Source organism: Onychostoma macrolepis, chromosome 05 (assembly GCF_012432095.1).
Source record: "Onychostoma macrolepis isolate SWU-2019 chromosome 05, ASM1243209v1, whole genome shotgun sequence".
Lineage (NCBI taxonomy): Eukaryota > Metazoa > Chordata > Actinopteri > Cypriniformes > Cyprinidae > Onychostoma > Onychostoma macrolepis.
The window spans coordinates 42,433,790-42,997,321 of NC_081159.1; the positions used below are offsets into that span (position 1 = coordinate 42,433,790).

Sequence of the window (563,532 nt, forward strand, 5' to 3'; positions counted from 1 at the left end):
AACTCGATGGTGAGGAATCATGACTGAATTTTCATTTTTGGGTGAACTATGCCTTTAAAGAAAATCAGCTTCACCCGAGTGAACTTTAAACTAAAGCAGAGCTGTTGGCACTAACTGTGTGGCAGATGCTAGCATTAAGCAAAGCATTAGCAGAGACAGCCTTCAGCCATCTAGGAGATGGCACGGGATGGCACCGAATGGGAGGGGGAAACAGGAGCTCAAACAGTGTTGTTCAGTATTATCTGACTACTAGACTAACCACTGTGCCATTGGATGTGCACTTATTAATAATAGCACATCAAGTTTTTCTGATCATGTCAACAGGAAACGACACTGAAATGGTGGTTAGAAGAGCACAGTCATGTTTTATTTTTTTAATTATCATTATTATTATCATTATGTTTCTTTTGTGCAACCGCTACATGACTCACATTTAAGATACCAGTAGACGAGGAAAAAGAAAGAAAACATAAATCATAAGAATAGGTAATGTTCCATGACTGAATCCCATACAGAAACAGATTCTGAGGAGGAAAAAAACAAACACTGATATTACAGCAAATCTTAAATATTTCACAGTAGAATTTGACAGAAGAAAGCACAGAAAAGGAAAAGTCATTTTAAGAACAACATTAATCGTTTCACAATGTAATCTTAATTTACCGTGATCAAACACCAGACGTGGTTTCTTTTTTTTTTTTTTGTCTTTTCGCTTCCTTTTTTGTTTATTAAAAACCAAATACAAGAATCGCATGTCACTAGAGCAACATCCATAACAGATTATTTCATGGTAAACACGCACTGTTTTGGTATAGCGTACTTCAGCAAGGGAAAAATATATAAGAAAAAAATCATAACAGATTGAAACAATCCAATAGAAAGTAATAAATAGAAAATAATCAGATTAAATTCTTGTCATTTCTTGTTCATATGAATACATAACATCTACAGATTTTAAAGTTAATAAAGTCGAGCTATGGTATATAAATACATCACCAGCATGCACAATATTGTATTATCAAGAATATTGGAGCTGTAATCGTCCTACACTGAGAAACAGTATAATAGGCAAGTGCATTTCATGAGAATTAATAAAAAGAAAATAGGAACAAAAGCAATTTTATGCCAGTGCACTGTCAAAAACTCAAAATAAATTAACTAAATAACAAAAAATAGTCTATGGTACCAGTATTATTAATTGAGCGTATCAAACCAAGTGATTAGGCATTGCTTTAGAGTGGTCTTTTTTTCTGCTAAGCTTTGGGCATTTTAGTTTTTTCGTAAATGTTATTTTTCGCCTGTACCGTCATTTAATTATTTTATCTATAATATCTGGAACTATTCTTCAGTGCATTAAAATCAAATCTAATTTTTCTCATACAGAGTGGGTCAGGCTTGACGATTTTTGAAACTGCATCCATAATAATAATGATAATAATAACGATTGGAAAACGGTTTTAGCTTTGGACTGAAAAGGCAATACATGTACCAGGGAAGTCATAACTGTGTTATTTTTGCACACCTAATCAACATTACTGTAATACAGTAGTTTCGTGTGGTTCCGAGGTGAGATGCATACTAACGATGTGTATCATAAATGGCACAGATAACCAGTTCGACGTAAACGACTTTCAAACATTAGTGGGTGCGATTCAGGATCCCTATGAACGTATATATCAGACAAAAACACGACCATTTACGCCCAGTGCAGCCTGTTTGCAAATACCTACTTTTGCGAGGCGATAACATTCAAGTTTTCACTTAAAGATTTTTTTTTTTTGTCATTTAAGCCCACCTTTGACGCTTTAGAGTACTCTTTACTCACAATGTAAATTAATATAAGCAGCGCCGCTTCGTATTTCACTACAAGAACAGTCCCTATGCCAGCGGGTTTAGCGCAACCCTTCAGTCTGACGTAGAAACGACTGACGCACTGACAAGCTTTTTCCTCAGTGTTGAGTAAACGTCACCGAAAGAGAGGTTTAATTTATTCTTTTTAAGCTACTTCTTAATTTTTTGGAGACATACCATTCTTTGTAACTAGCATATTTCTCTCAATTGTAATTTTGTGGAAAATAAAGAAAACTGCGCTGCTTTGCTATCAGCAAACGTGGCTGACACAGTTCCGTCATGCCCCCCGTTGTGAATTTTTCATGTAACTTATACTTTTTTTGTTTTTCTTTGTTGTGTGAGCACGCGTGTTTTATGTTACGGCTGAGAGGAAAAGGGTCTCAAAGATCTTCTCTTTTCGTCTTCAACGCTTAATTGTTGCCTTCCCCTGCCTCGTCGTCTTGTTGATCGCTCGTCCAGAGCGTCAAGTTGTCTCGCAGGAGCTGCATGATGAGCGTGGAGTCTTTGTAGGAGTCCTCGTTCAGGGTGTCCAGTTCGGCGATCGCGTCGTCGAAAGCCGTCTTGGCCAGATGGCAGGCCTGCTCGGGTGCGTTCTGGATCTCGTAGTAGAAGACGGAGTAATTGAGCGCCAGGCCCAGGCGGATGGGGTGCGTAGGCTGCATGTGCTCTTTGCTGATCTCGTGGGCCTCGCTGTAGGCCTTCTCAGAAGACTCCACCACCGTGGCTCTCTTTTCGCCCGTGGCCACCTCGGCCAGGTAACGGTAGTAGTCGCCCTTCATCTTCAGGTAGAAGACTTTGCTCTCGTGCTGGGTGTCGCTGCAGTTCTTGATCAGGAAGTTGTCGAGGAGGTTGAGTACATCTTGGCACACGGCCTCCAGCTCCTTCTCGATTTTCTCGCGGTAAGCACGGACCATCTCGATTTTCTTCTCGTTGCCGTCGGCGGAGGTCTTCTGCTCGATGCTGGAGATGACGCGCCAGGAGGAACGGCGCGCGCCCACCACGTTCTTGTAGGCCACAGAGAGCAGGTTCCTCTCCTCGTTGGAAAGGGCCTCGTTCAGCTCTGTTACCTGAGAGACAGGGAGGAGGCGGAGAGGTTACGTAATCCTTCTTTCAAATTTGAACAGGTTTACAAAGTGACAAACAGGCCCAATGATACATGTTCCCCATCCTTGATGAATAAAATGATGTATTTTATTTAGCCTCACCAAGGCTGCATTTATTTGATCAAAAAATGTGAAATATTTTAACAATTTAAAATGCAAATTTTCTACATGAATATATTGTAAAATGTAATTTAATTTAATGTAATTTAATTTAATAATGTAATGTTATTTAATGATCAAAGTTCAGCATCATTACTCCAGTCTTCAGTGTCACATGATCCTTCTGAAATCATTCGAATATACCCACACTGTAAAAAAAAAAAAAAAAAAAAGTTGAGCGAACTTAAAACATTTTTTTTTTACCAGCTTCAGCAGATTTTTGAGTTTGCTCAACTTATTTTTGTGGGAGATTCTCAAATTTTTGTTGTATAAACTTAAAATGACCAGCTGAGAAAACTCCAAAATCTGCTGAAGCTTGTTGCCTTAAAATATTAAGTTGGCTCAACTTTTTTTTTTTTTACAGTGCATTTACTGCTCAAGAAACATTTCTTATTATTAGAGTTTGGGATAAAACAGATTATTATATATTTATCCAGCAATGATGCATTAAATTGCTCAAAAGTGACAGTGAAGACATTTGTAATGTTACAAAACATTTCTATTTTAGATTGTTCTGTTCAACTTTGTGTTCATCAAAGAATTTATCACTGACTTTACAAAAATATTACAAAACAAAAACTGTTTTCACCATTGAAAATAAGAAACATGTGATTAAGCACAAATAATAATTGAAAATTTTGCACCAAATTACAATATTAGACTGATTTCTGAAGAATGCTTTGCCATCACAAGAATAAATGACATTTTTACTGTATTTTTAATCAAATAAATGCAGGCTTGGTGAGCGCTTACTTCAGAAAAATAAAAAATCATAATTATTCCAAACTTTTTGAGCAGTAGTGTACATGTATGCATTAGGCAGGCACTTTTATCCAAAGCGATTAACATTGCATTCAATGTATACATTTCATCAATTTATACATTCTTTCAATTTTCGCAGCCATTCTCTAATTTGTCCAATACACTCCAGGTTAAAATGACAGTTGGCATTGAACTATGGTGCAGTGCAGTCTTATTTTATGAAATTATCTTGTTTTCTCCATCGTCTTCTACTTCAGGAAAAGGAAGGAAGGAAAACCTGCTGTACTGCAGTATGCATTTTGATGACGTCTGCTTAAAGCATCGCTTGCAAACCAAAAAAGCACACTAACTCGACGTTTAGTGAGAGAGCTGTTTATGCAGCATTAGGGTCACTCATAATCCTTCTTCATTTGCATGGGTCACTAATGAAAACCGAATGGGAGAAGATTGTCTTTATACACTAATCTGTGTCAACTTCAGCCTTTCTCATGTCCATTCCATTTGAATAGATGAACAGTTTGAGGACGTGTCATTTAAGCACAGAATAACTGCAGAGAAGTGTTGTGTTGTGAATGGTAGTTCACAGTTTCCTTTTGTGAGTTATTCGGGTGAACGGTTCAAGTAAGCTTCAATGTGGTGATTTGCCAAATGCCTATTTATGGACATGGCATCTTCATTGTTCGTTTTCACCAGCACATATACCACATGTCCTAGTGTAGGCTGAAAGCGGTGTAGTAAACCTATTCATAGAAGACTGGCAGTGCTTCAAAATGAAAGATCCGTTTGGACTAACATGCCACTTGTTTTGTTTAAAAACACATCGCAACCTGAATTACTGTATGTTGTTTACAGTGCGACATAGTGAAAAGTGAGCCTACACATTCCTGTCCAAATGAAAGCATCGCAGCACATCGTCGCAGAGATGCTTTGATTTAACAGCCTGGCAGTGGGCGGATGAGCTGGTGCCTACACATCTCTCTCTCTCTCTCTCTCTCTCTCTCTCTTCTACTACTTTCAGATGCAATTTCCCGCATCCTTTGGAAAAGCTCCATGATTTACTGCATTTTTTGCTGTATCATTCACTGTCTGCGTCATCGTCAACCAAAACGCACGCACAACCACATACTGTAGCATGCCGATGCATCATGCTCAAATTTAATACAGAGAATGGCTGTTGATAACACAAGCGCTCGTCAACAAAGCAGGATCAATGTTGCTATTATTCAGATCCTGTTTAATTTGACCTAAAATATTGACTTGAAATACCCAGAGATTAAGCTATTATTTAAATAATTTAACAACACATGCTCACAGTTCTCTGGCAGTGGTTAACCCTCTGGTGCTGTTCTGTCATTTTTGACCGAAACATTTTACGTCTTGGTTTTTTAGATTTTTTTTACTTCATAGGAACGGTATAAAAGTTGGTACAGGTTTTGGCAATTGCTATGAGAACACAAACACACACAAAATCATGGACATGATTCGAAAAGGTTCAATTATCTTTGCAGTCAAAAACGTTTTGTAATTGTAATAAAAGCTCATTTTTTATTTATCTAAAAAAAAAAAAAAAATATATATATTTTTGTGTGTTTTTCATAATAATAATTCTATAACTTTTTTTTATAATGATAAGTAATAATTGTCTTCTTTAAAAGTAGACCAAACTTAAGTCTGTGCTACAAAGCATTCAAGATTTATGAAAATTGGGCCTGGTTTCACAGACAGGGCTTAGACTAAGCCAGGATAAGGCCATAGCTCAATTAGGACCTTTAAGTCATTTTTATTAACATGCCTTAGAAAAAAACAAACAAACAAAACATTACTGGTGTGCATTTCGACACAAAACAAAGGCACTGATATATTTTAAGATCAGTCAGTGCAAGTTTCTTTGAGTTGAAATGTTAAAATTACAGTTTAGTCTGGGACCAGTCTTAAGCCATGTCTGTGAAACCAGGGGTTTAAGTTGGAAATTTAATTTTCAGGTCTACACTCAAAAAGTGGTACAGATAATAAATGGATCATATCTATTCCATAAATATAATTTAGTAACAAAAAATACTAAATATTAAATAAAAAACATGTTTAACTAGAATATAGTACCTTCATTTAATTTTTGACCTCCATGCGAACAACACCAGAGGGTTCAGGGACACATGATATGCAGGTAAACTAATAAAAAAATTCATATTTTTTAGTGCAATTTTGATAATTAACTTAAAATTAAATTAGATTCTCATCAACCCCTTGTTCCCTCACAAACCTCAGTTTGGGAACCCTGTGTGATTGGTTCAGTGCAGACAAAACTGCATTTTAACATGGATATCTTTCTAAAAAGTTTTGTAGTAAATGGCACAACTGATTCATTTCAATTAACAACTGGTGCTTCCTCAAAAGAACTAAAAGAATCTGAATCATTAAATGAATTCAGAATCAGAACTATAATTAGGGTTGGATATCATTTAAATATTTTGTGATTCTGATTGTTAATGATTCCCAGTTTCGATTCCAATAAGGTATAACAAAATTAAATCAAACATTTCAATTATCAAACATATTTACTCCAAAACTTTCTGTTGCAGCTGAATACCATGAACAAAAATCAGCACACAGGAATCGATAAGCGGAATCAAAATGCAAATATCTTATCGAATCCACGGTTCTTGTAAATGTGGAACCGATTCTCAATACCCAACCCAATCCATAATCGATTTCTCTCATTCCTATGTACATCATTTAAGCGACACAAATGTTCAAAGCCGCGTTTAGTGTTTGGTTTTATTAAATATGCACTCGTTTATGAACAGACACACAATCTGTTTCCTGCATCAGACTGGGAACAATTTATAGTTTTACTGATCAATTATTCCACAACTTCCTTCCTTCATCTCAAGCACAACAGCCATAAAACACCCTGAGATTGAAAGAGACAGTCGCTGAATCACTGTGTAACACATTTACTGGTATTGCAGACATAGTTTTGGTTGTGTACAGTAGTTCTTTTGTTATGTTACCATTTACAAGCTGCCTTTAACCTCTTCCGCACATAACCTCCCATCCAGACAGCGGGGGGGAAGTAAAGAGCGATCTCCCGTCTCCATAGAAACAAGGCAGTCGTCTTTGTTTGGACGCAATCAACTATCTCTGCTGCTGCCGTGGCAACAGCAACGATGTCCACGCTTCTTGTGTGTGTGTGTGTGTGTGTGTGTGTGTGTGTGTGTGTGTTTGGGGAGTGAGGTGTAGATGTGTGTATGCAGTGTTGGGGAGTAACTAGTTACATGTAACGGAATTACGTAATTTAATTACAAAATAAAAGTAATTGTAATTAGTTACAGTTACTAAGAAACAATGTGTAATTTGAATTTCACTGCTCAAACTTTTCTATGTACATTTTGAGCTCAACTTTAAAATTATAATACCGTGTTATTGTATAGAATGTAATGGAAGCTTATAGCTTATCTCTTACATTTTTTTGTTTTGTTCCTGCTACAGAAAGGTACTTGAGAGGTTATCTCACAATTGCAAGTTGATGTCTCACAATTCTGACTTTTCTCCTCAGACGTTTTCAGAATTGGGAGAAAAAAGTTAGAATTGAGAGATATAAAGTCAGAATTGTGCAATTAAAAAGTTTATTTTTTACTTTGTTGCAGAAATATGACTCCATAGAATGTTTTTCCACATCTATAAAATAAATTGTCACCACTATGATTGGATCACCTGAGACGGTTCAAAATACTGGATAGAAATACTAGATATAAAGGGGCTTAAATGTTTGATTTGTAATATTCCCAACACGTTCTTTGTTTTTTGTTTTTTGCAGCGTTGTTCACAGTGTTGATGAACTTGCAACATATCTACACTGGAAGTGATCGAGGTGAGGACCAATCAGCTGTAAGCTTGATGCTTGACTTCAGGCGTAGTAAAATGGATGCATTTCTTCATATGTTAAGTTACCTACTTTTTCAATATATTAAATACTGACTTTGAATTGTCTATTTTAACATAGTGATTAAAACCAAAAGATAGTTTAGTAACAAGAGAAAAGGAACATCACAATTTCACTTTGAACTAATGATTAAGTAACATTTATAGTAATAAATTCATGATATTTGTAAATAAACAAATATATTGGGAATATATTGGGTGCAGCTAGTGTGCAGCAATATATAAGACACACTAACGCAAAACAATGCAAATGGCACTTCCAGTGTAGTGTTTATTATAATGGGAGCGATTTTGTTTTGTTTCATCAGTTATGTCTGGTAGCCTAATGATTTATCACGATAATTTGGGTCTAGAAAAACAAAACATTGTAAACATATCTGATTGAAATACAAATAAATAGTCAATAGTATGTGCAATACAACAGCATAAAGTTCATGTGATGATGCAAAGAAATACGCATATTTCTGTACAGTTTGCACATCAGTGGATGTATGTGCAGAGTCGGGGTTTGGTGAATGAAGATGGGCTGCGCTTATGTCTTTTCTTCCTGGTGGAGCCTATTAGCCTTTTCATTTCTCTCTCCTGAGTCCTGGCCTGCCCTTTCCTCACTGAAGTAAGCTCATAACCTTGAGGTCAGCTTGTAATCAAACTTGTCATCAACCAATAGGTGAACCTGATTTAGTTTCTTGTTAAATATCCTATTTCACTCAGTAATGTGTCACATTATGGTCATCATTTACCCACTATAATGTTGTTTGAAACCAATAGGAACGATACAAGTCAAATCTGGCAGCTTCACAAATGTATCTACAGCTGGAAAACATGGTACTTTTTGTCCTTTTTTGGGATAGACAATCACAATTACTAGTCACTGTGGTTGTATGGAAAAAAGCAACTTGGACATTATGCTAAATAACATCTTTTGTGTTCTGCAGAAAAAAGAACAAAAACAATCACAGGTTTGAAACATGAGTCAGTATCTTCGAGAACTAAAAACCTAACACAATTCTGTATGATTCATCATAAATGAAATGGTTTTAATGGAAGGCAAATCTCAAACTACTTTGTTTTTATGATGACTTGTCAATTTCTTAGTACTTTGTTGGTGTGCAGCCTCGAGTATATAAATCATACACAACCTGGGGCCTCATGTATAAACAAAAAGAAAGAGATCCATTCTATTCTAAAAAGATTCTCTGAGAAGTATTTTATACAATTTTATTTTTATATATTTATTCGAAAACAAGGATAGTGAATGATTTTTAGCAATGTAATGTACTGTAGAAATAGCATTTTTAGTCCGCATGTCATATTTCACTAACGTCTTGTACCTTTGACGGTGTTAAACACGGTGTCACGTGGATGGGAATATGCATGGACATGATATGCAGATGAGGTTATGCATCGTAAAACTAGGTGTTGTAAGCTCCATATATGGTGATTTTGGGGAGGAGACACATGTACGCACAATCTTCCACTGACAGGGATTTATAAAACGATTTTTGCGTAGGTTCTGGCGCACGCATGGTTTTATAAATCTGAAAACTTTTATGCGTATGCCAAATCTAGCTTTTGTCCATACGTACACTTTTAGGATGAAATCTACGGAAAGTTTTATACATGAGGGTCCTGTTCTAGCACAAGCATGGTAAAGCACTTGATTATTTGGCCTAATTAGATACAGATGCATTGAGCAGTATTGCACAACAGTGCAATGATACAGCTCTTGTAGTGTGCTAATTCTGTCTGTGAGCCCTTTGTAGTCTCGGTAATCTCAGGGCACTTGCAGTTGGGGTTGCATCATAAGACTCCAATAAACCCGCCAGCTATTGCAGCAGCGAATGTTCGTCGACTTTTAGCCCCGGTTGTAGATTATGACAAACACAAAAGGGTGAAGAAAAGAGAGATGGACATGAGATGGCAGGAAGTAAGAAAAGAGAAGTTTATGGCCATCAAAATCTAGTTAATGTGACTTCAGTTCAGTGTTGTTCTAACACTCTTTTCCACTTCATTGCTTAATAACCGAGAAAGCTCCTTTACTGAGCCATGCAGCCTCTCTCAGCAATGAATATTATTGAAATTATGGATGATATCACGTGGACTTGATGGAGACGACTAGTGCCATTTCCTGGTAATCTACTGATTTCAGAATGCATTTATACTGTGACAATAGAAATGTGTCAACTGTAGAGATTTTGCTATTCTGTTTATGACTCGTTAGCCTTATTTGTGCAGCTATCAGTGATTTACATTATTTATGCATAAGACTGGCAAAGAAACACAAAGAAATATGAAAATGAAAAGTGAAACCCTTCCCAAACAATTTTCCATATTAACATTCAATTTGCACAATGAAGTCGAACTGATATTTTGGTTTGCAACTATCAAGTTCCATATAAAAAGAGAGCTTGATCAATTAGAATTAACTAATTAATTAGAATAAATTAGCTAAAATGATCAAATGACTGTATACCTGAAAAGTGGGAGGTATGAACAATATTTTTCATTGATTTATTCTGCAGGTTACATCAGTGCACTAGTAGGTTGCGAGAAGCGACCGTCTTTATGAGTAAGTTAAAGATTCATTCATTCAACTGATTCGTTAAAAAAAAAAAAGTGTGACCATCTTTATGAGTGAGTCATTGAATCATTAATTCAACCAGTTCATTCAAAACAGTAATTCATTCCACTGCTGTGTTGCTCAGCCTTTATTATTATGAACTAGGGCTGGGCGATACGACCTAAAATCAAAACCTCAATTAATTGAACACTTTACCTCGATTACGATTATTGAATGATTTATTTATTTATTCATTCATTCTTGCCCTCATAGTTCATTAAAGGTGTGTACTGTAAATATACTCAACTATTAAAGGTGATACATTTTTTTTTTCTAATGAAAGAGTGCATTTCTTATCTTAATGATTTTAAATAACTGAAGGAAACAAACTATTTGTGGTTATTTGTTGAATAGTTCAATTAAAATCAGAGCTTGCTTGAAATGAAGACATCTTATGAAAAAAAGTCACATTTCAGTTTTATTGTAAAAAGCAAGTTTCCTTTCTTGCAAACAAATTAAAAGAATATTGCTATGTCAAACGTAGAAAATAACCAGCATTTCTTGCAAACACTTTTTAAATATTGTCATGCGAAAAGTAGAAAATAACTTATATCTCTTGTAAATGAATATTATTTTAAACAATGCATTGTGAAAAGTATAAAATAATATCTTGCATCTCCTGTAAACAATTTTTTTAAATAATGAATGTAAATAGAACACTGCTGATTAAGAGAAAGAGCAGGGCACCATCTCAGTGATCTTATCTTTTCATGCTATATGCGCAAGTATTTACTCTATAGGTTATACTGGCCAGTCACACAGAACGCGTCTTTGTGTCTAAAACCGGGAAAAAGTGCAGTGCAGAATGCCTACTCTGCCATGTTGCTGTCAAATACAAAACTTGCCATGCCAACCTGCTACTGTAAACACACTTGCCCCGCCTCTGCGGTCTTCTGATTGGTCCACTGTTTTGGAACTAACATTGATAAGCGGCACTGCGTGTATAAGTTTAAATTCTTTTAATGTGCCTCTCACTTGCGAGACGCTGCAAAAGATGCAAGCATGACAGTCATACACACGGTAATATCTTTTGAAGGGGAAAGTATTAATAGGATTAAAAAAACGAAATAACTACATTGAGTTAGAGGTTTTGAATTTCTGTTTCGATTTCTTTTCGATTAATCGTCCAGCCCTATTATGAACAATATAGCAATATGACAATTCATTGTATAGTATATTATATAATATTAAGTCAATATATTAATATTATATATAAAAACTACGTTTGAATATTAACTTCTAAATCCTTCCAGCAAACAATAACTCATATATACAGTATATACTGTTATCATGATTTACAATTACTTGTACAGTGAAGTAAGATATTGCCCTCTCCTTTTATCGTATTTGTCAAAAGAAGAAAGGAGATTGATATTTATCATAATAAAAGAAGGATCACGTGGAGTATTAGACAGATTTGACTGACAAGGCGCTATTGTAAGCCTGACTAGTGCTATGGTGTTATCATGAGCACAAAGAGGCTCTTTATTCTCTTCTACAACCCGGCAGTCTTATAATTCATAATAATACAAAGCAGCTCATAATTCATCTGCACATTTTAAACTTCATGTTAACATTTAGTAGATTATCTGAAAACAACATTAGGTCTGAGGTAATAAGTCATTTAGCCTAAGTTAAAGTCAAATATGCTAATGCATCTCAAATCAGTTTCTATTAAGTGAACAGGGAATCAAATCAAAGCTTTGATTTTGAGTTTTGATCAAGTTGTGGTGTTAGGAATTGAATTTAAGGAAAATTCAAATAGGTAAGCGGAAATGCCCAGTCGACACTTTGCCAAGCCTGTCGAAGTCTCCTTCAGGTAAGTTAATGTGCTATTTTCTGTGTAGCTAAAAGGCATACAGGTATTTTGGTCCGTGGAAAGTCCCAATGTGTGTCAAAAATGCATTTCAATAACATATTTCATGTCAGCAATTAAATTCAAGAATATTAAAGCACAGTGCACTGCATACTGAAATGTAATCATCTACAATTATGGCTATTGCTTCAAATCAAAAGTTTCTTGTAAAAATGCACAGAAATGAAGTACCTATAGACTGAAGTATTTCCATGGTGATAGCGGAGCAGGAAGATGCGTTAAGGAGTGGAGGATGGAAGAAGGGGATTCTTACTTAAAGTAGCTCATTGTTGTTATATAACCATCGAGTGATTGCAGATGTTTTTTCAAGAAATGTTTTTGCAGCTGCTGCAGGCTTCTAAAAATAAAATGCATAAAAGCTTTATGACCATACTGTTTTGAAAAAAACATGAGTTACTGTCTTAAAGCCACGTCTATGGTAATGCCAGATGAAAGACAGCGGATGGAGGTGGATGTGGATGTGGGTTGAACGCCACGCATGTATGATGGATAATTCAGAGCATAAGCACAGAAATTTCACAATCGTTTAAAAAATGCAACGCCTCTAAAATGACTTTCCTTTTTTATGCAAATGCCTGTTTTTCAAATGAACTACATTCTGTTACATAATGCCAGAGACTGTATAACTGAAACAGTCCACTTTTAAATATTTAAATGGGAGAAATGGGACCCCTCAATATGACGTCTGTAGTCCCACATTACAGTTACAAGAGTCAATTGCATTTTTCATAGCATCGCAACACAGCTGTATACGAATGAAAGTCCTGCTTACAGTTAAAAGAGCCAATGTGTTGGATACTGTAGACAGTGGCGGTTTTAGGCATGGGCGGCATTTTTTCATGACACGTGGGGGGCGGCACAAGCACTTGAAAAAAAAAAAAAAAAATCATCTGCGCCGCTAAGCGGTTTTCTATTATCTATCATATAACTGTGTGGGGAATTGGCAAATTGGCGCCCCTGCTTGCTGAGAAGGTACCACGCACAGAAGCCGTGTGATAAGTGGAAAGGGGAAAGGGTGGGGGGGCAGTTCACCTCTCCCAAATGGAGCGGACAAGGAGGGCTTGTCTGCTCCATTAGTGGGACAAGTGGGCTAAAGTCGGTCACACCTTGACTTTCTTCCAAATATCGCACATTTTATTCATAATATTAAAACACAGGCCTATAATTTGCACGTTTTTGTTTTTTCTGAATTGTGTGAAATGGCTAATAAAAATAGGTAATACAAAACGATTATGTGGAGGTGAATTGGTTTAGTCTTGACTTCTGGTCGTGAGTGACAGTGTTGGGGGATGGGAGAGTGTTTATTATGTATATAGAGTATATTTATTTAAGTTCTGATAACTTATACTGTTTTGTGCATAATTGTGTTTTTCAAATGTTCTGTTGAAGGATTTGTGCAATTGAGAAATACAAGCTTGTCTTACACTTATATTGTTATAGTAAAACATGGCTGTTTGTGCAAAATCTTTTGCAAAAAAACCTAAATTGTTCTTAGATGGGGCGCTCAGAGGGGTCTCACCCAGAGAGTAATTCAATGTAGAACCGCCACTGACTGTAGAACAGGGATTCCCAAACAGGGGTTTGTGTAACTACGAAAAGCTAATAATTATGTTTTATGTAAAATTAAAATAAGACGGGCTGCACAATAATCGCAAGAAAGCTTTTGTGCGATTATCAAATCAAAGGATGCAATTTAAATAAATAACTAGTTAAATAAATAACCACTCTTGAAACATTATTATAATTAATAATCTTCATTATAATATTTACTTTTTTATTTTGCAGTACAACTGTAATATATATATATTATATATACATACATATACACACACACACACATCTAAGGGGTTTGTCTGACAAAAAAGTTTGTAGATGTGCATTAGTATGAGCATAATAAATAAATAAATATTTTGCATGATTTGAGCTTAAGAAATAAAATGTATAATACCTTAGTTGTATGATTTTAAATATATATTATGAAACAATTTCAACAAACAGTTACAGATTTTGGTCTTTCCTTGATCAAGTAGGAGTAGGTGCTTTACTTAAACGACTAAAGATTTTGTAAAGGAATGCAAGCTGAATTAGCATTTTTCTTATCAATTTTAATTATGATTAAAATCACTTTTTAACCCGCACCTTCTCTCTCTTCTGCTTATGAAAGCAGAAACCAGTGTGTTTCTGCTGAATAAATGTATGTAGTCTAAAGGCTCAAAGCCGTAACTGTGACAGATTGGGCACAACATGTCAGAATAAATGTACTATAATTAAACAACTGAGTGTAAAACAGCAACAAATTAATAAAACTCAATGCATGCTTTGAAGTCTAAATTAAAACACACCTGACATATCACATACAAGTCAGAACATTATAGTCTGGAAGCTAGTAGCCATCAGCAGTGGAAGTAATTAAGTAATAATTTGCATTACAAATTTTTGTGTATTTTGCATTGAGAATTATTAACTGCGCTACATCTCAGTCTCATCATTAGCAAGGTATCTGATTTCTTATTCCAGGCCTTTAAGGGCGTAGGCTGCCAACAGGCAGTGAGCATCGCTGCAGTGATGAGAGTTTCCTCCCATAGTGAGAAGAAGACATGACTGAACACACACACACCCCTGAGCTGCTGAGGGACCTTCCAGCTAGCTGAGCTTTCCGGTCAGCTGAGGAGTAAATCAATACATGGACAAATCAATCCATCCTCCAGTGTGTCTCAAAAAGAGACGATGCCGAGTAAGTTGCATCAATCCCTTTGCATGCGTAAGCACACTGAATGAAGTTTAAGTCAGTCACTTCTGCTCGTGTGTACTGCACGGAAGCCCGTTTCTGCCACTGAATAAAAAATGTAAAAGGTAATTGCACAGTTATGCCTTTTTCTTGTAATTGCAAGTTTACATCTACATCAGCAAAGTTGCAACTGCGTGTTATAAAGTCAGAATTGCGAGATATAAATCCGAGTTTACATCTGGCAATTCCCAGCAGGCACAGGACATCAATATAACGTCAGGTTGACGTTGGACATGACGTCGGACAGACATTGCATTTTGGTTGAGAATGAAAATCGGGGTTGACGTCAGCATTTGACGCCAGTTTGACGTTGATTTAATGTTGGATTTTGGTTACACAACCTAAAACCAACAAATATCAATGTCAGCTGATGTCGGTAATTTGACATAAAATCAACATTGACATCAGATGTTGAATTGACATTGAATTTTGGTCACCCGAAATTTAACCAAATACCAACGTCTTATGACGTTGTGTGCCTGCTGGGTTCTGACTTTTTTCTCAGAATATGAACTCTCAATTCTCTGAAAAAAAGTGTCTTTTTATTTCCACAGATTTGGACTTTTCAACTGAGAAAAGACAGATTTGTGACATAAATTCACAATTGCGAGAGAAAAAAGTCAGAATTGCAAGATACGGAAGCCTGTTTCTGCGACTTTTTAATCTCACAATTCTGACTTTTTTCTCGCAATTGAGAGTTGCAGTTGCAACGTTATATCTCACAATTCTGACTTTATAACATGCAGTTGCAACTTTCTTGTTTATATCTTGCAATTGCAGTGAGATCAAGTATGGACCTTATAAATATTTAAGAATCACATTTGGGCAGAAGAAAGTGACTCTTGAGAGCCAACATGAACCCAGACGGGGTTGGTACATGCCATTAATGGCCGGTCGGAATTATTTATTAGTATAGACCATGTAAAAGCAAACGCTTTAGAAAGATGATGGAGATCTGGGGGAGCTAATCATTGTATAATATTTGAAATACACAGGAGTAGAACCAGTTTGTCAAGCTCATCGTCTCCGAATGAAAATTAAGTAGAAATCATTATATGAACCGCACTAATGGCAGACCGGTGTATCAGAGGCACTGTGCAATACACCTTATCAGATGTCAAGAGATAGTGCAATTAGACTATGACTGAGCATTTTTCAGTAATGGACAGCATCCATACTTAGTGAGTAACTAAATGGAAATGCACTTTCCTTTTTTTTTTTTAAATGGTTGCAAGGAGTTCATTAGCCCAAATCAAAACTTGACATGCAATGATTTGCAAACCAATAGCCATTTTTTTTAATTGCTGTAGGCAACCTACACCTTAATGTTATGACATTACTCTCATATGCTGTTTCATAACTTTTTAGAAGTATGAAAATGGCATATTTAGTCCCTCTGTCTAGCTTTTAATGTTTTTATCACATTCTAATGCACACGTTGTCTTTGCAACATTTATTTAGGTTTAGTTTGGTCTGTTTTTTCACACATTACATTTATGGGGACCAGGAGTGTCGCTAAAAAATTAAATGTATTTTATTTTCTATGATAGAACTTCTAGAAAGAAAGTCTAGACAGAAAGTCTATTGTCCATTTAAAAACTTATTTATTTCCATTTTAATGATTGAATTGATAACTGATTTCATTTTATTTGTAAGTGTCACTCCTAGTTCTCCACATATATTGATATTTCAAGTCGACTTAAAGAAAACCTACCCGGTTGATGTTTTCACATTTCTTAAATGTTCCATTTTGATTATTATTTCACTTTAAGGGTGGTTCTAGAACATATTACAAACGTAGTAGAGACTCCAACACATGAAATGGGTGTGTCAGATAAAGGAGACGCGCAAAACTTTCATGAGAGGAGTCAGAAGGTAACAATGAAATATGATTTTTAAAACACTGTATTTAAAAATCTGATGCAAACTACTGCCTCCTTGCATTATGGCCCTATCAACTTTCAATGCAAACCTACGCCCTTGATAGAGAGAGAGAGAGAGAGAGAGAGAGAGGGGTTGGTGATTGGACCCTATTGGATGGAGGCTGATGGATCGGATGAAATGGTGCATTACGGACACTGCACCTTGGCACACGTTGCGACACGCCTAGTGCGAGCGAAACTGCAAAGCCACATGCGTAAAACCACATGCGATCGCTTTGATTTTCACGACATCTTCAAACGCGAATACATGGAAGCAACTGTCAGCGCTGCGCGTTCAGTAACTGCTTCGGATTGCCTCGTTATATGAGACAAAGAGAACAGCGTCGATTTAAGGGTTTTGCACCATTAACCAGCATTATTATCCCTAATAATGCTTATAAATCACAAAGCGCTTTATTATGGCACGGTTTCAGATTCCCGCACTGGAGAATACGGCTTTGAATCGGCATAGACGGGTAGGCTACATCATTAACGCCAGGTGGTTTTAAGAAAAACTGTCACAATTACGTGCATGTGCAATAATGAAGTGTCATCCTGTGGTCATGTTGTCCAGCTCGTTCGGATCTCGCAAAGGCACCGCCCAAAGTTCCGCTGCCAGTTTCCAGTTCAAATCTGGATTCACATTCAGTGCTGCATTTTACTCTATATTCCGAAATACGCCTCCTCATCATTTCAGCAGGACTGTGACCTGTCAATCGATCCAGATCAACTTATACGGGCCTTTAAACTGAAGAACGCGCACTCTAATTCGAATCGATATAAGAACTGGCAGATCTTTAAAAAAAAACAAAAAAACAAAAAAGACTCGATCGCGAAAATGAACGGAATTTCCAGTGGCAATGCGACATGACCAATGCATTATTTTATACAGCTAGAACGTAATTATGAAACAAATAACGTGAAGATAACTATCTGAATAGCTGAATTCATGAATTATGATTGTGCATAATAATAAAGCAAAAGTTGCACTTACCGATTTCATGGCAGCAGCCATATCGTCATATCTCTCAGCCTGCTCAGCCAGTCTGGCTTTCTGAACCAGCTGCTCGCGGTCGACCATGTTTAAGTTGGTTCAGGAGCTGTGTATGTGTGATCGAGGTGTAGGCTATTTGGTGAATATGCAGTCTTGCCGCTGCAGCTGCTCTCTGCTGTCTGCGCGACGCGCGCGTGCCGATGCAAGACAACCCCCCCGCACCCCCCCGTGCACTTTCACTGGATTGCGTCATCAGTTGTGAGGGGGGTGCGGTGCGCCCTCTGCGCCGTGACGTCATTATCATGGGAAACTTGCGCGACAGTGACTTGCCGAATCATCCCGTAAAATTTAAATGTGACCCTGGAGCACAAAACCAGTCATAAGTAGCACAGGTGTATTTGTAGCAATAGCCAACAATACATTGTATGGGTCAAAAGATCATGTTCCATGAAGATATTTTGTAAGTTTCCTACCTTAAATATATCAAAACTTAATTTTGGATTAGTAATAGCCTATGCATTGCTACTTCATTTAGACAGCTTTAAAGGTGATTTTCTCAATATTCAGATTTTTTTTTTTTTTTTGCACCCTCAGATTCCAGATTTTCAAATAGTTGTATCTCAGCCAAATATCCTAACAAACCATACATCAATGGAAAGCTTATTTATTCAGCTTTCAGATTCATGACTTTGTTTGTGGTCCAGGGTCGCAAAAAACTACTTACAAATTTTAAGTCATCCCATCTGAGGATTGTTCCCCCTAAAAATATCATTACAAGCAACTCTGTGTAATGAAAATAATATAATGGACATATACTTAAAATAACTGTGTGAGTAGTAAAAACAAAATAAACGTTTTAAGTTCAGAAATGTTTTGATTCCCCCCTCCCTTGCCTCACAGTGGTTTGGTCCACGGCCTGCTTTCCTCTTTTACCGATACACACACTCGAGTCCGGTCACTCGGTGGGAGAGAGCAAGTTCCTCAGTAACAGTTAGTTATGTGTAAGTAACTTAGGCTGTCAAGGCTATTTTATTCTCTAAACATCGGGTGAAATGATTCTTTCTCTTTAATACAGATGATGCTGGATCATTAATAAATTAGTCATGACAAAAAAATTATGATATCCGATGTTTTTTCTATGAGCGATTATAAGGTTAACAAGCTTAATACCGTAGCTTGTCACCCACTACAACTAACACTGCGATAAGCCTGTGTGTGAACTGATATTTGGCTAATATTGTAGACCTACCGATGTGTTGGGTTTTGCTGAATATGATGTTAAGTGGCAGATCAGTGGGCTTAATGCGGTTGAATATCTAAAGAGACGTACTTGGTTTCAGACTAAACCTAAAATACTATGGACGACGCAAAATAATAATTATAATTATACCCATATATGAACCATATGAACCGAACTCATATTTAAACACAGTCCATGCTATGTGCATGCTGTGTACACATATCTATCCTTACAAGTACAATTTTGTCTGTATTATTTGTGTCCCCTTCAAAAATTTTATGTTTATTGTCCCCCCCTACTGTTCGATGAAATTTACGCCCCTGCCTGAGACTGTTGTTTATATTGTAGAAGTACAGCAATGCTTAATCCTCGTGCATGCTTTTTATTTTCATTTTTTTTAAATCATTTTGGCTGTCTTAATGCAAACAGCATACATTTTGTCAAATGTGTATTTCAATTGGAAATGTAATAATATCTGACTTATTTCTTTTCACTTTTTTTTTTACTCTTTTCCATTTGATTGCACACTTTTCTCAGGTTTGGCCTGTGAGCTTTTCCTGTTTTCTGATTCTGCTGAAAAAAGGCCAACTAAAATAATGATGCACAAAAATAATAATGCATAAATTTATGTTGTTGGCATATCAAAGACTGTAATAAAGCAAAAAAATAATAATAATTCTGGTTAGAAAATCATTCATTTATGTACCAAAATTTTATGTCCCAGAAAAATATAAATTCATTGATTTTTTTCTGCCTTCAGTTTTTGCTTTTCCATGAAATCTTCCCTGACGTTTTTGTTTTTGTGTGAATCTATTGTGATATATTATGTTTGCTCTTTTAAAATATCGTTTTTAAGAGAGCAATTTAAAAAAGAATAGTCAAATCATAGGCAGGCTCAATAATTAGAGGATGGGTGGGTGGGGGGTCTTCTTTTCAGTAGTCTAATTAAACACTGCGTCGTCAGAGTTGGTATTGTGGTTTTATCAGACACTTGCACTTAACATTATATGAAAATCAAGCTCAAATGGAGTTGACAAGGTTTCTGACCAGCGAATGACGGAGATCTGTGTTTTGTCTGTCATTAGTACGGCTGTATGAGTGCATCGCATCACGCTTTCATCAACTTAACATTACAGGTTATAACGTTTATTGTAGCTATATGGGCGCTTAGTTTTTCTTGTTGTTAAATACACTCTTTGATATGAATCTTTGATATGCACAAGATATTTAAAACGTACAAATGTATATTGGCTACAACTAGACGGCAAATGTAGCTCTTCTCCACTCTTCCAACACACACATAAAAAAAAAAAATAGCCTTCAATTAGCCAGACGTTGTGTTTAAGTAAAGAAAACGCTGTTTTTATTCAAACATAAGTTATTTATTTACCCTTGCATTGCGAACAAGCGGAGATCTGTCCTCCAGGCTGCGCTTCGTTCTGACTGGAGGCGGGGTGAAGTTACGAGGCTTCGCCGATAGTTTGAGGATCCAATGGCGTTACGAAGTTTTACTGACAAGCTCTTTTCATTGGTTAAATATTTCATCTCCCGATTTGAGGTCGGCGACGCTCGGTCTCGATCGGGAACAGATAAATAATCATAATGACACCACACAATAGAGGATTTTTGGACAAAAAAATCGCTTGCGACAAGCCGCAAATCGGGCCACACCCTCCGATCGTTCGGGGTGCAAATCGACCTTAAAATCCTCTAGTGTGCGACCAGCCTTATTTATTTTTATTAGAATTTTTATATAGGTTATTAGAATATTGAGAATTATAGCTTTACTAGTTTGCTAGCCTTTGTATGATAACCGGGGCTAATTGTCACACAGTAAATTTTACTCCAGTATTTTATGGTTGATTTATTTTTCAAAGTCATTTTCTGTAGAGATACGTAGTCTACCGTACCTGCTACTTCGATACAGAAAAGCAATAAAATATATATATATATTTTAAAATCCAGATTCCCTTTATAACTAGTAATACGTTAATTATAACTAGTAAATTAGTAATATGGTATCTATTGCATATTCATTATTTTATCAAATTTGTTTTACAGTAAACGCAGGTAATTAAACCTATACCTGCAGTAAGAATAAATAATGTGTTATTTTGACTTAAAAGAAGAGAATTGTATAGATGTTTCAATTAAAAAAACAGCTTTAGTCCACCTCTGTTAATAATAAGAGATTCATAGCTTTATTTCCATATATATTGACAAACACATTGACGTTTCACCCCGATATTTTAGGAAAGTATGTACAGTAAAAAAAAGTTACATCAAAAACATTTGATCAGTGGTCTTCTTTTTCTTTACTTTTTTGCTTCTTCTACTTTTTTTTTTTTTTTTTTTTTAATTTAGGATATCAAATGTTTAATTATATATTATATATAAAATATCTTAACATCATTTTTGCCCCAAATTTATTTCCTAGCTCATAACATAACTACTTAATACACTAAGAGGTTATGCAGTTAGGCCAATGACATGGTTTAGTTTCCTCAATGGAAATGCAATATTCCTTTTATCCCATTATTTTTTATTCTGTTCATCTACTCAAAAAATAAGAAAAAAGAAAATGAAAAGCATTTTTTGCATTAAAGCCATTATTTTTCCCAATTAAAATGGACCTGAGAAATTTTTTTTCTAAACAAGCCAAATTATAATTTTTTTTCGGACTGAATAATGAAGGCTATTTTTCATTCAACAAAATGCTCTAAGATCTACACTCTTAACTTTTAAGATATGCAACACAACAATTTTCAAATATTTAAAATAGAAATATTTTATGTTTTACTTTTAGCATTCGGGAAACAGATCCAATAGAATCAAACCTTTTTATAATAGGAAAAGTACTAGACATACAGTACATAATTAAATTATTATTATTTTTTTATGGCATAATAAATTTGGTGCTTGCAATCAAAATGACAGGCTAAAAAGAGTCTAAAACTTTGGTTTCCACTGTATATCAATAGTTTAAAATATGTTCAGCATATTTATTCACCTATGTGTACACATTCTTATAGTTTATAAAGTGCATAATTAGAATTTTCATCCATAATATTTATTACAGTTATTTATATAACAGTATTAGCATAATTTATTTTTTCTTGTTTCACACCCAATAACTATTTCATCTTTAAAATCTCCTCGTCAGGGTTGGCGTGAGGTGTTATGTACAAAATGTATACAAGTCCTGGAAACTCTTTCGCCCCCACTGCATTCGCTGGACCGGGGTGGTGGGTGTGGCTTGCGGTGGGCGGGGCCTGTGCTGGGTGGAGTCATTAGAGTCCACATGTGACACTGGCGTCCTCTGAATGGTCACAGTTGTGGACGTTCCATGCTATGTGAGAGCACTGAGTGAGAGCAGCTTCTGTGCCTGTGCACTTCAGATTGTCCATCTGGATTGTGCCACGGCCGGGACCGAAGTGGGCCATCACCTGGGCTTCTTTAGGCAGCCCGCAGCCCATCTGCCTGCACACCACCTTCGCATCCGCAAGATCCCAAGCGTCATCGCAAACGGTTCCCCATTCTCCTCTCAGGAATATCTCCAAACGGCCCTCGCAGCGGTTCAGGCCCCCAATGAGCCTGATGGTACCTTGAGAAGAGAAAGAAAGGCATAAGCTGTGTGCCAATTCAAACACTAGTCATCCTAAACAGTACACTCTTAAAAATAAAGGTGCTTCACGATGCCATAGAAGAAAATAAGGAAAACCAGGAAACAAAACGAGAACATACCTGTGACTATATATATATATATATATATATATATATATATATCTTAAGAATAGGGCTTAATTAATCGTGATTAATCGCATTCAAAATAAAAGTTTATGTTTACATACTATATGTGTGTGTACATATATACATATGTAAATACACATATGTATATATTTAAAAAAATATTTTTATGTATATATATATATATTTATACTTGTATATAATTTGTGACGCTGGACTACAAAACCAGTCTTAAGTGTCAATTTTTCGAAATTGAGCTGAATAAATGAGCTTTCCATTGATGTATGGGTTGTTAGGATCGGACAATATTTGGCTGAGATACAACTATTTGAAAATCTGGAATCTGAGGGTGCAAAAACATCAAAATATTGAGAAAAGTGTCTTTAAAGTTGTCCAAATGAAGTTCTTAGCAATGCATATTACTAATCAAAAATTAAGTTTTGATAAATTTACGATAAGAAATTTACAAAATATCTTCATGGTACATGATCTTTACTTAATATCCTAATGATTTTTGGCATAAAAGAAAAATGGATAATTTTGACCCATACAGTGTATTTTTGGCTATTGCTACAAATATACCCCAGCGACTTAAGACTGGTTTTGTGGTCCAGGGTCATATTTATATTATATATAAATATAAATATTTTATATATAAATCTAATATATTTTTCCTTAATATATACATGTATGTTTGTGTACTTGTATATACATAATAAATATACACAGTTTACATACCTATAGCATGAAACATAAACCTTTATTTTGAATGCGATTAATCACGATTAATCTTTTTTTTTTGCAGCGCTAGAACATATAATAGATACACTGGCAAAATTGTTGCTGTTTCTGTCCAATACTTTAAGAAAGTCTGTACATTAAAAAAAGTGGCAACAAAAATATTTAAAAAATATATATAAATATAAAACCTTTTTTTTAACTTTAGGTTTAATTATATACAGGGTTTGTGTTAAATTTGAGCATGAAGTCTTAAAAACATGAAATCATGGCATAAAATGTGGCATGCATTGGGAGGGAAAACATCATCAGTATTTTTGTTTTGTTTTCCAGTACAAATATCTGCATATCCTTAAATCAAGACACATTTACTTCAGATGCCATTTGAACATATGAAGTCTTGTTTTCTAAGAAACTGAAAACATCTGTCAGTGAAGTATGAAAACTTGTTTTCCCTTTAAATTAAGCTTTCAACTTGGCAGATCGTTTTAAAGGGATGGTTCACTCAAAAATGAACACAACGAATGTTTGTGTAATTTAGGACGTTAAGACTGGAGTGTGGCGTTCTTACCGTCCGCTGGTGTTGTGGTTGTAGTTGCTCTTGTAGTTGTCAGAGGTTTCTCTGTGATCCCTATTCCAAAGTCTCTTCCAACTACCTCAAACTCCATAGGTGCTGAAGGAACGAAACACAGATTTAGTCAGAAACTTCTTTTGATTAACTTTCATTTACTGTGACTGACTGTACTCTTTTGTACACATTAAGGTGTGCTTCTCATTCATGAGGCAGTCTAAGGGTTGATACTTTCATTCCTTTATCTGGGGTTTATTTTAGTCTTTCCCTCTTCTCTCAAATGCTCATCTATTAGACGCATGCATGCATATATTTATGCGTTAGTGGATGCACGTGGCCTGTGCGGAGGACGGCTTCCCCTGCGGGTCTGTGCTGATGATGATTTGCTCCGACGGGCCTCTTTATTTTTCATGTAGACACGGCGACTGACGTACAGAGGATGCTTCTAAAGTTGCTGCAAATTACAAATGCTGATCTTGAATCAGTTTAGCGATTTCTCTAACGATGGTCGAGGGGATTTCGAAAAGAGACAGCGGCCAAGTAAATGTAATGGATGTGAGTTTGTATGTGTTTGAGAGTATTGTTAATTGAAGGAACAGTGAAAGACGGACGTGTGTGTGTGTGTGTGTGTGTGCCAGAGGAAAAACTACCCTGGAGACTTGACTTAGTCCAACAGAACATTGTGTTGCAGTGAGGATTGAGTGTGTGTATGAGTGAGTGTGTGTGTTCTTTCATTGTGAATAAATGCTGGTGTTGTGAATGACTGCGTGAATTTCATGAATGAAGTACTGACAGCACATGCAAGTCTTGCATGTGTGAATCTCATCAAACCTGTCATGAACATATATTTATTTATATATTTTTTATTTATTTATGCAGTATTTATGCAGTATATATATATGCGCAAATTGCAACATGATGTGAATTTTTCACACACATTTAGATTCAGATTTAGATTTAAATACACTGCCATTCAAAAGTTTGGGATCAGTAAGATTTTTCACGTTTTATGCTTCTTCTGCTCATCAAGGTTGCATTTATTTGATCAAAAATACAGAATAAAAACTGTGATATTTTGAAATATTATTGCAATTTAAAATAATGTTTTTCTATTTTAATACTTAAAATATAATTTATTCCTTTGACGGAAAGCTGAACTTTCAGCATCATTACTCCAAACTTTTCACTTGATCCATCAGAAATGATTTTAATATGTTGATTTATTATCAATGTTGGAAACAGTGTTTGCTGCTTTTTTTGTAACGTGTGATACTTTTTTTTAGGATACTTTGATGAATAAAAAGTGAAAAAGAACAGCATTTATTCATAAATACTAGAAATATAAAACTTTTGTAAAAAATATACACTACACACTACCATTCAAAAGGTTTGGTCAATGCATTTTTTGAAATAAATTAATGCTTTTGTTCAGCAAGGATGTGTTAAATTGTTAAAAAGTGATAGAAAAGATTTATATTGTTAGAAATTATGCTGTATTTAAACTGATAAACAAATAGTTGTATGTGTATTTTTGCCTAAAATAAAGGTTTTTGGGCTGAAATGTGACCTGAACATTTTAGATGAACTAATTTAATATGAATTATTGGAATAATGTTTTGTCTAAATATCTTTGAGTACATTTAAATAAGTATGCACATTGTATATACAGTAAATGTAAAATGCATGGCTTTTCAAAACCATTCTTTTCTATGTGATCATTCTATGTGTCATATTAATCTTACGTGCACAGATGACTCCAGCGTCTTCGTAATGGCCGCAGTTATGCTGTCCCCAGCCCAGATTGAAGCAGTCGGACAGCTTTTGCTCACTGCCCCTGCAGTCCACGTTATCCAGCAGTATGGGTCCGGAACCGTAGCCGAAGTAAGCCAGAGGTTTGGCTGCGATAGGCGGCCCGCATCCCATCTGTCTGCAGACCACCTGAGCGTTGTCCATATCCCAGTCATCATCACACACGGTTCCCCAGATGGTGAAGTAGAGGATTTCCACTCGGCCCTGACAGCTGTTGAGGCCATTCACCAAACGGATGCTCGGCTTCTCTGAAAGAGTCATGCACGATGAGGGTTAGAGAGAGACAACTGTTCAAACGCTTGGGGTCGGTAAGATTTTTGTAATAATTCTGCTCTTCAAGGCTGAATTTATTTGAAATTAAACAGTAGTATTGTGAAATAGTATTTGCTGATTTGCTGCTCAAGAAGCATTTCTGATTATTGTCAATGCTGAAAACAGTTGTGCTGCTTCATGTTTTTGTGGAAAATTTGATAAATGTTATTGTTCAGGATTCTTTAATGAATAGAAAGTTCAAAAGAACAGTGTTTATATGAAATAGAAATCCTTTGCAACATTATAAATGTCTTTACTGATCAATTTAATCTATCTAAATACATAAGTAAATAAAATAATTATGATAAAATAATAAAACAAATAATATCTATGATCTAAATAAATAAATAAATATTTAATGTAATTTATGAAATGTAATTTAATGTAATTATGTATTTAATGTAATTATGTATAGGAAGATAAGTAGATTTTTGCTATCTATCCATTTAAATGCATAAATATGTAATTTATTTAGGATAGATAGATGGATAGATATATATATTAATGTATTTATTTTTTGCTACCTACCTAAATAAATACATAATTTATTTATGGATGGATGGATGGATGGATGGATAGAGATAGATAGATAGATAGATAGATAGATAGATAGATATGTGTCTTTACTACCTTTAGTTGTTGAGGCTGTAGTGATCACCGTGGTTACCGTTTCATGTTGTACTGGCACTGGCATTTCTGTCACTAAAAAAACAGAAAAATGTCAGGAAAGAAGGAAGGAACACAGACAAAATAATGTTTTGAAAAGACGCCATCTGCTGGTGCTTGAGGAGGTTTATTATGCAGGACGGTCCTGTTAGCAGGCAGTGTGTGACAGATGGCCCAAAAACGGATGGTCAGGCACAGCAGTTAATAACAATGAATTGGCTATTAATTCAGCCGTGCGTTATTGAAAATAGCAGGTGAAGTTAGAGGCCCTATGTACAGTATAGACAGTGTTTATACCTGCTGTGCTTTCAGGAACGATGAAATCTCTGCTTCTAGTCTCTGTGTTGATAACTGGGGCCATGGTGGAACTGGCACCTGAAATATACGAGAGAGACAGAGAGAGTTAGAGCTGCAGTCAAACCAAATACAGCATTACAGAATATGCAGATACAGTCAGGTATGAAAGATCACATTGAAAATCAGTTGTTTTTATGTAAAGATAAAGTTTCACATAAAAGCATCTGCTAAATTAATAAATGTAAATGTAAACAACAACAAATATATATATATATATATATATATATATATATATATATATATGCATATATATTTAACTAACTTTTATTTACTTAATATATATATATATATTGTAATAATTCAAGTGATTATGATGATCGTATAATTGATAATGAAAAAGGGGAAGTAAAGTTGCAAAATAAAACTGCAAATATAATGAAAAAATGATGAAAATGGCTAAATTGTAAAAATTATGAAAACAATTGCTAAATATAAGCATTTCTGTTGGACCCCACTTAGTACATTAGTTTATCTGAATATGGCTTATTTCAACAGAAAATGTGGATTTTATGTGCAAGTTTTGTGAGTTCCAGTCATTTTAGTACAAAAACAGCCTGTAATGCTGTTTGATATTGCAAACTGGTATTCGTATTATTTTATATTATTATCGTATTCATAAACACACTGGTTTGTAGCACAAGTAGTTTTAATATTCTTTAGTTGTTCTTGTAGTTATTTACCTATAGTGACTAATGAATCAGAAGTCTTGCACGTTCACAGAAAATAGCTGACTTCTGCTTTGTGAAAGAAGAGAAAGAAACGCACCTGAGCAGATGACACCGGCGTCCTCGTGATGGCCGCAGTTATGAACTCCCCAGCCGAGGCTGTAACAGCTGGCCAGGCTGCCCTCCTGTCCGTTACAGTTCACGTTATCCAGCAAAATCCGTCCCGTGCCGTAGCCGAAGTAAGCGTTTGAAGGTGCGCTGACAGCCAGTCCGCAGCCGATCTGTTGACACACGACCGTGGCGTCCGCCATGCTCCAGTCATCATCGCACACCGTTCCCCAGCTGCCCTGATAGTAGATCTCCACCCGGCCCTGACAGCGGTCCCCTGTCCCCGCCAAATGCACCGCTCCGTCTCCTACAGCACAGGACGGTCAGATGTGGTTTTAGGAATGATGACAGGCAGATATGAGAGTAGACAGATCATCAAAATCAAATTGATATAATATTTACTTATATATATATACATATAATTTAATATAGTTTAATATATAATTTAATATAGTTTATATTATTTTATTAATTTTTTTATTTTGATTTTTTCTCAACTGTGGCAATGCACTATTGCTTTTCTATTAATATTGCTTTCTAATGCAGGATAGATGTGTTACTCTCAAAATACAACATTTTGGGAAACAAAAATATTGAGAATGGTTATATTCTTGTTTTGAAGTAAGAATTCATGCCTCAAATGGTTAACCCTGTAAAGCCCAACATATGAAACAATAATCAGTTTATTATAATATAATAGAAAACATATTTAAAACTTCAAAAAGTGTTGTTGTTTTTTTTTTTTGTTGAGTATCATATTTGGTACAACAGCTTTTTATGGCTCATATAGTCTGATATATAATGAGAATATTGAGGGGAAAAAAACTGCTAAATTTTATTCAGAGACTCAAACTGAAAGAAAATATGAATTGGCTTCAGATGCTGATATTGATCCAAACATATAACGCAATGCAATGCTGATCGAGAGATGAAGAAATAAACGCTCCTCAGAAGATGTGAGATGTTTTGGAGGCTCACTGAGAAACAGTGAAAGTAAAGCTTCTGGAAACAAACGCTCCTCAAAAGATCCTGATGATCAGATTTGAGACGCACTGATTTTTCTAAGAAATGATTGATGGAGAATCAAGTAAAGCTGAGCTGCTTCAGTCTAGTAAGTGTTCATCTGGAAATATTACTACAGTTATTCTTAAATTTACTTGATAAAAATCAGTCAAGATTTGACAGCAGAAAGACATGTGAAGCACAAGCTGAAGGTGGACATTTGTACAATTGCACTAAAAGAGCTTTGACTTGATAAAGAAGAAGAAGAAATCTGACAACAGAAGGCTGTTTGATCATTTTTGACAGAAGGCATTCTTGATCATTTAGAGATCTTATAAATTCATGTATTCACTTTGCTGTTACCTGTTATGTAATGGTTTTTCCAGAAACATTATGAAATCATCACGAAACGCCTGTTATTTGTCCAGCAGAAACCCTAGTCTACAATTATCTACACTTTGCTCCTAGAAATCATATAGTTTGCGCCATAGAGGGTGTGGGCCAGATTATCAGTAATATTATTCTGCTGAGTTTAGCTTGCCATTGAATATGAAGCAAACGGAGGGCTACGGTTTCAAGCAAACACATGCTGATGTGCCTCGTATTGTTTTATTGAGCGACTCCACCACATGGACTCAAAAGCCATTCTCGTATTGCCAGAGGAACAAAGCCTCAACGGTGATTCCATACTATGAAAATGCCATTCAATTCCCATAAGGCTTTGTTACTTTCTTTAGATGTCATAACCTCTGAACGAGATATGGGCAGCCGCTTCTCATGACTGAAACAGGACATGCGAAACAAAGACAGGATGAACATGATCCCTCAAAAAGAGTTCTGCTATGATCTTCACTGCACTTTTAATCTGGGATAAACTATAACCATAATCAGGGTTATTACAGTTAACCAAAACTAAAGCAAAAATTAAACCATAACTAAAAAAAACAACACATTTTTGTTACTCAATATATGTTATAAAATAGAAGTTGAACTGAAATAAAATAATATACTAAAATAACTAGTGCAAAAAAAAAAAAGTGAAATAAAAATAATAAATTGAATATAGATATATTTAGAAAAACAATAACTAAAGCAATAACTAAATCTATATAAGCATATTTTTTTAAAAAATAATAATAAAAATGACAAAAACACAACGAAAAGTAAAATGAAAACAAAATACAAATAAAAACTAATTTAAATATTGTTAAAATGAATTTAAAATAACAAATAATGAGATTTTATGAGATCTTTTGTGTCACATAAATTAAAATATGTACAAAAGGCCCTAAAATTGGATGAATGTCTTAATATATTAAATTAAATATTAAAATGCATTTAATTTATTTATGAAGTTATTAACATTACTAAATTATATAAAATATATTATTTACATAGTAAATACAATCTTAAAAAAATATTCATATTCAAAGATGGAAATCTGATTATTTTAGTTTGAATCAAAATATCACAATGAAGTGGATATAAGAGTGAAGTTTAAATGGTTTTAGACACAAATTTTTGGTTACACTTATTATAATCGAAATGTGTCAATTAAACATTGTTTTAATTCATCATTAAATGTCTTTTAATATAACTTTCCATTCTTTCAGTCTGTTGTAAAATCCCAAAACACAAAATCATGACATCATTTTGGAGGGAAAGCAACAGGACAAACAACATAAGTATCAGATGAATTCTGTATTGTTTTTTGTCTCTCTAAAATGTTGCATCTTTTTTAATCAAATTAGTTTGCTGATATTGACATTTCATGATGTAAAAAAAAAAAAGAACTTCAAGTTGATATCCTCATGTAAGAGTTAAAAAAAGGCCCGAATAAACTGTGCAACTTACTTAAAGCAGAGATGAGACGGGACGGTGTGGTGGGCTCCAGGCCTCGAGGTTCCACCACATTATTGCCTGTGAGAAATGAAAAATGAATGATCTCACATAAATGGATCTTTAAATGAATAATTAGTTGAGCTCATGCAAGGAAATCAGCTTTAAAGGGATAGTTCACCCAAAAATGAAAGTGCCGTCATCATTTACTCACCCTCAAGTAGTTCCAAACCTGTATGAATGTCTTTGTTCTGCCGAACTCAAAGGAAGATATTCTGAAGAATGTGGGGAAACAGAGCAGTTCTGGGGCACCATTGACTTCAATAGTATTTATTTTTTCCTACTATGGAAGTCAGTGGTGCCCCAAAACAGCCTGGTTACAAACTTTCTTCAAAATATCTTCCTTTGTGTTCAGCAGAACAAAGACATTCATACAGGTTTGGAACTACTTGAGGGTGAGTAAATGATGACGGCATTTTCATTTTTGGGTTAACTATCCCTTTAATACACGATTACAAAAGAAGAGTCTGATGACAGCGTATTGACTCTCAGCTGTTTTCCTCGGCTCACTCCACGTACCTTTACAGGTGATGGCCACGTCTTCATAGTGGTAGCAGTTGTGGACGCCCCATCCCTGATTCCCGCACTGACTCAGGTCCATCTCTCCTCCTTTACAGTCCACGTTGTCCAGCAGGATGGGCCCGGAGCCCTGGCCGAACTTGGAGCTGCTCCCCACAGCCACGGCCACGCCACAGTCCAGCTGCCGGCAAACCACGTTAGAGTCCACCATGTCCCAGTCGTCGTCACACACTGTCCCCCACGTCCCGTTATGAAGCACCTCCACGCGCCCCTCGCAGCGGTTCCTGCCGTTCACCAGCCGCACTGGAGGACCAGATCATTACTTGTTTAGTATTACCCAGACACTATTATAGTTTTCATTAATACTTTTAATTAGCTTTTATTTTTTATATATATTTTCCATTTTAGTTAGTTTTAGTCATTTTTTTTAAGCATGTCTGTATAGTTTTTATTCATTTTATATTTTAGTTTGAGTTATTTTAGTGCGTTAAGTCAAACGAAATGAAAATGAGAAATTTTGCCTTGAAATAAAATACCTTTAAGGTTTTATTTATAGTTTTAGTCTGTATTTTTTATGGTTTGTTTTAATTAAATACATGTATGTTTCAGTGTTATTTTAGTATAATTGAGATACTATTATAGTTTTTATTAATAGTTCTAATTAGCTCTTATTTTTATATTTTCTGTTTTCATCTTAGTTAAAGTATTTTTTGTGTGTTTTTCACATTTCAAACAAAAAAACATGTCTATATAGTTTTTTTTTTTTTTTGTACATCAAGTTCAGTTAAATGAAAATGAGAAATGTTGACTTGGCAACTATCTGAAATAAAATAAATGTACTTATGTAATATTTTATTTGAGCTTTATTCAGTATATGTTTATGGTATTAGTTAACTATAATAGCCCTGATAATTAGGAGAACATACGATATTATTTTAGCGTCACTGAAATACTATTGTAGTTTTTATTAATATTTTGAATTAGCTTTTATTTTCATTTTCATATTTTCCATTTTCCTTTTAATTTTTCATCATTTTCTTGGGTTTTTGTCTTTTTTTTTTCAAAATTCAATTACATTTTTATTTCATCCACAAGTTAAACTAGATGTTTCCTTGGAAACTAGCTGAAACAAAATAAGTTTATTTTTATATCTTATATCTCAAGTAATAGAAGTAATGGTTTTAATTGTAGTTACACATTTTTGTTGTGCTCTTAGACTTTAGGAACTCATTTTGCACCTTAACCGAGTTTACGATCAATAGAAAATGTTTATGGTTTACATGGACCATGGTAAACATACGGTGCACCAATGTACTTCCAAAAAAGAATCCAAAAAAGTCCAAAAATTGCATAGTGCAATATATTTATATTTACATTAATATTTGCATATTTATATTTACATTAATTTACAAGAATGCCATGATATTGCCATTATATATTACCACGGTATCTAAAACAAACATGGTGCATGTAGCAAAAAAAAAGTGAATTATTCCAAAAAAAAGGGACTTTTTGGTCCTTTTTTTGCTAGTGTTCATCATGTAGTGCACGTGAAAACTGCAGGTTTCTGAATAATACAAGCTAAAACGCAGAGCTGCACGGCTCAGATATAATGATATAATGAAGCCTGTAAGAATGTCTCTAATCCCCTTCAACTTAACGCACAATAATAAGTCTAAATATGACATATGACTCCAAAAAGAGAGCGAGAGCATAGCAGTGGAGAAGGGATTGTGTAAATTGAGCGAGAGGAAGTGACCTGTCTTTTTTCCCGGCAATTATGATCCGGTCCTGCCGTGATCCTGCCAGTGGGCGATGGCAAGCCTATCTTTTCTTAAAAGGGTGTGTTCTTGTATAAAGGCGCAAGAAAGGGTGAGAAAGTGAATTGCAAAGACGCTCACCTTGAGACTGTGCTGTCGCTGAAGCATTTGTGTTGTTGGCTGTGAGGGAAAAAAAAAAAAAAAACAGGAGAGAAAGTCAGAGAGAGAGAGCAAACAACGATTGTGGTAAATTATTTGTTGAAAGGAGGTTCTTGGCCCTCCAGAGCTGCAGCCCTCTATATCTACTACATCTATTTTCCTGTAATTTTAGACTGGTGAAACAGGAAGACTGTGAATTCAGCTCGGGCTGTGATACAGACTCGCTGCAGAACAGACATATAGAAGAAAATCACACGCCTCTCATAATGCAAGATCAGATATTGAGACATGTGCTGTGAATCTGATCAGATTCAGCTGATAAGATGGTGGATATTGAATCTCAAATCAGTAATTCTACTGAGACACATTAATGAGTCACTTATTTAAGATATATGAAGAAAAAAAAGGATTTATACAAAGAAAATACAAAGATTTATATATATATACACTACCATTCAAAAGTTTGGAATCAGTAAGATTGTTTATTTTTCTAATTGGAAAGAAATTAATACTTTTACTCAGCAAGGACACATTAAATTGATCAAAGGTGAAAGTGAGGACTTTTTACATTGTTAGGATTTTTTTAAATCATTATTAAAATGCTGTTATTTTTTTTTTTTACTGTTTTTTGATCAAATAAATGAATGCAGCCTTGGTGAGTATTCTTTCAAAAACATTCAGAACTCTTACTGAATCCAAAGCTTTGAGAAATGAAATGAAAAATAAATCTAGTGACTAATCAAATATGGTCAACTCCGGTGCCGCTGTCAGTAAAGTGCATGCACTGTATGTATGTAATGTGTAACATATAGTTCCAATCCAAATATATTTATAAATGAACATTTTATGACACTTTGCCAGACATTTCACCTAGACCTTGTTTGTGTTTGTTCAGAACATTCTGGTGTTTTTCACAAAGCGCTGACCTCCCCGTCCGTCCTCAGACGCACTTTCACTGGGGTCTGTTTGTCCTGTGTTTTGTAGCAGTATTGAGATGGCTAATGCTAGTGCCTATACAAGCTTTTGTATCAAACTGTGAATCGATGGTGTTTGATTTCAGCGCCTGACAAAGACAGCAGGAAAGAGACTTTTTTCCATCACATCCCATTTAGGTCAATTCACAGGCTTCTCCTCCTTCTTATTAATGTGTATGTCTCTGAAATTTTAGTCGCTCTACATATAGCGCTTCAGACATGTGGGTTAATTCACACGTACGCTTTAGTATTCATATAAAGCATGCAAACTTGGTGTAGAAATCATTTTCAGTTAGAAATGAGTCAATTTCAGGATTAATTACAAGAAGAGCATGTAACATGTAGAAAAACTGAAATATATTTATGTTCACTTCTGTTTACATGTATAATATAAATATGTATGTCAGTTCTGTTTCATTTACCACTTTTAAAAATTTTTATGTTGTGCTATTTGTGACTATGGAAACCCGTTTCTGTGGAATAAAAATTAAAAGGAAATTGTGACGTTTTATCTCACAATTCTGAGTGTATATCTCATAATTCAGACTTGCGAGGGAAAAATCTGAATTGCAAGATATAAACTCAGAACTGTGAGAAGCAAAAAGCTGCAATTATTTATTTTTTTAAATGTTTTTATTCCGTGGCAGAAACGGCTTCCAGTTTTTACATTCTACATTTTCAAATTGCCACTACAATGTTGCAAGTTATTTAGAATGTTGTTATGGTGTTCTGAGTTTTATTTAGAATGTTGTTATGCGGTCGCTATGGCGTTTTGTGTGGTTCTACACTCTCAGAAATAAAGGTACAAAAGCTGTCACTGGGGCGGTACCTTTTCAAAAGGTACACTTTTGTACCTATGAGGTTCAAATATGTACACTTTAAGTACTAATATGTACCTTTAAGGTACCAAAATGGACCCTTTAGGTACAAACATGTACCTTTTGAAAAGGTACCGCCCCAGTGACAGCGTTTGTACCTTTATTTCTGAGAGTGAAGGACGTTGCTTATGAAAAGTCACAAGAAATGCAAAGGTTTAGTTTCAAATGATACTTACTGGAAACCGATCTTCGTTGGAGTTTGATATCTTCTGCACAGAGAAAATATCAACACAATTATAAACATCATCATGAAATAACTTAAATATGACACATACTGTACACACATTATCTCCCATCTTTGTTGGCGTTTGCGTCACTGACGATCATTTGTAAGCTCCATTGAAGGTCATTGATCTGCTGGGAGTTGGGTTGTGTTGCGTACAGTAGAGGAAACCACCCATAATGCTCTGACACACATCTTCTCAGATAACCATGTTCTCGTTAAGTCTTTAGTTCAGCTGTGTTTTCACAGGGTATTTCCCGCTCTAGGCTTCTCATCCTGATGAATTACTCTGATCGTTTTGTTCCACCAGGATCCATTAAGCCTGGAGGCTGTTGCCTTTGATTTTGATTATCGTTCTTTTAAAGCAGATGTTTAAAGACAGTGATTTAATACTTTCTGGTGTGGTGTGGTGGTTAGAACTTAATCTTGGTAACTGAAAGGTTGCTGGTTCAATTCCCACAAGGAGTCTTAAAGGGTCTGCATTTGTAATTAGATTTTTATATTTTGGTTTCTAGATTGTTCTGTGTGGTTGAGTTCACTCTTTCTAAGGGATTTATGTTTTTTTTTTTTTTTTTGCACACTTTAAAGTTACAAGACACTTGACGTGAGGTTCATTAATGATCTTGGCTGAATTATGCATCAAAGTTTAGTAATGCAAATATTCAATGCAATTTCTCAGTATGAGAACATTATATTATTAGCAGATTGCAGATTTATTTAGCTTTAGATGGAGTGTTTCATACAAACTGCTAATATATATCATACGATACCAGTCAAAACTTTGTAATAAATATGATTTTTAAAATATTTTTGAATCTTAAATATTTGATTCTGCTCACCGAGGCTGCATTTATTTGACCAAAAATACAGTAATACTTTGAAATATTATTACAATTTCAAATAATGTTTTTCCAATGTAATACATTTAAGAATTTAATTTATTTCTGTGATGCGCAGCTGAATTTTCAGTCTTCAGAGTCACATGATCCTTCAGAAATCATTCTGATGTACTGATTTGCTGCTCAGTAAACATTTCTGATTATTATCAATGTTGAAAACAGTTGTTAAATCTTTTGTAACATTATGTAACATTGGAAACAAAATGTTTTTGTCACTTTTGATTAATCCTTGATGAATAAAAGTATTAATTTCTTTTTCACAATGTTACTGTTTTTACTGTATTTTTGGTCAAATAAATGCAGCCTTGGTGAGCAGAAGAGACTTGATTACTCCAAATGTTTGACCGGTAGTGTACAATCTTTCTTAAATCAGTAAAGCTCTGACTCACCGGTTGGAAGGAAGCTGGTGACGGCGATCAGTAAGAACGATGCCAGCAGGCAGGTGAGGATCCAGGCAGCAGACTTCCAGCATCTGCGCAGACCGTCTGACACACGCTGACCGTTCATGGCAGAATAGATCCAGCTGGATGCTTAAAGCACATACAGACACCTTCAGTGAGTGCTTTAACTTCTCAAGATCAGTTTATCTGCATGCAGTTTGACTTTTACTGCCGCTTTTTCTCACTGTAGTTGTCTGACACCACACAACGAGGTTATTACAGTAACTAGGCTACTACTGAGTCTGCTGGTCAGTGATTGGACAGCTTCTCCTCATAGTATGTTATGTAAAAACACACATGCACTCACAACATCAACAACAATAAATGTTCAGCCTGCAGGCCACAGGCCGTTCTGGACAGACACGTATTGATATACGAGAGCAGACTGATCGTTTGTGTGACCTGCTGCTAATAAGCTGTCCAGAGAGGTTTTTACGCTCCAGAGATGGTGTAAAATGTGACTATATGTAAATGAGTGATGCATTTTATGTATTTGTGCATGTGAAAGTCATTTTTAGATGTTTATAGTTTGATTGCACGTCCAACTTTGGCCCATTTTCCCAGACCCAGATAAACACATTCAAAGCACTGGCTACTATGAATACACAGACCAGACTTTAAAGTCAACAAGAAATCTTTCCTAATTCATATTCATAGTCTTATTGTGAACGATCAGTTTCTGCACAGAATTTCAATGCAAAACATTTTTTGGCTAATGGAATGAATTCCTGTAGCTCAAACAGTAAAGCATGATGCTCGCAATGCCAAGGTCATGTGATTCGTTCGATTACTAGAATATGCATGAACATATCCATGTAAACCTTGAATGCAATTGCTTTGGATAAAAGCATCTGCCAAATACATACAGTCATGGCCAAAAATATCAGCACCCTTGGTAAATATGACCAAAGAAGGCTGTGAAAATCAATCTGCATTGTGAATCCTTTTGATCTTTTATTAAAAAAATTCACAAAAGTCTAACCTTTCATTGGATAATAAGAATTTAAAATGGGGGGAAATATCATTATGAAATAAATGTTTTTTCTCAAATACATGTTGGACACAATTATTGGCACCCCTAGAAATTCTTATGAGTAAAATATCTTTGAAGTATATTCCCATTCATATTCACAATATTGAGCACTCCAGGGTGATTATGAACATGAAATTATCCAGCCATGGCTTCCTGTTTCACAGAAATATAAATAGGAGGGAAAACAAAGCCCAAATTCCCTTAATCATCCATCACAATGAGAAAAACCAAAGAATATATTTCTGATGTGCAGCAAAAGATAATTGAGCTTCACAAATTAGTGAAGTGCCTTTAAGAAAAGAGCTAGAGCAGTGAAAATTCCCATTTCCACCATCAGAGCAATAATTAAGAATTTCCAATGAGTACTTAAACTTCAACTTGTTTTTTTCATCTCTCTCTCTCTCTCTCTCTCTCTATATATATATATATACAGTACACACACACACACACACACTATTAAGATTTTATTTATTTAATTAAATTTTTTTTGTACCAGTACCTGGTCCATCTAAAGATTGTAAACCTTTGCACTAATTAACAGATTGCTTCGTGAGGCTGCATATTGCAGTGATTTTTGTAGATCTATAAACTGAATTCAGCTGTTGTGAGGTTACATGTGGATTTCGCCTTGTTTACGACACTGAAATCTAATCTCAGATAGCAGAGTAAACTTATTATTATCAGTTTTATAAACGCAACATTCTATATCTCTTATATTCTGTTTATATCCTTATATTCAAGTTCATAACATTTCTTTCTCTTTTAGTTTTTTCCTAAATCCCTCCTGACCTTACGCTGGAATGCGTGTAAATGGTGGGATTGGGCTCAGGATCTCGGCTCTGGTGGAGAATATGATATTCCGCGGCGCAGATAGTGAACATTCCGGGCCTCAGGCGCACAAAAAGACATTTCTGCTGTCTGTGGTCGCCATCGTCAGCGGCTAAACGCTGCTTCCTGCGAATCTGTCACTGGGACCGTCCTGAACGCTCAGGCACCGATGACACTGCTGGGGCGCCTCTCGGGTGCAGAAGGGGGGCAGATCGTGGAGACGGGACGGAAAGCGTTTAGCCCTGGTTACCTGATTATACCTGTGAGAACCTGGGTTATCGTAGTTAACTAAAACCATAATATATATATATATATATATAGATTTTATTTTATTTTATTTAGTTAAATAATAGAATAAATATCAACTGAAATAAAATATTTGAAAATAAATTTTATTTAAGCTATTTTCCAAGGCAGCATTTTAGTTTAACTTGATATATTAAAATAAGTAAAACTAAAATAAAATTAATAAAATATACATCGACATTTTTTGAAAACCACAAAAACTAATAAAAATGACAAAAACACAGCAAAATTACTGAAACTTTGACTAAAATTAACATGAAAGCAGAAAATATAAAAATAAAATCTAATTCAAAATAATAATAAAAACTGTATCAGTATCTTAATGATACTAAAATAAAACTGCTTAGAACTAACCATCAGATCAGCATGTGCTTCAGCCCAGGGTTATTATAAGTAACTAAAACTACAACTAAACCCATTAAAAGAAAAAGAAAAAACTTTAACGTGAAATATTTATTAAAAAAATTATTTGATTTCAGCTAGTTGCAAAGTCAAATAATTAAAACAATAATAATATAATAAAAATAATTTATCAAAAAAAAAAAAAAAGACAAAAGCACAACATAATGACTAAAACTTTAACAAATATTAAAATGAAAACAGACTAATTCAAAATAATAATAAAAACTATAAAAATATCTACCAAAATAACATTGCTTCAGCCAACAGTTGGCATAAATGGATGCTCAAAGGGAAAATTGTATTGTAAGAGATCTCATTTGATGCAGGTGCCTCAAAAGTCAGAAAACTTGCAACAAGCATATAAAGCAACCAAAATATTATCTAAATCTAAACCACTGTCTGACAGCCACAGAAAGCACCTCCTCACCGGCCAAGAATAAAATCCCATTCGCATGCACTTTCTGATCTGCTTGCATTTGAAGAGCTAAAACCCTGACGCTCAGATTGTGCAGCCAATTAGCTGCTGAGAACTTTCTAACGCGAGCCTGCAGACAAAATGGTGCGCTTGTGAAGGCCTGAAAATGAATCTAGTCACCAATATTATGTTTTTCAATACTCCATTCATGGCTGGATGCGGCATGGATTCACGAGGGAATAATGTTGGCTTTTGTGTCGCTTGTGTTTGCCCTCCCTCTCTCTCCTTCTCACGCTGACAGATCCCAGGCGCTCGCGAAAATACCCCAAGATAAACCGGGAGAGAACTGTCATCTCACTTTTGACTTCAAACTGGATTTTGATTCAAATTCACAGTCAAAAGATTAACTTTGATTGTTTTCTTGTTTCTGATGTCATTTCTTTTCAATTAAGACTTAAAGAAACAGGTGCAACAGGTGAACCTTAAGTCTAAATAATTGATATTTAAAATAACCTACTTTTGAGAAATAACTTAAATATATGTATGATTTAATATTTATAATTTAATTATATAGTTAAAATTATAATATACACACACACACACACACACACACACATTAAATTATATATTAATTTTATGTTTAATTTTGCATAAAGCAACTTGTATTTTAAGAAGCAATAATTTCAATAACTTTTTCCTGCAATAACAGAATTCTAAAATATTATTTTTAATTTAAATATATCTTATTTTTGCATAAAGCATATTTTGAAAAGTAGTTTAAGCAATCATTTCAAAATAGCAATACAAGATATTAATTGTAAAATGATCTTAAATTCTGCCCCATAATGAGAATGATAAACATACCTTAGTTGAAAAGCAGTTTTCTTCACAGACACGAGAAAAGTATATTTTTCCCAACAAAAAAATATTTTTAATGACTATTTTTCTCACAAAAGTCCACTGTGCTTTATATTCAGATGGTTTGCAGCTCACAGGACGGTTCTCCAGCTCTCAGAGTTAAACCTTGGCTGGGAAAAGAGAAAAACCGTAGTGCGTCCAGCTGAAGAGCCACGAGGTCTTACATCTCACTAACCTTGTGAGTCTATAAGTACCTGGCTGCTTGAGTACGTATTACGTAAAAAAAAAAAAAAAAGACAACAGCATTGTATGTTAATGCGCTGACACCTAGTCCTGCCTGGTTTATGTGAATGAAGAGGAAAAGGGAGGAGGAAAGAAGACAACACTGAAAGCCGGCCCTTCACAGCTATCCCAGCATCTCTGGTTTCAGCTTGCACTCACGAAAGGTGCGGTTCATCCACAGTGCTCTGCAGGTGTGTGCTTTTGTGTTATAACTGCCTAGCTTTCACATTTTGCATATAAAACCAATTTTTGAATCTTTATTATCAGGCTTTAATGTTCTGGCCATCAGAACTGTCCTTCTCCTCTGCTGCATCAATAGCATTCGGCCGCAGCCACAATATCAGTTCAATGGCTTTCATCGCGCTAGAGTTTGGACAGCTTCCATAATCATTACCGCCCATGTGTGTTTGTGAAGTGTTTTACCCCAACCAGCCTTTGACCCATTGCAATTTCAATCCATACAACACAAAGCCTTAATGCACCAAATGCTACAGGTTGTGAGAGACTGAGAATTTATTAGTTGTATTTAACCATGTTTTTTAATGTAATTTTCTGTCTCTGTTCCAAAACATTATGAGCTACCTATTTTTTTATTATTTTTTTAATCCAAGATGTTATTTAAAATAAGAGAAATAGTGAATGTAAGATTAATTTGTTTAATACCAGATAAAGCATTTTAATCTATTTAAAAATGGTATGTTTTGTGAATTTGTATGCCTAAAAAAAAGGATCACAATTGCTCCCAGCTGATGTAGGTGTAAAAACAGATTAGAGGTCTGCAATCTAAATAAATGATATTTAATTCATAGGAGTGAAGGCTTTCAGCCAAAATGTTAGTGTAAAAAAAACAAAACAAAAAAACACACCATTCCATTAATTTATAATACAAAGTTTTAACAAACTAATGAACTTAATGTCATGCATAATTGTCAGTCATGTATATGAATGAAACAAGAATGAGATTGTTATGGTGCATAAATTATAGTTTTAAATACACTATAAACATATTTATCATCAGAAAATTCAATTTATTATACTTTATGTAAGCCAATCTCAATTATTTTAATTAATTAAATCTGGTTGTTATACATCTAGGCCTATATAAATATGTTCAGACTTTTTAACGGATTAAATTTCATGGTTTTCACAGTTGAAACATTTATGCTGATTCTATGGAATTTGAATAAACATGGTTTTGAAATACGATTTAAATAAATTGAAATGGAGACAAATACTTAAAGGAATAGTTCACCGAAAAAAAAAACAAAAACAAAAAAAAAACACACCCCCCACACATTTGCTCACCCTCAGGCCATTCATGATATAGAAGAGTTTGTTTCTTCAGATTTGGCGAAATTTAGTATTCCATTACTTGCTCAGCAATTAATTGATGCTCTGCAGTGAATGGGTGCCGTCAGAATGGGTCTCCAAACAGCTGATAAAAACATCACAATAATCCACAAGTAATCGACACCACTCCATCAGTTAATGTCGAGAGGACAAAAGCTGTGTTTGTGTAAAAAAAAAAAATACCTCCAGTGAAAAAGGCCACCTGCTGTTGTCTCTCACATCAAAATCCAGCCACATATTTGTTTAGAGCAGTTTTGGCTTGTTACCTCCCCTTTCTCTGCTTTGCCCGCCCATGAGAAAATGAGCTACTACCGTGCGAGGAGTGCGCAATATTTTTTCATCATGGCTTGCAAACGAGCGAAGCATGGCAGTTGCTCGGTGTTTGGATGTACAAATGAACACCAAAGTATTTTTTTAGTTCCTTCATCCGAGCCTATGGCTATCATTAGCTACATGATAATAACTGTAACAGCATACATAAACCAACTAAAGTACCGTATCCAGACAATATTTTAAACTAACCATTCAGAGACGTCCTGCTGTAGTTGCAACTTCATCTGGTGCTTCTCCATCCGGATCAGATTCTGGGTCAAACTGAAAAGCTTGAAAGACTGTGTGTCTACCAGCCATTGCGATACATCCACTGTCAACATTAGCGCATGGTAGCACAAGCTGATTAAGGCCACAGACCCACCCTCCACCTTGCCCCGCCTCTCTCCTCCTCATTAGCATTTAAAGCTACAGACACAGAAATGGCATGTCCTAAGGAAAGCTCATTGTGGGACTGGCTCGTAGTGGCTGAAATTCTGCACCAAGGCTGAATTTCGGGAAAGAGACAGATACAGTACTAGGGACCACTTAGGCCTATATAAAAGCATCCAAAAAAACAGCATGTCATGGGACCTTTAAGAATGGTGACTTGATTGCAGACGACAGGTGCAGGGAATCAGAACTCAGGTGAGCGTGATCTGGTGCAAGTTGTGGCTGGTGATTCGCTGATATTACCCCCTGCTCCAGGGGTGGCTCCTGACACCCTCAAGTGGCGACCACGACCTCTGGGTGCAGGACGATTAGGATGGGTCCGATGGAACTCTTCCAGCAGCATGGGGTCAAGAACATTGTCCCGTTTCCTCTGGTCCATATCCTTCCCAATCTACTAGGTATTCCAGCCGGCCTCCCCGCCGCCACAAAGCCAGGATCTCCTTGACCTGATAGATGGATGGCTGTTCTAGGATTTCTTGAGGAGGAGATTTGTCCAGTTCTGTGGGTTCTGGTGCAGAAGGAGAGAAGGATTTAAGGAGGGACACGTGAAAAGCAGGGTGAATTCTGTACCTGGGTGGAAGTTGAAGCTGGTAGGTGACTTCATTAATCTGCCTCTGTATCGGGAACGGACCAATGTAGCAGGGACTCAGCTTCTTGCAAGGCAGGAGGAGGCACAGATCCCAGGTGATAACAATACCTTCTCTCCAAGATGGTAGGTGGGAGTCGAGCAATGCCGGGCAGCAGCAAAGGTTTTATGCCGCAGCACTGCAAGTTGAAGGTGGACGTGTTCGGAACCAGTAGTCCACAGCTGGAACCTCCAATGGCTCGGTCCACGGAAAGGGTGAGGGTTGGTAGCAGAGTATGCACTGCAAAGGTGTGAGACCGGTGGAGTTATTTCAGAGGGAGTTTTGTGCATACTCGGCCCATGGGAATATATTGACAGTATGCCCGGAGGTAACGTCAGAGTTCCTGGATCTTGCGCTCAGTCTGGCCGTTAGTCTGGGGATGGTAACCGGAGGACAAGCTCACTGTGAGTCCTAGAAGTAAAAAAAACACTTTCCAAATGTCGTAAATGAATTGTGGCCCCCGGTCCGAGACGATATCCTCTGGGACTCCATAATTCCTGAAGACATGTGCGAATAGAGATTCGTCAGTTTCCAGCGCAATGGGTAATCCCTTGAGGGTAATCAGTCTACAGGCTTTCAAAAAGCGATCCACTGCCACTAGGATGCAGGTGTTGCCTTCATAGTTGGGTAAGTCGGTTACAAAGTCAATTCCAAAGTGTGACCACTGCCACTGAGGTATAAGTAATGGCACGAGCTTGCCTACAGGGAGATGACGAGGAGAGTTAGACATGGCACAGACTGAGCACCCTCGGACGTACCTGATGACATCACAGGACATACTGGGCCACCAGTACCGAGCTTGGAGGAGCAAGAGGGTCCAATGGCTGTCTGGATGTCCAGAGCTCGACAATGCATCCGCCTTACAGTTTCGATTGCCAGGTCGGTAGGTTATGGTGAACCTGGTGAAGAACAGCACCCAGTGGGCTTGGCGGGGATTGAGTCTTTTTGCATCTCGGAGACAATGGAGGTTCTTGTGGTCAGTAACAACTGTAAAGGGGTGATTTGCTTCCTCCAGCCAATGTCGCCACTCTTCCAGGGCCAGCTTGATGGCGAGTAGCTCTGTTACCTATATCATAGTTCTGCTCCGCTGGTGTCAGTTTCTTAGTAGTATGCTGGAGGTATGACTTTGAAATATTGACTTTCCTTTTGTGCAGTTATCAGATATTTAGTATATTTTTGTTTCCTGATTTGGCATAATCTGATGTTTCATAAACACTGAAATATAATCAGTCCACATGTACAGTAGTTTTCGCTGTGAAATGACCCATAGATGGAACATCATTTCTATCTAATAATGCAACCAAAAAATATTTTACGTGTTAATTTGATGTTTTATTGTATATTTTATCGTTCTCGTGATGCCAGTGATGGAAACATACTTGTAGCCCAATTCTGGCATTTCATAAACATCTAAATTAGCATTTTCTGGCAAACTTTATCATTTTACTTTATAAGCAATAGACAAAATGTGCACAAAACTAAATTGAGTTCATATTGTTTGCTAATCGACTTCCATAGACACTGAAATTCTGACCCTAAAGTATTTGCATGTTTCCATTCATTTTGTTTGCAAGCATTTTTTTCTGCACCGGTCTTCTGAAAACAATTGGTGAAGGATTTACTTTGAAATAATTTTCACTGAGTAATTGCTAGTAAATTTTGCAAATATTTACAAAGAAATGGCAAGTAACACATTGAATAAGACGTGAAATTTTGAAGTAGAAAGACATAAATATTTCTTGTAAACCATACTCCAGGAATCGTGTGCTTAACATTTTATTTACAACTTCAAAAAAATTATTTTTATGTAGTGTATTAGTACCACCTATTTCAGATATCCGAGTCTAAACCTGTTTCCATAATGGGGGGAAAAACCAATAAAGACTTTTTGCGACTTTTTATTTCACAATTCAGATTTTTTTTTTCTTTCTTGCAATTCTGAGAAAAAAAGTCATGATTTTTTTCTTGCAGTTCTGAGAAAACAAAGTCAATTGTGATATATAAACTCAGAATTCTGTCTTTCTTGCAATTCTGAGTTTAAATTTCACAGTTATGATTTTTCAGAGTTCTTAGTTTACATCTTTCATTTTTCTTTGTTTTGTTTCCGCCACAAAATAAAATAAAGGTAACTGATTTTTTTTAATCGCCAAATTCAGACTTTTTTCTCGCAATTCTGTTTTTATTTTTTGTTTCCACCACAAATTTAAAAAAATAAAAAAGGTAATTAAAAAAAGGTTTATAGGTTTATAAGGTTTATAAGTTGATATTTATATTTTTATCTAACAATTTAGACATTTTTTTGTAACTTTTTATAGAAAAAAAGTTAGAATTGCAAGGAAACATTGTCTGAATTGAGAATAAAAAGTCACATTTAGCTTTTTTTATTATGATGTCCTGTGGCATATGAATCCAGCTTCCATAGATGTCTGCCCATATTATAAAAACAAAACAAACTATGATTGGCCGCTTTACATGTCAGTCAGACAGTCTCTTCCTGTCTAAGTAGGCGGTTTGGTCTGAATATAAGCTGCAGTGTTATCCAGAGTTTATGTAGATAAACATCTGGCTCTGTGAGAGATGCACTAAACTCTACAGACATCTAGATACCTACAGATCTCACACACGAAACATGTAGTTGATATTAAGCGGTTCCTCTGCAGGCTGATCTGTAATAACCTCCCAGCAGCAGGCTAAACCCTCCTGAGTGTGTTGGAGACTCTCTCCGACCCGCGGCCTGTAGTGTCTGTCAAATGACAGGCTGAGTCAAAATATGGCTGAGTCTCTTTCACCAGGATAATCTGCGGTCTTTGGGCTCCTGCCTGCTTTTGTAGAAGAAAAATAGAGAGTAAGAAAAGAGAGTAACATTTGTTTAACAAACAATGCTAGATTATCATCTGTTCACAGCTGCAGAAAGATGATATTTGTATGCTTCTGGCTACTGGGAAGAAGAAATAAGCATTAAATGCTTAGTGCATGCGTATACAGCCAAACGCACAATCCATTTAATAGCGCGTGTGAATTTTGATTTTGTTGCTAATTTGAAATATTTAAATGTGAGTGTGGCAAGTAGACAGGTGGAATAATCCTGTTTGTTATATGTAAATATTTATATGTTTATATATATTTACTTTCCAGTGTATCACCTATTGAAGAATTTAGCAATGCATAAGGTACAGTTTGTGTTTGATTCTTGTCCAAGTTGCCAGTTGGTGCACTTCCTTCCCCATAATCCCACTGGGCAGGGTTGGCGGTAGTTGGGAGGGGACGGCGGTGTTGCATTGTTTCTTACAGGAACCTGAAGTGTCTCTGGCCGCTCTGCAGGACCTCATTGGCTCTCACTGTCTGCCAACCTGTTTTTCACCAGATGCTCCGGCTGCCAGAAAGTAGGTTACATAAAAAAAGAACACAAAAGGAAGTAGGAAACAGACACACAGCTGATTCACGAATCACAAAGGTGATACAGATAATGGCACTGTAAAAAAAAAAAAAAAACTTCCCCTAACTTAGAAAATCAGGGAACCTATTGTGCTGCATGTAATTTAACTAAACTAATTCTCTCCCATTCAAATTTTAACAACTTAAATACTTTTGTTCAACTAATGAGTAATTAAAATGAAGCCAGTAAATAACAGGGGCCACATAGTTGTTTTACGCTGCAGTGCATCCTGGGAACGTGTACAACATTGTTCAGCATAAAATTGTTTGTTCAGATGATTTCATTTGGAAAGTTTCAGACAAATACTTGAGAATCTAGGTAAAGTCAACAAAATAACTTTTGTTAGTGACATATTTAGAGTTTTCTTGTTCAGTTCACATAAAATAATAAACTGAAAAATCTTTGTTTTAAACTTGATATAAGAAACTTGATATATTATAAACGATTTTGCAAGTAGCTTTTTTTTGGATTTGTATCTGAGAAATAAAAGTTTTAAAATGAATTAGCTGAAAACAAAGTTTGAATTGCAATTTCAAATCTGTTTTTAACATATTGAAAAATGTAAATACAGAAAAATATTGAGAGCTGACCCAAGTAGCTGGAGTTTGAAGTTAAAATAAAATCTTGACTTTCACATAAACACTGTTGAAAATACTGTATACACTCTCAGAAATAAAGGTACAAAAGCTGTCACTTTTCAAAAGGTACATGTTTGTACCTAAAGGGTCTTATGTACCTTATAGGTACATATTAGTACTTAAAGTGTACATATTTGAACCTAATAGGTACAAAAGTGTACCTTTTGAAAAGGTACCGCCCCAGTGACAGCTTTTGTACCTTTATTTCTGAGAGTGTATATATTTCTATTGGAATTGAATAAATAAAACAAAGATCATTAAAGAGTATATTTTACTATTGCTTACACAATTTCTTGTTTAATTCACTTACTTGCTGTGAAATTTACTAGCAATTTTGGAGTGAAAATGTTCCAGTGCAGTGCCAATTATAGTATATTTTCCCGCAGTAGTAAAGAAAATTTTAGTCAAATAGCTTGTTATTTTGTACTGTTCAGGATTAAATCTGTATTATTCTGCAATGTGAAAATGACCTGACTGCATAAACTGCGACAGATTCATTGTGCGCTTATTGTTTAGATGTGTTTTCTCTGACACTAAATACTTTTATACGCAAAAGCTTTTATAATACTTAAGGACTCATATGTTTGTTCGGGGTTTTACTGCATGGTTTAGTGTGTCTGTTGTATTTAGGTTGTGGGAACATTGCTTCAGGGTGACAGTATAGCTTTCCATCATTATGTTCTCATACAGATCTCTCTCAAACCGCATCTCATTCATATTAACTGCTGTACATAGACTGGAGATCACACATTCAACTAGTCTTTGCTGACAGCACGAACATGGAAAGGTCAGAAAGATTTTGCTTTTCTGTATGCTTTGATTTTATGAAGTCTTACTGAAATCTCACGGCCTCCTCGTGTGTTTGGAGGTCACGGTGAACTTGTGTAAGTTTCTCAGTGTCTTCACATGAGTTGTATAACAGTGTAACATGTACAGATATGCATGTCATGAATCCACACGTTCCTCTCCCGAATCCTGTGGCTGGCCACGTTGACTTTTATCAGACACTTTTCTGTCCCTCAAAAAATTGTCAATAAATATTGACAGTAGGGTCATTCCATGTCAAATCAACCAAATTTCAGAAACGTCCCTGGTTTAAATTTTTGATTTTGTTAATATTTTTTTTCTGTAGAAAGGTAAACACGTATAGTGATGAAAGCCAAAATATTAAATGTCACAGATGTATATTTACTGAATAATCCACTATTTTGTAGAGAGTGTGACAATTTTCACCTGAGATTTTGAGCCAAATTACAGGAGGGTAAAAATGACTTCTGAAAGATGACAGCATCATTATATTATTTTACACAGAGATTGGTAGGTCTATTAGTAAAATCTGTTGACTTTAGCAATCTTTGTAGCATTACGGTGACCATTCAAATATGGGGAAAAAGTGGAGTTTTTTCTCCACAGTTTGCATGCCTGTAACTCATTAAGTATTAAGATATCTTAATATCCTTTTAGATTTGGGGTCTTAACAAACTTTCCTTTTGGCATCTTCATTTTTAAGGCCCTGTATGGTTCAGTTCCAGAGATACTGGGATCTAAAAAAGGCTTCGAGACTAAATTGATAAATTGTACAAATTTTCAGCGGTCAAAAACCAAATGCGGGTCACTTTGCATACAGATGATACTTAATTTTTAAGGCCCTATTTGATTCAGTCCCAGAGACACGGAGATGTCAATCCAGCCCCATATTCAGATTGTTGGATAATACCCATTTTCAGTGGTTGAAAACCAAATGTCTGATACAAACTGTATTTAAAGAGGAAAATCAGAGGAATAAATAATGTTGAAATTAAAATTGCAGCTTTTTCCTTCTATCAAGACAATTGCATTGAAGAAACATGTCTGAGTAAAATTGATTAATAATATATAATACTTTAACCAGAGAATAGTAATATTTATTCTTAATTTGACTTTCTTTCAAGGACTTTTTATTTATTTATTTTATTTTTACTAAATTCATAGCAGTTTCTACTAAACTGTAGCTATGATTATGTTCAGGATAGCATACTACTCCTATAGTAGTATGTACTATATACTGTGCCAGTATTAACTACAAGCATTTATTTAGATAATAATGTGAATAAATATTATTAATAAATTGTCTAATTAGAAGTATTTAATTCTGATAATTATGGGTAATAATGAAAATATATTATGAGTTAGATATTTTCTGTTTAGAATATTCTGAATAAATTCTGATGACTATAACTATGAATCATTATAATTTTTTATTAATCATTCTTTAAGATCATTGTCTCACAAGTTACTGTCCAATAACAATAATGATACAAATATTTGAATACAAAATAGACACAATTCATGGTTCTCAGCCATTCCTGATCTGTTCCAAGGCCTAATTCTGTCAGAAACCCCTGCAGAATAAAAAAGGTTATAATGTGGGTGAATCCTAATGTTTCTCCATAGAGGAACAGAACAGTATTGACAGTCATTCTATGTACATGTTCTTTGTTGTTGACTGACACGTGTGTTCCTGTAGGTCCTGTAATACAGATTCATTTTCCTGGGAATGCTCGTCTTTCCCAGAACCTCCTCCTTTCTAATAAAGCTTCCTCTTTCCTTTTCTTACTTTTTTTTTGTGTGGCTTTTTTCGTATTATTCTCCTACTCCTTGTTATTGTCCATCAGGTTTCTATGCTGTGTTAGTTATTTTGCTCTTCTTCTGTTGTTTTTGGGAACACCTTTATCTTATGACTTATTTACTTAATTAGGTGATTTTTATTTTTTTATTTATTTATATTTTTTTTAGTGCCAAATGAATTTGTAAAAAAAAAAAAGAATTATTGTGCAGAATATTCACTTGATCTCTACTTTACTATGAAAACTGAAATCTAATGCTCTGGCAATTAAACAATAAGACTTCTAAAACATTTTTAATATATTTTATTGGTAACCCTTTACAATAAGGTCTCTTTTTTTTTTTTAACTGTGTATTAACTAACATTAACAAACAATGAACAATATATTTTTACAGAATTTATTAACCTTTGTTGATTACAAATGTTCTTGCAATGCATTAACTAATGAAACCTTATTGTAAAGTGTTACCCTTTTATTGTGCATAAGGTCACTGTTTAGAATAAACAAACAAACCAAAAAAATAAATAAATAAATAAAAGAAAAAATAGAGGTACAGTATTCTGGTGACCAAAACTAAAAAACTTTAAAAAACTAAAACTTTTTTAAAGATTTTATTAAATATATATTAATTAGAGATTAAAAGGTCAGTGTGGAGAGCGAACCCCCCAAAGTAGATGCATTCTGGTGATCAAATTAATTAAAAATATTAAGGAAAAGTGTCAAGCAGAATATTCCTGATTTGTTTTCTTTTTTAAATATATATTTATCATTAAAAGGTCAGTGTGGAGAACAATACCAAAAAAATAAAGACATTTTGGTTACCAAATTATTTTAAAATATAAGAAAAATGTGCAAAGCAGAAAATTCCTGATTTCATTATTTTTTAAATATATATTTATTATAGATTAAAATGTCAGCGTTGAGAATATGCCACAAAAATAAAGATTTCTGGTGACCAATTTCATTTAAAATATTAGGGAAAAACTGCAAGACAGAAAATCCCTTTTGTACTACAATTTTTTGTACTTTTATAATGTATATTTATTATGGATTAAAAAGTCAAATATTAGGAAAAAGTACAAAGCAGAACATTTATTAGAATATATTTTAAAACGTTTTAACACTTTTTAACATATATTTACTATAGATTAAAAGGTCAGTGTATAGAACAAGCCCACTGTAAATATCACATTTTAACACTTTTAAATAAAGTTACACTAAATTATAAAATATTGAATTATTATCAGCCCCTTAAAATAGAAAAAATAAAATAAAATAAAAAAAATTCTTTAAACAAATTCCCTAAAATGATTAAATAGTCAAGCATGTAAATACGAGTGTTGTACTGTCGCCGGGTGTCCAGCAGCGGTCGCTGTGTCCTCAGTGAATCTCTGATGTCCAGAGCCGCAGCCGGACATTGGTGATGTGGTGCACTGAAGCAACTGGTGCTTAAGACGCGTTTACATCGACAACAGCAAACAACGAGTAATATCGCGCTGACGCGGTTTCTAGAGGATTAATGCGAGTTTAAACGCGTCTTTCGGAGGTTTCCAGTGGAACCGAGCAGTATATGAAGCGCATCTTGAAGTTTTCTCGAGGAGGAAGGTCAGTGTTTATATCCCGCTTGTTTATTCTCTCATTAAAGCATCTGCGGAGATATTGACACGCGTCTGAGAAGAGACTTTTACTGTAGCATGACACTTAAATGTTTTGTTTTAGGGACACACGATACATTGTATCAGAGAGTAGTGCTTTTGTATCTTTGTATCATCGCGTTTTTGTCATTGTATCATTGTGACTGCGTGCTACTGTATCATTGTGTTGTGCGTCGTAAACAATCAAACCAATAACATTTACCGCGTTTTCTCTGCAGATTTCTGAGGGACAGTGGTTTTGGTGTTTTCTGTGATATATAGGTGAGATTCAGCATGCATGTTACATTCTCATGTTTAACATCTTTTTGTGTGTGTGTGTGTGTGTGTAAAAGGAAACGAGTTGTCAGTTGTGTTGGAATATGCCTTCATGACGCCAAATAAATATATTTACAGAAAAGTTCTCCTGTCTCTTACACAACCAGTCAAAAGTTTTGACACACTCAAAACCCTTTAATATACAGGTTTATGCTTAAATATTTGAAATAGGTTTATAAACAAATACATTTTGCTGCAAATAAAAACTGTTTAAGTTGTCATTTGCATCACGTTTTGATCACTACATCATTACCATATTTACATTTGTGTTATTTTATAGACTTTATTATTATTATAAAACTTTGAAATTAATTATTACAGGGTGTGTTCAAACTTTTGACTGTCAGAGTTTTTATTATTTATTTAGCATGTTTAGTTTTGCTTGTTCAAACAAGTGCAGTATTGGTGCATTCTTCTTGAAAGTTCGTATTTAGCAGTTGGGAAGCTGTAATTGCAACATCGGGAGCTGTCACTTTGGTCAGAGCAATGTCAGATGTTTTTCTACACACACACACAAAAAAAAAGTCCTATGCAATATATGAAAAAATACATGTTTTTATATATTTTTATATCAATATATTATTTTTTTACATTTATACAATTTTTCAGTTTTTTTTTTTTACTTTTTTTTTTTTTTTTAATTAAATTTGAACTAAACTGGATTGTTATATTCTATCGTAATTGTACACTACTGTCATATTTTGTACATGCAACTTATGTAGGGTGATCATAAGTCCTTTTTTCCTGGATATGTCCTTGCTGGGATTTCTAAATTGCCTATAATGTCCAGGTTTTGGCTTGGTTTTCCTATTGTTTTCACATTTGCTGAAGGTAATGACGACATGCGAGAAGGCGGAATCTAGAGAGAACGATCAAAGCAATGCAAATTCACATGCATATAATGAGGACTGTGGAGAGACCGTCTATAGCAAAACAAAGCCACAACCCTAAAAATGTTGATATCTTGGCTGGGAAAAAGACAACGTATGGTCATTCTAGTTCATATGCATAAATACGATCTTTCTGACTTCTTGACTTGAATGCACCATATTTCCTGAGCTCTTCAGTGACTGATTGCATTGTGTATCAGTTTGTTTGCAAAGATGGTGCATGTGATCATAACAGCAGTGTTGGGGGGAAACACATTACACGTAACGCGAGTTACGTAATCAGATTACTGTTTCAAGTAACTAGTAAAGTAATGCATTACTTTTAAATGTACAAGAAAATATCTGAGTCACTTCAAATACTCAGATGCTTCAAATAAGTAACACCAATTAGGCTACTTTGCCTACTTTCAACATGCATTTACTCATCTCACTTGCAGCAACACAGATTCAGTATTCCTCAAAATGAATAAATACTGTGAAAAGCAAACGCAGAATATGATACAAACCTGCAATAATTAAGTAACTAAGTAACATTATTAGTTACTTTTTTTAGGGAGTAGCGCAATATTGTAATGCATTACTTTTAAAAGTAACTTTCCCCAACACTGCGTAACAGCTGTCTGAATCTTTCTGTCGCCATGCTGATAATCTTTCATCTCTGCTCTTTTCAGTTGGCATGTTGGATTGTGTGTGCATGCTGTCTGCTGTATGACATCGTCATTTTCATCCCACCTGCATGCTACTTCTGTGTGTCCACCATTAACACCATCATGGGCGAAAACTGTGATAACCCCCCGATTCTCTCCTTCAAGAAGCGCTGCAGCTGCAAGCGTGATTCCGGCTCCGAGCCGTGGCGGGACGTGGAGCGTCTCCGCGCGGTGTTAGAGGTGGAGCGCAGCCGCAACCATCAGGCCCACCGGCGCTTCTCTCTGGAGCTGCGGAGGCAACGGGAGGAGGCACGCGAGGAGCGGGAGCGAGCGCTGAGGGAGCTGACCTACCGACACGAGCAGCAGAAGACGCTGGAGCTGCTGAGGCAGCAGGAAGCTCTGGGCCGGGAGCGTGCGGCGGAGGTCCGGCGTCTGTTACGCTGGCGGAGTCAGGAGTTGAAACGTACAGAGAATTTGACGCTCAGGCAAACCCAAGAAGTGCATCGTCAGCTAGCGGATGAGATCGCGGGTGGATCTGCATTTCAAGGTCTCAAACTTGGATGTAAAGGCAACGGGGCGGCGTATCGCAAACTTGAAGAACTCTTAAAGACGCTGCTTGCTCAGTCAGATGGACGGCAGGTCGCTGTCCTTCAGCGTCTCCAACAGGAAGTGGAATTAGAGAAGAGCTACTTCCTGTGCCATCTACTGGAAGCCCATAGCGGGACGTCCCGCGTGGTGACACGATCCAGACCAAGGTCGAAGAGTTGTGTGCATCTGCTCCCTCGAGGCCAAAACCACCCGGAATCCTTTAAGGAAGGAAAACTCGCTCTATTCCGGTCTCGTTCGCTATCCCAGACGTCCCGAAGCGATTCTTCTCAACCCATGAAGAAGAAAAAGAAGCAGGATTGCGAAACGTCTCCTCTCAGCTCATCTCCAACCGAGGATGGAGATCTTCTAGAGGATTTACCTGAGCCGTGTTCATCTGATGAGGGATTGGAGAAGTGCTCACCATCCAGATGTTCAGAGGACAATATGGATGATTTGGTAAGAACTGGATTTTTGTTGTTTTCTTCTTCAGGGCTGCCCTGAATGTTCTTCTTAGTACTCAAGCTGGATTTCATCCATTGTTGTGTTCAGAAATGTGCCATATTTTTTACACAATGCAAAGATGGTTTGCACTTTCTGCATTGCTCTCAGTTTTCTTTTTCCCCTGCTATCATAACACAAATCAGTTCATTTAGGTCAGGGGTTGAAAATGCAGTATTTGCATGTTTGCATACTTGGGTAGATTTTTCTGGGTTCACTTGCTTAGTTCCATGATAAACATGGGTTTTGTTCAATTAACCAAGCTTGAAATTTATCCAGCTAAGTTGGATAATCCAATTATTGCAATTCCTGAAAACTAAATATGCTCAGTATTGTTTTGGTTTGGTTTTACACACACACGCACACGCACACACACACGCACACGCACACACACACACACACTTTATATTTTTATTTGGATTCAATAGACAAGCAAAGAAAATGGAATCCAAATACCCTGGGAAGTCGTCTTGCAAGGAGAAAGGTATACATTCCCCACATACATTCACAACATATCTATCTATCTATCTATACATATGCATATACATATACATACATACACACATACATTCACTCACTCACTGTCACTCGCTCTCTCGCTCCCTCTCTCTCTCTCTACATTTAAAAGTTTGACGTTATTTTTTTAAAATTCTTTGAATTGAAAGTTAAAAAACAGCATTTTTTGGGGGAAAAATAAATCTTTATATTATAATTAAAAATGTCTTTACTGTCACTTTTGATCAATTTAATGCATCTTTTCTGAATTAAAAAACAAACATTAATTAATTTATTTATTTATTTTTAAATATTACTGACTCCAAATGTTTGCTAGTGTATTTTGTGTTTTTGAACCACAAATTGTTTGTGTGCAAGTGAGTTAGTTTATCAAAGCTTGTAAGGTTGTGTCCTTAATTGATGCAGTTTGGCTCTTGCTTGCAGAATCTGGAATTAGATTCAGCGTATAAAGGCACCTCTTAAAAAGAATCACTTGGCACATTTCAGCAGAGCTGCTGAGTCTTTAACCTTCTTTAGATGTGATCGATTGTGACAGTGAACGCAATCAGTCAGGAAGTGTTCCCTAAACAGTCACGTCACCTTTACTGCATTTCAGCCAACATGCTACTTTTTAGTTACCAGATTCTTTAACGTTCCCCTTGGTTTTTAAAGAAATAGTTCACCCAAAAATGAAAATTAGCTGAAATTGTCCTCACCCTCAGGCCATCCAAGATGTAGATGAGTTTGCTTCTTCATCAGATTTGGAGAAATGTAGCACTGCATCAGTGCTCACAAATGGATGCTCTGCAGTGAATGGGTGCCGTCAGAATGAGTCCAAACAGCTGATAAAAACATCACAATAATCTACACCACTCCAGTCCATCAGTTAACATCTTGAGAAAACAAAACTGTGTTTGTAAAAAAACAAATCCATCTTTAGGATATTTTTAATGTCAAACCATTGCGTCTATTATCTTTAATATTGCTTTCTCCATTGATGTTTTAATAGAGGAAGAAAACATTTTTTTGTGACCGATAGTTTTCATCAGTAGTTTCTTTGCTAAGGCATGCATCACTATTGCTTTTGCTCATGCACATTGTTTTAAAGTTCACCGAAGTTTAGAGTCTTCAGAATATGTAAAAAAAAAAAAAAAAGGTTTTATTGTCTAATGCAAACCATGAGGAGTGAGTGAGTGTGGTCTGCTGGTGCTATGAATAATTCAGAAGTACAGAGAATAACAGTCTACTGCCACTGTGAAACCGCAGACTAAACTGTGTTGTTCAGTCCTCAGAATTGATGTTTTTTGTGCCCTGTGCTTGGAGAGAAACGGATAGTGGCTAAAAGTTGAACCTTTGGACATTGGCGTTGTGTTTATGCACTGAACAGTTTTGCAAGGGCTCTTATGATGTTTAAGCTCTGGATTATGGGATCTTGGTTCAATGAAAGCACCAATTCTTTCTGCATCTAATTCTCACTTGGCTTGATTACCTCACTCACAGGCTATATAACAATGATTTAGCTCAATTTATTTGTTTTCATCTTATATAATCCTGATTGTGTGCACATTTCAGGTCTAGAGATTTGATATCTGATTGCAAATGCACAGTCATACGAATCAGAAAGACATCTGTTAGCCTCTAATAGCTCTAATAAACAAAAGTATAATTATTGTGTAAAAATTTGAGAGCAAAGAGTTGCCATTTCTGTATTTTAGTATCATTTAGTATTGATTAATATTTTTGATTAATTTTAGTTTCTATTTTCAATTAAAGTTTTAGTAATTTAGTTGCTTTTGTCAATTTTATTAGTTTTATGTAATATTTCTAATTAGCTTTGATTTATTTTTATTTAACTTATTTAATTTCACTTAGTTGACAAGGCAGCATTTTTAATATTCAGTTTTAATGTTTTTGCTTTAAATAGGCTATTTGTTAAAAAATGAAGTTGTGGTAATTTAGAGAAATATTGAGGTGGGATCATAAATAAAGTTGAGAACCCTTACTTATGGAGGTTTGTTTCCATAGGATAAAAGATAATAAAAAACGAAATTGTGACTTTCTCACAATTTACACATTTTACAGAGTTTATATCTCACATTTCTGTTTTTTTTTTCAAAACTAAGATTTGCAAGATATAAACTCAGAAATGTGAGATATTGTAACTATGCAATACTGAGGAAAAAGTAAAAGAGTTGCAATTACATTTTTGATTTTTTTATCACGTTTTATTACTTCCATACCTACTGTACTAGTGCATCAGTTTATGAATTATTGTCTGTAAGAGTTTGGCCAGTAGAGCTTTCAGTGTTGAATAAATCTCTGATGTCCTCTGAAGGGTGCTGGTTCCTGAGCTTTGTAAGAAGTGCAAATCCATGTTAACCATGTTGTCCACTGACCTTTCTGACCTGGAAGCAAACTGCAGTGGCTCCAGTGAGGTGAAACAGTAATGACTCGGATATCTGCATGAAAACTGAGGTCAGAAATGCTTTGTGTTATCGCTCTGAAGTCTTGCTTGATAGCTTTTGTGTTTAAGTTTTATGACGAGGCTTTGCACAGATCAGACCACTAATTTCTGTTTTTAATATGTAGGTGACTTCATTTGAGTCCTTCAGTGTTTCTTGCAGTTCCAGTTCTTGCAGTAAACATAATCAGCTACTAATGAATTCATTAGGATAATGTGTATATTTGTGTCTGTGTTTGTGGGAGTGAGCGATCGACTGAACGACTGTTTAAATGAGTTGGAAGTTTATAGTGATTTAATTTGAAACTGTTAATGGCACGTCTGCCAGAGAAACTGAAGGACGCAGCCACACAAGTGAATTACATTACAGGAGACAGTTGATGGTTAATTAGATCATTTTTGATCACTAATGTCTCTGATTGTATACTGCCTACTGTTTAGAGAAATAGCATGTGAAGTAGCATGCAATAAGCAATGATAAACATTCGAAACAGTAGTATGCTTCATGTTGTCACTTGACCTCACAATGTTTAATTCAGCATTTAATTAAGAATTTTATCCATTTTTGTGGGAAAACAACAATCAAATTTTTGTCATAAGATCTAATATCTCATCTGGATCATGAAAATGAAAGGTCAGGTTTAGTGCATTGATTGCACTTTTAACGAATGTAGTAGCTCATTTGAATATTTCATATTTTCATAAAGTAAGCATGCATATATTTAATTGTGCATGCTTTAATATTTTGTATGCATGCTGTATTCCGCTTCTATTAAAAGTAGTGGTATGATATTACACATAAGATATGTGCGATATGCTGCGAATCTCAGTGTGAATGACCAGATCAAAACAAATAACAATTCATTTGTGATTTGTGTCAGTTTAGCATTGTGTTCTTGCATTTAGCATCTTGTGTACACGTATTTGCATTGCAACAGCAGCGTGATTAATATCGTATGACATAGACAGCATTATGTTATAATCTGATCTGTATAAGAAAGACTCTAAATAGCTTTGAATATACTATGGTATTATAGGTATGCAGTGCAGCTGGTGGGATATAAGAAGCCACAGACATGTGGTGTGTGGGTATGTGTTTATTTTAAGAAATATACACTACTGTTCAAGATACTGGTAAGATTTTTTTAAAAATATTTTGGAAAGAATCTTCTCTGCTCACTAAGATTGCATTACTTTGATTAAAATACAGTGAAAACAGGAAAATTGTGAAAAATTATTACAGTTTGAAATAACTGTTTTTCATTTGAATATATTGCAAAATGTAATTTATTCCTGTGATTCAAAGCAAAATTTTCAGCATTGTTACTCCAGTCTTCAGTGTCACATGATCCTTCAGAAATCATTCTAATATGCTGATTTGCTGCTCGAGAAACATTTCTGATTATGATCAATGTTGAAAACGGTTGTTACTTCATATTTTTGTGGAAACGATGATTCATTTGATTTTTCAAGATTCTTTGAATAGAAAGTTCAAAAGAGCAGCATTCATTTGAAATCGAAATCTTTTGTAACATTATAAATGTCATTACTGTCACTTTTGATCAATTTCATGCATCACTGCTGAATAAAAGTGTTAATTTCTGTAGTTTGTATTAGATTCAGATATGTTTTTCCTTTTCCTTTGTCCCTCACAGATCTCTTTCACACAATGATACATTTGATTAAATATTCATGAGTAGGTTACTGTTAGGTTATGTAGGTTTGGAGCCAATTCACCAGCACAAGTCTACTTTGTGTTATCAATATTTTTGGTCAGTATCGCCCACCCCTACTTCCAACCACATACATTTTGGTTGTCACTGAAATGTAGTGACAGAGATTGTTGTTTTGAGGTAGTGTGTTGCTTATGTTTTATTTTGAGCTAATAGAGTCGCTGGGGTCTGTTTTTGGCATAACTGGGTCACTCACCCCCTCCATTTCCTTCCAAAAACTGGTGCGAGGTTACACAGAGCAGCTCTGAATTATTGATATTAGCTTGAGATCAACCCAAACAACAGTGTGACAGAGGCAGACGCACGTTCACTACATAACAAAGACCTGACGGAGCATTCATGTGTCTCAAGCTTTTTCATGCTGGAGAAAATAAAGCCGCTGTGTGTCTGGAAGACCTGCTTCTGAACTTCATGTCTCTTTTGTGAGTTTGTCATCTAGTTTTTGGTTTCATGAATTGGTTCATGGGATCTTATCATCTTACTCTGTTTTTGCCTCATTCATTCTCATCTTTTTTTCCACAGTGTAACATTGGGTCTTTGAAGTAAAGTTTTAAGGATCAAGAAAACACACACACACACACACACACACACACACACACACACACACACACACACACACACACACACACACACACATATAGCTAAACATTAATAAAAACCTTATAGTCATTAAAAATACCCCAATAAAAATGTCAAAAACACAAAAAAAAACAACACATTTAGTCATTTAGCAGATGCTTTTATCCAAAGTGACTTAGAAATGACAATGGAAGCAATCAAAATGAACACAAGAGCAATGATATGCTCAGAACTTCGGTTAATTTTTGTGCTGCGCAAAAGGAAACGGCAGACATTTTTATTTTAGTGCCACTCAGTGGACATTTCTCTTTGAAACTGCGGCGAAGCGTGCGGTAAGATACGTAAAAACGGTCTCAAAAAGGAATCTCAAAAAAGGTTTTGTTTTGGAGTGAGGGGAACTAAAATAGCCTAGCTATGTTTACAGTGTTTATTATAATGAATGAATGCATCGGGATTAGGCCTATTTCTGAATTAAATGGTAAAATGCGACTTATACGCGACTTATGTTTTTTTTTTTTTTTGTCTAAAACGCAATTTTTATACGCGTAGCGTATTTTAACCATGCCAAACCTTTTAAAATATTTTTTATAAATTAGGTCTACTGAAAAAAATAAATAAATGACTTTTTAAACTGTTTAACTGATTGTAATAATCGGTCAGTTTTTTTCGGTTAACGGTTAACCGGTTAAAATGAGCATCCCTAGTGTCAGTGTTTATAAAATCCCAATATCTTCATGCCTTATAGTCATATTTATCAGATTACTGCTGTGCGATAATATACATTATGTGACCAAACATGCAATCAAGCAGTTGAGATTTGCTAAATAGTATATTGCCTCATCAGAGCTCCTCCATCATTGGATGCTTTTAAATCTAGCTTAAAGACTTATTTTTACTCTTTAGCATTTGAGTGATGTTGTGTAGGTACTTTGAATAGTTTAATTGGAGTTTTATGAAATTACACTTTAATTGTTTTTGATACTTGTTTTATTTCCTGTTGTCTCCCCTTCCTTTTTCTTTTAAATTGTTATTTTTATTGTAAAGCACTTTGGATCAACTACAGTTGTGTTAAACTTGTGCTCTATAAATAAAATTTCCCTTGCCTTGCCTTATGTGAGTGCACTGTAATTATGTGGAAAAAGTTATATGTATTATATATTTTTATATGTATTATATTTTTTCATATGTTTATCTCTGTATGGTACATGAGTCAGCTTGTTTAGACTATTTGGCAAACATTCACTACTGATCTCATTTTCCTCCCTGCTTAAGCCAAGATGCTGATGATAAATCTCATTTATATATTGTAAAAGAAAAGCAAAACCTCTGCTGCCTGTGCTTTTGCTCTTGGTTTTGCATTGAAGATCTAAATTAGGACGAGTCCATCTTTCATGTTGTTCTGCGCCTGAACTTCAATTAGGAAAACGGTTTCAAAAACTTAAAAGAAATTGCGATCAGTTGGGACGTCTAATTAATTCCCTCAATATTTTTTCATTGCATGAGATGTACATCCCGAGCAGTAAAATCCATCTGAAAATAAACCTGTAGTAATTGATGAGGCAGCCATGAGAACCGCAACTACCCCATGAAATTGTGTCTCTTTGTGTGAAGACCTAGCGTCTAATGAGATGTTAATGGAGCGCGTGTTTTACCTCAGACACACACGCGCGGGGGGTTTTCATCGGCCCGAGTCGGGTTCTCCTCCCCGCGAGGGTTACACTCTATCTCTGTGTGTGTTTGCTCAGTGGAGAGGCAATTAGCGCAGCGTTTTTCCATATGAGAGCGAGCCAGTTGAACTCCACAGAGGTGGATAGCATTGCAGGATAATTAGATTTAAAACCGCTGGGGTTTTCACTGCGCTTTATCTGCTATGTATTTGTCTGTCTGTCATCAAATTACTTGACTTCCTTAATTATAATTATAGTTTTTATTAATATTTTGAATCGGTTCTTATTTTTAGATTTTCTGTTTTCATTTTAATTTTAGTTAAATATAATTTAATTAAATATAATAAGTTTTAATATTTTGTTTTGTGTTTGTCACTTATAGTTGTTTTTTTGTTTTGTTTTTTATGTACGTGGCTATATAGCTTTTATGTCCGTTTTAGTTATTTTAGTACTTAGTACAAGTTAAACTAAATTAAAAATAAATGTTGTCTTGGCAACTAGTTGAAATGAGAGAATTTTTTTTTTATATATATATGCACAACACAATTAGATAATACCAACCAGTTACCAAACAATGCTTAATTTTGTTTAGTCTGTGGTGTAAAAAGGTTGCATTAGCAATTAAAGAAAAGCACTTAAGCAAAACATGGTCCGTCAAAGTGTATGAATAATTTTTGGTCCGAAATTTTAATCAGTTTCACTGGTAGTCTACTGAATGAAGAATTTTTGGGTATGATATGTCACAGTTTACTTTATTTTGCTATCCTCACTTATATGAATGAACTATAGTGTCCTGCACCCACTAGTAAAAAATAAATAAATATATATTTATTCAGACACCAGATACATTTATATATATATATATATATATATATATATATATATATATATATATATATATATATTACAAATTTTATCTGGTGTCTGAATAATTTTAGCTTATATAATATTTATTTTATTTGAAGGAACAAACATTTTTTAATTTTTTTAATGGTTTTAAGTTTAATTTCAGTTTTAGTTAACTAATAACCCTGAATGGTGCACCTATATTGGTGCATGTATAATTTGCTATTACTATTATTACTGTTATTATTATTTGCTATTGCAGTTTTTAATCAAAAAATTTGATTCACTTTTTTATTTTGTAAAGTTTTAAATTCAGTGTAGTAATTATTTTTATTATTATTTTTTGTAAACATTACTATTTAGGTTTAATTTATTTTATTTCAGTTTAATTTTTATTTCAGTTAGTAGCCATTTTTCATAATGTTTTTCATCTAGTATTTATATTATTTTATTGTATTTCAGCTTAATTTCAATTAACAACACTTTTTTTTTATATTTAAACAATATTTTTTATATTGTTTTAATATTTTTAGTTCTAGTTAACGATAATAACCCTGGTCTGTATTTTCCCCACATTTTTCATCTATTATTAGCTATTATGGCTGTAACCTTTACTAGATAGTAACACTTTACAATAATGTCCCATTAGTTATCATTGGTTAATGTATTACCTAACATTAACTAACCATAAGCAGTACATTTCTTACAGTATTTATTCATCTTTGATAACGTTAGTTATCTCAACAAATTAGAACACTTCATAAGACCAATAAAAAAAACATTTTTAGTGAATTGTTGGCCTTCTGGAAAGTATGTTCATTTACTGTGTATGTACTCAATACTTAGTAGTGGCTCCTTTTGCTTTAATTACTGCCTCAATTCGGCGTGGCATGGAGGTGATCAGTTTTATGGAAGCCCAGGTTTCTTTGACAGTGGCCTTCAGCTCATCTGCATTTTTTGGTCTCTTGTTTCTCATTTTCCTCTTGACAATACATCATAGATTCTCTCTGGGGTTCAGGTCTGGTGAGTTTGCTGGCCAATCAAGCACACCAACGCCATGGTCATTTAACCAACTTTTGGTGCTTTTGGCAGTGTGGGCAGGTGCCAAATCCTGCTGGAAAATGAAATCAGCATCTTTAAAAAGCTGGTCAGCAGAAGGATGCATGAAGTGCTCCAAAATTTCTTGGTAAACGGGTGCAGTGACTTTGGTTTTCAAAAAACACAATGGACCAACACCAGCAGATGACATTGCACCCCAAATCATCACAGACTGTGGAAACTTAACACTGGACTTCAAGCAACTTGGGCTATGAGCTTCTCCACCCTTCCTCCAGACTCTAGGACCTTGGTTTCCAAATGAAATACAAAACTTGCTCTCATCTGAAAAGAGGACTTTGGACCACTGGACTTTGGACCTCTTCTAAGATGCCTCTGACGTTGTCTGTGGTTCAGGAGTGGCTTAACAAGAGGAATACGACAACTGTAGCCAAATTCCTCGACACGTCTGTATGTGGTGGCTCTTAATGCCTTGACCCCAGCCTCAGTCCATTCCTTGTGAAGTTCATCCAAATTCTTGAATCGATTTTGCTTGACAATCCTCATAAGGCTGGGTTCTCTCGGTTGGTTGTGCATCTTTTTCTTCCACACTTTTTCCTTCCACTCAACTTTCTGTTAACATGCTTGGATACAGCACTCTGTGAACAGCCAGCTTCTTTGGCAATGAATGACTACATTTACATGGACATCAATACTCCGATTTTAATACGATTAAGACAGTACTCTGATTAAGAGTCTACCATGTAAACAGAGATTTTTGATGACCTTAATCCGGCTAAAGTCATAATCGAAGTAAACACAAATCGAATTAAGACGTGGAGTATTCCTATTTTAGTCGCATTATTGAAGTGCAGTACAGACATGTAAACACCTTAATCACATTATTACCATCGTGCAGGACTTTTCGCCGCATTTTGCGACAGGATACACACGGCAGTGCTCAACCTTTTGACGGCAAATAAAAGAGCTTCAACACCACCATTGTCTGTATGCATGAACAAATAATTAACTGGACTTGAAGCTTTCATAAAATTAAAAATGAAACACCCAAAACTGTATATGGCATCATCACGAAGACGAACTATATGTTTATATGTGAAATTCTGGAGGAGACGTCGGATAGCGTCGCGTGGTGACATAATGACGCATGCCATTAATCGATCTATGTACTCTAACATGTAAAACGGGAACATGAAAGGCTTATTCTAAAAGCAACTCATGTAAACACCTTAATCATAATATTGTCTTATTCAGAATAAGGTAAATAATTAGATTACTGATGTCCATGTAAACGTAGTCAATGTTTGTGACTTACCCTCCTTGTGAAGGGTGTCAGTGATTGTCTTCTGGACAACTGTCAGATCAGCAGTCTTCCCCATGATTGTGTAGCCTAGTGAACCAAACAGAGACCATTTTGAAGGCTCAGGAATCCTTTGCAGGTGTTTTGAGTTGATTAGCTGATTGGCATGTCACCATATTCTAATTTGTTGAGATAGTGAATTGGTGGGTTTTTGCTAAATGTGAGCCAAAATCATCACAATTAAAAGAACCAAAGACTTAAACTACTTCAGTCTGTGTGCATTGAATTTATTTAATACACGAGTTTCACAATTTGAGTTGAATTACTGAAATGAATGAACTTTTTCCAAGACATTCTAATTTATTGAGATGCACCTGTAATTGTTGAAATTACCATTAACTAAGATTACTAAATGCCTTAGATTTTCATTAGTATTTCATGTTAACTAATGTAGTTAACTAATTTAACCTTATTGTAAAGTGTTACCATTTCTATTGGCAAGATCTTAAAGGTGTCATTACTTAAACAGCAGAATATCAACTACCAATGACTGAACAGCTGATTGATCAATGGTTAACATTAACTAATACTGACATCAGTCTTTTCTGAGGCAGAACCAATTGTTTAATTTAAGATTTTGAAGACTTGCACTTGGTAAATAGTTCACTGTAAGACCAGCAGCATGCATTAATAGAGTAAACAGGGTCAGTGTTGATTTCAGTGACAGAATCCCTAGTAATAATGCTTTGCGGTTGTGTATTTCTATATTTCCACACTCTCCTGTTTGATTCCACATTCCAGACACTGTACGTCATCACTACCTTTGTCTCTCAATGCTAATATTGGAGAAAGCGCGTGTGGCCGTCCTTTGGTCCTTTCCGTCGAGCAGCGCTGCCTCTTTGACGATCAATAGAGCGACATCATTCCAGCGTCATCTCCATGGAAACCATCCTGCTCCGCCACCGGGATTGGCTCCCTCCCAGAGCCTGCTTGAGTGTGATTGGAGGACCCCCCCCCCCATCTCTCCCTCCCTCTCCCTCGCTTGCTCGCTCAGCCACACGCTCTCCTCCTCTTCATCTTAATGTTGTTATCTTACCAAACACACATTTAGGCAGAGCACCGAGATCCAGCGTGACTGCTGAAGCATCACTGAAAACCAGGATCGCTCCTTCATGAACTGGCACATCTGAGCTGAGGAGATGATAAGGATGAGAGGAAGGCGCAATGAGCCGAGTGCAAATCCAGTCCGTGGAGAGAGAGGAAATTAAGAGACCTGTTAGAAAATAAGACGTCACCTTCTGCGTTGGCTTCAAACTGGTTTTTATACAAAACGGTTGTCTCTTTTTCTCAGTCGTTGAGTCTTTTGTATCAACAGCAGGAGGAGGTCGAGCAATATATGGATGACGGCAACACACTGGGGCTAAACATCATCAGAGCTTCGTCTCTCCATCTAGGATTTCATTTTGTACTGGAAATGCATTTTTTTTTTTTACAAAACATTGACATTTCTGTGTTTTATGTAATGGGGGAGTTATTTTGAGAGCGATGCACTTGATTTGAGGTACTTGAGCTTGGTAATGTCTCTTTAAGAATTTGCAACAGCTGTGCTGCTTTTTTGCATTTTCACTTGCATTAATGAATTGTTTTGGGTCGTTGATAAGCGTCTTATTGCTGTGCATTTACAAGCTGGACCAGAAGAGCTTTTGATGAAGCGTTTCTTCAAGGCTTGGAAGATTAAAAAAAGTGTTGTTTTTCCTCCATGTCTTTAGTTGCGAACATACCCTTCTCGAGACATCCTTGAAAACCCGTCTTTGCGCTCATAAACGGAGTAATGTATGACTTATGTACTAGGCCAGACCCCCCCGAACCACCTCAGCACGGTTCACCCACGCCGGAGATGAGTAGTGGTGAACCTGAGTCTCCAGCTGGACCCGGGCATCCCGACAGAGCGAAGCCAGAGGAGCGAGCGTTAGCATCAGATGCATTGAGCGGGATGAACCTGGGATCCTCCACCACGACTAATGGAAACAGCAGCGTGACGGTGCCGTCCGCCGTTCTGTGCAAACGGCATCATTCTCTCTACGAAGGGCTTAACGGATGTGAGGCGGGAGGCTTCGGAAAGGTGTGTTTTGCTGTTCAAAAATATGGTTTCTGTGTGCAGATTTTGAGGGCCTCTTATAGTCTTTCTATTATACAACCAGCTGGATGCATTTGATATCATCTATTCTTTTTTAGGCCATTTAGTCTTTTTTTAAACCTTGATTGATTAATATAATATTGCATTACCTTGCTCCATATTTCACACTGTTCTTTTTTTAGGCCATTCAATCATTTTAACCCTTGATTAATGTAGTATTACCTTGTTCCATATTTCACTCTGTTAATACTGATATCCTTTATTAGCAATTAATCTTGAGTATTTAGGTTTGAGATTTCACATTGTGCATCTGTAAACCCTGTTAATAAGTAATTGTGCAAGTATAATGTGCATTGATTATGCAATATATGTGTTTATGTGGAAACCCACATAAACCCACTGTGTGAAAGTTTCTGTACTAAGCTCATGAATATTTAATGAGGAAAGCATCTATGCAGTTAATGATTGGTTGACTGTTCTGGAACTCTCTGTAGTGCGGCATTTTCACACTTTTTCCAAGGGTTAAAAGCAGTACTAACCCACTTTTAACATGTAAAACGTGGCTTGACCCAGGGTTAAATCTTTCCATTATTCAGGGTTAAACCAGGTGTGAAAATCCCTGTAGTATTTCACCTGGTTGTTACTCTATTCATTTGCTGTTCAGTGTCAGAGTTCAAGGTCTAGTCGAATCAGAACACATTCAGAAATCAATCGTGTGAATCCCAAACACATGCAAAATAGTAAGTGTTTACTGAACTGTCAGTTTGATGCATGCATCTTGTCTGCAATGTGTTTGACAGCAGCTAAATTCAGACGCAGCGAGTGACCTCAACCCATATTCACCACCGCTGCTGCTGCTGCAGACTCAATGTGGGACAGCGCAGGATTCACTTAATGCGGCCTCATTGAAAATCAATAGCAGCACTGCAGATTGTCTTGTTCCTGTTACTGACCTCAGTGATCATTCTGAAGGTGTGAAGGCGTGGTTTAAGTGACCTTGACCTGCACATGTGTGCTCTTTTCTTATGTAGGGCAGCAACTAGTTAATCTAGTAGTGCTTAACTGGACTCCAGTAATGAGCTGCAAGTAGCAGCATAGCATGACAAAACATGGCATCACTGACTTTTGTCACGTGGTATTTTGCACTGTATTCAGCGAGCTGAATAATTCAATGATTAATCTTATTGCATATGTTCATTAGGATGATTCATGCACCAATTCAGTTAAAAATGATTCACACTGGGTTTTTATTAGTAAAGTATTTAAATGCTAGTGTCTCAAATCTATATGGTAGCATTTAAAGCCTTTATAATGCATTAAATGGAAATGCATCATCATGAAGTATGATAATGCATTATATATTTTAATAAATAATTGTAACCAAAGTTAAAATGCATAGTAATATTATAATATTTGGTGTTTTAATACTTAATTTCGTTTCCAATGGTGTAACACTGAATAGATTAGTATTATAAATGGAATACAATTATTCATGAGATCAGAAAATGCATTATAAGGTGCATTACAAGGCATAATTAATGCATTGAAACTACTTCTATAATGCAATATATATGTATAAAGGCTTTATGTAAAGTGTTACCTATTTATATTTCCCCCATATTGCTACTTTCTAAAGATTAACTTGACTGTTGTTTAACTACTTTAAATTGAGTAGCTTGGGAGGCTACAGTTTTTTTTTTTTTTTTTTTTTTTTTTAAACAGTTTAAAGATAGATATGCACACACAGGGTTATTGCTATTCAGCTGAAGTCATACCGATTGTTGTGAACATGCTCACAGACTTCACATTGGTGTCTTTTGTGCTTGCATCACAGTTGGTCAAGTGTGCATTAAATATTTAAACATCTCTTTAGGTTCAGAGTGATGTCTCTAAGCTGTATGTGTGGATGCATGACTGTGCAGGTCAGTGCATAAGGTTTCTGTTCCAAAACTCTGAAGAGTCTGACTGTTTCATGTCCAGCAATACACCTCAAGATTCTTTGAGGTCAAGATTTATTTAATTTGAGCTCTTTGCATCTTTGCAGTTAAAGGAATAGTTCGTCCAGAAATGAAAATTAGCTGAAAATGTGCTCACCCTCAGGTCATCCAAGATGTAGGCTAGATGAGTTTGATTCTTGACCAGATTTGGAGAAATGTAGCATCACATCGCTTGCTCACCAATGGATCCTCTGCAGTGAATGGTGGATTTGATTTGTCTTTATGATGGATTTGTTTCTTACAAACATGCAGCTTTTGTCTTCTCAAGATGTTAACTGATGGACTGGAGTGGTGTGGATTACTTGTGGATTATTGTGATGTTTTTATCAGCTGTTTGAACTCTCATTCTGACGGCACCCATTCACCGCAGAGCATTCATTGCTGAGCAAGTGATGGAATACTAATAGTGGATGTAATCCATAATCCTCCACTGAAAAAGTGGTCTGGTCTGAATCAGGTGAGAAATCTGCACTGTTTACAAGCCAAAACAGTCCAAAATGGCTCTAAACACGTGTGGCTGGATTGTGATGTGAGCGACAACAGCAGGTGGCCTTTTTCACTGGAGGGATTTGTTTTCTTTACAAACACACAGCTTTTGTCCTCTTAAGACATTAACTGATGGACTGGAGTGGTGTGGATTACTTGTGGATTATTGTGATGTTTTTATCAGCTGTTTGGACTCTCATTCTGACGGCACCCATTCACTGCAGAACATTCATTGTGAGCAAGTGATAGAATGTTGCATTTCTCCAAATCTGATGAAGAAACAATGCCATCTATATCTCAGATGGCCTGAGGGTGAGGATTTCTTCAAAACGAGTCACTGGTTAAGTGAAAAATCAGTGCACTAACACAACCACTTTCTCTGTTCTTTGTTAGTGAATAGAGCTTAGTTGTGCTGTGTTTGTGGTCAAGTTCTCAAAAGTCTGAAAGATTAGTGTTTTCCTGTGCATTGAAAAATTAGTAAATGTTTCCAATTAAAGAAATAGTTCACCAATTTTTTTTTTCTCATTTACTCACCCTCATATCTTTTCAAATACAAACCATACAGTAAATAAAAATCATAAAAGTAGTCCAAGTCATATGCATTACTTTTATCATCCTTTTTTGTGGCATTTGAAGCTTGATAGATGTGATCGATTTGCAGTGTCATTCTTCAAAAATCCTCTATTTGTGTTTAGAGATGTTCCGATACTCTTTTTCCCTTCCCGATACCGATTCCGATACCAAGGCTCAGGGTATCGGCCGATACTGAGTACTGATCCGATACCTGGGTGTGTATCTGGTTATACAGCTGTATGTACTACTAGACCTGTATGAACTGATACAATGAGGTTGTAGTTTGTGCATTAGGTCTGCCTACTACTGGAGAACCCAGCAGTTCTTAAAAGCTGAAGAATTCCAAAGGAACTACATTATTTTGACAAGAAAATACAACAAAGAATATCGTTTACATACCATGCAGAATTGACAAGCTACATGTAAGACACTCTAGCGCTCTCTCTCTCTCTTTGCGTGTGAGAAAAAAGCAAAGCGACGGCGAGTCGTGCGTTTCACACTAGAGCTTACGGTACGTCAAATACAGCTGCGCTGCACATTCATTCAGATGATCTGAAAAATAGATCGCTTGACGGAGAGAGAAACTCTGAAGCGCTGAGAGTGTTCAGTGAGTGACAATATATCTGTGCTAAACTTATACATAGCCTCCAACTCACACACTGGCGAGTAAAATCTGAGCACTTATTAGCCAGTGGCTAATATTAGACATCATTTAGTCGCCCAGAGTGAAGATTTAGTCGCATATGCGAGTGATTTACTGGCATTGTGCTAGCACGTTTGTATTTCTTCTTCCCTGTGTTTGCATTCTGAGCGGCGAAAAAGAATTGATTTCCGATTTGCAGCATTAAGCAAAGCTAGCGGGCATAACTATAGGTCTTGTTTAAGAAAATGAACTATTGAACTATTCTTTTAAAGGGCTACAAATTCTAAAGGCTGGAGCTCCAGGGCTAGAAATAGAAATGAGGGTTGAGAGGAAGATTGGGACCCTGAGAGGGAGGAGCGTGAGCTCAGTTAGAGGTGATCCCATGGGAAGCTGGGATGGATGGATGGATGGATGAATAGGAAGATGGATTTTGGCTCATGCATGATTGAATTGGTGGCAGGGATGTGGTGTGGTGCCCTTATATCGTCCTGACCGATTCGTGACATGCTCTCCAGCCCTGCAGGGGGCAGACACGGTTCAGACACTGTCTGGTATTTAAAAGGCCTTTCAGAGGACGTCCATATTATCATCCTGTCTCAGTCCAGTGTGGATCTACACCTGCTATTTGATGCTGCGTTCTTTGTTATTCTCATGTGTACCTACTAATTTGGTGGTGTTTTCTGTGTAGGAGTTTCCTTCGAATGTTAGTTCACTTCTTACTGAAAACCACTAGTTTCTTGATGGTTATTGTTTGCTCCTCCGATACAATTTGTATTTTTTTGTTCATTAGCAGTGAATTGAATAGATAATAGATCATTCTGTCTTCATTTCCTCATCCCTGCTGATTTTTAGATGTTTAGCAGTATGTGATTAGCATGTACATGTAGCTTTGTTGCAGTGTCATTTCAAGCTCCAAAAAAGACCAACAGCCCGATTAAAATGTCTTCTAAAGCAACATAATGTTAGGTTTGTCTGTGAGCCACTGAAGTTTATGTGCATGTTCTTCTTCTTTGGTATTGTGAAGTTTCTGACTGTATGCAAATGAATAAGTTCAGACTTTTTTTAAAATCTTTTTTTAATCAAATACTCATTTCTCCTGGATAATTTGCATGTTCAGGATTTAAGTCTTCGTTGCGTTGTTCTGCACATTCATAACAGACATCAGAACCAATGTGTCTATTGTCCTTCTGTTGTGTTTTTGAATACATGTAAATAAATGTTTTTATGCATGTATTAAAGGCATCAGATTTCAACACACACAAAAAAAAAATTTTCAGCTAAAGCAATTTTCAGCAAAAGCATGCATTTGGCCCTGTTCTTTGCACAACACTGTTGGATGCTATTAGAAGACCATGAGTATAGTGAACAGTTGCATGAGCAACTTTTATGGTGGTTTTGCATCATTTGTTTTTGTCATTTTTGGAGCTTGACCACCTGGCTACTATCTGCCTTGTCATGCATTCTGCTTAACATATAAGCACAGAAGTGTTAAATGTATAAACATTGAAGAAAACATTGTGTTTTAGAACAGGCTGCATTTAATCTGCACTGAAATTCCGAGCAGATTCACTTGAAAATAAAATCTATCCTTATGATTCAATAAAAGGTTGATTCATTGTGGGCATTGACTCGTTGACCATTATATTATTCGTTTCAGTATTTAATCTCCATAGGAATGAAGATTCACTTCCACCTTTTGTTGAACAGGCAGATCAATACTGATATCGTAGGACTGAACTTAAAATACGCGCTGATTTGAATCCTTTTGAATTCACACAGTTTTTCCCAGGAACTGCAAGAACTGATAGAAATGCATGTATTTTGGATGCAATGCAAGTCACTTTGCTAAATGCATGAATGTAAACCTTCTGAATCTGTTGCTGTAAAGCGTTAATGGAAAATCACAGAAAAACAGCATCATTGATGCAGGCCATGTTAGCAGATTTAATTGTGGCTCTTGAATGTTTCTGACAGTATGAATAAGTTCATCTATTGTAGTGAAATGGAGTTTGCTGGTTATTTAAAAGCGTGTTTTAAGAGGGTTGATATGATGTTATGAGGCTGTAAGAATATCTAATATTACGCCCCAGGACTCGTGTGAACAAAACGCATATGTTTTCTCTCTCTCACCGTATTTTGTTTTGTCTTCAGACTATTAATCTTCTTCCTGCACAGACGGGCGGTCTCTGAAGAAATCCCCCTCTCCATGTTTGCTGTCTTCTCCTTTAAATCTCTCACTTTATTACATGCTGAGTCTGCTATTTCTCCTTTTGTCGCTCCATCCCTCACATCCCGTTTTATTCCTCTCACATTTCTTCACCGTATCCGTTTTGCTTAAAAGGCTGATGTTAACAATGTTATCTTTGGCTGTGTGTCCCATTTGTCATGGGCTGAATCAGTTTTTGGATGACAGACAAAGCACCTATCAAATTGATTAGGGTGTAGTTCATTTAGCAGATCTAAAGTGAGTGCACTTATTTCAGATACTATACCATTAGAGTAACCTGAAGTTCAGGGAGTTATTCAAGGACGCAATGTTGGTAGTTCATGACTCTCTTCACATATAAATAAAAGACCATCTGATTTTTGTGGGTTCCATTTCAGTTAAATTTTAGTAATCGAAAAGCATATCTACTTAATTAAAATGAAATGAATGAAACTTTTTTTCTTTTTTTATTAAAAGTTTATTAAAAATTAAATTAAGGCCCTATGAAATACATTACATTTTTTTCCTATTTTCTGTTTTTATTTTTTTTTTTTTTATCAAACTCTGTGCTTTGTTTTTTTTTTTTCTGGATTCCTTTTTAATGGTTTACAGTTCCTAAATCTTTAACAATTTAATAATTTATTATAGTTTTTTTACAATAATTATGCCATAAGTTTTTTTTTTCTGGATTAATGATTTAATACAAATTTACAAAAAAACAGTGGCAATCAAATAAAGGCATAAAAATGTAATTAAAAACACTAGCAATTTAATCTTTTAAAATGTAATCAAATTAAAATGTAACAATTTATTTAATATTTTTGGCAAAAAAGTGCTGCACAACAGATGCTTACTCTTTAAAACATTCAAGTAAAATTGTGATGTTCCTTAAAAATTGAGTTTTAATAATTGTATTTGTTTGAGAAGTGAATTTTACTATACAATAATAATTCATTTAGTTAAACCGACTTGTTAATTAGTAACTTTATATAGTTAAACCGAACTTTCATTTTGAAGGTTTGTAGTGAAGACCTGTCCGTTTCTGTGTTCAGTCTGATTGTTTTTATCAAATGAAATAGTGGAATGTTTGTGAAATGAATCCCAGTATTCATCTAAAATTTGACAAATTCCCTGACATTCCAAGTTATACAGCAAATTCCATTTTTTATGACTGGATTCTGTGATTCCGTCTGATTTTTCCGCATCATGGAACTCCCTTCCCATCAGATTGGAACTAGTGATTTTCAGCAGCGCATGTTATTTTTGTGTGAAACATGCATCACTGCCAGTTGTCTTCTGTTGAGTATTTGTCTGTAGAAGAGGGCTGTGCAGATTTGTAAGACATTTGCTTGTTAAACGTATGCTAGATCAGACCAGGCATGAAACACACATAGGGTTGTTCCGATTCTGATACTAGTATCGAAAATTCCACCGATACCACAAAAAATTCTGGCATTCTGGCGGAGCTAATGCGCAAACGACGATTAGCAGTCCTAAATTCAGTTAAAATTACTCGCCAGACTATCTATCTATCTATCTATCTATCTATCTATCTATATATGGTGAAGCACACCCTAAAATAATTGTATCAGTTCATACAGGTCTAGTAGTACATACAACTGTATAACCAGATACACACCCAGGTATCGGATCAGTACTCGGTATCGGCCGATACCCTGAGCCTAGGTATCGGAATCGGTATCGGGAATGGAAAAAGGGTATCGGAACATCTCTAAACACACACACACACACACACACACACACACACACACTCACTCACACGTCGACACACACAGCATCTGTCAGATTGCCAAACACCCGCTGTCTGCACGGGGTGGCCAAGGTGACACTTTCGCACAGTAAATCTCTGACTGAGAGCAGATCTGACATCTACAATCCCGTCTCACACTGCAGCCTCCACCACTGTGACCTCCAGTGTCACACTTAAAACACATTTATCCTGCAATTTTGAGCTTTTTTTGTTGTTGTTTATATGATTATTCAAAGCTTCTTTCCTTCAAACTCAGCCATACTTTAGTTCTTCATGATCCTTTTCCATGCAGGCTGTTTTTGCTGCTGTACCTTTAAAGTGTGTGTGTGTGTGTGCGCGCACTTGTATATTCTTTAACAATTGAATAATTTATTAGAATTTTTACAATAATTAGGTCCTAAGATTTTACCTATATAATTGTTTTTTAAATAATATATTTTCATTTTCTATGTTGTATAATGCTGATTTATATGCTATTACTTGCACATGCATATTCAAATAAGTTTGTCAAAGCCAATACAGAAGTCTTAAAGGTATATGTAAATGTTAATGAGCATGTGGTTGTGATCAGGGTTATTATTGTTACCTAAAACCAAAACCATAAAATAGAATTAATAAAATGTAATTAAATAAATTGATTTTCTTTTTTTTAAACCTTTTTTTCCTGCTAGTAGGCAGAATATATTTCTCAGTTTTGTTTAGTATGTTAAAGTAGTAAAATAACTAAAACTAAATAAACTAAATTAACAAATCCGTAATGAAATCTATAGACATATTAAAATAAAAAAAAAAAAAGACAGCACACACACACACAAAATCAAAATATTTACTAAAATTAAAACAAAATATAAAAATTAAAATTCAGAATATTAACATAAACTATAATAGTATATCACTGGTTGTGATGTTAATATGCTATTTTTCTTTTTTTTTTTTTTTTTTTTCTTTTCCATATTGCATTAATGTGATGTCCTAAAAATAGGCTTCATTTTTTAATATAAAATATTCTTTATTTCTTTGTTTAGTTTTAGAAGTAAAATATGACCTGCGCATGTTCTTCAGTCACATAGTGCACAAATATCTTTTATTTAAAAAACACATCCTGTTTGCAATGATAAAAGCCTGTTATAACTTGTAATTCTGGCAAATCTTCTTTAGTGTCTTTTGCTGTCGTAAAATATCAATAATATCAGAATGGATAGATCTCTTTGAGAACATGAGCAATCATGTTATCTGATTAATAGCACTGAGCTGTAAGACACCTCTGGGAGACTGTGTGTGTGTGTGCGTGTGTGAGAGAGGGGGTTTTGAAGGAGATTTGACCCCGTTATATATCGATCCGGATTCTCTGTTCTCCTCCATACTGTGCTTCTCTGCTGGAGCTCTCGGAGAAGATTGATTTCAGCTTTTCCAAAACTAGTAGATGCTCCTTCAGTCTGACACGACAAGAAAGAGGTTTTCTTTCAAAGAGCACTTGAGTGATCTTGACAGCTGGACGTTTTCAGCTCAGTTTAGAGCCAGAGAACAAATAACCACTGTAAAACCAGCAAATAGTCCTATCCTTCTCCATTATCTTCATTTTCACCCTAGATGAGCCGTTTTCTCATGGATCAGGCTGAGTTTAGTTCAGGACAATGTCATTTGACATCTGAACAGGACGATGGTTGGTAATGAGTCGTGCTTAAGGTCGTATTGAGTTTCTGCTCACATTATTATAGGCAGTTTCTTGCTATTTTGGTCTGTGCTGTGGGACATTACATGACAAGAGATCCTTTACACAGATATTTGAGGCGTTTGTCCTGGTTTTTAGCTAAAACTAAATGGCCTCAGTCTTTCAACCTGTGTCTCTTTTAATGTGGCATGTTTAAGTTATGTAAAAAAAACTATGAATTAACATTTAGCTGATTTCTTTTTCACAAGTGATGAATTACATTTGAAAAAAGTATAACTGTAAAAAAGTTCAATTTTTACAGAAGAAGACTGTAAAACATGCTACAGTAAAAAACTGTAAAATTCACTGTAAAATACTTTTTGGAAGTAAAACAAAAAAACTGAAACCTAATTAAAAATTATGTACTGTAGACATTTTAAAAAAGCTTATTTTCCGTGTTTTTTTGTTTTTATTTCACGGTGAAAAACTCATTTTCGTTTAGTTTAAACTTAAGAACCAAAATAACTCAAACTTAAATCTTAACAAAAACTGTGTAGACATGTTTAAAAAAAAAAAAAACTAATTTACTAAAAAATACTGTACGTTTTTGTATGTAGAAGCTATGAATTTCCATAATTTCCCTGTGAAAAACTGTATAAGGATAATCACGTATGATTATATTTTATTTAAATAGATTTATATATTCTTATTTTTATCCTCAGTATTTTATGGACACTAATGATGATTCACCACACGGGTTTCTGTTTTTCCACATGTATTATTGTGAAGGTACAAAGCAGGTTTTAATATCAGTTCAGGTAGATTGGTATATTACCATTCGGCCTATATAACTTTAATTTAGTATGCAGCTATAAGTTGTAAAATATACATGTATCAATATGCCGTCTAGTAATACCTAAGGCATTGGGTTTCTTGACTGTAATTTTCTCGAGACTACGAGTTTCTTGGCTGTAATTTTTAACTGTTTAACTGAAATTTTTTTGATGAGTTGAACTAATGGAAAATCTATTGATCGTGTCCTTTTTTACAGTGTAAATGAGCTAATAATTATTGATGTCAAACTGTCCAGTGTACTCTGGTTTTGGAGCTGGTGATCCTACCCTTATGTCAACATGTAGCACTGTTCTCATCCTATTTTACGTTCAAACTGATGTAATTTTTTGGATGGTGAAAGTGGGGTGTTTCATATCCGAATGTAGCCTGGTTTATTGTTACGTTTGTGTCTGTGTAGTGTTTTTTTTTTTTTTTCTGCTGCTTCTCTGCTGCAGTGAGGAACTGCACTGACCCAGTTCTCTAGCATGACAGTAGTGAGAAAAGTGGAGCGATGCTTCACAGCTCCCTGCTTTCATCCAGGTGTGTGTGTGTGTTATTTTCACTCTCTGGTTCTGCTGTGCTGTCAGTCAGAGCTGTGTGCTGCTGTGAGTGTGTTCAGTTTGGCAGCGAGTCGTGTCAATCAAAGCTTAGTGGCTTCCACAGCCGCACACACACACAAACCCGAAGGATCGCGGTTACCCCTGTTTCTGATCCCCCTCAAAGGGGCTTTTGGGACTTTGGGAGCTGAACTGTCAAAGCAGATGTGAGCGTGACCCGAGCGATCACACCCGGCGCTCTGATGTGCTTTGAAAGAACGCTTGTCAGCTGATTCTGACTGCAGACCAGTCCATCACTGTCCCGTTTGGGAACGCACTGGATGACAAATAAAGGAAACATTTCCATCGGATTGAAATGGAATCCAAATATCTCCTCCAAGAACGCTTTAAAAACACATCCAGAGCAAAACAAAGAGAATTCTGATGAACTAGACATGTCAAGAACCAGGGTTGATATAGTTAACTAAAACTAAAACCGTAAAAAATACCTCCAATCAAATTAAACTTTAACTAAAATAATATAAAATAGCAAAAATATATTTCTGCTATTTGAAAAAAGGCAATTCAACTAAAATAACTAAAACTTAAATAAAAATAATAATAATAAAATAAAAACTATATTGGCATTTAAAAAATAATAATAAAAATGACCAAATTGCTAAACCTTTAACTCGAATTAAAATGAAATTAACAAGAAAATAAAACAATTAAAAATATTACAAATATTCAGAAATAATTAGTGATATTAAAAATATCAATAGTGTATAAAAAAATACACAATTATATTTGGAATAAGGGCAATGACTACTTTTGGAACTATTATGACTGTGACATTTATTTTTATAAAAATTGAGCAAGTTTTCCTTCAAAAGTACAGTATCATTATTATATTCTCATTTTCAATACTCTGTGAAAAAGTTTATAAATTATAAAATATAATTGCATCCTGATAATGTCTCATCACTGGATGATTTTTATTTATTTTTGTAGTATTTATACTGAATTTATTTAAATTTATTTTGTTTAAAATTTTATTTAATGGCTTATTTTATTTAAAAATAATAATACATTTCTCATCACTGGGCGTTTTTATTAATTTAACTATTAATCATCTATTTAATTAATTTATTTCTTTGCATTATAGTAATTATAATTTAGGAGGAAAAGTCATGAACATAATTTCACAATGCAAAAAACTAATCATAACCATCCTAAAATAGCCCTCATTTGCTTTATGCTAAATATTGTGGTCGCTCTGAGGCTCGCTTACATTTTTGGTGCAGTTCCAGTCATAATCCAATTATGACATTATGATGCATTGATGCATAAGTGTTGCTATGTGTATTGTATCATAACACAGGATAGTTGCTGATACCCTAGTGCACTCACACACACTCATACACTATGAGCTCATCTCATTATTGTACAATTCACACAGCCTAATACTTTTCAGAAAAGATGAAAAGACTGGCAGCATTATTTATTTATTCATGTGTCGCATCAGAATGCAGCTGTATGAATATTAACGACGCCTCGCTGTGCTGTCTCTCTTTCTCTCTTTTCTATCATCCAGGCGGCTGAAATGTCTGACATGATATTTTTGTTTGGTTGGAAACATCACATTTGATGGGTGGAAATGCTTTGAACAGCATGAGGGAATGAAACGGCACTGAGCTTATTGAGTGAATATGAAAGCTAGTTTCCTCCATGGGATGAAAAAAAAGGTAATGGCGACTTTCTGACTTGTTCTTGTGGTTCTTGTGAGAGAATTCGGAATTGCAAGAAACAAAAAGTCAGAATTGTGAGATAAAAAGTCAGAATTGCAAGAAAAAAGTCAGAATTGCAAAATATAAAGTAAGAATTGTGAGATAAAAAGTTATAGTTACCATTTTTATTTTTTAATTCCGTGGTGAAAAAAACAAACAAACAAACAAACAGAAGTACAAGAGATAAAGAGTTGTACTCAGAATTCTGAGAAAAAAGTCAGAATTGCAAGATATAAAGTCAGAATTGCACGGGGAAAAAAGGTGCAATTACCTTATTTTTTTATTTTTTTATTTATTTTTTTTATCCCATAGCCGAACCAAGATTTTATACCAAACGGATCCAAATAGCTAGTTCTTTGTCACATTCTTTCTAACACTTTTGAGGAGTCTCATTCATCCTTCAGAGCATCTTCACGTATCCCAAAGATGCTGCTTCTTTTTCTTTTTCTTTTGCATCATAATTTGCTAGTATTGCTGTGTATTTACTTATTAACCGGCATTAAATTACTGTTAACTAGTGACAAGATTTCAAAAAGGCAGCATTACCTACGACAGCTGCTTAAAACAGTGACTGAATAGCTGTTTGGCTGTTGCTTAATATTAACTAATATGTTGTGCAGTCTAGATGTCAGCCTAAAGAACATGAAGCAACTATTGCATTTTGATAAAAATCATGATGACCGCATCCACCTTCAGAATGTTATGCAGTGATTAAATCATTCACAAAACACGTTCCTGGTTTTATTAAGAATGCAAATAGAGGCAGTTTTGATTTGATGTCGACTTCAGTGTGTAGGCATAGAATGTGAACACAGATAAAGCCTGTTATCGGATCCGTTCACCCTCTCGTGGGAGGTGTGCAGCTTCTGAATCTGTTGTCTTTTCAGAACTTGTCCTGCATTTCCAGTGTGTTTGCTTCATTATTTCATTTTAGGGAATTCATGGAACGACACCTGAGCTCTGACTGACGTTCAGCACAAAGTACTGAATTATTGAATTAAAGTGTGCTTATATTTTTATCTTATATTTTAAGTGCAGTGACTGAAAACTGTAAGCAATTGTCTTTGTAAGCTACAGTGAGAAGCTTGTGTTTAAATGAGCATTTGGGATTTCCAACAATTTTATGCTCCTGTTGTTCTTTAAGCACTCATTAAATCTATACAAAAATTGTGTTTTTAATCAGTAATGTTGCCTAGATCATACTGTTAGTGGTGGAACTTTTATTTTGGCAGATGAATTTTGTGTTATTTTAGTTTATTGAGATGCAATTGTAGTTTTTATTAATATCTTGAATTTTTGTACGTCGTTTGTACCTCATTTGTACGTCGCTTTGGATAAAAGCATCTGCTAAATGATTAAATGTAAATGTAAATTTTTGTTTGCATTTTGTTTTCATTTTAATTTTAGTTAACATTTTTTATTTTTTTTTCTGTTTTGTCATTTAGTATTTTTTAAATGTCTATATAGTGTGACGAGTCGGCTGCCTCACCCTTATTATCAGCATCACCCCGTCCCTTATTCGCCACCTTTCACCAGGCTCCCGACGGGAGAGGGTGTGTGAGAGAGGAGGGGCGCTGAAACAGCGAGGGCTGGCGGCGTGTGATGAGGCGCACCTGAACCGAATGGAGCTCATCACCGCCGCTGTTTAAATGCCGAGCGCGCCTCTCCTCGGGAGACCGATCTCTTCCCCGTGCATGCATGCTGGTGTCCTCGTGGGTCCAGGAAGGGAGCGTAGAGGAATCAAACGCCGCCAAAATGACGAGCTCCCGGACCCGTGGTTCGGACGAGTACCGCACCCGTGAGACGACTGTCGGGCCAGGATGCTGGGCCGTTTAATCTCCTGGAAGTGTCATGGGCCAAGGAGGACGCAGCTGTCGCTGCCCCTTCGCGCCCCGGACCCGGGAGGGGGAGTACGTGTGGCCACCGGACTCCGCCCCTTACCTGGACCCTTCCTTCTCGAACACTGCCCCTCCTTCACGGTACTCCCAGCACGACGAGGACACCAGATCCCCTGTTTATTCTGGACGTTTTTGGACATATTTCTGTTTAATAAAGGTCTCTCCTAGGCCTGACACCACACCCACTGTGTCTGTCGTTTGCTTCTCTTGCCACATTAGTTTTATTATTTTTTATTTAAGTTTTATTCTTAATTGTTTTAATGCATTCCATTTTTAACCATTTTATTATATGTATTTATTACACTTTATTTCTATTTCTAATGCATTTGTTGTAATTATTTTATGATTATTTTATATATAACCTTTTTATGTACAGCATTTTGAATTACCTTTGTGTATTAAATGTGCTATATAATTAAACTTGCCTTAAAACAAATTTTTGTTAAATTTATTATTTAGTACATTTATAAAATTTTAGTATATCAAGTAATGACAGCAAGAAACTTTGCCTTACCTACTATAGCTGAAGTAAAATATGTATTTATATATTTAAATATTCTCTTTTTCAGTAAACATTTACTTTATTTCAAGTTTATTTAAAAAAATATTTTTTATGTTTTTTTTTTTTGTTTTTAACCCATATGTTTGTCTTTGTAACAGTCTCTTTTTTTTTGCATATATCATGCAAAATCTACAAGGTTTGTACTGGCAGTGATTCTATCCCGTTAGTCTCATGTGAGCATATAATGTTAGGTTTTGTGGCTATATTTTTAAAATTTAGTATTTGTACTGTCTTTTGCCACCTTTTAATAAAATGAGAAATTGAAATGATTTTTTGTGCTGATTAACAGCATGTCACATGCTCTCTCTAGAGCTTGACTTGTGAACCTGGACTGTTCCTTTAATTATATTTGTGGAAGGGGCGTGTCTTATGGTGCGGCTGTGAAGGGGGCGTGTTGATGATGGATCAGCTGACCTTTTGTGTTTGTCACTCTCATTTACTTTATTTTTGAACTCTGACCTTTACAGAAGCCTTCAGTACCCTTTCTAGACAGAAGACCCTGACCAACACACACACACATTCATATCGAACAATGAATAACATTAGGAAAACAGGATCAACGACAGATCACGTCCTCTGAAAAATGTGCCCTGTCTCTGACCGTCCTTGGATATTAATTCTGGTCAGACGCAGACCATCTCGCTGACTTTAGTGTCAAGGTCTCCCAGCAGCTGCCGTGTCCTTGGGTGTGTTTGAAATCCTTCACAACCGTACTGCTATTTTTGTAATGTGTATTCCTGACATATTCAGATAACCTACATTGCAACATCCAATAAGGTTTGTGAGACTTATATCAGTTTAACTACCGATTGTTTGTTCATATAGCAATTTTAGGCCTTGTACACGGTCAACTTTTTTTAAAAGCATTTTATACTTGCAGTACAGACCGTTTCAAAGCACCTTTTTAGTAATAAACATGTTTTAAACAATGTTTTAAAATTATGAAACACATTAAACTTCAGCAATAAAGAATCTCTACAGAAGACAATCATTATTCAGCTTGATTTAAATCAATGTTGAATCCGTTCAGTTTAATAAGTGTGCCAGTGTTGCAAAGTTCATCAATTATGAAACAAACTCAACTTTAACTATAAAGTCATTCAACAGAAGACAATTATTCAGCTTGGTGTCATTATTCAGCTCAAGTTCAGTGTTGATTCAATTCAGTTTAGTAACAGCACAATATGCGACAATCATAAAATTCTTGACTCCCAATATTCTAGTTAAAAGTAAGGCATTTTACAACAACAACAACAAAAATGCAAAAAAACAAATGACAAGCACCACAGTGCAATGCAGCATATGAAATTAAATGCCTTTTTTTTTTTTTTTTTTTTAATCATAGGCTGTGTGTAGTATATACTACACAAGTATATAGACTGGTGTGCTGGAGTCTTGGGGTGTATTCACACCAGGAAAGTCCGCTAGTTCACTTGCTTTGGTCCGGACCAAATACAATGTTGATTTTCTTTGTTTGGTGCGGTTCGCTTTCACACTGCCCTTTTTACAAGTAAACCAGAAATTGTAAACAAAACCACACGTGTGCCAAGGTCATTCATTCATTGGACAGAAATTCTCAAGCACAGAAAACAGGAAGCGCAAAAACAGGCTAATCATGGAGATGATTTTTTTTAGATGCAATTTTTATTCTTTTACTGATTTGGTGTTATCAGATACTAAGGCAATATGAAGAAACTTATGAGCATCATATGAGACAATGTAATATGATGTTGTAATTACGACTTGCCGAAAATAAAATAGATATAAAATACTTAAAAGGGTATCACAATATTACTTTAAACATTTAACCTAGATAAATGTGCGCTATTAGGTGCATATCCAGTCGTTTGTGCGGAGAGTGGAAGCTGAAGCGCGTTTCAGGACATCGTTGGAAACAAATTAAATACGCCGTAATTGTTGCTCATAAAGGTAAGAATAATACATAGTTCTGAACTGTAAAGGGTCTCTTTTTATTTGTGTGCACTCACAATATCAAGAAAATGTTGTACATCTCTAAAATAAAGAAAACTAATAGTCTTGAACAGGAGCGCTTCAAAAAAAATGAAAGCTTTGAATTACTACAAAGCGTAATAATTCATATCTGAAACAAAAACTCAAAAACGTCCAATGAGCAGATGGGGAGTCAGGATTTTTAACTTCATCTTTGTGACACTGACTCATAAAACACTAGTTTATTAATAAATAATTCAAATATCTCACGAAAACTCATCATTTGCACGCGTTTTTAAGCATTGCGGTTTAAAAACAAGTGATTTAAGCGATTGAAATGCAAACAACAGCACTATATGCGCGAGCTATGTGTTTCTGAGTGTGCTTTCTGCAATTGGGTCGGATCGAGGCCGGTTCATATTCACACCTTAAATGAACCGTACCAGAGTTCGTTTGGAAGCGGACCGAGACCACCTCTTCAGCTGGGTCTCGGTATGGTAGTTTGGTGCACACCCGAGTGCGATTGCTGTATTCACACCTGCCAAAAAGGTCCGCACCAAAGGGGGAAACGAACTTGAGTTCGTTTCAATCGAACCAAACAAGACAGGTGTGAATACACCCTTAATTTAACATCATCAGATGTCACTGGTCAGCTCCATTGTGGCTAATTAAAGCTGATTGGTGGGTGATGGGGTGGAAGTTGATGAGGTCTCGCATTGATCTGATCTAATATGGCCGCAGTGAGATCATGTGATGGGACTAGAGATCTTACCAGAGCAGATCAGATCTGCTGACCTGGTTTAGTTTTAACCCTATAAATCCCTTTGTATCATATTTGTATATAACATTTATAGGGCGTCTAAATGATGAACATGATCAAAACTTGTTGCACACAATCTACTCCATGCCTTCTGTCGTCTGATTTATAGTTTAGATAGTTTATATACTTTTTTTTTTATCAAGTAAAAGTTTAATTGTACAAACGTCCACCATCAGCTGGTGCTTCACGTGTCTTTTTGCTGTCAAATCTTTACTGATTTTTATAACATAAATGTAGGAGTAACTTTGATTTTGATAGTAATATTTACAGATGAACACTTACTGAATTGAAGCAGCTTCGCTTTACTTGATTATCGTATATATTTTTTCGAAAAATCAGTGTGAATCAAATCTGATCATCAGGCTTTCGATGAACGTTTGTTCATCTCTCAATCATCATTGGATTGCATTGCATTCTATGTTTTGATCAACAAACTAAGCATTTAATCACCTTTCTAAGACATATTATTGAGATATAGAGTGATGACTGATATTTATATCATTTTATGTAAGTATTTGATACAGTTATAAAGATCTCATTGATTTACATTAAAGGCATAACCAGCTGTTACATTGTTCTTATGTTATGCTTCATAACTGACACATTACAGCATCTTAGCAAATTTCCAGAGCTGTTTTTAAGAGAAAAATACTGAATATGTGAAAACACCTCATGCCTTTGTCTCATTCTGTCCCCTCTCTCTCTCTCTCTTTCTCTCTCTCTCTCTCTCTCTCTCTCTCTCTCTCTCTCTCTCTCTCTGATGTGGCTCATTAGCGGCTCGTTTAACCCCTCATCAGTCCAGACTGTGCTGCTGGGGCTCCCACAATGCATTAGTATTCTGTAAACATTGCTCACAATGCGCTGAGACAGACACACATCTGTATTGACTGTGTTCACCCTCGTCCCGCTGGGATGTTTGGGTGACAGACACATGCAGGTAATCGCCAATAATCAACTTCTCAGTGGGAATTTCACCAGTCAAAGACGCGAGGAGGATGCAGATGGTCACTGATTGGGTTGGGATCCTTTCTGATGACTCAATTTAGTGCCTTTGGTCAAACGCTTGGTGACAAAAATATTGGAGTACACCTCTCGCAAAAATGACTGTAACCTCTAGCAGAAATGTGGCTAGTCTGTTTTGAGTAGTGTGTAAGTTGTGAATATTAGTAAATGTATTTGTACTGTATTTTGTTCTTTTGTGTTTTTTTTTTTTTTAATAAACATCACACATGCTGTTTGATGATAGAGTTTGCTCCATTTATAATATAATTTAGGTATTTTGAATTTCAGTTTGATTTATTTGTGTTTTTTTTTTTAAATTTCTAATTACTAATTACTTGGAAAAACATTCATTTTGTGTGTATGTGTGCGTGTTTCACTGGTGTTAGTATTGCCCTGCTGTAATGTTACTCTTGTTACAACAGTAGTACTGAGTTGGAGGTTGGAGACACTGGTTAGAAACACAGTAATTCACTCCTGACATGATGAAAGAGCCATTGTGAGTTGCACCATGAAATGCATTTGAATAGAACAGATGAATTAATATGCTGTTCTCTGATGTACTGCAGCTGAAGAACACATGCCTGTCTGCTGGGAAATGGAAATCACTTTCCCTTGTGTGTGTAATTAAAACTGGCAGTGGAATTTGAAGGCCTCTAGGCTTTTCTGTCTCTGTCTCTCTGCTCTGGAGATGATGAGGGACAGTCCTTTATATTGAGTCTGTATTGTTCTTTTACTACTTGGAAAGCATCTACAAAAATGCATCCTTATCCAGTTGTGCACATACAGCATCGATTTACTCTTAGTGGAAAATGATCAAATTCTCCAACTGTTTGCTAAATGGGAGAGAAAGTTCAGACATTATACCTTTTCCGGAATCTGTCAGTTTGTATTGCATCATTGATACGTTTTGTTAAATAATCAAATCACGGTTGTATCCATCAATCCCTCAAACAGTGTTGGAGGACAGATTGAGCATTATGAATGTAAATGCATCAGCGGTTGAAGAGCAGCGCTGTTATCGCTTGACTGTGATGGAGCGGACGGCATGTTTTGACAGCTCTGTGGGTGTTTCAGACACAAGGTCAGCTGATCCGTTGAGAGAAGATGACACCCCGCTGTGTTAATGGAGCCATTTATGCAGTTTTATTTTATTATGGTTCATTTGGGGTCTGCTGCATAAGCGTAATGCACTGAATGTGTGTCTGCACATATTGAGGATCCATCTGTCTGTGGGAATCCCTGACTGTAAGGACTAGATCTTCTAGTGGAAGGTTGACACTTTATGAATTTGTTTATAATAATGTTTTAATGGGGTATAAAAGTGTCCGCCCACTTTTCTGTGAAGTTTGTTTTAGAAGTGTTTCTTCCATTAATTTGTTTCCCCATAGGTATTTTAATATCTTTGTTAATGAGTTATAAGCCACACACTTTGATTAGAAAAAAAAAAAAGTATTTGAAAATCAGACAAAATGACAAAGATACAAGACTTAATAACTTTGCTGAGGGAAAGAACTACAATCTCATGAAGTAATATAGAAATATAGAATGCAAAAGAAATATAGAACTATTAATTTAAAGATTTTGAGATGCATATATTGATGCATATATTTACAAATATTTAGGTATTTAAATTATAAATGGTTATTTCATATTTATAGCCCTCGGATTTGTTAGTTCTCTTGGCAGAATTATGGGTAAGTTTTACACCACAAATTCTGCTGTTAAACATGATTATTTAGAAAATAAGTTGAAATAAAGCAAACTTATGACTTCAATAAAAGCATATACCATTGATTTTATAACCTAGGAGGTTAAACATCAATTTTCTATGGAGAAAATTAAGGGATTTTTACCTCTGGAACATGTGTGATGTTTGTTTAGTCTACTGATCGTTATATTTATACTGATCATTGTCTTTGCTCACACACAGACACCGTGTCTATACTGGATGTCACAAAGCGACTGTTACACATCATTTGAACTTTGTGTCAGTATGTCATAAATGAGGCATTAACATTTACTGTCTGGTATTTGTTGTGCCGCGCCGCACTCAGTGTAGTCAGACAGCATCATATAATGCTGTCTGAAAGCTAGCGCTTTCCTGTAGCTCAAATAGTAGAGCATGGCGCTAGCAACGCCAAGATCATGGGTTTGATTCCCAGGGAAAGCAAGAGCTAATAATATGTAAAAACTGTAACTTGAATGCAATGTAAGTCGCTTTGGATAAAAGCGTCTGCTAAATGTAATGTAATGTAATGTAATATAATGGGTTCTATAATATTTTGTCGCACCGCTTGCGTCCGGTGTAGACATGGTGAGAGCCACGCAGATCCACGTGAACACTGAATTCTGTTCACAACTATATCAAAATGCATGACTCTGCAAGTATCCTTGTGAACACAGTTGCTTATGTCTAAGGTGAAGGTAAACAACTGAGAAAGATAATGGATGTGTAACAGTATATTGGTTCACAGCAGTTTAATGTTCCTGCTTTCTGTGTCATGAATGTTAATGTTAACACTGCCGACTACGGGTAGCGTTTGCCCTTTTTTTACGGGGAAGTTGTGGCCTAATGGTTAGGGAGTCGGGCTTGTAACCTGAAGGTTGCTGGTTCGATTCTCGCACCGGCAGGAATTGAAGGAATTGAACTTCCAGTGTTAAGTTTTCACAGTTTGTGATGATTTGGGGTGCAATGTCATCTGCTGGTGTTGGTCCACTGTGTTTTTTGAAAACCAAAGTCACTGCACCCGTTTACCAATAAATTTTGGAGCACTTCATGCATCCTTCTGCTGACCAGCTTTTTAAAGATGCTGATTTCATTTTCCAGCAGGATCTGGCACCTGCCCACACTGCCAAAATCACCAAAAGTTGGTTAAATGACCATGGCGTTGGTGTGCTTGATTGGCTAGCAAACTCACCAGACCTGAACCCCAGAGAGAATCTATGATGTATTGTCAAGAGGAAAATGAGAAACAAGAGACCAAAAAATGCAGATGAGCTGAAGGCCACTGTCAAAGAAACCTGGGCTTCCATACCACCTCAGCAGCGCCACAAACTGATCACCTCCATGCCACGCCAAATTGAGGCAGTAATTAAAGCAAAAGGAGCCCCTACCAAGTATTGAGTACATATACAGTAAATGAACATACTTTCCAGAAGGCCGACAATTCCAACAATGTTTTTTTTATTTAGTGTATTGTTGAGATAGTGAATTGGTGGGTTTTTGTTAAATGTGAGCCAAAATCATCACAATTAAAAGAACCAAAGACTTAAACTACTTCAGTCTGTGTGCATTGAATTTATTTAATACACGAGTTTCACAATTTGAGTTGAATTACTGAAATAAATGAACTTTTCCACGACATTCTAATTTATTGAGATGCACCTCTATATCGCTGAAAAACAAAATATCGCAATGTGAGTTTTTTCCAATATTGTGCAGCCCTATTATAAAGCACATATTCTATGTCTCTAATCCTACCCAATACCTAAACTTAACAACTACCTTACTAACTATTAATAAGCAAATTAAGAGTTTATTGAGACAAAAGTCATAGTTAACAGATTGTTAATAGCGAGAATTGGACCTTAAAATAAAGTGTGACCAACTGTTTTATGAAAATAAGGCATTTAAGCTTGTGTTCTGCTGCATGACATGCTTTAACCATGATTGTATTGAGAATATAACTTCCCATACTTTGTTTAAATGAGTCATATCATTACATCATTTTGAGATTTGTTGTAGTGTAGTATAGTTGTTGAAGTTTAAGTTCATAAACTGTCATTACCTTTGTCTCAACATGAAATCACGACTGATCTTGTTAACATGTTTCTGATTTGGAGTTTATATCACAATTTTGAGAGAAATTCCGAATTTTGAGATATAAACTCAGAATTACATGATATAGACTTGCAAGTCTGAGAAAAAAATATCAAAAAGTCACAATTGTCTTTTATTTTTTTATATTTATTTGGCGGAAACAAGAAAACGGAATTGCAAGATGTAAACTAACTGAGAATTTCTTTCTCGCAATTTTTCTTTCTTATTACAATCTTACAATTCCGACTGTTTTAAATGAGTTTCCGTCTCACAATTCTTTTTTTTTTTTCTGCCACAGAATAAAAAATAAAAACGGTAATTGCAACTTTGACATTTTTCCTCAGAATTGCAAGTCTGCATCATGCAATTTTGGATTTATATCTTACAATTCTGACTTTTTTCTCAAAATTGTGATGAAAAAAGTATGTATTGTGAGATATAAACTCACATTTGCGAGAAAAAATCAGAAGATAAAAAGTTGCAATTACCTTTTGACTTCATCTCATGGCAGAAACAAGCTTCCATAGTTTAATGATTGATTATAATGTGCAGTTTATTTTAATGCACAGTGTATTTCTCAACATGATTGATTTCATTTCTCTTTATAGTGAATTACAGTATGTGTGTGTCTTGATGCTTTTGGCCACTTCCATAAATATCTTCCGTATCCTGCTGTGAAAGTGATATTAGCCTCTCAATGTGAGGCGATGTCAGGCGTGGAGTTTGTAGTGCTGTATGAAACACATGACGAGATTAAGGGCTTATGTGCGTTTGAAGCGGTCGGGGTCTGGGCCCGTTTGGGGGTGATGGGATTAGACGGCAAATGCAACCCCCGTTCTTAAACAAGAAACTAGACCCAATTATTGACCCGCTGTGAAATACATGCAATAATCTGATGACTGTGTCTTTTGCATGCTTGATATCTAACACAGGAGTCACAGCTGCGCTCTGTAATTGTGTTGAAGCAGCAATTATTTGGAGTTAGTTGTTGGAGATTTCTATGCAGTTTATGATTATGATGAAGTCTTGTGATTATGATTTTTGTATGTGTGTTGTACATCTGTGATAGTGTGAGTTTGTTGTAAAACCAAGAGGATAAATGACAGGGGTTTTGATCAAAAATACTGTAAACATGGTGTGAAATATTATTACAATTTAAAATATAAAAATATTTTAAAATGTAATTTATTTCTGTGATGAAAAGCTGAATTTTCAGCATAATTCCTCCAGTCTTCAGTGTCACATGATCCTTCAGAAATCATTCTAATATGCTGATTTGCTGCTCAAGAAACATTTCTGATTATTATCAATGTTGAAACAATTGTGCTGCTTCATATTTTTGTGGAAACTGTGATACATTTTATTTTTCAGTGTTCTTTGATTAATATAAAATTCAGAATAACAGCAATTATTTGAATTGGAAATCTTTTGTAACATTAAAAACGTCTTTACTGTCACTTTTGATCAATTTATTGCATCGCTGCTGAATAACTACTCATTTCTTTAAAAAAAAAGTTACTGACCCCAAACTTTTGAACAGTAGTATGTTTTCATCAGGATAAAAAACAAATTGTGAATAAATTAGCAAGGTTTTTGTCAATATTTTAGACAAATTTGCATGGTTTTTGTTTGTGCGTCTAGTGATCAATTCAGTAAATGTTTCCATCATAGCTCATGCACATGTCCTCTTACTGAATAAAAACATCTACCTCAGTGAAGTTTTTTTTTTAAATTCACATTTTATCATTAGTATGTGATTTGCGTAAAATATTGTAGTTTTGAACTGGTAAAAGGTGTATCTTGTATACCTTAATTCTTCAAAGGTTCTGCCGTTGATGGCCCCATGAAGAACCTTTTAACATCAATGGAATGTTTCCATTGCACAAAAGGTTCTTTATAGTGGAAAAGGGTTCTTTAGATTGTTGCAATTTTCTTCACATTTAGAAAAATGATTTTTTTTTTTTTAAGAACTGTTCACTGGGAAGCTAAATGGTTCTTCTATGGCTTCACTGTGAAAAACCACTTTTGGAATCTTTATTTTTAAAAGTGTTGAATGCAATGCAAGTCGGTTTGGATAAAAGTGTAATGTTGAATATATAAACTGTTGAGATGTCAGAGTTTGATTGATCTGAAATCTCTCCAAACTCTAGTACACATTAAGCAACCATACTGAGAAAAGAAAACAACTGTTTGTTGAACTGTGTGTGTGTGTGTGTGTGTGTGAGAAGTTGTGTGCTGAAGTCAGCCTATATGTTGGTCATTATTTAAGCAGTGACCCTGGTATTTGCTTTATATTAGCATGTGATTACGAGCAGTATGAGGCAAGGACAGGGCTAATAATTGCATTGAAGATCTGCTGTGTTCGCTGCTTTTGAATTATTCCTCACTGATGGTGTCATGCTTCATTATCATAACATGGACTACAACAAGGTTTTAAGGGCTCAGAGGGGAAACCTCATGAAAATGAACCCCGTTTACAGTCAGGCGCTGGTTTGGAGCATTTCAATAGCCACACCAGTAGTTCCTTTTGTTTGTGTGTGTGTTTTTTTTTTATAAAGGTTAATGCTGTTAATCAGCAAGGATGCATTAAATTGCCCAAAAGTGGCAGCAAAAATATTTATAATGTTATAAAAGATTTCTATTTCAAAATAAATGCTGTTCTTTTAAACTTTCCATTCATCCAAATGTTTCCTAAGCAGCAAATCAGCATATTAGAATGATTTCTGAAGACTGGATTAATGATGCTGAAAATTCAACTTTGCATCATAGGAATAAATTACATTTTATAATATATAGGCTACACATGAAAAACACTTATTTAGAATTGTAATAGTATTTCACAATTTTATCGTTTTTACGGTGTTTTTGATCAAATAAATGCAGCCTTTGTGAGCAGAAAAGGCTTCTTAACATGAAATCTTTCCAACCCCAAATGCTGTATGAATAAAATAAAGAATATTTATTCTTATTTTAAATTTTTTTTATTATTCTGCTCTTTTGAAATGTCAGGCCTGAATTGATTTGCCGTTTGGTTAATTTCTGCACTGAGTGCTTGGCTTGCTGAGGATTTACTACAGAGGCTGCAGATGGATAAATTCTCAGTTTGATGCTGCTAGTCAATAACCAAAACACTTTGTTAGCACCAAAGAGACCTTTAGTCCCAAACTGCAGCTTATCATTGATGTGCCGTAAATGCCGAGATACAGAAACTCATTTCCCTTGCAGAACAGAAGTGGCTGTTGACTAATTCAATCAATAAATGTGAGCAAAGGAATGGTATTTGTGACCCTGGACCACAAAAACAGTCTTAAGTCGCTGGGGTATATTTGTAGCGATAACCAAAAATACACTGTATGGGTCAAAATTATCGATTTTCCTTTTATGCCAAAAATCATTAGTATATTAAGTAAAGATCATATTCCATTAAGATATTTTGTAAATGTACTACTGTAAATATATCAAAACGGCATTTTTGATTAGTAATATGCATTGCTAAGAACTTCATTTGGACAACTTTAAAGGTGATTTTCTCAATATTTTGATTTTTTTGCACCCTCAGATTCCAGATTTTCAAATAGTTGTACCAATAGTTGTGCCAAATATTGTCCGATCCTAACAACCCATACATCAATGGAAAGCTTATTCAGCTTTCAAATGATGTATAAATCTCAATTTCGAAAAATTGACACTTAAGGTTTTGTGGTCCAGGGTCACATTTGTCTTTTGTTTGCCGTTTTCTTCATTCTAGCCACATGCAAACTACATATATTTAAAATTGCACGAATGACTAGTCAACTAATCGCTCTTGTATATAAATCTACCATTGCATGTGTACGTGGACAGAATGCCTGCAAATTCTCGTTGTCTTCTAGATTCAAGGGCAAAGATGAGTTTGACCTGCAGCGGAGGATTTCTGTGACGACTTATCAACATCTTCAGCTATACAGTGGCAGTCGAGACCTTTTTTTAAGTGTGTGTGTGTCAACGCAGATAATGTGCACCTGGGGCCTTGTCCAGTTTACCCTCTTCAATGCAAACCGCCTGGAGCAGACAACAGTTAGAAGGCATGTGGGTAAATGCCAGTGACGGATAGAAACGTTAGCGTGTGTGCTGTAAAAAATGGATGAAACTGGATGGAGAAACCTGAGGTGATTTTAGTGTTGCTGATGTCTGCATACTTTCTCATGAAACCCCCAACACACACCAATCCATCACCGTCAGGTATCCGCGACAAATCACGTGAGGGAAGCAAACGGCACTTAAGGGGCTCTCTTCATGACTTATATATGAGTTTGGGGGGTTGAGGCTCATATTATCACCCTCAGTGCCGCCGTAACCTCTGCCTCAATATTGCACAGGTTTCATTTTGTTTTTATCGCTCTTTTCCAAAACATAGTACAGCATTTTAAGGCAACATATTTCCAAATAAATAGTTGTATTTCATTCAGTATCAAAAAACATTGATGGTAATATACTATTTTGCCCAAAATTTGCGTGCACGTGTGTTTTTCATGTTCTTTATTATGCATTTTATATTGCACTGTTAAATATTTAGTAATTTTGGGGGTTTTTGTAATTTTTAGTTGTTGTTTTTTTGCCTGTATAATTTTTATTATTTTTAATTTCAGTTTTAGTTATTTTAGTGCATCAAAAAATAGCTCAAATAAGTTTTCTGTATTTTATTTTATTTTCAGTTATTTTTATTTTATTGTATTTAAAGTAACAATTTGTTTTTTTACATTGTCCTTTTTATTTTTTACTTTAGTTCACTTTAATAACCCTGCAGTTTAGCAACATTTCAACATCAAACTCTGTTGTCAAAGTTAGTTTTGGTAAATCTCAATGTGTGTTATTACTGTTATTAGTAGTAGTAGCAGCAGTAGTACTATTCTGATAAATTAATAAATGTAAATGTGGTATTTTACAGAAATAGTAAAAGTCTCAAATATAAATGCATTTCTACATTTTCATTCATAAATGGTTGCCCATTTCTAATGATTAAAGTTCTATCATTAAATATTTACGTACAAATGTATTTACGTACGAATGTTATCTTCTTGAACTATATATAATACACACACACATACATATTTATGGAATATAATATGTAATAAATTGTGTGTAAATTTAAAAACATTATGCAAATACTTGCTAGTATGTTCATAGAGGGTACGCTGACAGTATGCTAGGGAACAGAGCTATTGTGTTTCTCCTTGTAAAGGGATCAGAGAGGACCTCGTCCTCATCCTCAGGGGCTTTTTGGGTTGTTTTTTTTTTATTATCTTTCCCGTATGCTGCTCATTTAGGATTAGATTTTGAGTCTGTTTTCAATTAAATGCACAGGCGTTAATAACAGCTCAGAGGAGACATGAAAGCATGTGGTAAAGCGGTCAATATTATAATCTTATTCTTTGTAATATGTGCTGATGTGAAGATCATGCGAAGTGGGAGTGTTTAATCATACCGGCGGTGGGTGTGTGAGAGCGTGTCTGGCTTTGTTCAGCTCCGCAGACAGACGTGAGCTAAATAAAGGTGCAGTTTCCAAGCAGACTGTAGATTCACACTTGCAGTTTTTGTAAATTAATCTTGCAGATGTGGATCATATGCTAAAAGTATGACATTGTAGATGAAGACAAAGTAAGAGTTTGTTCCTGACTACTTCTTGTTGACTTCTGTAGGCCAAAATATCAGATGTTGCGCAGAATGTTCTGGCTGCTCTGTTCCATTGTGCAGATGCCATATGGACTATATTTATGATTCTGTTTCTGTTCCAGTCAGATTCAAACCTACGTCTCCCATATGAGCACCACATTTCGATGAGTCTGGAGAGATGAATTTACTTGTATTAGATATTAATAAAAAATCTAAGCAAATCTAATGAAATGTCTATATTTCTATAGTTTTTTTTATGCAAAAATCTAACAAAATTTGGTGAGATTAAATTAAAACAAAACAATTTGCTAGTGTGGTAAAAATTATTATTAAAAATTCAACAATGTCTTACTTTACAGCATTTACTCAAGCAAAATGATCTTGTTTTAGGGGATTGTCTTAATAGAAAACTAGACAAAAATACAGATTAAGAAAATAGCCTAAATGTTATTTTAGTATTAATTATATACTATTGTATTGTTTATTAATATTTTGAATTGGCTTTTTCTCTCTTTTACTTTGTTTATATAGTAATTTTAGTACTTCAACCTTGACTTATTTTATTTCAGTTAGTTGCTGAGGCAACATTTCTCAAAGTTTTTGATCTAATATTTACATTTTATTCTTAGTTCTTAACATTTTTTTAGTTTTTGTTGTTGTTGTTTTTCTTTTAGCTTTATTTCAACTAATGAAAACAATGACCCTTTTTCACAGAATGACACATTTCCACAGCTATTAACATTGCAAATCTAACAAAGTTTTTTATATTTTCCATTTCCTCTTTTGGAAGGTCATAGGAATTCTATTGCAGATTTCTTTTGCTGTTGGAACAAATGGGAACACATTTGTTGTAGTTTCCATTCATCGCTGTAGAAGTTTACCCAACTATGACGAATGAAACACTAGTGAAGTATGAATGAGGACATGCAGTAGTTTTCAGGTTGCTTTACCTCCTCTCGACCGGCTGCTATAGCCCTTCCTGAATCAGTCAACACACTCAGTGTTTTCCTCATGAGGTGAATGAGTAAGCATTATATAAAATACTAAAGCTCCTCACACACAGATTCACAAAGTAGATGAGCGAACAATAGCTTGATTTTGCATGTGTTTGTGGCATCAACATTAACATATGACAAGCTCTTTGTCAGAAAAATGGGGAAAAAATGGTTATTACAAACTAAATTCAGCTTGCTGTTGGTGCAAGAAGACCTTGATAGAAGTGGAGTAGAATAATAAAATGCTCCAAAAGTGTAGAATATGATCTGTTTTACAGACACACAGAACTTAATGACTTCTATTCACTGCACAAGTGTGGAAAATATGATGGCATGGCTTATTGTGTGGATGTAGGTCACAGGAAGCCGGTTCTTCTCCTGCTCCAAATACAGACTCGCAGCTCTGACTCTGAGAGAATGAGCTCTGAATCAAAGAGCACATGGTGCTCAGGCAGCAAGAAGAAAAAACACTTAAACCGCTAAAACTTCAGGAACTCGAAGGACTGCTTTGAGGGGAGCTGAGCACAGATACGCATCCATTTGAAGTCAGATGAAAGGCAGCAAAGAATATTAATGCAGTCCCTTTTGACTCTAGGTTGCATGCAGTGAATTTAGCCTGATAGTAAGGAGTACTTTTTAACTAAAAATTAGTTGTGTGTTTGTATTGGATTGCCAATAGTTGTTGATTTTATGTCACCTGTTCATTTCAGTTTTTCAATTTCAGTTTTCAATATTTAATTTTCAATTGAAACAGCAAGTCGTCAGGCGACTTATCAAAGATAAATATTATTTTATTTCATTTTATTTATTTAGAATTGATGATTTTAGCCCCGATTTTGGAGGCAAATCGTTCATGTAAGTGACATTCACGTAGTGTGAATTATCAAAGACACGATCTGAGATCATCGCTGACGCGTTGCCGATGCCCGTGAAATATTTGGCATGCTAAATATCTGAACCTGTCGGCGATTCACAATCCAGCTGTGTGAAATGAGTTCTGACTGAAAAATACATCGGTGATGACCTACAGCCAATGAGAGCGCAAGATACAGGGCAACGGGAAGTTCAGGGAGGAGTTATAGACCACAATATCAGCAACTCCCCATTTCCTTGCTCCCCATTTCCTCCTCTGTAATCTTTCGCTGCAAATCTGCGCACAGACCGTTTGTATCTTGAACTTCTTGCCGGCTGCCATTTTAATAACATTTCCAGCCAGATCAGGGTTCTTGCTTGTGATTTCTTGCATTATTTCCTTATCACTACAATTGTGGATGTTTCTGGAAGCTCTTTTTAAACCAGGTGAAGGTTTCTCCTAAATTAAATTCTTCTCAGTCCAGACAGTCGCCATTTTTAAGACGATTATTGCATAGTGCCGAAGGCTTTTCCCTCTGCTCAGGTCAGAAATCACATCTCACCCATCACATCCACTCCAAAGCCGGACGACGCACATCCAGATCCAATTTAGATGGTGAAATGAAATTTCCCTGCATTCCAAAGCATTCTGACAGTGGGGATATGGAATTCTTAGTATAACAGGAATTCCCTTGAGGGAGAATTTTTGGAATTTAAAAATAAATTCCATGATGATGATGGTGGATCAAAACATGAGCGGCGTCTCATTGTTATGCAGATGCGGTGATTGTTCACAGAAGCAGGTTTTTGCGCCACAGACACTAATATCCAATTCTAATTTATATTCTGACACTTTAGACAAATGCGACCCGTTTTCTTTTTAATGGAAACGAATCACAGGATGTATGATTGTGTTTGATTGAATGAGACGGGAGAAGGGATGAATATAATGAGCTTTATTGTCTGCTTACTGGAGTATATTTTAGGACGCAGACGCTCTTATCACAGCCGTACACAGCAGCGTCTCTGAGCTGTCAGTCATATATCAGCATTGAGTTTATTATTGAATGTTAGGTTAACTAAAGCTCCTTCTCGTGGAGTTAATGGACCCCCAGCGCGTATTTAATGAGCGACTTCTCGAACGCACATTGTGTTTAATGTCGCTCCAGCAGTCTTTAGCTAAAGCACCTGACGGTGTTACTCACAGACCTGCAGAGATGCTGATATTCAGTTTTTTGACTCATAATAGAGTATTTTAATAATACACACTGAACTCAATCCAGCGTGACCACATCTGATTGCGTTTTATACCGTTGACTCTTTGCATTGCTCCAAGAAAAAGGTCAGTAATTTTGTGTAGACGTTTCTGATTGTAAATGTCAAGCACTGTTTTGTCCGAAACACAAGTGCTAGTGAAGGCTGAGCCATGTGACCTTCAGTGTTTTGCTGTATAGAGCAGCCGCCGGCTGTGTTTGAAATATCAGTGTCACACTGCTTATACCAGCGCTGCACGATTTCATCAAAATAACATTTAAATCTGGATATGAAGCGCTTATAAACCAACTGCTGTTGACACGAGAAGCTTTAAGGGCTTCTTGAAGTTTTCCCTGAAAATAAAAGCTTGATTGTTGAACATTTGAAAAGGAATAATTCAAGACCACCAAAAATATTACTATTGTAATTTTACAATTGTACAGTAAAATACATTTATTTTATTTTTATTTTTATTTTCCTTGTATTTTCCTACTTTTTATTTTACTGGAAAATATTACAATAGTAGTTTCATTTTTAAAAAATATTTAATTTGCTACTAATAATAATAATTCATATTATTGTTATATATTTTATTAAAATATTATATTTTTCTTAAATATTTTTTTTTACAGTAAAATATTGCAGTAGTAATATTTCATATTTTTACTACCAGTAAATAGAAGAATTATTATTGTTGGTTTTGTTTTATATTTTTGTAATTATTATAAAATTATTGTATTACAATATTTTATTTTTATATCTTAAATACTCAATATTTATTTTACAGTAAAATATTATAGTTCTGTTTTATAAATTTAATTTAATAATAATAATAATAATAATAGTAGTAGTAGTAGTAGTAGTAGTAGTAGTATTTGTAGTAGTGTCAATAATTTTTAGAAGTCATATTGATATATATTCACCAAACCTGGAGTTTTTTTTTTTTTAATGCATTTAAAATCGCAATGGAAATTGCCCCCAAAAACCCTAACTCAATACTATGCATTAAATACCTGGATGAACTGCTGTATTTGCCAAAATGTGCAGTGTAGGACCAGAGCTCACTGTTAGGAAAACTGTAGACCACAATGCAATCTGCAAAACTTAAGCTACCATTTCCATTTCAGTCTCATTTTTGACTTTTTTTATCTGACTGCCAAAAGTTAGATTATTTTGACAACATTAGATTAAAAATACCCAAAAATTTATATTTAATATATTGAAAGCTAAAAACTGGATGCCACTAGCTGAGTTAATTCAGCATGCATAGTACTGTTTGAAACCTTCATCTCTGCATACTTTTTCACATACTACTTTTAAATAAAATCATAGGGGTAACGCTTTACTTAAAATCTTTGTGTAATGCATTATAAAAGTAGTTTTAATGCATTAATTATGCCTAGTAATGCACCTTATAATGCATTGTACAATCTCATGAATAATTGTAACCACTATTGTTAAACTATGCATTTTAAATTTGGTTATATTTAGAACAAGATATAATGTATAGCAATGCACATTATGAATAATTATGATGCATTGTACCCTTTAATAACCCTTTATAATGCATTAATACATAAAGGCTTTAAGTAAAGTATTACCATAATAGGCAGTATAGAGCATGCAGCGCAGTATGCAGTAAGCAGTGCACTAGTGCTCTCATCTGAACATGACCATTATCTAGAGAAGGCAATCATGTGCTGTCAGGACTCTCAGGAAACAGGATGAAACTCTAATCACAGTCTCTTTCCTAGCCCTTGTTATTGGTGTGGAGAGAGCGGTTATGTTTTGTTTTCATTAGAGATGAAGAGCAGGACAAGACCTGTCAATCAACACAGGAGATGCGGCTTTTCAGAAGACCAATTACCAGAGGAAGAGTCTAAACTCAATTTTTACATATACTGAAGAATACGTAAGGAGAAGTAGAGTCTTGTTAGATTTCTGTGTGGTTGCTAGGGTATTAAGGGTGGTTGCTAGGCACTTGTTTTTGTAAATATCCCTCAGGTCCCTCCTTCAGTGTGCATCTTTTGGCTTTTGTTCACCTGCTTTTCATCCAGCAGGAGAAAACTGTACATTTACAGAAATAACAGCACATACTCTGAAAAACAATTCAGTGGCTTTGTAAATATCACAATAATAAATATCTGTATAATCTCTGAATATCACTTTAGTGATCGTTTGAGTTGGACATGCCAAAATAAATGCCTAAATATCCAGTGTACTAGTGATGCTTGTCATAGCAAGCACAACTCGCTAATTCTCCAGGTCTCTTCTTTAGAAAGGAAAATTACATTAGTTGAAAGTACAGTTATTAATGTCCCTGCTGAATACTGAACTGATCTAATCAATCTGTTTTAAACATGCATTGTAATACACTCACAGCATTAGACATTTGTCTCTTGCAGACGTCTGGTGTGTGTGTGTATGTCTCTGTAGGGTACACACACACACACACACACACACACACGTTGTATTATTGTGTTGCTCGTAACAGCCGGTCTGCTCGTGGTTTCTCATCTCTGGGGGTTTATTGATGGTAAAATGCTGATGTCTTTGTTTTCGTTTGTCCTGCGAGAGGTAGATTTGGTCACGTTACTTTACAGTAATTTAAGAAGGGAAGTGCACTGTTATTTTACCAGAAGTATGGATACACTCATACAAATAAAGGTTCTTTATAGGCCTCGATGGTTCCGTGAAGACAAAATTCACTTTTACATGGTGTTTGAATATAAATGTGTGTTGGCAGTGTGTGTACACAACCACCAATGATAAAAATCTGCCCATTTCTTTTTTTTAAATCCCTCAAAATTATTACCCCTTTCTCAAATCAAGCCATTCACAGATTCTGGCCTGATGTATGTCACACAGACCCAGGTCCCTCCCACGATTGTTAACTGACACTGGTGTTTTAGCAAATACCCGTCCTAAATTAGCTGTAAACAGTCCGCCATTGTTTCGACGCCAGAGCAGGTGTAGACAAGAATGTCTCCTAAGCAATTGAGGTGTTAGCAGTCATCATTTACTCCCGACATCCGAGTCGTTGAAGACGCAGAGGATTACCTTTGTTTTTAATGCGTCTATGTTTTTGCGAATCATTCATGATCCAGAATCTTTGCAAATCGCCTTTCCTAATAATGTGCTAGTTAGCAAGTTCCACGGCTAAATGCGGCTAAAGTTAACAGTCTCATGAGAACAGCTCATCACCCCACGGAAGAGAGGGGCGGGGTGAGCAGACCTCATTATCATTTAAAGAGACATGCACTGAAACGGCTTGCTGTGAACAGAGCTGTTTTTGACGAGGTAAAAAGGGTGTTGTTTTACACTACCATTGAGAAATTTTAACCAAAGTATGGTATAGACTTTTCATGAAGACCCTAAAGAATCATACCATCTTGTGGGGCATCTGATGTCCCCTTTAACATCCATAGAACCTTTTTATTGCAGGGCTAAGTGACAAATGTTATTTTGGCAACTTGCTGAATTTAAAAAAGTCAGTTTATTATTTTTAAAATTTTATTCAAGTTAACATTTATTTTAATGAAAGTTTATTTTTCTGGTTTTAGTTTTAGTTAATTAATAACCCTAGTCACAGTCAGTCTCTGTTTCATTATGTGACATTGTGAATTTTTTCTCGTATTTTTGTTTTCTGGAGACAAAAATAGACTAGTATATACTTCTGATATTCTATGAATGTTCCACTTCGATGATGTGTAAAGATTCACAACAGATGTTTCTTGCATGGATTCTTTGTATCGCTTTGATTTACAGTTTTTAAGAAGTTACAAATTAGCAGGTGCACTTGCCATCCTCGTTTGTCTCTCTCTGTTTATCTCTGTCTTCCTGTTTTCACTCCATTCCTTCAACTTTCATGAGTGTGTGTGTCAGGATGTTTTTATGCTGCTTTGAAAATGATTAGACATGTCATCTGTCTGTCTGTCTGTTTATCCGTCTCTCACTCTCACCCAAACTGAATATGTTTAAAAATCCCACTCCAGTTCTAGACGGTGTATCTAGTCAAGTGTTTCTGACATGTCACAGTTTGACTGTCACATCAAAACTTATGTCCTGACATATTCTGGACTTATTATTCGCTTCTCTCTGCTGGAGTTTAACGACACTGTAGAGTCACTTATGAGATTTTTTTGAGTGATAATTCACCTGAAAATGAAAATCATGCCATTATTTACTCACCATTATCCGTCATGTCTTTCCAACTCTTTATTTCAGTACTTATACAGTACTATTTAAGACTGTATGTCTTTTGTAGAGTAGAGCCCTATAAGTTCCATTTTATTTTTTAACAACTTAATTATGATTTTATACAAATTTAATATCAAAAAATGGTATTAATAAAATAAATACACAAAACATGAACAATAAATCTTTTAATATGCAGTAAATTAAGAATAAACAATGCCTTTTATTTTCTGGCAAACAAATTACTGCACAACACAGGTTTTCAGTTAAAACGCAAACATGGAGGAAAGATTGTCAATATTCCTTAAATTTATAATTACTATTATTATTATTACTACTACTTTGAAAAGTACATTCCACTGTACAATAGTGTGTTTCTGTTACAATTTCTTCAAGTTAAACCAAACTTTTTTTTAATGAGTTATATTGAAGTTTCTGTGCGTAAGTGATACAATGATAGATTTTCTCAAATGAAATCATAGGGTAGTAGAATTTACATGCTGCAGTTTCGAAACAATAAATGTAGACAGTGATGAGGACTTTCATTTACGTTTACATTAATGCATTTAGCAGATGTTTTTATCTGAAGTGACTTGCAATAGAGGAGTGTAAGCAATTTGTCACAGAATTGACTCTTCAAGCGCCAAAAAGGATGCAAAAGCAACAGAAAAATATGCTTCTGCCGTAGATTTAATTTGCTGTATTTGTTTAATGGAAGAAATGACATTAAGATGAGTAAATGATGACAGAATTCAGGCAAACTATTCCTTTAACTCATTAAAAGTTTTAACAAACCAGTTTTACGGACTTAAAACATTTGTTCACTGCCTAATTTCGTAGTATTTATGTACTGTTCTCCAGTTCAAAATGTATTCCATGCATAAATTTAATGAACCGTGATGATAATGTTCAAATTCATTGCATTTCTCCATCTTTTTCCTTTCAAGGTCAGTTAGTCGCCCACAATATGGCACAATTACGAGCTCAGATTTACTCCGGCAGACCTTTGTTAGATGGGCTTTTTTCTCTTTGCTGAGTTCGCTCTGATTAATTGACTTCCCGTGGAGTTCTTGGCTGAAACGGCCCAATTTGTTAAAGGCGAGTCTTTGTGCTGGTAACCCAGGGGCCGACGCACTTCATAAAAGAGCCCTGAAACATTTGCGTGTAGATGATTGTGTCGTCACTGATCTGAGAACAGCTCCACCTGTGTCTCTCCTCGCATGCAGGGGTCGCCACCTGCGCTTCATTCGCTATGTGTTTGTTAACGTTATTTCCCCAGAGTAACAAACTCGGTGGCCTTTAGCAGAAAACGGCTGATTAAAAGCGGCATTGCCATGGAAACCGCCTCCAGACTCGTAGCCAGGTCAGCGTGTGTTTGAAAGCGGCACGCAGCCTTCAATTATCTCTGTTTGTATCTGCGTTGATTAGAGAGGAAGAGAGAGAGGGGCATGATGGGAACTCCAGCAGACAGTCTTTTCTCCGCCTGAATCTTCCCACACCTGCAGTGTGTTTGTCAATGCAGTAACAAATGCAGACAGCCAGCGGTCCTCAGTGATTAAAGGAATATTTCACCCAAACTTGGCAATATGTTTTTTAACAACAACTGTTTCATGTTTCAGAATCATTACATTTAAAATAAATAAAGTTGAAGTGAGTATTTCTGAAAAAAATTCTGAGAAAAACTTGCAATTGCGATTCATAAACTCGCAGCTGCAAGTTACTAATTGCAAGATGCAAAGTCAGAATTGCAAGAAATGCACTTGCAATTTCAGACTTTTTTCATAATTGCAAGCTACAGTCATGGCCAAAAATATCGGCATCCTTCGTAAATGTGATCAAAGAAGGACGGGAAAAAATTATTTGCATTGTTAATCCTTTTGATCTTTTATTTAAAAAAAAAAACACACAAAAATCTAAACTTTCATTGGATAATAAGAATTTAAAATGGGGGGAAATATCATTATGAAATAAATGTTTTTCTCTAATACACATTGGCCATAATTAACGGCACCCTTTTATTCAATGGTTTTTGAAACCTCCATTTGCCAGTTTAACAGCTCTAAATGTTCTCCTATAATGCCTGATGAGGTTAGAGACACCTGACAAGAGATCAGAGACCATTCCTTCATCCAGAATCACTCCAGACCCTTTAGATTCACAGCTTCTTCTCTTCAGTTCACTCATGTTCTACAGGGTTCAGGTCAGAGGACTGGAATGGCCAGCAGAAGCTTGGTTTTGTGCTCAGTGACCCATTTTTGTGTTGTTTTTGAGGTTTGTGTTTGGATTATTGTACGGTTGGAAGATCCAAACATGGCCCATTATAAGATTTCTAACAGAGTCAGTCACTTATTGATTTTTTTATCTGTTGGTATTTGATAGAATCCATGATGCCATGCGTCTAAACAAGATGTCCAGGACCTCCAGCAGAAATATAGGCCCACAACATCAAAAATACAGCAGTATATTTCATTGTACACATGGGGTACTTTTTATCCCTGTGTTCACCAAACCCATCTTGAGTGTTTGCTGCTAAAAAGCTCATATTTTAGTTTCATCTGACCATAGAAGCCAGTCCCATTTGAAGTTCCAGCCGTCTGATAACTGAATATGCTGGAGTTTGTTTTTGGATGAGCGAGGAGAATTTTTCTTGAAACCCTCCCAAACAACATGTGGTGATGTAGGTGCTGTTTGACCATTTTTTTTTTTTGGTTTTCTGACCCCGAGACTCAACTATTTTCTGCAATTCTCCAGCTGTGGTCCTTGGATAGTCTTTAGCCGCTCAAACTCTCCTTCTCACCGTGCATTAGGATGATATAGACACATGTCTTCTTCCAGGCAGTTTCCTAACATTTTCTGTTGATTGGAAATTCTTAATTATTGCTCTGATGGTGGAAATGGGAATTTTCACTGCTCTAGCTCTTTTCTTAAAGCCACTTCACTAATTTGTGAAGCTCAGTTATCTTTTGCTGCACATCAGAAATATATTCTTTGGTTTTTCTCATTGTGATGGATGATTAAGGGAATTTGGGCTTTGTTTTCCCTCATATTTATATTTCTGTGAAACAGGAAGCCATGGCTGGGTAGTTTCATGTTCATAATCACCCTGGTAGTGCTCAAAATTGTGAATATGAATGGAAATATACTTCAGAGATATTTTACTCATAAGAATTTCCAAGGGTGCCAATAATTGTGTCCAACGTGTATTTGAGAAAAACATTTATTTCATAATGATATTTCCCCCCATTTTAAATTCTTATTAACCAATGAAAGGTTAGATTTTTGTGAATTTTTTAAAATAAAAGATCAAAAAGATTAACAATGCAGATTCATTTTCACAGCCTTCTTTGATCATATTTACCAAGGGTGCCGATATTTTTGGCCATGACTGTATATCTCACAATTGCAAGTTATTCATTGAGAGATGTAAACTTGGAGTTGAGGAAAAAGGACAAAATTGCAAGATTTCTTACTTTTTGCAAGAACTCGTAATTTCTTACTTTTTTCTCTGAATTGCGAGCTTAGTTCCTAATCAAAATAAGTTATTAATTTGCAAGATGTAAACTCAGAATTCTGTTAAAAAAGTCAGAATTGTGAGATGTAAACATGCAATTATAAAAACTCTCAATTTGTTTTTTTCCTTACAATTGCAATTGTGATTTATTAACTGCAAGGTGTAAACTCAGAATTCTTAGAAAAAATCCTGACTTGCGAGACTTAAACTCACAATTTCTGACTTCTTTCTTTATAATTGCTAGTTATTAATTGCGAGATGTAAACTCAGAATTCTGATTTGAAGAAGTCCTAGATGTAAACTAGCAATTTCGATTTATAAATTGCAGTTTCTGACTTTTTTTCTCTGAATTGTGAATTTATACCTCACAATTGCAGGTTAATAATTGCGAGATGTAAGGTCAGAATCCTGAGAAAAAAAGTCAGAATTGCGAGAAGTGAAAACTGCAGAAGTGAGTTAAGTGCAAGTTATAAACTTGGAATTCTGAATTATGAACAGCAGACTGAAAAATGTCTGAATTGTGAGATAAAAAAGTCGCAATTACTTTTTAATATTTTTATTCTGTGTCGGAAATAAGCTTATAGGTTCATTAGATTGTGATAGAAATGCCAATGCAAAACTTGTACATTTTCAGTTATAATAAATCAATAATAATGTAATAAAAATGATAAATAAATAAAAATATGATCATGATCTGATATTAAAATTGTAATATAATAAATACAATAATGATATTAATTTCAACCATCCTATTTTAACTTAAACATTAAAGTTTTCATTCTTGATGGTTATTGAAAGGTTGGAACATTACTTAATTTCTCACAGGGGATGTAAAGTAAATAATTTAATTTAAGAGAATAGAATCCAGCAGCATATGGTGTGTGTCATAGTTAAATGCTAGTTAAGACATTAACAAATTATTGTCATAATCACTCCAACAGGTCGTCAAGAGATATTTACTGGAAAACATTAATGAGAGCGCAAACTCCTGTGTGTCAAGATTGCGTGTATGTGTGTGATATATGACATCTGTGTAAAATTAATGGAATGTAGCTAATGAGTGTTTTCCTTCTCATTTGTGTCTCGTATAACCTGAAAATCTGTCTAATGGAATGATACACATTATAAATCATAAATCATTGTGTTTTACGAGAATTGAGCATTAAATTAGCATTAAATTTACATTAAGAACTTTTTTCCTTACATTCATTCTGATACTAAAGATATGGTTATATTCAAAAATATTCTATTTTATATTGCATAAAGGAAATAAAGCCTATTATAAAATAATATATAACCATTATTTATTTTTTTGCATTTTACATTATTTTAGGACTATTTAAGTGCATTTGCCTGATGCGTAGACATTTTATTTTTTTTTTTTTGTAACTCATTTCTCATTCTTTCTGAATGTGATTCTCATTAGATTAACATTATTGTAATATTCTGTTTTAGAATGAGTTGTCATCAAAATAATGTCAAAATGCAGTTGACTGATACACATTATAAATCATAAATCACATTCAGTCTGATATTATACGAAAATGAAGCCTCTTTTATAACCTTTAAAAGTTTTAGCATTTTTGGGACTATTAAACAAATTTCCCTAAAGCATAGATGTTTTATTTATTTATTTTATAGCTTGTATTTTATTATTGTTATTATTTTATTTATTTAGTTTTTGTAATTCTCATTCTTAATGTTACTCACATTAGATTATCATTACTGTAATACCGTATTTTAGAATGAATTGTCATGGAAATAATGTCAAAATGCAAAACTTTTCATTGCACTAAAATAAGCCTTATATTTGATTAATTTCAGACATTAATCTCAAAATGTAATTTCCTCAGTTTTTTGAGTTTAGGATGAAATATCTAGTCATTTTGTTGGGAATTGACTCAGGGAGTGCTGCCGGATGTGGACTTGCACGAGTGTTTTCTCTTCCTTCGAGCAGAAAGCCCATCTGTGCGCGGGGAACCCCTGTCGACTCCATTATGCTGCTAATGGAGGTTTGTGTTTTAATGGAGATGAGCTTTGCTCCAAGACCCTTTCGCATCTGAGATGCAAATATTAATGGAGAGCGGCGCGACCCATCCATAATCAGAACAAAAGGATGGTCCTGCCGTCCAGCGCAGATGCCTCTGTAACGAGCAGGCATCAATCATATCCCAACAGCCCCGCCGAGAGACAAGAGCGCTCGGATAAGAGTCACGCGTAAGTGTGCCGGCAGGATCGGTTTCACACATGATTGACAGCGCTCTTAAACATTACTTAAAGTGTATTTAAGATAATGACAAACCTGTATGACTGCAGAATGACTCTCATGAATATTATAATTCAGCAGTGGAGGTTTTAGAGGGTGTGGCTCTTATTGGGGTCTTGTATTGTTTCTAATTCATATATTGTTATTTTTTGGTGAAAAACAAAAGAAGAAATAGTTAGAATGTTCATTCAGCTCCTTTACATACAAAAAGAAACAAGATTTTCGGTGATTTAATGATTTATTTTCGAGTCTGTTCCTCACAATTCCTCTGTCCTTCACCTTTCATATGCCTTAAGAAGAAATTCAGTGCAATTTATTGATACTTTTTTCGTTGCTTTTTTGTTGTTGTTGTTGTTGTTGCAGTAGCAATACAATAACTACAGCCATATACAGGTGCTGGTCATATAATTAGAATATCATCAAAAAGTTGATTTATTTCACTAATTCCATTCAAAAAGTGAAACTTGTATATTATATTCATTCATTACACACAGACTGATATATTTCAAATGTTTATTTCTTTTAATTTTGATGATTAGAGCTTACAGCTCATGAAAGTCAAAAATCAGCATCTCAAAATATTAGAATATTACTTAAGACCAATACAAAGAAAGGATTTTTAGAAATCTTGGCCAACTGAAAAGTATGAAAATGAAAAGTATGAGCATGTACAGCACTCAATACTTAGTTGGGGCTCCTTTTGCCTGAATTACTGCAGCAATGCGGCGTGGCATGGAGTCGATCAGTCTGTGGCACTGCTCAGGTGTTATGAGAGCCCAGGTTGCTCTGATAGTGGCCTTCAGCTCATCTGCATTGTTGGGTCTGGTGTCTCTCATCTTCCTCTTGACAATACCCCATAGATTCTCTATGGGGTTCAGGTCAAGCGAGTTTGCTGGCCAATCAAGCACAGTAACACTATGGTCATTGAACCAGCTTTTGGTACCTTTGGCAGTGTGGGCAGGTGCCAAGTCCTGCTGGAAAATGAAATCAGCATCTCCATAAAGCTTGTCAACAGAAGGAAGCATGAAGTGCTCTAAAATTTCCTGGTAGATGGCTGCGTTGACTGTGGACTTCAGAAAACACAGTGGACCAACACCAGCAGATGACATGGCAGCCCAAATCATCACTGACTGTGGAAACTTCACACTGGACTTCAAGCAACATGGATTCTGTGCCTCTCCACTCTTCCTTCAGACTCTGGGACCTTGATTTCCAAATGAAATGTAAAATTTACTTTCATCTGAAAAGAGGACTTTGGACCACTGAGCAACAGTCCAGTTCTTTTCTCCACAGCCCAGTTAAGATGCTTCTGGCGTTGTCTCTGGTTCAGAAGTGGCTTGGTAGCCCTTTTCCTGAAGGCGTCTGGCGTGGTGACTCTTGATGCACTGACTCCAGCTTCAGTTCTCTCCTTGTGAAGCTCTCCCAAGTGTTTGAATCGGCTTTGCTTGACTGTATTCTCAAGCTTGCGGTCATCCCTGTTGCTTGTGCACCTTTTCCTACCCAAATTCTTCCTTCCAGTCAACTTTGCATTTAATATGCTTTGATACAGCACTCTGTAAACAGCCACACCTTTCAGTAATGACCTTCTGTGATTTACCCTCTTTGTGGAGGGTGTCAATGTTCGTCTTCTGGATCATTGCCAAGTCAGCAGTCTTCCCCATTATTGTGGTTTCAAAGAACAAGAGATACCCAGAATTTATACTGTAGGGATGGTCATTTATTCAAACTCAAATGTAAATATTCTAATATTTTGAGATACTGATTTTTGACTTTCATGAGCTGTAAGCTCTAATCATCAAAATTAAAAGAAATAAACATTTGAAATATATCAGTCTGTGTGTAATGAATAAATATAATATACAAGTTTCACTTTTTGAATGGAATTAGTGAAATAAATCAACTTTTTGATGATATTCTAATTATATGACCAGCACCTGTACATTAAAGCACAGTAGAAACAGAAATAGTGTGCAACATTTCTATAGTTTAAAATAACTGTTTTGTATTTGGATATATTTTAAAATGTAATTTATTCATGTGATGCAGTTTATTCCTTTATGGAGCTGTAAAATAGTAATAGATAATAGGGCTGCACAATTATTCAAAATAAAACTGAAATTATAATTTGGCTTAGTGCGATTATCAAATCACAAATATTGCGATTTCATTAGAAAATGTAGTTAAAAAAGTTAATTAATTTATTAATTTATTTATTTATTCCACTTAATAATTATAAACAGAGACAAATACCAGAACTACCTTGGTCTACGTAAGGAAAAAAATACAAAGAAAAATAATTAAAATAGTAAAAGTAAAATATTATTATTATTATTATTATTATTATTAACAATAATAATAATAATTCTGATTTGTGCAGCCAAAAAGAAAATGTAATTTAAAAAATGTTTTTTTTTTTCACTTATTAACAAACAGAAACAAATACCAGAACTACCTCGAACTAGACTGAGGAGATAAAAATAAAATAAAAAAACAACAACAATAATAATAATAATTAGTCATATTGCTTTATAATCATATAATCACAACATTTTGGCCAAATTATGCAGCCATACAAACCTGGATTCTAATTTTTGAATTGCACTAAATTGCAGTTTTTAATCAGAAAAAAATCTCTTTTTCCACAAACATGCAGCCCTGATAGATAGTGACCAACAGTCCTGTTACTGTAACTAAAAGTAAGAAGATTTCGGATGTAAGAGTAACAGTTAAGCCCCAAACTGGTGTAGTAAAGCAGGTCATTTTTTCAAAGCAATTAAAATGATGATCCCAAATGCTGGACGCTGAACTACCTGCCCGTCTGGCATCTGGACGTCCTGGCAGCAGACGAGTCTCTTTAGACGCAGAGTCTCTCGCGTTTGGCAGGAGATTTGAGCAGGACCTGAGCTGTAGTCTGGTTTGGGTTCGGTCATTAGAGGAGAAAGAGAGAGCGGCAGATGCTGTTACTGACTTCTCTCTCAGATGAACAACGTTTATTCCTGGATGGAGAACTGCATTGCAGTCTTATGCATGTTAATATGTATGAATTCACAGAACTGCGAGTGAACTGTTGCTAAATGACTTGCATAGGCCTGCATTATGGATGAAGATGGCATCTTTTCTCAGGTTGTTTATGGAGTCTGTCTCTTTGGCTCGAAATATGATCATGCATATTGACTCTAGAGTGATTGCATCCCTGTTGCACTCAGCAGACGTCTGGATTGGCATCTGTACAGTCAGAATCAGCAGTAGGATGAGCAGCTGGTTTGTATTTCATCTGATGCAATAGTAAAACCCAGTCGACACCAACAAAGGCAGTGTGTTGTGATTGAACTAAATCAGATGAACTGTGAAGCTGTGCGTATATTGTAAAGGCATCAACATAGAGTGAAGTTGATTGTAAGTGGAGCACTGTAGTTTTGATGCTTTGTGATATGGTTTTTGCTTTCAGTGATGATAAAATAAGACAAACTCGATTTATCCATGAACTCAGAAGTGGTTCTGCCTAGTGTGATTTTGTGTGCATAATGTGTACATAATTGAAATTCAAAATGTTGTGTTTATATTGTATTACTTAGCGTACTATTATTACAATTTATTATACTCTACCGTTCAAAGGTTTGAGGTCGGTTTAATTTTTTCTTCTGCTCACAAAGCTTGCATTTATTTGATCAAGAATATAGTAAAAAATATAAAATATTATTAGAATTTAAAACAGCTGTTTTCAATGTGAATATATTGTAAAGTGTTATTTATATCTGTGATGCGCAGCTGTATTTTCAGCATCATTACTCCAGTCTTCAGTGTCACATAATCCTTCAGAAATCATTCTAATATACTGATTTGCTGCTCAGTTATTATCAGAGCTGAAAACAGTTGTGCTGCCCAATATTGTGGAAACTGTGATGGTTTTTTATTTTTTTTTATGAATAAAAAGTTCCAAAAGAACAGCATTTATTTGAGATAGAAATCTTTTGTGACATTAGAAATGTCTTTACTGTCATTTCAGATCAAATGAATGTGTCCTTGCAGAATAAAAGGATTAATTTCTTTTACAAAATGCATTGCATTGCTAAAATCATGTATGCTGTGTACAGTCCTCTGTGTTTACATTTCCCATTGAGGCTAAACATCTCTGTGTGGCTTTATATTCAGTGAAAACACCCTCCACCCTGAAATGACACCACTTCCAGCTGGCATGACATGAACAAAACACACGCTCTGCTGAAATCAAAGCTGTCACCCTTCAGATTCGCCAGCGGGCGGATAGTCAGTCCTGCAAGATGAGAAATAAAGAGCAAACGAGGAATAAAAGCACACGCTGATGGAGCATTTCTGACGTTTTGGTCAAATTTCTCATAGTTTAATGCTGAGTTCTTGAATTATTTATTGTTTATTGGTGATTTTTAATCATATTTAGTGGGTTTTTCAGTGGAGAGACTAAAGCTGTTAATTAGAGAGCTGATACAATATACAGAATTACCACAATTAAAGTTTTGTCCATTTGGTTTAATACAAAAAAAAACTTTGCTATGGTAAAATCACTGTATGCAGGCCTGTATGACTTTGTTTTTCTGTATTTTCTGCTCTTTGCATCACAGGAAGGATACTGTGTGCACATTTCTGACATTTTGGTCAAATTTATGATGATTTCTCATTAGTTCCTGAATTATTTATTGCACATTTGGTGTTTTTAAAACCATATTTGTTGGGTTTTTCAGTGGACAAGCTGAAACCATGAACTAAAGACCAGCATCATGGCTGTCGTATGCTGATAAAGTGTTTTCCACTTGATTTAGTACCTAAAAACACCCCTTTAATAACTTAAACTACCGCCTTGAGTGGTTTATGATGAATTAAGCTGGACGGATTGAGTGTGTGTCTGTCCACCAGACGCTTTAGAGATCTTCATGTTAGCGCTCAAACTGATCTTCTCGTGTGTTTGCTCTCCTCAGAATGGCAGGGACTACGGGTTCCTGGTGCGGCAGAACTCGGAGCTGCTGCGGGGGCTGGAGGAGATGGAGAAATCATGCAACGCTCTCAGAGAGGAGAACAGGATACTGGTGAGGCTTCATCATTGATTTGTTTGTTCAGTATATTCATTGAAAATGTAAAATTTTTATTGGAACATTTTTAGAATTTTTATACACATAATGACAAAGTTTTTTGAAACTTTTTTTTTTTTTACTTGAAACAAATGAAACATTTAAAATATTTCACATTTCATTTTTAGTTTCACATAAGTAATACAATAACTAAAACTAATAAATAGACATTAATTAAAAAAAACTATAGACAAAATATTCAAAATGACAAAAAGAACAAAATTAATTACTTTAAAATAAGTGAAAACAAAATATGAAAATTTAAAATAATTCAAAATAATAAAAGTTATAATAGTATATCAGTGATAAACTAACCTTATATGCCTTATAATTTAAACAATTTCTCTTATACAAGCATTAATTGGTCAAATCAATATTGCGAACAGAAAATATAAAAAATCTAAAATAATAGCTAAAACAATAGTAGCATATCAGTGATACTTAAAGGGATAGTTCACCCAAAAATGAAAATTAGCCAAAGATTTACTCACCCTCAGGTCATCCTAGGCGTGTCTGTCATTCCTCTTTCAGAAGAACACATTCGGAGTTATATTCAACATGGTCCTGTCTGTTCCAATCTGTATAATTGCAGTGAATGGTGCCCCTGTTTCTGAATCTGAAAAAAAAAGTACCCATCCATCGCAAAACTACTCCACACGTCTCCGGGGTGTTAATAAAGGACTTCTGAAGCGAAACGATGTGTTAGTTTAAGAAAAATTTAGATTCTTAAAACTTTATAAACCGTTTAGTCCAGCTTCCTGTCTCTCGAGCAGGCGCGGTCCCGACAAGGCGGTTGAGAGTATGACGTAGGTGCAGCGAAATGCGCAACTCACGTAGTCAGCGTAGTCTCGCGAGAGTAAGCTCCTGGGAGAGAGTGACGAACACGGAAGCACAGAGGAGAAAGGAAAACAAAACACCTGTCACTAACTATTAAAACGAAGATTCAAGTGAAAAATGTCGGTGGATTTCGATATAAGGCAAGAGGAGACTGAGATTTTTGCGCGCTTCTCCCGGAGCTTACATTGCGCATTTCGCTGCCTGCTCGAGAGACGGGAAGCTGGACTAAACGGTTTATAAAGTTTTAAGAATCTACATTTTTCTTAAACTAACACATCGTTTGCGATGGATGGGTATTTTTTTTTTAAGATTCAGAAACAGGGGCACCATTCACTACAATTATATAGATTGTAACAGACAGGACCATGTTGAATATAACTCTGAATGTGTTCTTCTGAAAGAGGAATGACAGACACGCCTAGGATGACCTGAGGGTGACTAAATCTTTGGCTAATTTTCATTTTTGGGTGAACTATCTCTTTAAATGGCACTTCCTTATAATGTTAATCATAATTTAGTTTTTATTAACATTTTCTGTTCATAAATGTGCGGTTTTGCGATCATTTTTGCCCAAATCAATATTGCATGCGCTAGTATTTATTTATAGTATTTGGAAAATAGCATTGCAGCACTTAATATTCATCGTTTGGGTTTATTTTGTGGAAATGATTGGTTTATCCCCTATGTAGCACATTGAAATATTTTATCTCAAAAGACCAAGGAAAATTCTCTTTACATTTTTCATAATGTTTCATATTTAATCACATTTTAGCTTGCTTGCGGTTCTCAAACTGTCCTGGTGTGACACGATTTGTTTTAAATATCCAATTTTTAAATACACACTCTGCATTATAAGGCCTGAATCTGTTGTTTATATTTCACCCCTTTGAACATATTTGATATTGCTTTCAGTCTCTCAGATTCTCTCTTTATTCTCTAATACTAATTCTTTAATATGCATGTTTCGTCAGAGGAAGAGCAGTTCTCCAGAGACGGAGGAGAAAGTGAAGAGGTTGAGGAAGAAGAACACCGAACTTGCCGTCATCGCCAAACGTTTGGAGGAGAGAGCACGGAAACTACAGGAAGCCAATCTGAAAGTGGTGCGTGCACAATTATACAGCTTCATGATTTAGTGTCTGGAGTTGATGCGCCACAGCATGAGTTTTAGCATTTTAAGTAAAACACTTCAGGCAAAACTGTTGTTTTTTTCATGCACAGGTACATTTTGTGGCTATTTTGCTTCCATAACACGTCTTCTTTTAGACTAGTGGGAAGAAAACATTCAAAATGTACATTTAAGTGTTTATGTCATTACACTTTATGTATTTGCATCAGTTGATATAAATTCCAATGCATATCTTTAAAGATTTTTTTTTTCTCCATTTCAGCAACATTTAGACTAAACTTTACAGTTCTATTCCAATCTATCAAGGGTTTTAGAGAGTTCATATGTCATTTCCACTGATGTATGTAATGTATTTTTACCCAAAAACATGGTTAAAATGTAGGCTTTTTTTTTCTGGTTGTTGACAGTATTTTCTGATTGATTGAGTGATGAAAAGAGAAATGCAAAATCATCCCTGTAAAAAACTTTAACTCTAATATGTCAACAAATTAAACATGAATTGTGAACCTGACTTTAATTACTGTTTAGATTTCTGTTCTGAACGTTTATGCAGACTAGTGCATATTTAATTCAATCATGCCTATTTCATTTGAGTATTTCCACATAACATTTCAGAAAACTTGTAATACAACACAACAGTACAACTAAATTTACTGTGATTAATCAACTTAAGATTATTAGCCTAAAATGCATTTCAGTTATCAGTGCAAAAGTGCTGTCAGAAGTCTGAATATGAAGACATTCCATTTGATTTTATACTTTTAATGCGATAGACGATGGGTAAATGATTGCAAAATATGTTTTTGATGGAACTATTCATTTATTTTTTTACTGGATTTTTGAATTTGGTATTATCTGCCCTTTTTCCTTTTGGTGGATATTGAATCCTGTCATTTAGCGTCTTTTGATCTGAACGATACAATATAGAGCAGTTGACCTGACCAACCCGTCCAGTGTTTACTAATCAAACACACTCATGGCTCATTCAGTGCTCTCTTTTGTCTCGAATATAAAAAGCCAAACCACAGATTGAGCTTTTATTGACTTTTCTTGCTGTTGAATTTGTTCTGAATGACTGTGACTAGTTAAATACATTACAGATCTGTTCTTAAACAAGCTTCTGTTTTACAGTGACTTTGAGCTTTTGATGTAGAGAAACAATACTGGTTACATAAGACAAGACGAAACTACACACAATACTGCAGTAGAGGAGTGAATGATGACGTGTGTGTGTGTGTGTGAGAAAGTTTGGTCAGCGAATCCTCGCCCTTCACCCCTCTGTATGTCTGGTACACTGTAACTCTAGTCCACCTGTATGGCCACCTGTCAGCTCCCAGGTGCTCATGGGTAATGACTGACGCTCACAGGACAACACCTGTTACGTGCTTGTATCAGTCCTGTCTCTCTCTCACATGCCCTTTGTTCCTTGTTCAGCTGATTCTGTCTTTTAGTTTGTTTTAAATAATTCAGATAATAATATGCTTAGATATGTTTTACAGTGTTTCCAGAGTATTGTACAAATTTTTCCCAAACAAGTCAACTTGACTTTATTATATTGTACTAAAGTTTCTCGTTTTATTTATTTTGCAGTTACAATATAATAATAATATTATTATTATTAATTAATTAATTATTTTAGCTTTAGATATTGTCTGTTTTTATAATCTTTATTTTTTTTTATGAAAAAGTTATAAAAATATAAAATAAAATAAAAAATGTGGAAACATTCACACCAAGAATTATAGCTAAAGAAAAATATAACTATAACTAAAAGGATTACTAAAATGATAACTAAAATCATTTTTAACTAAAATGGGTTTTTTTGTACCTGTTTCCAGTTGATTTTCCCCATTTTTACAATCAACACTATATTAAAGCTCTTTCGCTTTTTATTTTTTTAATTTGCTTTTCTGTTTGAACCTTGTAGAAATCAATAATAATAATAATAATAATTTCGACTTTAATAATTTTAGCTGTCAGTGTATTCATTATTATAATTTATTTATTTCAATAATATTATAATTATTAACTTTATATATATATTATTATAACATAATGCAAAGGATAATAATATGATTTTAGCTTTAATAGTTTTAGCTGTCATTTTTTGTTTTTTTAAAGTCCATCAATAACACAAAATTATAAATACGTAAAGACTATAACTATAGCAATAACTATATTTTCATCCACACAGAGGGATAATAAAACGTTTTTATTGTTATAGTTGTGGTGGATTTCACTATTGTTGCCGAAGTACAGCGTTTATTAAAACTTAGTTATTGTCCTTGGTGTGAAGGGCCCTTTAAATTATTCAATCAGTGATGACATCATTTGTGAACTGTGATTGGTCTTCATTCTTGCATTTATTGCAAGTACTGACATTTCCTTTTTGAAATGCAAATCCAAGAATAGCATGTGATTGGCTGGTTTATCAGAAGGCGTGTCTTCTGTGTCCTTTCTGATTGGTGGAATGCTGTGATTGACAGCTGGAGTAGTTCATAACACTGATTGTAGTTGTTGTTGGTGATTTCTATATATACTCCTGCTGTTTCTAGGTAAATACTCCGATGCCGGTGAAAGCGGGCGCTGTGGAGCAGTACAAGCGTGCGTTTGCCCGTCAGAGAGCCAGAGACCTGGCGCAGCACGCAGACACGCTGCTGTGTAAAGACAAACAGATCGCAGCGCTGCAGCAGGAGTGCAGACAGCTGGAGACACGGCTGGGACAGGGGAAGGTATCTCCCTCACTGAAACCATACGGCATCTTGCCGAGTCAAGCATCACTAGAACTGTTGCTTAAAGAATTACTGATTTGCATCAGAATCTCAATAGATCTGGGGCCGGTTGCATAAACTGCTTAGACTAGTCTTAAAAAGTTAGCCATCTAATGTAGACTGCTCATAACTTTTTAAAGTCACTTACAAAAATGTAGATTGGCCCAATTTTAATCAGAAAAGTGACACTGATTATCTCTTGGCCAACTGATAGACGCACAGTCATAGTATGTATGTTTATGCAACTGACCCCTGGTCTGTTGTTCCTATATATATATTTTTTTTATCATTATTCTAGTTCAGCATTTTAGTCTGCTACAGTCTTATTTTATTATATTTTTCATTTTGGCATTTATTTTTAGTTTTTATTTATTTATTTATTTTTGCATCAGAATAATTTTATTTGATTTATATCTTATTATTTAAAAAAAATTATTTATTTTTTTTTTTTTATCAAGAACTTAAAATATCTGACCAACTTGTTGATTGTAATAATTACTAAATTTCTAGCATGATTTCTGTGCAGTTGCTCATGTATTTCAGTTCTCAGTTCCCTCATGCACTTTCATTATTATGACTTCTGTTGCCACCTGCTGGGGATGTCATATACTGCACATAGGCAGCATTTACTGAACACATGCTTTAGTACATGGACATACATTTGAAGTGTAAACCTGGCACAGAAATTCATTTATCACACCGCAGGACTATTAATGTGAACTGCTCCTAAAGCTGTGAGTGTGTGAATGTCATTGATGATTGATGATTGATCACGTCTCTCTCTCAGGGTCCTGTGGGAGTCAGTGAGTTTGAGCGTCTCCTGAAGGAGTCTCAGAAGGAGGTGTTGCGTCTGCAGAGGCAGCTGTCTGTCACCTCCACCAGAGACCAAAGCAGCACCACGACAGACAACCCTTCAGAGAGACAGGACCGAGACGGCAGGGTGAGAGCAAAAACATGCCCATGTTTCCCAACACTGATCAAACACATTCCCTCTCTGATGCAACACAGGAATGCTTATATTATATAATATATTATTTATTCCTTATTTAGCAAAAAAATATTAATCATTTAAATGGGCCAATGGCAGTGTTATTTTAGTATTATTGAGATGTTGGGGGTTTTTTTTATTAATATTTTGGAGTAGTTTTTATTTGTGAATTTTGCATTTTTCTTTTAATTTTATCTGAAGTATTAGTAATTTTGTGTTTTTGAGATTTTGTTTTTTTAATGGCTATTTAGCCTATTTTTGTTCTAGTTTTAGTTAGTTTAGTACATCCAGTTAAACTACATGAAAATGACAAACAAAAACAAAAAATATTTAAATAAAAAATTATAGCTATTTTTATTTATTTAAATATTTTCTCGTTTATAGTTTTTTTTTTTTTTTTATTTCAATGTTTATTTTGTTTCAAGAAAAAAATATTTGTATAGTTTTATGGTCAAATTTTATTCTTTTAAATTTGCAAAAATGAGTTTAGTTTGCTGCGTTTTAGTTTTAGTCAAAATAGATATCATATTGTTTTCTTTTTTATTGAGGACTAAACATTTCTGATTATTCGTAATCATTTCAAAATATAAAATATTTTCTTTGTACTGTTGCTCATGTTTCAGCTATTTTACCTCTTAATAGTTTTTTATTTTATTTTTCCCAATAAAGGTTTAGTCAGCTTTATTTTATTTTATTTACATATTACATACTATTCTTTTAAACATAAAAGAATAATTTAATTTTCTACAGTAATTTGTCATTTTAGTGGTTGGTCAGCTCGTGTAAAATCTGAGTCGTGATTCTTGTGAAGCAAAACCAGTTGAAACCCGCTGGCCTGCATCATACTGACCAGTGTGGCGTAATCCTCTCAATCCACTGGTGAACTGTTGTAATGCTGTTATTTCTCAGCCGTTCCTCTGTGCTCTGAAGTGTCATTGATATAAACGGATATCTAGAGGATTCTTCCTGAACCTCTGTGAAAGCGGCCGGTCATGAGTCGGATTATATTGTGTGTGTGTGTGTGTGTGTGTAATGATTTGTCTGTTCCTGTGGGGTTTTTCAGGGCTTATTTTGTGTTTACACTCAAATGAATGTTGTTTCTGCTCTTATGTAATGGACTACACCATAATCTGTAATACTAGCTAATGAGCAACTCCATATACTGAAACCTGTGTGTGTGTGTGTGTGTGTGTGTGTGTGTGTGTGTGTGTGTTTTGTGAAAAGTCAGGACATAGATTTGTATAATGACAAAGGTATGACAGGTATTACAAGGTGAAGGTGACATCTCAGGACATTGACCCATGTCCCCACTTTTCAAAACGCTTATGAATCACTCAGAATGAGTTTTTTTGGGGGGAAAGTTGAAATGCACAGTCTCCTGTAAGGGGTAGGTTTAGGTGTAGGATTGGTGTAGGGCAATAGCACATACAGTAAGTACAGTATAAAAACCATTACGGCTATGGGATGTCCCCACTTTTCACAAAAACGAACATGTGTGTGTGTGTGTGTGTGTGTGTGTGAAAATGCTTTCCCTTATACCAATTTAATACTCAACTCTTACTCAACCAGTGGTGTGAGTTTGGGCTGGGACTATCTGTTTATGACAGTCGGGGGTGGAGCAGGTGCAGTAGACATGTTTAATTAGCTAAATTTATGACTGCTTTTCCAGTTTATTTTTTCCAGTGTTGCAAAAATGATCACCTTTAAACGAATAGTTAATCTAAAAATGGGTGAAAATGTGCTCACCTTCAGGCCATCCGAGATGTAGATGAGTCTGTTTCTTCATCAGATTTGTAGAAATGTAGCATCACATCAGTTGCTCACCAGTGGATCCTCTGCAGTGAATGGGTGCCGTCAGAATGAGAGTCCAAACAGCTGATAAAACAGTAATCCACACCACTCCAGTCCATCAGTTAACATCTTGAGAAGACAAAAGCAGCATTTTTGGAAAAAACAAATCCATCATTATGACATTTTTAACTTCAAACCACTGCCTTAGGCTAAAATATGAGTCCATAATCCATAATAATGCTTCCTGTAGTGAAAAAGTGGTCTGGTCTGAATCAGGAGAGAAATCTGCACAGATCAAGCACCAAAACAGTCCAGAACAGCTCGAAACAAATATGTAGCTGGATTTTGATGTGAGAGACAAGAGGAGATGGACTTTTTCACTGGATTATGGACTCATCAAAATTATGGATTTTGGCCAGAAGCAATGGTTTAAAGTTAATAAGTCTTACTGATGGATTTGTTTCCTACAAACATACTTGTGGATTATTGTGAGGTTTTATCATCTGTTTGGATCATTCTGACGGCACCCATTCACTGCAGAGGATCCGTTGCTGAGCAAGTCTTCACCAAATCTGATTAAGAAACAAATGCATCTACATCTTGGATGGCCTGAGGGTGAGTAAATCTTCAGCAAAGTTTCATTTTTGGGTGAACTATTCCTGTAAGTCTTAATCAGGTTGATTACATCAGTCTTTCTCATCAATATGTACGTTGTGTGCATACTGTATGAATGCAAAAGGCTTCTACCTAAATGCTTGAGGTTAGTGAAATGGCCAAACTTTTGACTGCTAGTCTGTTGCGCTCACTTTACTGACCATTTGAAGTTTCAATCTCAGCTGTCCTCACCGTCTCTGTAAAGCCTGGATGAGAATGGCGGTACAGGGTAATCTGGTCATTTGCGACACACAGAAAGAAAGGGGCCATGTTGTGTGCGCTCTAATCCCTTTTGACAGCAGAATGGTACGGTCCCATAATCCTCTGGCTGTTGCCGTGGTAGCGTTGAGAGGGTTTTGGATGGTAGGTACGACTTCAGCCTAAAGCGAACCAAAGATTCCTGCAGCCGTCCCAAACGCGGACACTTTGCTTTCCATCGGCTCACAGGACAGGGGTAGGTCACTTTTACCTGTAGTGACGTGTTCATACTTTGAGCTGTTGCAGAGAAGAGAGCGTCCTGTAGCCGTGATAATTGCATGAATGCTGTAATGATGTAACATGCATGTGTTATATGAGATTGAAGAGTGTGTGTGTGTGTGTGTGTGTGTGCGCGTGCCGTCAGCGCAGGAGCGATTATAACACTCACCTGTCCTCATCAGCAAACAAGCGCTGGCGTCTCATTACGGCCCTTCCAGCTTCTCAGAACTCACTTGCACAGTTGTGTCTTCGCATGCATGAAGTATGTGCATTATTGTGCATGAAAGAATAGCTACAGAAGAGGCACTTTTAGGCCTAGTTTGGATGATGCATAACAAAATTTGGTGTTTTACAACAATTCGGCTCAGCCAGACGTGACGGTTTGAATATGCAAACAGATTACAGTTGCAAAATGCATGAAGACAGTCAATGTGCATGTGCTATAAAAGCAAACCAACGGCAGGCAGGCCAATCCATTAAGGTGCTTTTTAAAGAAGTGATCTAGTTACCCGTTTCAGTAGTCCACGGGGATTACAGCAATGTGCTTATAGCGAATGGAGGCCGGCGTATGGGCTCGAACAGCCTTAACACAAATAAAATAAGGTTTAAACTGAAGGTTCGGTTTCGGATCAGTTTATTTGACTTTGAGTTTTCAGTCTTAAAGGTGCGGCTGAATAGGATGGTGAGCATGTGTTAGCTTTAGCCGCCAGCAGGCCTGTGCATGAGGACTCAATATAAATCAGTTTAATCCATAAAGTCTGTAATTTGAGGGTTAGTTTTGCATTTAATTTAGAATAAAGACAAATACTCTCATAACTGTTTGTCTGTGCAGATCTCTTATAATCAGAATGAGAGTTTTTTTCATGTTAGCTTTACTGCTAAAATGCTAGTGTTTTACTAAAAGTTGACAAACTTTTTTCAGATATGCACATTTAAACTTCTAGGACAATGGAAAGTATTGAACATCTTGTTCAGTACAAGTTTTTGTCTAATAAAGCACTCTCTAGACTGAGACCTCTCCATAATTCGACCTGTCAGTGACTAGCAATAGCAATTAGCATGTTGTGGTCAATGATGACTAGGACATAAACAAGGTGCTAGTTTAAAATTTTGCATAATCACAAAACAGAATACTGCCATTTATAAGGTTATTGATATTAGTTATAAGTTGCTCTGTGTACATGCATTATCACTGTTGTGTTTGGTGTCTTTTCGGGATCATATGAACACAGACATGCACATAAACACAGACCTGTTCATAACTTCAATGCAATGTTCATGAGAATCGTTCATACATCAGCTATTTAATGCAAGAGGCTACAAGCAAATCATTGGTTATTTTTCATGCACTAGTCAAATGTAAAGCTATTTTGCTTCTATAACTGTCTTCTTTTAGACTAGTGAAAACAAAACTACGCATTTAAGTGTTAATTTTATTACACTTTATCTTACTGCATCTGTAGATTTCAGTTCCTTTACATCTTTTTAAAGGCCATGAGTTTTTCTCCACGTCAGCAGCACTTACACACACCAGCTTTATTCAACATCTATATAGGCCTATTAGTCATATATTGTCATATGTCATTCGCCTGAAACATTTTAAACATTTTATTTCAAAAAACATGTTGAAAATGTATTAATTTCTGACTGTTGACAGTATTTCCCAATTTATGAAGTGATGATAAAATCCCCTATAGAAGCTTAGAAGCTTAATGGTTTTCATACAAAATGTATATTGATTAATCTTTGATTAGTGTATTTTAATATATGATCTTTAATTAATGTATTTTGACCGAACTATTACAAATAAAAAAAAAAATGCAATGGCAACCATCAGCTGTTTGGTTACACACATTCTTCAAAATATCTTCTTCTGTTTCAGCAGAATGTATCCATGTTTGGAACAACTTGAGGATGAGCAAATGATGACAGAATTTTCATTTTTGGCTGAACTGTCCCTTAAAGATGTGCTTTTGAACCTCCACCCAGCATTTCCCAAATGTTAAATATTGCTGTTGCATGTGTCTGACAGTTTAATTAAAAGTGCACGCACAAATCTGTCATTATACGGGTGTTTCGGGGACGCTGGAGTGTGAGCCTGGTCAACTGGCTAGATGCCACTCCTGCGCTTTTACTCCTTTCCTTTAAACGTCAGATCATTTCATGCATTATAAAGTTCAAATGACAAAAACAAAAAGGCAGATGCTCAGTCAAGAGGTTCAACTTTAGAAGAAAAGTGCAACACTCACTGTACAAACATAGACTTTGCTTTCTTTATATTTCTTCATTCAACTAAATTGAGCTGAATAATGATACTGTTGTCTTTTTAGATCTCCTTTACAGCAGAAATCATATTTGTTTCATAGTTGAAGAACATTAATAATGTTATTTTCTTGTTTATCACTGGGAAGCTGCTTTGAAACAATCTGTATTGTATAAAGCGCTATAGAAATAAATGTGACTTGACTATAAACATTTCAGACAACTTCATGACCTTCATCAGACATCAACATGATATGAATATCATTAGAGAATATTATGTCTTCTGGCAGATTTGCTAAATTGTCAACATTTGTGCAATTGTGAAACATTTGTTATTCTATTCACTACACAGAATTATTGAGTTTTATGCATTGCAAATAAGAAATTCATGCTTATTCGTTATTGTCTGTTCTTGACATTTAGAAAAGGAGTTGCTAATGAGATCTCTGCTGCACTGAACTAAATTTGATGTTGAAATAATTTTCGTAAATTTCACAATTGATTACAAAGAAGTGGCAATCAACACATTGAATTAAACATCAAGCAGAAAGACTGAAATAGTATTTTCTCGTAAAACACATTTCAGTCATCTTTATTTACAGAAGACAGAATTAGTCACTCAGTCCTGCTTGGTTAATTCATCATGTGAACCATTTTGGTTATTCAGATTTCAGCCGAATAGCATGTGAGAAGCCTTGAATTTGAGGTGATGAGGGTTTTTACGCTGCTGATTGTGAGCGGTTTAGGCAGACTTATCATTTTGCATTGCTATGTAACCTTTTTTGCATGTTACTGTTGCTTAGATTTTGTATTTCAGAGCAACAGCCACTTCTTCAGCAGCCTTGTTTTCCCAATTCATTTTCTCCATTAGAAATTAGAAAAATTATTTTATGAAATATCTTGTGTTTTATGATAGAATGATCAACTCATCCTATGAATCATTCATTGAGCACACCGTCCTGAATGAAATCCAATGCTCATTTCTTAAAAAAAACATGATGAAGACAAGATTCCTGTCTGAATCTGAGGCAGATTACAACTATTTGCTCAATTCTCAGCCCATTTTCAGTCCGAGAAAATGCAAACATGATCCAGATGCATCCACACAGTCACAGAAAATGACAGATTTTGTGAAAAAGTTCATTTTGCTTATTGTATAAAGTTCTTTGTAATTAAATGGAGTATTTGAACATTTTTTCCACTCCTTTGCAGATTCTAAGTAAAATAATACATTATGAATGCTTCTTTTTATCATTAAAACTGAAAAATTTGATAAGCGCATTAAAGCTAAAATAAATAACAAAAATAAAAATAATTCTTATTTTGTGAAAAAAAAATACTTTTTTATATTTCTGAGCTCAGCATCATCAAATTAGGTAATATTAGGCCTTTTTTGCAAATCAGCAGAATTAAAAAAAACGCAGGGCTATAAGTAGTAAAAGAACAATATTTTTAAGTTCATTGCGAAATAAACATGCATTTAAAACTTTAAGCAACTGGCTTGATTTCAATAGCTCATGCCATGGTAGGTTTTCTTTGAAAGGTTTATGCTTTATTATTCAATTTCTCTTTGGTGAGCATGAATGGGATTTTAACTTCCTGAAACCGACAGCAGCGCTGAATCATCATCACTATCAGACTTAATATTCCTCTCATTATTTATGTCTCTTGGTAGAATATGACTTGTATAACTGCTGAAGTTTGGTCTGTGGGGCAGTAAGTGAGAGTGTGAGATGTTAATGAGTCTGAATGCTGACGAAGCTGACGGACGGCTCCTCGTCCGCTTGTGCTGCATTGGCTGTTTGATCCTGTTACCGGGTCATGGCTTTGGCCACAGTGGAATAGTTCCACTTAGAGCATAAGTAGGTATGGTCACTAAAATTAGCCGCTAAGGCCTTTGACCCTTAACCCGCTGAGTAAAGACGAGCTGTGACCAAATGTCAACTTCTCCCATGACTGGTGCTTTCAACTAAACTAGCTAAATGGACTTTATGAATGCAATGACGGTAAAGTGTGAATCTCTCGATAACTGGTAATTAATAACAAGAAATCTACATGTTTTTATTATGTTTTCTTTAAATATGCAGTTTTACTCAGAAATAGGTCATATTATGGAAGTTGAAAGATTGCATTTCACATTTCATGTTGACTTTAAAGGGATAGTTCACCCAAAAATGAAAATGTGATGTTTATCTGCTTACCCCCAGGGCATCCAAGATGTAGGTGACTTTGTTTCTTCAGTAAAACACAAACGAATATTTTTAACTCAAACCGTTGCAGTCTGTCCGTCCTATAATGCAAGTCAATGGGCACACAATCATTGAGAGTAAAAAAAACATGCACAGACAAATCCAAATGAAACCCTGCGGCTCGTGACGATACATTGATGTCCTAAGACACGAAATGATCGGTTTGTGCGAGAAACTGAACAGTATTTTTATCATTTTTTACCTCTAATACACTACTATGTCCAACTTCCCTGAGCGCGTGCACGGCATCCGGTGCGTGACGTCTGTATGTGCTCTGGCGTAGTTTACGCAAGCGATCTGTTGCGCGTATACGTCACTCATTGTTTACACAGTGCACAGAGATTGTGGGTATGACGGGTATTTGATTATAATCAAAATGGTAATTACTTGCGCTTATCCTGATTGTTCAAACCGATTTAAATCTAAAAGATTACGTTTGCTCGCCAGAGATTACATAAACTACGCCAGAGCACATACAGATGTCACGCACCGGATGCCGTGCACGCGCTCAGGGCAGTTGGACATAGTAGTGTATTAGAGGTAAAAAATGATAAAAATACTGTTCAGTTTCCGCACAAACCGATCATTTCGTGTCTTAGGACGTCAATGTATCGTCACGAGCCGCAGGGTTTCATTTGGATTTGTCTGTGCATGTTTTTTTTACTCTCAAAGATTGTGTGCCCATTGACTTGCATTATAGGACGGACAGACCGCAACAGTTTGAGTTAAAAATCTCTGTTTGTGTTCTACTGAAGAAACAAAGTCACCTACATCTTGGATGCCCTGGGGGTAAGTAGATAAACATCACACTTTCATTTTTGGGTGAACTATCCCTTGAAGACCATTAAGATTTTTTGCTTTGTAATTATTTTCATGAAGAATTTGACAACACATCCCTTAATTATTAGTAATGTACTGTAATGTGGAAAAATATCTTTCTCACTATTGTGAAAAAAAATGGTAAAAACCATTTTTACTTAAATTTAACTGAAATACTAGCAAATTTCAGAAATTGCTGGTTAATTTCACACACAATAATAAAGAAATGGCAAGTAACAATGAATTAGACATGACATTTTGAAGCTGAAAAACTGAAATAGTGTTTTCTTGTGAAAATGTATGTTAATAATCTTTGTTTTATTTACAAAAATCTTTTTTTATAGTGTACAATTGTAAATATACATCATGGCAGTGTTTGTTTCATTGATTTATTCTTTCCTCGTTTTAATACAAAAATGTAATTGAATCTGAAAAGATGGACAAAACTCTATTATGATAATTAGATATTTTTGATTTAAAGAAATGTACTTAAATATTTTAATGCAAAATATGATTTTTGTCTTTTTGAGTGAAATATTTCTTTGAGTTTTACCCAGTAGCTTGTTGTCATTAAGGCAAGGCAAGTTTATTTATATAGCACAATTCATACACAGTGGTAATTCAAAGTGCTTTACATAAAAGGAAGTGAAATAGTCAATTAAAAAAATATATAATCACACCAATAAAAACAAGGAATAAAAAAAATTGTAAAAACAAGGAAATTATATAAAAATTTATTTAAAATGAATTTAAAACAGTTAAGAATAGAAAGTGATTATACATTAAAAAAAAACAGTGCAATCAGTTCGGACGTAGCACAGTGCTCATTCAACAAATGCACAGCTAAACAGATGAGTTTTGAGTCTGGATTTAAATGTGGCTAATGTTTTAGCACATCTGATCTTATTAGATCATTATCTGATTAGCATATACAGTATCATATGGTAAAGCATTCATGACCCTCTGCTGCTGCATGTTTGGTTGAAGTTTATACGTTTTTTTTTTTTTTTTCAGGTTGCGTTTGAAACCCCACCCGCAGTAGTAGATGAGGCCCCTGTTAAGGGGGAGGAGACTCCTGCAAAGGGGGAGGAGCCAGGGACGCAAGTGAAGCCCGAACAGGGCACAGGCTCCACCCACCAGGAAGAGCAGACCACAGAAGAGCGTCTTCAGTTGCTGGTAAGAGTCACATAATCATGTGTATATATATATGTATGTATGTGTGTGTGTGTGTTTGTACATTCACACTGACATCAAATGCTCTTTTATATGCACGTATTCTGCACTCCAAGTAACAAACCATTCCAAAATACCTGAATTCATGGGAGCCTGTGACAAATATATGAAAGAAATGGGTCTGGGACAAATAAATATGCACCGTCATGGAAAACCTGGAAATATCAGGAAAATTAAAAAGTCATGGGAGTCTTCAAAAATCCTTAAAAACTTATATGAATATAGAAATTTTCTAATTTTGTTAATCTGTGAAATATTCAGTTTTATATTTTAGAAATTACACTTTTCTAATTTTTTTTTTTTTTATTTGTCTTTCAAATTATTTGAAATAATAATTTGAATAATATTATTTATTATTATTATTTATTACATTATTATATTTATTATTTATTACAAATTTATTTATTAAATTTGTTCATTATTGTTTATTTTTGGCTCTGTGACAAATTGCTTATGTTGGATAAAAGCGTTTGCTAAATGAATGAAAGTAAATGCCAAAAAATAAATTCTCTGACACTGAGCCTATTAAACTAATTGATCATTTGATTATTAATAATAATTAATAATGTACATAGTTATTAATCATATTAGTCAATTTAAATTTTTAAGACATTTAATTTTTTTTTTAATTGTTTAAAATTGAAAATCCTTTAGTAGATATGGAATTTTTCTAGTGTTGTTCAGCTGTAAAATTTTGAATGTATATTGTTCTTGTCTGAATTATTATTATTTTTTAAATAATAATAATAATTATTATTATTATTATATTATGATTATTATTATAATTATTTTTTCCTTACTCAGTAATTATGAATGACTGCAAAAGTCATGAGGTTCTCTTTTCATTTGATGAAGATATCCATGTTTCTGAACATGTTCTTTGATGTTTCTGCAGGAAAGTGAGTTGGGCAAGAAGAGGAAAGAATGTGAAGTACTTGAGCATGAGGTGCGGAAGAGACAGAAACGATGTCTCGATTTGGTGAGTGTGTTTGCTTTATTTTAATGCTTACAGTTCATGTCACCTGTATGTCAGGCTGAAAAACACACTGTGTGTGTGTGTGTGTTCACAGGAGAACAAGCTAGTGGACGAGCGCAGCAGAAATGAGCACTTAGTGGAGGAGGCAGAACTCCTCAGGAGAAAGGCTCAGCTGCTCGACCAGGTGAAACGTTGTCAAATTAAAAAATTTAGACTAAAAATAATTTAAAAATGAAAATTTGCCGAAAATGTGCTCACCCTCAAGCCATCCAAGATGTAGATAAGTTTGTTTATTCATCAGATTTATAGAAATGTGTCATTCCATCACTTGCTCACCAGTGGATCCTCTGCAGTGAATGAGTGCCGTCAGAATGAGAGTCCAAACAGCTGATAAAAACATTGGAGTACTGTGGATTACTTGTGGATTTTTGTGATGTTTTCATCAGCTGTTTGGACTCTCATTCTGACGGCACCCATTCACTGCAGAGCATCCATTGATGAGCAAGTGATGGTGTGTTAATGCTCCCTCTGGGTGTTAAAGGTCAGTGTAAACTCTGTGTTTCTGTAGTCGCAGGCTGAAAATGAGGAGCTAAAGGAACAGCTCTGTGTTTTGAACGCTCAGCATAGTTCAGTTCTGGAGGAGAACCAGCGACTCCGTGCAAAGCTGGAGAACCTAGAGCAGGTCCTAAAGGTGATACACTCACATTCAGTCCGTTTCTCAACATGTTCACATTGCGTTTGGTGTGTAAACGGTTTGTTTATTTGTGTTGTGTGTGTGTGTGCGATGGCAGCACATGCGAGAGGTCGCCGAGCGCAGGCAGCAGCTGGAATTGGAGCATGAGCAGGCACTGGCTATCCTCAAGTTCAAACAGGATGAAATCAAGCGACTCCAGCGGGTCAGTTTCACATTGTTATTATCACAGTAATTCTGCTTTTAATGGGAATTTATATAGGAACAAGTCTAATGTTTGTGCTTCATATTCCTGAATGCAAACCCTGATGATCTGTTGACAGGTTGTAATCGAGGGTTATGTGATAAATCACATTTCTGCATATTCATATATAATGTCAACATATCATGCCTGGTTAGACCAGAGTGTCAAAGTTTTGTATGAAAGTGTTCCATTGACATTATGCCACAAATGCTATTGATAATTCTGGTATTGAACCAATAATATTCCTTTAAAATGTTAGGAGAAAAGCAGATGTATGTGGTAGTTATTAGAGCCTGACCGATATGGGTTTTTTGGGGCCGATACTGATTTTTTGGAGTAAAAAATATGGTACTGTACTATAATATTCTTTGTGTATATTATAGTACAGTACCAGTCAAAATTTTGGGTTTTTGGGCGGGTTTATGCAGGAAGCACAGCTTTTCCAAATGTAAACATCTAAAATGAATAAATAATAATAATGAATAATATTTTTTTTACAATTTCTGTAATCAAATGAACACGCAGAACATGAGGATTCGTATTTAAATAGTATTTTTGCAGTTTAATATTCACAGACACTATAGGCCTATTGCGATTTGATTTAAGTGTACTGACATGTTTTTTATTTATTGATCACAAATATGACAGATTCCATGAAATTCCATGTTATACAGTATCCGTTTTTGACTGGATTCCGTGCATCCGTCTACGTTTTCTGCATCGAGGAAATCATAGGACCCTACTAATGTAGCAAACGAGTATGATAAGCTCATTGTGAGAGTAAAAGACGGGGACATTGTTTATTTATTTATTAGCATTGCGTCTCACCAACTAGGAGGCAACGTAGCGTTAAATCACCATTCAACAGACTCAAGCCACCACCGCACTGTCGTCTATTGGACTACAGAAAGATATTAACCTTTCAATCTGCAACGTTACTGTCAAACTATGCTGTGTAAGGCGCGGCTGATATAAACACAAGCACTGACTGCCGCGATCAGCTCCTGTGCGCCGCAGGCGAGTGCAGTGATGCACAGAACAAATCTAACGTCTGCTGTTAAAAATGAACCATATCCATTCATCATATCGTCATGCAAAACTAAGAATTAGAATCATTGTAATGTGAGGATCAAATTTAGGTGTGGGTGGCGGGAGGATAATTTAAAGCAGCGGATTCGCGTGAAGTTTGAGCTCATCCGCGCATCTCTACACTACAGTGACCTGGGTCGCCATTAGCAAACAATGGAGCGCGCTCTGCTGGACAAACTAAGTAATTTAGAAGCATTTCATCTGCGTAATGGCGGTGCTCATCGTTTACTCAGGAATAAGGTCTATATGTTCTGTAAAAAAAATTATGTTCATATCGGCAGCATATACGCTGATACCGATACATCTGCGACATATCGGCCGATAAAATCGGCAAAACGATATATCGGTCGGGCTCTAGTAATTATTCAGTCTTTACATGCCTCTCGCTGTCACAGCATCATAAACTGTGACAATTTTGTGTTCAATTTGTACTATTTGCTAAAATTGTATTATCAAATTTTTATTATTATTTATAGTGTTGGCTCTGTGACAAATTGCTTATGTTAGGCATTGCATCTGGTATATTAATACATGTAAATGTATAATTTAAATAGTTATTTATTTTTTATTAAATTACTATTTATTATAAGATAAAATTGTATTTATTAAATCTTTAATTTATTATTTATTGTTGATTTTGTGACAAATTGCTTATGTTTCTCATTTGTCACTATGGATAAAAGCATCTGCTAAATAAATAAATGTAAATTCCAAAAGAATTGATTCTGTACCGCTGAACATGAGAATTGCTATTATAAGAATAGATTCATGTAAATATTTATTTATTATATTTGTCAGCAATTTCCTGATAGCATGCATGGGTTGCACAGCTGAACTCAGATAGACTGTTGTTCCATCAGATTCATCATATATATATATATATATATATGAGTATACCCCTCACATTTTTGTAAATATTTTATATCTTTTCATGTGATAACACTGAAGTAATGACACTTTGCTACAATGTAAAGTAGTGAGTGTACAGCTTGTATAACAGTGTAAATTTGCTGTCCCCTCAAAATAACTCAACACACAGCCATTAATGTCTAAACCGCTGGCCACAAAAGTGAGTACAACCCAAAGTGAAAATGTCCAGTTTATCTTGGTCTCATCAGACCACATGACATGGTTCCAGTAATCCATGTTCTTAGTCTGCTTGTCTTCAGCAAACTGTCTATTTCCAAAACACAACCTCTGGATATGACGCTGAGCACGTGCACTCAACTTCTTTGGTCGACCATGGCGAGGCCTGTTCTGAGTGGAACCTGTCCTGTTAAACCGCTGTATGGTCTTGGCCACCGTGCTGCAGCTCAGTTTCAGGGTCTTGGCAATCTTCTATTAGCCTACGCCATTTTTATGTAGAGCAACAATTCTTTTTTTCAGATCCTCAGAGAGTTATTTGCCATGAGGTGCCATGTTGAACTTCCAGTGACCAGTATGAGAGAGTGAGAGCGATAACACCAAATTTAACACACCTGCTCCCCATTCACACCTGAGACCTTGTAACACTAACGAGTCACATGACACCAGGGAGAGAAAATGGCTAATTGGGCCTGATTTGGACATTTTCACTTAAGGGTGTACTCACTTTTGTGGCCAGCGGTTTAGGCATTAATGGCTGTGTGTTGAGTTATTTTGAGGGGACAGCAAATTTACACTGTTATACAAGCTGTACACTCACTACTTTACATTGTAGCAAACTATAATTTCCTCAGTGTTGTCACATGAAAAGATATAATAAAATATTTACAAAAATGTGAGGGGTGTACTCACTTCTGTGAGATACTGTGTATATATACAGTCATGGCCAAAAATATTACATATTACTAATTAAATATTCACAAGTGTGAAGTGTAAGTGAATTAGTGAAGTGGCTTTAAGAAAAGAGCTAGAGCAGTGAAAATTCACATTTCCACCATCAGGGCAATAATTAAGAATTTCCAATCAACATAAAATGTCTGGAAGAGGACGTGTGTCTATATCGTCCTAATGCACGGTGAGAAGGAGAGTTTGAGTGGCTAAAGACTCTCCAAGGACCACAGCTGGAGACTTGCAGAAAATAGTTGAGTCTCGGGGTCAGAAAATCTTAAAAGAAAATAGTCAAACAGCACCTACATCAGCACATGTTGTTTGGGAGGGTTTCAAGAAAAATTCTCCTCGCTCATCCAAAAACAAACTCCAGCATATTCAGTTATCAGACACGACTGGAACTTCAAATGGGACTGTCTTCTATGGTCAGATGAAACAAAAAAAATTAGCTTTTTAGCAGCAAACACTCAAGATGGGTTTGGTGAACACAGGGATAAAAAGTACCCCATGTGTACAATGAAATATACTGCTGTATTTTTGATGTTGTGGGCCTATATTTCTGCTGGAGGTCCTGGACGTCTTGTTTAGACACATGGCATCATGGATTCTATCAAATACCAACAGATAAAAAATCAATAAGTGACTGACTCTGTTATAAATCTTATAATGGGCCATGTTTGGATCTTCCAACCGTACAATAATCCAAACACAAACCTCAAAAACAACACAAAAATGGGTCACTGGGCACAAAACCAAGCTTCTGCTGGCCATTCCAGTCCTCTGACCTGAACCCTGTAGAACATGAGTGACCTGAAGAGAAGCAGCAGCAACATGGAGCTGTGAATCTAAAGGGTCTGGAGTGATTCTGGATGAAGGAATGGTCTCTGATCTCTTGTCAGGTGTTCTCTGACCTCATCAGGCATTATAGGAGAACATTTAGAGCTGTTAAACTGGCAAATGGAGGTTTCAAAAAGTATTGAATAAAAGGGTGCCGTTAATTGTGGCCAATGTGTATTAGAGAAAAACATTTATTTCATAATGATATTTCCCCCCATTTTAAATTCTTATTATCCAATGAAAGGTTAGATTTTTGTGAATTTAAATAAAAGATCAAAAGGATTTACAATGCAGATTAATTTTCACAGCCTTCTTTGATCATATTTACCAAGGGTGCTGAAATTGTTGGCCATGACTGTGTGTATATATATATATATATGTGTGTGTGTGTGTGTGTGTGTGTATATATATATATATATATATATATATATATAATATGATGGATGAGACAATTATATATGTGATTTTGTGTTAAAGAGTGTGCTCTGCTTCCACAGGCTCAGTTATTTGCTAAAAGAGAACATGAAGGAGTCGTGCAGATGCTGGAGGTGAGTTTTACATCTCATTGCTTTGCTTTTGTTTTCATCATGATAGTTTCTTGTTAAATTAACCCTTTAAATTACATTAACTAAAGAGCTGTGATGAGTGGATTATAGAAAAATGTCTGTTTATGATGCTTGGGGTTTTAATGACTGTGTATTTGTGTGTTGCTTAACTGAGTTGTGTCTTTCTCAGGATCTGGTGCAGCTCGTATTGCACAGAGAGCTGGTAGAGTAAAGAGTGTGCACTTCCTGTTTGATGTGTTGCATTTCCTGTTTCTCTCTCTAAACTGCATCACTGATGATTGTATGTGCAACCTGCAGAGGGCTCTGTTTACCTACTAGTCCAATTTGTTTTTTAAAGTACTTTGAGTTGTTTTACATACAATATTGCCAAAACATCTATTTAAATTTTAATAAAATCAAATAATTGTAATAAATAAATAAACAATATGCAACAAATTAAAATGCAATAAAATTAAATATTACTTCAACAAGGTGTGAATGAACATTAAGATTGCTTAGAGAGCTCTTGAATATGATGTTCAAAGTTAGCTTTATTTTAGCCAAAGTAACTCATATTGCATTTGACCTTTACACTGTATCATTATCAGTGGGAATCAAACCCTTGATCTTGATGCTGCGAGCAGCTTCCTGATCGGTTTACTCTGAGTGTGTGCAGCCCAGATTTCTTGCTTGACTGTCCTTGCATTATATATATATCTAGAAAAATATAGTATGAAGCATTTTACTCTAGTACCTCAAAACTGAAAAACAACTTAATACTCTGTTTTTGTGCATTTTGAGTCTTGACGTTTTAGATGCATTCAACAGTGATGCGGTTCAACAGGTCCTGGACTGCAGCGTTAATCATCTAATCTAATATCTGCTCTGACTGCTTTTGAAATGCATGATGTTTCCTCTCTCTCTTTCTGTCCTATACTTTGTGTTTTGTGGCCGCTAACCAGAATACACTGGACTGCATGCAGGTATCAGACCCGCTCAAAACACATGCATTTGGCCCAAAACCCCCTTTTTTACTTTAGTTTCTAGAGCTTGTGTGTGTGGTTGTGCAAGCTGTTTTAGGTTTTCTCAACTAGACAAGGTTTTAGCACTCAAGTGCAACAGGAACAACAGAAACACTCCTAAAAGTGTAGTTTTATTAGTTGGTGCCGATCAGCTTTTTGTTGCAATATACAAATGCATTTTGCTAACTATTTTCTATGTAATGTCTTAACGTTAAATGCGACACTTGTATGTGACACACATACTTTTGAGGTGAGAATTTTACAGGAAACTCTTTATTTTTAGAGTTTGAGCATTGACTGAACAAGTGACAGTCAGCCAGTTAATATGTGTATGTGTGTGTGTGTGTGTGTGTGTGTGTGTGTGTGTGTGTGAGTGTGTGTTTTTGAGCCTTGTGCTCTCAGTGTGCCAGGAAACTGAACCACAAAGCCGGAAGTGAAACTAGCTCACCATACTCTCACAAACACTTGAGTTTTTAATGCTTTTACTACATGTTTGTGTTATACACTGAGCAAAATGCCTTTAACCCCTTTCCTTTGTCCTGTTTACCTCCATTTTACTCACTGCTTTATTTATGTAGCTTTATTGTGTTGCAAGATGCTTTTTTATAAAGATTGTGCATATATCATGTGGTGATTATAGCAGACTCAGTGTGTTGATGTAGTTATCTAGAAAAGCTACACAACAGCTTATGATTTTTTTTTGTTTGTTTGTTTGTTTTTTAGGGTTCAGTAACACAAATCTTAACATATGTAGGAACTAAAATAGCCTGTATACATAATTAGCACTTATAGTTTGTGATTTGAACAAACTCCAAACAATAAGGAATAAATGTCAGTGAGTAATTTTCTTTCATTGATATTATCCCTCAAACTTACAATTTTCACCTGTTGGTTGATAAATTATATACACACACATACATATATATACGTGTATGAATATGTAGAAATGTATATGTCTTGCAAAATGCTTTTTTCAAAGACTGTGCATGTTTCATATAATTACAGCTGACATAATGTATTAATATTGTTGTCTACACACCAGGTTTTTGTGATTTTATAGGTTGTAAGTTTCATTAACACAAATATTAACATATGTAAGAACCATTAAAATGAATGAAAATTATGCCAAATAGCCATATATTTTGAGGAGGGATATGCTGTTACTGATCAGACTTAAGATTTTAATTATGTCGGCGCTGATAGCCTTGTTGTCAGTCCGTCGACATATAGCGCAACTGCGCTCACAGCGACCAGAGTTCGAATCCCGCCTCGAGGTCCTTTGCTGATCCCTCTCTCCACCGTCCTCTCAAAATAAAATAAAAAAGGCACAAAAAAATATCAGTAAGATTTTAATTATACATTTGAAAAAAAAGTTTCTTTGTTTATGAACCTTTATCGTCTTAGAATGATGCTTTCATAAAAAGCAACTTGCAAGACTGCATATTAATATTATATATGTTGTGTTAATATTATTATCTAGATAGAAAACCTACACACCATATTGCTTTGGCTGACTAATAGCATCTGCATTTTCTCATCAGACAAGCTGATATGTTTAACGTATTAATGCACCTCATTAATATTAAGTAAGATCTGCATATTAATGTCGACCCTGTGTGCAGGCAAAAGTTCGGGAGCTGGAGGAGAAATGCCGCAGTCAGAGCGAGCAGTTCGGGATGCTGTCACAGGAACTGGACAAATTCAGGGTTCAGGCCTCAAAGATCGACCTGTCGGGCCCCGGCCTGCTGTCCAGCACCAGCCTGACCCAGCTGACCAATGGGGTCGGCCTGTCCGGTGAGACCGGTATGCTAAAATACTGATCATTACACGACACGCAACAGATGCTTTTGTGTTCTTTCAGATTTAAATAAGGGTTTTTGCATCAAATCAAAGTTTGCAGTGCTGTTTATTTATTTCACAGCTGACTGGTTTGGTTCGAGGCTGTTTATTGAAGAATTGTGGGCAGTCATTGTTATTCTCTAGTATTGTCGCCGTTTTGTTTCTTTCAGCACATGAAACTGCTGTGCAAGTATTAATTCTTGAATAACTGAGTTCTTGTCTTGTTGATTCCTGTTACAAAAGCAGCGGTTTTCCTTTTAGCTCTGTACCTAGAGATGAAATGCTGCAAAACCAGCTGCTGTTATACATCCTCAATCCACAGTTTTGTTGGTGTTTTGCAGAGTAGTTTGTTGTGATTGTTTACATAGTTTGGTCTTGTGCATTGGTCCATTGATGTGAGATAAAACAGTAGCCTAAAGCCTAGTGAGCTCACTGTCTACACAGGCATCAGTCTCAGCATCCTAAATGAAATGCAGCTAGTTATGTGAATGATTTGAAACTCTCAGCAACACTTTTATATGTGAAGTGCACAGAGACTTAGTAAATAAATATACACAGTACACACACATATATTATGTAAACAAAAACTTTTATTTTGGATGCGATTAATCGTGAATAATCGTTGCCCAGCACTAATTATTAGTTTCTAGGTTAATAATGCTCATACCCATTACAGTAATAAAAATATACAGCAAAACAATTACTTTTTTTATATATTTTATTTATTTATATTATATCCAGTACTCAATATAGGGTATAAGTTTGGGGTCAGTGTGATTTTTTTTTTTTTTTTTTTTGTTAAAGAAATACTTTTATTCAGCAAGGATGAATTAAATGAATCAAAACTGACAGTAAAAACTTGTATAATGTTACAAAAGATTTCTGTTTCAAATAAATACTGTTCTTTTATACTTTCTATTCATCAAAGAGTACTGAAAAAATATGAAAAATGTATCAGTGTTTCCACAAAAATATTCAGCAGCACAACTGTTTTCAACATTGATAATAATCAGAAATGTTTGTTGAGCAGCAAATCAGCATATTAGAATGATTTCTGAAGGATCATGTGACGCTGAAGACTGAAGAAATGATGCTGAAAATTCAGCTGCGCTTCACAGAAATAAATTACAGTTTACAATATATTACAATAGAAAACAGTTATTTTAAATTGTAATATTTCACAATACTATAGCCTTTACTGTATTTTATATCAAATAAGCAGAAGAGAGTTCTTTTTAAAAACATTTAAAAATCTTACCGACCCCAAAATTTTCAACGGTTGTGTATCTATCATGATTATAGATTTCTCTTGATTTTTTTTCTGTGATTGTGCATTCTGGGTTTCTGTACAAACTATAGTGTGTTGCCATAGAATTAAGCCAAAACAATCTTTCTTTTAAGGTAAAAGTATTGTTGCTTAACTTTTGGAGCAGCTTTAGTGTCGGGTCACACCTATTATGTTTTATCATGTCTAGGTTGGCAGCTCACTAGGTTTTGGAGCACAGTGTCTGAGATCCATAAGTGGATTGCATTGCATTATCCCCTCTTTTTCCAGGCACAAATGCCTCATGGGAAGACATCGCGTTCTGGAGTTTGGAGGGTAATGAAGCCCTCTGTGACGCCTCTGAGCCTGGTACTATTGAATTCAGTTTGGTTCTAGGCTGTGACGTCACGTGTCCGCCTGCATGAATAACACATGGACTGTGACCGTGTGGTGAGCAGTAGGCGACAGTGGTCACATCCATGAAGAGTTTAATATGTGCATTCCTGAGCTAGAGCTGGGCGATATGACAATATATAGCGTGAGAAACCAGTCGATCATAACGCCCACCCCTATCCTGAACCATAAAATAAAGCGCTTTGTTATTTAGTTGATGTTCTATGTGTTGATGGTTGTACTGTTTGCAGATCTCACCTTGTTAACACAGGTTTTGTTTTTGTCATATGAAAATGATTTGGTTTTTGTCATATGATCACTTATGCAATTGGTAGCACATTGCATGTCTCTCAGCTTTGTGAGGATATGATTGGCTGCTTTATTCTGATGGACCAATCAGAATTCATCATGGTGATCTGTGCTTAATGACAGCTGCTGCTTGACTATGTTCACAATGGTTTACAAGTATATTACTTATTACATTACTTATTCATTTTGCAGTAATGCTTATTTATACATACACTATTGGCCAGAAGTTTGTAATAATAATTTTTTTTTTTTAATGTTTTTGAAAGAAGTCTCTTAGGCTCACAAAGGCTGCATTTATTTGATCAAAATACAGTAAAAACAGTGAAATATTATTACAATTTAAAATAACTATTTTCTATGTGAATATATTGTAAAATGTAATTTATTCCTGTGATTGAATTATAAATAGCTGAATTATAAACATTATAAATGTCTTTAGATCACTTTAATGCATCCTTGCTGAATATATAAAATAATTACTGTCCGTTTGAACTTTATATTCATTATACAATTCTGAAAAAAAAAAGTTTCACTGTTTCCACACAAATATTAAGCAGCAAAAACTGTTTTTAACATTGATTATAATAAGAACCATTAATATTAATAACTGATTAAAACTGACTAAAAATTCAGCTTTCTTGTCATATGAATACATTTCACAATATTGCTTTTTTTCTGTATTTTTTATTTAAGAAAAAAAAACGTTAAAAATACGTAATTGTTCCAAATATATGGCTGGAAGTATAAATACACAATGAACATTTTCATACGCATGAAATTCCTGAAGGATCTATTTTTTTTTTTTTTTAATTAGCAGCATTTATCATACAATGCAAGTAATATCAGCTGTCATTTGTGACATTTTGACTCATTATTTAATCAGACTGCCAAAAGTGACGTTTTTGCATTAAATTGGATTAGAATGTAATGTAACTGAATATTTCTAAGATGATAATTGATAATTGATAATTACTTACTAAATTAAACATGCAACCTAGTACGGTCAAAGTGTGGCATAGTGCATCACTGTTTCATGTACTACTTTTACACAGTAGAACTGAATGCAGTATGTACTGTTTGCTGTAAGTACTCCATTCTGAACATAGTTCTGATCTTTAGGTCTGGATGCATTATTATGTTTAGCACACAAATAACAGCATGTTTAAATGTTAACATGCACTTTTTAGTTTCTGCTATGCATTTTTGTGTTTTTATTTGCTTTTTGTAATTAATTCTCTGCAATATAATGAATTCTGTTAAAGCTGCAGATGAAAATTCTCAATGAAAATGACATTTTATAGCAGGCAAACAATGCATGAATGTGAGCAGAGGGAGGAGATGAAGGTCAAAGAATGATTTCTACTGTTGTCGTATAGTGACGGGGTTGTGACCCTTATGCAAGCAGATGGTTTTCATTTAATCAGCCCTGATTCTAACCTGTAGATCACAGGGGTCGACTAGACACATGAACACATTCATGTAAACCGCAGCTCAAAGCATTATCCCACATCTGTGCACACACATGCATGTTTAGCTCACTGTCTTATTGAGGACATACTAGGGATGCATACGAAATTTTCCGATACGATAACCGATTATTCAGAATGATATCTGCCGATACCGATAGTTTAGTTTTCCTAAAGGAAAAAAATCTCTCCGAATTAATGCTGTAAAATATATAGAGAGCCTTCTGATTTGGTACATAATATTAGGGGTTAAAATTAACAACAAAACTATTATATTCAGTGCTATTTATTTTAATATGTAATAATCACATTCAAATAAAAACTTTTGTATACAATGCAATTGCACATAAGGTAGTTTTAATAAAAACTTGTCTTTATGACAGATTTCCCTCTAGTGCTTTTATAACTAACTAATGAACTGTGAACACTGGATAACTTTACTGAGGTAAATGCAACGTTAAGTGACATCGTTCACAAGCTGTTTTATTTGATGTCTTTCTTTCGATTGAAACACTGATTGAGCGATTATGAGACATGATACACGACATGATTACTTTATCTTTTAACACCTTCTGATGTTCATTCATGTATATTTGCTATAACTTGTATTAAAGTGTAAGAGACTCATGCTCTGCACTGCCTCTTTAACTAAAATGAAAATCTGTCACGCCTCATTTAAGAACGTTAAAACAACATTTATTGTTGAATTTTGTGATAAAATGGACATTATTTGAGAGATGAGACTTTGACTGATAGTGCTGATAATTGCTTTTTATTAGCCGATATATCGGTGCATCCTTAGGACATTTTACAATCAGCATTATTTTAAGTTGTATTTCTCTGCAATCGTTGCATGTTAGATGTGGCTGCGGTTTTGCGGGCAGGCTCCACTCCACATGCAGCTGAACTGTCTCGTCCCGAACGCTCACCGACCGTCAAACACAGAGAGCTGCCTGCCATCAGCGTGAAGTCCGGCTCCACGTCCAGCCCTACGCCACCCAGATCTGAGACCACTCACCTCTCACCCAAATCTGCTGGATCTCACCCAGCCAGCCCCCGAAAGGCCAGCCCTACACATGAGGTGAGAGGAGCTACCAGTGTTTACGCAAAAAGAGCCAATATTTGTAATATACAGTGCCAGGTTTGTTAGACAGCTGGATTAGTGTTGTTATCGTTAACCTTAAACTATAAAAAATGAATTCAAAATATAACCAAAAAAAACTGTAACACTAAATGTATACTATTGCAATAAAAGTGCATGTGTCTAGTGCAGGGGTCAGCAAGCGTTTTGATTTTTTTTAAAATTATTATTACAAAAAAATCACCAAAAAAAAAAATTTATATATAATATGAAATAAATAAATAGACATGATAAAAAAAGACAAAAATATAAATAAATAAGTAAATACACATATTTAAAGAAGATAAAAATGACAAAATGAGAACTCAGATTTTAAAATTAAAATATAATAAAAAATAAAAACTGGAGAATAAAATGCAATTCAAAATATAATAATTACTTCAATAGCAATGATATTTTTTTTAAAAACTGCTTATAAGACCATGTCTAGTACAGGGGTCTGCATGCCTTTTTTGACATGAACTAGGACTTCAAAATGTCATCACAAATAAAAAAAGAAGTTACAAATGTAGACACATGCAGAGCAGTTTTTTGCACTATTTTTATGTCGAATCATCTAGAATGCCGGTCATTTGTTGGTTCTGTCTGGGTTAGATTTCATGAATGAGTTTACCTTGAAGCATTTGTTTGAGCTTTATTTGTGAAGTTTAAAAACTGTTCCCGGGTCAGAGTGCAGGTGCTCTCAGCGCGTGTGCAGCTGTCTAAAGCTGATATTCAGTGAGATAATCCTGAGCAGTGCTGCTGGATTATGAAGGTTGTAGTAGTTGTAAGTGATTATCCATAAAAGGGTTTTACCCTTGAGCTATAAATACTGCCTGCATGCTCACAGCAGCACTATATTTAGATGATTTCAGCAGCTGACTCTGCAACTTTATTCAACCACAGACCTGTTATTATTATTGAAAAATGGACATTCTGCATGTGCTGCATAATGTGAGATAAATGAGCACAATGCATGCATAGTTGTTATTGGTTTTTTGTGATTTAGTCAAATGTTTTTGAGTTTTGCTCATGGTTTTTGAATATGAGGGCATCATGCAATCTGTCCATGCAGACGTCTTTGTAATTAGAATCATACCATAGTTTGATTGGAAATACAACAACAAAACATCTGGAAAGTGTTTCTGCTTTCCATTAAAAGTTTTTCAGCCCATTGATTTTACTATCCTATGTGTTCAATATTCTGAGTGTGTGTTGACGTGTGTGTTGACGTGTGTGTTTCAGGTGGACACTGCTAGTGAAGTTGAGGAGCTGGATATTGATGTTTCTCCGGCGCCGTACTCGGTCAGTAAAGGAGCAGCGAAACTCCAGGTCTTCATCGCACGGTACAGGTAAACAGCATTTAACTTCATTTATTGATTTCTGCTTACGAGCTTACAACATGTGCTAAACTGCCATGATCATCAACGGTGTCATGGAGAAAATCAACCTGTGAATGGTTTACTTGAATGATACAGTTGTCTCTGCATATTAAACTGGGAAAGTATTTTATTATCGATCAAATAACACACTTTAAATGGAGGCTGGTTTTATTTTCTAAATGCAGTTACAATCCCTATGATGGTCCTAATGATAACCCAGAGGTCGAATTGCCCCTCACAGCAGGAGAGTACATTTACGTCTATGGAGACATGGATGATGATGGCTTTTATGAGGGTGAGTTTATTTATTAAAATTTTTTTAATAGTTTTATACCATTTTAATACTTTATTATTCTTTCATTTAAAAATAAGAGAATTGTTGCACTCAAATGAGACCAGTATATAGAAAAAATGTAATGTTCAAATTCCCAGAAAGATGCTGTACACACAAAATAAAAACAAGACCGCAGAAGTTTATCAGAAATATGTATTTATTTTTAATTATCATAGTTAAAAACATTGAGCAGACATTTTAGCTTGTAGCTTTCTTTTGTAGCGCTCATTCAGTATGCGGACAGCATCTGCCTGAGATTTCGAACATTTTTTTTATTAATGTTTACAATTTTTACATTTTTTTAAGTAATTGATTTTTAATGAGTAATAGTGTTTTTTAATAAAAGCTGAAAATATGTATTTATAATATTTTTACTAATGTTTTTATTAAATTTTTTTAAATAATTGATTTTTAATGAATAATAAAATTGTTTTTCATAAATGCTGAAAATAAGTATTTATAACACAATTTTTATTCATGTTTTTACTTTTTCATCTTTAAATCATTGATTTTTGTAATGAATAATAAAATATATTCATTACAAATGTTATATTTATAATATATATTTTATTAATTTTTTTTAGTTTTTTTAATCATTGATTTATGTAAAGAATAGTAATTTTTTTTTCATAAATGCCAAATGTGTTTATATATGTTTATATAGATATAAACATATATACTCTATATACAGTGGCGTGAAAAGGTTTTTGCCCCCTTCCTGTTTTTATTTTTTTATTTTTTGCACTTTCAGATCATCAAACAAATTTTAATATTACACAAAGATAATGCAAGTAAATACAAAATGCAGTTTTTAAATGATGACTTTATGTATTAAGGGGAAAAAAAGCTTTCCAAACCTTCCTGGCCCTACGTGAAAAATTAATTGCCCTCTCCTGTTAAATCATGAAAGAACTGTGATTAACCACATTATTTTAGAAAGCGAAGTTAAATTTCACTAGCTAAACCCAGGCCTGATTACTGCCTGTTGACCTGTTGAATCAAGAAATCACTTAAATGGAATCTGTCTGACAAAGTGAAGCATGCTTAAAGAGCAACACATCATGCCACGATCTAAGGAAATTCAAGAACAGATGAGAAACAAAATCGTTGACATGTATCAGTCTGGAAAGGGTTATAAAGCCATTTCTAAGGCTTTGGCACTCCAGTGAACCATGGACAGAGCCATTATCCACAAATTGAGAAAACTTGTAACAGTGGTGAACCTTCCCAGAAGTGGCCGGCCTACCAAAATTACTCCAAGAGTGCAACGACGACTCGTCCAGGAGGTCATAAAAGAACCCAGAACAACATCTAAAGAACTGCAGGCCTCACTCGCCTCAATTAAGGTCAGTGTTCATGATTCAACAATAAGAAAGTGACCGGGCAAAAACGGCATCCATGGGAGAGTTCCAAGGCAAAAGCCATTGCTGACCAAAAATAACACAAAGGCTCGTCTCACATCTGCCAAAAAAAATATCTTGATTATCCCCAAGAATTTTGGGCAAATATTCTGTGGTCTGATGAGACAAAAGTTGAACTTTTTGGAAGGTGCGTGTCCCGTTACATCTGGCGTAAAACCAACACAGCATTTCATAAAAAGAACATCATACCAACAGTCAAACATGGTGGTGGTAGTGTGATGATCTGGGGCTGCTTTGCAGCTTCTGTACCTGGACAACTTGCCATAATTGTTGGAACCATGAATTCTGCACTCTATCAGAAAATCCTGAAGGAGAATGTCCGGCCGTCAGTTTGTGACCTCAAGCTCAAGTGCACTTGGGTTATGCAGCAGGACAATGATCCCAAACACACCAGCAGGTTCACCTCTGAATGACTCAAGAAAAACAAAAGTAAGGTTTTGGAGTGGACAAGTCAAAGTCCGGACTTAAATCCAATTGAGATGCTGTGGCATGACCTTAAACAGTCCATTCATGCTCGAAAACCCACCAATGTGGCTAAATTAAAACAATTCTGCAAAGAAGAGTGGGAAAAAATGTATCCACAGTGATGTGAATGACTCATTACTAGTTATCGCAAATACTTGATTGCAGTTGTTGCTGCTGCAAAGGGTAACACAACCGGTTATTAGATTTAGGGGGCAATTACTTTTTCACGTAGTGCCAGACAGGTTTGGACAGCTTTTTTCCCTTAATAAATGAAATCATTTCAAAAATGCATTTTGTATTTACTTGGGTTATCTTTGTAATATTAAAATTTGTTTGATGATCTGAATCTTTTAAGTGTGACAAATATGCAAAAAAATTTAAATACAGGAAGTGGGCAACAACCTTTTCACGGCACTGTACATTATATATGTATGCGTGTGTGTGTGTGTACTTCTGATCACACTTTTGCCCAGAAAATCTAAAAATCTAATTCAATTCTCACTTCTTAACTTCTAAAAATCTAGTTAAAATTTCCTTCAACAGCACTTCCTATAACTAACACTATTGTGTTACACCATCTTTCTGTCACCCTTTGTAGGCGAGCTGATGGATGGCAGAAGAGGCCTCGTTCCCTCCAACTTTGTGGAGCGCGTGTCGGACGATGACTTCATGAGCTCGCACCCTCACCAGGCTGGAGATATGTCCCACAATTCCTTCCAGGAGAGCAGCTTCCACAGCGGCAGTGAGCGTCTGCACCAACACCACTTACGCTTCGCCCACAGCGCCTCCGAGAGGTCGGAGACCTCCACGACAGCCTCGGCTCCCGGTGACAATGCCAAAGCTAACCCCGCTAACCCTGCCCTGGCCGTCCCACTCACTAACGGCTTAGACTTGGATCTAGAGGAGGTTGGGGTGGACACTGTGCCTTACCCCCGCAAGCTAGCGCTAATCAAGCAGTTAGCCAAGAGTGTCATCATTGGCTGGGAGTCTCCGCTGGTCCCGGCCGGCTGGAGTTCTGTGTTTAGCTATAACGTCTACGTGGACCACGAGTTGCGACTCAATGTGCCATTTGGTACCCAAACGAAGGCCGTTCTGGAGAGGCTGGATTTGGCGCAGAAGGCGTATCGGATTGCGGTGCAGTGCCTGACGGAGCGAGGCAACTCTGATCAGCTGCGTTGCAGTATCCTAGTCGGACGGGACGTGAGCGTGGCGCCGACACATCTGCGCGTTGAACGCATAACGGCTACCTCGGCCAGCCTAACCTGGCTGCCTAGCAACAGTAACTATGTGCACATTGTGTCTTTGAACGATGAGGAGTGTGAGCTGGTAAAGGCGGGATGCTATTCACTGTGCCTCAGCAACCTCACACCCAACATGCAATATAACGTTAAAGTGGAGGCCAGGCCGCACCGCACAGCCTGGGAGCTACCGCCGGAGTGCCGAGAACGCAAAACCGCAGTGACCTCTTTCACAACCCTGTCGGCAGGTGAGATGCAAAGATTCACTGATGATGTTCACAACAAGACTAGGAACATGTATTAAGAGCAGTGTTGGGGGTAACGCATTACGTAATGAGATTATTTTAAGTAACTAATAAAGTAACACATTACTTTTTAATTTAGAAGGAAATGTCTGTTACATTTTCGAATAAGTAACGGCAGTAACTGTCTTGACTGACAGCTCTCGTGTTGAGAGAATTCACAAGTAAGTGCAGAGGCATTGTGTACACTGTGTGAACATGATGCTTACTGTAGTTCTAGACTAAATATGAACATGTGTTTACTCATCTCACCTGTACAAAACCAGATTCAGTATTCCTCAAAATGAATAAAAACAATACTACCATACTACCATATAGGGCTACACGATATATTGCATGCGATTGTCATGTGCATCTCATCAGTAAAGCTGGTTCCGTGATTAGTTGTAAATCTTCATCATCTGCTTTCAGATGGAGCAGCATTTAATACACAGAGCCGTAGTTCACTGACAAGCTACGCAATGTCACGTTCATTATCACAAGGATTCATCTGCGATTATGAGTGCAAATTGCATAGCTTGTCAGTGAACTACGGCTCTGTGTAGTAAATGCCGCTCCATCTGAAAGCAGATGATGAAGATTTACGACTAATCACGGAACCAGCTTTACTGACGAGATGCGCATGACAATCGCATGCAATATATTGTGCAGCCCTACTACCATACAACCATACTAAGCAAACTGACACATTTGTGTTTTATTTTTGTTATTGCTAAATAGTGTTCAACTTTCTTCTCCTGCGTCATATTCTTCATGCAATTTGTTTGAGCTGTGCCCTCTACTGTACAGACGTGAATTTACATTTCCTTCAGCCTGAGGCGTATTCATTTAACTTTTGTTGTAAGAAGGGTTTACATTTGTAAAAGAAGTACTTTTTTTATATAAAAACTCAAAAGTAACGAAACGCATTACTTTCTATAAAATTTAACTTAGTAACGTAATTAGTTACTTTTTTTAGGGAGTAACGCAATGTTGTAATGCATTACTTTTAAAGATAGGGTAAGCGATTTCTGGTAGCCAATGTTGATATTTGAAATCACCAAAACAAACACACCCCTACCCCAAAAGGGTCTCGCCCCTATTTTGATAGCTCCGCCCCACACATACGTATGCAACCCAGGCAACGATTAGTTCTGTGAAACAAAGCAAAACCAATGTTACTCACCGATTGAGAAGAAACAAAGCAACCTCGGCATCCGATCGCAGGCCTTCACGCTACTTGAGTTCTCTCCAGCGCTGGAAAGCTGATCCGATATTTACACGGGTCCTACTTCTTGCCTTATAGTAACACGGTGGCTACACCGGACGCGAGCGGCACGTTGCGACAAAATACTATAGAACTCATTATAATCACTAATAATGCTGTCTACACTGGATCCGACAGTAAACTGCTGCTGCGTTCTATTTATGACGTATTGAGACAAACTTCAAATGATTTTGTCGCTTTGTCGCGTCCATTGTAGACAGACTTTAGCTGTTGTGGCGCAACACCAGAACTGTTGCGTCCGGTGTAGACACGGTATAAAACTTATTTTGTTCCGCAGACGTTTTGCTATTTTGTTTTTTATCTGCCATCTCTATCATTCTGTCGTCGCTCGGCTAATGTCCGTCTCCGCCGCATCATGAGTAGACACGCCCCTTACTGCTGATTGGCTACAAGTTTGTTTTGGTACTCGGCCCCCACTCGTTTTCTAAAGCGTTTTTGAAAAAATACATACCTCGCCTTTTAAAAGTAACTTTCCCCAACACTGAGTATAAGAGTCCTTTTTGATCAAATGTTAACTTCAACATCCTTTGGTTTGACCTTTACCCTTGTCCTCCAGGTCCTCCTGATGCTCCTCTGGATGTGCAGTTGGAGCAGGGCCCATCTCCGGGAATAGCTCAGATCAGCTGGCTTCCCGTTACTATAGATGCCGCTGGGACGTCCAATGGTGTACGAGTCACTGGCTACACCATCTATGCTGACAAGAAGAAGGTGAACCAGAGAATTCTCCTCAAAAGTCTACTTTATATTATAATTTCAACTAGAGCTGCACGATTAATCGAAATGAATCTGCAATCACGATTAGGCAAAAGCTGCGTTTTTTTTGTTTGTTTGTTTTTAATGTGCAGCTTGTCAGTGGAGCAGGGTGATCAATAGTAAATACTGCTCCATCCGAAGGCCAGAGGGTACTTCTTGCACTGAAACTCCTAATATGCCCCCCAGAAGAAAGGTGAAGCACCTTGTTCCAGGAAATCCCTATAGCTGTAGCTGAATAAATAAATGTGGTATTTTGTTGTACAAGAGGTTCATAAATGCTTCTCATGTCTGGAAAGATGTTTGACGTGTGTTGCAGCATTTATTACTGATCACAGAGCCGTACTTCACTGACAAGCTGTGCATAACAGCTTTCATAATCGCAAACAGATTTCATAATTGCACTAAACCAGACGATTTAATAGCAATTTCAGCCCCAATTTCGATTATTCATGCAGCCCTAATTTCTACAATAAATGTGCATGTAAAACTCTTTCACCTCTGTCTGCAGGTATTAGAGGTGTCGTCACCCACAGCAGGCAGCGCTCTGATTGGTCCATCTCAGATCCAAACGTTACAGGCGGCCCGTGAGCTCACCGTGCGGACCATGTCAGCTTTTGGTGAGTCGGTGGACTCATTGCCGGTGAATGTGCCCGCCAAATTGCCTGCCATCATGTCCGGTGCCTCATTGCCTCAATGCCAGTCTGTGCCAGCCACCGTCAGTGTCCTCACGGCCAGTGCCAACCCAGATCCTGCTGTCTGTGCCACATCTCTCTCTGCTGCCAAAACGCCCATTCTGCCACATGCTGCTACACTGGACGAACATACCACTGGTCCTGTTCGGGGAGTCTACATCAATACACCCAATGCAACCACTCGTGAGGCATCTCTGTCTCCTGCTTCCTATCTAGAAGCCTGGGCAAACCCAACATCAGCTGCACCCATACTAGCACAGGAGCCACTGTCGCTATGTGCCTCACGTACTAACTCAATGGTAAGTTTAAACTAAAAATCTACTTGTCTACAGTTTTGGTCTCTACTGTATGTGCAAATAATAAGTAATTAGCATATATGCTTCAAGAGCCAAAAATGAAATTGTTGTCATCGTTTACCCACGTATTGTTCCAGTTTCTTTATTCTGTATAATGCAAAAGGAGATGTTTAATAGAATGTCCATGCTGCTCTTTTCCATATAATGAAAATTAATGGGGATTTATGCTATCAAGATCCATAAGTGATGAAGAGTACCATAAAAGTATTATAACAGTTTTCTGTATAACTAGATCGCAAACAGTAGTGTTGCATAATGCACAGACAATTATTCACTGTAAATGGCCCTCTGCTTGTAACCCTGGGGCATCTCTTTGTGCCATATTTAAAAATTCTCAAACACGAAAGAGATTTTATAACTGCAGTGGATGTTAAATTTTGATCTGTTCCTCACACAAAGTTATTGTATGTCTTCATAAAACATGTAATATAGCCTTCCCATTTCATGTTATTGTTTAGAAAATACCCAGGACTTTTCACTAAAATTGAGATCTTTCAGTTTTGGCTTAGGACCAGTAACCTTCTGTTATAACCTTAATTTTCTGCTTTACCCTATCCTCATTCTTAATATAGAATTGTTTTTTTCTTGAGTTGGCTGAGATATATTGTCGGTGTGCAGAGATCTGGGATGTATAGGTTCTGTTTAATATTGGAAATTGGTTTGGAATAAGTATTGTGATTGATCTGATTGAGTAGTAATTTTTGTAAGCTAATAAAGCATCTCCATCAACAGGTGAGTGTATCTGCGCCCATGGTTACACCTGCACCTGTGGTCGTGCCTGTGCCTGTTGCTACACCAACATCCATGGCCGTACCTGCTCCCTTGACCACACCAGGACCCATGCCCACACCAGCATCCATGACAGTGACAGGTCCTGTAGTCGTGCCGGCACCAATAACCATGCCTGTGCCCATGTCTGCACCCATACCTGCACCTGTACCTGCACCTATTGTTGTACCTGCATCAGTGCTAGCGCAGTCCAGTGTGGCTCCTGCTGTGCAGAACCCAAGCAGAGAGACAGACAGCCCAGGAGGCCTGCGTCCTGTTGCCTCCCTCTCCGACTTCTTGGAGGACCCACGTGCCAAACTTCACACACCACCACCACCCAGTTCCACCTGCCCCAAAATCAATATCCCAGGAAAGGACCCTCTCGATATCCCAGATACGCACCCACTGAGGCCTCCCAATCCGTCACCTTTTGAGTCAGAGCCCGAGGAGGACAGGGAAAACACCAGGCTCGTATCCATAGAGGAGTTCCTGCAGCCTGTACCTCAACCTCGAATAAAGGCCAGTTTCCAAACCAAATCTGGAGACCTTGTTTGTCCCTGTGCAGTTGTCATCATTTTGGACTGCACTTATTTTATTATCTTACCATTGCCCTCAGAGCTAATCTTCCTTCCTTTATATATTAATTTAATCCAGCAGAGAAACACCTTCATTATTTGAAACATTGTGTTGTCCTAGTGCAGGGGTGCCCAGTCCTGCTCCTGGGGGGCCACTGTTTTACAAAGTTTAGCTCCAACCTCAGTTAAATACACTTGAACCAGCTAATCAAGGTGTTTGGAATTACTAGAAACTTCCAGACAGGTGTATTGGGGCAAGTTGCAACTTAATTCTTCAGGAGCAGGATTGGACACCCCTGTCCTGGTGTTTCGGAAAACTGTGTTGAAGTTGTTGTTTTTGTGGTACACTGTCAGGTCTATGCTGGTGGTCTTATGGACCCTCCCCCAGACTACCACGGGGAGAGCAGTCGGTCTGATCTGTCTGATATACTGGAAGAAGAGGAAGAAGATCTGTACTCTGAGCCTATTAATGATGTCTCCAGAGGTTACAGTACAGCTCCTACTGGCAGGGTATGTACATGCACATGAATGTTGTAGTGTTCCTCAGTGAACCTTTGGACAAAAAGTTGAGTCCTATTGCAATGTGTCAAGACTTTTTGTTGGTATTGCACCAGGTAATCATACTCTCAGTGAAATGTCACAGGTTCAATAGCCTGCTCAATATAATGATATATTAAACATCTAGCAGGTTCTAATTGGCTGTAATTGTCCTAACAATTGGAAACTTGTTGGGACTCAGTGTTAGCCATACTTGTCATTTACATTCTTCTGTTCTTATATTTCCTCTGTTGCATTTAAATTTTCTTGTTTCTTTTCCTTGTTTTGTTCTATTTTCCACTTTTGACACCAATCAAACCTTTGCCTCCTCTGTATGTTCTCTATCTTTCACCTTGCTCGTTTCCTACTCTGGTAAATCCCAATGCTCCTCTAAAACAACCCTAGTCTGAAATGTGGGAACTTGACAGCGATGAAGATATTTTGGAGAGGATTATAAAGCTGCCCCCTCAAGCCTACCACAACAAGCAGCTCTTTAGCATCCCAGAAGTCACGGAAGAAGAAGACAACAGCGAATCTGAACCCCACACTAGGCTTTCCCCAGGCCGGACTACTTCTGGCAAGGGCCGCCAGAGTGGACATGAGGGTCGTCGGCATTCCCCTCACCATCACAATCATGGACATAAAATGGAATCTGATTCACCTGTAGTGAGGTACAAAGGGACTGTGCCAGTCAGGACTAGACCCAGAGTGCACTACGCTGACACGGTGGACACCATCAACTATCTGGATGAGGAGGAGGTGGAGTTGGACTCTGACAGTAGCCTGTACGCTGGGCCTAGTTCTGTAAGTGTGGCTGCACGTCGTACACCGCACAAAGGCCATGGCGACCGACTCAGGAGAGAGGCCTTGCTCCGTAGCCAGATGACTTCTGGAACAGGGCAGGGACCGTATTTACTTAGCAAGACCATACACCGTGTGAAGTCGCCCACTGGAACCTCAACAGAGATTGACGTAGAGTATGGAACCGATAACGATGAGGAGCCTCAGTTGTTTGATCCTGGAGAAGTGGTATTAGAACAAATGAGCTCAGAGTGGTGGGTGGAAGGCGGTAACAATGAGTACCACCACTTGCCCCCAACATGCAGACCCCAGCCAGAGCTGCCCCAAAGCAGCCGCTCATGGGTGGGTTGTCCTCTGTCCATCTGTCTCCTGTTGTACCACAGCCATCTATCCCTTGAGAAGCTCTCTGTGAGAACCTGTCCATCCCTTTAGGAGATGGCTGAAACCTTTTGCGTCCTAAAAGCAAAAATAACCAAGTTTGCACCCAAATCAGTTGCTATACTTATCGGTTCACTATAGCTTAATTTGTCCGACTTGTTGTATCATAGTTGAAGGTTTAGAACTGGGGGTCTCAACTCTGGCCCTCAATATCCACTTTCCTGCAGAGTTTAGCTCCAACACTGATCAAACTCACTTGTCCGTAATCCTGAAGACCTTTATTAGGTGGTTCAAGTGTGTTTGATTAAGGTTGGAGCTGAAATCTACAGGAAAGAGGAACTCGAGGACCAGAGTTGAGAACCCCTGGCTTAATCGGTATTGTTGGAGTTAACGATGACAATCTTAAGGAATTTAGCAATTCAGGTTCCAGTTCTACTTTAACATTTTCATTTACAATCCTTTTGGAATAGACAATATTATGGCATTCCTGTATGTATATTTCATGTTAAGTTGTCCGGGAAGAATGCAAATGTTCCAAAACTGTTAATGGAACTGAAAGACAAAAACAAAACATCAGTTTTAAATAAGAAGTGGTTCTCTATTCCCAACTCTACATGGAGCTAACATTTAAAATGCATTCATTTACCACATACAGCGGTTACTGCGCCATATGGGATTCCACCAAGTGCACAATGACTCTCCAATACTAATTTTACTGTGGATGCAAAAGGTTTAAGCGTGTACATCTCGCTCCTTGTGTACCCTACACCCTTTCTCTTAGTCTGTAGTCAAGGCATCTTCATATTTGTAGTTGTGTAGCTGGCAGCACTGCTCTATGCATTTGTCCTATGTCTTATTCTTCCCAGTGTTCAGTTAGAATATTGCTGTTCTAAGACTGTGGCTGTGCATTATCGCTCAATAGGTTTTCTTGCTCTGGTGCATCTCCTTTCCTTGACACAAATGGGATGCTTCTTGACCCACATATTGTCAAGGTTGTCCAGAGACTGCTTGAGCAGTTAAAGTAGAGACTGGACAACACCGAAGTGCTGTATGAAACTGTATGTTGTGCTTGCACAGGGATCTCCTCTTTGTTCCCATAATTCCACTGTTGCAGTGAAGAATAACCCCAAGTGCTGCTTCTGTTGATCTGGAATCAAATGTCGCTTGAGCAATGGCTTTTTTTGACTTGTGTGTGTATTTCAGGGCTCCAGGCTAATTGCTAATTCAGTACAACAGAGCTTGCAACAGTGATTTCAAATCTATTTGCAATTAGCCTAAGATGCCAGAACTTCATATCGTGTTGATATGTGCCTTCTTCATATACCCTAGGAAGGTGCACAAACACAGATATTAATGTTTGGCCAATGCAATTGCAGTCCATTGTACATAGTTAGAAGCTCTTGAATATAGTTGACAGTGTTTCAGGCATTTTGGTTAACAGGTAGCAAGCTAAGCAAAGTAAGCTGCAGACAGGAACATTGTGTACAGCAAATGTTCCAAATGCTAGCTTGGCAATTCATTTAATATGGACTGTTCTGATTCTGTAATTTGTTAAAATTACAAAATGTTTTATTAGGCCCCGTTTACACTGTCAGTTAAATGTGACCCAATTCGATTTTTGCTCATATGTGACACAGATTGGATCTGATCTATAACAGTGTAAACAGGAAAATTTGGTACTTCTCTGTGGTTTAATGATGTTATATGGGACCCATGCTGGCAAAATGAGTGTAAATGCACACGGGCTATTTTGAGCTACAATCTTTAATTGTATATTTTCTAAGAGGATTACCTTTACTCTGCTCGTTTCTCGCGCTGACCGTCATATGAAGATCCCGATAAATACACAGAATTACAGTATTTCAGTATTCCCGCTAACATAATCTGTTCTGTCTTAAGTGAACGCTTGGGGAACTGATGGGGAAAAACATCTGATGTGTAACTTTATATGATTCGTGCATTACAGTAGGCCATCTGTCTCAATGTTATCTATCAATAGCCTAAAAGAAAAGAGGGAATCACTCGTAGCACTTCATTTAACTGCTTTTGTAGTTTTAATAATCAATTTATTTGTAATGAACACACTGAAGTGATTTTTACAATTGATAATTTGTTTTTCATAGGCTATATGAATGCTTTTGTTTAGATGTAAAATGGTAAAGGTAATGCATTATTTGTTTCTTTTTAGGCTATTTGTTCCTATACTGTTTTTTTTTTTGTTGTTGTTTTTTGCATCTGCTCTTATTTATAATAGGAAAGATAAAATAAAAAACAGCTATATTGTGATTATTAATATAGTAGCCTTATTATTATTAATCAGAAAAGAACTGGAGGAAAACTTTAATCTTTCTCATAATCAACCTTGCTGACTCTATATTGACTTTAAACGAGTGTAGCAGTCATTTTTTGATTCCAAAAAATCATACATCATTTTGAAGGTCTTTTAATGGAGAATTTGAAAATAAAAATAAGTAATTTTTCAAATTAGTTTGACTCGTTTTGTCAGCACAGGTCACATTATTCTCGGGAGGAAGTACGTGTGGAGGTGGTAAATGACAACAAAGCATGCGGGATGTTTCAGATTGTATGGCAAGTGTAAACACATGAATCGGATATGGGTCACAATTGAAAGAACGTGTAAACGGAGGCTTTAGAAGCAAGTGGCTCCTAAGCGGTTGTTCTAGTCTGGGGCCCCTAGTGTCCATTAGTGGTATTACATGCAGATTGTGTGATGTTACATTTGTTCCACTCTGATGTTATTAACATGTTAGGTTAGGGAACACTATTCACTATTAACTAGATGCTTATTAGCCTGCATTTTACTCACACATTAGCTGTTTATTACTATTTATAAAGGACATATTAATGCCTTATTTTTTTGACAATATTCTAGATCCCTTAATCCTAAACATAATTACTAGAAACAAAATTAGAAGTTTATTGAGGGAAAACTCTTAGTTAATAGTGAATACGTGTTCACTAATCTGAAGTGTTACTGTGATGTTCGTGGCTGTATCCCACGTGTCATTATCTAACTGTTTGGTTCTCTCAAACCAGGAGGCAGGTGGAAGAGAAGCTTCGTTGGCAGATCCAGGTGCAATGTGGTGCGATGTCACTCCAAAATCACCACGCTCTGAAATTAGACTACATAGAGGTGAGACTCTCTCACTTCCTTCTCTCTCTCTCTCAACGTGAACTGTGTTCAGCTCTTATTTAGATCACATCCTTTTCTCTCTCTCATTTGTCCATTTCAGAGTCCTGCCCACCGAACTTTAAACTGCCCTTAACTGTTCTTCTCCAAACTTAGTTTCAACCAAACCAACACATGTATCTAGCCTAGACTTTTGTCATGCTTAAATAAAACTAATTAGGGTTATTCTGCTTATTTTTAGGGTTAGTGATTTGATCAAACCTGTAACACAATGTATTAAAGTTTGGCATGTAATATATTCGGAACTGGCTTGTTGAGGAGTGCTGTTACTTTTCTGAGTGATCAGACATATACTTTGTAGCCTAGTACCATTGCACTTTTACAATTAAAAAAAATATATATTTAGTATATTTTGAATCGTTTTTTTTTTCTTTGAGGGCAAGGTGGTTTTCCCAAAGGTAGCCCCTTTTTCTTCAAATATGACCCACAGAGGTTGTGAAATGTCCTCTTTTCTTTGCTCTGCCCTTGATTGTTGCTACAGATGGTCTTGATCCTCACTAATGAGATGAGCACATCTCACTGCTGGAGCTTAACACAAACATGACAGACACCTATTAGCACCACTGATTGTACATCTCTGTCGTAGTCCTATACCCACCCTCTTCCAACCCATCTAGAAACAGGAAATTGATCTTGATGGCTTCAGAGTGCTGACCTTCGACCTGATGACCCTGACAGATGCTTGAGTGTTGCTGTCAGACTGCAGTGCACAGAACAGCAGTTTTATCTTGCATGCATGCCCAATAAAAATAGCACAGGAGAATTATGAGTGGTGTTTTGGGGCATTTGTTTGCTTTCCATTTATTTACACATGTAATTTTATCTATGCAGGCTTATTTAATATACATTTTCATCCATTTCTGACTTACAGTACTGCATTTTTATCAGATCATATAGTAATCGATTGTTCAGGGCAGTTGCTAAATTGTGAGACATGGTGCTAAATTGTGATTTTTATTTTTATGACAACACATTATGGGAAATATTAGCTTGACCAATCAACACTGAGAACCAGAACTGGGTTGGTTCATTAAATATAATATGGATCTTTGTTTAGTGTTGTTTATATTATTTAGTTTTAATCTTCCATGACAACATTATTTAAAATCACAAAAGTTTTTTTTATTTTTTTATTATCTGATTAGACATTTGTGTTTCTTTCTCTCTTCCTGTCGTTCTCGCTCTGTACAGATGACTCATGAGCGCACGTTTCTGTAGCGGCTCATGGCAGCTTAGGATCAGGAGGTTTTAGTATGATTACCTCACTTAAGGACACGCCTGGGCCGCACCATTATGGTTTTCAGGCGGGGGAGACCACAAACAATAGTTTACTAACTGTAGTGTTTCACATGCATCATGGGAAGTCACATAAAATGTAACAAAACTTTTCAGAATTCCAGCTTCAGCTTGTCAAAATGTGATACATGCATGACATGTCCAGATCAACCACATAAATAATGGAGGTGTTAGTTTCATGATATATCTTATTAAATAATTTCTTGACAAGTTTGTGTTTGCTCTTTGGTGTTGCAGAGCCCAGAGCATCTGGAGAAAATGAGGTGAGAGTCTTTGTTGCCCTCTTCCCATATGATCCTGCAGTCATGTCACCCAATCCTGATGCTGCTGAAGAAGAGCTTCCCTTTAAAGAAGGCCAGATTATCAAGGTATGACTTGAATTTGAGGTTGTGATTTTCACACATTCATTTGTCTTTAACCCTATAAAGTGTGACATGTGAAATAGTAGTCAATAATACACATGGAACAGTTTATATTAAGTTTGCATATGTTTTATATTATGTTTGATACATTCAGCTTTTATGGCTCATATAGTCTAATATAATAAGAAAATGAAGGAAAAACAGTTTTATTCAGAGGCAGATGCTGATATGGCCAAAAAGTATGATATTCTGATGCATGTATTGTAAATCAATGAGATCTTTATAACAGTATAGGAGATACTTACAAAAAATGATATAAATGTCATCACTCTGTATCTCCAATAATATGTTTTAGTAAGATGAGATTTAAATGATCTAAACGTATAATGCAGTGCAATACAATGATGATTAAGAGATGAAGAAATAAACATTCTTCAAAAGCCTGAGGATCAGATTTGATGCATTTGAACATGAAAAAAAATGTTCAAATAAATCTAAGTTTCACTTGCAGCAGTCCAGTAGGCCTTCATCCTGAAACATTACTAACAATATAAAAGTTATATAGTTATGATTACTGTCTGAAAATCAGTAAAGATTTGACAGCAAACAGACACGTGAAGCACCAGGCTGAAAGTGGACTTGTACCATTTAACAAAAAGGCCTTTTACTTGCAAAAATAGTCTAAACTATCAATCAGAAGACAGAAGGCATGGAGTAGATTGTGTGCAACAGGTTTTTCAACAAAGTTTTGATCATTTAAAGGTCTTAGAAATTTGATAAAGTGGGGAAAACTGTCAGTTCTCACCCACATTAGCCTACAAAATGTTCATCTCCAGTGCGGCCTGCAAAACATTATTGCTCTCATTATAATTAGCAAATAATACCAAAAGAAATATCACTTTGCTGTTCATAATGATTTCAGAGCTTAATGAAGTTCCTGTAGAAAGTTGCTCACAGTGTTTCTTCTCTGCAGGTTTATGGGGACAAAGATGCAGATGGTTTCTACCGGGGCGAGGTGGGTGGCCGTCGTGGCTATGTGCCGTGTAATATGGTTTCAGAGATCCAGGTTGATGATGAGGAGACCAGAGACCAGCTCCTGATGCAGGGCTTCCTCTCCACAGAGGCGTCAATGGAAAAGATAGGTGCGTTTATCAGCGCATGCGTCAGACTCGCACATCTGCATCTCACTGTCAGTTTTCACACCAACATATATCATGTTTCACCAAAATATTTGTGTGTGCAATGTCCTTTTAGTTCTTATTTGATTCCTGAGCATATGTTACATTACATACTCTATTGAGATCAGCTGTAATCATTAAAAAGCATTAGCATAATGTCACTGCTTGGCTTCACATCAGGATCTTGAAGTGCTGTCTAGATAGACAATTGACTAGGTTTTGGAGCAGAGCTGTAGTCTGACTGACATTTATTTAAGGTCATATTTTGAGCATGTTTCTAAAATAAAAATAAATCTCTTAACTCCCTGTAATCGTTCAAAGAAAAAGCACAAAAATCCAGCCGCAGCTGACAATTTAGCATAGCTGGAATCACGCTTGTAGACAGGAGCTTAAAAATAGGCTTCAAGCTAACAACTTTGAGGAACTTGGGTTTCCCTTGAATTCGAGTTCTTAAAGTGGTGGTGATATGTGGTGCTTTTTTTTGTAATCCATTGAGATACATGCAGTAGTCTTTCTCTCATTTAAGGCAAGACACTAAAGGTAAAACCATTGCTTTTTGAGATTTTGGTTCAATAACATGACTACGATCAGACTTGTGGAAAGAAAATGTCCTAAATACACATTTAAGTGTTTATTACACTTTATCTATTTAGGTATGTAAATTTCAGTTACAGTACATATCTTTATAGGCTGTATTTTTTTTCTCCACTTCAGCAGCACATATATACACCAAACTTTACAGTTTTATTCTTATCTATCGAAGTTATTTACAGGGGATTTGTTTATTTATTATTCACCTGATTTATATAACATAACATTTTATTCCTAAAAACATGGTGAAAATTTATGTTTTTCTTGCTTTTGACAGTATTTTTTTATTTATGGAGTGATAAAATAGATCTCCTCTGTAAAAACCTTAAAAATGTCAACAAAATGAAGCAAGAATTTTGAATTCAGATTTCTGCCCTGGAAATGTATACACATTTCTGCATATTTAATTAGATAATGTGCAATTTGCATATTTAAACATAACATTTCAAAAAACTTGTAACACAAAACATATATATATACAAAACTTATATCTCAATTCTGTTTATATCTCGCAATTCTGTTATCTCAAAATTCTGACATTTTTCTTGCAAATTATGAATTTATATCTCGCAATTTTGTTTACAGTGGTGGCCAAAATTGTTAGAACACTTGACATATTTAAGAGGTTTCAGTTGTTTTTGTTGAATTGACCATTGCAATACCCAATGAATCCTAAATGAACTATTGCTGGAACTACCTGCGACGGAAAGAATCTGCTGGAACATTGAAAATGATAGACTGGCCCCTCAAATTCCAGACCTCAAAAGTGGATAAAAACAGTACGACTCACTTCATCTGATATTTGTTGTGCTCAGAGCAACCATCTGCATGTTTCATAAACATTATTAAATGAAATCATGTTTTGGAGGCCAAAAAGGGTCAATATTTTCAGATCTGGGAGGTGATTTTGGCCACCACTGTATGTCTGACATATATCACTGTTTATAAGTTTTTTTTATCTCAAAATTCCTTGCTATTACAAGTTTATATCTCCAAATTCTGAGTTTATATCTCACAATTTTGAATTTTTATCTCAAAATTCTGACTTTTTTCTTGCATCTCATGAGTCTGCTTTTTTTCTCTCTGCATTATGAGAGAAAAGTCTAAAATTGTGAGATGAAAAGTCACAATTGCTTGATTTTACTTAACCCGTGGCAGAAACAAACTTCTCATTGGTTTATGTTCCACAGTCTGCAGTTTAATTTCAGATCAAAAAGCTTTGCTGTTTTTACAAAAGTGCCAAAGTGCTGTTGTTGTAATGTGTGTTTTTGTGGTCACTGTAAGCAGTTCAAAGAGCGACAGTGGACCTTGTTTCCCAGAATGCTTTGCTGCAGTGGTGGTTCAGCTCTTTCTTTCTCACTGTGGTGCCTCATTGCTAATGCTAATGCTTATTCTTATTCTTGTTTTCAGCTTGATCCTTGTTTTGTGAGGTTTTGCTTTTCTTTTGGCTTCTCATTCATTCTTGTCTGCTACTTGTCTTTTTTTTTCCCCTCGTATCCTGTTTAAATTTCATAAAGACGCCCGCTTACATGCACAGCTTCCACGCCGTCCCGCTGCACCGCCGAAACCTAGACGCTCCAAGAAAGGTGTGTGTCAGCGCTCGCTGTCTCCTCCTGCTCTCCGAGATTTCACCTGCGTTTGGTTTGCTGAATTCACTCCCATCAGCTTTCTGCTTCTGCATCAGGAAGTCTGACCAAAGGGGGACACGAGCGTTAGATGTTCTTAGTCTCGTTGGTTTAGTTTTGAACCACAGTCAGCATGAAATCAAAATTAACCTTTTAATTTCAATTTTTTTTACCAAACAAATGTTCCTGGTCTTATTGTGCATGATTCCGTGCATGCTATTGTAATGAAAACGATGCATAAAAACATAACATCTCTTCTGCTGATCTAGGAAAGGCTGTTTGGATGAAGAAAAACGGTATTAATTACACGAATGGCCACTAAAAAGCCGAACACTTTGGAAAAATGTTAAATGCAATAGCATGTGAAATCAACCTTCATGTTTACAGATCACGGCTGCATTTTCCAAAAGCAACATAAGCTTAGGTAGATTGTAGAAACCACTGGCTTACGATGCTTTTGGGAAATGCAACCGAAGTCAGTCACACTTAGTCTCTGGTGAACATGTACAGTGAGGAAAATAAGTATTTGAACACCCTGCTATTTTGCAAGTTCTCCCACTTAGAAATCATGGAGGGGTCTGAAATTGTCATCGTAGGTGCATGTCCACTGTGAGAGACATAATCAAAAAAAAAAAATCCAGAAATCACAATGTATGGTTTTTTTAACTATTTATTTGTATGATACAGCTGCAAATAAGTATTTGAACACCTGTCTATCAGCTAGAATTCTGACCCTCAAAGACCTGTTAGTCTGCCTTTAAAATGTCCACCTCCACTCCATTTATTATCCTAAATTAGATGCACCTGTTTGAGGTCGTTAGCTGCATAAAGACACCTGTCCACCCCATACAATCAGTAAGAATCCAACTACTAACATGGCCAAGACCAAAGAGCTGTCCAAAGACACTAGAGACAAAATTGTACACCTCCACAAGGCTGGAAAGGGCTACGGGAAATTGCCAAGCAGCTTGGTGAAAAAGGTCCACTGTTGGAGCAATCATTAGAAAATGGAAGAAGCTAAACATGACTGTCAATCTCCCTCGGACTGGGGCTCCATGCAAGATCTCACCTCGTGGGGTCTCAATGATCCTAAGAAAGGTGAGAAATCAGCCCAGAACTACACGGGAGGAGCTGGTCAATGACCTGAAAAGAGCTGGGACCACCGCTTCCAAGGTTACTGTTGGTAATACACTAAGACGTCATGGTTTGAAATCATGCATGGCACGGAAGGTTCCCCTGCTTAAACCAGCACATGTCCAGGCCCGACTTAAGTTTGCCAATGACCATTTGGATGATCCAGAGGAGTCATGGGAGAAAGTCATGTGGTCAGATGAGACCAAAATATAACTTTTGGTCATAATTCCACTAAACGTGTTTGGAGGAAGAAGAATGATGAGTACCATCCCAAGAACACCATCCCTACTGTGAAGCATGGGGGTGGTAGCATCATGCTTTGGGGGTGTTTTTCTGCACATGGGACAGGGCGACTGCACTGTATTAAGGAGAGGATGTTTTGCGAGATTTTGGGGAACAATCTCCTTCCCTCAGTTAGAGCATTGAAGATGGGTCGAGGCTGGGTCTTCCAACATGACAATGACCAAGCACACAGCCAGGATAACCAAGGAGTGGCTCTGTAAGAAGCATATCAAGGTTCTGGCGTGGCCTAGCCAGTCTCCAGACCTAAACCCAATAGAGAATCTTTGGAGGGAGCTCAAACTCCGTGTTTCTCAGCGACAGGCCAGAAACCTGACTGATCTAGAGAAGATCTGTGTGGAGGAGTGGGCCAAAATCCCTCCTGCAGTGTGTGCAAACCTGGTGAAAAACTACAGGAAACGTTTGACCTCTGTAATTGCAAACAAAGGCTACTGTACCAAATATTAACATTGATTTTCTCAGGTGTTCAAATACTTATTTGCAGCTGTATCATACAAATAAATAGTTAAAAAATCATACATTGTGATTTCTGGATTTTTTTTTTTTTTAGATTATGTCTCTCACAGTAGACATGCACCTACGATGACAATTTCAGACCCCTCCATGATTTCTAAGTGGGAGAACTTACAAAATAGCAGGGTGTTCAAATACTTATTTTCCTCACTGTATGTTAATTGCATTACATTGTAAATGCATTAACTCTAACTGCTGTTTTTCTTTTTTTAGACGAAAATAACCTGTTAAAAATAAAACAAATGATAATAGTAATAGAATATATAGTATTAATTTACATTATGCCACAAGTGCTGTTTTTCTTTTTTCTTTTTATTTAAATGATGATATAGTATTAATAATTAAAAATAATTAGCCTACAGTTATGGCCAAAAATGTGAAAATTAATTTGCATTGTTAATCCTTTTGATATTTTATTTAAATAATTCACAAAAATCTAACCTTTAATTGGATAATAAGAATTTAAAATAGGGGGAAATATCATTATGAAATAAATATTTTTCTCTAATACACATTGGCCACAATTAACGGCACCCTTTTATTCAATGGTTTTTGAAACCTCCATTTGCCAGTTTAACAGCTCTAAATGTTCTCCTATAATGCTTGATGAGGTCAGAGAACACCTGACAAGAGATCAGAGACCATTCCTTCATCCAGAATCACTCCAGACCCTTTAGATTCACAGCTCCATGTTGCTGCTTCTTCTCTTCAGTTCACTCATGTTCTACAGGGTTCAGGTCAGAGGACTGGAATGGCCAGCAGAAGCTTGGTTTTGTGCTCAGTGACCCATTTTTGTGTTGTTTTTGAGGTTTGTGTTTGGATTATTGTACGGTTGGAAAATCCAAACATGGCCCATTATAAGATTTCTAACAGAGTCAGTCACTTATTGATTTTTTATCTGTTGGTATTTGATAGAATCCATGATGCCATGTGTCTAAACAAGATGTCCAGGACCTCCAGCAGAAATATAGGCCCACAACATCAAAAATACAGCAGTATATTTCATTATACACATGGGGTACTTTTTATCCCTGTGTTCACCAAACCCATCTTGAGTGTTTGCTGCTAAAAAGCTAATTTTTTTTGTTTCATCTGACCATAGAAGCCAGTCCCATTTGAAGTTCCAGTCGTGTCTGATAACTGAATATGCTGGAGTTTGTTTTTGGATGAGCGAGGAGAATTTTTCTTGAAACCCTCCCAAACAACATGTGCTGATGTAGGTGCTGTTTGACTATTTTCTTTTAAGGTTTTCTGACCCCGAGACTCAACTATTTTCTGCAAGTCTCCAGCTGTGGTCCTTGGAGAGTCTTTAGCCGCTCAAACTCTCCTTCTCACCGTGCATTAGGACGATATAGACACACGTCCTCTTCCAGACATTTTATGTTGATTGGAAATTCTTAATTATTGCTCTGATGGTGGAAATGGGAATTTTCACTGCTCTAGCTCTTTTCTTAAAGCCACTTCACTAATTTGTGAAACTCAATTATCTTTTGCTGCACATCAGAAATATATTCTTTGGTTTTTCTCATTGTGATGGATGATTAAGGGAATTTGGGCTTTGTTTTCCCTCATATTTATATTTCTGTGAAACAGGAAGCCATGGCTGGATAATTTAATGTTCATAATCACCCTGGAGTGCTCAAAATTGTGAATATGAATGGGAATATACTTTAGAGATATTTTACTCATAATAATTCATAGGGGTGCCAATAATTGTGTCTAACGTGCATTTGATAAAAACATTTATTTCATAATGATATTTTCCCCCCATTTTAAATTCTTATTAATCAATGAAAGGTTAGATTTTTGTGAATTGTTCAATAAAAGATCAAAAGGATTAAGAATGCAGATTAATTTTCACAGCCTTCTTTGGTCATATTTACCAAGGGTGCCGATATTTTTGTGGTAATTGACATTATTGCACAAATTCTTTTTTTTTCTTCTTTTTTTTTGGATAAATAAGATGAAAAATACTAAATAAATAAATAACAACAACAGTGGTAAGTGGTAAGTAGTAATTGACTTTCACATATGATATTTTTTCAAACCATAATAATAATAATATATTAAAATAATTATATATAATATGTAAAAAAAAAATCTAAATAAATAATATATTAAAATTATAATATAAGTGGTAAGTGGTAATTGTCAATTTCACAAATGCTATTATTTCGAAATAAATGAATAATAATAATGTATTAAAATAATAATCATAATTTTATATATAATATAAAATAACTTATGGTGATTGACTTTATGCCACAAATGCTGTTTTTCTTTTTTGAAATTTTTTTATAATATATAAATAAATAATGATATATAAACATATTTTGTATTAAGTGACAGTGTCACAAATGCTGTCAAACCTAAATTTATATTGAATCTGGAATGATTTCTTTAAATCAGTGTTTTCTAATGTTTGGGCTCACAACCCCCTTTGGTCAACTCACCACCTCTCTGAAGCTGACTGCCTGAAGTGTGTGTGCTTGTGTGTGTGGCTCATAACCGCTTCACTCATATCCTCAAAGCGCTGTGGCTCATTTTGTTTGGTTTTATTTGGTTTTGTTTAGTTTGATTTGTCTTTTTCCCAAATGAGCCCGAGTGTCAATCAAGGTCACGCAGCCAATCAGATTGTGTCTAACCCTTCCCTCCCCGCCCACTTCTGTCCTTTTCCAGTGGAGTCGGCCGCGGTGTGGGACAACACCTCCGCTATGGACACCTCCAGTCAAGGTTTGAGCTCCTCCTGTCCCGTCCTGCGTTTCTCTCTCATGTTTCCAGCCGCATGTGACTGACAGTTTAACTGCATGCTGATGTACTCATGCAGCGCTGCATGCAGTTACCATGGAGATCTGCATCCACATGCCCTCGTCTCTGAACTAACCACTAATGATCTTTCAGTCTCTCATTGGACAGCTGTGCTCATGTCTTGTGTGATTTGCTTCACTTTGCATGTGATTTCTGTCATTTTCAGTGTTTCTCTTGAAGAGTGTCATTAAGTGCCTTTTTCTTCTGTTCAGTCTGTTTATCATGCAGTAGGTTTACCAGAAGTTTTTTTTTTTAACACAAATGGAGAATGAGTTGTAAATAATTTACATGCATTCTTGATAGAGGTAGACTGAGCCTGATAGATTGAGTTTCATTCTCTTACACTACTGCACACACGTCAACCATTTAATTAACTGTTTAATTAACTTCCTCCGCTAAATTGTTTTCAAACTATTCCTCTGCCATGACCCTTGTGGACCAGAAACTGATAACTGTTATGAATTGTGGTCAAACATTATACAATAATGCATAAATCAAGCTTACATAGCTTGAAGTTTAGTGTTCATAAACGTGCATAGCGTATGTATCTGGCTTACAGTAAAAGCAGTAATAATGTGAAATATTATTTCAATTTAAAACAGCTGTTTTCTATTTGAATATGTTTTATTGTGTAATTAATCACTGTGATGCAAAGCTGAATTTTCAGAAGCCATTAGAATCTTATGACACTGAAGACTGGAGTAATGATGCTTCAGCTTTGATCACAGCAATAAATTACATTTTACAATATATTCAAATAGAAAACAGTTATAAACTTGTATATATACAAGTTTATGACATTATCAAAAATAAACTTTTGTTTAATAATTAAGGCATTTTTTGCAGATTTTTCTTTTTTTCTAACAATAAAATTTCACAGCAAACATATTTCAATTAAATCAATTAATTGAAATACTCAAGTTCATAAAATCTGCAACATTGTTGTAAATATTACATAAAATGCTAGAACACATCTGAAGTAGTTGTTGGTTCACTGTGTTAGATCAAGCTGTTTTTACTGTCAACCATCACAGTAGATTTAGATATAATTGTCATTTCATGTTTTGAGGTCGTTGAGAGCATTTCCTTCATATTGAAGCTCTGTAATGTCTGCAGAGACACGAAACCATCACCTGATAAACCCATAATAGAGACTTCACAAATATATCAAATGTTCGATATCAAATAAATATGTATTTTCTGGCACTTTCTGTGTCATTTTCACCCTGAGCGCTGCATCTTTAAAGACGCTCGTTAAGAGATTGTGTTTGACTTGCAGACCTCAGTCGCTCCGCCGGCCCGATGGGAAGCTCCAGACCTCGCAGGATGGTGGCCATCTTTGACTACGACCCCAGAGAGAGCTCTCCTAATGCAGACATAGAGGTGACATTATTACTATGACAAAAAAGCTCCTTATACTAGTAAGCTGTCTAAAGCATGAGTTTAATGTACTGTTTGTCCAGGCTGAACTGACCTTCAGCGCGGGCGACATCATCTATGTGTTCGGTGACATGGACGATGACGGCTTCTACTATGTGAGTTTCTTTCATGTCTGTCTGTCTGTTAGAATACACTGTAAATGAAAAGTTGACTTAACTTAGAATTTCAAGGCAACTTGCTGCACAGCTTTTTTGAGTTTACTCAACTTTGGACCAAGTTGTTCACTCAACCCAAGTCACTGAGTAAAGTCACATGTCTCTTTTTTGTTAGTTAAAATGACTTGTAATGCTTTTCCAATGTGTCTCAAATTATCAAATATTTTACTTGTTTACAAATGACAAACATTAATGGATAAGTTAGTCTAATAAGTAAACAATATTGTCTTTGTTTGTAAGACAACTTACAAGACCGAGATATCCAGAAAACGGATAAAAGTGGTTGAACATACTCTAGGCCTCAAAACTAGACACTAACCAGAAGAACGGTGGCAATCAACAAATGTAAAAAAAAAAAAAATGAGCCCTTTACATCACAGTACAACAAATAACTAACAATAACGATAAAACAACAACAAAAAAGTTTAAATGAACAGTAACTGCATAATTTATTCAAGCTGCAATGCATGCTGGGAACTCACAAAGCCTTAACATTTCAACAATATGAAATTCTTTGTTCAGTCAACTGTGTTTGACTAGTCGGGACAACATTTGGGGTAATTTTGTTGGTCTGACAAGGGTTTTTTGAAGAAAATAGCATTTTTTAGTATATGAGACTCAAAAGGTTTTGTAAACTGGAAAATGTGCAGTCGCATTTTTTACAGTGTAGGAGTTTTGTGCAATGACACATTTGTGACCGTGCTGCCATTCAAGTTATTTCCGAGGTGAATAATACAAGTTGTGAAGTAATTGCTTAATAATAATTGTATTTCGGTGCTGCAGAGATCTGAGCTGATCTGTCAGAGCCAGTGTTGGGGGTAACGCATTACAAGTAATGCAAATAATGTAATCAGATTACAAATGTGACCCTGGAGCACAAAAGCAGTCATACGTAGCACAGGTATATTTGTAGCAATAGCCAACAATACATTGTATGGGTCAAAATGATCCATTTTTTTCTTTTATGCCAAAAATCATTAGGATATTAAGTAAAGATCATGTTCCATTTGATTAGTAATATGCATGGCTAAGGACTTCATTTGGACAACTTTAAAGGTGATTTTTTTTAAAAATATTTTCTGCACCCTCAGATTCCAGATTTTCAAATAGTTGTATCTCAGCCAAATATTGTCCGATCCTAACAAACCATACATCAATGGAAAGCTTATTTATTCAGATGATGTATAAATCTCAATTTCAAAAATTGACCCTTGTGACTGGTTTTGTGGTCCAGGGTCACATTTTCAGAAGTAACTCAAAAGTAACACATTACTTTTAAATGTACAATGAAATATTTACCTTTTCAAGTTACTTTTTTCCCATTTATTGACTGAGAAATTGGGAGTGAGGTGCAGGAGCAGGGGCAGTCCCTTCAGCCTGAGGCTTAATCATTTCACTTTTGGTGTAAAAGGGCCTTTACAGTTGCCAAAAATATTGGCAAACTTTTTTTTGTTATTAAAAAAAAGCCCAGCCTAGGTGACAAAAAGTAGCACGAAAATAACATGCATTACTTTCCATAAAAAATACAAATGCAATAACGTAATATTGTAATGCATTACTTTTAAAAGTAACTTTAGTTACTATTACCCAAGTATTATTATTACCATTTTTATTACTATTTAGGTTTCATTTAATATGTTAGTTGTATCTTAGTGTTTCATCTAATATTTACATTTTATTTTATTTCAGCTTTATTTCAATTAACAGTTCAATTAGATAATAACTAAATAATTATTGTATTTTATTCAGCTATTATGTGCTTTGTTGAAAGTTCCGTCTCAGCACTAGTTGCTTTAGTTTACTGTAAATCCTAGTTCTTTAATGTTTTTTCTTTATTCGTCTCCTTCATTATTCCTTTAATTTTACAAGATACCCCCACGTGTCTGCGTCCTTTTTATAGTGATGTCAATGGCTGCTCTATGCTCAAAATTTAAAGTGATAGTTCACCTAAAAATGAAAAATGTATTACTTACCTATTCAAATTATATTTTTCATAACATTTTTCTTGTTTACTTATGAAAAAGACTGAAGAAAGACTAGTTTAAAGCTATTGTTATTTAAGATTAAGATCGTTATCTAAGCTGTTGTTATTAAATGGAGGGCAAATGCACATATGTAGATCAGGGGAATGAAAATCTATCCCAGAACCGCTCAGTTTTTCCAAACCCCGTGTACAGCCATGAACACTGAATGACTGAGCAAAGCAGCAGTGCATGATGGTTCTGTGTGGTTTTCAGGGGGATCTCAATGGACACAAAGGCCTCGTGCCGTCCAACTTCCTGCAAGCTTTTCCAGAGACAGAAGAAGACGCGGCGCGGACGGAGCACACGGTGACGGAGAGCCGCAGGGATTCACAGGTATGTGTGTGTGTGTGTGTGTGTGTTTATTGCATGCATTAATGTTGATCATTGCATGTATTTTTCATTCTGTTCTGTCCATCACTGATTAACAGCATTAGTTTCTCCAGCTGTCTTTTGTTCTGCATGTCGTCTTATGTGTGTTTGTTTTTATTTTTGCATGGTTTTCAGAAGCACAGGAGAGGTGTTCACTTTAAACAGTGACCGTAAGTGTTTCATAGATCTGACCCGACCTGCAGCAAACCCTCTCTAGCGTCTCTAGATATAATGACACTGAACATTACACTGAGAGTCTGAAGATGAATTTTAGAATCAATGCACATGCTTTGCAGGGTTAGTGTACCCAAAAAATTGCTTCTTCATTTACTCGCCTTCCTTTTTTCAAAACGTGTATGACTGATTTTCTCCTGTGAGGTTTTAGTGTTCAGTTTAAGTAAAGCTCAGAATAACAAAGAAAAACTCTAAAGAAGTACTGTAAAGTTTTAGAGATTCAATCATTTTGAATCCAGAATGTGTACTATTATATACTATTATAGTTTTTATTAATATTTTGAATTACCTTTTATTTTCATATTTTCAGGTTTCATTTTAATTTCTAGTTTTAGTTCTAATAATTTTACATGCTTTTGTCATTTTTATTTTTTATTATTATTATTATTACTGTTTTTTTATATTATTTTTAGGTTTCATTTATTCACTTTTGTTTTAGTGTTTAGTGTTGTTTTATATTTTTATTTTTATGTGAACTGTCCCTTTAAACTCATGGTGAGAGCCATGCCTTATCAATTTTTGTAATTTAAGCCGAAGCATTTAAGATCATAAAGTCAGATGTTCAGACTTGTAACTGCTGCTGTTTTTTTTTTCTCCTGCTACTTTGGATTCCCACAATACCATTTCATACATACAGTATTTCATATATGCAGTATTAAATCTCCTTCATCTTACATAATTTTAGTCTTTTTTATTTTATTTATTTATTTTTTAAACTCTTATGTAATTGAAAGTTAACTCTCTGTTAGCTCTCTTAAGGACTGGAATTTTTTAAATAAGAATTTTTAGAATTAGAATTTTAGTCTTAGAATTTTTATCATATGTACATTTAAACAGCTTGTGTTTTTTTAATCATATTATATTATTTATTTTATTTTGTAAACAATTACTGACATGGCATTAAAATCTCAACTACCTGCCTACCTTCATCTTTCCTCTGTTTTTCTCCCAGGTGAGCCAGACAGAATCGTCTGAGCGTCTTGATCCCGTGAGCTCCTCTCAGCTCGACCCAAATCCGCCGGCTCGGCCAGAACCGAACCCTGAGCCGGACTCAGATCAGAAACCAACCCTGAGCTCGTCTCCACCCGCGACCCCTCCGTTTCCCGAAGCCTCCCTGCCCGAGAAGAAGAAGAAAGGTTTCTTCTCCAAGGGCAGGAAGCTCTTCAGAAAGCTGGGCTCCAGCAAGAAGGAATAGCTGTGAGCCTGAAGATCTGCAGATTGCACTTTTTCTCGTGTGTCGTGTCAGTTCGAGTGTGTGTCCGTCCGATAGGAGAATCTTTCTCATTCTCTGATTTTTGCCATAATGATGCAGATTTACCAGCGCTTTCGTCTGTCGGACTGTTTCTTCTTTTCAAAAAAGCAAATAATCGCAATACTTGTGCAAATAGGGAAATGGGTTTGAACCCATTAAAGCTGTGACTAGAGCTCATGCCTGTTGAAAAGCTATAAAAATACTCATTTGAAGAGTAAAAAGATAGCAAAATATTCTAAATAAACGCTTAACTTCAGTGTAACAGCATCTAGACATGAATAACCATCTGCTAGTGTTCACAAACATAATCCACTGAAAGGCAGAGCACTCTTAGAGGAGATGTGTTGACATGATATTTATTCCAGGAATTCTGGAAAATAAAGCGAAGGAGTGTGACGAAAAATTTTTGTCACTATAAAAGTATTTTGCACTACAAGTAGGGTCCAAGACTGCAGAACTGTGTCTCTTCGCCTATTTTATGTTGCTGGTGTTATCCAGTTAAAGCTAGAATAATACAAACCGGTTAGTTAAACCAGTACAGACTGAGCTGAACTCAAATTGTTACATATTAATTCATTTGTTTTTACTGGAGAAAATCTGAATGATCACCGACTGGCCGAAAGCTTTTTATATCTATATCACAATATTTTCTGCACTTTCAGATTATTTCATTAGTACCATTGTTGTATTCTACTGAAAACAGTGTTTTATTATATTCTACACTCTACTGTGTGGAAGCCCATTTGTGCCACTCGATAAAAAAAAGGTAATTGCGACTTTTTTTCTCACAAATGTGAGTTCACATCTCACAATTCTGACTCTTTTTCCTCAGAATTGCAAGATATAAACCTGCAATTTTTAGGTATTCAGACAGAATTGCAATATGTAAATTAGAAATTGTGAGAAATAAAGTCAGAATTGTGATGTAAACTCACAAATGTGACTTTTTTTTTTTTTTTTGCAATTCTGAATTTTCCTTGATCTTGCAGTTCTGACTTGTTTCTCCCAATTCTGACTTCTTTTCTCAGAATTGTAAGATATAAACTTGCAGTTGTGAGTTATAAAGTCCAGTTCTGAGGGGAAAAAATACTATTTTCTTCTGATTTTATTTGCGAAACTCACAATTATGACTTTACATCACACAATTATGACTGTATTTCTCAGAATTGTGAGATGTAAAGTCTGAATTACAAATTTATATCATGCAATTCTGAGAAAAAAGATCAGAATTGTGAGATAAAAATTTGCAATTATTTTTTTTAATTCAGTTGCGGAAACGGGCTTCCATACCTCTGTGCTCATTCTTATGCGCTTTTTTCCCCAATTTAACATTATGCTTGCATTTGCTCAAAAAAACCCAACAACAATACATATTTATGATCATTTTCAACTTTATGATTTATGTTGTTTGCATGCTAAAACGGCATATAGAACCGGAAAATGTTGATCGTTCTCTGTAAATGTAATATTGTGCATCTGATGATGCACTGAAGCTTTTATCGTTCGTAATGAACTTTGTATTTAGTTCTGCTTCGCCTTTTCTCAAACTCATCGACATGGAACTCACTCTACAATAGCGACATTAATAATTTGCGAAACAGAGAAACATTGGCTTCTTTCTGCATGAGCTCTGTCTTAACTCTTCTTGCTTAGTTCCTAATTTCTTTTCCTCCGTTTTAGGAGCGTCATAATACAGACACAGCATGTGAGCGTAACACCACACACCCTTCAACTTTACATTGCTGTATAATGTGTTTGTTTTTCTAGCGTCATCCGCTGGTTCTTGTGGTCTTACAGGGCTCACGTGAAATCATTTCTCAGGTCGAACCGCTCATCAGTTTCGCGTCTTAAGTCAGCTCTTGCTCTTCTCAGGCGAGACTGTCCAAACCACACAATCTTGCCAAACCTTGATGTGCTCTGCACATCACCACAGCGACCAATCACAGAATGCCAGGCATTTGCAGGGGCGGAGCTAGAGCCCAAATGTCCTCACAGACAGGAAGTAGGTGAAGATTCGACCGTTTCTCGAACTGGCAGAACAGAATATACAAAGAAAGTTGTGCTTTAGCATTTTTGTAGATTGCGTGTGTCATCAAACAAGTATCCTTGATCATTTCATGGGTAGTGATGCGCTGTACAGCCCCTTAATATCAACTAGTCAGATGATTTTCCCCTCGCTGCACTATATAATCCAGACGCATGCTGTGATTCCTGCCACGGTGAAGCTGAGGAACGCACAGGCCGCAGATCTTACCATCGTAACCGTCGCTACTGCAAGTAGGCGTATCCTAGGCCATAATAAAAACTAGCCTTATAAGACCTCGTTTAGTCTTAACTTCAAGTTTACTACAGCTGTGTTTGTAATGACTGCATGCATGATGGGTTTCCATCTATACTCGGCCTTATTTATTCTATTTATGTGTCGTAGTAGTTGCACGTAGCTTTGTTTGGCCGTATGCGAAGGAGGCGCTGAGCTCGGTGTATTTTTGTGATTTGAGGTATGATATTTTCATACAGCCAGAACGAGACTCTATTCTTGTGTCTGTCCTGAAGGATGTTTTTTTGTACATTTTTGTAATGCATTTTTTGGAAACTCACCTGTAAATACGGCTTCTTTTGGTACAGTATTTTTTGGGTTTCTTTTGTGCATGCCGAAACCATGTTTTTGGATAGTCACACAGGCTTCTTGCTTTGTGGGGAAAGTTGTAGTGATTTACTTGAAGTGAATGACAAGACTTGTTGCAATATGGACTTTTTACAGAAATAAAGTATATTTTCACATAAAATGAGTTTCTGTTGTGATGGAGTATCATTCAGATTCTAGCATATTATTATATATTTTAGTATATTATTATAGATATTATAGGTATGTTATAGATATTATAGATATAGTTTTTATTAATAATAAAAAATATAAATTATTTTTATTTCAGTTAAAATGTTTAGGAAAGTTTTTGTAATTTTTAGTAGTTTTGGGGGATTTTTATGCATGTCCGTATGGTTTTTAGTATTATTGATTTTTTTTAGCTGTAGTTTTAGTTATTTTAGTATGTCAAGTTAAACTAAATGAAAATTAGAAATATTTTTGAAAAAAAAAAATTAGTAAAGGAATTAAAATGTTTGTTTAATAAATAAAATTAATTTTTATTTTCAGCTAACATTTATTTTGTTTCAAGTAACAAAAATGCTTTTTTATGTTTAATAAATAAAATAAAAGTGTTTATTTGATTTCAGTTAACATTTATTTTATTTCAGGTAACAAAAAAAATGTTTTTTTAATTTTAGTTTCACTTTTCATTATCAATAATGACCCTGACTCAGACAAATGTGTTTTATTTGTTTCTGTTTTATTGAAGTTTACATACATCATACAAGACATTTTCAATGATTTTACAGCAATCAGAGAAACCTGGCTTTAGTTTCTTCAAGCATGCCGCCGTCTCACGTGGACTTGCATTGACACCATGAGACGTGCACGGCTTTACGAAACCAAGCCAGTTCCTCTTTTCTCTCTTTCCTGTCGTTCTGTGTCGAGCAGCGTGAAGTTTCCCAGCAGCCAACAGTACACTCATCCATAAAGTAGGAAACACTACACTGTGGCGAGGGGTTTAGTAGTGCTTTCTACTTTATGGATGACTGCACTGTACATCCCAATGTCCAGGTGTCCACGGCTCATCTGGAGAAACGCTGAAGATCTCAAACTCCTCCTTCACATAAACACACACACACACATTTCCACTTCTGCACAGCTCATGAACCGCACCCAAATTCTATACAGACTTGAAACTCTTAACGTTTGAGGAAACTGAGTTTGACTGATTGCAATTTGAACATACGACATGCAAAACAGAAATGTTTTACTAAATTATTAGGTGCATAATGTATGACAAATATACTGTAACATGCATTTTGTTGAATTATGTTAACGTTTATACAGCAATTTTTGAAAATAAGTTGATTAAAGTACAAATTTTCTTAAAGAATAATGCGTCATTCGCAAATGCTAGTGGTGGCGACACAAACATCTTCCTCACATCAGACGGCAGCCATTTTGATCAACATGAGTAAGCTTTTTCTTTTAAAAGAAGATGAGCATTTTATTATTATTTAAAAAATATTTAATATATTTTTTTTTTTTTTGGTTTTGCTGTTGTTTAGTGTGGGGAAGAAAGAAACTACAATAATAGAAAAAGATTGCAATTTTTAGCACTCTTGAACAGGAACTGGTGCATATACATTACTTTTAAAAATTGTTCTTCAAATTGTCGGTTAATAAATAATACTGAAATACAATTGACAATTTATTGCATTCCAGAAACTGATCAAATATGTTTTGAATTTTTAAATGTTATACATGCGTCAGTGGAGAGTCTGACATGATCATTTGCTCAAAAACGTTACAGTGAAAAACTTGAAAATATTTATGCAGAACATTAATACATAAAGTCGTACATCATTAAATGCATTGATGACGAAACAAGAAAAAGTCAAAATGTACAAAATAAATCGCTTCCTGTTTCCTGCGCATCCCAGTATAACCAATAACCATACGTTACCCATCAGAACTTTTTATGGCCCTATTACATCCATACCTATGTAGATCAAGCCCAGTAGTGCCATATTTGCCTCTTTCTTCTTCTCCAGTGGTCTTAGCAGAGTTCTTCAGGTGTCTTCCTCTCCAGCCCAAGTAGAAATGGGCCTAAAACAGGAGAAGTGCTCGTATTTAACCCTGCTGCCAACCACGTGGTGCTCAACCACACAGGAAGAGGCATAACAGTCAGTGCTTCACGCCTCTCTTTCATTCGCTGCTCTTTTTGACCCCCGACTCATTTAAGCGCATGCTAATGTCCGCATATACAGTATTCACATTTTCGCATTTCCTGTGCTGTGACGTGTTTTAAATTCTGCGTTTATTTTACAGGTGCCGTTTCAGTTGAGACAGACACCTCAATAAATAGATATTAAAAACTCACATAAATGGATAGTTCATCCAAAAAAAATATCATTTAATCACACTGAAGTTGTTCAAAACCTGTAGTTTCTGTGGATCATAAAAATATATGTTGAAGAATGTTGGTAACTAAAATGTTGTTGGTCCCTAGTGGGAAAAAAATACAATGGAAGTCAATGGGTACCGTCAACTGTTTGGTTTACCAGCATTCTTCAAAATATCTTATTTTATGTTCAGCAGAAGAAAGAAACTCATACAGGTTTGGAGCAACTTGATGGTGAGTAAATGACAAAATTTTAATTTTTGCGTGAACTATCCCTTTAAAAGTCTCAATTCTGGTTAATGCAAGTTAGTATGAATAAATAGTGGGAACAGTAAAAAGCATGGTTTTTATTGTCAGTCACTGATGCCGGTTTCACTAATATGCTATTTTGCTCTATTCAAGGATATATTTGTACATTTAGCAGACACTTTTATCCAAAGAAATGAGGAAAACAACAAACAATTCATTTTAAAATACAAGTGATACATCTTAAAACACAAGCAATTCATCTTGAAATACAAGTGATTCATCCTAAAATACTTGTGATTCATCCTGAAATACAAGTGATTCACCTTAAAATACTTGTGATTCATCCTGAAATACAAGTGATTCACCTTAAAATACTTGTGATTCATCCTGAAATACAAGTGATTCACCTTAAAATACTTGTGATTCATCCTGAAATACAAGTGATTCACCTTAAAATACAAGTGATTCACCTTAAAATACAAGTGATTCACCTTAAAATACAAGTGATTCATCTTAAAATACAAGCGATGCATCTTAAAATACAAGAGATTCATCATAAAATACAAGAGATGCATCTTAAAATACAAGAGATTCATCATAAAATACAAGAGATGCATCTTAAAATACAAGCGATTCATCTTAAAATACAAGCGATGCATCTTAAAATACAAGCGTTTCATCTTAAAATACAAGCGATGCATCTTAAAATACAAGAGATTCATCATAAAATACAAGAGATGCATCTTAAAATACAAGCGTTTCATCTTAAAATACAAGCGATGCATCTTAAAATACAAGAGATTCATCATAAAATACAAGAGATGCATCTTAAAATACAAGCGTTTCATCTTAAAATACAAGCGATGCATTTTAAAATACAAGCGATTCATCTTAAAATACAAGCAAGCGATTCATCTTAAAATACAAGCGATGCATTTTAAAATACAAGTTATTCATGTTTAAATATAAGTGAGTCATCTCTAAATACAAATGATTCATTTTGAATTTTGAATACAAGTGATTAATCTTTAAATACAAGTGATTCATCTTAAAATATAAGTGATTCATCTTAAAATATAAGTGATTCATCTTAAAATATAAGCGATTCATCTTAAAATATAAGCGATGCATTTTAAAATGCAAGCGATGCATCTTATAATACAAGCATTGCATTTTAAAATACAAGTTATTCATGTTTAAATATGTTTCATCTCTAAATACAAATGATTCATTTTGAATTTTGAATACAAGTGATTAATCTTTAAATACAAGTGATTCATCTTAAAATATAAGCGATTCATCTTAAAATATAAGCGATTCATCTTAAAATATAAGCGATGCATTTTAAAATACAAGCGATGCATCTTAAAATATAAGCAATTCATCGTAAAATGCAAGCGATGCATCTTATAATACAAGCGATGCATTTTAAAATACAAGTTATTCATGTTTAAATATAAGTGAGTCATCTCTAAATACAAATGATTCATTTTGAATTTTGAATACAAGTGATTAATCTTTCAATACAAGTGATTAATCTTAAAATATAAGCGATTCATCTTAAAATATAAGCGATTCATCTTAAAATATGTGATGCATTTTAAAATACAAGCAATGCATCTTAAAATATAAGCAATTCATCGTAAAATGCAAGCGATGCATTTTAAAATACAAGTTGTTTATGTTTAAATACAAATGAGTCATCTCTAAATACAAATGATTCATTTTGAATTTTGAATAAAAATGATTCACTTTAAATACAAGTGTTGGATCTCAAATACAAGTGATTCATCTCAAATACAAATGATTCATCTTAACATAAAAACGATTCATCTTAAAATACAAGTGATTCATCTCATCATACAAATGATTCATTTTAAAATACAAGCGATTCATCTTAAGGATGTAACCAAATATTTAAAATTGGGGCACCAAAAGTTCATGGAAAATGGTTGAAATGAACATTAAAATGAACAGAAATATGCTAGATGACTATTTCCCGGTCAGCGTTCAGCCTTATCATGCTTTCTGTTCTCCTGAGCTCTTTTGGTTTGTTCTCCCATTGCTTAACAGTTGCAACACGAGGGGAAACGCCAAAGCGTGTCTCTTCAATCCCCATCAGAGGGAAGTGAATTATCAGCTGGTGCAAGATTATGTGTGAGGAAAGTGTGCGGGAGAAACGATGCCAGGATAGCATTCAAAGCAGATTCCAGATCAGGACGCTCAGTTTATTAGTGGAACAGCTGGGTTACTAGTTCTGAAAGTGTGCTAAAATGAAGTAAAGTTGACTAAAAGAGGAGAAAGGCAGATCTGATGTGATCAGGCACAGGAAGGAGGCGTAAAGCGACTCAAGCGTGTTATTTCCTGTGTGCAACACCTGCAAAGAACTGTGCATGCATGCCTGAGTCTGATGAGCAGTTGCATGTAGTCTCCTATTTACTTTACAAAGCGTTTAATAACACGCACGTTGCTGTCGTATGTATTTTGATGATTGCATGCATGCATACGAGACGAAAAGAGGAGTCGGATTAATGAGAATATACTGAGAGATGAATAATGTCTGAATGTGATTTTTAACCCAGATCATTGGAACATTGTGGTTTTCAGAAGGTCTGCTCTGTCGCTTTAGCGGTTATTGACATGCACATGATGCTGCAGGTTTAAATCAGCATAAACCACATCGGTCTTCTCTTTCTCCTTTGTATCTGAACAAGGGCATCAAATATAGCTCGGGTTTGAAGGCCTGAGCATTTATTTTCATACAGGGAACACCGGCAGGGTTTCAATTCCCCAGATCACATTATCAGACCAGCCTTTCAAAGTCTGTTTGCAACCATGACAACCTGACACAGCAAGAGCCGAGCCGGGGATTTTTTAAAAGTGTGTGTGTGTGTGTGTTTGAGGTCAGAGCCGCATGGTTTTTCAACAATTATAAAAAGCAGAGTGGAAAAAGGTGTGGTGAGAGAGATGTGATCTGAAGTTGACTCTCGTCTCGTTTGGTTTCACTATGACACATTTACCCGCCAGTTTCAATGCCTTTGTCTTTTAAAAGAGGAAAAAGCGTTGAGAATGTGATGCTTAAAAAGAATACATATTTAATATTCAATATATATTAATACTGTTTTAAGAGTAGATATTTGGGTGTATATTAAATATACCTAAATATTAAGATATTTTTATGTTAAAAGGTAAATATTAAAAATATTAATTTGAAACCTCTGAAATGTACAAAACAATGCTGTTCATAGGCCTAAGTGTGTTTAATTATGTTCAGATGTAAATTTCTTTTTTTATGAATATTCAAGACATTTTTAGTAATTTTGTTGTTGTTGTTTTATGTCTGTATAGTTTTATGAATTTATTTTTAATAAAATATGTACTTTATTTTATTTCATTTATTTTAGCTGAGATATAAAGTAAAATATTTATTTCAGTTTATATCAAGTCATTTGTAATACATTATTTTAATTCATATACAGTAAAGTTATTTTAATGTTTTATTTATTAGTTATAGCTAAAATAGATTAAATAAAATATTTTTATATTTCATTTCAGTTTAATAGTGTTTATTTTATTTAAAATGACAAAAAAAAAAAAAAAGTTTTTTATGGTTTTAGTTTTAGGTAACTTTAATAACCCTCTAGCAAATATCACTAGTTAAGACTTTGAAAATGGAAGTTTACCTAGTAAACCAGAAATTGGCTAACGAGAAACACAAAAAGGGATGCAATTTGAAATCAGTCACGATTTAATCTAGCACTTTCATATTTAGACACCACACAGCATGCAGGTCAGTAAGACAATCATGATCCTGTAGATTGATGAAAGATGCTCTGAGAAGCAGCTATTTTGTCTTTTAGCTGAGGAAGAGGAAAACACAAGTCAACCGAGTGCGAGGAGAGTGAGAGTTTGTCTGCTGCCACTTTCTCATGGCTGCTGAAGTCTAATTGTGGCACAGACGGTGGCTTTTGTGCTTTCTTCTCTTCCTTGACTGAGTCCATATAGAAGCAGAATACCACCTTCAGCGATTAAAAATAGCTCAAACTTGATTCTGTTTTTAGGTGTTTCAGTGTCAATATAAAATGAAATCCCTATTTTTAGTGCATTAGTGCAAATTATTATGAAGAATAAATGTTTCTCTCCACTTGTAAAACAGTTTTGGTTAGTGTTAGCCAATACTCAGTTAATTATTCACTGTTTTATGCCGACTTTAAACAGTACTTTAATGCCAGTTAACTATTCGTGATCCATTTAATTCCAGATGGATAAAATAATATTTTTTTCTTGCTGAACATCCATTTTCCCTCTAAAATACATCCCATTATGGGAGTAAAATGAGTTGTATGTTGATTTTAATGCATACAGCTGCCTATTTAGATGCATTCGTTTAAGTTACACTTTCTTCTATATATATAAACAAATCAAGCATTGTAAAGCACAGGGGTTTGAAATCTATAGATTTATTGTGGTTATGTTGATAGATAACGTGATTCTCACACCTGTGGTTGCTCATGTAACAGGTTAACGTATAGACCAGTCTGAACAGGAAGTGACCTGTGCTCGTGCTGGAAGCTGATTGGCTGGCGGCGAGGCTGTTCTGTCCAAACTGATAGACCTTATCTGGTTTGGCACCAGCTTCCCCTCCCTTGCTCTCCTCCCGTGTGTCTTTGTTCCCTTCATTCGTCTTAACTGTCCTCAAGAAGACTGACCAGTGACCAGTGTTTTGCAAACCGATGGCGTCACCGTTTGTTACTTCCCCTGGTTTTAAAATATGACACTGAGCCGCTGTGTGCGTGAGAGAGAGAGCGAGAACGTCTATTAACGACTTCAAATGTTCATTAGTGGCGTTTACTAAAGCAAAGATCAGTCAAGTTGTTATAAATGCATGACACCCTTTTTCTGTTTCATAGCAGCTTTACAGAAAATGTACAGACAAATATAACATATCTAAGAATTATTCAAATGAATAGCCTGAATATTACAAAATCATTTAATAATGCAAAATAATTTGCAAGTTTTGTTTTTTTAGCCTGAATATTTAAAAAAAATAAATAAAAAATTATTACAAAATAAATTGCAAGGTTTTTTTTAGCCTGCATATTACAAAACCATTTAATATTACAAAATAATTTGCAAGTGTCTTTTTTTTAATTATTTATTTTTTATTTTTTTATTTTTTTGCCTGAATAATACAAAATCATTTAATATTACAAAATAATTTGTAATATTAAATAAAGTGTCTTTTTTTAAGCCTAAATATTACAAAATAATTTACAAGTGTCTTGCAAGTGAGCCGTTACTTTGCTAAGTGATCAGATGCACTATTTCCACCTGCTAGAACACAAAACAAGTAAGATGCACATTAAACATCACTTTTTTTTTTCATGCAAAAACCGCTCAAACAACCCACACTAAGAGATGAGTTTTGTTCACTCACATTCATTAAATCATTCATCTGCACTCACTAGTGCGCACGTCTCCAAATATGGCCATAGAAGGAACTGGCCAATAGCAGCCGCTCTGGCAGACGTGTCATGATGAGGTCACACACGACGGCCGTCATTCTGACTTTAAACTGAAGACTGCGTGACTGAAACACAGAGATCCTGCTGTTGACCAACTGTATGTGTGTGTGTTTCCTCTCACCGGAGGATATGATGTAGCATAATATGATTAATAATGTGGTCTGATTGTCTTGATAAGTGATGTTTTAGTCTGGAGTGATTCAGACTGTCATTTTATCTATTGATAGATTAAAGATTCTGTTCATTACAAAACACATTCATAATTGACAAGCAATCACTGCACTAAAAAAAAAATACTTTTTTGAAGTATAACAAAGATTATTATAATTCCACATTAAATTCAATGTTACTTGCCATTTCTTTGTATTTTTTTGTGAAATTTGCTAGCACATTCTGAGTGAAAATTGTTTCAAAGTGAATCCTACACCACATTTTTTTCAATATAGAGATCAAAAAAGAGGTCAAAAATATGTTTTTTTTTCAATGAAAATGAATCCACTGGATTTTTGTTTGATACCAAATTGTATTTATGAAATAGTTATGATCCATTTATCAGAGGTGTAAAACCATACTTGAGTAAAAGTACAGATACCTTACAGTGAAAATTACTCCACTACAAGTTACAAGTCACCAATTCCAAAACAACTTGAGTAAAAGTCTGATTTTAACAGTACTTAAGTATTTTACTTATACTAAATATAGGCTCAAAGATGCACTCGTCAAAGAGACATGCCGGTCAAAAACTGTAACGTTGTGGAGAAGCTGGAGAAAACAGGCAGAGGCAAGGATCTATGTGCAGGCATTTCATGGAAAAACTACAACAAACAATAAACCAAAAACCAAAGGGAACAAAGAACAGAATGACATGCAAACAGACAACCATTACATTCAACAACTCACAAAGAACTAAAGAAACACTAGCGATATATATATATACAGGAGGATAACAAGCTGAACAAGATAAGATTCAAACTGGAGACAGAAAGTGATATAAAAGTCTAAGACAAGGCACAGAGAACATGCAACACAAACAAGAAAGAGCTGATTTGTGAGGACAACAATCACGTTTATTTTCTAAAACCAAAATAAAACTGAACACCTCAAAATTGCAATAAATAAATAAAATTTCATTTAAAAAAAGTTTAAATATTCAACACGTTGAATATTTACGATAAAAAAACCCCCTGATGTGTGGGGGGAACCCCGAGGACACCACGCACTATAGGAGCAAAACGGCTAAATCTGGGATTTTTTTTGTCCTCATGTTTGTGGTTTCTCACATTTTGAAGATCTTGAGAGATTTTAAAAATCTTTTAGTGTATACCCAGCATAAAGTAGCCTTGTTGACCAGTTTGGGTGAGTATGGACAAACCGCACTAGATATAGTACTTTCAGTGCTCTGTAGTTGGTGATATCACATCTTTTGTAGCAGAAATAAACTGCTGCAGAAAAGCTAGATGCATTGCAAAATGTAATGTGTATCTCAAATGTAGTGAGTAAAGAGTACAGATACTCGTTGAAAAATGTAGTGAAGTAGGGAGTAAAAGATGCTAATATCTGTGATACTCAGTACAACTACAAAGTATCCCAAAAGATACTCAAGTACAGTAATTACTAGTTACATTTACTCCAATACTTTACACCTCTGTCATTTATAACCAGTTCCTCACTTCTTAAGCATCAACCTGAAAATGAAATTTCCAAATTAAACTGTTATACGTCTTAAATACTTTGGGTCACAGACTTAAAGGGTTAGTTCATCCAAAAATACACATTCTGTCATGAATTACTCTCTGACCCTCTATAGAAAGCAATGCAACTGAAGTGTTCCCAGGTCGAGAAACACAATAAAGTGGTTCAACCGTAATTTTACGAAGCTACGAGAATACTTTTTGTGCGCAAAGAAAACAAAAATAACTGATGTCACATAGGGCTGGGCAATATGGCCAAAAAAAATGGTGATTTTTCATATCAGTCGATATTGATACATTTCAAATCTTTATTTCTTTCAAGTTTAAAGGCAGATTTTTGCTCCTAAGTTAAAAGTTGTAGAACCCACACCGTTAATTGTGGTTTTAAACTACTTTTTTATTGTCAGAACATGACAAACACTTTTTTGAATTCTTTACACTTTTCCAGTCATTTTTCCTTAACAAAATAAATATCTTAATTTCTTATTTTCTGCATGTTCTAATGAGTGATATTGTTTCAAATCATGAAACAGGTTTGTGTTGCCTGACTGTCTCTGAATATCCTGACTATGATATGAATCTTCAGCACAGTTTGCAGTGCAGGCTTCAATAATAACAAAATTGAATTTTTTTGTCTCTTAGAAATGCACATTTGACAATAGCTTGAGTTGACAGTAGTAGCTTGCGTTAGGATGCAGATGTAAATGTATGTTCATTTTCAAAAACAGTACCATCTGTAAAAAAATTTTAACAGCTTTTTATGTGGTTGAATTGAATTATTCTGGCTGTTTGAGTTTTATTCAAATAGTTACACAGTTAAAGCCTTAAAACTGTGGTAAAAATGTATCTGTATGGTTTCTAGGAATTTGTTTGAAAAACAGTAGTGTAAATGCATTTAGTATTAATGCATAAACACTATAGCTTAATCAAAAAAATACTGTATATTCCATTACTAATGTATGCTTACAGTAATAATATAATAAAATTCTATATGAATATCCCAAATTTCTGCCTCAAAACCATGGTGCAGTTGCTACTACAGTAAATCCATGGTAAATGATGGCGATTTGTTGATTGAAAAGACTATCGTTTGTCAGCGCTGTTCCGTCTAGCTTTAAACTAGTCATTACTAATCACTGAGACATTTGTGTTCTTCGCTGAATTCGAGCGCTTCACACTGGATCTCACAGGGGACTTTCGAAAACGCTTAACGTGAAAAATGCTTAACATGGCGTAATGTATTAAAACAGTGTTTTTAAAGGACCAAACTTAATTAACGTGTTTAACAACACTTGCATTAAGCCATGTTAAGTGTTAATGGTTATAATGGTTTTCTATGAGAGGAAAATGCTTAATAGATAATTAAATGCATTGTGTTCTTATTCTGGACTCATCTGCTTGTCTGTACATAGTACACTTTATTATTAATTAGTGCTGTCAATCAATTTAAAAAATAACTAATTAATTGCATGTTTTTTTCTGAAATTAATCACGATTAGTCCCACTTAACATTAAAGTTTTAAAACATACTTTTATATTGCAATAATTTCACATTCAATCTTCAAATTAATGTACAAACACAGTATATTTTAATATTTGTTTAATGGCATTTTTTTTTATGACTGAAGGCCAGTATTACTGATACCAACACTACTGATGTCTCTAGAAAATAGTTTTTTCCCCCTAATATTTAACTATTGACTATAGCCATTTAGCATTACAGTATAGTTGAGAGCTATCAATTTTAACATTTATTATTAACTTAAAAATTATTGTAATTTAAGTGAACTTTAAACAATCTTCAACCCATTATAATGTCATATTTCATGCTACCTGCCCTTCAGCAAGTAGTAAATATGCAGAAATTGAATAAAGTTTATTATTTAGTGAAAACACTAAATTCTAAATTAAATATACAGTAGATGAATCCTTAAAGCTACAAAAGTTATTGAGTTCCTCTTTTTCTTTTGTTCTTTGATGAACAGGCATCACAGCAGCAGGTTATTAGGTTATTTGCCTGCTATTGCTTTAAGAGCTGCCGCTGCTGAACACGCATCACATTTTCTCTCAACTCTCTTCACCTTTTCAGACCCACTTCAGGTCTTAAAGTCTCTACTAATGAGCTGACGAGTTGAATCGAGTGTGTGTGTGTATTTTTTTTAATTTTTTTTTTTTGAGGGAGACAGTGCTGGGCTGCTCCAGGACAGTTTTGAAAACCATTTCAGAGACATGTTCTTAAATTGCCTTTTTGGTAACTTCATGACTTAACTGACGACATAACTACAACATTGCATGCTCGTAGTTTCTTTTGTGCTTTGATATGAAATGATACAAGCTACAAGGCGAAGTGAAGTGCGCGTCTGTAACGTCTCCCATTTGATGTGGACCTAAAGACATTCTACATCTAAATGAATGCAATTCTTGTCAAGAATAAAAAGAGACCGAAACAGTAGTTGTGAGTGGGGTGGCAAACCCTAGCTCCGCCCCTGCGTTAATTGCGTTAAATATTTTTAATTAGTTAAACTGAAAAAATAATGGCTTTTTAAAAAACACTGTTTTAATGCACTAAGCCACACTAAGCACTTTAGAATGTCCCTCTCACAGTGCTGTTTAGTGGTCATGTGACCGAGACTTATCAGCGGGAAACACTTCGCTGCGCTGCTGTTTGAACTTTGAGCCGTGAGGATAAATGGTGCGTGTGGCGCTTCAAATGAGTAGCACTGATTAATTCCACTTTTGGCGCATAAACATTATATCAAACTCTTCATATCGTTTTATCAAGGAAAATTATATTAGGATAATTATCGTTATCGTTTTATCTCCCAGCCCTAACCATGGACTATTTTATCGATGTCCTTATTACGTTTTGGGACATCAACTTGAGATAGTCACCACTGATAAGCTACTACTAAATATAATGTAGATACTTTAATTTTCTTTAAAGCTGCTTTGCAGCGATTTGCATCATGAAAAGCGCAATACAAATAAACTTGAACTGAACTGAATGTATTTTCCAAAACATTTTACTCTAAAACTGCATGAAAATCAAAAACATAAATCTACACAAGTTGATATCACAAAAAAAAAAGATTTTGTTTGGGCACAGTACCAAAAGGTTCCACTAGATGAAATTTGTTCCCATTCATTTTCAATGTGGTCATTTTAGACCACGAGGAGTACAAGAAGTGTGACTCCTTTTTTTATAAACTTAAAGTGACAACCAAAACCTTTACCAGGTTTCCTAACATTCCGATGAAGTAAAAAAAAAAAAAGATCAAAAATGACTGAACAGCACTGAGGGGTGTTTTTGTACAGTAGAAAGTGAGTCGTGCTTTTAATCAGGTCAATCTGAGTTTGACGAGACTCATGAGACTCAACAGTTGATCTTGAAAAGAGGAAGCTGATGTGGATCTGAGCTTCAAATCTCTTTCATTTGATTATCAATCAAGCTTAAAAACTTACAAAACAGCTTTGTTTTTTAAACTCATTTTAGTGTATCATGAGAATTTTCATGCTTGAGCTAGTTTCAGTTAGTTTTAAATGATAAAAACAAGTTCTAGTAGCTCGTGACTAGATTTTATGTGCACACAAATTAAGCATAAGAAATAAAGAGCATACGACCATGAAGACAAGTGCATTGTATAATTAAATTTAAGCCAGAATTCAGTCTGCATAATTAGGATTTTGTAACATACGTGAGCTGTATGTAAATGGTTTTCGGTCATATGCTGACTTGCTGGTTTTGAACTGGATCTGTTATGAGTGGGTGTGTTTTTGCACCATGTTTTAGGGTGTAAACTCGGGTGCAAACCTGAAACACTTTGAAGTGCACAAATACAGCCTACATAGTGAGCCGCTGTTATGTATCTGTGGTTAAACCCAACAGAACTCAAAACTGAGGAGGGGAGACGAGATCACCTGCTTTCGCGCCCAAATCTAAACGAGATCTTAAAATCCAAAAGTGTTTCTAATATAAGAACCTTCATAAATTCGATAAATAATTTTCAACTAGTTCTTTTGAAAAGCATTTGCTTTAGTGTTTTAAAGAATCCAAAACATTGATTTGAAGTATCTGTTATGGTTTTTGTTTTTAATTCATTCATTCATTTATTTATTTTTGCATTATTTCAGTCTGTCATTTCTCTTCAGAGCACTGAAGTTATTTCTGTCTGTGTTCTAATGAGTTGTACTTTCACTCTTAAGTTTCATTTACTACATTTTAAGTAACTTTCTCTTCTTCATTTGTATAGGTGATGAACCTCATCATAACTCACTGACGTGAGATCAGCTTGTTTGCTATATTGTTTATATGGGTGAATTAATATATTTTAACTTGATATTATTATTTATTATTATATTATAATATTAAATTATTTAGCAGTATTTGTGCTAAAAACAAGACATTTGCAAATTATTTTGTAATATTTGTAGCAATGGCCAAAAATGCATTGCATGGGTCAAAATTATCGATTTTTCTTTTATGCCAAAAATCATTAGGATATTAAGTAAAGATCATGTTCCATGAAGATATTTTTCCTACCGTAAATATATAAAAACTTAATGTTTGATTAGTAATATGCATTGCTAAAGACTTTATTCGGACAGTTTTAAAGGCGATTTTCTCAATATTTAGATTTGTTTGCTCCCTCAGATTCCAGATTTTCAAACAGTTGTATCTCAGCCAAATATTGTCCGATCCTAACAGACCATACATCAATGGAAAGATTAATTATTCAGTTTTCAGGTGATGTATAAATCTCAATTTTGAAAAATTGACCCTAATGACTGGTTTTGTGCTCCAAGGTCACACACACACACACACACACACACACACACACACATACATATATATATATATATATATATATACTACCTAAATAAAATTGGATATGTATATATAATATCTTGTATATAATTTAGAATTTAATTTAAGTTCTATATATTAAAATGTATTTAACATACGTCAAAATGTTGACATTCACACAGATTTTTTGCACTCAAACCTACATCTATGTAAATGAGCTCTGTAATAATAAGGCACATTAGTAAGATCACTCAAAACTAACGCAATTTCTGATTCAGCTTTGCATGTCAGTTCATAATGACCTTGATCATACACCATGATAAGCGCAGTGACGTACGGAACCCGATCACTTATAGAATTACTATGACTCATTCAGGCCCAGCTACAGTCACACTCGACGAGGTTCATGCCTCATGTGTAGTAGGTGACATTCAAAATGACATTTAGTCCTTTTTCAAACTTCTGTCTGTCTCAAACATGTAACATTTGAAGCTCCAATTAGAATTTTTATTCAGTTTTAACAAACCACTTCCTGTCTGCTGCTAGTGTCACATGTACAGTGATGTTTGTTTACTACAATCACACAAGATTAGATATCAAATATATCACTCAAACGCTGAAATTGTGTTTCCACCTCTCTTGTTAATGGTTTGTTTGAACCATGTGCTTGTGTTGTCTTGGTTTGATATTTTGTGATCTAATGCAGTAACATTCAGACATTTTGAAGTGACTTAAGTGTGTGTGTGTGTGTGTGTGTGTGTGTGTGTGTGTGTGTGTATTTAACATCATGTAACATCAAGAAATGTACCGTGAACAATACTTCTGGTAAGAAGTTTGTGAGTGCAGCATTTCTCAGACAGTGTGCTGCTGCTGTGAAACGACTGAAATGACTCTGAGGTCTGGTTTGTGAGTCAGTCAGTAACTGTTGTTTGCTCGTGTGAAGGAGGTGATGTTTCCCTCTGAAACGTGACAGAGATGGAGATCTGAAGTGTGTTTGTCAAACATGGAAAAATCAGGCCCACCTGGCACACTTCCCACATCGACATTAAAAAAAGAAACTTTCAAAAAGCTCATATTCGTCAAAGGTTAGTTGCAGTGTTTATGGTGCAAATGATCAACAGTGTGACACTTTGTTGCATTACATGACTATTTCCTGCAGACACAACAATACATTTACGTCTTAATAAACAAGCACTCGTGTCCCATCTGCTTGCACTAAAAAAAAAAAATATTCAGTGGCTTTGTAAATATCACAGTAATAAATAACTATACTACCTTAAAATCTCTTTTGAGTATCGCTTGTGATATTTTTCATTTGGACCTGCCAAAATAAATGCCTAAAAATACAAAAGTTAATTCTGTTTAAAATGATATATGATATATAGAATTATATATTTCATATATACACATAATATTTTTTGTTAAATTTCAATCTAAGCATTTGAAAATGAAGAAATGCTTTGAAACGGTCTGTACAATGAGAGTAAATGTTTAGTTATTCAGATCTACTTAATTTTGTTCACTTACATTTACTCATGAGGAGTATTTCAGTCATTTATCAGCTTTAACCCTTGATGTGCTGGGCTCAAATTCCTTTACCTAATTTGATTGTCTCATAATGCTCTACTATCATCAAATCTTGAATTCAATCTTTTGTCAACCAGTGATACCTGAAAGAAAACAAGTTGATAAAACCATTATTTGGTATAATAAAGCAGCATTTTTATTTTTTTTTGCAGGCTGGACATTTTTGACCAGGAATACCACAAGTGTAGGAATAAAATACCAAAAAAGTACAAACATTATCCAGTGTCTGGGGGAAAGTTATACTATATGTCAGTAGTATAATATTTCAGTCAAATGTATCATATTTAAATGTATAATAGGTATTGTATCATCCTCCAAGTCCAGAAAATGTTAACTTTTCCTAATAAACAGTGCATCATGTCTGTTGAATAAACGGCTTGGATGAGTTACAGGTATTAGTTTAGAGTCCTAGTAAACACCATTAATGAATCTGAGCTCTGAGCTCTGAGATCCACGTCTGATGATGAGAATCTTGTCTGTTTTATTTCTGTCAGCAGGACTCTGAGGAGCGACAGTTCCCTCTCGTGGTGTCGTCTCACAATTACACAGGGTTTCTGCTGGTTTTATAAAGATGCATTTAAGACTTTTTAAGACCAAGTAAAGAAAATTTAGGGAATAAAATATATCAACATGTTCTCTAAATATAAATGTCTTAGAAACACAACGAGTTGTATTAGCAACACTGAAAAACATTAAAATACAATCTCCAATACTTTTTAAAATATTTTACAATAACATCAGCTTAAGGTTTGAATAATTCTGCTTCCAAACACTAGAATATGGAAATAACATTTACTGTAACTTCTGATCACACTAAAAAGTGATGTTCTTCATCGGTTTTGGTCTTATTTTCCAGTGAAAACGTCTCAGAAATCAAGATACATTTACAAATTGACAAGTCTTGTTTACTGAGAAACTGATCAAAATGAAGTGTTTACGATTACAATAACACACATCTGCCAGTGGAGTCAGAAAAATCTTAGTTCAACTAACAGGTATTTGTTTTTATTTTAGACAAACTCACTTTTGTTCAGTTTCTCAGAAAACAAGAATTCATATCTTTGTTTTCTTTCAGAAGTTATATATTTTGATTTAGGGATGTTTAGATATTTGTATCGGAAAACAGTGGAAGATATTCCTTTTCGCAGTGCATGCAACATTTAATGTCATGACTTTCTGCTCTGATTTAATATATTTTTAAAAGCACTTTATTTGTGGAAGGGTGAAATAAGACTTTGTAAGACCCTTTTAACTGTAGAAATTCTACTGAACATATATTATATATATAAAAACAAGCTGAGCAGAAAACAAAATGCTGTTTATACAACTTTTATTCATGTTTAAATCATTTACACGGAATAATAAAATCAAACATTTATCCATAAACCATTATCAATCCAAATACCCAAAAAAAAGGAAACTCATAAGACATTACATGAAATAACAGACGCTAACAGAACAGCAGTCACTAAACAGCTGGTTGTGTGTGTAGCTTTACAAGCATGTGATCCATAAACTGATGTTTTCATGTTTTAACAGCTGTGTCTCTGGATCTGTAGATGACACCTCTGCTCTTCAGCTCTCGCACCACACCTGAGAGACAGAACACAAAATCAACCTCCGAAAATACACAACGTCCTTCACTTACAGTCATGAGAGAGCCATTCAAAATCTGCCGCTAACCTGGAGGTAACCGACCCGTTACCGTTACTGCATAGACGCCTGGCTTGAAGTTACCTGAGAAAGACATCCACGCTGTTACTGAGCTGAATAATGACACTATTGCCATCTGGAAATCTGCTTTATGTGTAACAATTGATGAAACATATTTTCCTATTTATTAACCTGAAGTGGCTATCTGTATTGTGTAAAGGTGTTATAGAAATAAATGTAAAGAGAGAAATGCGTGAGGTAGGCAAAGTAACTCCACCTGAACACCTCACAGGTAAAGTGCACTCAAATACTCACCGATTCTTTGCCATTTTGCCACCCAACTGTCCTCTGGGCTCATCATAGCAATAACTCTATAAAGAAGACACATCACACATTAGAGCTCAAATGAAATCCAACATACATGTGTGTGTTTTTTAAAGGAATAGTTGCCTGGAAATGGATATTCAACGAGTTTTGACATGCATTAACTTTAACTGTAATGGTGCTTTTTAAGTGTGAAGAAGTATCTCTGTTTTTAGTCTTTGGAAGAAAGCAAGCAAGCCGCACATGTTTAGACCAACACGAGGGAGAGTAAATTATGACCTGATTTACTCTGGAGTGAATTCTCTCTTTAACTGTAAGAAATATCATTACGTACCCATCAAAAGAAGAGCTTGTGCATTCATAAACCATCTCTCGATTGCCCTTCATCTGCAGGTATGATTCACAGTTGTCACATCCGTCGTACTCAAACTGATCAATGGTCTGAAACCAGAGAAGACATCAGTCAAATAGATTTCCAAGGATATTCCCTGTCAAATATTTACCACAGTAGACAAACTATGGTTGTTACTGTAATGCCTGCATTTAATAATATGATGTTCATTGTATAACTGTAAGAAGTAGAATGATGTTTTCACATGAATATGTGTAAACACAAACACACATATTGGTATTGAATCATTGTTATATTCATAACATGGTATTTCGACAGAGAAAGCCTGTCTATAGAGTTGTATGCCAACGTAATATTGTGCTCCGAGTATCTAAATATGTAAATATATCAATGATGAAAGCATCTGTTTTGATTAGTGTCTCGTTTACCTTGACAAGAGAGCACAGCAGACACGCTCTCAAATGACGCAGATCTTTCGGGACAGTCTCCAGAGACATTCCTGTTGCTTTGATAAAATATGCTTGAAATTAAACACCAAAAAATCCTTATAGATGCCTCGAAACAACCACTGTTTCAACGAGTTGTTGGCGTTCGCTAGCCAGAACCGCACATTCGGCGCCGTTTAATGACGTCACCGATACGCGCCGCTCGACCGTGATATGAATATTTATTTTTGATCGTATAATTGAGTGGAATATTAGTGTCATTCAAATTCTGTCGTTACGTTGCATTTGGGTAATTAATCTGTAGGTATGTTTGTGAGCCGCATTATCTACTGCATTCCAATAAGAACGCAAAATAAGAGTTTCATAATGGAATGGAAATGATCGAATTAATAGAAACACAAAGCCTATTCATTCCACAATGTTTTTTTCCCTAAATATTCCATGACAGTTCAAAAAACAAAATTTATTCTAAAACAATTTTAGAGGGTAAATGTAAAGTAACTGTGCAAAAAAATAGCTTCACAATGGAATGGAAATAATGAATAAAAACCCAAACTCTTTTTAATATACCGTGACGTTTCAAAATATTTTTTTAACCAAAAATTTGTTCTGAAACAATTTTAGAAGGTGACTGTAAACAAACTGTACTGATCACAACAGCCACCAGAGGTCGCTTTTAACTCACGCGAGCTTAGAGGTCACGTGAGCCTCATTCTGATGCGGTTTAAATGTGTTCTATATGTGAACGCGCATAACGGTTCCAGTAACGGCTGTTATGTGAAAGACACGTAAAGACATTAATTAATCGATTTTCATTAACAAAGATTCCTAGATTTTGACGATATACAGGTATTGCGCTCTATTATGATCACAAATGTTATATTTATTGAATATGTCTAATGATCTGTTCAATCTAAGATGTATCAGTTATGAACTAATGACTAATGTGTTGAAGTTGACTTTTAGTGATGTTTATGTTATTTCCATCATCTGCAGGTCATTAAATGCTTGATTGTTTGATTTGACCATGATGGATGTGGAGAATGATAAGTCTCTTCTCAGAGTACACATAAACTACAACAACTTCCCGGCTAAGTTGTGGCGTTTGATAAACAATCCCCAAAACGACTCGGTCTTCTGGAGCCCAAATGGAGAGAGTGTGATTGTCGACCAGCAGCGGTTTGAGGACGAACTGCTGTCACCGGTCAAACAAGACGCTAAACTGTTCAAGACCACCAACTTCACCAGCTTCATCCGCCAGCTCAACCTCTACGGCTTCCGGAAGGTCTATGACAGGTCCTTCAAGGACAGACGCCGCAACCTGCACCACTTCCACAATCCCTTCTTCAAACAGAGTCGGCCAGAGCTTCTGGTCCACATGAAGAGGCTCACAATCAGTAACAAGGCCAAGATGCAGGCCGGAGAGGAGGTGACCTGTCGCCCCCCGCGCCGAAACCATCAGCAGTCTCAACACAACACTACAGAGGCGAAGAGAGGCCAGTTTAACTTTCAAACGCTAGATTGAACGTAGTACATACAACAGCTGTCCTCAAAAAGACATGTGATTTATGAATAATAGTCAGAAAACCTTCTTTAGACAAAAGTTTTATGTTGAGTATCATATTTGACCAGTGTTGGGAAATAACAGAATTACGTCATTTAATTACAAAAGAAATGGGTTACACTTTATTTGAAGGTGTCCTTATTACAGTGTAATTATACGTTTAAATAATATTAATTAACTACATGTACTTACTATACGGTTAGGATTAGGGTTGCTTGCATGTAATTATGCATAATTTATTGTTATTATAATAGTAAGTGTTACCATGATTACAAAGGGGGGATACACACACACACACACCCACAGATTTAATAGATTTCTTTCTTTATTTGATCTCAAAAAGAGCATCATAGCTATTAAACAGTTTCTTGTTATGATTTTAAATCTTTATTTAACCTCGGAACGATCTCAAAGTAAAAAGAGGTGCTGAAGGCTGATTTTGTGGTGGCTTTCAAATCAATTATTATAATCTCAATTTAAGTGATGAAGGATTTTGAAGGTTAACCCTGCCCGCTTAAATAATACCAAATTATTAAGTTGAAAACATGAGAAATTTAGAAAAGTAATCAAAAGTAATCAGTTACATTGCTTTAATAAAGTAACTGAAATAGTTACACTACTTATTACATTTTAAATAGGGTAACGTGTAACCTGTAACCTATTACATTTCCAAAATAACCTTTCCAGCGCTGTATTTGACACATCAGGCTTTTGTGGCTAATCACCTTACTATTATTCAGAGACCCAAACTGAGCAAAAATATGCAATTAATGCTGATTTATGATATATGGCCAAAAGGTCAGATGAAATTCTGATGCTTATAATGTAAATCAATGAGATTTTTATAACAGTACAGAGGATATGATATAAATATCAGTCATCACTCTATATTTCCAATAATATGTCTCAGTAAGATGAGATTGAAATGATCCAAACATATAATGCAATGCAATCCAACGATGATTGAGAGATGAAGAAATAAACGCTCCTCAAAAGCACGATGATCATATATGATACTCACTGATTTGTTTTTCTAAAAAGAAATGATGTATGAATAATCAAGTACAGCTCAGCTGCGTCAGTCCAGTAAGTGTTCATCTGGAAATATTACCAACAATATCAAAATTTACTTTATAAAATCAGTAAATATTTCACAGCAAAAAGACGTGTGCATAAGGCTGTTTTGGGAAATCTGACCAAAACTTAATAAAAATATTAATTTGTCAATACAACCAATGAGTTATGTATTATATATATATATATATATATATATATATATATATATTTATTTAAATGTCAGTCTTTAGTGAAAATGGTTTAGTTCATAGTTAAAAAGTATTTAATTGGGTCTGAAGACAATTATTATAGCGAAAGCTTAAGTTTTACTATAAATAATAGTTCTTTTTATCTGGAGTTTTTTTTCAAGTCAATTCCACTTTTTTTCTATAAGCTCAGTTGCAGTTTTGCTTGGTTCATTATAAAAATGTATTTTATATCAGGATTTGACTCTGGGCCTCATGCACACTTAACATGAAATGACTCCTCTAGACTGTCTTAGGAAGAAGAGCCAGAACCGTCACCTCAAAAAACTGGCTTTTTTTGAAGCTTTTTAAATCTTTCAATGATCTATAAACTTCTCAAAAGCTCCTTTATACTTGCTTCTCAGGTTTTGCAGACCCAAATCAGCACTTTGGTTCTGTATCCCATCAGCAGATGGGGTCTGACCGAAGCCTGATCCCTCCGCGCTCCTGGATCTTTCCTTACAGTGATGTGCCTCCCTTCTACTCTAACAAAGGCATCCCGGTTTCTGTCATCCGCCTCAATCCGTACAACACTCCTCACAGGATCCAGTCCGGTCCTGGTGCTCTGTTTCCACAGGAGCCTAAATATATACCTCATCAGCTGTCCTATCCTCCTGGGCTTTACTCGCCAGGTACTGACTTACTTTATCCTACAGTGCATTAGATAAATTAATTAAAAAAAGAGCAATGTGCAATATTATGTGAATATGTCGCAAATAGTCTTTTCAGTGTATTCCACAGGAAAAGGACTCACTCTAGTGTTTGAGAAGAGATCTCCACAGTGTCTCAAACTGTGCTCAGATTTGCAGAGACACCAGCGTCCTCCTTTTATCAGAAGAATCTTCTGACAAAAACCTGTTACTGTTGCGTTTCTATTTGCTTATGAACGTTTTGTTCAACATTTGTTTCTTTGTCTTGCTCCCAGTAGTTTGTCAGTGTTGCACTGCTGGTTTTACTGAAGCAGATCGAGCAGGTGCAGATCAAACAGCTCTGCCATATTCACATTATGCTTATTACCCGGTGAGAAACATTACACAGTTCATATGTTGCATATATTTCTGATGCGTCCTAATCATAAATAACTACACTGTAAAAGAAAAAAAAAGTTGAGCGAACTTGAAAACATTTTTTTTATCAGCTTCAGCAGATTTTTGAGTTTGCTCAACTTATTTTTGTGGGAGATTCTCAAATTTTTGTTGTATAAACTTAAAATGACAAGTTGAGAAAACTCAAAAATCTGCTGAAGCTTGTTGCCTTCAAATTTTAAGTTGGCTCAACTTTTTTTTTTTACAGTGTATGAAGGAATCTCTCAAACCTGTATATTTTAATCCATATATATATATATATACATATATGTGTGTGTTTGTGAACATAGAATGTAAACATTGAAGTATTTTACTTAGTTTTGTTGCTCTATATACTGTGTGGATAGATAGATAGATAGATAGATAGATAGATAGATAGATAGATAGATAGACACTTTTATCCATAGCAATTTACAAAAGAGGAAAAAAAAATTTGTCAAAGAGCTTATTATACTGTATATATATTCAAAAGACCAAATAAAAACAAATTGATTTTTATTCTGTTTTGCAATACTTATATATTTTATAATATATCAACACTTTAAAGATTTTTATTCTCATTAATCTAGCAGAGCTATTCACTGAGCCACCATCACAACAGCATCCAAACCACGAACTGGCCCGCACACGTTACACCTGAGTCTCAGCGGGGCGACGTGAACCTCGACAGGGTGTTCCAGATGGTGGATGAGTTCCAGGGTTTGCCCAACGTCCACGTCGTGCGAGTGGGCACCCCTGTGAACGGCCAGCACACCTCCAGCCCATCTCTCTGCACTCTACCTGCTGCCTCTAAACCTGACCCCGACAGTCCTCAGAGCTCCAGGGCAGGCACTGCGGCATCCAGTCCTGTGAGAGCGGCCTGCAGTGCGGGAGCTCAGTACATCAAACTGGAGTCTGAGGGACATGATGTTGAGAAGCAAGGAGCCAGCCAACTCAAAGAAGATGCTGCAGATCAGAAAGTGACTCAGGAAAGCATCAGAAACTGACAGCAGAGCAAGAAGCTATTCTTGGTAGGACAGTTTCAGATTATATCACACCCTTGAATTATGTTTTTGCACAATCATTTTAAATTGTAATTTTTTATGACTTTATGGTTGTTATGATCCACAGATGACAGGCAGGATTCTTCAGCCTATGCAAATGACAAGCAGAACAAAGCTATTAATTATTTAATTATTAACTTAAGTATTATTATCAGTTATGTAAGTTATTTACAGAATTTTAAAAATTGTATGAACTATTTAAGAAAGTTTTGAAGAAGTGTTAAGTTAATATTGCTTGGTGTTTTTTTTTAAGTTGTTTTTTCACATTTTTGCCTTTAATTTTAATAGTATTTATGCTGAATACACACACTTTAAATATCTACAGTGAATGTGATATTATTTATCTTGTATATATTCTTATATTATTTATCTTATATCCTATATATTTCAGTATTTGTAATCAGTATATAATTTTTTTTTTTTTAAATGTAGCACAAGAGTGAAAGTCAGATTTTAATAGCATTGACTGAACTGATTTGTTTTCAGCTTTTCTGAATTTGAATAAATGCAAAGCAAGTGAAATCCCTGATAAAGACTGAACATGCTGTTTGTTTTATGTTGTTTTTGATTGCTCAGATAATTATATTTGTTATATTATTATATTATAAACCAGCTCAAGTCATGAGAAATGTCCAGTATTAATCCTCATTTTGGACTTTATTTTAAAATGACCTATTTATAATTTGAATAAAAGTTAATTACACCATTAAATTAGGAGGCAATATAACTGGGTAGTTGACGTATCAATGTGTCCTATGGTGTGATGGAAAAAAGTAAAACAAAAATCTAACTTTGAAGATAAACCTCTCTCATGCTATTTGTAACTCTAAGAATGAAGATACATTTTTCTACATTTTTTTTTCTACATGTTTGCTATGTCACACCATAGGACACAGTCCAAATTTTATTTGTCAACTACCCAATTATATTTTTCAGTTGAAGTATGTTACTCTGATATTTAGTTTAATTAACTTTTTTGTCCAACAAATTGTAGTCACTCAATTTGACTACAAATATTGTAAAAAAAACTTCCGTTTAATGCTTTCTGTTTGCCATCCTTAAAAAGACAAATCCAAAGTACAGTTTTTCAACATTTAATTTTGATTTTAAAGGAGTAGTTCATTCAAAAATCTAAATTTGCAGAAACGTTATTCACCTTCACTGGATGAAGCTTTATTATTATGAATTATGGACTCGATTTTATTTGGAAGCAATGGTCTGAAGTTAAAAATGTCTTAATGATGGATTTGATTTTTAAAGACATGCAGCTTTTGGTTTCTCAAGGTGTTAACTGATGGACTGGAGTGGTGTGGATTATTGTGATGTTTTTATCAGCTGTTTGGACTCTCATTCTGACGGCACCCATTCACTGCAGAGCATCCATTGCTGAGACACTGATGGAGTGCTACATTTCTCGAAATCTGTTCCAGTTATTATGAAGATATACTGATGATTATATTCACGTTTAGAAAATCAGTTTTGGCATCCAGCATCGTTCTGTAATTCTGTAATTTTTCTCCAGTGATGTCAGCTAGAGGGCGCAGTGTGAGTGTCTGTGTCTGTGTGTGTGTGTGTGTGTGTGTGTGTGAGTGTGTGTGTGTGTGAGTGTGGGAGTGTGTGTGCACGCGTTTAATGGGTCGGATCAGTTCTGCTCCACCCTCGCTGACAGTCAGCAGGTACACACACACGCTCGCGCTCGCGTTCGCGTTCACTCTCAACTTTAAACTTTTCCAGCGTTCCTGCTGTTCGGATCAACAACACTGAGGCTTCGGGACAGCGCGTGCGGATTCTACACTTGAAGTGTCTGGATTTCTCGACATGGATCTGTGGAATTTTAATCTGAGTCGAACAGGTTTGTGAAGTTTTAATTCATTTAGGAACATGGAAACGAGTGTTCAGAAACGGCTCTCTCCTGACAGTGTTTTCGATCGCTCCCGCAAAGCTCTTGTTTTATCTGGATAATAATTTTTAATTTTTTTTTCCCGTCGCAATTTTTATGTCGGACCTCATGGGAAACGTTTCCAGGCGTTCACAGTGGGATCGTGATGTGTGTTTGATCAGAGTGGAATAACTGAGAGACATTGTTGCATTGATGGATACGGTGATTCTGCTACAACCTGTTACATTCTGGAATGTTTGGAATCCTTTGAAGTGGACGCGGCGCACCGCACAATAATGGAGTCATTATGACGTCACGTTATCAATCACGACGCGCGAGAATCCACGGGGGAATCTGTAATATTATCGATCCGACCTCTAGGAGATCATATGAAACTCTTTTTGTCGTTTAAATCAATGCTCGCTCCAGGAGTCTGTCCGCTGTCAATCACCCTGTCCCTCTGTCAATCGCGTTCTGTCAGTGATACGGGCCAGTCCCCAACTGAAGTTCCATTGAATTGCTTGTAATACTCTTTTGCTTCAAATCTCAACCCTGCAGAGCTTATAAAACTATCCACTCTAAAAGCCACTGGGTTTTTGGACAGTTTCAGTGACCTCTAAGGATTTTCCTGTCTATTATCTGAGCTCTGATTGGACGGATAGCGCATAATGTATGGCCGGGGCCCGCCGCTGCAGCCAGGACAATGAGGGTTCCTGTGCAGCATTTGGCCGGGCTCTGGCCGTGGCTGCTCATGGCTGCCTCGCAGGTGGCGTTGGGCCACACGGGCCTGGAACTAGCCGCTGCCGTGGAGTCCGAACGCTCCGCACCCAGAGCCACGATCAAGGTGTCGCTGCTGAAGCAGGAGCCCACCAGCAAGCCCATCACCCTAGAAGGGGTGTTCGCCGGGGGCAGCGCAGGCTATGCTGAAGGGAAACTGATGCAGGTAAGAGCTGGAAGGTGTTTTCAGGTTTCTTTCAGTCATGCATTGGACTGATGTTCTTTGTTGGCATCTTTGTGGAATTTTCCATTCCACAAAAGGTTCTTTAGATTATTAAAATATTCTTTATGCTGGGAAAAAAATGGTTCAGGAAACTGTTCACTGAAAGATTCTTGAAATGGAGGTTCTATTGCATCGCTGCGAAAACCCCTTTTTAGAGTCTAGGTAACGACATGGGATCTGTAAGAGAATACAGCTGTGTATCTCATGCATCTTCGCTCTTGGAGGCTTTAATTGGCAGACATTGGCATCAAAATGTGTTTGGACTCTTAAGCAATGCTTAAAACTGTCTGAATGTCAGTGCATTGGATATTAGATCAAAGCAAGTGTCATTTATTTTGTCTAGAAACAGCACAAGTGCAATCACGTTCAGTTTATTTTGAGCTATTATTTTGAATTTTGGTGCCACTGTAGATGTTTTGTCATGTAATTCTTTGCATGATCATCTTTGCTTTTGGAGGTTTTAACTGGCAGACAAATGCTCTAAAAGTGTTTGGACAGTTTAGCAACTTAAAACCGTTTGAATGTCCATGCATTCGCAATTATCGTAAAGAAACTGCGTATGCCTGCTCTTCTAACAAAAACATTTAGCAAATTAAAAATGCATTAATGTTCTGTTTATTTTGGAATATTATTTGAAATTTTTGGGCCACAAACAATACATGTCATATAGTACCAGAAACACCAACAATCCTTTACAAGATCATTTTTGGTCTTGGAAGCTTCAACTTGCAGATAGTGAATGTAAAAATGTTTGAATGTCATTGCATTAGATGGAAGATGAAAAGCAAGTGTCCTTAATTGGAAATAAACGGCACAAACATGCTCTTTTGCTATTTGGCAAAACAAATGCAATTACATTCTGTTTATTTTGGTATATTATTTTAAATATTTGGGCCACGATCCATGTCATGTAGTACCAGAAGCACCAAGAACTCTTGGAAGCTTTTACTGGCAGACGGTCACTTAAAACTGTCTGAATGTGTTGCGTTAGATCAAAGCAAGTGGCATTTATTGTCACTCTTCTTCCAAAACATTTGGCAGAATAAATGTAATCCCATTCTGTTTATTTCAGGCTATTATTTTTAATAACCTTGTGGTCACTATAGATGTTTTGCATGTTCAATAGCACACCAGTCTTTGCTGATGGCGTAGAAGTCTACAGCACTAGTGTTGCATCTCATTCGAGATCTGTTGTCGTCTCACATGCAGAATCGCTCACCTGGGAAGCCATCAAATGCATCTGTGTGAGAGCCAAGAGCTGCCCGGGTCTTATTGGAGCTGATAGATTTGTGGTGTTGTAAAGCGTTAGGTCTGTTCTCTGAGGCCATACTGCCAGATGTTCGGGCTTTGAAGGCTGTGAGTTCTACGATTCTCTGCGAGAGCCGTCCCGATCAAGCCAGAGGGGATGCACTCACTCTAAATGGATCTTGAAAGCCTTTATGCCTGTGGGAAAGAGTTATTGCATTATAAAAATAAACTAAAACTGATTTCTTGTTAGTGCAACGTGTGTTTGTGATCAGCTCGATGAGGTTGCATTTGAATTTGACAGCAGATCACATTACAAGATGACTGCTTCATTAGACACGGACGGAGAAAGGTGTTTCTGGAGTTGTATTTTATTGGCAAAACACATTTTGCTTCCCTGTTCTGTTGCAAGTTGCAACTAGATTTTTGCTTTATCTGAAGAAAGTGTGCCTGCCTGTGCAAACCGTGCTGTGTTGTGGGAGGTTGCTAGGTGGTTTCTTACCATTTCAAGCGTCCACCCTCAAGTCTCAAGCGATTATTCTGGTCTCTCTTCAGAGTTTATCTAGGCTGTTTTATCAAAATCACTAACGTTTTGAGGTGTTATCCATGCCGCCGGTAACTAGTATCTACATGCAGAATGTAAATTGTAATTGCAAGCCCATGCAAAAGAACATTGTGGGTTTGTAACTCAAAGGTTGAAGGTTCAAGCCCCGTGTTTGTTTGTTTTGTGAACTTTAGAGTCGCTGAAGGCGGCAGTTGTTCTTGAGCGAGTGCTTTGCGTTGGTTAAGAAACATCCGCTTCTATGAGTATAGCTAATTATCAGAAAGGTAATGCATGCATGTGTGTCTGATTTACAGAAGGGCATCAGTCTCTTGCGTACGGAGAGCGTGTCGCACAGACAGATGCTTTTTGTTGCAGCGCCAACCTGTTGCAACAGGCCTGGCTTGCTTTGGCGCATTGTCCTCCTGCATAATGTTCCCTTCCTCTAGGGGACAAAGTGATAGAAGCAGGTGGGGGTAGGGGGAAGTTTCTATCTTTTCTTCCCTCACTTTTTCCTTTGGCCAGACCACATGAATTCAACATTACGGCTTTTATCTGCTGATGGGAAGAATGATATCGAGTGATCTGCTGTATAGCGTGTTTGTATGCTGTGCATCAAATTATGGAGTGCACTAGAGCCGGGTGAAAAAGCTTCAATTATGTCTCTATATTTGGCCTTTTGACAATATTTGATATATATATTTGCTTTTTGGTCCATGGTTGCCATTTAAATCCAAAATGTTTAATATAAGAAGTAAAATATAGTAAAAAATCTAGTTGAAATAATCAAGACATGTTTTCCATTGTGTTTTGCACCAAATGAACACAAGAACACTTTTTTTTCTCTCTCTAGATTTTTCTAGAAAATCTAAATGTTTTTTTTTTTTCTATGTTTTGCTTATAACTTTTTAAAAATGTTTGCTTTTTAAATTCAAAACGTTTAATATGACAAGTACAATACATTAAAAAACTAAAACGATATACTTTTTTCTTTCTCTTTTTTTATCTTTTAATAAATATCTTTCAGATCTGGATTTTTTTAGTTTTTCAATGTTTCTATTTAAACTCAAAATGTTTAAAATAAGTAAAAGACAATAAAATCAAGACACGTTTTCAACGACATTTTTCACACGTGGAAGAATATTTACAATATTGTATCTAGATATGTTTTTCCTAAAATTATATTTTTTCTATTTATCTTTCATCAAATAACTGGAAATTTATATGTATTTGCTTTTAATTTTTTTTTTTTTTAATTAAAAATGTTTTGATATATTAAGTAAAATACAGAAAGAAATCTATTTAAAAAAATGAAGGCATGTTTTCCACAGTGATTTTCAAAGTTTCACCAGGTTCTGAATTCATTTGAGTTTGAACTGATTCACGGAAATGAATCAAACTTAAATCGTTATGATATTCACAGTTATATTTCTAGTCAAATGCATGGTGAATATATATATATATATATATATATATATATATATATATATCTATATCGCCCTAGCCTACCGTCCATGGTTCATTTGCCTCCGTATTAGACTCCAAAGTAAGCGAGGTGAAGCAACAGCCTTCCTCTCTAGTTAAGTGTGCTGGATTAGTGCTTTTCCAGGCGTGTCTGCCTCGGCTGTCCTCGGGCGGCTCTGAATTCGCCGCGTTGAGGATGACAGCCAGTTTTCATAACCACCAGTAATTACACATCTCCCATCCCATTTGATCTTCCTAAGCATGTTGTTTCTCCAGGCCACAGGTTGGCGAGCGGCGCTACCCAAATTTGACTGGCTTTTCTGGGCCGGTCGGCGGATCACAGGCAGAGCAAAACAAGATCAGACATGATGATGGTGGAAATGTTTTATTTAAGGAGAAAAGGCCTCTCGGCGCAGCCACTGGTCTTTAATGGAGGCCGGTCATACGTGCTCTGTTTATTTTGCATTACAAATGTGCAATTTGATTTGACACAAGTGGTACCTTTTTCCATTTTAAACCAAAAATATATTATATTATATATATATTATCATTCTAATATTACAGTACACACAGTTACTATTTGTATGTCAGTAAGACGCAAGACATGAAGTGCATTTACCACACCGATTTTCTTTCATAACTATCCAGATGCATAGCGTAAAGCATAAAAACTTTTCAAAAAACCACCAAAGTGCTGTTACGACTTTATCTCACAAATCAAACTTTTTTTTTTTTTTTTTTCCCAACACTGTTTATATTTCACAATTATGACTTTTTTGAAAAAAGTGGTAATTACCTTTTTCTATTTTACTTTGAGGAAACGACAATTGTGAGGGGGAAAAAAGTCATAATTGTAAGATAAAAAGTCTCAATTTAAAAAGTTGTTTCGGAAACAACTGTATTGCAAAGAAAAAAGTCAAAGTTGTGAGATTAAAAGCTCACATACCTTTATTTTATTTATTTTTTAATTTTGTGGTGCAAACAAGGTTTCATATTTAAATGTCAGAATGTCATTGCGTCAAATTAAAAACCTCAAACCATTTGTTTTAAAGAAGACGCACAAGCACACTTTACAAGTGAAACAAACTAATACAAAGTGACCAAATATGTTTTGGACTGCCATTGCTGAGGGATGAATTTATTTCCAAATGTTTGACTCTTGCAGTGGCTGTGAGGGTCCAATTTGATCCTCTGGTGGGTCAATTAAACGATGCTAACCTGGTTTAAAGAGCGCACTTTCCTTCCAAGTCTATTAGATTAGTTTCTTCCTTCTTCCCTCCCGGTTTGTTTGGCGCTTTGTGGCGGAGAGGTCAGCTTAACCTTTGTAAATGCTCACAAAGAGCCGTATCAGGTTATACTGAGCCCTGACTGAAGCGACTGATCTAAGATCAGATCCTCTTACCTGCAGTGTAGTGCTGGGTGGCATGATGGGTGAAATGAGCTCGGCAGAGATTTTGCTCTTCTGCTTATATTGCAAAGGGGAAGAAATTGCTGTTTTTTTTTCAGAAATTTGATCAAGTTGATCAAAAGGGACAGTAAAGACATTTCTAATGTTACAAAAGATTTCTGTTTCAAATAAATGCTGTTCTTTTGAATTTTCTATTCATCAAAGTATCCTGAAAAATAAAATGCAAATCAGCATATTAGAATGACTTCTGAAGGATCATGTGACACAATTAATGACACATTAATTACAAAGAAATGGCAAGTAACACATTGAATTAAAAGTAAAATTTTGAAGTAGAAAAACTGAAATCGTATTTTCTTTTAAAACGGACCTCAGTGACCTTTGTTTTAACTTCAAGAAATAATTTACAGTAAAAGCAAAAAAAAAACAAAACAAAACAAAAAAAAACAGAATGGGTAGTGATGTCATTGCTAACTAAAACTACTAAAAAAAAATTTACTTTAACTGAAATAAAACTAAAATGAAAAACTTTAGATGGAAAAACTTTTAAAAAAATTAGATATGTTGAAAATTTTTTAGAAATGCTGCCTTGGCAACATAATTATAAATAATTACAAAAAACAATTAAATAGTAAATAAATGATGACTAAAACTTAAACAAAAATTTAAATGAAAATTGAAAATGCAACTTTGCATAACAGAAATAAATTACATTTTACAATTCACATAGAAAACAGATATTTTTAAATTGCAACAAAGTTTCACACTATTACTGTTTTCTCTGTATTTTCAAATAAAATGCAGCCTTGCTCAGCAGAAGAGACTTGTTTCAAAAACAAAAGTCTTACAGACCCCAAACGTTTGAACGATAATGTGTACATGTACATTTTTGTACAGTATATGCATATGTTTTCATTCCATCTTCAGCAAAAATAACTACTCATGATGTATGATCTGATGGAGAGAGCAGCCTGCTCTCACCTAACCTTTACTGTCATCAGCCGATCTGCAAACTGACCTCATTTTTCTGGTGTGACCTCCACAGAAATGGCTTATTGGATTACGACGAGCGTGACAGCAGATGTTGGAATTAGCCGAGCAAACGCCCTCGACGTCTTGGCAGCCTCGTATCTATCGTGTAACTCTCCACTTTTCTTCTAAATAATCTCCTGTCCTGTCTGATCTCTCAGGAGGACGGATGATAGGGAGGCTGGGATGGATGCGTTAATGGAGTGCGAGATCAAAGCGCTAGGTTGAAAACGCGAGTCTAGATGATTAAAAAGGAGCTTGTTTACTCTGCGCTTCCGATAGGCCTCCCCTCCCCTCATTCAGACGGGTTTCCTGTCTATATTTCCCTCTTGGAAACTGATAACAGGCCGTCCGTCCCGACCTGTTGATGTTTGTCTTCCAGCCTGCAAATTGAAAGCTTTTGCTTTAGTCTCTTTAGTTTCTTTTATATAAAAAGACCTCAGGAATCTCTCATGTGTCTCCTCTCGAGTTTCAGAAGATAGGCATAAACGCAAACATTTCTTGTCAGGTTCTCCCAAGATCAAATGATCTGTGCAGAAAAAAAAAAAAATGCTGAAGAAACAATTTTGACCCAGAAATTACAAAGATTTGTCAAGTAGCATATTGAATGTAAAATGTAGAAAAACATTTACAAGAAACGTTTACAAGAAAGACGTTTCTTGTAAAACATAATTAATTAAGTTTTATTAAATGTTTTAAAAAATGTTTATTTACAAATGTATTTTTTTTTTTTTTAAATGTGGGTAGTGATGTTTTTCTTAACCAAAACTATTAGAATCATTTTCTTTAATTGAAATAATATGGAAATAACGGATATGTAAACAATAGAAATACTGCCTTGGCAACTAACTGAAATAAAATTTATGCTGAAGTACTAACATTACTAACACTAAAACTGAAATAAAAATCAATTAAAAGGGTATGGAATATTTTTTTTTTTTCAATTTAATAAAATAAAATAAAAAATCACATCAAAATTACCAAAATTAAAATGAAAACTGAAAATATAAAAATATTTAAAAATGTTTTTAATATTAATGAATTCTATAATAGTATTTAAATAATATAACCTATTTTAAAATATTTATAAATTCTATAATAGTGTATAAATAATAACTAAAATGACACAGGATCTGAGTTTCTGTTGACATTAATTTGGTGTAGAAACAATTTTCACTCGGAAACAGCTACATTTCACAATTAAATAAAATCGAAACAAGAATATTAGATAAACTTGACAAAGAAATATTGAAACATTTAGAAATGTTGACAGTGAATTTTAGACATGCTGCCTTGCCAACTAACTGTCAAGTTAGACAAGTTTAAGTAAACAAATAAATTACTGAAAATAAAATAAAATAAAAAATAAAATATTAAAAATGAAAACATTACAACAAAATTTAAAAAAAAAACAATTTTATAATAGTATCAAAATATAGAAATCTGTAATATTTCAAAACTCTATAATAGTATATAAATAATACTAAAATTACACTGAATCTGGGTTGCTGTGTTTAATATGAGCTCTATATACTTACTGTATATCAACTATTGACTAATTTTTTCTCTTTTTTTTTCTCCTCAGGAATTGTTGAAGTATATGAGTAAATGTCTTGAGCTTTTAAAGAGCAACATCTGAGCAATTACATTTGCTCTGCATAATCTGAAATTGATCATTAGTTTGTTTCTGGTCCTGATTTGCATTCTGAACACAGAAGCACAATACGAGTTACTACCACACGTCTGGACTTTATAACAATGACATCAGCGATGCGAGTGAATGCAAACCACATTCCCTGTGCTTTCTGCAACATCATTCGCCCCCTAAAATTAGCCCCTGCGTGTGCCAGCGCATTTGCGAGCAGTGTTAGCGATTTGTAGGACGTTGTATTGAAGGCCAGCGGACGTTACAGGCTGCTGCGGGACATGATTGGGGTCACGGTACCGTCGCCGCTGCTCGAATCAAACAGGGCCAATCAGATTACACGCTTTTATGGCCCACTAATAGCTTGTTGTTTCCTTCGTGTCATTGTGGAATTCTCAATGATTTGAAAGAAGACGAAAGCAACAGGAAGCTTTTTCTGGAGCAACAGAAGGGACTCTGGATCTGTCATTATGAAGCCGATTAAAGTGTGTGTCGTAGCATGTCCCGAGTGGAGATTTCACAAAAGATTGGCCTGTGGTGGCTTTGAACTCTTAACTACCTGTAAAAGCCTGATTAATCCTCTGTTGACTCTTGCGTAAATCCATATTAAAACTCTATGAACATGATAATCCCTCATTTAGCACTCTAATGGGCTTTGCACTAGTGATATATGCACTTAACCGTGGGTTTATGTTTGTTTACCTCCAGGTTATAGAGAGTGTCCTCATGTCATTTCAAAACTGAGGAACACAAAAGAAGATATTTTGAAGAAGAATGCGGGTTGCCAAATGTTTCCATTGACTTTCATAGTATGTCCAAAAAAAGCATCCTTCAAAATATCATCTTTTGTGTTCCATAGAAGAAAGAAACTCGTATAGCTTTGGAATTACAAGAGGGTGCCTAAACGATGACAGCATTTTCATTTTTTTGGGTGGACTGTCCCTTTAAGGTCACTTTTAACTCTAAGTATTTCACACATTTTGGTTTGCTTTTATCTATTGATTTTTAATCTTAACATGCCAGTTTCAATAGTGGTCTTCTGATGTATTGTCAAGGCTGATATATCGGCTGATATTTGCTATTTTTTAATTATCAGCATTGAACAGTTTTTCTGTTTGGCTGATATGCATGGAGTGGGACTTTTATTTTGATGGCTTTGAGAATAGCTAATAGCTAAGTGATTGTTTTAGGGATTTATGAAGTTGAAATTTTTAATTTTATATTATTATGTAAATTATGTAAAATGTAGATTTAATTTCAGCAATTGTGTTTTTATTATTTTTAAATTAAATATTTAATATTATTTATATAGGCTTATATATCAGCCACCTTGCTCTTTAAGATATTGATATCAGCCTTCCAAAAATCAATAGCAGTTGACCGCTAGTTTTAATCCGTTTAACCACTGACCAATCACAGATAATTTTCTATTTATTTGCTGTCTAGAAGTGCGTTCATTTGAAATAGATGACACGTGTATGATTCTGTACATATGACATAATATATGAATAAATGGTTCTCTTGTGGCATGTTAACTAGTTTTTAAGCAAGATATCATCAAAGCCGATATTTAGCATTTTTAACGCCATCGGCTTTTAAGTTTGTCTGTTTGGCCGACAGTGTCAAGATATCTCTAAGTCTCTATGATATCAATATCAGTACAGGTTAATGACCCCAGGTTAACAGTTTCAACTGTGAAAGCCCATAATTAAGCATAAGATTAATCAAAATCTTTAGCGTCTCTTATATTTGTTTAAATGTATTAACCAGATTCTACAGTGAAATGTTTTTTTGTTTTTGTTTTTTGCTGCAGATAAATGAGCAATTAATGCCTGAAGTGTTTTTTTTTTTTTTTTTGCTGTAGACAGGAGCAGTGAGCTCAGTGTTTCCATCAGCAGGTGTGTCTGTCTGTTCCTTTACATATTTATCAGCGAGTCTTTGAATCGTTTATAGGGGGAATTTCCAATCACTAACCCTCGACTGTGATCTTTGTGATTTATCCTCATGCTTTTATAGTTTCCATGCATAGGCCTTGTTTATGTAGTCTTCATGCAGCAGCTCCATAGTAATGCAGCTTCTGTTTGAGGTTGTAATACGGTGGCTTTTTTAATTGGTGGTACTTTTGAAGAGGATGAATGCATGGAAAGGATGCATCTTCTCTGAGAGGGTTTTATCGTGTTGACGTCGTGCTTTAGCTCACTGTCTAACAGTAACTGTCAGCGCTCTGAATGCTCTCAGAGAAGATGCGTGGAAGTTCACGTCTTTCAAAGTGCCGCCGTCGTCAAAGCAGCGCTTCTGTAACGCATTCACCAGCTTCAACAGTAAATTTCTCTCAATTACCGTCAGTCGTTTTGCTCTGAGTGCTGTTGCGGTTGTTGGTGAGAACTCTGAAATAAAAGGTTATTGTTGTTCAGCCTATTTATTTCTTGGAAATATTGAAGGACTGCACTCAGCAACCATTTATTTAGCGCTAATAAATCTGATCATGTCTGGTGGACAAGGAGATGCTAAGCCAGCCTAATTACACAGGACTTCCTTAAGACAGACTAGTCAACTAGTGATGAGAGATTTTGAAATGCATTTGTGTATAATAATAAATAACGTATAAAATATATTATTTAAAGCTGCAGTACGTAAGTTTTGCCTCTTTGTCGCCATCTCTGTTTGAAAACCTGGAATTGCAGTTCCTTGTGGAATTAATTTTATTGCGTGGGTTGTACTCTGGCACGGCTCCAGCGCAGATGAATCTAATGTTTTGAGGTGAATGTGTGGCTGCCAGTCACCGCGCCGGTGTGAATACTGTACTTAGGAATCACAGATTCTAGCCTACTACTTGGAATATATGACCCAAATAAGAATTTTCACCACATATTGCCATCTGAACAAGTAACAAGTCTGCCACGTTTGTTCTGACCAACTGAGGAAAAAAGCATTACAATAAATCGCGCTACCAATGGTGATTTTAATCTAACGATTGATTAGCTCATATCACATCAAACCGTGCATATTATTATTATTATTATTATTATTATTATTATAATTATTACTTTATTCTCAAATTATTAATGTTAACAACATTAACAATGAGTATAGTGTGTATTAGCGTGTAGATTTCAATTTCTGTACAGTCTAATATCTAATTGTCGCACCATTTAGAATTTCATATTAAGAAATTCTTCCAACCCAAAAAGCAAGTTATGCTCCCTTCGAACTGGTTTTCTTTAAAATACAAATCTTGTGTAATCCCGGGCTATCTGTAATCAGAAGCACATTTAAAACTGGAATATAATTTAATGTCATTCACATGCGTTTCATATAATCCTTTCTGGATTACAATCCGCCATCAAAATGATTTTTTTGACTTTTAATTATTCTAGCTGCTGTGAGAAAAGGCTAAAAGATGCACCACCTGCAGGATTTTCACATGCGATAGCCTAGCAGCCGGAAACAACTTCTCTATGTTTACAGACATGATGTAATGATGCAGTGCCATGCCTCGAATTTCCCGTGAAAACCTACCCGTACCACTCAAATAAGAAAACATTATTATAAGCTAACCGTTGTGAATCGGGCTAAAGTAAGGCGACGCTGGCTATGTACTTGCTCAAATATTGATTTTGGATATTTTAAAAAAAAAGTTATGGTCTGCAGCTTTAAGAATAATAATTATTATATTTTTGTACATATATTTTTATATTAGGTACATTATTTATGTATTTTTGACTTAATTTTGTACAGTGCATCTCTAGTAAATGGCTAAATTCTCAACTCCTGCATCTTTCCCGTCTAGTTCTGCATGTGTTTTGTGTGTATCCACAATATTAGGATGCATGCATAATATACAGGTGCATCTCAACAAATTAGAATGTCGTGGAAAAGTTCATTTATTTCTGCGTGGCATTTAGGTGATCAGTTTGTGGCACTGCTGAGGTGGTATGGAAGCCCAGGTTGCTTTGATATCGGCCTTCAGCTCATCTGCATTGTTGGGTCTGGTGTCTCTCATCTTCCTCTTGACAATACCCCATAGATTCTCTATGGGGTTCAGGTCAGGCGAGTTTGCTGGCCAATCAAGCACAGTAACACTATGGTCATTGAACCAGCTTTTGGTACCTTTGGCAGTGTGGGCAGGTGCCAAGTCCTGCTGGAAAATGAAATCAGCATCTCCATAAAGCTTGTCAACAGAAGGAAGCATGAAGTGCTCTAAAATTTCCTGGTAGATGGCTGTGTTGACTGTGGACTTCAGAAAACACAGTGGACCAACACCAGCAGATGACATGGCAGCCCAAATCATCACTGACTGTGGAAACTTCACACTGGACTTCAAGTGACATGGATTCTGTGCCTCTCCACTCTTCCTTCAGACTCTGGGACCTTGCTTTCCAAATGAAATGCAAAATTTACTTTCATCTGAAAAGAGGACTTTGGACCACTGAGCAACAGTCCAGTTCTTTTTCTCCACAGCCCAGTTAAGATGCTTCTGATGTTGTCTCTGGTTCAGAAGTGGCTTGGTAGCCATTTTCCTGAAGACGTCTGAGCGTGGTGACTCTTGATGCACTGACTCCAGCTTCAGTTCTCTCCTTGTGAAGCTCTCCCAAGTGTTTGAATCGGCTTTGCTTGACTGTATTCTCAAGCTTGCGGTCATCCCTGTTGCTTGTGCACCTTTTCCTACCCAAATTCTTCCTTCCAGTCAACTTTGCATTTAATATGCTTTGATACAGCACTCTGTAAACAGCCACACCTTTCAGTAATGACCTTCTGTGACTTACCCTCTTTGTGGAGGGTGTCAATGTTCGTCTTCTGGATCATTGCCAAGTCAGCAGTCTTCCCCATTATTGTGGTTTCAAAGAACAAGAGATACCCGGAATTTATACTGTAGGGATGGTCATTTATTCAAACTCAAATGTAAATATTCTAATATTTTGAGATACTGATTTTTGACTTTCATGAGCTGTAAGCTCTAATCATCAAAATTAAAACAAAAAACTTTTGAAATGTTTTACTTTATATGCAATGAATCTAAAATATATAAAAGTTTCACTTTTTGAAATAACCTACAAGAAAAAATGAACTTTTTCATGACATTCTAATTTATTGAGATGCAGCTGTACATTGCATGTGAATATATTTCAACAATGTTGGAATACTGTTTATGGTAGCTAGGGTGTTGCTAAGGTGTTCTCAGCAGATTTCAGTGCATCGCTATGCAGTTGCAGAGTATATAGGGTGGCTTTTTACTGATTTGAGTGCCTCTAAAGTATCTGTGATTTTTCTGGTCTGTAGATGTGACTCTGGTTCCTCCTTTAGAGTGCATCTGAGGGATTTTTTTTTCACCTGTATTTTTATTTATTTTTTGGTCCCGTGAAGAGCATCTGATCACTTAGTGGCACAGTAAAGTAACAGCACACCTCTAGTCGACAAGAAGTTAAGAAGTACTTATTGTTTGTGCAAATCATATCCCTACATCAGAGCAAGAGAAAGAAATATTGACTTGCACCACCAAGACACTAATGTCTTTTTAATATTACTTACTTATTTTTTTTTTTGAAAAGTGTAGGTTTTAACCCAGAGGGGCAGGGGCCCAAACTTTTGAATATGAAGGGCCAAAAATTAAACTTGTTATATTAAAATTTATTTAAATTATAAAAATTTAAAGACATTTTTAAATATTTTTAAACAAACTCAGTTATATTGTTTTGTACATTTCAATGCAAAGATAAATTAAATGTTAAATGAATGAATAATTGCCTTTTATTAACAGAACCAATACAAGTCTAAAGTTCACAATACTATTCAAAAGTGTTATTAATGGTTTTGAACAAGTTTTTGAACAGTCTTCAGTGTGTCATAATCCTTCACAAATGTGACCCTGGACCACAAAACCTGGGGTATATTTATAGCAATAGCCAAAAATACATTGAATGTGTCAAAATTATCCATTTTTATTTTATGCCAAAAATCATTAGGATATTAAGTAAAAATCATGTTCCGTGAAGATATTTAGTGAATTTCCTACTGTAAATATATCAAAACTTCATTTTTGATCAGTAATATGCATTGCTAAGAACTTCATTTAGACAACTTTAAAGGTGATTTTCTCAGTATTTTTATTTTTTCATTTTTGCACCCTCAGATTCCAGATTTTCAAATAGTTGTATCTCATCCAAATATTGTCTGATCCTAACAAACCATACATCAATGGAAAGCTTATTTATTCAGATTTCAGATGTATAAATCTCAATTTTGAAAAATGTACACTTTATGACTGGTTTTGTGGTCCAGGGTCACAAATCATTCTAATATGCTGATTTGCTGCTCAAGAAACATTTCTGATTATTATCAGTGTTGTGCTGCCCAATATTTTTGTGGAAGCTGTTTTTCATTTCTTTTCAGGACGAATAGAACATTTATTTGAAATATAAAACTTTTGTAACATTGTAAATGTCATTAATGTACCTTTTGATCAATTTAATGCTGAATAAAAGTATTTAAAATCTTACCGACCCCCAAATGTTCAAACAGTAGTGTGTGTGTGTGTGTCCTGGTTTAGTTAGCTAGGTAAGTGTGTGTGTAATGGAGGGTTGAAGTGGAGGGGATGCATGGCAAAGCTCTTAAAGTCACTGGGCCGCGGTCTCTTGTTTTAGTCATTAGAAGAGAAAGGAATGCTGGGATGTATTTGTGTCTGTCAGTGGCATGTTATACAACACATTCCTCTGGAGTTTTCAGGCAAACAGTCTCTTAGAGAGGCTCCATCAGCTCTGCGTCGCATTACACACACTGTACACACACCGTACACGCAGCAAACATCAGTTTGGATTATCAGTTTATGCTAATGGGCTTTTGTTTATCCCAGGTCATTTTTAACTGTGGGTTCATGTAATCCCAGATGATTTTTTGTGTTTTTTTTGTGTTTCACACTCTTTATATGTTCTACATGGTGTACAGCTATTCATGCTGTACACCTTGTGGCTCCGCAATTTCAGGTTAGACGTGTGCAATCTTGAGTGAATTGGGAGTTAAATGAATCATTCAGTCATTATTTATCGTTCCAAACATGTATTTTTATTTTTATTTTTTTTAATGCAGCTTTTGTTTTCATAAAGCGAATTCATAGTGATCGTGTCTGTCAGGCTAATAATTGACTAATGGAGAAGCGATTAGTCGGCAGAAAAGGCTTAATACCTCATTTCTGTTTCTATTGTTTAGAGTTTTATTTGCTGTTAGGAAGTATTTTGTTTAATATCTGTTTGTTTTCTACTTTCATTATCGTTTGTATTTTGATTGCACTTAGTTGTACTAGTTCTAGTTACTAGAACACTAGGTTTCTTTTTTCTATATTCTATCTACTCGTTTTCTTAAATACTTTTTTTTTTTTTTTTTTAAGTGTTCTGCGTTAGGCTAACCAAGTTTTGTAATAGCACTTGCATGTTGTTGCTCTTTTGTTGGTTTTGATTGCTTCTAATGTCCTCATTTGTAAGTTGCTTTGGATAAAAGCGTCTGCTAAATGACTAAATGTAGAATATTAGCCATCGGCTAAGAAGAAGATTATGTAATATAACCATAAAGTAAGGCAGTAACTTTGGTTGTTAAGGATTTCCTGATTACAGCAACCACAGGATCACTGCAACAAATGTAAACACCAGATATGTTATTTCCAGTGTTGGGAAGTAACTAGTTCTATGTAATGGAATTACGTAATTTAATTACAAAATAAAAGTAAATTTACAGTTACTGAGAAAAAACATGTAATTAAATTACAGTTACTTATGAAAATGTTAAGGATTACAAAGGGGGTTACATCTGATTTTTTATTTATTTTATTTTTTTCACACACACTCCCACATACAGATTTAATTGATTTCTTTCATAAATTGCAGTGAGTGCTCTAAAATATGAAACCCCAAAGTTTCAAGAATTTATAATATGCTTATTTGATAACTCTTTTATTTCCTATGTGGGTTTATGTAAATGCTTTATTTTTTAAGATTAACTGTTTTTTTTAAAGGCATTGTCAGATTCCAGTGTTTCCTGTCATAGCTATGCAAAGATTTGATTTCAAAAACAGTATCATTGCTATTAAACTATTATGATTTTAAATATGTATTTAACCTCAGAATGATCTCCAAAATAAGTCTGATTTTGTGGTGGCTGTGCTTCAAAGGGGACATCGGATGCCCATTTTCCACAAGTTGGTATGGTTTTTTAGGGTCTTCTTGAAATGGGCTCAGTGGTCGTGTAAAACAACACCCTTTTTACCTTGTCAAAAACAGCTCTGTTCACAGCGATTCATTTCGGTGCATATCTCTTTACATGATAATGAGCTCTGCAAACCCCGCCCCTCTCTTCCGTGGAAGAGCAAAGGTGATTCGCAAATTATTAATAAAAAAAAAAAAATATAAAGTGTGAGACTTACTACTTCTGGAGGTGCAACTGGATCATGAACAATGGATCCATCCTTGAGTTTTAACTTTTTAACAAAACTTGCCTTGAATTGTCCCTCATTCAGAAAGCAAAGGAGAAAATGATTTGCGCAGACATAAACGAATTTAGGAGTATTCGTTGGCGCATTACCATCAAAATCAAAAACGAATTCACTGCATCCTCGGTGGCACTGATGTCTGGAGAAAATTAGGACTCTTATATTCTTCTACATCTAACAACAAAACACCTGCATTGTTTACAAGACATCGTTGTCGCTACAGCTGCGGAGAAAATAACAGGCTGAGGGTGGAAATATGCTAATATGGGACAGTGCATCAGAGGTTGTGGGAGGGGCCTGAGCAATATGACATCATATTGGCTTGATAACTGTTTAGGTTTTTGGGGGATTAAAAAAAGGATTTGTAGGGTGGTTGTAATGAAGATATTTTGCATCCAATGTCTCCTTTAAAATTAAAATATTACAATCTTCATTCAAGTGATGAAGGATTTTGAAAGTCTGACAGTAATAAGTGTTGGGCACTACTGTAAGGTTAACCCTGCCTGCTTTACAGGTTTCAAAATGATTAACATTGAAATTTCAAAAAGTAATCAAATGTAATCAGTTACATTACTTTAAAGTAATTGAAAAGTTACACTACTTATTACATTTTAAGTAGGGTAACTTGTAATCTGTAACCTATTACATTTCCAAAGTAACCTTCCCAACACTGGTTATTTCATATATTTGATTGTGATGTTTTTGACACATCCGTCATCATTCACTTTGATTATATGACATTATATGTGTTTGGAACAACGTGAGGGTGAATAAATCATTTTTAATGTACAATTAAACTATTCCTTTAAATATTTTCATGCAGACTACCGTTTAAAAGGTCAGTAAGATCTCTTCTGCTCACCAAGATCAAATTTATTTGAGCAAAAATACAGCAAAAACAGTCAAATTGACAAATATTTTAAGTAACAGGTTTTCTTTATGTGAATATATAGCAAAATGTAATTTATTGCTGTGCTCAAAGCTGAATTTTCAGCATCATTACTCCAGTCTTCATGTTCCTTCAGAAATCATTCTAATATGCTGATTTGCTGCTCAAGACATATTTCTGATGATTAACAATGCTGAAAACGGTTAATAATAATACACTGTTTGCAGGATTCTGTGATGAAAAGAGCAGCATTTATTTGAGATTAGATATGTTTTGTAACCTTATAAGTGCCTTTACTGTCACTTGCATCCTTACTGAATAAAAATGTAAATTTGTTTCCAAAAGAAAAAAAACTAATCTTTTTTTTGAATGGTGGTGTGCATAAGCAACATTTTGCAGCAGAGCCCAGTATAAGAAGCATCTGCATGTAATATTTCACTCCCAGTTTTCCACAGTCAGGCTTTGCTGGAGTTCATCGTCGTGTGTCCAGCAGTGTTTCAGGATCTCCGACTGTAATGAATGATAATTGTCAGTCTTCAGCTCAACTGATGAGATTCAGATGTGGGCCGTTGGGTTTTTTATTGGTTCGGTCTGTGGGTGGAGATCAGGATCTGCGCTCGGAGATAAAAACATCAAAATGAACATCATCTGAATGTCAAAGGGGATTTGATTTCTGACACACAGCGTCTGTTCTCCCTCCGCTTGAGGTTTTGTGTGAGTTTCTGCTGGGAAAAATCATATTGCGTCATATGATAGTGTGCGTTCCTTTTGTATATGTCACGAGGTCAGTGCATTTGTGTATTCTGCGCTTTGATCATGAGCCGCTAACGTGCTCTATGCGATTAATGCTTTTATTAATAACATGCATCATTGGCTTCCTCTAATGGACGTGTTTTTCTGTGTGCAATCGGAGTTCTTTGTAAACAATAATATGTGACTTTTTCCATTTAGAATACATCAAACGTAGAGGAACGACACAGGAAGACTGTGATTAGTGAAGGAAATGCAGGCAAGCGGCGCTACTGCCCTCATTTTATGCACATTAAAGACATTTATTATGTTACAAAAGATTTCTAATAAATGCCGTTCTTTTCAACTTTCTATTCGTCTGTGAATTCTGAAAAATAAAATGCATCACGGTTTCCACAAAAATATTCATTGGCACAATCAGAAATGTTTCTCAAGCAGCAAAACTGCATATTAGAGTGATTTCTGAAGGATCATGTGACACTGAAGACTGGAGTAATGATGCTGAAAATACAGCTGCGCATCACAGAAATAAATGATGTTTTACAATATAATCACATGGGAAGCAGTTATTTTAAATTGTAAATATATTTCATAATTTTTGTTTTGTATGTTTAATCAAATAAATGCATCCTTGGTGAGCAGAAGAGGCTTCTTTCAAAAACATTTAAAAAAAACTTACCACCGCCAGAATTTTCAACACTAGTGGAATATTTTTGGGACTGAACCCCTTAGATTACCATTCCATGTGCGTATGGTATACAGGATTGGTTCATAAATTGGTACAACATAACGATGACTATATTTGGTGTCTTGCAGCTGTAAACCTGTTTGGATATAAGCAGTTTTTGACAAAAACGAGCTGTATTCTAGTTCCTGAGATGTTAGTAAACCTCTGTTGTCAGTGGCGCCATGGTGTTTACGCTCTTCAAGCTGTTGTTTCAGACGGCGTGCTTTCTCTGGATGGAATTGCATGGCTTTGGCGGAGAGCGTGAGGTCAAGGTTTGGCTGGTTAGTTAGTTAGCTGGTAGGGCTACATTGCACCACTATGCTGCCAAAAAGCACATTTCCCCATTGATGTCCTGAAGAAGTACAGGTTTTTTTTTTTTTTTGTGAGCAACATATAAATCTTATTGTCGTGGAGTTTTTTTGTGGAGGCTCTTAAAAATGAATGGCCTTATATTTGCTCTGTTTGTGGTCTTTGACATCATGACTCCGTAGTGAAGGCTTCCATTGGTTTACAAACTAGCAATGAATATATTATATTTCTTTGTCATTTACATTTGATCTTAATTTGTTATATTTACTGTTTTTATCGTGCTTGCGATTTACTTTGGCAGTGCAAATGTCAAACTATTTGACATGAAAACTACTTCCAAAGCATTTATTAATCTTTCTTGATGTTAAATTTTACATTTACTGATACATTATTAAAATCAAAAGTTGTATGTTATATTGTAATATTTACTGTAATAATATCTGTAATATTTAATGGCTAACATGAACTAACAATGAAAAGTTAGTTTTTTAACCAATTTTAACAAAGATTAACACTGTAAAAAATGTATTTGTAAAGCTAATGTTAATGTATTAGCAAATATTAACTAATGGCATTACCTATCGTATAACCAGATGTAACTTTTTTTTATTTTTTTATTTTGATATGTTATTAAAAAATAAAAATATTAATTATATTATTTTTAAAATAATATTTATTGTTAGCTGACTAACTAATATATTTAACTAATGTTAACAAATTAAGCCTTTTTTAAAAGTGTTACAGTGTTAATTAATTGACCTAAGTGAACGTGAATTCGTTTTTGTTATTTTATTAACTGAGATTAAGATAGATAAATACTGTAACCAATGTATTCTTAGTTTGTTAGTTAATACATTAACTAATGGAACCTAATTGTAAATAAATTTAATGATTATTTAATAGACCTGAGTGAACATGAATTGTTTTTTGTTTTTGTTTTTTTTTATTAACTAACATTAACAAAGATAACAAATAGTTAAAGACCATTAGTGAGTTAACTATCATTGTTAATAAGGTAATGCATTAACCATTGTTAATTTAAGAGGACCTTATAGTAAAGTGTTACCAAGTCCATAAACATTTAAGCATGCAGATATGTGCATAATTTCAGTGCATGCATCTCTTTTTTGTTATTATAGAGGTTCTGGAGAAAACGGAGGTCAGAAGGTCACTGCTGTGTGTTTGAGTCACGCTGTGTGTGAGAAAAGTCCCTTCATAACTTAATTGAAGTTTTAATGCAGTTTTAGCTGTGTCACAGACATTTATGTGAAATTGAGTGATGTATGTGATCATTTCCTAACCTCCATTACTCCACATCAAAGCGGCTCAGATCTCAAACAAAAGCCATATTGTACACGCAGATCCCGACAGTGAACGCTTTAAGCATCTCAGAATCACATGCTCAGCGTACAGACGGCCAAGAGCGGCGCGGTGTCCCGCAGCTGACCTCTCGCCAGACGAGACCTCAGAGCCGACTGTCCAATGCTTTGTGCCAACCCTGCTTTCCCAAACTCTCCTACTGAGTCCAGCAGCCGTCCGTCAAAAGATCTGTGACCTCTGTGCTGTTTCAAATAACATCAGTTTGATGCAGGTCGACCGTCACAGCCTGTGTGCAGCATGTTGCTTCAGTATTACTTCAGTAATGATTAGTATTTTGATAGAATTTTTTTGTTTATTTTCCATTTTCTTCATTTATTTTGTAATTTCTTCAATTTTCTCTTTTTGTTTTAGCAATTTTGGGGTGTGTTGTTTATTTTATTTATTTATTTATTTTTAACAGGTAAACTAGGTAAACTAAATGAAACTAAGTAATGTTTACTTGGCAATTAGCAGAAATAAAATAAGTTAAAATATAAAATGTTTATTTTTTTTTGTTAATGATTAAAAACGCTGATGTGCAGTTTTATTTATGCTGTAGACAGACGTTTCACTTTAAAGTCAGGCCAGAAAAGTAGTTTATTCTGGCCAAGAACTGCCCACTTCAACAGGAGGTGATGGTTTGATCAATTAATAAACCGGTTAATCACAGTTAAATTCAATTTTGCATGCTAATTAAGGGCTTGTTTATCTGAAATCCTTCAAATTATAGCAGAACTGTTTTTGTGGATTCTTGTGCTGAAAAGTTCAGCTTGTCAGTATTTGTTTGTTTTTTGTTTGTTTCTAAGCACCTAAAACACCTGATCTAGTAGATAAAAAGAAAAGTCATAAAAAATAATAACCTAGACTTGAACACTAGAACAAGTGAACACTTCATGCTTTTTTTTTACTAAATTAACTCAGATGGAACAATTTGGTGTTTTAGCTAACACGTAGGCACTGCCATACCTATATAAAGTTATGAATTATGAATATGCTAAATATACAAAAAGTGCAGTCTTCCTTACTTGTCACCTTTATTTATATAGCGCTTTTAACAATACAGATTGTGTCAAAGCACTTAACAGTATCAAATTGAAAGATAGAGTGTCAGTAATGTATAATGATAAGATTAAACACTCAATTTTCAGTTAAAGGCATTTCATTATTGAATTCAGAGATGTCATTGTCTAGCTCAGTTTAGTTTAAATATTATCTGTGCAATCAAATCGGCAATAATCGCTAGAAATTAAGTGTCCCCAACTGAGCAAGCCGGAGGCGACAGCGGCAAGGAACCAAAACTCCGTCTGTGACAGAATGGAGAAAAAAACCTTGGGAGAAACCAGGCTCAGTCGGGGGCCAGTTCTCCTCTGACCAGACGAAACCCGCAGTTCAAAAGTTTATATTTCTATTTTTATTTTGTTGCAATTTCTAACAATAATAGTATTATGTAGTTAGGTATTTTATTATATTTTTAGTTATTTATTTTTTTTTACATACACAATCATCAGCAGAATTATCTACAGTATACTTATTGATGTTCTCATGCGTACTAGCAATTAAAATATAATGAACTTTATTACTCGCTGTACAAATTATTAATGGTGCCATGTCAACCAACCCTGTTTTTTTTATTTTTTATTTTAAAACAAAACACTTTTAATTTGGTAATTGTATAATGTTTTGATGCAGTGAATGTCCTTTTAATCCAAATCATCCTCGGAAGCTCTAGGTATCTTGTTTTTTGTTTTGTTTTTTTTATTATACATGTTGTTTCCCGGTGGACTGATAGAAACCTGTGCATTTTATATTTGCATGAATGCAGTCAATCAGATGAGACGTGCTGAGTTTAAGACGGCTCTTGTCATTTGTGTGTGCGAGAGACTGGAGGTCTGGAGGTGTTTCTGCATGGCGTTTGCTGTTTTCACACTCATTCAGACGGCTCAGGGAAAGTATGTGTGGATTCTGGTTTTTCCCTTCGTTATTGACTTTGAGCTGCTTCTATCATGAGCAAGACTCCTCAGAGAGCGACGTGTGGTTTCACTCATATGCTTGAGAGGAGCAGACGAGCTATCTAAAGCACTGCTTTAAGCCTGTTGTTAGCAGATTTTTGTCAGCGGACCCTTTCCACGATGGCCCATCATTGTGATTTATCATCTCCAAAGAATTTAGTGCATCAGTGCCTGAAAATTTAGTTGAAGTTCTTGTGAAGTCATTTAATGTTATTTTGGTTTCTTAAGATGCGAGTGAACCGAATGGGTCTTGAGACGTGTTCTTCAGTGGTGTGGATTTTTGACATGCCGTCTTTAGGAATAAATAGCCCACCCAAAATCTAAATGTTTACTAACTCCTCTTGAAGTCATTCCAGACCCGTAAGGTCTTGTTTTTTTCTGTGCAACACATCAGGAGAGTTTTTGAAGAATCTTCATGCAGTTTTTCCATGTTATGATACATCTAATGGTTTTGGAACAACATGAGAATGAAAATGATGGGTGAACTACTCCTTAAGACGGCATGTCAAAAATCCACACCACTGAAAACACGTCTCAAGACCCATTCGGTTCACTCGCATCTTAAGAAAACCAAAATGCCTTAAAACCATTAAATGACACGATCAATTTTTGGGTTGACTAAATATTTCAAAATGCATCTATCACAACACCAAATGACACCATCTGATGAAAATGTTCATGGGCTGGGCAATTACTAAAAATTATACCTCTATATTTTTCCTCATTTTGATGATTTTCAACATATATATGATACTAACTACAGTTTTTCTGATACCATAATAACAACTTATTATTATTGTTATTATTTTATTTATATATATATATATATATATATATATATATATATGTATGTATGTGTGTGTGTGTGTGTGTGTGTGTGTGTGTGTGTGTGTGTGTGTGTGTATATATGTGTGTGTGTATATATATGTATGTATGTATGTGTGTGTGTATATGTGTGTGTGTGTATGTGTGTGTGTGTATGTGTGTGTGTGTGTAAAATAATAACAATAATAATTGTTATATATAAAAATAATTTAAATGTTACTAAATAAAAACTATGTATTTTATTTTTAAAACAGTAGGTAATATGTTAAAAAATAATATTTTATAATTTTTATATTATTGTTATTATAATTTTATACTTTATCTATTATTTTATTTTACATTACAGCTGCAAAATTCCAATACTAATATTTCTGGCTGTCATTGAATTTATTTTTGTGGAAAACTGCAGCATCTTATTAAAAGTATGGGAAGATTGGTTGTGGGTGTCGTGTTCCCAAACTTTTAACATTATCAAGATATGCTTGATCTTCCCTAATTTTAGATTGTCAGCTGAATTATCGTGATGATAGTGCTACTATTCGAGTGACCGTATGGTGCAGGTGGAACAGCCTCTCCTCTCTCCTGTTGATCTGACTGAGAAAAACGGAACAGAAAATCTCCCTCCCAAATGCCGCTGTGCTGCATGAGCCACATGACACAGGCCTCTCTCTCTCTCTCTCTCTCTCTCTCTCTCTCTCTCTCTCTCTCTCTCTCTCTCTGGTTGGATGTGAAGGCTTTGGCTCGCTGCTGCAGGAATGTTTAAGGACTGTTACTCTGTTGGCCGCTGCTGCTCAGATGAGTTGAAGTTTAGAAGCCAGAGCTGCCCACATCATTAACCCTCTCCTCTCCACTGATGTTATGTTTTTAAAAGCTCAGATTTTGTTGCATTTATTTATTTTTTAATGTTTTTATCAAACCGTGTTAATCAAAGTTTCTTACACCAAACACAAGAAGCAGTGTAAGTCTGATTTTCATTACTTGCTACCGAGTCTGACATGGATGAGGGAAATGAAGGAGTTGTTATTGTGCTGTTACTGTAGATGACTTCATGGATTATAATGTGAGCAGTTAGGGTTGATGCAAAGCATGCAGTCTAGCCAGTATAATGTTCATGACAGTTTAATGCGACTTGATGTCTTACAATGCCGTGCATGTGTTTTTGCATTCATTGTTGCAGTTTTGACGCCACATGTCCGTCATTTGGTGCTGTTTCCATGCATTGTATTCTAAAGCAATACTGCATCACCTCAGTGGTGACTGTCTGATGTTTTTGCATGCTTTCATATTGCCAGGTTTTGCAGCACTGTCATGTTTCGTTTAGTTAGCTGTGGTGTGGGTCTTTAAGTCCAGTGCGCCGGGCCTGACGGGCCGCAGTGACTGACTGCACAAAGAGCACTTCACAGAGCCTGTGAAACATGCAGCTGCTTTCACGTAGTTTTTTTATCCGTGACTGTAACTGGCTTTCTTTCAGTCTCTTCCACATCAAGGCCTTGCTTGCATCAGCCTGAGTGAGCTTCAGAGTCACACTGCACTTTCAAACCGCACACACGCACACTCAGAATGAGTGGGAACAGCTCTGGCTTTAATAAAAGCAGATATTTAAAGCAACGGAGGATGAGAATGCAAAGAGGTTCGCTCAAAGTGAGCACCTCTCTGGATGAAAGTCATGAACACCGGTCATATTACACCTAAATATTACTTACAACCATATCATATTTCATTTGAACAAACCCATAACCCTACACGTGAAATTATTTTATTTTTGTATAATTTTATTTTCTGAATGCATATAATCGATGGTAATGTAAACAATTCATACATGCATGTTTCTTTACATTTTTGACTTTAATCAAAATGTCATTGTTTTATTACTTTTATTTGAACAAACGTATAATCCTTAAGACTGAAGCTTTTATTTAATCTTTATTTTTTTTTTTTTAATCGTTAAACCCAAAACCCAACCTTTGAACCTTAATCCAGTTAATTTAAAAGATTTAATTAAACTTTTTTGTTGTTGTTGTTGAACAAACCCATAACCACAAAATCTTAACCAAAAAATAAAAATACAACTTTGTTTTTATTCAAGCAAAAATGCAAAAATAAATAAATAGGCTGAAATATCAGAAAAACAACAGTTCTGGGTCATATTACACCTCACAATCAAAAGGAAAAAAATGCTAATAAATTTGATATTGCATTAAAAGAAATTAGAGGGTAAATCTTTCATCAACGTGTTAATGCAAAAAATCTCAAACATGCAAAAAAAATAAAATAAAGAAATAAGCTTGGTTTTATTTCTATAATCAAAAATGTTAAATGTTTTATTTTGATCTGGAGTTTGATTGGCACATGTTGTTGAGTGGTTTGGTGAGATTCTCTCTCCCTCCATTGATATTTCTCTCTCTGGTGTGTTAATGGAGTCTGTTTGTGTGCCACAGTCTTTCCTGTTAGCGTTTGTTGGGCCGGTTTCCCTTCAGATAATGACATGTCTCCCAGAAGACCTTGGACTGTCTGGAACGCCGTGCAGCGCATATGGCCTCAACGGGACGGTGCTGCATTCCTTACACACGTGCACACCAACACCAGGTCACAGCTCACTCACGCATGCCACTGACGTCCTGTGCACTGTATTCATGAATTAACGGCGTACGGTTAATGAACTTTCTTACTTACTGGAAGAATTATTAATGGTGCTTGCTCAGGGTCTCCGGATTAGTGATTTTAAATAAATCCATAACCCTACGAAACTCATTGTGTATGTATTTTAATTTTGTTTTTTGTTAATAATGTTTGAACCTTATCTAGTTTATTTTTATTTCATTTTAATTATTTATTATTTTTTGATCTAATGATTTATTTATTTTAATTTCATGGTTCTATGCAAACAAAACCATAAGCCTATGTCGGAAATTACATTAAATTGCATTTACATTACATTGTTGCATTGCGTTTCACTGCATTGTGTTGTGCTGCACTGCATTGCATTTTATTGCATTGCAACAAACCCATAACCCAACACTGAAACTTATCCAGTACTGTATGTGCTACAGACATGCAAGATTCCTCAAATGATTCTACTCAAGACACCCTAGCAACCATCCAGAACACCCTAGCAACCACTTGCAGTCTTTTTATTGTTTCTACCATTTTCTTGAAGCAATAAGCCAATAGGGGCCATGCGTAACTGATTTTTACCAAAGTTAAGGACTTTTAGACACTCCATGTCACTTTTATATCGACATGAAATGAAAATTAACCCTATGCATTTTATAAATGCATATTATAGATCTAATTATGAACTCATCATATGTGCATGCATATGATTTATTCTTACGAACTGCTTGACATTGGCATGTTTAATCAAAATGAAACAAGCAGACTTCTCTCAGGTGACGTACACAGGATCTCTTGCATTCGTAAAATCACTGTAACAGCTTCTTGTGGCTTTATTGCTTTTTGAAACTCTTGTTGTGAGCGAAGCGTTGATGTTTTACTGTGATGCTGAGGCTCTTGTGAGGCCTGTGCAGGTGTGAGAAACCCCTCAGCTTTGCTCTTGGCTTTTTTCCTGGTTTTTATGTTGTCTTTTTTTATTGGAATCTTCTTATTGCCCGTCCCGATCTGCTGTGGTGTCAGAGGCGGGAGTGGCTTGGCGGATCACACTAATGATGAAAAACTCATCTTTTGATGTCAACATTCCATGCTTTTATTATATTAATGCAGGGGCTCAATTAGTGTTGAGTAGCGCTGGATTTCGCATTCCTTCCATTCGACGTACGTTCGCAGACCGACGTGTGTTCGGACATGTTCGGAATGCTGCTTCAAAGAGCTCAGCAATGTTTGGCCACATCCGTGTGTGTGTGTGTATGTATGTTCAACGGTGGCGAAACTGTTCTTAACACTGGGAGTTATTGTCTTTATGCCCGCTATCTATCCAGCAGCCATCCATCTTTCTTTTCTCTAGTGATGGTGAATGGATCTTAGAAAAGACTTACTGAACAGATTTACTGAACAGGTTGTTTTCATATTTGTAGTCATTTAGCATATACCTATATCCAGAACAACTTATAATATACCTACCTCAAAATCAATTTTTTTGTTTTATTTAGTGTTATTTTATATTTTTTGTTTGTTTTATTTTGTCTTAGTTTTCTTATTATTCTTATTTCATACAGTTTTATTTTTATATTATATTATTTTTCATTATTGTTTTATTTAATTTTATATTATTTTTCATATTTTTATACAATTATATTTAAATTATTTTTATTTAATTTTATCATTTTATATTGTTTTATTTTTATATTTTATTTTAGATTTTATTTCATTGTTTTATTGTATTTTTATATTTGTTTTATTTTTCATATTTATTTTCATATTTAATATTTTACTTTTTAAATTGTCAATAATTATTTCATATGGTTTTCATATTTAATTTAATTTGTATTTATTTATTTGTCACTTTTGAATAACTTTTGTAAAAAATTAAATACCAAATAGAAATGGGCTTATAATCCAGGTATTTAATTTAATTTAATTTAATTTAATTTAATTTAATTTAATTTAATTTAATTTAATTTAATTTAATTTAATTTAATTTAATTTAATTTAATTTAATTTAAAAAATGTTAGGGGCTGCTGCTCTTTATGCCCTCATGTCCCACCATGACTTTGATGCCACATCTGGGATGACAAATCTGTTTTTTTTCAGTGGCTGAATCCATACTGTGTATAAAATAGTTGTTGTTTTACACAATATATACTCAGAATTCACCAAAAATGTGACTTTATTCTCCATTTGGCAAGACTGTCTGTGCATTTTTGGCATTGACACAAAGGACGAACACTCTTGTTAATTGACAGAGCAGGCACAGTTATGTGAATCGAATGAATATTTTTATATCAGTCCATCATAAACTGGTGCAGACAAATCATAAAACTAGGTTGCCGTTGCCGTGCAGATTTTTTTATTTATTTATTTTTTTGCAGAAGCGAATGAATGGCAGATTGTGTATGATATGAGGCTTTCTTTCTCTGTGTTTGCTGACTGTTAACTATTACCAGGCCATGTGTATTTTGGCCGAATCCCAAACTGTTACACACACACGAGCGAATATCAAAAGACTTGCATTACGACCTGGAGGAGCTCCAAAAACTGCTGCTATTGTGCTGCACCTCCATCTTCCTCATTTACCTACTTTCATATCGACGCTTATTTACATCTAATATATAATAAGTTCATAAATGCATGCAGATATTGCTGCTGGTGTGTGACCTATAACCCACCTGCGCTCTCTGGTTATTAATGGATAGCTGATCAAAGACTCAGACGCCGCCAGCACAACTTTACTCTGTTTACTTGCCCTAATATCTCTTACATTTACTTCAGCCAAAGTTATTCATTAATTTTTTCCTTTCCCTCCTTTTCTTGACGTTCCCTGAGCACTGAGCTCACAGTACACTTGCTTAGAGTAACATGCTCAAATGCACAATGGTGTTTTTTTTTTTTTTCTTTTAGTTTTTAATATTATTTTTTATTTTTACATTTAATGTAATTTTTTATATGTAATTGTAGTCACTTTTCTTTTAAAATGTGTATATTTTAAATATTTTATATTATTTGTATTTATTTATTTTTATATTCTTTAGATTAAAAAAAAGTATAAAATTAAATTAAAATATAAACTGAAAATAAAATATTACAAATATTATAAATATAAATATAAACTTAAATTATAAATATAATACATTATATCTTAAGTATAAAACAATAAATAACTATAAAATAAATAATATTTTTTCATTTTTATTGTTTTAGATTATTATTTTAGTGTTGTTATTTTTGTGTCCTTCTGGTTACAAGGCCTGAGCTTACAGTGTGATTATTTTTTATTGTGCTGCATTTGTGTTTATGCGTCCGTTCACGTTCACCATCATTTCTGGTCAACAAATCAGGGTTTTTCAGTGGATGAACGGTTTAATTTTATTTTTGAAAGGGGTCATCGCATGCAAAATTCACTTTACAAGTTATTTGAATATAAATGTGTGTTGGAAGTGTTTGTACACATCCATCCTATAATGATAAAAATCCATCCAGTGTTTTTTTTTTTTTTTTTTAAATCCCTATTTTAATTTTTATCCCTATTTTCTCAAATCAGGCTTTTCTGAGATTCCTGTCAGAATGATGTAGTTCTGCACAGGCCGCTCCCATATTAGTTGATTGACAAAGTCGTCTTAACTTATATCCGCCCTGTGAGTGAGCTTTAATCCGTCCGCCATTGTGTTGACTCCGGGGCAGGGGAAGACAAGAATGTCTCCGATTAAGTTGAGGCGTTTTGTTTTTGGATGTAATAATGAACGTAGCAGTCATCATTTACTCCCGACATCTGAGCCGCTGAAGACACTGGGAATGCGCCGATCCCGATCTGCCTAAATGTGTCTGTTCGCGCAAATCTTTCATGATCCAGCTTCATCTACAGAAGAAGTGAGTATTTTTATGAATCTTTGCAAATCGCCTTTTTAGCCAGTTTCACGGCTGAAGTTTACAGTCTGCTCATCACCTCACGGAAGAGAGGGGCGGGGTCAGCAGGGGCTCATTAGCATTTAAAGCAACATGGACTAAAAAACAGCTTGCTGAAAGCAGAGCTGATTTTGATAGGGTAAAAAGGGTGTTTTTTACACTACCAGTTAGAGGTCTGCGCGGGACTGCTTTTTAAGTCCCACTCCCGCGATATATTAACTCTTTGTTCACCCACTGTCCGTTTTGAATAATTTTCTTCCCGACCCGACCGTTCCCGCTAAATTTAGATCTCGTTTCCAGAATCACACATTTAAATTTCCTCTACTGAAAGAAAGACAGATAGGCTAACAAATAAAAATATAGTCTGCACAAAAATTGTATTTGTTATTTTATTCGCCTTGTCAAGAGTCTTTTATTGACAGCAAAATGTTAAACGAATTTTGTGTCTTAAGCCACAAAATTCATTTAACATCTTGCTGTAAACCCAGTAGCCTAAGAAACGTGTTGCGGAAGAAAATAAAAAATAAAATAAAATAAATTAATTAATTAATTCGACATCTGTCATTTAAAATTATTAAGGACAGCGCATCCACACTTTGCTCCATCTTTATTCTGCTCTGTCACTCATCGACAACCTGCCTGTTCTGTCTGCGGGCCGTATATTCACTGGTAGGTTAGCCTGCTCTGAGCATCGTTATGCACATACTTCACGCAGACCTCGCAAATAAAACAAAGCACTGGTTCATGCGTGCAGTGCGTGCATAACAGTCGAGTGCAGGCTGTACTGGTGCTTGAATAAAGCGCAGATATGCTGTTCTGAAAAAACGTCGGGAACGGGATATTGTTAAACCGCCCGCTCCCGTTCAAATTGCGCCAGAGTTACCGACCGCAACCGCGTTTTATTCGGGAATTTAATCCTGCGTCGCAAGAAATCTGGTCGGGTCCCACGTAGTGTTGTCACGGTACCAAAATTTCAGTATTCGGTACCGATACCAGTGAAAATCCACGGTTCTCGGTACCAATTTCGGTACCACATGCTAATTAAAAACACACTATTTTTAATAATAGTCAAACAAAAATAAAATTTACAAAAATCAATGCCATTCTTCATACTTATTTAAATTGTGTTTCAAGTTTTTCCGCAAGTAATAAAAGTATGAAAAGCAGTAAACAGTGAAGTTTCACCCAAATTTAATTTGTCTTTTAATTAATGAAATTTAAACATTTTATTTTTGGGTAAATAAAGGGATTTACTATTAAAATTAAAATATGGAAGAAATATTGTGTGATTATTTCTTTAAAAATATATATATATATATATATATATATATTTTATCAACAGTAGTAATAGTATCACATACATTCTACTAAATAATAGTAATATATTTTTGGCACAATGTCTTTAAGATAAACTTTTATTTTGACGGGTTGCCGTGAATACATTTAAATTTCTGTGTGTAGCTATATGATATGAAGCTGGTTTTACTCAAATGGAACGGTAGAATACTCGTGAAGGGACTCTCAGAGCAGTTCTGTAGATGTTGTTTATGTATTTATGTCTTCATTGAGACGGCAGATGCTGAAATCATGCGCTTCAGTGTAAAAAAAAGAAGAAAAAAAAACGCGCGTCTCTGCCATTCATTCATTCATTCATTCATTCACACACACAGAGACTCGCAGAACATGCGGGATTCATATCTGAATCGACTTTTGCGGCTTAATATTTACAGATACTAGTCCATGTCGCGATTTGATTAAAGTGTGACGACCTACTTTTGATTATTTCATCCAAACTTTGACATTCCGTGCTAAACTGTAAACTCTGTTTTTTTAACTGGATTCCGAGATTCCGTCCGCGTTTTCTGCATCGCGGAAATCATAGGTCCGTACGCGTCAAGAACCGGGTTGACCGGGTACTCGGTACCACCGGTACTTAAAAAAACCTGGTACCGTGACGTTTTCATTTTTTTTAGTACCGACTTGGTACTGAAGTACAGCCGCGGGAATGCAGACCTCTACTACCAGTTGAGATATGTGAACCAAAGTATGTTATAGACTTTTCATTGAGACCCTAAAGAATCATATCAGCTTGTGGAAGATGGGCATCCGATGACCCCTTTTAAGTGTGTGCATGTACAGTATCGCTCATTTTGCTTCATGAAGGGCCGTTCACTCAGAACGCGCTTCATAATCTGCAGAAGTTTCCCAAACGCTGGTTTCTTTTGCTCTGTTTTTGTTATCATGCGTTTGTGTTGTTAGTCAGAGATTAGTCACCAAGGCGTACTGGAGTTTGATTCATGAACAATAGACACATTTGGCTGTAGTGTGGGTGAGCATGTAGTTGTGTCTTTGAACACTGATTTAACACATCAATCAGTCAGTCAGTCATAAAGAACCTCCGGGGAAAACCCTTCCTGGAATGGAGCTCTATCTGCTCTCCGCTGCGTTCTGCCTCCTCATTGGCCGCCTTCCAACCATCCAGTCACCTTCGGAGCTTCTTATTGGCCAACGCAATGGCTTTATCTCTTTGATCGGTCTCAATTTCCTGCCACTATTGCAGAGCCTGTTTTCATGCAAACGGGGGAAAGAGACGGCTCTTTGGAAAATGTAGCAGCGCCTATCGCTTTAATCTGTGACCTGGAGAAATAATTCGCTCTGAATGCGAAATGAGCTCAAACAGACGCATGTGTCGCCGCAGGCTAGAGGAACCGTTTTACAGCCCGGCCCGGAGAGTCGCCGGGGAAGTTGGAGGTTTGCATTTTAGTGAGGCAGTTCTGCTCAACGTGACGCTACGAATGCAGTTCGAACCTCAGGGAAAACACAAACTGATCAAATGAATGTACTTAAAGCTGCTTTGTGAATGTGTATATTTAAATATAAGTAAAAATAAATATTCATAGTAGTTTATTTTTATTTATTTTTGTTCAGTAAAATGATTTATTTTTAAATATTAATATAAAAATATTTGAATCATTTTAAGTATATTTAATTTTATTTATTCGTTTTATTAATTTAAATATAAAAGTACATTTATGTAAATATAAATAAATAAAAATTGTATTTAAATAAGCATAATATAAATATTTGTTTTGTTTATTTAAATGATTCATTTATTTAAATAGAAGTACATATACATATATTTGTTTTGTAAAATATAAACAAATATGTAAATGTATTTAAACAAATATAATAAAAATATAAAATATAAATATTGATATTTATTTAAATATTTTATTTATATAGAAATAAGCAAATATACATTTTGATATTTATTTTTAGTCTTTTAAATGTTTATATATAAATATTTAGACTTTTAATGGATTATTCAAATAGAAATATAAGAAAGTATGTGTTTGTGTTTATATATCTATATATATATAATTTTTTTTTTTTTTTTCCTCTGCCCTGCTGAAAATACTTGCTGGTCAACAGCAGTTTTCTTAACTAGCTTAACCAGCAATGCAAAACTGGACACCCAGCAGGAAAAGGGTTTTTGCGCTCGTATCACTGTACCGTCTCGTTGACCTTGGCATTCACTGGTTTGTTTTTCCTGGTCGGCGTGAATGTGAATCTGCTCTATAATGCGTCTGAAGTGGCAGCTGCGACGCGCCTTTGTTACATGCTGGTAAACGGATACCGTGTCGCTCAACGCTTTGAGGAGACATTGTTTAACCATCTGCCTTTTGTCCTGCACAGAGCTACTGCTTTCATATGGGACTGATTGCGGTACAAGCAAACATGCCATTTTTAATCAATATCTTCAAAATAATGTAAATAAAGTTAAATAACTTCTTTTTTTTCAGGGTTTCGCGTTGACTTTTATTATGCTACGTCCGAACTGATTTCAGTATGTTTAATCATTTTCTATTCTTAACTGTTTTAAATTCTTTTTAAATCAATTTTTATATAATTTTTATTGTTGTGATTTAAAAAAAACAAAACATTTTTATTTATTTATTTTTTTTATTGTTGTGATTCTTATTATTTTTTACTATTTCACGTCCTTTTATGTAAAGCACTTTGAATTACCACAGTTTATGAAATGTGCTATATAAATAAACTTGCCTTGCCTTACTTCACTTTTCTGTTTAGTTTTAAGGATGTTTAGAAATTTTTATAATTAACAAGACAAAATTATTTTATTTTAATATAACAAATTGGATAAAGATTAGAACTTTTTAGGGCTGCACAATAGTAAAAAAAAAAATGTAAAAAAATTACAATATAGGAAATTCCATATGACTTGAAAAAATGTATTCCAAAAGGATTAATAATAAAGCTGAAAAATATTTTTTTTTTTTTTTTCTCCGAGTGCAACCCATGTTTTTAGGACTACACTATTTGGGAAAAAATAACGAAAAATATAAAATTAAACCATAAAGTAAACATTTCTCCCCCAGGTTGTCATAGGCCACATTTTCATTGTTTTTGAAAATGAGTATATTTTTATTTTTTTTTATTGTGATTTTATTATTATTTCTGTATTGTGATTATTGTATATTAAACAGTGTAAAAAGTACATTGAAATTATACAGTTATATTGTATAATAACAAATTGAGTATTTAATAAAAAATGCATTTAATTCTGCAAACTGTAAAGTTAAATTACTAATATTAATTATTTTATTTTTTAAAACTTTTTAAATTTATTTCTATTTATTTTGTGCATCACTGTTTATAATTCGTTATTATAATGCTCCCAATATTGTTGCTCCTTTTCAACATTATTTTCCTAGTTTTTCCCGATATTTTGCAGTGCCACGTGCTACAGCACCTTCTGAATGCTTTCATAAAGTAGCTGACGTGCAGTTTAGTTTGGCATGCGTTGTCATGTGCTTTCAGGGCACGTCGAGTCTCTTTAAGAGCAGTGAAAGTGGATCCAGCCGGTGGATCTGTTACACCGTCCGTCTCACACAAAGACAGAGATTTCCATCCATGCAACACAAAAGAAGCCTCATGTATGAAGTGAGACAGACGGTCCGTCCCTGACACCGGAGGAATTTCCAGAAAGACAGACGAGCCTGTGTGTGTCTGAGCTCAGATACTGTGTGTTAGGAAGAGGTGTTACAGTAGTGGAAAGGGTTAAGTGTTAACGCTTTGACCTTTTCAACCTCCCTTTAGGAAGAAATCATAAACTAGTGCATCTAACCGACCAGTGAGCGATCGCTGACCAGGTCCGGCTTCAGAGCTCACTCTCACAACCCAACAATCATTGACGTGCCCGAGAGTTTGCAAAGCGGGAAAATCAAAGGCAGTTGTAATATAGGCCTCTTTGGGAGAAAATTATGGGCTGGAAAAATAAATAGATGGCGAGCGAGGCTGGCACGCCCTTCGGCAGGGGTTGAGTTTCAGTTGCTGCCTTTGAAAGACGGCACAGGTAACTAGAAACGCACGGAAAGTTTTCTGGATGCACTGGATGCGGTTTAGATCTGCTTGGCGGTTAACGCCTCGCTATTGTGTTTGTGTGCGTGCATGTGCGTTTGTGTGCCACATGCATTGAGCATTTGGCTTGTTTGTCCGGCCAGAGTCGCATTAATATCAGTATGACTATCACAGGGGCTTTGTGTACAAATGCATTGCATGGTTTTCCGTGTCACACGGGCTCCTTTTTCCACGCTGCCATGCCAACTATTTACACCAGTGATTCTCAGCTGGTGCGTCGCGATCCAAAGGTGGGCTGCAGGTCTTTTTGGGTTAATAAAAACTTGATGCAAATAATAAAATGCATTGCATTCCAGTCTTCAGTGTCACATGATCCTTCAGAAATCATTCTAATATGCTGATTTGCTGCTCAAGAAACATTTCTGATTATTATCAATGTTGAAAACAGTTGTGCAGCTGAGTATTTTTTTTTTTTTACCAGGATTTGTTTTGAAGAAAATAATACTTTTATTCAGCAAGGATGCATTAAATTGGTCAAAAGTGACAGTAAAGACATTTATAATGTTACAAAAGATTTATATTAAAAAATAAATAAATAAAAAGAAATGCTGCTCTCTTGGACTGTGTATTCATCAAAAAATCCTGAAAAATAAAATGTAACACGATTCCACAAAAAATGTTTATCATAATAAAAAGAGCCATTACTAATAATTGAGAGCTAATAATAATTAGATGATGATAATTCTTCTTCTTCTTCTTCTGAAGGATCATGTGATACTGAAGACTGGAGTAATGATGCTGAAAATTCAGCTTTGGATCACAAGAATAAATTACATTTTAAAATATATTCATAGTAGGGCTGCACGATAAATTGCATGCGATTGTCATGCGCATCTCGTCAGTAAAGCCGGTTCTGTGATTAGTAGTAAATCTCCATCACATGCTTTCAGAAGGAGCGGCATAATACACAGAGATGTAGATCACTGACAAGCTACGCAATATCGCGTTCATAATTGCATGCGATTTATGGTGCAGCCCTAATTCATAGGGAAAACCGTTTTTAAATTGTAATATTTCCCAGTATTATTATTTTTACTGTATTTTTGATCAAATAAATGCAGCCTTGAGAACTTCCTTCAATCATGCATAGTAAAATAAATAGCAATCATGTTCACATTAATGTCAGATGCATAAAACCAAATAAAGAGACCAAAATTGACCATATTTCAGGCTGATGTTAATCATTTTGCATGTTGCTGTTTGTTCAATCTTTTTGCTTTTGTGCAATAAACATTTTTGGAGGCACGTTGACAATGACGTCCAGTGCAAATTCTGGGTCGAGAACCACTGATTTACTCATTCTTCAGTTTTCAAACAACGCTGATGTTTTATGTGCTTATCACGTTGCTTTCTGGTCTTTATGGCTGTTATTGCTCCACAGCAGCTGGAGAGCGTGGGGTTTGATGTGCTGCCAGCGTGTTTATCATGTACGTCGTCCTTTGAGCGTTTGACCTGTATAACGTTCCGCTCTGGCCTTATTTTCATAACCTTCCCCCACACGCTTTTATCTGCGACGTGGCCGCGCACCGGTATCATATAGGAAAACTTTGAACTGTATTGTTCATTGTTGAATTGGGATCTGAAATGCGAATCTAATGTAAATAGAAATGGAGCAAGCCCTTCATTTACAGTGGCTATTTTAAGCCTGCGCTCCCTCCTCCACCGATGGAAACGTATGAACTTTGACTTTGAACAAGATATTCAACCATAGCAAGGCTTACCTGTTTACAAATGCTCTTTTCCACGTAGATTCTTGTTTGAAATTCATGCATTGCAAAAAATGACATACAATGTTTGTTTTTTTTGCAACTTTTTATGTTTTTGTCAATTTTGAGATTTTTGTCTATTTTGCTTCCATAACATGTCTAGTAGAACGAAAACATCCTAAATACACTTTTAAGTGTTTATTTTAATACACTTTATCTATTTGCGTCTGTAGATTTAAATTGCAATTCATATTTTTAAAGTCTGTTTTCTCAAAATGAGTTTGTTTCTCCACTTCAGCAGCACTTATACACCAAAACTTACAGCTTTATTGTTATTTAAAGTCTAAAGGTTTTTACTGAGGGATTTTTTCATACATAATTTTCTGGTTTTATTATTATCTTATCTATTTACATCTGTAGATGTCAATTACAGTACATATCTTTAAAGGCCATTTCCTCAAAATGAGTTTGTTTCTTCACTTCAGCAGCACTTGCATGCACCAAAACGTACAGCTTTATTTTTATCTATATTCATAGTTTTTATAGAACGGTTTGTTGAAATGTCGTTCTCTTGATAAATATTTAACATTTTTTCCTAAAGCATGGTGAAAAAGTATGTTTTTCTAACAGTATTTTCTGATTTATGGAGTGATGCAAAAATATATCCAAAATCCCCTCAGTAAAAACCTTGAACTCTAATATGTCAACAACACGAAACAAGAATTTTGAACCTGGCTTTATACAATGTTCTAGAACATTTACACAAACTTGTGCATGTTTAATTGCACAATGCAGCAATTGCGTATTTAAACATTTCAGAAAACTTTAATACAAAGTTGTCCTAATATACTTGGGAAAGTATGGTGATATCTATTAGATATGTTTTAGTTATTTTATTAGGGCGTCGACTTCTGAAAAATGTCAATTTGTCAGATTGAATGCAAAATGAATGCAAATAGAAATCAAAAAGGAATGTCGTCCATCTTGCATCAGTTGAAATATCCAAATAGCTATGTCATATTTGAGTTTCCTCTTGTTGCCTTTGTTCCATGCAGCGCAGACACGCGTGACGGAGGAGTAATGTGCATGGAAGATCAAGATGAGAAGATCAAAGGCTGGTATCAGAATAAACACACGAGCGTGTCCCAGTGCAGCTACATTATGAGCAGACAATGCGTGTCACGCTGGAGCTGTTATTTGATATGCGTGCGTATAGCGGGCAGGAATGCAGACAGGTCTTTCCCGTAGCCGTCATTCAAACATCAAAGCTCTCGTAACACTTCGGGGCCGTTCTTTACAGAGCACGATTATTTTTAGAGCCGCTATCTGAAATCGGCATGACAGGACAGCGTAAACAAACAAGTATGTCTGAACCTGTGTGAGGCTGAGCATCGCAGCGTAAACAAACATGCTGCCTTAACCTGTCTGACTGACTGACTGAAGTGTGCTTGGCACTTTCTCTCAGTCTCTGTTACACTATAGCAGACTTCTGTAAAGATATTTGGATGGATGTTAATAAAGGCCTTGCAGATGCAGAAAGGATTCGACACTTATACAAAACATGGAATGCATGATATTATGTTAAATAAACTACTGCTCAATGATTTGGGGTAAGATTTTGTAATGTTTTTGAAAGAAGTCCCTTATGCTCATCAAGGCTGCATTTATTTGTGACCCTGGAGCACAAAAGCAGTCATAAGTAGCACAGGTGTAGCAATGGCCAACAATACATTGTCTGGGTCAGAATTATCCATTTTTTCTTTTATGCCAAAAATCAGTAGGATATTAAGTAAAGATCATGTTCCATGAAGATATTTTTTTTCATTTTCTTACCGTAAATATATCAAAACTTCATTTTTGATTCGTAGTACACATTGCTAAGAACTTAATTTGGACAACTTTAAAGGAGATTTTCTTAATATTTAGATTTTTTTGCACCCTCAGATTCCAGATTTTCAAATAGTTGTATCTCGGCCAAATATTGTAAAAAAAAACATACATCAATGGAGGTCTTATTTATTCAGCTTTCAGATGATGCATAAATCTCAATTTCAAAAAATTGACCCTTATGACTGGTGTTGTGGTCCAGGGTCACATTTGACCAAAACTATAGTAAAAACAAGAAACATTATGAAATATTTTTGCAATTTAAAAGAACTGTTTTCTATGTGAATGTTAAAATGTAACTTATTCCTGTGATCAAAGCTGAATTTTCAGCATCATTACTCCAGTCTTCAGCGTCACATGATCCTTCAGAAATCATTCTAATATGCTGATTTGCTGCTCAACAAACATTTCTGATTATTATCAATGTTGAAAACAGTTGTGATGCCTAATATTTTTGTGGAAACTGTGATGCATTTTGTTTTTCAGGATTCACAGATGAATAGAAAGTTCAAAAGAACAGCATTTATTAGAAATAGACAAGTTTTGTAAGATGATAAATGATTTTACTGTCACTTTTAATCAATTTAATGCTTTTTTTTTTTTTTTATATTTGTTGTTATTCTATTGTCACTTGGACCTAACAATAGAAACTTAGAAGTGCGTTGTGTGGATCTGAGAGATCTGGATCACAACACACATGGTGTGTGTTATTTGAGTGGGTGAATAGGGGAAATTTCTGCAAAGGAGTGTGGGAAACACTGGACACCGTTTGCATGTAATTGAGGGAAGTGTCTTTGACCCTCTGTGTGTGTGTGTGTGTGTGTGTGTGTGTGTGTGTGTGGTTTGCTTCACAATCAGCATTCTGAAGTCTTTGCTAAGTGGCCTAGTTCTGGCCTAGTTGGACACAAACTCTGTTACAAAACCCTAGATGGCTCCCTTGCTGTCTACATAGGCAGCAACTGAAACGAGCCTCATAAGTGACTGAGCTGAAGCATCTCTCATCTCTGTTTGTCACATTCTCCCTCTCTTCTCAGAGTTTCTCAAGGGTTGCCAAGTAAGACCAATGACTTTACTAGCAGATGTGATCGGGGACTGTGGAGGGTCATTTATTTACCCTAGTGAGTAGGGCTGTGCGATATTGCCAAAAAAAAAAAAAAAAAACCCGATTTTTTTTTTTTTTTTCACAAAAAATCCGATTTACGATTTAAATCGTTTTTTTTCCCCCCTACTTAAAATCAATCTGCAGATGACAAAGAAATTGTTCAAAACAAGTTTTAACTTTATTTTGTTTTGATTTTCCCTTCTGGGATTTGATCTGGATTTCCTCCTTGGTGTTAAAGTGCAATCAGAAACAACAAGCCAAAGAGACAAGATGGCAGGACCTGCCATTGTAAACAGTGAAAATGTAACATAACATAACATAACATAAAACGCAAAATTATGTGACCCTTTTTGATAAGTTTTCTTTAAACACAAGTTTAACATCTTGCTATTCAGTAGATAGGAGGTAGTTCTGATAAATGATGTGATGATGACATCTTGGGGGTTAGGGGGTGTACCCAAAGCATGAATCCGTATTCAGAAAGGCACGGAAAACGAATAACGATTACTAACGGTTGCCTGTTACAGTTACATTACAGTAAATAAAATGTCACTTACCACATAAACAGAGTAAGGAGAGATGACTCAGGACGATGATGAATGATTTTCAGGTCATGAGCAAAACCAACAAACATCTAATCTTGTAAAATATGTGATAAATACTGCCGCTCCAAAGTATAAACACAGACGTGCGATCTCCAATCTCAAAAGTGAAAGTGAAACTAAAAAGCGATCCTGCATTCAAAAGCAGTTGCAATGCATAATAGCGGCTCCCTGAATCCCTCAATTTTATATACAGTATGATGATCACCCAATGATGAAACTTCGAGGGAAAGAAATATACATTTTCCTCCCATCTTGTATTTATTCTCTGCAGTGAGTCAATGTCATGGACGTAAGGGCAGAGCAAGTTCAAATATATTTCTAGTCTATATTTCCATCTTGTAATCCCGCTGTTTTGGGTATTTAAAAAAAAAAAAAAATGTATTATTTGTAATAGAACACTGACTGTTGTTCATGAATTTATGACCTCATTTGGCGATACACTGCGCGCTTCAGTGTGTGAGTAGTAAACGAAACTGCGCGTCTGTGCATTCATTCATAAGGAGACACGCAGGATTCATATTTAAATGGTATTTTTGCAGCTTAACATTTACAGATACCAGTTCATATCGCGATTTGATTTAAGTGTAATGACCTACTTTGAATTTGTCAATGTTTGGATGAATAAATCAAATGACATTCCGCGTTATACAGTACATTCTGTTTTTATAACTAGATTCCACGATTCCATCCGCGTTATCCGCATCGCGGAAATCATAAGCCCTGATCGCACCGCGACGCTCACGACTAGTGTAGACACGGTGTGAGTTTTTTTTTATGGGTTATGTTATAGCCCTGCTTGTTTTTAAAAAAAAATGTTTTTATGAAACCTCTGTATTGCTCATATCATCGTATTATTTACTGGCATGTGAGCCACAAATTAAAGCTTGGCGAGCCGCGTGAGTCTCGTGAGCCGCGCAACACTGCTTTAAGGGATCCGCATTCCACAGTACACGTCATTTTCTTTCCGAACACGTTGGGATGCGGCGGATTGCGGGGTGATCACGAAACCCTAACTAAACTCTAATATGGCAAACGCGTGGGGAGGGCTGAGCCCATTCGGGACTACAGGAGCATCGGCGGATGTTAAAGAGAAAACCGATTTTCATTCAAACAAATCGACGTGAACTACACATTCGAGTTAATCGATAAAATCGATTTATCGCCCAGCCCTACTAGTGAGTGTGCACTACAGGACGGCTTGTAGGTAGTAGTTCCTTCCATGCTTGTCATAATTGCAATATTTCAGTGGTTTATTTGTTTTTCATACTACAGCAGTAAAAAATATGCATTTCAATGCCCTCCTTTATTTAAAAAGCTATTTTAAAATATTAATATTTATAAATATTAACAAGTTAGAAATACTTAAATGAGATCAAAACACTGCCATGTTGCATTCATGTACATATTGTGTAAAATCACTATTTCAACTTTTTTTTTTTTTTGTCAGCCGAACACATACATCCTAAAATATTTACTTGAAGCCCTCCTGCAATTAAGTGAATATTTCTTTATTGAATTAATATTTAATTGAATGGCACATTTGCATGTTCATGGTTCTCTGATGTTCTCTGAAAAAAATTGTGAAATATGTATGTGTATATACAGTATATGGTTTTTATTTGAATTGTATTTTTTGCCTTTTATTTATATTTATATATATATATATATTTTTAAATTATTTATTTATATTTACTTGGTCATATCCTACACATATTGTGTGATGCAGTCATTTAAGTCAGGGGTTTGCACTTTTTTTGTCAGCTTAATAATTATTAGCTTTTCATTGGGAAACCCCAATAAATAAAGAGCAGTGCAGTGTTGTTTTAGTATTATTTATATACCATTATAGCGCACTTTAATATTTTGAATGAGCTCTTATTTTTTTTATTATCAGTTTTAATTTTAGTTTATGTTTTAGTAATTTTATGTGCTTTTGTCATTTACATGATTTTTTAAAATATTTTATATTATTTTTACTTTTAGGTAAAGGAGCAGTGAGTGATTTTGATATTTCAACATAATAGAGAGCATCCTTTTACTTTATTTAACCTTCCTAGTTTCTCATTGTTGTCACTTTTTTTAGTTTTGGATGAATTTGTCCTAACACATTAAGTATGCAGCGCGTCACGTTTGCAATGTGTTGGTCATGTATTCGTGTCTGTGTTTGCATTCTTGTGTAAAGTGTGTTTCTGGACGCTCACAAGAGGAGATGGCAGAGGAATTTGGGAAGCTGGAATGGACTGAGCGCGCGTGTGTGTGTGTGTGTATGTTGGGGGTTGGGAACAGCTGGTCTTCCATTGACGAGTTTTGAATGCTGGCAGTTAATATTTCACTCTAGAAATGTGTGTGTGTGTATGTATGCAATGTATGTACACACACACACATACATACACATTCTGCTTCTTGACAACAGAGACCAACTGCGTAAAAGCAAAACAGAGGCCATATGGAGCTCAGAAATCACACGGTAAACAGCCACAATCACTGACATTTACAGAAGGCTCATCTCGTGTGAACAGGAGGTCAGAATGAAATGTACAGAAATATAGACACCTGTCTGGAGCTTTGATCGCTCCGCCATGTGGCCTTTTCCGTCCTATGAATAAACGCCAGCAGAACAGATCCCCGTTCACTGCTGTGAGTTTAAGTCTGTTGTTTAAATGTGAAGTTCATTTCTGCTGATCTACTGTAGGCGTGTGAGGACATCATTTTCATATGATTATAATTGCTAAAGCTTTTATCATGATATTGAATCAAGTTTATGAAAAAAAGATATTGAACCTGAGGACAACACATGCATTTCTTTTAGCAAAAAGAACTTGCATTTTAAATGTTCAAAGTAAACAAATGTTTCAAACAGATGAAGCAAGATCACAAATATAAAGAACAATAATACAGAATCAATGTTTTCAGATCTCTTATCTAAATAAGTCTTAAGTATTTGGTGTTGTTTGATAAGCACCATAGCAAATACAAAAATCTGAATGGCTGTTTGAAAACATGTAAATACTTTTTGACTTCCTTTCTTCTCCATGAAAAGTTGGTTAAACTTCATTTAAATTGAATGCCCAATTATTTCATTTTAAACAATCAAAAAAACTAAATTCATAAGGTATCCAGATTTATTCATAATTAATAATTCATATTAAAAATAATCATTAAAAAAAAACACATTTTAAAAATCGAAACAATTCATGGTCAATTCATATTATTATTAATAATAATTATTAGCGTATCACACTTAATATATATTTTTATTGTATTTCATTCTTATACATGCATGCATACATACATACATACATACTGTGTGTATATATATATATATATATATATATATATATATATATATATATATGTATATATGTATATATGTGTATGTGTATGTGTATATATGTGTATGTGTTTTTTAAAACACTCTAAATATCCAAACATTTCTAGAATTATTCAAAGTTAATAATTAATATTAAAATGAATAATAATTATTAACATATCACATTTGATGCAGTTCTGTTTGATATTTTTTTTTATTGTATTTTACATATTTATAAATTTTTTGTTTTATTGCAAAGCAATACACATAAAACACATTCTAAAAATCTAAATAATTTATAATATGGTATCTACAATGATTCACAGTATTTTAAAGCACCCATGATAACAATTTCATGCATGTTCATTACTATATTACTGAATAGCATCATATATCTGCTCAAGTGTCAGCAAATGAACTGTGATGTGCTCGTGTTTGTTCCTTTAGGACGTGGATAGTGCTGTTCCACGTCCTGCTAAAGCACGTCTCAGACTCTTTCTATATCTGTCGTTTTCTTTCTGTCTGTCTTTCTGAATTATAGTTTTTGTAGGCTGTCTATACCGTATGTTTAAGTCCAAACGCAGCAGTTTCTGAAGACTCGACTTTAACTATAGATGCCTATTTTCTCTTTTCCACGAGTCACTGAGGATTTATTGATCTCTTCATGGAAACGCAGTTATTTGTAGAGGTCAAAAACAGTCTGACATGGGAACGGACAAGCTTGCGGAGGTTGTATTTGTTGATTTAATGTCTGTATGTCTTTTTTTTTTTTTTTTTAATTTAGGTTATTTACTACTTTCAAAGTTTTTTTTATTATTTTTGATTTGATTTTGTTTTGTTTCACTTAATTTAATTTTTTTTTTTTAAACACATCCTACACATTTGAAGCGGTTTTATTTTATTTTGTTAACCTATCCTACACATTTGAAGTATTTTATTTTGATTTTATTTTAACCATCCTACACATTTAAAGCAGTTTTATTTCTTTATTTTTCTTTTCTTTTTTTGACATCCTACATTTGACACAGATTTAGTTTTTTTTTTAATGCTTCCTCTTCTGTTAATCAGACCATGAGGTAGGTGTATATGTAGGTGATATGTAAATATGGGTGGTCATATGTTAATGAGGTTGTGACATCATAATCATGATTTTTATAATGAGTTGTTTTACAGGTTCTGATTTTACCCTTGATAAAGTCATCGGCGAGGGAAAGTGGTTTAAGAGGTGGAGAAAGTTTTGAACTTGTGGTTTTGTTGTTGTGTTTTAGCTTGTTTTCCGTCTCTGACAGCCGGCTCGGTGTCACTAACATCCATTGTGGCTGAATCCGGCCGTCTATTCGCAGCTGTCCAGAGAACTATCTGGTGAATTTGGCAGCCGGCTGCGCTGGATGTGCTGGAGAGGGAATGAAAGAGCGACAGATAAATGAGCATACGATGAGGGCTGCTTGTGTTTGCTTTGGAGTTGATCTGCTGATGCTCTGATAAGCGTCTGTAACACTGTTGCTCTGTTTGAAGGTCTCCCGTCATTAACACAGATATTACTGACTCACTTTACTGAAACGGCTCGGCCGATGACAGACTCATTAGTGTAATGAGCGGGTAGTTAGTGTAGCGCGTACAGATGAGTTAAGATGTTTGTCTCAGAGATCATCGTGCCTCCTGGTGGCCACAGACACACACGAGCAGACCCCAGACGACAATGGAGGTTTGTTTAGGATGAATTCAGCATCAGATACCCCTCAAACAGGACATTTTATCCATAGCTATCTCCCATTCTGGCCCCTCAGGGTCTAGTGTGTTCAGAACCTATGAGGGCAGCTGACATATACGTTAAGGTCTGATAAAAAAATTAGCATGCTTGCTTTTTTGCTTTGTTGGTTTGTTTGTTTGTTGATTTGATTTGATTTGAATTGATTGATTGATTGATTTGGCAAAGTGTATATTTGATCTATAAGAGCATTTGATAGTAAAAATCTTTACAAATATTTGTTTAATATTAATATTTTATGTATTTATTATTTTATTTATATATATATTTTTAATTCAGCATTAAGATTTTAAGAATTTAAATTTTTTTTCACTTTTTTATATTTGCGTATATTTTTAAATATTTATGTATGTTTAATAATAATAATAATAATAATAATAATAATAATAATAATAATATACAAGTAATTAAAAAGTGAAAATAAATTATTTACTTATTAGCTTGTTGTTGGTTGTTGTTGTTATTATTACTTTTTTATATTGAAATTTATATATTTTTTAAATTCAGCATTAAGATTTTGAAATTTAAGAATTATTACTATTATAAGTTCATGTAAAAGGGGAAGTTTTTCATAACTGATACGTGTGTGTGTGTGTGTGTGTATGTATGGTATGTATGTGTGTGTGTATATATAATAATATATGAAGAGTTCATTTGCAAAGACAGATAACTCCGTTTTTAACTATTTTCAAATATCATGTTTTTTCATTGTGCATTCCAATTAATCTCAATCAAACTGAAGTTTGGTTATTTTGATTAGGTTAAAAAAAATAAATTAAATAAAATACAGCTAACTAACACAATAAAAACATGATAACAGTAAAAAACATTGAGTTATCTGTTTTTGCAAAAACTTCATATACAGTATATGTGTGTGTTCTATAATATTCTATAATAATGAAGTATGATATTTTAATAATAATAATTCAGCAATAAGATTTGAGATTTATCATTATTTAGTTTATTATAATTATTTTTATTTTTATATTGATATATTTTTAAAATTAGTTGAATTAATTTTATACATCTAAAAAACCTCTTTTTGCTATTTTTAATGATCGTTTTTGTCCTCACTAGTTCTTTTTAAGCGGCCCTGCTGTGTGACACATCATTTTTAAAAGTCCAAATATTTATGCCATCTCAATAATATGGTTTTAGATGAATTATAGCATGTCACAGTGCAGGATCCTTCCGTCACTGCTTGTAATTTTATGTCAATCAGCCATAAACCGCACTCATATCCTCCAGCAGTGCGTCACTTCTTCTGTGTGTTTGGTTTTACTGATTAATCGCTCAGTTGACAGGCGTCCCTTATAATTAGGCCTAGCTGTAATCTGTGTAATTATTCTCTGATATTTTCTGGCTTATTTGAGTCGTTCGGTGGCTGCAGGTTTCTTGTGGTTCTGAAGATAATTCAACAAAACCTTAACAACCTCAACTACTGTACTAAACTACTCATAAACCTTAACTACTCACTCAACAAATCTACATATTAACCATGATTTATGAACATGGCTGAAAGTGCAAACTAGATTTTATTTTTTTATTTTTTTGTGTGTAATTCTGTATTTCCAGAAGTTGTAATTCCTGTACACTATTGTAAAAAGTTTGGAATAATCATTGTGGTCGTTTTTTTTTTTTGAAAATGTTACTTTTCATCTGCTCACCAAGGCTGCATTTATTTGATAAAAAAAAACAATAAAACAGTAGAAATAGTGAAATAATATTACAATTTCAAATAAGTTTTCTATGTGAATATATTGTAGAATGTAATGTAACTCCTGTGATCAAAGCTGTATTTTCAGCATCATTACTCCAGTCTTCAGTGTCACATGATCCTTCAGAAATCATTCTAATATGCTGATTTGATGCTCAAGAAACATTTGATTATTATCAGTGTTGAGAACAGATGAATAGTTTTGTGTAAACCGTGGTACTGTACCATGCAAATGTTTAAGATAACATAAAATAAAGAAATTAATTCTTTATTCAGCAAGAATGCATTAAATTGATCAAAAGTGAGAGTAAAGATGTGTGTAATGTTATAAAAGATTTAAATTTCAAACAATTGCTGTTCTTTTGAACTTTCTGTTCATGCAAGAATCCTGAAAAAATAAAATGTATCAGTTTTCACAAAAATATTCATAACACAACTGTTCTCAACACTGATAATAATCAGAAATGCTTCTCAAGCAGCAAATCAGCATATTAGAATGATTTCTGAAGGATCATGTGACGCTGAAGACTGGAGTGATGATCCAGCTTAGTGCAATGATCCAGCTTTGATCACAGGAATAAATTGCATTTTACAATATATTCACATAGAAAACAGTTCTTTAAAATTGTAATAATATTTCACTATTTTTACTGCATTTTTGATCAAATAAATGCAGCCTTGGTGAGCAGAAGATACTTTCAAATACACTTTTGACCGGCAATGTGTTTTGAGCATACACACACACACACACACACACGTTCGTTTTTGTGAAAAGTGGGGACATCCCATAGGCGCAATGGTTTTTATACTGTACTTACTGTATGTGCTATTGCCCTACACCAACCCTACACCTAAACCTACCCCTTACAGGAGACTGTGCATTTCAACTTTCCCCCCAAAAAAACTCATTCTGTATGATTTATAAGCGTTTTGAAAAGTGGGGACATGGGTCAATGTCCTGAGATGTCACCTTCACCTTGTAATACCTGTCATACCTTTGTCATTATACAAATCTATGTCCTGACTTTTCACAAAAACGCACACGCACACACACACGTACGTTTATTTTTGTGAAATCCCATAGGCGTAATGGTTTTTATACTGTACAAACTGTATGTGTTATTGTCCTACACCAACCCTACACCTAACACTACCCCTTACAGGAGACTTTCTGCTATTCAGATTTTCAATATACTCCATTCTGTGTGATTTATAAGCGTTTTGAAAAGTGGGGACATGGGGTAATGTCCTCAAAAATGTCACCTTCTCCTTGTAATACCTGTCTACCCTTGTCATTATACACATTTATGTCCTCATTTGTCACGTGCACACACACACACACACACACACACACACACAGAGGCTGCAGTGCAGGAGATGCTGGACGTGTTCTCCAGCGCAGGAGCATCAGTGGAGCTGAACCGCTCTAGATTACACATTGAGACCGGCGCTCAGAGAGGAATTGAAGCCTGCCGGTCTTCAGCGTCAAACACGCTCAGGTGCAGCGTTCTCCTCTTTCATCTCCGCCTTTCATTTCATCCATCTGCGCTCACTCGGCTGGCCTCTCTTTCTCAGTCCCTCATATCTCGCTCTCATCTGTTGCTCTTGGCGCGTTTTTGAAGGTAAAAGCCTTTTGTGATTTATCAGCCATCATCTCTTATCGCCGTCTCGTATGTGCAAGGTCTTTCTCTTTATTTTTCTTTGCTGTCAGCAGGCTTTTATTTCCCCTCACATTCAGCCTTCACAATGAAGTCCACAACAAGGTTTCAGGAAAAACACAGTCCAGTAACTAAAAGCTGAAACCTTAAAAAATGTATTACTTGAAGAGAAAAAAAAATTATGGCTGAAATAAAATAAAATTTATAAAATAAGTTGTCTTATTTTATTTTGAGAAAGTTACCCATTCAAAACTACTCGTTTTTGTTTAGTTTAAATTGAAGTGCCAAAATAGCTAAAACTTAATAAAAACTACAGTAGACATATTTAAAAAGAAAATAAGTTTAATATATAATAATTTAATATGTATAATTTTTTACTTTTTATTTTTTCCTTTCAGGTAGTTGCCAAGGCCACAAAGAAACAAAAGAAAGTATATACGATAAAAAGAATACACACACATACAGTATGTGTGTGTGTGTGTGTGTATAGACATTTTTAAACAACAAAATTGCTAAAACTAAAAAAGGCAGAAATTAAACATAAAATCGAACTTAAAAGAAGGTAAAGCGTTTTTTTGTTTTATTAATTTTATTTTTAGATAATTGCCAAGGCAAAAATTCTCATTTTTGATTAAAGGTAAAGTACCAAAAGAACTGAAACTTTAATTTAAACTTATTAAAAAATGAATACAATGATGAAAACACACAGCAGAATTACAAAAAATCAATATATCAGATATAATGTAACAATCAGATCTAGTGACAGAGAAATGCCACAATTTGGTTAATTAACATAGCATTTAATTGAGCAGAATGTAGAGTCTAAATGATCTGTTTTCTAATATTAGTTTGACTTTTTTAGTTTTTAAATCAGATTAATCATAATATGAATCTTTTTACACTGATGTGAAACTGATTTATTTATTGGATATGGTTCATCTGCTCTTTTGCTTCGTGTCAGTCAAAGTATTTAATTGCAAATGGGAATCCGTTTTGTAGCTATTTCTGATAACAGTAACAACAGGAGATGTTAATGTGCGAGACTGATTTTTATTAAACTGGAGATGCATGTTTTGTGTGTGCCGATATATGTCGGTCAGGTTGATAAGTCATCCATATCAGAGTATTTTAAAATGATTAGCATCAGCTGTTTAGATTAGATTAGATTCATCTTTATTGTCGCTGCACAGAGTACAAGTACAGAGACCAGAAGTGAAAAACCATGATTTAAATATAACTGATGGTGAAGGTGCAAGTGGTGCAGACGGTGCAAATGAAAATATAGATAAAGTGCAGAAAATGAGGTTTTAGGATATTATAGGACTTTGCAGTATGAAATAGTGTAGACTAGAATATGGACATTTTGTGTCAGATTTTATACAAAAAGGCAAGATTGATAAGTACACTACTGTTCATAAGTCTGGATGTATTTTGAAATGAACACAGTAAAGCCATTTATAATGTTATAAAAGATTTTCATTTCAAATAAATCCAGTTCTTTCTTCCAGAAAAATATTGGGCGATACAACTGTGTTCAACACTGGTAGTAATCAGAAATGTTTCTTGAGTAGCAAATCAGCATATTATTATGATTTCCGAAGGATCATGTGACATTGAAGACTGGAGTAATGATGCTGAAAATTCAGCTTTGAATCGCGGGAATAAATTACATTGTACTATGTATTCAAGTAGAAAACAGTTCTTTGAAATTGTATAAATATTTCACAATTTTACTGTATTTTTCATCAAATAAATGCAGCCTTAATGAGCAGAAGAGACCTGCTGGACAGTAGTGTAAATGTGAGGAACAACAGAATTAAGATGCTTTTAAATGGTGAAATCTCTTCAACGACTGCGTCACTTTTTAATGCATCTTTGTCTTTTGATCTGGAGATTTGCTAATAACAGAGACGCAGGGCTTGTTTGCATGATTCAGATGATAAACGGAGCAATATAAACAGACGTGGTGTCGTAACATGAACCTTCCGATTATAAACAACCATTGACATCCACACGGACTGGAGCGCAGGAAGTCGCTGTTATAGTGTTTATCGTTCACGAGCTCTGTCCTGAAATAGTCCTCTGAGCGACGACTTCGGCCTCTGACCTGCTTCCTTTGATCCGACGGCTTTCCAGCGCAGAGAATCATGGGAAATGAGATAGGAGAGGTCATGTGATTTCTCTGTTCTAGATGTTCTAGGCAGATATACTGTTACATTTAGTAGTTTGTTGAATGTTGTTTTATGTAATGTTATCAAAGGGCTGGTTTTAATTAAAGAGGCGTGGGTTTGGTTGGAGTCGACTAATAAAGCTCTGCGTGTCAGTTTTAGATGTTTGCTTTGTGCTGTTGACTTTTACGATTAAATGTACGTTTATGTTGTGCGAGGACGTTTATGGACTTTTCTGAGCTGATAACGCTCCGAGTTCAGCGTTAAAACCCTCGCCTGTACACACACACACACACACACACACACACACACACACACACACACAGCTGTTGCAGGTCTGCATCTCAGGAACTGTGAGCTTTAGAGTCAAAAGTCCAAATACACACATGCTTGTTTTCTCTGGAATTGTTTTTATTTGTTGCTTTCAAACAGACTGTTCAGATCCACCTTGAATTGGGATTATTTTGTGAATTATATCCATTTTATATTATATATCTGTTCCATATTTTCAGCTGCAATATGATTATAGCAAGTCATGGCAATGTATGTTTTGCTACCTGAAATTTTTAAGTTGAAGTTTGTGGAATTGTTTTGCAAAAAGGCAAGGTCAATAGTTTGAGGTCATTTAATACTTTTATCAAGAAAACATTTAATTTATCGAAAGTAAAGGTTTCTATTTCAAATAAATGCTGTTATTTTGAACTTTCTATTAATCAAAGAATCCTGAAAAAATAAAAATTTGTCACAGTTTGCACAAAAATACTGCTGTTTTTAACGTTGATTTTTTTTTTTTTTTTTTTTTTTTTTACAGGGTATAATCAAGTTAGATATTAAGAATGTGATCAGGATATAAAAATATTTTGTTAGATTTTCACATTTATATAAGGCATGTTTTCAGAATAGTTTACTCAAACCATTAATATCCATTTCTGTTGGCCAAAGCAATTTTCTGTATTATGTTTTGTATTTTTGCTTTTTCTTGAATTTTGTGATTTAATAGTTTTAATATTTAATTCTGATGAAAAGTCTTTAATATTGTATTTAATCGTGTTACTATTGTGAAACAAAGTACACAAATGCAAAAAATGCATTTTTACTTAACTTGATCAAATTATTGTCAGAACTCAATTAAAATATGTACAACATTTTGCATTTGTTGAGCAGTAGAGTGTGACAACATGCCCCACTGTAGGATTAGTAAAGGTGGAAATACTCCAAAGCTTTTCTATAGCAAAGATATTTTGTTTCTTTGTTTGTTTGTTTTGTTTGACTCATTTCACATGGAAAGAAATTATAATAGTGCTCATTTACATATAAATGTCTTACAGTAACAAAACTATTTAGTAACATTAAAACAGCTAACAATTACTGAGGGAAGTCTGAACTAAAATGTAAGCCATAAAATGTTTGTTACTTGAAATAAAATGAAATTGAATTGAAATGAAATGCTATTAAAAAATGTAACTTTTTTCAAATTAATTTTTAATTAGTTTAACTCCATGTACTAAATTAACTGAAAAAAAAAAAAAAAAACAGCAGTGTGACCTAAAACTTTTAACTAAAATTTAAAATGAAAACTGAAAATACAAAAATAAAAAACGAGTTTTAAAATATGAATAAAAGTTTTGTAGTGTCTCTAAAGCGTGTGATGTGTGTATGATTGCTGTGGGCTCTTTGGCTGACAGGTGACTGTGACTCTCTCGGTCCTCAGGCAGATCCGGCTGTAATCAGACACTCAATCTGATGCATCTCTAACTCATCATACACATTCTGATATGAGCGCTGGAAAATGCACCGCCAGCATGTTGTGCACACTTAATGTTGCATTTGTGATGGAAACGAAAAAGTGTCAAGAGTGTGATAGAATTTCATTCAAATGTTTGTGTCAACATGACATTGCAAATGTAATGTGCGTTTTGGACACATTAGTTTCGTGCGTTTTGAGTTTCGTTGTGAATTTAGTGTTTTTTTATCTCTGTTTTTGTTATTGTTACTTTTATTGTATTGTTGTTTTGTTTGATATTACTAGGTGCTTGCATCGGTTTGATTTCATTTAAATCATAGTTCTAAAATGTATATATTCTAATTCTTTAGAATTAGCACACATAATTCTATTTTCAAAATGTATATATTCAATTAATGTAGAATTAGCACTAATAATTCTGTTTTCAAAATGCATGTATTCAGTTAATGTGGAATTAACTTTATTTATTTATTTATTTTTAAATTGTGTATATTTCAATTCTGTAGAACTGGCATAGATAATCATATTTTCAAAATATGTTTATTCAATTCATGTGAAATTAGCATAATCAGTTTTTTACCGTGTATATATTCAAATTATCTAGAATTGGCACTAATAATTCTGTTTTCAAAATGCATATATTCAGTTAATGTGTAATTAACTTTTTTTTTTTTCCTTTTTAAATTGTGTATACTTCAATTCTGTAGAACATATTTTCAAAATGTGTGTATTCAATTCATGTGAAATTAGCATAATCCGTTTTGTACCGTGTATATATTCAAATTATCTAGAGTTGGCATAAACGATCCCATTTTCAAAATCTATGCAGAATTGGCATAATCCTATTTTCGAAATGTATATATTCAAATTCTGTAGAATTAGCATAAATAATCATATTTTTAAATGTGTATATATTTAATAGAATTAGTGTAAATGTTAATTGTGAACTGAATCAGTAAAAAGTATGAACGTGGTTTAAATGTGGCTAGCTGTGGAACAAGCAACATTCAGTTAGTTGAAAATGTATGGTTTAATAAATCGATTGGATGATAAATATATAAAACTGCATAAATTTTAATAGTACCTTTCCATAAATCTCATTCTAGTTTAATTTGTGACTCACAAATATGCATCAGATTTAGTTTTTTTTTAGTTGTTTGAATGGTGTAGTCCAAAAATGAGATATGATTATGTATAAAATACATAAATATAATACATTTTAGGCCTAAACATTTTTCCTTCTGTTTTGTGTCACACTTGTTGTGCAGCTGTAGTTTCTGCTGTAAGAGTCGTTGTGTGTGTGTGTGTGTGTGTGTGTGTGAGAGAGACGGATCATGCAGATGAAGTTTCATATGTGGCATCCTCACAGTGGCAGCTGGGATAGCGATCTGCTTTGATGTGTGTGAGATGTGGAAAGCACCCTGCTCTACTTCCTCTTTCTCCTCTGATGTTGGGGCTTCAATTTTACATTCCTCAAGACACTCTGTGTTTTTTCCATGGGGTTCCAGCAGAACTATGTCAACTATTTCTGTGCATGTAGTAATATCCGGAGAGCATCTTCTGTAATTAGTTTTGTAAAGCGACACAGAAGGCAGGATTTTACTTCTCATTTCAAGTGTGCAGCAGGTGCTTTCATCCAGCGAGACTTCCCATAGACTTGTTTACTAGAATCACTCCACTCTAAATTCAAACTTTTGGGTTTGTTGCAGAAAATACACTGCTGTTCAAAATGTTGGGGTTGGTAAGTCTCTTCTGCTCACCGAGGTGCGTTTATTTGATCAAAAAATACAGTAAAATAATGAAATATTATTACAATTTCAAATAAGTGCTTTTTATGTGAATATGTTAAAATGCTATTTATTTCTGTGATGCGCAGCTGAATTTTCAGCATCATTACTGCAGTCTTCAGTGTCACGTGATCCTTCAGAAATCATTCTAATATGCTGATTTGCTGATCAATAAACATTTCTGATTATTATCAATGTTGAACACAGTTGTGCTGCCCATTATTTTTGTGACTCATTTTATTTTTCATGATTCTTTGAATATTGAGTTCAAAAGAAGAGCATTTATTTGAAATGGAAGTCGTTTGTATCATTATAAATGTCTTTACTGTTAGTTTTGATCAATTTAATGCATCCTTGCTGAATAAAAATATTAATTTCTTTCAAAACGATAATCTTGCTGACCCTGAGTTTTTGAACAGTAGCATATATATATATATATATATATATATATATATATATATATATATATTTTAAGTGTAGTTTATGAACAACCTCCAAGAAGATTTTGAGCTGTGATCTTGTGCCTGGAGGTCAGAAACAGACACGCTGACTGAGCCGGTTGGAGGAGGATGTGTGTTAGACGGCGTGTTTGATTCCCCAGAGGCGTTGCATGCTGGGACAGCGGCTCCTCTCGTCTCCTCTGATCTCTCTCTCTGTCCCCTGTGGTCATGGATCTGTTTTAGGACCTGCTCTGGTTTGTGTCTGTCTGTCCCTCACAAATCAAAGACGTTTCATCTGCTTTACCAAACTAACGAAATATAATTCAACAACCAATTGGCGTAGAAACATAATGATCTCATGAAGATGCTTTATGTGCAATTGAAATGTTTATATACAACTCGAGCTTTTATTTGAGTGATTATATCTAAATAGATTTGGATTCCTTTGTTAATTTGAACCTTTAGTATTACAGTAATCTACCATCTGACAGTTTACAGCTTTAGTTGACTGATATACCTGTAAACGAGAGCTTGTGATTCAGATTCGATGTCAGAGCTCAGTCCTAATATCTCCCAGCTGTATATGGAGCAGTCATCGCTAAAGCGTTGTAGATGGTTGTTAAGGTGTTGATATGCAGTTGCTCGGGTGTTTTAGCAGGTTTCTAGGGTGCTCAGCTCTAAACTTCCTTCCTTCCTTCCAAATGTCCTTTCATCCAAACGTCATTCTTTCTTTCCTTTCTTCCCTCCCTTCTCTTTTTTTCCCCCTTTTCAAAGTTTCCTTCCTTCCTCCTTTCCTTCATGTGAAAACAACTGTATATATGAAGCAGTCATTGCTTTCTTAACAATTTCCTCTTCCTTTCTTCGAAACTTCCTTTCCTTCGAACGTATTTAGTCTTTTCTACCTTACTTCCAAACTTCTTCCTAACTTTCCAAACCTTCTTTCGTTCTTTCTTCCCTCCTTCCAAACTTCCTTTTTCCTTTCTTCCATCCTTTCAACCTTCTTTTTTCCTTTCTTCCCTTCTTTTTTCCTTTCTTCCATCCTTCCCTCCTTCCAACCTTCCTTTTTCCTTTCTTCCATTCTTCCAAACTTCATTTTTCCTTTCAACCTTCCTTTTTCCTTTCTTCCATTCTTCCAAACTTCATTTTTCCTTTCAACCTTCCTTTTTCCTTTCTTCCATCCTTCCAAACTTCCTTTTTCCTTTCTTCCCTCCTTTCAAACTTTTTTCCTTTCTTCCCTCCTTGCAAACTTCCTTTTTCTTTTCTTCCATTCTTCCAAACTTCCTTTTTCCTTTCTTCCCTTCTTTTTTCCATCCTTCCCTCCTTCCAAACTTCCTTTTTCCTTTCAAACTTCCTTTTTCCTTTCTTCCATCCTTCCAAACTTCCTTTTTCCTTTCAAACTTCCTTTTTCCTTTCTTCCCTACTTCCAAGCTTCCTTCTTCCTTCTAACTTTTCTTTCTTTCTTTTCTTCAAAACAACCTTTTCCTTCCTTCCATCCAAACTTCCTTTTTTTCCCCCTTTCTTCCTTCTGAAAAAACTTCTTGATATTGAATTGAATCAAAAGCTTGTGAATCGATTCATGAAATGCGTGTTAATAGCATTGCTATGCAGTTGCTAAGGTGGTTTATCAGGTTGTTAGGGTCTTCTGTACAGTTTCTGGGTGTTTTCCATCCTGAAGTCTCCATGATGATGGGGTGTTTGGCCTCATTGGTTACTGTCAGGTCTTGTCGACTTCCTTCAGCAGTCCGTCACATTATCCATGTTCTCCAGAGCTGCTTCCTCGTCTTCGGTCAGACCAGACGCTGAGTCACTGCTTTCCAAACACTCGGAGCGTGGGCTGAAGGGGTGTGGAGTAAACCCACTTAATCAGCTTGACTGTCAAGACCGCACACGCTGTCCTGAGCGACGCTCACAGCTGAAGGAATGAAGGACTCTCACCTGAGGGTCTTTACTGACTCACACATTAACACTGGACTAGTCTCAGCACACCTGACTAACACTCTCACAGGTTAACTAGATTAACCAGTCTCTCTCATTCAAGCTTCACCTCTGATCACTAGTTTAACTGCGTTAAAGTCATTTACTTGCAGTCCTTTACTTCTTTCATGTCGTTTCTGTTGTTCTTTTGTTTGTTTTTGTCTTTTTCTGCCTTATTTTTTTGGCCTTTCATTTACTATTTTTCATTTACTTAATTTATTAGTGCTTTTCTTTTTCTTTAATAGTGCTTTTTTGTTTGTCTGTTTTTCTTTATTTCTTTTCTTCACTTTTTGTTCATTTTTTTCTGCCTTTTGTTAATTTGATCTTTTATTTACTTATTTATTAGTGCTTTCTTTCTTTCTTTTTTTTTTTGTTAGTTTTTCTTTTCTTCCTTCCTTCCTTCCTTTCAAATGTTTGGTATCAGAGAGAATTTTAAATGTTTTTGAAAGAAACTGTTTTCTATGTGAATATCTATTAAAATGTAATTTATTGCTGTGCTCAAAGCTGTATTTTCAGCATCATTCCTCCAGTCTTCAGCGTCACATGATCTTCAGAAATCATTCTAATATGCTGATTTGCTGCTCAAGAAACATTTCTGATTATTATCAATGTTGACAACAGTTGTGCTGCTTCATATTTTTGTGGAAACCATGATCCATTTTCTTCAAGATTGATTAGAAAGTTCAATAGAACAGCATTTATTTGAGAAATAAATATTTTGTAGCGCTTTTTTTTTTTTTTTTTACACTTTTGATCAATTTAATGCATGTTTCCTGATTAAAGGTGTTAATATTTTTTCAAACAGTATAAATCTTACCTACCCCAAACTTTTGAACTGGAATGTAATTTCTTGTTTTTTTATAGTTTATGAAGATGTTTTTTTCTTCTCTTTTTTTCCTTTATTCTCAGATGAGTGTAGTCGTGGCCAAACGCATTACACTGAAAATGCGATCAGAGCAGCACGTCTCGTGTGACGAGAGTTTATTCTGTCTGCGTAAACTGTTGCATGTTGGTTTATGGACAGTAATGCCGCAGGGAACGCTTCTGTATGTTTTCATAACCTTTTGAATAACATGAGTTTCTGGCACCTCTGCTGCTAAACCCTGTCCAGTTGCCAAAATACACACACACACACACACACACACACACACACACACATATGCAGATGCACACACAACATTTCTCATCGCCTGTAGTCAATCTGGAAAAAGTCATGTGCTGCCAGTCGGATGCATGCACAGCATTAATGTCATTCAATCAAAACTGAATCCATTTATGTTTCTGCTGTTAGTGTGATCAACTCATCCATGCACAAAATATGAAAAATGTGTTATCTTTGCCTGTAGTGTGCAATTTGTGCACTTGTTCTGTTGTTGTTGTGAACAGGCAGGATCTTTAAAGTCTTGAAATATCTTTAAATTCAGTTTTCTTTCCAAATTTAAGGCAAAAGATTCTTAAATATGTTGAAATATAATTTTAAGAGGTTTTGAATTTGCGGACAGGGAAGCAGGAATCACAACACAGGCAAACGTGATTATAAAACGTCAGAAAGACATGATTTAAATAAATGTGAGTGCTGCGCGTTTAAGGTCAAAATTTGGCACTTTTGCATGTTTTACAGGGTCACAAGTTTCAGAGCAGTTCGTAATCCATGATTACCGCATATTTGTGCCGAACGATTGCTTATGATCTACTGTGGATGAATTATGACAATGTTTATGGTGTTTATATTGTAATATGTTGTAAAGTGAGTATTTTATCTCCCTAATCTGTTTGAGCAGCTAGAAGACCTGAAGCATAGACATTTCAAAGTAAGAGTCCTTGTGCATTTTGCTCTTTCTTATAATTAAAAGTCCTGAATTACACACAGAATCTTTTCTGGTTATTATTGGTATTTTAGTGACACAATATATATTTTTTCTAATAATGGGTTATTATAGTTAACTAAAACTACAACCATAAATCCAAAACTATAACCATCTTTTTTCCTATAAATATAGTAAACGTCAACTGAAATAAATTAAGATATAAAAATAAAATATATTTCATTTTCTCATTTTTGAGTTTAACTTGAAGTACTAAAATAACTAGATCTAAATGAACTAAAACTAATAAATAAAAATGTATACAACATTATATAGGCATATTTTATAATATTATAAAAAAACTATATTAAATCTTTAAGATTAAAGGGAAAACAGAAAATATAAAAAATAAAATCAAATTCAAAATATTAACAAGCTATCAGTGATACTAAAATAACACTGGTAATAACATTACCTCTTATTACCTTTTTTTTTTTTTTTTTTAAATACATTATAGTATCAGCAAAATCTATTATTGATCAACTAATTTGTACGTATTGATATAATAAATCTTAGTAATTTTTTTTTTTTTTTTATGAGCGCCAGCCTATGTAAATAAGTAAGAGAATCAAGAAGCATGATTTATTTTGCAATCGTATGGGTTTGTTCTGTATGGATACACTGTATTTTATTGATGCAGGTTTAATTTTTTTTTATTAAAAACAAAACATTTTTATAAAGTCTGCAGAAACCCTGTCAGTCTGTCTGTTTAATTTTAATATCGCTTTTTGATGTTTTAAGTATTTCCTGTTTGTGCCTGTATTTTGCCTGTTCATGCATCAGTAGTCGGTCATTGTAACGGAGTAATAGGTCATAGGGTCAAATCCCATGAGTGCCTTGTGATCTTAACCTCAGCGTGAGGCACTTAACCCTTAGTTAACCTCGTCTAATAAATCTCCTGTGATCAAGTCAAGCATGCCTCTGTCAGCAGCTCTTCTGCAGCATGCGCTGGTTTTATCCGCCGCTTGATGAACGCACACTGTTCAGATGATCTGATGCTGAACCGCACACCAGTGTGTGACCGGCCTGCATTAATCTGATTTACAGTGCTCTCATGGCAAGCCGTCTTTTGTTTTGATAAGCTACTTAATGTTAATTGATTTAATCTGTAACTAATTCCTTGTTTATATAACTTGATGTATTTAGATAAGATACTTGTGGTTAATAAAATACTCAACTGTTATTTTAGTATCATTAAGATGCTATTAGTTTTATCAATAGACTTATTGATCTATATATATTCCATTTTCAATTAAATTTTAGTTAAATTTTTAGGAATTTTATTTTTGTCAATTTTAGTAATTTTTTAGTAATTTGTATTAATTTATTTCAGTTTTAGCTATTTTAGTACATCAAAATAACCATAGTACATATGAATATTACATATTTTAACATGGTACAAATGTTCAATTTCCATTCATTTTAAAGTTTTAGTAACTTTGTTTTAGTAGTTTTTTTATTTTTTTAAATGTCTGTTTATTTTTAATTATTTTTTTTCAGTTTACTAATATTTAGTACATAAAATAACATGTTAACATACAGTGCCCTCCAAAATTATTGGAACAGTAAAGACAAAATTGCTCTGTTGGCTGTGGAGTCAAGACATTTACAAATATGATTAAAAGATGAATATGAGACAAAACTACAGAATGTCACATTTTATTATTGGGTGATTCAACACATAGATGCTTTACCAGCTAAGACGTTCAGCACTTTTAGAGTTTCATCCCTCTATCTGATGTGAGCATAAGTATTGGGACAGTTGTCTCGCAGGTCTTTCTAAGTGATCAGCTGTGTCCTGTTGCATTAATTCTTCATATATTAAAAGCAGGGAATGTGTCATATCAGTTATATCCATTACTTCTGAATTCTGAATCTTGCATTCGATGATGACACACACAAACCAGGATGAAGACGAGGGAGCTGACTTTGAGAGAAAAGCAAGCAATTTGGATGCTAAAAGAAAAGAGGAAGTCAGATAGAGCTCTAGCAAAAACAAAGGGCATGGAGAAATCAAGAGTTTGGAAACCATCAGCGACACCAGCAACCAACAACTACCTGATCGGCTGAGAAAACAACAGTAGTTGATGACAGACAAATCATAAAAGCTGTGAAAATTAACCTTAAAAGACGTGTCTGTAAAATCACCAACAACTTCCAGAAAGCTGGGGTGATGCTCTGACAATCTACTGTCCTCAGGAGACTTTGACACAGAATTACAGATGCTACACAGCAAGATACAAACCTCTGACCAGCTCCAGAAATAGAAAGGCAAGATTAGAGTTGAGGTGAGCCAGAAGAGTGTTTATGGACCGACGAGACAAAGATGAACCTTCATCTAAGTGATGGGAAAGCAAAAATGTGGAGAAAAAAAGGGAACTGCAATGATCCCAAGCACACAGCCTCATCTGTAAAGCATGGTGGAGGTGGTGTCATGGCATGGGCATGCATGGCTGTCTCTCCACTTTACTGATGACTTAATGTATGATGACAGTAGCAGAATGAATTTGGAAGGGTACAAAACCATCTTATCTACCAATATTCAAGAAAATGCCACCAGATTCATTGGGAAGTGCTTCATATTGCATCAGGACAGTGACCCAAAACACCTGCCGGTTCAGTCGAGGAGTTTATCAGGGCAAAGAAATGGAAAGTCTTAGATTGCCCAAATCAATCTCCAGATTTAAATCTGACTGAACATGAATTTCAGCAGCTGAAGAGGAGAGTAAAGGCAGAAACTCCCCAAACAAGCAACAATTAGAATTGGCTGCATTAAAGGCTGGGAAAAGCATTTGAGAGGATGAGAGCAAGAGTCTGATGTCTATGGGTCACAGACTCACTGCTGTGGGATCTGCAACTAAACAATAGCTTTTAATCTTTTATATCTGCCTTATGTTCAACTGTCCCAATACTTATGCTCACATCAATGAGTGGGATGAACTCTAAAAGTGCTGTTCTTTTTATTTGGTAAAACATGTATGTGTTGAAACGGCTAATAATAAAATGTGACATTCTGTAGTTTTCTCATATTCATCTTTTCATCATATTTGCAAATGTCTTGACTCCACAGCCAACAGAGCAATTTTGTCTTCACTGTTCCAATACTTTTGGAGGGCACTGTATGTACATATTCAGTTAAAGTTTTAGTAATTTTGTTGTGTACTTGTCATTTTTAGTAGTTCATTTTTTTTGTTTAAAGTTTTTATAAAATTTGATTTCAGTTTTAGTTATTTTTGAACATCAATTTTAGCTAAATTAATAGAAAAAAATGTTAGTTATTAGCTGAAAATTCTTCTTTTTTTCAGGTAAATGTTTCTTTTATTTCAAATAACAATGTTTTTATATTTGTAGTTTTAGTTAATTTGACAAATTACTTGCACAAGCAACTGCATTTTTGAAACATGAAAATACAATTTTTAAAATGAATTAAAATGGCTTAAAATCACAAGATATTTATTTTGACCCGAGGTATTTAATTTTCATAAAATGTATGTGCACTGTTTAGTTGATATCTCTTTTTGAGTCATTCCTACTGTGTGCTTGTGAAATATTAGTGCATGATTCAGAGATGCTGTCTGTTCGTTCCCATATGAGGGGAGTACAATACAAGCTTTTGTTGGGCAGAAATTGATTTATACATAATATACATACATATGCATGCATGTATGTATGTATTTAATGTATGTATATGTATATTTATCTATTAATTTGTCAAGCATTTGTTTATTTATTAATTTATCTTTGTTTTATTCAACTTTATTTATGTTTATTTATCTACTTTATTTGTCATCATACATTACAGTACAAGCTGTAGTAGGACAGATATTGATTCATATGTGAAAAGTGGGCGGTGCCTGTCAGAATGCAGGCAGGTGATTGGTGGAGAGGTCATTTCAGAGGCGGAGTAAATGATTTTTAAGACAAATACATTCATTTATAATAACGTGAAATGATGAATCAATCACAGTAATACCAGGAACATGAATGTAAACCAATGTCTATGGTGATTTCATGTTGACTAAGTGACTGTTTTTCATAAGTTGCTGTCTGTCGCTGATGTAGAGTTAACAGTGTGGTTTGTGTGTGTGTGGATCAGGGTTTTGTAGGCCACCCATGTGGCAGTGTGGCTTTTTTTTTTTTACCAAATATACGCTCCGTTTGACTGCCAGCGTTTCACCTCTGAACTGATTTATTGCGTTGACTATGAAGTTTTACTGATCTGAGAGATTTTCCTCTTTCATTCTCTCTAGCCGCTGGTGCAGGTGTGTGTGTGTGTGTGTGTGATCTGTAGTTGTGTCCTGGCATGCCTACAAAGGCTCAGACATTGAAACGGAGCTGGGATTTTTTTTTTTTTTTTGTGACCCACCACCAAAAACACCCCGGATCCATAAAGCGGGGATGTTTTTCCAAACGCGTCTGCTCTCGGATGCTTCCTCGTCCATCTGATACAAGTGTGTTCAGATTCAGTGGTGTTTTAGGTCAAAAGTGTGACACAAAATTAATCATGTGCAAAACCACTCATGCAGGTGAATCTCATGAAGATTAATGAGCGGCTCATATTTCACCTCATATTAAAAGTAGGAAAAAAAGGAAATGTTTGCATTAAGGTTATAACTATTACATTTTTTTATTTCATTGTGATATTTTCTTGTCCATTTAAGCTCACTTGTTCTCTAACTGCCTAATTGCATTACAGTAGTGCAAAAAGAAGGGGAAAAAAACATATTACTTTAATACATTAATGAAAATCATCCAGTCTTTATTTATTTATTTATTTATTTATTTATTTTATTCATTTAACATAAATGAAATTTTGCAATTTTTTTTTTCAAATTCAGCCTATTTATTTATTTTTTGTTTGTTTGTTTAATCTACTTAATACTTTTTAAACTTATACTAATTTTATTTAAATTTTACATTTTAAAAGATTTTATAATTTATGCATTTATATTACTTTAAGCTCACTTGTTCTCTAATTGCATTACAGTAGTGCAAAAAGAAGGGGAAAAAAACATATTACTTTAACACACTAATGAAAATCATCCTGTGTAGACTTTAATTTAATTTATGCCTTTGTCATTTACTTATTTATACCTCATAAAATAATATAAATTTGATATGCAATAATATATATTATAAAAAATAAAATTAGAAAAATTATAATGTACGCATTTATTGATGCATTTATTATAATTTTCATTAAATGTAAGATTTGTAGACCTGGCCATTTGTAGCTATCTTTCGAGTGATTCACCTGCACACACAATCAGGCTTTGTCTCGGTCTCTTGGTAAAATCCCTTTGTCCACAGACACAATCGGTCTTGCAGCCGTGGCGTCTCTGTCGTCTGTCCCCTCAGGACAGGAGAAGTGCTGCCCGTGGAGGAAGTGATGCACTCCTCTGATTTCAGATTGGTGCAGGTCGGAGGTCGGAGGTCAGAGTCACTGGACCCCGTGTCTCTGGTGCTGGTGATTTAATGAGGTTTGCTTTTGCCTGAGTCAGGTTTGACGCTCTGGTTGGCGGCGGTTCAGCTGCGGGACGGGGCGTTTTCCACCAGCGTGTTTTGAAAATGAAACTCGAAGCCTGTAGCTGTTCCTCCCGACCGCCTCGCTCTCATCCCTTTGATCTGCTTTCAGCCGCAGAATGGAAAAGAAAAGATGCTGAGACACCGAGCCTGGTTCTGGAGGAGCGATTACACACACGGTTTCTCCTGGAGACGCGTGCGGTTCTTCAGTCGTGCTGCCGTTGGCTCGAGCGGCAGGCTGTTCCTCCAGTAGTACTGCGGTTTCTTCAAACACGCTGCTAGTGGAAAGAGCTCAGAGCGAGTCGCACGTGATCCACAGCAACCAAAACATCAGGCGTCTAGGCTTTAAATGGTCAAATTGAACTGATATCTCTTGTGATGCTCCAAACAATTACTAATATATATATATATATATATATATATATATATATATATATATATATATATATATATATATATATATATATATATATATATATATATATATATATATATATATATATATATATATATATATATATATATACAAATAAGTGCATTAATTCTGTTATTGTCCCCCATGCTCAATATCTTTAGTGGTGAAAATGATCCTGTGTCGTTTATTTAGTTTGTAATTATTTATGTTTAATTTAGTTTAATCAATTTCTTATCTTTTTGTTTGTTGCTATTTGTCATTATTTTATTTATCTTTTTGTCCTTATTTATTTATTTTCTGTTTATTTCTTTTAGTTGTCTATTCATTTATTATTCATTTGTCATTTTATTTATTGTCCTTATTTTATTTTTATTTTTTGATTTATTTGACTGTCATTTATTTTTTTGTTTATTTTTTGTCTATGTATTTCTTTATTTAGTTGTCTATTAATGTACTCTTTGTCATTTATCTTTTTTGTTTATTGATTTATTTATTTGTTTATTCTTACTAAGAATTGTTTTTTTATTTATTTGATGTGTCCATTTAGTTAGTTAATTATTTATGTTTATTTCTCTTTATTTCATTAGAAACCATCTTTATTTCATCTTTTTTTTTTTTTTTTGTCCTTTGCAAAAGCAGATGTTTAGCAGAATATTCACACTCATTTTTGGAGCTCAAGAGAATACTGTCTGCTTTTACTGTATGGAAAAAAATGGTAATGATGCTCAGGAAAATGACTCGTTCTGTGCTTCACAGCAGAACGGAAATCATACGGGTTTGGAGTGACATGAGAGTGAGTGAATGATGACGGATAAGTAACTGCTCCTTTAAGATCTGCCAAGAAGTTACATTAGGCTTTTCATTTTTCAGGGCATTTCCTAATAAGAGTTCATGAGTCATATATTTGATTTATCCTTAAGTTGCTCATGTTTGACTGTGAAGATCCTTGTTAATGTTAAGTTTGGTTGTGTTCATGAGAAGAAAGTAACTGCGGCGTTCTTCAGGCCGAACGTATGACCTGGAATGACCTCGTGTGATAAATCTCTAATGGATTCATGAGCAGTCGTGGAAATCCAGAGAGAGGACGCTGGAGGAGCTCTTTGAAGACGTGGAGATTGAAATACAGATGCCAGAAGGAAATGAGTTAAGGAGCCCCTTGGAACGCGTCCTGGCCTGGTTTTGTCATATGTCTGAGCTTTTTATAGTCATAGTAATCATGTAGTCGCTCTGGCCTATTCCAGAGTATAGGAGGAGAAAGATATGTAAACTGTATGTTGAATGCCTGAAATCTTGTGTATGATAATGCATTTCCTCATTGATGCTTCTTAAATGTCTACTAGGAAGAATAAGATGTTTGTTAAAGCAATAAGGCAAAATATATGATATTATATAACCAGATGCTGTTGAAAGAAAGAAGAAAATCTCACAGGGTGTCCAAAAAAAGTCTCTTCTGGTCACTGAGGTTGCATTTATTTGATCTAAAATACAGTAAAAATAGTAATATTGTGAAATATTATTGCAATTCAAAATAACTGTTTTCTATTGTAACATGTTTTAAAATATAATTTATTCCTGCGATGCAAAGCTGAATTTCTTTCATTTATACAGTAAGTTTGGGGTTGGTATAATTCTAAAATAATTTTGTAAGAAGTCTCTTCTGCTTACCAAGGCTGCATGTATTTGATCAAATGTACAGTAAAAACAGGGAAATATTATTAAAATTTTAAAAATTGTTTTCTATTTGAATATACAGAATATACAGTAAATAGTAATTGATTGCCGTGATTTAAAGCTGAATTTTCAGCTTCAGTCTTCAGTGTCACGTGATCCTTCAGAAATAATTCTAATATGCTGATTTCATGCTCAAGAAGCATTTCTGATTATTAGCAATGTTGAAAACTGTTGTGCTGCCCAATATTTTTGTGGAAACTGTGGTACTTTATTTTTTATTTTTATGGTTCTTTTAATGAACAAAGTTTAAAAGAACAGCATTTGTTTAATTTTTTTTTTTAATTTTTTTTTTTTGGTAATATACTCTTAAAGGGGTCATATGATGCTTTTTTTTTAAAGATCATTATTTTGTGTATTTGGTGTAACAGAATATGTTGACATGCTTTAATGTTCAAAAAACACATTATTTTTCAAATACTGTACATGATTGTAGTTCCTCTACGCTTCGATTTCTACAAAGTCCCTCCTTCCAACAAGCGCAGTCTGCTCTGATTGGCCAACTGGCACAGTGCATTGTGATTGGCCAAACACCACAAGCACTCGTAGGAAATGTAACGCCCCTTTCCAAAATCGCGAGCTTCAGCTTTCAAAATAAAAGTAAAGACAGTTAATAATGTCCTTAGTTTTACCATCAGTTCAAGCCCGAGAGGGGAACAGAGTCACGTGACAGACACAGTGATGATGCTTGTATGTGTTTGCACACACACACACACACACACACACACACGACGCACAACTCAGCATTTGAACAGTCAATAGCAAATACTTAAGCTAATAACAAAACACACAGTCGCTGATTCAGAAGCGCCAGATTGTCCGAGCAAAGTCAGAATTACCTCCTCTCCTAGGTTCACAAAACGGTCGTCCATAAAATGCGTTGTGATAACATCTGGGTTGTTCTGTTCTGTTGTAAGTAATCTTAATGTTTTCCAACTGCATCTATTTTCAGAAGGCCAAATAAAGTGCTTTTGCTTTCGCATAGAAACACAGCGTCTCCCTGACACGGCTGCATCAACACTACTGCGGTTACTGAAACCACGCCTTCTTTCTTTGCGTGAACATTTGGGCGGCGTTACGCAAATATTTCCACATCGTGACGTAGACATGTGGGGGCGTGTTTGAATGAGCCGTTTTTGGAGGGCATGGCAGAGTCTTAACTTTGATAAAGAATATATCTTTGGGTTTGAGACTTTAGTCTTTGCAACTTCAGGGATCTCATCTATGCACAATCAGCTTGTAACACTCCAAAGAGAAAGAAAAACTTGAAATTGCATCATGTGACCCCTTTAAAAATAAAGGTGCTTAAAAGGTTCTTCACAGCGATGCCATAGAAGAACCATTTTTGTTTCCACAAAGAACCATTCAGTCAATGGTTCTTTAAAGAACCATCTCTTTCTTACCTTTTAAGAATCTGAAGAACCTTTCACCACAAAGAACCTTTTGTGAAACAGAAAGGTTCTTGAGATATTAAAGATTCTTTATGGAACTTTATGGTTCTTCTATGGCATCGTGAAGCACCTTTTTTTTTTTTAAGAGTGTATTATAAATGCCTTTACTCTCACTTTTGATCAATTTAATGAGTAAAAGCATTAATTTCTTTAAAAAAATACAATCTTACTAAATGGTATAGTGCATACAAGACATAAGTATATATATATATAATTTTTTTATTTATTTTATTTTTTTCACAGTGAGTATTTTGTTGTGTTTGATTACCAAAGCCTCAGGAGGCTGTTACAATGATTTTTACCACAGGCAGAGGGTAAAATCACTGCAGTGCATTTTGTTTTTCCCCTTGTCTGTTACAATTTAAATCATGCATTACGCTATTCCTAAATTGTGTTTGTCAACCAGTCATCCTGTCAACTAGCCAAAGATGTTTTTTCTCTCAATTTGGTGCCGGAATGACCAGATTTGATGTTTCTGTCCTAATTTAAATGTTTATTTTGACGGCAGCCGAACGGGAGGCCCGTTAAATGACCGCTTTCCTCGCTCGCATCCCAATCGCTCCGAGAGGGGGAGAAAAGGAAAAGCGAGGGATGAAAAACATCAAGCGTCTGGATGGCGAGCAGAAGGCGGTGGTGGTATGGTTGAGGGAGGCAGGCCTGTGTTTATGTGTTTGTAGCCGGCGAGGCCGATGGTTCCGGGCCCGGATCATGACTCAAGACGCTTCGCCCTCTTCTGTAATTATGTCAAAAATACACTTTAAAGCGGAATGATGTGGAGCTGTGGGTGCGGAGGGGATTTTCATGCTGATGACTTTCCCCTCCGCCTCTGATGGGGTTTGGGAACGCCGGCCAGCGTGGCCCGTGACACAAATGAAGATAGAGCGATGCTTTATTTTCTGCCGTCTGTCGCTGAGGGGGCGGCGCCGCGTCTCTGTTTGGAAACAGCCCCTTTCAGGCTGTGAAAACTGAGGCCCTGTTGAAGCCGGTGTGTGTCCAGCGCGGCCGCAGCTCTCTGGGAGTGTATTCACAGGCTTTAAAGCTGAAGAATGCTTTTTAATCCAAATAGCATAAGTGAGAATTAGTGTATCATCTGCAATAACATCGCAATTGACATTTATCGAGTGTTTCACTCACTTTGCACTCACTTTGCAAAAAGCAAATAAAACACGTGTTGAAAGTCTAAAATCATTGACTGCATGAAGCCTATTCGAATGCAGTTAGATTTCCCCTATAATGCAAGACCAAAAGAATCCCTGTATGGGTTTTGTTTTTATATTTAGATAGTTAAGTCATATAACATGAGCAACAGTGCCGTTTAACTAACTATTAGTGTGTGAGCATGATCACAAATGTGGTGATTAATTTTGAGTGAGTTGCATTTTAGTCTGTTTTTTGTTGTTGTGGTGTTGCTTCTGGGTGGTTGCTGGGGTGTTACTAGCGTGTTCTGGGTCTTTAATGTGTTACTCTGTGGTTGCTGTGGTGTTCTGGGTCGTTGCTGGGGTGTTGCTAGGGTGTTCAGAGTGTTTGTGTTATTTTGTGGTTGATATGGTGTTCTGGGTGGTCGTTAGGGTGTTGCTTGAGTGTTTGGGGCCTTTAATGTGTTACTCTGTGGTTGCCATGGTGTTCTGAGTGGTTGCTTGGTTTTTTTCTAGGGTGTTCAAAGTGTTTGGTGGTTGCTATGGTGTTTTGGGTGGTTGCTGGGGTGTTTCTATGCTGTTCTGAAGGTTTAATGTGTTACTCTGTGGTTGCTGTTTTGTTTTAGATGGTTGTTGTGGTGTTGCTAGGGTGTTCAGTGTTTAATGTGTTATTCTGGTTGCTGTGGTGTTCTGGGTGGTTGCTGGGGTGTTGTTAGGGTGTTCAGAGTGTTTAATGTGTTACTCTGGTTGCTGTGGTGTTCTGGGTGGTTGCTAAGGTGTTGCTAGGGCAGGGGTCACCAAGTTCAGTCCTGGATAGGGCTGAACGATTTTGGGAAAAAATAATCTAATTGCGATTTTTTTTTTTTTTTTTTTTTTTTTTTAACCAATATTGCGATTTAAATATGCAATTATTTTTTAAAGCTCTTTATGTTCTTTATTATTCAACAAAGACAAGCAATAAATCATTGTATAGTATGACCAACACAATGTTAGATAGATTACACATAGATTGTTCTTTTCTGTAGGCCAGGCCTATATGCTACGATGAAATTAGGTGATGCATGAATTGATATGAATGACATTTTTATTTAACAACTACAATCACAGTAGTATATTGACTGATTTGTTGAAATTCCAGCCTTGTAAGCATGTAGGCTAATAATTATTATGACAACATAAAGCACTGACAAATAAGCCTGGTGTAAACCATTAATATGAAAGTCAGTAACAAATCACACAAACTAAAGTAGAAGTAGTACAAATCTGTTGCTTTACCACACTCAGTATTTAAGTAATTCATTCAAAGTCATTGTAATAAATATATATGTAAACATATGGGGATTGCACTTTTTAAACACTGTCTGTTAACTTTAGACAGACTTTAAATAAGTATATAACAATACCTTGTTATATAGCCTATATTATCTTAAGGGTGAAGTCTTCAGTAATGAAATGCACCGTAACACTGTTACTGCTTGAGTAATTATCATGTGCTGTTTTGAAGTACGGTTCATATGAAGTTACGCTTTTAAACATTTCGGTGTGTAGCGTGCCACGGTTGCCAGGTTTTCACAACAAAATCCGCCCAATTGCTACTCAAAACTAGCCCAATCGCATTTCGAGGGGGGTCCACCGGTAAAAAGCACATTCCGGGGGGTAAAATACATGTTTTTTCGAGGGGTTCCCTGGTAAGATTCGCATTTCAGGGGCTAAATATCAAACTGCGGACTTGGACACTGTAACGTGCCAACTTGATGCTTCCTCTGAAGACTGCTTAGATGTGTTCGACTTGAAGCAGTGCTGCTGGACCGATCGGTGTTTGTCATCAAAGTACTGCAAGAGCTATAAGAGAGCGGACGTCTCCTTATGCTTTCTCTCACCGTTCTTTGATGTCATACACCGATCGATCGTGTTTTTTCATATTGCAAATGCAATTAATCATTCAGCCCTAGTCCTGGAGGGCCGGTGTCCTGCAAAGTTTAGCTCCAACCCTAATCAAACACACCTGAAGCAGCTAATCAAGGTCTTACTAGGTAGGCCTATACTTGAAACGTCCAGGCAGGTGTGTTGAGGCAAGTTGGAGCTAAACTCTGCAGGACACCGGCCCTCCAGGATCAAGTTTGATGACCCCTGTGCTAGGGTGTTCTGACTCTTTAATGTGTTACTCTGTGGTTGGTGGGGTGTTGCTAGGGTGTCCAGAGTGTTTTATGTGTTTCTCTGATGTTGCCACGGTGTTCATGGTGGAGCTCAAATGCTGCAAGGTCACACACACACAAACCTTTAATATTTCAAGGTTTGATCACATCATTGTTGAACAGCATTGTTCGGTTTCTGTCACGCACACACGCACACACGCACACACTCACACGCACACACTCACACACACACACACACTCACACTCACACTCACACACTCACACACTCACACACTCTTCTGTTTACCTGAATCAAGTTCTGGAATGTTCCAGCATAGATGGAGTGGTGATGATCATTATGGGATGGTACTGGCAGGTGGGACTGTATCACAGGCTGTGTGTGAGATTGTTACTGTAGGAAGAATGAATTGTGTGTTTCTCCTCCTGTTGTCTGTCGGGATCCCGGCAGCGATGAAGAGGATTTAGTGCTGGAGAGACTGCAGACATCAAAGCGTGGCGCAACAGTGTTTACTCTGGGAGAGCATTCCTGACGCTCACTTCTCCATGAGCCCATCTGTGTGTGTGTGTGTGTGTCTGCTCGGAACATTTGATATCTCCGTTGCTGTATCCAATGACGCATACGGATGTTTACAACAGAAAGAGGTTTCATACTTGAGTAGTGTTTGAACCCTCACACTTTAAAATGGCTGAATGTGTTTGCATTTAAAATATGAAAGAAAGCTTGATTTATTGTAAAGAAAAATGCGCAAACAGTTTGTGCAGTGAAGAAAATGAAGGAAGGGGGCCGTTCACACAGAATGTGCCTTTGTGTCTAAAAACACGTTTTCTGCGCTCAGGAAAAAAAGTGCAGCACAGAACGCGAGGGTCTCGAGATGCACATTTCAGACGTGGTGCAATAACGGAAATAACAGTACCTCCTCCACCATGTTACCGTCAAATAAAACTGTTGCCATGCCAACTTTCTACTGTAAACAAAAGCTTGCAACACTTGCCCCGCCTTTGGGATCTTCTGATTGGCCCACTGTTTTGGAACTGACATTGAGCTGCACTGCATGTAACAGCTGAAGTTCTTTTAACTTGACACAGCAACTTAAAAACACGGTGCTCATGTGTGAGATGCTGCAAAAGTCGCGAGCGCAACATCCATTTAGCGCATTTACATATGAAAACAAGTGAAAAGTATCGTATTGGAATAACGCCTTCTGTGTGAATGGCCCCTTAGTTCTGAGAAAAGGTCCAGTATCATTTGTTCGACACTTTTTAAAATTTTATTTTAGTAACGTTTTTGGGTCAATTTATGTCTAGAAAACAGTGTTTTATAGTTTCAAGTCCAAAAAAATTACTTGCGGGAAATGAGTTGCTTTTGTTCCACCATATGAAACTTATATTTCAAAGTGACTTATTAATGCATTTAACATCATATATTTTGTATAAAATGCTATTAAGGTCAAGCACACAAATGGATTGTTGAACGTTTCATTTTATTTATTGCTGTTTTACATTATTTCTTAATGTAATTATAAAATGTGAATAAACTAAAACTGAAATAAAAGGTCATAAAAAATATATAGACACAAAAAAATAGTAATAAAAACTATAATCGTATCTGAAAGATGCTAAAATAACAGACTTGGTGTCAGTAATTTGGACAAACCTTAAACCCCAGTTCTGAGTAGTTATAGTGATGGTTGTCTTGGCAAACACTACTAGCGACTGGAAGTTGAAGTTGTTTTGCTGCTGTTTGCTTCAAGAGACACTTTCCTTTTTTTTTTTTTTTTTTCTTTTCAGGAATTTCCATGAGGGGATAAAAACAAAATCAGTTTAGCCGTTCAAGCTGTTAATTGTCCGCTTGTTTAAGCGTCAGTAATTGATCGGTCGTCAGGGGTCAGGTGGTTGCCATGGAGTCTGTTTGTGCGAGCGAGTCGTGTTTACGCTCCAAAATAAAACAACAATAAAAGAGCCGGCTTTGATGTGGCCGTTTGTGTACGGACGCACTTTACCATCATTCCAGTGTTTGATTATGGGGCCTCGGCCGCACGGAGTCCCAGGAGAGATCTGCTGTTACTCCCACACGTCAGTACAGTGACACACCGCCGCCTTAGCTCACACACACACTTATTATAACTGCAGAGCTTCCACATTTCAGATGTTTGGAGAGTACTTCATTTCTCATTCTATTTTCGTTCTATTTTTTCCACACAGATCTGTTTTTGTTTTTTTGTGAATTCACTTGAAAAATCATGCAATTTGACAAATCTACTCAACATTCATTAAAATTGCATGTGTAATTTTGCCTTTTCATGAACAAGATGGGGAACAGTGAAAATGTTTGGCTCAATGGAAAGGTCTAGGCATGTTTAATGTTTATGCTATTTATTTAGTTAGTATATTATTTTAATGGTTATGTTTAATTTGTATAAATTAAATTAAAATAAATAAAACTATATTAAATAAATTAATATATTTAAATATAACATATTTAATAATTAAGTCTAAATAGCATGCATCTTTTTTTTTTTCTTTTTTTTTACTTAGTTAATACAGGTCTGAGATGGATCCCAAGTCATGTGACCAACCTCAAAATTAAAAAAACAAAAAGTGATTTGAACAGAAAATGTAATTTAACTCTTTTTTTTATTTTGATGAGTCGGATCACAATTCAGATTTTTTTTTTTTTTTTTTTTTCCAGTGCTCCATTATGGAGGCAGAGCAATGCAACAAGACTATGTAATTAAAGTAATTATTTGAAGATGTCTAAATAGAGTTTGAGATCTATGGCAGTATTTCATACTGAACGGCTGCTGTCTCTGTTTCATGCCGTGTCTCTTATCGTGAGGTTTTCTGTGTCTCTCTGATTGTACGGAGAGGAAAAGATGGATGAAAGTGAATCTGAGAGGAAACTGTGACTGCATGGCCTTTGTGACCAACGGAGGGAGAAACGGTGAAAGAGAAACAAACAAGACAGGAACAGGAGGAATTCCTCTGTTTCTCCTCCGTTGTGTGAGCGTGATATGAGCGAGTACACTGTTAGACATCAGCTTACATATGAACCCTGAAATTGATCTTTAGGAGCAGTTTTCCTAACCATCTAAAAAAAACAAAAAACAGTCCATTTATGTCAAATATTTCACAACATGAATAATTATGGACAGTTGTGCAATCATTAAAAGGTCAAATACAAAAGTAGCTGTAAAAAAGCACAAGATACAGTATCATAAAAACTTTGCTAGAATGCATTTGAAATAATTACCTCATGAAAAGACATCAAGAGATTTCTTAAGATATTCGTAAGAAGTGCAGTTGATCAATTGTTTTGATATTTTCACATTTTTTAAGAACCATTTATTTTTCTTCTGATTGTACAGCAGTTATGGCTGAAAAACACTCAGCATTGCGTTTTTAATGCGCTGTGTATTTTAAATAGTTATTTTGTGCTAAATGCTGCTAAAATGGTCATAATTAGTAAAATAATACAAATTCTTTTCAGAAATTCAAATTATTCTAAAGTTTTGTTTTTATAACAGTCTCAAGAAAAAAGATTCTTAGTATTCTTAACTTTCTTTCTTTCTTTTTTATTTATTTTGATCAAAACAAGGTACATAGAAATTGTTTAGTGACAAAAGCACTTCCAAAATCATTCCTTTTTTCTCTTTTTCTAACTATTAATTCCCATCCCAACACAAAATATAAAATAAAATAACAAATAAAATAAAATAAAAATAATTAATGATGATACACAAATATACACAAAAAGTAGTCATGTAACAAAAACATTAAAATGTAAATCTGGGAAAGAAAGAGAGGATAAATTAAATAAATAATAATAAAAAAATATATAAAATAAAATAAAGGTTATTTTCTCGTACCTTCAAAGAGAGAGGACTGCTTTTTTTTCTCAACATAAATTTATTAAAGGGTCCCATATTTTGTAAATTTTTATTGTTGATCTGAGTAAATATTAAATTTTTTGTTTGTAGTCTTTTTAGAGACAACATTAGGTCATTCTTAACTTTATTCTTAAGTTTAAAAATAATAAGAAAAAAATATTAAAATTGTATTGTATTATATAAACTTATATATTTTTATTTTTAAGAATGTTTTTTAAATCTGGCCCATTCATTATTTTACTCTAACATAAGATGTTGAATTTAATCTTGGAAAAAAATAAGATGACCCAATTCTCATATTGTGTGATGTCTTGTGTATCTGCATTGGCTGTAATGATCGTTTGGTGCAGGTGTGTTTTGTGCATGTCAAGTGTGTGTGTGTGTGTGTGTGTGTGTGTGTGCGTGCATGTGTAACGACCCAATATCCCTTGGAGACTATGACATGCAGTAATGCATGTCTTTGCATTGACCCTGTGTGTGTGTGTGTGTGTGTGTGTGTGTGTGTGTGTGCGCGTGCACCCCCTCTGCTGGATGATTTGTGTGTGACAGTGTTAAACTTTGACCCCGTGTTATCACACACTCATCTGACACTGTGCCCTGATTCATCAGTCATGGTCTTTGCCTACTAGTCTAATGTCTGGAATGACACCGGCTCTGCTCCAAACCCTAGCGATTCTAAAGGAATAGTTCACCCAAACCTGAAAATCTGCTGGAATGTGCTCACCCTCAGGCCATCCAAAATCTAGATGAGTTTGTTTCTTCATCAGGTTTGGAGAAATGTCATTCCATCACTTGCTCAGCAATGGATCCTCTGCAGTGAATGGGTTTCACTGGAGAAAGCAATAATATGGATAGAGGACTCATATTTTAGTCAAAAGCAATTATTTGAACTAAAAACGTGTTTTTATATCTTGTCTTCTCAAGATGTTAACCGATGGACTGGAGTGGTGTGGATTATTGTGATGCTTTTATCAGCTGTTTGGACTCTGATTCTGACGGCACCCATTCACTGCAGAGCATCCATTGCTGAGACACTGATGCAATGCTACATTTCTCAGAATCTGATGAAGAAACAAAAACGTATCTACATAGTAATTCAGCTATTAGTAATAATAATAATATTGTGCATACCTGTGGTAAAATCAGTGTAATGCTGTCATGTTATTGCCTTATTTTGACTGCAGCTTATCTATTATCTAGTATGCGATCGTGAGTCTGTTTCTTCCGCCTGCGATGCGCTGCGGCTGTAATTCACTGGCTCATTCAGCGTTTTTCTTTCAGCGTTTCAATGAGAGGAGCGTCTTGACGATTTCTGCAGGTGAAGTTACCCAGTCGCCTCTATCAGCTTCCATTTTGCCTCGTCTCCTCTCCTTTCCTCTTCTCAGAAACCGCCACAATACCTTCTAATCCCTCTCATTGAGTCAGCAGACAATCCGACTCTCGGCTCTCATTATGGTGTGGGTTTCCGTGCGTCTCAATGGGCGACGGCTGTAATCTGAGCTCGCTCCTGTTTTGACAGTGCTGTAGTTCTAATAGCCTCGCCAACCATCTCACAGCTCATTTTTCCAGACTTCATCCTGTTCGCTTCTCAATGAGTGGCTCACAGGTCAGTTTGGAGGCACAGAAAGCAGGCAAAATTAACGCTAGATGCAAATTAACATGTAATTGTGCAAAAAACGGGCAGCACAATAAATGCTTTTGAGTAATTTGGCATACATTTATCTGCTGATTGGTTGAATCTTTGTCCTATGTAGTCCACGTGGACTTAGTATTTACAAAGACTTCAGAAATAATCACGTTTGGAGCCATATTTGTCTCTTTCTCCAGGTGCTATTTAGCTTGTTCTAATGTTGTTTTTTTGGCTCTATAAAGGATGTCTTCAAGTCAACATCTCCCTTGTTTTGATTGCTGCAGTACCATTCAAAAGTTTGTGATCGGTAAAATAAAGAAATTCATATTTTTATTCAGCAAGGATGCATTTCATCAACAGTGACAGTAAAGACATTTGTGACTCTGGACAGTAATAGCCAACAATACATTGTCTGGGTCAGAATTATCCATTTTTCTTTTATACCAAAAATCATTAGGATATTAAGTAAAGATCATGCTCCATGAAGATATTTTGTAAATTTCCTGCTGTAAATATATCAAAACTTAATGTTTGATTAGTAATATTCATTGCTAACAACTTCATTTGGACAACTTTAAAGGAGATTTTCTCAATATTTAGATTTTTTTGCACCCTCAGATTCCAGATTTTCAAATAGTTGTATCTCAGCCAAATATTGTCCTATCATAACAAACCATACATCAATGGAAATCTTTATTCAGCTTTCATATAATATATTAATCTCAATTTAACACAAAAAAAAAAGAACCTTATGACTGGTTTTGTGGTCCAGGGTCACATGTATAATGTTACAAAAGTTTCAATTTAAAAAAAAAGCTCTTCTTTTGAACTTTCTATTCATCAAAGAATCCTGAAAAAAATAAATGTACCACAGTTTCCACAAAAATATTGGGCAGCACAACAGTATTCAACATTGCTAATAATCAGAAATGCTTCTTCAGCAGAAAATCAGCAAATTAGAATGATTTCTGAAGGATCATGTGACACTGAAGACTGGAGCGATCACAGGAATAAATTACATTCTACAATATTTTCACATAGAAAATGGTTATTTAAAATTGTAAAAATATTTCACAATATTACTGTTTTTACTGTATTTTTGATTTAAAAATGCAGCCTTGGTCAGCAGAAGAGACTTAAAATAGCTTTAAAAAACTTATAAATTTCATTTCTGTTCAGGAAAAACTGACCAAATATTGCTGACATCATCTTGTTGGTACGGGCAAATACATATATTGTTGTCCAATATTTGTCCAAAATTTTTGTTCTCAAGAATGACATTGTCCCTCCCTGTCAATCTAGCATTAGTAAGTAAGAAAGAAAGTAGTTTGTCAATCATTTCCTGGTCTTTAGGGCATGATCATCTCCCAAAATATTAATAGCCAGTTGTCTGACTAGTTCATATATGACTCTGTAATTAACACTCGTCATTTCCCCGTGTTCCACAATACAACAGTAGACGTTTGACTTTCTAGTGATTTCTCCTTAATCCATATAGCAGATGTCTATTTGCAAAAGCTAGAATCTCTCTCTCTTTCGTGTCTGAGCACCTTGAGCAGATGTTCTCTATGGTTCATGTTGTAAACATTACGGCGGAGGTCTATGTATTCTCTACATCTGCATATGCATGAACTGATATCCAAACACATGCACAAAACCCAACCACTGGACTGAAATAAAGCACATGCATCTTAATAATGCACGTGTGCACATGCATCCATGATAATGATAAACTCACAGACATACAGTAGAGTGTTTGTTTGATTTGGACTGCTAATGAGGTGAGAAAAAAATCTTAATTCTCAGAAAACGTAATGTTATATATCTCCTTTAATCCAGATAAATAAACAGATTATTGACTAGTGCATGTTGGGAAGATTGCAAAGTGAGAGAAAAATAAAAAAAAAATAAGAATAAAAATGGTGTGATGAGCAGGACTCCTTAACAACTGTTTAATTTCCATATGCTTTTCTTTTGTTATATTGATGGTGACTAGTGGCTGAACATGTAATTGATTGGAAAGGGTAATATTGAATACTGTGATGTACAAAGTTTTGATTGTTGAACTATAAAAAAGTTGATTTACTAAAAAAAACAGTAGTCAACACTTAAAATGGATCAAAAAAGTTCATCAAAGGTGTCCGAAGACAAAAATGCATTTTGTCATGAAAGGTTTTGATCCACTTCAAATGTTGACTACTGTATACATAGACTGATGCAGATGACTTTAGTGCTGATTTGGCATAAAATGGTAAATAAATGAGATAGAAAAGAGCGACCAGCGCTCTGGAGCTCAGCTGGCAAAACATGAACAAACTGCGTAACTGGCAGAAGAAGAAAGAAGCTCCACAGGGCAAAAATACTTTCTCACCACAGCAACTCTTTATTATCTGTCCTCTCCTGTGTTTGTTTTGAAGGCCGTTTGATTTATGAGTATTTTTAGACGTCTGTCTGTGGTGGAGATGACGCTGGAATGTCTTTATATGCCACTACAAAGCGGTGGAAGGGCCGTCTCATCCCCAGCCGGTTTGCGGTTAACACAGACGTACGGACGGCTCGGACTATTGTCAATAATCTGTTTGTGTGCCACCGTTTCTCCAAAAACCAAATGAAGATGTGTCTTTTGGGGTCGGAACCGATGCCGTTTTTAGATTTCTGCCCCTTTGTGAGATGAAAATACCCAGCGGAGATGATAGAGTGCGCCGGACGGTCTCTTGATGGTAAACAGAGCTGGCTTACGCTGGTCAGAGATAATGATTAGCTTTACGCCGAGAACTGATGAGAGCGACTCGTTCAGAGAGGATTCGTGAGAGAGGAGCTTTGTGGGATTACAGAGCTGAATGACTGAATCCAGCCGTTATTTAACTGCTCTCCTCTTTTCCTTTCTGCTGAAGAAGGCCACACAAGCCTCCTCAGACCTCAGGCGTTTGGAGTCAGTAAGATGTAGTTTTTAGGAAATTAGTACTTTTATTCATCAAGGATGCATTATTGATATGGAAAGTGACAGTAAACACATTTACTGTATAATGTTACAAAAGATTCTGTTTCAAGTAAATGCTGTTCTTTTGGACTTTCTATTTATGAAATAATCCTGAAAAATAAAATGTCACAGTTTCCACAAAAATATTCAGCAGCACGACTGTTTTTAACATTGATAATAATGAGAAATTTTTGTTGAGCAGCATATTAGAATGATTTCTGAAGGATCATGTGATGCTGAAGACTGGAGAAATGATCATGAAATTTTTCTCACAACTTTGATAAAAGTCTGAATTGTGAGATGAAAATGTTGCACTTACCTTTTTCATTTTTTAATCTGTGGTGGGGGGAAAAAAAAGTCCAAATTGTGTCTAAGTTTCACAATGACCTTTTCTATGTTTTATTCTGTGGTGGAAACAGGCTTCCATGAATACACCTTAGGCGCTCAAAAATAATGTGTGTATTTTTCCTGCTGTAATCATGTGTGTATATGATAACTTGACTCTATTGAAAGTGCTCACAGAGCGTCCTGAGATGACCTGAGCGCTTGACCTCTGACCTTTAGGGCAGGATTCTGTCATTTCCACACGTCTCCTCCACTCCTCTGTTTTTCTCCCTCATCTCTGGGTTTGATTGACGCGCACCAGCCCTTCTGTGCGGATGACATCAGTGATCTGCCAGCTGCTGATGTCACGGCTCAGTTTCACGCTGGGATTTCCGCTCTGTTGAGCGAGATGAAGGGATGCTGGCGGGTCACAGCCAGCCTGAGCATCCCACGGGAACCGTCCCGCTGCTGGAGGCTTATCTGGGGAAGGGTCCAGTGCATCCATGGTTATGTCCCAATTTGCATACTTTCACAACCCACCAGAAGTTCACTGGTGACGGTAAAGTTCACACTTCTGAGTTTGTTTTAAGACTGGAGGCCAGTATTAGGACATACTGTCAGGTCATGAAATTCCACCTGGCTGCTACAGACCCCGTCTTGTGTTAGCAAAGCATGTAAGAATTAGCATCTAGCTAAATTGTTACTTTTAATTCATCAACTATTCGTCAACTATTAATTAATAGTTTATATTATATAATTAAATTATTCATATAATTGATATGACATACATTAATATGTTAATATATTCATTAATGTAGGATACATACTTATTCTATATATATATATATATATATATATATAGAGAGAGAGAGAGAGAGAGAGAGAATATTTTAATTATATATTTAATAATTATAAATTATCATTTTAAATTTTAATTCGTTATTAAAATGCATTTATTTATATATTGAATTGAAATGTAATATAGATAGAATGTATAATAAATAATTATGGTAAATTAAGTGCAGTAAATAATATAATAATTGAATTATACATGTGTACACACATTTTATTTCATTTAATCTAAATGCTACAGTTGTGTATATTTATAGTGAAATTTTATATATATATATATATATATATTACTTTTTATAATTATATATTGTAATTAATCACTTTAAATAATGATTCATTGTGTTTTTATGTAAATGTAGTATTTAATAATATAATATATTATTTAATTATCTAAATTCAATTATTTTAATTTGTCTTTATATGTATATTTATGCATACATTTTATGTGTGTATATATATATATATATATATATATAATCACACACACGCACATAATATATAAAATGTGTGTATGTATGCTGGACAAATCACCTAATTAATATTCATGAGCCTATAGCATGCCCACTTTAAAAACGTTTCAACATTTTCTCTCTCTCTCAATTCAGTTCATATTGCTTTATTGGCATGACATACTTAGATACATATTGCCAAAGCATTGTACATAGCAGAATAAAAACCAAACAAATATACATCCATAAATAAACAAAACAAAATACATCATATATATTTATATAAACATTAATGGTTCTACTAATGCAGATGTGTTCACTCTTTACTCTTTAGTTTATGGCATATAAATATGTTGTGCTATCAAAGAGGAAGCGGGTCCTTCAAGTAATATTCCTAGTTTGTCATGTTCATGGAGTGACTGGAACTCGGGAATAATCCGCTGTATTTGACAGTACAGTGCGTCTCTTAAGGACGTGTATTTGTCACAGCGGAGGAGGAAGTGTTTCTCCGTCTCAACTGATCCTGATCTACATTCGTTACAGATTCGCTCTTCTTTAGGTAACCACGTCTTTTTATGTCGTCCAATTTCTATGGCCAGCTGGTGGTCACTCAGTCTGTACTTCGTCAGTAAATGTCTGCGAGTTATATTCCTGACTGAGACCAGATAGTCAGCCGGACTGTACTCTCTGTTGAGTTTCAGAAAACATTGCAGATGACTTTGGTCTTTGGCTTGTTCTTTCCAGTGCTGTGTGTATGTCTCCTTCTCTTCATTCATAATTTCTTTGATTCTTCTATGTTTTTCAGGGTTGGTGATATCGAGTGCTTGGTTAGTCAGATCTGACACCATTACACAAAGATGACTTTTTTGGGCACTCATTTTTTGCTTTAAAATGAAGAGAATCTTCAGAACTAGAGTTTAAGTGGATCCAGAACTTTTTTTTAATGATTAGATTTGGGGGAGACGGCGTTATTAGGTATGTTTCTGTGCACATGAAGGGTGTTTGTGCCAATCTTTATGACTGTAGTTACTCGTTGGGAACCAGATCTCGCTTCCATACAGGGCAATAGGCAGTATGACACTATCCAAAATCTTTGTCCAGATTCTGATGGGGATGTCTATTTTGAATAATTTTGTTCATATGGCATGCAGTTCCTAGCTCTCTCTCTCTCTCTCTCTCTCTCTCTCCCCTTTCTATGTCACTTCTATCTTTTTAGTTTTCATTGATAAGGGAACTATTAATCAAATGTCCACCCACGTGTGTAGGAAAAGGAAGTTGCCTCTTGAGCATCAAAGAGCTGTTGCACGCTGAAGTTTCAGCTTCATGAACTCATGCATGTGTATCATTTGAATGTAATGCTGCTGCTGCTGTATTCAGAAAGAAGTGCGACTCCATTTGATTCCACTTTAGTTCATCTGGGAGAGTCACATGAAGCAGATTCTACATGAAATGTGTTTACATTTCTAAAAGGATGTCATCATATTCTGACAGGACTGAAATCACAAAGTAAATATCCATGAAACATTTGCTTGATCTGTGGGAAATGAGTCTCATCTGTGTGGAGATTTACTGAGCAGATGTTGTGGTGGATCTCAGTCACGTTTGACTTCTGAATCTCTCTCTCTCTCTCTCTCTGTGTGTGTCTGCAGTCTCACCCGCTGTCTCTGTGTAACACCAGTGAAGATGACCGTCAGGAGACCATCTTCATCAGCATCGTCAAACTCGAGAGTCCAGAGAGCAAAGTGCCGCAGTGCCAGCCGCTGCTGGATAAAGTAAGACCGATGGGGAACTCAAACACACACACACACACACACACACACACATACACACACATTTTTATTTAAGCTCACTTATCATGTTTGTCCAGGTTTTGTGCACCAGAAACCATATATCATATGTTGTTTTTCTTGGTCATTTTCTGTTCTCGCTGACCCTTGAATGAAGCGGGCTGATTGAGTCTTGAATTGTACATGTAAATGAGCTCTGCTGTGATTGGCTGCGGTTCAACCTGTCATTCATCAGAGCAGGTGAAGTTGCTGTCAAATAGATGTTAATATGTAAATGTGGGAGTTATGTGTCTATCGGTGTTGTTTTAGTGTCATTTGTAGTATTGATTAATATTTAGATTTTTTTATTTATAATGTTTTAGTTTTCGTTTTAATTTCAGTTTTAGTAATTGTTTGTGCTTTTTATTTTTTAATCAGTTTTAGTTTTTTTTAAATATTTTTTTAGTTTTCATTTATATCTATATCAGTTTTAGTTTAAGTAATTTTAGCACTTCAAGTGCAAGCTTTTCATTTAATATTTTTTCTGTTTAGTTTTATTTCAATTAATGAAAACAATTTTTAATAGTTTTCTTTTTAGTTAACAGTAACAGCGCTGATGTTAATCAGTATAGTACTTAATACTATTTTGGCATTTATTTGTATATTTTCAGTTTTCATTTTAATTGAAAGTTAAGTTTCGGTAATTTTGTTAGTGCTTTTGTTATTTTTTGTTATTTTACTTTTATATGACAATTTAGCTTTAATTGATATCTGTTTTAGTCATTTTAGTATTTCAGCTAAAATGTATTTTATTATAGTTAGTTGCCAAGGCAACATTTTAATTTTCATTTAAGTATAAGTTTTTCCATCTAATATTTATTTATTTTTTATTTTATAAATCATAGAAGTTTTTCATCTTATGCTTTTTTTATTAATATTATTATTTTACTTTAGAATGAATTCAGTTGACAAAAATGCTTTTCAATGTTTTTAGTTGAACCGTATCAACCATGACATTAATGAGCGTGTGGCTGTGATGACGAGATGTTTTTGAATCTTAGGTCCGAAACTCTTGAGCAGTTTGTTATGGCATGTATTTTTGTGAAGGGCATGCTTCTGATCATAGTGTGGAAGGAGTTTGTGTAGTGAATAGTTGGCACAGCGAATGTTATCTGGATGAGTGAGCTGATGGTCTGTGAAAGCGCAGGAGGTGCGGGACACACCAGCAGGAGGCTCGAGCTTTGGGCCGTTTCCTCAGGACTCTGGCGCTGGACGTGAGAGATGCCACAGACTGAAAACATCAAACCGTCTCCTGTCTGCAGAACTCACGGCTCAGGAATCTGATCCTTTCGGTGTCAACTTCACTTCAGTTGCCCACAACACACAGAATTTGAATTGGAATGAGAGGTGGCAGAATTTAGGTTTGGACTCAGTGAGATGATTATAATTTTTTTTTTTTTTTTTTGTTATAAAGAAATGAACACTTTTATTCATCAAGGATACATTAAATTGATCAAAAGTGACAGTAGATCTATTGTTATATATATCTTTCTATCATTTGATCTCATTCTGCCGTTCTCTTGTATATCTATCTATCTATCTATCTATCTATCTATCTATCTATCTATCTATCTATCTATCTATCTATCTATCTATCTATCTGTCTATCTGTCCATCTATCATTCATTTGTTTGTTTGTTTGTTCTATTGTATTGCATCTATCTTTTGCTCTATGTATCATTCATTCTGTCTATAGTTTGTTCTATAATTTGTTCTATCATTCTTTTTTTTGTTCGTTCTATTGTTTGTTCTATCTGTTGTATCTGTCATTCGTTCTGCTAAGTCTATCGTTTGTTCATTTTTTTTCTAGCTATCGCTCATTCTCATTTTTTATACCATTGTTTATTTGTTCTATTGTTTGTTCTATCTATCATTTGTTATCATTCATTCATTTTTTTTCATTTGTTCCGTCTATCATTTGTTTTATCTATTGTTCTATCGTTTTTCTGTCTATTGCCCTTTCTATCTATCGTTTGTCCGTTCTGTTGTTTGCTCTTTCGTTCATTCTATCATTTGTTCCATCATTTGTTCCATCATTTGTTCATACAATCTATTGTTTGCTCTATCTATCGTTTATTCATTCTATCATTTGTTCTATCTGTCATTCATTTTATAATTCTATTGTTTCTTTCATTCTATCGTTTGTTCTTTCTATTGTTCGTTCTATTATTTGTACTATCTATCATTTGTTATCTATCATTTGTTCATTTTTTCATTTGTTCTTTCTATCATTTGTTCTATCGTTTTTCTGTCTATCGCCCTTTCTATCTATTGTTTGTTCATACAATCTATTGTTTGCTCTATCCATCGATCGTTCGTTCTGTCATTTGTTCTATCATTCGTTTTACCATTCTATGGTTTATTCTGTCTGTTATTCATTTTATCATGCTATCGTTTGTTCTATCTATTGTTTGTTCCATCTATCGTTCATTCATTCTGTTGTTTGTTCTATCAATTGTTCAATCTGTCATTCATTTCATGTCATGTCTGTAATTCGTTTGTTCTTTATATCTATCTGTCGTTTGTTCGTGCTATCATTTGTTCTATCTGTCATTTTTTTTCTATCTGTCAGCTCTTTTGTTCCATCTATCGTTCTGTCGCTCTGTCATTCTATCTGTTGTTTATTCTGTCTGTGCATCTGTTATTCTGTCCATCTATCTAATCATTGAAATTAGTGAGTTTTTGCCCTGTTTGCTGCCTCATGTCTAGACCTGATGTCTGTTTTTTTAACTGAATCTCTTTTTGCAACTGAAACGTTTCAGTACTGACTAAAATATATTTATAATTGACATTTCATCACAGTGCATTCTGGGATTGGATTGATGTGCTGTTGGCTCTGTGGAGGTTTGTGATGTAGGCAGCTGACGGTTCAGATCAGAGCTGAAGGGATTTCCAGAGTTTAATATGGTTCTGCATGTGAACGTCACGCCGTCTGCACCAATCACACACATCCAGACAGTCTCAACAAGTTAATCAGAGTTAATAACCCGTCTGAGGAAACCGCTTCCATTCTTCACTTTTAGCGGCTGTTTATGTCTTTCTATTGGTAGCGGCATGGGCCTGGACGGATTACTGCTGCGGATCCAACTTTGTTTAGTGAACGTCTGAAGGACTCTCAGGAAAACAAAGCGTTCTGTTCCAGTGGTTCTGGATGGGTATAAATACACATGAGAGCAGGCAGAATTGAGGGCTTTTGGTTGTCTGATTGTTGTGAATGTTTAGTTTGTGTGTACACTCATCATTTCACTGTTTACATCATATCGTGTTTCCCAAGAGTGCAGCTGTCTTATTTCAGTCTTTGAGATGCTGTTCTAGCTTTTATTCATATTCATAATTGTGTAATAGTTTTTATTCATGTGCATAATTGGCCTTCTTTTTATTTTTCATTTTCATTTGAAAGATTTAGTCATTTCATTGTGTTCTGCCATTTTATATTTTTGTTTAGTTCGTACATATATATACATATACACACACACATACAGTGCCCTACAAAAGTATTGTAACAGTGAGGCCAATTCCTTTTATTTTTGCTGTAGACTGAAAACATTTGGGTTTGACATCAAAAGATGAATATGACACGAGAGATCAGCATTTCAGCTTTTATTTCCAGGTGGCATGTGGCCATCTGGATCTGGCACACAACTTAGAAGATATCACCTTTTGTTTGAACCCACCCATCTGCAATGGTTTGATTGATTTTTCATCTTCTCTCAGCTTCACAATTGCTCATTTTTCACCCATAGACACCTCTCTGGTTTTCATGTTGGTTACACGTCTAACTAACTATAAATGCAGTCTGCATGGATCTGAAACTGAGCGCAAACATTCAGTGCTATTTATTGTTTGAATAATCAATTAATAGGACACACCAGGGCAACAAAACACACCTGTCAGTCACATGTTCCAATACTTTTGGTAACATGAAAAATGGGTGGGTTCAAACAAAAGGTGATATCTTGTAAGTTGTGTATCAGATCCAGATGAAAATGCCTGTAGATAAAAGCTGAAATGTTAATCTCTAATCTCATATTCAATCTTTTGATGTCAAACCCAAATGTTTTCAGTCTACAGCAAAAAGAAAGGAATTGGCCTCACTGTTCCAATACTTTTGGAGGGCACTGTGTATATATGTATATATGTATATATGTATGTATGTATGTATATGTATAGGTATACCTCAACTATGAGAGACAAAATGAGAAAAAAAAAATCCAGAAAATCACATTGTAGGATTTTTAAAGAATTTATTTGCAAATTATGGTGGAAAATAAGTATTTGGTCAATAACAAAATTTCATCTCAATACTTTGTTATATACCCTTTGTTGGCAATGACAGAGGTCAAACGTTTTCTGTAAGTCTTCACAAGGTTTTCACACACTGTTGCTGGTATTTTGGCCCATTCCTCCATGCAGATCTCCTCTAGAGCAGTAATGTTTTGGGGCTGTCGCTGGGCAACATGGACTTTCAACTCCCTCCAAAGATTTTCGATGGGGTTGAGATCTGGAGACTGGCTAGGCCACTCCAGGACCTTGAAATGCTTCTTACGAAGCCACTCCTTCATTGCCCGGGCGGTGTGTTTGGGATCATTGTCATGCTGAAAGACCCAGCCACGTTTCATCTTCAATGCCCTTGCTGATGGAAGGAGGTTTTCACTCAAAATCTCACGATACATGGCCCCATTCATTCTTTCATTTACACGGATCAGTCGTCCTGGTCCCTTTGCAGAAAAACAGCCCCAAAGCATGATGTTTCCGCCCCCATGCTTCACAGTAGGTATGGTGTTCTTTGGATGCAACTCAGCATTATTTCTCCTCCAAACACGACAAGTTGAGTTTTTACCAAAAAGTTCTATTTTGGTTCCATCTGATTCTCCCAATCCTCTTCTGGATCATCCAAATGCTCTCTAGAAAACTTCAGACATGTGCTGGCTTAAGCAGGGGGACACGTCTTGCACGGCAGGATTTGAGGCCTTTGTTACTTTGGTCCCAGCTCTCTGCAGGTCATTCACTAGGTCCCCCCGTGTGGTTCTGGGATTTTTGCTCACAGTTCTTGTGATCATTTTGACCCCACGGGGTGAGATCTTGCGTGGAGCCCCAGATCGAGGGAGATTATCAGTGGTCTTGTATGTCTTCCATTTTCTAATAATTGCTCCCACAGTTGATTTCTTCACACCAAGCTGCTTACCAATTGCAGATTCAGTCTTCCCAGCCTGGTGCAGGTCTACAATTTTGTTTCTGGTGTCCTTTGACAGCTCTTTGGTCTTGGCCATGGTGGAGTTTGGAGTTGGACTGTTTGAGGTTGTGGACGGGTGTCTTTTATACTGATAACGAGTTTAAACAGATGCCATTAATACAGGTAACGAGTGGAGGACAGAGGAGCCTCTTAAAGTTGTTGTTACAGGTCTGTGAGAGCCAGAAATCTTGCTTGTTTGTAGGTGACCAAATACTTATTTTACCGAGGAATTTACCAATTAATTCTTTAAAAATCCTACAATGTGATTTTCTGGATTTGTTTTTATCATTTTGTCTCTCATAGTTGAGGTATACCTATGATGAAAATTACAGGCCTCTCTCATCTTTTTAAGTGGGAGAACTTGCACAATTGGTGGCTGACTAAATACTTTTTTGCCCCACTGTATATAAGAATTTATAATTAATTAATTAATTTTATTATGTATTATTTATTTAAATATCCTTTTAGATTACTTGATTTCTTTACTTGATCTTGATTTTACATATAAAGAGACACACATACAGTATATATTTTGAAAATATTTTCAAGTATATATTTATATTCATATAATTTATGTATAAATATATTTTATATATAAACATAACATTTTAGAAAATATACACAGTACACACGCGTTATGTACACAAACTTTTATTTTGGATGCGATTAATCGCTATATATATATATATATATATATATATATATATATATATATATATATATATATATATATATATATATATATATATATATATATATATATATATATATATACATTTACATTTACTTACATACATACATACATACAGTCATGGCCAAAAATATCGGCACCTATGATCAAAGAAGGCTGTGAAAATTAATCTGCATTGTTAATCCTTTTGATATTTTATTTAAAAAATTCACAAAAATCTAACCTTTCGTTGGATAATAAGAACTTAAAATGGGGGGAAATATCATTATGAAATAAATCTTTTTCTCAAATGCACATTGGACACAATTATTGGCACCCCTAGAAATTCTTATGAGTAAAATATCTCTGAAGTATATTCCCATTCATATTCACAATTTTGAGCACTACCAGGGTGATTATGAACATGAAATTATCCAGCCATGGCTTCCTGTTTCACAGAAATATAAATAGACATAGTAATGTCTATAAATATCATCCATCACAATGAGAAAAACCAAAGAATTTATTTCTGATGTGCAGCAAAAGATAATTGAGCTTCACAAATTAGTGAAGTGGCTTTAAGAAAAGAGCTAGAGCAGTGAAAATTCCCATTTCCACCATCAGGGCAATAAAGAATTTCCAATCAACATAAAATCTTATGAATCTGCCTGGAAGAGGACGTGTGTCTATATCGTCCTAATGCACGGTGAGAAGGAGAGTTTGAGCGGCTAAAGACTCTCCAAGGACCACAGCTGGAGACTTGCAGAAAATAGTTGAGTCTCGGGGTCAGAAAACCTTAAAAGAAAAATTGTCAAACAGCACCTACATCAGCACATGTTGTTTGGGAGGGTTTCAAGAAAAATTCTCCTCGCTCATCCAAAAACAAACTCCAGCATATTCAGTTATCAGACGGCTGGAACTTCAAATGGGACTGGCTTCTATGGTCAGATGAAACTAAAATATGAGCTTTTTAGCAGCAAACACTCAAGATGGGTTTGGTGAACACAGGGATAAAAAGTACACCATGTGTATAATGAAATATACTGCTGTATTTTTGATGTTGTGGGCCTATATTTCTGCCGGAGGTCCTGGACATCTTGTTTAGACACATGGCATCATGGATTCTATCAAATACCAACAGATAAAAAATCAATAAGTGACTGACTCTGTTATAAATCTTATAATGGGCCATGTTTGGATTTTCCAACCGTACAATAATCCAAACACAAACCTCAAAAACAACACAAAGATTGGGTCACTGAGCACAAAACCAAGCTTCTGCTGGCCATTCCAGTCCTCTGACCTGAACCCTGTAGAACATGAGTGAACTGAAGAGAAGAAGCACCAACATGGAGCTGTGAATCTAAAGGGTCTGGAGTGATTCTGGATGAAGGAATGGTCTCTGATCTCTTGTCAGGTGTTCTCTGACCTCATCAGGACATTTAGAGCTGTTAAACTGGCAAATGGAGGTTTCAAAAAGTATTGAATAAAAGGGTGCTGTTAATTGTGGCCTATGTGTATTAGAGAAAAATATTTATTTCATAATGATATTTCCCCCCATTTTAAATTCTTATCCGATGAAAGGTTAGATTTTTGTGAATTTTTAAAATAAAAGATCAAAAGCATTAACAATGCAGATTACTTTTCAGTCGCCTTTGATCATATTTACCAAGGGTGCCGGTATTTTTGGCCATGACTGCGTGTGTGTACAGGTGCTGGTCATATAATTAGAACATCATCAAAAAGTTGATTTATTTCACTAATTCCATTCAAAAAGTGAAACTTGTATATTATATTCATTCATTACACACAGACTGATATATTTCAAATGTTTATTTCTTTTAATTTTGATGATTAGAGCTTACAGCTCATGAAAGTCAAAAATGAGTATCTCAAAATATTAAAATATTTACATTTGAGTTTGAATAAATGACCATACCTACAGTATAAATTCTGGGTATCTCTTGTTTTTTGAAACCACAATAATGGGGAAGACTGCTGACTTGGCAATGATCCTGAAGACGAACATTGACACCCTCCACAAAGAGGGTAAGTCACAGAAGGTCATTACTGAAAGGTGTGGCTGTTTACAGAGTGCTGTATCAAAGCATATTAAATGCAAAGTTGACTGGAAGGAAGAATTTGGGTAGGAAAAGGTGCACAAGCAACAGGGATGACCGCAAACTTGAGAATAGTGTCAAGCAAAGCTGATTCAAACACTTGGGAGAGCTTCACAAGGAGAGAACTGAAGCTGGAGTCAGTGCATCATGAGTCACCACGCTCAAGACGTCTTCAGGAAAAGGGCTACCAAGCCACTTCTGAACCAGAGACAACGTCAGAAGCATCTTAACTGGGCTGTGGAGAAAAAGAACTGGACTGTTGCTCAGTGGTCCAAAGTCCTCTTTTCAGATGAAAGTAAATTTTACATTTCATTTGGAAATCAAGGTCCCAGAGTCTAAAGGAAGAGTGGAGAGGCACAGAATCCATGTTGCTTGAAGTCCAGTGTGACGTTTCCACAGTCAGTGATGATTTGGGCTGCCATGTCATCTGCTGGTGTTGGTCCACTGTGTTTTCTGATGTTCAACAGTCAATGCAGCCATCTACCAGGAAATTTTAGAGCACTTCATGCTTCCTTCTGTTGACAAGCTTTATGGAGATGCTGATTTCATTTTCCAGCAGGACTTGGCACCTGCCCACACTGCCAAAGGTACCAAAAGCTGGTTCAATGACCATAGTGTTACTGTGCTTGGTTGGCCAGCAAACTCGCCTGACCTGAACCAAGAGGAAGATGAGAGACACCAGACCCAACAATGCAGATGAGCTGAAGGCCACTATCAGAGCAACCTGGGCTCTCATAACACCTGAGCAGTGCCACAGACTGATCGACTCCATGCCACGCCGCATTGCTGCAGTAATTCAGGCAAAAGGAGCCCCAACTAAGTATTGAGTGCTGTACATGCTCATACTTTTCATTTTCATACTTTTCAGTTGGCCAAGATTTCTAAAAATCCTTTCTTTGTATTGGTCTTAAGTAATATTCTAATATTTTGAGATACTGATTTTTGACTTTCATGAGCTGTAAGCTCTAATCATCAAAATTAAAAGAAATAAACATTTGAAATATATCAGTCTGTGTGTAATGAATGAATATAATATACAAGTTTCACTTTTTGAATGGAATTAGTGAAATAAATCAACTTTTTGATGATATATATATATGACCAGCACCTGTATGTGTATATACAGTGAGGAAAATAAGTATTTGAACACCCTGCTATTTTGCAAGTTCTCCCACATAGAAATCATGGAGGGGTCTGAAATTGTCATCGTAGGTGCATGTCCACTGTGAGAGACATAATCTAAAAAAATCCAGAAATCACAATGTATGATTTTTAACTATTTATTTGTATGATACAGCTGCAAATAAGTATTTGAACACCTGTCTATCAGCTAGAATTCTGACCCTCAAAGACCTGTTAGTCTGCCTTTAAAATGTCCACCTCCACTCCATTTATTATCCTAAATTAGATGCACATGTTTGAGGTCGTTAGCTGCATAAAGACACCTGTCCACCCCATACAATCAGTAAGAATCCAACTACTAACATGGCCAAGACCAAAGAGCTGTCCAAAGACACTAGAGACAAAATTGTACACCTCCACAAGGCTGGAAAGGGCTACGGGAAATTGCCAAGCAGCTTGGTGAAAAAGGTCCACTGTTGGAGCAATCATTAGAAAATGGAAGAAGCTAAACATGACTGTCAATCTCCCTCGGACTGGGGCTCCATGCAAGATCTCACCTCGTGGGGTCTCAATGATCCTAAGAAAGGTGAGAAATCAGCCCAGAACTACACGGGAGGAGCTGGTCAATGACCTGAAAAGAGCTGGGACCACCGCTTCCAAGGTTACTGTTGGTAATACACTAAGACGTCATGGTTCATGCATGGCACGGAAGGTTCCCCTGCTTAAACCAGCACATGTCCAGGCCCGACTTAAGTTTGCCAATGACCATTTGGATGATCCAGAGGAGTCATGGGAGAAAGTCATGTGGTCAGATGAGACCAAAATAGAACTTTTGGTCATAATTCCACTAAACGTGTTTGGAGGAAGAAGAATGATGAGTACCATCCCAAGAACACCATCCCTACTGTGAAGCATGGGGTGGTAGCATCATGCTTTGGGGTGTTTTTCTGCACATGGGACAGGGCGACTGCACTGTATTAAGGAGAGGATGACCGGGGCCATGTATTGCGAGATTTTGGGGAACAACCTCCTTCCCTCAGTTAGAGCATTGAAGATGGGTCGAGGCTGGGTCTTCCAACATGACGATGACCCGAAGCACACAGCCAGGATAACCAAGGAGTGGCTCTGTAAGAAGCATATCAAGGTTCTGGCGTGGCCTAGCCAGTCTCCAGACCTAAACCCAATAGAGAATCTTTGGAGGGAGCTCAAACTCTGTGTTTCTCAGCGACAGGCCAGAAACCTGACTGATCTAGAGAAGATCTGTGTGGAGGAGTGGGCCAAAATCCCTCCTGCAGTGTGTGCAAACCTGGTGAAAAACTACAGGAAACATTTGACCTCTGTAATTGCAAACAAAGGCTACTGTACCAAATATTAACATTGATTTTCTCAGGTGTTCAAATACTTATTTTCCTCACTGTATATATTTGGCATTAAAATTTGTATTAAAGTTTGATTATTTTAAGATATTAGTAATACACCATCTAGCTGGAATATATTTTTAAAGTTATATTGTTTTAATTTTATTAATTTTTTCTGTTTTATACTTTTATAACTGTCAATCTCCAAAAAGGACCAAAAACACTGTAAGTCCATATGACCTGTATGTTAGATTTAGTTTATTTTAATATATTGAGAATTTATTAATTTAAATATTCTTTTAGTTTACATCTTGATTTTAGATTTAAACATTTCAGTTATATTGGATTCTTCTTTTATATAAAATATATAAAAAAAAAAAAAAATCAAAGTTTTTAAAATGTTTTTGTATAATTCTTTTATATTTTAGAATTTCCTAGCTGTCAATCTGTTAAATTTAGTTTATATTAATAATAATTATGTTGATAATTTATTTACATAATATAATATACTTTTTTTTTTTTTACATATTGATTAGATTTTTTGGCATTATTTATATTACAGTTAAATTATTTTAATATTATATTATAGATATATTATATATCAGTTGAAATGTGTTTATATTTTATTTTATTTCAGTTATGGGTTTTTTATGGTTGTAGTTAATAACCCTGCCAGTGCAGTTACATATTGAACTCTCGTGACAGAGAGGTTCTGCTGTAACTTCCCGCATTTGCATCACAAATCAATCCAATGCAAATGTTCCCGTCTGAAGACATCATGGACTTTATCGCCAGTTTCCATCCAGATGCTGATTTCCTTCACAAGCATACAGAAGGAGAGACTTCACACTCGTATCGTGGATAATGTACGTCCCTTTCACGAAGCGTCCCAGTCTGGACTAGTCCGGCGGTATGAAAAGAGCTCCAAATATTTACCCAAAACTGCTCATAGTCTCCCACACAATCCAAACATCCCCTGCATCTCGGGCTGAAGGTCCACGCCAAACCATCAAAGGCAAAAGCCTGGGATTGCAGCTCATTGTGATTACGAACGCTCCCAAAAGACCTGCTGACTTTATATTTGCTCAAAGCTTAATCCGCAAAGCGCTGTTTTCATGCCGAATGAAAGGAGCGAGTGTTTGGCTGTGTCTTTCGCTGGGAACGTGAGTCAGAGCGAGCAGGAAGAGACAGGAGCCGTGCCTCGACATGCTGCCGTCCTCCCAGATCCCCTCTTCTCAATCAAACACTCCTCCTCTCCACAGCTAATCCTGTTTGCTCTTACCAATCAGATGGAGAAGTGAAGAAAGAGTGTGTGTGTGTGTGTGTGTGTGATGGAGAAGAGCTTTTAATCACTGTGATGTTTTGACACGTATCGTCTGTCGATTTTAGTTTATAGTTTGATTTGTTTTTTTCACATTTTAATTTATATTAGAGTTTGATTTATTTATTATAGTAATAGTTTATTCATTATCCTTTTACTATACTATACTATACTTTTTTATTTTACAACTTAATTTGATGTTTCTTTACATTTTAATTTATATTAGGTCAATTATTTTAATATTTATAATTTATTCATTTAAATACACTTAGTTTGCATGTTCATTTTGTGTTTTAGCATTTTAATTTAGTTACATTAGTTTAATATGTTAATAATAATAATTAATTCATTTAAATCTTTTAGTTTACATCTTAGTTTTTTATCATTTTAATTTAGTGTCGTATTTTAATATATTAATAATTTATTAAATTAAGTACTCTTAATTTACATCTTGTTTTTTTAATATTTTATAGCTTAAAAGCATATATTATTATGTTTGTGTAACAGTATGCATTATTCTACAATTGCTTTTTAGATTTTATTTTTGTTTTAATAAAGATACTCCATTTTTATTATTTTTTAATGCATTAATTTATTCAATTAAGTACTCTATAGTTTACATCTTAATTTTTTTTTTTTAGTATTTTAATTGATATTAGAGTTAGATTATATTAAGATTAATTTAAATACTCTTGTTTACATCTTGATTTTTTTTTTTATTGCTGAATTTAATTAATTTCTTAAAGGACATTTTAAACACAAAATTGTTTAAAAAGTGTCTTGCAAAAAAGCACAGTTTGAGACACATCTGAGATACTAGGCTCTTTTTCTCTGAAAGGAGACTCGTGTAAATGACAAGTGTATTCTTGCACATGTTCAGAGGAAGTCAAACTCTCATTGAGCATCTCTTAACACGTGCTCGTTAGTGACGGGGTTGCGTGTTTGCACATGCGTGTGCGCTGTGTTTGCGTGAGCCGCGGGGCTCAGGAAGTGTGTTAAAGAGGGAAATCCTCAAACACATGCGTGTAAATCTGTCGCTTTGACTGTGTTTCTCTCACAGCTCAAACTCTGTCTTTTACTGGCTTATTCCCTCACTTCATCTTTCTTTGTGCTCTTTGACATGGGCATACAGTGGAAACGCTGTGTACGTCATCACACTCTCTGAGAGATGATTGGATATTGATAGAGCACAAATATACATCATACACTGAATACTGTTTATAAACATTGTGTAACTGGATGCATTATTCAGTAAATGTTTCACAACATTTCAAGTTTTGAAAATGCTACTTTTTTTGCAATTAAATATATTTTTTATTAAAATTTAACTTTAAAAATTTGTCATAAAACATGTTTGGGTTTTGTAAAATGTATTTAAACTCTTAAGAAATATTATGCATAAACAAAATGCCATATTATTTTGCCATATTGTCATGACTGTAATGCATCCATTTTTTTTATTCATCTGATGATTATTATGTTTTTATAACAGTATGCATTTTACAACACCTGTTTTACAGCATTTCAAAAAGTATTTTTTAAACATTTGAATAAAAGTTATGTATATTATATAATATAATGTAATTATATATATATTAGTGGTAATATTTCACACCAAAATAGATATTTTGCATGGGCAAAATGAAGCCTTAATAACTATGTTTGTGTATCAGTATGCTTTATTCTACAATTGTTTTACTTTTTTTTTTTTTTTTTTTTTTTAATAAAAATACTAAATTATGTACTTTTAATTTTGTACAAAAAATAAATTCATTAAAACTTACCTTTTAAAATGTATTGATTTATATTATTATTATTATTGTCTTTATTATTAACATTATTACTTTTTTGTATTTCATTTTGACATTTTTCTGCCAAATTGTCATCCATTTCAGGTGTTTTGTTTTTTTATCTAAATATTATTATTGTTATGTTTGTGTAACAGTATGCATTATACAGTTGTTTTACAATGTTAAAAACGTGTTTTTTATAAGTTTCAATAAAAATACTTTTGGTCCCACTTTATATTAGGTGGCCTTAACTACTGTGTACTTACATTTAAATTAATAATTTGGTACAATGCACTTATTGTGTACATAATGTTTTTACATTGTACTTACATTTTTAAAAATACCTATATGTAATTATATCTGTAATTAATTTCTGTAATTGCATTTATAATTACACTGTTTACCCATCCCTTAAACCTACCCATACCACCGAACCTGTCCCTAACCTTACCCGTATCCCTCCTCAATAGCAGCAATAGTGTTTTGCAATACAGTATGAACACAATAAGTACATTGTACTTATTTTTTTTATGTAAGTGCATAGTAGTTAAGGCCAGCTAATATAAAGTGTGACCATACTTTCAATTTTTTCTGTCATCTAAACCTATTTTACGCTGCTGTCACATGAAGTGTGTGCAGGATAGCATTGGATTAAAGTTGATTCCAGCGTTGGGAATTTCAGGAAGTGCGGATCGAGTTCTTTTTCTTCCAGTGAATTCTTGGCTGGTTCTGATTTCCATGCTTAAAGTTCCTTTAGCAGCTTTGAAACTTCATCCAAATAGAAAGGAGACATGTTTGCCCTGCATGAGAGTTGTGTTTTCCTCTGTCTGTCGGACGTGTTTTTGTCGTTTCAGGGACTGTACAGGGTCATATTCATATTTCAGATGCTTTAGGACATGTATATGTTCTCTGTGAAGCACTTTAAAGAGAATGGGTGTTTGTGTGAAGCGTGATGGATGGAGCGCCGCATCCTCTGTCACAGGAAACCAGTGAATGAGCTGAGATCTGCTGTTTCTCTCAGAAAGTGACAATATATCCTGTAAATACATCAAACATCTCTAGCCCTTTCATTAACACACTCTTCAAAGTGTATAAAAATATATTCAGCATATTAGAATTTTTTCTGAAAGATCATGTGACTAGAGTAATAATGGTGAAAATTTCAGCTTTAAATCACAGAAATAAATCACATTTTACAATATATTCACATAGAATACACTTATTTTGAAAAGCAATAATATTTCACAATTTTACTGTTTTTACTGTATTTTTACTCAAATGCAACCTTGGTGAGCAGACTTCTTTCAAAAAATTATTCCAACATTTAAAAATAAAAATAAAAATAATACAAATATGGGTGTGTCTTTAGCTTAGTTTTTGTTTTCATTTTAATCTTAAAGTTGTAGTAATTGTGTTTTGTAATTTTTATTATTTTTTTAATGTATCTATATAGTTTTTATTCATTATGTCAGTTTTAGTTTATTGTAGTATAAACTAAATGAAAATGTGAAATGTTGCTTTGAAAACTAGCTGAATTTAAATATATATACAGTATGTGTGTATTATATATATATATATATATATATATATATATATATATATATATATATATATATATATATATATATATATATATATATATATATATATATATATATATATACATATATATATATATACATATATATATACATATATATATATATATATATACATACATACATGCATGCATACATAATATTAGTGCTGTCAAACTATTAATCGCAAATGTTTTTGTTTGCATAATATATGTGTGTTCTGTGTATATTTATTATGTATATAAATACACACATACAGTATATATTTTGAAAATATTTCCATATTTATATGCAAATAATTTATATTACGAATAAATATATTTAATATATAAACATAACATATTTTTCTGAAATATAAACGCATGTGTGTATGTATTTATTTATATATACGTGTGTATATATATATATATATATATATATATATATATATATATATATATATATATATATGTATGTATGTATGTATGTACATACATACACGTGTGTGTGTATATATATATATATATATATATATATATATATATATACATATATATATATATATATATATATATATACGTGTGTATATATATATATATATATATATATATATATATATATATATATATATATATATATATATATATATATATATATATATATATATATATATATATATACACGTGTGTATGTGTATATATATATATATATATATATACACGTATATATATACACGTGTGTATGTATATATATATATATATACACACACACACACACACACAATAAATATACACAGCACACATACACATGTAAACAAACTTTTATTTTGAATGCGATTAATCGCTTGACAGCACCATATATATATATACAATTTTATTGCAATTAATGTTTATTTTGTGTAGTTAAATTAGTTTTTTATGGTTTTAGTTAACTATAATAACCAATATTCAAATATGAAGACACATGAGTCCAAGTTTCGTGACTTTTTATTATTTGAATGACATGAGCTGTTAAGCATAATAAATGCTACTATAACATAATCTGTCTTGCTCTTGTCTTTCAACTGTAGTTAGACAGACACTATACACTAAAGAAAAGCGTTTTCCTCGTGTTTGTGTTGCTGTTGCATCATCTCTCGTTCCGGTGTTTTTTGTGGGCCGATGTTATCATGTCTGTGATAAAGAGAGAAGAATGGGCGGCTTTGTATGCAGGACGTCCCTCATCATCATCATCATCATCATCAGGGAGAGAGTTTGATTGGAGATGGAATGCATTCATAGGCCGCACAGGAAGTGGGCATGTCTGCCTTTTATGTAGTGGCTGTCAGGGTGTGTGTGTGTGTGTGTGTGTGTGTGTGTGTGTGTGTGAGAGATGCCTGTGCCACTCTCTTTAACTCATACACGTCTTTGTGTGTGTGTGTGTGTGTGTGAGAGAGAGAGAGTGTGTGTGTGTGTGTGTTTTGGCCCATTTGTTGCTGGGCAACGGCTCCCACAGTTGTTGTGGATTCCAGCGCTGCATTTGTTATGTTTGAAGCTCAAGGTCGATAACTCTTCTCTTGTTGTTAGCCACTCTGTCACACACTTCATGGGATGTTCCCATCTGAACGGGTTCCTCTCACATGAGAACACAAGAGCCTACATACCCTCTTTCTGCAGCTGTGTGTGTGTGTGTTCGGTCTCCTTAAACCATAACTGGTTAAATCTAAGGTATTTTTTATTTCAAAGTGCCCCTATTATGGATTTTTGAAAATGAGCTTTCATGCAGTGTGTAACACAGCTCTAAGTGAATGAAAACATCCTGCAAAGTTTTAAATCTGAAAGTGCACCGTGTATAAAGTTATTGTCTCTCAAAAGAAAGCGTGGACTCTGAATCATTGAAACGAGTCGTTTTTAAAACAAATCCCAAGACCTTTCATGTTGACATCAACATGAAACTTTAGCATATTGCCTGCCCACTTGTTGGTCTTTTTGAGCTGGTCTGAATGAAAATGCAAATTCATTCTTTGCCACTAGGTGCTGCTTTTGGAGCGGTAAAAATAGCGGTTTCTCCGGTAACGCTGTACACACAGCAGCACTGTGCTCACAAACACTGCTTTATCAGTCATTACAAACATGATGACATGAAAATGAGACCAATCACCGCAGATTAGCGTCACGCTAAGGAGGGGTTTGAAAAAATTAATCTTTGAGCAAATCATTTGGGATTCGTTGAGCAAGTAAAGGTAAAAATAAACGCATATTATAACAAAATGAATGTGTTTTTTGACCTTGCATGCATGTCAACCTGTTGTTGGAGACTCCCAAAACCAAAATATGAACCTTTCATTACCCATAATAGGGGCACTTTAATAAAAATTATTTTTATTTTATTTTGTAATTACAAATTAATAATTTTTTGTACTTTTATTTATCAAATGAATACGTTTTTAATTTATAAAAAAAAAAAAAATAGACATGTCACTGCTGATTTGCCGCTCAAGAAACATTTCTTATTATTATTATCAATGTTGACAAAAATTATTAAAATATCATTTAAAAAAAAATTTTTTTTTTTTTTTTTTGTATTTTGTGACATCAACAAATCAAAAACATCCGTATAAATTAAAGGCAATATAACAAATAATACCTTTATTTATATAAGATAAAAAATATATAATTTCTTTTTCTTTTTTTTTCTTTTTTTTAACTACACAGAGATCATGAAAACATATCCGGGTCATATTTCACCACTAAAGAAATATTTTGCATAAACAAAATGAAACCTTTTTTTGTAGTATTTTATGGTGACATTTTTCTGCCAAATTCCCATTACTGTAATGCATCTGGATGTTTTGGGGTGTTCTTTTTTTTTCATCTAACTATTATAAATAATTTGCATTATCCTCATTACTCTAGTATCCACATTTTTACTTTTTACTGTTGCTGGAAACTTCGCACACATAACAGGGTCATGCTCGGGTCACACGTCCAGTCGCTGTCTGTGATCCGAACAGATGATCCAGAGCTGGTTTTCAGACGTGCAAGCTCGTGCTTCTGATTGTACATCCGTTGTTTAGAGTCTGTAGATTGTAGAGCACCAACAAAACCATGAAAGCAGATCAGATGGCATTCCTGCCTCTGTGTTCCCTTCTAAACAAGCTCATATCTCTCTGCTTTCTCTCACTGGAGTGTGAAGTGTGTGAGATAATCTGTCTTTTGAGATGTACAGGTGTTGGAAGAATACAGAGCAAAAGTTACCACTCTTATTTTTCCCCGTCTATAGGTGTTTAAAAATTTTTAAAAAAATATATATATATATGTATGTGTGTGTGTGTATATATATATACATATTTATATATATATATATACACACACAAATTTATATATAAATTTATATATATATAAATTTGTGTGTGTATATGTATATATACACGCATACAGTATACATATAATATATACACACACACATTTATATATATTTAATTTTTTTTAAACACCTATGGACAGGGAAAAATAAGAGTGGTCACTTTATTTATATATGTGTATGTATGTGTATATATGTACTGTATATATGTGTGTATGTTAATATGTTAATTAAAGTTGAAGAATTCTAATACAGAGACTTATAAACAGACAAACAGATGAAGTACTCATTGTTATGTTGTGTTAGGATCATTTCTGTATGATAACATGGATGTTTGGGGTCAGTAAGAAATAAACAAGTCTCTTCTGCTCAACAAGGCTGCATTTATTTGGTTAGAAATACAGTAAATTGAGCAATATTGTAAAATATTATTACCATTTAAAATGGCTGTTTTTTGTGTGAATATATGTTAAAGGGGTCCTATTATGCTCTTTTACAAAGTCTTGATTTTGTTTTGGGGGTGTACTAGAACATGCTCTCATGCTTGGTGGTTTGAAAATCGCATTATTTTTCTCATAATTTACATTATTACAATACCTTTCTCCCCAGCCTGACACAAACGGCTCGATTAGTTCTGGGTTTGATGAAGGCCCGCCTTCCGAAAAACGAAATGTGTTGTGATTGGTTAGCTGTCCCAGTGCGTTGTGATTGGCGAACAGCTTAGATGGTGTTTCAGTACTGCCCCGCCCCTTGCCAAAGCAGCAAGTTCATCAATATTGCCATATCAATTCAGACCCCGAGAATATTGAACAAGAGGATCACGCAGAACCTTTACACACAGGGATATTGCAAGACATATTAAAGTGGTAACGTCATTACTGTTGTTTTTTTGGCTAAATCATGCACTTTGGAGTGGACTTTGAGATTTGTAACTTTATAGATGTTTTTTATGCCCAAATATACACAAAATTCAAAATTCAAAATTGACTAAAATTCAAAAAGTGAAAAAGCATAATAGGACCCCTTTAAAATGTAATTTATTTCTGTGACGCAACGCTGAATTTTCAGCATCATTACTCCAGTCTTCAGTGTCACATGATCCTTCAGATATCATTCCAATATGCTGATTTACTGCTCAAGAAACATTTCTCATTATTATCAATATTGAAAACGGTCGCACTGCTTCATATTTGGAAGCTGTCATGCATTTTATTTTTCAGGATACTTTGAATAGAAAGTTCTATTCTATTTAAAATATAAATAATTTGTAATATTATAAATGCTTTTACTGTCATTTTTAAGCAGTTTAATGCATCCTTGATGAATAAAAATATTAATTTCTTGACCAGTTCAAAAGAGTCTGCTTTTGAATGGAAGGTTCACCTAAAAATGAAAAATCTTTCATGATTTACTCACATGACTGTCTGTCATGACTTACTTTCTTCCCCAAAACACTCAATCAATCAGTCAATGAATAAATATTATATATTTATTGTATATTATAAATATATATATATATATATATATGTTATACACACACACACACACACACAGTGGGGCAAAAAGTATTTAGTCAGCCACCAATTGTGCAAGTTCTCCCACTTAAAAAGATGAGAGAGGCCTGTAATTTTCATCATAGGTATACCTCAACTATGAGAGACAAAATGAGAAAAAAATCCAGAAAATCACATTGTAGGATTTTTAAAGAATTTATTTGCAAATTATGGTGGAAAATAAGTATTTGGTCAATAACAAAATTTCATCTCAATACTTTGTTATATACCCTTTGTTGGCAATGACAGAGGTCAAACGTTTTCTGTAAGTCTTCACACACTGTTGCTGGTATTTTGGCCCATTCCTCCATGCAGATCTCCTCTAGAGCAGTAATGTTTTGGGGCTGTCGCTGGGCAACACAGACTTTCAACTCCTCCAAAGATTTTCGATGGGGTTGAGATCTGGAGACTGGCTAGGCCACCCAGGACCTTGAAATGCTTCACGAAGCCACTCCTTCGTTGCCAGGCGGTGTGTTTGGGATCATTGTCATGCTGAAAGACCCAGCCACGTTTCATCTTCAATGCCCTTGCTGATGGAAGGAGGTTTTCACCAAAATCTCACGATACATGGCCCCATTCATTCTTTCGTTTACACGGATCAGTCGTCCTGGTCCCTTTGCAGAAAAACAGCCCCAAAGCATGATGTTTCCACCCCATGCTTCACAGTAGGTATGGTGTTCTTGGATGCAACTCAGCATTCTTTCTCCTCCAAACACGACAAGTTGAGTTTTTATCAAAAGTTCTATTTTGGTTTCATCTGACCATATGACATTCTCCCAATCCTCATCTGGATCATCCAAATGCTCTCTAGCAAACTTCAGACGGGCTGGACATGTACTGGCTTAAGCAGGGGACACGCCTGGCACGGCAGGATTTGAGGCCTTTGTTACTTTGGTCCCAGCTCTCTGCAGGTCATTCACTAGGTCCCCCGTGTGGTTCTGGGATTTTGCTCACAGTTCTTGTGATCATTTTGACCCCACGGGTGAGATCTTCGTGGAGCCCCAGATCGAGGGAGATTATCAGTGGTCTTGTATGTCTTCCATTTTCTAATAATTGCTCCCACAGTTGATTTCTTCACACCAAGCTGCTTACCAATTGCAGATTCAGTCTTCCCAGCCTGGTGCAGGTCTACAATTTTGTTTCTGGTGTCCTTTGACAGCTCTTTGGTCTTGGCCATGGTGGAGTTTGGAGTTGGACTGTTTGAGGTTGTGGACGGGTGTCTTTTATACTGATAACGAGTTCAAACAGATGCCATTAATACAGGTAACGAGTGGAGGACAGAGGAGCCTCTTAAAGAAGAAGTTACAGGTCTGTGAGAGCCAGAAATCTTGCTTGTTTGTAGGTGACCAAATACTTATTTTACCGAGGAATTTACCAATTAATTCTTTAAAAATCCTACAATGTGATTTTCTGGATTTTTATTTGTGGCTGACTAAATACTTTTTTGCCCCACTGTGTATGTGTATATATATATATATGTGTATATTAACTCAAATATATATATATGAGTTAAAGGCAGTATAACTAATACATTTATTTATACAAGATGAAATATGCATACATTTATTAATTTTTATTTTAAAAAATATTCAATTCAAGTTTATTTGTATAGTGCTTTTCACAATGCAAATCGTTTCAAAGCAGCTTTACATTATATTTAGTGGTAGCTTATCAGTGGTGACTATCTCAAGTTGATGTCCATATGGCAGAAATGTACGGTAAAAATCATGTAGTTACATAATGTCATGTGATCAAACAGACAGTGAACACTATTAACAGCAATGATTATGTTGCGATCAACTTATAACAAAATGTGGTAGTTTTGTGTTTGTTGGTTCAGGGTTGGCATCATCTGAGGTCTTCTGGGGGGTTGGCATCATCTCTTCTCAAGTGTTCGGTCATCTCAGATCTTTGTAAGGGCTGGATCCAGACTGAAGCTTGTGTAATTCCTCGTTACAGAAACAGAGAAGGTAATAGAGAGAAATTAGCATAGCTGCTGTTCCAACGAAGCAAAAAAAAAAAAAATGAAATGAGCGCACCTTCAATGAGTGCGTCTGATTTCGTTCCCTTGGTGACATGGCAAAGGGATCTCATTATAATATTACCGCCCCTTAATCTGCACGTTTCCACCCACGGTGCCATCATTTCGATTTCGCAAGCGACAACGGTGTACCAGTTCTAATGCCATGACGAAAGTTTGAGTAAAACATGCCAAATGCTCTGTCTTTGGCTGCACAGACGAGCACAGAACACTATTTAGAGTCCCAGCCTCAAAGGAGACAACAGAGCAGTGGGTTTATTGATTTATTTACTGTATATTGCTGCCTGCTGCCACACAGATCTAATATAAGCATGCGATTTATTTCCCAGATGTTTACCTTCACAGACATAACCGACTGTTTTTGTAACTCATGCGTGTTTTTAATGTAAACTTGTGTGTGAATGAGAGCTTAGTTTAGTCCTCACATGCCTGTGACAGCCGCTTTCTGTCCGCGTGCACTCAGAAAACCCTATATCAGAAGTTTAAACTAATATGGTTTAAAATGCATGATTTCAGCACGATAAACATGATGATAATCAGAACTGAAACAGATGTTTTATAGCAGGTACGATCTGTAATCAGCTCTATTCTGGAAAAAAATTGCATTTAAAGAGACGCTCTAATTCAGCGTTTTTCTGCTTACACTCAAAATAGGCATTTTCAAAATGATATAATAAAAGATCTGTGGGGTATTTTGAGCTGAAACTTTACAGATGCATTCTGGGGCCACCTGAGACTTGTATTACATCTTGTAAAGAGGGTCATAGTATGTCTCCTTTAAATCACTTGGGTTCCAATGTAAAATCTGTATTCTGAAGCAAAACCAGCTTAAAAGTACTGATCTAAAAGTGTTTGTCAAGTCGTATTTATTGCTGTAGCACTTTACACAATATAGATTGTTTTAAAGCAGCTTTACAGCAATAAATGGGAAAATAACCATAATTAATGCTGCAAATGAATCAGTTATGAAGCAAATTCAGTTTTAGCTGTAAATCAGCTGTAACAAAGACAATAGTGACATTATTCAGATCAAGTCAGGTCATATTTTATCACGTCTGATAGTGGCAGTGCAGTCAAAGTAATATTACAGAATATGAAATGTTTTTTTGAATGAAATGTTGTCTGTGTAGCTCGTGTAGATAGCTAGCTAAACATGTGTGAGTGCGTGTATGCTTTTGGAAACTGGGAATGCAAAATGTTTGTCTCTCGTGTCATTCTTGAAGGTGCGCTCATTTCTTCTCATGTCAGATGGTCGGCGGTGTGTGTGTGTGAACTGTGAGGAATGCCGCTCTAAATATAACTCCAGGAGCCTGATGCTGGTGCACACAGTGACCCGCTGCCATTTAAAGCTGCGCTGGGACGTTGGCCCTCTAGCGGTTGAAGTGTAAAACAGAAGTTACTTGCGTGTTGTTTTGGTCGTTGCGTGAGTTGTGCTTCAGCTCTGCTGTTCTGTTTGGATGAATCGGTTGAGAACATGATTACAGATGATCGCTTTATTAGTGCGAATATCCAAACTCTCCCTGACAGGTTAGACGCTATATTGAATTTAACAGGGATGAAAACGAGGCTGTGAGGAATACACTTCCAGTCTTTACAGTAGCTCGTACTGTGTTAAGATCCTAGACCACATCATTTACTCTTTTATGGAGTTTCTGGGTGCTGAAAGTTTTTTTTTGGAAAGATTTTCCATTGAACTTCCAATCCATTGAGCTGCATTTCTGTTCCTCTCAGCCTCGTTTTCATTCCTGTCACAAATTAAATATGGCACTATCTTGAATAATGTCTATAACAAAAGATCAATATTTGTAAAATATGTAAGTAGCTTATTATGCTGCTGTTGTTTTGACTTGAAAATTTTTAAATAATGTTAGAAAGTTTTGCCAATGCTGCAGCATTGTTATTTTAGTATCACTGCGATTAAATGTATATGAAAGCCACAGTGTTCCTGTGGCTCAGTGGTAGAGCATTGCGTTAGCAGTGCAAATGGTCGTGGGTTCAATTCCCAGGGAACACACATACCGATTAAAAAAATAAATAAATAAAAAAAATGTATAGCCTGAATGCACTGTAAGTTGCTTTGGATAAAAGCGTCTGCTAAATGTAAATGTAAATATATTTACATTTCCCATTTTAATTTTAAGTTTCAGTAATTGTTAATTTAATTTTCTTTTAGTTTTTAATGTCTGTGCATTTCTAAAAATTATCTAAAATCATTTTAGTACATAGTTAAACAAAATTACATTTTTTAAATATTTTTTGTTTTTCTTTGAAAACTATAATAATCGTGCAAAGCTGCTATTCTCAGTAATATTGTGAAAATATATTTCATATTACTGTTTTGATTGTAAGATGGATCAAATAAATGTGGCTTTGATGAGCAGAAGATAATGATTTAAAAAACTTAAAAAAATAAAAATAAACTTTTTAATATTTATTAATATATTTATTTTTTATGCTTTTAGCTGACTTTACACATTACTATTCATATCATGTAAGTTAAAAAATTATAACTTGGCTAGTAGTGACTAACTGTTTTTTTTAAGCACAAAAAGTTACGTAGTGTACACTGAAAAAAAAAAAGTACTTTTACTAGAAAATACTCTTTCCGTTTTTTTTTAACTAAAATTCCAAGTTTAATTTAATGTTACATGCTATTTTTGTTATCATTTGTGAAATTTATTAGAAATTTCTGAGTGAGAATGGTTTCTACAACAGTTTTTTTTTTCAGTGCAGCTTTAATCAGTGTTAGATTACAGCTATTAAAATGCCTGCCGGTCTTGTGATTCCTGAGTTTTTCAGTATCTCTCACACACACACACACACACGAGCAGGGAATGCGGCGGTGTTTCTTCTGTGCCCTGCAGCACCGCTGCTGCATTAATTTTACTGTCGTCATTTTTCTGCCTTTGATGCAGAGAGTGTTGTTTGAAGATCAGCCGTGGTTTAATTGGCTGTGAAATACCTCTGCGGACCGGCCCGGGCCTGCGCTCGTGAACACAGGAGAGAAGCGGGTCAGAGGACGGGGATCGCTGCAGGCCCGGAGCGGGTGAATGGGGGGAATGTGCTTTGCTTTGGGTTTAAAGTTTAGGCCAGGATTCAGAAGACCACCAGAGTGGGAGATACGGTTTGGCGAGGTTGAACCCTACTGATTTAGACCTAAAACCCCCAATGTAATGATTGGGGGTCTTAACTGTTCAAAAGTTTGTGTTCTGTTTAAAATAATATTAAACAAATTGATGCTTTTATTTAGTAAGGATTCATTAAGTTGATCAAAAGTGACAGTAAAGACATCTATAAAGTTACATCTATAAAAGATTTCTGTTTCAAGTAAGTGCTGTTCTTTTGAACTTTCTATTCATCAAAAATCCTGAAAAATAAAATGTATCACGGTTTACACAAACATATTGGGCAGTGCAACTGTTTTCAACATTGATAATAATCAGAAATGTTTCTTGAGCAGCAAATCAGCATATTAGAATGATTTCTGAAGATCATGTGACACTGAAGACTGGAGTAATGATGCTGAAAATACAGCTTTGATCGCAGAAATAAATTACAGTTGTAAAATATATTCACATAGAAAACAGCTATTTGAAATTGTAATAATATGTCACAATGTTACTGATATTATAAATAATTTCATTTAAATAGTTTATACAAATAAATGCAGCCTTGCTGAGTAAGAGACTTCTTTTGAGAAACAAACAAATTTTTGCGAAAATGTTGACTAGTAAAAAATGAAGTGTATGTATGTATATGTGTGTATGTGTGTATGTGTATATGTATATGTATTAGTGGTGGGCATAGATTAATTTTTTTAATCTAGATTAATCTCACTGTAATCTTGGAATTAATCTAGATTAATCTAGATTAAAATGGCTCATTTGAATTCTGCCAAGTAGATCAGAATAAATTCACTACTAGTAGTAAACAACTAGCAGTCATCAGGAATTTAATATTGATAATAACATTAAAGACATTGTATGATTATTCCTTAAAGATAAGGTTTTAATAGTTTTAGTAGTAGTAGCCTATTATGTTCTGCCCAATGTCTTCAAGTGAAACCAAACTTTTATTTTGACGGGTTGCCGTGAATACCTTTAAATTTCTGTGTATATTGATATGAGAATAGTTTTTCTCAAATGAAACGCTCGAATGCTCATGAAGTGACTCTCAGAGCAGTTCTGGAGATGTTGTTCATGCATTTATGTCCTCATTTAGTGAGACGACAGACGTTAATATCACGCGCGCTTCTGTATGAGTAGTGAACAAACCCGCGCGTCTGCGCCATACATTTTGCGGCTTAATATTTACAAATAGGAGTGGGAGTGTGCTCACTTGTGTGTGCGCTTACGTTTGTGTGTTTGTTTGTGTGTGTGTGTGTGTGTGTTTGTTTGTGCGTGTGTGTGTGTGTGTGTGAGAACCGCTGTGCGCGCGATACAGAGAGCGCGACCATGTAACGTAGAGACAGAAATGACTTGCTGATTTCCATTGGGAAGCTTCTTAAAAATACATTTTCCCTGAAGCAAACCCGGCGGCTTCATAGCTGCATCCATGTTAGCACGCATACACACAGGTTCGAAGATCGTTCTCGCCCCCTACAGTGCAATTCTGCTAGGTATACATCCGCGCTAAAATATCAAGGTGAAAGTCATCATAGCTTGCATAGTATAGACCCAGCTCCCAGCTCCCAACCCAACTTTGAGGATAGATTAACGGCGATATTTTTTTTTTATCGCCCGATAAGAGTCTCACGTTAACGCAGCACGTTAACGCCGATAACGGCCCACCACTAATGTATATGCATGTATGTATATGTGTGTATATATATATATATTTACAATTTATTAATTTTTTTTTTAAGGGAGTCTCTTCTGCTCATCAAGGCTGTATTTATTCGATCAAAAATACAGAAAAAGCTGTAATATTGTGAAATCTTATTGCAATTTCTAATATTGGTTATAGAATATAATTTATTTCTGTGATGCAGCGCTGTATTTTCAGCATCCATTACTCCAGTCTTCAGTGTCACATGATCTTCAGAAATCATTCTAATATACTGATTTATTATGTTGTGCTGCTTCATATTGTTTTTTGGAACCTGTGATACTTCTATCTTTGGTTCTTTGATGAATACAAAGTTAAAAAGAACAGCATTTGTTCAAAATAGAAAACTTTTCTAACAATATAAGCCTTTACTATGACATTTATTAATTTAACACATCCCTCCTGAATAAAAGTATTAATTTCTTAAAAGCAAAAAATTACTGACCCCAAACATTTGAATAGCATTGTATATATAACACAATTTTTATTATTATTATTTTTTTTTTAAATAAATTGTTCTTTTTAACTTTGTATTCATCAAATAATCAAAGAAAAAAGTATCACAGGTTCCAAAAACAATATTAAGCAGCACAATAGTTTCAACACTCATAATAAATCAGCAAATGGCACACTTAAACTCTAATTGATGTAGAAATAACGAAGGAATAGCCCACTTCTGTCCATGAAACAGCTCTTGAGTCAGTTGTTCAATTACTTATGGTCTGCCTATTGACTTATTATTTCATAACTACTTTATTCAAACGTAAAGCAATTCAAACGTTTGTGCATCTTTCTTTGCAATAAATATCACTTGCTTTGGCATTTGTTTATTTAAAATAATGACAAATATATATATATATATAAGTGCTTGTTTTTGGAATCTAAGCACTCTGACGTGTCTTCTAAAATATCGACTTTATTCTTGAATATTTTCATCATCGGGACTTTGACTTGTTTTTCTGCACTAAAAGTGTATGTGGTGATTGTGAATTAGCGGCTGATGCTTGATTTGGAGTTTTTGAGAGGGTTTCCAATAATAGAGACAATACAGAGGAGGATGGAAATCGTTGGTGTTCACATTCATCCGATCATAAATCTCATAACTACTTGAAGTCAAATCATGAATGCAGACTTTCCTCAGGTCTTAAAATGTCATAATTTGCCTCTCCACAAATTAAAGCCTCAGATTTCATTTGATTTTATTTAATTTAATCTTATACTGCAAAAAAATCTTCCTCTGTATTTTTGTCTTGTTTTCCTGTACAAATATCTAAACATCCTTAAATCAAGATACTTTTACTTCAGATGCAAAATAAAGATACCAACTTGAACAAAATGAAGTGAGTTTATGCTTAAACCAAGAACAAATATCTGTCAATAGGGAATGAAAACTGACTCTTTTTCCCTTTTTCTGACTCTGTTGGCAGATGTTTGTTCTTGTTGTCATCATAAACTCACTTCATTTTTGATCAATTTCTTATAAAACAACACTGCGAACAATGATTTTCTCTCTCAGTATTTCTGTCTTGTTTTTTTTTTGTTTTTTTCAGTACAAATATCTAAGCAGCCTTAAATCAAGATGCATTTACTTGCAACACAAAATGACTCAAGATATTAAGTCTTGTTTAAAAAAAAATTGATCAAAATGAAGTTTAAGTTAAAAATTTGAAAAAAAGTGTCTGCCAGTGGGATCATTATTCTTCTTACCCTACTGGTTGATATTTTTTCTTGTTTTAGTTGTAAACTCACTTAATTTTAATTAGTTTTTCTGAAAAAAGGCTTAATAACTGATGCCATTTTGGTTCTCGAGTAAATGTATTTTGATTTATGAATCTTTAGACATTTGTACTGGAAAACAAGACAAAAATACTCATCAAAAACATCTTTTGCAGTGTGATCAGAAAGCATAGTAAAAGTTATTTCAAAATTCTAGTGTTTGGAAGCAGATCTATTCAAAACTAAAGCTATTTAAAAAAAAATCAATTGGAAGTTGTGTTTATAAACTTTGAAATGTTGCTTTGACTATATTGAGGTGTTTTTACATTGAATTTATTCCTTAAAAAGTCTTAAATGTCCCTTCATCAAACCTACGGAAACCCTGTGAATGACTGAGGGACTTTGCTAAGTGATCAGTGTTGTGGAGCGTCTCTAGATACACAAGTACACAGATGTTTACTTCTGCTGCAGTTCGTTTATTCACAAATACATGTGTGTGTTTAAGTTGGAGAGCTCAGTTCAAAGCAAGAACAGATGCTGTTTGGGTGGCTCTATCAGGTGTGTATACACACACACACACACACACACACTCGCGGTGGGAGTGATATCACTGGTTTCACAGCGCTGGATTCGCTCATAACCACATTAAACGAGCAGCTTATAAAAGCTGGATTCCTGGGCTCCGTTCCGGCTCCTCCGCGCCGCTCTTCTCTTTCTTGCTCTCTTCTTAGCACTTTAAAAGCTGGAATTCCTGAATCGATTGCAAAACGCAGACAAGTGAAGCCCTGTGGTGATGGAGAGAGTGAGGAGGAGAGGTTTGGATTGTGAATTATCCTGGAATCAGTGGGGTTTTGTGGATTTAAGTAGTGGAAATGAACTTTATTGGGTGCTTGGCTACTTAAAGTGAGATCTCACATCATAGGATGCATTTATTATCATAGGATGGGTTTTAATATTTAGATATTAAATTTGATATATTTAATATAAATCAGTATAGTACTGTTTAAGTTTGGGGTCTATAAGATTTTTTATGTTTTTAAGTCTCTTCTGTTCTTCAAAGCTGCATTTATTTGATCAAAAATACATTAAAATAGTGACACATTATTACAATTTCATATAACTATTTCTTGTATGAATGTGTTAAAGTTGAATTTTTTTTTTTTGCTGTGATGCGCAGCTGAATTTTCAGCATCATTACTCCAGTCTTCAGCGTCACATGATCTTTCAGAAATCATTCTAATATGCTGATTTACTGCTCAAGATTTCATTTCTGATTATTATCAATGTTGAAAACAGTTCAGTGTTTTTGTGGAAACCATGATAGATTTTTATTTTCAGGATTCTTTGACGAATAGAAAGTTCAGAAGAACAGCACTTATTTGAAATGATTAAATGAAAGTCCAACCATGTTTAATAAAAATATAAATTTCTTAAAAAAAAAAAAAAAAGCTGACCGACCCCAAACTTTTTAACTTGTAGTGTAAACATAATAAATGTATTAAAAAAATCAATAACAATATAATATATTTAATGAATAAATGAATGTATTGTCAAAAGTGTACATAATAAATATATATATAAATGACATTATATATATATATTTATGTTTGACATTGCAGGAGATTCTGAATTAATAGATCTCACATGTTTTGTAAACAATCTCTGTTTTATAAACACTATTTGACTATTTATAATATATATTTTGTTTAGTTTTGTAATATTTGTTTCTCTGTATTTCTGTGTTGTCAAGGTTGTTCTCTCACCTCATAGGAAACGCCTCTTACTAAAAGTCAAACGTCTGCCACGCTGACTCAGAGAAGTCCCAGAAACGCTGCTGCATTTAGAGCTTGTTAACGTACAGATGCATGACTGATGTTCTCAGTAGAGCGGAGGTTTATTCTGAGCATGCCTGTTGTTTTTGCGGCAGCAGCAAGCAGAGGCATGCGTCGCAGCGCACATACAGGCCGCTTAGGCTCCTTACGGGAGTCACACCTTGCTATGAAAAAGACATTTCCCATCTCCATCCCCCCCCTCTGGTCTCTCTCTCGTTCTCAAACCTGGGCAAAAACTCCCACAATCCCCTGAGAAAACCGTACGTCCTGTCAACACGTCTACCACCTCTTCTATCCGCAAACTCAAGCATCACGATATGAGTCATTTTAGTAATAAATAAATAAATACTCAGATGATATCTGATTAGATGAGGCACACTCACTGCAAAATAAAATAAAAAGAAAGAAAGCTTTTCTTCCTTAAACATGTTAAAGAAAGCTGGAAAAGCAGTTGTTACATCAATTTGCATGGCTGATTTATGCTATTTACATGGGCAACACTGCAAAAAGTGGGTTTCTTCCTCTCTCTCTCTCTCTCTCTCTCTATATTTTTCAAAATCAAAATGCATTTACAATATATGACATTAATAAAAAAAAAAATTGCTTAAAACAAGAAAAAGTATCTGTCAATGATCAGAAAAATAAACTTGAATTTTCCCTTTGAATTAAGTTGAGTTTCCTAACCTCATTGGACATTTTTTTTTAGTATAATCTCACTTCATTTTGATAGATTTTTCAGAATACAAGACTCGTTATCTTTTAGCATTTTGCATCTCAAGTAAATACAGTATTGATTTAAGAATGTTTAGATGTTTGTATACTGGAAAACAAGACAAAAATACTAAGTTAAAAGTCAGTTGTTTGCAGTGTTGCACATGTAAATAGCATAAATCAGCCATGCAAATTCATCTACCACGGTATAATCGATGTAACAACTGCCTTTCCAGCTCTCTTTAACGTGTTTAAATCCATTCCACAGATTTTCCCTCGATCAGCACAGAAGATGTGAGAAAGCGTGCAGATCTTCTGTGTAGGCCGGGTTATTAGCGCTCCAGTTCTTCGGGTAGATCGGATTCACGGGTCTTATGGAATAACAGGATATGGATCAAAACAGGAATGTTTTCATGTGGCAAATGAAAGCACAGGAAGAAGCGGCTAATTAAGCTGGCGCTCAGAGTCCGTGGACACGCTGGAAACTCCTCACTCACAGTTTACCCTGTCACAGATCATGCTCACGTGGACGCTTCACCGCTGTAAACCTGTCCAGATTTTAAACATGCAGTGTTACCTGTAGTGTTACATGGAGTATTTGGCTCTGCTTTGATTTTGGGTCTGCTTCTGAAAAAAAGTTCAATTAATTTAATATTTAATTTGATATATTATAGTATATCATAATTGTCTATTAAATTTAATTATATATATAAAAACGACAGACAGACAGACAGACAGACAGACAGATAGAGATATGTGACCCTGGACCACAAAACCAGTCATAAGGGTCAATGTTTTTGTAAATTGAGATTTATACATACACAACTATTTGAAAATCTGGAATCTGAGGGTGCAAAAAAATATTGAGAAAATCGCCTTTAAAGTTGTCCAAATGAAGTTCTTAGCAATGCATATTACTATTCAAAAATTAAGTTTTGATATATTTACAGCAGGAAATTTACAAAATATCTTCATGGAACATGATCTTTACTTAATATCCTAATGATTTTTGGCATAAAAGAAAAATGGATCATTTTGACCCATACAATGCATTGTTAGCTATTGCTACAAATATAACCGTGCTGCTTATGACTGCTTTTGTGGTCCAGGGTCACACATAGATTTCATATAGACATACATTATTAAAATTAAAAGTTGTACCCGTTAATATAAATTATTGTATTTGAAAATAAATAAATATATATATACATACACACACACACACACACACACACATATAAATTTGTATTATGTAAAATACATACATTTTACTATGTAAATTTTACAATTTTATAATCTTATGTTAATTTTAAATATAATATTGAATTGAGTTGGCCCAATATTGAGATTGTTGTTTAATGTCTGTATGCCACTGAGACGTTACTGTCAGGCTACTGTAGTAGATCATTTCAGGAATGTGAAGTTATTACAGTAGATGACTGAGTTTCATTCTTTGTGTGTGGCTTACTTTAATCATGGGAGGTTATCTGAGGGAATCTATCCGAGGGTTTTGTCTCTCCGGTGTTGGACGGGCTCCCTTTCGCCTGCGGGCTGGAAATAAACCAACAGCTCTCAGAAGAAGGGATCAAGCTGAATTAACAAATATCCATTTATGTAGACGATAGAGGGATGATTGTTTAGTGCGATCGAATGAACCGTCGAGTGATTAAGTGAAGGGAAAGAAAGAGACGATGAGGAGGGGCATCTAATAATGATCTCAATGCATTTTTTACCTTTATCTCACCAACCGCCTTTAATGTCTGTTTAAATGAATAATTTACTCAAATATTTTGTCATTATTTACTCACCCTCATGTTCCAAACCCATGCACTGTTTTTCACAATGTATTTTTCTGTTCATTGTGAGTATGTCAGGCTTGAAAAGGGACAAAAAATAGCACTAAAGAAATGCCTAGTTATTAGTGATGCCCGGATGGCGGTTATAACCGCGGGTCGGGTAATAAAAAAATGCATTCTGATTATTTGCGGGTGGGTCGCGGGTGAATAAGATAAATCAGTAATGATGCAAATATTAACTACATTTTCTAAAATATGAACGTGTGTTAAATAGGCTACAGATATTGAATAAACTGTAAATTAACATATTAAAGTTATTCAGCAAAACGTTATTTAGTCAAGAGCAGTGAGGGATTTTCTGCACTGTAAAAAAAAAAAAAAAGTTGAGCCAACTTAAAATTTTAAGGCAACCAACTTCAGCAGATTTTTGAGTTTGCTCAACTTGTTTTTGTGGGAGATTCTCAAATTTTTGTTGTATAAACTTAAAACGACAAGTCTGTCATTAATGGTAATCAAACAACAAAAGACACGCTGTAAAAAAAAAAAACAAAAAAACAACAAAAGTTGAGCCAACTTAAATTTTAAGGCAACCAGCTTAAAAATTTTAAGTTGGCTCAACTTTTTTTTTTTTTTTTACAGCGTGTCTTTTGTTGTTTGATTACCATTAATGACAGACGGCACAACTGATACACGTGCGTCTTTATTAGCAACTGTTTACATTTAACTTGAGACGAAACCGACAGTGCTTACGAGGATACTCGCCAGGACAACCATTTTGACGTCATTTTGTGTATATTTGGCCACTTAAGCGCAACAAGCTTTGCTCAATTTGGTACTCGCTGAGCACGCTTTGGATGTGACAATGTGAGGCTTAATGTGCCATGATGTGCAAATAATACATTTTTGTGACGATGCAACAATTGACAATTTTGTCAACTGTACAGAAACGTGAGCTAAAGTCTTGTATCGCAGCGTTCAGCTCTAGATGTGCCGATGTGAAGAGAAGGTCAAAGAGAGAAGACGTGGTACAGCTGAATCACTCACGCTGTTTTCAAATGACTGATTTGATCTGATGGTTTGTGTGAATTTATTTACTCATCTAACCTATACGCTATATTGAATAAATGTTTTGCAGGAATTTCCCTCATTTTAAAGTCGAAAGCTGTGGGAATGAGTAATGTGAGATATGCGCAATACCGCACTGAAATTCAGGACCTGATTAAACATCATTTTATTATTTTATTAATTTTTTCCAAAATGTTCCAGGCCTGAAAATTGCCGTTTTAAAATTCCATGACTTTTCCAGGTTTTTCGTGACCGTATGAACCCTGAATGTGACGATCGGGTGCGGTTATCTAAATCAGACAAAAATATAGGTGCGGGCGGTTGGCGGGTGGATCATTTATTTGAAGCTGCGGATTCGGGTGACGTTTTAGCTCATCCGCACATCACTACTAGTTATGTACCATATTTGAGTTCAGAGACATATGAACTATATTTATGATACATTTATGGTAGTTTTATGTCACTTTTAGTGCTTAACAGCTTCTGGTCACTGTCTGCTTTCCTTGTACAGTAAAGAACAGTGTGAACTCTCATTTTCTCCATAGGGAAATAGATTTTTAACAATACATTATAAACTGTTAAAGACAGACCTACTGTGATCTCAGAGTTTGTTAATCAATGGTAGATGCTTTTGTTGAAGCTATCAGTTTGCATTAATTCAAGGTATTTTGTAAAAAACTGTTTAACAAAACTGCATTACCCACAATTCTGCAGTGAAATCTCCACCAATCAGAGAATCGCAAGGATATATGTAATCAATGTCTTTGAATCAATAGTTTTATATTTCTCTATAGTTTTTAATTCAATTGTCATTGTCAAGCCGTTAAGTTCAGTCTTGTATCATTTTCAATCATTTTTTGCTTCAGATCTAAATTTTTAATCGGATTCTCTTTGTAGCTGGTTGGTTTGGTTCAACTCTGTAACAAACACCTTTTAAAATACCTATGGGGAAGAAAGTTAATGTGGAAAAATACTTAGAACCAGTGCCGCTGAAAAGGTAGACAGCACTAATGCAATCAAATGCTTTTTTTAGCTGAACACTTTTTTTATACCAATTTTTATTTTTTAACTATATTGGCTTCTATCTTGTCAGTTCTTGTTATTCTAAATACACATACACACATCAGCTATCATGAGCTTATGTCCCAAACACACCGCTCACTGCTGCTCCGCCTCTTCCTGCTCCATCCGGCCAATCAGCTGAAAGCAGACAGGTAGCACAGACTCTCTCTCACACACACACACACACACACACACACACACACATACTTACTTCTGTAAGACGCATTACACTCTGCACACATCTGAACCCTCTCATTAACCCTGCAGATGAAACTCACACTTAACAAGTTTCTCAAAATTTCTCGCACACTGAGCCAGTAATCTGTACGCTGTTGGTTCTTATAGAAAACACTAATGATTTCCGTGCACATGCTCGGTTAAACCTGTTAGCTCTGTGTGTGTGTGTGTGTGTGTGTGTGTGGCTAGCAGGCTAATGACGGGTCTGCGATTGTACTTCCTGTCTCTGAAGAGTCTGTCTGCAGCCATGAGGCTATTATTAAACCTTTAACACACAGCACAGTCTGTGTCCAGAATTACATTTAGAGCATTACCTTTTTTACCACAGTTTCTTATCATCTATAATTTATCTGTCAATTATGGAGGAAACTAAATGTCACACAGCATCAGCTGAATTTTACCATTTCATAATGCACTTCAGTTTTATTGCTGTAATTACTGTAACATCATGGATTGGTGATTTGCATATGTGTGTTTTGTTGAGCATCAGGCTTTTCTGGCTCTTATTGTCTGATATAGTGAGAATATGAGAAAAACACCTAAATTGAATTCAGAGGCCCAAACTGAGCAAAAATATGCATTTTGGTGCAGATGCTGATATTTATATGGCCAAAAGGCAAGATGGAAATTCTGGTTGATTATAAATCAATGAGATCTTTATAACAGTATAGCGTATACTTGCCTAAAATGATCTAAATACCAGTTGTCGCTCTAAATCTCCAGTAATATGTCTTAGTAAGATGAGATTGAAATGATCCAAACATATAACGCAATGCAATGCAATGCTGATCGAGAGATGAAGAAATAAATGCTCCTCAGAAGATGTGAGATGTTTTGGAGGCTCACTGAGAAACAGTGAAAGTAAAGCTTCTGGAAGCAAATGCTGCTCAAAAGATCCTGATGATCAGATTTGAGACGCACTGATTTTTAAATGATTAATGGAGAATCAAGTAAAGCTATATTATTCTGACGTTTACTTGCTAAAAATCAGTAAAGATTTGACAGCAAAAAGACACGTGAAGCACAAGCTGTACAGTTAAACTAAAAGGCCTTTTACTTGCTAAAATAAACACTAAACTATCAATCAGACGACAGAAGGCATGCAGTAGATTGTGTGCAACAGGTTTTTCAGCAAAGTTGTGATCACGTTGATAAATTATGCAAAACTTATCAGCATGTTGCTAGGATTTTGTGTGCACTTTCTGTGGCATTCTGGGTAATTTATTACAGTCTTTTGTTTAACGAGTTTCCTTCAGTGTGCATCTGTGGTATTTTTGTCACCTGTTTTCTGGTCCAGCAGTTGAAAATGGTGCGTCTGATCACCCAGTAATTGCACACTTCCCAACAACACACATGATTTGAGTAATCATTCACGTCTGGAGCACAAACGCTTCAGGACGACACACACTGTCAAGTTTAATTAGAGTTTGGGTTTGCTCAAATCAGTCTAATTTACAGTAATAGAAATGCTTGACTTTGCAAGCACTGCTAATTATAACCGCTCAATCACTTTACCACAGCTAAACACACACACACGATCATTGTCTGAAACGCAGCAGTATACTTTCCTGCAGCTCATACTGTGACCTTTGACCTTTGAACTCTCAGCAGTTGGGCAGGAAATAGACCTTTAGTGAGTTATTGGTCATTGTTTGGGCAGAATTGCCTCCCAGTCGCAAAAGAAGCGCATCTATCTTGACAAAGACGGGGTGGGTTTGACACAGTGGAAGGAAGTCCTAGTGTTTTTGTAGTATATGAACTCAGTTTTTCTTCTCTAAAGTGTTGAAGTCTGAACTGAAGCGTTTAGGAGTTTATACTCTACTGATAATTCATCACAGTAATGTGTATGTTTATCACCTAGTTAGTTGTTTGCTAATTTAAGCAAACTTAAACTCCTAACCTGAAGTAATAAATCATTTGTTGTCGGCAACAATGTAGTGCTTGTGTGCTTTGGTACAGAGTACAGACCTTCCTTTCAACTGGATGAATTTAAAAGGTGCATTTCATTGTTTGTCAATCTCTGCTGGCTTTATAAGTGTCGTAGTCTCTTAAAATGTCTTAGGAATTTGGTAAGAAGTTATTGAATGTGCAGACTTTCACTTTAACACATACTCTCTCTCTCTCACAGGGGTCAGAAACAGTGCTGAATTGCATAATGGCCGGATTCAGTGTCTCCATATGTGCTAGGATTGCCATCTGCTGGCTCGTGGGATTTCTACAGCACAACTAAAGCTCTGTCTCTTTGTGTCTCTCAGGCTCGTCTGGCTCTTCAGAGAGGTGCTCAGGCGGTCATCTTTGACATCACAGATGATCCCGGTGCTGCTCAGGAGGTCAGTATGTGTGTGTGTCCCTTATAATAATAGACCTTGGTAGCCATAGTTTCTGCCAGCATAGTAAATTAACATGGGTTCTCCTTCAATCAATGTATTTTTTTGTTTGTTGTTGCTGTTTTTTTTACTTTTCTTTCTATTATTTATTTATTTAATGTTATTCTATTATATTCTGTTTTTGTTTTTTGTTTTTGTTTTTTTGGAAGGCAGTAGCCAACAATCACTATAATAATTTAGAATATTGTAAATTAACATGAATCTCTTCCAATCATTTTTTATTGTTTTTTTTTTTTTATTCTATTTGATTTATTATTATTATTTATTGTTTTTTTTTGTTTTTTTTTTTTTAAAGACACTTGCAGATAAAAGCAACTTATCACATCACTAAATCTAAAAATAAAAACACAGGATCTCCAATCAGTTTTTTTTTTTTATATATAATTTTTATTATATTTTTATTCTTTTTTTGGTTTTAAATTATAAGCAAATTATTGGTTTTAACAATCACTCCAATTCAGAACATGGGATGTCCTTCAGTCCATTTATTTTTATTGTTTTTATTATATTTGATTTATTATTAATTATTGTATTTTGCATTTTTTTTTTTTTTTATCAAAAAATATTATTTTAAAATTATTTTATTTTATATTTATATTATCATATTTTTATTTTATATTTGTAAGACAATTGCAGATAAAAGCCACTTATTGCAGTTTTAAAAATCACTCTAGTAACTAAAGTGTTTTGTTACCATTGTGAATTTGAAAATATTTTGTTTCTAGGGCATGTAGATCAAAATATATTTTATTCCATACATCCCATTTAATATTTAGACACTTTGTCCTAAAGTTTTTTTTTGTTGTTGTTTGTCTTTTACACACAGCTGCGTGATTCAGGTTCGTTGCCTCGTCCAGTGGTGCTGGTGAAGTCATCAGATGCAGAAGAACTGATGGGACTCGTTAATAAAAACGAAGAAGCCATGGTGTTCATAGACATCATGATGGAGACGCAAAAATGGGTGAGTAATCGTATCCACATTTAATTGATATCGTTTAATTTCTAGGCTTTACTGTTTCAGTCTTCCTGCTGAAAACAACAGTTTAAACCAGCATGAGTTTACATGGCTGGTAGTGTTGGGTCAGCTGACTGACCAGTATGTTTAGGCCTAGTGTAAGTGTTGGGGTTTGAACTAGAAAATAGTTTAGAAATATAGTTAGCACTGTTGGTTTAACAGGAACAATGTTGATCCAATATTATCACAGTTATAGCTGTCCTATGTGCCTGAAAATATTAGCTAGTAGGGCTGGTCAACCAGTATGGTCCCTCTGGAGATGCTGGTTGGCCAAGATAGTCTCCTTGGTTAAGCTAGTTAATAGATGACAACATCTAAAAGTCAACATACATACATTTTTAAAAAAAAACTGTAACTGGAGCAGTATCCTGTTAAAGGTATACTTAAAGTTTGTACCTTATTTACCCCTAATGAGTGCATATTAATATATTAAAAGAACATTAGTTTCCAAAGTGTACATACTAGTACCTTTAGAAATGGTGCTGCCTCAGTGACAGCTTTTGTAACCAACCATCCTGGTCTTTTCAGAGGGAATTCTTTCATTTGTGTCAAAGATTTGCTTTAACTTAAAGTGTTTTTGGGATAGCACATTCTGGCTGTTTATTGGGTTAGAATCCATCGTTTGGTTGTTTGAGGACAGGACACTCAAGCTTCACTCTTCGTATGTTGTGTACACAGCCTCACTATGATGTTGGCATCCTGTTGACTGTGGCTCTGGTTGTGTTGGCCATCATCATGATCTTTGCTCTACGCTTCCGCTGCAGGTCCAACAGAACCTGGGTAAGAAAACACAACACATATTATACCAGGAGTGGTCCTGAAGAGCCACAGTCCTGCAGAGTTTTGCTCCAGACTTCATAAAAATTCACCTGCCCGTAGCTTTCTAGTAACCCTTGGACCTTGATTGGCTCGTTTAGGGGTGTTTGTTTGAAACTCTGCGGGACTGTGGCTCTCCAGGACTGAAGTTGGATGCCCCTGCATTATATACCAATGCAGTCTACGTTTACTTTTAGTCTTGATTGTAACTTTTCAGTTGCATCGTTGTACTCCTCTGCTGTTCTGCATGATCATAACTTTTTGTTTTGACTTTTAAATTCACTCTAGAAGTCTCATAATAATATTTTCTCAACTCCCAGGACTCTGTGCACCAGCAGACCATGCGTGCCATCAGCAGGTTGGAAACACGCACATACAGCTCTCAGGGTTGCTCTGGCTCCCAGCGTTCTCGTGGGGCTCCAGGGTCAAACAGCAGCTCCAATTCCAGCCCAATCTGTGCCATCTGTCTTGAGGAATTCATGGATGGCCAGGTAGGAGACGAAAAGAACAAAAAAGCATTATATGATTTTGAAGAGGGGCGAGATAAACCATCAAACCCAGACAGGAAAAGGACCACTTTTGTATTGAGGCACATCAATGGTGCATTCAATATTACATTTTCTCTGTCTCTCTGGCAGGAATTGAGAATCATCTCCTGTGCTCATGAGTTCCATAAGGAGTGTGTCGACCCCTGGCTTCTACAACACCGTACCTGCCCACTGTGCATGCACAACATCATGGGTAAACAGCCTCAGGGTACATATATATTTCTCCAATAACATTATTATAGAGCCTCCGAGGCAGCACTGAATTGAAATTCCTCTTCTTTCTTTATTATATGCTTCCTAAATATGAACACATCCAGTTTAATAAGATGCCCAAACCTGTGTGACTTTCTTCTGTGGAACATAAAAGATAAAAGGGTCTAGTGTTGTTTGGACCCGAATGTTCTTCAAAATGTCTTTCAATGTTCTAAGGAAGAAGGTCATATAGGTTTGGTAGCAGGATTTCATTTGCTCAGAGCCAAAGCCTGAAAATACCCTGAACTCTAGTTCTTGATTTTCAAGAAGAGTTGTTTTCAAGAACCAAATGTTTTTAAACTAAATTCACCATCTATCCCCCATTAGGTTCAGATCTGGCATCGCGTCAGCCCCAAAGAAGTCGAATGCCACCCCCTCCACCTGAGCACAGTCAAGCCTTCCTCCTTCCCCATCACTATTCGAACCAACACCCTTATCCCCAGCACCATGTTCCCTTTTCCCTGCGGCATCATTACTCCCGTAACACCTCTGGACCTTTACCCCAATTGGGCCACTATGGAAACTCTCCCCCTCTTCATCCACGTACTCTCCGTTGCTTTCCCAGCAGACCGTTGGGTGCTAGCTGTGTGTACCACTTGGCTCCGGATGCCCATCACGGACATCCGCACAGGACAGGCGGGCATGGGTGTCGCACGGGGGGGCATCACTATGCGGCCCCCAGAAGGTCGTGTCACCGGTGTCCCGGAGGACCTTTGCGGAACGCTTCGGGTTCTCGGATGCATCATGTGGCATCGTCCGCAAACCATGCAACTCATCATCACCTGCCACGTGGAGGAGGCTCGCACAGTCGCCAGGATGACGGCAGCTGCTCGGGAGGGAGTTACCATACGGAGCGTAGCGGTTACCTTGCAGACGGACCGGCCAGCGATTCCAGCTCAGGATCGTGCCATGGCTCGTCCAGTGACTCTGTATTGAACTGTACGGACATCAGCCTGCAGGGTGTCTATGGCAGCTGGTCCACTTTTCGTAGCTCTCTCAGCAGCGATTACGATCCGTTTGTCTACTGCGGACCAGGCAAAGCTCCACGCAGAGGGAGCATGGAGGCCACGCAAAGGCCTCGTTCCCTGGACTCGGTAGTGAACCGAACTGGGGGTGGAAGCGGCGGTGATGCCGGTGCCATTTCCCCGGAAGAACAGCAGCAACAAGTGGCTGTGTTCAGTCACGTTCACTATCACAGGCATAGACACCACTATTACGAGGACGGGGAACTCAGTAAAGGACCCGGCCGAGGCTCTGACGAGGATCAAGGGGCCACATCCTCAGCCGCGGCAGCAAGCGGGCCTTGTCTCGTAACTAAAGATAAAGACTCCTCCGGGTGTCAGGTACAGCACCAGTCTTGCCACTGCCCCATAACAGACCTCAGTTCAAGGAGGGTTGAGGATAGAGACCCGGACCCTGTTTCCTCCTCAGGTGCCTCTGTGATCCTTCCCTCTCCTCCTTTAACCTCTCCCTCCCCACCCTGTTGCCACAAAGGCCCAGGGTGGACGACCGGTCGGAAAGCAGCTGGCTGTCCATTGGAAGTGCCTTCGCCGGTTGTTCACTTCCATCAAAACCTGGACCTTCAGGATGATTGTAGCATTCATATCCACTACGGACAGGGAGCAGGAAGCTACTGCTGCACACCTCCGCCAGACATGGCCCCCACGTTACTGCCAGTGCCCCTGATCTTGGACTCGACAGGTATGACCGACTGGCCGTGCTGTAGTGGGGCACATGTGGTGTGGCAGAAGCAGGTGCAGCAGGCCCATTCAGAGCCTCAGCTCCTGGGACCCACTTCTGGAATGGAGAGACCCCTGTGTAGGGCCCATCATGGCCCAGGGGATGAACTTCCCATGGACATCTGTCTGTACTGCCAAACTCTACACAATAGTCAGGGTGAGTATGTCTGACTGTAGTGCTCCACTATAGAGGACTGCTAGAATGAGTCCTAATAAGGCTGATGATACACGGGGCAACTTTTTGAGCAATGTTGCCGGGCAACTTTGGTTAATGTTGCCATCAACGGGAAACCAGGTGAGAGACAGGGCCCACAACTGATCTAAAGTATCTAGATAGAAATTTGTTACCCATTCTCAGTAGGAAAGTGCCCAAGCAACGTTGCTCAAAAAAGTTGCCCAGTGTATCATGAGTTGCATTTTTGTACTTATGGTTCCATTGTGTGGCAGTCAGTTGTTTTTTGGTGAAATGCCTGAAATAAAGTCTGTGATTACCACAGGCTCAAGATATTGTCACATTGTATTCTACTACATAATATACACCATTATTACCACTCATCTTGTCAAACAGGTAAACTTATCTACTCAATAGTCTACTTTTAGAGCCTTGTTGTATTTATAGTCACATTCCCACATACTATTCCAACTCAAACTTTCCAACTTGTAGATTTTTAAGATTGAATGATGTGTCGGAAACTTAGTGATGGTGAAGTTGAAGTCATGCAACCTTGGTGTAATTCATGTATATCCTAAATTTGAGCTTTTTTTAGAAAAATGCTATATATAAGAATCATAAACTTTTGTTTGTCACAAAGCTTATTTTTTTGCGGTAGCCCAAAAGCCAACTGAAAAACCCTATTGTCTTTTTGTTGAGGGAACTAAGGTGATGGGGTTGGTGTATAAAATTCTCTATTGCTGGTTATAACCCGAATGAACACAGCTGATTTTCACTGAATTAACTATTACTTCAATTGAATGAGTTTTACATGGAAACATGTTTTTTTTTTTCTTCACAGGGTCAGAGGAAGAGTCTGGTGTTTGAGAAAACTCTTCATCCAAAACTCCTCACGCTGCTACACAAGAGCCGAAATGGACAAAACTCTTCGGCGATCTCTCGCTGTCTCTTTCGCTCACATGTTGAGTCTTCCGGATAATTCCAAACATCTTCTGCAATATCAAACTGAATTACTCAGAATCTCCAGACCTCAGATTTCATTCTCGCAAAGAATTCAACAGTCACTGACGATTAGATGGGTTTTCCAAAGTACTCTTCAGTAGTGACGCTCTGTTACTAGCACCTTTCTAATGTCCAGAACAAGTCATTCTTGGTACTTTACCCAATACGGTCCAAATGCGACTTTTCATAGACAAACAAGTGGTATTAATTCAGGCAGTTATCAAAGGATCTGGAAGATGTGCATGAGATTGAGTATGGTTTCTTCCTTTCCTTTGGTTTAAAACAGGATTCAATAAGTATCTTCTCTTATAAACAAGTCTGAGAAACAAGTCTCCTTGGTGATCTTCATGAAAACCCTTCAAGATATAAACATGTCTTTCCGTATTCCATTGAGATTTAGGGTGAATCCCATTTCTCTGTCTTACCCCTTCCCCTTCCCCTACCCCTTCGTCTTACCCCTAGCCCTTGTCCCTCGAAACCGAGTGGTAAGCGCTAGGGGTGAAAACATACCACTATGAAATGAGACACCACTTGGTTACGGTTACGTCATCATACACCGTCGCTAGCTGGCTGCTACATCACCAGAGCCGACAAGTGTTGATCACAAACTTTGGATCGTTTTACAAACTTGTTAAAACTGTAGATATGCATGGAGTCCATTCAAGGCTAGTCTGCGGGACTGTTGTGCAAATCAGCAATGTAACGTTAGCGTAGCAAACTAGCGATTTTTAAAAAATTTCAATTAAGAACATGGTTGCAAATATATATGTACAGGACTGTCTAGAGCACAAAACAAGACTGTCGCAATTTTTAAATAAATTATTTAAGCCGAAAATACTTGAATACTTGATGATCTGGTGTGTGTTCTGGGTACCCCTTGGTTTCAAGTAAGCTCGCGAAAATTCTTGGTTTTAAGGGGTATCTACCACTTCCCCTTAGCCCTACCCCTCGATCAAAACGAGAATTGGGATAGCCCTTACTCTCACGTGAACGCGCAAAACTAAGGGGAAGGGGTAAGGGGAAGGGGTAAGACAGAGAAATGGGATTCACCCTTAGACTTGGCGTATGTCCTTTATGCAAGTACGTAGACGCTTCTATCAACACAAGCTTGGTTGTCGTGTTCTGAAATGTGTCAGAACCGATTCAATTGATAATGCAACGTTAGTGTAATTGGTCTTGTTCTACAGTAATTTTTCTCTTTCAGGTTAACTACTATCATGGCGGAATTCTGTTTACAACAGCTACCTGATTAATAACATAATATGAAGGTATTGTTATACCTTGAAGACTGAGATACGAAGCATGTACAACGAAACCAAGAGCTTGCAATGCATCGGCTGTGCACTTACTTCTGTGTTTGCGTACTTGCATAAAGTATGTTTCATTAGTTCACTGAGCCTACTGGCTAATTTTTAACTATCTAGTCATTGCGATGCTACCCGCCTCTTCCATTTCATTTCTAGCTTTTTAACTATGTGTTGGGCTACGTACAAGCGTCTGGCCTGGTTTTCCAGCACTACCTCAGATAACCAATCAGAAAGTCCTGTTGGCGAGACGGTACTTCAAAGGTACTTGTGCGTTGGCCTCTCGTTACCTCTGACAGATATTAACTCAGAGGAGCGATAGGGAACTTTACTCTATATCATCTGTCCTTGGAAAGGAGCATTTCATTGAGGTTTCAGGTCTCGGTTTTGTTAATTCAGAAATGGCAGCTGTTATTTACAAATGTTTGTGTCTTCATTTATTAATTTTGCTCATCAAAACTGAATGATTTGACTGAATATATTTAGGGAAAGTTGTGAAGATTTTTATTTTTATTTTTTGCTTTGTTTTGTTTCATTATTTTGGTCTGTTAAGCCTGTAATGTTCAGGCTGAGAAGGACTACATTTCCCAGAATGCTTTGCTTTCACCTCTGTGACTCTCATGTTCCCTTAAAGGGATGCGACATTTCATAGAAACCAACCAGCAATACAAGCTTACCAAAAGTGCCTCTGTAACCCATGAAATGAACACTTCATGAAGTTTATACATACGTTTATGTAGCCTGCTGTCATGTTCCTGGCAATACCAGCTGACACACAAAACTTGAGTTGACTCAATGCGCATTGCCTGCAAGCATAGTTATACTCTGTTACCCAGAAGTGTCTGTTGTCATATATTGTAAAATCCAACCTTTTAAAGGTATGGTCTGGGTTCAAAACAAGCTAAAACATGTGACATGCTGGAAGTAAACCCTTCCTTTAGTTTGTAAAAAAAAATATCCGATGCAGTTCTGAACCTGTACCATTCCTTTAATTAAAGAAAAGGAAACACTGGAAATCTTGCCATGACAAACACCTGAATGTTTATTTTTATTTTATTTTTGTCAGTAAATGGTCAAACTGGTCAAAGGTCTCGATCCTTTGAACCACAAACACCTCCCATGAGTCTTTTTGGCTTCATACTGTCACATTTCATCAAAATGAGGCTGAATCCCAAATGAAAATATATGCAAGACAAAATCTAGTAAATCCCAGTACAGGGTTCCCACACCTTAAGACCAATGACTTTTCCAGTTGTTATCGTAAAGATTTTAAAGTCATTTTATAGAGATTAGACTCAGAAAGAGAAACTTCCAGTCTATTAAAGATTTTAAAGCCGTGCATAATAGAGAAAGAAAGAAATTATTTTAACTGAAATGTTATTATTTTTCATAGCTTCTTTAGGCCTGGAAATCATGTTTTTTAAATGACCTTGTATTTCCAATACTTTGTGTGGGAACCCTAAGTTCAGATACTTGGATGCATCTAGACAGTCATTTGTTCACTTTTTCGTCAACCAAAGATAAGAATTATCCAATATTTTCATTAAGCTGCAGTGAATTTTGTAAGTAATTTTAGTAATTAAATCAAGATAGTACGTAAACACAGCTATTGCTACCAACTACCACAGATTACGGAAGATCCGCTTTGCACTTCCATGTTGGCATCTGTCTCATACAGATTCGCATGTAAAACTCTTGGCTTTGTCTAGAAAGGATGCAAACAGCACTTTGCCTTGGGAAAAACAAAATCTGCATGTGATTTCAAGAAAGGAACGCAAAGCGAAACAATCGAAGCACTATGTAGCTACCAGTTCTACGTCAATCAAACTAAACAGTGAGGATGATTTTATTTTCTCTACCATCGGTCCTTTGTGTTGGTCGTCAGTTATGTCTGTATTGTTCATACGCTCTCTTTTCCACAGAAAATCAGTTAAAACTGCCTTTTTTAATAGAGCTAAATCCCTTCAGAAATCAAGGGATATGCCAGTATATGTTCAATATTTTGTGTAAAAAAAAAAGAAAGAAAGACAAAACGGTTATAAAATAAAGTGTTGTATTTTATATATAATAGAACATTTCAATATGGTTAATGTCACTAATATATTTATTTACTAATATATTTATCCATTTTTGTCCAGGTCTGAGAAAAATTTTTAAATGTTATTTTCTCACTTTTGGAATGATATTCTTTATGAAACGTACAGCTGCCATCATAGATGTATAAACCTGGCATCATTCCGATTATATACAAATAAATTATTTTGAAATAAAAATACAGAGAATGTGGTGTTCATTTTATTTGATTTAATATATAATTGTATACACACACACACACACACACACAGTAAGTAATGATTAAAATTATGGTCCCTGTTTTTACTTTTTTTTAATTTAATGTTTTAGCTATTTCTTTTTCTTTTTATCTTCTATCTTTTTTTTTTTTTTGGATCTTTGTATTATGTATGGGTAGTAACTATTTTGTCTGAAGGAAGGGACTCAAGCCATATTCAATAAATAAATAAATAAAAACTTGAGTCTACTTAAAAAAAAAATTTTAACAAAAGAGTTTTCCCAACTTCAAAAGTTGTTAATTTTTAAAAGTTATAGTGGTTGTTCACCCAAACCCGATCAAACTTCCTCAGCAAGTATATTAAATGTTTATTGAAAGTTAAATTAGTGGTTGAATAAACTACTATTCTAACTTTAACAAGAGACCAACATATTAAGCCAGACCACCTCAGCACGGGCAATAACCACTTACATTTTCTGCAGAAAAATATTTAAAGTTTTTTTTTTCCATTTGACTCTGAAAGTGGATGTGGCAGATGAACAAATAAGAAAATGATATACAGTTCTTATATTAAATGTCTTTATTGTTGCCCTGGACATTTTAATCGATGGTGTCATATTATTTCACTCCAGCATGAGGCTAGAGTAAATCACCTTAATGCAGTTGTGTGTGTTAGTAAAAGGCCTTCGGGACGCCCTGGCTCTCCGGTGTGAGAATCGTGAGGTTTCCTCTGGCGTCCTGGTCTTTCTCAATGGCCTCGAACAGAGATTTGAAGTTTCCAGCTCCAAAACCCTAGTGGATAAGAAGACATGGCCGAGTGACAGGTTTAACTGGGTTCTCTTATAATGAAAAAACAAAGAATTAGACCCAGATAAAACATGTCAACATCTGAGGTGTAGAATATACTTCACTGAAAAATTGCTAGTAAATTTCACAAATAATTACAAAGACACAAGTAATATTGAACTTGAAGTAAACGTCAAATTTTGAAGAAGAAAATCCTAAGTATTTTCCACAAAAACATACTCCGATAATCAACTTTAAAATATAATTTACCTCACATTTTGTGACGTTTCTTCCAACTTTGCTGGAAAAGTTGGAAGTAAAAAAAGTAACCAAGTTCCCCTCAATAATAAACATAATGAGTACTAACATTGTTTTCAGGGATGTGCAACCTGTATATATCTGCTAACATCTAAAAAGAAATGTGTTTTAGAGTTTCATTGTCCTTTAACAACAAACCAGTCTTTGGATTTGATCTGTTAGTGTCATTGGGTTCATTTTCTTGCTCTGTTTCTCAGTTTAAACACCACAGAGGAAAGTAAACCCCCCTTTAGTGCGATTCAGATAGAAATGTCTTGTCTTTAGGCATTTCCTTCACTTCACAAGCTTTAAAAAGCCCCTAATAAAACTATGAGCCTGTTCAAACATGTTTTCTCAGAGCTCAGATTCAAACTCAGTACTGTATTTACTGTACCTCCATAAAGACTATATATTTGATCTCGTATATTTCATCTGTATGACATTATTTTATGCCTGATCCTGATATCAAGTTTACTATATTCACAAAACAATAAATATATATATGTATGTGTGTGTGTGTGTGTGTGTGTGTGTGTGTATATATATATATATATATATATACATATATATGTATGTATATATATAAACAAAACAAAAAAACTTTTATTTTAGATGCGATTAATCGTTTGACAGTATATATGCTCTGATATATACAGTATATACACATAAATATGAGCAATATCACAGGAGTAGCGGTGCAATATGGCCGTATATCAATATATCGTGCCAATATACAGCCATATCTCAAGGCTACGAGTGTGATATTGCGTTTATACAACAATTCGATGGCAGGAGTGTGTAAATGCATAAGAAACAACAATGTGTGTGTTTAATTCAGACTTTTTTCTCACAATTGTGACCTTTTTTCTCACAATTCTGGCTTTTTCCCCCCTTGTAACTTTGACTTCTTTCCTCAGAATTGTGAGATATAAACTCACAATTGTGATTTATGAAGTCCAATTCTGAGGGGAAAAAAGAGAGACCGTTTTCTTACAGTTCTCACAATTCTGAGAAAAAGTCCTTTTTTTAAATTCAGTGGCGAAAACGGGCTTCCATATTAAGCCTGGATGAATGAGGTCAAACACAGACTCACAGAGTGGTTGTTCCTCTGGATGACCTCCAGGAAGAGCGTCGGTCTGTCCTGCACGGGTTTGGTGAAGATCTGTAGCAGGTAACCTTTATCGTCATAGTCTACTAAGATTTTTAACTCCTGCATTAGATAAAAGAACGAATGCATTTGAAAAATGCATTAGAAAAATCATTCAAATGTGTCCTTTTATTGAACAGAATGTACTGTCATATTGCTTTCTCTGACCTGCAGTGTTTTTAGGTCCTCCTTCACCTTGATCTTGGCCGTCTTGAGACTCTGCCGTAGGGTGTCGTAGTAATTATCAGGTACAGACAGGAACTCCAACCCTCGAGCTCGGAGGTTCACAATCTGATTCATCAGGAAAGAGGTCAAGATTTTGTATTTGACTTTATTGTAGTCTCATAGGAATGAATCGTATTGAGGCGCTGTGAGTTTTGAACCGTACAGCTTGGATGATGTTGGAAGTGTTTAGTGCAATGTGCTGCACTCCAGGTCCTCCGTTGTAGTCGATATACTCCTTTACAAACAACAAGGGGAAATTATGGAGGTAAGACAGATGTTTATTATAGATTTCAAATGTTTTAGCAAAAAGGTGAAGTGTATCACAATTGTGGTAATTTTTTTTTCACTTGACAAAGCCAACACTGATCTACTATTTAAGCTTCTTCTGAGACTAAATTTAGTCAGTGTCTCCTCCTAGAGTTTTTGAGCTATAACCACCAAACTTGGGTCAGACCTTAAGATTGGTCTGACTCGGGTTGCTGTATCTTTTCTAACTGATCGGAGTTACGGTTTTCGTTAAACGGACTTTCAAATCTTCAAAAATTCCATAGATTTTCATTAAGGGGGGGTCAAAACTTTTGAACAAACATCACATATAAAGTATTTAAGCTGTCTATCACTAGCCAAGCTTAATGACTATCCTAAGACTACATGCCAAATCATGTTAGCAACATGCTAATTCATGCTAGTAATGTGCCAATCATGCTAGCGATGTTTAATCATGTTAAAACATGTTAGCAATGTGCTAAATCACGCCAGCAGCATATTAATTCATGTTAGCAACTTGCTTAAATGTTTTAGCAATGTGTTGCAACATGTTAATAACATTTTATCGACTGAGTAAAATCTTCAAACTTGCTCTTTAAGCTTTTCAATGTTTTTTTTTTTAACTTTCAAACAAGAAATTGTCAAGCCAACATTTAAAAAATTTACTCATCTAGTAATTATTATGCCGCTTATCTAGTGTGGAATTAACAAACATCATAAAAATTAAAAACAACTGGTGTTGGATGTTACACTGTTTACAATGAGATGTCCCCAAATTACTGTCTCCATATTTTACCATCCAAAAATGACATAGATAGGGGTTTTACAATCCCATGGGGGTTCGTGAGTTTATGAAAAGCTCATAAATATTTTAATTGGAATGTAAAAGTTAATAATTAATCTAATTTTAATGTTGCTTGGTTCACTTTATTTACTTTACACATATTATTTACACATTCACATAATTTCCAACATTTCTATGGACGGACGTTTACAGCATTTCACCAGTATTCAGCCAAAATATCTAAAATGTTAAAAGCTGGAAAATACATAAATATCAGTAGTGTATAGCAAAAAATAACATTTGTTTTATAACTATTAAAATAAGTTGTATTGTTGTTTTATATGCAACTGTAATTTACAACAGTAGCCTAATATATCTATGTCTTTGTTTTTAAAGAGTTAAAACTTATAATCAAGTTTATTCTAATTAACTAAAACTAAAACCATAAAAAGTTTAAATAAAATAGATGTTACCTGAAATAAAATAAATTTACAACATTAAAAAATCAGCTAATTTCTAGGACAAATTTAATTTTAATTTAGTTTAACTTAATGTACTAAAATAACTAAACTGCTCAGAATAAAAACTATGTAGATTTTTTTAAAAAAATACTAAACATGACAAAAATATGCAAAAAGTAAATTTAAATAAAATTAAAATGAAATGGAAATTTTGAATAAAAAATGATTCAAAACACTGATAAAAATGATAATACTGTTTATAATGTTAATATATGGTGTTAAAATCACCATATATTACAAAATAATTGCAATATAATTTTTTTTGGCCAAGTCATGCAGTATATGTTTATATATAACTTAAAAAATATGTATGCATATATAAAAAAAAAACATTCAGTATCTGATGTGTTTACCTGCATGTCATTTTACCGTTAAGCAACATCAGAGAACCATGAATGTGGTGTTAAATTTTAGAAATATTTCAGGGGTGAATATTTTACGTAAGGGTTTCGGCTGATGGAAAAAGTTTAGGACTCACTGCCTTAAAGAATTCAATAAAAAAACTGAAATATGTATGCAAGAATTTCTGAATCTGCTGGAGGAACCTGGATTTGTGATTTCTTTTTCCCCGTGGCTGGTTCATTAATGGGCATCTTGATGGTTTCCTCATAATTTGTGACTACGATGGACCTGAGAGCGCTGTATTCAGTGTGGATCTGCTTATCATCGATGGACCAGAACCTGTGGAACCACAGACACTTCTGATACCTGCAGAAAAAGACATCGCGTTATTTGCCAGTGACATTTCCTCGAATTTGTCGTATTGATTTGTTTGTTGGACGTGTGACCCTTACCAGTCAGAAACTGGCACCATTTTATCATCTGGCTGGTTTCCCACAATGTGATCGATGAAGCGTAAATGTCCCGGCGGCCTTTGCAAGACAAAGAAAACCCATTGTGAGAAGTTTGATGCTTTTGAAAGCTGAAACACGTTATTTATGCCTAATTGCATGCATTTTTGGGTTGTGAAATGTCATAAATTAGGCAAGCGTTTGCATCTCAGTATGTTTCTGGCCTGAATTTCCCAGTAAAACGACTCACAGTTTTGCTAACAGAGGGTCTCTGAACAGCGGCTCTTTGTATCCGGGCAGAAACAGACCTTTATATGGCCCCATGTACTCCACAAACGTGTGCGTCGTGTCTCCGTACTGCAAAGCATGGCGTCTTCAGCTCAAGCATTTAATGTAAGTGTATGTGTGTCTGGGCAAAACTCTTGCTGACTTACCGTCCGAATTACGGCGTATTTGATTTTGCCGCCTGAATCCTGCTCGACCCACGGCTCTTTGACGATCACCGCTCCTCTCTCTTTGGCTTTCTGTGAACACAGACACGCTTTTATTCCAAAGTCCCTTCAAGGCAAATCAGTTCAGTGTGTGCAGTTATTTTCTCGGCGGTGATTGTGTTCAGAATGGAATACTAACTGGCTGTGAACTGAATAGAAAACACTGTACTGCCTACATAAAAAGTGCAATGCATTATGCATTGATAATTCTTTTCATCTTATTCCATGTTTTCTAGTTTAGTTTTGCTTTGCTTTTGTTTTTTGTGATGTCCATTTTAACCCTCAAATTTGCTTTCTGTAATGCAAAAGCAAAAGACAAAAAGTCCCTGTGTATTATTGAAAAGGTGTAATATGCATTATGCAGGAATTTTCCATGTTTTTGAGATTTTTTTCATTCTGATATTCTTTTCATGACAGTTAAACCCATTTTAACCCTCACATAATCATTGATGTAATGCAGGTAAATAAATAAATAATCAATCCTACTGTTAACTTTAAAATGTGATGATGTTTTTTAAAATAATAAAGTGCAATAATATGTGCATTATAAAGATTTTTAAAACATGTTGCATCCAGCTATCATTTTGGAAATAAATGTTCAATTTTCCATTTTCATTTTGTTGTAAAAATGTCTTACCTTTAGGTTAATGTCTTAACTTTTGACAGTCTGAACAAAACCAAAGTTTTAAAAAATCAATTTTTGAGTTTATTTAGAAAGAGACTTTCTAGCAAAATAGAAAGAGAACAATCCTTGTAATATCTGTTTAACTAGGGAAAGGCATCAGTGACATCAGGAAGTGACATCATTCTGGAGGGAAAACATCAGTAAGTACTACCAGTGGATCTGATGCATTCTTTGATATTTTGTATATATACTGCAGGAATAGTAAGAGTGATATTGTTGCGTGTTACTGAGAACAAATGCTGGATCTGAGTTGTCTGTGTGAAATTCTGCAAATTAATCAAATTTATTTTGACATGATAACTGGACACCCCACTGAATTAATCATGCAACATTATAAACATTATTAGTGTGAATTATGTAACATACTTCTGAAACCCTGCACAACATATAGTGTGCAGTATCAGTATTATATATGGACAGTATTAAATATGATTTACCTTTACTAAAAAGTCACAGTCCTCCACTTGAAATGCCACGTCTTTCACTCCGTCTCCATGTTTCACGAGATGCTCGCCCATTTCTGTGGAGAGACGCTGGTGAGCACTTGTCATTGTTTCTTGATCTTTTAATGGAATTTTTTTTTTTTTCAAAATGTAATGTAATAGGTTTATTTAACACATTAATATTATGCGGCCTGTTTTTTTCTTTGCACCAGAATGTTTAAGATGAATTGAAACAGTTCATACCCTCATTCCCAGGGTTCAGAGCGGACTCAAAGACGAAGATTATCTGGGAAAAAAACAGGTACATTTGACTGTGTGAGGTGTTTCTGAAATCAGTGCGGTTTGGATTTCAAAGCAGTTTCTTAAAGAAGTTGGTTTGTTTCCAGTCATTTTAATGTATATGCATTCATGTATATTAAAGTATATTCACACACACACACCTTGTCTTGTCTGATGGCGTGAGACACCACCTCTCTGCTGCCCGTCTCCAGACCTTTATACGCCAGCGGCTCGAAGCCAAACTTATCACAGTAAAACACCGCAGCCTACGGCAATAACAACATGAACAGGTGCTTGCTGCATGTCTTAAAGTCCATTGTAAGACTAAAGAATAAAAAGACTAAAAAAATCAAATAGCTGTTAGAACAAATGAATAAAAGGAATTTGATTGTGCTGGAAAAAAACAAAACGAAACAAAAAAACTGAAAACAACACTGCATAAATTGCTTTTTGAAGTTGTAATTAAAACAAATATTATCTCATATGACAAAAATAAATACAAAAATCTGGCCAAAATATATTTTAAATATATGCTAAATATATGTTGTAAACTCTGAAGCTCAATTAAAAATACTGAAAATATGAAATTGAAAATATATTTAGTTTCAACCTTCGTATACCAAAATGTCCAAATGTTTTTTGTCTAGTTTTTATTCATGTTCATTCATATTCAAAGTGATAGAAAATATACTTACATAATTATATTTATTTAAATATATTTTAGCATATATATATTTTTGAAAACTTTTTAAAAATACATTTTCAAATACCTGTATATTTTTTAAATGTGTGTGTGTGTGTGTGTGTGTATATATATATATATATATATATATATATATATATATATATATATATATATATATATATATATATATATATATATATATATATATATATATATATATATATATATATATATATATATATTTGAGCTTGTCTTTGTAATTCTAAATTGTTTAATTCAGTGTTACTTGACATTTTTGTAAATAATTGTTACATTTATTTACAGTTTCTAAGTTTAAATTGTTTCCACAACAATATTTCAACTCTAAACCTACCAAGACAAGATAATAGCGGTGCAAAATGACGACACATTGGTCAACTGTGTTAATATGTAAACCTGTTTGACTGAGGCTATCGAGATCAGATGAGATGAGCTATTGCATCACTCTTAGATTAAGATCACGTTATTGATTTCATCTTCAGAGAAACCTTCGTCATCTGCATTAGTTCAGGATCTCTGGAAGCTTCTCTGATCTTCTGCTAACATTAGCAAATCAAATATATAAGCAACATACTATATTAGCGGCCTAAAATACTTTTGTTTCATTTAAATTGTGCCACTAAGTTTGTATTCAGTGCCAATATCTTATCAGAGACTCTCATTTAAACCTTTTGCATCAAAGCAGTTCAAAACTATCATTCCTGAAAACTGAATTAATATCAAAGCACTGTATATCACATAATTCACTATTGTCATAACTGTCTTTTCATGCACAGATTTAACTTACCTGTTTGGCGTTTCCCACCCAGAATTTCACATGGTGAAAATGTAAAAATTTCCCTCTCTCTGGCTGCAAAATAATAATAATAAAAAAACTATTTAAACTATTTTTGTTTAATAAAATAAAAATAATAAACAACTTTAAAAAATAGCTGTTACATAATTAGAAGATTTTTAAACAAACATCACATTATAAATAATAAATATTTATAAATGAGATGATCATCTTTTTATAAATTTTTTTGTATACTTTAAAATCATAAAGTCATGTTACCTTCTCTCCTTTGTCAGTGTAGGAAGTCTAAAAAGAGAACAGAGATCATAAATATGCATTTAAACATTTGTTCTTGATTGAAATAGACCTCGAAAAACATTCAGAAAAGTCTCTTCAGAAGACTTCTGACCAGCCAATATGCACAGATTTTTATTGTTACTAAAATCCTAGTATAACTGAATATAACACATTTCTGCATCACAACTGTAATTTTACTGTAATTGAATGAAAATACAGTTCATGAATTTATAGTCTCATATGGAAATGTAATATATAACATATGTATGATATTGTCATATAAGGCGATGTATTTATTATTTTTCATTTAATATTTTTACGTTCTCTGCAAAGATTAAGATACAAGTATAAATCTTCAAATAATTTTTAAGTTTATCTTTTATATTTACTTATATGGTCCCACTTTATATTAGGTGGCCTTAACTACTATGTACTTACATTTAAATTAATAATTTGGTACAATGCACTTATTGTGTACATGCATGTTTTTACATTGTACTTATATTTTTTTAAAAACCTATATGTAATTACATCTGTAATTAATTTCTGTAATTACATTTATAATTACACTGTTGACCCATCCCTTAAACCTGCCCATACCACCGAACCTGTCCCTAACCTTACCCGTATCCCTCCTCAATAGCAGCAATAGTGTTTTGCAGTACAGTATGAACACAATAAGTACATTGACCACTTATATAATATCAACATGCATTGGCAGGATTTAGAATGAATATACATGTATGTGTATGTCCCAAAATGTATTACACGTTATTACAAATAGTACATAAACATGCACATGTGTATGAGCTAGATGTATATGTTAATATATGAAACTGTACCAATTTCTAATGCATTTTAATTCATATGACAATATATTTTGATGTGTATTTGTAATGTATGTAGATATATAGTAAATGTATATTTGTATGTATACACACTCACCATGTTGATGTCGGTGGGTCTGATGGACAGAAGAGCTTCACACACGGCCTGTTTTATGGAGCTCAGGTTAAACACCCCTTCAGTCTCGTCCAGCCAAAAGAGCGTCTGCACACACACCCTCTCTCTCTCTCTCTCTCACACAATGGTTTTTCTAATGTACAAACTGTACTACCCTAGCCCTACACCTAAAACTACCCCTCACATTAAACTTTTATGCATTTTTAGATTTTCAAAACACTTCATTCTGTATGATTTATAAGCTGTTTTCCTCATGTGGACCAAAAAAATGTCCCCACAAGATCAACATTTACTGGTAGTACTAATGTAAGGAATATCACACACACACACACACACACACACACAGCTTTCCAGAGGTGAGGGTCATCAGATGGACACATCTCGAGTGCTTAAAGAAGTGCATAATTCCAGAACATACAAACTGTGAGACTTTTATTGTAATATCAAGAGGGATGTTCAGCTCAGTTATTAGTTATTGCAGTTGACTAAACCATAAAACCACATTTTCATTATCTGATATAAATGTTAGCTGAAATAAAATATTAAAAAACGTATTTTATTTTAGACATAGTTTATAGTTATATAGTTTTTGTAACTTGAAGTAATAAAACAACTAAAACTATAAACTAATAAATTAATAAAAATTATATAGGCATATTTTAAAAATAAAAATAACAAAAACACAAAACAAAAGGAAAACTTTAGCTAAAATTAAAGTGGGGAAAAAAATCCACTTTAAAATATTAAAATATATAATAATTAAATTATATATTAAATTATTAAAACTATAATATCAATGATACTAACACTGATTTGCCAGCCTCTTCTTTTTTCTTTTATCTACAGCTTAGATCGGCCCTCAAAGCATATGGCGTACCTTGGCAACAACCGTTACGTGTGCATCCTTTGTATAAATGAATCGCTGTTCAAGAAAGTAAGTGGTTTGGTGTCTACATTATATAATTTTATTTTGGAAGCCTGCTATTCTAAACTGTCACTGGACAGGACGTGGAGACGTGATTGACCAGACTTGGATCCAGATTTTAACTGGGAGGATGTTTGGGTAAATCTAAAGGAGGCTTCTCGTAATCCTGACCACCAACAGATACATTTTAATTTCATAAACGGAACATATTTAACCCCTCGTAAACTCCATTTAATGAAGAGGTTAACTGACCCAAACTGTACCTTGTGTGCTTTGAAGGTTGCAGGTGCTTTTTTACACATGATGTGGGAGTCTCCACCTGTTGCTCAGTTTTGGACTGTGGTAGCATCAAGACTGTCTGATTTGGTTTCAGCAACTATACCTATAATTGTCCCGGTTTTGTTATTGAATAAATTAACAATATTGAATATTAATAATCAGAACAAGTGCATATTACTAGCTGGCCTCACAGCTGCTAAAAAGATGAGCGCATTAAGATGGAAACCTCCTCATTCTCTTTCTGTTAAATCTAAATATAGAAAAGTACATCAGAATATATGAAATGTAAATTAGAATACACTGTAAACAGTGATGTTGACTTAACTTAAAATAATTGAGGAAACCCGTTGCCTTAAAATTAAGTAAATAATAATTTAAAAAAAAAAGTTATGTGAATTGTCAAGTTCAACTTATATAAATGTAAGTTGTGAATGTATAGAATTAAATCAGAAAATATAGTTATAATTCTGAATATATAAGCATAAATTGGAATGTATAGAGGTAAATCTGAATATATAGATACAAAACTGAACATGTAAATGTAAAATCATGAGTACATGTGTATATATAGTCATAAGTCTGAATATATAAATCTGAAAATATAGGTAAATTTAAATCGTGAATATATTTCTAGTTGCTAAAATGTTTCTGGATTATTCTACTGGCATATGACAAAGATATGACCTAGTAATATGCATACATAGAATAAATGTGCATTTATTATGGGATTGTGCAGTACTTTGATTTGTACGCTAGAGGGAGTCACTATATCATTACATATTCACCATAATGAAGCTTCTAGAAACTCTTAACCAGACATTGCATGTTTCTGACATGAAAATATGATTTAAATTGTTTTTTGTCATTGCTGTTTTAATACACAGAAGAGATTTAGACTGAATCCCTCTGCAATTTTGTCAAAAACCGTCATGCAAGCAGGTTCCTTAGGAAAGCATGTTCTTCAGAAATGATCATCTGACTGGACAGTAATATGATATTCCAAATAACATGAAGCAAATGAAGAAACCTGAGCTCATCTAACAGAACAGAACTGTTATCTAGAATATTATTAGTTTTGACAGAGCTGCAGGTGCATTTTGCTTTATAGAAACAGTTTAATACTGTCTGAATGGGAAGTCTCTGGTCAAACTTGTTTTTTGACCTCGTCTGTAAGCACACTGAAAGACTGAGCTACCTTTGTCCCACTTCACCATCATTTCGTCATAACGACTAAAAAAACAGGTGAGAAGCCATATCACTGATAACAAGCCCAGAGATGTTAAAGTAGGCTAGCTGTGGGCGGGGCTACAGTCTGTCAATCAACAGCCAGCCTTCTGTACTACATTAATGACAGAAGTTAGTCAGGTTACACTTCAATCAAACTATGTTTCTTATGATTTGAAAAACATCTTGATCTAAAAGCTCAACAAAACAAAAATGTATGGGAATATATTGGCAAATTTTTACATTTCCATTTTTGGGGGGGAGCTAGTGCTTATATTTTTCAACATACTGCAATATATGCATGGACCATCTATGATATATACAGCAATGAAGACAAAAAACGCATTACATTTTTACATAATAGCTTTATTTCATGAGTTAATGCTTGGGTTTACATAAATCTGAATATATAATCATAAACTGAATTTATTGTTTGCATAGTTATGCATTTTATATATGAAAATATGTGTGGTGGTATATACTTAATTGGTTTTGGACAATTTGATGTCTTGGTAAATCCATATATATCAAAATATTTTTATTGCACATATTTATATAATATATACGTACCATATTTTATCGCATTTATGTACAAATTATATATTATGAAGTGTATTGTTGAATATAAAATTATATGCCTTATGATATATAAGTAACTATATTGTCATATATTTTTTAATTAAAAAGTGGCAATTACTTATATCGTATAAGTAATATATAATTCTGTATATTTTCTGTATGTTTTGTATATTCTGTATATTTTGCAGAAAATGATTTTCTGCCTCAATATTTTTGTCTTGTTTTCCAGTAAAAATATCTCAATATCCTTAAATCAAGATACATTTACTTGAGATGCAAAGTGACTTGAGATTCTTGTTTTCTGAAAAATCTATCAAAATGAAGTGAAATTATGCTTAAAACAAGAACAAACATCTGCTAATGGGGTCAGAAAAAAAGGGAAAGCAAGATTTTTCTGACCTTTTTTTGTTGTTGTAAGCAAAAACCCACATAACTTTAATAATTTTTCAGCAAGCAAGACTTAATATCTTATGCATCTCATTGAATATCTCTTGATTTAAAAAATGTTTGTACTGGAAAACAAGACAAAAGTTCTGAGTAACATCATTTTTTTGCAGTGCAGATGAACATATGAGGATCATCTGAATGTAAGGATGCTGCAGGTTCTTCTCAGATCTACTCCAGCTCATCGGAGGATGAATCAGATCCCAGCTGGAGGAACTGCTGGAGTATTGGCTCCTGAACGGGGTTGGGGTCGGGGTCGGGGCGGCACTACAGTATTTGCTGAGTGCTGATGTCAGGAGGCCAATCTGTGATTAAAGACGAAAGCCAGAGCAGAAATAGCCCAAGCTCTATGTGCACAGCTATTAAGACGTGTGAGCTAGGTTAGATCAGGATAGGTAGACCACACGATACCGTATCAGCTGAACTCCACGTCTTAACGTTGTGTTAATGAGGCAGATAATCAATGGCCTCTTCTCTTCAGATGTGTTTGCTCACTGTTAATGATCAGCTGGACTTGTTTAGAGAACAGCAACCATTGCTGCAAGGATAAACTACAAGTGTACAGCATCATGTATTATAGTACATGCATTGCAAGGCAATTAAAATAAGCATCATCGTTGCAGTCACATTCATTTGCATTACATTTGAATTTCACTTAATTTAAATAAATAAATTATACAAAACAATGCAACATTCAATATACAAAATGCACAATACAATATGTTGTTGTGTGTTCATGATCTGCAGTCCTTTGTATTCTTTGTATTGTACTCTATTGCTGTGATAGTGTGACATAAACCAGTTAAACCCTTGAAACCTCTTGAGCAGTTGCACAAATTGATTAAATCCAGACCCTTGAGGTGGACAAACTGAGCACTTCAGATCTAAACACACTCAGCTGAAGAGTCTGATTAATCATTTATGCTCTAGTGCATAAATACATATTGTCGCCATTGTTTATTAGACTTGGTACCTGGGTGAAATTATATTTTGGGGTCCTTTTTACCATGGTATTCTTTGGAATACAGTGTAAGTACAATGGTATTTTTTTGGCAATCAAAATGATCAAAATCTTGTTTAATACTTGACTATTTAAAATATATGATATTTAGGAATACTTTTTCAAACATTTTCTACAATTTCATTTTGTCGTCGGCACAACAAGTTCTTGTTTTAAACTTTTTGTCTCACATAACGCGCGCTCCGTCTCTTTAAAACCAAGCCTTGCACGACGCGCCGTGAACCACGTGGTCCCCTAGTGCCGCGCTGTGATTTTCTATTGGCTCAAACCTGCCCCTCCCGCTCCGCTTCAGTCTCGCCCTGATTGGTTCGCATGTGGGTGTGCTCGCAGCATTCAGCCGTCCTGTTGTTTGAGCCGCTAACCCACCGTAGCTCTCCATTGGCTGTTGGATGTCTAGTACGCGGCGGATTCCGCCTCGCCATTGGTCAACTCTAGGGACACGCTCTATCATGATTGGCTGGCGCATAGGTCATCGCCAGTGAATGCGGAAGTAGTGCGCTCTACTGAGTCACCGTTGTGTCAGCTGATTCGTTCACAGTGAGTATCTTGATCATATTTAATTTTCTGTTTATTTAACTTGATTATTCTTTAATGTGTTTTCGGTTACATTAGGCGGATTGTTGTATAAAGTAAATACGCATGAGTTAGCGTGTTTTTTGTCTGGTTTCTGCCGACCATGTGATTGTATGTGGTTGTATTGAGCAGCTGGGATGTTGTACAGGCTGTGAAATCCTCCACCCATATTAAACACACACACACACAGATCAAAGACCACCGACTGGGGTGAACTGCTGGAAAGTCACATTTGGAGAGTATGTTGATGAACTGTATTTAAATATTGAGTATTTCAGTATACACACACACACACATGCCTTTTTAAATGAATTCACAGGCGTTGTGTAATAAAAGTGCCTTGATCTTCCTGAATGTTGTATATGGCTTTGTAAGGTGGGTTAAGTTAGTTTTGTTTTCGATATTCCTCACACATCTGAATTGCTGCTGTTATGTAAGATGCCCATAGGACTTGTCTATAGTAAAGAAAAAACATATGCCATGCATGCATAGTAAAAATATTGGTATTACATAGCATTATTTACAATTAAATTATTAAATTACATTTATAACATTTCTTGCATTATTATTTATATATATATATATATATATATATATATATATTCATCATTTCATTATAATATATATCTTATATTGTTATATAATTTATTATTATTATTTGTAGTTTTTACAAGTCTAACCACTGACTTGGTTTGTTATCTGGTTAAAATTATTGTTTAATTATTGTTAATTTTGTTTTGTAAAAAAGGGAAAAATAATGTGCTAGACATGCATGCATGGTAAATATTGTCATTTTAATTAAAGGTCTGACTTCAAGCTTTGTTATATCTGTAACAGAATTATCTGTACTAGATATAAGAGAGTGAATTTGTGTTGAATTCATTTATTTTTCTTGCAGATGTCATACTAAAGTGCTTGCTTGACATCTGTTGATCACAACAGTTTCATACGTGACGTTTAAGCACTTTTTCTTTTGTAAACGGCTCCGGTTAAGGGCGTCTGCTGAATGCTTTCAGTGTAAATCCTTGTGTTTGCTGTGCCTTACTGGTGGATTTATTTGTCCTTCTTCAGTTACACATGAAACAGACAGTTTGTGGCCTGCAGCTAATGGAACGCAGTTTGCAAAAGCATTTTCATATCTCTAATGGAGAATAATTGCTCCGTTTCCGTTTGATTATAATCGGCAGGGTCTACCAGTGAGCACCAGTGATTGGCTCCTGTTCAAACCCACTGGATCCCGTTCTCATTCCTCAGCCTGGGAAGCTCAGCGATCCGTCCCAGTGCTTTAGGTGAAATGTCTAATTGATGGCTCATTCTCATGTTACAGGTCAGATGGCTCTTTAAATAGCCTCATGACTACTCCTGCACCGCTGTGAATCCAGGTCCCTGTAGCCATGACAGTATGTTTATGATCTCTTTAATAATAGTTTTAAATGTAGCATTATCTCCTGTTAGAAAGCTTGACGTTCTAGCTATGAGTGCCATAGCTTATCTTGTGACTAAGTGAAAGGGAAACAGTCAATCTTAAGCTGGTTACGAAGTTTTGAAGATGTGTCTTTGTGGTGATAAAGTGTGTTAATAGACCGACAGTTTCATTTAAAAAGTGAATAAAGTGAGTTTCATCAGAATGAGAGTCCAAACAGCTGATGAAAACATCACAATAATCCACACCACTCCAGTCCATCAGTTAACATCTTGTGAAGCCAAAAGCTGAAACAAATCCATCATTAAGACGTTTATAACTTCAAACTGTTGCTTCCAGTTATTATGGTCCATAATCCATAATCACGCTTACTCCATCTCCTGTTGTCTCTCACATCTAAATCCACCCATATTAACTGTTTTGGCTTGTAAACAGTGCTTGTGCAGATTTCTCTCCTGATTCAGACCAGACTAATTTTTCACTGGAGGAAGCAATATTATGGATTATGGACGCATATTTGAGTTAAAAACGTTGATGGATTTGTTTCAACTTTTGGCTTCACAAGATGTTAACTGATGGACTGGAGTGGTGTGGATTATTGTGATGTTTTTATCAGCTGTTTGGACTCTCATTCTGACGGCACCCATTCACTGCAGAGGACACATTGGTGAGCAAGTGATGTGATGCTACATTTCTCCCAATCTGATGAAGAAACTCATCTACATCTCGGATGGCCTAAGTGAGGACATTTTCAGCGAAATTTCATTTTAGGGTAAACTGTTCCTTTAAGAGTAACGGCATGTTTTGTACACAAACGTGAACACGTCTCAAATGCTTGAATGTAGGTCAGCGGGTTTGTTTTATTGCTTTTTTATCGGATATTTTGAATACTTTTACCTCTCCGCTCCTGCACTTTGACATGTTGTGTTTGTGTATAACTACTCGTTCATATCTCTGGAATAAGTAGAGTGAACCAGATGATGATTGATAAAACTCTTTCAGAATTGTGCATATTGAACTTTGACATGTAAGATAAGGGTTTACTATGCTAGAGCGAGATCAGATGCTTGTTTATATCGTAGTTTAGCTTGCTTATATCTTCTATTGAGTTTTAGGTGAACCTCAAAGCAGATTTCAGGAAAATATAGAAGTGAAACTTTCCATTCTTGGTATAGAGAAGTGATACTGATGTGACAAGCCGAGGAATTTAAATCCAATTCTGCTTAGAAACACAAAAAACAACAGCTTTTAAAAGGTAAATTTGTAGCTATTTAAAAATGTTATGTGTCACATGGTTGGCAGAGCGTTGCTTTGGTGTTCTGGATGGTTGTCAACCAACCAAGTCGTTATTGCCTTAATTGTTCAAAAATCTCAAACTAAAATTTACATTTTCTTTACTATTTTTACTTTTTTCTTCTCTTTTTATTTTGTCTGATAAAAGAAAAAACATGAATTCTGACAGCCAACTTTTCCAAGTGGTTTGTAATCTGGTTAAATCAGACCCAGCCACATATAAGTTTGAACAGTCTGTCTAAAAATCAGATCTTGTGAACAAATTCTGATGTCTACATGCCATGCTTCATATTTCATTCTCTGACAGGAGAAAATCCAAAGTCCAGTTGGTAGCTCATCTCTCCTCAACAAATTGAAAAGATTTGATTTATCATTAATGTCATAGTTTTTAATGTATTTATATTGGCCCTGCTGTGGTTTTTAATTCCCTCTCACCAATTTGTGCTCATAAGACCTGCACAGATGCAGTTTTCATCTGAAGGGAAATAAATGAGATCAGATTGTCATCTATGCTAAACACAGGCTCACCAAATCCAATTATCCCAGACAGACGATTTCAGTGTATTGAATTTGCTCTGTTGATGACGGCGGTGTTTGTTTCGGTGTTTTGAGTTGAGATTGAGCTTGATGAGTGTCTAGAGGTCAGCGAGGTCATGGGTGGGTTGACCTGAGTTCCCCTTCGCTTTGACCTGGAAACAGATTCTAGATTGTATCTAGTGTTTTCCTCATGGAGGATTTTGATGTCGGTTTTGTGAAGTTTGGAGCGTGTGCAGCGCTGTGTGGAAGTTGGTTGTAGTTTTCTCCATTTCGCAGGCCTGGCCACTGGATAAATGTATCAGCAGGAATAAAACAGCTTTGTTTTGTTGCCAGATGTTCTCAGTGATTGAGCTAAAGCACAGACCGTTCAAGCAACTCAACTTTTTTGTTTTTTTTTACAGTTCCTGAACTCCACAGGCTGTTACAGTTCCACCTTCTTGCAGTAGTTTACTACAGTAGACCTGTGCAGTAGTAAGTTCTTTAACAAAAGTATATTGAGGACACACACAACCAGTTTCATAATCTGTTGTTGTATATTTGTGTTAGTTACACTCTTAAAAAATAAATGTTCCAAAAGGGGTTTTTCACAGCAATGCCATAGAAGCATCAGTTTTGGTTCCCCAAAGAACCTTTCAGTGATCAACTATTTTTTCTTAGTGTGAAGAATATAATCTGAAGAACCTTTTTGAATGTTAAGGTTCCATTGATGATAAAAGTTCTTTGTGGAACCATTGTTTTTAAGAGTGTAGCAATAGTACAATACAAATTGAAATGAATTCTGGAAACAACCAACAGAGGTCCCCAATTTTTTTACAACAAAGTGTCAACAATCAAGCCTAATTGAGTGTTATGTATATTTAGCTGCATTGGAAATAAGTCACAGCAACTTTGGCCGAATCTTTGTAGTATTGCATTTCATATTTTTCTTACACAATATAAAGGGCTTTCTGTGCATTAAAATGTAATAGCAGCCTAAACTTTGGGCATTAGGGTTTTGTGGATTCATATTTTGGGGTATTAAGTCACATTTCTATCTATAAACTTATCATTTGAGTTGTTGAGTGATTTCTGAAATGCATCTAGAATAGCTCCGTGTGTGCTGTGTGAAGTCAGATAAGGACTGGCGTGTTTGGACCTGTGTGGGTGTGGCTGTGGGAATGCGGATCTCTTCGTTTACACTAAGGCTTTGCTGTTCTGGAGGTGTGTGGCAACTCCTCAGGTTCAGATGCACAGTTACTCCTGATGCAAGGTTCAGATTAACCAAAAGAATCAGTCGTAAAAGCATACTGCTCTCTGTGTTAGCGGTCTTGTTGAAAAGCCTGTGAAATATTGGCACCAAATAAAGTTTTCCAAGTGCTGCAGAAACTGGTAGACCCACCCACTTGTGAGGAATTTTGTGGGGAATGGAAAGTTCATGGAGGCTAAACATAGAAAACATGCTTTCACTTTCTTTTCACTTCCTCCATCACACCTGAGATGCTCACAGAAGTCCCGTCGTAAAGTGTTTGCTCGGTGACAGCAGCATGTTACTGCCATAAAAGGCGTGTTTGGAGGCTTGGAAACTATGGGGAAGTTTGTGTGTAACATGATTAGATGACAAGTACAATAAACGCTGATATAGAATATTTATGTTCATATTATCATTGATTCATAAATATAAGTGGTGTGAGGGTCTTTTAGCTTTGTCGGCTTTCTGCATGTTAGTCTTTAATTTATAAAGAGCCATCCTGGAACAAATGGAAAGATCAGAAAAAAATGTGGTTTCTAGATTGAAATAGCAGCTGTTTTTGTCGTGTAATCCAAAGAGAAAAGGACTTTTCAAATTAAAGTATTCATTTGTTTTTTATTTGCCAATTTGAAAAATATAGAGCTTTGGTTCCCATAAAGTGTATAATTAATATTTGAGCAAGTACATAACCAGCCAGTGTTCAAAACTATCTCCTTACTTTAGCCCGATTCACAACGGTTAGCTTATAATAATGTTTTCTAATTTGAGTGGTACGGGTAGGGTTTCGCCAAGTTGTAATAATTATTATTATTTATTTTTAACCATCAATTTAAATGAATGAGTAAATGACCTTTATAAACAATAAATGGCTTCGGCTTCCGCTTGCAGTTATCTCCAGGTCGTTCCAGTGCAGTGTAAACACACGGACAGCAGCAGGGTCTCAGGAGGGGTCTGGAGACTCTAATAATTGGGACAGTGAACTGTATCGCGGGTGGCGGCGTTACATGCAAACAAAACACAGCGAGCGCTTCTTTGTTATGTGCGCTACTGATACAGATGCTCGTATACACTGCTGGGTGGACGCACATGCGTTTAAAGTTTGTAGAGAACACAGAGCGATTGAAACGTGCGCGCTATGCCTGTGCTGAGACACGCTCAAGAGCAGCGCGGTCACGTAGTACGTACAACATGCCCCGAGGCTCCGCCCACTTCGCGCGCTTTATGTGTGAGCGTGGATAGGCGTGATCGTGGCGTGAAGCGCACAGGAGTTTGTGTCCACGCACACAGACAGTCGCGCTCAGGTAAGAGCTGAACTTCTTTAGTCGTGTCTCTGAGAATGAGCGTTTCATTCACTGACACGCTGTTGCGCGCGAGTGGAATGTTGCGCTCGTTACATTTGTAGTGCTCTCGGAAGTTTAGAACGTTCAGCAACTGTTACAGTGTTTCAGCGCTCAATGTTACAATGTGGCTTCAGACGCGAGTTAAACAGCTTCTCTTCTCTTTTTAAATGCCATAAGACGGAATGTGAGAAGTATTTGTGATATCTTTGACGTGTCTCATGAGAGTTTGTGCTGAGTGAGTGTTTGCAGTAGTGGAACAAAATCAGAGGGTGTGTTTCAAATGAGTCTCTGCAGCAGCCTTGCGTTGTGGGCAAAGGCTGCCCTCTTGCATTCAGGTAGAGCTGTCATGTTTGAAGCGAAACTCAGAAAAGAAAAGCTGTCACTGGGGTGGGGCCTTTTCAAAATGTACACTTTTGTACCTTATTTACCCCTAAAGAGGGCATATTAGTAACCAAATGGTACAGATTAGTCCCTTTTGAAAAGGCACAAAAGTGAACCATTTTTATCTTGAGTTTTTTTTAAATTTAATTTTACTTGTCTTGCCAATAAATTATTATTTTTTTTTTTGCCCAGCCATTTAGTTTTCAGATAGTTTATTTTACTGTATGTTTACATGTATTAGGTTGTCCTACATTAAAATCCACCATACTGTATATTTAAAGACAATTTACATATTGATATGTGTACGTAGTAGTGTGCATATTCATACATTGCTGAAAAATATAATAGATAAAATAAAACGCATATATAAATTAAAATTATATAATATTTATATACATATGTGTGCATCTCTAGTAAATGTGTATTTGTATATAAATATTATATAATTTTCATTTTATACAATTTTTATGTGTATATATACACACACACACACACACACACACACACACACACACATATATATATACTTTTTTAGTGGATGTTTTGTTAGGAAACCCAGTCAACAAGTGTGTACGCACGTGGCTGGTGATCTGTGTGTCTCCCATGAGCTATTGGCTCCTGTGGAGTTTTCACTTTCCTTTTCCTGTAAATCAAAGCTCATCCTATTAGTCAGCTTGTAGCTGGAGATCAAGGTCGTCTCGGCGGGTGAGAGCAGCGTGGAGTGAGGAGGAACTCCATGGGTGTGTTCATGAGCACATACAAACACACAGTGCTTTACACTGGATAAACTTCCTCTGTGTGTGTGTTTGTGTTTAGAGCACCTGACAGTGACAGACTGCACTGATAACCTGCGCGTGTTTGTTTTCCTATTTGTGCGTGTTTGGACCTGTTTGCTCAACTATATCTTAGACTCAGCATTTTTCTATCAAATTTTGCAAGTATTTGGACTCTGAGCAGGAAAAAAATTAAACTCTGAACATTCCAGAGAAAGAGTTGAGAGACTTTTGATCGGAGCAGAACTGAACACCAATATCACTTATTGTACAACACTGATGTGTGTCATTGCTGCTTGCATGAGCAATAACAGAAATAAGATACATGCACATAACACTAGAGTTGTGCAAAGCTACATATTTTTGAGGTCAACTTTTCGGCTAACTGGACTGGTCTTCAGAAAGCCCAGCATAATTTTTTTGTTCACTAATTGGACGCATTTTTGTAAAAAGCATTCTTGCATCAAAACAGGTTAGTTTTCAAGTAGCAAATTTTGCAGCCTATTTTTTTTTTTTCCTTTTTTTTTTTTTACATGTATTTTGTCATCCTGCAGCAAAGTGTGTGTGTGTGTGTGTACACATGCATACATACATGCATACATACATGCATACATACATGCATACATACATGCATACATACATACTAGGGGTCGACCGATTATCGGCGCCGATATTAAGCATTTTTATGATTATCGGTCATTTTCAAAACCGATGTGCCGATAAAATTATTTAATTTTGAAACGCGCTATTTGGCTCTGATGCAGCCTGTCAGAACTCACCACTCTGTGGCCTCGAGCAGTCTCCGCCCACCGTGCATCTGATTTGTTGGGAGTCACGAGTTAGACCAATCAATGTGGAAGACTAAGGTACTCTCTCACTGAAAGCGCTTGCTACAGTTTCAGTGATCATCACGCATCAGTTGTCTCTCAAAGGCAGCAGCAGATGTTGCTCAAGTTGCAATAAATCACAATCCACTACACTGAAGTTGCAAAACACCTCAATATTATCTATTTATGGTTTCTGCGATGGGGAAAACGCAGACGGAATCGCGGAATCCAGTCATATAAAGGGAATTTACTGTATAACACGGAGTTCGTCAAAGTTTGGATGAATTAATCAAAAGTAGGTCCGTACACTTAAATCGACTCGCGCTATGGACTAGTATCTGTAAATATTAAGCTGCAAAAAGACTTATTTAAATATGAATTCTGCATGTTCTGCGTGTCTCTGTATATGTGAATGGCACAGACGCGTGGTTTTGATTATACAGACACACCTTGAAGTGCGCGACGCTCGTGGTGTTTTCAGCCAGTGGCGTGCACAAGGGGGGGGGGGCAGTGGGGCTCGAGCCCCTGCCCCTTTGAGGTCCGACGGTAAAGTGCCCTTGCGGTCCGGTGCCCCTAGTCTGCGATTTCTGCCGAGAGTAGGGGTGTTCGATATGAAGATTTTTGATCGTGGACTATAAAAATGTCTCCCCGATTTGCTTTTTTGAAGAAATATCGTAGTATCGTACTTCAGCGCGCATTCTATCAGCTGCTGTTCTGGCGCCGCCGTCTCTATATACTATACAACGCCACATACATTCACATCGGTGTTAACTCAGCGGTAGAGTTACTCTCACGGGACACTGCACTTATTCGCAGTCACCAAAAGTACATTATCTGCATCTGCTTCAAAGACTTACTGGTTAAACGTTTCACTCAGTGTTCTGTTCTGACGGGCGCCTTTTCTGAGCACATACACCCAAAGCGCGTGCTCTAAAAAGCCCGTCAAACAGCGATTACTGAACTAAGTTATGTTTTGTGCTAATACTGTCAAAACACACCAGGTTTATGTATAGACTCAGTTGGTTATGTCTAAAATGAAGGTAAACAGCTGAGAGAAACGCATGTGTGCCTGTATATTAGATGCATGCAGGTCTTAAAGGGACAGTACTAAACATGCTGCCGACTGTAATTAAAGGGATAGTTCACCCTAAACTTGTAATTCTGTCATTATTTACTCACTCACATGTTGTCTCAAACCTGTATTAATTTCTTTCTTGTGCTGAACACAAAAGAAGATATTTTGAAGAATGTGGGTAACCAAACAGTTGCTGGTCCACATTGACTTTAACAGTAGGAAAAAAAAAATACTATGGAAGTCACTGTAGACCAGCAACTGTTTGGTTTTCCACATTCTTCAAAATAGCATTTATTTTCAGCAGAAGAAACTCGTTCAGGTTTAAAACAACTTTTGAGTGAGAAAATGAAGGTATAAAAATCAAACACTAGCCTATTTTAATTTTGGGGTGAATTATTCCTTTAATGTTAATAAAACACCTAACACAAAGAGAAAAATCACTCACTACTCTTGACTGAAAAACTTTAATACAGTTGCTTTAATAGGAATCAATCTATATAGTGTTTTATTTTTATATTTGTTCATTCAATTTCTTGAATGCTCCTGCTAAATACACCTATTGTAGACTACCTGAAAATAAAACACTGTTTATTTTATTTGTATATTATGTGTATTTGTAATGTGTATCTTTGCTCTCATTTTTTAATAACAAAGATAAAATAATGACAACGATTTTTATCTTCACCTACTTTGGCCTAAATATCCGCCATACCTTTTTATATTTTGTTACCTTGAAAGGCTTTGTCTTTATAATAGGGAAATTAGTTTGGCTGTAATGCTCAAACAGCTTGCAAAATAGAAAATCCAACATGACAATTGTGATAATATTGTGAATCGTGATATTTTTGCCATACCCCCATTTTGCCCCTGCCCCTCCGGAGGTCTGTGCACGCCACTGTTTTCAGCATCTGCCGTCTCACTAAATGAGGACATAAATACATAAACAACATCCCCAGAACTGCTCTGAGAGTTACTTCATGAGCATTTGACCGTTTCATTTGAGTAAAACGATCGTCATATCATATACATAGGCTATACAGAAACTTAAGCGGTCCTCATGGCAACCCGTCAAAATAAAAGTTTGGTTTATCTACTAATACTACTACAACAATTACAACTTTTGTTTAAAAGAATAATCACACAATACGCTATTTCTTCCATGTTTTAATTTTAATGGTAAAACCGTTTGTTTGCCAAAAAATTTAGTTTAACACTCTTGATTAAAAGATAACTGATATGAATGTTTTATGGCTTCATTTGCACTGCACTCTAAATTAAAACTAATCGAAATTACTGTCACATAGGCCAAGATTAGGACGACATGAATTATGACATTTCAACAGGCTATTGAACCAAGTGTGCCTATAACAGGCTATTAGTGTTATAGTTTAATTAAAATAGTTGCGGTCTTCTTTGCAACTTCTACAATGGATCTATGAAGACAATTAAATTATTTACACGTATTATATTATAATTATGAGAGGTTATGCTATTGCACATACATTTCTAACATGTAAATTATTGAAGCCAAATACTTACATTTCCCCAAGCTGTTTAGCTGTAGTACAGTATTCATAGGCTTAATCATGAAGCATGCAGTGGCCCCACTTTTAACTCTCTCTTTATATTACCCTTATTGTAGATGGATGCATGGAGGATGACAAGAGTTAGAAGTGCAATCAACACCAGGGAAGGCAGTTTTTGTCAGAGCCCTTGTTGTTCGTAACTTTGACATTAATTTTCATTTTTACATCAGACATAATATATCGGTTATTGGTCCACTTGGTCTGTAATAATTGGCATCGGCCCTGAAAAACACATATCGGTCGACCCCTAATACATACATGCATACATACACGCATTCAAACAACCAGTGTTGAGGAAAGTTACTTTTAAAAGTAATGCATTACAATATTGCGTTACTTAGTTACTTTTTATGGAAAGTACTGCGTTACGTTACTTTTGCGTTACTTTTTAAATATGAGCAGGGCTTGATTGTTTGTTTAATATAAGAAGTTCTATTTATAGCAACTGTAAAAGCCCTTTCACACCAAAAAGTGTAATGAATAAACCTCAGGCTGAAGGAAAAGTAAATTCACGTCTGTACAGTAGAATACAGGAGAAGGAGGTTCAACACTCTTCAGCAATAAAAAAAACAAACCAATGAAGCACAATTGTTAGTTTATCTAAAGTCATTTGTGCTTATTAGTATGGTTGAACTAGATCATCAAAGGTCAGCAGCAAAGACATTGGTTAATAAAATGGGATTAGATACATTTGTGTTATTCAACATATTTAATTATTGCAGGTTTGCGTCATATTCTGAGTTTGCATTTCACTGTTTTAATTAGAGGTCGACCGATAGTGGATTTTACCGATACCGATAGCTAGGTTGGACCACACTGGCCGATACCGATTAATCAACCGATAAACCTGATATTCAAAATGGATACTTGAAAAAAGCTAGTGCTTTACTATTTAAAAAAAACCAAAAAAAAAACCTACTGAACCATACATTGTAAATGAATACAAATATTAATATTATTTACTATATTGATCATTAAAGTTATTTCATAGTTTGCTAATGTTAAAAGAAGAAACTTTAACATTTTAAAAAATGTAGCCTATTAGTTGCTAAGAGTGAATGTTGAAATGAACACACTCTAACAAGGAACAATACTTCTACAGTTTTCATTAATGCTACGAATGGACTCTTATTGTTAAGTATTATCATTTAATTTCAACAATCATGCTTAAAGATGGCCATCTTTAAATATCTACACAAGGCCATAGCATTAAAATGACATGCATATGGATATTGTATGTGTACTCTCACACTTTATATGCATCTATTTTTTTAACACTTGATAATTATCTAATAAATAATAAAAAAAAAAATGTTAGTCACACACCGGGGCAAAAGCGCAGCGCTGCGTCTAGGAGAACTCGGAGGAATCACACACACACACACACACACACACACCATGTTTTGCTGAAAAATACACAATACATAATTTGTAGCCTAGGGTGAAGTCATTATGTACATTCACAATGATTTGGGACAAATATAATGTAATTTAATAGAAAACTATGTGAATGGCGCTCTGTTCCGTGGCAGGATTTTCTGTCGGCTGTATTTAAATGCGAGTCTGGTGTTTCCCGCTCTGTGCAGCGCGCAGTGTCACGTGTCAAAATAAACAACACGTGCTGTCAGTGATTTCTGCCTCTAGACGCCGCTCTCGTACTGTATAATGCCAGCGGACCCTTCTCAGCCATTCCAGCAACGGTTGCAAACCGGAAAACTATCGGCATGGATTTTTGCCGATAACCGATAGTTGCGGCAATCAACTATCGGTGCCGATTAATCGGCAAAACCGATGAATCGGTCGACCTCTAGTTTTAATTAATTTTGATGAATACTAAATTTGTGTTTTTGTGAGTGGGATGAATTAATGCACATTCACATTTGTACTTGCCTCTGTACTTCCGATTTCTCCCAATATGAGAACAGGAGACAGGATATTTTCTTGTAAATTAAAAATGAATGCGTTACTTGAAAAAAGTAATCTGATTACGTAAGTTGCGTTACTTGTAATGCATTGCCCCCAACACTGCAAACAACACTGTTCAAAAGTTTGGGATCAGTGGGGTTTGTAATGTTTTATTTTTTCAAAGTCGTCGTTTCTGCTCTTTAAGGATGCATTTATTTGAGCAAAAATACAGAAGAAAATTTTAATTTTTAAAAAATATTTTCAAGTTTAAAATGATAGTTTTCTCTTTTAATATACTTTAAAATCTAATTTATTTTTGTGACGCAAAGCTGGATTTTCAACATCATTACCCCAGTCTTCAATGTCACATGATTCTTCAGAAATCATTATAATATGCAGAGTTATCAATGTTGAAACAGTTTTTGCGACTTTATATATTGTTTTGGAACCTGTGATACTTTGTTCAAAGACTTTTATGCATAAAAGGTTTGGGGTCAGTATTTTTTATTTTTTTTGAAAGAAATTAATGCTCTTATTCAGCAAAGGATGTGTTAAATTGATAAAAAAGGAAGGATAAAGACTTACATTGTTACAAAAGATTTCTATTTTTAATAGACTTCAGTTCTTTTTGACATTTAATTTGTTCCCCATCCGACCTCACTGATGCTTATGTGTTGAATGGTTTAAGTTCAGTGAACAGTTATCATTACTACATTTTGACATTGGCTGATTTCTGATCTGTTTTCTTGCAGGTTGCGTGTCTCGTGAGCTGTCACTGAGTTGTGAGACCTGTCGCGGGGAGGAGAGCTGGCGGAGCTGTAGCCGAGACTAAATCAAAGCACATCTGCTGAGAAAATGGTGAGTCTGGGGCGAGTTAGAGTGTGTCACAGTGCAATAACTTGCTTTTTCTTTTGATTTGGGTTAGAAATATGACATTTTAGAGCTGTTTTTGTGAGATTCAGGCAACTTTTCATAATTTACTGTGCTTTTGCTGACTGAGGATAACCAACGGTTTATTTGGTTAGATACATTTTGTGTGCTTCAAATCTAATAATCCACCCTGAGTGTACGGTGTGTGTTCAGCGCTGTGGTCTCTTTGGCTCAGTGCATGCTAAAGAAATGCCCTCCGGCTGGAAGAGCAAGCCAAGATGACATCCATCACCTTTATGAAACAATCCTTTCATTATTGGCAGATCAGAGACTGATGCGTGTCTGTCTTTAGATCGCATGTTGTGCTTCATGTGTCTGTCGTGACCCCGTGTTATTAACCGTCATGATGGTTTGCATTCCGCTCTCTTCCTGTTTTTCACTTTCTGCTCTTCCAGAGTGGACTTTTGCAATAAAACTACCTTGCAGCGGTGAACAGATGTTGGGAAGATCTTTGATGTTTGCATGTATATGTCTGAAGAAAGCTCGGGGAATGCTGATGCCTCTTAAACACTGACATATATATTGACTTGGAGTTTTATTGGAAACCCTTTTGCTGCAAAATTCCAGTTTGAGGTTAATTGCCTGACCTGTTGAGCAAAGGTTATTTGAGTCTCTGGGGCCGGCTTTTTACTGCAGTTCCCCAAATGTTTAGGCTTAATGAACAATCGTCTCTAACTAAGCAGTGTCAGCGTTAGAGGAATCTAGACCATGTTTGGCTGTAGTTTTAGTATGTTTTGACATAATCAGAGATTCTGCAGGTCTTAAGTCACCTATTTACAAATAAAGGCCTTGAGCAGAGGAGCAGAAAGTCTTAAATTCATAGTTGTGGCATTACATGTTGCATGTACTGAAAAAAAAAAGAATATCTTGCTCAGTATTTTTGTCTTGTTTTCTAGCACAAATATCTAAACCTCCTTAAATCAAGATACATTTACTTGAGAAGCAGAATGACATCAGATAAGAAGTCTTGTTTTCTGATAAATTGATCTAAATGAAGTGTTTATGATGAGAGCAAGAACAAATCTGTCAGTGGGGTATGAAAACTTTTCTTTTGAATTACATTTGTTTGTTTTTTTTTGAGCCCATTGGCAGAGATTAGTTTTTGTTTTAATCATAAACTCATTTCATTTTTATCAGTTTATCAGAAAGTATTGTTAACTAAAACCATAAAAAATTGTCGCATGAAATAAAATTAACATCAACTAAAGTAATATATGTAATATAATTATGTCAATATAACTAGTTGCCAAGGCACAGTTTCTCATTTTTGTTTAGCTTAACTTGAAGTACTAAAATGACTAAAACAAAAGCAATAATAAAAACTATACAGACATAAAAAAAAAAGAAAAACCTAACAAAAATGACAAAATTACTAAAACTTAAATTAATACTAATGTGAAAACAGATAGAAATATATTATAGAAAAGTAAACACAAAATCTATTTAAAAAGTATAATTGTACGCACGTGATACTAAAATATCACTGGTGCATTTATTGGTAAAAAATAAAAATATCAAATCTAAATTACTAAAACTTTAAAACTGAAGGTTGATTCATGTGATCAGAATTATTTTATAATCTGTTTTAGAACCAGTTTTTAAACACAGTGACAGCAGTTTGTGCATGTTTTTTGTGCTGCTGATTTGAGCTTCATTCACACTTTAAGACACACTGGGTGTGAGAGCAGCAGAGTGTGAAGCCGTGGGTTTTCCATGATGATGTGTCGCTCTGAGCGAATGAACGCATCCCTCGACACCCATTAAACACTTTGTAAACAAAGCACAGCCTGTGCCTCGTCCTCCTCAGGACCGTTCGTAAACCTCGTAAGAGTAAATCAACCACTGCCGGGTCAGCTCTGCACTGCGGCCCGTCCAACAGCTGCTCAGAAACTCTTCCCAGAAACCATCTTATCTTATTTACACTAAACCAGAACCGGAGCTCTGCAGGCGCACTTTTTCCTGACTTTCTGCCAGTCCTTAAACAACCCTCTACATTGCCAGTAAATCACTCGCATATGCGACTAAATTTCACTCTGGGCGACTAAATGATGCTTAATATTAGCCACTGGCTAATAAATTCTCAGATTTTACTCGCCAGTGTGTGAGTTGGAGGCTATGTATAAGTTAAGCACGGATATATTTTCACTCGCCGAACACTCTGACTGAGCGCTTCAGAGTTTCTCTCTCCGTCAAGCGATCTGTGCTGTTTTTCAGTTCATCTCAATGGATGCGCAGCGCACATGTGTTTCACGTAATGTAAACTCTAGTGTGTAGGCCAGTGTTAATTTCGTCTACGAAGACGAAAAATAGACAACATTCTAGCAGACATTATACCAACAAAGCACAATTTAACTTAAAATTAATGTTAGTGAAATAATATTTTGTGGCCATTTTTGAGACCCCCTTCTTGAATCAGGCTTGCAAATAAATGCAGCCTTGCTGAGCAGAAGGGAATTCTTTTCAGACATTAGAAAATATTACAGATCCCAATTTGAACACTGTGTGAACGTTCTAATACATTTATTAATAGAGCTGTTGTAATTATTATCATTATTGTCTTTTTAATTTTATTTAACAGATCAACAGTAAAATTACAATACTAACATTTATGAATGTTGGATCAGTGCTTCTTTTTGTTGGCTGACAGCAGCAGATTTATGAATTATTCTCTTTACTAATTTGGGAAGATGCACGTATCACATTGTCACATGCCTTGTAAAAATTCATAAAAGTGTCACTGAGCAACTGACGAGTAACACAGTTTCAGCGCAGATTTCCCTCGCGGTTTGGACTTTGAACCCTGGCTAACGAGACAGCGTCTCGAGCTCCTGAAGTGCTGTTTGAACACATGCAATTCATGCGTGTATTAGAAAACACAACGTTCTGCAGTGTGTTTAATTGTTTGAGGCCATTCCGCGATTTTAATCATCATACAGTAACCAGCAACAACCACTCCTTCCTCTTCTCATCGGAGACATGAGATGCAGTACTAAACAGTCTCTCGCTGTCGGTGCTTGTAATGATTTTTGCGTCTTTCTCGGACAGTTTTAAATGCTTTGACACTGCAGTCATATTTGCTGCATTAGTGCGCGCCTCTATTTGATCACGTCACGTCATTGTTCAGTACAATTTATTAGGACTTTTTGTTTATTTTCGGCTGCCGAACAATCGGTGCATCCCTAGTAAATAATCGCGTCGCTATATCATTGATATCGCGATATGACACTTTTTATTATGTAAAAATTTATACCGGTATTATCGTGGGTGGTATGAGATGGCACACCCCTACTTATCAGTATTATTGTTAGTTTTTCCCTGATTTTTTTTTTTTTTTAACAGAAACACTGAATGACCAAAAAAAGCACCACCACCAGTCCCTAAGTTTAGTTAAAATGACTAATATGCATTCAAATATGGTTACCAAGTTTTAATTCAAATTATTGAAGTTCTATCATTAAATGATACTTGATTATCATAATATCATACTATAATGCTTGACTGACTGATGTTGAGTGTACTTTCAGATATTTAAAAAGCTGTGCCATTTTACAAACCTTATATACACAGAAGTGAATACACCCCTCATATTTTTGTAAATATTTTATTATATCTTTTCATGTGACAACACTGAAGAAATGACACTTTGCTACAATGTAAAGTAGTGAGTGTACAGCTTGTATATTTTGGGTGGGGGGGTCCCAATATAAATCAAATGATTCGTGATACGCGATCCTATTGGAGCGCTTTGAAACAGTGAATCATTTTGCGACGCAATGGTACTGATTCAGAGTTTCAGAAAGCTCCGTTGTGTTCTTTGATCGCTTTCTCTATGTAATTTATTCGTTGTATGAATAACCGTGGAAATGAAATCATTACAATTAAAAGGCCTAAAGTACAATGTTTTTATTAAACTGTGATAACGTTAAATACAGTTTCCGTCGTATTAAAAACATTTCATTAAAAATTTTCAAAAGCATCCCCCCCCCCCTGTTTTTTTTTACAAATCACTCCCTGTATGTAAGTGTGTGTGTGTGTGTGTGTGTATAAAATATATATAATATACATATCCATATATAAACACATCCAGTATATCAGTCTGGCGAGTAAACTAAAAAATTTACTAGTCAATGGCGATTCAATTGCCAATGTGTCCGTAGAGGGTTGTTAAAGGGACTTAAATTTGCTCATACAAAGTCTTAAATAGTGTAACTACAGTCTTTATTTTTAAGAGGTCTTGAATGTAAGGATGGAAAAATAGTCAATGTGGTACAGATTTTTGGACAAATTTCGAAAGGCTGTGATTCATTTAAATACATGTGAGCTCTGCACATTTCGAAGTCAAAACATGGCGCTGTTGCACATTTAACAGTTTGCAATTAGTGAATATTGTGCATTTATGCCTAATGATTGCTTATGATGCACCTTTGATGAATTGATGTTTATGTTAAGGTTTTTTTAATATTATAATATGTTACAGATATATCGTACAACGCATATTTTATGTCTCATGTTTTTGAATGAGCAGCTAGAAGTAGTAAAGCATAGGCATTTCATAAGAGTCCCAGTATATTTCGGGCTTGTTTATGGTTTTAAAAAAAATCTCTCATTTTGTTATTATTGGTATTTTGGTTCCTATATTTCTCTCATCTTTTGAATGAGCAGCTGGAAATAGCAAAGTCCAGTGTATTTAATTTGTTTATTATACTTTTTTTTTTTTTTTTTGGTTATTATATTCTGTAGTGATATGTGTAAAGTCTTACGTTAGTTTTCAGAAGCTCTGCAAGAAGCGCTGTGATAAGTAATTGGTGTGTGATTGGATGGGAACTGATGGCCAGAGTTCTGGTCGAGTGGACGCAGTCAATGCTTCTCACTGGCCCGTTGCGGCCACGGCTCATATTAGCGTCTTTAATTGTTTGGGGAGCAAAGTGGCTGGAAAATGTTCCAGTGAAGATGTTCTGAATATGATCATTTGGGCTGTTTTTCTTATTGGTTGTTCTCTTGAGACTCCCATTTGGTGAAGCAGCTTCTGTTTTTGTTGTTGTAAGAGTGTTTCTACAGTCTCCTGAGAGTTTTCTCTCGAGGAAATTGATTGTAGAAATTGTGATTTGCATGTTTCCATTCTTATCCATTCAGAATCTGAGCTGATATATGACCCTGGACCACAAAACCATAAGGGTAAATTTTTTGAAATTGAGATTTGTACATCATCAAAGCTGAATAAATAAGTTTTCCATTTAAGTATGGTTTGTTAGGATAGGACAATATTTGGTCAAGATACAACTATTTGAAAATCTGCAAAAAATCTAAATATTGAGAAAATCGCCGTCAAAGTTGTCCAAATGAAGTCCTAAGCAATGCATATTATTAATCAAAAATTAAGTTTTGATATTTATGTTAGGAAATTTACAAAATATTTTCATGGAACATTATCGTTTCTTAATTATGATTTGACTCCTTTCAGTGTGAGTTTGAATTGAATTGGCCATGACACACAGGAAGTTGAATAGTAATTTGAATTGGAATGACAGGAAGATGATTTTTTTTGGACTTTAAAGATATATATATATAATACACATTAGGGATGAACGATATTTGATTTTTGCCGATATTTTTCAACTCATTTTGGCCGATAGCCGATGCCGATACCGATATATTTCCTATTGTTTAGAAACAACACCAAGTCTCTCCTGTGCAGAAATTATAAGCTAATTATTTTCAATTTTGGTTAGTTTTTAACAAGAACTTATTTGTTAGAATTAAATAAACAATAATAAAGTTATTTTATAATGTCAGTACATTGAAGATTTGAAAATAACTATAAATAAACTGTATATTAATTCCTGCATTTAAAAAAAAATTTCCAGAAAGATGCAGTGATAACCTTAACATTTTATTTTAAGATTTAACATTTGTAAATGGTTTAAAGCAAAAGAGTTGTAAAAGTTCTGAAAATCTTTTAGAGCTCCTAATTTGTTTAAAAATTATAACACAGTACACATTAATGAATAAATCAGTTTATGCCATGGTCTGTCTGAATACTGGATTCTGATTGGCTGGCAGGTGTTGATTAAATTCGTTGAACTGCACAGGTAGTTCCAGGTCAGTTTAATCACGTTCTATATTAATGCGCTTCCTATAAACATTGGTAACCATAGTAACATACAGTTACAGTTAGTAATACAGACGAAAATAACCGTCATTTTTATCGTTCCGGTCAAATATTGCAGCGCAAATATTATTAACATCTTTAATATGTGAATGCTGGCAAATGACCATGGCATAAACGGGATAATCAACGGCTAGCTGTGCATTAAACGATTTGAATGCACTTCGCGGAGGCAAGTGCATTCCTCCGCTGCGCGTCGGGCGGTTCTTCACCTCCAAGTCGTGCATTCAAATCGTTTAATGCACAGCTAGCCGTTGATTATCCCTTACATATATAAAATTATTTACGATTTTATGGCATCAATTACTGCTTTATTTAATCAGAAACACAGTCTAAATATTATGTATGCATTTTGCTTTCATTTCAAGTATGAGCCACACTGCTGATGCACTGTTGACGTGATCTAATTGCTAGCACACTCTGAGCACATGTGAGTTAATGTATTCCTCTTATCTACAAGACACATCGGCATAATTTTTCATATCGGGCCGATGCCGATATTTACATTCAAAGCCATTATCGGCCGATTCCGATAATATCGTGTATCCCTAATACACATCAGTTATTTTAACCGTATTGTTTTTTATTATTATTACTATTATAATTTTTAATAATATTTTTAATTTACAAGATTGTTTCACAGCATCTTAAATTTAATTTCAGTTAAGTTGATTATTAAAATTTAAATATATACATTTTAGTGTTTAGTATCTTCTGTTCTGTAAAGTGTATTTATTTGTAAAGTATATGTGGTGACATATATAAAAATTTAATTTACTGTTAACTATACTTACAGCAGTAATATGAATTTTGTAGAATTTTTCATTCTAAATGAATTCTACGTATTTGAAATTCATATTTGAATTATAATTCTGCATCTTTTTTCCAAAGTCATTTCAAGTTCAGTTCAGATTTGGAAAAAGCCGTTCTTCAATCCAGTTCAGTTCAGATCAGTTGTGAGAGGTGAGTTTTCCAGCAGGCGTGTCTGTGTGTCTCTACATTCATTCACACACACCCAGAAAACAATCGTCTTACACAGTCTGTTCCTGTTCGGTCATATTTCGTTCCCTTTCACTCCCAGAAGGCAATGAGGATCTTTTTACCTTGTTTTTGTCTGTGAATAATGGGCCGTGTGAAGGTGGGGCCAGACACCGTCCCGCATGATGTCAGGCTCTGAGCTCACCTGTATCCATCCTCCATATAAAAACATCTACGGGTTCAGTTTCAGTGCTAAAAAATATGGGCTGAGCTGTTTTATGGTACAAGGAGCTTTAGGCAAACACTTGTACTTACCTGAGGTGTATGTACATGGTAACAGATAAGAAACATGGCTGTACATGCGTGGTAATTAGTTTGTACATTCAGACGAGTGTGGGTAAGAACGGTCACTTACAGGTAGTGCCTGTACATGGTAACTAATTAGGCCAGAAGGCCAACAATTCACAAAAAATCTTTTTTTTTATTGGTCTTATGAAGTAGTCTAATTTGTTGAGATTGAATTGGTGGGTTTTTGTTAAATGTGAGCCAAAATCATCACAATTAAAAGAACCAAAGACTTAAACTACTTCAGTCTGTGTGCATTGAATTTATTTAATACACAAGTTTCACAATTTGAGTTGAATTACTGAAATAAATGAACTTTTCCACGACATTCTAATTTATTGAGATGCACCTGTACTTACTATGTACCATCTACCATCAATTACTCAATATGTACCTTGGTACATGTTTATACCCCCAACTTGAGTATCGCATAACTTATTCTGTACATTAACTAATAGGTACATACACCAGTACTTGCATAGTAAGTATATGGAAATAGGACTGTAAAAAGTGCACCATTTTACATAAAAATTACACAGGAATTACCAATTCTTCAAACTTTGTAAGCACTGTTGTGGAGAGCAATTTAACATTAACACACACTTGTTTGTAAGTACTATATATTTACCATGTATATACATTAGTAAGTACAGTAAAGTATCTAATTAGTTACCATGTACATGCACTACACTTATCTGTATGTACAAACTAATTACCATGCATGTACAGCTGTGTTTCTTATTTGTTACCATGTACATACACTTCAGGTAAGTACCTTATGTTACCACTCATTTGCCTGTAGGTACAAGATATTTACCATGAATGTACCAGGGAAGTACACGTACTGTAATATAAAGTGCTACTGAAATTTCTCTACATATAGTTGTGTTTTTTTTCTCTCTTTCTGCTCACGTGGAGTCAGGAAGTACAGTAATGATCTGATGCTTGTCGTCTTGGTTTATCGTTATGTATTACCCTGTGTTGGACATGACTCAATGTTTGATGATGTTGTATATTGATGAATGCTTATGAGAGTGGTTGTTTGCTGTAGACTAATGTGTTCTGATGGCTCATGTAGTTAAACCGAGTGAGCTGTTTGTGGTGTTGTTGCAGGTTTTCCTTCTTTATGGCCCTGTGTCATGCATTTGTGTGACGTGCACAGCTGGTTTCAGGGGAGCGACGTGTGTGTGTGTGTGTGTGAGTGAGACGTGAGGTGTGTGTGTTGTGCTGAAGGGGTAGTTAGTCTGTAGCAGGGTGTCCTCCTTTCCTAAAAATAGGTGTCTTGGAGTCATAAGGCCACGTCTGCAGTGAATCGCAGTCTATCAGCTCTAGCAGTGTTCTCTGTGAACGCAGCACGTGTGAACGCACACTTCTAAAGGTGCAACTACAATTTACGGAAAAAAAAAGAAGTCTATCTAAACACATGTAATTGAAAATATTTAATAGTTAAATTAAATTTATAACATTTTGCATAATTATAATTATTGTATTTATGTGTATGTGTTTAATTAATAAAAGACTGTACACTTTTGACATTGTATTAAAGAGGTCATGAATTGATAAATCATAATTGCCTTGATCTTTTGACATATAAGGGGTCGTTTGGGGGTCATACTATAAAAACATCCTGTAAGTTTCAGAACTCCAAACTTTCTTGTTAATCTAAAAGCAGCTTATATTAAAGGAAAGCTGCTAAAATGACAGCTTTTGGAATGTGTCACCTATGACATCATAGTGCGATTAAAGCCAGCCTCTGTAGAATCAGGTTAAGGCCTATTTCCACATCACTGCCTCTATAGCCCCGCCCACTGATTTGTGCATGTAGGTAAATAAAGAGAGAGGCGAACACAGGTTTACTCAGCAATCAAATGCTAAAGATGACTCCGAGGATAACAAGACGGTGTGCAGGGCCAAGTTATGGAAAAACACATTGCCTTCCTTCTTTGCCTTGGATGAAATTTATTTTTAATAAGTTCCAGATCGCGTCAGTAAGAACCTGGTCGTTTGTTCGCTTAATTTTACCACAGACTCATTTTTAAACAAGACACAATTCGACACAGGATTTTCAGAAAGATTGAAACTAAAAGACGACGCTGTTCTGACTATTGGATTCGACAGCAATGTCTCGACACACAAGTGTGAGTAACTGTTTTTATCATTGCTTTGTCTGTTATTACAGATCGCTTTATGTCCTGAGTATTTATACATTCATAGCCAATCATAGCAGTGGATGTTTACTTACAAGTCTAAATCTTATGAATAAATCTTGTTAATGTTGTAAAAGACCTCAGAGAATAGTATAAAATAAAAAAGGCAGTTCGTGACCCCTTTAAATGTAAATATATGTATTTGATTTATGAAAGATTTTATTTGTATAATATATTTGATATTTCATTTCTAAAAGAGTGTACAGTTTTAAAATGACTTTAAATGTGTATTTTTGTTTTATTTAAAAAATGTATATTTCATTTTACATGTTGCAGAGTTAGATACTGATGTTGCATCTGTATTTTGGCCGTGTATGAGGAGAGAGAGAGAGAGAGAGAGTCGTGACTTTAGATAAAGAGCTTAAGTCATTCATTGTCATGTGCTGGTGCTCTTCCTCACTGTCACGACTCACGACGGGAGAGTTTCCCTGTGTTCAGGAGACGGTCGCACTAATGTCTCGGCCTTCACCTTCACGTTCTGTCAGATAGAAATGCAGTGGCCATGTCTGGACGGGGCTTTATGTGATCGACAGAGCTGTATTCATTACATTTACATTGGGTGCTGTTTTTGACATGCATACGTGAAACACCTGCAGAACCATTTAAACTCTGTGACTTGAGTTCGGAAAATAAATATGCTTTTGTTGTAGTGTAGGAAGCATTTCTTATATTTATGAATTAAAGCAGTATTCATAAGAATTTTTGCTTTAATATTTAAATTAAAGAAAGGGCGGAAAAAAAAAAAAAGACATGCAAAATGTAATTCTTTTTATTTATTTTTTAAAATAATTTTATTTTATACAGCACCTTTTAAAGCAAGATTTCTTAAGATAAAAACAGAACAATAAGAGAATAAAATGAAAGTAAAATCAAGTCTTATCCTAAAATATATATATATATATATATATAAGGGTTGTTCCGATTCCGATACTAGTATCGGAAATTCCACCGATACCACAAAAAATTCTGGCATCGGTATCGGCGAGTACTTGAACCCATGTACCGATCCGATACCATTTTCTTAGACAAGACCTATAGTTATGCGCGCTAGCTTTGCTTAACGCTGCAAATAGGAAATCAATTCTTCTTGGCTGCTCAGAATGCAAACACAGGAAGCAACCACTATTTAAAGCAGCGGAGAAGTACAAACGTGGTAGCACATTGCCAGTAAATCACTCGCATATGCGACTAAATCTTCACCCTGGGCGACTAAATGATGTCTAATATTAGCCACTGGCTGATTAATAATCAGATTTTACTCGCCAGTGTGTGAGTTGGAGTCTATGTATAAGTTTAGCACAGATATATTGTCACTCGCCGAACACTCTGACTGAGCGCTTCAGAGTTTCGCTCTGTCAAGCGATCTATTTTTCAGATCATCTGAATGGATGCGCAGCGTGAAGCTAGTGTGAAGCGGACAACTCGCCGTCGCTTTGCTTTTTTTCTCACACGCAGAGAGAGAGTCTTTTACATGTAGCGCGTCAATTCCGAATGGTATGTAAACTATATTCTTTGTTGTATTTTTCTGTCAAAATAACGGAGCTCCTTTGGAATTCTTCAGTTTAACTGCCGGGTTCTCCGGTAGTAGGCGGAGCTAATGCGCAAACGTCAATCTCATTGGCTGGCGCTCACCTATTATCATCCCTGTTTTGATTTCAGCAAATCAGTTCGAGCCAATGCAGACAACGTGATTAATATTCATGAATCCAGCAGCTCGTTAATCCTTAGTGCGTTTATATTGTTCTTAGCAGAATTCATAGTATGATTATTATTATCTTATCAGTATTATTGATAGTTTTTCCCCATTTTACAGAAACACTGAATGACCAAAAAAGCACCACCACCAGTCCTAAGTTCAGTTAAAATGACTAATATGCATTCATACATGGTTACCAAGTTTTAATTCTAATTGCTAAAGTTCTATCAATAATACTTGATTATCATAATATATTTATAATGCTTGACTGACTGATGTTAACAGTGTACTTTTTCCAAACATTATATATTATATTTTTGTTTACCGCCAGACTATCTATCTATGGTGAAGTGCACCATAAAATAATTGTATCAATTCATACAGGGCTAGTAAGTATAGCTGTATAACCAGATACACAGTATCGGATCAGTACTCGGTATCGGCCGATACCCTGAGTCTAGGTATCGGAATCGGTATCGGGAAGGGAAAAAGGGTTATTTATACATCTCTTATTTATATATATATAAGGCAATTGAGCTGACCTGAGTTTTGCTTTGCGTATTTCTTTAGTTCATGAATTAAAACATTATTCCCGAGAGAGCTTTTGTTGAACAAACGTGTTTTTTTTTTTTTTAAATAAAAATAACTTTATTTGATGTGATATTTTATTTACATTGAGCAAGCTTCTCAATAAAAATCAACTAAAAGCTTTATATTTACATTTTAGTCCTTAAAATGTAAATATAAAAATATCTCAAGTATATTTGCAGAACTATTTGAACTCTGTGACCTCAGTTCAGAAAATAAAGAGAATTATAAAACAAAACAAATAAAAAAAATCAAGTAAAAGATAACCTAAAAATGTATGTCATGTTTAAAAGTGGGAAATTGGTTTAAAATGTACCCTTTTTGCTGACTTTAAGATGGCACAATGGTAGAAAAACAACTTGTGGTTGAAAGTGTGAATTTTTAAAATTTTATTCAGTATGTGACGACATGAAAGGATGGGGTGAGGTGGACATGAAATGTTGTGCATGCTGGGAATGACGTCATGTGGAGTAGCAGCACATCGTGGCATGTTTTTTATGCTCCAAGCGGTTAGGAGTCTCTCCTAGAGATGGACGGCGAGGTACAACATGTCCTTTAATGCAGACAGCAATGCATGCTGGGAAACTGCAGAGCGAGTGTCTCTTAGCAGGTTATAATGGAGCCGGCGAGGGAGGGAGGGAGGAGATGCTGAAGAATGCTGTGTCACTGGAGCCGCTGCGGATCCCCTCTCTCTCTCTCTCGCTCTCTCTCTCTCTCTCTCTCTCTCTCTCTCTCTCTCTCTCTCTCTCTCTCTCTCTCTCTCTCTCTCGCTCTGTGTCAGTGTCAGTGTCTCTCGCCCGTCGTGACTGAAGCTCGCTGATGCGTCCCCCACTGCAGCCATGCAGCATCGCAGCGCTTCAGCAGACAGAACTCACAGCAAGGAAACATTAACCTGATGAGCATGTGATTTCATTTATATATCTAATGCATTTTTAAATTTGATGCATTGAGAAAATAATCGAATAATTGAATTGAGGAAATAATCTAATACCCATTTTTAAATAAAACGTGAATATTAAAAAATATATTTTTTGTTTTAAAATATAAACAGCTGTAGGTCAAGGTCATGGGTTTCGATTTCTGATTAAAATGTATACGTTATAGTCAAAGGATAGAAGTGTCTGCCAAATGCATAAATGTAAATATAAAATGCAACAATATAATACGATAAAATATTTGATGAATTACATAAAATATAAAAAGTGTTCATAAAAATGAATACATATTAGTACAAAACTTTATGTAGCATATAAATACATGCATTATTTGTGTGTATATTAGTTTAATTATATATTAGTTTTTAAAGTTTTAGTAATTTTGTTTTTTTTTGTCATTTTAGTAGGCTAGTTTTGTAGTTTTATAAATTTTTATTTTGAGTTTTATATATTTGTTGTTTTTATTTGTTAAGTTTTATTTAATATATTAAGACGTGTACATGGAATGAGTCAGTCCTATTTAATATCATTAAGGTAATATTCCGGTTTTTATTAATATTTTGCATTTTGTTTTGATTTACATTTTTATTTAAAGTTTTAGTTATTTTGTTGCTTTTTGTCCTTTTTAATAGGCTACATTTTTATTTCAGTTTTATCTATCTTAGTACATCAAGGTAAACCAAATTAAAATAAGAAATGTTGCTTCGGCAAATAGCTGAAATGTTTTTTTTTTTTTTTAAATTACATTTTTATTTCAGTTAACATTTCATTTATTTTATTTTATTTTATTGTGGTTTTCATTTTAGCTAACTATAATAACCCTGTTCTTCATTGTGGCTCGTTCATTATGTGCAGCTGGTGATCCTGATGCAGTAGTTGTTTATTTCCCGGAAATGGTCTGGGTGTTTCTGTGCTCATGGACGCAGTGATATGTGCAGCGCTGGCGTCTTGCTGAGGTTGCAGGCTGGCATGGATGAGATCTCGGTGAAGGGTGAATGCAAGAATAACGAGAGCGAGAGAGAGAGAGAGAGCGCGAGAGCGTGCACGTGAGAGGATGCAGTGCACGAGGGTGGAGCTTAGCATCAGGCAATACCCCGTCTAATGCTCTCTCTCTCTCTCCATCTCTGATCTCTGTGCGCTGACGCCGGTGAACCTGTCTGTCCTGTCCTGCTTTCTCCAGCCACTCCGTCTTTGTTCTGGAATATTCGGAGCGACAGGAAGCGCAGGGAATTGTGCGTCGGATTGGTGTGTGTGTGCGAGGAGGTGAAGGATGGTTTTGCCGGCTGGTTTTGCAGCGGTTCTCATCCGAGTGCGTGTCTCCCGGGCAACCGCGCCATGAGCCGGACCAACCGCGCCTCCTGCTCAATGCTCAACTGCTTCGTAAGTGTGTGTGTGTGTGAGAGAACGCTGCAGCTGTGGGTTAAGTTGGCACCATTTACGCCACGTGACCGTACAGATGTGTGTGTGTGTGAATTACAGAAGTGCTATTTCTACAGAGAAAGCGAGAGTGAGGAGAGTGATGGTGTTTGTCATAAACACAACAGCAGCAGCACTCAGACACTCGACCGGGAATATATGAGCAAACGGTGGGAGAGAAGTTCAGAAGAGTATCAGATTAGGAATATTTTGAGGTCTTTAGGTTTTATTTTTTTATAGATTGTCTCTATTCTGAAAGTTTGAAATCTTTGTATGAAGATAACAAAAAGCCGTTGTTATTTGGTGTTATATTATATTATAGTGCAATATTAATAATAATAATTTATTATTAGTATTATTATGTAGCATAATATACAAAATAATAAAACCAATAAACCGTAAACAATAAAAATAAAATATTTTATAATAATATTATATTATAGTGGTATAATATGCTCATTGTTATTATAGTAGAATAATATTTTGGTAAATAATATTAATGATAATAAATATACAGAAAATATTGTAGAATTGTTACAATCATTGTTACATTATAATAGTATGAAATTATGCTAAATTTTTAATATTATTATATAGCTTAAGATACAAAATAATAATAAAAATAACAATAAGGATACTAAAATAGAAATAGAAAAGAAAAATAAGAATGTAATGAAAATAAATTATCAATTGTATACAATAGTATAATATGCATACAATTGATATTTTATTATTGATAATAGTATTATTATTATTATTATTATTACTACTACTGTGGTGTAATATTTTACCTATTAATGTAATAAGTGTGATAAAGAAAATGTGGTGATATTGTTAATCATTTTATGTTGTTATATTAGTAAAACATTATTGTTAATAATAAAAGTATAAGTATAAAAAGAAAATGATTGTATTGCTTTTTATTATGTAGTATAATAATGGCAACAGTGTTTATTATTATTATTATTATTATTATTATTATTATTATTATTATTATTAATAATAATGGGATATTGTATTGTTTGTTTCCATATTTCTGTGAGGTTTTCTGTGTCTCTGTTGTTGTGGTTCGGTGTTGATCTCTTTAGTTTGAGAGCACATGGCTGTAGTGTAGCGTGGGGATGTAAGGCTGATGTGAACGACAGTCTCAGCTGCTCACTCAGCACTTCTGATGGTAATGAGGATGTGTGTAGCGCAGACGTGCTTGGATGATTGTTTGGTGTTTATAGTCAGAAGGTCTTGACGGTGACCTTGTTATTGTCTGATTGGTCCATCAGGAATATATTTTTGTAAAGGATTGTGGGCAGTTGATGTCATGCATTAGTGTGACACTTTTCCAATTTATGGATAGTAGTGATTGACCAATATTGATTTTTTTTTAACATTTTTATTTTATTTTTTTATAATCGATACAATGCCAATTATTTGCATGTTTATGTGCCCGATAACCGATATGCAGAACCGATAATTTTTTACTGTTATACTTCTGTTTTTGACACAGATTACAACACCACTGAACTGGACAAACCATTTTATTTAGAACAATCACCCCCTCCTTGCATACAAAACAACAATAAATACATTTTATTTATAAAAAGCATCAGCAGCCACACGAATATTAACAATAAGCAAAATAAATGTAGAATGTCTAATGTTTTCAAATGGAGAAAATAAAGGACAGGGGAGTCATGTCAACTTTGCAGAAATGTAATACTTTATTTTAAATTAGGTTTATAAGCTGTTTAATAGGCTAAAGAGTGAAGAATAATTCACTGGATAATGTCAATTAACTGAATAATATTCTCTGGAATATTGGAATAAAACAAACGAAACACATTTTATTGCATTTCTCAACTGGTATGTTATATCAGAATTATTAACGATGTTTTTGTTATGAAATGCCTGCTGTATTAATTTAGATGTTTATTACCGAATTAGTGGTTATATAGTAAATGTTAATAGAATTTAGGCTGTTTTATACTAGTGAATCTTGTTAAAAGCCACATGCGGTGGACGTTCTGGAGCATTTTCTGAGCATCAGCCCAGTGAGGGAACAGCAATATAAAAGCGACTTCACAAGACTTATGATGAGCATATAGACAACAGAGAGAGAATTAAATTCAGTGCTGTTATTTCCAACATGCGCTCATTCTTGGCTGTAATCATCCTTTTTATGCTGAGCTTCCTTAAGAGCAGTTAGTTGACAAACCAAAAAAAAGTAATTGTAGATTTTGAAAGCATGTATTTCTAGGTAAAACTATATTTCTAGGTAAGGTTTATTTATATTTGAGTGTCAACAAAGCGGGACGTGTACCAGACTGTTGTTTGGCCCAAAACAAGTAATTAACTGGAATATGTAAAAATATGTTGGCACTTCCACATAGGTATTTAGTAAATAAAGCATCCTATTTGTCAACTTTCCAGGAAAAATATTGATTCTAAAGTTTATATTTTATAAACTATTATAAAATACTGTATCTATAAAAATAACAAGCAACTATAAAAGTAATGTGTTGGGTTTTTAATACGTGAAGAATTTCATGTTGAGTTTCCAGAAAAAATAACAATTATAAAATATTGTACTGTTATAATATAAAAATAGCATATCTATAAAAAGTATGTATGATGGATATTTAGCATATAAAGCACTTACAATGTTTTATTTGTCCCATTTCCAGCAACAGTAACTACTATAAAGTGATATTTTATAAACTATTACAAAATAACTATACAAATAATATAAATAACTATAAAAATAACGTGGTGAATTTTTAGTATGTAAAGCATTTCATTTGTCAAATTTCCAGCAAAAATAACTTAGAAAATTTTAATTTATAGTTATAAAACAAACAAACAAAAAAAAACCACACAACTATACATATACCATATTTGTTTGTTTTTTAGTATGTAAAGCATTGTCAATTTTCCAGTAAATATAATTATTAGAAAATTAGAAAATTGAAAATGTTATATGCGTTTAGTATTTACTGAATTATAAAATTCTATCCTAAAATGGCTATAAAAATAACATTAATATGAATATAATATGTTGAATCACTCATGCGTGATGTAAGATATTTGTCGTGTCTCATACACCTGCTTTAGACTGAATTGTATTTGTATTGTGTGTGTGTTTGCTCCTGCTGTGAGTGTTTTGTTCTCAGTGAGAGCAGTGAAAGGCTCTTATTCAATGAAGAATGATTTTTCCGTGCAGTGACGTGATCTCGGTGTCTGATGAAGCAGTAATATGAGCTCTGTGTTGTTGACGTGTGTGTTTTGCATGCTGGTGTTCTATGTGGAGAGCCCTGTGCGTTGTGAGTGTGTGCGCGCGCGCACAGCTGTGACGTCTCATCACGTAAATCCCGCGGCAGATGGAGAGACGTGATGAACACACCTGCAGTCTGAAAGCGTTTCCTCAGCGTTATGTCAAAGAAATCGTTTCAATGTCGCTCCCAGGTTATCTGGATGTAAATGTCTCTCATGCATAACTCTCAACTAGAGCACATTCATAATTACCAGTGGAAACTCATCAATTGTACATACTATTTACTGAATTAGATTTGCATACACTTGTGTGCTTACTAGGGGTGTAACGGTACACGTATTTGTACCGAACCGTTTCGTTACGGGTCTTTCGTTTCAGTACGTATGTGTACCACAGCTCGTTAAGTTCACTAGAGAAATCAAGCCTAGAGAGGAGCATTTCGCCAAATATTACACCATATATTCATTATATTTTACTAAACCTGTTAGTCTTAATTATTTAATGTATGTTTAAATTAATCATTTATGAAAACATGCTATAACAGCTAGTGTGATTGAATATATTTTAACAAATAGCCTAGAAATTGTATTGTTAATTTAAAAACTGCTTTATGTGCAGTTTTCATGTTTGCATACATTTTTATTTATTTATTTTTTTGAGTGTTGATCATCTATTTAAAAATAAACAGTAATTAAATTTAAGCGTGGATTACGTTGTTAGGCCTAATTGTAACCTTATAATGTAAAAGGGCTCCCTATAGTTTTAAGCATAAGCTGAGGTAGATTTTTATCACTAAGAAATTTGAAAGTATAACTGAATGTATTTTAAAGAGAGCAACTTGTTCAATAAACTATTGTTTGTTTATTTAAAAAAAAAAAAAGTTTTTCCCCCTTCTGTACTGAAATCATACCGAACCGTGACGTTAAAACAGAGGTACGTACCGAACCGTCATATTTGTGTACCGTTACACCCCTAGTGTTTAGTGAGTTAATAAACACCGGAGACTTCTGTGGAAATTATGGAACATGGTTTATTTTATTTTTATATGCAAGGTTTATACACATTTATTTATATAATATTTATTTATTTATTTTGTTTTTTAGTTAGGGTTATGGTTAAAGTACTGGAGTATAGGAGATCAGTATGGTTATAAGTGTGGTTAAAGTACTAAAATAAGTTGAACTAATAATATATAAAATAAAATAAAAACATAAAATATAAATATAATAAAACAAAGCATGCAACAAAGTTCTTTAAAATTAGCTTCTATTAAAATGCAAAGGAAAAAAAAGTGTGTATACATACGTGTGTGTGTATACATACGTGTGTGTGTATACATACGTGTGTGTGTATACATACGTGTGTGTGTATACATACACGTGTGTGTATACATACACGCAGTGTGTGTGTATACATACGCGTGTGTGTGTATACATACACGTGTGTGTGTGTATACATACACGCGTGTGTGTGTATACATACACGTGTGTGTGTGTGTATACATACGCGTGTGTGTGTGTGTATACATACACGCAGTGTGTGTGTGTATACATACACGTGTGTGTGTGTGTGTATACATACGCGTGTGTGTGTGTATACATACACGTGTGTGTGTGTGTATACATACACGTGTGTGTGTGTATACATACGTGTGTGTGTGTATACATACACGTGTGTGTGTATACATACGTGTGTGTGTGTGTATACATACGTGTGTGTGTGTGTATACATACGTGTGTGTGTGTGTGTGTGTGTATGTGTGTGTGTGTGTGTGTGTGTGTATGTGTGTGTGTGTATGTGTGTGTATACGTGTGTGTGTGTGTATACGTGTGTGTGTGTGTGTGTATACGTGTGTGTGTGTGTATACGTGTGTGTGTGTATACGTGTGTGTGTATACGTGTGTGTGTATACGTGTGTGTATACGTGTGTGTGTATACGTGTGTGTGTATACGCAGTGTGTGTGTGTATACGTGTGTGTGTGTGTGTATACGTGTGTGTGTGTGTGTGTATACGTGTATATACGTGTATGTGTGTGTATGTATGTATGTGTGTTAATGTATTAACTATGTTTAGGCGGTGTTGTTGGCACACAAAGTGGACATCAATATAATAAAAGATGCTTTGTAAACAATTAAATGGATTTAATAATCACAGTAAACATTCATTCCAGTATATAATATATTTGATTAGTCTAATGCAGGCTGATAATGGACGCCTGAAGGAACTAAACGGATGTGCTTTGATTGGTTTGTGAATATATTGGCATGTGTTGATCTCCTGAGGTGCTGTGATGAAGGGTGTCTGTGGATGCGTCTGATGCTGAGATCTCGTGCGGATCGTGTTTGATTTGAGATGAGCTGATCTTCATCATACGGCCGTGTTTCACGCATGTTCTCGTCAGTGCTGGGCTCTGGTGCCGCAGATGATCTTTTCAAATATTCCTGCTCCTGAAATATTCAGTAGCAGTGAGAGAGCGAGCGACTCCCTTCCCACTGAAGCATTTGTTCTTCATCTCTCTTCCTCCTCATGCGTCTGCTCTCCTCTCTGAGCTTTCATAGATTGTTTCTCGGCTGATTTAGATGGCTGTACTTACTGATGCGTTAAAATTTCGCCAAGCGAAAGTCTTATAAACTACTACATACAGTGTGTTTGAATAAATCTGTCATGAAGACACATTTTTATTTCAGACGCTGTTTAAATGTTCATATTTCAACAACAAATTGGAGTAGAAACATAATTATATTATTAAAATGTTGATATGAAGACTGCCATATGTGCGATTTAAATGATCATATACAACTTTTGAGTGTTGATTTATTAAATACGAATGATTAATTGATTATAAAAAAAAGCTTAATTTTTGGCTTTGGTGTTCAGCTAAATGAAAACTAAAAAAATGCTGTAGCCATAATAAAAAAAATAAAAATAAAATAAATTCCCTGAAAAATATATTAAATAAATTAAGATTTTTTGGTCACACATCTTAGTATTCTTTACTTAGTCATAATATTTATAATAATAAATAATTTTATATATAATAAATATGTAATAGTGCTTAAATGCATGGAACACCACCGCCTCCCCACCCCCCCGAGGCGATTGGGCAAATTTTTGCTATTTGTAATTGCAAAAGTATATATTTCTGTTTTGCAAACATATTGGGTAATTGCAATCCTGTCTATTTTAATTGCTCAACCTCAATATGAATATTGTATATTTACAAAGTTTCTCATTTATTTTGATGATTATTTTGTTGAATACTGTAGCTACATTTCTTGTTGTGCTGCCTGTTGCACCCATTATGGATCTTTTTGTACTTCGCATCCCATCTGAAGAAAATGAAACTATTGAAATGAATTAAATCAGTCAAATCAAATAAATCTGACAGGCATCCACAGCATATGCTCTCCTCACTTGAGTTTGCACTGTTCAATAATCTGTTAACCCAGACGTTTTTTGTGAGTATGAATATGAGGGAAGAGTAAACCGGAGACGGAATTCCTGCGGTATCCATGGAAACGAGATGAATGCATGTCTGGACGTGTTTTAATCTGAATCGCTGTAATAATCTCTAGTCAATCTAACTCATGCGCTTCCCGCTGGATTACAGTAGATGATGATTGTTTTAATGAATTAAACCAATAGCTGTCCTGTCCCAAAAGCTCTTTGAATGATTTCATTCATGTTCCTGTTCTCCTGTCCTGTACCTGTAGTACAAATGGAGATCTAGAGCTGGAGAGTATATGATGGGATATGACAGAAAATAACCAAATGACATAAAGCACCGTGTTTTAGTGATATTTATATAGTATTGTAGTTTTTCTTAATATTTTGAAATGGCTTTTATTTTTATAATTTCCCAAATTATATTTGTCATTCACACGTTTTAATTTATTTTGCTTTTGTTTTTGCTTTTTTGTATACATTTCTAATTAGTTTTGTTTATTATTAAAAAAAATTTCATCCTCATTTCATTTACCTTTTTTTTGTTTTTTGTTCTGCTTATTTGCTTTTGTATTTTAAAAAAAAATATATTTTCTATAGTCTTTATGTGCTTTTGCATTTTTATTGTTTTATATACATTGCTGATTTAATGTTTTTTTTTTTCCATGTAATTATTTATTGTTTAGGTTTTATTTAAATGACTGAAAATGATACTTTTGTTGTTTCACTTATGTGCATTTGTTTTCTGTAAAGCTTTATTTTATTTTTGTAGTCATTTTCTTGTGAACTTTGGTCATTTTTTTATTCTCTCTCTCTCTCTCTCTATATATATATATATATATATATATATATGTGTGTATATATATATATATATATATATATATATATATATATATATATATATATATATATATATATATATATATATATATATATATATATATATATATATATATATGTATATTTTATATATGTATATATATATATATGTATGTATATGTGTGTGTGTATATATATATATATATATTTTTTTTTTTTTTCTATTTTAATAATTTTGTGTGCTTTTGTCATTTCTGTTGTTTTTAGTAATAGTACTTAAACTTGTTTGTCATTTCTCATGGTTTTTAAAAAAACGAAGCCGTTGTGGGTGAATTTGATGCTGGCAGCGTTACTGTGGAGCGTGTTGTTGCATTAGCGAGTGCAGACTCAGTGCTTGGTCTTGTGTTACTCTATTTTGAGCGTGTGCTGTTCTCTCACCGGCGACAAACAAATGAGTAAAGCACGGGATAGAGGGGAGGGAATCGAGCATGACGAGGCAAAAACCGCAGCGTCCTCAATCACCGTGTTCCTAGAGACTCCAAACCTGCGACAGGACATTTTTCGTGCCGCTGTCTCGAAGTGACAAGATAATTGGTCTGAGGGTCAGCTGACCTCTGGCGAAGATTCATTAAGCATCTTTTGACGCGAGAACATTGTGTTTCCTGTAAACTACCCAAAGGTGACGCCTTACAGCAGGGATGGGCTCTCTTCTGACGCGTCTTCAGCTTCGTTTTTGTGCCTAAAATGTACTTATGCATGTAGGTGAACATTTATAGCTACACGGACATGTTTTTGCTTTTCCCATTAGAATATCATTCATAATCTTTTTTTTTTTTTTTTTTACTGACTACTGTCAATATATAGTCATAAATAAAATAAGAAATAATAAAATATAAATTAAATGTCAAATAAATTCAAATATCTACAATATATGTCTTCTGACTTCAGTCTTTAGACTGTTTTTTTTGTGTATAAAATGTACTATATGCATGTAGGTAAATGCTTCGTGCTTTAAAATCTTGATTTCACATGTTTTGCTTTTCATTACAGTGTACTTCATAATTTATCCTGGTTTTTCTTTATTAACTGCTGTTCATTTATATATATTATTAAATAAAATAAATTCCGTTATCTGAAAATAAAATAAATTAAATATGGTTTTTAGCATGTTTTTGTGCCTAAAATGTACTTTATGTATAACATTTTTTATAAAGTACTTATTCAATTATTAATTTAAAATTAATAAATTAACTTAATTACATGTTAAGTACTGCTAATATATTTTAATAAATCAAATAAAAAGAAATCATTTAAATTCCTGAAAAATAAAATAAAATAAATAAACTTGGTTTTTAGCGTATTTTTGCCCCCTCTTTTTATTTTGTTTTATCAGTATTTATATACTATTAAAACTTATTATTATTTATAAGATTTTAATAATTTTAATTTAAAAATCTAAGAATAAGATGTTGTTTTATATTTTTGGTTTTTATTTTAATTTAAGTTTAATTTAAGTGTATTTTGTTTGTCATTTTTATTTTATTCTATTTTTCCAGTTTTTTTTTTTTTTAATTCCTGTGTAGCTTTAATTTATTTTTATTTCAGCTTCATTTTAAGTAATTTTAGTACTTAAACCTAAACTAACTTATTTTAGTTACTTGAAATATTTCTGATTGTTAGAAAAGGTTTTTAAATCTAACATTTTATGTATTTTTCCAGCTTGTTTTCAGTTTCCAAAAATAATTTTAATAGTTTAGTTGTCGTTAACAAAAACACTGGTTTGCCCTGCATTCTTGAAATGCGTTGGCTGATTGTTTCTTTCTTTCTACTTTTGTCGTCACTTTTCGTATGTTTGGGTTCTTCTTGCGTCTTTGGCCTCGTTCCTGTCCTATTTCTGTCCTGTAACTTGCTTAAGGAGTCATTGGTGTGTCTGTGTGCCGTTTGAAGATCTCTGTGTCACTCTGAGCTTTTTATAGCGCGTCTGCAGCCGATCCTCGTTAGGAGAGTAAAATCTCCCCTCGTTAACGTCTCTGCCTTTACCCAGCTAGAATGCAAACGCAGCAGAAGCGATCCATTGGCTGATTGAAAGAGCACGGATGTACGTTGAGGATTGAGAATGTGATGAATTGCTCGTGGGATTCACTGAGTGATTGATTGAAAACTCGAGCCCATCAGAAAGATTGATCTTAAATCTATCGCCCCTCTCTCTTTCCCTTCATTTCTACTTTGTAATTTATTGCTCTTGTCTTGTGTCTATACGTAATATTACGATTTCCATTATATTATTATTACCAATAATGACAGTTATAGTTATGATATAATTATTAGTTGGTGCATTAATTACTAATATTGAGTAATACATTTATTATTTATTCATCTTTTATAAGTATTTGTAAAATTAGTTGCATATTAATACAAATTCAACTGTTCATTGTTAGTTCATGTCAGCTCAGGTTTATTTTAATATTAAAACATACAACTTTTGATTTTAATTAACAAATATTTAATTAATAAATTTAATTATGTGCCATAATAAATGCTTTAGCACCATGTTTTTGTCAGTTCATGTTAATGTAAATGGATCATTAATGTTAAAATGTTACCAAATTTCATTTGTATTTCTTTTTAATCACAGTCATAATATTTATCAGAAAAATCACAATTCGATTTTTTTTTTTTTTTTTTTTCCATAAATTGTGCGATTAGTGCATGCTAGATTTCCTTTATTCCAACTTTGCATGCGCACACACTCAACACTGGTGTAAATGAATTAAGTTCTGCCTGTGTAGACCTCACATTGTTTCCAGGATACTTGAGTTAGATGTTGATGTGGTCGTCCTGAATACTGTATACTGTGATTGGACTGTGAAGGGCGTTTCTAAGGGCTGATCGCGGCCTCGTTGCATGCTGACTTCAGTCCTCAGAGAGTCTCTGCTGGCTCCACGCCTCAGGGACTCGGAAACAATGGCTCTCCATTCATCTGCTTAATGGAGAAAGTGCTGGATCATTTACATGAGTGGCTGAAGAGTGAGGAGTGTTCTTCAGCTAAATCAAGAGCTCTGTAGACATTAGTCTCTATTAACTGACATAAGTTTTCCTCTCTCTCCTCCACTCCAGTGAAATACACTTTTTTTTTTTTTTTTTTTCTTTTTTTTTTAAATAAAAGAACTGGAACAGATATTAGATTATTTGTGTTTATGTGCCTGATAACGAAATGCAGAATCAGTATTTATTCATTACTTTATTTCTATTTTCTGGAGTGTTTAGTAGAGATTGACCGATATTGATTTTTTTTTTTTTTTTTTAAACCAATACAAATTATTTGCATGCTTATCTGCCTGATAACTGATATGCAGAATCAATATTTAATGATCATATTTCTATTTGCTGTTTCTGCTGGAGTGTTTAGTATAAATCGACCAATATTGTTTTTTTTTTTAATAACAGATTATTTGCATGTTTATGTGCCCAATAACTGATATTTATGTTTTACATCTAGCCTATCTGCTGTTATTGCTGGAGTGTTTAGTAGAGATTGACCAATGTTGATTTTTTTTTTTTATTTTTTTTGTTTGTAACCCATACAGTACATTTTATTTGCTTGTTTATATAACCGATATGCAGAACCGATATTTATTTTTTTACATCTGTCTGCTGTTTCTCCTGGAGTGTGTCATATAGATTAATCGATATTGAATTTTTGTAACCGATACCGATTATTTGCATGTTTATGTGGCCGTTAACCGATATTCAGAATCAATATTTATTGTTCTCTTCCATGGGTTCACTCGACGCTGCGTAGCTATGACACAATGCGAACGCCATCTCGGTGTGCCGATTGTCTGAAGCCTGTCTAAAATCCCGCCAAAACATTGGCTGATGGCGCGGGCGCCGCGTCGTTGCTCTTACGTTGCCATCCTTATACTGGCAAACACGCCATCTGCTCCTCAGATTTCTCTGTCTTCATGAAGCGGCCATTTTTAGCCCTGGTTTTTCGTTGAGCTTTCTTCATTTGCACTTCAGTGACTGCAGTTGTGGAACATTGTTCTTGTGGTGAAATGCCATGGAGTTTGTCACTGCCAGCCGCCATGTTCTCACTTTATTGCGAGTGACGACCCACGCGGTAAGTGTGTTAAGTATTTGGGTTTTCCGCATGCGCACGAGATGGTTTACGGCGCTTATAAATGTAAATTCTGTGAAAACCTCCGTCTCAAAGCAGTGTGAATTTCATCAACGAAGACGACGACAAAAAAATTCATTAACGAACCTTTTTTCTGTGACTAAGACAAGACGTTGATGAGCTAAAACTAATATCTGATGATAAAAACTATGAAGAGATTTATGCCACGTCTTCGTTAACAAGACTACGAATAAGAATAAAACGGGACTAGAATATTATTTGAGGACTACTGGACATTCAAAATACATCTAGGTTAACTGTCTTTTCGATCAGTTCTCATTTTTCAAATACACACACAGCGTAGTCCAAATGTCTATCGTGTAGAGTATCTCACGTAAATACAGTCGGCTATGGCTTAAGTGAATGTAAACAGGTGGATGAAAACTAAATGTGTTGTCAGTATTACATGCATTGTCTTAAATGGCCAGCATTCCTAATTAAATACCTATCTGTGTCATTAATGTTAACCAACAAAAGATGCTAAATAAATTTATGCTTAAGTAAACCAACTGTATCTGAAAAATTTGTTTAATTTTTATATCTAACAAAAAATGAAAATTGTCATTTATTCCAGTTTTTCCAAATTCAATCCTTGATTCAAATTTCTCATAAGCTTAATTTGACTTGGTCTAAAGAGAGAAGAATTAATGACTATTTTTGTTTGAAGACTACATATAAAATGGCTACCAAAATAAATGTTGGTAACTGCAGTTTGACTAAAAGTAATGACTAAAAGTTAACAAAAATGCAATGACTTTTCGTCGACTAAAAATAGACTAAAACTATGAAGGACTCAAATGACTGAAATGTGTCTAAGACTATTAAGCATTTTCATCTCAAGATAAAGACTATCAAGATAAAGATAAAGACACGCCAAGCCGACGGTCGGGCTAGTTTGTTTGGTGTGTTCCACTCGTCTGCTCTCGTCGGGCTCACATCGGTGGCAGTTTGCCGGCATCGGGACTGTCGTCGAGAGTGAGAACTCTGATTGGATGTTTAGTTTTGCGAGCGAGTCAGTGCCCGAAAATTAAAGTGAAAGTGATGAAAACAAGCACGTAAATGAAGGCGGTACAGACAGAAGGCTGTTTAAATATTACATGATCTTTCCCAATCATTCTAATTCACGAATGTTTTCATAACAACATGAGCCGCTTAAAATGATTAAAGTTTCAACGTTACTGATATTCAAAATGGTAAGCAAGCGCTGCTTTGTTTACGTTTTGTATATCTGCGTTTATCTCGTATATCTTTGTTTCGGTTTCTCCTTTTGAATGACGAATATATACTATTGATAGCTGCTGATATAGACCGTTAATTCCTCTCACGCATGCACAGAACGCACGTTTTACTTTGAAGTCGGCTGTAGTCTGTGCAGTGTGTTCGAGCGCAGCTTTTTGGTCCAACCTGGAGGCGTGGGAAATTATTATTTTTGGGCTAGAGGACGTTTTGTACACGGCAGCATCCTACTCCTAGGATTTAGGGCCTGCTTCAGCCGACGCTCTCCCACCTAGTGGCCAGGAAACGTGGCCTTTCACGGCCTACTCGGAGCATGAAGAAGTGCTGACACGTGCCTCAGATAAGCTCTCTATTGATTGGCCTGACGAGCCCCACGAATCCTAGTCGTCTAAGCTCGATGAGGCCCAAATTCGAGGCCTGCGTCAAGAAAGCTGCCCTTTTTCAGCGATCTGCTTCATGAGATCTCCAGATCCTGGAAGCAGCCATTTTCCACCCGCCTCTCTAACGTGGCAGCCGCTGACTTCACCAACCTAGTGGTTTCTGTGAAGCAGGGCTATCCACCTTTTTCTTCCCATAAAATGGGTGCGGTCATTTGTAAATTTTATAGGTCTTACTTCCGGTCTCATTTGCTTCCAATTGGTGTGTCTTACTATATTATTTTTGTGTATTACCTTAATTAAGAACACTTAACTAACTTTACTGCACGTTGTTATTCTTATTTCCCTATAGCAGCTATGAACTGAAGTCTCACCCAATAGGCTTACTTCCACGTTTAGGAATAAGGTGGATACCGGCATTCCGGCAATCGAGGATACGATCACCTCTCGCCATCTTCGGCCCCTTCCTGGATGTTCTGCCCCCTTATCGGGAAGTGCTGCATGGCAGGGCTGTTTGGGGAGGCGGTCAACTCTGTGGTCGACAAATTTCGGGGGGCCAGACCGTTCATACGTTTCTGCCCGCGTTTCAGTGTGCAGCAATCGTTCAGCCTCACTCTCTTTCGATGTTGGAGATGGGAGACGCATCAGGCTTTCTCTCTGTACCACCTGCTCCTTGTCACCTGCTGCTCATGTGATAGGAGACACGTACAGTTCTCTCCCAGAGCCAGCAGACCCTGTACCAGTCACAAACCAGGCCCTCACATCGGTCCCTGTGGGCTTCCTCATTCCGCATCAGGACGCCAGAGGCTCTCCTTCGCGGTGGATGATGTTATCCATCTCGGCACCCCAACACATATATGTCCTCTAGACCAGGGGTTTTCAAACCTGTCCTGGAGGACCCTCAGGCCTGCACATTTTGTATGGCTCCCTGATCTAACACACCTGATTCAACTCATCAGCTCGTTAGCAGATACTGCAAGAACTAAATTGGGTGTGTCTGATAAGGGAGACGTACAAAATGTGCAGGGCTGGGGGTCCTCCAGGACAGGATTGAAAACCACTTCTCTAGACTGCAGCACTCTGCTTCCTCTATTGCAATTCTTTCATGACTGGAAGCGTCTATCAGGGGTATCGCCTTGGGTTCTATGCACAGTTCAGTTCAGTTACACACTTCAGTTCTGTCACAACCCCCCCTGCTTCGAAGGGGTTCACATGACTGTAGTGAGCAGCGCCTCCGAAGCTTCTGTGATATCTTCCCTCGTCCTTAAAGGAACGGTAGAGGAGGTTCCTCCAGCGGAAGGTGAATGCGGCTTTTCAGTTACTAATTTCTCATCCAACAAAAGACGGAGGCCTACGCCCTAACCTAGACCTTCACTTGCAGAATTTCTCCCTTTACAAAGGGAAGTAAGATGTTGATGCTGAATGCTATTATGTCACAAATTCCTGTGGGAGACTGGTTTGTCACCGTTGACCTGAAGCATGCCATTTTTCATATTCAGGTCGTTCGGTGAAGCAGGAAGTTTCACTTTGGGTGAAAGGCTTACCAGTACAAGGTTCTTTCTTTTGGCCTTGCTGTGGCACCAAGGACATTCACAAAGTGCATGGATGCTGCTCTGGCCCCATTGAGGCTCCAGGGTATCCGTATACTCAATTACCTGGACGATTGGCTCATTTTAGCCCACTCCAGGGAATTAGTGAGTTACCAGAGGGATGTTCTTCTTCGCCACATTCTGTCTTTTGGCCTCAGAATGAAAGCCAAGTAGAGTGTTCTCGCTCCCTCTCAACAGACCGTTGTCTTGGGGGTTCACTTGGATTCCGTTCAGATGCAGGCCCATCTTGCTCCTGCCCGGATTTCCAGTCTCAATGCATGCTTGGCCTGCTTCAAACTAGGCCATCATGTTTCTGTGAGCACTTGTCGCAGGCTCTTGAACCACATGGCCGCAGGCTCCCCTGTGCTCCCCTGGGGCTGCTTCATATGAGTCCGTTCCTTTTGGTGGATGAAACTTTTTAAGAATGCGCTCGACAGGACCAGCCTTTCACCCATTAAAGGTGTCATGCAGTTGCTTCCGCGCCCTTTTAATATGGTGGGAACCCCTCTTTCTTCTGAGAGGGGTCAGTATGGGCGCTATTCACCATCGCCAAATGGTTACAACGGACGCCTCTCTGATGGGCTGGGGCGCGGTCTTCAAGGGCAGACCAGCGTGGGGAGTTTGGACAGGAAAGTTCCTCTCTTGACACATAAACAGCCAGAAGCTGAGAGCTGTCTTTCTGGCACTGATACACTTTCTCCCCTCACTCAGGGGGTGTCACGTGATTGTCAGGATGGACAACTTGGCAGTGGTATTTCATAAACCGCTAAGGGGGTTCACGGTTACACAACCTAGACAGGCATGTGCGCTGTCTTCTTCTTTGGTCTCAAGGCAGACTCATTTCCCTGAGAGCAGTTCACGTCCCGGGGGCCTTGAACCTCGCAGCGGGATTTCTGTTGAGACAGAAGCTCAGATTGGGGGATGGATGCTGAACCGCCAAACAGTAGACCAGATTTGGGACTTGTTCGGCAGGGTGAAGGGGGACCCCTTTCGCCCCAATGCCCGCTTTGGTTCTCCCTGAGTTCCCCAGCATCTCTGGGCATAGATGCGTTTCACACTCTCTCCTCTCCACCTGTAGCTGATGTGTGGTGAGCGCACTGGCGCCGTTGTGCTGTGGCTTCTGTTGCATCATCCAAGTGGATGCTGCACATTGGTGGTGGTTGAGGAGAGACCCCCATATGATTGTAAAGCGCTTTGGGTGTACAGCAGTACACAAAGCGGAGTGGAAGGAAGTGGAGTCATGGTACTTGGCCCATGCAGTGAACCCAGTCCTGCCCTATATTTCTGCAAGAAACATTTGCAGCGGGAGCTGCTGCTACTACCCTGAGAGTTTTTCGCGGCCATCGCTGCTTGGAGAGAGTTGAATGAAGTTCCCCTGGGGAGACATCGGTTGTTCTCCGACTCTCCGCATTTATGCATGGGTTTCGGCATCTGAAACCAGCATGCCCCCTTGGAGTTCCTTCTTGGGGCTTGGCAGTCGTCCTGGAGGGCTTAATGAAAGCTCCTTTTGAGCCCTTGGAGTCAGTTCCAGAGCGGATTCTGACTCTCACGGCACGTGGCACGGTACATGTATTCATACCAAACCGTCACGGTACGGGCGTCTCGGTTCGGTGCATGAGGCCTTACGACGAATACAGGCAATTCACCCCCCAATCCAGAAGGGGGCGCCCGCAGTAATGCAGCGCTGTTTGATAACTGCCAGCAGAAGAACAGCGAATGCCATGAGTAAATGATAGGCTTTGTACTTCAGTCGCGTTCCAGCGGTGACACAGAGGCGGGTGTGCTGATGTTTGGCTCACTGTATTTTATTTTAATAAGAGTACCAACTGTGCTGTCAAGTTAGTAATGCTGGAACTGATGTGTTGTGTGTGTGTGTGTGTGTGTGTGTGTGTGTGTGTGTGGCGCTCGGCGCAATAACTTCAACTGTTTCCTTATACCAGCAGAATCAACTTTAAACACTTATTGTCTTATTAATAATCACTGTATAAAGGTCTGCTTTTATTTGTGTGTACACACAATGAAAACAAAACAGATTTTATATACAGGTGCTGGTCATATAATTAGAATATCATCAAAAAGTTGATTTATTTCACTAATTCCATTCAAAAAGTGAAACTTGTATATTATATTCATTCATTACACACAGACTGATATATTTCAAATGTTTATTTCTTTTAATTTTGATGATTAGAGCTTACAGCTCATGAAAGTCAAAAATCGGTATCTCAAAATATTAGAATATTATTTAAGACCAATACAAAGAAAGGATTTTTAGAAATCTTGGCCAACTGAAAAGTATGAAAATGAAAAGTATGAGCATGTACAGCACTCAATACTTAGTTGGGGCTCCTTTTGCCTGAATTACTGCAGCAATGGGGTGTGGCATGGAGTCGATCAGTCTGTGGCACTGCTCAGGTGTTATGAGAGCCCAGGTTGCTCTTATAGTGGCCTTCAGCTCATCTGCATTGTTGGGTCTGGTGTCTCTCATCTTCCTCTTGACAATAACCCACAGATTCTCTATGGGGTTCAGGTCAGGCGAGTTTGCTGGCCAATCAAGCACAGTAACACTATGGTCATTGAACCAGCTTTTGGTACCTTTGGCAGTGTGGGCAGGTGCCAAGTCCTGCTGGAAAATGAAATCAGCATCTTCATAAAGCTTGTCAACAGAAGGAAGCATGAAGTGCTCTAAAATTTCCTGGTAGATGGCTGCGTTGACTGTGGACTTCAGAAAACACAGTGGACCAACACCAGCAGATGACATGGCAGCCCAAATCATCACTGACTGTGGAAACTTCACACTGGACTTCAAGCAACATGGATTCTGTGCATCTCCACTCTTCCTTCAGACTCTGGGACCTTGATTTCCAAATGAAATGTAAAATTTACTTTGATCTGAAAAGAGGACTTTGGACCACTGAGCAACAGTCCAGTTCTTTTTCTCCACAGCCCAGGTAAGATGCTTCTGACGTTGTCTCTGGTTCAGAAGTGGCTTGGTAGCCCTTTTCTTGAAGACGTCTGAGCGTGGTGACTCTTGATGCACTGACTCCAGCTTCAGTTCTCTCCTTGTGAAGCTCTCCCAAGTGTTTGAATCGGCTTTGCTTGACTGTATTCTCAAGCTTGCGGTCATCCCTGTTGCTTGTGCACCTTTTCCTACCCAAATTCTTCCTTCCAGTCAACTTTGCATTTAATATGCTTTGATACAGCACTCTGTAAACAGCCACACCTTTCAGTAATGACCTTCTGTGACTCACCCTCTTTGTGGAGGGTGTCAATGTCCGTCTTCTGGATCATTGCCAAGTCAGCAGTCTTCCCCATTATTGTGGTTTCAAAGAACAAGAGATACCCATAATTTATACTGTAGGGATGGTCATTTATTCAAACTCAAATGTAAATATTCTAATATTTTGAGATACTGATTTTTGACTTTCATGAGCTGTAAGCTCTAATCATCAAAATTAAATATATTTGAAATATATCAGTCTGTGTGTAATGAATGAATATAATATACAAGTTTCCCTTTTTGAATGGAATTAGTGAAATCAACTTTTTGATGATATTCTAATTATATGACCAGCACCTGTATATAATATTTAGTATTTTCATTTTTACCGAAATCGTATCGAACCGTGACCCCCGAACCGAGGTATGTACCGAACCGTGACATCTGTGTACCGTGCCACCCCTACTATGTACCCAAGATTTTGTCCACATCAATTCGCTTTCAGGTGGTTACCCTTCACTCTTTCCATCCTCCTCCTTTTGCTTTAGGTGAGGATGAGAGACTTCACATGGTCTGCCCTGTCCGAGTTTTGAAAATCTTCGTGGACTGCTCTAGCCATTGGAGGAAATCTCCCCAGCTGTTAATATGCTTTGGTGCTGGCTGCCGTGGGCCTGTTGCATCGAAGTGCAGAATTTCTCACTGGGTTAGGGGTGCTATTTTGCTAGCATATGAGGTGCTTTGTCTTTCTTCACCTCTCAGCGTTCGGGTGCATTCCACCAGGAGTGTGGCTTCCTCTCAAGCTCTTTTTGGTGGAGTCTTCCTAGAGGATATTTGTGTAGCGGCAGGATGGTCCTATCCACACACTTTTATCAAGTTCTATAATTTGGATCTTGACACGGCTCCTGGTTCCCGGGTCTTGTCCACTTGAGCCAGCCATGGATGCTATCTGGTTCATCATCGGGCCAGATACGGCAGTGCTTTAGCTTGGCGTTTCTGGTATATCATTGCCATTGCGTCATAGCTACACAGCGTTGAGTGAAACTGTGAAAGAGAATGTCTCGGGTTAGATGCGTAACCCATGATCTTGAAGTAGGGAACGAGATGCTTCATCTGCTGCTAAGCCCCTTGCGCTGCCGACAAGAGGCCTTTTTCGGCAGAGAAATCTGAGGAGCAGATGGCGCGTTTGCCAGTATAAGGATGGCGAATGTAAGAGCTTCGAGGTGGCACCCGCACCATCAGTTTATCTGTGTTCTTTAAATGTGAACATTTAATAAGTATGAGAATTATCAGCATAAACTGGCAACAGCGGCAACATGGCTGCCCGAGCGAACAAAAAAACACAAATGTAAGCATATTTGGCATTAATAAAGATTTTAATGAAAAGTAATCATTTGTTTTATGTTACATTCAATCGTGTGTTCATATTTATGGTCATGTTATTTAAAGAAATGTCTGCAAAAAAATCACTAAAGTTTGCTAACATCATATCATTACTGACTGCACGATAGTGCCACAACATATTTTCATGTCTGATCAAGGCCACCATAGACATTGAGGGGGCTAGTCCCCCCAATAATTAGAAATCGTTAAATGAGAGAGAGAGAGATAGAGAACACAATGCAGTACGCCTACCTCGGCCTGATCATCACTGCATCAGGGAGTTTCAGTATGGCAGTGAATGAGCTCTAGATGCCATTAAGAAAAAATTCCAAAATTTTGTATTACCGATTCCTATTTGGTGTAAAAAAAATTATAGCATAATTCAGCCCGTAGTGCTGTATGGGGTCCACTCAGTGATCCAAGCTACACTAGATGGGACAGACATCCAACAGAAACCCTACACACAGAATTCTGCAAAATGATTCTAAAATTACAAAGAGCACCCAATAATGCATGCAGGGTAGAATTAGGCAGATTCCCATTGATTATAAATATACAAAAAAGATCCCTCAAATTCTGGATGCATCTAAAATCAAGTCCCATAGAATCGCTACGTTTTAAAGCACAACAAACCCAAGAACTGAACCCCGAAAAAAGTCCCCCAAGTCAGCTGGTTCTGCGACTTACTAACCTGACTAACTCTACTAACACTAACCAGTATCAGACCAGCACTGCTTCTCACCCAAACATCAAAATAAATCACATTATCAAACAATCTAAAAATATATATCTGGAACATTGGGATCAAGAAACTAAAACACAAATTAAATTACAACTCTATCGAACTATAAAATCAAAATATGAATTAGAAAAATATCTCCAGAGTGACCCTCAGCCTGTGTGTGTTTATATGTTAAACACTGTGGGATGAAATGTTCACACATGTTCTAAATTGTTACACTGTTTAAGTTTAAATTGTTATAATGTTTTTCTTATATTATTTTGATCTTTTCATTGTTATTATATTTCTCCACACATATTTCAAGCTTTGGCAATATTGTATTTTTTTACAGTCTTGAATTGAGAGAGAGAGAGAGATCTATACAGCTCATATATCTCACTATAGAGACGGGCAGATATAGACAGCACTGGCTGCCCAAAGAGAGCCGCATCTGCCCATACTGTAATCATGGGGAAGTGGAGACAGAGCAACACTTCCTCACCAGCTGTCCTAACTATAAAGAAATTAGAAATAAAATTGTATCCAAAATTTGAAGTACTTTGCTCTGACTTCAAAATGTTAAACAATAAAACACTACTTCAATATTTATTAGGGGAAAAAAGAGATTGTATCTTACTAGCAGCAATATACATTGATGTATGATGTGTGAGTGGCCAAATACACACACAATTATGCAAAAATGGCCGTCCTGGCGAATATCCAGGTTTTTTCTTAAGTAAATGTGAACAGTTGAGAAAGAAAATGCACGCGTATAGGCTATTGGAACCGTGCATGTCTTGTGAGAGCAGAGAAGTTCACATGTCGCGTCTCTTGCGCCCTCAGGTTCTTTATTTCAAATGTAGATGTGCCACAAGCGCGGTCATTATAGAGGATTTTTCATATATGCACAGAACCTTTCACACCTCCGCCAGGTTTGAGACATAATCCTTATTATTCCTTATTAACCCTTATCACTATATATTAGGGTTGTGACAGTGAGGAAATTTTCCCACCGGTTAATCGGTGTGACAATACAGGGCTCGCAAAATTTCAAAATCCCTGGTAGCCCTTCAGGCAGGTACTCTTCAGATTTTGGTAGCCCGAAAATTAAACTAGCCCAAATTAAAAATACCTTTTTTTTTTTTTTTTTAATTATAGAAAATCAGATAGGAGTTTAAATGTCAATCAAAAATATTTTCAATACACACATATGAAGGAAGGAAGGAATCTTCTTGCACTGTTTACAGGGTATCTGCAGAATTTAAAAAAATTAATTTAAGGCAATTTATGACCCATTTTAAGAGCTGCACAAGTAAAATGAACACAGTATGAGCAGGGTTGGACAATGTCTATGGTAACATACAGTATTGAGCCATACAATTACATGATTTACAGTTCAGATACAGGTTTTCACAAAAACAAAAATCTTATACAACAGCATTTCAGGCTATAGACCATTTTTATGAAAAGGGATAAATCAAGCATATAAATTGTTAATTTAAAACGTATAAATATTACTGTCTTAATTGCTTAGATTTTTAGAAGGCACATTAACTTCTTTCTCGTTTACAACTGTGTTTGTTGAGTTGATATTTGCATTGATCTGACCATAAACGGCAAGAAAGGCTTATTGGAAATGCAAATTCACTCTCTGCCACGAGGTGGCGCTTTAGAAGCGCTGAAATACCAGTATCACCGAGGTGGGGGGTCGTTTGAGTTTTCCCTCTTTTCCTCGCTTTCCTTCGGTTTTAAATAGCTTGTAAATGATCCGTGCGTGTTTTACTTTCACTTTCAAATTAGCTGCAATTCGGCATCAATTGGATTGTGACGCTCTCTGTCCTATTAGCAGTAACACAGCAGCACTGAGTGAGAAGCTGCGGTCCGCCATTACTGGAGTTATATACAATGTCAGCACCAAAGAGGCTTTACAAGTGTTGTGTTTTGGGGTGCACTAATGAACATAGAAGTCGCAATAATCTTCCGTCATCTGAGCCGAAGACACTGTGGTTAAATTTCATTTTCGAAGGAAATATCCCGGAAAAAATCGGTAACGTCCCCTAAATGTTTAGGAATCAATTCCAACGTTTCGTGCGCGAACGTCAGCTCCAGACAAAGCAAGTATCACACGTTTGTTTTCCAAATTGCCTTTCTGAAAGAGCTTCTTGGCACTCTGTAAGGGTAATTGCTAAAGCTATCATTGTCTCAGTGTGTTTTCACTGATGCTGCCTTCAAGTGCTATCAGAATGATCGTGAATAGCAATGTGGTAGTTAAAAGTTGCATATGAAAACAATGCGAGCCGATCGATTGAAGTTGTCGAGCTCATAATCATAAGTGGGACTTATAAAGTTTGTGATTGCATGAGACCAGCTATGTTGTTATTTTTATCCCACCGTGCTCCCCGTGTGTGTAATTCATAAACATGAATTTATTATGCACAGTATAATCAGATGACTGACTTAGAAACAGAGTATGTTTTCTGTAAAGATAACAGGTTTGTACTAATAGTGGAATGTTTATTTGCAAAGGCTAGCACTGCTAATGCCTGAGCTTGTGCTTTTGAAGCTCTGCCCTCTTCTCCGGGAGCAACAGCTCATTCGCATTTAAAGCAACATACTCAAATTCAGCACGTTTTGTCTCATACCCTAAAAGTGGCAATTTTAACAAGCTATAAAAATTTATCTGTGGGGTATATTGAGCTAAAACTTAACACATACACTCTGGGGACATCAGAGACTTATTTTACATCTTGTAAAAAGGGGCATAATAGGTCCCCTTTAATGAAATTATACTCTAAATAATAAACTAAAAATGCCAGTAGGTGGTGGTGGTAAATGTCTTAATGATTGAATCATTGAGACATTTATTCATTTGATTCGTTCAAATGGCTGATTCATTCAGGAGTGAAGTAAATGGTTCTTTATGAATGGTCCATTGAATCATTAGACTTGTTCGACTTGAAGCGGATCATCACCATCAGATCGATCAGTGTGTGGGTATAAAATAGAATTGGGATTATGACTAAATTTTAAAATGTATCTCCTAGAGTTTCAAGCTACAACCACCAAACTTTGGTCAGTTCTTTAGACTGGTCTGACTCGGGCTGCTACATCTTTTCTAGCTGATCAGACTTAAGATTTCCCTTAAACATGCTAAGTCATGCAAGCAACATACTTTACTAACAATGTATGATTTTATTCATGTATTATACATGGATTATGATTTATGACAAGAAAGAATCAAAAGTGTCTACACTACAAACAAACATATTGACATTGACACAGGTCTGAATATTAATTAAACACAATCTAAAACCCACAAACAATAATTCCCAGCAGTGTGTGGAAATGGTGATGCATTTGAATGATTTTTGGAGGCTATATTAAAAAAAACTCTGGTATTTGGACTTTTGTTGTTGTTGTTCTGCCAAGCATTGCATTTTTTTTATAAAAAAATTTTTTTTTCACAGTTTCAGAAGAGTTTTATGTTGTATCTGAATAAAGCACTGCATTTGGACTAACATACTGTATCATCAGAAATGTACATGGGCAGAAGCTTCACATAGTAAAAAGTAGGTGTCCACTGAAGGTGTTACGTCTCCAACTATCTGTGTAGACACGACGGGTCTCTATGAGCTGAAGATATATCTTGTCCCCTCGTTCAAGAATAAGACTAACCGAGTTGCACGTAGTGTCCTCAGTGTCTTGCCCGGGAGGGTTATCTGATGCTGTAACCACAGAATTGCCGTTTTTTAGCAGTCTCACACCGGTTGGTTCTTCATCAGGATTGAAGACCACAAAGTTGAAGAAATAAACTCCTTTTACTGGTGCAGTGAAGATTCCTGTTGATAATGGTAGAAACTTATATTCTTCTAATGATGATGATAAAACTGTTGAAGTGTTAAACTACTTTGTGCAATGGGATAATACCTGTATCAGTGTCATAAGCATTTCCAATGTTGGTAAATGCATTTTCATACACAAGAGTGGTTGCTTCTGCATAAGGCCCAAAATATTTGGAGCCCAGTGAAGATGACAGTGTGGCTGAAAAAGCTACTTTTGCCCTTTCTGCAAAAAAAAAAAAAAAAAAGATGAGATGAGATGAAACTGATAAGCAAGTGAAAAGAAGAACCCTTCATGGTTCTTTTCATGCTATCAAAAATGGAAAACTGGTCTCTTCAGTGTGACCAGTCAAAAACAAATAAAAATAATAATAATTTACAGTACCTTCATTCTTGCTTCTTAGTTCCCTGACTTCATCATTTAAAGCATTTAACCTTTCCTCCATGGTTTTAATCTTTTTGAGTTCTCCAAGAATGTCTAATGTTGGTGTCATTAAATCCTGTGCCAGTGTGGCCCAAACACACAGCAGTAAAACTATACTTATTTCCAGCTTCATCGTTGCTTCTTCTCTGTGAATATTAGAGATTGAGATTCTTTCCTGTAGCCTCACGAAAACCTAACAGCATTTATTTAACAGTCTGGAGAGACTTTGGACTACAAATATTTAAGCTTCTCTTCCCGTAAAAAGGAGTTTCTCTTCCTATAAACAAGTAGTTTTTTTTAGTGGAAAGTGGCCTTTTTATCATTTAAAGAGTGCAGTAGGAATTAGATATTTGTGAATTTGCTATGCTTGCTGCAACAAATGAATACAATTAAAACCATACTGTAGGGGTGTGCGATTATATATCCTCTGCGAAGACTGCGATAATATCGTAATTGTTGTTTTAAAGATGTGCGATTTGACATTAACGAGTATTTTGCAAAAACCATTCAAAACACACCCTCAGAGTGCCCGAATACATAATGTGAAATCTGGACAAGTGTGTGTACGCATTTAGAGTGCGTTCTTTCACTGCATGATTCAGTCTATTAAGATGCATTTAGAATGATCACACATTCAAGATATGGGGGCAGAAAATGTATATATTTTTACCACTTCATATAGTTCATCTATTTCACATGAAGAGTGCCGTTTTTCTCCATAAATTACCATGATTACAAATTTGATATTGATTTTTTTTTACATTTCAATAAACAAGAAGTTAATTAAGAGACTTACGTTTTAGACACCATATTTCCTGTTTTTCCTCTATTTCGACAAGAAAAATCACTCTGAGCAACATGAACCGTTTAAATGATTCGGTTCAATCGCAATGACTCACTAATTAACTGTGACTTTCTGACACCTACTGGTATTTTTAATTTCACATTTAAAGTATCTTTTATTAAATAATAAAATGTGTGTAAATACATCTAAATGCCTCTTCAGATGCAGCTTCTGTTTCCTCTGCATTGCAAAGATGAATTTTGTTGATGAATCATTTGTTTGGTAACAGCCCAAATGTAGTCTTATTCTAATTCACTGATTTAATATAAGAATTTGACTTAAAAGATAATGGACACTTTTAGAGAAAATGGTTTTATAAAGGTAAAAAATGCCCATAAAATTTAAAAATCAGTTTAAACTTATTGGAAAAGATTAATTTCTATCAGTGTGAACTGACCACCACACAGAATATGAAGAAAAACTTGAACACTTGAATATGAAAAACTTTAGGAGTCAGCTGTCCACGGCAGTCCTTAAGGTACCAGCACAATAACATACAGCAAAATATCGTCTGATTATTGTCATCGATAAAATCCCCCGAAATATCGAGATATTATTTTTTTGTGAATATCTTAATGTAATTAAGTTAGCTTGAGAAAGCCAACCTACTGAAATTGGTTGTTGTTAAAGTTATTATTATTATTATTATTATTATTATTCTGAGACTAAAATTTCTGACTGCTACTCCTCTTAGAGCAGGGATGTTTTGTGTAAGGAATAATTTACTTCGGTCTGTTGGATTATTAGAAAAATAATGCACACCCGAGGTGATGCGGTCACAACCCAAAGCCTCGGGTGTGCATTATTTTTCTAATAATCCAACGGACCGAAGTCAATTATTCCGCTTATACTACGGTTGCCACACCTCAAGACATCGATCAGATGATATATTTCAAGGCATTCGTCCGGTATTTCTGCTTAAATCGCTATTGTGATTAGGATTATTTCTTCCGCATTGCATCCAACACCTCTATTGCTAATTCCAAAGTGTCATTTTAAACCTAGCATGGAGGCTTGAGCCATTGATAACAGACTAATACAGTTAATAAGTAAGTTATGAGAGGGAGAGATTACCTCTGTGCGTCTCTCAATAGTGTTTGGCAGCAATGTCTGTAGTTATAGTGAAACTTAGTTCCTTTTGTTCACGAACAGCGCCGTTGTTGTTACCTCGCTTGTGAGAAGTCATGTAGTTTTTAAGTTGTTTACTGATAAAATCGTCAGAGTAGCGCTAACAACATTAGCGCAATGCATGTTAGTGTGTGTGCAAACTGTTATGTATGTGAGGTCTGTGAGGTAGAGAGAGCGGTAGAGAGAGAGTAAAGTTAAGATGTGCTTTCCGTACATAATAAAGCGTAATTTTGTGGCAAAAACATGGACATGATCTGTCGTTTTTATCCTTTTGTTTACTATATTTATTTGTTTGGCCAGTGTCATTGTGGCCAAACAAAGTGTTATACCGATATTGTACGTATACTATTGTGTTATTGTTGAGCCCCACGGAAGGCGCGAAAACATTATAAAGCACCATAAAGTTTTCGAGCACTATATTTCAAGTGTTCTGAATTAGGGATGCACCGAAATTAAAATTCTTGGCCGAAGCCGAACAAATAACTGATATTTATGTTTCACATCTCTCTGCTGGAGTGTTTAGTAAAGATTGGCCGATGCTGTTTTTTTTTTATTTTATTTTTATAACCCACACAATACAGATGGTTTGCATGTTTATATGCCTGATAACCGATATGCAGAACCGATATTTATTTATTTATTTATTTATTTATTTGTTTCACATCTCTCTGCTGTTTCTCCTGGAGTGTTTCATATAGATTAACCAATATTGAATTTTTATAACCAATACCGATTAATTTTGTGTTGATATGGCTGCTAACCGATATTTGTAATCAAGCCTATTTATTTTTACTTGTGTTTTTGACATGATGATAACTGTTTTATTTAACACTTTTTGTTATATAACACTTTTGTCATGACTGAAATTTCAAATGAAAGAGAAATTACAGTAATCTTAAAAACAAAAATACATTGAAAGCTAGTATGAAAGATCATGTTAAATTTCATTTTCAAATTACAACAATGAAAACATTGCATCTTTTTATTTACATAAACAACAGCAGCAACGTTCATATTTTAAGTTATTTGTGAAATTTACTCATGCAAATTTTAAGTTTAAGTTGTTAAAATTTAAGCGTTTGCCAGCTATTTCTGATTGTTTTAATTCTACACAAAATTCAGTGCACCTATTTGGGTTGATTTACTTTAAAGTCATGCCTAAAGGCCTTTCCACACTGGGCACGATGCGAATCGCCGACGAACGGTGCTTTCACATCAAGCGCGGAGCGAATGTTCGCCTTCTGTTAATTCACACCTGCACACTTAAAAAAAAAAAAAAAAACACTATGCATTTTTCCTCAGATATGTATCTCGTATGTGGATTTAACATCTAAATTAAGGTAAACAGTTTGGTTCTACACCAGAAACACAAGCTATAATGCTTACAAGAATATGCTACATTCTAAAATATAATTAGAATTACAATTAGCATCAAGCTACACTTGAAAATGTATGTATTTATTAATGTATTTGCTTACCCACTTTAAACCATCATCGAGTGCTTGTAATAACTTCCAACTTAGTTGATTTTGATTCTATAATAAGCAGACACATGCATTCTTTTGTATGTTTAATAACGCTACACTGCTAATATTTGTCATCCTTTATTGCTATAAAAAATACCATGATCTGAATACAAGAGACATACAGAAAATATATCGTCATAATCATGTCTATTTGCTTTCATATTCATGTGTATAAAAATGTTTCACTTTATTTGCGTAAATTTTTTTGTGTATTTTTTTTTTTATACGGAAGATCTAGACTAGAGAGTGAACGTGCTCTGACTCATAACACTCGCGTGTGTGGAAGAAAACGGATGGTGTTACAGATCACATGATTCAGTGGAGAATTATTAGAAATGTTGTATAAAGAACATGTGAGAATAAATCTGTTCTCAAATACCAACGATAACAAGAACTCCGCATCCACTCCCTTCTCTTATCCGGGACACTCTTCTTCGGTGTTTGTTTACACTGGTTTTCGAAACAGCGCCACCATTCTTACCCTTTTGTGCCACAACAGCTCCTCCAGTCAAGTTATCCTAGCTGAAATCTTATTGGACGGCCCGTGTTTTCGCTTTGTGAAATTGAAAAGATTCGTCGGACTGGACGAAAAAAAAAACATTTGCATTTTCGTATGTGGAAGCATCCATAGGAAGCTGTTGTTTTATTCCAGGGCGTCATCGTGTCAGAAATTTGTTTCGCTTTTTCGCACTCAGTGTGGAAAGGCCTTTTATATGCAATTATTGTTTTGCTAACACTAAATGTAATATTTATGGTATTTTGACTGAAATTGGTTTACCTGTAGTTCTGAGAGAAACTAGTCCAAGATTCTTTTTTTTTGACTGACCGCTCATTTTTAACTCATGCAGTTGTTTAATAAACAAGCCATTGGTTTGCTAATGATGATATATCGCACAGATTTAGCAGGAGCAGGGTTTACAGTGTCACCAGTAATTAGCACTTTGATTCCATGCAAACAGAGAGCAGTGATTTAGGGCATTTTCTGATGTAGCAGATACACAACATATAAATCAAGTCTTTATTTATTTAGGTAATAATTTGATAGATCTTCCTCTGTTTTTCAGCCATTCAGCAGTTTTCATTGCATGTCCAGTCAGTCGGATGCAGGATGGCTCTGGTCACGTGTGCAGACAGATTTCCTGCCTGACTGACTGGAGGCACATTTTCTGTGTCATCTCAATTTTTTGCAGGAACACAGATTAAATCTGCATATCAAACCATTCGCCAGCAGTTCTGCCTCTGTTTCTGCCCTTTTACTCTTCTCTACTCTCTTTTCACTTTTCAAACTTTTTGAGCTATGATAATTATAGACGTAGACGTAAACGCAAACAGAAATAATTTAAGCTGACTCATGGAGGTTCAGTAAATGGCAGTGGGCGTCTCGCTCTGATCTCACACGAGCGTCATGACCTCTGTGTCTTCATGAGAACAACCAAAGCTTGCTGCTATAGCAACAGGCCACACTGCCCCATGGAATTGTGGGAGTGAACCCATAGGAATTCTGGGAGGGTGGCGTGTCTTAATACAGCTGTGTGAGCAGAGATTTCAGCAGGAGATTTATTTATCACACTGAAAGGGAGAATATCTGTTTTATTAATACTGATAATGTTGCGTTCAATTTCATATGAATATGTAATTTGTCATATTCAGTTTCATCTTTTATCATTGGTCTTTTTTCTCTTTTTTCTTTACAACCAACACAAGCACACATTTTGACTGGATTACTTTTTAAAAAATACTAATGATGCATATCTTATTAAATATGCATAAACACATCACTGTTTTTGTGTTTAGAGTTTAGGGGTTGATCATTGTTAGGAAGACTGTTTTCTAAGAAGTGTTTTTTTACTATACGAAATTGTATTGTTTGATTTAATGTTATTTTTGGTTATTATTATTTTATTATTTAAATGTTTTTATTTCTTTTATATAATAATATTATTATTATTATTATTATTATTATTATTATTATATTTTAAAAATAATTTTGTTTTTTAATTTTTTAGTGAAACATTTTAATAAAACAAGCAAAGCTGTTCAATTTCACCATAGAATCACAATGACATGAGATTTTCAAAAAGTTTACAAGCAATGTGGAACATGAATATGAGCATTAACTAGTATTTATTAGCAAAGTATCACAGCAAAGACCTCTGCCTTGTTTACCTGGCAAAGATGATATAAAATCATGATGCATTTTAAATATTTATAGATTGTTGTTATTTTGTAACCTTCTGAAGATGCAGTAGTTGAAGTTGTTAAATCATGATTTCTGCTGTAGTTTGTCCTCTGAAGAGCTGCACATGTGACTGTCTTCCTCGGTCTCGACGCTCACATTTCCTGCTGTCATGTGTGTTTGACCGGTGTTGAGGTTTATTGTCACTTTGTTCATCCGTGACGGACACACATGCCAAAACACGGCCGTCCATCTGCGCAGACGCCTGGTGATGGGACGGTTTATTTGAAATAAATACTTTATTCAGCAAGGATGCATTAAATTGATCAGAAGTGACATTTATAATGTTACGAAATATTTCTATTTCAAATAAATTCTGTTCTTCTGAACTTTCTATTCATCTGTGAATCCTGAAAAATAAAATGTATCACAGTTTCCACAAAAATATTGTGCAGCACAACTGTTTTCAACATTAATAATAATCAGAAATGTTTGTTGAGCAGCAAATCAGTATATTAGAATGATTTCTGAGGGATCATGTGACGCTGAAGACTGGAGTAATGATGCTGAAAATTCAGCTTTGATCACAGGAATAAGTTACATTTTAACATTTACAGTCATTTTAAATTGTAATAATATTTGACTGTTTTTACTGTATTTCTGATCAAATAAATGCAGCCTTGGTGAGCAACAGAAACTTATTTTAAAAACACTGTATTGTAGAACACTGTTCTGTTTTACTCTAAAGCGATATTTATATTGTGTTTTTGGTATCCGAAAATTTCAGCAATTATGATGTTGCATATCAACTTATGTCAAATGTTCCCTGTCGATTTTCATAGTATATCCAAGGATGTATCCAAATATTCAAGATGTGGGTGAGCAAATGTTATAAGTTTAATAATTGGTCACTAAAACAGTTGTGTGTGATGTTTACAGGCCTGATTGAACCTGTCTGGTCAGTCTCTGTTGTGTGTTTTGCAAACATCTGGAGTGTGTGTGTGTGTGTGTGTGTGTGATGGCACATCTGGCTCGTCTGCTATTGTGTCAGTCAGGTTAGACTCTCTCTCTCTCTCACACACACAGACACACACACACACACTCTCTCTGTCCATCTGTCTGCGGGTGCCGCCGGTCGACAGGAGTGTGTCCGCGGGACGATGTGTGTCTGGGTCATTTGCTCTGTCTCTTGGTTGCAATAATTTAGCAACAAGGTACAAAAAGATCAGACAGTAAAGCCTTTGTAAATAAAGTTTATTGGGGTACCTTTTACAGTCTTCCTACTTAAGAATTTCACACATAATTCAATATAACTTGCTCATTTTTGGGTGAACAATCCCTTTTTAGACAGACTTGGAACTTCAGTAACGTGTTTTTATAATAATGATCGCTGGGGACTGATGAACCTGAGGTCAAGTGTGAAAAGAGTTCATGATTGATCTTGATTATTAGTCTTAAAATCACTACATTCAAATATCAAACACTCTTAAGTCATATTCAGATAACTTAAGCTGGTTTCACATAGTCAGAACATTGAGGGCATCGGTAAAAAAATTAATTTGATTAATGTAAAAATAAAAATTTTAATTGGTACTTTTTTGACACTGTTTATACTTTTAAGTGTAATTATGAATATAGACTGGGTTCAATGGCTGTTTAATAGATTTAAGGCATGTATGGCATTATTTCAGTCTTTCCATGATTGACATGTTAAATGCATTTCTCTCCAGTTCAAACTAACTTAGTAACCTTTCTATATTTATATATATATATATATATCTATCTATCCATTACTAAGTTTCACGTGGTATTTCCGCTGATGTTTCAACAGCACCACCTGTTGTTGTGCGCTCTGACCTTTGACCTTTTGAGCTGACCTCGAGGGTTGCTATGGGTTTGGACCCGTTTCAGAGTCTTGATTGACGTGTTGTGTCTGTTTTCAGAGTCTCTGTCTGTGCCAGTGACATACGAGACGTGCTGGAGAAGCAGACATGCTAAAATTAAAACTATAAAAAAAGCTACTTGAAATAAAATATGAAAAAACACATTTAAATTTAATTTAACCTCATTTCTCTCTTTTTAGTTTAACTTAAAATACTAAAATGCCTACGACTAAATAAATTAAAACGAATAAGCAAATTCACTAAACTATATAGACATATTTCAAAATGTATATATATATTGTATTTTAAGTTATTTTAACACAAAAAGGGAAAAAAACAGACAATAAAATTCCTAAAACGAAGAGAAAAAAAAAAAAAAATTTAAAATATTAAAAACTGAGTATATAAATGTATAGTATATAGATGCTAAAACATATTCAAAATTTTAATTGAGTAAAATGTTAAGATTTAGTAAAACTGTTATAAAATGTAGTAAAATGTTTAATTTCTATGAGACATGTAATATATGATGTATAAAAAATACATAAGATGTATTTATTAACTAAAAAAAATGACAAAAACACAACAAAATTACTAAAACTTTAATTAAAACAAAAAATATAAAAATAAAATCTAATTTAAAATATTAATGAAAACTATAATATTATATAAATGTATTTTATTATATAAATACTAAAATAGTATATTTTGGTAGTACATTTTATTTAATAGTACATTTTATTTAAATAGTATATTTTATTTTAGTATTTATATACCAAGATAGTATATTTTAGTAAATTAATACTAAAATAACTCTGGACTGCACCAGTCTCATGATGCTGCTCATGGTCACTTTTGCCTAATATCCTAAATAAATATCGTTGGTCTTATTGTGCATGTTTTTCTGAAGTTTTTCATATCCTTGTTTGAATGCAATTACTTTTTCCTTCACAACACCTCGTCCAGCTGCTAACGCTGCTTGTACTCAGTCCACCGCGCGGCTGCTTTAACAGGCCCTGTGTGGCAACTTCTGCCCCAACCGCTGCATGAAGAAATGGAAAGAGATGACGAAAGCTGTGTGTTCAGCTGTGGCCTGTGTGTGTGTGTGTGAGACCGAGAGAGAGGCGGTGTTTTTCACTGATGTTCAGGGTTTTATCGTAATGTTTAACCTTCTGCTTTTCTCAATCATCAAACTGAGCCGAGTTCAGAGCGAGGTCTTCAGATGTTCTTCACTCTGGAATGTGACGTCTCTGAACCTCTCCCAGTTTCTTCTGAAAACAAAACTCTTATTGCATGCTGTGGAGTTTGCATTCGAGAGCGTTCTCTGTGTGGGACTGGCTCTTGCGTTCTCGTCCGTTGGTGTGGTTGATTTCTTCACTCGCGAGTCTGATGCCAGGCGAAGGTCTTTCACCTCGTCCTGTGATGTGAACGGTGGCTCAAGGTCCCTTCAGATCAATGTTTAATCCACTGTGAGATGCCTGTGAACACGTAGCCCTGAGATCAGATGTTTCTGCCGCACCGGAAACTCTGTCCTACCTTTCTATCTGATTCTATCTATTTTCTTCCCCCTTAATCATTGAGCTCTAGTCGTTTGTGTCATGAACAGTCACTCTGTAAATGCTCATAACTCACAGCAGACACTGAATGCGGTACGTGCTGACAGTCGTTGTAGTTGTCTGTCGTCTCTTGCTAATTGTTTGTTTGTTTGTCAGTCATGAGTCTCTCTGACTGATTGTAGTTTGTGACTGGGGCAGAACCGTTACGTCACTGCTGGAAATGACAGCAGATGGGAGACACACGTTTCCATTGTTCATCCGTGTGCATGAGGCGTGTTTAAACGACTAACATAATACATAACATAATGCAGAAATATTGGTTCAGATTTTTAGCTTTTTTTAGCGTTATATAATTTTAATTACATTTTATTAAATTGTGTTATTAAATACGATTTTAAAATAATATTTCTTTTTTTTGGGGGGGGGGGTGGATTTTATTCATCTTGCTCTATAGAGGATGTTGAATCAGTGACTTATTACAAATAGTATAGTGTAAATGACTCATAACCTCCCAAAATATTTGAAATTTAATATCCGTTTCTGAATGTCAGTGTATAAAGGCATATTTACTCTATAAAATTCTTAAATAAGCGACTTCATTATACATCACTAATATAACTAATGACTGTGATAATGATAAAAGCTGTAATGGTAATACTTGTCTTTTAAAAAAAAAAAAAAAAAAAAAAAGTAAACATGCTTTAGAATTTGTTTACATTTGCCAAGCAACAGAGCATTCCAATGACAGGAACTTTAGAATTCCGCTGACATGCGGTCAAAGGTCAAATTCAAATACGGCTCGTCCAGTCAGAGTTGGAATCAATCTGAGGTTGATGTGTAATAGCGTGTGTGTTTTGTGTGTGTTTTCAGGGTGAGGAGGGGCCGCCCAGCCTGGAGTACATTCAGGCCCGGGACCTGTTCCCCCAGAAAGACCTGCTCAAAGAAGACGACGCTCTGCAGGTCAGTTTCAGGTTAACACACACACACACACACACACACACACACACACACACACACACACTGCTGTGAAATGTGTGTGCTGGACCGCGGTGAGAAGAAAATCACATGCGAGGTCTGAGGAGACGGTGGGTAACAGATATGGAGGTGAAAAGAGTGAAATTCATCAAAAGGACAAAGCAGTGACACCAGAGACCAGACACGGGAACAAGAGCGCCAGAACTTGACATTGACTCTTACTCAATGACTTTGCACAAACCTAGAGGTAGCGCTTAATGTCCTTGTGCTTCATTTACTTTCTTAAAATATGTTCTTGCTCTTACTGTAATCAATTTATCAGTGCATTTTATATTAAGGTTTTTTGTTTGTCAGTATAAAACTCGCCACTATGATGGTAGAGCGTTGTGAAGAAAACAGTCCCATCCCATAGACCCAGCCATCAGAAACACCCGAGAAACAGCATGTTGTAGCATAGTGTAAAAAAAAAAGAAAATAAAAACCTAAAACAAAACAAATCCAAAAATATTAAAATGAAATAAAATAGAAAACGAAATTATTTTATTTTATTTTATTATTTGTTTTTATTTTTAGATAACTTAACTTATTATTATTATTATTGTATTATTATATTTGGGTTTTTTGTATTTGTTTTTATCTTTCTATATAGAGGTTGTTGAAACAGTGACTTATTACAAATATTTGTGTAAATGGCTAATAACTTATAAAAAATCAAAACCGTAACATATTTTGAGTTTTTATTTTTTCCCTTTTAAACAAGTATCTTGGGACATATTGAAGCAGCTCCCAGATTGTCTGACACACTTTCTCTTTGTTGTTCCTGCTGGAGGGAATGGATTGTGCCGTCCTTGTTAATATCCCCAGATACACAAATCATTTATGATTCACTATGTGCAGAATGGCAGTTACCAGCTCTTAATGTCTCCCCAGTGATTTATACATGAACCACAGACAACTATAATACCTGCTTCATGAATATGCAGTATCTGTATTACAGGTCATTTATTTTTCACTTTTGTAGAAATTAGTTTTTCTTCATCAGATTTGGAGAAATGTAGCATTACATCAGTTGCTCACCAATGGATCCTCTGTAGTGAATGGGTGCCATCAGAATGAGAGTCCAAACAGCTGATAAAAACATCACAATAATCCATAAGTAATCCACACCACTCCAGTCCATCGGTTAACATCTTGAGAAGACAAAAGCTGAGTATTTGCAACAAACAAATCCATCATTAAATTTCAAACCTGCTAAAATATCACCCATTCACTGCAGAGGATCCATTGCTTACTAAGTGATGTAATGCTACATTTCTACAAATCTGATGAAGAAACAAACTCCTCTACATCTAGGATGGCCTGAGGATGAGTAGGTTTTCAGCACATTTCCATTTTTGTTTGAGAGATTCCTTTAAGGAGGTTTTATTACTTGTCCTTAATAATCATATGCATGCACTGGGATGCAAATGCAAAGATGTGCGCATAATTATTGAATGGCACAGTTTACCTTGTGTTATAAATCTGTACTCATAAATGATGTATATTGCGTCCTTATACTTAAAGATAAAGGAACAATGACTTGGCTATCTTTGCCAAAAAACACAAAATCCAGTCATTGTTAATGCAAGCATCCTCCTGCTATGGGATTTGAGTCTGATTTTGAGTCATACAGTCTTCTGTCTTTGTTTATTGTGTTTTCTGCGCTGTGGGGTTTACACGTCTTTGCGTGTGTCGCACTCGTGCTGCATTGAGTACTCTGTCAGGCTCTGTCTGTGAAGTTCAGCAGTAGGAGTCGTTCTCCCAGCGCTCACCTGATCCTTTGAAGCCTCGCTGCTTTCATGCTACGTCGAGTGTCACTTGGTTGGCATGCAGCTCCATGAAATATGGATGTGGTTTTCCATAGATCAGCATTACAGCACTCACACACACCATGATGTTGTATTTCTCTACACATTCTGCACTCTAGAGTATTTTATTTCCCCCTGAAGTCCACTTATAATGTAAGTCGATGATTCTTGCAGCAAAATATCCCTCGTTAAGCTTTTCGTAACCATTTTACAGTCTCTGATTTTGCTACTGTACCTTTTTTTTGTGATCAACTTTTTAATTTTTTTTAAATTAAAAAAATCATATCATATATAAGTCACAGCATGTGTTTCTTCCCAATGTAGACCAAGAGGGCTGGACAAATGGCCGATTTCAACATAAAAAATTTAAGTTATCCCATAAGGGTGTGGTGTTACAAAATTTGAAAGGTCCTCCCATCAGACGTTCCACCCTTTTTAGAAAAAGGGTCTTAGTCCTTAGATGCAGTATTCTGGATTCTCCAAAGATCGATTACATTAAGTTCAGTGATAAATTTATTCAATAACTTAGAGGATGGGTTAGCGGTATTATCAGGGTGAGATTTATCCAAAACAGCATTAAAATCACCAACCATCACTAAAGGACAATCAATCTGCTCAAGTAATATATTGGAAATATTCGTGAAAAATGCACTGTCTGCCTCATTTGGGCAGTAAATGGAGACCAGTGCTAACCTGTCATTATGTATTTTACCGCATATAAAAACAAATCTACCTTCATCATCATTCCCGGTATGTTCAATAGCTAAATGTAACTTCCTATCGACTAAGATAAGCACCCCCTTAGTTTTATTACGAGCACAAGAGAAGGCTGCCAGCTTGTAATACTTGTTTTGAAAACATGCCACATCGCATTGTTTTAACTGAGACTCTTGTATCAGGGCACAGGAAATCGATTTACGGCGCAACTATTCTAATATCCGGGTACGCTTAATAGAAGAATTTAGGCCATTCACATTCAATGATAAGATATTCAGCACATGCATTGTGTGCTCGCAATGCCAAGATTCTGTCTAAGTGAAGAGAAACAAAAGCAATGCCATACTGCCAGTGACATGTAAACATTAGTATGTATCCTGGATACCAGTCCACCTAGATGCATAGTCCTTTTAAAAGAAAAGCAGAATAAATTAAAGTATTGATGTCTGTTGAAGGGCATAGAAAAAAAGCAAAAACTAGGAACGACAAAAAAACTGTGTATAAAAACCAAAGCAGACCGCACATTACCGAGAGTGTAGGTCTGCATAAACAACAGAAACAAATGTTGATGCGTGACCAGTCCACTTCAACGCAAGACATGTCCCCAAAAGGCCCACTGAGCCAAAAGTGTAGTGATTGAACCTGCTCTCCATCAGCCCGAGGAATAATAATAATAATAATAAATAAAAATAAAGGAAATAAATCATTATTATTTACTAATCAGCGGACTAACGTACAGGGCAGGGGCAAGATTCCAAAAAGAAATTAACAAGTGTCCATGGCAACATTGTTATTGTCCTCTTCAGGGCAGTTAGGATCATCGTTAATTTTCCCTCATTGAGTTGAGAGGATGGAGACAGTAGCCGATGCCTTCCCGCTGCTTTGTAGCGCTGCAGAATACGTCTTCAGTGACAGTGAAGTAACAAAATCCTCCGCCTTCTGAGGAGAGTCGAACATCATCTGCTCACCTTTATGCCGTAGTTTAATTACCGCCGGATAGGTGAGGAAGGGCTGGAGACCAAGTGCTGTCATCTTCTTCAAGACTGGATTACAGCTCTTTCTCTTGGTAGTTGTGGCTTGACTAAAGTCGGGAAATAATAGTAGAGTGACATTGTCCTGTGTATATTTCACTGGATATGCCTGCTGAGCACCCCTCAGGATCACCGATCTGTCATGCCACCTCAGCACACGGAAGATGAGAGTGCGCGGCCGATCGGAGTTTGTCCTTCCGTCATACACGCTCTGGGCCCGGTCAATCTCGATGTCACAGCCTTTCAGGGAAGGGATCCACTTGGAAATATTAGCTCTGAGGAAGCCAGCTGTATCGGAGCCTTCCGCCCCCTCCAGTAACCCCACCAGTCGTACGTTATTTCTCCTGCTCCTATCCTCAACGTTCGTCATTTTTTCGGAGAGTTGCTCCAGCTGATTTCTTAAGTTTGTGACTGTCCTCCTATCCTCACGTGCAGCTGCTTGAACGGAATCGACCCGGTCACGTGTCTGTTTCGCCACGATGGCAACTTCTGCTTTTAGCTCTTTTACAGAATCGTTGGTCGTCTGTATATCCAAATGTAGATCACAGAGTGCTGGAGTCAGTACAGAGTCTATTGCTTCTCTTACAGTCGAAGCCACTACCGAATCGAGAGTACTTTGTTTCTCTTTAAGCACTAGCTTGATACCGTTAGCTATAGCAGCGTCGAGATCCTCTCTGCAGATGGTGGAGTCTTTGAATTTTTTTCTTTATGGGAGATTGTCCACTCTCTCTTTTCCAGCTGTCCTTGACTGCTGGGGCACTCACAGTAAGCTAAATAAAGAGTGCTTCAAAATTTACTGACAGGATATATATAATTTCAGACAAAGTGAGCAGAGCGAAGGACTATGCGTGCATTGCCACCGAAGGGTCACGTCATCCTCCTTGCTACTGTACCTTTAAGACTTCTGCATATAAATGACCTCTGAAAGAGAAAGTTGTTTCAGAGAGCAAGTTATTAAATTTTGATGAAAAATGATGAAAAGCAATCTTTTATTTGACGATTTTATGTGCATTTACATCTTTATTTTCATATTTGTCTGTTTTTGACCATTTTCTCCCATCTCTCATTTTGTTACTGTACTTTTAAGACATCTGTATATAAATGACCTCTATTGTGTTTGGTTAACCTTTGCTTACCTAATTTATGAATCAGGCCACTGAATATGTATTGAAATGTAAATATGGGTCAAGTCATATTTTTTTTTTTTTTTTAGTATTAGTATTTTTTTTATTTATTTTTTTTTAATCTAATAATTTTATTTTATTTCAGCTTTTTCAATTTAACACTGGCAATTGTCCATAAATATCTCTTAGATACGAGCTGTTCTTGTGTGTATGTGAGCGGCTGGTTGTAAATCTAAGTGTAATGACTCCGTCCTGCTGTAGGTTTGCAGTAATTCGTGAAAGATGGATGTTGTATGACTCTCTATATATTCTCCAGGCTTGTCTGACATGCTGTTATCAGTCGCTGGGTCATTTATTATCTCGCAGGTTGACACACAGTTTTACACACAGAGAGCAGTCTAAACCTCACTGTACACATAATAATAACCTTAGTAATAGACCAATAAGGCTTGATTTCAGTCATAAGGGTTTGATTGTAAGTATTAATAAGCTTTATAGCTGCACATGTAGAGCGTCCCAAATCATTCACTTCTGTGGTTCATTTTGGAGAGGATGTTGTCTATGTAGGCTGTAGACTTTTGCCCAGATGTCTGTCTTCATCTTTTGCTGTCTTTGTCAGGCTCTGTGTCAGTACCTGCAGTGCAGACGTGTGGAGAGATGGTAACAGTAGGAAGTTGATGAGTAATATCTCATGTGGACGTGCTGCTTTTGGCCTCCACATTGAGACTGATTCATGCAGCGCTGAGAGTGAGACAGCTTCACCATCCCTAGATAGGAAGCAGTCAAAGGCATTGGTACAAGCGTGAAGTTTGTGTATGATGGTGTGTGCTCTGGCTTTACGGCAGCGATAAAGAGAAAATATTGAGAAAATATTTTTTGAGAAAATATTGAGTAGGAGATAAAGAGGGGCTGAAAAATAGAAGAGATTCGTGATGTCAGCCGAAAAGTTTCAGAGGAACCATTTACTACATTTTGATGAGAAATTTTGAAAACCTTTTTTTTTTTTTATTGGAATATTGTGCTACGAAGAATTATTTACAAGTCCAGAAACATGTTAAAGTAAATAATCAATTTTGATTTTATGTTGTTTTTATGTTTTATGTAAAACAAATATTGTATGTATTTATATATTGATTTTTAATTAATTTATTTAAATATTTTTTTTATATTTAATTTAATATTTCTTTAATGTTAGCAAATTAATTATAGATTTAATATGAAATTTATATATATATATATATATATATATATATATATATATATATATATATATATATATATATATATATATATATATATATATATATATATATATATATATATATATATATATATATATATATATATATATATATAAAACAGTGTTATTTTAGCATCATTGAGATACTATTGGTTTTTATTCAGCTTCTTTTATTTATTTTTACATTTTCTGTTAATTTTAATCAGTTACACTTTTAGTAATTGTTGTTTTTTGTAATTTTTCTTAGTTTTTTTTTTCATATTTCTATATAGTTGTCCTTAATTTTTATTTAGTTTTAGTTTGTTGTTTTAGTACATCGAGATAAACTAAATGAAAATAAGAAGTGTTGCCTTGACAACCAGCTGAAATAAAATAAGTTTAGTTTTTTTTTTTTTTTATTATTATTATTTATTTCTATTAAAGTGTATTTCAGATTTAAAAAAAAAATGTTTTATGGATTTAGTACACTATAATAATCCTGTTAATTTTATTATTATTTTTTCATTGTGCCAGGCTGCTAAAACAAACGCATTTCAATTCCATTTGGTGACACACTCACACTTTACGCCTTATGCAACACATGGCAAACCTGAATGCAGCTTCAGAAAAAGCTGGAAAGGCAAACGCTGCCTTGTTTACTCTGTAGTGAGAAGGTCTTCAAGAACGGCCTGAACTGCTCCAGTGTTTGGAGTCTGAAGAGCATTCGTTCTCTCGCTCCGCCTGGTTTTCTGGTCCTGTTTACAGAGAGCCAGTGAGTCAGGACAACCACACAAACCGCTGGCACTGAGGGTATTATGGGTGATGCAGAGTTACAGAAGAAACCGTTTCTCATAGTTCAGACTAAAAAAAGCTGAGAAACCACATTTCAAACCACTACAGGCCGAAAGGGATGCAGTTATGTTGACTAAAAAAAACAACCTGACTGAGAAACTTGAGAATGAAAACGTTTGCATTTTAAAGTATATTGCAAAGAGAAATTTACATTTAGCAGACACTTTTGTCCAAAGCGACTTACAATAGATGTTAATAAGCAATTCATCATAAAGCAGCAGTATTTGCAGTATGCAGTGGCATGTTTATTGGAAAACTAGATTAGGAATACAATAGTAATATATTACTGTCATAATCTCTTCAAGTCAAACCAGACTTTTATTTTGACGGGTTATGAAGGTCTTTCCGTTTCACTTTCAGTGTGTATTTGACAGTAGTTTTTCTCAAATGAAAATGTGTAAAGCCGCTGACGTGAGTCTCAGAGCAGCTCTGGAAATGAAGTTCATGTGCTCATATATTGAGATGCAGACGCTGAAAACAGCGCAAGCGTCGCATGTGTCTGAGTTTGTGTTTTAGACAAAACCGCGCCATTCATTGACACAGAAACATGCAGACATAAGGTCCGAAATGTTTGCACATTAAAAAATAAATACGACATACGACCTCACGTTGTGTCAATCACGTTTACACACTGCCTCCAAAACCTTTGTCCGTCATAAAATTCTGAACAGGATCGATTTTCTGCGTTTTTGCATCCGTAGCAAGCATTTTGGGTTACACTTTATTTTGATAGTCCACTTTAGACATTCTACTAACTATAAGTAACTTTGGAACTACGTGTCAGCTACATGTCAACTAATTCTCATTAATTTTCATCTGTCTCTACTAACTCTCAGTAGGGTAGGTTTAGGGTTAGTAGAATAAGTTGACAATGACACATACTTGCAACGTTTCTCATAGTCAGTATGTTGTGGACCCATCAAAATGAAGTGATAGAAGATATTAAGCAGACAGTCTACTAATACTGTAATGACTGCTAGTTGACATGTTGTTGCAAAGCTACTTACTGTTAGTAGAATGTCTAAAGTGGACTATCGAAATAAAGTGTTACCGCATCTTGATATGAAAGGATGACGAATATACGAAAAAAAGTGTTTTTTGTAAAAAATGTGTTCACACACAGTTCAGTGGCATGTTTTTGTGTTTTGGTCTGTCCAGGTCCCGTTCCCTGTCCTGCAGGGCGAGTGGGTGGAGTTCCTGGGCCGTGCGGACGATGCCATCATCGCCATCTCCAACTACAGGCTTCACATCAAATTCAAAGACTCCATCATCAATGTAAGAGCACCAACAGCACAAAAAAGAGAGAGCGAGAGAGTTTAGCTCCCTGAATTAAAGTCTAGACTCTGCTGCATCTCCTCTGATAGTCGTCCAGATGTTGTAGTCTTTGTGTTTCCCGCCGAGGGGCTCGTCTCCTCTCATCCCAGTGAAAGAGCCGATCTCTGGGCACGGTTAGATTTCTCTGATCTCAGCAGCCCTTGACCTCATGGCTCTGGGAGGTCTGAACACAGAGTGAGCTCATGTTGGCACACAGGCCTCTTTTTCTCTTTCTTTCCACCCACAGCCTCCCTGACATCAAGCACATAAACTGCTGCTGGCGTCCCAGTTGGGTCTTTAGTGAAGTTGATGTTTAGATTATTTTTAAATGTGGTTTGCGTAATTTAAATATAAAATACTTTCTCACACACACATATACACATATACACATACACACACACACACACACACACACACACACACACACACACACACACACACACACCTATCTATCTATCTATCTATCTATCTATAAATATAATCATATTTTAATATAATATTTAATACATTAATAATATTTTATATATGAATGTGTGTATATGTGTGCATATAAATATATAAATAAATAAATATATATATATATATATATATATATATATATATATATATATATATATATATATATATATATATATATATATATCATTTTTTTTATTATATTAGAATATAGCTTATTTACATCTTATATTTTTATATATATATATATATATATATATATATATATACATACATACATACATACATACATACATACATACATACATACATACATACATACATACATACATACATACATACATACATGTGTATATATACATATACATACACGCATCATATTGAAAGATATATTAAGAATTATTAGGGATGTGCAACAGCGATCGAGTACTCGGCCGTGACTGCGATGATTGATCATGAAAACGATGATTTTGGAAAAAAATAATTTCTGATTGGTTATAGCAGCCCTTTGGGTGGCACCCTGAGCTCTGATTGTTTAGCTTGCAGCAGCATGCGGTTCAAAGTATAGACGTGAGAAGAGAGAAAAGCTTGGCTTTGAAGTCACGTAGTGATGTCTGGGTTAGCTACATACATATCTGATTAATCTAATATAGGATGCGTTAGGATATTAACATTTATTTACATGCTGAATGCGCTGCATATTAGCCTACCAGTGTTTAGTTTCATGCTCAAATGCAATGAGTTATTTGAGATGATCATATTGCTTTTAGATGTTTCTTTTTCAAAAATACTGATCCTATAATAATGCAGCAGTGATTTTTATAAATTTTTCCTCATTTGTTCAACAATAGGCATACTTCAATTACAGTTGTTTTCGTACTTCGTATGGCTTCGAAAACACGCAGGCGATTTTAGGAATCACTTGATAATGTAGATGAAAATTTAGCACAAATCTGCCATAAACATTAATGACATAAGCATTATAATGAGTACTTTATAGGATGTGAAATCTATATTAAATTCCGTCCCTACCCGTGTTTCAGCGCGCTGTTGAAAGCGCATCACGGCGGAGCTCTCTCTCTCTCTTGCTGTAGCATGTAACTTAAATTTCACTGGCATATGCATCCTTTTGTGCAGATACAAGTTGTAATATTACGTTTATGTTATCTGATTAATATCATAGGAAGTGTCATAGAACAGGTTTCAGTTTATTGGCATGAAGTCAGCTTCACCTCAGGCAGCTGTTCTTTTTTAGATGCTTCTTTTTTTAATAACATTGCTCCATCATAATCATAAACTAACATCTAATCGTGTGTTCATGTTTTCATAGACATGTTTTCATGTCATGTTTTTATTTTTAACATTCATTTTCATAACAGTCTTCAGATATTTTCATTATCTCCATGCCCCTCCCCCCGAGTTCTCAATTAATCGTTTTTGAAACCTATTGATGATCGAAATAAGAAATTGCAAAAAATGGCCATCCCTAATAATTATATATACCTAAACGCACACATACATTCTATATATATATATATATATATTTTTTTTTTTTTTTTTGAGTAACTAGCTTCGTGAGTGAATCGTGGATGTCCAGTGTTGGGGAAAGTTACTTTTAAAAGCGATGCGTTACATTATTGCGTAACTCCATGAAGAAGTAACTAGCGTATTGTCCCGAATATAAGACGACCCTGATTATAAGACGACCCCCCTTCTTCCAGATGTACCTGTTGGAAAAAGGCTTTTTGAAAACCAAATCTTGTTTTTTTTTTTTTCTCTCTCTGTAAAACACATTTATTCTTAAATTATTTTCATATTGCATATTTTTCCAATTCTAATTTTTGTTTTTTAAAAGTATGTTCAACAATAGTGAACATACTTTAAAATGTACCAACACTGGTAAAATTTACCAACAATGACATGAATTTTGATATACCATTGAACTAACAGGTAGCCCATCTGAATTATATAACAATTAGGCTATCCAACTCATAGTAGCCTACCAAAATGTTATTATCAGTAGACGTGAAATCTTATTGTAGTCTTCAAATCTGGGTACTGTCTTATGTTTTAAAATCACTTACAGAGGAAGTTTGGTCCCATCAGGCTAACATGACAGTCACGATCATGCTGCTGTAAGCTTTTCTTTTTCATTTGTTTTCATTCGCGATCTTTACAACACACATTACATTACATATTTCATGGCACACTCGTTTTATGTGTTTTTGGCGCCACCTATTGTTGTGGGTGTATTATTGACATGTCAAAGTCTAGACCCTGAATATAAGACGAATGCGTTTTTTCAGATGTATTTCCAAGGAAAAAACATCGTCTTATATTCGGGTCAATACGGTAATTGTGGTTTACTTTTTATGAAAGTAATGCATAGTTACATTTGTGTTACTTTTTGTCACCTGGTCTGGGCTTGCTTATTTGTTTTTTAATAACACAAAACCCAGAAGTTATATTTTTGCCACCTATTAGGGCCCTTTCACACCAAAAGGGAAATGAATAAGTTTCAGGCTGAAGGAATTCTCTGCGCTTACTCCCGATTTCTCTCAACACAGGGATGAGAGAGGTGTCAGCGAATAAACGGGAAAACAGTTACTTGTGTTACTTTTTTGAAAAAGTAATTTAAAAGTAATGTGCTACTTATTACTAGTTACTTAAAGTAATCTGATTATGTAACTCGCGTTACTTGTAATCCATTAGCCCAACACTGTTGATGTCCATCAGCGTCACACTCCTTCAGTGTGCAGAGGAAAGCCTCTTATCTCATACGTGTGACCCCGTCTGCTCGCTCTACTATTTCTGTGTCACCTCTCTTCATGTCTGGAGTGCTGATCTTAAAGGAGAGGCTTTATTAGGGTTCTTAAGGGAGAACTTTGACCTGTTGTTTATTTTCGATGTTTCTTTGTTAAATCGTCAGTCTTGACGTCCCTGATTGCGCTGATAATGAATAGTTTCTCCTGCGGTTCAAACGCCTGTCTGTCGTCGCTGTGAGTGTCCTGACTCACGTGCACCAGAGGAAACACAAACTTCCTGATAATCGCCATATCACTCTGACACCTCAACAATGTGACATGTTTAAAGGGATGTTGCGTGTTTAATGGTGTTGTTATTGTAAAACCAAAAAAAAAAAAAGTGAACTGAAATAGGTTTAAGGTGTATTAAAACTGAAAACAAAGCTAACAGAAATATATTTTAAAAAAATGACAAACATAACAAAATTACTAAAAATAAAAATAAAATAACTGAAATTATAAAAATTAAAGCTAATACAAATATTTATAAATACTATAACAGTTTATAAATAATAATAAAATAACAGTGATTTTCAACGCCCATCGCTTTTACAAAATAAAAATTGAAACTGAAAATATAAAATAAACCCTAATTTAAAATATTTATAAATACTATAATAGTGTATAAAAATAAAATAAAAACTACTGTTCAATGCTTTAAAAAAACGAAAATATATAAAAATGGCTAATTTAAATGAATAAATACTGTAATAGTTTATAAATAATAACAAAAGGACACTAATGTTCAATGCTTGTCTGACAAAATAAAATAAATCTTTTAATTTAAATGTAATAATAATAATCATAAAAATTTTAATATTCATAAATACTACAATAGTGTACAAATTATACTAAAATAAAACTAGTTTGCAGTGCATGTCACTGTATGACAGTATTTGTTATTTTAACATAAATGAGCTTTATTCTGATCGCACAGACATCTGTTTTTTTTTTGTTTTTGTTTTTTTACAAACTTTTCATTTTACAAATGAAAAGATTTGTTGTCATAATCTGCATTATGCTAACCGCTAACGTTCCTTCAGCCATGAGATTGGAATCTTAATGATGTTACCCAGAATCCCTTGCACTCGGCACCCGGTTAACCCAGCTGCATTACAACATCATGTGACCCTGAGATTTAAGTCTTTTTTTTTTTTAACGATCCTGGATCTTTTTGCTCAGCTTCAGCAAAGATCTCTTTCTCTCTCTCTCTCTCTCTCTCTCTCTCTCTCTCTATCTTTGTGCATTTTTCATACCCTTCCATTTATATCCTCCTCTTTGTTTGCTCGTTTCGCTGAGTCACGTTTTCATCTCCCTCTTTTTTTTCCACCCTCTCTCCCTCTCTTCCTCTTCCTCATCCCTGTGTCGGTGTTGTAGATGTATCCTGGTGTGGACAGTGAGATTTCTGTGAGTAATCTGCACCCTCACCTCTGACCTTTGACCTCTTCATCCCTCCTTTTCATGTCTGTAATTTCCCCCGTTACTGTTTGTTTTGGTGTTTCTCTCTGTTTCTCACATTGATGTAGTCTGGTTACATTAATATTCAAGATATATATTTTATTATACTATTTTATATTATATTATATAGTATATTGATATATTATATAAATAACAGGACAGACAATGTTTAAAAAATAAAATATATATATATATATATATATATATATATATATATATATATATATATATATATATATATATATATATATATATATATATGAAATATTATATGAAATTACACTTTTATATTATGTAGAATATATTGATATATATTACGTAATTAATCGTGTAGACAGTATAAAAATAACTAACTACTAAGCATATTAATGCATTTTATGTCAGTATATAAAGTTATTTATTTATATATATATATATTACATTTTATTGTGCGTGTTGATATATATTAAATAATTAACAGGACAATGGTAAAATCACTTAAGTCTTGAACTATTGAGCCTATTAATGCCTTTTATGTCAGTATATAAAAATATTATTATTTAATTATACTATTAATATATTATATGGATTTTTAATGATATTATATATATTATATAATCAACAGGGCAGACCATGTTCAAATAACTTTAACTATTGAGAACTGATGTCAGTATATTAAAGGCATTAATATCTTGCAGTAACACTATTTCAAAAGTCAGTTTGAATCAGCTTTTAATGGCATCTGTAAATGCTCTCAATATTACATGCTTTATCCTGCAGTTTAAAACTGTTACATTGTTGCATGTTTTCAGTTAGATGCTCATGATTGGTTGATGCAGTCATGTGATGAGGTCTTCTGCTCTCTGATTGGCTGATTGTGTGTGTGCACAGGTTCCTCTGAGGCTGATTGAGGGTGTTGAGAGCAGAGATATGTTTCAGCTGCACATCATCTGCAAAGACTCCAAAGTAGTGAGGTAATACACACACACACACACACACACACACACACACACACACAGACAGTCCTTGACTTCCTCCTGAAAGATAGGCCCTATATATTTTTTTTTAATCTGACTTTATTGTTTCCCATCTCTTGTTTTATCACATCATCACCTTTGGGCCGTTTATTTGAAGATTTTCTGTTAAATCAGATTCTTAATGTCAGACACACGGAAGACATACTCTTTTATACACACACACACACACACACACACCTGGTCAGCAGTGTGAAGTAAGGAATTGTAGTTTTTTTATTATTATTATATTGAAGTATAATATTGGAGAATTTGTATTTTGAGTATTAATGAAAACTAAATCCTCTAATTTAATTAATATTACATTGTCAGCATATATTACGTATAATACTTTTTAATTACTTTTAGATAATCATTCCTGTTGTTTTGGTATTTAAATTAATGTTTTAACTTTCCAGTAAATATAATGAATCCATTTTAATTAATTGTAACTATTTTAACTTTTGCATTTTTATCATAATCTCAAGAACGCTGAAGTAGTGATTAACAATACCTACTTTAATATTAAACTTTTAGGGTGTATATATAATGTATATTCATGTTTGAATTACTTTTAGATAATATATTTTATGTTTTTATTAACTTTTGCATTTTTATCTCAAACTCGCTGATTAAAAACTGTATCATCTTAAAGTTATCCTTATGATGAAATTGGGATTTTAGTTTTTAATTATACCTATTATTTTTATATTTTTTCTATAAGAAAATAAAATGTATGCATTTTAATTACTCATTTTATTTAACAACAAAATTGGTGGTTTTGGTATTGGACAGTTTTATGACTTAAATGATCAATATCAATCCGATTAAGCTGATATTGTACACAGATCATAATAGGATTATTTAATTAAACTCTAACACAAAAATTTCCTTACCAGGTTTCAGAAGTACTGTATCTTTTCTACTGTACATTGTTGTGTTGCCTGATGTCTTGTTTAAATCTCACATTGGTGTTGACATTATGGAAATAACATCTCGTTATCAAAAATAATGAGTTGTTGTTGTTGGCCAAAGTTCCCATATTCTGCGTCTGTAACTTTAGTTAATGCACTGTGAGCAACATGAACAATGAAAACTGTTTTTATTTTATTTTATTTTATTTTTATTACCTAAGATACTACTTCTTGCTGTTACTTGTAACTTGTTGATAGTTAACATTAGTTAATGCATTACCTATAAGAGCTTATTGTAAAGTGTAATTGTCTTTCTCAGTTTTCGTTGTGCTTCACATGTTTCTATGGCTTTTTCTGAATCCGCTGCAATCCGTGTTGTTTTCTGACATATGCTAAATGCATGAATGCGACTGTTTTCTGCGTCAGGTGTCATTTCTCGACGTTCAAGCAGTGTGAGGAGTGGCTGAAGCGCTTGAACAGAGCCATAGCGCATCCGGCGCGTCTGGAGGAGCTGTTCGCGCTGGCGTATCATGCCTGGTGTTTAGGAGGAAACACAGACGATGAAGACCAGCACCTGCACCTGTGCAGACCAGGTACACACACGCATGAGCAAGAGGGCTTTATGGCTCATGATGAGCCATGTCTGATATAGTGAGAATACGGAGGGAAAAACAGCTGATATTTATATGATGAAATTCTGATGCCTGTAATGTAAATCAGTGAGATCTTTATAACAGTACAGCAGATCCTTACATAATATCAATGGTCACTCCAGTAATGTGTCTTAGTAAGATGAGATTGAAATTATCCAAACATATAACGCAATGCAATGCTGATCGAGAGATGAAGAAATAAACGCTCCTCAGAAGATGTGAGATGTTTTGGAGGCTCACTGAGAAACAGTGAAAGTAAAGCTTCTGAAACAAACGCTCCTCAAAAGATCCTGATGATCAGATTTGAGACGCACTGATTTTTCTAAGAAATCTCAAGTAAAGCTGAGCTGCTTCAGTCCAGTAAGTGTTCATCTGGAAATATTACTACTAGTGGTGCATCGGATCACAAAACTCACGGTTCAGATCATACTGCAGATTTTGAGTCACGGATCGGATCATTTTTTGGATCAGCAAAAAAAACAAAAAGTTTGCTTTTCATTTATTACTAAAAGCTTACTTTAAGTACTTCTATACCCAAGCAGAAACCACTAGCTTAACTACTAAAGTCAGTAATACAACAATTGCACAAATTCCAAGCATAGATGTACAGCCAACATACAATTATAGGCTATATAAAGACAGTAACAGTAGTATTCAGGTGCAGAAATGTAATAATTAAGTTTAAAACAACACAATAATGCTTACTGCGTAAGTTAAATACAGATTAATCTTTGTTAAAACTGTGGTGTTGTTTGAGGCTGCTGTCTCTTTAAGACTAAATGCACGGACCTAAATACTGACACACATTCGGTTTCTTCTTAGTCAGCTGTATACGTTAACTTAAGACATGGACATAACCTACTGTGTTTACCAGAATACTTGCCAAAACGGGTATTTTCACTTAACTTTGTTAATCCGCGAATCACATGTGTGCCGAACCGTGGGGACTGGTCCGTTCAGATCACGGATCATCTAAGATCTGTTGCACCCCTAATTACTACAGTTTTTCTGACATTTACTTGATAAAAATCAGTCAAGATTTGACAGCAGAAAGACACTGAAGCAGCAGCTGAAGTTGGACGGTTATGCAATTACACTAAAAGAGCTTTGACTGGATAAAAAAACTATAAAAAATGTAACTATCAATCAGACGACAGAAGGCATGGAGTAGCTTGTGTGCAACAGGTTTAACAGCAAAGTTTTATTATACTGAGAATTTAGAATTTGGAGCTTATCAAATGTGTGTCTCAGGTGATCACGTGCGGCACAGGCTGGAGGTGGAGGTGAAGCGGATGGGGTTCGACATGCAGAACGCCTGGAGAGTGTCTGATATCAACAACAACTACAAGTAAGAAAACAGTGTGATGATAGATGGATGGAATTGATATCATTAATTTACTGAAACCTGTTGAACGGCGACTCGTGAGCCAGAACTCACTTATTTGTTTTGCTACAGTATTTTACTTACTATTGATGAACTTTGCAACATTGATTCTGTCGTTGAGGTAAATTGAATTAACATTGAACTAATTTGAGCTGAATAATGGCACTGTTGTCTAGGGCTGCTCGATTATGACGATCAATTGTTTTTCTTTTATTTGAAACAACAATAAAAAATAATAAAAAAAGACCACTTAAATTCTCAGTTTCTCTGGTTTGTAGGTGTGTTTGAGTAAAACGTCGTTTTTGTTTTATTCTGTAAACTACTGATGACATTTATTCCAAATTTTAAATAAAAATGTTATCAAGTAGAGCATGAAATGACAGTTGATCAAAATAAAAAAGATGCCATGTTTTCAGACATGTATTTATACATTTTTAGACAACACAATACCAATGTTTTAATCTCAGAAGAGTTAAGAAATCAATATTTGGTGGAATAACCCTGATTTTCAATCACAAAAAAAGTTATTTTGACCAGTTTACCAAAAGAAGCTGTAAATGACAATATTTTTATTTGAAATTTGGAAGAAATGTCATCAGACCTTTTTATAGAATAAAATAAATATTAACATTTTACTCAAACCCATACCAAGTAAATCCAGAGAAACTGAGAATTTTCAAGTGGTCTCTTAATTTTTTTTCTATAGCTGTGTGTGTATGTATATATATTTTACTGAAAATAAGGTTTTAGATACCAGTGAAATTTCACAATTATTTAAATTTTTTTGAAACTAATACTAGGTTAACTAATTAAAATGAACTAAAAAGCCCTCAAACAATTATTGAAGACAAGTAAACAGTAAGTAATACAATTAAAATCAAAGAACAAAATTACAAACAAGAGGACAGATAAAACACACAAATGGACAGAAATGAAATAATGCATTAACACGACACAACACTTTTTATGTTTTTCATGAAAGTCAATCTAACGGTACAATGTTCAGCTAATAGCCTACTATAGAAATTGAATAAAGTAATCAAGGAACGGAATGTGGCACAATAATCGGTATATTATCATGTTTTCATAATCGTTGAAAGCTGAAATTCAAATCAAAACCTAAATTTGATTACTCACGCTTACGCAGAGCTGCTTTCCAGCTGAGTAATTGTTTCATTTTGCAATTTATTTTCTTGTTTATTGCTGTGAAGCTACTTTGAGTGCTAAATAAATTAATTTGACTTAACTTTGCTGTACGTGTAGGTCGTTATAGCAAAAATCCATTAAATATGTGTGCAGAGCGTTGAGTTTTCAGCACTAATGCAGCAGTGTTGTGTGTTGTGAGACGTGCTGTAGAGATGGATAATTAAAGCGAGCCAGAACCTGCTGCGCAGTGTGAGTCACATCAGACAAACTCGTGTGTGTGTGTGTGTGTCTCGGTCAGTCATCGAGGCTCACGGAGGACGTCAGCATATAATTGGACTGAGTTTGTCATTTGAGGGTGAGACAGACACAGCGGGCGTGAGACAGAGATGTGATTGATCTGAACACTAGAATGAGGCGAGAGCGAGAACACCAGATCAGATACTTTCTTGTATGCAAGTTTAATGATTTTGCTATTCCGTATGCCATGAAAAGAGCCTTTACTGCTAATGTGGTCTTCAATAAATAAATATTGATATCAATATTTATATATTAATATTCTATTTATTTGAGTATAAAGGCATTTTTTAAAAATTCTATATTTTTAATCATTTCAGTTTCAAACAGTTTACGTAATTACTGTATTTCATAATATATTTGTTGTAAGAATATTGTTAATTTGCTGCATATAATTCAATTATTGGGGTTTATTGGTATTTTGAGATATGTAAGGTTTATTGGTTTTACGACATGCTATTAAATTGTTGTATATTAATTCCTAGTATGTTTCGCCGTGGAAAAAAGCCTTTGCTGCTGATATGGTGTCAAGTAATAATATTAGTTAATTCAGTGCTGATTGTGTGTATGTCTGTGAGTTTCAGGTCTGACTCTTGTTGTTGTAGGTTGTGTTCGAGTTATCCACAAAAACTGCTGGTGCCCGTCTGGATCACAGATAAGGAGCTGGAGAGCGTGGCCTCCTTCAGGTCCTGGAAGAGGATTCCTGTGGTGGTGTACAGGTGAGAGAAGCAGCTGGTCTGTCTCCTGGCCTCCTGCACTCCTGACAGTGACTGATGATCTCTGCTGTGTCTCCCGTCAGGCACCAGCGTAACGGGGCGGTCATCGCCCGCTGCAGTCAGCCGGAGATCAGTTGGTGGGGCTGGAGGAACACTGAGGACGAGTATCTGGTGACGTCCATAGCGAAGGCCTGTCAGCTGGACGCCGGGCTGCGGGCCTGCAGAGCCAGAGGAGACGGACCCGACTCGTCCGACAGTGACTTCGGTAAGTTTTTGTTTTTAGTTTTTTTTAGATCTATCTATCTATCTATCTATCTATCTATCTATATATTATAAACTGGACATACAATTTAACAATAATTTGTTCAAACAAAAATTTAATTTTTTATAAAAATGTAATAAATCGGGTTCATGAAACTTTAACGATTTAATAATTTATTGAAAGGTTTACAGTAAGAGGGCCCTGTGAAATTAATTTTTTCAGAAATTCAGCTTTTTTGTATTCATGATTTAATATGTGGTAATCAAATGAATGCATAAAACACTAACAATTTAATTAATCTTTTTAACATTTTTTTTTGGCCCAAAAAAAAAAAACACCAGAGGTTTACTGTTAAAATTTAAAACATGGAAGAAAAAGTAATATTTCTTAAAATATGATTATATTATTATATTATATTATTACTTTATGAATTAGATTCTGCTGTACAACAGTCATATATTTCTGTCACAATTTCTTCAAGTTAAACCAAACTCTTATTTTGAGTTTTTATGCATTGTTTTGTTGTAATTTTATTTTATTGTTGTATATTTAATTTTACTGCTTTATTGTATGTGATCATTTTTGTTAACTGGCATGGTAATTTTAACCCTCTTAAGCGCCAAAGTCGCAAAATTGCGACAAGACGTCATACTTAATAAAATAGGCTGTAGATCCTAATATGGTGCAATATCTTTGTATTCTCTACCACTAGATGGCAGACATGTAGTACTTCGATTCTAGACCTAAATGACGTCATGTTCCTGTTCAAAGTCTTTGAGGAAATAGCAGAGCAAGTGAGCGTTTGTGTCATTGATGCGGAAGCAGTTCAGTTCAGAGCGTCTGAGTAAATTGTGAGATTTGTGAGAGAAAATCGCCAAATGGCTAATAAAAATTTGTACCGTGAGGATGTGTTGCAAATGTTATTCGCTGATTCTGACTCTGAAGGGGAATATTTGCCTTTTGGAAATGACGATCAGCCGTCTAATGATCGCGCTTCTCCTGGTACATCTTTGCTGCGCAATGGTGCCGCCAAGGAAGGCGCAAGTGTTCACGAAGCACAAACAGATCATTTTGACCATTTGCCCAACGGGGATGGGGGTGGCAGGGGTGAACGTGGTCGTAGTGTCCATAGGAGAGCTGTTGCTAGAGGCAGGGGTAGGAGAAATAGGGCTGGAAGTAGCACTAGCTCTTTGGATCCAGTCAGAGTGGCTCAAAGAGGTGGGAGTGGCCGCGGTAGACATGGCCGTGCTGTGCGTGGGAGAGCCGGGAGATGTGGTAGAGGCAACAGGGGTGATCTGGCTCTAAATAGGGCTGGAAATAGCGATGACAATGGTGGCTGGGTTTTTATGAGAAATGAAGAAGTGTATCAGGACTGGATCAAATGCTTTGATGAGCCTGTTGGTCATCTAGGAGAGAAAGATTTGACCAGTGCTGCACCCTTAGACTTTCTGTCCCTCTTTCTGACTGATGACTTCTGGAACCTCATTACAAATGAAACCAACAGACTCATCAGTTTCTAAACTCCCAACAGCTGAAACCCAATTCCAGATTTCATCATTGGTATGATGTCTCTGTCTCAGAGATGAAGGCCTTCCTAGCACTGCATTTGTGTATGGGGCTGGTAGAGAAGGCAGGATTACTGGCCAACTTACACACCTGGGTTTGGCAAAGTATTGTCTAGGAACAGATTTGAGATCATTCTGTCTTTCCTCCATTTCACAAACAATACTGAGTATGTGGGAGGGTCAGCCAGGTCATGACAGGCTGTTAAAGGTGCGTCCAGTAATTGACCTGATAATTCTGCTTTTCTCAGCCGTTTATGGTCCACTCAAGGAGCTTTCTCTGGATGAAATGACCATAGCATTCAAGGGAAAGTCCACCTTGAAACAATACAACCCTAAAAAACCTGACAAATATGGCTACAAGGTGTGTGTGTTGAGTGAGGCCAGCTCAGGTTATGTTTTGCAGTGGTCCATGTACACTGGCCAAAATGCTGATGCTGATTTAGGTGCCACCCATCTAATCGTTCGTCAGCTGATGGCCCAATACACAGGGTTAAGGGCATGAGGTGTACATTGATAGTTACTACACATCACCAGCCATAGCAAACGAGTTGGCACATAATGACACTGGTATGTGTGGGACAGTGAACTGCAAAATGTGTGGTATGCCTAGGTGCCTGAGGCAAACTGAGTTGCCTTTGAGTAAAGGAGATGACCCAGTGTTCATGAGACATGGCAAACTGTTGGCTTGTGCATGGCATGACACAAAGCGTCTCACTATGCTCTCGTCTCTTCATGGGAACTGAGCGCCACTGGCTCCGCATTGCTGATGATCGGCCAGATTGTGTCATTTGTTCTGATCGCGCACGCTCTAAGGGCCGCAGGCAGACAAAGTACAGGTGCAGTCAGTGTGGGGTAGGTCTGTGCACTGTGCCATGCAATGAGAGGCACCATACTCTCAAAAACTATAAACTGTGTCACCTAGAAACTGGATTGGGCAGATAGCTGGTCAACTGATCAAAAAATAGGCACATGCATTTTACTTTGGCACAGTAATATACTAATAATTTACTACAGTTACTAATAGTTTTACTGTTGATTTCCTCTTTTCCTGATCATTTGGAATGAGGATAAAAAGACAAAACAAAACAAAAAAAACATGCAAATAAGTTCAAACATTGAAACTATTTTTTTCCTGAATATTACTGATGAACTGATCAAAAAGTAGGCTACTGTTCACATGCGTTTTACTACTATATAGTAATAATTTAGTACTTTCTCCTGTTTTGTTGGTTTCCTCTTTTCTGATCATTTGGAATGAGGATAAAAAGACAAAAAAAAACATGCAAATAAGTTATGAAATTCAAGAGAGCCGCCCCCTGATGACGTCATAATATGCAAATTAGATGAGTGTCTTTACACCCCACATAAACTTTTGGTCATGCCCGACATTTTTCTAATTTACAGTAGATCTCTATCTTTAAGCCCTTTCAAGCCTCAAGCTTTTGAAATTTTGATGTCAAAATCCAGCATTTTTTCCAAAAAACCCTGGCGCCTAAAGGGTTAAGGAACTTGACAAATGGGTCTGTTTGTCTTTGTAGAAAAATCAAATGCATCCATTTTTTTTAAAAATGCATTAAAAGCTGCAAGTATAAAGATGAATCTGTAATTGTTTCAGCCAAGCTTCTCTCTTTATCCTAGCGTTTCTAGTTCCAGTTTTAGACCATTGAATCCTTTTGAAAGTGTTTTTTTTTTTTTTTTTTTTTTTCTCTCGGTCAGATAATTACTGCATACATGTAGGGCGGAAATGCCATTTGTAATTAGTTTCTGTCTTAAAATGCATTCTCACCCTCGTTTTTTCCCACAAAGGCAGAGCGTAAACCCTTATAGAGACAATTACACTGTTGGACGGCAGATAAGTCATTTGCGCCGACCCGATTGCTAAGAATCATGGGGTTTGCCATGGGAAACTCTTTGCAACACCCTCAATTACAGCCGCTTCCTCTCGGACGCTGCCAGTGTGTGCTGGGAATGAGACGGACAGAGGTGCCATCGACTCGACTGCAGACTGACCTCCACAAGCGCCTGCAAATGAGTTCGGAGGCTGTTGTCCGAGAGGGAATTTGGCAGGAGTTTTTTTTTTGCGCAGTTGAAGAGTAAATGCGCTCTAATTACAGTCGTGACCGCACCGTCTAATGAATCGAGGGCGATGCCAACATCCTCCCAATCAGACGCTTCTCTAACGGATGAAACTGTGATGGTTTGCAGAAATGTGTTGGTTCACCCAAAAATTCAAATGTGCTGTTAATTTACTCACCCTCAGGTCATCCAAGATGTAGGTGACTTTTTTTCTTCAGTCGAACAGTAAAGAAGATTTTTAGTTGATCCTTAGTGATACATACAATGCAAGTCAATGGCTACCGTCACTTTGAGAGTCAAAAAAGCATACAGGCAAGACAAAATGAATCCCCGTGGCTCCTGATGATATATTGAGGTCTTATGAAACGAAATGTTTGGTCTGTGCAAGAAACTGAACATTATTTACAACATTATTACCTGTAATCCAGAGCATCAGGCAAACGGTTCAGTTCGGGAACGATTCTTTTTGGTGAACTAGTTGAATCAGTTCACCAATCAAAACTCACTTTCAGACATCTGACAGTCACTCCAACTCGAAATGTGACCCTGGAGCACAAAACCAGTCTTAAGTCGCTGGGGTATATTTGTAGCAATAGCCAACAATAAATTGTATGGGTCAAAATTATCCATTTTTCTTTTATGCCAAAAATCATTAGGATATTAAGTAAATATCATGTTCCATGAAGATATTTAGTAAATTTCTTACCGTAAATATATTAAAATTTAATTTGATTAGTAATATGCATTGCTAAGAATTCATTTGCACAGCTTTAAAGGCAATTTTCTCAGTATTTAGATTTTTTTGCATCCTCAGATTCCAGATTTTCAAATAGTTGTATCTCGGCCAAATAATTTCGAAAAATTGACACTTATGACTGGTTTTGTGGTCCAGGGTCACAAATGAGTCAAAATAGTGGCGTATATGATCCTATGATGAATGAACTGATTCAGCGTTCCAGTTCCGCTAACAGTCACTGATTTGAGGAAACAATTAAACTCGGACTGAAAACTGATATGTACCAAATGAATGTTTTTATGGTTTCTCATTGTTAATGTGAAAAAAGATGAGTTGATTAAGACTAGTTTATTCACTTTATATGCTTTAGACATTTAAAACATCCACATTTCACGTCATTATTGGGTGCTTTAATAATATAATTGCGTATATGTTCCGTCGTCGTGTCATGAACTGGTTCAGTAAACTAACTGTCTGACAGAACAAGTTTGCAAAAAAGAATCAGACTTCCCTGTTGTCTGAGGCTCTGGATTACAGGTAATAATGCTATAAGTAATATTCAGTTACGATCGATTCACATCATAAGGCCGCAATATATCATCAGGAGCCGTGGATATTATTTTTGTCTTGCCTGTATATGCTTTTTTGCCTTTAGCCATTGAATTGCATTTTATGAATCAAGGCCCACAGTTTCAGCTAAAAATCTTCTTTACTGTGCTGCTGCACAAACAAATTCATCTACGTCTCGGATGGCCTGAACATGAGCACATTAACAATAAATGTTCATTTCTGGGTGAAGTATACCTTTAAAGACCGTCAGGTTGGTTATAATGCGGATGACGTTTTCGCCAATGTCTCACAGCGGCCAAACCAGAGATTCTTGCTAATCAACAATTTCCCAAACAGCCGCGATGTGATTCAAGTGTCATGTGATGAATCACATATATTGAACTTTTCTAAAATAGGTTACTTACTGTAACCGACCTTAAATCTGGGAAATTTACAGTACACTTCAGCTTCCGGTTTTGATTTGTCACCACAGCCCTTTCAAAAAGAAGGGAATATTTAGTGGAATTTTGCTTTTTAGTCAATTAGTCAAAAATCATCTGGATTGTTTTCTTCTGAAATGTTATTTTATTTATTTTTTTTGTAGTTGTTTTTTACTGGAAGTAGGGGTGAGCAATTTGACCAAAATCGTATTTCACAGTGTAAGAAATTTTATTTCGCAATAATGATCTATATCACTATATAGTTATTTTTGTTTGTTTATTTTAATTGTTTTATTTATTTTCCATTAGGAACTAATTCAGTAATTGAAAAAAATGCATTGCATTAACAGTGCTTATAATATATAGTGTATATAGTTAATTTATATAATATATAGTTATGTTTTAATAAGATCTGATACGCTTATTCAAAACTGCATTGCATTAACAGTGCTTGCATTTTTTTTAGAGCTGAAACTCAATATGTTTGTATATTTAAGATGTGAATTGGAACCATTTCACACAGTTTCGTTTTTAAAAATTCAATTATTTGGAGTTCATTTGCAAAATATTCAGTCAAAATTTAAAAAAAAAAGCTAAAAAAATTATATAAATACATTTTTAATGCTTGATTTATAACACAAAATAAAACGAGAGCATCATTGCAAAGTGTAATGCTTAAAAATAATCACAATTAATTTTTACGGAACCACTGGAAGCCAAAACCATAACTTAAAATTAATTTTGGTTAATAAATTAATATATTTATTGTATGTAATCTTTGTATTTTGATTTTAAACACTCACAGTAAAGAGTTTTGGATGAATAAACCTCACTTATCTTCTTCATAAAATGCAGTAAATTAAATTATTCAAAGCAGGGTAGTTCTGTTCTGATCCAATAATCATTTATCCTGCGTTTCATTACTTAATGCAATCACTCTTATTAATTAAATGTGTTCCACTGAATGCAGGCGTGTCTGTTTTTGCTGAGTCAAGACTCATCTTTAACTCTTCTGCTCAGTTTTGGCTGGCCTCTGTAAAGTCTTAATGGCCGTAAATGAATTGGCTGTCATGGTCGTGATGGCAGAAGTTCCTCTGCATGCGGCCGTCGTTGATTTTCCAGCAGGACAGACTGAAGAATTATAACTGCACTTGCATCGCATTAAAGCAACTCTGTTGTGTCACTCATCTCATCCTCCGCCTCCTCTCTGGCACACTGATACTGATTTCTGCTGTATGCAGTAGGGCTGGGATTGTGAAGATGTCACGATTCAAGACACTGCAGAGCATCTTAATATCATAATTGGATCACGATTGAAGCTGCGCCAAACCAGCGGTTCACTTCACTTTTGTTCATGTCTGTTTAGACAACCTGTGTATATGGTATAGTGACTGATTTGCTTAGAAACATTTGTTTCATACTATTTTTGATAGTATACAGCTGGGTCAGAAATGAGCTTTTCCATTAAAGGGGAAATATTTTCTTTTTTTTTTTTTTTCTTTTTTATATTCTTAGGCCTCTCATGCCATCCAAGATGTAAATGAGTTTGTTTCTTCATCAGATTTGGAGAAATGTTGCATTCCATCAGTGTCTCAGCAATGTATGCTCTGCAGTGAATGGGTGCCGTCAGAATGAGAGTCCAAACAGCTGATAAAAACATCACAATAATCCACACCACTCCAGTCCATCAGTCAACATCTTGTGAAGATAATTGAAACAAATCCATCAAGACAATTGTAACTTCAAACGATGGATTATGGATTCACATTTTACCTGGAAGCAACGGTTTGAAGTTAAAAACTTTGTAACAATGGAGTTGTTTCTTATGAATACGCAGTTTTTGTCTTCTCCAGATGTTAACTGATGGACTGGAGTGGTGTGGATTGTGATGTTTTTATCAGCTGTTTGGACTCTCATTCTGACAGCACCCATTCACTGCAGAGCATCCATTTCTGAGACACTGATGGAATGCCCCTTTTTTGCACCTTTATCATAAATTTGGGGGCATTTTTGTTCATTTTAATGACACCAATCCCCCATTAATTTTCGACCCTGCTATGCAGTATGCAGTACATTAGTGTTCTTTTCTAATCGCACTCACTCTGTTTTCCTCAGACTCATCTCTGACGGGTTGTCCCGCTCCTGATGCCAGCAGTGCAGCACAGAAATTACTGATTCTGGATGCCCGTTCTTACACCGCCGCTGTGGCAAATCGTGCCAAAGGAGGAGGCTGCGAGTGTGAAGGTCAGCACCGCTGCTCTCGTGTACTCAATCTCTGGATGCCGTTGGACATTATTATTGTTTTTTTTTTTGTTGTTGTTGTTGTTTGTTGGCTGAAGGCAGGTTTCTGTCTGGTTTATTTGTGTTTATAGAGTACTATCCCAACTGTGAGGTGATGTTTATGGGCATGGCCAATATCCACTCCATCAGAAACAGCTTTCAGTCACTCAGAGCCGTTTGCAGTCAGATCCCGGATCCCGGCAAGTAAGTGAATCTCCATACATTCTCCCTTCTGACGTTAAAACAATTCATATATATTTATTTATGTTTAAAAATAATATATATGTGTGTTACAGTGGGTACGGAAAGTATTCAGACCCCCTTAAATTTTTCACTCTTTGTTATATTGCAGCCATTTGCTAAAATCATTTGTTAATTTTCTTTTCCTCATTAATGTACACACAGCACCCCATATTGACAGAAAAACACAGAATTGTTGACATTTTTGCAGATTTATTAAAAAGGAAAAACTGAAATATCACATGGTCCTAAGTATTCAGACCCTTTGCTCAGTATTTAGTAGAAGCACTCTTTTGATCTCATACAGCCATGAGTCTTTTTGGGAAAGATGCAACAAGTTTTTCACACCTGGATTTGGGGATCCTCTGCCATTCCTCCTTGCAGATCCTCTCCAGTTCTGTCAGGTTGGATGGTAAACGTTGGTGGACAGCCATTTTTAGGTCTCTCCAGAGATGCTCGATTGGGTTTAAGGCAGGGCTCTGGCTGGGCCGTTCAAGAACAGTCACGGAGTTGTTGTGAAGCCACTTCGTTATTTTAGCTGTGTGCTTAGGGTCATTGTCTTGTTGGAAGGTAAACCTTGGCCCAGTCTGAGGTCCTGAGCACTCTGGAGAAGGTTTTCGTCCAGGATATCCCTGTACTTGGCCGCATTCATCTTTCCCTCGATTGCAACCAGTCGTCCTGTCCCTGCAGCTGAAAAACACCCCCACAGCATGATGCTGCCACCACCATGCTTCACTGTTGGGACTGTATTGGACAGGTGATGAGCAGTGCCTGGTTTTCTCCACACATACCGCTTAGAATTAAGGCCAAAAAGTTCTATCTTGGTCTCATCAGACCAGAGAATCTTATTCAGGTGTTTTTTTCAAACTCCATGCGGGCTTTCATGTGTCTTGCACTGAGGAGAGGCTTCCGTCGGGCCACTCTGCCATAAAGCCCCGACTGGTGGAGGGCTGCAGTGATGGTTGACTTTCTACAACTTTCTCCCATCTCCCGACTGCATCTCTGGAGCTCAGCCACAGTGATCTTTGGGTTCTTCTTTACCTCTCTCACCAAGGCTCTTCTCCCCCGATAGCTCAGTTTGGCCGGACGGCCAGCTCTAGGAAGGGTTCTGGTCGTCCCAAACGTCTTCCATTTAAGGATTATGGAGGCCACTGTGCTCTTAGGAACCTTAAGTGCAGCAGAAATTTTTTTGTAACCAATTCTGTCTCTGAGCTCTTCAGGCAGTTCCTTTGACCTCATGATTCTCATTTGCTCTGACATGCACTGTGAGCTGTAAGGTCTTATATAGACAGGTGTGTGGCTTTCCTAATCAAGTCCAATCAGTATAATCAAACACAGCTGGACTCAAATGAAGGTGTAGAACCATCTCAAGGATGATCAGAAGAAATGGACAGCACCTGAGTTAAATATATGAGTGTCACAGCAAAGGGTCTGAATACTTAGGACCATGTGATATTTCAGTTTTTCTTTTTTAATAAATCTGCAAAAATGTCAACAATTCTGTGTTTTTCTGTCAATATGAGGTGCTGTGTGTACATTAATGAGTAAAAAAAATTTACTTAAATGATTTTAGCAAATGGCTGCAATATAACAAAGAGTGAAAAATTTAAGGGGTCTGAATACTCTCCGTTCCCACTGTGTGTGTGTGTGTGTGTGTGTGTGTGTGTATACATGTATGTATATGAATGAATGGATATAAACATATAATAATAATAATAATAATAATAATAATATTTTAATATTAATTATATTAATATTAAAACTAAAATAATATTATGTAATATTTATTAGCTCTTAAAATAGCCAATATCAATAGATCTCAATCAATTAGTTGAAATAGGACTAAATGAGACATTGTTTCCAGTGGACTCTGGTTTGATTTGGATTCAATTTCGCTGCTTTATCTGAAGCGCAACTAGCAGATTGTTTTGCGCAATTAATCTCATATCAAAATTAGCTGAGAAAGATAATTCAAAGATATTACAAATATGATGAGTGAATCATTGAGTAGACATTACAAAAACGACTTCAGAAGTCAATGTATTTTTATTTTTAACGCTTTACTTGAGGCCTTTATGTATAATGTATAAAATTTATTTAGGTATAAAAAGTTATTCATGATGCACATTGCAATGCATTGTATATATTTTCATAAATAAGTGTAACCAAAGTGAAAATGCATTATAATTGCAGATTCCCTGTTACATCTGAAATCGGTTGTTTGTTTTAATGCATTGTACTTTCTAAAGGTGTAACAATGAAAAGATATGTCTTATAACTGTTATTAATGTGATCATACAATGCATTATAAGGTGCAATGCAATGCAGAATTAATGCATTAAATTACTTTTAGAATGCATCATATATATAAAGCTTCAGGTTAAAGTGTTTCCTGATTTTCCAGCAAACGCGCACTTGTATTCTGCTTGGTGATCCAGATCATAGATCTGCAGTTATTTTCAGCTCTCCTCCACATGCAGTGTCTTTGGTGTTGTTCAGACGTTTGTAACCCGAGTCGTGCGTCTGCTCTCTCCAGCTGGCTCTCGGCTCTGGAAAGCACTCGTTGGCTGCAGCACCTGTCCGTCATGCTGAAAGCCGCCACTCTGGTGTGCTCTGCGGTGGAGCGGGAGGGGCGTCCAGTGCTGGTGCACTGCTCAGACGGCTGGGACCGCACGCCGCAGATCGTGGCCCTCGCAAAGATCCTTCTGGATCCCTTCTACAGGACCATAGAGGTACACGTGAAGAAGAACCGCCACATACGGCTCTGTGTCAATTAGTTTTCTCATGGGTTTGACATGAACTTAAACGTGCACCTTGAATGCAAAGATAAAAGCATTCGCCAAATGCAGTCTGTGGGCTTGCCAGCAAAGAGATTAATATTAAATGCATGTTTAATTTAAGTCAAGTCACAGTTATTTATACAGCACTTTACTCGATACAGATTGTTTCAAAGCAGACAGTGTCATTATTCAGATTAATTTAGTTCAATTCAGTCAGTTCAAACTTTAAAATGTCTTTACACATCCGAGTCAAAGCTGCTCTAAAATGACTAGATTAAACACTCAATTTTCAGTTAAAGTTTAAAGACAAAAACACAATAGAATTATTAAAATGTTAAATGAAATATTTATTTTTATATATAATTTGTTGGCAGGGCAACACTTAAAAGTACTGACATAAACTAAATAAACAAACTAATAATTGAAAATGAATAAATACTATATAGACATAAAAAATGACAAAAACAATAAATTACTAAAACTTTAACAAATTCAAGTGAAAACAGAAAAAACTAAAAATAAAATCTAATTCAAAATAACAAAAACTATAGAAGTATATCACTGATACTAAAGCAACACTCTTCCCGTGTATCAAAGGCAGTTCTTTTATGCAGGTGTAAATGTAAATTCATCTAAATGCCACCAGCTCTGCTGTGTAAATTTGTCTTTAGAAACGTTAAATGAATCCCTTGTGTTTGCCGGTCAGAGCTAGTTAACTTTGGCTCGTTACGCCTCGTGTCTCTGACTGTCTGTGGGTCTGGCAGGGTTTTCAGGTGCTGGTGGAGACGGAGTGGCTGGATTACGGTCATAAGTTTGCGGACCGCTGCGGTCATCAGGAGAACGGAGAGGATGTGAGTGAACAGTGTCCCGTGTTCCTGCAGTGGCTGGACTGCATTCATCAGCTCCTCAAGCAGTTCCCCTGCCTCTTCGAGTTCAACGAGGCCTTTCTGGTGCGCAGCCTTTGCTTTCATTTATACGTGTCAGTATAATGCTTAAGATTTGGGTATTGAAAAGTAAACACGTTATTTTTTATAATAGCTTGTACATTATGTTTTTTAATTATTATTCAGTGGTTTTTATGGATGTTGAAACAAAGTCATTTAAATCCTTCCTTTTTTTTGTGCTGAATAATGACTGTCTGTCTTTTTTTTTTAAATGTATTTCAGTGTTTTTATTGAATAATTAATTATCCAATCAACATGTCAGATTTTTCGTTTCAAAACGTTATTTTAATAAACAAATAAGCCAATGAATTTGAGTGATATATATATATATATATGTATGTAAGTTACATATAGTATAAACAAAAAGCTTTTTAAGTGTTTTTAAAGGTTTTAAGCAAAATATTTTCAGCAAAACAAAAAACATTGTTTACAAAAAGTATTTTTATAAAGCATTAATTTTTGTAAAACGTGAAATATATTGTTTTTATCAAACTAAGTTTGCTTTACTGGCCCTGAAGACAGACATTTTCAAAAATGTTTAGCAAAATATTTTAGGCGTTAGTAGTTTTATTAAACACAAAGCAAAATGTTTTTATAAAGCATTAAATGTTTTTTAATAAAATATTAAATAACACACTTTTTTTGCAAAATATTTTTTGTCCGTATTTTTATCAAACAAAAAAAAGTATTTTTATAAAGCATTAAAAAATTGGAATAAACATTAGGTTTGCTTTAATTTTTACTCTTTAAAATGTATTTGAATGTTCTAATTTTTTTTGTAGCTGACCTCATATATGTCCATTTTCCATTGTGATGACAAATAAGAAAGCCTGGTGGCTGAAACGTTGGTTTATGAACAAATAAGCCTAAGAAATTGAGTTATACTTCCTTTTTTTGATATAATTTTAACTTGCACCTTGACATTTAATTGTCCTTTTCATTAATTTATACTTCACTCCTAAATCTGATGCCTGATTCAAATCTTATGCAGGAAGGATAAATCCTCAGTTTATATGACCTGTAGGTCTCATCCAGATGTTGTTGTTCAGTTTTACACTGATTAACTCAGTTTTTCTGTTGTGTTTCCAGGTGAAGCTGGTCCAGCACACGTACTCCTGTCTGTACGGCACCTTCCTGTGCAATAACGCGAAAGAGCGCGAGGCCCGTAACGTCTATAAACGCACCTGCTCCGTCTGGTCGCTCCTGCGCAACGGCAACAAGAACTTCCAGAACTTCCTCTACATCCCCTGCCATGATATGGTCAGTATGCCTCCGAACACAAACACACATAAAACATTATAACACACGCCTTTGGATTGGTTCAGAGATGATTTATGCTGCATTCACATCCAAATAATTAAGTACTTCCGACTGCAGACTCTAAAAAAGGGGTTTTAGCCCATTAGGTGTTTTAGAGCTGAACAAATACTATTTACATTTAATACTGAAATTTCCATATCTTTTTAAGATTTTATTACAGTCTCTGTCTTTTCCAGTTTGGAAATTGCTATTTTAAAATTCACCGATATTTAAAGGTTTTCTGTGACTGTGAGAACCCTGTTTAAAAGACATATTAAACTTTCTCGTTTGTTGTGTTTTATTTATGTAATGCCCAGTAAATGCAGTGTTATTTTTTTATTTGTCTATATAGTTTTTAATTTTTATTTAAATTTTAGTTATTTTTGTACATAATATTAAACTAAGCAAAAATGATAAATCTTGCCTTGGCAACTAGCTGAAATAAAATACAAATTAATATTTTTGTTAAGTAATGGAAAAGTTTTTTTAATGGTTTTAATTAACTATATGATACATATGCTACATTTATTTTAAGACATGGATTTGTGTCACGTCTGAACACAAACACACAATTACTTTAAACAAGATTGATGCACTTTTTGATTAATTATAAGCTTTCAACAAGAGACTCAATTAACATTTTTGTTTTTCTAAAAAAGCAATTTCAGCCAATTAACAAAAACAGTTTATATTTTTTACCAGAGAAATTTCCATAACTTTTTATCAGTTTAACAGAAATCAGTTTTAAAAATCTGATATTTGAAGGTTTTCCATGACTGTGGGAACCTTGTTTAAAAGAAATCACATTTTTTTCCCTCCCTCATTTATTGTGTTTTGTTTATGTGATATCTCTGGTTTAATGCAGTGTTAATTGTGCAGATGTTGAGCTGTTGTTGTGGTGATGTCTGCAGGTTTTGCAGCCGGTCTGTCACACGCGGGCTCTGCAGTTGTGGACGGCCGTGTATCTGCCGACGTCCTCGCCGTGCACCGCGGCTGAAGATGCCATGGAGATCTACCTGAGCCCTTCGGCCGGAGGAGAGGAGTTCAGCTCTCGCTCCCTCGATAGGTGACCATTCATTTCATTACAGTGCTAAAAATGCTGCACAATTACATTTGCGCACATATACTAAATCTTTATTTGGCCACATTCCAAACAACTTTCCCGAAAGTAATATCTTGATGCATTTCCGTCTCTACAATCAGATTCCAGCACACTTGCTGCCAGTAAATTACAGATTGCAGGACTTTTTTTCCTTCTGATCCAGTCAGTGGTTCATAGCAATATTTATTAAACAAAAAGCAGTGTTATTCTAAAGCATTAAATATTTTTTTAATAAACATTAAATATTTTTTTAATTTTTAGAAAACATTAATTTAGCTTAATTGGCCTGGTGACAGTTAAAAAAATTTTTTTTTTTTAAATAAAAATATTTCTTAACTGTCAGTATCATTATTCAACAAAAAGTATTTTTATAAAACATTAAATTGGCTTTACTTGCCCTGGCAAACATTTTAAGTTGTCAGTAGTTTTTATAAAATATTTAATAATTTATATAAAACATTAAATAATATTTAATTTTTATAAAAGGTTCATTTTGCCTTACTTGCCCTGGTGATATTTTCAATGTTTTTTTTAGCCAAAGTGTCAGCATTTTTATAAAAAAATTCCCTTTTTTTTTTTTTATTATTATTAAACATGACATTTGCTTTCCTTATTGTTTGTAAAATATTTTACAAGACAGAACAATAAAACTTACTTAAATTAAAACATTTTTATAAACACTTGTATACTTGTATGTATAAAGGGCTAACCATCATCCCTTTTATGTTCAGCTTCTGCCCTCTTGTGGTGAACTGTAAGCACACTGTAAAACACTGTTTTTCAATTCACTCAGGCTCCCCAAAACACGCTCGATGGACAACTTGGTATCTGCTTGTGAGAACGGCGTGACGCTCACCCGCACCTCGAGTGACCCCAACCTGAACAAGCACTGCCAGGAGGGCCGTCCGGCGCTGGAGTCCAACCAACCTGCGGCCATCCAGAGCGCCGCTTCGTCCGAGGACCAGCCTGTTGGTGGATTGATCGCCGCTGAGCCGGCGTGTGAGGAAACCAGCTCTTCAATATCTCCTGAGGACGATTTAGGGGCAGAGCCTTGTTTGACAACCCAGCCCCTTCCATCTTTGCCCCACCCCTTAGCATTAGATCAAGCCCCGCCCCTTCCAGTCACAAACCAAGCTCCGCCTCAAATCCCAATTAGCTCACCACAGGAAATCAGGACTGCAGAAAACACAAATCCACCTCCTCTTCCACCTCCTCTTTGTAACGGCTTCGCACACGTAGAAAACGCTAGCGGATCTGAGAACTCTGAAGCCATTGCGCCAATGGAGGCATCAGTGGAGACGCTAACGGAGCAAAGCGCAATCCCTCCTTCTAGGAAAGCCACCGATGTCCCGTTCGAAACGCCGATCCGAAACGGCGAACTGGTTCCCGCCAGAGAACGACCGCCACCTGCCGACTACGCCAAAGCAGCGCGCCGTTTGATTTCCCAAAGCCAGCTGACGGAGCTATCGCTACTAGGTTCCCAATGGGACAGCGTCCAAGGCCTGGTCCAGTCGGCCTGCGGTGGCGCCATCCAACACGGCAGCTATCACGGCCGCCGCCTGGCGAACAAGCTCCTCCGTGCCCAAGCTGGAAGCGCTAACGGCGGGCCATGTTGCCGCCGAGACCCCCTGCGCGCTCCTGGAAGCCCCATCCAGTCAGGCTGGTTCACTGCGGTGAGGAACTCCAGCTACGCCGCGCTTTGTTCCTCGGCAGCATCTTCGCTAGCAATGGGACCGTCCCTCCGGCAGCTGCTCCCGTCCCATTCCTCGCCGTCCTCCAGCGGCTCTCCGGCTCCGGCGTACCTGGACGACGACGGCCTGCCGGTGGCGGTGGACGCGGTGCAACAGCGGCTGCGGCAGATCGAGGCCAGTTACAAACAGGAGGTGGAGGTGCTGAGGCGGCAGGTTCGACAGCTGCAGCTCAAACTGGAGAGCAAGCAGTTCTGCACGCCGCCCTCCGAACCCGACGTCGACTACGAGGACGATATAGTGAGTCTATGATCCCAGTACATTTAGCATGCTCACTGTGGGTCCTCCAACATTCAGTTTAATAAAATTTATGATATGGCCTACTGTATTTATTAAACTTCAGAAGGATTAATGATTTAATATTTTTAATGAATGAATGAATGAATAAATAATGCATTTATATAGCGCTTTGTGTATTGCTGTACACCCAAAGTACTTTACAATCATGTGGGGTGGGGGGGGGGTCTCTCCTCAACCACCACCAGTGTGCAGCATGTTTAGTCAATCATTTTAAAATTTCTGCTATATCTAAAATTATTTTATTTTAATAAATTATTTCATTTTACATTTAAAGTAAAATGTAGTCCAAAAATAAGAAAAAATATATTATAAATATAGTAAGTTCATTTGCAAAAACAGATTTTGCATTCCAATTAATCTCAATCAAACTGCAGTTGGGTATTTTGATTAGGTTAAAAAATTAACAAAAAATACTATAACAATAAAAAATAAAAGATATTTGAAAATGTAAAGAAATGGAGTTTCTGTTTTTGCAAATAAACTCTTCACATATACACACATATATATATATAACGTTAAGGCGTTAACGCATGTGATTAATCAGAAAATTTTAGCGAGTTAATATTTTAACACAGATTAATCGCTTGATAAGGTTTGACTCCAACTTCTTCCCATCATCTCAGCGCGGAAGGTTATCTATCATTGTGTGATGAGGGTACAGCACAGTGTTTCCAGGGTAACAATAGCAGCACAAGTGCTATTTTGAAAATACAGTCGCAGGAAAAATTTCAGAGCCATGGTTTGCGGTTTTTTGGGCTACTTTTATAATGTACTGCGAGCGCCCAAAGTGTATATAGACAAATAAAAATTTAAATAGATCCTTTTACTAATGTGTCTTATACTTGAAATGTATCCCTGGCAACATAAGAACAGAGAGGCGGTAACATCACAAACAACGTGAGTTTCAGGCGAAATAAACATGACAACAGCCACTATAGATTATATAAGATAATAAACACACGATTACGATAGATATGGTCTGTATGTGATTTTTTTTTTTTAAATGAATGTGTACGTCTGAAATGCTAATTTGTGCAGCAATATAAAAGGCTATAAATAGCATATTTTAACAACAGTAAACAACCAAATTCCACATGTGATCGCAAAAGGAAGTTATTACAAACACTCGATGGTGGTTTGAAGTGAGTTCTGAGTAAAAGTGCACTATTAATCTCATAAATTGTCTTATGTAGCATGATGCTAATGTTAGCTCTAATGCAGCTGCAGAACAGGTCCAATTCTTCATAATGCATTTTGTCATAATACTTCACGTACGGTCGCAAGAAAATGTTTTGATAATATTTGGGTAAATGTATCCTGGGATTGAAGCGATGTGGCTTGGTAAACGTTTTATTGTCAGTATAAAGGCTGATAATGGCTGAATAAAAACAAAAGAATAATGATAAAAGAATAATAAGGATTATGTCTCATAGCTGACGGAAGTGTGAAAGACTCTGTTTCCTTAAATTAGTTTGTCATGCATTTCTTTTTCAACACATTTACAGGTAAATCCTAGTATTTTAAATTTGTGATTAATCATTAATTACAGTCCACGACTGATTAACACGATTACATTTTTTAATCGATTGACAGCACTTATATATATACACACACACAAGAACTTTTAAAATAATTGTAATGTGTACACTAGTACATGCATTTAAATTCAGCTAGTTTTCAAAGCAACATTTCACATTTTCACTTAGTTTATACTACAATAAACTAAAACTGACATAAAAATGAATAAAAACTATATAGACAGATTAAAAAAAATTATATACAGTGTGTACGGAAAGTATTCAGACCCCTTAAATTTTTCACTTTGTTATATTGCAGCCATTTGCTAAAATCATTTGTTCATTTTTTTCCTCAATGTACACACAGCACCCCATATTGACAGAAAACACAGAATTGTTGACATTTTTGCAGATTTATTAAAAAGAAAACTGAAATATCACATGGTCCTAAGTATTCAGACCCTTTGCTCAGTATTTAGTAGAAGCACTCTTTGATCTAATACAGCCATGAGTCTTTTGGGAAAGATGCAACAAGTTTTTCACACCTGGATTTGGGGATCCTCTGCCATTCCTCCTTGCAGATCCTCTCCAGTTCTGTCAGGTTGATGGTAAACGTTGGTGGACAGCCATTTTTAGGTCTCTCCAGAGATGCTCAATTGGGTTTAAGTCAGGGCTCTGGCTGGGCCATTCAAGAACAGTCACGGAGTTGTTGTGAAGCCACTCCTTCGTTATTTTAGCTGTGTGCTTAGGGTCATTGTCTTGTTGGAAGGTAAACCTTCGCCCAGTCTGAGGTCCTGAGCACTCTGGAGAAGGTTTTCGTCCAGGATATCCCTGTACTTGGCCGCATTCATCTTTCCCTCGATTGCAACCAGTCGTCCTGTCCCTGCAGCTGAAAACACCCCACAGCATGATGCTGCCACCACCATGCTTCACTGTTGGGACTGTATTGGACAGGTGATGAGCAGTGCCTGGTTTTCTCCACACATACCGCTTAGAATTAAGGCCAAAAAGTTCTATCTTGGTCTCATCAGACCAGAGAATCTTATTCAGGTGTTTTTTCAAACTCCATGCGGGCTTTCACGTGTCTTGCACTGAGGAGAGGCTTCCGTCGGGCCACTCTGCCATAAAGCCCCGACTGGTGGAGGGCTGCAGTGATGGTTGACTTTCTACAACTTTCTCCCATCTCCCGACTGCATCTCTGGAGCTCAGCCACAGTGATCTTTGGGTTCTTCTTTACCTCTCACCAAGGCTCTTCTCCCCCGATAGCTCAGTTTGGCCGGACGGCCAGCTCTAGGAAGGGTTCTGGTCGTCCCAAACGTCTTCCATTTAAGGATTATGGAGGCCACTGTGCTCTTAGGAACCTTAAGTGCAGCAGAAATTTTTTTTGTAACCAATTCTGTCTCTGAGTTCTTCAGGCAGTTCCTTTGACCTCATGATTCTCATTTGCTCTGACATGCACTGTGAGCTGTAAGGTCTTATATAGACAGGTGTGTGGCTTTCCTAATCAAGTCCAATCAGTATAATCAAACACAGCTGGACTCAAATGAAGGTGTAGAACCATCTCAAGAATGATCAGAAGAAATGGACAGCACCTGAGTTAAATATATGAGTGTCACAGCAAAGGGTCTGAATACTTAGGACCATGTGATATTTCAGTTTTTCTTTAATAAATCTGCAAAAATGTCAACAATTCTGTGTTTTTCTGTCAATATGAGGTGCTGTGTGTACATTGAGGAAAAAAAATGAACTTAAATGATTTTAGCAAATGGCTGCAATATAACAGAGTGAAAAATTTAAGGGGGTCTGAATACTCTCCGTTCCCACTGTGTGTGTGTGTGTGTGTGTGTGTGTATATATATATATATATATATATGAAATTTTCAAAACATTTTAAAAATAAGAATATGTAATTTTTTTTGGAATACAATTTTTAAAAGAAGTCTCTTCTGGTCCCCGAGGCTGCAAAGTATTATTGTAATTTATGTCTATTTAAATATTTTAAAATTTAATTAATAGCTTTGCCATTACAGGCATAAATTACATTATTCAAATAGAAAACAGTTCTTTCATATTGTTAAATATTATTGCAATTTAAATGTTTGTGCAATATCTTTGATAGTATATTATAAATGCAGCGTTTGAAAGCAAGAGAGACTGGTTTCAAAAACATTAAAAAATCTTAAGTATTCCAAACTTTTTAACCAAAACAATTACTTAAAAAAAAATAAAGTGAAAGAATCTGATTGAGATGATATTGTGCAAGTCATAAATGTCTTAATGTCTTAATTTTAAAAATCCCTCGTTGACTCTTGCATATGAAATCACAAGCATCACAGGAGGCTGGTGATTTTATATGCAATTTTATTTATTACAGGTGGAATCTGTGCTTTCACGACTAGATAAATCATTTACTTTGTGAATTGCAACACAGAAGTGATGTTTTGGGCAGAAGTTTAAAGCAAAAACACAGTTTAAATTCTTGTTTCCGTGCAGTATTAGATTGACAGCTGTGTCGTTGGTCCTTTGAGATGCATTTGTGTTTCCATTCTTGTGTCTGTGACTGACGTCCGCTCTTGTTCCTCCAGACGTGTCTGCGGGAGTCTGACGGCAGTGACGAGGAGGACTCTTTGTCCAATCACAGCGAGGACCGCTTCAGCGAGGGCAGCTGGGACCGTGTGGAGAGGAAGGACACAGAGGTCAGTCGTCCTCACTCACTCACTCTGATGCTGCTCAGTACAGCTGATGATGGTTAGAGAGTTTAACCAGCTTGTTTCTGGACGCACAGGTCACCAGATGGGTGCCGGATCACATGGCCTCTCACTGCTTCAACTGCGACTGTGAGTTCTGGATTGCCAAGAGACGCCATCACTGCAGGTGCGGCCCAGTGATTCCTGAGAAATAGGAGCAGATCGGTTAAATATCACTCCATTTTCAGACAATCCTATGACCTTTTCCCTCCCGAGATTTTAAATAACGTTAAATATACGGAAATCACATCAGTTGATTACAGATAATTAAAATATCTAATTGTAATCAGTGTTTTTACGATCAAAGTGTCCAGTTATTGATGGTTGTATATTGGATTTTACTATACATTTTGTCAGTGACAATTCAGACATGATTTCAACAAACATCAATTGAAAAAAAAAAGTGAATAAACTGAAATATGCGATTTGATTTTTAAACTGTATTGATAAAATATTTGATTGAATAAGTAGCATTTGTGTAGTAGATTAATGTGATTGGCTGATTTCTAGAATATTTGATTTATAGCCAGTGTTATTTATATAGTATTATAATTTAGGTAGTAGTCATTTTTAAATGTTTCTATTTTGCTTTATTTTTAGTTTTAGCCATTTTCCAGAGCAACATTTCTACTTCCAATAATTTGAATACAGGTTTATTTTGGCTTTTTCAATAACTGAAAATGAGTTTAAGTTAAGAATAACAATGCTATTTGCAGTGCATGTAACGGATTAGTTTGTTTGTTGAATGTTTGATTCATAGACTAATGTGATTGATTTGTTGACTTTACTAATTACAGCATTATTCATATTTAAAATGAGCATATATATATATATTTTTTTTCTCCATTGTTAGCTTTTGTTTTTTTCAAATTATTTCTATTAAGTTTTAGTTAATTTTTATCAGTTTTAGGCAATATTTCTATTCATTAGTAGTAAATTCATCATTATTAATTTTTTTTTATAACTTATATTTTAATGTCTTATTTTATTACTCGTTCTATTTACTTATATTTAATAACTTAGAAATGTTAGGAAATTATAAATGCATCCTTGGTTTACATGTTTCAATAGTTCTATTTTTTTTTTTATTAAATTTTATTTCAGTTAAAATGACTTGCGAGATAATAGTAAGACTACTTATAGTGCTAGATTAGTTTGTTGGTTAATTGTATTCAAATATTGGATGGATAGTTTAGTTTATATTTGACTGAACATGTGATTGAGATCCTGTCCTGATTTCCCGTAGGAACTGTGGGAACGTGTTTTGTAAGGACTGCTGTCACCTGAAGCTGCCCATCCCAGACCAGCAGCTGTACGACCCGGTTCTGGTGTGCAACACCTGCCACGACCTGCTGCTGGAGTCCCGCACGCGAGAGCTGCGCTCGCAACAGCTGAAGAAAGCCATCGCCACCGCCTCCAGCTGAGACGGCCAATCACAGCGCGCCACACGCCGGCGTCCAATCAGACGCCCGTCTTTTAGAGCAAGAGCCGCTCTCCTGGAGTCTGGATCGGCTCTGAGACTGATCCACATGAGGAACGGGACGGATGAACTCCAAAACACGAGTGCGGTCTGCGACGGAGGGGCGATTTTATCACTGCAAGTGAACTCCAAGCTTCTCTGGTTGAGGACAGAAACAGAACCCAAAGGATCCTTGGCTTCCAAAGCCCAAAGTGAGGCGTTTCTTCATCTGGAAATCACCACACGGCCCCTATGCATCACACACATCGGACAATCTCAGCCATGCATCCATCCAGAGGCTCTCTATTTAAAACCAACCAAGCTGCTACAGTATTTAAAAACGACAAATTCTACTTTTGTATCCTCATTATTTTGTGCACTACGGAGGGGGGTTGAGACCAAAACGGAGAGATCTGCAGCTGTTTCCTTGCTGTTCGTCTGCTGATATGAAGTTTGAATGTACGGCTGTTTGGTTTATTTCGATTTTTCAGAAACTGGAGACTGGATTCGCTGGTGCATTTACTGAATTTAAGCTGCCAGTTTGCATTGATTTGATGGCAATTTTGTGCAATTTTTGTTTTTCAGCCACTCGTTTGATGTGAAATACTCGACTTTAAATGCCAAACTCAAATTCCAACATATCAGTAATATATAAACAGAATCACTCCTAAATTCATGTTTCATCTGGCTGGTTGTGTGTGTAGCAGGAAAAGCAAGAAAAAAAACTGAGCAAGCTGAACATTTATGCTGTATGTTGTTGTGTACGTTACGGTAAAACTATAGCCATGTTGCACTGCTCCGTCTACTTTAGCCAGAATACTAGTGTACTAGTTTCTTTTCTCTGACTTCATCAGAACAAACCAACGACGATAATTAAAATGACAAACTGAAACAGGTGAATCATTGGAAACTGGTGGCGATTTAAAGGACTTTTGTATTGGAGGGTTTGACCGTTTCGCTGCTGTCCGCTCACGTTCTCAACGGCATTACATGTTCAAAACAAGTGCTATGATTTCTTTTTCACGTCGTCTGCGTCTTCAGGCCCTACGTTGATTGTGTATTGTAATGTTGGTGAACCTCAACAGTGCCATGTGTTTGATTTTATTATGGATTCACTGATTTGTAACTTTAACATGTTGGGTGGTACAATAGCTAGAGGATGCTTTGATGAGGTTAAAAACACTGAGAACCGGTTTGATTTTGTCTGACGGATTATTTTTCTTCTCCGTGGTGTTGATGAAGGACACATTTTGAGTTAAATGCATTGAAAAGGAACCCAGAAATGTGATGTATAGTTATTTGGTCTGTAATAGTGGCTAAAATTTGTCACTTAGTGAATAATTGTTGTAAAGAAATGCACTGTACAAGTTCAATCCCATGGGTTAAATAAAAAGATACGTCTTTATCAGTCATCTGCGTCCTGTGTTGAGATTACTCATTTTACCTTTAATTTGGTCAAAATCATACCATGCGTGGAGCTTGAATACTAATATTAACATCATCTAATATTACTAATCAAGACCCCCACCTACAACAATTGGAACCATTGAAACTAAGCATGATTAGCAATTATAAAAGGTGAACATTAAATACAAGTTTTGATGACGTTAACACTTTCAAAAATGTATTTATAGTATTTTATTTTATATTGATTGTGTTGAAATAAAGTAAATTATATAAAATAAAGTCACAATCAACTGGCTACATATACACACAGAGATGGGCAGTATTTAAATTAAATGTATTTGAAATACGTATTTAATTACTGAATACGTAATTTGTATTTTGCTGGACAAAAAAAAAAAAAAAGTGTAATTAAATACTTTGAGAGCCAGTATTTTGTATTTGAAATACAATCAAGTAGGCCTAGTTATTTTTTTTTTTTTTCAGGTAATATATCTTCTCACACAAAAAAAAAAAAAACTATTTATACATGCATTTATTTAACATGCCAAGCTTCTTATTTACATTTCCTTGCATTTGTACATACACCTGTACACACAAATACCATATAATTTTTATTTTGTATATTGTGGTCTTTCAAAAAATTATATATTATTTCCTATTTACTTATTCTATTTTTATTATGCGTGTCTTGTCACTGTCATTCTGTTTGTGCTGTGGAAGCTTCTGTCACCAAAACAAATTCCTTGTACGAGTAAACATACATGGCAATAAAGCGCTTTCTTCACCCGTGTTAATAGTACTGCCAGCTATAGCTCATCATAGTTTTTGGCTAGATGCCAACACAACTTACACATTCCCAGCCCAGAACGACGTTAAAGTACTCCATGTGACTTCAGTGGTTTATCCTCAATTTTATTAAGCAACGCGAGTGCTTTGTTTGCACAATAAAACATAATTTACAACTTTATTTAGGAAAATATTGATCTGCATTGTGTTCACGAGAGAATTAAAATGCATTTGTGTTGTGTTCATGCCATAGAAGACTTGCGTCAACACATGTTTGAATAATATTTTTGGAAATAAAGTGGTAAATCATGTTTGTGCAAAAAAAGCACTTATGTCACTTAATAGAACTACCCAGACCCAACAGCATGTCATATGATTCGCCTATGAAGGGAAAGTTCTTGGATTTCATAAGAAAGATGAAAGAAGGCCTTACAGGTGTGAAATGACATAAGGGCGAGTCGACAAAATTTCCTTTTTTTTTTTTTTTTTTAATTCGTCCATGGTTCCAACTGGAATAAAATGAAAGAAGCTGTTTTGGTGCTCAGTGTAAACTGGCTAAGTATGTATTAAAATGTATACTATCAGATATTGCTCACTGAATGTTATTACAGGACAGAAGAAAAAGCTGCTCTAGAACTTTACTTGCTAGCTGACAAGTGACGTTAGCTTACTTGGCAAAAGATATCTACTTGTTTCTAAAGAAAAACTACAATTTTTCAAGAATTAAATTAAAATAAATATTATTGCTGATGTCTGAACAGCATGTAACGAAAATTAAAAATGAAAGCCTGTAGACTAATTATTATGTGAATGACTCCGGGTGGTTTTGTTTGTAAAATCCAAGGGAAACTCATTACAGTGATATTTTAATGAACCTCATCTGTCGACATGATGTCGGTGAGTCTCACTGGCCGTTGCTCGCTGGCATTACTGTGGAGTGTATGCAAGAGCATGAGCGATGAGTTACTGACCACAGTTCACTTAACGGCCACCGGTGTCACTAATAACCGTTTCTGTATTCTACAGAGCCCTTTAACAACTAAATATCAATATTTAATCTTTACTGTTGACAGTGAAATAGCTTGAGCCATTCCATGCTTATAGTTATAAAGAAATGATAAAGGAGTGATAAAGAAACATGAAAAAATGAAATATGGATCAATATATTGTGTAGTGTTAGGGTTAAAGAGTATGTTGTTTATAAGTTGTTCAAGGAGGGGGATGCATTTATCTTTCTTTATACGTGTATCTAAATGTAATGGCACGGTCTCTTGCACTTGATTGTATAAATATTGATTGTATTTTTGTATTTTCAAATGACAAATTACTTGTATTTGAATTAAATACATTTGATGAGCTTGTGTTTGAAACTAAATACTTTTTTGATGTAATTGTGCCCATCTCTGCATATACATACACGTTTATATACATCCACTAATTCAGGAGAATTCTATCATTATAACCAAAGAGATCATGGTTATTATTTTTCATTACTTAAAATAAATGTTAACTGAAATAAAATAAAACAAATATATTTTTTAAATATTGCTGCTAGTTGCCAAGGAAACCATTCCCATTTTTATTTAGCTTAGCTTTTTATTTTTTTAGTACATCAAGTTATGTAGACAAAGAAAAAAAAAATGAAATAAGATATTTTTAGAGCAAGTTGATGCACTAAAATAAATAACTGAAATAAAAATTAAAACCTAATAGACTGTGGAAGATTTTTATTGCTCAAAATATGAATTGTTCAAGTATAAATCAATGTGAATATAACCATTTATGTATCAAGTTATTCTACTATTATAATCATGTATCTGCCTGTATGTAGAGGCCTGCATGAGAATGTAATGTGCAGACATTACAAAACTGCAGTATATGGTGAAGCTGCACACTCTATTTGGACATTAAACAAAATATATGATGAGGCCTCCTCATCTCCCTCAGCAGAAGTTGAGGCCCCCCGTCTACTTCCTAAAAGCAGACTGGAGGCACAGCCAAAAAAGGTAAGAGTTGATAAACAATAATGGCAATGTATGAAATGTATTGAACATGAACACGCCTTGAGGAAAAAAACTGTATAAAAGTGTGTACAGACACAAACTCTTCAGATTGCTCTGCAGTGTTTTCTTGGCTTCATTGTCTCTGACAATAAAGTCTATCTTCTGGCATCAAAACCCGAAGACTGAGAGTGATTTCTCACTTAACAAGTAACTTTTACTAAACAAAAATGAAAATAACGCAAATAATAGTGTAGTGAATAGTGAAACGGAAAATATAAAAAATAAAAACTCCTTCAAAATACTACAATGTCTTCGCTTCCGGATTCTCTACTGTTCAGATGCTCTTGCTTACTGCCCTGCGATTTGCTCCCCGTTTATGTACTTTTCTCAGATTTTTCTAAGACTTTAACTTCAGCAGATCAGCACAGTGCTCAAACAACACAGATCTGGCACAAACACCAAACTAAAGACTTTTTGGGACTGGAATACTCTTTGCCTCCCGCTGCCAGACAGGAAAGAAAATGCCTCGTGGAATCTACTTCCTGCATGAACTGCCACAGACTTCTACAAAGGATTGTGGTTCTTGAAACAAAGTTACTTGCTGGACTTCCAAAACAGGCGGAACACAGCAAATCGTAATCACGGACTCCCTCAGCATACAGCCGATGAGTCTTGTGAATAGTGAATCTCAACCGTTTATACCAAGTGTAGAGGAACAAGCCGAAATTGATCGACAGACTAATCGATGGCACAAATGGAGCGAGACCCAAAGGCACTCGAGACATCGGATCGTCACGAGTATCTCGTATTGCTGCGGTAGCATCCTCTACCCCAGATACGGCTATGACAAGGCTTGCATACACTGGTATTCTACCACCCCCTATACATCTTGAGAACAGATTTGAAGCATTAATGAATGTGGGTGACGAATCCCCAAATGTGACAAAACATGGATCGAATCAGCCGGCAGCTAACAAACAGACGCTCGAGGTCGAGCAGACAGCGGCACTCAGCTCAGAGCGCAGCCGAGCCCAGGACTCTGATAGTGGGCGACTCTACTATCAGAAACATCAGTAGCAGGACTACAACTACATGCTGCTTTCCTCAAGCAACCGTCTCTGATGTGAACAAGGAACTTCGAACATTCTGATGAAGCACAAGACTACAAATCGAATCATCATCCATGTGGGGAAGAACGATATTCGGAAAGAGCAGTCAGAACTGCTTAAGAAGGATTTCAGTGAACTCTTTGAAACACTTCAAAGACTTGAAGTTCAGTCGTTCATCAGTGGACCACTCCCAGCAAGGGGAACTAACATGTTTTCACGGCTGCTTGGGCTGAATACATGGCTACAAAGAACCTGCAGTACAAAAGGAGTCAACTTCATCAACAACTTCAATTTTTTCTGGGGCCATAGACAACTGTTTAAACTGGACGGCTTCCACCCAAACAAACTTGGTGCGAGAGTGCTAAAGGACAATATCTATTTCTCCCTCCGTCATCCTTCAGTAGTGTGTGCCAATCCACTCGGCCTCAATGGCACACACACACCTGGACAGAATATGAGTGATCACAGGACTTCATATCAGCTTCTGAGTCATCATGTGGTTGACACATCCCACAAGGACATTGATAATGCCACGCAGCCAAAACAAGCTCTGCTCACGGAAACCATCCTGGCTGAGCCCTGCCCAAAGAGCTCATCACAGACGGACTGTGACGTACTACAACAGCTCCAAGACTCAGCACCCAAGGACAACTTTCTGGAAAACAGCCAGGACAACAGATCACAGCCACCGGAAACACCAGAGCCAGAGCCCCGCTCATCAGACACATTATCCATCTCTTCAGCATCTCCACTTCTAAGCTTCTCACAGAAAATGGAGGAACTGGTGTATGCTGGGACCAAACTCTCTCACTCTTTCGCTGCAAGCCCCCAGATATCAACTAAAAAACGGCGGACCACCAAAGACTTCAGGCCCAGAAAACAACTGATACTCTCAGTGATGTGTGTCGGGTCCCCGCTATGTTAGCAGCAACTTACACAAATGTTTTTTGTTTTTTTTATGATCAAATATTTATTATAGAGAAAACAACAACATAATCACAAAACATTTCAATCAACCAAAGGGAAATGTATATACATGTATATCAAATACATATACACACCATGCATTGATACACAATTAAGTTATTAAAAAATAATTATGTTATATAATATAAAAAAATCAATTAAATAAATTAGATAAAATAAAATAAGGGGGTACCCACACACATAGGGAATTACTACATATTCAAGAATTCCAATTAAAATACATGTAAAGAGAAGAGATCATCTCAACCAAGTTTTCATTTACACCATTTACTCGAGCAGTAGACAGTTCTAAAAAAAAAAAATACATCCAGATGTGTGAGAATCCAGCATTTAACAGAAAGAGAATGAGGAGGTTTCCATCTTAATGCGCTCATCTTTTTAGCAGCTGTGAGGCCAGCTAGTAATATGCACTTGTTCTGATTATTAATATTCAATATTGTTAATTTATTCAATAACAAAACCGGGACAATTATAGGTATAGTTGCTGAAACCAAATCAGACAGTCTTGATGCTACCACAGTCCAAAACTGAGCAACAGGTGGAGACTCCCACATCATGTGTAAAAAAGCACCTGCAACCTTCAAAGCACACAAGGTACAGTTTGGGTCAGTTAACCTCTTCATTAAATGGAGTTTACGAGGGTTAAATATGTTCCGTTTATGAAATTAAAATGTATCTGTTGGTGGTCAGGATTACGAGAAGCCTCCTTTAGATTTACCCAAACATCCTCCCAGTTAAAATCTGGATCCAAGTCTGGTCAATCACGTCTCCACGTCCTGTCCAGTGACAGTTTAGAATAGCAGGCTTCCAAAATAAAATTATATAATGTAGACACCAAACCACTTACTTTCTTGAACAGCGATTCATTTATACAAAGGATGCACACGTAACGGTTGTTGCCAAGGTACGCCATATGCTTTGAGGGCCGATCTAAGCTGTAGATAAAAGAAAAAAGAAGAGGCTGGCAAATTGAATCGTTTCACAATGTCTTGAAAAGAGCACAGCCCAGAGTCATGATAAATGTCTTTCAGATAGTGAATACCACTCCTGCTCCACTGTGAGGGAGGAATGGGTCTACCACCAATTGGCAGAACTTTATTATTGAATATGGGAGACTGTGTATGCCACCTACAGGAGATCTTGCATACAGATTCAACCATCCTCCAAGTTTGAATAAGATGAGCAACTATAGCCCTATTCGGACGGGACTAGTTTTCTAAACTACGTTTGAGTTTCAATTCTTATCACCTGACGTCTGCGATTTTCATGTACCAATTCGGACAGGACTAACATCTCCGTGTTTATTACAGAGGTGGGAGGGGCTGTTTTGTACATCTGGGCGTTTCAGAGGTCACGCGCTCTGTATGTGTGCATGTCATTCGGATTGATTACCATTAGTTTTACTACAAATACCATGGTGAAACTATATGGCTAGTATAGCAAAACCATGTCAATGTGTGGTTGCTTTAGTTTTACTTTAGTTATTTATTTGTAGTAAACCCGTGTTTAATTTTCATAAAGGTGCATATGTAATTAAAACATGTAATTGAGTGCAGAAATGAACGCGAGTAATTTTACCTGACGCAGATATTACAATAGCCAGTCTGAATGGTTTACGTGATCTGACTCTTGATTTTATTATTGTTTTTAATTTATTTACTTATTTTTTTCCTTGCCGGGAGGCAAATATAATCAAACACGAGTGCGGTAAGAGCGTCTACGGTAATTCACGTTGGCCAAAACACACAAGGAAACACGTTGTGAAAAAAAAATCTCACCGGCAATCACAGACATCGCATTCAGACGGGATTAGTTTTCTCAGAGGATCACTGAGTTTGCTGAAAAACAGTAGGTAATTTGCTCTGGAATTATTACAGAGGTTGTGTGAGAAAAACAAAGACATGGCAGATTCGGACGGGATTAAAATCACCAAGTACTTCTGTGAAACACACATTTCTCTAACGACCCCCTGTAAAACTAGTACCGTCCGAATATGGGACCAAAGCGCAGACGACAGACACTGCTTGATTGACACATTAGAAAAAAGGATATCTTCCAAATTCCATGGGTGCACAATATTTTCTTCTATAACAAGATACGGTCATTTTCAACAATTCAACCAAACAAAATTAACCTTGTAAATAGTGAATTAAACGAGTTGGTGGCTTCTGCAGTGCAGCGACAAATTACTAACAACCTGCTTCAGTACAAATGTTTGAGCAACCAGTCTAAACCATCATTTTGTAGTTGTGTGTAGGGGTCGACCGATTATTGGCGCCGATGTCAAGCATTTTTATGATTATCGGTATCGGTCATTTTCAAAACCGATGTGCCGATAAAATTAATTTACTTTTGAAACGGCTATTTGGCTCTGATGCAGCCTGTCAGAACTCACCACTCTGTGGCCTCGAGCAGTCTCCGCCCACCGCGCAACTGATTTGTTGGGAGTCAGGAGTCAGACCAATCAATGTGGAAGACTAAGGTATTCTCACTGAAAGCGCTTGCTACAGTTTCAGTGATCATCACGCATCAGTTGTCTCTCAAAGGCAGCAGCAGATGTTGCTCAAGTTGCAATAAATCACAATCCACTACACTGAAGTTACAAAACACCTCAATATTATCTATTTATGGTTCCCGCGATGGGAAAACGCAGACGGAATCGCGGAATCCAGTCATATAAAGGGAATTTATTGTATAACACGGAGTCACGGAGTTCGTCAAAGTTTGGATGAATTAATCAAAAGTAGGTCAGCACACTTAAATCGACTCGCGCTATGGACTATTATCTGTAAATATTAAGCTGCAAAAAGACTTATTTAAATATGAATTCTGCATGTTCTGCGTGTCTCTGTATATGTGAATGGCACAGACGCGCGGTTTTGATTATACACACACACACACAGTGAAGTGCGCGACGCTCGCGGTGTTTTCAGCATCTGCCGTCTCACTAAATGAGGACATAAATACATGACCAACATCCCCAGAACTGCTCTGAGAGTTACTTCATGAGCATTTGACCGTTTCATTTGAGTAAAACGATCGTCATATCATATACATAGGCTATACAGAAACTTAAGCGGTCCTCCTGGCAACCCGTCAAAATAAAAGTTCGGTTTATCTACTAATACTACTACAACAACTTTTGTTTAAAAGAATAATCACACAATATGCTATTTGTTCTATGTTTTAATTTTAATGGTAAACCCATTTGTTTGCCAAAAAATTTAGTTTTACACTCATTTGATTAAAGGATAACTGAAATTAATGTTTTATGGCTTCATTTGCACTGCACTGTAAATTAAAACTACTCGAAATTACTGTAAAACAGGCCAAGATTAGGACGACATAAATTGTGACATTTCAATAGGCTATTGAACCAAGTGTGCCTATAAGAGGCTATTAGTGTTATAGTTTAATTAAAATAGTTGCAGTCTTCTTCACAATTTCTACAATGGATCTATGAAGACAATTAAATTATTTAAACATTATATTATAATTATGAGAGGTTATGCTATTACACATACATTTCTAACATGTAAATTATTGAAGCCAAATACTTACATTTCCAAACAAGCGGGAACCAAGTGTGCCTGTAGCTTTCTCCATCTCTGTTTTATCACGTGATAGAAAGTCTAAGGCCTTCTCAAGCCGTACGGCTGACCCATCTAATCTGCAGGCTATTATGCATCAATATAAGATTGCTGTAGAGACAAAATGTAATTCCATCAAGTTAGCATTTTTAAACATTCGCTCACTAAAAAATAAATCATTTCTGATCAATGATTTTATAACCACAAACAACCTGGATTTTATGTTTCTAAATGAAACATGGCTTGAAGACAGCTGCAGTGCAACAGTCCTCAATGAAACAGCCCCTCTTAACTTTAATTTTATAAGAGTCAGCAGGACTGTAAGGAGAGGTGGAGGTGTAGCTGCTCTATTTAAAGATGTTTATCAATGCAAGCAAGTGTCATTTGGTCAGTATTTGTCTTTTGAATACCTAGGTATTGTGCTGAAAGGTGCTCCACGCATTCTGTTTATCATTATTTACAGGTATAGGAGAGCATAAGTCTAAGTGGACGTCCATGACATGCGGAGTCCCACAAGGCTCAATTCTTGCACCGCTCTTGTTTAGCCTGTATATGCTCCCACTAAGTCAAATAATGAGAAAGAACCAAATTGCCTATCAAAGCTATGTTGATGATACGCAGATTTACCTAGCCTTATCTCCAAATGACTACAGCCCCATTGACTCCCTCTGCCAATGCATTGATGAAATTAACAGTTGGATGTGCCAGAACTTTCTTCAGTTAAACAAGGAGAAAACTGAAGTCATTGCATTTGGAATCAAAGATTAAGTTCTCAAGGTGAATGCATACCTTGACAAACTTGGTCAAAAATCTTGGGGTGATTCTGGAGACAGACCTTAGTTTTAGTAGTCATGCCAAAGCAGTAACTAAATCAGCATACTATCATCTCAAAAACATTGCAAGAATTAGACGTTTTGTTTCCAGTCAAGACTTGGAGAAACTTGTTCATGCCTCTATCACCAGCAGGGTGGATTATTGTAATGGTCTCCACACCGGCCTTCCAAAGAAGACCATTAGACAGCTGCAGCTCATCCAGAATAGGGGTTGAACGACTTCTGATTTTTCAAAGTTGACTTTTATGTGATGAAAGTCGAGTCGAAGTCGACTAGTCGCTGATGACGTCATTATGAACAAATAAGTCTGGAGCTGTGACAAACACCTTGTGCACAGCTATGGCATATGACACAGTGCTGCCCACATGGCTATTGCTCCTACAACAGCTAATTTTTATCAGTTCTTTTGTCTTTGGGTCATTATATTTCTCACAGATTTCTGCTTGTTCTAAATCAGATACAGATAAAGCAGCACAGTAAAGATTACATTCATATGAATGAGATCAATTGCGTGTGTGAATTAATTCTACCTGGCAGTGACTCTCTACTAGTAGTGAAGCTGTGGGGTTTAGTTAAGAAATATATCCTTGAACTTTTCAGTTTCTAAGCTATTTTATTGAGAAATCACAGAACAGTGTTGACAATACATTTCCACGCTGAATGATTCTGTGCACACGCGATCTGCGCGATGTAAGAGATACTGTCTGTAGCCTATGTTCTATATTATTATTATTATTATTATTATTATTGTGTGTGCGTTACAGAGCAGCAGCGCATTATATTAGAATGGCGATTAACTGACCTGTACTATAAACTGTTTAAAACGTGCATTCTCCCGTTCAATTTCGAGCATCCAGTAATATAATCACAAATGTCTTGTGGAGCGCTTTCATAGTATGCATTTATTTGTTATTTTAACGGTTTAGAAACGGAGCGTAAATGTGGAAATCCTTCAGAGATTTCTTATACTGTTGCGCCCTCGACTAGTCGACGTCAAGCTTAAAGCGTCATGGCAGAACATTAAAGTCGACTAGTCGCTGGTCCTATATTCTGGATTAGGGGTTGCACCGACTAGTCGACGTTGTGTGAAACAAAACAAAATCAACGTTACTCACCTATCAAGACGAAATAACGCAACCTCGGCGTCTGATTCGAGCCCGTCCCGCTCCTGAGTTCTCTCCGCTGCTGGAAGCTGCTCTGATATTTACGCGGGTGACCGTTGCGGGTCCTACCTCATGCCTGATCTTAACCCTTCTTTTTAATGTTTTGTAAAACGCATATGTGAATGAAATGTGTTAATCTATACTTAATAAAAGCCATTTTAGTCGGTTGTAGGCACAGATTTTTCGGATTGAATAACAAAAAGCACAATACGCGTCGGGTACAAAGGTAAAAATCCCTCTTTTTCTCCACAAACTGATTAGCATTGGTTTTTAGCAAACATGAATAAAGATTTCTAAACAGACCTACCATGAGCTCTGAAGTTGTTAAACGAATGTTAACACTTCCGTAAAACTCAGAAGTCAGTACAACTCTCACGATCTTGAAGATCCATTCTACTCATGGAACCAAACCGCGGGAAACAAGTTAAATAGTGACACGCCCACTTCAAATCACGTGATTGAGCAGGCCTCTCTAAAGTTATGATTCATCTTGGCTGGTTTGTTTGGTTTATGGCTCAGAACTCTTTACTGAACAATCAGTGAGAAGAAAATTGACAGCCTAATAAAAATATTCAACTCAATATTTGAATAGTGCTTTTCAAAAGACAAATCGTTGCAAAGCAGCTTCACAGAAAATTAAAGTTTCTACATTATATTTAGGAGTAGCTTATCAGTGATGACTATGCAAGGGTGATGTCCATATGGCAGAAATATACAGTAAAAATCATGTAGTTAGTTAATGACGTATTCAAATAGACAGTGAACACTATTAACTGCAATGATTATATGTTGCGACCAAATTTATAGCAAATTTTGGTAGTTTTGTATGTTGGTTCAGGGTTGGCATCATCCGAGGTCTTCTGAGAGGTTGGCATCATCTCTTCTCAGGTGTTTGGTCATCTCAGATCTGTGTAAGGGTTGGATCCAGACTGAAGTTTGTGTAATTTACCTCAGGATGCCAATCCCGTGGCAGAAACAGAGAAGCAAACAGAGAAAAATTGGTGTAGCTGCTGTTCCGACCAAGCAAAAAAATGATGTTTTCAATCCAAGCTAAAGAATAATAATATGCGTTTGATCAGATGTAACTGAAGTACAAGGTTATGAGATGCATGTGAATGCTTGGCTAAAGAGATGTGTGTTTAATCTAGATTTAAACAGAGACTGTGTCTGAACCTCGAACGTTATCAGGAAGGCTATTCCAGAGTTTGGGAGCCAAATGTGAAAAAGCTCTACCTCCTTTAGTGGACTTTGCTATCCTAGGTACTACCAAGAGTCCAGAGTTTTGCGACCTTAGGGAGCGTGATGGATTGTAGCGTGGTAGAAGACTAGTTAGGTACGCAGGAGATAAACCATTAAGGGCCTTATAATTAAATAGTAATATTTTGTAACTGACAGAACTTAATAGGTAGCCAGTGCAGAGTCTGTAAAACTGGGGTAATATGATCATATTTGCTTGACCTGGTAAGGACTCTAGCCGCTGCATTTACAATCTGTAGCTTGTTTATTGCAGATGCAGGACAAGCACCTAGCAGTGCATTACTACAGTCCAGTCTGGAGGTCATAAATGCATGAACTGCATCAGAAACAGGTAACATGTTTCGTAACTTGGCAGTGTTTCTAAGATGGAAGAAAGCTGTTTTTGTAACATGGGAAATATATATCTATTTTTTTTCAAAGACAAGTTGCTGTCTAATATAACAATTAAAAATACATGTTGTGCTGAATAGTAAATAAAAAAATAATTGCATTAATACTTATATTAGTAGTAGTACTGCTGTATAATTATGATTATAATGATAATAGACTTTGAACCGTTTTGAGTCGAACAGTTTTGAACCGGCCATTAGATGTCACCAAACTCACATTAACGAATGCGCTCAGCTGGTCAATATTCTGCATATTTCTGCTGTGGATAAAGCAGGTGTTTACTCAAGTAACTTCATACAAGATATAATAACTTCCCATACACACTATAAAGTATATGAGTAACATAAATATGTTTACAATTTACAGCACGATTACGGAATATTAAATATGTGTTACGATGGGAGGCAATAAAAATAAAACAATAACAATAGCCTAATTCAACACTTCCTACTTCCTGACAGAATTTTCCTCATTTAATTCCCTGAAATAGGCCTACACGCTGAAACAAAAACACTGAAGGGATCATTAAGGATTTCACCTGGAATAATCCAATAACGAGTGCCATTTTGGGGGTTATTCATGCTTTGATTAATGGATTTACAACTTGGAAAAATAATCAATAGTAAAAATACAAAGTTTGAATAAGATGACTTGAGATTGGGCACGATTTATTTTGGTCATATGCTGCCATGTACAGTTGGATTGTCTATTATCTAACCTGTAAATTGATTTGGGGGAAAAGCATCTTTCTACTTATAATATGTATTATCGAGATTATCAGATCTGACATTAAAATGACTTTTAGATAGATAGATAAAGTACTGAGTAAGAATAATGCTTATAATATGTGATAAGACGGGTGTGATGTTATTGAGGAATGTGATGGGAGGGGCCAGCAGACTCCATCCTGTCCATTGATAGATATATTACTATATAAGAGACGATCACACTCTCAAAGGGTCACATTTGGTCGAGTCTCATTGCAGGAGTCACAGGACTTTCACAATGCGGTGTCTGCTTTCAGCTTATCTTCTGCCACTGATTCTGCATTCGTGCACCGGTGCAGGTGAGTCCAGCACATTCATGATCTACTCAATGATGCTGCTGCAGTGGTGCTTCATATAGGCTATGCGTTCACATTCAATTTCATTTACAAACTCTACAAATCTACAAGTTTGCAGTGCTTTGCAGGTAACATCAATTTGATCATATATCAATAAGGACATTTCGCACTGATCAGATTAAACTTACTGAATGACCTCAGATCTATATCAAATTTATTAGTAGCCTATTCATTAATAGCTAATGTGCATCATTTAAAGGTGAACAGACCGACTCTTCTGAGTAGCACTATTACCCTACTAGAAATTTAAATAATATTCTCAGTTTTATTTACAAACTTTTCTAGACCAAAAAGCTGCTCTCTTTTATGCACAAAACACTCATATCTGATTTAACGTTTTAACAATAATGACAAGTAATTTCAGTAAAAATTCGGCAAGTTGTAAGCTTTTCAAAAGTACACAATGGAAAAAAGCATGATGCTTTTTCAAACATCTTTATTACAGTTTCGACTATATTCACAGCTAATGACCGATAAACACAATTTTATTAAGAACACAAGATGATCCATTCATTAAACTCAAAAGACGTTTTTGTAGACTACTTAGCCTATGCATATTTTGTAAGTCGCACAAATATTGTTAGCTTACCTAGGCAGACTGTCAGAGAGTTATTAATCTTATAAATTTAGAAGGACCTTCAGTGTCATCTGACGCACGTTCCTCGAAACCCTAAAAAAGTCTGTCAGGGAAAAAAATAAACCTTGCGCTGCGCACTGCCTCATTTTCTGGAGGAAGGAGGAAGGAGCATCTTTCTTTCTGCTCAAGGACACTCGGTCCGTTCCTGTTCGTTATGTAGGACGAGCTCCTAAAATCCAGAGTGTTTGCCAGCTTAATGCGGTCGATGAAGCTCTGAAGCGGCATCATTCGTGACTAGAGCTGCACCTGTACTCAGTCTACCAACTGCACCAAGACTTTCTATAGAAATGTTCCGTGCGTGATCTGTTCAATTTCGTCACGTGCAACCGAATTTGTCCTTTGGCGCCCTTTGTACCGTAAACAAAACGTCATAAGTCTTAAAAAGACCTTTTAAAACGTGATAAGTAGTAAACGAACACTTAAGTGATAAACAATTACAGTATTTGGTTTTCAGAAGCAAAGTTCTCGAGCAGCGCTTTGTTGCTATGGTTACCTCCAAAAAAAGAGGAACGTTATTTCTGTTTGCGAGGGTCTATTTACCGGTTGATAAAAATAGACGGGTTGAATTTGTCAGGTTTTGTTGTTATTTATAGGTATGAAAAAACAATAAAGGGATAAATATTTACAGTATTTGAATAGATTTTCGGACGCAAAGTACTCGAGCAGCACACTATTGCTATGGTTACCACTAATGCGTTGACTATTTATAGCCAAGTGTACGGGTTCTAAACTTGCCGCGATTTGTGGTTATTGAAACGTTCGAAAATAGTAACAATTTGGACAGATAAATGAACAATAAAGTGTTCGCGATCAGGGTTTATTAGCCTATAAATACGAGGTCTAAACTTATCATGTTTTTGGTTATTGAAACATTTAGCCTGTTGAATCGTACAAAAACAGTGACAGACATTTTGATGATTAACAGATTAATTCCAGCGGTGCCAAAACATATTTAGACAGTGAAGTCACACTTAAAAACGTCTCAGTTGTAGATTACGAAATATCAAAGCAAGTGCATGTCAGTTATTGTAAATAATCGACATAAATGATTCTAGCTTAAAGACATTAAAACGCAATGGTCTGCTTTGATGTTAGATTTCCTGTTCTCTATCATATAAACTCATTTAAACATTGACACACCTTTTCTGTAGGCTAAATCTGCTTTGAAATGACGTGTAATGTAGAAAAGCACTATACAAATAAAAATGACTCGACAAAAGGAAGCCTGTTTGCTTTGAAATGCTAAAACAATAGATGTAGTGTTGAAAATAAGGACAGTCGGTATTCAGTGACTATGTTTGTTGATAGTGTGATTAAAACTTTGAAAATGATGATGTTAGCGAACAGAAAAGATAATGTAGCATTTGATGGATATCATTTCTAATGCAATGACATTCTGATATTTTTAAGTGTGACTTAAGCGTCCAAATATACTTTCTAGGTTAGCTGTATGTCAATAAAATGTCAACAAAAGACTGTATGTCTCCAATTTAAGAGCCGCTTTAGATGCATGTTCAAGTGCTAGTTCTGTATAGAACAAACAAACAATGACTGTAATCTCCATAGCAGCATTTATGTATTTATTGTGGTCACAAGTAATTAAAGCATGAACGTTTGCTGCCCACATTTTCAGCAGAATTGGTTCTGGAAGTATTCATTTTTCTCACAGGGATTTTTAAAAAGTCTTCATTAAAGCATTATAAGCCATGAACCAAACCAACCAGCTATGAATCACAACATTACAAACTATGAAATACATGCACAATATGCAAAGAAGTACATTTTGACAGCATAGTGAGACTCAATTGTATTATTTGCGGTGCTTCACGGGAGTGGCTGGATTTCTTTTGACACAATTCTCTCACCATGACCATCTGATTGGTGGAATTTTGTGTGAAGAATCCTGGGTAATGTAGTTTTCCCCACAAATTCAGCTGTTAAACAATTATTTTGAAAATAATTGGAAATAATGCAGGCTTACAGCTTCAACAAAAGCATATACCATTGATTAAGAAACTTGAATCTAAAAGTAGGTTATAAGTTACCGTTAAAAATCTATTTAAGATTTATTTATTTATTTATTTTGATAGTAACCTTTTGTCATCTTCTAGGACAGTCTGTTTTGGGTTGGTTGAGGAGAGACTGAAATTGTAAAAAAAAATTGTCTCTTTACAAATAGCATTCGTTATTGAATAATAAAACAATTATTATAAAAAAAATATTTGTATTTGTTTGTTTGTCTAATGTAACCTTTTATATTATATCTCCTAAGGTGGTCTGTTTCTGGTTGATAGTTCTTGAGAATAAAAACATTTGTTCTTGCGAATAGAAATAAATAAAAAGAAGAATTTAAAAAATAATAATAATCATTTATTGATTGATTAATTGAACCTTTTATTTAATATCTTCTAAGGCAGTCTGTTTCTGCTTGGTAGTTCTTGAGAGAAAAAAACAAACATTATTTTGTTCTTAAGAATAAAAAATAAGAATAAAAGGAATCAAATGTAAAAAATTTAAATAAAATAATAAAACATTTATTTATTTATTTATTTAATATCTTCTAAAGCAGTCTGTTTCTGGTTGGTAGATTTTGAGAATAAAAACATTTGTTTTTGAGAATAAAAAATAAATAAAAAAAGAACAAAAAATAAAAATATAAAAATAAAATGTAAAAGAATAAAAAGAATAAAAAAATAAAACTATCATTCATTCATTCATACATACATACATACATACATGCATTGATTGATATAAACTCATTTAAACATTGCCACCTTTTCTGTAGGCTAAATCTGCTTTGAAATGACGTGTAATGTAGAAAAGCACTATACAAATAAAAATGACTCGACAAAAGGAAGCCTGTTTGCTTTGAAATGCTAAAACAATAGATGTAGTGTTGAAAATAAGGACAGTCGGTATTCAGTGACTATGTTTGTTGATAGTGTGATTAAAACTTTGAAAATGACGATGTTAGCGAACAGAAAAGATAATGTAGCATTTGATGGATATCATTTCTAATGCAATGACATTCTGATATTTTAAGTGTGACTTAAGCATCCAAATATACTTTCTAGGTTAGCTGTATGTCAATAAAATGTCAACAAAAGGCTGTATGTCTCCAATTTAAGAGCCACTTTAGATGCATGTTCAAGTGCTAGTTCTGTATAGAACAAATAAACTATGACTGTAATCTCCATATTAGCATTAGTAACTGATTATCCATCATTTATTAGTCAAGCAGTCAAGAGGTTAAAGAAAGCATTGTTGATTCATTGCAATCTTGATCCGTCTCCAAAATCTCACCGTCTACAGGCAGCTTCCTTCTTAGTGCAGCTTCTTAACCAAAATCAAAAGTGTCTCATTTAAAACTGTATTCAAATAATTATTCCTAATGTAAAGTGCATGATTGACATAAAAAAAACAATAACAACAAAAAACCTAACTTAAAAAAGCACACATAGCCTACTGTTGAGGTAAACTGGAGTGATTTCTATTGCTATTTTTCGGTGCAATATACAATAAACAAAATGCACAATGCATTTCTAATTTCTCTCAAATGCATCTGTGATCTTGAATCTAAATGTTTGCTTTACCAAATGTCAAAATGCATTTTGGGATTGTTTTAACCACAAAGCATACATACCATCCTGCCTTAGTATGTTACAGGTTTTCTTATTAGACAGCATAAGCTTAAGATGCCTTAAATGTTGCCTATGGTGCACTGCAAAAATAACTGTAAAAATAAAATAAAATAAGATGTATTTATTAATTAAAAAAAACTTTTTTGACATTTACAGTTCATAAATACTAAGAAATGTGAATTCTTTGAATCTTAAAGGCAGGGTGGGTGATTTGGTTCAAAAACTTTTTTGTTATGCTGTTTGAAAGTCCCTTCACATTAAGGTGAATATATATGAATATAAATACATTTAGGCCACTTAACTTAGTGATTGCTATCGGGATGTGAAGTAAGATGACCAGGCGTGCCACTTCCTGGGGACACCTTCTGCACAGGATTTCTAAATTGCCTAAAATAACAAGGTGTTGGTTGTTCGTCCCTGCAGCAATCGATTGTTGTATGGCATCAAAGTACCGCAGGGGAGCGATTCGAAAGCATGGAGCTGTCTGCTATGCTCTTTATAGCTCTCGAAGTACTTTGATGTCATACAACGATTGATCTGCGCAGCGCAAACAACCAAAACCTGGTTATTTTAGGCAATTTAGAAATCCTGTGCAGAACGTGTCCCCAGGAAGTTGGCACGTCTGGTCATCTTACTTCACATCCCGATCGCAGTCACTAAGTTAAGTGGCCTAAATGTATTTATATTCATTTATATTGCCTGTGGAAGGTGTAGGACCATAAAATGTTCGTCCAATCATATCCCACAGTTCAAGGGCTACGATAGGCTGTCCTATCAACATATGTATTTGCATACATCATCACCGCGTTCCATTGCATTATTGCAGAACGAGTGAGAATGGAAGATGTTATTATTGTAATATTATGCGCTTTGTACTGTTATGATTCTCAGCAGTGAGTGAGACATGAGGTAATCTGACATCGTCTACCCTACCTTTAAAAACCCATGTAAGATCAAAAGAACTTCCTCCAAATGTTGTCCAAACACATGCATTGCAGCATGGGAAATTTGCCTTGCCTTGATGAATTTATTGGTTAAATAAGGCATTTTGCATCTACTGAACAAACCAAACTGACAAAACAAAGTAATGTTATTTATTCCTATTTTACATTGTGCAGCTCACTCAGTTTTGGAAGAGAATGTGTGAAAAGCAATAAATATGAGCTAAACTTTAGCAAACGTGTTAAACCGCAGCCTAAATGCAATCATGTTGTGTAGAATATCAAACAGCGTACATTTACAAAAACATAAAGAATATGCAGTTTGCGTGTTCTGCCGAAATGCCTTGCTGTCTAAATTAGGGAACTCTCTTTCTGTCTAAGCAGATTTCCTTGTTCACATGATATATATCGTACACACAGTGATGGAGTGACTCACAGCAGACTACGTTTCACACCAGGATTTGTTTTGGTTTGCATGCATGAAACCGTATTTTCTTTGCTTTGTCTTTTGTGTCGTTGTTCATCTGCAGTGTTGCGTCTTTGGCTCTTTGAGATATTACTGTGACACACTTTGTTTCTTGCACAGCTCTAAAGATCAAAGGCTGTTTGTGAATTCATATCAGCGAACAGGCAGGTATTGTTCTCCGCTGATGTGCGCTCCAGACTCGATGCAGTTAATGATAATGGACCAATAAACACCTTCAAAACACCTGCTCATTTAATGCCAAACTAGTTCTTATTGATCAACAGACACAATCTCTCATTATAGTATGCATACAGAAATGCATTTACTGTGGTCACAAGTAATCAAAACATGAACGGATTTCTTTTGACACAATTTTCTCACCATGACCATCTGATTGGTGGAATTTTGTGTGAAGAATCCTGGGTAATGTAGTTTTCCCCACAAATTCAGCTGTTAAACAATTATTTTGAAAATAATTGGAAATAACCCAGGCTTACAGCTTCAACAAAAGCATATACCATTGATTAAGAAACTTGAATCTAAAAGTAGGTTATAAGTTACCGTTAAAAATCTATTTAAGATTTATTTATTTATTTATTTTGATAGTAACTTTTTGTCATCTTCTAGGACAGTCTGTTTTGGGTTGGTTGAGGAGAGACTGAAATTGTAAAAAATGTGTCTCTTTACAAATAACATTTGTTATTGAATAATAAATATATATATATTTTAAAATCTTTTTATTTGTTGGTTTATCTAATGTAACCTTTTATTAAATATCTTCTAAAGCAGTCTGTTTCTGGTTGGTAGATTTTGAGAATAAAAACATTTGTTTTTGAGAATAAAATACAAATAAAAAAAGAACAAAAAATAAAAAAATAAAATATAAAAAATAATAAAACTATCATTCATTCATTCATTCATTCATTCAAACATACATACATTGATTGATATAAACTCATTTAAACATTGCCACCTTTTCTGTAGGCTAAATCTGCTTTGAAATGACGTGTAATGTAGAAAAGCACTATACAAATAAAAATGACTCGACAAAAGGAAGCCTGTTTGCTTTGAAATGCTAAAACAATAGATGTAGTGTTGAAAATAAGGACAGTCGGTATTCAGTGACTATGTTTGTTGATAGTGTGATTAAAACTTTGAAAATGATGATGTTAGCGAACAGAAAAGATAATGTAGCATTTGATGGATATCATTTCTAATGCAATGACATTCTGATATTTTTAAGTGTGACATAAGCGTCCAAATATACTTTCTAGGTTAGCTGTATGTCAATAAAATGTCAACAAAAGGCTGTATGTCTCCAATTTAAGAGCCACTTTAGATGCATGTTCAAGTGCTAGTTCTGTATAGAACAAACAAACAATGACTGTAATCTCCCCTGCTAAAAAAACAACAATAGAAGCCCAATAGAGACCATCACAGAAATTCCAATGGGTTCCATTAAAATACCATTATAAACCATTAGCTTTTTCCAGTAAAACCATTACAAAATTCCTTTTTGTAGTATGTTTTGGGCATTTAACATCCCACCAATAGAATCCATCACATACCAGTAGACACCATTATAGTTTCCATTAAAACCAATACAATTCCCATTATAACCGTTAAAACCATTACATTTTCAATTGTTGTTTTTTTTCAGCAGGGTCCATTTTAGCATTAGTAACTGATTATCCATCATTTATTAGTCAAGCAGTCAAGAGGTTAAAGAAAGCATTGCTGATTCATTGCACTCTTGATCAACACACTTACTGTATCATGGCTTCAGTCCCTCTGGAATAACCTGAGGTGAAGTCAACTGTAAATGACTTTTAATTAAAGCATCTGCTAAATGGCAGGCATCTAAATTAAAGGTCAATAAATGTCAATATGGTTTATAAATGGCACCTTAAGTGGTACTAATGAAGCCAGTGGGAATATTTACATGCTGAAGAACTGCATAATGGCATGCTGAAACATTGGCTCAACCTAATAAAGAGAGAGAGAAAATGAACAGAATGCAACACTGCAAATCTCACCGTCTACAGGCAGCTTCCTTCTTAGTGCAGCTTCTTAACCAAAATGAAAAGTGTCTCATTTAAAACTGTATTCAAATAATTATTCCTAATGTAAAGTGCATGACTGACATAAAAAACAAAACAAAACAACAACAAAAAAAACTTTAAAAAGCACACATACCTACTGTTGAGGTAAACTGGAGTGATTTCTATTGCTATTTTTCGGTGCAATATACAATAAACAAAATGCACAATGCATTTCTAATTTCTCTCAAATAATTGGAAATAATGCAGGCCTACAGCTTCAACAAAAGCATATACCATTGATTAACAAAAAATAATAATATAAAAATAAAATGTAAAAAAAAAAAGAAAAGAATAACAAAATAAAAGTATCATTCATTCATTCATACATACATAAATTGATTGAACCTTTTATTTAATATCTTCTTAGGCAGTCTGTTTTCTGTGGGTTGGGGAGGGACTGAAACGGTTGCTATACAAATAATATGTTCTAAAGTTTTTATATCTGGAAGTGACTGTTGCACTTATTATGGTCGTCCTAAGAGGCTGAGTGAATGAGATCATGTGCATTCTGGGTACAGGCAGCACACAATGGGAGATGATAAACAGGTTCTGGGTGAGGAAGGATGGCCGGTTCATACGTCCCTGGCATTCCTGGCTTTGTGCTCCAGACGGCTCATGGGGAGAACAGTTTTCATCTGGCTCTGGAGACGGCAGGTCTGCGTCAGGTGGAGCGAGGATGCCGTTCTTTGTGAGGCCGATTATCATGTGCCCGCAGAAGGAAACGGCATCGCAGATGAGGTCTAAAGACCTGCCCGCTGTGCCATTTCTCTGGCACTTCCTCTGCAAAATGTTCACTTCCACTGGCTGGCCCTCCATGTGTGGGACTGAACTTAGAAATAACAAAACGAGGCGACCCGACCCATTCGTTTCAATGGCGTGTGTGTTTTTCATAAATATTGGATTTCAGAGATAGAGAGCCGGACCCTCGACTTGTGTCTGTCCAGCTAACAAACAATAGAAACGCAATTCCTGTGTATTAGAGGCATTTGAATGGCAGAGAATAACAGCTAATGATGGAGACGTGGGAACAATACTTTGTTTGTGAAGGAACAAAACAAAATAAGTGAACAATTGGGGAAGAGTTTAATAAACATGAAATGAAAAATTTGATTGACACTGAAGTGACTAAAAACAAGTTTGATGCCAAAGCCGTGAACTTTTACGCTTGATGAGGACAATCTAAGCAATGAAATACTAATGCGCTTCAATAAAGAAATGAATCAAACTCAAACTCAAAGAAAAAAGTAGGAACAGTGTTTTTGAACTTAATATGTCCATCCAAAATTTCCATTACAAAGTTTTAACACAAACAAGCTAATAAACTTAATTTAATGCATATTTCTAAGTCATAGCCTACATGGCAAAAAACATGGCATAATTTATTATTAAACATTTGTATCTATTTGATCTATCTATTTAAATAATCATATTTTCAAAATGCATTAATTCAAATAGCTTAGAATCAGCATTAATCTGTTTGTTGTGAAAACAATTAAATTTATCATTAGGTTAAAAAGTATTAACAATGTATGAGGGTTGTAACTACTTGATATGCATTTAAAACCTATTCAATTTATTAGTACAATTATAGAAATCTGACTACTTTCATTTATGCATGATTGACATGAAAATGAAAATGTGCATCACATTAAATTTATTAGTTTATGTTAAAACTGTGTAATGCAAATGCATGAAACTTTTATGTGCATTAATACATTAATCTTGATATTTCATTTATTTTTTTGGGGGGGGGGGCAAAATTCTCTTTTGTTCTATATAAGTCATTACAATGTTTAATGGATGTGAACATGCAAATTGGCTAATATTCAGATTAAAATATTCAGATGGACATTTAAAAATAAAATGTTTTTATTGCACACTTAACAGAGCCAGATCTATTAAATATGATCATCTTGTTCATTATATTAAAAATAAGTCATTGAGATGCACACAGAATGAAGTTACTATCTTACTGTCATTCTTTCTTTTAATAAATAGTTTGTCTTCAGTGTCAATACAAGATCATATGAGCTCATTCTGACAAAGAGGGCAATGAAAGGTCATCAAATCAATTTAGGAATGAATAACTTCTTGCGGAAGAGAAATATCACTTGCATTAGTCAAGAAATGGCCTTCCTCAACTGTGTGATGCGTATTTTAACCTCACTTTCTCTTGAAAGAGGTCTGACCAATTTCATATCCAGTCATTTTTGATCTCAGCAATGTCTCAAATGTGCAGCAACATCTGCAATTAAAAGTCAAAGATCTCAATAATCTAATAAAATGATCTAAGCTGCTCCACGTTGATGTCACAGCTCTATACTCTATAATCGACTCATTTGTGAGTTTTTATTTCTCCTAAGTAATTTTAGGAGAAACATCTAAGACTCAAATGCAAACCTAAAGAGAACCGAGTGCAGTTTCCAAGCAATAACATTTGGGTCATCAGTGACATTTCTCTTTAATTCCCAAAATAACAGGATCTGAAAAGGAGACCCGGGGTCACAAAGTCCAGTCATGTCTGAGTAACTTCTTGAGAAGTTGCCTGCGAGACTTCAAAACATCCCGTTAGTTACTTCTGTTAAGAATATGAAGATAGTTTAGTCATCATCAACAATTCTCATAACAATTCAATATAGCCTGTTCTCATTGTGAGCGGCAGGGAGAGGTTTTCCTGTTGGACGAGTCAATGGAATGAAGTCATTAGAATTAATAACTTGTTTAATACACTAAGTTTGGAATGATCACAATTTTTTTTTTTATGTTTTGAAGGAAGTCTGTTCTGCTCACCAAGGGTGAATTTATTTGATCAAAAATACAGTAAATACAGTATAATTGTGAAATATTATTGCAATTAAAAAAATAATTAAAAATTTTCTGTGTGAATGTCTGTTAAAATGTAATTTATTCCTGTGATGCAAAGCTGAATTTTCAGCATCTGTCTTCAGTGTCACATGATCCTTCAGAAATCATTCTAATATGCTGATTTGGTGTTTAATTGCTATCATTTATTACTGGTGTTCAATTATTGATAATAATAGGAAAAACATATTAAATGTTGAAAATGGAAATAATTTCTAACATTTTAGAAGTAAGAACTGTCACTTTTAAACAATTTAATGTGTTCTTTTTCTTTTTCTTCTTTCTCCAAACTTGCGGTAGTCTATCACAGTTTCCTCTAAAATATGAAGCAGAACAACTCTTTTCAACATTGATAATAATCAGAAATGTTTGCATATCTAATCAGCATATTAGAATGATTTCTGAAGGATCATAAAATAAAACAAAGCATAAAATCGCTGAAAATCAAGCTTTAATGCAAAAATATCTAAATAAAGTATTTTCGTTTACTAACTCATCTTTTATACTCACACAGACTGGTGCTACCAGACACAAGTGAGCTGTGACTCTCACTGTAAAGGTAAGTTGAGCCTCTTACCTTTCTGTTTCTTAATGTGCCATTCTAGACACATCACTCAACTATCTAACACGTATATAAACTAAATCTAACATTACTTCTCCATGTTGCTCTAAGGACCAGAGCGATGGAGTGAAGTCCATGCAGACTGTGGGAAGAGCAGACAGTCACCAATCAACATAGTGACGAAGAAAACCAAGCTGGACGAGCGGCTGACGCCTTTCAAATTCACCGGCTACCAGACCGTATTTGACAGCACCATGAAGAACAATGGCCACTCGGGTAAGACTGCAAACTGGACAAGAACAGCAGCTGAAGACAAGACTAATCTAGTCTGATGAAGAGCATGTAGTTTGAAATGTCTGTTTTGTTCTGCTTTGGTGAGCTCATTAAATGCTTTTGATTGAGCAGTTTCTATATTTCTATATTTTGGTTGTGCGAATATAGTTTGTTTCTTCATCAGATTTGGAGAAATGTAGCATTGCATCCCTTGGATGCTCTGCAGTGAATGGGTGCCGTCAGAATGAGAGTCCAAACAGCTGATAAAAACATCACAATAATCCACACCACTCCAGTCCATCAGTTAACATCTGGAGAAGACAAAAGCTGAAACAAATCCATCATTAAGACGTTTTTAGCTTCAAACTGTTGCCTCTGGCTAAAAATCGAGTCAATAATCCATAATATCGCTGCGTTATTTTGGATTATGGACTCATATTTTAGCTGGAAACAACTGTTTAAAGTTGAAAACACCTTACACAAGTACAGGTACAGGGCAACGAAATGCAGTTTAGGTCTAACCAGAAGTGCAATAGCAGCAAGTGCAGTATATACAATGGTTGAATAAGTGCAGGACAAGGATATGTACTGAATATATGTATAAATATATATAGAAAGATGGTTATTAATATAAACAGAATTTACAGGTGAATATGTATAGTGAATAAATATACAGATGGCTATTACTATAAACAGAATTTACAGGTGATATGTACTATCAATATAATATATATACAGATGACTATTACTATAAACAAGGTGTAAAAGTGCAGTGGAAGTGATTGCATATTACAATTAGACATACGGTGCAAAATGTTAATGTAAACATTGATAATGTAAACAACAGTCGGCAGTGCAAATGAGCATAGTCCAATTTAGGTATGGTAGTGCAAGATACAAAAGTAAACAGTTGTTACTGTAATAAAATTTACATTCAGTAGTGCAAATAAGGCAGATGTGAGGTAGGAGAGAAGAGTTAATAATATATGAGGAAGTGGATCAACGGGGTTAGAGTTCAGCAAGGAGACAGCTCTGGGAAGAAACTGTTCTTTAGTCTGCTGGTCCTGGTCCGGAGGCACCTGAAACGCCTGCCGGAGGGCAGGAGAGAAACAGTCTGTGGGCTGGGTGAGAGGAGTCCTTAAGGATGCTGCGAGCTCGATGCAGACAGCGTTTCCTCTGGATGTGTTCGATGGCAGGTAGTGGAGTCCCTGTGATGCGCTGGGCAGTTTTCACCACCGCTGCAGTGCCTTGCGCTCCGCAACAGAGCAGCTCCCATACCATACTGTGACACAGTTGGTCAGGATGCTTTCTATTGTGCAGCGATAGAAGTTCACCAGGATAGCCGAGGAGAACTGATTCTTCCTCAGTGTCCTCAGAAAGAAGAGGCGCGGGTGAGCCTTCTTGACCAGGCTGGAGGTGTTGGTTTTCCACAACATGTCCGCCAAGATGTGGATCCCCAGGAACTTGAAACTGGAGACACGCTCAACAGCCATTCCATTGATGTGGATGGTGTCGTGTGCCTCTTGACTCCTTCCTGAAGTCCACGATGAGCTCCTTCGTTTTGGTGGTGTTGAGGAGCAGGTTATTTTCAGTGCACCATGTGGCCAGGTGCTGGATCTCCTCCCTATAGGCAGTCTCATCGTTGTTACTGATGAGGCCAATCACCGTGGTGTCGTCTGCAAACTTGACGATGGAATTAGATCCATACACAGGCTTGCAGTCGGAGGTGAAGAGGGAGTAGAGAAACGGGCTTAGCACACAGCCCTGTGGTACACCAGTGTTAAGTGTGATGGATGTGGAGCAGGTGAATCCTGATCGAACATTCTGGGGTCTGTTGGTCAGGAAGTCCAAAATCCAGTTACACATTGAGGTATTGATGCCCAGGTCTCCAAGTTTGGCTATTAACTTGGTTGGGATGACAGTGTTGAATGCTGAGCTGAAGTCAACAAACAGCATACGTGCATAAGTGTTCTTATTGTCCAGGTGAGTGATGATGGATGTGTTTCAGCTTTTTTCTTCTCCAGATGTTAACTGATGGACTGGAGTGGTGTGGATTATTGTGATGTTTTTATCAGCTGTATGGTCTCTCATTCTGACGGCACCCATTCACTGCAGAGCATCCATTGCTGCGCAAGTGATGCAATGCTACATTTCTCAGAATCTGATGAAGACACAAACTGCTCTGTGTGACGCTGGACTGATATGTTGTGTTTTCCACACCAGTTCAGGTCAGTATACCCATCACAGCCACAGTGTCTGGAGGAAACCTGGAAGAAACGTACAAGGCCGTGCAGTTTCACCTCCACTGGGGCACCAGCGGAGGTCCTGGATCTGAACACACCGTCGATGGAGAGCAGTATCCCATGGAGGTGCGACCAACACCATATCAATGAAAAACACCAGCCTGCATCAGATTCACTGAATGAAATCCAATACTCGTTAATTACTATTTTTGTGCCGCTGATTCCAAAAATAGTGTCTAGTTATGGCTGAGCTTTTATTTATATATTTTTTTTACTTTTATTATTATGCCAAATTATTATTTTTTGCAAATAAACAAAAATATGTATTATTATGTATATTACTCTCTTACCAGCTGCATATTGTGCACATGAAACAAAGATACAACAGACTTGAAGATGCACTCAGAGATCCTTCAGGAATCGCGGTGCTGGGATTCTTCTACGAGGTTTGAAATGCCTGTGCTTCAAAATCAAGAAATATGAGTTTGTTTAGTTCGCTCAGAGATGATTTTGAGTTTGTACAATGAAAAATCAACACTGCTTCTAACTTTCAGGAGTCAAGCAGCTCTAACAGAAAGTATGATCTCTTCACACATGGCCTGCGCAGCATCCAGAGTACAAGTAAGAAAACCACCTCAAACTGTACCACGTTTCTGCAGTATTACAGGAATATTCCTTACGTTACATGCTGTCGATCAACACAGACAATCATTTTGACTTGGTTTGAATATGTGCATTTCTGATACCTTTATATTTTAAACATCTATTGATGGTGCTCTGATTCTTTTACTTCATTTAAATCACTGCGAATGCATTGTCTGCATTAATCAAAAGCATGCTGATCAAGATGAATATATGCTGGAATATTCCTTTAAGAGTGAAGTGTCATTTATTCAGTGTTCAACTAGCTTGTTGGTCATAGTTTGACTTCCTTAAGAGTGAAACACTGACGCTTTCATAACATTGATCTGTTTGTTTGAGCGACACGATATACCAGATTATGACTCAACCAGTGTCATGAGCTTGAGGGACAATAGAACTATCTGGAAACAATTGTTATCTTTATTTTTCATGATTTTGTTCCGCTTAGTGCTGTTTCTAACAAAGAAATTACACATTTTTAATTATGATTTTTAAAAAAATTAATTCTAATAAAGAAACATACATATACATATGTATGTACATATACAAAATAAACATATTATTGTCGTCCCTAAAAAAAAAAAGTTTAATCAATTTTAATTAAAAATAAATCCTGAAATCTAGACGAAAAACCTAATATTATGTTAATATTCTGCATGTTTTCAAATATAGCTAATGATAAATCTGAAAGGAAACATGAAAAGGAAACTTTGTGCATTTCTAGAAATATTCGAGAAATTTCTGGAGATAATTTTATGCATTTCTAGAAAATCCACTATCGTTTAAAAGGGGGTGACTGTTTCCACGAAAATATTGAGCAGCACAACTATTTTCAACATTGATAATAATCAGAAATGTTTCTTGAGCAGCAAATCAGTATATTAGAATGATTTCTGAAGATCATGTGACACTGAAGACTGGAGTAATGATGCTGAAAATTCAGCTGCGCATCACAGAAATAAATTACATTTTACAATATATTCACATAAAAAACAGCTATTTTAAATTCTAATAATATTTTTTTTTTAATTTACTGTATTTTTGATCAAATAAATGCAGCCTTGTTAATCAGAAGAGACATTGTTCAACAAAACTTTCTGAATGACTCTTTTTTTTTTGCGCAGATGGAAACACGACGCTCCGTAAGATTTCTCTGAATCAGCTCATTCTTCCTGAAGCCAACATGACTAACTATTACCGTTATGATGGCTCTCTAACCACTCCGGGCTGCACGGAGGCTGTGGTGTGGACGCTGTTTGAAAACCCCATTCCCCTCGACAGAGAACAGGTACGACTGAAGCTGCCTTCACACCATTATCCTGAAGACCAAAAACGGCACATGAACTCATATTTAAACTAATTTACCTTGCTACATTGCTATCTTTTGCCATTATAGTCAGCTATATTAAATAAATAACCATTTTATGCACATTGCATGCATTTGATCATTTATTTGAATGAAACTTCAGAATCTAGATAGCGCAGTGAATTATACAATAGTGCAGGTGACGATTATTCGGTTGTCAGTGAATGAGAGGCTACATTTTATTCAGTATCTATTGGATATTGACTAAATATCTTCAATATATTTTCACTTTGATAAGATTTCCCCAATAAAGGGGTAAGAATGAGCATAGCTACGATAAGAATATGTCAATCTTCAAGCAACAGCTGAAAACTCATCTCTTTCGACACTACTTGACTTCAACCTACACATAAAAAAAAAAAAAAAAAAATCTTTCTCCTTACTTATTCCTTCCCTTGCTAGCTTGTACTTATTTAAACAATGCCTGAGACTTGGTGTTACAAGCACTTCCTTTGTCGAATTGCCTCTTCAAGATGAATCGCTTCATGTGTTCCCCAAATTGTAAGTCGCTTTGGATAAAAGCGTCTGCAAAATGACTAAATGTAAATGTAAATGTAAGAATCACAACAAACTTTGATTTGAAGCAAAACGGTCTTTGAAAATCATACAAAAACACAAAGATAAAAGACTGTGAACTTAATATCTTTAATGGGAGAATTAGAAAGCCATGAAGCATTGTGAATAATAAAATTAATAACTTAAAGTTGTTGACATCATTTTTAATTTGATTGTCATATTAAACATTGTTTTAGTATAATTGAAATACTATTATAGTTTTTTATTAATATTTGTTTTTTTTAAATACTTTCAGATTTTTCTGCTATCTTTTTGTTTTCATGTTTTAGTGATTTTGTTGTGTGTGTTTGTCATTTTTATTCGTTTTTTAATATGTCTATATAATTTTTATTCCTTTTTATTTCAGTTTATCGTTATTTTAGCATCTCAAGTTATACGAAATTAAAATGAGAAAAGTTGCTTCGGCAACTAGCTGAAATTAAATAGTTTATGTTTTTATTTTGTATTTCAGTTAATGTTTATTTTATTTGTAGAAACACTTTTTATGGTTTTAGTTTTAGTTAACTATAATAACTCAGATATGTAAACAACATATTTGAAGTTAATATTGTAGCAATATATATATATTGAGTGCCGAATGAGACACTAAAGAGTAGTTTTGGCAAAAGTAGCTTGTTTTGATTTATATTATTTTGAAGAATTGTGGGTAATGTAGTTTTTCACCAGAAATTCAGCTTTTAAACACAATTCGTTAAAAGATAAGTTGAAAAAATGCGAACTGATGGCTTCAACAAAAGCATCTACCATTGAATAACAACCTTGTAGCTCACAGTAGATCTGTTTTTAAAGACTAAAATCAGTTCCTCTATGGAGAAAATGAATGGGATTTTTACTTTCTGTTAGGACTTCAGAAGGAGCACTTAAAGGGCCAGCTCACCCCAAAAAATCTGTCATCATTTTGAACCTGCATGATAAAGCTCTGATCATTATCTGTCTTCAAACAGCTCCGGGCTTTTTCCTCCCTGAAGTTCCACGATGGGAAGCCAATGGTGGGAACGTTCAGACCCGTTCAGCCGCGTATCGGACGCGTGGTTTATCGGTCCAGCGGAGCAGCGGTCGTCACCAGTGCCGTCCTGATTCTGGCCTCCATCAGCGCAGCGCTCGGCCTGTCCCGTCCCAACTAGAGCAAGACCGACCCGCAACCAGCACACAGTCAACACAATGAGTTCTCAGCCAATCAACAGGCCAACAGAAGAAAACCACAAACAAGCTGTTTCTACAGGACACTAGAGTAGTTAGTGTAGAATCTGACCAGTAGACGTGTGTTCATAGCTATCAATAGGAGCTGGACTAAAGCCGCTCGGACGTACTGTGAAGGTCTGACAGGGAATAAATGCATGACCTTTATCTGTTATAGACATCTGCCAAACACACACACACACACACACACACACACACGGGCTATATTTATGAAGGCTTTGATGTGCTGGAGATGTGCATTACTAACACACACAGCGATGATCAGCACTCTACTGGTGAAAGGTCACTGAGGTCAAGGGTGAAAGGTCACAGAGCCGTGAGAATAGATCGGAGAGAAACCCAGATATAGCAAACACACAAATACATCTACACTAATTCTGTTGACAGTTTTATAGCGTGTTTCACACTTGAGTTCAAAAGAATCAAAGTCGCTTTAAATGAATCAAGTCAATTGATCGAGAACTGAGAATTTCAATTTATATATGTGTGTATGTATATATATATATATATATATATATATATGCCTATATAAACTGTATGATATTATTTATAATTATTTATAATGTGATAGACATGCATTTATACTATATATGTAAAATTAAATATATATATATATTCCTGTCCAGTTTTGCAAACTGTTTTCAGACCCCTAAAAATGTGCCAAGTGTGAACAAAAGGGAACCAAGTATTTTTACATTTCTAAGTTTAACCCAGACATGCATTGCTTCATACAGACACATAAAACCCTTTGCTAGTTAATAGAGATGGTCAAAGTGAAAGTGGTGTGTTCTCTGTGACAAGATTTTGTTTAAAATTAACTACAATTTCACAACACTTACAGTCTGTGGCATGATATTTACACAGATCTGGACTTGCTGTAGACGTCTTGAAGTCATGCATCTTGTGCACAAACTTATACTGTATATCCAAAAGATTCTGTTCAAGTCTGTTGTGAGGACACATGATTTGTGTTTTATAAACTTTGAGGGTCTCAGACACACTAAATGTGATGCACTGATGCTCTTGCTGGAGAAAATGAATATGATGATTAGTATTTGCTGTAAAAGCCGTTCAGGCTCTACAAACAGGGAAACGTGCAACGTCTGTACTCATAACGCACATCAACATTATCTATATGTATGTTTTTATTACACATCTATGTATGTATGTATGTATGTTCATGTTAAGCGCTGCTGTTTGTTATGTGTATTATTGCTGAAAGCATTGATGAATTTGACCTCTGGACAGCAAAGCATCACTGAATCGCCATCTCCTGCCTGTGCATATTGACATTTAATCTTCATTTACATTGAAAATGTCAGTTTTGTCAACCTGTCAGAATGCACTGATGATATTATGATGATGTAACTGCTAATGATATAGTGAATGCATTTCAGTATAATAATAAATGGCTGCATTTCATTTTTTAAATCACACGCATTCTGTCATTCTTTAGTATTTCAGACAAAGGTGAAGTCTGTCATTTCTGCACCAGTGAAATTGTTTTTAGTAATTGAAATAATGCTAAAATAAAATAATAATTCAGATAAAAAAATTAAAAACATGTTAAAAGTACTAAAATATGGAAGCTAAAAACAATACATTTAAAAAGCTCAGAGAAAATATCATAATTGTGAGATAAAAAAAAAAAAAAATATATATATATAAAAAATATATATATATATATATATATATATATTTTTTTTTTTTATTCCATGGCGGAAACAAGCTTCCATACTAATATTAATAAAACTGAAATGAAAATAAATTTAAGCTATTTTATATAGAAATATTTTTATTTAAAAAAAATGACAAATGCACATAACAAAATTACTAAAGCTCAAACTAAAATACTAAAATTTAAACTAAAGTAAAACTGAAAATATAAAACTAAAAGCTACTTTAAAATATTAAATAAAAATAATAAAAAAACCACTGTTCGGCAGCAATTTTCAAATTTAATTGCAAAAAGAATTATGTTAAATTTAATATAAAAAGAAGTTTTAAAAATAAAATGTTACATTTCTGGCATTTATCTCTTTAGCCCTTTGATGAAGCAGTGTAATGGCATCATAACCCAGTCAGATGTGCATCTCATAATCAAGTATGATACTAAGCAGTCAGACAGCTATGGGGTATAAATATATGCATTATATTAATGTAAAGCAATTGCACCGGAGACCACCACACAAAACTCCTCATTCATGAATGACTGCATACAGTGAGATAATATTTTCATAAGGCAGAGGTCGGTGATCTCTGTCTGTTATCAGCGTCTCTGAGGTGAGATTTAATTGCTCGTGTCTCACATTCCCACATAAACAAGCTTCATTCCTTCAGTCTGCGACACGTATCAACATCTAATCCGCTTCTAATTGACCCACACTGAATGCTGCAGTCTGAACCTGACAGTTCACTGCTTCTCCAAAGACTCTCAGAAACGACAGAAACCACATTAGAAACAGCTTTTTCCTAACAACAATTCTTTTTTTCCCCCTTTTTTATTATAACCTTCAATAAAATTCTTATTCCTTATTTTCTAAGAGTGTTTTTATACATTGTGGACACTAAATAAATAAAATATGTATAATATATTTTATTGAAAATTCTAATAAAAAATAAATAAAAAAATTTATATATACACACACACACACACACACACATACATATATATATATATATATATATATCAGTAACACTGTTGGTGGTCTTTCTGAATTTGTCTTTTTCCCAAAGATTTACTATTTACTTTAAGGAATCATCTGTGTTCAATGTAAGTGCAGCTCCATCAACAGCTTCCACAGCATACTGTTTATAACCACTGACAATAAATATTATAAATGCAATAAATGTCAGAATATACAGTTTGTAAAGTACAGCTGCAAGATTTAAACATTACACACATTAACAAGAGACTAGTCATACAACATCTTACCAAGGTTGCATCTGTGAAGTCTGTTGGCAAAGTTGTAATCCAATATTTCACTTATATTGCCATGATGATGTAAATCTGTTAAACCAGTGAGTTCAACCTGAGAGATTGATCTGTTCACCTTCCCATCCATCTCAATGCCTACAGCTTATCCTCCTCATTCAGCCTGAATGTACAGTACATGACCTGCACATCTTAGCCCTGTAAACATATTCTCTTCAACCTAAACCGTAATGTCATATGAATATTTATCATATATTATAAGGAGCCAATGTTAGGCTGGTTTGGTCTTGCTTGTAGGTAAAGTTTCTACATCATTTCAGGGGGCAAAAGCATCTTTCTCCATTGACGGCCATTTAAAAATTGCTGGATATTTATGCAAAATCATTCATGCAAAATTGGCCATGCATTCATTTTTATGCATGAAATAAAAATGTTTCATTATATTAGAAGTTTGACCAAAGCACAGTTTTTGGGCTCTTTCAATAATGCCTATACCATATATCCCAGTGTATGTCATTCTTTCTATACTTAAAAATTTCACATTAAATTCAATGCTACTTTGTAACAATTTTTCTTTGTTGTTCAGCTCAATGTTATGATGTTTCTTTGTAAAAGATTTTGAAATTTACAATTTCATGAGTGAAAATTGTTTCAGTAAATCCTATGACTTAAAAATTTCACTTGCAAATTTCAATTGTTACTTGCCATTTCTTAGTAACTGATATTATTTCACAAATAATTACAAAGAAATGGCAAATAACAGTGAATTCTATGAAATTTTTAAAGAAGAAAAACTGAAATATAAAGTATTTATTTTAAAACAAATATTTAAAACTTTATTTACAACTTCACAGAAATCAACCTAAATTTACAAATGTCTTTCTTACTGTTTTCGGCATATTAGCCTCAAATGTGAGAGTATTTTAATGTAAGAAAATCTACACATTTCTCGCTTAAGACTCAACTAAAAAAAAAAAAATTTCTAAATCAAACCTCCTTCCAATTTCACTTTTCATTTATTTCAGTGTTCACCTCTCGTGGGCTCGCTGCAGATTACAGACTCTTTCTGAACCTGAAGACGGCTTCTTTTCACATTATTGCATGCACAACACAAACAGAAGACTCACATTAGAGGTCTGACGTATTTTGAACCTTTCTGGGGTCTGGAAGTCTCCTAAGAAAGCCCCCGTCTCTCCTGGGATCTTCTTCCTTTCTATTTTCTCAATCAAAGGCCTTTTTGTCATGGATAGGACAGAAAGACAGGAAGAACTTTAGCTCACAAAGGCTTGTGGTGAAACAGAGATGGCCTTTTCCAAGCTCTCGGCCCACTGTGGTCTCAGTGGAGCAGATGAAGCATACATGATGGACGACTAATACATGTAAAGGTGCCTTTCTTTGACCTTTGACATGCTCACATGATCAAACAAATTCCAGGTTGTCATAAGTGACATAATGACCAGCCCACCCTCAAACAAAGATGTCCATTTTCTTCCAGATAAGAAAATCAAAATACCAACAATCTTCCCATCAGATAATAGTGAAGCACACCGACTAAAAAAGGAGTGATCGGTAACAGAGGAATTCACAGCAAAGATGCAATCTGCTGGACTGATGTGGGAGAAAACTCGTTTATAATGTCCTGAATTTGGATACGTGGCATGCAAAATGCATTAAGCAACCATTTTTGGCTTCTTAATGAGTTTGTAATTAGACTTTTTGGGCTTGAAACAAGATAAATGAACCTAAATAATGCTGCAAATGATATTAAGACTTTCATATTTTGAATATAAGTGCATTTTGTCTTATTACATGGGAAGATTTTTTCACTTGTTTTTTAACTTGTTTATACTTAAAGGAATAGTCACACAAAATGTACTCGTCCTCAGGCCATCCAAGATGTAGATGAGTTTGTTTCTTCAGATTTGTAGAAATGTAGCATTTGCATCACTTGCTCAGCAACGGATGCTCTGCAGTGAATGGGTGCCGTCAGAATGAGAGTCCAAACAGCTGATAAAAATATCACAATAATCCACACCACTCCAGTCCATCAGTTGAAACAAATGAAACAAATCCATCATTAAGACGTTTTTAAACTTCAAACCATTGCTTCCTGCTAAAATAAAATGCCATAATCCATAATAAAGCCTCCTCCAGTGAAAAAGTGGTCTGGTCTGAATCAGGAGAGAAATCTGCACAGATCAAGCACCGTTTACAAGCCAAAACAGTCCAAAACAGCCCTAAACAAATATGTTGGTGGATTTTGATGTGAGAGACAACAGGAGATTTCTCTTTTTCACTGAAGGAAGCCGTATTATGGATTTTAGCTGGAAACGCCTGTTTAAAGTTAAAAAATCTTAATGGTGGATTTGTTTCTTAAAAACACAGCTTTAGTCTTCTCCAGATGTTAACTGATGGACTGGAGTGGTGTGGATTATTGTGATGTTTTTATCAGCTGTTTGGACTCTCATTCTGACGGCACCCATTCACTGCAGAGCATCCATTGCTGAGACACTGATGCAATGATACATTTCTCCAAATCTGATGAAGAAACAAACTAACCTACTTACGGCCCAAGGGTAAGGACACATTTTTCATTTTTGTGTGAACGATTCTTTTGAAACTAGTGAAAAAAATCGTGTATTTTATGAAAACAACACAGATAATGCAGCACTGTAAAAAAAACAAAAAACAAAAAAAAAACGCTGAGCCAACTTAAAAATTTAAGGCAACCAGCTTCAGCAGATTTTTGCGTTTGCTCAACTTATTTTTGTGGGAGATTCTCAAATTTTTGTTGTATAAACTTAAAACGACAAGTTGAGAAAACTCAAAAATCTGTTGAAGCTGGTTGCCTTAAAATTTTAAGTTGGCACAACTTTTTTTTTTTTTTTTTTGACAGTGTGCATGCAAAACTCTCTAATGGGAGCAGTTTATTTTTGTGAAATCCTCCTTCAGTGTTTGGCAAGTGAACAACCTAAATATTGGACAAACATTGCAGGTCACTTGTGATCGGGCTGCCAAAAGATAACAAAATCAGTATCAAAAAGTATCATGCTGTGAGCAAACCTGACAGAGATGAGCGACTGATTCAGTGTGAGTGTGAATTGGATCAGACGTCAGTGTTGAACAAAAGCAGAGAGAACTAACCCAAATAATGCTGGCGTGATCATCCTGTGACCTGCAGACATGATCACAGCGTGCTCATCAGTTTGGACCTTGATACTGTGTTTCCATTTTAAGATGTCCTCTGAAGACAACAATATTTGCTTTTATGGTGATAAAGAACTATTTCAGCACATCATCTGAACTGGCACTGTCATCTGAATCTGTTTTGTGCCAAATTATAAAGCAGCTGAAATCAAAAGTAAATAATCAGTTAGCAAATAAGGTCATCACTTCACTTTCAATGCAAAAATAGCTGTTAGAAAATGAGAACTAAAAATAACTTGAGTGAGGCTTATGCTTGAAACAAGAGAAAATATGAAATTAAAATGTCACAAAAAAAAATAAAAGTACAGCATATAATTTATGTTAAGGGCAGGTGGTTTGTGTTGTTTAGAGAAGCTGTTTATAAACACTAGTATTTCTGCTCTTTGGTCTAGTTCAGGTCAGGATGAGCGCGGGACAGCTCTGGGATCAGTGCATGTGTGAAACGTTTCACCCAGAGAGGATCTGTGGTGGACTGTGAAGGAAAGCTGATAAAGTGCAGAACAAGCGGCATTCCTGATGACACTGCGCTAGCAGGAGCAGATTTCCTATCACCTCTGCTCCATATCGCTGAAATTTAATCAAGCTGTTACCACAATGCAAGGTGAGATGCAGGGGGACACAGTGTGCAAGTGTGTGTGTGTGTGTGTGTGTGTGAGAGAGAGAGAGAGAGAGAGAGAGTGTTTGTGTGTGTGTGTGTGTGTGTGTGTGTGTGTGAGACAGAGGTCCTGAGGAGAGATAAGGAAAGTGATAAAAAAAAAAAAATGGGACAACTTTAAAGTCTGTACAAAGATAAATAACTAAAATAAAGACAGCACAACTTTATATTTTCTGGAGAAAACTTGTCGGGGTGTTTCTATGTGATTGCTTAAGCGTTCTGAGTGGTTGGGTCTCAAACAGGATGCAGAATTTGAATTTATTTGAATTTGAACTAAAGAAATTAGATAAATTAAAATTAATTGAAATTCAAAGAAATGCAAGATAACTTTGGGATACGTTTGGGATAAACTATCAAGATGATGGATGGATGGATGGATGGATGGTTGGATGAATAGACGGATGTATGGATGGGTTAATAGATGGATTGTTGAATGATGGATGGATAGATGCTTGAAATGTCATCCATGGGTCTGTATTTAGTTTTTATTTTTCATCTTATTTCACCTTATCTTTTTTTTTTTTTTTGGGATCAGGGTTGAAGAACACATTTCCCAGAATGCATTATCTGTATTGAATTGCTTTAAACACTTCAGTAAATTCCTATTGCTGTTATAAATTCCAATTCCAATTCCACTTCTACTGAAAGTTTGTGGCCAAAGTGTAATACTGAAGTTTAAAGCTCTGTGTTAGTGATTTGATCCAGACAGAAGTGATAGTACTAGTAAAGCGTGCCTCAGCAAACACACTAATAAAAACAGGCAGAGAGGAGAGAAGAGGCCAGCTGCCCACAGACTGACTCCACAATAATTCACACTCATTTACACACACTTCATACCACGCGTGTCAGCAACAGAAGCGCATAAATGCTCTCTCTCTCTCTCTCGCTCTCGCTCTCACACACACACACACACACACACAGCGACTCAGCGAAGGTGACCTGACACACATGACATTCTGGTCTTAGCAACCGAACAGCTACGGTGCCAAGACTTATAAATAAACAACATCACCAGACCTGCCATCACACACACACACACACACACACACTCCTGATCTGAGGCCTGTTCTGTCCGCACACGCTGTGATGAACACGAGCGCAGCTGATCTCAGATCAGAGCTCATATCTGGAGCCGGTCTGAAGAGCAAAGGCTCAGAGGAGGATGCAACAATTAAAATCAACAGGAAGCTACTTTGCCTGCGGTACGGCCCACTCCGTCCAAAATAAAACTTATATAAAGCTGCACAAAGAGTGGCTGGAAGTAGGACAGTCAGACTCAGACTCATGTACCGTCTCGGTCTGGACTCACTGTTATTGTTTTCAAGGTACATTCATCATTCCTCTCACTGCAAAATATCCACTTCCCAATCTGTATCTTTGATTTGTTTTTCAGTAAAAATACTTCAAATGAACTTCCAGTTCAAATGGTCCAATAAAATTGAAACCTTTTTGAGTTTGTGGATTTCCTTCCTTATCAAGTCCATTTCAATGTTTGCACAGTAAAAGCTGACAAAATAAACATTTTTAGCTGGCAAATGTATTTAGAGTTCACTGTTTATCTCTGGCCACAAATAACGATGATCTTGTTCACAGGGGTGTATACAAATGTTTGTCCAATTAAACACTCTCTATAAGGAGAATGTCCTTCCCACGAATACCAGCTGACACTGACTAGTATTGGCTAGTAAATCACAGTTCATGGCTGGGATGTAAACTAAAGGCTCCTGGCTATTTAAAAACAAGACAAGCTCTACATAGGCATCATTACAGGGCAGAAAACTGAACTTATCAAGACACTTCATGTGTTTAAAGAATGCACGTGTTTTCAGACAAATGAATATTGAATATCTTGTTTAGAAAAATATTTTTGACTGATATTTCAACTTATGGTTATGATTAGGGTAACTTGAAGATAAAACACATCAATAGATAGGTAGATGGATGGATGGATGAATAGAATAACACAAAAAATTATCTATGGATGGATAGAAACTATAGAATGATGGATAAATGGATATATGGATGGATGGATGGATGAATGGATGGAATAATACAAAAATTATGGATGGAAACTATAGAATGACAGAAAAAAGATGGATAGATTGATGGACAGATGGATGGATGGATGATAGAACGATAAATAGAACAATAGAACGATGGATGATGTATTGATGGATAAAAGGATAGATAGAACAATCAAACGAACCATGAACGGATGGATGGATGGATGGATGGATGGATGGATGGATGGATGGATGAATAAAACAAAAGAAAGATTATGAACAAGAGAATGTGAACTGTCCCTTGGCCCTGTATTCTTGATGAATGTGAATGTAACTTTACTGGTCTTCAATTACAAGCAATAAAATAAAATAGCATGTCTAATTCACTGAAGTCCAAACCGGCCGAATTCATGAACACAATCACAGTGGAATGACTTGAGGAATGTCTCAGGTATTACTCGGGTCACTCGGGTCACCCCGGGCACCCGGTCCCTGTATTGATCACGGTCACCGTGAACTAAGAAACTATTCTGAGGGAAACAATTGCCGGGAATATTCGCCAACAGACAGCTGAGGAACCCGCCTGGATGAGGGACAAAACAAATGAACAACATGTTTGGCTGCTTCTGATTGAACTTCTATCAGACACGAGAAGCTGGATTTCGAAAACATGTCCTCCACGACAGTGAAGCCCGGCAGCTCCGGTCACCTCAGATCCTCAACTTCAACAGGAGCCTGAATCGCTCAAATAACACACAGACTGATCAATAAACGTAACCATGTCTGTTCACTTATTAATAACCAATATTTATGCTGGTTATTGACTAAATTACATTAAACACAGACTGTTATCATGGTCAGATTTGGGCATGGTTTACTCAAACTCTTTTAAAGGGACAGTTCAGCTAAAAACACTCATTCCAAACCTGTTCGTCGTTCGTTATTCTGTACAACACAAAATATATTACAAAAGATTATATTTATTTAAGTTCACACTATGTGGACAGTGACTGTCAAACTACAAAAAAAATTATTTGAGACAGAAAACAGCACAATAAAACTATACAAAGATTTTTTTTCCATTTTTCCTGCCGTATTCAATTTGCTTTAAACAGCCAGTTTCTCCTCTGACAAACAACAAATAAATAAAAACTAACACATATACACACAACATGTGATGCATTTGTTAGAAACTAATAATTAAAGAAAATCTGATCATTTTGTCATTGTAATTACAGTGAGAAATTAAGTTGTTTTTATTTTTTGGGTGGGGCTATTATTATGGTTATTTTGAGGGGATTATATGTTTGTTTTTTGCACCGTATATTTAGTTAAAACCATAAAATCGAATATGTTGCTGCTGTATTTTTATGGTAAAGTTCTGTTATTTTTATCATACATTTTATAAAAATTAATTTCATGGATTTTTTTCCACATGTAGTTACTATATTACTATATAATATTATATGAAAGTGAATATTTGATAAATGAAGGTTAAATTGAATTTTTTTGTTTGTTTGTTTTTTGTTTGGTGGATTATTATTAAGATTTTTTTGGGGGGGGGGGGGGTGATATCAGTTAATAAAATGAGTTATATGTTTTTTGGGTTTTTTTTTAATAACTGTATTTAGTTCAATCCATAAAACCTAAAATGTTGCTACTGTATTTTTTTATGGTAAAGTTAATTTTATGGAATTTCTTTGGAGTGTAGTTACTATATGAAGGTGAATAAGTGATAAATGGAGGTTCAAATTAAATGTCTTATTTTTTGTTTGAGGGACTATTCTTGTTTGGTGGATAATTATTGTGATTATTTTTGGAGGGAGTACAACAGTTATCATATAATATCATAAAATAGGCTATGTGTTTTCTAAACTGTATATTTAGTTAAATTCATAAAACCTAATATGTTTCTACTGTATTTTTTATGGTAAAGTTGTGTCATTTTTTAATCATACATATTTTTTAACAGCGTAGTTACTATATGAAGGTGAATAAAGAATGACAGCATTTTCTAAAAATGAGTAGGACACACTGTCCTCTTCTCGGGATGTGACGTGACCTCACGTGACCCTGCCCTCAACTATGGGCTCCAATCAAACTTCCTGTTCCGCAAGAGCGTCTGGCACCCAATCAAAGTTTCAGCAGGCAGGTTTGGCCACTGATGCTAATTTTACGCTGGTTCTTTTGTCTAATGCAACTGCCTCTTGACATTCCCAGACCAAAAGCTCTGCTTCCATGAGCAGCGGCCAGATTGTGTTTTCTGAACAGGATAAAAGCCGGAGGAAGATGCAAGACGCCACAATGACAATAACTCAATGACACCAATCCATCATTAAGAGCAGAATCCAGAGCGGGCCTTCACAAACCACACAAACCTCCCTCGGGAGCGCGTTTCCATCACGGCTTGGTAGCACAGATGAATGGGTGGTGGGAAAGTAAACACGTCAGGAGTGTTTTGGTTGGAGTGCCAGAGAGATTTTCATAACGACGGAGCAGAATAATGAGCACGTCTTCCTTTTTCACAGAAATATTTACATCTCGAAAGGAAGAGTCCACTGTCAACTTCCCAACAGGCTCTTGAGAAGATGAACCGTCAGACGATTCTTTTCAGAGGCGCAGAGACAAGCGGCAAAGAAACTGGAAAAGATTGTCTGGAGTTCTCACATACGCTTCAAACTTCAGTCCTGCAGCATTTAAATATGAGTGATTCCTGTGGTGGTGAATAGTAATAAATGAAGATCATACAGTGTGAAATAAAGAGAGGATGAATGCGAGATCAGTTCATGTAACATGATATACACTATAGAGACTAAATTAATACTTTTATGCAGCAAGGACGCATTAAATTGATCAAAAGTGACAGTAAAGACATAATACAAATTAACATTTCAACTAAATGCTCTTCTTTTGAACTTTCTAATCAAAGAATCCTGAAAAATAAAATGTATCATGCTTTCCATAAAAATATTGGGCAGCACAACTGTTTTCCACACTGATAATAATCAGAAATGTTTGTTGAGCAGCAAATCAGCATATTAGAATGATTTCTGAAGATCATGTGACACTGAAGACTGCAGTAATGATGCTGAAAATACAGCTGCGCTTCACAGAAATAAATTACAGTTTAACACATATTCACATAGAAATCAGTTATTTTAAATTATAATGATATTTCATAATTTACTGTTTTAGAACATTACAAACAAATGCAGCCTTAGTGAGCAGAAGAGACTTCTTTAAAAAAAAAAAAAAAAAAAAACAATTGTAATTATTCCAAAAATTTTGACCAGTGGTCACAGAGATATTTAAGACATTTAGGACCAATTTTCTGTCAAGCAGCTTTAAAAACATTGTAATTTTAAAAAGCACTACAGAAATTAAACAAAAGGAACTTAACTTATACTTGCTCAAATACAACTGTTTTTGCAAAAAGAGCAAAAGAATTGATCTTTTTAGACCACAATGAATATTCAATGGACAACTAAAAGTAATATAATTCATATTTGATAGATGTGACTGTTGTCTCATATAAACATAAAACATTTGCTGAGTATATGAACATTTCTCAGGATGGCAAACACACACAGCCTCTGAATGACCTTTCATTACAATGGCTTCTGAAACCACAACCATTTTGGATTTTCAAAACTGAAAGATCTCATTTTTAAGTCTCACTGAAATCAGTGAGAAATCAGTGTGATTTGCCTCTTTTGATATTCTCTTTAGGAGGGAAATATTAATACTTATTGTGAAAAACTGTGATGGAAAAATGGATTTTATATAGTTAAGAATGACAGTAGTTTGCACCTGTTTCCAAATGTTTCCTGAGCAGCAAATCAGCCTATCAGAATGATTTCTGCATGTGACACTGAAGAATGCTGAAAATTCAGCGTTGATCTCAGGAATAAATTACATTTTACAATATATTCACATAGAAAGCAGTTATTTTAAATTGTAATAATATTTCACTATTTTTACTGTATTTTTGTTCGAATAAATGTAGCCTTGGAAAGCAGAAGATACTTTTTTTTAATATATTACAATTTTTGATTATTCCAAACTTTTGACAGGTAGTGACTCTCGACTCTTGAGCAGTGTTGTGATTGTAAATGAGTGTTTAATCAGAAGTCAGACAAGGGCACAGCCTTTTCAAGCATGCAGTGAAAAAGCAGCTGGATTGTTTTACTCTTTTCCCTGCAGGACATCCCGCTCCATACCTCGCATATGGCAGAGCCGACACGCGCTGGGACAATAACACACCTCTCAGACACACAGCGGCATGCCCTTCATGAAGACAGGAAGTGAGGAGGAAATATGAAAGTGTTTCCCTTTATTCTGGGGGCTGAAATGAGCCTTTGTGCTCAAAACCAGCTTTCTTCATCTGACCGAAAAATACAAGTTCAAAGACCCTCTCATGTACGTCACGTCAAAATGTTCAGTTTGGAGTCAATATGAAGAAAATGATACTTTTATTCATCAAGAATGCATTAAATTGATCAAAAGTGTGAGTAAAAACATTTATAATCTTACAAAAGATTTATATTTCAAATAAATGCTCTCTATTCATCAATGAAAATGTATCACGGTTTCCACAATAATATTGAGCAGCGCAACTGTTTTCAACGTTGATAATCAGAAATGTTTGTTGAGCAGCAAATCTGCATATTAGAATGATTTCTGAAGACTGGAGTAATGATGCTGAAAATTCAGCGCTGCATCACAGAAATCAATTACAGTTTACAATATATTCACATAGAAAATATTTATTTTAAATTGTAATACTTTTTCACAGTAGGCTATTGATGTTTTACTGTATTTTTAATCAAATAAACGCAGCCTTGGTGGGCAGAAGAGACATCTTTTAAAAACACACACACAAAAAAATTGCTGACAGGTATATCCAGTGATGCTCAAATGTTTCGTTAAATTTTGAAATGAAAATATAGGCAATTACGTGATTCATGTAATTAATAACTGAATGTGACAAAACAAAAATCATTAAAGGGGTGGTTTACTGCGATTTCACTTTTTTCATTTTAAATAGTGTGTAATGTTGCTGTTGGTGCATGAACAGTATCTGCAAAGTTGAGGTGCTGAAAGTTCAAAGTAAGCGGAGATATCGTCTTTTAAAAATCAGGAAGTTTAATGCCTACAAAAATGACTCGTATGGGACTACAACGAGATACTTCCCGGGTTGCATACGTAAAAAACCCATCAACCCCTCCCTCCGGAACATGCAAAAGAGGGGGCAAGGCCATGTTCTGCGGCTTTGTCGAAGAGGAAGAGTTATAGTGGAGAGTTGTAGCCATGCCGTCGAAACGGTGTTATTTTCACCCAGCTGTCAGGTCTTCTGTGTTCGGGCTTCCTACGGATGCTGTAGTTCGTCAACAATGGTTAAAATTTATGTTTGATTATGTTCCTGACCATTACAATCCTAATTTAGCTCTCTGTGCTGCGCATTTTACGGAAGACAGCTTCCAGAATCTACACGAGTTCAATGCCGGATTCACACAGAAACTATTACTAAAACATGGAGCAGTTACAACTTTAAAACCAGAGGCAGCAGTTGTTGGGCCACAACCTGTAAGTAAGATTTCATCATTTTAAATGTATTTGCATGTATAATTTCAGACGTAATGTTTCAGTTTTATCAAGGATGTAAACAAATGCCAACGCTGGCTTTAGTAGCCAGTTAGTTAAATGCTATTTCGTGTGTCTATGACAAACGCGTACAAACATTTTGGAACCGAATTTGTAATTATGTACTAATTTTGTAAATGTATTTTCCATGTATACTTTATGACGTAATTTTTTGATTTGATCAAGAATGTAAACACAAGCCAACGCTGTTTGGTTATAGTAGCCAGTTAGTTCGATGCTATTTTGTGTGTATAAGACAAACTTCAAAAATTGATATGTAATCACAACAGCAAACTTCATTCAGAAACATTTGTAAGAGCCGTGCTTGCGGAAGTTCTGCTTGACTACCTTCATTACCGCTTTCTGGGTCTGATTCTGGCTCAAACTGATACGGCAATATTGACACCATTATTTACATTTGACCGGAGCACATGCAGCGGTCGCCCGTGAAGGTGATGGGCGTGAAGTTTCCGGACAATGTGCAGTACGCAGTTTAGCCAATCACAACACACCGGCCCAACTAACCAATCTGAGCCCATCGCCTGTTTCTGAGGGAGTGGTTTCAGAGAATCAGGAAGTCAACCGGTCGTTCAAATGACAGAGGAGAAAGCGGCTTACAATAAAGGTGAAATATATGAAAAATAAGGCGTTTTTTAACAAACGAAACACGAAGACATGTTATATTGCACCCCATAAACACAATCAAGCAAAGAAAAAAAGCAGTAAACCACCCCTTTAATAGAGCCGTTTTCACATATTAGGCATGCAATTAAGAGTGAATGTTAATTCATAATACTTATGAAGCCTTCAAATGGATTACTCTACAATAAATCCTAGTTCTTACGGTTTTTCTTTCTTTTTCTTTAATCCCTGGAATTCCTTTAAAGGGATCGTCCACCTAAAAATGAAGATTTACTCACTCTCATGCCTTTTTTAATTCTGTGAAACATAAGAAAACATTTTGAAGAATGCTAGTAAATGAACAGATTCGGTTCCTGCTGACTTTCATTATATGGACAAATAAAAAGGGGCTTTCGCACCGGAGGAAGGTTTTCATAGTTAATATAACTAATTGCAGAAGTGCCTGCTATTTGACCTGTTCACCCCGCAGGAACTGGGATTGATTTTAGTCATAGGAACACCTTTTTGGGAGAACTAAATTAGCTAAATTAGTAAGGTCAAACCCAGGACAATAGGAACTACCAGTGATGTAAGCGTATGTTTATTGGCCGAATGCATTTTTAAAAAGCCGTGTGAGCAGCACACAGTTTACATACTAACTCCACGAACATGGAAAACAGCAATAGATGGACCAAGTCCAGACACTTCTCCGTCCTCCATCCTCCAGCTGATGGTGTTGTTGAATGTCACTCTTAAATGACGTCGCTGACAGCTGGCTTCTGATGGTGAACTGTGAATGAAACCAGTAAAAAAGGCCATGACGGCTAGTTTCTATAACTGGTGTGAAAGCCCCTAAATATGAGGGAAGACAATGGGAACCGAAACTGTTTGGTTACCAGCATTCTTGAAATTATCTTTTTTATGTTCCACAGAATAAAGAACGTCTTACGGGTTCTGTAAATGATGACAGAATTTTTATTTTTGGGAGAACTGTCCCATTAAATCAGTGTGAAGCATGAAGGGGAAGGTGGACAGAAGATCTGGGTCTGTCATTCACACACGTCTCAGTTAGACTTGACCCTGGACTGACCTCCTGACTGACTGACTGAAGCGTGTGTATCAGTGCTGATTTAGACCAGATCTCCGGTTTCACACCAGCGTGTCCACACAGCACAATTATGAAGGAGCAAACCACAACACACACACACACACACACACACACACACACTCGCACACACTCCTTTAGTGATATCCTCAAAGGTAAAAAAAAATGATACACAAATAAAACAAATAATGTATAAATGAAGTTTTCTTTTTGGGGTCTACAATAAATTTATTTTTCTTTCTTTCCAGCAAATTTGTCTTTTGGGACAAAACAGACCAGATCTTTGTGTGGACTCCATGTGCAAACAAAAATCTCACTGGATTATTACAATTAATGGCAAAATGAATGTTTGGAAATTGAAACTGAACTGATATTTCCTACTGACACACTAGCAAAAGATAGAAATAACTTAAAACCATTTTTATCTGCTGAAAATACTAGTGTTCTACAGTTTTTTGTTTTTTTTTCAACTGCTTATACAAAAAATCTTTACTTGTCACTATTTCTGAAAGTTGACACTCAAACAGCAGAAGCACATACCAAATCTGCAAAACCATACACTAATTCTTGGCATTCGACTCAGTTTTCAATTTCATAAAATACTTTTTGCAAAATAAAAATTGACAGAAAACATTTATAGTGAGTGTTGTGAACTCACAAAACTGGGTTGAACTTATTTTTGGCAAATCTAAACCTATTTACAATTCAACTTGCTTAACAGGCCACTGATCTTAACAAAACTCTGAAAAGTGAATCAGCCTGTTGTCTCTTCAGTCTCAAGCGATTGTTTCCTGCTATGCTTCTGGCCAAGTTTCATTTCAAAATACAGTCCCGGCCCCGGGAACCCTGTGAAGGGCCCTCACCTCTGTTTCTCCATGTTTTCTGGTGTGTTGACAGCTGCGTCTGTCCCCATGATGTCCTGAGAGAAGATGAAGATGATCTTGTTTGTCTCCCTCCAGGGGGTCTGTTATAGGGAAGAGAAGATACCACAGGTTTCAAGGAACATTTCACTCGAAATGAAACATTTTTCATCATTTATACATGTAGATGAGTTTGTTTCCTCATCAGATTTATAGAAATGTGTCATACCATCACTTGCTCAACAGTGGATGCTCTGCAGTGAATGGGTGCCGCCAGAATGAGAGTCCAAACAGTTTATAAAAACATCACAATAATCCACACCACTCCAGTCCATCAGTTAATGTGAAGCCAAAGAAACAAATCCATCACAATAATTAACTTTAAGCCATTAAGTCCTCTATCCATTTTAACGCATCCTCCTGTGAAAAAGCGGTCTGGTCTGAATCAGGAGAGAAATCTGCACAGATCAAGAAGCGTTTAAAAGCCAAAACAGCTCTAAACAAATATGTGGCTGGATTTTGATGTGGGAGACAGCAGGAGAGGGACTTTTTCACAGCGTGATTATGGATTATGGACTTGTATTTTGCAACTAACAATGTCTTGGAGTTTTTTCTTACGAACATACAGCTTTTGTCTTCACAAGTCATAAATTGATGGACTGGAGTGCTGTGGATTATTGTGATGTTTTTATTAGCTGTTTGGACTCTCATTCTGACGGCACCCATTCACTGCAGAGCATCCATTGCTGAGACTGATGTGACGATACATTTCTACAAATCTGATGAAGAAAAAAACTCATCTACATCTTGGATGACTTGAGGATGAGTAAATTACAAGAAAATTTACATTTTGGGGTAAATTATCCATTTAAAGTCATGGAGATGTAAGAAAAGAGGAGGAAGGAGAAAGAGAGGAGGTGTTTGAGGAGAAACGGGCCTCAGTGTTGAAAACAGCTCTACAGTTTCAGGGACTATTTCTGACATTTGAATATTTCATGACTAAAAAACTAAAAATCTCCCCCATACAGAAAGATTGAATGCAGCAGCACAAAATGTTCACACACATGCACAAATCTGGAAAGTTGAAAGTTTGGATGGGCACTTCGAATAACAGACTTGCACTCACAGCAAACTGAGTCAAAGTGAAGAAAGTCTCCCAAACTACACTAGATATGCACTAGATAACACAATCTGCTCACTTAAAAATGTCTCAATGTCACTGCAATACATCAATCAAATTCTGCAGGATCTTTTAGCATGATGTTTCTTCATCAGTGCTGCTGTTTTGGTGATTTTTATTGAACATGAGACTGTCTTCATATTCAACACCAAATTTAAGGTTTTAGCATTCCAAACAAAACTCATTTATTTTTATCTAATGTTTTTTTAGAAAGTGTGCTCATGCTATCTAATATTTTGTTATGGAATATGGGGCCCTGTGAAATCCATTTTACTTATTTTAAATAAATTTCTCAGAAAATTCTATTTTTTTTTTTTTTTTTGCAAATTCTGTTTTTCTTTGTTTTGTTTCATTGTTTTTTAATCTTAGATTCCATTTTTCTAGATTCTAAGAATGGTTAAATTAAGTTTATGTTATTTTTCCTTCTCTTCCATTTTTGTTTTTCTATATTTCATTTTAATGGATAACTTCAGTTTTTGTAATTAAAAAGCATGTCTAATAAATTAAAATCATGAAACTCATACAATTTAACAATTTATTAAAATTAAACAAATCACATTTTTAGAGCCCTATTGTCACGTTACGCTGAAGCAAGCCGAGCACATAAAATGACATAAAAGTGGACGCTACACTCAGAGAAACACAGGACTTAAATGCAGATAATTAAATCAAACAAAGCTGGATTCAAGTTAACACAATGAGGACAGGAACAGGAAAACCCAAAAAAGGACATGAGGAAATAAAACAGGAACACATGTGACAGAACTCCCCCCCCCTCCTGGAAGGCACTTGGCCTTGGCCCTCGGTCCGGCCATGGATATGGCCCCCCCAAAAAATTTTTTTCAGGGAATTCAGGTCCTTAAATGCCTGGATAGAGTCTGGGGGGAGCTCAGGAGGAGCGGGCTCTGGGGCTGGAGCCGACACTGGACTCCAAGTCCAAGACATCCCTTCAAATTCCACTAATACTCCTAGGGGTGACCATTGGGCTTGAGACAGTGGCAGGCTTGTGGGAGCCGCGGACGGCGGGCTTGACTGGAGAACAGCTGACGGGCTGGATGGCGGGCTGGTTCTGGATCGGGGCTGGACTCTCTCCAGACACCGGAGGATCCCTTCCCTCCAGCTCAGTCCAGTGGTGTCTGGGAGGTCCATGGGGCAATGGTAATTGGCCTCGATCCAGAACAGAGAATTAAGTCACGTCGTCCAGCACCGTATTCACGACGAGTCCGCAGACCTCCCGCACATACTCCACGAGCGGGAAATCTCAGCGGACAAGGGCAGAAAAGTGAGTGGCTATTTCCATCGCCGCAGGGAGAAAAAGGGAAAACAAAAAAAAAAACTTTCAAAAAAACGGAGACGGAGCACCACTTACTTTTGGTATTGGGTCCGCTGTTCTGTCACGTTACACTGAAGCAAGGGAACGAGGAGACGAGGTTGAATTCTTCAACAAAACAGTCTTTTAATGATACAATAGCTGGAACACAACGTAGGAGACACGGCACACATGCAATGACATAACATCGGACGCTACACTCAGGGAAACACAGGGCTTAAATGCAAGGAGTAAACGAGATAATTAAATCAACACAGCTGGATTGAAATTAACACAATGAGGACAGGAACAGGAAAACCCAAAAAAGGACATGAGGAAACAAAACAGAAACACACGTGACACCTATGAAATTTGTTTTATTTTTTCTCAAAATCTATTTTATTTTTACCAAATTCTGTTTTTCATTAATTAACTGTGTGATATTCATTTAAAAAATGCTGTTTTAATTCTTTACATCTTCAAGTTTTTTATTATTATTACTTTGAGAAGTACATTATACCGTACAATAATTATATATTTTATCACAAATTCTTCAAGTTAAACCAAACTTTTATTTTGATAAGTTGTAGTGTAGACATTTGGGTTTCTGTGTGTATTTCTTCACAGAAACTAGTACATGTTGCAGTTTGATTAAGTGTGCAGCCCTTTAAATTTATTCATCCAAAATGTGTGTTATACAGTTATGACTGGACTCCCAATCATATGACTTCATGATTCTGTCTGAGTTTTCTGCATTGTGGAGAACACAAGGCCCTACAAATGCAATGCCGTTCATATATTTTTAAGTGTGACTTCAACCCGTTTTGAGGCCGCAGTAAACAGTTTTCAGTAAAGTGTAAAACACATCGACCTTCTCGCGGCTCGCTGTATTTTTCAGAGAGCGTTTCAATCTACATCCAGCAGATTCAGGCACGTGTGTGACCTTCAGATGGGAGTGTGTCTTATTTCTGTTTTTCACAGCATGTTTTATTTAGGATATGGAACTTTTAAAGGGAGGCACTCTGAGCGTCCAGCTGCACGAATCAGGCCAACAAAGCACTTTGTCACAATGATATACAAATATAAATAAATATATATGAACATACTGCATTAAATATATATATGGGCTCCTGTGGAATGACAAAGGGCAAAAGAAGGGCTCATTCGCAGGAAACACTGTGTCTCCCAATGACTTACTATTGATATAATGAACAGAACACTGAACCTGATCAAAATATTTAGATATTTCATCGACAAAAGCACATGTGCAAGCATTGCCCTATTGCTATTTAATATTTTTTTATTTTCATTATTATTTCATGCATTATAATCTTATATTAGTATGGGATGCAAACAAACTTTTACTTTTATTTTATACATTTGGCAGATGTAAATTACATTGCATTCAGGCTGCACTACATGCATTCCTACATTCACAAACCCAAATTATATTCTTTTACAAAGTCTGTTTAACATACATATAATATATTGTAAAATAATAATTTAAAAATAATAAAATATTTTTAATAAACATTTAAAAATACAGTTATGTATTTTATATTATACAACAAATATAAATAACACAAATTTATTTTAATTAAATTCTAAAATTAAATAATTAAATAAAGTGAAAATTAAAGTTTCAGACAATATTATTAGGACTATCAATTTAATGCATCGTTATAACTGTTTAAAGTACTGTTGCAGCTACATTTAAAATAATGCATATTATTTGATGATAAAATGTGACTAAGTTATTAAATGCAGCTCCCGTGAGTGATGTATGTATATCTGTATTCAGTTCTGTGTCATTTTACTTTTAGTGCAATTATCATTCTTTTTTCTGTATTTATTTCAGGAATTATAACTAGATGCCACTTGCTGAATTAAACATGGAATGAAATCATATAGTGTTTGAAATGTTGTTTAACTCACACCATCCTTCACATGTCGACAAGGTCAAAGACAAAACTGTAGAATCAGTATCAAAAGTTCGCAACATCCACAAGCAGCTCTTTTCTAAGGTCAAGAAGCAGAAATGCTTGATAAGCCAGACGCACTTCAAGCAAACGGACTCGACACGCCGTGCTGACGCAAACACAACCTGAAGACAATCACAAAACTGCAAGATCAGACTTAGTTCACGTCATCTCCATCATCTGCTGACGCTGCTGTGAGGATCGTAAAGAGACCAGGACGCTGATCTGAGATCTTAGAAACTACAAATAAACCCCCCAATGAAAATAATTTAAGACATTTTGTTGTTAGGACAGATGAGTAAATAATTTACAGAATATAAAATATACAATAAAAAATAATAAATTTTATATATATATATATATATATATATATATATATAAAACAACAATTTAAAATAACATTTCATAAATATATTTATGCAACAAAAATATATCATAACATTTTAATAAAACACTGCAATAAAATTATATTACAACCCGAATTCCAGAAATGTTGGGACATTTTTTAAATTTGAATAAAATTAAAACTAAAAGACTTTCAAGTCACATGAGCCAATATTTTATTCACAATAGAACATAGATAACATAACAAATGTTTAAACTGAGAAATTTTACAATTTTATGCACAAAATGAGCTCATTTCAAATTTGATGCCTGCTACAGGTCTCAAAATAGTTGGGACGGGGGCATGTTTACCATGGTGTAGCATCTTCTCTTCTTTTCAAAACAGTTTGAAGACGTCTGGGTATCGAGGTTATGGGTTTCTGGAGTTTTGGTGTTGGAATTTGGTCCCATTCTTGCCTGATATAGGTTTCCAGCTGCTGAAGAGTTTGTGGTCGTCTTTGACGTATTTTTCATTTAATGATGCGCCAAATGTTCTCTATAGGTGAAAGATCTGGACTGCAGGCAGGCCAATTCAGCACCCAGACTCTTCTACTATGAAGCCATGCTGTTGTAATAGCTGCAGTATGTGGTTTTGCATTGTCCTGCTGAAATACACGTTGTCTGGAGGGGAGCATATGTTGCTCTAAAACCTTTATATACCTTTCAGCATTCATAATGCCTTCCAAAACATGCAAGCTGCCCATACCAGAGATGCTGGCTTTTAAACTGAACGCTGATAACACGCTGGAAGGTCTCCCTCCTCTTTAGCCCGGAGGACACGGCGTCCGTGATTTCCAACAAGAATGTCAAATTTGGACTCGTCTGTCCATAGAACACTTTTCCACTTTGAAACAGTCCATTTTAAATGAGCCTTGGCCCACAGGACACGACGGCACTTCTGGACCATGTTCACATATGGCTTCCTTTTTGCATAATCGAGCTTTAGTTGGCATCTGCAGATGGCACAGCGGATTGTGTTTACCGACAGTAGTTTCTGGAAGTATTCCTGGGCCCATTTAGTAATGTCAATGACAGAATCATGCCGATGAGTGATGCAGTGTCGTCTGAGGGCCCGAAGACCATCCAACAAAGGTCTTCTGCCTTTAGTGTATAAAACTGTACAATTTCTCCGTTTAAACATTTGTTATGTTATCTATGTTCTATTGTAAATAAAATATTGGCTCATGTGATTTGAAAGTCTTTTAATTTTCATTTTATTTAAATTTCAAAAACCTCCCGACATTTCTGGAATCCGGGTTGTAAATAAAAATATATTATTAAACTGACAATCCTAATAATATTTTCTGAATATTGACTTAAATTAAACATTCTTCATTTACTCAAATCTCCTTCAGTTATGCACATATTCAAACTTTGCAACACAAAACTTTGGCGGACAATGGGATTTGTCACATAGATTTTGAACAAAGGGTGAGAGAATAGTGACAGAGTTCTAATTTTTGGGTGAAATATTCTTTTAGACACAAACATCACTGACTATTATCCTACAGAACACATGCTAGTTTGTCCTTGTCATTGTTTCAGAGCTTGTTTCTGATAAAAGATAAAGAGAAACATAAAGAGAGGCAACTTCCCTCTATTTTCATATCAAAACGAGTCTCTCAAAGAGGTTACAGATGTTGAGTTTGCCCTCTGTGGTCCGGCACACTCGTATGAGGCCCTTTGCTTTATCAGAAGCTCACAGCCTCGCACAGGCCTTGGTTCAGTCTTAAGGAGTTTCTTCCCATCATTGTGACTGTAGCGTTTGATCGGCGCTCTCTTTGTGATCACTGATCAGCCCGAAAACTGAACCACAGATTTATCTTAAGCCCCAATAAAGAGCTTTCAAACGGGATATTTACAGTTCAGCTAAAAATATACTTTCACACAAATGGAGAAATTTCCTTCAACTTAAAAACATCACTCTGGTTTCCCCCTTAATTTTGAATATATTATTTTGAGTTGAAGTAACAGGAAAACATATATTGCAAAATTGCCATCACTTTTAAATGATATTTTTCACAAATGTTTTCTTTTTTAGAATGAAAGCTTCAAAATTAAAATTACAAGTCTGAAATCATATAATAGTTTTGAGGGAATCTCAGTGAATAATGAGTGTGTTTGTCACACAAGTTCATCAGAAGTATTTTTGCCTCAGTATTTTTGTCTTGTTTTCTAGCAAAAATATCTAAATATCCTTAACTCAAGACACATTTACTTGATAAACAAAATGACAACAAGTTTTATTTTCTGAGCAGTACACTTAAAAAAAGGAAAGAAAATGTTCACCAATAAGGTAAAAAAATATATATTGTTTCAACTTTAAGTTTTATATGTATTTACATAACATTTTCATTTACAGTAGTCATTTAGCAGATGCTTTTATCCAAAGTGACTTACAAATGAGGACAATCGAAGCAATCAAAACCAAGAAAAGAGCAATACAATGTCAGTGCTGTGACAAGTCTTGGTTAGTCTAATGCAGTACACATAGCAAGGTTTTTGTTTAAATAATAAATAAAAAGAAAACAAGTACATAGAACAGAAATACAACAGAGAGTACAAGTGTTAGAGGGTCAAGTTTTTTAATAAATAAAAAGAAAACAAGTAGATCGAATAGAATTAGAATAGAGAGTGCTAGAGTTAGAGGGTCAAATAAAGATGGAAGAGATGTGTTTTTAGCCATTTCCTGACTGCTCGGACTGAGTTGGGAAGATCATTCCACCAGGATGAAACAGTTAATGAAAAAGTCTGTGAAAGTGATTTTGTGAACTATAAAGCGACGTTCACTTGCAGAGGTGTGATGTGTGCTCTTTTCTAATCTTGTAGCTGCATTCTGGATTAGTTGTAGAGGTTTGATAGAACTGGCTGGAAGACCTGCCAGGAGAGCATTGCAATAGTCCAGGCTGGACAGAACAAGAGCTTGCACAAGGAGTTGTGAAGCATGTTCCTGAAAGAAACGGCCTGATCTTCTTGATGTTGAATAAAGCAAATTTTTAGTTTTTTTTTTTTTTAGTTTTAGCAATGTGGTCTAAGAAATTCAGCTGATCATCAATCATAACTCCAAGGTTTCTGGCTGTTTTTGAAGGAGTTATGGTTGAATATTGAAATTGTGATGAAACAATGGTTTTGATGGAACCACAAGCAGTTCTGTCTTGGCAAGGTTGAGTTGAAGGTGATGGTCCTTCATCCAGCAAGAAATGTCTGTTAGACAAGCTGAGATGTGAGCAGCTATCGTCGGATCATCAGGATGGAATAAGAGGTAGAGTTGAGTGTCATCAGCATAGCAGTGATATGAAAAGCCATGTTTCTGAATGACAGAGCCTAGTGATGCCATGTAGACAGAGAAGAGAAGTGGTCCAAGAACTGAGCCCTGAGGCACCCCAGTAGTTAGATGTTGTGACTTGGACACCTTGCCCCTCCAAGATACCTTGAAGGACCTATCTGAGAGGCAAGACTCGAACCACTGGAGTGCAGTAGGGTTGACAGGAGTATCTGGTGGTAACCATGTCAAAGGCAGTCATTTACAAATTTTTTCAGAAAACAATATCTTAAGTCACTTTGCTTCTCGTATCATTTATCTGCTTCTCAGATATTTATACTGGAAAACGACAAAAAAAATAAAAAAACCTGCAGAAGAAAACAATTTTTTGCAGTGAATACTGAATTGCTTCAAAAGATTTGGAATATAGTATGCAAGCTTATGATGTTTTAGTGCTTTTTTGTCATGTTCGCAGCTGTTAAACATGTATTCTGTTAAACAACTCATCTTTGTTTTTACCAGAAAAAAAAAAGAAAGTCATACAGAACAACGTGATGGTAATCAAATGACAGAAGTTTAATTTCTGAGCTGGCCGACTATCTCCACCGTGTGAGTGAGTTACTGGCAAACACAGATTACCTGTTTCATCAGGCAGTGTCGTACTGGAAGTCTGAGTTTGCACTGGAGTGAGTGAGTGTGTGTGTGTGTGTGTGTGCATGTGTGTGTGTGTGTGTGTGTGTGTGTGCATGTGTGTGTGTGTGTCCATCTCTAGTCCTCATGGGTGAGTGGATGCGTTTCTCCTCAAGTCACTGAACAGCTTCAACAAATGTTCAAGATGACCTGCGCTGCGGCTCTGCTTTCAAACTTTGCGGCAACAGCAGTGGTGGTCACGGTCTCGTGGCTATCTAGTTCGTGCTGACAGCCACACCAGGAGTGTGCAGTGGCCATCTCCCCTGTGTGCTTCAGCACTAAAAGAGCATTTCTCTAAAAGAGCAACACCGCGTCTTTTTAAAGATGTCTGGGTGTGGTTTCTGGGTGTGGTCATTTCCTGGCGCCTCAGGACAGTTACGATCGCTGCCTCATGTTTCTGGGCATTCAGCATGCTGAGGAAGCTTTCGTGGATGGTTCATGTTCTTCTTGTGGGGACATGACCATCTTGGAGTTGCATAAAAGTCCCTCTGCTGCGATCCAGCGTTCGTCCCGGCACCCAGGATGGCGCTGCATCCGGTGAAGTCAAAGGTGATTTGAGGATCACGGTGAGGGCTTCTCAAAGTGGAGTTCCGCCCTCACCACCCTCGATGGTGGGGCTGCTTTGGGGTACGCAGGCATCCCCTCGGTGGAGCGATCTGTGGCCATGCAACCCTTGTCTCACCTCACGGGCCTGCAAGTATTCGTCAGGTCTAACTGGCAGTGCTTATAGAGCTTGTGGGCAGGTGGCTTCTGCCCTCCACACCATGGCGTTAATTCAGGTCCTCCAGGCCAAAGCCCTGAAAGACCTGCACGAGGGTGGTCACGACCTGGCGGTTTTACACATGAACTGCATGCTGCGACGGACCTCGTGCTTCGAGCGACGAAGGTGACCGCACAGTCTCTGGGTCGTGCGATGTCCACACTAGTGGTCCAGGAGCGCCATCTCTGACTGTGTCTGGCTGACATGAAGGAGCGTGAGAAGGTATAGCTCCTGAATCCTGAAAAAGAGAACGCAGACCGGCCTCTTCGGCGATGCTGTCGAGAGCTTTGCCCAGCAGTTCTCGGCAACACAGAAGCAGATTGAGGCGATCAAACACATCATGCACCGGAGGAAACCTGCTGCTTCCACTCCGGCTGCAGCCCCTCAGCCTACTCGCCGCCATGGGTGCCCCCCTGTGGCCGCCCCCGCTCCCATGCAGCCGCAGCAGCCTTCCACTAGGCAGCGTCGTGGAGCCGGTCGGAGGCAGGACGCCCAGCCCGTCCAGGCCCCCGCTAAACCTGGTGGCAAGCGCAAGTGCAAGAGGCCCTGAGACGGGCGACCCAGAGATGGAGGAGACTGCTCTTTGGGTGATGGTGACCGCAGGAGGGCTGGGTGGAGAATCTTTTGTTTTGTATTATTTTACTGAAAGGGAACGTCTCGGTTACGTATGTAACCCGCATTCCCTGAAGGAGGGAACGGAGACATCACGTCCCTTCGCCACAGTCGCTGTACCACAGCTGAGCTGCCGGGTCACCGGCTTGGCTCCTCAGCAAAAACATGAATTAATGCAGTGCACCTGCTGCCTCTTATACCCGGAGTTAGAAACAAATCTCCTGTTTTCTGTGCGGCTGCGCTGTGAACCCCCGATCGCTCACAGCAGACGTGTGCCCTTTGTTCACCTGATTAACATCGAGCCGACCGAACCAATCTGTACATCTGATGGCCTTGATAATCAGCCATAGGCACAATTGCTGTTCTTTGGTGACAATTACAGTGAACACCAGAGCGGAAATTAGTCTGGAAACGTTGACTGCGATAGGATGAGATAGTAAACAATGCATTCAGTGCTCTTGAGTCATTCTCCTGCAAGTCCATGAAAGCCAAAAAATAAAAATAAATAAATAAAAAATTACACTAGGTACTAATTTCCGAAGCAAATATTAGTGGCACTTGTGGTTGGTTGCTAGATAGTTGCTAGGGTATACTGTGTGGTTAGTTGTATTATATGCAATATATTGTGTTGTTATTGTTAAATGAACTATTAGGATTAAAAATTGTGTTTCAAACAAAGCTGAAATAAAAATAAATAAAACATTAGATAACTTAATCTTTAAAAAAAAAAAACTGCCTTGGCTATTAACTGAAATAGAATATATAATAAATTAAAACTGAAATAAACAAATTAACGATAAAAAAAATATATATATAAAAAAGCAAATTCAAAACATAAATAAATAGTATAATAATAAATTATAATAAACATTGCTAAAATGGTGAAATTAGGTTAATACACTGGTGTACTTTTTTTTTTTTTTTTTTACAATTTTCACTCAGAAAGTACTAGTAAATTTCATTAAAAATGACAGAAACAGCAAGTAACACATTGAATTAAACATGAGATTTTGAAGTAGAAAAACTGAAAGAGTATTGCTTCTTATTTTATTTTTTATTGTTATTTATTTTTGTTGTTGTCGTTTAAAAAAATAAATATTGTGCAGTGAATTATTTCACTTCTTTAGTTTAAGTAGCTGAATTTTTGTCAAAATTAGTGAAATGATTTTATGTTCCAAAATAAATAATACTCTTAAAATGTAATAATAATAATAATAATAATGTAATATTCTGAACAATTCTTTTTTACTCTTATCCAAAATATTTCTGAACTAAACGTTTTCTTGGTAAAAAATTAATTTGATTTCAGTGAACAGATTTTCAATATCACTTTCTGTCCTTTTTAATATTTTGTAAAACAATTAACAAAAGCCAATAGCCTTTTAGTTCTAAGGTAAATAAGCAAATATTAATCAATGGAATTACACAAATCAGCTTGATAATATCAACATTCTAAAAGATGGCTAAAAATATGAAAATAAGCAATATGTTGACAAGCTCGTGTAAGGGAAAACTTCTAAAAATAAAAAAGGAATTATCTGATCTTTACCAGAGAAAGTCTGTTAGACTCTTTTATAGAAACAGTCCCAATGTTTCTGAGAACAGACTGATCCAGTGTCAGTTCTTTTAACAACACAATCAACTGAGTTCACCACAGTAAATACACAATATAGAGCAATCTATTGTTCTGTATATATTGCTCAGAGAGCATCGAGGTGAAATATCCTGTAAATGTACATTATTTACATTCCACGCCGTGTGTTCTTTGTATGTGCCGTTCCATACTGTCCTTGCTAAAGGTTAGAGGTCAATCTCCAAACTATAGCGCCTCATCACAACATCTCTCGAGTGAATGCAGTGTTTGGTCTGCTTTGAATGTTTGGTCTCTGCACTCTTGACATAACATACATGTGTCCAAACACACAGACTGATGTATACATCCGCTGGAGAATGGTGTATGTGCTCCTGTGATTTTTATGATGTGAAAAACACAGACAGAATCACGGAATCCAGACATTAAAATATAATATAATTTACTGTACAGTGTGGAAAGTCTTGGAAATTTGTGCAAAAGGCTTTTAACTAAAATTGTAACAGTAAACCACAGCACTCTGTACTTTTAAAGTATTACTTTATTGTTAATGTTTTATGCCTTCAAAAACTGCGCATAGAACGGTGTATAAAATATATAAATTGTGTATAAAACATTTTATTTCAGCAAGTTCCCAAGGAAATATTTCTCATTTTAATTTATACACTGTAAAAAGTGAGGAGTTGACTTAACTTAAAAAAAATTGAGGAAACCCGTTGCCTTAATTTTAAAGTAAATTATCATTAAAAAAAATAAGTTAAGTGAATTGTCAAGTTGTAACATTCTGGTCAAGTAGGCAGACAAGAGGGTTCTGGCGTGCAGGGAAGTAATTTATTCACAAATCAAAAGATCATGTAAATAGTAACTCAAACATCAGTGGAAGCAGTATAAAGAGTCTTATCTGGGCCCGCGTCCTTTCCTTGGTGGGCAAATGGCAGACCGGCAGATCCGAGGCAAGAGGTGGACAGCAACCAGAGAATAACTTGCTACCTTGTGACCAGACAGTAGGTGCGTTTACATGTACACTTTTTTGTCATTCCGATTAAAATCATTCCGATTGAAAGATTCGATGAACTGTTTACATGAGACGTTATCTAATCCGATATGGTGTTTACATGTGCCTGTGCTTTCGATTTTAGGATATGCTAATAGCCTACAGTGACAATAAAAACAAGTCACCAGAGGAAAAAACGCCCATATTTACGTTAATATTTTTAATATCTGTTTGCACTTGCTTAGAATAAACGGTTAATATTTGAATCCGTTGCGTTCATTCGAGCGCTCAGTCATATGGCCAGAACGCGATCATAGAAATCATATGCCCCTCTGTAATGCAGCTCTGAGATTAATTGTACTCTGATACTACAAAGTTGTACTGTAGCCTACTTAAATGGAACAAATACACGATTTCTTACCAAGAGTTGCTGAACAATGAATCAAAGAAGCATTGCTTTATCACAATCGTGTTTCGTACAACATGGCGTGAGCACGTATAAATTCAAGCAGATCGGAAATTATGAATCTGTCATCTATACAAATACAAATGACAAAGGCAACTTTTGGTCAAGTTGTTTATTTTCATTGAGCTACTTTCACTATCATCACTGTGTTGTTTCTAAGCTGAAAAGCAGAAAATTGCGCTTCATTTCAGATCTGTTTTTCACTCCGGACATGAGAGCAGATAGTCCGTCACACAGCAAGCGTTCTCCTTTCTAATGTGTTTTTAACTGTATAATGGAAATTTTAACTTTATACCTCCACTATTACCCAGTCTCTACTGTAGTGTCGGTGTCCCCAAATCACAGAATGTACCGTTGCCGACATCATCACGTTCACGTTCTGACGACCCGACCTCTGGACGTGATGACGTAGACGCAAAGTAATCGGTTTAAAGTGTTTACATGGCAGGATTTTAATTTTGTTCGGTTTATAGAAAGGTTTATCCCACCCCTCTCAAACCGATTACAATTTCATTCGGTTTGGGCATTTTTATTCCGATTGAGGTGTTTATATGGAGCATTTTCATTCGGATTGGACTTTTAAACCGATTACAATGCTCCATGTAAACGCACCTAGTGAGGGAACGGATTGAGTGCAGTCATATAGGGAGCTTGATTGGTGGCAACAGGTGCAGAGGATTCCTTGATGGCGGTCAGGTGAGAGTGATACAGCTGGTGAGGCAGGTAAATCCGTGACACAAGTTCACTTTACTTTTTTTTTTAATTATTATTTACTTAATAATTTTAAGACAACGAGTTTACTCAATTTTTAAAAGTTAAGTCAACTTATCACTTTTTACAGTGAATGACAAAAACACAACAAAATTACTTTATAGCTTTATGAATTCAGCTGAGACAGGCTTTTCAACTTTAAAAATGTCATTAAACTAATAAAAAGGAATCCAGAAAAATTAAAGGAAATGGAATTTGTGAAAAAAGATTAAATTTGGCAGGAAAGAGGACACATGCAAAGATAGATCAATAATTTATTTTTTATATTTATTGGTGGGGTAACTTTGCTCAGATGTAAATAAACAATTTTTGAGATTTTGAGAAATATGATGTGCAGAACTCTCTAGAATGATGCGGTTGCCAGTCGCTCACAAGACCAAGTCAAAAGAGCTCCAAAAGTCAACAATTGCATCAGCAATTACTAAAACTAAGTGATGGAGCTGAGATCTGACCCAGTTTGTCACATAGATCTTAATCTTAATCCAAACCTCCAAAAAAGCAGAACATAACCATCTATGTCAACCTACTGTGGTCTAAACTGATGTGCTCCGCTGCTGCGATGCAACCCAAATCTGTTCTGAAGCATACAATCACATAAAGGTAGGACAAAAAATTTGCAAGGGAGGAGAAAACTATCCATATCAGTGTTGTTGAGGTCTCTTTGGTAGAAAACTCTATGGTATTTGGGTAAATTCGTCTGTAAACAGGTTAAATTAGACAGATGACCAAATGGACAGGCCATGTGACGCCCTCATCCTCAATAACCATGAATAAAACTACACAGGGTAAAAGAAAATAACAACCCAGATGACATTAAATACTGGTTCACAGCAGCGAGGATAAACATGGTTTGTGTTGAACACAATGTGTTTGGGTTGTGAATTATCAGCTGCCAACAGAATAAAACCACTGGATTTCAAATCACATTTAAAAACCAACAAACCTGTTCTGTCTGTCTCATTTTGCATATGCAATTTCCAGATGACAAAATAAATACCTTATTTCTTTTTAGAAAGAAAATGTTTATTATTTTTTTCAACAACTTTTTACTTATATGTGGCACAGATATGATGCTAAAAAGTCTTGAAGCTGGACTGTGTTGAGGCGACGGGATATCTTTCTGCTGTTTTGTATTTTCTTTTACCTGTGTCACGTCTCCTGTAAGCTGATCTCAGCATAAGACTCAAACTGTCACGAATCCAGTCTGCACTTCCATTCACCCTCCACCAAAGGTCACTCGCTCACCACATGGACTTCACACCATACATAACACTGGACTTCATTTCCCATCATCCAACACTGATCACAGCTGTCACCAATCACTCATTGCACTAATCACATGCACACATGATCCCACGCACACACTGATCACACACCTTATATAACCCTGGACTTTGTTTCTCTTGTTGCCGAGTATTGTATGCGTTTACCGCTCCCCTAGCCGTAGCTACTCTACAGAGCCCTTGTCTGTACCCTAGTCTTGCATTACCTGTTCACCTGTGATTATTTTTACCCGTGTTTCCTGGATTAACCCTTTCTGTGCCATTCCGTGTTTCTTTTTAGTTCCTGTATTGTTCTGCGTTTTTCACTCCCCTAGTGTTAGCTGCGATACAGAACTTTTGTTGTTTTCTAGTCTGTGTTCCTAGTGTTTACCCCTGTCTCCCTGTTCGGACTCTGATTATTTCCCTTGCCTGGATTATCGCTCTTGTACCTGGATTATCTCTCTGCCTAACCCCTTCGGATACTGTTCGCTGTCTACCGACCTTTGCTTGCCCTAGGATTACTCTTTGTCTTGTCCCTGCCATACCTGTTTGCCATTGCTCGACCCTGCCTGTATTTATGACCATGCCTGTAAATAAAAGCTTGCACTTGGATCCGCACGTCTCACGTCTCGTCAGCCCTGTTACAGAATACTCGGCCACACAAGGATCCAGCAGCTTTCAGGAACAATACTGGCCAGGTATGTACACTGCAAGACTATTATTAGCCCTCAAGCAGGGTATGCGATCACTCGAAGACTTTATTCTAGAGTATCTAGATGTTGCCAATAATTCTGATTTTCCAGATGATGTCTTGATCGATTTCTTTTGTGATGGCATTAATCAGCCACTCAAGACTAAGCTTATTTGTGAGGGCCTACGTTCCTCACTCAGTCAGTTTTTGGATTATGCTCTGTGTGTTGGCTCTTCATTTACTGTGGGTGTCGCGGAAGTGGAACGCGACACCGCGTCTATGACGGTAATGGCGGACGCACCAGAGCACGCTCACAAAAATGGAGGCCACAACTCACAAAATGGAGGCCAAGTCACAGCTTATCTTCATGAGCTAAGTCAAGTCGCTGTTGATCGTCACGAGTCAAGGCAGGTCAAAGTTGATCTTAAAGAACCAAGTCAAGTCACAGTAGATGTCAGAGAGTCAAGTCAAGTCACAGTTGGTCGTCATCAATCGAGTCACGTCTCAACTGACCTCCCAGAGTCTTGCCTTGTCTCAGCTCATCTCTCAGAATTGCTTCAAGTCACAGCTGCCCGGCCAGAGTCACAGCAGCACGTCTCCGCTGCCCGGCCAGAGTCACAGCAGCACGTCTCCGCTGCCCGGCCAGAGTCACAGCAGCACGTCTCCGCTGCCCGGCCAGAGTCACAGCAGCACGTCTCCGCTGCCCGGCCAGAGTCACGTCACGTCTGGGCTGACACACTCCGATCATCAAGGTCAGTCTCCCATTATCCTAGTTTGAGGGATGTACCGCTGGTGTCTGCACGCGCAGCTGGTATCCCCAAACCCACTTACTCTAACTCTCCTGTTCTTTTGCATATTCCCCTGTCCGAAGTTGCGGTCGAGGAGACTGTTACCGCTGTAGAACTTCCAGAGGTGGCGGCAACCGCTGCAGAACCTCCGGAGGTGTCAGTGGTATCCACTCACCAACTCTCGTCTTGCTCTGCCACGGCCACGGAGGCCGTCCTTGCTTCCTCGTCCTGTCCTATTTCGACCAAGGAGGCCGTCCCTGAACTCTCGTTCTGTCCTGTCACGGCTATGGAGGCCGTCAGTGAACTCTCGTTCTGTCCTGTCACGGCTATGGAGGCCGTCAGTGAACTCTCGTTCTGTCCTGTCACGGCTATGGAGGCCGTCAATGAACTCTCGTCCTGTCACGGCTATGGAGGCCGCCTGTGAATTCTCTGCCTGTCCTGTCGCAGCCAGAAGGGCTGTCCCTGAACTCTCGTCCTGCCCTGTCACGGCTATGGAGGCCATCTGTGAATCCTCTGCCTGTCCTGTCGCAGCCAGAAGGGCTGTCCCCGAACTCTCGTCCTGTCCTGTCACGGCTATGGAGGCTGTCAATGAACTCTCGTCCTGTCGCAGCCAGAAGGGCTGTCCTTGAACTCTCGTGCTGTCCTGTCGCAGCCAAAAGGGCTGTCCCTGAACTCACGTTCTGTCCTGTCATGGCTAAGAAGGCCATCTCTGAACTCTCGCCCCGATCTGGCCCAGCCATGGTGGCTGACTGTGAACTGCCTACCTGCTCAGTTGCCACCATGGAAAATAATTATGAACTTGTGTTCCCTACCTCAGTCCTGTCTGTGCATGTTCTGTCTCCTTCTTGTATCTCCGTTCTCTCTAGGTCCCAGGCTTTGCTGTGGGTTCCTGATCCATCGTGGTGGGCTCCTGCTCTATCTGCTCCACCGTGGTGGTCTTCGGGTCCGTCTGCTCCGCTGTGGTGGTCCACTATCTGGCTCTGGTGGTCTTCTACACCGCCGTGGAGATCTTCTGTCCCGTCGGCTCTGCCCTGGTGGGCTCAAGTCCCGTCGGCTCTACCTCGATCTCAGACCACTCCACTTCCACATGGACCTGGCCCTCCATCCCTCCCCCTGTTTCGCCTCTGCTCCACCTCCCTCCTGGATTATAGACTGTGTGGAGCGTCTGGAAGCCTGTATTCTGCGTTTTTCACTCCCCTAGTGCGATACGGAACTTTTTGTTGTTTTCTAGTCTGTGTTCCTAGTGTTTACCCCTGTCTCCCTGTTCGGACTCTGATTATTTCCCTTGCCTGGATTATCTCTTTGCCTAACCCCTTTGGATACTGTTCGCTGTCTACCGACCTTTGCTTGCCCTAGGATTACTCTGTCTTGTCCCTGCCATACCTGTTTGCCATTGCTCGACCCTGCCTGTATTTATGACCATGCCTGTAAATAAAAGCTTGCACTTGGATCCGCACGTCTCGCGTCTCGTCAGCCCTGTTACACAAACCAAACATGAGCCAAATCCTCTCAACATTACACAATAAACATAACATAAACTTGACATAACTTGAGGGGTGGCGATATAACCAAAATATTATTTCAAGATGTAAAAATAATTTTATTTCATGATAACAATATATATCATGATTTAATTTTAGAGGTTATTTTACTGGAAAAATTTCACAGTTCTCAACATGAACTTTATCACAGCAAAACCTAATACAAGCCTAATTGTGTAAGCAGAAAACTCTGAAAAGGAATAACTGAAAAGTAAAAGTCAGCAATAAAATGAGAAAATAATAAATAAGAAGCAACAGGACAAATAAATATATTAGAACAAACATGACACATAACAAAAAAAAACTTTATTTAAAAAAACTAAATATAAAACATAACATGATAGCATAAAATAACTTAAAACTAGTGGTGGGCATAGATTAATTTTTTTAATCTAGATTAATCTCACTGTAATCTTGGAATTAATCTAGATTAAAATGGCTCATTTGAATTCTGCCAAGTAGATCAGAATAAGTTCACTACTAGTAGTAAACAACTAGCAGTCATCAAGAAGCAAACATAATATGGTGGTAATTTGTGGTGTCGTGGTAATTAATAGGCTAATTAATTTAATTAAATTATGTAATTTAAAATTACATAAGGTAGCCTACCTAAAGGCTTTTGCGTTTTTTCCCGACATAAAAATAAAGGGGATTTAATATTGATAATAACATTGAAGACATTGTATGATTATTCCTTAAAGATAAGGTTTTAATAGTTTTAGTAGTAGTAGTCTATTACGTTCTGCCCAATGTCTTCAAGTGAAACCGAACTTTTATTTTGACGGGTTGCCTTGAATACCTTTACATTTCTGTGTATATGATATGAGGATAGTTTTTCTCAAATGAAACGCTCGAATGCTCATGAAGTGACTCTCAGAGCAGTTCTGGAGATGTTGTTCATGTATTTATGTCCTCATTTAGTGAGATGACAGACCTTAATATCACTGCAAGCGTCGCGCGTTTCTGTATGAGTAAACAAACCCGCGCGTCTGCGCCATACATTAACACAGAGACACGCAGAAGTCATATTTAAATAGACGTTTTGCGGCTTAATATTTACAAATAGGAGTGGGAGTGTGCTCACTTGTGTGTGCGCTTACGTTTGTTTGTGTGTGTGTGTGTGTGTGTGTGCGCGAACCGGGGCAGAACTCCGCTGTGCGCGCGATACAGAGAGCGCTACCATGTAAAGTAGAGACATAAATGACACGCCGTCGTGTAAATAAGATAAATAACATAAGGCTATTTAGTTTGTTTAATAAAAGAACAAGGTATACACCTGTTCTATAGGTAAGGTAACATTGAATGACTTCTTTTGTGGTCTGGCGCTATAGAGAAAATAAAATTAAATAAAATCAACTTGACCTTCAAGGGGGGCGGGGGGTGCCGTTGGGGGGGCGGGCCAAGCTCCCAACCCAACTTTGAGAATAGATTAACGGCGATATTTTTTTTATCGGCCGATAAGAGTCTCACGTTAACGCAGCACGTTAACGCCGATAACGGCCCACCACTACTTAAAACATAAGATAAACGACTTAGACAATAACAAAAATATAGAAGTAATAACAATAACTTAAAATGAACATGAAACATCATAAAAAACTTAAAAATAAAAAACCCATAACACAATACTTGACAAAACATAAGATAAATTAACAAAACCAATAAAATATCATATAAAAGCATAATATCAAATTCAAAATGAACATAAAACATCATAAAACAACTTATAATAAAAAAACAAAACATAAAATAAAATAAAAATGTAAAACTTAAAATGTAACAACTTAAACACAAAAAAACTTAAGAGGCCCGGTTTCACAGACAGGGCTTAGATTAGCCCCTTGTTCAATTAGGAAATTTAAGTCATTTTTATTAACATGCCTTAGAAAAAACATTACTGGTGTGCATCTTGAGACAAAACAGAGGCACTGATATATTTTAAGATCAGTCAGTGCACGTTTCTTCCAGTTAAAACAGCTCAGACTTACACTTTAGTCTGGAACTAGGCTTAAGCCTTGTACAGGTGCTGGTCATATAATTAGAATATCATCAAAAAGTTGATTTATTTCACTAATTCCATTCAAAAAGTGAAACTTGTATATTATATTCATTCATTACACACAGACTGATATATTTCAAATGTTTATTTCTTTTAATTTTGATGATTAGAGCTTACAGCTCATGAAAGTCAAAAATCAGTATCTCAAAATATTAGAATATTACTTAAGACCAATACAAAGAAAGGATTTTTAGAAATCTTGGCCAACTGAAAAGTATGAAAATGAAAAGTATGAGCATGTACAACACTCAATACTTAGTTGGGGCTCCTTTTGCCTGAATTACTGCAGCAATGCGGCGTGGCATGGAGTCGATCAGTCTGTGGCACTGCTCAGGTGTTATGAGAGCCCAGGTTGCTCTGATAGTGGCCTTCAGCTCATCTGCATTGTTGGGTCTGGTGTCTCTCATCTTCCTCTTGACAATACCCCATAGAGTTTGCTGGCCAATCAAGCACAGTAACACTATGGTCATTGAACCAGCTTTTGGTACCTTTGGCAGTGTGGGCAGGTGCCAAGTCCTGCTGGAAAATGAAATCAGCATCTCCATAAAGCTTGTCAACAGAAGGAAGCATGAAGTGCTCTAAAATTTCCTGGTAGATGGCTGCGTTGACTGTGGACTTCAGAAAACACAGTGGACCAACACCAGCAGATGACATGGCAGCCCAAATCATCACTGACTGTGGAAACTTCACACTGGACTTCAAGCAACATGGATTCTGTGCCTCCACTCTTCCTTCAGACTCTGGGACCTTGATTTCCAAATGAAATGTAAAATTTACTTTCATCTGAAAAGAGGACTTTGGACCACTGAGCAACAGTCCAGTTCTTTTTCTCCACAGCCCAGGTAAGATGCTTCTGACGTTGTCTCTGGTTCAGAAGTGGCTTGGTAGCGCTTTTCCTGAAGACGACTGAGCGTGGTGACTCTTGATGCACTGACTCCAGCTTCAGTTCTCTCCTTGTGAAGCTCTCCCAAGTGTTTGAATCGGCTTAGTTTGACTGTATTCTCAAGCTTGCGGTCATCCCTGTTGCTTGTGCACCTTTTCCTACCCAAATTCTTCCTTCCAGTCAACTTTGCATTTAATATGCTTTGATACAGCACTCTGTAAACAGCCACACCTTTCAGTAATGACCTTCTGTGACTTACCCTCTTTGTGGAGGGTGTCAATGTTCGTCTTCTGGATCATTGCCAAGTCAGCAGTCTTCCCCATTATTGTGGTTTCAAAGAACAAGAGATACCCAGAATTTATACTGTAGGGATGGTCATTTATTCAAACTCAAATGTAAATATTCTAATATTTTGAGATACTGATTTTTGACTTTCATGAGCTGTAAGCTCTAATCATCAAAATTAAAAGAAATAAACATTTGAAATATATCAGTCTGTGTGTAATGAATGAATATAATATACAAGTTTCACTTTTTGAATGGAATTAGTAAAATAAATAAACTTTTTGATGATATTCTAATTATATGACCAGCACCTGTATGTGAAACCGTGGGAGAAATTAACAAAACATCATAAAACAACTTTAAAATAATAACATAAAACATGAAAAAAAAAACTACTTAAAATAACAAAACATAAAAACAACTTAAAATATAACATAAAAATTAAGACTTAAGATAAAAAACTTAATAACAAAACAAACATAAAACAAAATACAAGCATAAAAAACACAACTTAAAAGCTAACATAAAACATCATAAAACAACTTAAACCATAAAGCAACTTAAATCATAATATCAAACAGTTTGAACAGGACAAAAATAACATAACAAAACTACTTAAAACATAAGAAACCTAAGATGACTTAAAATAAAGCAACTGAAAACATAAATTAAACAATCATAAAACAAATTAAAACATAAAATGTTAAATATTTCTTAAAACAACTGAAAGAATAAAATGAAAGAATAAAATAGAAAAAAACATAAAAAATAAAACAATAAAACAAAACTAAACTTTAAATACAACAAAGCAACAAAACAGCAAAAAATAAAATAAATTTGAAACATAAAAACTTAACATAACACAAAACAACATATAATTTAAAAAAAAATTACACATTACGTAATCTACTGCAAAATAACATGAAGGTCTCTCAGTGAAAAGCTCCCAGAATGCCGCTCTACCTCTAACCTACTGAACTCTACCACATGTCTATCGCTCACTTTCACGAACCGCGTTTCTCCCTCCAGCTCACAGCAGGAAGAGGAAGTAGGAAGTTGGCCCGCATCGTCAACTGTGAGTGGACAGAGATGCTGTTCACAGGTCACAAATCCTGAATTATTAGATTTCATAATCTCAAGCAAACACATCAAGCTCTTAACAAACTCTGCATACAGGAAGCTGCACTGCGTATAATGTCCATTGTTGAGGTTTGGCTGAGAGCGTGAGAGATCCAGCCGGCATTAAAGGCTCTGGGAACGTCAGTGTTAGGTTATTTGTGCAGCTGAGCGACTGTCTTAAGAAACGAAAGATCAATGATGCCGGCTTTGAGATCAAAGACCATTGAAAGCCACCGGAAACTGTCTATTTTAAGAGAATGAGCCTCATTATTGTAATAGAGACAAGAGAATTAATATGCTTTGGGTTTGAAACCGTCCTCATCATTTAGTGAGAGTTTCTTAGGAAAGCTGCATCACATTGTGACTGATTCACAAAACAATCCAACACTGAAACATGCAAAAACTACAATGACATCAGTCCTTGATTAGACGTTTTTGACTTCTTTTCATCCCCTGGTGCCGCCTGCATGGAGGTAGAAAAAATTAGTATTATTTTTTAATTTCAATTAAATAAATGTACTATATATATTTTTTATTTATTTATTTTTTTTTTTTAGGGGATTTATGCAATAGTTATGATCCATTTATTACCTGTTCACCTGAGCATAGACCTGAAAATAAAACTTAAAGTGTCATAAATCTTGAATGCTTTGGGGTCTTAAGTTTGGTCTCTTTTTAAAGAAGACAAAGATGATTATTTCTGAGGTAAAACAAGTTTAAAATGTGAAATAAAAAAAAGTTACAGAAGTTTATTATTATAATGCACAATAATAATAATAATAAATGTATTGTATTTTTTATAATATATATTTTCCTAAACATGTTTTATTCTAAAACTGCATAAAATTAAAGCTATAAATCTAAACAAGTTGTGTTCTGAATTTGAGGTTGATATTACAAAAATGTTTCTTTAAAATAGTATACATTTACTTGAGAAGCAACACTGAATTCTTTGCATTCACAGTAAAAAAAAAAACTTAATTAGCCTAATTAATTAATTGAATGGAATGATCTTCTCAAGCCTCCAAGACATCTCACATCTTCTGAGGAGCGATTATTTCTTCATCTCTCAATCAGCTTTGGATTGCACTGCATTTTGTCTTTGGATCATTTCAATCTCATTTTACTAAGACATATTATTGGAGTGACCACTGATATGTATATAATATTATGTAAGTATCTGCTGTAATGTTATAAAGATCTCACTGATTTACATTACAAGATATTTCATCACATAAATATCAGCATCTGCACCGAATTGCATATTTTTGCTCAGTTTGAGTCTGAATAAAACTGAGCTGTTTTAGTTAGCATAAAACACACACGTTGTGATTCATCCTTTCACCATGAAAGAGATTTAAGAGCAAGTGTTCACTGATAAAATGAAGAGTAAACAAACACTCTATATTTTAATAATGAAGCAGGGGTCGTTCCTCATACAGCACATGTCTCATGGGACAGAGCTGTGATGGAAAATACATAAGAGAGAGAAAGATTTAAAAGGTAAGTCTGTATAAAAGGTAACTGTGTGAGAGCGGAAAGGCTGAATAGTTTGCGTCATTCCTCTGCAACACACACACACACACACACATTTACTCTAAATGGGGACATCACATTGACTTCTATTGTTTTTATACACAGATAGTTATAAGTACTCTAACCTAAACCTAGAAAGCTTTCAGTATTTTTACAATTTTAACCTTTCTGTTGTATTTCAGTCAGTTTGACCCACACAAATTTTTTTGAAATACTGGTTAAACCATTTATTTCTTCTTGAAACTTTGTGAATAATTCTCAAATATTTTTGAGGTACAAGTTTTCTGTTTTTGCATTAATCTTTAGTGTCTTTCATAGTGTCGATTGTGGCAAATTGCATGGAAATCAATTCCAAAACCAAAAACAAAAGTACCCAGTTTTTAACACAACAGGATAAAAAAACTATTACACTTTACTTACAGCTTTTAAATATAATGCATTAATAAATGTAGTTTTAGTGAATTAATCACACCTTGTAATAAACCTTATGTAATGCTGTCAGTCCTGTCTTCCTGTGTCTTGTGTTTCCTCTCCTCTCGTGCCCATATTTGGTTTGTTCCTGTTCTCGTTTAGGTTTATCAGTTCATTAGTTCCAGGTGTGTCATTCATTATCTAGTTTTCTCCTTTGTTTATAAGCCCTGTGTTCCTTGTGTCTGGGGTCAGCTGTTATTCGTAATTTCCTGTGTTCCGTGTCTCCTGCGACTCTCTACGCCGTTTTCCACATTTTTGTGAGTTTTTCTGTTGTTCTGGTTTGGTTTGTTTTATCCCTTGGCGATGGAGGTCTAGCCCTAGCCTGCAGAGATCTCCCCTTCGTAGAGTTTGCCTGGGAATTCTAGAGGCTCGCCATGGCGACGGCGTGGGAGGATGCCACCATCAACTCTCTGTTCTGGATTGGGGCAAATTACCATCGCCCCGTGGACCTCCCAGACACCACAGGACTGAGCTGGAGGGAAGGGATTCTCCGGTGTCTGGAGAGAGTTCCGCCCCGATCCAGAACCAGAACGTTGCCGCTGTCCGCGGCTCTCCCAAGCCCGCCGTCTGCGGGGAAAGCAAACCCGCCGTCCGTGGCTCTCCCAAGCCCACCATCCGCGGGGAAATTCACGTTGCCGTCCGCAGCTCTCCCAAGCCTGCTGCTGCCTGCAGCCCACGCAAACCCATTGCCGCCTGCGGCCCACGCAAGCCCACCGTCCGCGGCCAAAGCAAGCCCGCCGGCATAGAGTACGGCAAGCCGTAGAGGGCGGGGGCTGGCCATGGCCGCCCGAGCTCCCTGACCCGCCATGGGCCCTGGAACGGGCGCCGCCCTGAAGGCCGTCTGTCGTGTTTCCTGGTCCCTAGAGGCCTCCAGAGCGCCCCCCCCCCCTCCCCGTTGGATGTTGCAAGGCGCGGGATGCGCCTTCCGGGAGAGGGGAGTAATGTCAGTCCTGTCTTCCTGTGTCTTGTGTTTCCCCTCTCATGCCCATATTTGGTTTGTTCCTGTTCCTGTCCTCGTTTAGGTTTATTAGTTCATTAGTTCCAGGTGTGTCATTCATTATCTAGTTCTCTCCTTTGTTTATAAGCCCTGTGTTCCTTGTGTCTGGGGTCAGCTGTTATTCGTAATTTCCTGTGTTCCGTGTCTCCTGCGATTCTCTCGCCGTTTTCCCCTGTTTTGTTTTCCACATTTTGTGAGTTTTTCTGTTGTTCTGGTTTGGTTTGTTTTATCCCTTGGCGATGGAGGTCTAGCCCTAGCCTGCAGAGATCTCCCTTCAGAGTTTGCCTGGGAATTCTAGAGGCTCGCCATGGCGGCGTGGGAGGATGCCACCATCAACTCTCTGTTCTGGATTGGGGCAAATTACCATCGCCCGTGGACCTCCCAGACACCACAGGACTGAGCTGGAGGAAGGGATTCTCCGGTGTCTGGAGAGTCCAGCCCGATCCAGAACCAGAACGTTGCCGCTGTCCGCGACTCTCCCAAGCCCGCCGTCCGCGGGAAAGCAAACCCGCCGTCCGTGGCTCTCCCAAGCCCACCATCCGCGGGAAATTCACGTTGCCGTCCGCAGCTCTCCCAAGCCTGCTGCTGCCTGCAGCCCACGCAAACCCATTGCCGCCTGCGGCCCACGCAAGCCCACCGTCCGCGGCCAAAGCAAGCCCGCCGGCATAGAGTACGGCAAGCCGTAGAGGGCGGGGGCTGGCCATGGCCGCCCGAGCTCCCTGACCCGCCATGGGCCCTGGAACGGGCGCCGCCCTGAAGGCCGTCTGTCGTGTTTCCTGGTCCCTAGAGGCCTCCAGAGCGCCCCCCTCCCGTTGGATGTTGCAAGGCGCGGGATGCGCCTTCCGGGAGAGGGGAGTAATGTCAGTCCTGTCTTCCTGTGTCTTGTGTTTCCCCTCTCATGCCCATATTTGGTTTGTTCCTGTTCCTGTCCTCGTTTAGGTTTATTAGTTCATTAGTTCCAGGTGTGTCATTCATTATCTAGTTCTCTCCTTTGTTTATAAGCCCTGTGTTCCTTGTGTCTGGGGTCAGCTGTTATTCGTAATTTCCTGTGTTCCGTGTCTCCTGCGATTCTCTACGCCGTTTTCCCCTGTTTTGTTTTCCACATTTTTGTGAGTTTTTCTGTTGTTCTGGTTTGGTTTGTTTTATCCCTTGGCGATGGAGGTCTAGCCCTAGCCTGCAGAGATCTCCCCTTCGTAGAGTTTGCCTGGGAATTCTAGAGGCTCGCCATGGCGACGGCGTGGGAGGATGCCACCATCAACTCTCTGTTCTGGATTGGGGCAAATTACCATCGCCCCGTGGACCTCCCAGACACCACAGGACTGAGCTGGAGGGAAGGGATTCTCCGGTGTCTGGAGAGAGTCCAGCCCCGATCCAGAACCAGAACGTTGCCGCTGTCCGCGACTCTCCCAAGCCCGCCGTCCGCGGGGAAAGCAAACCCGCCGTCCGTGGCTCTCCCAAGCCCACCATCCGCGGGGAAATTCACGTTGCCGTCCGCAGCTCTCCCAAGCCTGCTGCTGCCTGCAGCCCACGCAAACCCATTGCCGCCTGCGGCCCACGCAAGCCCACCGTCCGCGGCCAAAGCAAGCCCGCCGGCATAGAGTACGGCAAGCCGTAGAGGGCGGGGGCTGGCCATGGCCGCCCGAGCTCCCTGACCCGCCATGGGCCCTGGAACGGGCGCCGCCCTGAAGGCCGTCTGTCGTGTTTCCTGGTCCCTAGAGGCCTCCAGAGCGCCCCCCCCCCGTTGGATGTTGCAAGGCGCGGGATGCGCCTTCCGGGAGAGGGGAGTAATGTCAGTCCTGTCTTCCTGTGTCTTGTGTTTCCCCTCTCATGCCCATATTTGGTTTGTTCCTGTTCCTGTCCTCGTTTAGGTTTATTAGTTCATTGGTTTCAGGTGTGTCATTCATTATCTAGTTTTCTCCTTTTTTATAAGCCCTGTGTTCCCTGTGTCTGGGGTCAGATGTTATTCGTCATTTCCTGTGTTCCGTGTCTCCTGCGACTCCTGTGTTCTAGCGTTTGGATAAATAAAAGTCTATATTTTGTCTCCTCGTTCCCTTGCTCCAGAGGATCGTGACAAATGCAATTTGTGAACTCATAAATAATTATAACCACGGTTAAAGTACACTATAATACTTATCTATTCATTGTTACACCTTTAGAAAGTATAATGCATTAAAACACGACAAATAAACCTTTTAAATATTATAATACATTTTAACTTTGGTTACAATTATATAATGCATCATACATAACGGCTTTAAGTGTTACCAAAAAAAACAACAACTTTAATTTTCTTCATTTTGTATATCTTTTTTGCAAACGAGGATATGCCCAAAAGGTTTTATTTATTTATTTATTTTTTCTCTCAGGTTTAGCTCACTTCTGGGTACAAATATGTCTCCAAAATATGTTAAAGGACGTATACAAACACAATTCAACATCCCACAGCATTTTCTCTAAATGTTTCTCAAATGTCCAAAGGTTTATTTCCCATAATGCAATGCAATGCAATCAACATCCCACATACAATCACATATTGTATTTAGACACACACCTTACATAACGCTTCTGAAAAACACACATACATATTTATAAAGAGACTATTGTTTCTGTTTAAAAACTAATTGTAATCTAATTTAATTCTTTAATCTAATTGTAAACAAAAACTGTAACAATAACCCACATTCATACAAAGATATGAAAACACTTGAAGAAGAAAACCCACGCTGAGACCTGACGTAGATTTATTGACCCACACAGCAGATGCTCTTTTATCTTCCTCCTGCGGTCGTGAGGAAACCCGTCCTCGCACAAATACATTATTTACCACCTACACACACACACATATTCATAGTCTTCCCACACATGCACAACAAAACACTTGCTCCCACAAATGCACACATGAAAAACATCAATGATTCCTCCAATCGTGTGATGTTGTTATTTTACTAGATGCATAATTTATATAACCTGCTGGAGCATAAATCCCACACACTGCAAACAAATGATTTTCTTACTTATTATTTTTGACCTGTTTCCCAGTACAAAAAACATTCTTAAATCAAAATACATTTACTAAAAAAGCTAAATGACATTAGATATGCTAGTTTTCTGAAAAACACACCAAAAATGTAAGTTTAAGTTTTTGCTTAAAACAAGGATAATAAAGTTAATTCAAAAGGAAAACAAGATTATTTTTCTGCCCCCCTGGCAGTTATTATAACTCATTTCATTTTCAGAAAACAAGACTTAATATCTAATGTCATGTTGCTTCTCAAAGTAAATATATCTTGATTTATGAATCGCAAATTGATATTTGCACTGGAAAACAAGACAAAAATACTGGGTAAGAAATAATTTTGTGCAGATGCACAGTGAAGGGTGAACCTGAGCCATAAAGAGACTGAATACAACATGATCTCATGAGTATTCAGATGTATTTTTATGTAAAATGTGGTTCTGCCACACATACATGTACTTACATTTACATAGAGACTGAAAATTACAATATTGACAGCATCTAATCATACAATACTGATGTATTGACAGCATCTAAATGTAAATTATATATGAACAACTTTACAGACTTACAGTGGGGGAAAAAATTATTTGATCCCCTGCTGATTTTGTACGTTTGCCCACTGACAAAGAACTGTGAGAGACAGAATAACAACAACAAAATCCAGAAAAACGCATTTCAAAAAAGTTATAAATTGATTTGCATTTTAATGAGTCAAATAAGTATTTGACCCCTTCGCAAAACATGACTTAGTACTTGTTGGCAATCACAGAGGTCAGACGTTTCGCCTTGGCCGTGTGTTTTGGGTCATTGTCATGCTGGAATACCCATCCACGACCCATTTTCAATGCCCTGGCTGGCTTGAATGCCCTGACCCTGACAGTACATGACCCCGTCCATCGTCCCTTTGATGTGGAGCAGTTGTCCTGTCCCCTCAGCAGAAAAACACCCCCAAAGCATAATGTTTCCACCACCATGTTTGACGGTGGGGATGGTGTTCTTGGGGTCATAGCAGCATTCCTCCTCCAAACACGGCGAGTTGAGTTGATGCCAAAGAGCTGGATTTTGGTCTCATCTGACCACAACACTTTCACCCAGTTCTCCTCTGAATCATTGGCAAACTTCAGACGGCCTGTACATGTGCTTTCTTGAGCAGGGAGACCTTGCGGGCGCTGTAGGATTTCAGTCCTTCGCGGTGTAGTGTGTTACCAATTGTTTTCTTGGTGACTATGGTCCCAGCTGCCTTGAGATCATTGACAAGATCCTCCCGTGTAGTTCTGGGCTGATTCCTCACCGTTCTCATGACCACTGAAACTCCACGAGGTGAGATCTTGCATGGAGCCCCAGTCCGAGGGAGATTGACAGTTGTTTTGTGTTTCTTTGCGAATAATCGCACCAACTGTTGTCACCTTCTCACCAAGCTGCTTGGCGATGGTCTTGTAGCCCATTCCAGCCTTGTGTAGGTCTACAATCTTGTCCCTGACATCCTTGGACAGCTCTTTGGTCTTGGCCATGGTGGAGAGTTTGGAATCTGATTGACTGATTGCTTCTGTGGAGAGGTGTCTTTTATACAGGTAACAAGCTGAGACTCCCTTTAAGAGAGTGCTCCTAATCTCAGATCCTTACCTGTATAAAGACACCTGGGAGCCAGAAATATTGCTGATTGATAGGGGATCAAATACTTATTTCACTCTTTAAAATGTAAATCAATTTATAACTTTTTTGAATGCGTTTTTCTGTATTTTTTTGTTGTTATCCTGTCTCTCACTGTTCAAATAAACCTACCATTAAAATTAGAGACTGATCATTTCTTTGTCAGTGGGCAAACGTACAAAATCAGCAGGGGATCAAATTATTTTTTCCTCCCACTTTACAAAAGAGTCCTTGTGAATTTTATTTGTGTGTTCTAAATCTTCAGAATCCATACGATTGCAAGGAACAGACTCAAATTCAATCCTTTATTCAGCGATCTTCATCTCCGGCAGTGACTATAAACATCAAATGTTGAACTTGCTACAAATTCAAAAATTGTCGCTTTCTATTCATCAATAAATTTAAATAAGAACATCTATACAAATATCTTATGTTTTTAAGTTTTTAAGTAAATATGCAATAATGTTTACGTTTACATAAATTTCAAGGAGCTATTTCATTTAGTTTCTTCATTTAGAACATATTAGGCATTATAAAACTGCCTTGAATGCAGCACGCTCTTCCTATATCTCCGACATCATCAATAAAGCTAACAATAGGCCAAAAACACTGTTTAACATGGTTAACAAATTAGTCCAGCCACCTAGTCATAGTCCCAGTCAAAATGAATGTGATGATTTGTGTGGCTCTTTCCTGCGCCACTGTCAAACAAAACTGGATGCTCTATGTGGGTCTCTTGGCACTGAACCAACCACTTCTACTTGTGAGCAAGCTCAATCTGTTCAACTGTTAAATAATTTTACCTTGACAACTCCAACCTTAATCGCTGAGATAATACAGAACTCTAATTCTTCTTCATGTCGGTTCTGCTCTTATCTCACACTTAGTAAATATGTCCTTTATCTCTGCCACTGTTCCGATTTCACTGAAAACTGCTGCTGTTACTCCTATTCTTAAAAAACCAAACCTTCGAAAATTATGGAAAAAGTTGTTGCCAAACAGCTACAGTCTTTTCTAGCTCTCAGTGATCAGTTCGATGCATTTCAATCTGTTTTTCGCTCTCATCACAGCACTGAAACTGCTTTAAGCTAAGTCGTGACGTATTGTCAAGTATGGTGACCCATACTCGAAATTGGTGCTCTGCATTTAACCCATCCAAGTGCACACATACAGCAGTGAGTAGTGAACAAATGCACACACACACACAGTGAACACACACCCGGAGCAGTGGGCAGCCATTGCTCCAGCGCCTGGGGAGCAATTAGGGGTTTGGTGCCTAATTGAAGAGTGCTGTTCATTCACAATCCCCACATTCAATTCCTGCCGGCGCGAGAATCAAACCGGCAACCTTCAGGTTACAAACCCAACTCCCTAACCATTAGGCCACGACTATCCCTTAACTTTAGTTAAGGTTGTCAATGATTTGTTACTCTCTGGTGACTCAGGTAATCTCTCCATTCTCCTGCTGCTCGACCTCAGCTCAGCATTTGATACTGTCTGTCACAAGTTATTACTTTCCCGCCTTTCTGAGATAGGCATCTCAGGTGCTGCACTATCTTGGTTCTCTTCCTATCTCACTGATAGACAATACTACATCACTATGCATAATAATAAATCTCCCACTACTTTACTCAGTCAGGGTGTACCCCAGGGCTCTGTTCTTGGGCCATTACTATTTATTACTTACATCATGCCCCTTGGACATATCATCCGTCGTCATGGTTTTCATTATCACTGTTATGCTGATGATATTCAGATTTCAGACTCCATTCACCAGACCACATCACTATTTACCTGTGTTAATGAGCTAAAGGCCTGGCTCAGTTCTAATTTTCTCAGTTTGAATTTAAACAAAACAGACATTTTAATTACTGGCCCCCCTTCACTAACAAAAATATAGTAAATGCTCCCAGTTTCAACCTTGATGCTACAACAGTTTTTCCATCTGCTACTGTCAGAAATTTAGGCATTACTCTTGATCCTGCACTGACTCTGGATGCTTACATTAGTAAACTATCCCGAGCTGCATTTTTCCAGCTTCGTCGCTTAGCCCAACTTCGATCATATGTTTCTCCAAAAGATGCTGAATCATTAGTGCATGCTTTTATTACATCACGCCTTGACTACTGTAATGCTCTTTTTGCCGGATTACCATTGCAATCTATCTCTCGTTTACAATATATTCAAAATTGCTGCAAGAATATTAACCCATACTAAGCGATCTACTCATAGTACCCCTATCTTATTTAAACTCCATTGGCTACCTGTATCATCCCGCATTACTTACAAAATTCTTCTGCTTACTTTTAAATCACTCAATGGCCATGCTTCCCCTTATCTCGCTGATCTACTGTCTCCTTACGTTCCGCCTCGATCACTTCGATCGTTAGGATGTGAACTTCTTACTGTACCTAGATTTCGTCTATCCTCAATGGGTGGCAGATCATTTTCCGTCATCGTACCTAAACTATGGAACTCTATACCTCTGGCACTAAGGTCAATAACCTCTCTCTCTGTATATAAATCACAACTCAAAACGTACTTGTTTACCCAATACTATCAGTCATATCATGTTCTTTAGACACTCTTCTCATCCTATACTACCAGCTGTAATTCTCTCTGAGTATTTTCGTTTTGTTTATATTTTGTTGCATTTTCTATTCTTTGTTTGTTACTTATTGACATTACTTTTTTTTCTGTTGTTACTTATACTATGTCTGTACCTCTATTTTCTGTACATAATTGTACCATGATATGCAACTGCAATAATTTCTACATGTGACTGGGCAACTGTCTACTGTCCACTTAACTGATTAATTGATTGTAAAAGGACTGTTACGATTATGTGAATCAACTGTCTATTGTGTTTCTGCTTTTGTACAGCGTCCTTGAGCTTGGGAAAGGCGCTATATAAATTAAACATATTATTATTATTATTATTATTATTAATCAATAAGATTATAAGAGTGCATCTATACAAAAATTCTTACGATATAAAAGATTTATAAATATTTCATGTTTTTTAGTTGTAAATAAGTAATAATGTTTACTTTTTAGGTGTTTCGAAATGTCCAAATTATACATTTCAGCGTTAAGCAAAAAGTGCATTAAAACGAAAAAAATAAAAATAAATGATGTTTTATTAACAAAGTTCAGGAGGAGCGCGATCAGATAATCAGTCTGGCCCAGGTGGAGCTCGTCACCTAATCACCTTAACAAGCACATCAGGTGTATACAGGTGCTGGTCATATAATTAGAATATCATCAAAAAGTTGATTTATTTCACTAATTCCATTCAAAAAGTGAAACTTGTATATTATATTCATTCATTACACACAGACTGATATATTTCAAATGTTTATTTCTTTTAATTTTGATGATTAGAACTTACAGCTCATGAAAGTCAAAAATCAGTATCTCAAAATATTAGAATATTTACATTTGAGTTTGAATAAATGACCATCCCTACAGTATAAATTCTGGGTATCTCTTGTTCTTTGAAACCACAATAATGGGGAAGACTGCTGACTTGGCAATGATCCAGAAGACGAACATTGACGCCCTCCACAAATAGGGTAAGTCACAGAAGGTCATTACTGAAAGGTGTGGCTGTTTACAGAGTGCTGTATCAAAGCATATTAAATGCAAAGTTGACTGGAAGGAAGAATTTGGGTAGGAAAAGGTGCACAAGCAACAGGGATGACCGCAAGCTTGAGAATACAGTCAAGCAAAGCCGATTCAAACACTTGGGAGAGCTTCACAAGGAGAGAACTGAAGCTGGAGTCGGTGCATCAAGAGTCACCACGCTCAGACGTCTTCAGGAAAAGGGCTACCAAGCCACTTCTGAACCAGAGACAACGTCAGAAGCATCTTAACTGGGCTGTGGAGAAAAGAACTGGACTGTTGCTCAGTGGTCCAAAGTCCTCTTTTCAGATGAAAGTAAATTTTACATTTCATTTGGAAATCAAGGTCCCAGAGTCTGAAGGAAGAGTGGAGATGCACAGAATCCATGTTGCTTGAAGTCCAGTGTGAAGTTTCCACAGTCAGTGATGATTTGGGCTGCCATGTCATCTGCTGGTGTTGGTCCACTGTGTTTTCTGAAGTCCACAGTCAACGCAGCCATCTACCAGGAAATTTTAGAGCACTTCATGCTTCCTTCTGTTGACAAGCTTTATGGAGATGCTGATTTCATTTTCCAGCAGGACTTGGCACCTGCCCACACTGCCAAAGGTACCAAAAGCTGGTTCAATGACCATAGTGTTACTGTGCTTGATTGGCCAGCAAACTCGCTGACCTGAACCCCATAGAGAATCTATGGGGTATTGTCAAGAGGAAGATGAGAGACACCAGACCCAACAATGCAGATGAGCTGAAGGCCACTATCAGAGCAACCTGGGCTCTCATAACACCTGAGCAGTGCCACAGACTGATCGACTCCATGCCACGCCGCATTGCTGCAGTAATTCAGGCAAAAGGAGCCCCAACTAAGTATTGAGTGCTGTACATGCTCATACTTTTCATTTTCATACTTTTCAGTTGGCCAAGATTTCTAAAAATCCTTTCTTTGTATTGGTCTTAAGTAATATTCTAATATTTTGAGATACTGATTTTTGACTTTCATGAGCTGTAAGCTCTAATCATCAAAATTAAAAGAAATAAACATTTGAAATATATCAGTCTGTGTGTAATGAATGAATATAATATACAAGTTTCACTTTTTGAATGGAATTAGTGAAATAAATCAACTTTTTGATGATATTCTAATTATATGGCCAGCACCTGTATATACAGCCAACTCACCTCTGTTCTATGACAGTTTTCCAGCATCCCGCCTCCACCCCAACTCCGCACTCTAATCTAATTTCAGGTTCTCTTGGTTCGGGCTCTATCCCGAGCTCAGAGCCCTCCCTTCGGACAGCACGCCAAATATGCTTACTAATTGCTTAATCATATTATATGTTAGTGCGAACTCGTGAAATACAAATCTTAAAGCCTATACTGGACAAAGTAATTAACATAAAATTTTAACTACATGTGTTAAACATATAGTTAACATCTGAAGAAGCTTTTTTATTTATCAATAAAGTGATAAATGCACATCTATACAAGTATCTTTAGGAACTTTTTGTAACAGTATCTAAACAAAGAAAAGTGTTTTCCTCATTCAGCACTCAACCGGGGGTTTCTGATCCTGCAGACGTGGCCGTTACTGCAGTCAAGAGTGTCAAATGATGTTGACGAAGTTTTTAGGAAACTTGATAGGCTACTTGTTTTCTACAAGCTCTTTATTTTTTGAGAAATGGGGATGTTCTTGAGTTAATGACATTAACATTGTTGAATGTGTTGGCTGATAATTTTATAGCACACACACACTCACTCTCTCTCTTAATTAGCATACCTCTCTTTAATCACACGGGCTCATTCATTATTCACGGCCGCAGCAGAATGAATTATTCATCAGTCACATTTCCGCACAGAGGAAGGAGAATGTGAGGGATTGCCAGAGTCTCTCCTGTCCTCGCTCATCTCTAAATGACACAACAGCATCTTTCTGCTTTTATCCTCTTTTGTCCTTCATTCTGTCTTTCTTTGATTGTAAACAAAATCGTGCTGGAAAAAAGCCACTGAAACGGCTTATTTTTACTTAAATATGCATTCAAGAAAATAATGCAACCGTTATTCATGCCATCAATATACTACTTTTTTTTTTGTGTATTAATTATATTTCTAAATAAATGTTAAATATAAACCTTAAATACTACTAGACAAAAATACTTAACATAAAGTAATTAAATGTCAATAAAATGTGTCAAAAAACTTAAATCCTACTAGACAAAATAAATAAATAACTAACATAAAATGTTAACTATATATTTTACATATATATATATATATATATATATATATATATGTATAATTAAACTGTACTGGACAAAAAAATATTTAACATAATAAAATGTTAAATATCAATGTCAGTCTTAAACTAAAAACCTATAAACCTATACTGGACAAAAAATTAACATAAAATAATGAAATGTTAAATATTAATTACAAAATATAAATATATAGGTCAATCTTAAACTAAAAATATTAAATAAAACAGGAAAAAATAATTAACAATCAAATAATCAAATGTTAAATATTAATGTCAATCTTAAAGTAAAAAAAAACAAACACTATTTTACATCAGGTATCCCATAATCCTCTGCTCTGCTGTCAATCAACTGTTCAAAGGGAAGATGAGGGTGTGAAGAGGCTAAAACAAAACAGGCTTTCACAGTGCATCTCTCAGGACCGCTGCTTCAGTTTCACTCAATTAGTTCTGCTTTCCATTAACAGAGCTGCATTTGCATAAGCCGCCCACACACACATACACACACTGATAGGGAGTCAATGAGATTGAGACGATGCTTCTCGCTCTTTTAAAGCATCTCTGACAGCATGCATGCAATGCAGTGCTTGCTGTTTGCGGAGCACGACATGTAGTCTATGTCATGTAGAGTTCATCCCTTTATTTTGTTACTTATCCTACAATCTGCATAGATACAGTCCTGCATTGCCCAGGGAAACTTTCATTATAATGCTCAGAGGTTGATTTTTCATAGCTGAGAAGATTTAATTGAGTTCTCAGTTACGGATCAAAGCATCAACTAAAATCCCTCAGGAGAAATTAGTTTGAATGCAAGAAAATGTATATTGCACCTTCATTGCAATGCAAGGCATCTGCCAAATGCATAAATGTAAATACAGCAAGAGTTATGAATGTGGACAAACAGGGGAATCTGATGCAATCTCTACTGAAACTCTGTAGGAGATGTAAGATTACTGGGTCTTTTCCTCAGAAGAAACATCTGCAATAGTCTCCATTCACTCTAAGGAAAAAACTGTGACATGAGAAAGATGTCATGTGTGAGTTTTCCTTCATGCATTTGGCAGATGCTTTTATCTGTGACTTGTACTGCAATATACATTTTTCTAGTTCACTCAATCCCTGAGAATGAAACCCAGGAGTTTGGTGTTGCTAGCGCCATGCATTACTGTTTGAGCAACAGACTGCTTTTACTCTTAAAATCATTATTATTGTAGTTTCTCCAGACCAGTGTTTTGGTTTCTAGGTTCTTTAAAGAAATAGTTTACCCAAAAATGAAAATTTGCTGAAATATGTTTCTTCATGGGAACACATCTGAAGAAATGTAATATTCCATCACTTGCTCTCCAGTGGATGCTCTGCAGTGAATGGGTGCCGTCAGAATGAGAGTCCAAACAGCTGATAAAAACATCACAATAATCCACATCTGGAGAAGACAAATCCAGCATTAAGATGTTTTTAACTTCAAACTGTTGCTTCCGGCTAAATTATGAGTCCATAATCCATAATATTTCTTTCTACAGTGTCTGAAACGTTTACAAGCAGAAACATTCCAAAACAGTTTTAAACTAATATGTGTGTGAATTTTGATGTGAGAGACAACAGGAGATGCACTTTTTCACTGGAGGAATATGGATTATGGACTCGTATTTTAGCCAGAAGCGACGGTTTGAAGTTAAAAACATCTTAATGCTGGATTTGTTTCTTACAAACTCAGCTTTTGTCTTCTCCAGATGTTAACTGATGGACTGGAGTGGTGTGGATTATTGTGATGTTTTTATCAGCTGTTTGGACTCTCATTCTGACGGCACCCATTCACTACAGTGAACTATTCCCTTAAAGTAGCATATTATAGATGGGTTTCTAAAAGCAGAAAAGCATTCATCATTTTAAAATGGATTTTAAAATCGCTCACAGATTGCTGTGGGAATCACTTCACTGAACCAACATTCACGTTTTGGGAACGGAACCAAATAGTTTTCTGCCTACATGATAAAAACTAATGGAATATTTCAATCATCCAGACGTTCCTCTAGATCTGAAACATCAGCACAGATGATGATGATGTCGAGGAGGAAAGCTCTTGTCACTCAAACACATGGCGGCTCCATATGGGGGTCGTATTTGTCACCCGTCATCCTGTTCTTCTCATGTGCTGCTCTTTCTGCTCTAATGAGCCACAAAATCAACCAAGAGACAAATAAACCCTGGCTGCGGCTCATCTCAGGTGCATCAGTGTGTGTGTGTGTGTGTGCGTGTGTGTGTGTGTGTGTGTGTGTGCGTGCATGTGTGTGTGTGTGTGTGTGTATAAAACAATCTGCTACACTGTTCTCAGTGTCAGAATGGACTGGAGGAATATATATTAGGATATATTTGTCTAATGCATTTCAGACAGTACTATTATTATTTTAGCATCATTTACTATTATAATTTTTGTAAATTTTTTGAATTTGTTTTTATTTTTATATATTTTTAATTTCCATTTTAATTTTAAGGTTTTAGTAATTTTGTTGTGTGTTTTTGTGTTTATAAAACATGTCTATATTTTTCACATTTTTATTTATTTTAGTTTAAGTTTTATTTTATTTTAATTTGTTATTTTAGTACATCAAGATAAAGTAAATGAAAATGAGAAATGCTGCCTTGGAAACTAGCTGAAATAAAATACGTTTATGTTTTTAAGTATGTTATTTTATTTTGGTTAAAGTTTATGTTATTTAGAGTAACAATTTTATTTTTATTTTTAATGGAAGCTTGTTTCCACCACAAAATAAATTAATTAAAAAGGTAACTGCACATTTTTATCTCACAACTGTGAGTTAATATCTTGCAATTTTGATCATTTTTTTTTTCTCAGAATTGTCAGTTTACATGTCTGTGGTGTTGTTGTTTTTTTTCCACCAAAAAATAAAAGAGGTAATTGCAACTTTTTATCTCACAATTCTGACCTTTGTTCTTGCAGTTGTGCCTAGCAACATTCTAAAAACTATTTTAAAAATGCAACTGCACAGCAGCTCCCTAGCAACCATGAAATAAAGATTATAAAAGAGATAACTGCGACATTTTCTCTCACAATTCTGACTTTTATTCTAGCAATTGCAAGTTTAAAGCTGACAATTCAGAATTTTCTTCTAGGAATTGCAAATTTATATAACAATTTTGAGTTACATCAAAAAGTCCAAATGAGATAAAAAGATTTATTTTGTGAGATAAAAAGCAGCAATTAATCTGTGGCAAAAAAAAAAAAAAAAAGCTTCAATTTCTTCTAGTTTTAGTTTTAGTTAAGTATACTAACCCTAGACAGCACAGGCTCAATAAGCGTCAGAACTGAACAAGAGCGTCACGGCTCGTTAATCATAAACACTGATGCTTTTACTGTTTACATGCATATTTTTAACTAATTGAATCTTGCTTGTTATACATCAAACTATATAAAAGCCATACATTTAATTATTTTAACAATTAACAGATTCAAAAAACTCGCTTTTTGATTTCATGGGGTCTTTCAAGAGTGTCACCATTATTTCTCAGGGACAGAGACTTAGAGAGAGAAGCGACGGCAGCAGGGCTGTTGGCACGCAGCTCTGGCACAGCACAGGTGCCACTACTGGCCTTAAGAGATCGTTTCCTTCTCTCACAACTGCGCCTACACACACAATCTGCCACCAGCTGGAGTCTCACTGGGCGTTCGTTCTCCCGGTGCATTTCCACCAGGATGCGGATCAGTAATCAGGCCTTTTTTGTAACTGTACAGGTAAAAAAAAAACTGGGCATGAGAAATGTTTCAGGTCTAGTTCTTGTATCCTACACTTGCAGTGCCAGCGCTTGCCGGGTCTGACTCAAGTGTGCTGATGATCGGAGTAAAGCAGTGAATGATGCGTCAGCATACTGGCACTGATGCCAGGACACTGGGGCTTAATGGGTCACACGCGCCAAATAAAAACCCTCCAACGACTTCCTTTCCTTGAGCAGATCATCAGTCACTACTGACACATCAGACTGAGACGGAACCAAGTGTGCAGAACAAGGTCGTTCGTTAATGAAAACTTTATTATTAGTGCTTTCATTAAAAAAAGCACCTAGCAACAACCCAGAAGACCCTAGCAACGACATAGCAAAATCCTAGCAACCAGCCAGAACACACTAGATCAATAACACACTAGAATGCAACATTTTGGAAACCATTCAAAGAAACCTTAGCAACCATACAACAACATTATAAAGACTTTCAACTGCATAGCAACTCCCTGGCTACCATTTACAACTCTGGAGCATTATGATGATGGCCATTAAAAAGCATCTAGCAACAACCCAGAAGACCCTATAGATATCACATAGCAAAACCCTAGTAACATCTGTAGAATATATCGCTTGGTGCCATTCAAAAACTGAGCCATTAAAAATTTTAAAAAATTGAGAATCGGTCAAATGTTCTGAAATAAATCGAATTACATTTTTTTTCCACATCGCCCAGCCCTTATGCAATGTAAATGATGCAACATTTTATGCAAGAATGATTTTATCATTATTCACACACAGATTCATTGTGCCATCATTTGGGATTGGGTCATTAAACATGCATCTAGCAACAACCCAGAACCTGAACAATCGGAACCAGAGCAACCATATGGCAACCATTCAGAAAAACCGAGCAACAGCATAGCAACATCCTAGCAACCAATAAAATAAATCACTATCAACGTGCTCTAGAAATCAACCTCAAAATCAAATATCTCATTCACAAAACAAGAAGAATGAATAATGCCGTGTAAATAATGCAACAATTTATGTAAGAATGACTTTATGAATGATTAATTCTGTTTGTTTTTCATTAATGAGGCTCCAGGCTTTCATGTAATTTTGAATTTAATTACTGTGTCCAAAAAAGGTTAAACAGAGCAAATATTTTATGCCACACACATATAAAAAAGCCCTTTTATTTTGATATATTTCTAGTTTGAACTAATAAAGCATGCAGCATGAGTGAAGAACGAGCTGAGGTTTTAATCTTCTGTGACTCAGACACAAGCGAGCGTTTGAGATTCGATGACAGGCCTCAAGAAGCACTTCACTTCATCCTCATCTCAGAGACAGAACGCTGTCGCAAGCAACCCTCATTACGTCAATCCACAAACACACACACACACACACTGTCATTCTGCATCAGTCAAATCTGAGAGAGTTTCAAGTGATTAACTCAATAAACGTGTCCAAAAGAAGCAGCATGTTGTCACAGAGAACAGACATGGCACAGACTCACAGCGGCACGCCGACAGACGGAAGACAAGGACTTTAAGATCTTCCAAGAAGGATGTATAGAAATCTGAAGGAAACGGATTTCTCTTCCTGGTCTCATAAACGTCCAGGCGGAAGATGTGATAAGAAACACGTGTTTACACAATATAAAATTTAACAATGAAGAAAACAGGATGCTTTAGAGATGCATCTGAGCAAATGCAGAAAGACAGATGATTGGTTGAGAGAAATAATACATTTTTGTTAATTTAACCTTACAAAATAAGCTATACTTTTTATTCAAAAAGCCTCACGCCATCCAAGATTAGGATGAGTTTGTTTCGTCATCAGATTAGGAGAAATTTAGCTCACCAGTGGATGCTCTGCAGTGAATGGGTGCCGTCAGAATGAGCTGATAAACAGCTGATAAAAACATCACAATAATCCACAGCACTCCAGTCCATCAGTTAACATCTGGAGAAGACAAAAGCTGAAACAAATCCATAACTAAGATGTTTTTACTAAAATACGAGTCCATAATAACGCTTCCTCCAGTGAAAAAGTGTTCTGGTGTGAATCAGGAGATAAATCTGCACAGATCAAGCAGCGTTCAAAACAGCTCTAAACAAATGTGAGACAACAGGAGATGCACTTTTTCACTGGAGGAAGCGTTATTGTGGATTATGGACTATTTTAGTTAAAATGTCTTAATGATGGATTTGTTTCTTTTGGCTTCTAAAAGACATTAACTGATGGACTGGATTATTTGTGGATTATTGTGATGTTTTTATCAGCTGTTTGACGGCACCCATTCACTGCAAAGGATCCATTGGTGAGCAAGAGATGCAATGATACATCGCAACAAACTCACCTACATTTTGGATGGCCTGAGGGTGAGCACATTCTCAGCAAATTTGGGTGAACATCTTCATTTACACACACAGACACTCAACGTCATTGATTGCGATATCTCCGCTCTTCTGATGGAACAGATTTGTCATCTGACCAGTCAAAACAAGGTCTGGCGAAGTAAATTAAAAACTTTATGGATTATAAAATATACTCAAAACACTGAAGGCCAATTCAAATGTTTTCCTGTTTTAAGACAATAATAAAATCTCTGACAGGAAGATCAAAAGTCACCCATAAAATCAATGATCGTTTAAGACCTGCTGTAAATTCACACCTTCATCACTTCTGGGTTTGAATGAAACCTTGGAAAACAATACTGATATGTGCCTGCTGGAAAAGGTCAATAGCTGATGCAAACACTAACATGCACTGAGAAAATAAGTCAATTTCATGCTGATTAGCTTCAGTTGTGGAAGGTGATATACAGTCTGATCAGGAGGAATTGCTTTGTTTTAACGTTTGGATAAAACCATCTGCGAAATTAATACAGTTAAATGTTTGCATGTAAATAAAAGTAATGTAAGTAATGTAAAATTTAAGTCTATAATAAACTAAAATCAAATGTATAATCTCGTATGATAAGAAAAATAAGAGTAAAACTGCTCTGCCAGCAACTGACTGACCTCGTGTTTTTGACCGAACATTTTTAGATGTTCAGAACTTCACAAACAACTTAAGCCTGAGTAAGTTTTCCACACAGAAACTGGGTCAGAAAGTAAGGCCAGCCTGAAAGGCAAAAAATGAGTGTTTCAAGCACTTAGATAGATGGTTACGTAGTTTTAATAACAGCAAAAGGCAGTGGGGGTGAAGATCTGGCAAATCTCCTAAATCCTGATTGTACTGTTTCACCCTATGGCTATCAAGTAAATGTGCTCTAATGCCATTTTAATTAGACAATGTTTACGAACCTCCGAATTATGTTTTCTGTCCTAAGATTATTTGTACATGACAAATAAATTTATATTCTGTATTACATGACCAATTAAAATAGTTTCAGACATTAAATTAAAAGCATTTAAAAGGCAAATACAACTATTTTTATTTTTTTATCAAAATTTTGAGATATAACCTTGACAAGTCTGAATTGTGAAAAGAAGAACATCTGAATTGTGAGATGCAAACTTGCAATTGCAAGAAAAGTCAGAATTGTGTGATAAAAATGTGCAGTTACCTAAATAAAAAAAATATGAAAAATGCTACTGGGGTATGCAGTCCATAAATCTGCTCTTTGGATGCAGGATTGCTTAATAATTCATCAAAAAACATAACTCCAAGGCACTCTAATACCATAAATAACCAAAACAAAAAGCTGGAAATATGTGTTTTTAAGAAGCAACAGAACAATAGGGACTAGTGTCATATAATGTGTTATGACACATATAGCATCACTTGGTAAAAATGTCGGAAATTGACCCCTCGAGTCCATCACAGTGAGAGGGACTCCAGAGAACCACAGACTGTTTTTACAGAGCGCTGCTGGGAAAACACGACAGGAAATTAATGCTGGATTTGTCCATGACATGATGGCTCATTTTAATTGTTTACTCAGTATTTCATTAGTTGTGACCTCACTGAAAACGAAAATTATCACGAGCAGTTCCTCTGATATGACTATAGAGGGCGCTCTACTCTCTAATAACCGAACGAGCAGAAAACTGAAGGAATTTAACAGAAAGCAATTATTTCCACTCAAAGAAATGAGCTCCAAATAAATAAATCACACTTTTGACAAATACATTGAAAATATTGTCCACTTCCAGGAGATAAAGACGCCTCAGACCACTACATTCCTGATTGAAGAACAGCTTGTCAAGTTGCTTAAAATGCACTTTTAGCACTTCATGGTGCTGTTTACACCGCATCTCTGTAGCCAGTGTATCAGAAACATTCTCACGACATGATCTGAATCTGTCTGTACTGTACCACACTTTTTATTCTGTATCAGTGAACATGTTGGACATCTGACATATCGGACCTCTCTGCATTTAGGTGTTCTTGGTCCAATGTAAATGCAATTATTGTTTGCACAGTTTTCAGGTTAAAGGCTTGCAAAACAAGATTTACCACAAACTATAAACAATAATATACTACTTCTGCATGTTTAAATTACTATACATTCATTAAAATCAAGGGAGATCACGGTATCAAGATTATCAGCACTGTTGGATCTTCATTTATTTCTTATGCATCTGTTTTGATTTTATGATTATTTTTAAATCCTTTTTTATGCAAAGCACTCGGAATCCCTATTTTGTATTAAATGTGCTATAAAAATAACATTGCCTTATCTTTTTAAAAAATCTGCTTCAGAAAGAATAACTAGGCAAAACTACAGATGCATAACATATTGTTACATCAATATGCATTTATTTGAATGGCCAAAAACACAAATGTACCTCAAAGAGAACACAAAGATGAGTGCTTTACACTTTATTTGATCTGATATTGATCGCAATATTTGTTTTATTTCTGTACTCTTTGCACTTTCAGGTATTTTATCATCCAAATCTGCACTGTCTGGAGCCGCCATATTGCATTCAATATATTCTGTATTATGCAACTTGAGAATTTACCTCAAATTTGGTCTGAAATGTTCCAGAGAGCTTCACCTGTCGAGCGTTTCCTCCAGCGCTGAGGGGGGCGGTAGAGAGGCGACTGGGATGTAAACACACACACCTGCGGTCCAAATCTAAACAGATTTTGACAGGTTAAGTAGAATATCCAAATCAAATTAGACTAAGTTTGACCTTTTTGGCCAGAGTTTGCCAATATACTACATTTTCCAGATGCAGGTGATCTCATCTGTTTGATTTCTGTGTCTCACCTGAGAGACTTTAAACACACTTAAGTTACAGCTTGTTAGTTTTATTGTAAGTGCATACGAGTTTCTGTAGCCAAAGAATCCATTATGAATCATTTATTCTGTGCGCACGTTTGCAAATATATCATATAGATGCTTTGGCAGTGTGTTTGAGGGTAAAATGAATCTTGAGTGATATGTTGTCTCCCCCTCGTGGTTGAAACGACACCTGCACGATCGTTTTTTATATTACATACTAGTAAGTGTGACTTTTTAGGTTATTTCAATTTTTGAATCATTTATCTGATATTATACAGGCTTCTCTAAAACCCCTGATTTATAAACACTATTTTTGTCCTTCTGTTTTCATAAACATATAACATAGAATAGCCCACGATATAGCCTATAACATATAGGTCTAGTGTAAATAATATGCATGGTAAAATAATTTATAATATTATTTATTTACAATTATTATTGTTATTATCATCATCATTATTATTATTGTTGTTGTTGACTTTTTTTTTTTTTTTTTTTTTTTTTTGAAGGGACTGATTTTTAAGAATTACAAATACAGACAGGGTACAATAGAATAAATTAAAATATGTGACTCTGGAGCACAAAAGCAGTCATAAGCAGCACAGGTATATTTGTAGCAATAGCCAACAATACAATGTATGGGTCAAAATAATCGATTTTTCTTTTATGCCAAAAATCATTAGGATATTAAGTAAAGATCATGTTCCATGAAGATATTTTGTAAATTTCCTACCGTGACTGTATCAAAACTTAATTTTTGATTAGTAATATGCATTGCTAAGAACTTCATTTGGACAACTTTAAAGACACTTTTCTCAATATTTAGATTTTTTTGCACCCTCAGATTCCAGATTTCCAAATAGTTGTATCTCAGCCAAATATTGTCCGATCATAACAAACCATACATCAATGGAAATATTATTTATTCAACTTGTAGAAATCTCAGTTTCGAAAAATTGACACTTATGACTGGTTTTGTGGTCCAGGGTCACATATAATTAATTATAATATTAAAATCAAGAAATAAAATCAAATGATAAAAATAAAGTTACTTTACATTTTACAGCTTTCTTATTAGTCAAGCATAGCATTGTTTTAGATATTGCTGAACGTCTGCTTTTAAAAGAAAAGAAAAATATTTCCTCTATATTTACAGTGATCTATAGCCTACCAATTACAGTTAGCTAATGGAAGTAGCAGATTAATTAAAAAATATTCCTTCTTATAAAACATGTCACAGGTGAAAAACCGAATGAAACTTTTTCAAAAGAGTCGGCAGCTGGGCATGACGTGAGGCTTATTGAACGAACAAAAAATATTTTTTTATTATGCAGTAAAAGAACACCAAATACAATTACAAAGACAAAATAAGAACAAAAGACAATGAGGGTTACAAACAATAATCCAAAGCATACTATGTTATCTTATAAGACTTACACCATGAAAGAGTCTTACATGCAATATAATTATTAAGAGTTTCCTAAAGAGTTTACATACACATAAATATCTTTCCTGAAAAAAAACAAAAAAAAAACAAGGAGTTTTCTTTGAAAATTTACATTTATGAATGTACAATTTAGCAAGAAATAGCAATAGATTAATAATACATTTACATACTCAAAGAGTAACCAAAAACACAATTTTGGGGGTTATACAGAAGTTAAATATTTTTTAACAAAATTGGAAAAGTCAACCCAGAACACTTGACAATAAACACAGTCCCAAAACAAATGATTGATTGTTTCTTCAGACTGAAGGCAAAAAGAAGCAATTGTGGGAAATACTATTGTTAAATTTAGCAAGTTTGTAATTTAACGGATAGCAATTATGGGAGACTTCAACAACTTTGTTAGATAGGAATAATTTTTGTAGAAGTAGTCTTCCTATTCTATATCACTAAATATGTTATTCCAAAAATGCACACAAGCAGGTAAAGAGATCTGGGATCTATTAATACTTGAACGAATGTCTTTGTTTGACATGGTATTGAGAAGTCTTTGGTCAACAAATAAGTTAGTGTTGTCAAAAAGAGCAGAGTCTAAAGTACCTTTAGGGCCAGACTTGACTAAAGGTGTAGTGCAATCAGGTATTGCACCAAAAACAATGGAATATTCTCTTGGGGGGACTGGAAAAGAAAATTCTTGCATAAATTGTTCATAAGTAAAAAGCACACCCCGTTATTGTTGACGTATTGGCAGATGAGGAAGCGTCGCGCGCGCAGCGGAAGTGCTTCAGTGTAAACGCAGACCGTCGAGCAGCGCGTGATGGGCTCGAGCGGAGCGGAGCGAGCGGCGAAACGCGTGTTTCTGGCCGCTCTGTGCAGCGTGTGTCAGGCGCTGCAGGGCGGGATGCTGTCTCCCACAGAGTCTCCCTCCAGAGAAGTGAAAGACGTGAGCGGCCTGTGGAGCTTCAGAGCGGATCTGTCCCCGGAGCGGAACCGCGGCTTCGAGCAGGAGTGGTACAAGAGTCCTCTGGCGGAGGTCACGTGAGATCTCAAGCAGAGTGCTTACATTACAAATCAGCACAATTATCTGAGTAAAAAGTCGAATTTGAGATGTTCCAAAGAGCTTCTCGAGCTTGACAGAAATTATTAATTAACTTCTAATTGTTTTAATCCTAATGTTTTTCTGTCTACTTTAGGTTTTAAGTAAATCTCAGACCTTTAGACCCCACTGTATATGGAAATAAAATTAGTTTGTAAGAAGCAGGGGTTTTCAATCTTTTATAGATGCCACGGACCCCCATCCTCAATTTAAAATAAATATAAAAATGATTATTATTTTAATTAAAAAATACATGTGTGTAGTTAGTCAAATCTAGTGTCGTATTTATTTTTAAGTTTATTGATGTATAATTGGTTTTGTTTTTTTTTTTCATAATTTTTCTCTAATATTTAATGTTTGTTTTCTACTTGCTATATAGTACTGCACTGTTAGTTTTTTTTTTTTTTTACCATAATATTTATTTACTCTTGAAATATTTTATTATTGTTTAAATATTTTTAAAAAATGATTTGAGTTCAATTTAGTGATTCTTGTACCTTATTTGGTTATTTATTTATTTAATTGTGTACATTTTTTTTTTAATATACTTTTTCTCGCCATGCGCTCCCATAACGCTACCTTATTACATTTGCTTTACATATACTGTTATGGTTGTGTATCATATTATTATTATTATTATTACATTTTATGTTAATTAAATCCATTTAATTTAATCTAGTGTCTTATTTATTTGAACATTTTTACACTGGTTTTCTATAATAATTCCCATTGACTCCCAGCACTCCAATAATACTACATTACATTTGTTTTCTACTTACTATAATGCTGTACTGTTACGATTACGTACCATATCATTAATTAATTAATTAATAAAGACAATTTATTATTATTATTTAAATAACTTTTTAAAATTTATTTTAATTACATTTTCCTAGTTATTTTAATCTAGTGTCTTATTATTTATTTAAGCATAATCCTTGCATTCATTCCCTGATCAGTTGTCGTCTTTTGTTATTTTTGCACAATAAACTGATACTTGCACAATATGTGTGTTTTGTAAGGTTTCTTGAGAAGAAACATCCTCTTTTTTTAAGAAGAGCACCAAATGCTGTAATCAGAATAAAATGTTGTATATTCCCAGAAACGGTGCCAGTTTAATTAGAGACTATATTAGAGATGATATTGCATATTAAGGATGCAGTCGTTCATATTTTGCATTTTAAGTGTTTTTAGGTGTTTATTTTTGTGATTGTGTGATTTTTATTCCAGACGGGGCCTGTTATTGACATGCCGGTGCCGTCCAGCTACAATGACATCACACAAGACGCCAAAATCCGGGATTTCATTGGCTGGGTGTGGTATGAGAAGGACGTATGGGTGCCGGCGCGCTGGATCCAGGACCGGGGAACGCGGATCGTGCTCCGAGTGGGAAGCGCTCACTATTACTCAGTGCTTGTAAGTCTGTGGGATGCAGATGGTTGTCTTTGACTCATGATTAGTCACAGTCTCAGGATCTGTGATGTGTCCATGTGTCGCAGTGGGTGAACGGGGTCAGTGTGACCGAGCACGTGGGCGGCCATCTCCCGTTTGAGGCGGACATCAGCGACGTGCTGCGGCAGACGAGCGGGAGTGTGTGTCGAATCACCATCGCTGTGAACAACACTTTAACTCTTGAGACACTTCCACCGGGAACCATCCAGTACATGAACGACCGCACCAGGTCAGACCTCATCGATGTGCCCTAAAATCACTGAAAACACGTCGGGTTAACAAAGGAGTTTTCAATACTTTAGAAGCTACAGACCCCCAAATATCATCATTCTCCTGCGAGGAAACCCATCCTAAAATTGTATTTATACTGTGTAATAAGATATAATATAATATAAATATGTTTTGATATTACTCAAAAAAATATATTTTTTAAGTTAATTTTCTACTCATTGCACTGTACTGTTTTACTGTGTATTATTTATTTATTTTCAATCTAATTTTGTATTTATTTAAATTTAAATGATTTATTATTTTATTCAGATTTTGGTAACACTTTATTTTAGGTGTCCTTGTTACATGTGCTTACTATTATAATTAATAACAATCAATTATGCATAATTACATGCAAGTGAGCCAAACCCTAACCAAGTACATGTAGTTATTACTCAGTACTTGAATGTATAATTACACTGTAACAGGGGCACCTTAAAATAAAGTGTAACCCAGATTTTTTTATTTTATTTAATTACTTGGAAAAAAAAAACATTATTACACTTTTACTCTAAACATTTATAAATTAGGTGTGGGAGGCCCAATGATTAAATATGATCACAGTGCAACAGTATTGCAGTTTTAAACTTGTTAAGATAGAGTATGACATATTGTGATTTATTCAACTTTTGCAGAACATCCCCAAAGGAAAACGTTGTCCACATCAGTCCATAGAAAGACAAACAGTCAAAGAATGTTGTATGCAAATTATTTTATTATTCAGTACCTAAATATTCATATTTTTGTATTTGCAATTTATACAATAAAATATTGATACTTTGCACCAAGCAGGCGACGATAGTGATAAGTGTACAACCCCTATTATAAATATGTCTAAATATTATTTGGAAAATATTTAGTTTCTCCTATGTTAATTATTACACTTTTGGCTACTCATTATAGCACTGTTCTGTTAGATGTATTATTTATTTACTTACATATTTTCTTGTTTTAAGCAATTTTGTCTGTATTTATCTTGATCTAATTTTTGTTTGTGTTTATGTAAACCTGATTTCTATATATTTTATTATTATTATAAGTTTTAAACACTGTTTTTGTCTAATCAGTTGCACAGATTTCCCTCGCTCTCCCCTGCGGCCCCATGTCCCGTTCAGATCATTTAACTGGCTATAACCAGCAGATTATTAAAAGGCACATGATCTCTTGTCCTAGACATTTTATGTCTTTACCGTCTTCTTTTCCTCTCAGATACCCGGCTGGCTACTTCGTTCAGAACACTAACTTTGATTTCTTCAACTACGCTGGAATACACCGATCGGTCCTGCTGTACACCACACCGAAGGCGCACATTGATGACATCACAGTGGAGACGTCCTTCTCTGATAACATCGGTAAGCTCCCCGGAAATGTGTCATTATACACCTTATTTTTAACTGCAGGCTTGGACAATTGCAACTTTAAATGCTATTTGAGGGCAAGAAATAACATTTATGAGACAGTTCGTGTCAGATTTTGTTCCTGAGTGAACTGACCTTCCTTCAAAGTCTTGTTTTTTGTATATAATATGTGACCCTGGACCACAAAACCAGTCTTAAGTGTCAATTTTTCGAAATTGAGATTTATGCATTATCTGAAGGCTGAATAAATAAGGTTTCCATTGATGTTATGATCGGACAATATTTGGCTGAGATACAACTATTTGAAAATCTGAGGGAGCAAAAAAATCTAAATATTGAGAAAATCACCTTTAAAGTTGTCCAAATGAAGTTCTTAGCAATGCATATTACTAATCAAAAATTAGGTTTTGATTATATTTACGGCAAGAAATTTACGAAATATCTTCATGGAACATGATCTTTACTTAATATTCTAATGATTTTTGGCATTAAATAAAAATGTATAATTTTGACCCATACAATGTATTTTTGGCTATTGCTACAAATATACCCCAGCGACTTAAGACTGGTTTTGTGCTCCAGGGTCACATATATACAAATATATATTTGTATATAACAAAAAAACGTATAATTTTGGGATTTTTAAATAAACATTTATTGTGTTGCTTCATGAACTTTCCTAGTACACAAAATAAATACTTTTAACTCAGAAAATGCTGGTAAATTTCACAAATAACTATAAAGAAAAGGAAAGTAAAACATTAAATCAAAGTGAAATAGACTGAAATAGTATTTTCTTATAAAACGTACTCCAATAATCCAATAAACTTTGAAAAATCATTTTTTCACAGTCTAGGTTTTGTTCTTTTTATGGAAAAAAATAATATAATATTTTGTGTTTATTAAGAAAGGTACTGAATGTTCAGATCAGAGAAATGTTACATTCTCTGAATGCATGTATGTATGTATTGATTGTGTGTATGTGCTGTGCTGCTTTTATCATCTTTTATATTGCTGGCTTCTCAAAGAGAAATTTTAACTTGGTTAACAGTAAAGTTGTATTGTATTGTGTTTTATTGCATTGAAAGGCTGTTGTCAAAGTAGTCCACCAACTTCTTTTTTATGCACATGAAATGCATGTTTAGCATAATGTTGCATATAAATCATTCATATTTTGCATTGTTTCTTCTGTGCAGTGTTCCTGTGGCTCAGTGGTATCGCATTGCGATAGCAGTGCAAAAGGTCATGGGTTCAATTCCCAGGGAACACACATACTGATAAATAAATCAACAAAATTTATAGCCTGAATGCACTGTAAGTCGCTTTGGATAAAAGCGTCTGCTAAATGCATAAATGTTTTAGTTATTTTACTTTGTCGGAGTGACATTATGTTCTATGATTGCTTTAGGCCTACAGACGCTGCCTGTAGAGCTTAACATTATAAATGTTCGTTGATTTAGTCCGACTCATCCGATCACGTGTGTGTCCTGTGTTTTAGGGCTGGTCAGTTATAACGTGTCCGTGTTGGGCAGCTCTAAACCCGCTGTGAAGGTCACGCTCTCGGCTCAGGACGGCAGATGCGTGGCTTCGGCCAACGGCTCGAGAGGAGTCCTCAAAGTCACAGACGTAAACCTGTGGTGGCCGTATCTGATGCACGAAAACCCAGCGTACCTTTACTCCATGGAGGTCAGTGTCGAGAACAGTTTCCACAGGGCTACAAGTATTCACCTGAACTAATTTAGTTATGTAATGTTAACAAATGAAACCTTATTGTAAAGTGTCACCAGAGATTCATTTCTGTGAATCAGTTTAAACCAGTGTTATTTTAGTATTATTATGATACTATTATAGTTTTTATTAATAATCTAGTTTTCTTTTCGATTTAAATTTTCTTAAAGTTTTAGTCATTTTGTTTTTTATTTTTATTAGTTTTATTTATAGCTTTTATTTATTTTTATTTTTATTTCGTTTCAGTTATTTAAGTACATAAAGGTAGCCTAAATGAAAAGGAGAAATGTTGCATTGAAAAAAAATAAGTTAATATTTTGTTTTATTTCAGTTAATGTTTATTTCATTTCAAATAACAAAAATGTAATAACTATATATTACCCCTGGTTCAAACTGTGTGAATTGATTTAAAATTCTATTAAATAAATCACTTGTAAAAATAATTTGTATTGTACTATTACACAAATCATTTGTAAACTAAATGATAATGTTACAGTGTTATTTTAGTATCACTGAGAAACTATTATAGGTTTTATTAATAAACTGAATTCATTTTATTTGTATATTTTCTGTTTTCATTCTGTTTTAGTAATTTTTATTAAGTTTTGTATTTTCTTAATATGTCTATATAGTTAATATGTCTACATATAATTTTTATATAAGATTTAGTTATGTTAATAAGGTGAACTAAATGAAAATTAAACTAGATAAAATTTTAATGTTTTATTTCAGTTAATGTTTATTTTATTTCAAATAACAAATTTATTCAATATATTGCTTGTTTGCAGCATTAATCCAAAATATTAACAGACGTTTCTGCATGGCATTTTTCATGCAGTTGAAAATACTGTATATGTAGATAAAATGATAAAAATATGTAATGCTAAAATGCGATGGATTGATGAACAGCTGTCTGATCTGGTTTTGTAGGTTCAGGCGACAGCGGAGGACGGACAGACGGACGTTTACACTCTTCCTGTGGGAATTCGCACCATTAAAGTCACCAGCACACAGTTTCTCATCAACAACAAGCCATTTTACTTCCACGGGGTCAACAAACACGAGGACGCAGACGTGAGTGACACCAGAGGGCAGCAAAACCACACACAACACTGACTGACTGATACCTAGAAAATATTATATACTCACCCTCACATCAGTTCAAACCTCTGTGACTTACTTTCTTCTGTGAAAGGCAAAAGATTAACATTTAAGCTGCTCTTTTCCAAGTAATTGAGGTTTGGATGCTGACAAGCTCCAAAAATTACAGAAAGACGGCATACAGTTTCATAAAGTAGTTCATAAGACTCCTGTGCTATATCCAGAGTCGTCTGAAATCATATGATAGCTTTGCGTGCGGAGCAGACTGAAGCGTTATGCATTGAAAATCAATAATCAGATCTCTGAAATCTCACATTTTCACTGCATCAGGAAATGCATGGGCTCTTGTGTGCCGATTACAGTGCGACTGAATGAATACATACACTGAATGAATATTTCTTTTAAAGTATATATTTTGTTTTAAGTATTTTCATTTTCATTTAAGTTTCATTTAAGTTTTATTAAACTAAACTTATTTCAGTTGGTTGCCAAGGCAACATTTCTAATTTATTCTAATTACAATGCAAAAAAATGAATGAACATGGACACGGTTTTCTTTTATTATCATTACTTTTATTAATATTTTGATTAAATTTGATTATATTATTAATATTTATTTTATGTATTATCAGTTTTCCTTTTAAATTTTAGTTTATGTTTTAGTAACTGTTGCTGCTGCTTCTCTTTTTTTGCATTTTAATTCATCTTTAATTTATTTTAATTTCAGTAACTTATTTTATGTCAATTAGTTGCCAAGGGTAATTATTAATTCTAATTTCTTCTAATTCTGATTACAATGCAAAAAAAAAAAGAAAAAGAGTGAACATGCACATGATTTCTATTAATTATTATTAATAATATTTTGAGCTTTTATATAATGTATTATCAGGTTTCATTTTAGTTTAAGTTTTGGTCTTTTTTTTATTCTCTTTTTATTTAATTTATTTTATTTCTGATTTAGTTTTAGTAATTTTAGAACTTCCATTTTTTTGTAATTCCATCTTTTCTTTTATATTTATTTATATTTTGAGCTTATTTTATGCATTTGTTTCTATTCATTTTAATTTTACTTTAAGTTTTTGTAATGTTGTTATATGCTTTTGTCGTTTTTATTTGTGTGTGTGTGTGTGTGTGTGTGTGTGTGTGTGTTTTCATTTTAGCTTTAATTTATTTTATATTAAATTTAGTTTTTGTAATTTGAGTACTTAAACTTATTTTATTTTAGGCAACATTTCTAATTCTAATGTCTAATTCTGATCTGAATACGACTGAATAAATATGCACATGCCTTTTATATTTATTAATATTTTGAGTATTTGAGTTTTATGTGTATTTGTTATGTGATTTGGTCATTTTTATTCCTTTTCTTGAGGGGGGATAATACATTTTTATCTGATTTTTATTTCAATTTTAGCTTTAGTCATTTTAGTACTTAAACTTGGATGTTCGATGTCTTGGATGAACTTCACATCGTCTTCTTTTATTTTATCATTAAGCTCAGTGTTAACATTCTGCTACGGAGGAAAGAAAGTCATATGGGTTTGAAACGACAAGATTACAGAGTAAATGCTGACAGAATGTTCAAACTATCGGTAAAAGCAGCTGATATCAGCTATTAACTCGACCGCTCCACCACACAACCGCATCCTCCTGTACTTCTGTTATTATAGCTGATGTTTGCTCAGGGTCAGAGTTCACAGACACACACTGATCCTCACGCAGCTGCTGTGAGAGTTTCAGAGCTCAGTGCTGATCACCTCACTGAAACCCGCGGTTTGTGTGGCAGATCCGAGGGAAAGGCTTCGACTGGCCTCTGGTGGTGAAGGACTTTAACCTGATGAAGTGGATGGGAGTGAACTCGTTCCGCACCAGTCACTATCCCTACGCCGAGGAGGTCCTACAGATGGCTGACCGGCACGGCATCGTCATCATAGACGAGTGTCCTGGAGTGGGAATCAAAGACATGTGAGACGCCGTCCCAGCAGATACTAACACTTCAGCCTTTATTGAGGGGTTTTACCCAAGTGTGGCACAGAAACACAGTGTCTAGTGTCCCGTTTCATCCCTTTTTGATTATTTTGTAATCTGAAACGATTTCAAGGTTACAAACCCGTAGGAAATGAATCCATGTCTGACAAGATTCGTTTGACAGGTCACTTGTTTCTTCAGACCAGTGTTGTTTTAGTATTATTTATATGCTATTATAGTATTTATTACTTGCTTTTATTTTTGTATTTGCAGTTTTAATTTGAGTAATTTTGTTAATAATATTTATATATACCTGTTTTTTTTGTTTTAGTAATTTTATTATTTTTACATATTTCAGTAAAAATAATATTTTTTTGTAATTTCTGGCAGAGTAATTTGTCATATTTTTTTGTAATTTATTATTTAAATGTATTTCAGTTAATTTTTAATATCTTTTTAGTTTAATATTTGTAAGTTTGTTTTATTAATATATATATATGTATATATAGTAATGTATTTTTATTTCCATTTTAGTGTTAGTAATTTTATTATTTAAATTTATTTCAGTTAATTTCTATTTTTGTTCATTTACTTTTTAGTTTAAGATTTTTTCTTGATATATATTTTTTATTTATTGTTGTTTCCATTTTATTATTTAAATGTATTTCTGTTAATTTGCAATATTTGTTAGTTAAAAATTTTTCATTGTTTTAATTTTATAATATTTTATTTGTAATATTTAAATATAGCTTTAATTTATTTTTATTTCCATTTTAATTTTAATCATTTTATTATTTGAATATAGGACAAAATATGCTACAGGATTTAAAAAGTTTATTTACTGAGGTGTGTTCAGAGATATTGGTGCAACCTCCTGCTTATTTAACCTCCAAATATTTAATACAAATATTGATAATTCTAGCATTTAATTTCAGTTAAGAATGAATTGTCAGTATTTACTATCTCAGTGTATTGAATTGACACTGATTCATTTTTAGTCTCAATCTATTGAAAGTGTTTTGGTCCGAGGCGGTCATATCTAGATCCAGATAATCAATAAGAGTGTGTGTGTGTGTGTGTGTGTGTGTGTGTGTCTCGTCCTCAGACGCAGTTTCGGGAATGTTTCTCTGGCTCATCACCTGACGGTCATGGAGGAGCTGGTCCGACGTGATAAAAACCACCCGTCTGTGGTCATGTGGTCTGTGGCCAATGAGCCGGCGTCTGAAATGCAGCCCGCCGGATTCTACTTCAAGTGAGTCAAACTGAATATGAAGGACTCGTTTAATGGCTTCAGTGGTCCAGATCACAGCATGTTCCCACCTAAAGGAGGAGAAGACAGATTAAACGTTGACCTCCTGTTGTTGTAGCACAATATCAGTTATGATGCCGTCTTAAATCTTAGTTTAAAAGGGCAAAAATCCTGTTTTTCATGACTCTGTGTTCATGTGAAGCTGTTTTGACAGTAATAATGCATCATAATGAGGGGTTTATGTGTATATGTCAGGTCTTGTTCAGCGGCTGTAATGAATGTCTTCAGGTAGAAACACCTGCTCTGAGCCTCATTAACATACACAGCATCATAGACACGCCACGGGCCAAAACACCCAAAACATCTCAGGCACTAATTTATACACAACTCACTGAGTCTCAACGGCTTCAGCTCTTGATGGGAAATTCATTTGCAAATAACATCCGTTTGAATTATTAACGCTAGCTAGAACAGCAATAGCGTAATGTTAAACATTATGATGTTAATGTCCCTTCTTTCTGCATCACTGACGTCTGACTAGGTTCTTGTTCCCTTTCCAGTTATTATGGAAAACCTGGATGTGTTAAAATTGTGGTTTCCAGGCCTGGAAAAATAGAATGATTAATACAAATTAAATTAAATTAAAAAACAATAAATATAATATAATAATAGTTGCAAATCTTATAGAGATGTTTTTGACCTTGTTCTTGTGTCAGAAGAACAAAGTCATAATTTATTTGTCATTGACTTATGTAGTTGTATTATTTGTATATTTTAGTATTATTGAAAATACTTAAAACATATTAATTTTAATAGTTTTAGTTGTTTTTTTTTTTTTTTGGTGCTTTTCTTTTTGATTTTTGTTATTTCCATTTAGCTGTAATTTAAAGTTAATAAATAAAAATATATTCATGAATAAAATAATTAAATCAATTGTTAAATTAAAATACAGTGAATAAAATATATACAAAATAATAATAATTAAACATTTAAATAAAATCAAAATAAACATCCGGGAAAAGTCATGGAATTTTAATTGATCAAATTGAAATGATAAATTAAGACATCCTTTGACAGTAATCATAAATAACGGGCAAAGTCAACATTTTCAGTCTGAAACTTGTTTTTCAACTGGAAATAGATAAATTTTTTAAATGTTTAAAATACCATATCTAAATTCTTGTTCGTATTGTCAGAAAAAAACATCTTAAATTGTATTTTTCTGAAGGGCACTGGTGTCTCGTACGAAGTCTCTGGATTCCTCTCGGCCGGTCACGTACATCACAGACAGCAACTATGCCAGAGATCTAGGGGTGAGACGTCGCCTTTTACATTTTATACATGTATTTTTGAAAAGTTTCTGTGTTGCAAAGTAACCATTTCACAACCTTGCATCTACTTTCCTTTTTATTCCAGCTGTTTGAACAGTTCTTATCTTATATTTCTTGATCTACAGTAGATCTGCGTCATTCAAACACAGTCAGTCATTCAGTAAATTTACTCTAGATTACTCCCCTGAACACTGCCCTCAGTAGTAGATAAAACACATACTTCTTGTTGGGTCTCATTCTAGTGAGTGTTTTATATTAACAAATCTGAGGAATAAATCTCTGTGACTTCATGCTGAAAAGATTCATGTTTACTTAAAAACACGTCTGCACTAAACTGTTAAAAAAAAAATAAAAAAAATACCATTGCTTAAAAATTATGCAAATCAAATCTTTTGTCACAAGAATACTTATATTTTATGCATATATAGATATTTACTTTCATATTCTAAATTTTGTTTAATTCAATGTTACTTGCCATTTTTGTAATTATTTGTGAAATTTACTAGCAATTTCTGAGTGAAAATTGCTTCTACAACAATTTTTTAGTGTATATTTGGAGTTCATAGAAAGATAGATGTAACATTAATATAGATACATAACACATATCTATCTATATCATATATATATATATATATATATATATATATTCAGTTTGATAAATTATGCAAATCTTATAAATTATGCATCTTTTGTCACAAGAATATTTCGATTTTTTATATATTTCGATATTTATTATTAATACACTTTTTACTTGTCTTTTAACTTCAAACTTTAATGTTTAATTAAGTTATATGCCATTTCTTTGTAATTATTTGTGAAATTCACTAAATTGTTTTTTTTTTGGTTTATATTTGCAGAATATTTATTTATTTGTGTGTGTGTTGTGTGTCAAATATTTCAAATATTAATATAATAAAGTCAAATATTAAGTATATTTTAAATACACTTGTTATTTGTCTTTCAACTTCAAAGTTTCACATTTAATCCAATGTATTACCTGCCATTTCTTTATTTGTGAATTTACTAGCAATTTCTAAGTTCAAACTGTTTCTACATATTTTTTTTTCAGTGTATTTTTGGATATAATCACTGGAGATATTTCATGATCATTCTCCTCCCCTACAGTTACACAGGCTGTTGATACTTTCAGATTTCTAAATGTAATGTTTTATCTGGCTAACCTTTGTGCATATGAAAAGATTGATTTAGTTTTGATAACTGAACTGTATGAATAGAAGAGGGAGTTTTTGCTGATTTGCTGTGTTCTGGTCGTCAGGCGCCGTACGTGGACGTTATCTGCGTGAACAGCTATTTCTCGTGGTATCATGACCCGGGTCACACAGAGATCATCGATCTTCAGCTCAACACTCAGTTTGATAACTGGTACGGCAAATACCAGAAACCCATAATCCAGAGCGAGTACGGAGCGGACGCCGTGCCCGGCCTACACACTGTGAGTCCTAAACACACAGATGCCATTAATAATGCTTCATTTTAACTCTAAAACAAGAAACGAATCGTCACGAGACCCCATTTTAGATGTAAATTTCAGTAAATGTCTAGCCTGTGTCTGGATACACAAGGTAAGAATGAATTGCAGGCACTAATGGCATCATTTATTTACATGTGCTGCCTGTGTTATTTTAACATTTGAATTACTAGGAATTATGCAAATACATGTCTTTTGTCATAAAACATGACAAGTTTCTGTGAATTGTGGGGACTTTCCATAGACTTCTATTACTTTTATACTGACCAAACTATATTTTCTATCCTCTAATCCTAAACCTACCCCTTACAGAAAACCTGTTTGCATTGTTACATTATCAGATAAACATCATTTACTATTTTTAATCATAGTGACAATGTTAAATTTCAGTTTTTACTAGTGCTGTCAATCGATTAAAAAATGTAATCGTGTTAATCAGTCATGGACTGTAATTAATCATGATTAATCACAAATTTAAAATACTAGGATTTACCTGTAAATGTGTTGAAAAAGAAATGCATGACAAACTAATTTAAGGAAACAGAATCTTTCACACTTCCGCCAGCTATGAGACATAATCCTTATTATTCTTTTATCATTATTCTTTTGTTTTTATTCAGCCATTATCAGCCTTTAAACTGGCAATAAAACGTTTACCAAGCCACATCGCTTCAATCCCAGTATACATTTACCCAACTATTATCAAAAGTATTTCTAAATAAATACAACAAAACATTTCTTGCGACCGTACGTGAAGTATTATGACAAAATGCATTATGAAGAAGAATTGGACCTGTTCTGCAGCTGCATTAGAGCTAACATTAGCATCATGCTACATAAGACAATTTATGAGATTAATAGTGCACTTTTACTCAGAACTCACTTCAAACCACCATCGAGTGTTTGTAATAACTTCCTTTTGCGATCACATGTGGAATTTGCTCGTTTACTGTTGTTAAAATATGCTATTTATAGCCTTTTATATCGCTGCACAAATTAGCATTTCAGATGTACACATTCACCTCAAGAAAATCACATACAGACCATATCTATCGTAATCGTGTGTTTATTATCTTATATAATCTATAGTGGCTGTTGTCATGTTTATTTCTGCTGCTCTGCTGAAACTCACGTTGTTTGTGATGTTACCGCCTCTCCGTTCTTAAGTTGTCAGGGATACATTTCAAGTATAATACACATTAGTAAAAGGATCTATTTTTATTTTTATTTGTCTATATACACTTTGGGTGGCCGCGGTACATTATAAAAGTAGCCCAAAAAACCACACCAACGGCTCTGTAATTTTTCCCGCGACTGTATTTTCAAAATAGACCACTTGTGCCGTTACCCTGGCAACACTGTGCTGTACCCTCATCACACAATGATAGATAAGCTTCCGCGCTGAGATGATGGGAAGAAGTTGGAGTCAAACCTTATCAAACGATTAATCTGTGTTAAAAAAATATTAACGTGTTAAATTTTTTTGATTAGTCGCATGCATTAATGCGTTAATGTTGACAGCCCTAGTTTTTACTATTCTTGTGTAGCATAAAAAAGTACACACATATATATAAGTATATGTGTGTATATACAAAATCTATTTTTTAACCAAGTAATGCAGTTTTAAGTACAGTTGGCAAAAAATAGTATGGTTGGCGAAAATATTTACAGCTGTTGAAGTTTTGTTTACCCAGTGTTGACAGCTGTGGGAAGAAGTGAACCTGACGTGTTTGTTGTCCTGCAGGATCCACCCATGATGTTCACAGAGGAGTATCAAAAGACTGTCCTGCAGAACTACCACAACGTGTTCGACCAGAAGAGGAAGGAGTTTGTGATTGGAGAACTGATCTGGAACTTTGCCGACTTCATGACGGCTCAAAGTAGGAAACAACCGCAGCCTTTTCCTTTGCTCTCAACAGGTTTTTCTGGAACATATAGCACACATTAACTAGCATACTGTTCACTCATGCATGCTTTAGATAAGAGTTTGAAACCATGTCAGACAGATCCTCAGTTACCAGTATGGAATCTGCAGACTTTATTTGCACATTTTCTGCTCTGATTAAAAGATAAAACTCATCGTTTTGAAGTTTAAAGTAGTAGTTCATGCAAAAATGAAAATGTGCTGAAGATGTGCTCACCCTCAGTCCATCCAAGATGTAGATGAGTGTTTCTTCATCATATTTATAGAAATGTAATATTCCATCACTTGCTTACCAATGGATGCTCTGCAGTGAATGGGTGCCGTCAGAATGAGAGTCCAAACAGCTGATAAAAACATCACAATAATCCACACCACTCCAGTCCATCAGTTAACATCTGGAGAAGACAAAAGCTGAAACAAATCCATCAATGTTTTTAACTCAAATATGCGTCCATAATAACTTCCTCCAATTAGTCTGGTCTGAATCAGGAGAGAAATCTGCACAGATCAAGCACCGTTTACAAGCAAAACAGCTCTAAACAAATACGTGGCTGGATTTTGATGTGAGAGGAAAACACTGGAGGAAGAGTTATTATGGACGTGTATTTTATATAAAAAGGTCTTAATGATGGATGTTTCAGCTTTTGTCTTCTCCAGATGTTAACTGATGGACTTGTGTGCTGTGGATTATTGTGATGTTTTTATCAGCTGTTTGGACTCTCATTCTGACGGCACCCATTCACTGCAGAGCATCCATTGCTGAGACACTGATGCAATGCAACATTCCTCCAAATCTGATGAAGAAACTAACTCATCTACATCTTGGATGGACTGAGGGTGAGAACATTTTCATTTCTGTGAACTATTTCTTGAAGGAAATCGTGCATTAATCTCTCTCTGTCTCCAGCTATCACTCGAGTGGTTGGGAATAAGAAGGGAATCTTCACTCGGCAGCGGCAGCCCAAACCTGGAGCGTTTCTGCTGCGAGAGCGATACTGGAGGATCGCCAATGAGACAGGTGTGCTCCCCACCTGGGCCAGGTATCCCTGCCAGTGAGCCGGATTAGCTGCTTCCTGTGCAGGAAGACCAGGTCAAAATAGACTGTTTATCAAGTGGAAGTGCCTTATATGTGCTACACTATGACAATCACACCTGTGGGAGAAACAGATCTGTTCTTAACGGTGTGATTGTGTGAGGAATCCATGTGCTGTTTGTTCTTTGTAAAGACACTCAATTTTTTTAGATCGTTTTGATTGCAGAAGTCCATGTTTTGAATTGCTTTTAAATCACAGTAACACTATTGGAACAGGAATATTTTTTTCCTTTAATGTGCCTTTTTCTGGTGCTCTTCCTCTGGAATTTGTATTGTGAATGTTTGCAATGATATTCAGATGAGTGAATCTCATGAAACCTGTCAAGAGCGTGTCTGGCTCATCTTTCACCTCAAAAGAAATAAACAGACGATAATTCTGGTTTAAAGAAAAATTTAGGACCAGCAACTGCATTATTATAATTTACATTACAATTAAGGCACATTTCTCCTCAAATTCATTACTGTAATGCAAAAACACATTTAAATTGTAAAGTATTTACATATCTTGGTAATATTTGTTGTACTTCCTTAGTTTAGATTATATAATAATAATTACATAACAGAAATCATATCTAATGAGAATCTAATAAGGATCATTAACATAATTATATTATTCATATATTCTTATATTATGGTGATATTTGTTGTATTGCCTTTATGCAGATTTATATTTTAAAAATAGCTGCATTACAGTAATATCTACTGAGAATCTTACAAGGATCCTCATTGAGAATAATGAGAATTGAAAAAACATCCATATTTAATACAAGAACTTGAGGGGGGAAAAAATTATATTATTCAAACTGTAAATTATTTTTATATCATGGTAATATTTGTTGTACTACCTTAATGCAGATTTAGATTTAAAAAAAAAAAGATTGCATTACAGTTTAAAAAAAAACATCTAATGAGAATTTAACAATGATCATCATTGAAAATGAGAAAGAAAAAAAAACACAGATTAAATAAAACAAGAACCTGAGGTCAAAATAAATATACATAAATAAATATCATTTAAGGTTTTTTTTTTTTTTTTTTTGAGGTTAAATGTGATCCGGATGCGTTTATGTGAGATTCATCCCCACGTTACCCATCAGGCCACTGTGTATTTCACTGGCAGTACTTTTATTATACAGTCATTTCCTATGAATTTTAATCTTCTTGTAATAATTGGCTCCAGTCATGAACAAAAGTTTTTAGTTTCATCTCAGTTAGTGTGTGTGAGTGACCAGTGATGTGTTGATTTTTGTACGATAGCAGAGTGTACTTTACTTTAATTACTTCATAACAAGCAATTGAATGAATCCTTTGTTTGTGGACATTCCAGACATTCCTCAGCGATGTCATCGAAATAAACGACATTCCACGACATCAGACCTGAGACTCATTAATGCTCATGTTATTGTCATCAGAGCTCTTGTCTGAAACACACACTGGATGTTTAAGCACGTCTCATCCGTTTCCTACATTCAGTTCAGATGTATTTAGGCCAAACTTTACAAGATTAAACATCTCAAAGTGCTTAAGAAGAACTAAAGGTAGCAGACAAACATCTGACTAGGATAAGATGGGATATAGATAGTAAGCATGATCATTTAAGTTAACAGTTAAAGGGACAGTTCACACAAAAATGAAAATATCCTCATCCTCAAGCCATCCAAGATTAGGATGAGTTTGTTTCTTCATCAGATTTGGAGAAATTTAGCTCAGCAATGGATGCTCTGCAGTGAATGGGTGCCGTCAGAATGAGAGTCCAAACAGCTGATAAAAACATCACAATAATCCACACCACTCCAGTCCATCAGTTAACATCTGGAGAAGACAAAAACGTTTTTAACTCAAATATGCGTCCATAATCCATAATATTGCTTCCTCCAGTGAAAAATTAGTCTGGTCTGAATCAGGAGAGAAATCTGCACAGATCAAGCACAAAAGCCAAAACAGTTCTTAAATATGTGACTGGATTTTGATGTGAGAGACAACAGGAGATGCACTTTATCACTGAAGGATTTGTTTCATTTAACATGATGTTATTGTACCTGTGGTGTTCTAAACTTTGCATCTACTGAAGTATCAAAAACAAAATCAAGCATTTATTTTTCTTAATTATTTCCAGAAACTCTCCAGCTGTTAGTACAGCATGTGCTCTATTACACAAAGTTCTGCGACGCATCATTGCTGTAAACTGTTACCATGAAGACCGCTTTACTGCATGCTAGTTTTAGAATGAAGTCTAGAAAGAAAGTTTAATTAGTAGACGGATGAAGTCTGAGACGAGGCATCACACCGTGATAGATGTAAAAATACTGCTTCAACACAAGACTTGGTAAACTAGTGAGACAGAGTCACTTATGATGCAATATTCACTGTTAAGAGCATATAAAGACAGTGAGCTTACACAAGAATTACAAGGATGAGACATTTTTGTAGAATATTGAAGAATGAATGTAAGTGAATCTCTCGTTCCATAGACTTCCTTAAGCTACACGTCTACATTAGGATAAGAACCGTTTCTGAAAAACTTGATCGCATTTGAAAATCTAAATATCCAAATTCACA

The 563,532-nt window shown here is 35.8% G+C and overlaps 11 protein-coding genes and 4 long non-coding RNA genes across 35 annotated transcripts; 7 read left to right on the forward strand and 8 right to left on the reverse strand.

The window, feature by feature from the left end:
• Positions 1 to 341: 341 nt before the first annotated feature.
• Positions 342 to 18,230, reverse strand: ywhag1 (3-monooxygenase/tryptophan 5-monooxygenase activation protein, gamma polypeptide 1). The gene is made up of 2 exons (XM_058777281.1): positions 18,018 to 18,230; positions 342 to 2,918 (listed from the first exon to the last, which is right to left on the reverse strand). Exons 1-2 carry the CDS (start codon positions 18,102 to 18,104, stop codon positions 2,262 to 2,264), a joined length of 744 nt encoding a protein of 247 aa, XP_058633264.1. The 5' UTR covers positions 18,105 to 18,230; the 3' UTR covers positions 342 to 2,261.
• LOC131541513 (uncharacterized) lies at positions 2,813 to 8,428 on the forward strand. Its single transcript, XR_009271525.1, has 3 exons — positions 2,813 to 2,944; positions 7,693 to 7,746; positions 8,290 to 8,428. It is a non-coding gene; the product is annotated as an uncharacterized LOC131541513 (long non-coding RNA).
• A 3,275-nt stretch (positions 18,231 to 21,505) lies between the features above and the next one.
• On the reverse strand, positions 21,506 to 37,050 carry LOC131541512 (scavenger receptor cysteine-rich domain-containing group B protein). Its single transcript, XM_058777282.1, has 11 exons — positions 36,933 to 37,050; positions 35,598 to 35,630; positions 33,552 to 33,590; positions 31,651 to 31,953; positions 31,087 to 31,152; positions 28,223 to 28,537; positions 27,398 to 27,475; positions 27,065 to 27,136; positions 26,056 to 26,370; positions 24,314 to 24,415; positions 21,506 to 22,861 (listed from the first exon to the last, which is right to left on the reverse strand). The coding sequence occupies exons 1-11, from the start codon at positions 37,048 to 37,050 to the stop codon at positions 22,548 to 22,550; spliced, it is 1,755 nt and encodes a 584-aa protein (XP_058633265.1). The 3' UTR covers positions 21,506 to 22,547.
• Positions 37,051 to 51,896: 14,846 nt separating this feature from the next.
• LOC131540763 (peripheral-type benzodiazepine receptor-associated protein 1) lies at positions 51,897 to 175,121 on the forward strand. Of its 11 annotated transcripts, XM_058776005.1 has the most exons (34): positions 51,897 to 52,130; positions 52,399 to 52,441; positions 54,057 to 55,076; positions 113,608 to 113,715; positions 115,566 to 115,694; positions 118,276 to 118,452; positions 119,279 to 119,431; positions 128,746 to 128,907; positions 129,860 to 129,943; positions 130,035 to 130,124; positions 130,509 to 130,631; positions 130,732 to 130,836; positions 135,111 to 135,161; positions 135,349 to 135,381; positions 137,803 to 137,983; positions 139,575 to 139,652; positions 142,312 to 142,532; positions 143,817 to 143,923; positions 144,139 to 144,248; positions 146,772 to 147,659; positions 149,537 to 149,688; positions 150,242 to 150,724; positions 151,514 to 152,068; positions 152,479 to 152,634; positions 156,898 to 156,994; positions 158,585 to 158,715; positions 159,683 to 159,851; positions 161,996 to 162,064; positions 166,730 to 166,783; positions 168,138 to 168,241; positions 168,322 to 168,393; positions 170,691 to 170,810; positions 170,982 to 171,016; positions 172,033 to 172,172. In XM_058776005.1, the coding sequence occupies exons 3-33, from the start codon at positions 54,156 to 54,158 to the stop codon at positions 171,012 to 171,014; spliced, it is 5,916 nt and encodes a 1,971-aa protein (XP_058631988.1). In that variant the 5' UTR covers positions 51,897 to 52,130; positions 52,399 to 52,441; positions 54,057 to 54,155; the 3' UTR covers positions 171,015 to 171,016; positions 172,033 to 172,172. The 11 variants fall into 11 exon arrangements, with proteins under 11 accessions (XP_058631988.1, XP_058631981.1, XP_058631982.1 ...); XM_058775998.1 differs by lacking the exon at positions 170,982 to 171,016 and having other exon boundaries at positions 172,033 to 175,121; XM_058775999.1 differs by lacking the exons at positions 135,349 to 135,381; positions 170,982 to 171,016 and adding an exon at positions 136,121 to 136,141 and having other exon boundaries at positions 172,033 to 175,121.
• Positions 175,122 to 175,658: 537 nt separating this feature from the next.
• LOC131541373 (uncharacterized) lies at positions 175,659 to 177,080 on the reverse strand. Its single transcript, XR_009271480.1, has 2 exons — positions 176,925 to 177,080; positions 175,659 to 176,039 (listed from the first exon to the last, which is right to left on the reverse strand). It is a non-coding gene; the product is annotated as an uncharacterized LOC131541373 (long non-coding RNA).
• Positions 177,081 to 192,495: 15,415 nt separating this feature from the next.
• Positions 192,496 to 194,164, reverse strand: supt4h1 (SPT4 homolog, DSIF elongation factor subunit). Its single transcript, XM_058776715.1, has 5 exons — positions 193,940 to 194,164; positions 193,494 to 193,600; positions 193,151 to 193,206; positions 192,866 to 192,919; positions 192,496 to 192,775 (listed from the first exon to the last, which is right to left on the reverse strand). The coding sequence occupies exons 1-5, from the start codon at positions 194,006 to 194,008 to the stop codon at positions 192,708 to 192,710; spliced, it is 354 nt and encodes a 117-aa protein (XP_058632698.1). The 5' UTR covers positions 194,009 to 194,164; the 3' UTR covers positions 192,496 to 192,707.
• Positions 194,165 to 194,571: 407 nt separating this feature from the next.
• On the forward strand, positions 194,572 to 199,470 carry hsf5 (heat shock transcription factor family member 5). 4 transcript variants are annotated; one of them, XM_058777008.1, is made up of 6 exons: positions 194,572 to 194,806; positions 194,954 to 195,453; positions 197,188 to 197,454; positions 197,751 to 197,842; positions 198,480 to 198,917; positions 199,018 to 199,470. In XM_058777008.1, the coding sequence occupies exons 2-5, from the start codon at positions 194,985 to 194,987 to the stop codon at positions 198,891 to 198,893; spliced, it is 1,242 nt and encodes a 413-aa protein (XP_058632991.1). In that variant the 5' UTR covers positions 194,572 to 194,806; positions 194,954 to 194,984; the 3' UTR covers positions 198,894 to 198,917; positions 199,018 to 199,470. The 4 variants fall into 4 exon arrangements, with proteins under 4 accessions (XP_058632991.1, XP_058632989.1, XP_058632988.1 ...); XM_058777006.1 differs by having other exon boundaries at positions 194,573 to 194,806; positions 198,477 to 198,917; XM_058777005.1 differs by having other exon boundaries at positions 194,574 to 194,806; positions 197,748 to 197,842.
• A 1,154-nt stretch (positions 199,471 to 200,624) lies between these two features.
• Positions 200,625 to 331,836, forward strand: LOC131540371 (E3 ubiquitin-protein ligase RNF43). 3 transcript variants are annotated; one of them, XM_058775094.1, is made up of 10 exons: positions 200,625 to 200,802; positions 200,976 to 201,772; positions 284,376 to 284,498; positions 322,160 to 322,234; positions 323,118 to 323,252; positions 323,985 to 324,086; positions 324,443 to 324,613; positions 324,761 to 324,878; positions 325,250 to 326,818; positions 327,675 to 331,836. In XM_058775094.1, exons 2-10 carry the CDS (start codon positions 201,533 to 201,535, stop codon positions 327,698 to 327,700), a joined length of 2,559 nt encoding a protein of 852 aa, XP_058631077.1. In that variant the 5' UTR covers positions 200,625 to 200,802; positions 200,976 to 201,532; the 3' UTR covers positions 327,701 to 331,836. The 3 variants fall into 3 exon arrangements, with proteins under 3 accessions (XP_058631077.1, XP_058631076.1, XP_058631078.1); XM_058775093.1 differs by having other exon boundaries at positions 200,625 to 201,772; XM_058775095.1 differs by having other exon boundaries at positions 200,625 to 201,772; positions 324,761 to 324,863.
• A 150-nt stretch (positions 331,837 to 331,986) lies between these two features.
• On the reverse strand, positions 331,987 to 340,954 carry hpda (4-hydroxyphenylpyruvate dioxygenase a). Its single transcript, XM_058775096.1, has 14 exons — positions 340,887 to 340,954; positions 339,924 to 339,950; positions 339,657 to 339,719; positions 338,307 to 338,411; positions 338,110 to 338,152; positions 337,861 to 337,943; positions 336,682 to 336,771; positions 336,498 to 336,604; positions 336,251 to 336,328; positions 336,002 to 336,164; positions 334,048 to 334,119; positions 333,828 to 333,950; positions 333,606 to 333,722; positions 331,987 to 332,221 (listed from the first exon to the last, which is right to left on the reverse strand). Exons 1-14 carry the CDS (start codon positions 340,887 to 340,889, stop codon positions 332,102 to 332,104), a joined length of 1,194 nt encoding a protein of 397 aa, XP_058631079.1. The 5' UTR covers positions 340,890 to 340,954; the 3' UTR covers positions 331,987 to 332,101.
• A 4,818-nt stretch (positions 340,955 to 345,772) lies between these two features.
• Positions 345,773 to 450,537, forward strand: mtmr4 (myotubularin related protein 4). 5 transcript variants are annotated; one of them, XM_058777014.1, is made up of 20 exons: positions 345,773 to 345,913; positions 359,070 to 359,175; positions 408,056 to 408,145; positions 416,109 to 416,225; positions 420,902 to 420,931; positions 421,853 to 421,935; positions 423,315 to 423,481; positions 424,793 to 424,889; positions 426,971 to 427,084; positions 427,165 to 427,346; positions 434,825 to 434,953; positions 435,082 to 435,193; positions 437,766 to 437,961; positions 438,774 to 438,959; positions 440,043 to 440,213; positions 441,164 to 441,318; positions 442,148 to 443,342; positions 447,505 to 447,615; positions 447,705 to 447,793; positions 448,913 to 450,537. In XM_058777014.1, exons 2-20 carry the CDS (start codon positions 359,173 to 359,175, stop codon positions 449,088 to 449,090), a joined length of 3,405 nt encoding a protein of 1,134 aa, XP_058632997.1. In that variant the 5' UTR covers positions 345,773 to 345,913; positions 359,070 to 359,172; the 3' UTR covers positions 449,091 to 450,537. The 5 variants fall into 5 exon arrangements, with proteins under 5 accessions (XP_058632997.1, XP_058632999.1, XP_058632998.1 ...); XM_058777016.1 differs by lacking the exon at positions 345,773 to 345,913 and adding an exon at positions 349,655 to 349,673; XM_058777015.1 differs by lacking the exon at positions 345,773 to 345,913 and adding an exon at positions 351,605 to 351,731.
• On the reverse strand, positions 395,518 to 398,899 carry LOC131541336 (cerebellin-2-like). Its single transcript, XM_058777018.1, has 3 exons — positions 398,034 to 398,899; positions 397,737 to 397,874; positions 395,518 to 397,648 (listed from the first exon to the last, which is right to left on the reverse strand). Exons 1-3 carry the CDS (start codon positions 398,203 to 398,205, stop codon positions 397,365 to 397,367), a joined length of 594 nt encoding a protein of 197 aa, XP_058633001.1. The 5' UTR covers positions 398,206 to 398,899; the 3' UTR covers positions 395,518 to 397,364.
• A 4,999-nt stretch (positions 450,538 to 455,536) lies between the features above and the next one.
• Positions 455,537 to 468,364, reverse strand: LOC131541337 (uncharacterized). 2 transcript variants are annotated; one of them, XR_009271473.1, is made up of 4 exons: positions 464,363 to 468,364; positions 458,979 to 459,118; positions 456,265 to 456,352; positions 455,537 to 456,193 (listed from the first exon to the last, which is right to left on the reverse strand). It is a non-coding gene; the product is annotated as an uncharacterized LOC131541337 (long non-coding RNA). The 2 variants fall into 2 exon arrangements; XR_009271474.1 differs by lacking the exon at positions 464,363 to 468,364 and adding an exon at positions 461,311 to 461,424 and having other exon boundaries at positions 455,539 to 456,193.
• On the forward strand, positions 462,309 to 482,693 carry ca4a (carbonic anhydrase IV a). The gene is made up of 9 exons (XM_058777017.1): positions 462,309 to 462,591; positions 463,637 to 463,716; positions 474,937 to 474,981; positions 475,096 to 475,260; positions 477,481 to 477,626; positions 477,854 to 477,946; positions 478,055 to 478,121; positions 479,267 to 479,430; positions 481,029 to 482,693. Exons 1-9 carry the CDS (start codon positions 462,572 to 462,574, stop codon positions 481,206 to 481,208), a joined length of 960 nt encoding a protein of 319 aa, XP_058633000.1. The 5' UTR covers positions 462,309 to 462,571; the 3' UTR covers positions 481,209 to 482,693.
• Positions 482,694 to 496,939: 14,246 nt separating this feature from the next.
• Positions 496,940 to 501,003, reverse strand: LOC131541689 (uncharacterized). The gene is made up of 3 exons (XR_009271560.1): positions 500,863 to 501,003; positions 498,317 to 498,417; positions 496,940 to 497,138 (listed from the first exon to the last, which is right to left on the reverse strand). It is a non-coding gene; the product is annotated as an uncharacterized LOC131541689 (long non-coding RNA).
• Positions 501,004 to 545,493: 44,490 nt separating this feature from the next.
• gusb (glucuronidase, beta) lies at positions 545,494 to 562,344 on the forward strand. Its single transcript, XM_058777001.1, has 12 exons — positions 545,494 to 545,947; positions 547,241 to 547,426; positions 547,510 to 547,691; positions 548,942 to 549,084; positions 550,589 to 550,776; positions 551,749 to 551,892; positions 553,706 to 553,884; positions 554,993 to 555,139; positions 556,365 to 556,449; positions 557,744 to 557,920; positions 559,701 to 559,836; positions 560,788 to 562,344. The coding sequence occupies exons 1-12, from the start codon at positions 545,732 to 545,734 to the stop codon at positions 560,934 to 560,936; spliced, it is 1,932 nt and encodes a 643-aa protein (XP_058632984.1). The 5' UTR covers positions 545,494 to 545,731; the 3' UTR covers positions 560,937 to 562,344.
• The last annotated feature ends 1,188 nt before the right edge of the window (positions 562,345 to 563,532 follow it).

Excerpts from the sequence above, each read along its gene's own strand:
- LOC131540371 (XM_058775093.1), top strand. The coding sequence starts at position 201,533 with ATGAGGGTTCCTGTGCAGCATTTGGCCGGGCTCTGGCCGTGGCTGCTC. Across the intron at positions 284,499-322,159 it reads GCCAGCCGCTGCTGGATAAA|GCTCGTCTGGCTCTTCAGAG; the intron begins GTAAGACCGATG and ends TGTGTCTCTCAG. Across the intron at positions 326,819-327,674 it reads AACTCTACACAATAGTCAGG|GGTCAGAGGAAGAGTCTGGT; the intron begins GTGAGTATGTCT and ends TTTTCTTCACAG.
- hpda (XM_058775096.1), bottom strand. Across the intron at positions 337,944-338,109 it reads TCTGAACCCTGGGAATGAGG|AAATGGGCGAGCATCTCGTG; the intron begins GTATGAACTGTT and ends GTCTCTCCACAG. Across the intron at positions 336,329-336,497 it reads GACCCTCTGTTAGCAAAACT|GCCGCCGGGACATTTACGCT; the intron begins GTGAGTCGTTTT and ends TGTCTTGCAAAG.
- mtmr4 (XM_058777012.1), top strand. The coding sequence starts at position 373,498 with ATGAGCCGGACCAACCGCGCCTCCTGCTCAATGCTCAACTGCTTC. Across the intron at positions 373,543-408,055 it reads GCTCAATGCTCAACTGCTTC|GGTGAGGAGGGGCCGCCCAG; the intron begins GTAAGTGTGTGT and ends GTGTGTTTTCAG. Across the intron at positions 423,482-424,792 it reads CCTGCACCTGTGCAGACCAG|GTGATCACGTGCGGCACAGG; the intron begins GTACACACACGC and ends TGTGTGTCTCAG.
- supt4h1 (XM_058776715.1), bottom strand. The coding sequence starts at position 194,008 with ATGTCTCTGGAGACTGTCCCGAAAGATCTGCGTCATTTGAGAGCGTGT. Across the intron at positions 193,207-193,493 it reads ACAAGCTCTTCTTTTGATGG|AGTTATTGCTATGATGAGCC; the intron begins GTACGTAATGAT and ends TCTTCTTTATAG. Across the intron at positions 192,920-193,150 it reads GGCAAAATGGCAAAGAATCG|GTAACTTCAAGCCAGGCGTC; the intron begins GTGAGTATTTGA and ends TGTCTTTCTCAG.
- LOC131541336 (XM_058777018.1), bottom strand. The coding sequence starts at position 398,205 with ATGAAGCTGGAAATAAGTATAGTTTTACTGCTGTGTGTTTGGGCCACA. Across the intron at positions 397,875-398,033 it reads ACTAAGAAGCAAGAATGAAG|AAAGGGCAAAAGTAGCTTTT; the intron begins GTACTGTAAATT and ends TTTTTTTTGCAG. Across the intron at positions 397,649-397,736 it reads TGCTTATGACACTGATACAG|GAATCTTCACTGCACCAGTA; the intron begins GTATTATCCCAT and ends CATTATCAACAG.
- ywhag1 (XM_058777281.1), bottom strand. The coding sequence starts at position 18,104 with ATGGTCGACCGCGAGCAGCTGGTTCAGAAAGCCAGACTGGCTGAGCAG. Across the intron at positions 2,919-18,017 it reads TGGCTGCTGCCATGAAATCG|GTAACAGAGCTGAACGAGGC; the intron begins GTAAGTGCAACT and ends CCTGTCTCTCAG.
- hsf5 (XM_058777004.1), top strand. The coding sequence starts at position 194,985 with ATGATGGATGTGGAGAATGATAAGTCTCTTCTCAGAGTACACATAAAC. Across the intron at positions 195,454-197,187 it reads CACTACAGAGGCGAAGAGAG|GTTTTGCAGACCCAAATCAG; the intron begins GCCAGTTTAACT and ends CTTGCTTCTCAG. Across the intron at positions 197,843-198,476 it reads CACATTATGCTTATTACCCG|CAGAGCTATTCACTGAGCCA; the intron begins GTGAGAAACATT and ends TCATTAATCTAG.
- LOC131541512 (XM_058777282.1), bottom strand. The coding sequence starts at position 37,050 with ATGAACGGTCAGCGTGTGTCAGACGGTCTGCGCAGATGCTGGAAGTCT. Across the intron at positions 35,631-36,932 it reads CACCAGCTTCCTTCCAACCG|AAGATATCAAACTCCAACGA; the intron begins GTGAGTCAGAGC and ends TTCTCTGTGCAG. Across the intron at positions 28,538-31,086 it reads CCGTCTCATCTCTGCTTTAA|GAGACGGAGCGGTGCATTTG; the intron begins GTAAGTTGCACA and ends CCTGTGCTGTAG.
- LOC131540763 (XM_058775998.1), top strand. The coding sequence starts at position 54,156 with ATGGGCGAAAACTGTGATAACCCCCCGATTCTCTCCTTCAAGAAGCGC. Across the intron at positions 137,984-139,574 it reads CGGCCTGTCCGGTGAGACCG|GCACAAATGCCTCATGGGAA; the intron begins GTATGCTAAAAT and ends CTCTTTTTCCAG. Across the intron at positions 156,995-158,584 it reads TGAAATTAGACTACATAGAG|AGCCCAGAGCATCTGGAGAA; the intron begins GTGAGACTCTCT and ends TTGGTGTTGCAG.
- gusb (XM_058777001.1), top strand. The coding sequence starts at position 545,732 with ATGGGCTCGAGCGGAGCGGAGCGAGCGGCGAAACGCGTGTTTCTGGCC. Across the intron at positions 553,885-554,992 it reads GGAGTGGGAATCAAAGACAT|ACGCAGTTTCGGGAATGTTT; the intron begins GTGAGACGCCGT and ends TCTCGTCCTCAG. Across the intron at positions 557,921-559,700 it reads CCGTGCCCGGCCTACACACT|GATCCACCCATGATGTTCAC; the intron begins GTGAGTCCTAAA and ends GTTGTCCTGCAG.
- ca4a (XM_058777017.1), top strand. The coding sequence starts at position 462,572 with ATGAACTGCATCAGAAACAG. Across the intron at positions 462,592-463,636 it reads ATGAACTGCATCAGAAACAG|GAGTCACAGGACTTTCACAA; the intron begins GTAACATGTTTC and ends GTCTCATTGCAG. Across the intron at positions 477,947-478,054 it reads TGCTGGGATTCTTCTACGAG|GAGTCAAGCAGCTCTAACAG; the intron begins GTTTGAAATGCC and ends TCTAACTTTCAG.